The following is a 576,716-nucleotide window of genomic DNA, read 5'->3' as shown; positions in this document are numbered from 1 at the left end:
TGAGTCCTGCTCAGACACCTCCTCTCTCTCCTCCTCACCGTCACTGTCAGGACTGAACACGTGCTTCTAGCACGCACAGTTATGTACCCCTGAGACATTCCACACTCTGAATGCCCCAACCTCAGTCTCGCCACCATGGAGAAGATGAAAGTGGTCCTCCATAGGCTTCAGCAGGTATAATACTACCTGACAGGAGCCTAAGATAAAGCTCCATCAATAGCATCCTGGGTATGAGCCTTGGCTTCAGCACGCTGAGTGAAGCATCTCAACTCATATAGATAGAAATCCCAAGACCAAAGTTCTCTCGGGACTGAGTCCTACTGTAATTTTTCTATTTCATTTACTCACACTTGCAAGTAAATAAATTAAAAGAATTAGTTGACTTATCCTTTGTTTTAACATAAAAAATGAACACTGCCCTGATGAGGTACTTTCCATTGCACACAATCTATTTATATTGTGTCAGCAGGCAAGTCACTTCCTACTGTTTCTTCGCTTGATTTTAGGGAGAAGTGTAGTCTTCAAGGTGGTGGTGGTAGTGGGGGGTAGCCAAGCTCAGCCAAATGACCTTGATTTGAACTTGTTATTCATCGCATTGCTCTGTGGTAAGTGACAGAGCTTTGTACTACAAGTAAAATGGAAAAATAAATTATGAGGACTTTTATATTAATCAAGAAGTCCTGGTGGCACAAATGTTAATAGCTCGGCTGCTAACTGAAGGTTGGTGGTTTGAATCCACCCAGTGGCTCTGCAGGAAAAAGACCTGGCAATCTGCTTCTGTAAAGACTATAGCCTAGAGACTCCTGTATCATACAAGGTCACTATGAGTTGGAATCATCTCAATGGCATTCAACAGTAACATACATTAATCATCCGCTGAGACAGCTTTCCCCTAGTGCCTAGGGCAGTGGCTGCACTGAAGATATTATTGAAAAACAAGGCTCCAAGAATTGACAGAATACGAGTTGAGATGTTTCAACAAATGGATGCAACACTGGAAACACTCACTCATCTGTGCCAAGAAATTTGGAAGAGAGCTACCTGGTCAACTGACTGGAAAAGATTTTGTATTTGTGCCCATTATAAAGAAAGGTGATCCAACAGAATGCAGAAATTATCAAACAATATCATTAATACCACATACAAGTAAAATTTTACTGAAGATGATTCAAAACCAGTTGCAGCAGTACATAGAGAACTGCCAGAAATTCAGGCCAGATTCAGAAGAGGATATGGAACTAGGGATACTGTTGATGTCAGATGGATCTTGGCTGAAAGCAGAGAATACCAGAAAGATGTTTACCTGTGTTTTACTAAGTAAAAGCATCGACTTTGTGGATCATAACAAATTATGGATAACACTGCAAAGAACGGGAATTCCAAAACAATTGTGCTCATGCAGAACCTGTACCCTGAACAAGACGCAGTCATTCAAACAGAACAAGGGGATACCGAATAATTTAAAATCAGGAAAGGTGTGTGTCAGGGTTGTATCCTTTCACCACACTTATTCAATCTGTATGTTGAGCAAATTATCTGAGAAGCTGGACTATATGAAGAAGAACAAGGCCTCAGGATTGGAGGAAGACTCATTAACAACCTGTGATATACAGATGACACAACCTTGTGGCTGAAAGCAAAGAGGACTTGAAGCACTTACTGATGATCAAAGACCACAGCCTTCAGTATGTATTACACTTCAACATGAAAAAACAAAAATCCTCACAACTGGACCAATAAGTAACATCATGATAAAGGGAGAAAAGACTGAAGTTGTCAAGGATTTCATTTTACTTGGATCCACAATCAACGTCCATGGAAGTAGCAGTCAAGAAATCAAAAGACGCATTGCATTGGGCAAATCTGCTGGCAAAGACCTCTTTAAGTGTTAAAAAGCAAAGATGTCACCTTCAGAACTAAGGTGAGCCTGACCCAAGCCATGGTATTTGCAGTCACCTTATATGCGTGCAAAGCTGGACTATGAATAAGGAATACCAAAGGAGAATTGATGCCTTTGAATTATGGTGTTGGTAAAAAACATTGAATATATCATAGACTGCCAGGAGAACAAACAAATCTGTCTTGGAAGAAGAACAGCCAGAATGCTACTTGGAAGTGAAGATGGTGAGACTGTCTCATGTACTTTGGACAAATTATCAGGAGGCACCAGTCCCTGGAGAAGGACATCATGCTTGGTAAAGAAGAGGGTCAACGAAAAAGAGGAAGACCCTCAATGAGATGGATCGACACAGTGGCTGCAACAATGGGTTCAAATGTAGCAATAATTCTGAGGATGGCACAGGACAAGACAGTGTTTCATTCTGTTGTACACGTGGTTGCTATGAGTCGAAACTGACTCAACAGTACATCGCACAAAAACAACAGGGCAGTGGCTTATGAATGGAAGGTATTCTATAAATGTTGACTGAATGAACGAATCACCATCGTTGGCAAGTACTATCAAGATATTATTGAGTACAAAAAGCTTTAGGATCTTTGTGGAGTGGGAACAATGAGGTATAATAAACAAATATGACATCATAGGGTGTGTGATAAAGGCTCTGGGTAAATATTACTGTTAAAGACTGAAGACTACAAGTTGCAGGGGAAGGCATGTTATTGTTGTTGTTTGGTGCTGTCAGGTTGCTTCCAACTCACAGTGACCCTATGAACAATGGAATGAAACACTGCCAGGTCCTGAGTCGTTACTATGCTCGAGCCCACTGTTGCAGCCACTGTGTCAATCCATCTTGTTGAGGGTCTTCCTCTTTTTCGCTGACCCTCTACTTTACCAAGCATGATTTCCTTCTCCAGGGACTGATCCCTCCTAGGAAAGGCATGGAAATCAGCAAAAGCTGTGAAGATAAAAAAAGGAATCTGAATACGAGCTTGAAGGATTGGAAGGATTTCGACAAAGATGGGAAAGGCTATTCAACATGAAGAAAAAGATACAAGTTAAGGTGAATGGTGGCAAACGAAGGATATATTCTTGAAAGAATGACTATTCTTCTTCTACTTTGTACATGCATAATTATTTAATATATTAATAAGCTACTTCATAAAACCTGACTTCTACACTAGTATTTTTGATCATTTTCGAACACTACGTTAAATCTTCATATTGACCATGAATATAACCTCAAACATATTCCACATTAATTTCCTCACAAAACCTCCTAAATGCGTACTTCAGAAATTGACATACTCTAGAACAGAACTGTCCGATGGGATTTTCTGTGATGATGGATATGTTCTATATCTGTACTTTCAAGTGCAGTAGCCACTACTTTCATGTGGCTACTAAGCATTAAAGTGTGGCCGGTGCAACTAAGGAGCTGAATTCTTAATTTTATTTAACTTCAGTTAATTTAAACAGTCACATGCAGGCAGTGGCTATTGTACAGAGCAGCGAATCTCTAGAAAATCACAACGGCTCACTGTTGGTACTGTCGGTACCGTCTCTTGCATAGAGTAGGCCCACTACAAGTACTGGCTGAGTGACACCATAAAGGTAAGTTCAAGGATAGGGTTGGCCTTCATGCTCTATTATATTCATTTTGTAGATGTGCTAACCCAGGCTTGGAAAAGCTGTGCTGCTCAAAGTTAGAGAGGGTACTATTCTTGAAGAGGTCCCTGGAATGTATATTAGACTCATTAAAATTATTTAAGACTTGTTTTATAGTAGAATAAAATTGGCCTAAAAATTCCAAAAAAGCAGGTACTCAAATTTTTACATCATTTTCTTCTTGTTAATGAGAAAAAGGAGCAAAATAAAGGGAAATAGAACAAAAATTATATGACGTTGCTAGAAATAGAAGAAAATAAAGAAAGCTCTATAACAAACAGTAGAGTCTCATCTTACTTGGAAGGCAGTCCTGAAAATCTCTTAAAAGACGCAAGAACACATTACTTGTGGCTCTGAAATACTCTCCTGTCTCTTACTGCGTCCACATGGTTTCCTGATGTGCTGTAACAGACTGCTGTCTCTTTAGCTGCACACTCAATGCTGTCGTCAGCATGCGCTGGGGGCCACAATGAATGAACACTAATTGTCCTTTTGTTTAACAAGGCTATCAAGTTGAATTCATATACATTAAATGCTCCCATGTTGTGATATTGGCGAGACTGTTTCCAATGTCCATAAAATACTTACAGAGAAGGATCAATTAACACGCCTGTAAGTTGAATAGACATTTCCGGACACACACTAATTATTTCAGTTCGTCTTTTGTTTTTTAAGTGAAGCATGAATTTTAAATGATCTACAAATACAGCTTATCAAGTAGCCTATCCTATACTTAAGATAAAAGCCTAACATAAAGCTGTTGATGTGAATTTATACTGACCACACACAAGGTGCAAGGGGTGGGATTGAAAACACACTACATGGTGTCACGGGAGCAGCTCTACTACGGTTAGAGAGAACAACAGGGCCCGTATGGTTGACACGAAGCATACCTTGGCTGCAAGCCAACACACTGAGCTACTAAAGGCTTACATGCCAGCTTCCATGAGAACGCTCAGTGAGCTGCTCTCACTGCTGGCTGGTTGGCCTTGTGCAACAGGTTACTTCTGAAGACTTCTACAGGGATCTCATTCTCCCAGGGCGACCGTGGTATGCAGTGGAGGTAACGGGCTTGGGAAATGGAAAAAGGCTCGGTGCCAGAAAGTCTACATTTTTCCACATGAAATGATGATCATAAGGAATTCGCATGGGCAATCTTTCATTACCCTCAAACAGAACATTATAACAGTGTCAACAGAACATATAGGAGCAGCTAATTTCAAAGATAGCACCTCACCCTGATGCACACCTTTCCTGATATTTAACCACGCAGTATCCCCTTGTTTTCTTCAAACAACTGCCTCCTGGCCTACGCACAGATTCCTCATGAACACAACTCAGTGTTCTGGAATTCCCATTCTTTGAAATGTTATCCATAATTTGTTATGATCCACACAGTTGAACGCCCTTGCATAGTCAGTAAAACACAGGTAAACATCGTTCTGGTGTTCTCTGCTTTTAGCCAAGATCCACCTGACTTCAGCAATGATATCCCTCGTTCCCCTTCCTCTTCTGAATCCAGCTTGAATTTCTGACAGTTCCCTGTTGATGTACTGCTGCAATGACTTTTGTATTATCTTCAGCAAAATTTTACTTGTGTGTGATATTAATGATATTTTTTGATAATTTCCACATTCTGTTGGATCACCTTTCTTTGAAATGGGCACACATATGGATCACTTGCAGTCAGCTGGCCAGGTAGCTGTCTTCAAATTGCTTGGCATAGACAAGCAAGTGCTTCCAGCATTGCATCCATTAGTTGAAACTTCTCAGTTAGTACTCTGTCAATTCTTGGAGCCCTGTTTTTCACCAATGCTTTCAGTGCAGCTTGGACTTTGGCTCTCGTGGACTTGTTTAATTTACTTCAGCTTCAACTTAAAATTGCATATGACTAATTGTTGGTCTGTTCTGCAGTCAGCCCCTGTTCTTGTTCTGACTAATATCTAGCTTTTCCATAGTCTCTTTCCACAGATATAGTTGCCATTTATGTTGTTGAAAAATGTACTTGCATTGAATAACTTGTTAGTCTTGCAAAATTCTACCATGTGATCTCAGGTGTCATTTCGACCACCAAGGCCATCTTTTCCAACTACCAATTCTTCTTCGTTTCCAACCTTCATATTCCAATCAACAATAATTATCAATGCATATTGACTGCATGTTTGACCAATTTTAGACTGCAGAAATTAGTAAAAATTCTTCAATTTCTTCATCTTTGGCATTAGTGGTTGGTGCGTAAATTTGAATAACAGTGGTATTAACTGGCCCTCCTTATAGGCGTATGGATATTATCCTATCACTAACAGCGTTATACTTCAAGATAGATTTTGAAATATTCTTTTTGACAATGAATGTGATGCTTCAATCTGTCACTCCCCACATAGTAGAAAATATGATTGATTCAAAATGGCCAATACCAGTCCGTTTCAGTTGATTAACGCCTAGGATAGATCTTTATGCATTCCGTTTCATTTCTGATGACTTCCAATTTTCCTAGATTCATACTTCGTATATTCCATGTTCTGATTATGAATGGATGTTTGCAGCGCTTTCTTCTCATTATGAGTTGTTTCATATCAGCAAATGAAGGTCCTGAAAGTTTTACTCCATCTACGTCAGTAAGTCAGCTCCATTTCGAGGAGGCAGCTCTTCCCCAGTTGTATTTTGAGTGCCTTCCAACCTGAGGGGTTCATCTTCCAGCTCTGTATCAGACAGTGTACTGCTGCTATTCATAAGGTTTAAACTGGCCAATTTTTCAGAAGTAGACTGCCAGGTCCTCCTCCCTCATCTGTCTTAGTCTGGAATTCCACTGAAACCTGTCCACCATGGGTGATCCTGCTGGTATTTGAAATACTGGTGACACAGTTTCCAGCATCACAGCAAAATGCAATCTCCCACAGTATGACAAACTGACAGACAAGTGGTGGACCGAACCATTACTGTTCGGAACGTTTTGGGGCAAACAAACCACTACTGCCTCCAAAATGTTCCTTCAATGCTTGGCTTAGGTTAAGAAAATGGATACTGTCTTTATTACAATGTTCTCACCTCACCTGAAGTTTTTGTCAGAAAGGCTGGGGTGGACGCAGTGGTGGAAAAAGGTAACTGGGCAACATGTGGTTGGGCTTTTGGTAGCTCATCATATTGCATCCCCTCGTTTTGTCTCGATTGGGCCACAATTTTAGAAGAAAGAAAATTTTTTTTAGAAACTTATGACAGCAATATTCCATTTTTCATAATAAAGGAAAACGTTTAAATGAAATGAAAGGAATCTCTGTGACAAGCACAAATGAAGCAAACACAGACCACTGTTTTTCTCTCATCAGATGCATTTCTACCGTTAAGGAGACAATCACAGGGCAGGCTCAGCCAGCATCACACAGAGATGAGCAGGACACTTTGGGAAAGGGGGCTGGTCCTAACAGTGGGCTCAGATCTGATGAGGCTTCTCAGACCTGGCTGAGTGAGGCGCCAGGGGCTGGGGAGGTGTGGCGTACTGTGCATGCAGGAGGAGGCCTGACAGAAAACCTAGAGGCCAGGGTTGAAGAAGACTCCAGCTTCAATACACATCTCAGGGGTGTTTTCAGACAGGGGAGGTAAAGGAGAAGGTGACACAAGAATCTGGAGCTGAATCATGGGAAAAAAAGGGGGGAGGCCAGCGAGGAGAGGCCGTTGAGGCACTTGCTGAAGCAGTTCAAGATGGATGACCAAAGCCCTTTAGACAGCTTAAATAGGAAAGCAGAAAATTGGAGGCACAAGTGGACCAGGGAGAATCTGAGGATGGGGAGAAAGGAGCCAGGAGGAGGTCAAAGGCCCTGAGGGGAGACAACAGTCTGGGGGACAAGGACAACAAAAAGGAGGGCCACCCCTTCTCCTTTGAGTGGTTTTTTTTTTTTCAGTCATTATAAAATGATGACATACGGAGATATGCATGATACCAGTTTAAGATTTAAAATTCTAATAATTAATGTATTATCCCCCTCACACAAATATATATGTATGTATATACATGTATTTTTATTTATTTATATTTTGAGGCTCTGGTTACATAAGCCCTAAGTCAAATTAAAGGGTAGCTCTCCAAACCCCGCCACCACCTGGCATATGTTCAATTTGGAATCTTTAAGAAACCTAAAACAATTCCTCAATAACCAACCAGAAGAAAACCCACCCTGCCTTAGAAAGACCAGCCAGGGAACAAACACTTCTAAACATGTGAGAAGTGAAAGTGCAATAGTTCAGCCATCAGCGAGCTGGCTGGGCCCTGGGCTGATCCTCCCTGTGTGTTTTGATATCCCGTCATCCAGCGCCCACTGCGATAAAGAGAACAGCTTCCCACAAAGAACAGGAAAGACCTTTTAATAAAAACAAACACTATGCTGTCTTGCTGTCAGGGTTACACCTCAAAATGTTTGCAAGGTTAGAGGAAGGATATGGAGATGATTTTCGACCTTAACTCCTGAATTAACAAACAACATTTAGACACCGTTCTGCAAGCTGACTTTTGGTTGCCACATTCTTCTTTGCAAAAACAACTGACTTTTTCCATGAACAAATGCCTCTTTTGCCATGAGACCACAAGAACTGGATGGTGCCTGGCTATCACTACTAAACATTTTGCTCACGGATTCTAAAGAAGAATCTTGATCAAAAGGGGGAAAATGTAGGACAGAATTTAAAATCATCATGGACTTCAGACTTTCTGAAGTCATGGAGGGTAGATGAACCCCCTGAAACTATGGCCTAGAGATTATCTTTAAACCTTAAACCAAAAATATCCCCTAAAGTTTTCATAAAACCAAATAATATTTTAGCTTAACTAGTAAAAAATGTCTGCCTTGAGCACTGTGCTTTTTTAAGAACTATCTATATGGGGTCAAACTGACAGCAGCAACTTGAAAGATTAGGTGGGAACCTTAGAGAGCAGTGGGTTTACGTTCATGAAGGGAGGAACAACTCAGAAAAGGAGAGTGAGAATGGTTGCACAACTCACAGAATGTAATCAATGTCACTAAATTGTACACGTAGAAACTGCTGAATTAGTATGTTTTGCTGTGTATATTCTCAACAACAAATAAAATTTAGAAAAAAAATAGGAAAGAAAAAAAAAGTGTCTGACTTTTTATTATATCACGTAATGGCTCCCAATTCAAACTGAGAAGGAAAAATGCCACATATCTTGGTTAATTTGTTGGTGCCTTTCCTTCACCCTGACTTCTACTTCCTGGTTTTAACCCCACTGAAAAGGAAGCCAACACTAGAGCTGGGTAAAGCTGCCTGGAGTTAAAACAGAATTCCTGAGGTGAACTCAGGTGACGGCAGGAGGAAGACCTAGCTAACTCTGATTGCCGGCTATGTCCCAGCGTTTTACTCCAAGGTATGCCATTTGGTCCTCACATCAACGTGCTGGTGAGGCTGGTGTTAATATCAGACACTATTTTACAGACTAAGAAGCTGAGGGTCAGAGAGATGAGTTAACTTACCCAAATTTCTATCTGTAGTAAGTAGCAAAGTCAGGATTTGAAGTCAATTCTGCTTGACTCCAAAGCTTTATTCTTCTATCTAGAACATGTTACCACTCTACCAAGTGTCCATTCTTTCTAGGGCCTTACAAGTCCCTCACCCTCCTTGAGTTTCTGTTTCTGCATCTATAAGGTAGAAATAAGCCCACGCCGCCATAAGACTCAGTGAGGATGTCAGAAGTAAGGTTTCTGAGAGGAATTTGTTAGCTAATAAAGTGTAAATACAGATTAGTTTTTATTTCAACTAGAATATTTCCCTGCATGCTTGAAGATATGGAGAAATTATCTCAGGCAACTATAAAGGCAGAATTGTCAAAAGTAAAGTTGAAGAAATCAGGAAAAAAAAAAAAGTCAATGAGAAGTTGATCTTCTTAAAGGGGTCTGTATTTCAAGTTTAAATACATTAATTCTCACAGGGTAAACTGCTTTTGATCAATCAGGTCTCTGCTTCTTATTCCCTGTTTTTGAATTATTATTCTGAGTCAATCAACAGCTGCCTCACAATCACAAACTATCTGAGAATCTGGTAAAAGAGATGCAAACCTGTTCCCCAGATAACCATGGCTGCTTAACTCCATTTTCTCTACAGTTTAGCACAGACACCCAAGTCAGACGTGCAGCCCATTTCTTGCTTTAAATATGGCTCTTATCATAAAGCCTAGACTCAAGCCATGGTTTTTTCAGTCGCTTCATATGCACACGGAAGCTGAAAGAAGAAGAAAAACAGAAGAATTGATGCACTCGAATTGTGTCATTGGTGAAGAATACGGAATACACTGTGAGAACGAACAAATCAGTCTTAGAAGAAATACAACCAGAATGCTCCTTAGGAGTGAGGATGGTGCAACTTTGACTAGTTTACTTTGGACATGTCATCAGGAGGTACCAATCGCTAGAAAAGGACATGTTTAACAAAGTAGAGGGTCAGTAAAAACCAGGGAAACTTTCCATGAGATGGACTGACACAAAAGCCACAACAATGGGCTCTAAGACACCAACCATCATGAAGACGGCACGAAACCAGGCAACGTATCATTCTGTCGTACGCAAGGTCACCAGGAGTTGGGGCCGACCTGGCAACAACTAACAGCAACAGCAACACACTGTGAGCGGTCTAGCTTCACAGCTTCTCCAAGGGTGAAGCCTTCCTACATCTCCCTAGCAGCTCCTCTTTCCACTTTCCAGTGGGGCTGGAGACAATTTCTAGCGTACACACACAGCAATGCCACCCGAGCTCCAACATGATTTCACATTTCTCCAGCCACCTCGGTGGCTTTCTTCTGTAACCTGAGACCAGGGTGGGGGCTGAGCAGGAGGTAAGACTCCACCAGTCTCGTTCCACCAAGAATATGTTCAGTACTTTTTTCTGGGTAGAGCGATCCCACACCTACTAAGCTGCCTAGCACCAAAAGGTCAGTTGTGGGGGAAAAGAAAGAAGTGGAGAAGAAGGGCTTCAAAAAACTATTATCTAGTCCATAAAGTTTCATCAGCACTGAATTTGCAAGAAATTAGGAAAAAAAAAAAAAAAGGTTTGAGTTCTATTGCTCGCTGCACCAACTAACCCAGGTTTCTATGTAGTTACGAGACAAGACTGTGAATGGCCTTATTTTGTCTAAAACCATCTTGCCAGTGTGAGGAAAGAGAAATTAGTAAGACAGTACAAAGTGAGCCAGAAGCAACCGTTGCTTTCTCATAAACTGCCATGTTCGTGAATCTGCTGAGAGGCTGATTCTACAATAAGGAATTATATACCTCAAATTTAATTTCTGTGTTATAAGGGAGAAGAGTACACTGGGAAAGGAGGCAGAAATCCCAGCGTTTAGGCCACCTACCCAACATAGTACCGTAGAGCACATTATTATAAATGTTTACCCCCTTCATGGAGAGCAGACATTTTAACAGCACTACCTCTGTGAAGAATGGGGCTTCGGAAAAAAACCATGCAGATATCGGTGAAAAGCAAGAGAGTCTATCTTAGGGTTAGTGCCTCTCTGAGGCTGCCTACCTCAGCAGCAATTCTTCTACTTACTGACCTTCTTTTCACCTGGGATGGTTTCCTTGAAAATAGTCCCACTTTGTGAAACCATTCATTAAAAAACCTACTTTAAACAAACAAACAAAAAACCCACTTTTGCCACTCAAATCAGGGTGGTTGAGATCAGAGAGTGAGGGTCTGAGGTACTCATGGCAGGATATGGAGGGTGATTTTCCTGACAGTGTTTGGGTAGAACATCCATGGGCGGGGCCTGGTGGTGTAGACACCCAGCTGGCCAGGCTTCTTGGGGAATTTCAAGGCACGAGAACACAGCACCACCTCAGCTAGCCACCGTCTGACATGCCAACCACAGGGTTACATCTATTTGATGCTTAACATCTCCAGCGTCAAAGAACTCGCAACTTCCAATTAGAACGTTTTACCTTATGCTGAGCCCATCCTTTAGGGTCGCTAGGAGTCAGAATTGACTTGACGGCAGTGGTTGGTCCTTATTGATCTTGACCACCTCTGTGGTAACCCAGGACATTCTAGTCTTTCTTTCATAAAATGACCTTTCATCATGACAACGCATTTCTGGGCTAAATGTACCAATTCATTCCTTATGTTACTCATTCCATAAGCATTACTGAGTTCCCACCAGGTCCCTCAGTCCCAGCTCACTTGGTGTGGATTCTGGGCCCCTCAACATCATTGTCATCCTTCCTCTCAGGCGTGTCACTTTGTCACTGCCCCTTGGAGCGGTATTTTCCTCTCCCCTGCCATACATGCTTTTGGAATCAGTAATGAGCTCTGAAACACAGAGCGGGGCAATGACTTCTGTTATTCCAGTTGCTCTCTCAGCTCTGCCTCTTTCTAGCTATGGGACAGTGGGCAGGTTACTCAATTTCTTTGTGCCTTGGTTTTCTTATCTGTAAAGTGGGGGAATAACAACAGTCCTACTTCAACAGGGGCGTTAAGATTAAATAAGCTAATATATGCAAAGTGCCCACAGTCATGGCACCACGAAAGCCCTCCATAAGTGGGAGCCTTAACAGCAAGGTTACCAACATGCTCTTGTTGATGAAGCGCTAGGCTTACAGATGATGCTACTGACTGATTCCATCTGAACAGGAAAGGAGAGTGATATTACTGTAGATGACATCCCAGAGACAGACCAACGTAACTTGTGAGGGATGGAGGATCAGGAGTGGAAGCTCTCTATGTGAAGGCTGAGCACTCTGGGGGTCATGGACTAGCTAGGAGGACAAGTCCATTGGCCAGAACTGGAGCCAAGAACGTCAGGATGGAGACGTCTGGGAGTGGGCCAGGATAAACAGTCTGAGAAGAGTGAGGTCCTGGGAAGTACAGATTTTCTGACTGAAGCCTCATCATCTAACATGTTTAAAAATATACTAGACATAGCTCAAGAAAACCACAATGAGGGAAAAGAGCCATAGCAGGGGTGGACAAGAAAAAAACCTCCCATGACTTTACATGACCTCTGAAAAGCCTAGTCCGATGCCACCCCTGAAAGTGTTAGCTGTTGAACCCTGTTCTTCAAAGTACCTCCTCACTGAGTCTGTGATTTGGAAACAGAGTAGGGCTGCCAAGAGCACAGATATGGGACAAGGAGCTGGTGTTGTGCCCTCGGCAATCTGCCCTTGTCAAATGGCATTACCGTTTTCATCTTTAATTTCCTTAGCTTTCTTATCTGTAAAATGGGGGAATAACATCAGTCCTACCCAACAGAGATGCTGGGATTAAAGAAGTTAATATACACAAAGTGCCCACAGGTATGGGACACCTCATAAGTGGAAGCCGTACAAGCAAGGTTATCATCACGCTCCTGTTGATGAAGCGTGGGGGGTAAGAATTATACCCACATCACAGGGTTGCTGTGACGACTAAAGAGACAATCCCACGTACGGCTCACAGCAATGACCTGGTACACAGCTGTTGTTGTTGTTAGGTGCCGTCGAGTCGGTTCCAACTCCTAGCAACCCTATATACAACAGAATGAGATGCTGTCTGGTCCTGAGCCATCCTCACAATCCTTGTTATGTTTGAGCCCATCGTACATAGCAAGGTTCAAGAAACATTAGTCGTCTTGTTGTCACGGCTATTGCTGCTGTTGTTGAGTCTTACCTGGACGTCATATAAGAACTGGAACCGGCTTCTCTTACTCGCAGCTTCTCTCACGGCCCTCGCCAGTTTCACGGACCCTTTGCCACCGACTGACCAGTGGTGGCAGGGGACAGCATCGAAGGCCCCAGCCCGCTTTGCCAGCTCACACACCAAGTCGATCTCAGCACGGGTGTCGGTCCTGGTGATGGAAATGTTTGTGGTTTTGCATCTGTATTCATTTAGAGATGTTTTTAAAGAAAGACTAACCGTTTATATAGAACTTTGCTCCCTAACGCTGAATATATTTTCAGTATCAAATGTGGTTACACCATGTTTAAATAAATCAGACTTAAAGGAAATCATGGGGGGAAAAATCTTCTCAAACGACTCAAATATTTCAAGTTGTTAAGGGTTTTATCGAGAAAATTCCATAACATATCCCTTTGATCATCCACAGTCTTCAGACAGAAAAGCTGGGTGGAATTTTATAAAAAACAACCAAAAAACCAAGGAAACACTAACTCATTATATAGATTTCATTTCCCTAAGAACTTTTCTGCTAAAATGAAACCAAACCAAACCAAACCAACATGCAGAGAGAGCTGAGTATTTCTGTATACTTTTCTACGAAGCACATAAAACAAGCAGCCTCAAGATACGAATTGAGTTCCCAGGGTGGCCAGCAATAGCACGGCATTTAAAGCCGGAGGCTAAACTTACCTGAAGATGTTCACAGCCACTACAACAGGTACCCCAAAGAGCTGAGCAATCTGAATTTGCTTCTGGAGGTTACAGCAGCCATCTGCCACCAGCTGAATGTTCTGTAAGAAAACCAGATCCCAGGATATAGTCTCCCATGAACCTGCCAAGCTCAACTGGCAGGGCTACTCTGGCAGGTTCTACTCCCATATTTGCTCTTTTTATTGTCCTAGAAGCTTTTTAAAACCAAACCAAACCAGTTTTGCTGTCAATTCAACCCCTACTCATGGTGACCCGACATGGGCCGGAGTAGAACTGTACACCATGAGGTCTGCAGTGGCTGATTTTTGGGAGAAACCACCAGGCCTTTCTTGTGATGTACCATTTCGCACCATCCAAGGATCCCAGAAGCTTTTTAAGAAGACCATGAGTCACTTTTTCCTCCAAGAAAGATGGTAGCAGATAGAGGAGGTTCATTTTCAGAATAATTTGGTGAGTTAAATGGGTCCACAGGAAGCTGTTTCTGCTGCTGACGGGCTGCCAGGCCGTAAGCCCCGGGCCTACACTCTGCAGGATGGTGAATAGAAGGCACTCAGCCCCAAGATGGGGAGGAGGGCTGTCCAGGTCCTCCCTGCTCAAACCCCTGGTGTCACCTGTAGGAGCTAACAGGGTTCTGTTGCCAGGAAATCAAAGTCTGTTTACATTAAAGAGTAAAGAATCAAATAACTCTAAGTCAAAGCCTATTGTGCAATCTCCAAAATGCAACTTTTTCCATATTAAAAAGCCACATGGGTATAAGCATCATATTTGTGTCTGCCCTGGAGCCCACGTGCTCCTGCTCTGCTGGCTGCCCTGGGGGTCGGGAATGGGAGATAAAATTAAGAGTTAAAGGAATGGATTTTATCCACTCCTCTGACCTGGGTGGCACAAATGGTTTGCCTCTGTCTACCAGCCTAAAAGTTGGCAGTTTAAACCCATCTAGTAGTTCTGCAGAAGAAATGCCTGGGGATGTTTCTGTAAAGATTAAAAACTAAAAACAAAACTCATTGCTGTCGAGTTGATGCCAACTCATGGCGACCCCATGTGTTACAGGGCAAAACCGCTTCATAGGGTTTTCCTAGCTGTGACCTTTATGGAAGCAGGTCACCAGGGCTTTCTTCCATGGGTCCTGCTGGGTGAGTTTGAACTGCCAACCTTTAAGTTAGTCTACCCACTGCCATCGAGTCGATTCCAACTCATAGCAACCCTACAGGACAGAGTAGAACTGCACCACAGGATTTCCAAGGAATGGCTGGTGGATTCAAACTGCCGACCTTTGGTTAGCAGCCGAGCCCTTCGCCACTGTGCACCAGGGCTCCTTTCAGTTAGTAGATGAGCACAAACTGTTCACACCACCCAGAGAGCTTCCCTAGGGAGTAGAGGTTTACTCTGTAACACATGGGGTTGCCATGCGTTTGAATCAACTCAGTGGCAATGAGTTAGTTTTATTATTATTATTTTTTTGGTTCTGACCTATTTCCTCTTGGATTATTAGAAAAACACTTCTCTAAGAGGCTACCACTGGCCAAGTGCTCATTCTCTGATTGAGTTTCACTTCCAAGCCAATGATGAACTGGATTCAAATGATTCTTTCTTTGCATAGGAGTTGAAACCATCACTCTTACCTCCTCTGTATATTCTTTCTTAAGAGGGACGCCAGCAGTTACCTGAAATAAGAAGAGACAAACATCAAGAATAATCCCATAAAAATATTTATTCCAACTGATAAAGATCTGAAAGAAAAAATAATCATGGTTGCTTTTTGTGAAGGCAGCCCCACACTTTGTGCTTTTAAGCAAATAGCCGCAACCCTGCCTGAAGAAGCTTTAAAAAAAATACTGATATCTGGGCTCCACACCAGACCAATTAAATGGGGATTTCTGAGAGTGAGACTCAGGGTCGGTAATATTTAAAAACTCCCCAGGTGATTATAATTTGAGCCAGTGTTGAGAACTCAACTTTTGTTCTGTTGTTCATCATCCTAACATAAAATGGAACTCATAATTAATACCTGATTTATAACGAGTGCATCATCATACTACGTCAACTCTAAATCATTCTAAAGTAATTGCCATTGCTTTTTAAAAAAAAAAAAAAAAAATTTGTGCCTAGTTTCTCAGAACAACACTATGGGGTTGAAGGACAGTTTACAGATGAGGAAACCAAGGTTAAGAGAAGGTGGGTGTCTTGCCCAAGGTTACATATCACACGACAGGCAGAACGGGGGCTTGAATATTATTCGGTTCTGGAACCCAGCTTTAGCAGCTTTCCACCTTTCTGCATTGCTTCCGTCTGTAGCCTGTTGCTGGTTTGGTGAGAAAGAACAGGGAACATTTTGATTCACCTCAGACATGGTGACTTTCCTCTGAGCAGAAGAGACCCTGGGAATACTGGAAATCCTTAGAAAAGAAGTCACTTCTGTGACAGAATTGCTCTTTGATTGTGTGTGGGAACATGACAAAGTATTTTCATAGGTATTTTCAGCAGTAGTGTGGAATAAATCACTGAGTGAACCTTTAAATTGAAATAACTAAAATGCCAGATTAAAAAAAATTTTTTTTTAAGCATTGCTGTGCTTGCACACAGGCAAAGTTCTGCAGAATCCGAAATTAAGCAAAAGCCGGAAGAACTGGCTGTAACCAAGTACCAAAGAGTAGTGGGGATGAAGCCAAAAGTTGGTTCTCTAAAAGGCTAACAAAATTGACAAACTTCCGGTGAGATTAAAAAGAAATGAGAAATGAAAAAAATTACAACTATAAATACTGCAGATATTATAGATTTGTTCCTATGAACTTTATGGAATAAACTGTAAACTTTTATTAAAATACATTTAAAAAGACCTAAACCAATGAAGAGCTATCCCATGTCCTTAGAAAGTTATCAAATCTCCCCAATGTGATCTACAGATTTAATACCATTCCAATAAAAATCCTAAAGATTCTTTGGGGGAACTTGATGAGCTGAATCTAAGATACATATGGAAGCAAAAGGATCAAAAATTGGCCAGGCACCTATAACTAGACCAAATGGAGGAGCTGGCTCTACTGGCTATCGGTGTAGCCCCCAAAGCAGACCCACTGCTGTCAAGACCATTCCGACTCATAACTACCTTATAGGGTTTCCAAGGCTGTAAATCTTTATGGAAGCAGACTGCTACTTCTTTCTCCCACGGAGTGGCCGGTGGGTTCGAACTACCAACCTTTTGGTTAGCAGCTGACCGCTTTAACCACTGTGCCACCAGGGGTCCTTCAATGTAGCATAGGCACAACTATATATAAATAGGCCAGTGAACTGAAGGGAGAACCCAGAAAGAGACCCATGCATGTATGGAGAATTGATTTATGACAGTGTAGGCTTTAAGACTGGGAAGAAAGAGGGACTTATTAAACGAGCAGCGCTGCACCAAATGCTTATTGGTATAGAAAAAATGAAATCAGGTCTGGCTGTTGAATCACACAGAAACTTCAGTAATAATGGGTTTGAAGAGCTAATTGTGAAGGGCATATCACTGAAATTTTAGATGACAATATAGAAGCATACCTGGATCCAAAAGTACAACACAATTATCCTTGTATTGCACCAAGAGTGGTTAGTACTTTGAAAGACAGGATATAAATTTAAAATGATTGTGGCTAAACTAGGCAAGTGCAAAGGTCACAAGATTTTCCACTGTATGAATTATGGAAAAAAATAAGCTGCATAAACATAGGAGGCAGTCATGGTTATTTGTGTAAAGATATCAAAAGGAAGTAGAAATTATAATGGGTCAAAAATATTAATACACAGTTGTTTCAAGTCAGAAGGAAAGACACTGGGATGGATAATATGGAATATAGGATTAAGAAGATAAAAGTTCATTTATTATTCAATTACTGGAAACATTTCCTGGATACAGACTATGCCAGGCACTAAGGATATAAAAGTTAATAAGAAATTGTCCGTAATCCAAGGAATGCAAAGCTGAGTAGGGAAGAAACAAAAACAGACATTTGTGAAGCAGTATGGCAGACAAGGCACCAGGGGAGCCCAGGAGAGGAATGCTGAGCTTGGCCAGCCTTCCTGGTCTTCCACTTTTACTACCTTCCACCCATATCTGTGCCTTCTAAGTCTGAGCCTTGTACGGTCCTCACTGGCATAGAACACCAAGACATCAAGTGAAGAGGTACAAAAAATTAAGGTAAGGGGAAAATTCAATCATTGTAAAGCTGAGCACAAACCTTAAGATGAAATGAAACAGGATTACAAGTCATGTGGAGAATTTTCACAGGACTGACAGCAGAGTCTGGAAAAACACTGGACTGGAAGTCAACAGACCTTGTGATACTAGTGAAGCAAGCTTATCCCTCTGCATCTGAGCAAATTTACCTTTATAAAGACTGAATCAGGCTGGACAATCTCCAAGGTCCATTCCAGTAGTAGGGTCTTTTGATTTTCTAATTTTCTGGATGTCAGGGCAGGAAAAAAGACTTTTATACAGGTAGAACTCCTCTCCTGACAATGGAAGTTGGTACGGAGATTCAAAGTCTAAAGGAATCTACCACCAATTATCAACTTAACTCTGAGAGAAAACTGTCTCTGAAGAAAGGCAAGAAGTGAGTGCAACAATACCTGGTGTTTTGAGCAAAATCAGAACCCAGGGATTTCCTAGCTTATAATATGTGTTTTATTGAAACAATGGCAACATTTCAGGCTACTTGGCACTCCAGAAAATGTTTACTCTTCATTAATATTCAGCTTTGCCTGGTGGACAGAGTCGGGGTTTGGATGCGAAACCCGAGGCTCAGCCGCCAGCTCTGCTGATCGGTGACGCTGCTCAAGTCCCATAGACCACCAAACCTCGGCTTCCTCCTCTGTAAAACGGCATGAAATTCGTCTCTGCCTCTCCTAGGACCCAGAATTGGTAGGATGATTGTAAAAAATGCACGTTAAGTGTTTCATAATGCCAAACCTGCTATTTATTCTTGGGAAAAAAAAAGACCAAAAAAACAAAGCACCCCCTCCCCTGCCAAAAAGAGTTGCCACTGAGTCAATTCTGACTCAGGCTGACCCCATGTGTGTCCGAATAGAACTGTGCTCCACAGGGTTTTCAATAGCTGATTTTTCAGAAGCAGATTGCCAGGCCCTTCATCCTAGTCTCTCAGTATGGAAACCTGCTCAGGATCACAGCAACACGAAGCCTCCCCTGGCCGACTCTGGGAAGACTCCAACTTCCAACCTTTGGGTCTCCAGTGCATCAACCATTTGTGCTTCCCAGGGACTCTGCTTATTATTCTTACTATGGACTAATTAATCATTGATTACATGACCTCTGTGCATACAGTATACCAATTAAAAGATCAAATGTGGCAGTTTATCTAATATATCAATAGTACAATGATAAAGAAACTTCAGATTATTTTATTTCAAAATGATTAACCAGCATAAAATTTCTTGAAATTCCTAAAAAAACAATAAACAAACTCACATCTTTTCTACAGAAAGAAAAAATTTCCTTTCAAATGTCTGTAAGTTCTCCAGACAACAAGGTAACTATCAATAAAAAAAAATAGTCTTTAAAAATGGAATCAGTTTCTATTCTACTGAATCAGTTAAAATAGAATTTGCATTTCCTAAGTAAAATTTTTAGAAACATGCCAATGAGATAAGAGTTATGAAGCAAAATCATAATAAGCAGAAACAGAAGGAAAATAGTTTTAGGTGAAAACTGATGGGATGGAGCATCAGGGAACTGAGAAGCTGTCTGTACAAACGCCGAAAACCCTCAGCCATCAAAGCAGTCGCTAATCCTTATCTTCTTCATTCTGGAACGAGAGGCTCTCCCATTACCACGTGGTTTTAAAATGTTGACCTGAGTTTCAGATATTAATCTTAAGACTGAAAGTGGTTACATTATGCTCCTTTCCAAAATATTGCTCAGAAATAACTATGTGGGTGTCACTATTTACCTGAACTTACTCAACTCTTGGACCTTACGCTGATGATTCGTAGAAGAGCCCTTAGAGAAGAGAAATTCTAGGAAACGGTATAAATACTGACGCTGCTCAGCATGCATGAATGTTTCAAACACTCCATTCTGTTTTGTTTTAATTACACATCTCTTTATTAGGAAGGGAGGATGGGGACTTACGCTTGGCCCGCCCCCGTGCATCTTCAGAGCCCGCACCGTTGCCACCAGCACCACGACGTTGGGCACCAAGCCCGAAGCTCGGCACTTGATGTTGAAGAACTTCTCCATTCCAATGTCAGCGCCAAAGCCAGCTTCGGTTACTGCGGAGAATCAAGTTGGGAATGTGCTATTATCTTGTAAAGACAATAGTAGGTTTTGGCAGTCATTGTTATAACCATTTTTGTTATGGTTTGAGTTCAATGGGTAGCTTAAATTCCCCACTACTTCTAGGTTACTACACACTATGGCATCTAGTTCATATTCAAAGGTAAAGTGATCTTTCCATTGTTATTGAAATTGTTCTGCTTCATGTTGTTGTTGTTCACGTTCCTGGAGTTGGCCCCCAACTCTTGGCAAAGTCACGCACAACAGAAGGAAACACTAACTAGTCCTGTGCCATTCCCATGACCAGATCGTTGTGATCCGTAGGGTTTTCACTGGCTGATTTTTGGAAGTAGATCACCAGGCCATTCTTCCTTGTCCATCTTAGTCTGAAAGTTCTGCTGAAACTTGTTCAGCATCATAGCAACATGCGAGCTTCCACGGACAGGTGGTGGCTATGCATGAGGTGCACTGGCTGAGAATCAAACCATGCAGGTCTCACACATGGAAGGGGAGAATTCCACCACTGAACCACCACTACCCCTCGTTCTACTTCATTACCATTATTACTATTATTCATTGCCATTGAGTCGATTCTGACTCATAGCAATCGTATAGGATAGGGTAGAACTGCCCCAGAGTTTCCAAGGAGTGCCTGGTGGATTCGAACTGCCAATCATTTCGTTAGCAGCTGTAGCACTTAACCACTACACCACCAGGGTTTACTACCTCATTACATTTCCTAAAAACATAGTTCTCTATTTTGCTTCCCACCACCATGCCCTAAGGAGTCATTGCAAGGGCTGAGATTTTTCACAAAGCTTTTCTTAATAGAGATAAATTATACACAGTTCCTAGGCTACCAATGTCTGACTTACATAAACCTGTAGTTATGAACCAACCCCCAGCCCCCGGTAAAGCCTATTACATTAAAATTTGAGGTACATACAATGATTTGTAATAATAAATTGGCGTCACTTTGCACTGTGCATCAAAACATTATTATTATTACTGTGTTATTATGTTAAAGACGTTTTAGTGTATCTGGAAATGTTTCTTTAACATTTTTTATGCATAGAAAGGTACACTATATACTATACACTAAGACAAACATTTGACTAACTGATGTTAGATTTGAACCATACCCAACTGTTCCAACTCACGTACAAATTCAACTTAAACACAGACAGGAATGGACCTTGGTAGTAATCCAGGGACTGCCTGTGTGTCATTTTCAATCAGGGTCCAAACTGTATCAAAGGACACAGACAGTATGTTACAAAAGAAGATACTTTGTTACTCTTTATGACCTATGTAGAATGATTTAGTTTAGTGCCACCTGGTCATTTCTATTGATTGGCAAGTTAGTTGATTAGCTGAAGGACCATCAGGCTTGTTACAAGATAGCATCTCCATAATTAGACAGTACACTTACCTCAACTTTGTCCCTACCCTGCCATGTTAAAAACGTTACTGTGACAAGTGAACAGATTTTGTTTGTTAGATTCCGAGTCATAGTGACCCCATGTGTCAGAGTAGAACTTCCCCACGGGGTTTTGTAAGCTGTAAATCTTTACAGGTAATCTATCACCTGTACATAGACCAAGAGGCAGTTGTTCGAACAGAACAAAGGTATACTGTATGGTTTAAAATCAGGAAAGGTGTGCATAAGGGTTGCATCCTTTCACCACATTTATTCAACCAGTACGCTGAGCAAATACCTGAGAAGCTTCAAATAATCTATATGAAGAAGAACAGGGCATCAGGATTGGAGGCAGACTTATTCACAACCTGCAATGTGCAGATGACACAACCTTGCTTGCTGAAAGCAAAGAGGACTTGAAGCACTTACTGATGAAGATAAAAGACTACAGCCTTCACTACGGATTACACTTCAACATAAAGAAAACAAAATCCTCACAACTAGACCAATAAGCAGCATCCACTAAGGTGAGCCTAAGCCAAGCCATGATATTTTCAATGACCCCATATGAATATGCAAGTTGAACAATGAATAATGAAGACTGAAGAAGAATTGATACCTTTGAATTATAGTGTTGGCAAAGAATATCAAATATACCATGGACTGCCAGAGGAACAAACAAATCTGTCTTGGAAGAAGTACAGCTGAGCGCCCCTTGGAAGCGAGGATGGTAAGACTTCGTCTGACATAGTTTGGACACGTTATCAGGAGGGACCAGTCCCTAAAGAAGGATATCGTGCTTGGTAAAGGGTCAACAAAAAAGAGGGAGACCTTCAGCGAAACGGATTGACACAGTGGCTGCAAAAAAGGGCTCAAACATAGTAATGACTGTGAGGATGGTGCAAGACCAGGCAGTGTTTTGTTTTGTTGTACACAGGGTCACTGTAAGTCAGAACCAACTCAAGAGCACCTAATAACAACAACAATCTAACGTGAGCAGACTGCCAGGTATTTCTCCCATGGAGCTGCTGGGTGGGTTCAAACCATCAACGTTGGTTAGCAGCTGAGCGTTTAACCATTGCTTCACCAAGGCTCTTAGTAGCGAGAATACCTAACAATGCCTTTCAAGACGATGCTATGAACACTGGGTCAGTAGCATCATCCTCTTATCTAAAGAAGAGCTGTAGGACCTGGGAACTTATTATCAGACCTGCGGAATCAGAATCAGCGCTTTAACAAGATCCCCAGGTGAGATGAAGCGTATTAAAATTTGAGAAGCACATTACTCCAGGAAAGAAATACTATTAATGCAATAAAAAGTAAATATTTATAAGATATGCATTATATACTGGCAGTATAGCCAAGGGTATGATTTATGGCAGAGTTGGGAATTGTCAGTAAAGAAATTTACTAATATATAAATCAAAAACATTTAAAATGTGAACAAATGAAGATAACTGTCCCTGGCATTCAATGGATACATACATTTTAACAAGAATTAAGGATATAAAAAAGTAAAATTTCACACATAATTTCAAACCCTGAATATTATCAGTTGGTTGCTCTAATGCTTCATGGATTTCTTTTAATACTTCATATGCCTTTACAACTTTAGGGGAAATTTTGCAGCCTGCTCCTTTCCTTTAAAATTATCAAAGAATTTTCTCACTGTACTTGTTCTGCAAAATTTCACAATTTATGATTATAAAGGACAGCTTATAATTTTGTTCAGTTTATGTACCAAGATTTGCAAAGTTGTTCTCCCTATTATTGGACATTTGGGTTGTTTCCAATATAAATAATGCTGCATTGAAAATATCTGTGCATATGATCTTTAACCTCTTTCAAATTACATTCTTGGAATAAATTCCCTAGAGCGAGGACATGGAGCCAGGGAATATAAAAAAGTTTGATGACTGTTGATAATGCTTTTGACAAATTAAAAGATATTTTCTTTTAGAAACACTCAGTTTGGAATGAATATAGCTACAAACCATTTGATCCTTCATTATGTTTTCTTTGAAGAAACTATGTAGCAGAACAATTTAAAGAAGTAGAAGATATTCCTCTTTATGCAGTACTGAGGCGAATTCTATCAATTTCATTGTTGTTGTTAGGTGCTGCCAACTCACTGTAAACCCATGTGATAGAGTAGAACTGCCCCATAGAGTTTTCTGGGCTGTAATCTTTTTATTTATTTATTTATATTGTTCTTTAGATGAAGGTTTACAGAACTAGTTTTTCATTTAATGGTTAATATACATGTTGTTTTCTGACATTAACAACCCCACAACATGTCAACACTCTCCGTTCTTGAACTTGGGTTCCCTGTTACCAGCTTTCCTGTTCTCTCCTGCCTTCTAGTCCTTGGCCCCTGGGGTGGTGTGCCCCTTGAGTCTTATTTTTTTCCAAGGGCCTGTCCAATCTTTGGCTGAAGGGTGAACCTCAGGAGTAACTTTATTACTGAGCTTAAATGGTGTCCAGGGGCCATACTCTCAGGGTTTCTCCAGTCTCTGTCAGGCCAAGTCTGGTCTTTCTTTTTGAGTTAGAATTTTGTTCTACATTTTTCTCTAGCTCTGTCTGGGACCCTCTATTGTGATCCCTGTCAGAGCAGTCAGTGGTGGTAGCCGGGCACCATCTAGCTGTACTGGACTCAGTCTGGTGGAGGCCGTGGTAGATGTGGTCCATTAGTTCTTTGGACTAATCTTTCTCTTGTATCTTTAGTTTTCTTCATTATTCCTTGCTCCTGAAGGGGTGAGACCAGTGGAGTACCCTAGATGGCTGCTCACAGGCTTTTAAGACCCCAGACACTACTCACCAAAGTAGAATGTAGAACATTTTCTTTATAAACTGTGTTATGCCAACTGAGTTAGCTGTTCCCCGAGACCATGGTCCGTCCCCACATTGGCTGTAATCTTTACAGGAGCAGGTTCCAAGGTATTTCTCCCGTGGAGCTGCTGGGTGGGCTTCAACCACCAACCTTTCAACTAGCAGTCAAGTGCTTAACCATTGCACCACCAGACCTCCTTTTTTGATTTCATTAAAAAAAAAAAAAAAAAAAGCAAACCAAACCCATTGCCATTCAGTTGATTCCGACTCATAGTGGCCCTGTAGGACAGAGTAGGACTGCCCCACATGGTTTCCAAGGAGCACCTGGTGGATTCAAACTGCTAACCTTTTGGTTAGCAGCCATAGCTCTTAACCACTACACCACCAGGGTTTCCTTGATTTCATTAATGATGGTCAAAACCAGAGAAGGTCATTTACAGTAACAACCCTTATCTCAGTGGTATCCCTGTTACAGCAAACGTTCACTTCAGCCTGATGGTGGCACAGTGGACCCCAGAGGAGGTAGATTCAGTCGACTTTGCCAAAGGTCGCCACAGAGTTGGCTCCCACTAGGGGAAAAGATGGACAGAAAGGCAATCCATACTGGACTCCAGGTGACGTCTTATTGGTGTGCATCAGAGATGACAGACAGATGGAATCCTGAAGCCCTGCCCAGTTGTGCAACTTTGTGAGTTATTTAACCTACCTAAGGCTCAATGCCTTCGTCTACTTGTGAGAATAAACAAGATAGCACAGAAGTACTGAGTACTGTTTTTTTTGGAACACAGTAAGAGCCTACAAAAATGGCTGGCATCATTATTACCAAAGAAAAAGTTCTCTGACTTTCTAGAAATCATATTGAATCCTTAAGCCTTTCTTGAATTCCTGCCACGCGCAGGCATTTTTTGTCAGTGGTTAGAAGTCCAGTTTATGTCAACTGGCTCCCAGGGAAGAGGGGGAGAGCCATCTGCTACTAGACCAGGGAAAAAAACGAGCACCTCGACTTGGGAGTGAGGGGTTTTGCCCGCGAGGTTTGGGGGAAGGTGAGGATGGAGCCAGGTCCTGAGGGATCAGTAGAAATTTTCCAGGCAGAGGATTAAGGATTTGGGGAGCAGGGGAGGGAGACGAAAGGGAGAGAGAGATGAGGAGAGAGGAAAGAAGGGACTCACAGGTAAAGGGTAGAACAAGGCCAGAGATCAACTGGTCCAGATGAAGAGAAATGGTCCATATTGACTGGAGAAGCCATTATTTCCACCAGCAAGACCTCTTCCTGGTCTGCTTAGTACTGAGTTGGGATTCAAGTAACCAATGTGTTATGCATTTTCTTCAAGGCTGTAATCTTTTTAAATTTTATTTTTACTGTGGTATAATATAAACAACAAACACATACCAATTCAAGAATTTCTACATGTATAATTCAGTGACATTGATTACATTCTTCAAGTTGCGAAACCATTTTCACGATCCTTTTCCAAATTATTCTACCACGCTTAACATAAACTCAATACCCCCTATGCGAAATCAAGTCTGCAATCTTTTGAAAAATGGTTTCATGTCGTCCTATAGTTGGAAGCAGATCACAGTGCACATTTTAGGTAACGGGGTTTGATCAAGTGCTTTCTAATCTGGACGCATGTTTAAATGTTAAGCTCCCCTATTCTGAGTCCCCGGGTGGGGCAAAGGGTCAAGTGCTGGACTATTAATCAAAAGGTTGCCAGTTTAAACCCACCCAGAGACACCTTGGAAGTAAGGCCTGGCAATCTGCTTCTGAAACGTCACAGCCTTGAAACCTCTAAGGAACGGTTGTACTGTGCACACACGGGGTTGCTGTGAGTTAGAATCGACTTGACGGCAACTAACAATAGGGACTGTGCCTGCGTGAGAGACTAACACTGCAAGGCATATACTAAGTAATGAATATATCCATCCACGCACCCACCCACCCTCCCACCCACCCATCCATCCATCTGAACCAAGTAAAAGAGAATAGTAGATATCAAGTTTTAAAATACTTGGTCACGAATATATAAATGACACATTTCTTTTACAATCCTTTAATCCCTGTCCAAAGTTGCAAGCTTAAATTCACTTAAAAATCCTGACTCTTCTCTTCCTCAATCCTCACTTGTTGTCACTATGTTCTCCTATCTGCAGTGGCTCACTATTACCTGAAGTAAAAGTCCAACTTCTTTAACATAAAACTGGAGGCCACCATAATGTAAACCTCAAATTTACATCCCTACCTTCAACCTCCACTTTCTGGCTCAAGTTCCACGTGTTAGTAATATCTGGCTTTCTGTAGATCACACACACACTAAGCTACTTGTCATCTCTGTGCCTCTTCTCCTATCTGGAACCTTCCTTTCTCTCCTCTCTGCTTGGTTAACCCATTGTCCAAGCCTCAGCTCAGAGGTCCCATTTCCTGAACGCTCACTCTGAGCCTCCCGGGCAGAATTAGCTGCCCCGTGTAGCCCCCCAGGGATGTTCCCCCATGGAGCCCACGTGGATCACTGCCCTCAGCATCCTAATTAGACTTAGGTGTCATTTCCCACTTTGAAAGTAGGAGCTGTGTCTTATTCATCTTTGTATTCCGGGGACCTAACACAATACCTGGAACTACAAGTGAATAAATTAACAGAGATTAGAAGAAACTATCAGAGCGGGACTATGTGCCAATGATGAACCAAAGAAAATGCCATAATTCAATGGACAGAGATAGATACACACGTAAAATAGAACTATTCCTTCCATTTATACTTCTTTTTTTCTTACAACACCAAAACACCTTGTGTAAATGTCATATGTGATGAAGATAAACCATCACAAATGTCTACACAGGCTAATTATGCTTAATTTCATATTTTCAGAGACAAGTTAGTTGGAGAGGAGTAAGCAGTAACAGAGAACATCAATTAGAGAAGGAAACAGGATGCAGTAAAGAAGGGCCTGAGGCTGTGGTTGCCAAATGCAAAGGAAATATAGAGGCAAATAATGGGAAGAAAACAGAAGAAAGTGCCAAATTCTCATACACTGGGAAATGTTCTGAAACACCGCATGGAATCACTTCTATGTTATTTATTTGTTTTCGAATGCCAGGCTGCCAAAGAAAACAGAGAACACAGAAAAGATATGCTGATATGCAACCAGTATTGCAAAAGAGCCACTTCTCAAGGTGTCATGGGTAATTGTGAACTTGGAAGTCGACGCTGCAGTGCACTTGATTTCTTACCTTACCACCTCCAGAACCAAAAACCAAACCCATCACCATCGAGTCAGTTCTGACTCACATCAGGCCTACAGGACAGAGAAGAACTGCCCCATAGGGTCTGTAAGGCTGTAATCTTCATGGAAGCAGACTGCCACATCTTCTTCCTGAGGAACGGCTGGTGGGTTCGAACTGCCGACCTTTCAGTTAGCAGCGGAGGAGTTCACCATTGCTCACAAAGGCTCCTTTTACCACCTCAGGGGTCCTGATATTAAGACTTGAGTTGTGAGAAGGGGGCGAGGCACTCTTCATGGCGGGTTCATTTCTTTTACACTTCTCGGGAATTGCCAACAATATAAAACCTGTCTGTTAAGTTTCCCTAGTGGTCTGAAATAAGCAATTTATTTGCTTTTCCTATTTGTTGCTCTTATAAATTTTAAAGGAGATACAGGCAAAGAATTATTTAAAGCTAAATTTAATATATACTTGTTCTTGGGTCATGAAACAAGTCCACTTACTATGATTTAAATGATTTAGGATTTCCTGAAAGTCACATACTGTGGGCTTCTGAAGGCTGCATATTTAATAAGGCTTGCAATAAAATGTTTCCACATGCCACAACAAATATTTGTCTTGGCTATCTGTCTCTCTCTCTCTCTTTTTGGTTATAGTTATTCACTTACAACATGAATGAAAACAGGAAACGCTGACTGATGCTCTTATTATACAAGCCCAGAAGTTACTAGATAGGGATTCTGTAGCATGGCTTGACTCAAACTTCAAAACCCATAATCAGCTCAGAAGGAAATTTCAGTGGGTTCGAGTTGGGAAGGGGCTATTTGGACAAATGCTGTTAGTAACCTGCACTGCAAATGAAGTGCTGGGTTCAGTTTGAGAGCTGAAACCAATGCTGGAAAACCAGGTGGCTGGGCGCCCACAGTCCTTACAACAACGACAGAAAACTAGAGCAACCATGAAAACCACTACCGGCATACATGGTATCTATGAAACATTCTTCAAAGAGAGAGAGAGAGAGTTGGGTTTTACACCCAAATTATTCTATCGCGTTTCCAACTTCCTGTACCCACAGAAGACTGCTGCAGTAATAATTAGGATGCAGATTTTAAAGTAATCTTAGACCTGCTTACTGAAAATAAACACAGCATTAACATCATCACTTCATAGGCAGGATCCCTAAAATAAGGTTTCTTAAAATTCTGGGGCTGGGAAGGAACTTCAGGGACAATGTACTCGAACCTCTCCTGGCTCCTGTGTGCCAGGCAACTTTTCACCTGGAGATAATGACACAGAGCCAGGGCGATGCCCCAGGCCCCTCTGATGCCCAGCCCATAACTCTCCTACTGTACTGCCCCCTCTCTGCCACTTGGCATTCTACTCAAAAGCTCGTTTGATTAAGAACATATGTGATGGTTAGTTTTCTGTGTTTGGCTAGGCTATGGTTCCCAGTTGTTTGGCCCTATACTAGTTTAGCTGATGTTATGGAGTAGTTACCTAAGATTAAATCAGTTGGCCTTAAGTAAAGCAGATTACCTTCCATAACGTAATCTAATGTAATGAAATCAATCAATGAGTTGAAGGCTTTAAGAGCAAAATATAGCTTACCAGTTCTGTTTCTCTAGAGAACCCTAAGACAACATACATTGCAGAATTTAGGAGCAACCTTCATTTTTTCCCATTCCATTATTAAACCCCTTCTACCTTGCTGGAAACTCTGGTGGCATAGTGGTTAAGAGCTATGAAAGGTCAGCAGATCAAACCCACCAGGTGCTCCTTGGAAACCCTATGGGGTAGTTCTACCCTGTCCTATAGGGTCGCTATGAGTCTGAATCAACCCAACAGCAAAGGGTTTGGTTTGGTTTTGACCACCTTACCAGTCATTTAAACAATCAACTTTGTGCCAAAGTCTTCATTTACAAGTGAGGAAACAGAGCTGCTAGCATGTTTTTTTAACATTTTAAACACGAAAAAGATCAATTAATTACCTAGTGGAAAAGGAACATCTTTCTGACCTTTCCTTCCTCACATTTTCATTCTTGAGCTTCCTTTGATACTTTTAAATTTTTATTTGTTTACTTTTATGCAAACCTCTTTGAACTCAATTTGAACTCAATTCTGTCTCACATTTATCTGGGGATGTTCTGCGTTAGTATATTTATTGAACCCATTTCTGTGGAATCACAGATCATTAGTTCAGTCATTCTAAGCTAAGGGGTGTTTGTGCTCCCCGGGGGACAATGTCCGCAGACATTTGCTATAACCCCTCTGTTATAACTGAGGGAAAAGGTGAGTGCTACTGGCATCTTGTAGATTGAAGCCAGGGATGCTGTCAAACATCCTACGATGCACAGGCCAGCCTCCTACACAAAGAACTATCCACCCCAAATGTCAACTGCTAAAAATGTGTATGATGGAGAGAGAGCTAATCTAATTATTGCCTATTTGCATAAAAGAGAAGAGGATGGGGGAAAGGGAAAGAAGCAAACATTCATTGTTTTCCATGTGCCAAACAATGTAGTAGGCACATTCTTCTCGTTTGACCCTTCAACATCTATGAGGTATCTTTGTCTTCCACTTACAGTTTATGAAGCTAAGGGCTGGACAGTTTAATTTTTTTCCAAGGTCACACAGCTGTTAAGCAATAGAGCTTGGAATCAAACCAAAGCCCACCATCCTGCGGACTCTATACCAGTGTCTCTCTCCCATACTGCCTTGTCAATATATCAGCGAATCACGCAGCATTTCTCTAGTTGAAATGCTTGGTAATGTTTGCTTTCGAGCAAAATCTTAACATCTTGTACTTCAATAATATCTCCAAATATAAAAGAGTAGGCCTAAGTTCTTTTCCTGAAAGGTAAGTGTGTCCAGGCTTGTTTTCCAATGCAACATGGTCCTGCAGTGATAACAGAAAGCATGTAATCTGGAGTCTTCTCCTTTCTGATTTACCTTTAAAAATTGATTTTTCATGAATTCAGGAACTCGTTTTCTCTCTTTAAGCAATTCACTTTGGGATGCAGAGTCACCACCTTTCCTAGCTCTTGGTCTATGTGTCATTGTTTTGTCATGGGGGCAGCGCAGAGAGTGTTCTGATGGACAAGGACAAAGTTCTAAGAAAGGAAGAGGCCAGCTCCAGGGGCCAGTCCCACTGACAGACACAGGCTGCAGGTACAGACACTCCACTGCAGTCCAGCCTCCTGAATCCCAAATGGTCCCTGGGGCCTCCCCACCTTCCACGTCAGCGAGTCAGAGTCCCAGGCCTTGCTTTGGCCCACTAGCTCAGCCAGAAGTTGGCCTTCCTGACATGGGCTGGGAAGAGAGGGATTCCAACTCTCCAGCTGGGTTTTCTTCTCCAAAGTAGCACCTTGCCGTTATCATCATGCTCGAAGTGAGAAAAAACACAACTCCTTCCAGAGAGCTGAAATTCTCATTTCTGCATTCCAAGGGGGAGAAATCTCTCCTTGAACCCTGAGGAAGGGTTAAATTAAGGCACTAAGACAATTTCCCCCCGAGTTTCTGGCTACCTGGATGTTGTCACCAGAACTGCAAAATTAAATTTCCACCTGGCAACGCCACTACGGGGCTCTTATTACACTTAGAAGATAAAAGAAATTAGAACTGTCAGATTTCATAGCTACTTTATACTGGTAATAATTCTTCTGTCCATGATATATGCAACATACATATATATCAAATATATAACATATTAACTTCCCCATTACTTCTGGGCATAAACTTGAATTTATGCACCATTGGAGGTCTCACAATAGACCTAGTTCCTGCAACGAGCTTAGCTCGAAATGGGTTGAGATAAGAAATATATTTGCACAGGACAGATCTGGCTAATTTAATCCTCAAAAGAATTTCTTATAAACAGAGGTAGAAATAAAAATGTGGCTTTCATTTAGTTAGCACCTTTCTCACAACAACCCAGAAATAAAAATAATACCCTTGCACAGGAAGAAGCAAGGTCTACCCCGGGCTAGAATGCATTCCGAAGCAAACAGGGCTATAATTCCTCAACAATGCTAAAGGAAATGGAAACTGGACTCTCTCAGCGGCCCTTTTCTGCCCTATGCAAACACACGTACTCAGCTGCAGCTGTCTGCACGGAAACTCAGGAGAAGCTGAGTTCAAAGGCACAGAAGAACGTGAGTTCTGAACTGAAGCTCAAGGTGGGCTAGCCTTTGAGTATTTTCATTATTTTTTCGGTGCCTGGGCAGAGACTAAGTAAACCAGGATAAATTATTTAATTAAGTACAAGGGAAGCTTTGCATTATTACTACAGCTGAAAAACACTGAACTTGATTTAGAGCCTAATAATTCAGTAGGTCCAACTCACCGTAAGTCTATGAGATTTTTACTAAAAATTAAATCCTTTCTGCTCTCTAGGATCTGTCTACATAATCTACGACCCTGTTTGGATTTATTAACTGTTGCGGGGTAAAAATTTCCATGTCAGGTGCTGCCAAAGAGTATACAGAATCAACTGGACACATATTAGGAGACCTAAAAGGGGACACATATTAACATTGGCAGGTGCCCTTCTTTCTCCTTAACTTTTGGGTATTGGCAGTGTTTATACTTATTAGTGGAAGACTGGTAGTGATGAGGTGCTGAAAGCAGGAGAAAGTTATTAGGGATGTATTTGGGGAAAGGGAAAGAAAAGATAAGCAAAGAGTGAAGAGGACATAAGTACACTTGAACCATATGTTTCTGATAGAGTAGTAAAAACTTCAAAAATACCAGTAGTGCCACCTCGGTATGCTTTCGTGTCAGGACCCAGAATTTCCTTCTTCCAGGCAGTTAATTAAGTCACAGACACTGGCTCATATTCTTTGGAGCCATCATGAATCATCTTGTTTTTTAAATGATTTTGACCAAAATGAAATTTAAGTTTGGAAAAAAAAATGTTTAGATGAAAATTAAATTATACACGTTATTTTTGTCTCCCTAATAAGAGTCCAACTGAATTAAATTCATGAACCCATTATCCAAACAGTATCCTGTTGCAGGGAACACAAGCATTTGCCTATGTCATTACTATGATCAGGATTAACCCTTCCGTTTTTAGCAAACAACAGTGTCCTAAAGTTCCGGCTGGAGGCCTGGGATTTTTTTTTTTTTATATGGTTAACAGGGCTGTTCGTACGCAGCTCCTGAGAACTGGAGGCAAGGAAAATAACTAGAAACAGAAATGAATTCTGAAAGGCTTTGCTGGTAATGTACCTTAACCTGAAATCATGGAAACACAGAACAGTTTTCATTGAGCAGCTTATGAAAACAAACCCAAGGGGGAAAAAAAGCATAAACATCAAAAGGTAAACACATTTTATCTTAAAGCTCTCCAGGAAAGAACAGCACCAAAAAACCTGCAAGAGCTTTCCTGGGACCATTAATGCCAGCCAGTAATTGAAACTCTGATGACTGAGTCTGAAACCAAATTAAACACACAAGCATTCTGTGTGCCAACAGAATGGGAAGAAATTGAGACAGACAGTAGGAGAAACATTTTAAACTTGAAGACTCTAAGACTCTAAAACGAATCTTGGGGCCACAGGCAGGGTCTCTGAAAGGATAGCTTTAAAACTGAGCAAGGCTGTTTGTACCTATAAGCAACTGTTTTCAGATGTTCTGCAAAACACAGGAAACGGTCAAGATGCACTGTGCTTGACTGAGGATTCCTCTCCTTTGGTCATTTCTTATTACCTTACATTTTTCCCATCCAGCTCCAAGTCCTGGAAATCTGTCCCAGGGAGAGTAACACTGCATCTGTGCCGAGATGGTAGAGGTCTTTTTCATCCTTTAGGGTATGACTGAGCTTTGTAACCCTGGATATAATAGTAGATAGCAGTGGGATTGTTGCTCCAAAAGCTGCAGGGAGTTTGGCCTCCTTTCTGTTTCTATAAATTTGTCTTTTACGGATATTCCATATAACTGTAATCACACAATGTGTAGCTTTTGTGTCTGCTTAGCATAATGTTTCTGAGGTTCATCTATGCTGTGACGGGTTATCAGTGGTTTATTCCTTTCATGTTGCTAACACCCTTCCGATGCACATACCACATTTTAGTTACCCATTTACCGGTGGATGGGCTTTAGTGCTGTCTCAAGTTTACAGCCTTTATAAATAAGGCCACTATGAACGTTCACATACAAGTCTTTGTGTGAACATATATTTTTATTTCTTTTTGGTAGATAAGTAGGGGTGGGATTGCGAATTGTATGGTAAGTTTATGTTTAACTTTTTAAGTAATTCTGAAACTGTTTTCCAAACTGGCTGTACCATTTTTTATATTCCTATCAGCAATGTACGAGGGTTCCATTTTCTTTTCACTCTCGCCAACACTTAATGTTGTCTATCTTTTGGATTACAGCCATTCTAGCGAATGTGAAGTCATACCTCATTGTAGTTTTAATTTATATTTCCCTAATGGTTAATAATATTGAACTTGATTCAGTTTTACACTCACACACAAAACAGGACTCTGATGTAAAATGTATTTTGTGGTCTGGGTTTTAGTCAAAACATTCACAAGGCACAGGTACAGGCTCATACCTGGGGCAATTTCTTATCCAGGCAGGGAAGAGGAAGACCTGCTGGTTTGGTGGTCATGTCCGGCCCTACTAGTTTCCCACAAGCAAATCAATTTAATGGTTATTCCGGCCTGGCCCCATTCTGCTCAGCTTTAGTACAAACTCCCCAGACAACTCATGGAAAAACAATCCCAGTGTTATCTGCCATTATATTTAGGGTCACAAAGCTCAATCATAGCCTGAAGGATGATAAAGCCCTCTTTAACATCTCAAGACAGATGCAATGTTATTCTCCCTGCGAAAGATTTCCACAGACTTGGAGCTGGACAGGAAAAATGTAAGGTAAAAAGAAACAACAAAAGGGAAGGGAATCCTCAGTCAGGTGCAGTTCCATTTGGCCATTTCCTGCGTTTTGTAGAATATCTGAAAATTGTTTATACCTACAAACAGCCTTGCTCAGGGCACATCACTTTGAAGAGATCCTCTCGGAGACTTTGACTGTGGCCCCTCCTGCCCTGCAGAGAGCACAGATCTCAGGTCCTCCTTAGAAATGAAGGAAATGAGCCTGCCAGCTGCCCGAAGCAATGATACTAAAAGGGCTGGGGACAGAGCCAAGGGGAACATAGGATCCCTGATGAGCGCAGGGCGGATGATGCACTAAAAGATCCAAGAGTCACAGCCTCAACTTCTTTGTTGGCGTGTTCTGGACTTAGTGTTCCATCCCACAGGGCCCCTCTGAGAGCTTGCTGTTGTTGTTAGTTACCAGTGAGTCAGCTCCAACTCACATCAACCTATGTAAAACAGAATAAATGCTGCCCAGTTCTACGCCATCTCCGTGACTGTCGGTATGTTTGAGTCCACGGCTGTGACTATTGTGTCAGTCCATCTCATTGAAGGTTTCCCTCATTTTCGTTGGCCCTATGCTATACCAAACAAGATGTCCTTTCCTAACAACTGGTCTTTCCTGATGACATGTCCAAAGTAAGCAAGCCGAAATCTCACCATCCTCACTCCTAAGGAGCATCCTGGTCGTATTTCTTTTAAGACTGATTTGTTCATTCTTCTGGCAGTCCATGGTATAATCGATATTCTTCGCCAACATCACGGTTCGAACACATCAATTATTCTGTCTTCCTCATTCATTGTCCAGCTTGCACATGCAGTAGTCAAGAAATCAAATGATGTATCGCATCGGGTAAAACTGCTGAATAAGACCTCTTTGAAGTTTCAAAGAGCGAAGATGTCACTTTGATGACTAAGGTATGTCTGACTCAAGCTCTGGCCTTTTCAGTTGCCTCGTATATATGTGAAAGTCTGGGAGCGTGGACGGCTCCTGTCTTAGCTTTCTCTGCTGTACCGGAGAACGGGCTAGTTCAGGGATGTAGGGAATAATAAAAGCGCATCACCCAGGGTCTTCACGGACCACGAATGGGGTAACTACCTGCCTTTTGTGTCCCCTCAGGTCCCGACTGCTGGTTTGTCCTTTGCATCACAGGTAACTGTTTCCTCAGGCAGACTTTCAGGAGTCCTTATGTAAACACCTGCCTGCAAGTGTGAGACTCAACGCCCCCCCAGTTCAGGTCTCCAGTCAAGCTAGAGAATCTTTTGGCTTTGCAGGAAGGGTCTACATCTGGCCTAGAGGGCAGTTCAGCCATAACCAGAGATAAGCCAAAGGGTTTCGGAAGAAGTTGTAAAAGTATGAGATTGGGGGGAAACAGGAGAGTGAATTTGTTTAGAAGTCACTCACTGAGGCGGGATTAACGGCTGGAGGACAGAAAGTAGAAACTGATAAGTGGTTTCCCTATTGCTGCTACTGTTCCCCTTATGAAACAGAATGGAGACAGGAAGTTGACCTCAATGAGTTGTTCAGAGTCTCCCAACTCAATCCATGTTGTTGTCATGGAGTTGGTCCCCTGACTCAAGACAACCCCAAGCACAATAGAACAATATGCTGCCCAGTCCTGCACCATCGCCGTGATCAGATCAGTTGCAGATCAAACTCTGGTGATCCACAGGGTTTTCACTGATTGATTTTCAGAAGTAAATCACTACGCTTTTCTTCTTAGTCTGTCTTAGCCTGGAAGCTCCAGTGAAATCTGCTTAGTATCATAGTAACATGCAAGCCTCCACTGACAGACCGGTGATGGCTGCATATGGGGCACAGTGACAGGAATTGAACCCAGGTCTCCTGCATGTAAGAAGAGAACTCTACCAGTGAACTACCAATGTCTCATCACTCAACCTATTAACAGCCGATATTTTCTACCTAACTCAGTTAAGTGTTCCATTTCAGGGCATGTCTTGCTTTTTCATGTTTCTTTCCAGTATGACTGACATAGGAACACTTTATGCACAAACTATCAAATGGGAAACTAATTTGCTCTGTAAACTTCCCCCAATGCACAATAAAATATTAAAAAAAAAAAAAAAGAATTTTCGTTTTGTTTAAAAAAGAACAAACTCTAAATTTGCCATGTCTCTTTCCTTCTCCCCTCTTGGTATGTCCCCAGCCTCGCCTTACACCTAGGAGAAGTGGGTTGGACTTGGGTAAAGCAGCTGATAAAAATGATTCTTTGTATTATACACAAAGACAGCGATCTTGGTCCTTATGCTGTTATCTTCAACATATTGGATGTCATGTATATGAAAGCTGGACAATAAAAAAGACAGAAGAAGAATGGATGCATTTAAATTATGGTGTTGGCAAAGGCTACTGAATATACTGTGGACTGCCAGAAGGACGAACAAATCAGTCTTAGAAGATATACAACTTGAGTGCTCCTTAGAAGCAAGGATGGTGAGACTTTGACTCGGTTACTTTGGACATGTCATCAGGAAAGACCAACTGCTAGAAAAGGACATCATGTTTGGTTAAATAGAGGGCCAATGAAAATGAGGGAAATCCTTAATGAAATAGATTGACACAATAGCTGCAACAATAGACTTAAGTGTACCAATAATCATGAAGATGGTGCAGGACCAGGCAACATTTTGTTGTTATGCATAAGGTTGCTATGAGTCAAAGCCCAGTCTACGGCAACTAACAACAAACAACATTTTTTATTATATAATATTCTACCACAAGAATAAGCCATGATTTACAAAACCATTCTCTTATCTTTAAACATGTTTTAAAATCTTTCTCAAAAATGATCTTTCATATACTTAAGAATGGAAGTAGGGACTGGTCAGTTTGGCTGATTTAGAAGATGAATCCTAAATGTGTTTTGGTAGAGAAAAGTCAAAGGTCTGCTCTCCAAAACCCTGGCCACTGATGTCAAACAAGGAAATGGCATTAACTCAATCCTGTGGCTGGGAAAGACTCTTGAAATATGACTTGCTTAGAGTGGATTACAACTCATTTTTCTATTTGAAGGAGACCATGTAGGATCAGAAAATTTCTTAGCTTCTCTTAACAGCTTAGGTGTGGCTGTGTGATCAAGGTTATTAATGAGGTGTATGTAGAAATGTTGCATGTGACTTCCAGGAAGGCTCCTTAAAAGGGGATGTGCCCTTTTTCCTTCTTCCCGTGGGTCAGAATGCAGATGTAATACCTGGGGCTTGTGCAACCATCCTGGGCCACCAGGCAGCATGGAGCCCTTGGTGATCATGGAGCTGCTATTACGAGCTCAGACTGCCTACCCTGGACTTCTTTTACGTGAGAAACAAACTTCTATTTGCTTTGGGTCACTTTTTTCATTATTGCTGTAATTTGTGGAAGAACCTAATCCTAAGTGATGTGAAAATAGAGACTACTTAGAAACTTCATAGCATTTTTCACTTCTATCATTTCAGTTCCCACATTATTTGAGCATCACTCAGTGTTTTCTTTCTGTACAACATTAGCTCTGGGACTGAAGTTAAGGTTATAGTCCTAAGAAGAGATGTGAATTTGCTCAAAGTTTTGTTGATGAAAGACCTGATCTTTCAGAGGGTAAGATGTGGCCATAACTCTTTGATCATTGACCCAGGGCTACACCACTGAATGTAGAGAGAGGGCGATCACAAGATCAAGATGGTGGAAACCAGTATGGGCGTCACCTTAGAGCCGCAGAAGATATATGGGTAAGACTCCAGAGGGTTCCTGCTCATGGACTTTAAGGACTGTTTCAACTCTAAATTCTATTTCCTTTCTGTGTGTATGTGCTAAACGATGAAATGTTTCTAGAGGCAAAACAAAAAACCGTTTTTATAGTTGTCGTAAATATTTTTAGAAGTTCTATCATTAAATTGTTGCCTACCCTTAAAAAACAAAAACGATTCACATCCAACCAAAACATTCATGCAACTCTGTAAGACACACACAAAAGGACTAAAAAAGATGGGGAAAAAATCAAAAGAAGGTGCTCAGGCTGCCTGTGTGTGAAACTCAGGCTGTCTGTATATGTAAACACGTAAACATATTAGAAAATTTAAATTTGTTCATTAGAACATGACTGAGCATCTCAGCATTCAATAATGAATATTTAAGGGATGAGTGACTAGCCCTGGAAAGCAGGCTACAAGGGCAACCGCTGAGAAACCACAAGGGATTTTTCTTCCCCTCTCCCGCCCTGTCCAGCATGCACAGAGACAGCCTCGGCCTGGCCTGAGTCAGCCTAATTTACCCTGGCCAGATGTTGTCTGCATCTTTACCACTCATTCCAAGAGAAATGAAAGAGTGTGGATGGCTATATACAAACCATCACCACTGCTGGAAAGTACCTTACAGCCACTGGCCCACTAAGCAGGCTACTGACATAACAGATTTAGCTCCCTAAGTGAAGACTTGACCACATACTAGTCTCCACTGCCAATCCATGGTGCTGGCCCCACCTCTCTCCTAAATTGTTATTTTTGGTTGCCGTCGAGTTGGCTCCAACTCATGGCGGCCTTCCGGGTGACAGAAGAAAATGTTGCCCAGTCCAGTGCCACCTTCACGATGGTTGGTAGGTGGGGGTCCACTGTTGTGCCTATTGTGTGAATCCATCTCATGGAGGATTTCCATTGTTTTTGTTGACTCTCTACTAAATTACAGACCCATATTTTCTTCTTTTTTTCCCCCACCCATAACTAACGAACATTAATTACTGTTTTGCCACATTTGCTTAAGTTCTTTCCTTTCTCAAAGAACTAAAAGAGGATGGAGTTGAATTCCCCCACGCACTCATCTCAAGCTCATTCCCCTCCTTTTCTTCCCATTGTCAGCAACTGTTATTAACTTGAAGCTTATCCAGCTCAAGTTTTTATAGTTTTTCTATATACACACATATGTATTAAAAATATATAGTATCATTTTCTGTGTTTTCAGAATGTGTTGGACTGCATTTATAATCTCACAATCTGCATTTTCACTCAACATAAAATTTCTGAGACCTAGCCACATGGCTCTAGATTTGTTTCATTTAAACTGCTGTATGATAGTCAACTAAATAATTAAGCAAAATTTATATATCCATTATCCTATTGACAGACATTTAGGTTTCCAGTTTTTCATTACAGTAAACAATGTGGTCACAAACATTTTTGTACGTGACTCCCTTGCAATAAAATTTTAGCCTAGAAGGACAGGAATTTGTATGTTTCCTTCCCTGCCGGGCCCCACAATACCAAGAACTACACTTGACACATATTTGGCAACTGATGCTTGCTCAATGAATGAATGAATCACTTGTTCTTTGTGAGCAAATGTAAGTTTCTTTAAGGTATATATCTAGAAATGGTTTTGCTGGGTTGTAGCCTATGCATGAAGGAGCCTGGTGGTGCAAACAGTTAAGTACCCAACTGCTAACCGAAAGGCTGGTGGCCCACCTTGTAATCTGCTTCCATAATGATTATAGCCAAGAAAACCCCATGGAGCAGCTCTATTCTGTCACAAGGAGTTGCCATGAGTTGGAATCGACTCACTGGCACCTAACAACAACAACAGCCTATGCATGTCGTTAACTGTTGACGGAAAACACTTCTTTGTCACTCCAGGAGTCTGGAGTGGAGTCCTTTCTTGGGGAGGGAGCCCCATTAGTGCAACACTTTTGGCCTCTCCTTCCCTCACTTATTCTACTCCAGGAAGGTGGAATGGAATGACTTATCGAATTGCTAGACATGGAAAGAAATACCATCTGTGGAGTACTGGTAACATAACCCTCTCTGCAAAATCATACGGGATTCCTCACGGATTAGAAACTGTACTAACTCTTTCCTGTGACTTCTAAGGACATTCAAAATGTGACTACAATTTATCTTTCCTGCCATATCTCAGAACTAACTGAACTATTTGTGATTCCTTGAACATATACTAATCTTTCTACCTCTGTTCTTTTTTACCGGATTAAATTGTAATTATTCCTCAAGGGTCACCATCTTTTCAGCACAGTTTTACAGAAACTACTGTTTTAAAGTTGTCAATTTATCTTCACCAGTAATTGGAAACTCTGGTGGTGTAGGACTTAAGAGCTACAGCTGCTAACCAAAAGCTTGGCAGTTCAAATCCACGAGGTGCTCCTTGGAAACTCTATGGGACAGTTCTACTCTGTCTTATAGGGTAGCTATGAGTCAGAATTGACTGGATGGCAACAGGGGTTTTTGTTTTGTTTTTGTTTTTGGTAATTGAAAACATAACATTTCAGATTAGCACTGACACCCTTCTAAAATATGACTTCAACTAATGATGAATCTGATCTCCCCACATCTCCATCTAAACTATCTCAGAATCCACCAACACTTTTCTACCTACATTAATTTGCTCATGCTGTGCACTGTCTAGAGCCCTATTCGGGTGTCAAGTTACTCCAGATTGTTCAAATCAATATTTTATTTTAAAAAAATTATGAAAGTAACACACCAACTGTAAAAACTTCAAGACTACCAAAACATATAAGATATAAAAAGTCACCCATGACCCCATTCCCTACAAATATTAATCATTTGATATACTTCCTTTAGACTATACCGTTGCATATATGGATATATATCTCAAAATTTTTTTGAAAATGAAATAAATCACAAATATTATTTTGCAACTTGATTTTTTAGTTTACATATCATGAACATCTTCCATGTTCCATATATATTTTTCTTTTATTTTTAATAGTCTTGATGTCATACCAGTATCATACATTTTTCCTTGAAGTTTTAATTTTCACATTAAAAATTTAATCTACCTTTATTCTGAATATATTACAATATGAGTCTAAGTTTATATATTTTGAAATTATTAGTCAAGTGACCCAACATCATTTGAATCAATAGTCCATCCATTTGCCACTGATTTAAAATGTCATCTTTATCAAATTGCTCAGTTTTATGTATAATGGAATATGTTCTTTAAGGCTACTCTAGGGTGTTCCTCTGATATCATTCTCTTTGTCTATCCCTCTTTGTGACTGAGGCAGAATTACCCTGTTTTGATAAGAGCATTCTGACAGCTAGAATTAGGTAAATCATCTGTCATTATTCTTTTGAAAATTTTCTTGCTTATCCTTATGAATTTATTCTTCTAGAACCTAAAAAATAGCATTAATTTAAATATGAAGCTCATTATCTTCCACAGCTTTTATAGTGGTGCAGTGGTTAAGTGCTTGGCTGCTAACGGAAAGGTCAGTGGTTCAAACCTACCAGCCACTCCACAGGAGAAAGATGTGGCATTTTGCTTCCATAAAGACTACAGCCTTGGAATCCCTATGGGGCAGTTCTACTATGTCCTATAGGACGCTATCAGTTGGAATTAACTTGACAGCAATGAGTTATAGTAAGAACAGTATAGTATATCATACTATGGTATAGTAGAATATAGCGTAGGATAGCATAGTAGGGCATAGCACAGTAGTTTATATGCTCGTTTGACAGGGTAATGGTGATTGTTTAATACTGGTGATTCCCATCCAAGAACATTGAATATGTCTCACCATTTATTCTGATCTTGTTCTGTGTCTTTCAATAAAATTGAAAATTTTATAACACTCCTTCTATATGCTCATTTCTTGTTAAACTTATTCCTAGGTACTTTATAATTTTGAAGGCATGTATAAATAGGATATTTTCCCCATTATGATATCTGTTTTATGCTGATATAAAGGAAAACTGTTTTCAGACTTTTACATATTTACCTTGCATCCAACTACCAATCTAAAACCTTTATTATTTAAAATAATTTTTCAGTTGACATTCTTGAATTTTTTAGTTATACAATCATGCTGTATATAAACAAAGAAAAAATTATCTTTTCCTTTCCAGTATTAATAGCTTTTTAGTGTTCTTGTTTTATCCCATTGGCTAGGGTTTTCACAATAGTGATGTATAATAGTGGTGATTCCGACCATTCCTGTCACATTCCTGAATATATCAGTATGGTTTTAGTGCTTCATTATTTCATGTGATTCTTATTGTTCATTTCTATTTCTCAATCCTATTTAAAATTATTCTGTTGCCCAAGATCTTTCTTTTTCATTCCCTTCTGATACAGCCTCTAAAGTTACTTCTTGACTCTGCTCCATTTTGCAAGTACTTTGCAATTTCCTAGTGCTTTACAGACCTGAGGTGGTATTTTTATTGTTATTATTTGTATCTATGTATTAATCGTTAAAAGAACATTTACGATTGCAGCTAGCAAAAGGCTTGAGGCTTTTAGAAGGTCCTAATAATCTTTCTGTCCAAAACAACACAGCTGTAAAGAGTCCTCAAAGGGAGACACTAAATCATACAGTCGTCCAACAATGGCCAGTCTCCTAATATTCCTTGCTCAAAATTCTATTATGTTCTTTGTATAAGACGTATGCACACTTTTGTAATTATACCAAATATTGCTAAAAACTTGAAAACAACCTGAAATAATTAGTCTTCTAAACCACAGCTTACATACTAGGTAGGAAAGGGTTATAAGACTTTCCCTCAGCATCCTCATTCGGAATATTCTCGGTCAAAATGCGGTAAGATAGCAATCATAAAATGTAAATGAAAAGGTCACTGAGCAATGGATATATTTTTAAAAATTCCTCAAAAAGCCTAAGCACTTTGTGGATGTCTAATCTCAAGTTTACCCACCGGATCACATTGTAAAATCATTTTATGTTCACTTTCAGAACACTAATCTCTGCGTTATGATGTTTTCACAAGGGTCTTATTTTAACTCCAGATTTTACAATGGTAAGGAGAACGACATGATGAGCTCGTTACTTAGAACATTTTATATATATATATACACATATATATGTATACAAATCATAAGTAGGAATGGGCTGAATATCTTACTTAAAGTAAATTTGCATTTTATATCCCATAAAGAAAGAGTCACGGTCAAGTTACACATTCCTGAAGTTCAAAACTCCTTTCAAAACGCTTTAACTTTCTAAAAATGCTATTTACTGCTTCACCAAACCACCAGGCAAATATGCCTATCGTCACCATAAAAAGCGTTAAAGAAATTCAGACATGTTTACCAGCAGAGAAGTCATCCAGTAAATACATATACAATATTAGATTTTCAGTCAACATTTATTTCATGCCTGTATGTACTGCGCCGAGAGCCCTGGGGGTGTAGTGGAATCCAAAAGGCCAGTAGTTGGAATCCACCAGCCACTTCTCGGAAACGCTATGGGGCAGTTCTACTCTGTCCTATAGGGTCGCTATGAGTCGGAATCAACTCGACAGCAGTGGATAAATGAATGTAGAGTCTCTGAGTGGTGCAAATGATTACTGCGCTTGGCTGCTAACCGAAAGGTTGGAGGTTCAAGTCCATCCAGTGGCACCTCAGGAGACAGGCCTGGCAATGTTCTGAAAAATCACCCACTGAAAACCCTATGAGGCACAGTTCTACTCTGAAACATAGGGGGTCGCCATGAGTCTGAAGCAATGGCAACTGGTTTCTGTGCTATACAGGGGCCTACCTGATGTGAACATGGGATAAACACAAACATCCAGGAGGTGGTAACGCACAGTAGTAAGAGCAAAGCTTCTGGGGCTGGTGGCTTGGATTCAAATCCCTGCTGCCCCCACAGAAGCTGTTTGTCTTTGGGCCAATTACTAACTCACTATGATCTCAGTTTCCTCCCCTGTAAAATGGGGGCTATTCTGGTAACCACCTCATAGGGGTGTTCTAACAATTAGAGGGGTCAACACAGGAAACATCAAGCAAGGTACTCAGCATATCGCAAGTGCTGAAGGAAGGTCAACAACTGCTACTACCGTACAACTTGCAAAAGCCAGAACCTGTGTAAGGCAGAAACGTGTCAGAATGAAAACTCAAATCTTTTCCACTAAATAGGAGGCAAAAAAAAAGTGGTTGAGTGCACTCTGTCAAAGGTGGAAAATTTGCAAGGCCCAGAAAAACAAGGCAGTTCCCTCTCTCATGGGTTTCACTCTATTATCAAAGAATTACCCATGCCAGGAACTGCATCTCCTGCCTCACAGACATTGTCTCTGCAATCTTTGCAACCACCGTATGTGTTCAGTCATGTTATTTTCCCTGATTTCACAGATGAGAACGGGGTCTTGGAAGGGGTGTCAGCTCTCAGCGGAGGTGGTGCCACCACCAGGCAGATGTTTGCTCGCCTCGGTAAGGGGGAGGCGCTACAGGCATTCAGTGGGGGGAGCCAGGGATGTGGACCGGGACTGCCTGCAACGGACCGGGACCGCCTGCAACGTGCGGGTCGGTCCCAAGGTGGTGCGCCACGCCCCACACAATTTTCCCACTACACATTCTTGTAGGTGAAAAACTCTTCATGATTAAATGACGTAGAACACCATTCGACTTTACGTAAAAAACACAAAATATTTTTTCAAACTATCAATACACACTGAATTTTTAAGGGATGCAAACTAGAGTACAAATTGAGGAAAGACTATGTCTGTTTTCTTTGGAACTTTGCCAAGAGTCGTTCAGTTGCTTCAGAAAACTGTGTCGCTGACAGTTTGTGACCTCTGAGTCACCAAAAACACACTCCATCCATCTGCGTTTGGGGCCATCCCATGTACAGATTCTTGTCTACCTGTAAGCATCTGACCACCCCAGAACATCTTCCAGTGTAGTTCCAGTATTTGTTAATGAATATGTACTGAAATCGGTATTGTCATAAATAACTTTTATACCACCATTTGCAGAGCAATGGGTTTAACTTATATATGGCCTTTCTGGCCCTGGGCTTATAATCCTGCCAAAACACTGGTTAGATTGCAGTCTGCCCTGTGATTGGTCTATTTTGCACACCTTGCCAGGATTGGTCGATTTGCTATGCAAAAAAAAAAAAGAGCTTGAAAATCCACCCAACAGGATGCCAGTGGTGGGTGAGTCAACCCACAGAGAGGAGCTGGGTACCCTGTGACGGAGAAGCAGCCTCGGTCAGGGCCAATGCAGGTGGACACCTGAGCAGAGCAAGTGGCAGGGTGGGAGCCAAGCTGGCCTGCCTTTGGCAGTGGCAGATACCTGGCTGTGCTGAGAGCTGCAACCCTGAGGCCAAGAGGAGGCCTGTCCAGAGGGCCCTGCTAGCATGACAGAGAAGCCTGCTAGCATGGTGGACGGCAGCTGAGAGCTATCCTGGTTGGAAGCTGTCCTATACAGAAGAAGGGAGGGATGTGCTCTCCACTATGGGAAGCCTTCCAGACTTTGCCTATGTATTTCCTGATCCTGATCCTGGCTTGTTCCTGTTACTTTCAAGTTGATCCTGATCCCAAGTTGTAGCCTGTTACTTCCCTACTAAACCACGTAAGGTATATATGGTCTGTAAGCTCTGTGTGGCCATTGCAACAAATTATCAAACCCAGCAGAGATGTAGAGAGTGCTGTCGGGGGAATGGCTGGTGTCAGAAATGGTGAAGAAGTTGGAGACTGGAAGTATGCCTGACTTCCACCTCACAGGAACTAGCTTTGTGCTGGTCCTCCTGATTCATATCCCTGAGGAATTCAGGTGATTACTTGTCCCACAATGCACCACGAACACTTTAAATTTTGATAAGCATGTGTAGATGGTTGTATTACATACATGTTTCATTTCAGGAGAGTCAAGGGTTTGTAATAAAACAGGGCATTAGGTGTGGTAAGTTTGAGAACACTTTGAATAAAATGACCTGCTCATAATGAGGCACTGGTGGAAGAATCTTCACCTTCCACACAGGAGACCTGGGTTCAACTCCCAGCCAATGGACCTCATATGTCACTACCGCCAGTCTGTTGGTGGAGGCTTGCGTGTTGTTATGATGTTGAACAGGTTGCAGCTGAACTTCCAGACTAAGACAGACTAGGAAGAAAGGGCTGGGGATCTACTTCTGAAAATCAGCCAGTGGGTAACAACGGCCTGAGCCCCAACCGATCACGTCGTTAGGTGCCGTTGAGTCAGTTCCGACTCAGAGTAATCCTATGCATGACAGAATGAAACGCTGCCCAGTCATGTGCCACGCTCACAATCGTTGCTATGCTGAGGAGGCATCTGGACATGGTGCCTGGAGTTCAGGAGAGGCACAGGTTAGAGGTACAGAGGGGCACAGAGGGTCACCGAAGCCATGGTGACAGTGCAGACAATGAAGAGAAAGCGTCTGAGGGTGAGCCCTGGGGCACCGCAAAGTTTAGAGATTGGAAAAATAAAGCTGTTGTTATTGTTGTTAGCTGCCCCCAGCTCACAGCAACTGATGAAATGAAATGCTGCCCAGTCTTGCATCATTCCCATGACCAGTTGCAATCAAACCATTGTGATCCACAGGGTTTTCACGGGCTGATTTTCAGAAGCAGATCGCCAGGCCTGTCTTCCCAGTCCAGCTTAGGCTGGAAGCTCCACCGAGAACTGCTCGGCACAATACCAACAGGAAAGCCCCTACTGGCAGACGGGCGGTGGCTGGGTATGAGGTGCACTGGCCAGGAATTGAACTCCTGTCTCCTGCATGGAAGATGAGGGTTCTTCCACTGAACCACCACTGCCTCCTGTGAGGCGCTGGTGGCGGCAAGGGGAGAAAGAGGAGGAGGCTCCACTAAAAGAGACTGTGAAGGATGAGCTGGGAGGAGGAGGGAGTCAGGAGAACCTGGTGTCCAGGAGACCAGGTATAGAAGGAATTTTAAGGAAGGGGATGAGGACGCTGCATCAAATGAGGCTAAAAGCCGAACAAGAGGGCGAGAAAGAACTGACCACTGGACCCTCGTTGCTGCTGCTGTTAGATACCATCGAGCTGGTTCCGACTCGTAGCCATCCTGTGTGCGACAGAACAAACACTGCACAGTCCTGTGCCATCTTCACAATCGTCGTTATGCTTGAGCCATTGTTGCTGCCACTGTGTTAGTCCATCTTGCTGAGGGTCTTCCTCTTTTTCTCTGGTCCCCTACTTTACCAAGCATGATGCCCTTCTCCAGGGACTGATCCCTCCTGACAACGTGTCCAAAGTATCTGAGTCGTAGTCTTGCCATCCTTGCTCCTAAAGAGCATTCTGGTTGTACTTCTTCCAAGACAGATTTGTTCATTCTTTTGGCAGTCCACGGTGTATTAAATATTCTTCTTCGACACCGTAATTCAAAGACGTCAATTCTTCTTCTGTCTTTGTTATTCATTGTCCAGCTTACGCATGCATATGAGATGATTGAAAACACCATGGCTTGGGTCAGGTGCACCTTAGTTTTCCAGGTGAAATCTTTGCTTCTCAACACTTTAAAGAGGTCTTCTACAGCAGATTTGCCTAATGCAATGTGTCTTTTGATTTCTTGACTGCTGCTTCCATGGGTGTTGATTGTGGATCCAAGTAAAATGAAATCCTTGACAACTTCAATCTTTTCCCTGTTTATCATGATGTTGCTTATTGGTCCAGTTGTGAGGATTTTTGTTTTCTTTATGTTGAGTTGTAATCCATACTGAAGGCTGTGGTCTTTGATCTTCATTAGTAAGTGCTTTAAGTCCTCTTCACTTTCAGTAAGCAAGGTTGTGTCACCTGCATATCGCAGGTTGTTAATGAGTCTTCCTCCAATCCTGATGCCCCGTTCTTCTTTATATAGTCCCGCTTCTCAGATTATTTGCTCAGCATACAGACTGAATAGGTATGGTAAAAGGATAGAACTGTGATGAACACCTTTCCTGACTTTAAACCATGCACTATGCCCTTGTTCTGTTCAAACGACTGCCTCTTGATCTATGTACAGATTCCTCATGAGCACAATTAAGTGTTCTGGAATCCCCATTCTTTGCAATATTATCCATAATTTATTATGTTCCATACAGTCAAATGCCTTTGCATAGTCAATAAAACACAGGTAAACATGTTTCTGGTATTTTCTGCTTTCAGCCAGGATCCACCTGACATCAGCAATGATACCCCTGATTTCACGTCCTCTTCTGAATCTGACTTGAATTTCTGGCAGTTCCTTGTCAATGTACTGCTGCAGGCACTTTTGAATGATCTTCAGCAAAATTTTGTGTGTATGTGATATTAATGTGTATGATATTAATAAGTGGACCCTCAGAGGTAAGAAAAAGCACCCAAATAAAGTAGAAGAATCAGAGGTCTGAACAAAGTGTTGTGGAGAGTGAAGCAGATGGAAGATGACCACAGCTGAGCCCTAAATATGTCAGTGAATACCACTGTAGGGATGACGGTGGATGACAGGGATGTGGAGGGAGGGAGGGAGGGGGAGGGACACTTATGAAGACAGACTCTTTACAGAAAACTATATTCAGTTAGTACATTGTTCTATCCACAAAGTGCTACACAGTGTGACACTGAGTAACTGATCTCAATAGGACTGTGGCTGTCCTTTACAAAGAATGCCTCTCATACAGGAAAAGTCTAGAAGTGTAAGGAATGTGAATTATCTTTGTACGGAGACCTTATAATGATTTGAGTTTTCTTTTTTGTTTATGATGACTACAGTATTACTTGAACAAAGGAAAGTTATTTTTGAAATTGTTTTATATTACCCACATGTAGGATGTTACCAATCATATTTAGATTTTTCATAGGTATAATGCTAGAAAGGAGCCCTGGTACCTGTGGTTAAGAGCTTGTCTACTAGACAAAAGGCTGGCAGTTCGAATTCACCAGGCACTCCTTAGAAATCCTATGGGGCAGTTCTACTCTGTCCTATAGGGTCACTCCAGTTGGAATCAATTCCACAGCAATGGGTTTGCTTTGTTTTTATCATTAGAAAGGAGCCCTGGCGGCACAGTGGTCAAGTACTTGGCTGCTAACAGAAAGGTCGGTGGTTCTAACCTTCCAGCCACTCCAAAGAAGATAGATGTGGCAGTCTGCTTCTGCAAAGATACAGCCTTAGAAACACTATGGGGCACTTCTACGCTTTCCTATAGGGTTGCTATGAGCCAGAATTGACTTGACGGTAACGTGTTGTTGTTTTTTTTTTAAATATCGGAATCGACTCGACGGCACTAGGTTTGGTTTGGTTTTTTTTTAATATCCCTAGAGGAAGCTCTTGCCAAGTTCACGAGAAGGTAAGGGCAAGAATGTTTACTCATTGCAACACTGCTCATGATAACACAATAACTAGAAACAACCTACATATTGGAGGACAAGAGTATGGACAAGTAAACTGTGGCACACTCATCCTTGCTAGATGCAACTACTCGAGTGAATCTTGGAAGCCTAATGTTAAACGGAAAAAAGAAAGAAAAAAAAAACAGGCTGGAAAAGACATATATACACAAAACGTTATATTTCTAAATTCTAAGATTTTTCCTATTATTTTCCTGCAATGAGGCAATAAAACACTTCCAAATCAGAAGCATTGTTTCTGTTTGTTTTTCTACATAACGCATTTGGCATGGTACACATATTAGAACATACCATATACAGGTCAGCTTTAGGTGTTTGGATTTTTCACAAGAACTGGAATTTAAGGGTTATATTACAAGGCAAGTCAATTTTGTTCTTAAAATAAATTGTGAGTAAAATGCAATGCTACATTACATGAACCTGTAGATCTACCAGGGTGGATAAAAGTAACGCACAGTCAATGACTTAGCTACTCTGTGTTTTCAAATCACAAAAAATGTCGCCTCCCTTTCTCCCTTCCCTTGGCAGTGATGGTCTTTCCCAAATAAGGAGCCAATTCCTTCATGTTTTGATTAACATCTCTCTTGGCATGTGTATATGAGATGTTAAACACGCCCGCTGAATTCAAGGCCCATATGCTTTTAGTTTTAATGTTTAATGCCACTGCAAAAATTCTCTGCATTGTTTCCCAACAATTTTAACGTGTTGGTGTCTTCTACTCTTTTGCATTCCAGAGTAATGCGAGGCTCAGGCGAGTGAGGGGAATGTACCGGGATGACATCAGGCACCTGCGAGGGGAATGTACTGGGATGACATCAGGCACCTGCGAATGTGCTGGGCCCAGTGCTTCCTGATTTCGGCCTGGTAAACAAGGCATCCTAGAAGGATTCCCTTGCCCACAAAAGCGTCTTCCCGGGGTCAGATCCCCTGAAATCTCCTCTGTGAGTAAGGGTCCTAGGTACTGTCGTATGGGGATGGATACAGCTGACTGTGTGGTTTCCACTGTCAGACTTGCTCTGCCCTATACACTTGAGTTGCGTTTGGGAAAAAAAAAAAAAGATTTTAAGAGCTGGCATCTATTAGAGTATACTCATACAGATATTTTTGACTTGAAAGAATAAATTAGGATTTGCAAAAGTTTATCTGAAAAATGAAGATTCTTAACCTCTTGAAGTGGTAAAAAGTATCCAGTTTGTGACAAAGCACAAGCTTTCTCCATCATGACGGCACTTCATCCTCAAAACAGGTAAGTACTGGAGAAACTGAGGTGTGGGGAGATTCAGTGACTCACTGAAGGTCACAGCCATTACATGGCGGAGGGTAATTCAATCCAGCAATCTCATATGGTCTGCTGCTCTGAAGAAAACCATCTCTGTGATCTTCATTTCCCCTTAGTACAGCAGAGAATCACCAATAAACTACATACCCATTGCCGTCAAGCTGATTCCAACTCACAGGGACCCTATATGACACAGCAGAACTGTCCCATAGGGTTTCCAAGGAGCACCTGGTGGATTCAAACTGCCAACCTTTTGGTTAGCTGCCAAGCTCTTAGCCACTGCACCACTGTACTCCAATAAATGATATAGGCATCAAAATGAAGCTAAAACATATTATTCTATTCTATCACTCAGTTCCACTGAAATTCTGAAAGGTCATGATGTAAAGTTTGTCAGTAACATGGTGACCTATAATTAAAACATTCTGTTCCCTAGATTTATTTTTTTCTTAATTTAATGGAATATTTGATGTGCACGAAATATTCACAGATTAGTAGCAAAAAATTAAAAACCTGGACATGTCTAATACAGGAAACTCGGGATGCTGGGTACTTCTAGGGAGAAGGCAGGAAAATGGCATTGGGAAAGCCTATGGACTCTGATATGTGATGCCTCAGATGCACCATAGGGAAAATAGAAACTAGACTTCTAATTGAAAAGTCTTCAGTTACTTTACTACAATGAAGGGGAAAAAACATTTTGTAATTACTTCACACTCACGTGCCTTGTTTTTCTTCTGATAATCAGTTTTAGAAAATTGCTGTCATCACGTAGCCCTTGTTCTGCTGAGCCAGATCATATAAAGTCATCCAGTTTCCATTATCTTCACCAGTGAAGGTTCTTTCTTCCTCATCTCAAAACCACCTTTGGATTGATTTCATATTTACTGAACACATGAGCAAGACAAATGGGACCCACTGGCTACTAATTAAATAGATTAACTGAAGGTATTTTATGGAAATATATTTTAAAAATCAGAAAACTAAATAGACAAAAGTAGAAATTGACCATAAAATTAAACCCTTTCTTTTCAAAGTTCCAAGGACCTTTTAGGACAAGTGTTCCAAGTCAACCTTTAGGGTTCCATGTTGTTGTGTGCCCTTGAGTCAACAGAGCAGAACTGCCCATAGGGTTTCCAAGGCTGTGATCTTTACGGAAGCAGCCTGCCATGTCTTTCTCCCACAGAGTGGCTGGTGAGTTGGAACTGCCAACCTTTTGGTTAGCAGCTGAGCACTTAACCACTGCACCACCACGGCTCCTTCTTAGGGTTCTTAGGATTGACTAAAGGTCATGAGAACAGAAACTTTCACTTCTCTCAACAGCAACAGAAAGACGGCCTACTGTTGCTGAGTAAAGCCCTGCATCAAAAGGCGAAGGCCCAGGGGAGATAGCTCCTCATAGCCTTCGTTAGAAGAAAGTCCTTATTTCCACAGCTGACAAGCTATGCTGGAGACAGCACCTTTGAGTCTCCTTTCCTTGGGGAGATGGAGTAACCACACCAGGGTGAGCAGATTAAAGGGGCTTTCCAGAAGCAGGTCCCAAAAGCAAACAGCCGACCATCGCCAGAAATCCCACGAACAGTTGGTGGTACAACTACAGAGAACAATTTGACTTTATCTATAAAGCGATGCTGAGCAGACTATAATCCCTAAAATCTCGCTACTAGGGATAGATGGATGGATAGACAGATAGAAAAATGGACAGATAGATAGCTGTTGTTGATTCAACTCGGACTCTTGGTGACCTTATGTAAAACAGAATGAAACGCTGCCTGGTCCTGCATCATCTTCACACTCAACAGCCTGTTTGAATCCATTTCACCATGGGTCTCCCTCACCCTTGCTGACCCCTCTCCTTTACTGCACATGATGTCCTCCTCTAGCGACTGATCTTTTCTGATGACATGTCCAAAGCAGGTGAATTCAACAGTGTTCTGTTGTGATCCATAAGCTAATCTTGGCTAATTTTCCAAAGCAGATCATCAAGCCTTTCTTCCTAGTCTTAGTCCGAAAGCTCTGCTGAAACCTGTCCATCATGGGTTACCCTGCTGATATTTGAAATACTGATGGCATAGCTTCCAGCATCATAGCAACATGCAAGCCACCACAGTACAACCGACAGACGGGTGGTGGACTCCTGGGTGTAGAGCCAAGAAAACATCTTCCACATGTACACAAAGAGATGTAAACAGTAATGCTTACTACAGCACTGTTTTGAACACTGGAACACTAGAGCAATCTAAATGCCCCTCGAGCAAGAATACATGAATACATTATGCGACATCCGTGCAACGGAGCACTCCATGTTCACCTTTCATACCAGCGGAGCACACTCCATGTTCACCTTTCATACTGCAGATGAAATAAGTCTTCTTTGATCAGAGCTACATGGGTAACTGCAACAAGGTAAGGCTGAACAAAAACAGCAATTTATAGATTTGGGTTAATTATGCCTCACAGGCCAAATCCAGCCTACCTCCTGGTTTTCTATGACATGCAAACTGAGAATAATTTTTATGTTTTTAAATGTTTGAAAGAAATCAGAAGAATATTATTTCATCACATGCCACAGTTATATGAAGTTCAAACGTCGGGGTCGATAAATACAATCTTACTGGGCCACAGCCACGTTCACTGGTTGGTGCTTTGTCTGTGGCAGCTTTGGTAGTTGAGACACAGACTCTACGGTCTACAAAGCCTAAGATATTTACTGTCTTGCCTTTTACAGAAAAAGCTTGCTAACCCCTGTTATAAAACAATGCAGATAGTGACATTTATTAATATATAAAATTATATGAAACAAAACCATCGAAAGAAAACACTGCATAACTATGGTTCCCAAAGTCCGTGCTGAGGTGCACTGGAGCACTGCAGTGAACTCAGGCATAATGGAATAGTGTGGTGTGATTAATTACTTCTGTGTGTGACCTTTCTAGCCACGGTCTTTGTCTCAGTCGTCTAGTGTTGCCATAACAGAAATACCACAAGTGGATGGCTTTAACAAAGAGAAATTTATTTTCTCACAGTCTAGTAGGTTACAGGTCCAAATTCAGGGTGTTGGCTCCAGGGGAAGGCTTTCTCTCTGTCAGCTCTGGAGGAAGGTCCTTGTCTTCAATCTTCCCCTGGTCGAGGAGCTTCTCAGGCACAGAGACCCTGGGTCCAAAGGACGTGCTCTGCTCCTGGTGCTGCATTCTTGGTGGTATGAGGTCCCCAACTCTCTGCTTGCTTCCCTTTCCTTTTATCTCTTAAGAGATAAAAGGTGGTGCAGGCCACACCCCAGGGAAACTCCCTTTACCTTGGATCAGGGAGGTGACCTGAGTAAGGGTGGTGTTACAATCTCACCCTAATCCTCTCAACATAAAACTACAATCACAAAATGGAGGAAAACCACATATGGCCTCATGACTGAGGGTCAGGGAGAGGCCTACCTGCAAGCACAGCTGGGAAGAGGCTGTCCTGAAGGAAGAACTGTATCCTGAGAGTTCTTGAGCCTGAATCATAACTGTTCCTTCGCTAATAAACCCCATAATCATAAGTATGATCTGTGAGTTCTGTGTGGCCATTGCAATGAATTATTGAACCCAGTAGACAGTGCTGTGAGAGAGATAGTTGATGTCAGAGTTGGTAAAGGTGATGGAGAGAGAAGGCATGTCTAACCTTCACCTCATAGGAATCAGCCTCGGGCTGTTGATCTTGATTCTCCTTCCCGCTTGGGAAGTTGGAGGAGGTCAGACACCGCCCCCGAGCTGCTTGAACAGTTCAAATTTTTGTGGAAACTCAGCAATACCTGAAGTTTGTTGGACATAGCAAAGACGACTAGTTTGAGGTAGGTCACTGTTTCAATATTAAATCGACCTACATTTCTTTCAACGACATCATATACTTGCAAAGCTAGGTTTTTTGGTAGTCACTTCAGTAAAAAGCAAGAACTGTGTGAAAATCCACGTGGAACAGGAAAGGTGGCGGTGTCTACTCCAATTCCCGGGTTTGCAGAGTTGTGCAGTGCCCAAAAGGTACAGATACCCCATTAATTAGTTATTAAAGAATAAGACAATATTATTTTTTTCTTTCAATTTATATGTGTTATTTTTTCAAACAGCTACTCAGTTGTTAGGGCATCGGTAGTTCAGTGGTAGAATTCTCGCCTTCCATGTGGGAGACTCAGGCTCAGTTCCCAGCGATGCACCTCAAGCGCAGGCACCACCTGTCTGTGGAGGATTGCGTGTTGCTACGATGCTGTCATGGATTGAATTGTGTCCCCCCAAAATATCTATCAACTTGGCTAGGTCACGATTCCCAGTACTGTATGACTGTCTGCCATTTTGTTATCTGATATGATTTCCCTGTGTGTTGTAAATCTTATCACTATAATGTAATGAAATAGATTAGTGGCAGTTATATTGATGAGATCTACAAGATTAGGTAGTGTCTTAAGCCAATCTCTTTTGAGATATAAGAGAGGAGCAAGCAGAAAGATGGGAGCCTCATACTACCAAGAAAGCAGCAGCGGGAGCACAGCCTATCCTTTGTACCTGAGGTTCCTGCACAGAGAAGCTCCTAGACCAAAGGGAAGATTGATGACACTGACCTTCCTCCACAGTGGACAGAGAGAAAAAGCCTTTCCCTGGGGCCAGCACCCTGAATTCAGACTTCTAGCCTACTAAACTGTGAGAGAATAAACTTCTCTTTGTCAAAGCCATCCACTTGTGGTATTTCTGTTACAGCAGCACTAGACTACCAAGACAAATGCTGAACATCAGCTAATGAAAACCCTACAGGTCACAATGCAATTATGGGAATGGTGCAGGGCTAGGCAGCATTTTGTTCACTGTGCTCCCGGTAGCCAAGAGTCGTGGGACAATTTGAACGCAGCCAATAACAACTAAGTTGTTAGGACATAAATTCTCTATTAAGTTTTTTGGACCTAACTACTTAATAAATGGAAGTGTCAGGAATTTCTTTTGGCCTTGGCTGCCATGGACTGAGAAAATGTGGAAACCATTGCTGTGTATCTTCTGTGGATGCATACATATGTGGAAGAAGTAGAAAATCATGCTTGGAAATGATAATCCTACAATTCAGAGTAGCAGCTCTGTCTAGGGAAGCAGAAAAGGGAATAGGATCAGGGAGGGAACATAGGGACTGCAGCTATGTCTCTCATGCTTCATTTCTTAAAAAAAAAAAAAAGAAAGAAATCTAAAGCACACGTACCAATCAAACCCATTGCTATTGGGTCAATTTCGACTCGTAACAACCCTACAGGACAGAGTAGAACTACCTCACAGGATTTCCAAGGTGGATTCAAACTGCCAACCTTTTGGTTAGCATCCCAGCTCTTAACCACTGTGCCACACATAGCAATACATTATGGTTTATCAAAGCTGAGTGATGGGAACACGTGTGTTCATTACACTAATCTGCATACTTTCCTGAACACAGTATATTTGGAATATGTCGCTCATTTTTTTTAAAGGGCAGAGGACTAGCTGATGAAAGAAAAGAGGGCTACTTTATACTAAAGTATGGGAAGAGAAAAGCAAGGTGGAATGAAGGCTGGATAGAAGAGACAGTGCGGGAAGGAATGAGATTAGACCCCAGTCGATGTAAGAGAAATCAGAACTGCTCGGAAAAGAAAAAACAAGGTCTCTGACAGGTGGGCCTTCCTCAACATAGGAATTAAGAAACACTACCCACGATTAACAGCTTCCTGGACATTGTTGTTGTTGTTGGACATTAGCACCTGACCTTCAGCCAGGGTCTCCAATAAGCAAGCACTACTCATTTTTCATTTAATTATTCTTCATTTAATTATGAATAAAATCACTAAAGGAAAAAATTGTAGGTATTGTAACAAAAAGGGAATCCAAGCTGAGGTCTGCATAATATAAACAGAGGTGGGGAGAACTATAGTTTAGAAAGCTGTAAGATCGCTTGACGTCAGATTTTTTAAAAGGGTGGATGAAATTATAGGAATGTTTAGTTTGGTCTGATTTTCTTCTACCAAAATGAAGGAATAATTAAAATTTCAGAGCAATGAAAATGGGAACAGAGAACAAGCAAGTAGCTGTGTGTGCCAACCAGTACTCTCCAGATGTCCAAAGAAGAAGATTTAAAACTGCTCCCAAAAGCGGCCATTTAGGATACTCAACTGGTCTCACCACTTCGGAAGCAAGGAAAAATGAAGAAAACTAAAAACACAAAAGAAAGATTGGTCCAAAGGACTAATGGACCACGCCTCCCAAAGCCTCCACCAGAATGAGTCCAGTACAGCTAGACGGTGCCCGGTTACCACCACTGACTGCTCTGACAGGGATCACAATCAAGGGTCCCTGATAGGGCTGGAGAAAAATGTAGAACAAAATTCCAACTCAAAAAGAAAGACCAGACATGCTGTTCTGATAGGGACTGGAGAAACCCTGAGAGTATGACCCCTGGACACCCTTTCAGCTCAGTAATGAAGTCACTACTGAGGTTCACCCTTCAGCCAAAGATTGGACAGGCCCATGGAAACAAAACAAGACTAAAGGGGTGCACCAGCCCTGGGGCAGGGACTGGAAGGTAGGAGGGAACAGGAACCCAGGGGTGAGAAGAGAGAGTGTTGACATTTCATGGGGTTGTTAACCAACGTCATACAACAATGTGTGTACTAACTGTTTGATGAGAAACTAGTTTGTTCTGTAAAACTTCATCTAAAGTTCTATTAAAAAAAAAAAAAAACTGCTCCCAAAAGGACACAGAGCCAGGGAAGTGGCAAGGAAAAGACCACGATCAAAGTGGGTCTCCACAAGGTTATCTTCAGTCAGCACAGTGAAAAAGAAGTGTGTCATGGACTGAATTACGTTCTCTAAAAATATGTGTCAACTTGGTTATGTCATGATTCCCAGTATTGTATGACTGTCTGCCATTTTGTCATCTGATATGATTTCCTTTTGTGTTGTAAATCCTATCACTATGATGTCAATGAGATGGATTCGCAGCAGTTATACTGATGAGATCTACAAGATTAGTGTCTTAAGACAATCTCTTTTGAGATATGAAAGAGAGAAGAGAGGAGAGAGACAGGGGGACCTCATACCACCAAGAAAGCAGCCATGGGAGCAGAGCGCGTCCTTTGGACTTGAGGTTCCTGCGCTGAGACGCTCCTAGACCAGGGAAAGATTGATGAAAAGGACCTTTCTCCAGAGTTGACAGAGAGAAAAAGCCTTCCCCTGGAGCCAGTGACCTGAACGTGGACTTCTGCAGGTCAGTAGGGAGAGCTCTAGACTGACAGAAGATCTAAATGTCCCTGGTCCGATCCTGGGTTTCGGGAACTTAAGTCAATTTTGCATAATTACTTTCTTGGAAACCCTGGTGGTGTAGTGGTTAAGAGCTACAGCTGCTAACCAAAAGGCTGGGCAGTTTGAATCCACCAGGCGCTCCTTAGAAACCCTGTGGGGCAGTTCTACTCTGTCCTATAGGGTCACTATGAGTCGGAATCGACTTTATAGCAATGGGTAGTAGTGTCGTAGTAGCTTACTAGGCTGTGAGAGAATAAACTTCTGTTTGTTAAAGCCATCCACTTGTGGTATTCCTGTTACAGCAGCACTAGATGACTAAGACGAAGTGTTTTTAAAAAAGCATGTTTAAAGTAAAAAGGAGAAGAGAGAAAAAAGAACAAAATGATATCCACCATTGCTAGGGGATCAACACGACTTAATTACATTGGCAGTATTTTCAAATGTGACCATCTGCTATAGACAAAAAAAACCAAAAACCAAACCCGTTGTCTTCAAGTTGATTAACATCATCCAAAATAAACAAGACAGTGGTCATCCAAAATAAACTGGTCATCCAAAATAAACAAGACAGTGACACCTGTGAGAGCCAAAGCTCAAGGGGACTGCCTTTTTTTCCCAGGTCCATTTGACTGGGTGCACGCTTACCACTTTTCTATCGCTATTAGCGGAAAATATTTGAGTTTTCCTTCTCTGACAGGTTTCTGCCTTACATAGGTCCTGGCTTTCACAGGTTTTACTGTGTATCTAGTTTTAAATGGGAATGAACAGGAACCAGCTAAGGAGATATAAGCACTTAATGTCTGTGTCACCTTGGACATACTACATGAGCTCTCTAAGTGTCGGCTGCATCATGGGTAAAATAGGGGTAATAATGCCCAGCTCACAGAACTGTTTAGAGGCTTAAGGAAGAATGTAGATGAAGTAATGCCAGGAAATGAGCATTTATTATACAAGTATTAACAAGGCTTTGCCTCCCAATCTGACTCAATTTGTCTTTTGATTGCGATCTCTAAATCCTAGTCCTGAAATGTTCTAAGCGAAGCTCAGCGCAGGATTTAATTGGGTACTGGTCTCATGTTTCTCTTCTGCTGCGTGTATGTGTATACTTATGGCCCAGGAAGCACCAGAGAACACAGCCTGGGTTTGTGTGATTTTCTGTGTATAACAAGGGGAAGCGTCACAATCAATTGGGTAGCTTCTTCACAAGCATTCTTGGATGAGGATGAAAAATATCAAATGTAGTTGGAATATCTAAAGCCACCAAACCCTCCCATAAGCCCACTGCTGTCGAGTTGATTCTGACTGTGAGGGACCCTATAGGTCAGAGTAGGGTTCTCCATAGGGTTTCCAAGGCTGTAATCATTACAGAAACAGACTGCCACATCTTTCTCCCTCGGAGCAGCTGGTGGGTTCGAACCACCGACCTTTTGGTTAGCAGCCAAGCACTTAACCACTGCACCACCAGGGATCCTTAAGCCTCTCATGGATCACTTTAAAGTGAATAAGGCGAAATGGTGCACAGTATTCATTAGGCTATCAGATGTATACCAGCCGTTCTTTACCTTTGTTTGAGTCATGGACCCCTTTGAGAATCTAATGAGAACTATGGAGCCTTTCTCCAGTTAAAAAAAAAAAAATTATATATACTCATACGTATAAATTTGCATTTATTTATGAGAAAACAAACCCAAAAACCAAACCCGTTCATTGCTGTTGAGTCAATTCTGAGTAAAACTGCCCCACAGGGTTTCCAAGGAGAATTAATTATGAGGGGGGGATAATTCTGGATATAACTGTGGAAGGGGTGATTCTATATTTAATTACTGAAGAGGGGTTGTAGAGTCATAGATTATACCTAGATCCTGGGGTGGCTGGTGACCCTCAGGGAAGAACACCTGGCTATAAAGATGTACCAAGTAAAAAGGACTTCATCACAATCAAATTAAGGGAGGAGAAAACAAATTTTAAAAATCCAAGGATCATGTCTAAGTTTTAAATTCCTACAACTCAATGTTGTTTTTCTTTTTTTACAGAGACCATTTTTTTTTTAATTCCTGAGGCAATGTAATCACCTTTTTACCTAAATTAACTTTTGCTACTGTTTTTTTTCCTTTGGACTTGGAATTTAGTTCTGTCTCTGCCCCTTTTTCTTTTTCTTATTTTTTAAAAATAACACATGATTAGGGTTTGATACCAGACGAATGTTTGCTTTCACAGCAGTAAATGGAAGTTAAATGAAGTCCCACAAGGGCTGTTGGCTAAAGACAGAGACAGAAAGGGATCAAGGTGGCCACAGCACTTTTCAAAACACTCTCATGAAGTGTTTTGTTCTACTCTGACAAACTCATGCAATTAGTTAAATGGACCTCACTGTTTTAAATCTAAATGGACTACTGATTCCATTATCTTTGAGTAATTTCTGCAGAGGAGACAAAATCATTCCTCCCTTGTGTTAGGGTACAACAAAAAATAAGCTTAAATGTACCTCAGCAAAACCAGGAAATGGAGAAAATTCTAAGAGGTCCCCACCATTTCTTAAGGTTCTTAGTTTATTGATGTTAGAGGACTTAATCCCACAGCTGCACTGCACTCACCACTGATTGCTGCTCACGTGTCTGCCTCTCACACTAGATCACAAATTCCTGGAGAGCAAGGAACACGTCTTAATCATCTTTAATTCTCAGTTCCTAGGATATATTACTTGACACATAGCAGAAACTCAGTAAGTGTGCACGGGAATAAATTATTTCAAAGGGCTTAAATATACTTTAATTACTTCTTTTCTAGGGTACTGTTGTTAATTGCCAAGTTGACTTTGACTCAGGGACATCCCGTGTGTCGCAGCTGTGATCCTTCAGAAGTAGATTACCAGGCTTTCCTTCCAAGACGCCTCGGGGTAAATTCAATCCGCCAACCTTTCGGCTAGTAATCAAGGGCTTTACTGTTTACACCACCCAGGGAATAAATACCCGGAAGTGAAATCGCTAGATCATTTGCTCATATTCAGTTTCACCAGAAATTCTATCAGATTGCTCTTTTCCTGTGAATCGTCTTTTCAGACCCTTTGCCCATTTTTCTATTGCACTATTTGTCTTTTTTTAAATCAATCCAGAGTCCTAGGTGTTCTATATAATCTGAATGCAAAATATTTGTCTATTAATTTTGCAAAACTACCCTTTTCCAATCTGTCACTTATCTTTTTAACCTTGTATCTTTTATCATACCTAATTTATTTTTTAACGTAACCGAAATTATCTGTTTCTTTTGGTTTTGAGCTTTTTTATAACTTGTTTAAGAGATCCCTCCCAACTATGGCAGTCCCTGGGTGGTGCAAATGGTTAGCGTGCTCAGTTGCTAACTGAAGGTTCGAGGTTCAAGTCCACCCAGAGGCACCTTGGAAGAAAGGCCTGGTGGTCCTACTTCTGAAAAATCAGACATTGAAAACGCAGTGGAGTACAGTTCTGCTCTGACAAATGTGGGGTCCCCATGACTTGGAATCAACTCAATGACAATTAGTGGTGGTCCCTATTCTATAAACAACTACTTTTCTAAGAATCTAAATTCTTCCTCCGACTTCAGATACTCCTCGATGCCTACTACCGTTAACTTCTGTAGCAGGATGCTAAAATAGGGGTCCTTTAGACTCACTTTTGTTTGATGCCCCTAGGCAGTGTCAACTGCTCCCACAGACAAAAGGACGATGCTAGACAACCAAGCAGGACTTTCAAAGAAGTTGTTTGAAAACAGATTTTGCAACCCTTAGTCCAAAAACCACCTTGAAGTTTCAAAAGGGTTAACAAGGTTAGAACCTGGGAGAGGATTTTTCAAAGAAAGTTATCAATGTGCAGAACCCCACCACACTGGGAAGGAGTAGAAGAAGATGGAGCAGCTTACCCCTTTCCTCGAGCTAGTGAGCAAGGCTTTGATGACCCACTGGAAAAGCTCATGGGGCACAGTGGACTGGGGTCTGAAGTCTACAGGCAAGTGGCTGAATGAAACAGTCTGTGGTAGCAAACCAGAAGGTCGTGTGAGAGATAACTGCATTCCCGCTGGTGGCTGGCCAAAGGTCAAAAGTATGTGGTCCTGGAGACCAGATGCAGAACCAGCAACTGGACTGTCTAACAGGGATGCTGCCCAGGAGGGCTTCTCAAGGACATGGGGCCTCAGCTGAAAGGGGCTGTAGGAGAATCACTGAACGTCAAAGCTTTAACCCTGGAGGGGCAAGAGGCAGCTAAGTGCAAGACAAGGGGGTAGAGAGAAGAGTCAAGCCACTGTCCCCTTCCCACTGATGGCCAGGTAAAACTGAATGGAATTTGGTGTTTTTGACTTGTATATATGACTGGACAAACATCTCAATTATTCAAATGAGCATATTCTTGCAACTGAAAGTAACCACCTGAATTAAAACATATATATATTTTAGACAGACCAGGTATTACCTGAGAGTACAAGGGATCTACCAGAAATTTCACTCTAGAACAGAAAATGAACTCAGAGCCACAGAGCAGGTCTCACCAGGTCATGGGGGAGAGAACAGTGTTTCCTGACCGTGCCCTGGCTCTGCTGTTCAGGACACTGGCTTTGCTTCCAGGATGCAAATGGAGCTGCAAAAGCAATAAACGACCTCTGTGAGTGGTTAAGAGCTACGGCTGCTAACTCAGAGGTCACCAGTTTGGATCCACCAGGCGCTCCTTGGAAACCCTATGGGGCAGTTCTATGCTGTCCTGTAGGGTCGATATGGTTTGGAATTGACTCAGTGGCAACAGGTTTAGTTTTTGGTTTGGTGAGTTTTAACACTACAAGGCTGGAGTCTTGTGGTATAGTATATACTTACTTAAGTCCCTACTGCCAAATGCTTATACATAATGGAGCATGCTGTTGATATGATAAATGTAATATAAAAGGCAGAGGGCCAAAATAAATGATTTTCAGGTTTCCATTATGGCTTCCATAGCAGGTAGATGAAATCCACTTCCTAGGAAGTTCTCAGGATGAGGGGCTGATTCGAGTCTTAAGCATTTCCAGGTTGAATGAAGCAGGTCTTAAGGAACAAACCACGACTCAGCAGTCTCAAGCAGCTTTTGAAGCACCTTGGAAATTGGTGTGCAGGGTGGGTGCCTCACGGCTACCAGTGGCTTCCTCATTACTCAGAGCTAAGCCTTTCAGTCTGTTCTCACCCATTAGGACACAGGGTAGGCCCCAGATAGTGACTAAGCAAAACCTGAGATTGGCTATAACACATTACATCTAAGAGGTATTTCCCAAAACATACTCTTCATTTTCTGTAAGGAATGATTTTAACTTTTTAACAGGGGAAAAAAAAAACCCTAAATAAAAAAGGAAATGTAACCTTCATAAATTATGCATCCATGAGGAGGGAAGAGTAACGATGAGTGTTGCTGTTAGTTGCCATTGAGTTGGCTCCGATCATGGCAACCTTACACATAACAGAAGTAAACACTGCCCGATCCTGTGCTGTACTCACAATCATTCATAGGAATAGTGGCTAAGAATTATTCAGTGCTCACCATGGGTCAGAACTTGACATGCAATTCATGGAATCCTCATTGCACACCCATGAAACAAGTCCTTTTAAAAGCTCCATTTTACAGACAAGGAGACTGAGGCACAGAGGCGTTAACTTGGCTGAGGTTACACAACTTCAAGGGATCTGGCTCTTTTCAACCTTGCCCACTAAACCACCTGGCAACGAAGAGATCTCAAGGAAAATGAAACCTCCCTCACTTGTAGCCTCTCAGAACTGGAAGGGATCATAGAAATAATTCTACATTTGCAGGGTTCTTTCTCTATGCTTTACGAAGAACTTATTTAATACTCATTAAAATACTGTAACATAGGTGTTCTCGTTTCATTCAGAGAGGAAATTGAGCCTGAGAGAAATTAAGTATCTTGCCTTTGGTCATTCTAACAGTTAGGATTTCTGATCTAACACCTTCTAACTCTGGCGATGTGAGCTATCCAGGTTATCCGGCTTCTCATTCTTCAGCCGGGAATGTCTACAGGAGACACACTCAGGGATGCTAATGGCCATTCAAGTTCACGCAGAGAGCTAGCACACTTTGCATCTATCACCAGCATATACCTTAAAGATATCTTACCACAATAGCCCATATTCTAAATGAATGCTTGACAGAGCAAGGACTGGCAGAGAGGTAGAGATCTCCCTCAACATAAAGTGGAATGCTTTCTTCTGTAAGCTCTTTTATTTGTGGAGCTGATGTATTAGAACCACCACTTCATGTAAGCACCTACGTTTTCAACGCCCGCCCTTACCCAGCCTCCTTGTCCATTAGCTCTGCACTTATGCAATAATCAATCAAGCAAACCCATTTAGACACAGAGCCTAGCCATTCTCCTAGCAGACTTGATAGCAAAGCAGCCAAATACAGGAGAGCTGTGTATGCCAGGCCTTTGTGGAGTGAACCGATATGAATCATCATCTGATTCTGACTGCGGGTCTATAAGAAATTCTTAAAACAGTCCCAATAACCCTGAGGGAACTTTGTAATGTCTGAGCAAAACAGTGCGCAGCTAAGTTCTGTTGTCCAGCAGAATCTCTTCTGGTAGAAGCATGCATTGCTGAGTTTGAGCCCAAGTGTGAAAGAAGCGATTGCTATGCTTGATGACAGGCATGTGTGTGGCTAATGGAATTACCTGCTGGCATGTGAAAATCTGCCAGGGTAAGCCCTTATACGTCAAATGAAGGGGTTCTTCCACAAATTCTTGTACTTTTTTTGTCTTTCATTTTCTCACATTCTTAATATTATGGGTGGGATCAGGGTTGGCACTGACTGAACAAATGCTAGAGCAGCTGCCCCTCTTCTGACTGGAATATTCAACAAATACCAAAGAGGGGTGGGTGCCACACAGGAAAGCTTCCCAGCAGCAAGAACTCTGGAATTCTACCAATTAAAATTTCCAAATCTACTGACTGGGAATCTCCCCTCTATTAAGTCATAAAAGCACCGTAGGAGTTGAGGAAGAGAGAAATGACTTCAAATTCTCAATAGCATGATTACTACTAATAATGGCTAACACGTAATATGTACTTCCTGCCCTTCAATTATTTATAACATTAGATAATGTACTCCACAAGGCTAGGTCTGTTTTGCTCATCACTGTGTCCCTTGCTCTGAGTGCAATGCTGTGCCTATGGCAGGTTCTCAAAGAATACTTGCTGGATGACTATATAATCTCATTTAGTTTTCACAATAACCCTAGAAGGTTTGTTATCAACATTTTACAGGTGAAAGAATTGAGGCTCAGAGATACTACAAATGTGTCTGAGGCCACCGGCAAGTGTCAGAGCTTATATTCAAACCCATATGTACTTGACATCAGGCTCCACGGTTCAACTACAACACAATTTCACTAGCAGAGACCAGACCTTAGGGCTTTTCTGAGCCTACCTGTGAAAGGTGGCTCCTAAAGACTATATTTCAGATTAGTATATGCATATCACTCTGTTATAGTCATTGCCTTTTAAACTCCTTCAATATTCTACAACAAATAAATTGAAAGAAACAACTTACCTACGAATCCTTCTTCACCAACCAGCTTCAGAGCAATTTTATCAGCCAATACTGAAGAGTTGCCATGAGCAATGTTAGCAAAGGGGCCAGCATGCACAAATACAGGTGTCCCCTATGAAAGCAGAGGAAGAAATTAAAACTGCAAAGACAACTAGAAGAAAGTAAACCAAGACCAGTTTAGGGCAAACAAAGGAGGACAGGCTGCAGGGTATCTCCCTTGAGTTAATGACTCAACCAAGTCACTATTCCTCTCATTAACAGTGCATATTTAAGGTATAAAATCTCTCATAAAGAGTTAAACACCCTGCACTTGCTCAAAGGATCAAATTCCCTATGTACCTCAGAACTATATGATTCCACATTTAATGATGAACCAGGGAGAAAAAGCTGTAGGAACAGAGTCACTTCCTACCATAATTTTGATAAGCCACAGCTATTAGCCGACACAGTAACCATGAAATAAACTATTTACCTTACTTTATACTGCCCTGTACTATAATAAAACAAAAAAATGGAACTAGATCCTGATGGCATAAGAAGCGTATTTAAGTTTATTTTTCATTAAGAAATGAGTCATTTCAAGAAAATTCTCCCGTAAGTACAAAAATCAAAACAATTCATGAATTATGGGAATTAAGTCAGGGTGGCTAAATAATGATTACATTTATTACAGGTTGTTTTTATACTGATAATTTGCTATTCTGAGTTTTGATAATTCTGTTTAAGTCTTCCTTATTGTTTCATTCCAATACAACAGTCTTGCATGCTGGAGATCTGCTAACTAGTAGGATAATACAAGTCTTTTGGTGTTGTAAACAGCTACTGCTCTCAGCTGCTAATAGAAATGTTGGAGATTCAAGTCCACCCAGAAGTGCCTCAGAAGAAAAGCCTGGCAACTTACATCCAAAAACTCAGCCACTGAAAACCCTATAGAGCACAGTTCTACTCTGACATACATGCAGTTGCCACGAGTAGGAACTGACTCAATGACAACTTTTTTTTTTTTAAATTAAGATGACAAAAGCAAAGAGTAATTCTTATTAAAAGGATAAAAGAAACCAATATATATAGTGGATTACAGAAATGTTAGATTTTAATTATTTCAATAAAAACTGTCTATATGTTAATTTTTTATATGGCTTGTCTATATTTTATAATTTCCTTACTGATGAGAACCGACCTTAGCCTGATCTGAAAGGACTTATTCACATGCATTAAATGCTCAGGCTTTATTTTGAGCTGAGCCCCGGCCCTTCAGGCTGTGCACTTGCAGCCTGGACTCTACCTGTGAAAATACAGCTGCTGCCATTTCCCTGATGGGAGGGAAGACAGGGAGCATGTGGAGGTGGGAGGCTGGGAGGGATGGAAAGTTCCCACGAACCATGATGGGCAGTTAGCTGAACGAGCTTCAAAGATGAGAAAGCCAACAAAAGCAGGAAGAGAGGAAGCGAAAGAAAAGTCATTTCAGAGACTGAAAAGGATCCGGTTTATCAAAGCCACTTATGTTAGTTCTGTATTTACTTTTCCTCCTAATGTCCTTAAGCCAAAAAACAAAAAAAATGTCCTTAGGAGGGAAAAGAATAGGACCCTGAGAAAGACATACAAATGTACGTAGAAGTAAAGCTGAGATGATAAAACCCAGACACGTGTTTGTGTAGATGTATGTTTAGTGTCCATATCTCTGCCTTGCTGTTGTTGGGTACCATCAAGTCCTAGGCTGTAATCTTTACAGAAACAGGTCATCAAGTCTTTCTCCTGTGGAGCTGCTGGGTGGGTCTGAACTGCCAACCTTTCAGTTGGTGCTCAGTGGTTTGTGCCACCAGATCTCCTTATATCTGTCTACCCATCACTAATTCCTCACCTCTATCTAGAGAAGGGGAGGCACTGGCGGTTCAGTGGTAGAATTCTTGCCTTCCATGTGGGAGACATTCCATTGCTGGCCAGTGCAACGCGTGAGCAGCCACCACCCGACTACCTGTTGAGGCTTGTGTGTTGCTTCGATGCTGAACAGGTTTCAGCAGTTGCCAGACTAAGACAGGTTAGGAAGAAAGGCCTGATGATTTGCTTCTGAAAATCAGCTGGAAAAAACCCCATGGATCACAATGGTCTGATCCGTAACTGACCACGAGGATGGTGCAGGACCAGACCTTTATGGGCTGTGACCCTCTGTGGCCATCTGGGAAGCAAAAGGCATCAGTGTGTGGGGGGGGGGGGCAGGGGGTGGAGGCCATGCAACAGGTGACAGGGTGTGGCTGGATCAGCATAAATACATCACTATTCCTGGGATAAGAACTCCAAGTCCTGGATCGGCAGCAGTATTTTAATTTGGAAAGACTAGGACTTTTATCTTCTATATAATCTTTCCTATTTTTTAGGCTATATACTAACCTATGGAGCCCTTGTACATAGCTAAGAGCTGGGCTGCTAACCAAAAGGTTGGCAGTTTGAATCCACCAGCTGCTCCTTGGAAACCCTATGGAGCAGTTCCACTCTGTCCTAAGAAGTCGCTATGAGTCGGAATCAACTCAACAACAACTGTTTTTTTTTTTTTTAAATACTAATCTATTAGCAAAAGCATTTTATAATTTTGTGTAAATGTAGTTTTAGCCTGAAATCACAGAAGTAGATGCTGTGAGAGCAAGATGAATCCTTTTCCTCCTTCACATGATAAACCGAAGGCTCAGGGAGGCCGGGAAAGTTCTTGGTCCAGGTAAACGTACAGTTCGCTCTTGGTTTATTCACATCTCTGTTCAGGCATCACTTTATCAGACAGGCAGTCAAACACAGGCACACACAGACACACACACACGTCACTCTCTGTCCTCTCATTCCCTCCTGTTTTTCTTCTTTAGTCCTTGCCACCAGCTGAGTATCTATTTGTCTACCATCTGTCTTCCCCACTGAAGTGTAAGCTCCGAGAGGGCAGGGACTTTGTATCATTCATCACTATATCTTTATCATCTACTACACAGCCTGGCCCATGCCATGTGTTAAAAAATGCAATCTTCACAATACCCCTGGTAGGTCAGTTGTTGGTAGTGTCACCATTTTACACGTAAGAAAACTGAGACTGAGGCATCAAATAACCTGCCTGAGGTGAGTAAATGGCAGAGCTTGCACTCAAACTAAACTTTGTGTTAGCTCAGTGAATAAACGGATAGATATCTGCTTGTCTTTCTTCTGTCTTCCCCCAGTATATCTGCCCTCTGGCCACCTCTACCTCCTTCTGTCCGTCTGCAGCTTGAGGACAAATAATAACCCCTGAGTATGTGCATTTTCCCCAACTCTGTGCTCAGAGACATCCAGAAGGGAGCCTGAAACTGGCCACGGTGGGAATATTTACACCACGGAAATTGGCAAATACTACAAACCGCGGTTGCCCTCCCAATCCCCACTCCAGAGTTGGTTGTTAAAACATTTACCAGCACACCACTGTCTTCTCCGCCCCCACAAGCCCTCCTCCTCCCACTTGTGTTTTTCCTCAACCAACCCCCAGATACAGACCCTCTATGTCAGCCCAAATTCTGGGGTCTCATCAGCTAGGGTAGGAGGAAGAGATTAGACAATTGCCAAATGAAATGAGTATGACTAGTGACTAGAAGAGCATATTAAAATAAAGGTATCTTGAGGAAAATATTGAAGTTCAATGAAGACGAGAGCAAGGCGAGTCATGAACAAAACTTAATGTAAAAAGGCAGTATAATGTGTACAAGCCACTGACATATTAGACAGGTACGACTTGCTAAGTGTCTGCTCCACTCAGTATTTAGTAGCCAATATGTGAATCATATCAAAGAATCTATAAATAGACTTCTAACTTTTTTTTTTTTTTTTTTAAGATGACCAAGAAGCTATCGTGATGCTCCTTGGCTGGCTCATGTTGGCTAGGATTGTTCACATCCTCACGGGCACATACAGGTCATCCAATTAATACAAAAATTCTCTAAACAATTCATATGAAAAGAAAAGCACTTACTTCTAGGGTCTGCATCAGATTTGGTTTTATTGCATCTTTCATCAAAACTGTCAAAGCACCTGTCACCCCCTAAAGGAGAGAAAAAATATTTATGTTGGTGACAAAAGATCGTCCACGCTCTGGGTTAATACCTTGGCTGTTTTCTCACTAGTCTCCTTCCTAGCTGGGCACTCCAGGGGTCCCTGGCTGCTCTCACCTCTGGGCTACAGGTGACACAGTGCTGCCCCCGACCCAAGCCTGGAATGGGTGTTAGCCATTCTGACACGTGAAGAATGATGAGGGATATCATCGAATGAATTGTATCCCCCCAAAATATGCGTTGTAAGTCCTAATCCCTACACCTATGGCCATAATCCCACTGGGGAATGGGTTTTGTTATGTTAATGAGGTAGTATTAGTGTGGGGTATGTCTTGAATGGATCTCTTTTGAGACACCAAAAGCAGCAGGTTAGGCAAACATAGACAGGGAAAGATAGATGCCAAATCACATGAAGATTGCCAAGAAACTGAGGAACAGAGGTGAAAAGAGACTGAGACTTTCCTCTAGAGCCCACAGAGGCTCTTTCTCTAGAGCCAGCACCCTGAATTTCAACTTCTAGCCCCCTAACTGTGAGAAAATAAATGTCTGTTTATTAAAGCTGCCCACTTGAGTTATCTCTGCCACAGCAGCACTAGGTAACTAAGACAGGCGAGTGGTAGACATTGTTCTTTTCCCAAAACCTTCCTTGATGATGTTTAAGAGGCTGGCCATAAATCACAGCTTTCAATCAATCCACTTCAAAATGTTTTCTGGCAATCATGAACATTATTTGTTCATTACCAGAGGCCTTACTGTTGCCCCAAGAAATAAGATGAAGACCTGAAACAGCTATTTACAGAGCATGAATAAGAGAGGTAAAGGAGTATCTAAAAGCACCTGTTCTTGTTTCCCACCTTCTCTAAGCCCTTTACCCCACAGGAGCAGAAGGTGCTTAAAACACGGCTGCATTTGAAAGGCTTCTAGTTTTCTGCTCTCAAGCTAGCTTTCCATCTAGAAAGAAGCTGAAGCCACTTAAAAAATGGCTCTTTTCTAAAAGCCACTAGCTGCAGGGAGATCCTCCCACTCCATCCCGCCCCACCACCACAAGAAGAAGAGAAGAATAGGCATGAAGGGAGAAAAGCTTATGGAATAAATTCCATGCGTTTGGTTGCAGCCAGGTATGAGCATGTTATAAATACCTGTGAGAACATTACGAAGCTGTAAGGGAAACAAGCTTGTGCAAGCAACCCTGTGTGTGCAGAAAGTCTCTGAACCCCCATCCTGTAGACTGAACACAGGAAGGAAATCTTCGTTCTGCTCATTACCAAAGAAAAAGGATGGGGAGCTCACTGGAGCCTCTGGCTGGACATACGCACCAAATCTTCTGCAGTCACAGGCTGTCCGTTCTTGTCACTGGCTACCACCATTCGTCCCAGCCGCTCCTTCATGTCTGCGAGGCTGTCGGTCAGGGCCAGCACTGCCATGATTTCGCTGGCCACAGCAATGTCAAACTGTGCCTGAAACAGCCAAACCACAGGCATTGCTCAGCAACAGCGCCACCTGGAGGCCACTCCAACAGGGAGCTCAATTTCAACCATCAGTCATGGCAGCCCAGGGTATTCTACCCACAGTCTTCTGAGTGTCTAGCTCATGCATGGTCCTGGGCTAGCTGACCTCTAAGGTGGCCACCCCGCTTCCTGCACTCCTCTCCACTTTACTCTGCTGAGCAGGACTCAGTTTGCTTAGGTCCCCTGTTGTACCTGCTTATGGCACTGTGTGGTTTGCTTTTGTAGCATGTCTTAGACTTGTTATTTATGAGACTGTCTGTGTCATGTAGGCCTCCACCACTGGACTGTAAGTGCCAGTGAAGGCACGGAGTATTTCACAAGGGTTCCCTTCTGAATCCTTAGCATCAGAGCTATAACTGAAGCACCAAAACCAAAAAACCAAAAAACGCCACAAACCAGTTGCCATTGAGTCAACTTCAACTTATGGTGACCCCATTCATTTCAGAGTAGAACTGTGCACCATAGGGTTTTCAACTGAGTTTTTGGGAAGTAGACCGCCAAGCCTTTCTTCATAGGTGCCTCTGGGAGGACTCGAACCTCCAAGCTTTAGGTTAGTAGCTGAACGCATTAACTGTCTGCACTACCCAGGGACTCCATGTGCCTGAGACACAGCAGGCTGTCAGTACGCATTGGCTGAATAAAGGAATACCCTACCAACTAGCTCCAGGGCTATTCGTCTGTCAAGAAGGCTTCATTTGTCTTTCTAGCAAAGATATGAGGAGCAGCAATGGAAGACGATGGTTCTGCTGGCTTCCTTACCCCACTGCGTCCTATGCCAGTTTCCTAGAGTTATATTGCTGCACAGCAGTGAGGACAACCTGCCTAAAGTAATCCACCAAGTCAAATGGTGGCACATATTCAATTTTCAGCTGCCTGTGAGGGTATGACCATGTCAGATCTTGGAAGTTTCAGCAGGGAAAGCTAGAGCTAGCTGCTTCTTGTGAAACGTTCCTAGGACTCCCGTTTACCTGGCTCAGACTCCAAGTTGTACAAAGTCCAACAGGAACTAAAAGAGACACAGAGAATGTGTACTTCCTCCTGCTCAGAATTCAGCCACTAGCAGAGTTTCTGGAAACCCTGGTGGTGTAGTGGTTAAGAGCTACGGCTGCTAATCAAAAGGTCAGCAGTTCACATCCATCACGTGCTCCTTGGAAACCGTATGGGGCAGTTCTACTCTGTCCCATAGGGTCACCATAGTCAGAATCGACTCAACGGCAACAGGTTTGGGTTTTTGTGGTTAGCAGAGTTTCTTTGGACAAAACCACTTCATTAAGCTTCAGCTTAATCCCATCTTCCCAAGGGAGAGTGTGAGCTAGACAAGTTCAAGCTGTGCCCTACTGGGATCTCCTTATGAGATGTTATCCATTTCCGCCACTGACAAGTAAAGAAATGAAGGAAATAAGAGGCTTCCTGGCTACTTCCTGGTCAAGATCTCATTAGTCATTGATTTAGTGAAAAATCTTGCCTGGAAGTCAAATACAACCACATTCAATTATTACATTCTCAATATAACCTATTCCAAACATAATTATTTTTTTACCGTATAATATTCAGGATACTCTATACCACTATTCCATTATGAACAGTGAGTATAAAATCAGTGACTAAAAATATTGAGACCTTCTATACAAAACATGAAATTAGTAAAACTATTCCTGAAACGTTAACTGTGAAAATAAAAACTAGAATTTATAATCCTAATATCAGTTCTTCATTTGTAATGGTTACAATTTCAAAATTCTGCACCTTGAGTAACAGTAAAAATGAAAGAAATTGGGTAAGTTTAAATATTATTTTTATTATTTTATTGACTGATGTGCATATTAGAAGGTTGCTCATTTTTGTTTCGCAAATAAAATCTTTCAAAAGCATGCAAGGGCTCAATTGGGATGTGATTTTTTATTGCTTATCAGATCGTCAAGAATTTAAACAAAGGATAATATGCAATGTTGCAAGAATGTGAATTGATGGAACTTTTCTGAAAGGTTAGTGTGGGAACATACATCAACATTTGAAATGTGCAGTCTTTGGCTCTGCAGTTACACATCTGGGAATCGGTCCTTAGAATATTATCATAAAAACATACAGTGTATGTTTACAACAGCTTATTTATGATACCCCACCACTGTAAACACCCTAAGTGTCCATTAAGAGGGGACTGGTTGAATTGGTTACAGTACATCTAACAAAATAAGATCATATGTAGCCATTAAAAATGATATGTTGTTGTTGTTAGCTACCACACAATCAGTTTTGACTCATGGCGACTCCATATGTGCAGAGTAGAGCTGCCTCATAGGGTTTTCAAGGCTGTGACCTTACAGAAGCATTTCACCAGGCCTGTCTTCTGAGGTGCCTCTGGGTACGTTCAAACCACCAATCTTTCGGCTAGTAGTTGAGTGCCTCACCATTTGAGCCACCCAGATATAGGTCTATCTTTACTGACATGAAAACATGTTCTTACTTCAATGCCCACTGCTTTCTGTACAAATGAGGCAAAGCTGCCCTTCTCTTAAGAAGGTGTCACAATACACTAGTTTTCTTGGAACGGGGCACTTTTTACTGACACCTGCCGAACAAGAGCTGTAAGATAATAAATCCACCAATCTGTGGCTGTGGTGTGTGAGGACTCCCCTGGCTGTGCGGTGCAGTGTGCGCTGGTCTCAGCACCCACATCGGGTCCAGGCTGAGACAAATGCACCTGCAGGCTACTCCACATGGGTGTTACGGGAAGGTGCCCATCTGCCCACTGCTTCGGAGCTGCCCACCAACCCCTGAACTCGATGGTTGTGTGGGTCCTCTCCTACTTCTGAGAAATAAGATATCTATAGCGTCTGAGGAGCCCCGGTGCACAGTGGTTAAGAGTTATGGCTGCTAACCAAAAGGCCGGCAGTTCGAATCTACCAGCCGCTCCTTGGAAATGCTATGGAGCAGTTCTACCTGTCCTCTAGGGTTGTTATGAATTGGAATTGACTCAATGGCAACACATTTGGTTTGTTTTTTTACAGTGTCTGAATTTACAGCCCTCCCCCCGCCCCAAACCTCTTTCTTTTGGCTTTTCTCCACCAATCTAATTCAATCTTCCTATCTTTCAGAAATTTCTCCAAATCCTATGGAAGTGATTCTGGTTCTCTAACACAGACAGTGAGTAATTGTTTGCAATCTGTATACATGTACAAGCTCTAGAATCTGGAGGAGGAAGGAAGGTGCACGTGCTTAGTTTGTCTTCTCGATCAAATCCCCATATTCACTTTTTATTCAAAAGATTTCAAAAAGTCCAAAAGTCTTCTCCGGATGAGGACAGATTACTATAGGAAAAGTGATTATTATTTCACTAATAAAAACTTAAAAATGTAAACGCCGTAAATCTAATGCTGTTCTAAAATATAACGTTTACTCCACAAACAAATACAGAGCCTGTATCTGGCTGAGAAATCATGGTATGAATTTACATTCCCTAAGTGCCACTGTTCCACAACAGAGACCATATTAAAATGAAGGTGGACATCATAATTTTTCTTCTATGTTCTCTGGATTTGGATAATAAGACATTATCCTTAAAAACTCCTCAGGGTATTATGCCAAATAACTAGGTGTTCCTTCTTTGGCTTATAAAATTTGAACGATGTGTCTGAGATTTTCATTTTTTAGTTAGTTGTTAGTTAGGCAGATATAGTATTAATTGGGTGGGTTTCCAATAAAATATCTAAAAATTTATATCCAAGGGACACACTGAGTGGAACTTCCCAGAAATACAACTAAGAACACTCATGTAGAGGATGGTAAGAAGATATCCGAACACTTTCCTCTCCCCTTCCTTTCCAGTCCCGCGTGGTGACTAGGTCACTGCCACTGCAGACTGAGGAATGAGTGAGAAAAGCAGAGAAAAGGCTGGGCCACGTAAACCAACACAAGGACAGAAACCCTCTTGTGATGACAATGCCACCTACCTGGCGGGAAAATCCCTTCTCCGTGCTTGCCTGCCCAATTGTTATTTTTCGTAGAAATCGGTCATTTGTATCCAGTACTGGAAGAAAAGAGAACAGATTACTGATTCCGTCAGCAGATAGGTGCTGCCTGCCTCCAGTGTATTTTGGTGCCATTTGGAGGGCTGGGGAAACAGTTGAGAGCAACATGGATAGGGTCCAGTCTCCACTGAGCGGACGCTGTGGTGAGCGGACAGAAAGGATGATCAAATAAACAACTAAACATCGGCTAGTGAGAACTGTCTTACGAAAATAAAAACAGTGATATGATAGAGTTTACCACGGAGGTATGATAGTGTCACAGAGGCGGTGGGGCTGGGGTACCATTTTGACTAGGTGGTAACAAAACACATTTCTGAAGAGGTGACATCTTACACTGAAACCCGGATCACAAGAAGAAGCTGGTTGTGATTACAGCAGGCCCCAATCTTCTTTATCTTCCTCATTTCCTTGTTTGAATTCACAGTTTCAGATTTTGTTTGTGAAAACTAGGTTTGGTTTAGTGAAAAATGAACTTCTAATACCAGGAAACAAAGCTGGGATGACACAGACTTCACTAATAGTTTATATGGCTTCAAAGAACAAGTTTACAGTGACACCTTAGATCCAACTTGCTAAATATATAATACGGCAATGACAAAAATGGTGAAGGAAATTTGAGTATTTGAGAACTATGAGCATTTGTAGGATGAAAAATGGTCACCTCCTCTTGTACGTACAAAACACAAGCAACATTCTCAACGTGCCCACCTTTGTTCTGGGACCCAGTTGCTGCCACTCTTTCTTTACATATAATACATTCACACCCATGCACACACTCTCTGATATATATACACACATTTCACACACACGTACACACTCAAATACACATTCACTCACATAGATACTCCAACAACACTCACACAAACACATATAAACTTTCACGATTTTAAGACACAAGCAGAGTATATAGAAAATGAAAGGAACGCCTCTCAATATTGTCACTAGCTACCGCTTTTATTTCCTCTCTAGTTACCAAATCACCTAAGTATCTAATCTTATCACACCAAACAAACAAACAAAAAAATACCAAACCCGTTGCCATCAAGTTGATTCCAACTCATAGCAACCCTATAGAACAGAGTAGAACTACCTCATAGGGTTTCTAAGGAGTGGCTGGTGGATTTGAACTGCCAGCCTTTTGGTTAGCAGCTGAACTCTTTAACCACTGTATCACCAGGGCTCCCTTATCACACCAGTGACATCGTTTCTAAGTCTAAGGTCATGTTGGGTTTAAAAAAAGATGAAACCCTACTATTCAATGTCCTCAATTCATTGACTGCAGAGTTCTATTTTTCACTTTAATTCATGGGAAACAGAACCAAACTACTTATCAAACGTCATTCCAAATTCTTCTGACCCATGTGACCTGTCAATAGCAATAGCTTACTTCATTGCCCTGAAGAGTAATATGATTCTAATATTTATCTGGAAGCATTTTTTAAAGTTGTTTCTTCAATTAAAATTGAACTTCAGCCACAGAACAGTCCAGTCCTTTCCAGCTTCTCAGAGGGAAACCAATCTGTGCACTAGCTTTGGACAAACAGATCATGTAGCCTTTCTTTTCTGAGAATCCGGACTTAGTCCACTGCCCTATTTCAGGTGCCTACCTAAGCTAGAACCCCAAAGCAGACGTGGAAGAATGTCAAGTTGTATAAAAGTTTCCTTGAGCATGCTTGGTTTAATTCCCGCCTGTGCAATTTCTCTTTCATGAGTAAATCTCCAAAAAAGTTTTAAAGAGTAATGCAAACTAGCAATGTGTTAAAAAAGCTGACTACTGCATTTTGGACATACTTGTGTTTTAATAATTTATCCTCATTATAAAAAAGAGTTAGAGAAAATACATAGGCTTCCCAATAAAATGCTGCAAACATCCAGAGCCGACACAGAGAGAAAGACTTCCCCTAGAATTGGCACCCTGAATTTGGACGTCTAGCCTCCTAAACTTGAGAGAATAAGTTTCTTTCTGTTAAAGCCATCCACTTATAGTATTTCTGTTATAGTAGCACTAGATAACTAAGAAGAAGTACAACCAGAATGCCCCTTAGGAGCAAGGATGGCGAGACTACATCTCTCACACTTTGGACATATTATCAGGAGGCATCAGTCCCTGGAGAAGGACATCATGCTTGGTAAAGCAGAGGTTCAAAGAAAAAGAGGAAGACCCTCAATGAGATGGATTGACACTGTGGCTTTAACAACGGGCTCAAGCATAACGACGACTGTGAGGATAGCACAGACTCAGGCAGGGTTTTGTTCTATTGTACATAAGGTCACTATGAGTCAGAACTGACTCCATGGCAAGTAACAACAGCAACAACAACAACAGAAGGAAGGAAGGAAGGAAGGGAGCAGAAGAAAGATGGGGAGGCTTAGGCCTTTCTGTTTTTTTTTTTTTTTTTTAATGCAGAGACAAGAGGCCCATGAAGAGGGATACAAAGGTGAAAATTAAATAGTTTTCCTTGGCTATTTGGAGGTGGTGGGAGTGGATGGGACTGAGCCCACATGGGGAAGTTGGCTTTAAGATAAGAAAGGACACAGACTCCCCAAAGGGAGGCAAGGATTAGAGAAGCACATGATAAAGGAATAGTAATTGGAATAAATGGTGGGTTTAAAGAACTACAGCTGCTAACCAAAACGCTGGCAGTTCAAATCCACCAGGCGTTTCTTGGAAACTCTATGGGGTGGTTCTACTCTGTCTTATACGGTCGCTAGGAGTTGGAACTGACTCGATGGCAACAGGTTTGGTGTTTTTGGGGGGTTTTACGAAGCACAGGCTGGGAAGAAACAAAATCATGCATTTATGAAATTAAACATTCCTGTTGGGTCCTCTCAGCACTTTAGCCTGATCATGTCTCATTCTCACACCCTGTTGATCACTGGCACCCTGCTGCCCCTATCACCCACCTCTCTGCCATGTGATGGTCGAGGGGTCAATGTTGAGACGGGCGAACCTGCTCACTTCCTCGTCTGTCAGCGTGCTTGGGTCAGTCTTATGGATATCCAGCTTCTAATGATGAAAAAGAAAGCATGCAGTACATTTTAGAAGGAACAGAAAGCAAAAGGCAACAAAAATTATCCCTCTTATTTTCTCTGTGACTAGTGAAGTCTTTCAGAAAAAAAAAAAACTAAAATGTATTTCAGTTAAGTTGTGGGTTAGGTCAGCTCATATAAATAAGTGCCTAAGTCCAAATAACTCATACAAGCGGAAGACACTGAACATTTGTAACATGCCCTTACAATGACAGATCTGGACATGCAGCGCAGGTGACAGCAGACAGAGAACACTTGCTTCTATCTGCGTCAGCCTGAGGCTCTGCGTCTCCGTGGGCTCCTCAGTGTGGCTGCTCTACGCTCTGCGCTCAGCAGGGGTGCAAGCTTCTGTTCATATAAGCGGTGCTCCAGCTTGTTAGGTCTCATTTGCAAATATAAATATCAATAATTCAAGTAAAGTCTAGGTCCAAGTTTTCAGAACCAGGTATTTCTCAGTCAGTGCAGAAGAAAGACATTAAAACTTTTAATACATCTATTTCCGTAAAAGGAGTCTCCGGGTGGTACAAGTGGTTAAGAGCTCAGCTGTTAACTGAAAGGCTGGTAGTTCGAACCCATGCAGGAGTCTCAGAAGAAAGACCTGGTGACCCGCTTCTGAAAGGTCACAGCCATGGAAACCTCACGGAGCCCAGCTCTACTCTGACAGGCCTGGAGTCGCCACAAATGAGAAGTGACTTGATGGCAACTGGTTTATTTATTTTTAAAATTTTATTTCCATAAAGGAAACATTCTAAGAAAGTAGTTTTTAAAGGAGAAATACAAGAAAAAACTTTGAGAAATGGAAACTCTACATGTTCCTGCTGCTAAGAATTGCGTACTAGGTATTATTCTCTACAAACTGAACTTGCCTCAGTAAGAACCAAGGTGGTGCATTTTTGCCAACCAGTGGCTGTAAATTATATCATTAAGGGTTATTTTTTAGCATCTGAAAAAGAGTCAGGGAAAATCAAGGTGATTAGTAGAATATAAATAGCAAATAGCATTTGAAAACAATAACATGGGCTAAGAATGAAGATCTCTTGCACAAGTACAATCTCAGCATCTCCCTGCAACAAAAACTGCAATAGATAAATTTTAATTTTTTAAAAACAAATTTCATGAAAATACTGTATTTACGCAAATAACGTGCACTTTTCTACATTTGTTTGGCAACTGTGCCCTCTCCCCAACAAGGTATTTTCATAAGTGCCACTATGCCAATTTTCTTTTACATATTATTGTAAAAAAGAATTAGTATAGCTTGCTTATGAAAATCCCTCAGGGGGGGGCGGGGAGGGCGCATCTGGCAAACACACCTAGAAGGTTTGGGTTATTTGCATGAAAATATAGTACACTTTAGAGAGAGAAGGCTTCACTGAAGTTCTCCAAGTCTTACTCGACTAGGACACTTAGATCAGCAAAGCCATCCCCTCCTTTTACAGATGAAGAAACTGAGACCTAAGGAAGGTTAACTGACGCGTCCACGCAGCTCTCTGGCATGGCATCTGCATCTGACTTCTAGTACTCCGCTCTCTGCTACGTTATTTGGTCTCCTTCAGGGTTTAATACCCACAGGAGTATAGGAAAACCAAAAGCAAATCAAGTTCAAAATTTCTGGCTTTGACAAGATTTCTGACGTGCTTCTGACAACTGGAAACTTACTTTCAATCGAGCAAGTTGAATTTCTGAAAATGCTCTGACACCATTCACTAATGGAACCAGTCGATTATACAGGGCCTGAAAAAACAAAACAAAGCAAAAATACCATTAAAGTGTAAGGACCAACCATGAGCCTGGACCATTCACAGGATATGACAAAGTTCATTACTTTATAACCAAACTGTTTAGATTACAGAATCCTATTAAAATTCTTGGGCTAATATAAACAGTGTTGACTCAAATTCTGTCATTTTAATAAATCTGATGAGAGATGAAACAATGCACATTGTAAAAGAGTTTGCAAAAATATATTTCTTGATCTACAGCTTTATAACTATCAAATTAAGAACTGGTCTGAATTCTGCTTCAAAAAACTCACCAGGGAATTGCTTTAATTGGAGGGAATCAGGACTCTTATACCAAGTGACAGAAAGTACCATTTTAATCCATCTCCTACATCTATGAGGAATTAGCACCTGGTTGGTTTTTTTTTTTTGGTTGACTCTGTCCACATCAGGTATGTTAAATTTACCCTTTAGATTAACAGTACTTGAAACCCTGCAGAGGGGTCTGACTCCTCACCAGCACACCTAGGGTAGCTGCATGTACCATTAGTGTGTTAAAAAGATATCTGCCCTTTCTCCTTAGCAAAGACCAGAGACTGGACCTATGACCAGAATGAAGAGAACTGGTCTACCAAATATCTTCAAGAGCAGAAACACTTGCTTCAAAGACTATTTGGCATAAAAGTACAACTAACATCTCCCAACAACTTGGCAGTGGTCTTAAACCTATTTGAGATTCTGATCAAAGAATGGATCTGCTTAATAGGAAATAAAAACATGAATAAAATTACAAAACTTTCAATAAAATTTCAGTTCATTTATAGACTCCAGAGGACTTCCTGTGAACTTAAGAACCCAGGACCCCCAGGATAAAAATAAGGTGCCCCAAATGGCCAACAAAGACTCTTTCTCTCACCTTATCTGCTTGAGTATTTTCATGTAAAATTCTTGTGTCGATAGCAGCTGCCAGCAAGTTGTTGGCTGCAGTGATGGCGTGGATGTCCCCAGTAAGGTGAAGGTTGAACTGTAAATGCCATGAAAACATCTTTCAACCTTTTTTAAACAACCACAGTATTCAAGGACTTTCAGAATAAAAGATTATGCTAATTACATCTCCTTCATGTCCATACAACAATCCCTGTTGCTGTTTTTGTTGTGTGCTGTCAATTTTGATTCACAGTGACCCCCTGTGATGTGTCCCATAAGGTTTTCTAGGCTGCAATCTTTTACAGAAGCAGGTTACCAGGTCTTCCTCCCATGAGCTGCTGGGGAGATTCGAACAGCCAATCTTTCAGTTAGCAGTTGATTTCCCAAATTAGAAAATCAATGTCAGGTTTTTCCACAAAACAAGAAAGGACTCTTCAGCAGACTCTTTCTTGCAAATCCTTCCATTCCTGGGTTACAGGGTGAAATATTCTGATGAACTTAACGACTGGGCTTTTACTACTATAAAATTTTGTTTCCTTATTTTCATTTACTTGCATGCATCTTTTTATTGCTTAGAAAATAGTACTGTGTCAAATATATTTGGCTGGGAAGAAGGAAGGGCATAGAATAAATGATATGACACATTACAGAAAGTTTCAGAAATTGAAAAAGACATCACCCTCACAGCTCTGCTAATCTCTTCCTGTCTAGTGTCACGTACATACGTGATTATCATTTGAGGTAACAGCATACCTATAATTTGGTACCTTCTTTTTTAAAAAATGTATTATTATGTCATAATTTTGTTTGGGTATAGTTACAGTTTATAACTGCTGTATAATCAAGTAGATGTACCAAAATGTTTCAATTCCCTACATCTAGATATTTGTTATTTCTGAATTTTCACTTTTGTAACGGCTACAGTTATACAGAATACTTGCAAATAGGTTGTCACTTTATGCTTTTTATACACTTCCAGGAGTGTGATATTGGGTTAAATGTTCTTGGTAATATTATCAAATAGCTTTTTGAAAGGGTTAAATTTGCCCCCTGCAAAACACTAGCAAGTTAGTTACTTCGGAAACAAAACAACCTTTTGATTAAAAAAATAAGCTAATTTAATAGCTAAAAAGAGGTGTTTTAAGTTGGATTTTCTAAATTTCTCGGGAGGTTAAACATTTCTATTTTCTTGTTAAATTTTTATTTTATAACTTATAAAAGATATTTACCGTAGAAAATATGAAAAAATAGATAGGTACATGTTTCATAAAATATAACTGTAATTTTAAAAACTGAGATAAATCTATAATTTTATACCTTAGCTTTAAATGTAAATCTCTATTACTGGTATTTTAAAATCATTAAATAGTCTTCAAAATATACTTAACTCAATGTCCCATTATTAGACATCTAAGTTCCTGCCCCCCAATTTTTTAATGCTCTAAATTATGTGGAGATAAACAGCTTTAATTAAGTCTCTGGGCACAGATCTAATTTTTCCTTAAGATAAACTAAAAATGAATTTACTTGAGCCAAAGGGTGTGAATGTTTTTCAGGTACTTAATACATATTTCTAACTCCCTTCCAGAAACTTTTCATCGACATACACTTTCCAGCAGTGCACAAGAGTGTATGTCAATTTCTCTTAGCCCAAATTTGGTATTATTACTACATAAAAAAATCCAACTCTGTCCCTTTGACAAGTAAAATGGTAACTGATACTGGTTTTAATGTAGAGCTATTTGAGTATTCGTGAAGATGAACATTCGTTGGTTACTTAATATTTCTTTACTGATGTTTCTCTTGAATGCTTTTTGCCTATTTTACACCTAGGATATAAGTTTTTCTTTCCCACTGTCTCCTTAATATTCACTTGGATGCCTAAGGCCCAAACAGGACACTTCTTCTGACCACCACCTACCTGTTCACTACCATACCACACCACCATGTTGGAACCTCATACCCATTATTCCCCTGGTTGTCCAGTTCAATAAATTATGCCATTGAGTTGCTCAACCCAGAATCATCATCCTTGAGTGTTCCCCTTCCCTCACCCAACATCTAATCCATTTACTAGCATGATTTTTTCACTTTGACTGCCACCACCCTTGGCCAAGCCACCGCCATCTTTTCCCTGGGCTCCTGCCATTGTCTCCTTCCTGGACTCCTAGTGTCCACTCTGGGCCCCCACCAATCTGTTCTCCACATAGAAGCCTGAGTGATCTTATAAAACCTAACGGGCACCATGCTACTTCCCTGTCAAGATCCCTGCAGTGACTTGACACCTCAAATAAAATCCAGCCTTCTGGCCACAATCTGCAGCAGCCTGAAAGATCTGGTTCCTTCCCGTCTCTCTTTCTCCTGGCCCACTGGGCTTCTGCCATGCTGGTGTCCTTCCAGTTTCTTGAAGAGGCCAAGTCCTTTCCTGCCCCAGGGCTTTTTCACAAGCGGTTCCCACTGCCTGGAATGCTTCCCTAGTCTTCATATGGCTGGCTCCTTCTTATCCTCCGATCTTAGTATTTTCACTTTAAATTCCTCAGTCCATCTGGAAATCTATACTCACGTTTTTACATGTGATTACTTTCTAATTAAATTTCTTCTGTTAAGTAGTGTACGTTCACGGCACTCAGTCAGCAAATGTCTACTAAGCGTCAGGCACTGTGTTAAGAGCTGAGAATACTGAGATGAAGATAGACGTACCTCTGCTGTCAAAAAGCAAATTGCCTTGTTATGTTTGGTCCACTCAAATACCATAAGAAAGTTCACCCAAACCCAAGCCACACAGCTGATGCTATATAACAACTGGACACCAATGCCATTTCAACATTGCCAGCTAAGTCCTGAGCCATTCCCCTGGGCATGTTCCTTGTACTACTCCATTGCCAACCTGGCCTCCTGGCTCTGGACCTCCCTGGCTTATGAGTGTTACTCTTCCTCCTTTAGATATTACTCTTTGCAGCAATGCCTGGGCCTACTCTCCCTTCTCACCTCCACCTGGGATTGTTGTTGTTGTTAGGTGCTGAGACATAGCAACCCTACATACAACAGAATGAAACACTGCCCGGTCCTGTGCCGTTCTCAAAATTGTTGTTATGCTTGAGTCCACTGTTGCAACCACTGTGTTGGTCCATCTCATTGAGGGTTTTCCACTTTTTTGCTGACCTTCCACTTTACCAAGCATGATGTCCTTCTACAGGGACTGGTCCTTCCTGGCAACATGTCCAAAGTAAATGAGACGTAGTCTTGCCATCCTTGCTTCTAAGGAGCTTCCTGGCTGTATTTCTTCCCACCCTGGATACTTGAAGATTATCCAAATTTTCCTTTTACCTCTCCTGTTCCAAGCTTCTATAGGTTAAGACCTCTCCTATTCCTTCAACAAAGTCAACAAATACTCGCAAGCGAGCTCCTAATAAACACTGGCACTCTGCTAACAGCTGGGGCCTGTGAGCCCAAGAGAGGGCTCTCTAGCAGGCTCCCTCTAACTCACCACAGCCGACTGAACCAGGCTGAGGTAAACCCAGAGTATGAGGGGAATTTGTGGGGTAGAATAAACACAGAAGCATTAGCTGGGAGGAAGGGTGGGAAAGAAAGGGAAGAACGTTGTAGACATGTGAAAAGGCTTGGAATCAACAGCCAACAGGGCAGGAATCTGCAAGGTGGGTGACATGGTGGAGGCGGGATACACGAGACCTGAAAGAAAGTGAGAGTGGAGAGATGGCAGGGGCAGCGCACGAGGACCTCACATGCCTCACGGGCTGGGGAAGGGCGGTAACGACTGGAACACTTGATACCGGGAGGTGGCCTGCTTAGACTTGGGTTTTAGGAAGATTTCTCAGGACTTGAACTACGAGGCAGATGCAGAGAGTAGAAGCGATGACAGCAGGTAGCTGGTTAGGTACAGGGGACAAGGCAGTGGTCACGGAGGATGTATGAGTTCCTGGAGAAATTAGAACAGAGATCATCGGCTCTTTTTGCCCATTTTTCTGTGCAAGTACTTTATTTTGGAGTCTTCATTCAGAGTCGAGTCCAGGTCTTCCTAAGCTTGGCAGTATAACTGATGACAGATGGAAATACCAGACTACAACCTCTTATCCAGAACGCTTGAGGTCACATGGGCTTTGGGATTCAGAATTTTGGGAAATTTAGGCAGGCAATGTGGTGTGTGTGTGTGTGTATTTATAAAACACCCCCAGCACAGTGTAGGTCAGCACCCATTACTCGAAAACAATATTTCTGCAGAAAAATACGTGATTATTCACCCCAAGTGGCATCACAAAATCCAAAAATAGCTTTTAGCAGTTAACTGTCAGGTTTTGCCATCAAATGAGTTATACAAATAATTTTGGTTTTTAGAACCTTTAGGAATTTGGACTTGTGGATAAAGGATGGCAGGCCTGTGTTTATGAGCGCACAAAGGGTTTCAGGAAGGAAAAAGTCACACATGACATACATCTCTTTGAGGTCTTACCTCCTCCATGGGAATGACCTGGGCATACCCGCCGCCTGCAGCGCCTCCTAAACAACAGAGCAGGCAGCATTTGAAATGAGTCACCAAGAACAGCTACACAGGACAGACACAGCCCTAGGGACACAGCTCCCTAAACCCAACAGGGAGGCACATACACTTAAGGTGAAATAAAACTGTTTCTGTCAAAGCAGAGCAGGAGAAAAAATAGCGTGTTCATACTATGCTCATCTCTGCAATTTAAGGATTTCTGTTTCTTGGTTTTGAAAAAAAGGTAAAAATAACAACTGTCATCACTTCAAAACATATCACGATATGAGGTCATTTTATTACTTTTGTCAGATCTGTGTGGCTACCTTCATCTAAACTGTACATACATTTAAGCATTAAAAAGGCCAACTGCAATCTACCTGATAAACACCTCACACTAACATATCATAAACTTCAATGTATTTGACATAATAATGTGTAAGGTTTGCCACGCTATTTATCCCTCAAGACACTCAGGATATTATATGAAGAAGATTTTCCTTCTCCATTTGCCCACCATACACTTGCCTCCCCTAGATATTTCATATACGTGGAATCACACAATATTTGTCTTTCTGTGTCTGGCTTATTTCACTCAGTGTAACGTTTTCAAGGCCCACGCATGTCATAGCACGTACTAGGGCTCCATTTCTCTTTACGGCTGAGTAATACTCCACTGTATGTATACTCACTGCCGACAAGTCAATTCTGACTCATAGCGACCCTATAGGACAGAGTAGAACTGCCCCATTGGGTTTTCAAAGTGTGGCTTGGTGGATTCGAACTGCAGACCTTTTGGTTAGGAGCCGTAGTTCTTAACCACTGCGCCGCCAGGGCGCCATCGTATATATATACCACATTTTCTTTATCCACTCATCTGTTGACAGGCATTTAGGCTGCTTCTACTTTTTGACTACTGTGAATGGTGCTGCAATGAACATTGTTGTAGGGGGATTTGTTGCTTAGGGGACACTGAGCTTCTGTTAAGGGTGATGGGAAAATCTGGAAATGGATAATGGTAATGGTTGAACAACATAATAAACATAAGTAATGTCACTGACTTGTACATGTGAAGAATGTTGACATGGCAAATGACTTGTTACGTATATATTCACCACTATTAAAAAAAAATGGGAAAACACCCAAACTTCTCTTTCCTAAAACAATAATGATGCCTTCTACATGCATATCATTTTACAGTTTACCCTGTTCTTTATGTGCTATCTCATCTGATCCTACAACAACCAGTGAGGCTGGCATTATAAGCCTCCCTTTCACAGATGCAGCTCAGAGAGGTTGTGATTGGCTAAAGGTCACACAGCAGTAAGAGATACAGCCATGAAGAAAACCTTGGCCTTCTCACTTCAAGCCGAGTGTTCATCCCACTACATAATGTATGATATTCTAAGAGTTATCAGTACTTAATGAGCTAGAAGTTATTAATATTTATAATAGTAATATAAATATAATACTGTTAAAAAACATGACATGCCAAGAACAAACAGTAATTGTAGCAATAAATACTATTGTACTGTGAGCTAAAGAATGATTTCATGGTAATAAATCAATGAAGGAAGACTAATGAGCATGAAGGTCCCATATATCACCTAACTGCAGCCAAGAAGAATTTCATTCTGACTCTTGGTCCACAGCCACGTCTCTAGAGAAGTTCTAAGGCCCCACACATCAATGCTGAAGAACAAGACTGTGGACCCAACCTAAAGGATCTCTGTTTAAATGGAAGGGCTTTTTACCATGGCTGGAATGAGACAACACCAATATGAATGGCAGAGTTTCAAAGTAGCTTGGCAAAGAAAGTAGGGACAAAACAGAAGCTTCAGCTAAGGCGGGAGTCCTGTGCAAAAAGCCCAGTCACTGTTCCCACCAGCCGTGGAGTGGAACTTCCTGAGGCCGTCACTGAACCCCCACGCAGCTCCCTCTGCTCCTCTTCCTGCCTGGGAGGATCAACTTGGGACAAATGCCATGCACTGTGTGTGCAGGAGAGGGTGCCTGCAGGAAGATGTGTACCAGTGCCTCTAAACAGCTTTCACTCCCTATCTGTTGGTGTTGCTTTTAAAACTTCCTCCCCCAAATTTTGCTCTGAAAAATAGACTTGCTGTCTTATAAAGTACCTTTGACTCCAAACGTTGGTCCTTGAGAAGGCTGCCTCAGGCAGGCGAAGGAGTTGACATTGAGGTGTGCAGTCAGAGCCTGAACAAGCCCAATCGTAACCGTGCTTTTCCCTTCGCCAAGAGGGGTGGGTGTGATCCTGATTTGAAGAACAGAAACATAAATTTAATAAAGTTTCGTGATGTTGTTGTTGTTGCCATCAAGTTGACTGAGTCACGGCGACCCAGTGTGTTACAGCGTAGAACTTCTCCATAGTTTTCTTGGCTGTAATCTTAACAAAACCAGATCTCTACGCCTACCTTCCACGGTATCACTAGGCAGGTCTGAGCCGCCAACCTTTAGGTTAGCAGTCCAGGGCAAACTATTTGCTCCACCTAGCTTAAGAATTGCCTGCCTGCTGTGGGTAGACCATAATGGTCCAAGAAAACTGAATTATTCAGTAGATTTTGGAATGGGGGGCTATTTTGGATAACCCATTCAAAACCAACCTAAGGTACTAAAACCAAATCAGAGGGTACTGGTAGAGAACATACTATTCCAAAATCCACACAAAAAACTCAATTTTCTTAGACCATTAGGGTCTACCCCATCAGACAGGCCATTCCTAAGCTAAAGTCAAAACAGAGACACACATTTACCATGAAACCAAAAGAGGAAAAGTTATTTGGTCAGTGATGCCAATAACACTATCAACGTCAAGAAATGGCATACTCATCTACCAAAATGGTTTAAATTATTAAACTGATGTTGCTTCTTACTGATGGGCAAATTAGCATTCTTCTAGAGCCATTTACTGTGGGCATAATGTGGACACAGATCCTCAAGCCACCACACATCCATCTCCCAGCTATATCCCTGCCCAGTGCTTGTCGCAGCGTATTTGAACAGAGACCAGGGGAGGAGCTCATTGTTGTTGGCTGCCCTCAAGTAGGCCCTAATCTATGCTTACCACATTCTTAGAATGGTCCTGCGCCATCTCCATGTTTTTTGTAGATCAGACCTCTGTGATCCATAGGGCTTTCATTGGTTGATTTTCATAAGCAGAGCACCAGGCCTTTCTTCGGCCTATCTTAGTCTGGAAGCTCTGCTGAAACCTGTTCAGCAGCACAGCAACACACAAGCCTCCACTGATGGATGGGGTGGTGGCTATGCATGAGGTGCACTGGCTGGGAATCAAACCTGGGTCTCCTGCATGGAAGGCCGGAATTCTACCACTGAACCACCACTGCCCTCAGGAGCTCATTACCTTTCATCATTCGCATTCATTTCCAGACAGCCTTTTCAGTTAGGAGGTTCTTTGTTCTAAAAGGAGATATCTGCATTCTTGTAGCTTCCCTTCTCTTGGAGTTATACACACACTAAGCCTAATCCCTTACCATACAGCAACCCTTCAAATATTTGAAAAGATTAAGTCCAAAGCCCATCAGCACAGTAAGGAGCCAACCTCTGCCTTAGGAGCTTATTGTTGACTACCACTCCCTACTAAGCCAAATATTCTCATGTTCATAACATAACAGTATAATAAGAAGGGCCCATAAAATTGAGTATAAAAACCATTGTTACAACTTTAAAAAGTTGTCACTTTGAGTTTATAGTCTGGTCTTCTATGAGTTAGATGGTGTGAGTCAGGTTGTCTAGGATACTTGATCACAATGAAACGGATAATAGCTTTCAGACCTACCAAACCCAGTGATGTGATGCCTTAGCTATGTCATCATCCCCAACTATCTCAGGCCATCTCTGTAACACACACGCTCATTTGTTTAGCAGATATCCACTGGGAACCTAGTACATGGCAGGCACTGTGCTAGGCCCTGGGGACACAATGATGATCAAGTCAGACTCTGTCTCTGCCCTCCCAGAGCTTACAGCTGATGGGAGATACAGACAAATAAATCAGCAATTACAACAAATGTGATAAACACTAGGACTGGGGTAATAGGACAATTAGCATTCTGACAGTACATAGAAAGATGTAAATAGATCTAAAAACATCAGGGAAGGCTTCTTGGAGGAAGTGATATCTAAGCTGAGAACTGACAAATGAATAAAAGTCAGCCAGGAAAAATTGAGGGTGCAGTAGAGGTAGTAAATATGCTAGGCGTTGTGCTTTATATTTATTGGGCCAATTATTGTTATTCCTATTTGATCGATGAAGAAACTGAGGCTCAGCATTTAAGTAACTTGCCCAAGGTCCAACCAAAACCAAACGCAGATTTTGACTCAGTGACCCCATAGAATTTCCAAGGCTGTAGATTTCTTCGGAAGCAGACTGCCACATCTTTCTCCCAAGTAGCCTCTGGTGGTTTCCAACTGCTGACCTTTTGGTTAGTCATCAATAGCTTTAACCAGTGCACCACCGGGGCTCATTGCCCAAGGTTACATAACTAACAAGTAGTTGAGCTGGGAACTGAACCCAGGTTTGACTTCACTAGGTTATTTCTATGCATGGAAATCATTTGCTCTAATTAGCAATTTAAAGCAGGGGAGTGAGTAAGAGCAGTCTGGGAGACTAGACAGAGAAAAAGGAGAAGGACAGAATGGGTGAGGAACATGTTCTTTTTTTTTTTTTAATTTTCATTATGCTTCAAGCGAAAGTTTACAAATCAAGTCGGTCTCTCATACAAAAATTTTTATATACCTTGCTATATACTCCTAGTTGCCCACCCCCTAAGGAGACAGCACACTCCCCTCCACTCCCTATTTCCATGTCCACTCGGCCCGCTTCTGACCCCCTCTGTCTTCTCATGTCCCCTCTGGACAGGAGCTGCCCACAGAGTCTCATGTGTCTACTTGGGCCAAGAAGCTCACTCCTCACCAGTATAATTTTCTACCTATAGTCCAGTCCAATCCCTGTCTGAAGAGTTGGGTTTGGGAATGGTCCCTATCTTGGGCTAACAGAAGGTCTGGGGACCATGGCCTCCGGGGACCTTCTAGTCTCAGTCAGACCATTAAGTCTGGTCTTCTCATGAAAATTTGGGGTCTGCATCCCACTGCTTTCCTGCTCCCTCAGGGGTTCTCTGTTGTGAGGAACATTTTCTTTCAATGAAGTCATCAGGAGAAGAGATACCAACAGGAAACCAGCAAGAAGCGGTGTAAAGTAGGAGAAGCCCCGAGAAGGAGGTGGGTGTGACGGAGATGCCAGGGAAGGAAGGGAAGTTTCAGGATGAAGGGAGGGTCTGCAGAGCCAAAGGGTGCAGAGGTCTGAAGGGAGGAGAGGACAGACGAGCGTTCACCAGAATCAGCAGCAAGGAGGCCGCTGGTGAACTGGTCACTGGTGAGCCAGTCTGACCACTGCTTGATGAAATAACCTCCACCTCCTCATGCCACATGACCCTGGCGCAACAGCCACCCCTGCATTGATCTGCATTGATCTAAATGGCAAGTTACGGTGTGGGGTCGACACAGACTCAAATAGTTACATGGTCTTTACACTTTACATGCTTTTAGTCAACTTTCTACCTTCTGACATAGAACGTGAACAAAGCAGTCAAGAGGCCACAGGCATCACAATCTGACAAAAGCCTATAAAGGAAATGTACCAAACACAGTGGATTTAAGTGCAGTACTGAACATTTAAATCTGTGAAGTCGTCACTGTTTGCAAAGAAATAAGCCATTTCCTTAGACCGTGTGACTTATATTTCCATTCCCAAGGATATGCGAGCTAGCTGCTGTAGAAAGCCAAAAGCAGACACGCCCAGAGGTGACCTCCTCAAACTTCAGCTCCCAGCCAAGTCTTAATTAGAAACACAGCCCTGTTTAGCTTTTGGCCAACTAATACAATTCAGGAGAATCTGAAAGTAGGAAGTATTTATTAGGCGCAATAAAAAGAGAGCTATAATAAAAACTTGATTTTACCTCATTCTTGCATTTGGTATCAAAATTTCATTTATTTTTCCTCCCAGGGCCCTTACCTCTGATTCCAAATTATCAAGTTGACTTACAAAAGAACCAGCATCATGTTAACCTAATTTCTTTTTCTGTAAGAGTTTATAATTTATGGAAATGGGATTGATTTTTTTTTTTTTTCCTCATTGCCTTTCTCAACTTCCCTGAGCAGATTTATCTGCTCCCTCCCTGGTATATGATCTGTTTATCATATAACTTATCAGAGGGCATGGTAACAGCTTTCTGACTTGGCCTTCTCTCCGACCAGGCTGTGAGTTTGCTTAGGTGAAGGACGGTACCCACTCTTCTTACATTCCTAGTCACCTGTCCAGGGCAAGGACAAGAAAAATGGTTGACAACAGAATAGCTTCTTTTCTAAGGCCACTATTATTTATTGTAAACTACAGTAAAAATGTATTCAAGTACTCGCTGACAATTTGGACACATTCAGTAGGAAGTTTACCATTTAATCAAAGGTCAAGAAGATTGCAAACGCAGAGAGAAGTAGTAAAACTGTTCTCCAAATGCAGACTCTTGTTGAACAGCTTTGTTGCTATCAACCATGGGTGTGACTGTGAGCTCCAAACTACACGCTCTAACAGCACGGAGAAGAGGCATGCTACCAGTCTCAGCCCTGTCCGGCTTAGAAATCCCACATTTATTTCATTTTTGGAATAAATCTTTGGGACTTATCAAAGTGTACTTGGCACTATTAAAAATACTTACATCTGGTTTTACTGGTTAATGTTCAAAAAGGAACACTGGGGAATTTTTCAATGACCAGAATAAAAAACTCATCTTGAATTTAAAAAACTGATGGACTTAAAAAAACACAAATGGAGCTTTACTTTCATGGTGTTCCAATGCTGAAATGTGTGAGTGAAATATTGTAACGATGTAAAATAAAGTAAAATGAGAATGAACATATATGTGTGTGTATGTATACGTATAACATACATGGGGACCTAGCGTGCCCTGGTTAAACATCTGGCTGCTAACCAAAAGGCAGGCAGTTTGAATTCACCAGCCGCTCCTCGGAAACCCTATGGGGGCAGTTCTACTCTGTCCTATAGGGTTGCTATGAGTCAGAATTGACTCGATGGCAATGGGTTTGGTTTTGGTTTTATACATATATAAAATGAAGAAATCTGTCTTGAAAGAAATGCAGCCGGAATGCTCCTTAGAAGCAAGGACTGCAAGACTTTGTCTCACAAACTTTAGACGTGTTATCAAGAGGGATCAGTCCCTGGGGAAGTACATCACGCTTGGTAAAGTAGAGGAGCAGGAAAGAAGAAGACCCTCATCGAGATGGACTGACACAGTGGCTGCAACAATGGGTTCAAGCATGACAACGACTGTGAGAATGGTACAAGACCAGGCAGTGTTTCTGATGTACACAGGGTTGTTGTGTACCCGACTCGATGGCTCCTGACAACACCACATATATATAAAATCAAAAAGGGCAGCAAGGAATTGGATTGTGCAGATAAAATTTTGAAATCTTAATGATGTAATGATGTAAATGTAAAATGTAAAATGCTTTCAAATACACCAAAAGAAAAATAAACCATTTTCTGTATGAAAACCATTCATCTATTCAGAAAAACTGGACATGACACCTACTTTCAATATTTGCCTACATAATATATTAGAATATATTAGAAAGCACCAAAATTTTATCTAATTCATTCAGCTCCCCAATCTTAATTAATTTAAATACAGGATCTATGTTGTGTTGTTTGGGAAGAGGTGGGGGACTAATAACTGTAAAATGAATTTATTTGAAAATGTCTCTATGGAATTCTCCTTCTAAGTCCTTTTACAAACATGACAACCACTATAGTGTGTTGCCTAAAAGTATTAAGTTTTAATATATATGCACTTGGTCCAAATCCCCACAGTGGAACATTCTTTAGTAAAGAGTTGAGTATATCATTCACTTCTAGGCATCCTCATGATTTGGAAGGTTATTTAATTTTTTTTTACACATTTTATTATCTAACAAAAAATGCTATAGGCCACTGGGTTTGGGTTTCCATTACATGTTACTAAGATACATAGTTTAAAGGCGCTGTCTGGAGGAGTTTCTTCTAAATACATTTGTTCTATTCTGCAAGTACTATAAATAAAAGAAAAACTCACAGATACTTAAACAGTTACCCAAGGCAGGAAGGCAAAAAGTCTTTTAAAGTTATTTTTACACCGTCTCAAATTAATGGGTGGAAACATTTAAAAAAAATCAAACCAGGTATTCAGCACTCTACAGACTAAACCAAACTGGGACTCAAATGATTTTAATTTTCTTTTAACATGGAATTCATTCAATTCACAGACCACTTTAGGCTTCTTCTTAACAGCTCTGTCTAAGGTGTTCAGAGAGATTCTAGAAGCTTCTGCACGGAAAGCTGTAAGGGCAGGATGGAGACCCATCCTGGGTGCACGGGGCATATCATGTGCCCGTTCAAATACCCACAGCTGCACGCAGAGCTGAGTTCTCAAACAAAATTCCTTTTCATTAGTGTAACTAGGAAAATATGTAAAACTCAAGAGCCCCTAAGATTCTTTTGGCGTATTTCCCTGAACAATTCCCAGTACTTTTCATTTTGTCAGGCAAAGCAAATAAAGTGATGTGTAGGTGTAAATACCATGAGAAGTGTAGCTGATGAAATACAGATGATTCTGACTGAATAAGAAAACCTTAAGTTTAAAGAACGGCTTTTTAAAAAGAATTAATCTGTTCTGCATTTAGGTTATTAATGGTACAAGATTTTTAAAAATCCCATTGTTTTATATTTTAATCCTACTGTTGATTATACTTAAATCACATTTATACATAAATTCAAAATGTACAATAACACATGTATTGTTATTTAGATTTATTGAAAACTTACTAGTGTCTTTGAATTCTTCTAAAGCATGGGAAAAGATTTATGTTACGGTGTTCAGAAAAATAAGCAGGACGTGAAATAGTATTTAGAGTACGATCTCAAATGTGTAAAAAGGATGGAAGCAGAAATAAAATCCTGGAAGGAAATATAAAAATTTTTAACACTCTAGGTAATGAAGGATTTTGTTTTTCTCCTTTTGTTTTTCTTTATGGTCTAAATTTTATACAATAAACCAATACTATTTTCAGAATAAAAAACGTTCAGAAGCGATCATTTATATTTCTACAGAAGTTTCCAACGGTGCGAATAATGGCTTAAGAATACCACTTTTCTGTGGCTGACTGGATCAAAAATAAAAACATGGAGGTGATTCTTATTTTGAATTGATTTATCACTTTAGATTATAAATGATTGTCTGTGTTCTAAACTGGCCTCAAGCACCCAGCTATCAAAGATTCAATACTGAAGGCAGCTTCCAAAAAAAGACCAAATCTGCTGCTGTCGCGTCCACTCTGACTCATACTGACCCTAAAGGACAGAGCAGTGCTGCCCCATAGAGCTTCCAAGGAGTGCCTGGTGGATTCGAACTGCCAACCTTTTGGTTAGCAGCTGTAATTCTTAACGACTAAGCCAACTGGGTTTCTGAAGGCAGCTTACACACTTAAAAAAAATACATCATTTGTGCTGGGGGCAAAAAAAAGTTTATACTTTCCTTATAGAAGGCAGTGCGGTATATACTTTCTAAAACCCTTCAAGTTTTGCCACAGATATATATCAAAATCCAGCCCTCACAGCTTTCTTTATCAATGCTAGTAAAAAGCCCACAATTTAATTTTTATTCTTTCAAAGGTCTTTGTTAGGTAAGGGAACTTACACCACACATTCAGAAAGAGAATCGTGGCTGTCTGAGGGTTAAACCCGCACCTGAGAGCTTGAGTCTGATTTCTGCCTGTTATCTACAACATGACAGCATGCCTCCTTCAGTTCACTTACACATATTAACGCCAGCAGAGGAAGAGTGTGGGAGAATGTTCTACCGGGTACAGATGGACGTCTGGCTGTGATCCCATGTTAGCCATCCTCTGGCACACGGCTGGAGGCCAAATATGACTTCAAGTTAGGAAGCTGATAACTACATTGTCAAAGCTTTGTGCTTTGTTGTTGTTGGGTGCCGCTATCGGTTCTGACTCACAGCGACCCCATGTGACAGAGAAGAACTGCCCCATAGGATTTTCCACACTGTAGTCTTTACGGGAGCAGATTACTGGGTCTCTCTTCCACTAAGCCACTGGGTAGTTCAAAGTGCCGACCTTTCGGTTAGCAGCCGAGCACTTAACCACTGTGCCACCGAGGTTCCTTTCGAGTGCGGAACTTGATAACAACATCATCAGAGCTTTTGTTTTCACAGTATCAATTCTGTGTTCCCACTAAAGGGCAGCGCCCGGTGTAGATTTGTGTGTTTATTGCCAATATTGACAATCACGAAACTAAGCAAACGAGCCAATAGATAAGAAAAATGGCTCCTTGATTCCTCCTTTCTAAAGCACATTTTTCTGAGTTTTCATGATCTGTTGACCTCGAACAGGTGAGGAAATCAGTGACCCACTTAACAAGACAGTCTAAAGCCTAAAAAGAGGGAAGAAGATTATGGATAAGATGCTAAGTTTGCTTTTTAAAGTTCTTAATGTTCAAGAGTCTATTTAATCATTGCAAACGGGCGAAAAGTTCGATTCTGTTCAGGAAAGCAGCACTGACTAAATTGTGTCCTCCAAACACTGGGACCCCCACGACTGGCCGGCTCTTTTCAGAGGGCCAGAAGGTGTCTGCAGGTGGGGCCAGTATCAATCAATCAGCAAGGAGCTTTCCCACAGCTCAGTCACATGGACTCAAGACCAGGCAAGGGACTCAGAATCCAATTGAGGTGGTCCTGAGCCTGAGGAAGAAGTTTTTAGTGACAGGCCACCGAGTGCCACGGCAAAGTATACCAGAACCAGCCAGTTGCCACTGAGTTGATTCTGGTTCATGGAGACCCTGTGTGTGTCAGAGTATAAGTGCTCCACAGGGTTTTCAATGGCTGATTTTTCAAAAGAAAGGCCAGGTCTTTCTTCCAAGTCACCTCTGTATAAACCTCCTTGAAACCACAGCTACCAGATGAACAAGATCCTGGCTGTTCATCCCTCTTACAAAAATGGAGGAGGAGGGAATATGAAATTATACCATTAGAGAGGTGAGATTATAGGTGATATTTTTTGCTTTTTATCTTTATAGTTTTAAATAGTTGAACTCACCTGTAGGCATTTTTCCTAAAGAGACAGCTGAACCATGCACAAATACGCATGCCCAAGGTTAATTTTAGTAGTGTTTATAATGGCCCAAAATTGGAACTGATTTAAATGCTCGTCATTAGAGCACGGGTTAAATAAATTATGGAACATCCATATCATACTTGCAAACCATTTTTCTGTCTCAGTACACCTGAAGAATTAAAAATAAGCTCTAGTATCAGCAGCTGGAAGTCCCTGGTTGGTGCAAATGGTTAAAGCGCTTGGCTGCCAACCCAAAGGTTGCAGGTTCTAGTCCACCCAGAAACACCTCAGAAGAAAGGCCTGGTGATCTACCTCTGAAAAACCGGCCACTGAAAACCCTGGGGAGCTCAGCTCTGCTCTGACACACGTGGGGTCACCACGAGTCAGAGCCGACTCCACAGACTGGTTTTTATCAGTGGCTGAGCCACAGCAGCGCTTCTCCACGTGGGGCTGGAGGTGCCAGACAGATGTGTGATCTGGAATCCACCCTCTTCACAGGCATTTTTTACTCCTGCCTCCCAGAGCCCGCCCCTCTCGCACATATTTAAGAATTGCTGATGGCAAACAATGAAATGTTATATAGTTGTGAAAAATCGATACTACAGATGTCTATACTCAGTGGGGATACGCACATTGTTGGATAAACAAGTAGTTTACAGAAGAGCACATTTAGTACGATCTCATTTAAGCAAGACCGGGTCAGTGTCAAGACAGTCTTCACGACGTTAACAGTCCTTTCCTCTGCGTGGTAGGATTTGGGATGACTTAGACTTTCTTGTTCATATTTTTTTATTTTTTAAAATAATTTTACAATGACTATGTATTATTTTTAATACCAGAAAAATAAATAAAAAATAATAAAGCACTTATATTAATAATTAGGGAACCCTGGTGGCACAGTGGTTAAGGTGCTCAGCTGTGAACTGAAAGGTCGGTGGTTCAAACCCACCAGCTGCTCTGTGGGAGAACAATGTGGCAGTCTGCGTCTGTAAAGATTACAGCCTTGGAAACCCTATGGGGCAGTTCTCCATAATTTATTTAACCCATGCTCTAATGACGAGCAGTTATGGGCAAAATGGTGCCATGGTTAAGTGCTCAGATGCTAACCGAAAGGTTGGTGGTTTGAACCCCCCCAGCAACTCCACAGAAGATCTGGTGATCTGCTCTCGTAAAAATTACAGCCTAGGAAACCCTATGGGGCAGCTCTACTCTGTCGCAGAGGGTCACGATGAGTTGGAATCAACTCGACAGTGCCCAACGACAACACATGAATTATTAAATATGTAAAAAACTAAGTTAACTATTAAAGTCAAATCCAGTTATAACAAATCTCTGCCTAACAAACACATTTTTGCGTCTTAAACCTTGGCTCATATATCATAAGTAATAGTCAATGCAATGAAAGTTCAAGACAACAAAGGAATTTATATGGTTTCTTGATGTTCCCTCAGGTCACACTGAATAAATATTTGAAATCCCTTGTTTCCTATCATCGTTTCAACTAATAAGAACCTTGTGCTTGGGTGTAGTTTTTAAAAAGGCAGGGGCTGGGGGGAGAGAAAACAAACACTCATTTTCACAAAAACTATGAACATGTCTTTTATAAAACACTTTATAAAATGACGAACACAAGTGAAAATGGCCCACCGCTAGTGCTAAAATGTAAGAAAAGAGAAACGAATCTTTGTAACGTGACTATATATATGAGAAACATCAACAAGAAACATTAACAAAGAAGGATAAGCCTCACGCCATTATCTGTGCATTTTCCACTGGAATATTCAAAAAAAAAAAAGAGAAACGAATCTTTGTAACGTGACTATATATATGAGAAACATCAACAAGAAACATTAACAAAGAAGGATAAGCCTCACGCCATTATATGTGCATTTTCCACTGGAATATTCAAAATAGAACACATAAAAAAACTAAGCAGTTCAAAATATTTTACTTTCAATTCTCATTTTGCTTTTTTGTCATGAAAATTCAAAGGTGTGGGAGCAGCAGTGACCACAACACATTATGAGAAACAAACGATGAGCTGCTTGTTACACTTTGTATTTTGTGATGGAGACAAATTAGTTTGGCACTAAAAAGAAAAACCTGCCTCACGTTAATGAAGGGATGCCAAGTGCAAGGGACGCGGTACAGTCAAATGTGAGCAGAGGACGGATTTGAGGGGACTGAAGACAGACGTAAATGGGAAAGAGAGTTTTCTAAACATGTCTCCTTTGCAAAATAGTTTTAAAAGTTGGCTTACCCCGCAACTAAGACGTATTTTCCATCTGCTTGATCTTTTAACCTTTCCAGCACAGACAAACATACTTTGGCTTTGCTTTTGCCATAGATTTCAATTTCATCTGCAAGCAATCCTATCTCCTTGGCAAGAACATCCACAGCTTTTGGAGTCTGTCTTCTTGAAATCTCGATATCACTGGGGGGAAAACACAGAAGATGGAAGAGTCTTCTCAGCTTCGGTGGTCGATGCTGAAGTGAAAAACAACCATAAACCATGCCAACAACTAAATGAACACAATTGCTCTGTACAGGGTCCTTTCTCCCAAGCAGTCTTAAGCACAACTGCTAATGATTAACGTGCGTGTGAAAACAACACATCATTTTAGAAAAACCACCCAGAAAAATTCACAAAGGTCCTAGAATTCATGGGGCATGTGATGTGGGTGCAGTGATAACACCTATGCCACAAAGTGAGGGTAACTGTATATCACAACATGTCCAAAGGCCTCCTGCAAATGTAACTCCACCATCGAGCAAAATGCTTGCTTTATATGGGTCATTGCTGTGTTGGTTAACCATGACTAGAAGGGTTATTGCACAATGCTCTCCGACTGGACTAGCCACATATGTCTCTTGGCTATTCAAAAATGTGGAAATGCTATTTCGTTTTATCTGCGTCCATACTTTCCCTCTTTCTTTCCTATTTCAAGTCCAAAATCACATTTCATAATATTTAATTACATAACTGTTGGTAAAATGACCTAGGGCTCCAAGCTCAACTTTAGCTGTAGAAAATTTTAGTAGCTCCAGAGTGTCACTGGGCAAATAATTGAACTGTTCTGTTTTACTGGTAAGATGAGAACCCCGCTGCTCATCCTGCAGTCAGATTATGAAAATCAGTCTCTGTACCCATGAACTTTTCAGAGAGTGCTTTTTGGGGCTCATGTGCACAATCATTTCTTTTACCAGGGTTCGGGCCATCCATCTGGCAGGCCATCTGTGTGAGAGTGAGAATCGAAACACACACTTACTCTCTGGGCAGCAAGGGCAGACCAGAGCCTTCAGCCTGGAAGAGGAGGCAGCAGAACTGCCCTGGAAGGTTCCACACCAGAGAAGACAGCAGGGCCAGACTCAGTCTGGAGGACTTACTTTGTGGGACAGCAGTCCCTTTGCAGTGGGCTGCAGAGCCCCCTCCCCAAGGGCAGAGAGCCCCCACGCTCTTATTTTTTCTTATCTTATTGCTGACAAATCATCCCTCAGACCTGCTGTTATTGCTAGCTGTGCTGAGTGAGCCCGGACTCATAGCAACCCCCAGGCGCAATGGAACGAATCACTGCCCAGTCCTGAGCTGTCCCTATGATTGGCTGTGGATCAAACCGTGGTGATCCATAGGGTTCTCACTGTCTGATTTTCAGAAGTAGATTGCCAGCTCTTTCTTACTAGTCCATCTTAGTCTGGAAGCTCTGCCGAAGCCTGTTCAGCATCACAGCAACACACAAGCCTCCACTGGCAGATGGGTGGTGGCTGCGGGTGAGGTGCATTGGCCAGAGCTGAACACGGGTCTCCCACATGAAGATGAGAATTCTCCCACTGAACCACCAATGCCCCCACTCTCAGCTCTAATATTACCTTACTTACTCCTCCATGACCCTACAGTGATCTAACCTTGATGTCAGAGATAACAGTAAACAAACCTCAGGTGCTGGCTTCTCCAAAAAACACTAGAAAAGCTGAGTGGGAGAAGCCACCTGAGGGAGCAGGGAGAAGATACCTCGGGCCTGGGATGTGGGGCTGAGTTCACTGCTTCCAAGCCGGATGACTCTCTTTCCTCTGGTCCTCCCCTCAGTCCTCTCTAGTCCCCCCTCCTCCCAAAACTTTACTTTTCTATGAGGAGCCCTGGTGGCACAGTGGTTAAGCACTCAGCTGCTAACTGGAAGGTTGGCAGTTCGAACCCACCAGCTGCTCAGTGGGGAAAAAGATGCGACAGCCTGCTTCTATAAAGAAGCCTTGGAAACTCTATGGCACAGTTCTATTCTGTCCTGTAGGGTCACTATGAGTTGGAATCAACTCAACAGCAGCAGGTTTGGTTTACTTTTCTATACTCTTACTTCATTTTTCCTTTCTGGCTATACCTTTTATCTGTTTCTTTCTCCCTACGAACTCCTAAATTGAACAGTCTAAACTTAAAAAGTGTCCAAGATTTTCTCTTCGGTAGTTAAAGAGTCACAGTGACATCATTTTGATTTTTGGAACGATTTGTAAATTACTCAGCCTACTTTTTCTTTCCCCAGCAGCTCTAGAAGTCAAATTTGGTCAAACAAGCAAAGCACCTTTTCCCCAAGTAGAATTTATCTTGCTTTATAAAAAAAAAAAAAAAATTTTTTTATTTATATAAACACTTCGATACACAAATTGGCGGACTCTATCTTCATTGTTTTAGTTCTCTGTAAACAGAATCTATTTATTTTTTTAAAGCTAAGGGCCTATACCAGCATGAGTTCAAAAAATGAGATATTTTACTAAGCAGATTGCATAACTACATGGATAATGCCACAAAGAGTAACATTCTTCACTAGTATTTATGTATTAATGGACACAGAAGACGACTAAGATGTTTATTTCAGGGGAGAAAACCTAGCTGGAGGGTTTCACTTAGCCCGGGGGTTATCATCAAACCAGAGTGTTCAGCCTACTGCCCAAGGAAAGAGGTCAGTTCTAAACAGGGCTTCGAACCAGTTCATTCCAGTTTGATCCTCTGCTGAGAATTTGCCTTTCCATCCAGATATACTGAATCAGCATCTACATTTTAACAAGATCCCCGGGTGATTCTTATGTACACAGAAGAATTTTTAACAGATTGTCAGCAGGAGGTCGAACCAGGATGAGCCTGTTTGAAGCCTCGGTTCTAAAAAGCAACTGGTTATCAAGTGAGACACTTGTCACTCCTGAGGGGTTCATCTCCTTGATATGGACCACCTGGGGGTGCCCTGGATGAAAGGCTGGGACACCTCACTGTGGCGGGGTGGCCTGGGAGGATTCTGATTATGAGGCCAGAAAATGCATTTCTCTGGCTCAGACATCATAACTAATTGATTATCTAAATCACACGCTGAGACTACATCCTGCAGTTTGTATTTCCGAATTTATATAGAGAGAATACGTAGTTTAAAATAAGAACCAAACCACTTGCCATTAATTCGATTAGGTTTCAAGGTGACCCCGTGTGTATTAGGGTAGAATTGTGCTCTCTAGGGTTTCTAATGGCTGATTGTTGGCAAACAGCACTCTGGAGAAAATATCCATCTTGACTATCACAGACTGTCCAGTCAGATAGCATATATTTCTCTATTTTGAAGAAAACTGTGCTCGGTTCTCACATGGAATGGTGTTGGGTTTGGCTGGGCATTTACTTACAGGTTAGAAACCTACATAGTCCTTAAGACCAAGCTGACATGTGTTGGGCATTTCTAACACTGAAAAGCATTTTCTGAATAGCACATCACTGTAATTTGTCAAATCTACGGCACCGTTATTTTAGGGACCACTCAGAAGAAAAGAGCGCCATGGAATACAGGGTACATCATTGACTGTAACATGCATCCAGATTTCAGAAATGAAAAAATATGCCTTGCAGAATTGACAGTATATGGTAAACATACATGTTCGTTACTGTTTAAATTTGGAAGATGTATGAAGAACAAATGGTGCAGCAATTCACTTAGGGAAGATTATCTAGCAACAAAACCATAGTGCTTTTAAGTTGTCCCCCCAACCCAGTAGATAACTTTGGACATCTAAGGCGTGTCAGGGAGCTGACGTCAGTATAAAAACATCACCAGCGGTACCTTGGCACAGGTGACAGAGGCTGAAGTTTCAAACAGTGAAGCCTCCACCTGGTGTACTGCTGTTCACGAAGCCATCTCCTTCCACTGCTGACCACGTTCTTCAGAGAGAAGAGAAAGGACAACTTCAGTCACGGAGGTAAAAACTGACAGAGTATGTATTTCAGTCAGGAAAACAGTTTTCAGGGATGGTGTATCATGAAAAGGATTATGAAGCTGCACGACAAACCAAGTGAATATCAGGAATAATTTTATTCACATGGAATTAGATTTATAGTTTTTTTCTTTTTAAGTAAGGAAAATGTGACATATATGTACTATTAAGATTGTTTAAGTAGTGCTCACTAATGGCTTCAAGTACACGGTGAAGATTATTCTGAGTGGGTTCTTCATCTCATTTAGAAAAGGCAAAGGACGAAAACATGAGTCTGCATGAATGACCGGATTCGAGGCCCAGCCGGCAAACAGCAACACCACTTCAAGTACAATGTATAAGCCTTCTACAGTTGTAGAAAAGTACTAAATTTATTAAACAGTGATATTTATATATATATACACACACACATATATATACATATCTATACATTATAAATAAGAAAAAAAAGAAATCAAAATAAATGGAAACAAAATTTGGCTTTAGCTGAATTATATAATCCTTCCAGAAATGTGATCCCATTTTGAAATAAACGAAGTTTATGACTTTTTACATAAGAAAGAAATATATTAAAACTTGCTTCTGTTTAACTCTGTCGTAATAGAAATGAGACGTTCAGGTTTCTCTATTGCCGGTTAATGCCACGGCCAGCAGTCACTCGCACCGCACGCTCCAATAGCACCAGAACGCTCGGCTTATTTAGTGGATAGCTGCAGAACTCAGGCGTCAGGCCACACGGACGGTCGTGGTCTGAAAAGCTGTCCACAAACTCTTTAACACTCCTGTCTTCAAGAGGTGAGCACGGTCCCCCCTTTCCCTTGAATGGGAGCTAGCTTAATGACTCGCTTCTAACAAGGAAAAAGGAAGTAAGTGTGTGACTGTGGAGACTAGGTCATAAAACCTCCTGTGGTCTCCTTCTTGCTCTCTGTCTTGGATCACTTGTTGTGGGGGAAGTTACCTGTCACGTCGTTAGCAGCCCTCTGGAGAGGTCCAGTCAGCCTACCAACAGCCAATGAGGACTTAAATACCACATGCCAACAGCCATTAAGTGCGCCCTCTTGGAAGTGGACTTTCTGGCCCCAGTCAAGCCCTAGCTGACATCTTGATTTCAATCCCATGAGAGATCCTGAGCCAGGACGATTTCTGGCCCACAGAAACTGTGAGATAATGAATGTTATTGTTTTAAGTTTTGGAGGTAGTCTTGTTACACAGACCCTGGTTTGGTCCTTGGCTCCATATTTGTGTGATCACAGGCAAGGAGCCTAATTTTTCTAAGTCTCAGTTTCCTCATCTGTCAAATGGGTGTAACAGTACTTATAGGATTATTGTGATTTAATTCTCACAGTGTAAAATGTTTAACATTGTGCCGGGTAAAAAGAAAGTAACCCCAGACTGTTGGGAAATACTAGTCAAAGCTCTAAACCCAAAATTCTTCAGAGCTGTGTCATGCAAACCTGAATCCGCAGAGCTGCAGCAAGGAGGCTCACATCATCTTCTACAATGAGACCACTAGAATGTACCCTGGGAGACCCACATTCAAGTTTCCCTGAAAAACATTTGAGAGAAGGGGGAAAAGACTTTCAGGCATATTATGTACAACCAAATGCTCCTTTAAAAAAGGATATCATGCTTGGTAAAGGAAAGGGTCAGTGAAAAAGAGGGACCCCTCCATGAGATGGGTTGGCACAACAGCTGCAACAATAGGCTCGAACATACCAGCAATTCTGAAGATGGCACAGGACCGGGCAATATTGCCTTCTGTTACACATAAGGTAGCCACGAATCGAAGCTGACTCGACAGCAATTAACAACAAAAAGCCAGCACACTGAATAACGCCTCATTTTTCAGCCTGAGCAGCTCAGATGCCAGGTCAGAGCTGCAGGTGGGTCACCAGGCTCTGGGACAGCCTCGGGCTCTGGCTGGCCTGTTCCATATTTTACATTAGAGAGATGTCCATCTCAGCTACTAACCTGGGATAAAGGGATGTCTAATTAAATAAAGCTCATACGCTTTGGGAAACTATCTCACACTGAAACCAGTGAGAAATTTCTAGGCACACGGTCCCTTCAAACGACTCCAAGTATTACATCGTGATTTTTAAAAAATATGACACACTTAGAGACATAAACGGTAGCTCAAAACCATTCACAGTGGACATTTGCTACACTCAATTTGGAAGAAGGATGGCCTGGTAGCTCGAGCCACAGTCTTCACACTTGGACCTGGATTACAATCCTGCCTCCACCTCCTACTAGCAATTGTGACTTCAGACTCTTCAGTTAACGTGAGTAATATCAACCTGATGGAATTTTGTGAGTTAAATGGGATTTTTAAGGTACGTAAACCAAAAAACAAAAAAAACAAACCCATTGCCATTGAATCAATTCCAACTCAGCGACCCAACAGGGCAGAGGAGAACTGCCCTACAGGGTTTCCAAGGAGCAGCTGGTGGATTCGAACTGTCAGCCTTTTGGTTAGCAGCCAAGCTCTTAACCACTATGCTACCAGGACTCCATAAAGGGCTTGGCATATTGTGTGTGTGTGTGAGTGCATGTGTGTATGTTTAAACTATTAGCGTGAAAATACTGCTTGGAAGAAAGGGAAGGGGAAACTCAGAATTATTTCTTATCCTTCTTGGTTTTCTGACATGTATATATTTTATTGGAAGTATCTATAACCTTCACTAGACAATATATACCAAATGGAAGCAATTTCACTTGTGGGTACAAAGTATAAGAAAGCAAACTAAAACACCTATACAATAAACTCAAAAGTGTTATTTGAAAGATCAAGCTTTTTTTGGCAATTTAAAAACTTCCTGTGATCTGACCAATTTTCCATCAAAACTGAGAAATCACATGTTAGGATATTAGCTTCAGGGATTTCCTGGTTTTCAAAACAGAAGGGTGTTTATAAATATCTTTACAATTCCTTTAGTAAGCACTTAAAAAATTTATGCAAAGTAAACACGGGTAAAATGATTTAGGCTGCATCTTCCCTTCGAAAAATGAAATATTTCTAACAGCAACTTTTTTGAATTAAGAGGCCATTTTCTGGATGGTGCCTGGCTACCATTACTGAATGTTTTGGTCAAAGATTCTATAGAAGAATTCTGATCAAAGAGGGGAAAATGTAGTACAGAATTTAAAATTCTCATGGATTCCAGACTTCCTGGAGCCATGAAAGTTGAATGAACCCCTGAAACTACTGCCCTCAGATAATCTTTAAACCTTAAACCAAAATATCCCTTGAAGTCTTTTTAAAACCAAACAACAGTTTAGCTTAACCAGTAAAAAATGTCTGCCTTGATTATGCCCTTTTAAGAACTATCTATATGTGATCAGACTGACAACAGCAACTCGAAATTAGATAGAATCCTTAGAGGGCTGTGAGTTGATGTTAATGGGGAGGAGCAACTCAGAAAAGTAGGGTGAGAATGGTTGCACAACTCAAAGAATGTAATCAATGTCACTAGATTGTATATGTAGAAACTATTGAATTGGTCAATGTCTTGCTGTCAGATTTGCAACCACATCATCAAAATTAATAAAATAAAATAATGTTTTAATAATTCTGCCCATCAAGTACTGTGCTGGGACTCCACCCTTCACCTGCCTGGAGACTATTGTAAGAATGGAGAATGCAAGCTCGCTGAGATGGCTGTAAAATATAGACAGGTCTCGCTACTTATGTGGGTCTCTTTTTTCTCCTGGAGTCTGAAATAAAAGTGGACAAAGAGGAAATTTTTTTTTAATTAAAAAAAAACAAACCATTTTCTTCTTTTTTTGGACCATTCTACTCTTAAATAATCCATTTTGCTAATAGTCGTTTGCAAGAAAGTGCACAAAACACTTAAGAGAACGTGTTTTATGAAGTTCCACTGTCACGTGTATTAAGGGTGTTGGAAAATCATTTCCCCCAGGTCTTGTTTTAAGAATAACAACACTTCAATTTTATAAATCATATTAGGCAAAAGACAAGAGGCTAGAGAATGAGACAGAATTGTTTTGTTTTGTTTTAACTGCTAGCGAGTTACTCTAAGGCCTTATCTAAACACGATGGAAAAGAAATGTACTTCTCATTCTTATCTCCATCTTTAAATGATAGAGAAATTAAAAAAGCAAACAAACCTGCATTCTAGAAGCCGGTATCAGCTTATAAACGCATGTTCCCAGAATATTATCACAGATACCTGTGTGAGCGAAGAATATTCCACCTACAGAGTCATACAGTAAATAGTTCCTCCCATAATTTCACCCACTGCCTTAAATAAAATGGAACTTGGCTAACGCGAGGCAATGCTGTTTTGAGAAACTATATGATTCCCGATATGGGATCTGTGTGGAATCTGTATATCTACTTTGAGAAACTCTATGATTATTTGTGAGATTACACTGTCTCATCGATAATCTCGGTAAACGTAATGAGCTACATGAAGAGTAGGTGCTATTAAGAAAACTCTTATCGTACCTAGAAAACTGGAACATTGAAACCTCCCTGTTTTAAAGTCCAAACATTAGGCTAACACAATAGAAGCGTGAACAGATTCAACAAGTCAGGTGTAATTGTTTTCCAAGCACTCCTTCTGGGATATCAGCTACTGGGAAAATCTCTCCTGGAATTAGGTATTCAATAAAATGCCCCTACAGAATGATCTGATCATAAACCCACATCCCATCTGTTTTTACAGGAGGAAAAAAACCCCTACAAGACTAAGATGAGAATGAAAATTTCATTAAAACTTTGCCTTCACCCAATCACAAGTTTATTAAAAATCCTTCTCCTGAGCTGAAGTTTAAATACAAGCACGTTTTCTGTTAACAGTGCTCAAAAAAGTCTACTCATTTCTTTTACGTAGCAAGAGTATGAAAAAAGAGAGGACAAGCCTTCTTTCTCCAAAACTCTGATTGATTAAATTTTCATACTAAAATTAAAACTTTGAATATTTAGAAATGTAATGCTATTATAAACAGTGTGTTCACCCATTTATTCCACATAGCATTTTTCATCTTTGTCTCAACAGCTGTCCTGTCAGTCTTGGTTTCTAAATAGGAGACAAGTTCAAGGAAATAGCTCTAAGTCTGCAACTAACTTAAAACTACAACCAGAGTACAATTCTGAGTTCATATTTACTCACTCACTCAACACTCAAGATTTACCGAGCACTTACTACGTGTCAAGGAGCCCTGGAGGCACAGTGGTTAAGCGCTCGGCCACTAACTGAAAGGCTGGCAGTTCGACCCACCAGGTGCTCCTCAGGAGAAGTGGCTGTCTGTTTCTGTAAGGGTTTACAGTCTTGGAAACCCCATGGGGCAGTCCTACTCTGTCTTACAGGGTCGCTAAGAATCGGAGTTGACTTGATGGCAATGGGTTATTATATGTCAGGCACTATTCTGGGCACTGGGACTCAAAAATGATCAAGAAAAAATGAAATAACTACTCAATACTCTTCTGGACCAAATAAATTCAAGATGAGTAAACGGCAATCTTTCTACCCACAGAATTGTTCAATGAAAATATAATGCCTTGGATTTCCCCCCTCCCAAGAGAATTGTTATACTGAAATCTAATGTTTTAAGGCTGCCTTTTTCAAAAACAAGGGTTCTAAAAAGAAGCCTCATTAAAAATAAGGCACATTTCCAAACCAGATGAATGGCAATAGAAGAGACATGATGAGAATGTTCATGCCCTATGAAGGATGTAACCATGTCACTGCACAATTTGCATAGAAACTGTTGAGTGGGAACCTAGACTGCTGTGTAAACCTTCACCAAAAACACAATAAATGATTTTTAAATAATAATAAGGCACATTTCCACTACTGAATACATATGTCATTTTCATATAATCGTATGGTTCAAAAGGAGCCCAAAAGATCATCGCAGTGTCTGCTATCTCCAGCTAGGATGGTGCCAAGGTTGCTCTAAATGTTGACGCTCTAACAAAAACAAGGCCTGGAGTCCCTGAGTGGTACAAATGGTTAGGTGCTTGACTACTAGCTGAAAAGTAGGCAGTTCAAATCCACCCAGAGGTGCCTGGAAGACAGGCCTGGTGATCTGCTTCTGAAAGATCACAGCCTTGAAAACGCTACGGAGCAGTTCTACTCTGACACACGTGGGGTCACCAGGAGTCAGAATCGATGAGATGGCAACAACAAAAAAACAGCAAGCAAATATTACAGCAAAGACATATTTGCTTAAAAAGAAACAGAAAAAAAAAAAAACCCTGTAACTGACTGATAATCTGAGACTCTGAGCAGAGGTACAAAGCTGTCCTGTCCACCACTAGTGAGCTAAGCCTTAGTTTTCTCAGGGGAAAGGAAAAAAAAAAAAAAAGTTACACTCAGGAGCTACACATGTTTTAAAGAAGTTATTTAGTTCTATTTGCTAACAGTGAGCCATGATACTGCACCTTTAACTGCTTCATCAGAGGGCAGTAGTGGTTCAGTGCTAGAATTCTCCCCTTCCGTGTGGCAGACCCGGGTTCCAATTCTGTCCAGGGCACCTCACACACTGCCACCAACCATCTGTCAGTGGGGGCTTGCATATTGCTATGATGCTGAACAGGTTCCAGTGGAGCTTTCAGACCAAGACAGACTAGGAAGAAAGATGATCTGGCAATCTACTTCCAGAAATTGGCAGTGAAAACGCTATGGAACCTGTTGTGGATGGGGTCACCATGAGTTGGAATGGACAGTACCTAACAACAGTAACAACTGCTTCATTCATCTGTGTGTTCTTAACACAAAGCAAAGAATATGAGCATCCTGGCAAGCTCACGAGTACCTCACTTTGACGATCCAATTCACCCTGTGCAGTCTGGTCTCAAGCGATTTTAATCTGAGATTTTAATCTGACTGACTGGTGGGATTCCGGGACACTAAGAAGCTACCTTTCCTAGGAGGGAGGGCCAGTATCAATCCCTGGGTACAGCTCACTCTCTTTAGCGGGATTGGCTAGTTTCCAGACCTAAAACTCAACTATGGCACTGGCAGAGCTGAAAGAGGGCAGAAGTCTCCATCCACCCAGGCTGAGTTCTGACAGCTTTGGGGAAAAAGGCTGCCCCTGGGCCTCCAGCTCAGCTCAGTACAGTCCTCTTCTCCAACTGGAGTCTGAAGCCCAAGGCCAAAGGTAACAAGGAAGGAGGGTGCCTTTGCCTCTCTTTGCCATGGTTCCTTGTATACATATTACTTAGGTACTTGATGAGAGACCTGGGTATGGTCCACGGCTTCATTACATCAGAGTGTCCTTTTGCAGCTCAGAAAAGGGTACCCTCCCTTGTTCAGCTCCCACTGGGCCCCTTGGCTGGGTACCCCGGTATGGGGCCAAGATGAGCTAGGCTATAAAGTGGGCTTGCTGTGGTCCAGGGCACTCCTGGATCACTTGGTGAAATACCATCAAATAGAACCCCAATCCCAACACCGCTTCTGTTTCTAATGGTGATTTTCAAACTGCTCTCTGAGGTAACTTTGGAGCTCCAGAGAAGTGGTTCAGGGGTCACCTGAAAGGGGAAATGAAGGAGACGGGAGGTCTGGGTCTCCATTCCCACCTTCCCAGCAACTCTGCTTCCATATGTTTTTACTTACTGGGATTCAGCTAAGGTTTCTTTGGAAGAAGGGACTGTGCTGCTTTCTCAAAGACTGAAAACCACTACTATTAGCTTATCTTAAACAAACAAACCAAAAACACCAGTTGCCATCAAATCAACTCCGACTCATGGAGACCCGTGTGTGTCAGAGTAGAACTGTGCTCCGTGGGGTATTCAATGACTGACTTTTTAAAAGCAGTCCACCAGGCCTTTCTTCCAAGGCACCTGCAACCTTCCAGTTAGTAGCCAAGTGCTTAACCGTTGGTGCCACCCAGGGACTTAGTTTATCTTACATATGTACAAATTATTTACTTGTGGACACAACTGACTTGACTGCCAGATGCTAGAGCCTAGCAAGGGGACGTTTCCAACGTGGGAGGAGGAAGCAGCCACTGCGCTGCCATCTTGGCTCCTCTTTGCCTAACAAGCAACCCCCAAGTGTATGTACACTGACATTCTAAGGTTCCTATACCGTATACTTATGTTAATAACTACCAATATTTCAGGAACACACTCTCTTCTGAACGCATGAGGCTGACGTTTTTCACGACAATCTTACCTATTTTTATCAGCATCTGCACCAACATTAAGACACTTACCTGAGAGAAAGTCATGGGAACAACTGAGAACTGTAGTCCCTGGTTGTATCCAAGCAAGGGGAATCTCTTCTGGCTTGGGCGAGCCTAAGACCACAATGTTAGCCTCATGAAGCTAAAAAGAAATAGAAAAAAAAAAAAAAAAACCACACATTTTCATCTGTAGCATAAAGACACAGCTAAATATTCTGGTTAAATGCTGCAATGTAAAAGATAGCCATCACAGTTTCAGAGTTTTGCTCCGAACTGCTGACATGGGCAAAATTGTTTCACTAATTCAAGTATATGTATTAGTATGAGGGCAGTGGTGGCTCAGTGGTAGAATTTCCACCTTCCACGCGGGAAACCCGGGTTTGATTCCCAGCCAGTGCACCTCGCACCTCATGCATAGCCACCGCCCATCAGTTGAGGCTTGTGTGTTGCTATGATGCTGAATAGGTCTCCGCAGAGCTTCCTGACTAAGATAGACTAGAAAGGCCTCATGATACACTTCTGAAAATCACCCAACAAAACCCTGTGGATCACAATGGTCTAATCCGCAGTCGATCACAGGGATGGTGTAGGACCGGGCAGTGTTTCATTCCGTTGTGCGTGGGGTCGCCGTGAGTCAGAGGCTAACTCGACAGTAGCTAACAACAACAACATATCTATTAATATAAACAGAACATGAGGATCACATCCTAGAAAAAAAGGAAATTGGACTTTAAAATTTCCTTAATCACTTCGGTATATACATCGTGTGGCATATTATCGTTTACATATACTTACCACTAACCACAGCATTAGGTAGGTTTTTTTTTAACCACAGTATCAAGAAAAAAGCTAAGGATGGGGAAAAGAGAACCATACTGATGGAAGGAGGCTGGAAAGGCGGGCTGGGGTGGCATCCTGATTGAGGAAAGGGCTACGGAGGAAACCGTGGGTTTTTGTTGGAAAGCCAGGTAAGGTCTGCATAGTACAGGGGCCTGCAGCCAGTACAACTGCACAATCAAAATTAGACCCACATGAAACTTTTACTCCGTCTTGGAAGGGCTTCCAGGAGCCTGGGAAGAAATCTCACTTCCTTTAAGGCCTGGTTAGTCTCTTCTCAAAGTGCTCATTTTTCTGAGAAAGAGAAAAGAATGCAATCACTGCTATAGAACACATCCATCATGTCCACCCTGTTCTGATTTTGACGATGCAGTGCTGGAGGAAAAGGCCAGGTAGGGCAGTTTGATCTAGGCCTTGGCTCTCACCTCAACCAAACAACGACCACCCATGGGGTCCCAGTTAGCACCCAATGATTTCAAACTGGATTCATATGTGGAGGACAAGAGGCAAAAAAGGAATCTTAGACTTGTGGGGGAAAATAGCCATGACTGTGCATGTCAGCTAGGTGCTGTAAATATTATCTCATTTCCTATCCTGACTGTGTGAGGCTGTTACTATACTCATTTAATAGACAAGGAAACTGAGGTATATAGGCTTTAAGTAACTTGCATGTAAGTATGTACTGGTGCCCCTAGAGTACCCGGTCTTGGAAATGTGCTATGAGGTGGAAAGAGATTAAAGGTGCCCTGCCCTTAACTTTCCCACACTGATGGCCATTCCCCCCACTGCTTTGTCTAAGGATCTGATGTCCTGTAACTGACTGCAGACTCTCTGGGATCAAACAAGGTCCCTAGGTAGGACAAATGGTTTGCACTCGAATACTAACTTAAAAGTTGGTGGTTCAAACCCACACAGTGGTACCATGGAAGAAAAGAAAAAAAATTAATAAATACAGTTATACGTCGTTTAACGTCCACGATATGTTCTGTGAAGTGGCACATATGTGTTCTGGATGTTGTGTGAACACTATATTATGAATGAAATTCCTTTCAGGCATTCGCTTCTAAAATAAGAAGGCTTTGTCCATATTAAAAGTTTGCTGGGGTAAATAACCTCCCTCTCCAACCTGGTGGTGTAGTGGTTAAGAGCCATGGCTGCTAACCAAAATGTCGGCAGTTCAAATCTACCAGGCGCTTCTTGGAAGCTCTGTGGGGCAGCTCTACTGTGTCCTATAAGGTTGCTATGAGTTGGAATCGCCTCAGTGGCAGTGGGTTTGGTTTGGACAGTTAGTTCATCTAAGGTTTCAACAAATTCTTCTGTTACCTTGGCATCAGCACTCGCAGGCTCACCGCTCACTTTCACATTATGCAGCATAAAACCTCTGAAGTGCCTGAACCACCCAGCGCCGGCACTAAACTTGATATCACAGACTGGTCCTGTTTTTGCTTTTAAGCACCTCAAAGAAGCTCTGTGCCTTAGCAGTGATGTCCACGTGCTGAGAGGGACTTGCTTTTGTGTTTGGCCCTCAATCCACGTCATTAGCAATTTCTCCATAGCTTGACATAGCTCCTCTCACGTTTTCATTAGCCTTGTAGCTTTAGGTAGAGCCGATCCTTTAAAAGCTCGGAGAACTTTTTCTCTGTTTTTAAGGACTGTCATGATTGTCAAGTGTGACATGCCTAAATCCACTACATCCTGTTCTCCGATCAGGATTTCTGAACTCTATTGTATCTTCAGGGACGATGGACGTATATGTGGTGGAACATTGTCCAGACAGACATTATGCAGCCATGCCTGTCAACGATCACACTCTACATGTCCTTACCCATTCTCAGCTAGGGCAGGCTGATTGCTGAGCACCTCAGGGAAGCACCAGGCCGGTTCCTGAACCTGAGAACTTTAAACACTGTGTGGACAAGGGGATGTACCAGCTGATGTCTTTCAGGACTCTTGGGATAAGAGACAGCAATGAGGAAGCCCAATCCATGGTAGTCCTACCTAGTTGATAAACAAGAAGCCAAGATCTAGAGCAGTTCCAAGTTCCCCTGGTGGAGGAGGAGTACACCAACAATTAAAATACTTGTCTTTTCATACCGCTGACAAGGCCAGCTTTTAAAAATTAACACCCCACCCAAGAGTATGGCCCCTGGACACCTTTTTAACTCAGTATTGAGGTCACTCCTGAGGTTCACCCTTCAGCCAAAGATTAGACAGGCCCATAAATTAAAACGAGACTAAAAGGGCACACCAGGCCAGGGGCAAGAATGAGAAGGGAAGAGGGGATGGGAAAGCTGGTAACAGGGAACCCAAGGTCGAGAAGGGGAGAATGTTGACATGCTGTAGGGCTGGCAACCGATGTCACAAAATAATATGTGCATTAATTGCTTAATGAGAAACTAATTTGCTCTGTAAACCTGTATCAAAAGTACAATTAAAAAAATACCCCAGAGATATTTGATCTACTGGATCACGCAAATAGAAAAAAGGGTATTAACATTCACTGAGGATCCACTAATAAGCCAAAAATATTACTTGCTTTTTGGTATTTGACTGTATTAAAGCAGGAAGTGAAAGATTACATCTAAGTGGTGTGGCAGTGAATCTACTTTATTAAACACATTAGAAAGATAAAAAAAATTTCCACCAAAACATTTGTCTAAATGTTTTCTTTTGCTAAACTACAGAGCTGTAACACTGTCAAACAAAATGAAGACATTTATAGACAAGATTACTCGTCACCTTGTCTGTTAAGCTGCCCGTGCTATCTACCGATAGATCCGAAAAGCAGCCAGAATTTTGGGTGGGATCATATTTAGGGGGGAAAATGTTCTGATGAGAAGAGAGTTTTTAGACATCTATTTAAAAAAGTATTCCTTCATTTACATATACCACTGTCAGAAATTCAATCATGCACTAAAAAAGCCCGTTGCCGTCGAGTTGATTCTGACTCATAGCAACCCTGTAAGATAGGGCAGACTGCCCCACAGGGTTTCCAAGGCTGCACTGATGGACAGAATGGAAGCAGAGATGATAAAGTACATGATAAAGCAAATATTCCAAAAGTTAATTATAAAATATAGGTAGTAGGTATGCCGATGCTCACTGAAAAATTCTTTTCAGTGTGTTTGAAATTGTTCATAATAAAATGTTGGAGAAAAAAAAAAGATCTGCAGACAGGAATCACCATTTTGCTACATTTTCATGCACAATAGCAAAAACAGAACATGTTAATATGTATTCAAAAAAAGGTTGTTAAAACGATCAAGACTGAAATGTTCATTTTGGAAACAGCCAAGGAGTACAGGTTGACACAAGTCCCCCTAGGAACACGTAGTTTACTATGCTTGGTGTCTTTGATACTGCCTGTTCTTTTCATTACCTATAAATCTTATTTCCACCCCTGAACTCCATACTCACACACAACCTTAAGTGAGCAATGCTAATAAGCAACTGGGGGACAGTTAATCCCACAGAGGACAAACATCCCCTCCCTTCGCAAGGATCACTACTTAGATACTGATTATTTCTGGAAAGGAAAAGTGCTAGATGCTTAAATCAATAAATAACCCACAAAGGACGAAGGGAAATTTTAATGAGCTACAATTCAAGAATTATCATCTCACTGGCTGTTCCCACTTTCCTCCTCCCAAATGGGAAAGGTCCTGGCCAAAGTCTGACTTGAAACTTTACCTCATAACAAAATATTGCTTTCTCTGCTGAGACTTGAGTGGAAGCAGCTTGAAGAGAACCACCCATTCCCCAGACAGGGGACCAAATGTTAAAACAATAGCAAGACACAGATATGCAGACATTTAACAGTGTTAGTGTGGGAGTTACCATATAGTTTAGATAACATGAAAACTATTTTCTCTGAGTCAGTGATTTTTAAGAGGGAGGTGGAGGCAAGCACGAGAATATGCAGAGAGAGAGGGCAGATATTATTTGGATATTGAATATCATAATTTTATACCTAGAAAATAAACTGCAGTTTTAAAAATTTAAACTACAAGAAGTGCATCCCCATGCTCTATTCTAGAACACAGAACTGATCTGCTCTCAACGTGTTCCAAAGGGCACAGAAGAAAATCTTAGGTGTGAGATTTGTGTACATATCAAAAGAGGGGATGGGTTAAAAAAAATGGTTCAGAGGTATTTCTCAGCAAAGACGTGCTTCAGAATAAAAGTGACCTGGAATTCTTTAGTGAATATACTCACTCATCTGACATCTTTGGGTACCAGCTGGGGCAGACACCAAAGTAGCTGAGGGTCTGAAAATAAAAATCCAGTCCCTGTCTCCACGATTTTTGAGCTAAGATTTGCAAGATGGAGGGGCAGAGGCCAAGACACCGGGATATGAGAAGAAAATATTAAACGGTCAATTCCAACTTATTTTTCTAAACGTGGAGTCCCTGGGTAGCATGAACGGTCAAGCGCCCAGCTGCTAACCAAAAAGTTGGCAGTTCAAGTCCAACCAGAGGTGCCTCCGAAGGCCTGGCAATCTACTTCAGAAAAATCAGCCACTGGAAACCCTAAGGAGTACAGTTCTACTCAGATACACATGCGGTCTCCATGAGCCAGAATCAACTCAATGGCAACTTTTTTTTTTTTTAAATGGTTTAGTTTTAACACACAGATTGACATTGGCATTCTCGATCAGTTCCTGTGTGTCAGCTGGTCAAATGTCACACCCAGTGAGTACAGGTAAGGGTCCTGAAGGAAGAAGGGTAGGGTCAAAAACACCAAAGTGCTGACATTGTCCTCTTGCTTGTTACTCGTTCTTTCACTTTCAATGAACTGGGATGCACTGTGGTGTACATAAGCCAGTTAAACGTGGCCTTACCAAAAATATAAAAATAAAAACTGTTGCCGTCAAGTTGATTTTGACTCATGGTGACCCCATATGTTACAGAGTAGAACTGCTCTGTAGGTTTTCCAGGCTATAATCTTTACAGAAGCAGATCACCAAGGGAGCCACTGGGTGGGTTCGAAACACTAACCTTTTCATTAGCAGCTGAGCGCAAACCTTTTGTGCCAGCCAGGGGTAGGAGGCTTTAGAGATCGCATAATATTCCAAAGTAGAGTCTTCGCGATGCTTAGAATGGGAGAGGGTGTGTCCGTGAAAATCTTATATAGCACAGAGGCTGCTTAACTATCTCATGGCAAAGTCCTAAAAGAGATGTTATAAACTTTCCTTTTATAACAGTCAACATTTCCAAATTTTCTGACCTTTTTGTTTTCATACAGCAAGTTATTTATCAACATATACATTTAACTGGTTTAATAAACGGGCGTATTCAAGAAAGTCTAATATTGCAAAATGAAGTAGTTAGGTAGAAAGGCCATTTTGAATACCTAAACCCCAGTCATTGACATTCTGAATGACTTTTACCATTCTGAAAAGTTTTTTTTTTTTTTTAAATTGTACTTTAGATGAAGGTTTATAGAACAAACTAGTTTCTAATGAAACATTTAGTACTCATATTGTTTTGTGACATTGATGGCAACTTCACGACATGTCAACGCTCTCCCTTCTCAAGCTCAGGTTCCCGAACACCAGCTTTCCTGTGCCCTCCTGCCTTCTAGTCCTTGCTCCTGGGCTACTGTGCCACTGTCGTCTCATTTTGTTTTATGGGCCTATCTAATTTTTGGCTGAAGGGTGAGCCTCAGGAGTGACTTTATTACTGAGCTAAAAGCATGTCTGGGAGTCATATTCTTGGGGTTTCTCCAGTCACTGTCAGGCCAGTAACTCTGGTTTTTTTCTGTAAGTTAGAATTTTGTTCCACATTTTTCTCCAGCTCTGTTTGGGACCCTCTACTCTGATGCCTGTCAGAGCAGTCAGTGGTGACAGCCGGACACCATCCAGCCATGCTGGACTCAGTCTGGTGGAGGCTGTGGTGGTTGTGGTCCATTAGTCCTTTGGACTAATCTTTCCCTTGTATGATATGCCTTGGTGATTTTCCTTTGAGGTCTATCCTAAATGGGGTTCACTGAGCTTTTCGGATGGTCAGTCTTTCATCTTTCATGATATTAGGTAAGTTTTCTGTCAGAAATTTTTCGATGATTTTCTCCGTGTTTTCTGTATTCTCCCCGTTCTGGAACTCTAATCATTCAGAAATATTTGCTTTGGACTGTCTACCACATCATTCTCAGTGTTTCTTCATTTTTCTTCATTCTTTTCTCTGATTTTTCTTCAAACAAAATGACATCCACGTATTTGCCTTCAATTTCATTGATCCTGTCTTCCACTGTTTCAAACCTGCTCCTCGGACCTTCTATGACACTGTCCATTTCTGAAATATTGTGGTTTATCTTCTGGTTTTCTAATTGCTGTTTTTGTATGATTTCTAGTTGCGAATTTATTTTGACTTTTTGTTCCTGTACTATTTTCCTGAATTCTTCCATTGTTTTGTCTGTCTTTTCCATGACTGTATCTATTTCTTTCTCATTTTTGTCTACTTTTTCCTTCAAATCTTGGATAGCTCTGTATGTTAAAGATTTGAATTTCCTATAAGGTAGTTTCAGTGCCTTTTCTTCTGCTAAAAGGTCATCTGGTGTTTTATTTTGGACACCTACTGGAACCATCCGGTCCTGTTTATTTATATGTTTTGGCATCGCCTGCTGTCTTCAGGATGTTCGGTAGTCATTTTCTTCACTTATTGATTTTAAATTATTTTGTTTCATCCTGCTTTTTTGTTTTATTTGGTTATGTCTGAGCAAGCAGGCTGGGCATTTTTTGTTGTTTGCCTGTCTGTGGGCACAATACTTCTCACCACCTTGTCTAATGGACAGAGCCAGTCACTCAGCAATGGTGCAGCAGGGCAAGTCCAGCAGGAGGGGTGGCTGGGATGGGTTGTTTGTGGTGCATACTGGGGCTGATGGTGTGAGCCTGGGGGTCAGTACAGGGCAGGTTCTGGCAGGCCATGCCTGTGCTGCTTGGGGATGTGGTGTTCAGCACACAGTGCAGATAGGCAGGACGGAGGGTGGAGGTTGTGATGTGTGGAGCTAAGTGGATGTGGGAAAGAAGACAAAGAAGAGAGAGAAACAGCAGCCAAAAAAAAAAAAAAGTGCTGAAGTAGCCTGCTGTCATAGTGGTGCAGACCTGGAAAAGCCGTGTGCTGGTGGTTTTCTACCCAGGTGATGAGGCACAGCCTGTCAAGAAGGGACAGATATGGCACATGCAGCTGGATGGGTGGGAGAAAGGAAAGGAAGGAAGAGAGAGAGATAAGAAACTAGATTTAAAAAAAAGGAGAAAGGCACATGCAGCTATGTGGTGGGAAGAAAGGAATGGAAGGAATGAGAGAGAGATAAGAAACCTAGGGGGAGAAAAAAAGATGCTACGTGGCTGGGAGGAAGGAAAGGAGGTAGAGAAAGAGAGACAAGAAACCAAGGGAAAAAAAAGAAAGAAAGAAAGAAAAATGCCCCAAGAGAGCCCACCACAAGCAGGTCCCCAGCCAAGTGGTGCTGCACTGTCTGTCCAGAAGGAGCGGGGACGGCACATGGCGTGAGGTGTTCAGGAGAAGGGTACGGAAGGGAGGTAGAGAGAGACAAGAAATTGAGAAAAGAAAAAAAAAAAAAAAACAGAAAAGGAAAATGTCCCAAGGGAGCCTGCTAGAAGCTGGTCCCCAGTGGGGCAGCGCTGAATAGCCCATCAAGAAGGGGCAGAGATGGAACCCGGCTCCAGGTGTTCAGGAGAAGGATAAGGAAGGAAGGTAGAGAAAGACAAGAAACCAAGAAATAAAGTAAAGAAAGAAAGAAAAAAAATGTCCCAAGGGAGCCCACCAGAAGCACGTCCCCAGGTGAGTGGCAACTCATAGCCTGTCAAGAAGGAGCGGAGATAGCACACTTCACAAGGTATTCAGGAGAAGGGTAAGGAAGGATGTAGAGGGAAACGAGAAATTCAGAAAAGAAAAAGAAAAAATCCCCATGGGAGCCCATTGGCTTGGCAGTGCCCAGGTATTCAGCAGACAGGAAAAGAAGGAAAGCAGAGAGAAACAAGAAATTAAGAAATGAAGAAAAACAAAAAGGAAAAAGAAAAAGCCCCCAGGGATCCCACTGGTGTGGCGCCTTGGACCAGGGAAGTGGCTCCCCAGCTGTTTGGCACGGCACAGCCCATTTAGAAGGAACAGAGATGGCACACTTCAAGTGTTCAGGAGAAATCAAGGGAAAGATGGCAGAGAGAGGTAAGAAATTGAGAAAAGAAAAGAAAATCCCCAAGGGAGCCCACTAGCGTGGCAGTGCAGACTGGGGAAGTGGCTCCCATGCTGCTACATACGGCACAGTCCATCTAGATGGGGAGGAGATGGTACACAGTGCCAGGTATTCAGGAGAGAGGGAAAGAAGGAAAACGGAGGGAGATGAGAAACTGAGAAATGACGAAAAACACAAATGAAAAAAGAAAAAGAAGGAAATAATAACAAATAAAAAGAAATGCCCCCAGGATCCCACCACTGTGGCAGAGCGGACTGCAGAAGTGGCTTCCAAGGTGAGTGGCACAGCTCTCTAGAAGGTACGGAGATGGTACACAGCACCACGTGTTCAGGAGACAGGAAAAGAAGGAAAGTAGAGGGAGATGAGAAACTGAGAAATGAAGAAAAACAAAAAGGAACAAACAGAAAAATAATAAAATACGCACCCACCCCCCCCCCCGCCCCAGGGATCCCACCAGTGTGGCAGTGCAGACTGGGGAAGCAGTTCCCCAGCCTAGTGGCACTCACTGCCTGTCACGAAAAAGCAGAAATGGCACATGGAGCCAAGTGTTTGAAAGAAAGGGAAAATGGTGATAGAGAAGAAACCAATAAAAAGCAATGATAGCATCAGAAAAATGGCACTGAAGGAGCTGGCTGGTGCGGGTGGGGCAAATCCAAGCAGCAAGGAGCCGGCACCTCCTGGGCCAAGTGGCTGTGCCCTGCCAGGAAGCTGCGGAAGCCAAGCAGGGGAAGGTCAGGTGGGGGTAGGAAAGCGTGTATTGCTGGTTACCGGGTGCTCTGTCTTCTCCTGGGAGCTCCGTGAAGGCTGCCTTCCCTTACTCCCTGTCCGCAGAGGCTGAGGAGTCCAAGATGGCGAATCCGAGCCATGTTTGCTGATAGGGGACCTCCACTCTCTATCTCTCCTCGCTTTCTGTTCTCTGTCAGTTTCTTATTCCATTTGGTGCTTGGTTGAGTTCTTTATCTCTTCATTTGATGTTTGGGGTTCTAGAATTGACATTTGTCTGTTTTACTTAATTTTTCAGGTTTTTCTTGCGGAGGGATGGCATGGTGCTTCTGTTAATAGCGCCATGTTGGCTCCGCCCTCTGACCTTTTCTTGACAGACAAGTAGCTATCAGTCTGGGTTACCGTATATGGCTGCTCCCACACGATCAGGTGGTGCAGCGCTAAAGCACTCGAGTGCTAACCGAAAGGTGCTCCTGTAAAGATTACAGCCTAGGAAACCCTATGGGGTAGTTCTGCTTTGTCACATGGGGTCGCTATGAATTGGAGTTGAGTTGACAGCACACAACAACAACAACTCTGAAAGCTGGATTGAGAATACATTGGAGGTAGTGACAGGGAATGCATGATTCTGAGTTTCTGAGGAACATTCAAGGAGGAAATATTTGGTAGGACGCTAGATACACACGTCTGGAACTGAGGGTAGTCCAGGGTGTGGTGCCGGTTAGGATTCATCAGCATATAGACGGTAGTTAAAACCGGAAGCTTGGTAAGACTCCCTAAAGGGTAGAATGCCTCTGCGGGAAGCACTAACCCTAAAAGTTAAGAGAAGGGGGAAAATGATGGAGATGGTGGTGTGGTCCAAGAGTTAGGAGAAGCAGTGTTACCACAGGCCCAGGGAAAAGGGTATGGTCAACAGGTTTAAATGAGATCAAATAGTCAAGCAAGATAGAGGTAAAAAATCCATTTTTGGCAACAAAGGATTCATCAGCAACTTTATTGTAGAAACGGACAGTAGAGTCCAAGCCTGGTATACACCCAGTCCTCACTTATCGACATGGTTAGATTCCAAAGATCATGTCGTTATACGAAAATCAGTGTTATGTAAAAATGGAAGATGACCACATCAGACTAGCAAATGGCGGATGACTACACCATGACATAACTGCCAAATTACATCATTACATAACTTCCAAACCAATGAGAATCATGGCGCAGCCAAGTTGATACACAACTTTAACCATGACAGCCAGCATTACCCGTGCCTCGCACCTAAGCATTCATTACTGCCAGACGTACACCGTTAATGCACAAAATAGATAGCAGATTTTTTTTACTACTGTTCTGAATGTGAAATGTTGGCTAACAAGACATTCAATAAGTGAGGGGTAGGTGCCGTCTTGCTATCTGGGTAGAGTGTGTTTCCTACACATGGAGATTTCGTTCAGGTAGAATTTTTCATGAGCAGTCCATTTATTCATAAATCATCCTAACTTAGAATGCCAAACATTTTACTTGAATTATCTGAACATCTACAATGAGACTATTGCTTTTTATCTGTGAATCGATATCTACATTTCCCTGAAACATTAAGCATACGACCAAATAGAAACGTTAACATAACTGTGCTAACTACTCCAAAATAAGAATGTCAAACTATTTTCATTCAGATGTTGTAATGCTTTGGCAAGATAAGAGAATGACCATTTCAGCAAAAGGTATTTCCCTCACTTCATGCACACCCAGTGCTCTCAGCCTGGGAGAATCTTTTTCCTTTCAGGAAATGGGTGTGTTTCTTTTTCCACACTCATCTGTGATCTGGGCAGAGTATTGGCTTTTAAAATTAAAAGCACTTTCTTAGGGTTATTTCATAAACTGGAATGATCACACGCCAAATGGCGTTTGGGACTTATGACTATAGTATTTATCTACCAGATTTTCCCCCCAAAGGATAAGAAATGATCTTCCTTTTTCTAAATGTCCCTAAGTTCACCTCTTACTTCATCACTCAACTTATTTACTGCTCTATGTATGAGAAGATACTACCAAAGATATTCAGTTGTGTCCAAAACGACCAAATAGTCAGTTAATTCCTCTTGAAGTGAACTTGACGCTTATGTAAGCTATGACAGATAGAAGAAAAATGCAGCCCCAAATCAGTATGTTACTTTAAACTATTTATTAAAAAAAAAAAACCCTTTTCTGAACCTTACAAAAAACTAAAATAAAAACTTGGGCTGTATGTGAGTGTGTTTACTATGCATGTGTGTGTGTATGTATGAGTGTGTGGTACGTGTGAGTGTTTGTATTTGGGTATGGTGGTGTGTGGTATGTATCTGGGTGTATGTGTGTATGTGTGGTGTGTGTGAGTCTGTGCATGTGTGTGTGCAGTTTGTGTGAGAGTGTGTATGTGTGTGGTATGCGGGTATGATATATGTGTGGGTGTGTGTACAAGCGCATGTGTAGTATATGTGTAGGTGTGTGTACGCAGTTTGTGTGAGAGTGTATCTGCGTGTGGTGTGTGGGTATGATATGCATTTGGATGTGTGTGCAAGTTTATGTGTAGTATATGTGTGTACAGCGTACATGCCTATGTGGCAAGAGGGAATCTTCCTTACCATGACAAAGACTCAGAACCACGAAGCACAGAAATGAGCAAATTCTCTGGTTATGGTTCCCAGGGCAACACTGAGCAAACCACATTTCACAGCGGCACAATAGCCCTCGTGATTTACATTTACGTTTGTGCTGTGAGCCACGGAGTCTAATACACACAATGTGTTCAAGCTAAGGCAAACTCATGTTGCTGTGGGAAACTCAGCTTTGCATTTTCTGACATTTACGCTTTCCAATTCTGAACCTCACACTGCATACCAAAAGATTTCTGCATTCCACTTCCTTTGAGTAACTCTCTGGGCCTCAGCTGCCTGCTGTGAAAAGTGAGGAAGCTGCACTTGCCAGACAGGAACTGAGATGCAGTGGGAAGAACTCTGTGGGTGGAGTCTCAAGACCAGGAGTCAGTCAAGCCTGTTCCTTCACAGTCCTCCACTGAGCCTAATATCCAGTTTTCAGGGTTGCAAAATTTATGGGATAACATGTATGAAAAAGCTTCCCAAATTAAATCTTTATACAAACGCTTTATTGCTACAGATCTCCTAAGTCCTTCTAATTAAAATATTCTAACCTACATCCTACATCCAACCAGCATTTGAAAGCTGGACGATGACTGAGGAAGACCGAAGGATTGACACCTTTGTGGTCTTGGCGAAGAACAGTGAATATACCGTGGACTGCCAAAAGACTGAACAAACCTGTCTTGGAAAAAAGTACAACCAGAATGCTCTTAGAAGCAAGGATGGCGAGACTATGTCTCGCATAATTTGGACATGTTGTCAGGAGGGATCAGTTCCTAGAGAAGGACATCATGCTTGGTAAAGCAGAGGGCCAACAAAAAAGAGGAAGACCCTCAACAAGATGGACTGACACAGTGGCTGCAATAACGGGCTCAGCATAACAACGATTCTGAGGATGGCGCAGGACCTGGCAGTGTTTTGTTCTGTTGTCCACAGGGTCACTATGAGTCAGAACTGATGGCACCCAACAACAACAACAACAACCTACCTCCTTGGTATCCCTGAGTGGTGCAAATGGTTAATGCCCTCAGCTGCTATCCAAAGGGTCAGAGATTTGAATCCACTAGAGGCACCTCAGGAGAAATGCCTGGCAATCTACAGCTGGAAAATAGAGCCAGGCCCTGCTAATGGTATAGAAAGGTGGATAGGGGATGACAGATAGGTGGACAGAAGGTAACTGTACTGGCCTGTACTGCACAGAGCACAAGCCTGGAGCCCTTTTCCAGGATGGGTGAGATGGTTCTCTTGTGTAACACACACCTCACTTCCCCTTCTGGGCTCTGATGACAACAAGGACTTAACTACGGTTGGCCACAGGATGACTTTGTTTTGCTTACTTGGGACACGTCATCAGGAAGGACAAATCACTGGAGGACATCATACTTGATAAAGTGAAGGGTCAGTGAAAAAGAGATGGAAACCCTCAATGAGATGGATTGACACTGTGGCTGCAACAATGGGCTCACACATAGCCAGGATTGTAAGGATGGCATAGGACAGGGAAAAGTTTCATTCTGTTATACATAGGTTGCTATGAGTTGGAGTCAACTCAACAGCAGATAACATCATATTGTTGTATGCTACAGGCAAACCTTGTTTTATTGTGCGTCATTTTACAGCATTTTGCAGATATTAATGTGTTTTACAAATTGAAGGTTAATGGCACCCTGTGTCGACCAAGTCTATCGGTGCCATTTTTCCAAGAGCATGTGCTCACTTCATGTCTCTGTCACATTTTGGTAATTCTTACAATATTCCAAATTTTTTCATTATTATTGTACCTATTATGGTGATCTGTGATCAGTGATCTTTGATGTTACAACTGTGATTGCTTTGGGGAGCCATGAACTGCACTCATAAGATGGCAATCTAAATCAATAAACGTGTGTGTTCTGACTGCTCCACCAACTGGCCATTACCTCATCCTGCTTCCCCTCCTTGGGCCTCCCTATTCTCTGAGACACGGCAATACTGAAATCAGGCCAGTTAATAATCCTACAATAGCCTCTAAGTGTTCAGGTGAAAGGAAGAGTCATACGCCTCTCACTTTAAATCAAAAGCTAGAAATGATTAAGCTTAGCGAGGAAGGCATGTCAAAAGCCTAAATATGTGAAAAGCTAGGCCTCATGGACCAAACAGTTAGCCAAGTTGTGAATGCAAAGGAAAAGTTCTTGAAGGAAATGTTAGAGTGCTACCACAGGGAACACGCAAATGATAAGAAAGCGAAACAACCTTATTGCTGATGTGGAAAAAGCTTTAGTGGGTCTGGACAGAAGATCAAACCAGCTATAACATTCCCTTAAACCGAAGCCTAATCCAGAGCAAGGCCTTAATACTCTTCAACTCTATGAAGGCTGAGAGGTGAAGAAGCTGCATAGAAAAGTCTGAAGCCTGCAGAGGTTGGTTCATGAGGCTTAAGGAAAGAAGTTGTCACCATAACAAAAGTGCAAGGCGAAGCAGGAAGCGCTTACGTAGAAGCTGCAGCAGGTTACCCAGAAGCTCTGGCTCAGATAATTGATGAAGGCGGCTGCACTAAACAACGGATTTTCCATGTAGACAGAACAGCTTTATACTGGAAGAAGATGCCACCTAGGACTTTCATAGCTAGAGAGGAGAATCAATGCCAGGCTTCAAAGCATCAAAGGACAGGCTGACTCTTGTTGGAGGCTAATGCAGCTGATGACTTTAAGTTGAAGACAGTGCTCATTTACCACTCTGAAAATCCTAGAGCCCTTACGAATTATGCTAAATCTACTTTGTCTGTGCTCATAAATTGAACAACAAAGCCTGGATGACAGCACATCTGTTTACAACATGGTTTACTGAATATTTCAAGCCCACTGTTGAGACCTACTGCTCAGAAAAAAAGACTCCTTTCAAAATATTACTGCTCAAGGACAATACACCGAGTTACCCAAGAGCTCTGATGGAGATGTACAAGGAGATTAATGTTGTTTTCATGCCTGCTAACACAACATCCATTCTGCAGCCCACGGATCAAGAAATAATTTCTACTTTCGAGTCTTATTACTTAAGAAATACATTTCCTAAGGCTACAGCTGCCATAGATAATGATTCCTCTGCTGGATCAGGCAAAGTAACTTGAAAACCTCCTGGAAAGGATTCACCATTCTAGATGCCATTAAGAACATTTGTGACTCATGGAAGGAGGCCAAAATAATGACATTAACAGGAGTTTGGAAGAAGTTGATTCCTACCCTCATGGATGATTTTGAGGGGTTCAAGACTTCAGTGGAGGAAGTAACTGCAGATGTGGTGGAAACAGCAAGAGAACTAGAATTAGAAGTGGAGCCTGAAGATATGACTGAATTGCTCAATCTCAGGATAAAACTTTAATAGATGAGGAGTTGCCTCTCATGGATGAGCAAAGAGCGTGGTTTCCTAAGATGGAATCCATTCCTGGTGGAGATGCTGTGAACACTGTTGAAATGACAACAAAGGATTTAGAATATTACATAAACTTAGTTGATAAGGAAGCAGCAGGGTTTAAGAGGGTTGACTCTAATTTTGAAAGATGTTCTACCATGGGTAAAACACCATCAAACGGCATGCATGCTACAGAGAAGTCTTTTGTAAGAGGAGGGGTCAATCGATGTGGCAAACTTTTTTGTTGACTTATTTTAAGAAATTGCCAAGCTACTTCAACCTTCAGCAACCATCACCCTGATCAGTTCAACAGCCATCAACACCAAGGCAAGATCCTTCACTCGCAAAAAGATTATGACTTGCTGAAGACTCAAATGATTTAGCAATAATGTACTTTTAAATTAAGGTATATACACTTTTTTTAGACAATGCATTGCACACTTAACAGACTATAGTATAAGCACAACCTTTATATGCACCAAAAAATTAGTGTGACTCACTTTACTGCAGTGCTCTGGAACCAAACCCACAATATCTCTGAGGTATGCCTGTGTGTGTTACTATTAAAAAGAACTATCATGTAACTTGTTCATCTAGCCCAATTTAAAAGCTAAGTGGGTTTTTTTTTTTTCTAAAGAAGGGAGATTACTCTTTTTTCAAGAAGTCATCATTCCACATGTATACTGTAAATATATTTAGAATTCTCCAATTCACTTTTAAAAACCTTTCATAAACCATGCTATGCACTGATTTAAAGTGGAAAGAACGTTTGTGATAATTTCTTTCACCAACAAAATATGAATATTTTGATTCTTTAAGTGTGAAAGTCCTATACTTTTTCCTTCTTCTGTTGATACTGGTTTTAAAGGGTCTCTGTGCTTACGAGGAGAAACTAGATCTTCTGAGAAACACAAAATAAAACAGTTTTCTTACTTCCAGGTTATTTCTTCTGCACGCAGCTGGGATCTACCTGATTCGTCACAGCTGGAGAGCATTTCATTCTTGGCCTCCAGCTGGGCATTAGCACAGCTCCAGAGGGGCTCTTGGGTGAGCAGAGTGGTGAGTGGGGTGTGGACAGGGGACCCGCATGCCTGTCAACCTCTCTTCCCTGGAGAGGATTCCACTGAACCTCTAAATACCAAATGCAAAACCTTCTCTTACCTCAGTTGGGTGAGGACAGGGTGTCTCCAAATCTAGGCTGACTCCCAACAGTGGAACCACTAAATGGACAGCTCTGTGCCACCCCTACAAAGGGGTGTCATTACACTCTGAGGGCCTGGGTAGTAGAGTTTGGGTGCCTGCTTTTGGGTGGGCGAAGGTGGAGAAAGGAGGGAGATTCCTTAGTCCTACACAAAAATATTAGGTCCAGGGCTTTGGCTTCCTGACAGCTGATACTCCACAGCATATGGCTGACTTGGACAAATGCCCAGACATTTCTCCCTCCCCGACTCTAGGACAGACATGGGCATGAATAATGCATCAAGAAGCCCAGAAGTGATGCTCAGAAAAAAGCAGGAGACTTAATCTTATTTCCAGTGATACACTCAGAAGGGCAGAAGCGATACAGCTACCAAATATAGAACCCTGTTTTCTGTAAACTCTAAAAAGGCAAATCTCAATTCTTCATTGTGGTGCAGGGCATTATTTAATATGGCCCTTCTAGCCACAGTCTTTGTAACTCCCACCAAATGACTGGGTGGAACTGTGCAAATAAGGTGCCTGTGGCCCACCAAGGGGATTGGATTGCTTGCTAACAATGTAAATAAGGTGCATGGCACCCTTGTAGGGATGGGGCCATGCAAATAAGGTGTATGGAACCCTAACGAGTGGATTAGTCAATTTTGGCATCCCACCAGGCTTAAAGGGAGACACTGCGAGAGGAGCTATAACAAGGAAGACACAGAGAGGCAGCGGAAGCAGCAGATTCAGGATAGGGAAGGAGAGCTGTAACACTGGAGAGGGCAAGAAGCCGTGGCACAGAAATGGCTGCAGCAGAGGCAGCAGAACCAGGAGACAGCATAGTAGGCTTCCCAGACCATGGAGCAAGAAAGTTCAGCGCCTTTGGAGATGAAGCTTCCTGGCAATGTGGGGTATCTCCAGACACTTACTGGCAGAGCTAAAAGAGCTTTGTAACTCTGTTTTGCCCAAGCAGCATAGAGGCCAGGCCGAGAGGCCAGAGAGGGGTGTGTCTGCAGACACAGCTGATAAGAGATTGTCCTGATGGAAGAGCTGTACCCTGAGTACTCCTGAATCTGAATTGTAACCTGTTACTTCCCTAATAAACCCCGTAACTGTGAGTATGTTGAGTTCTGTGTGGCCATTGCAATGAATTGTTGAACCCAGCAAAGAAGGAGAGAGTAATACGGGAGGGACACTTGGTGTCAGAATTGGTAAAAAGGTTGGAGAAGAGATACGTCTGACCTCCGCCCAATAGCAACCAGCCTTGAGCTGTTGATCTTGATTCTCCTTCTGCCTTGTTAAGTTAGAGGAGATCAGACACCCCTGCCACACCACTTATACACTCATGCATAGGCTCCATGGGATCTTAATCAGTATATGTAGAACATCCTTAGTTTTAGGTAGGTTTACAGAGAAAGGCCTGGCGATGTACTTCTGAAAATTAGCCAATGAAAACCCTATAGAAAGCAACAGAATATTGTCTGATTGAGTGCTGGAAGATGAGGCCCTACGTTGGAAGGCACTCAAAATACAAAGCAGTTGCAGAAATGGACTCAAGCATAGCAAAGACCATGGGGACGGTGCAGGACCAGACATTTCGTTCAGTTTCACATGGGGTCACCATGAGTCAGTGCTGATGTGACAACAACTAACAAAACAACAAATACAGAAAGGGTCTATTTCAATTTAATTAACTTAATATGAACTGTGCCTCACAACTGTAGGATGTAACACTTGATGAGTCAGGGTCCTCCGAAGACAACTTTTGAAGTGGAGTGGTGTTTGAGCAGCATAAGAAGCACCAGAAGGAAGCGGCGCAAAGCTTCAGAGCAGACAGCTCTCTGTCACGTTACTTAAATCTAGGAATACTCTTGTTAAGGGCCCGAGGGCGACCCTGGGATGGCCAAAGCGGGGCACTCATTCCGGACAGTGGCCCCTCTCTCTGGGACGCTGTCTCGATCGTTTTTGGTTTTGTTTCGCTCCCTCTGGCTCCATGGTTTTTGGGAGCCCTCAGCGACCCGGTGACACTCATTCCTCCCCCTGGCGTGAGCATGTATACTAGACTTCCAGCCAGGGGAAGTTTATCCAATAAGAGAAAGTTTTAGTGTTATTTACTCACAATCTGATTGACTCAGCTGGCTGTCCACATCTTGGACCAAATACACGTGTCTTTCCTGACTCACTATTCACAGCAGCCAAGCTGTGAACATTCATGTTAACATGTGCCAAGCTCTGTGCTAGGCAAATTTACATAATTACCTAATTCCATTCTCACAACAGCCCTATGAAGGAGGGAATATTATTGTTCCCATTCTACACATGAGGAAAGCGCTTGGCAACTAACTGAAAGGTTGGCAGCTCGAACTCACCAGCAGCCCCACACGAAAAAGGCCTGGCGATCTGTTCTACTAAAGATTAAAATCCATGTAGAAAACACTGAGGCAGTTCTACTCTGGCACTTGGGGTCACTATGAGTTGGAATGGATGTGAAGGCATTTAACAACAACACATGAGACAACAGGCTCAGAGAAATTAAAAGATAGCCAAGACTTGGGTCCAAAGCTCTCTGTCCCCAAAGCACAAGGCTCCACTGTGTAATGAAGATACCAGTCCTCTCTAGTCAAGTACACGAGTGTGTGTCTGATCACCTTTGAAGGCAGTTCCCACCGATGGCAGCAGGCTGCCTGGCCACTGGAAGGCCATCCCAGACTTATATCTTAGGAGGTGGCATAGAGAGGACTCTAGAGTTACATGGTCGCACCCTGTCTTAGTCATCTAGTGCTTCTATAACAGAAATACCACAAGTAGATGGCTTTAACAAAGAGAAATTTATTTCTTCACAGTAAGGTAAGGTAGGCTAAAAGTCCAAATTCAGGGCGTCAGCTCCAGGAGAAGACTTTCTCTCTCTGTCGGCCTTCTCATCCATCTTCCCCTGGTCGAGGAGCTTCTCCGCACAGGGACCCCTGGTCCAAAGGATGAACTCTGCTCCCAGCACTGCTTTCTTGGTGGTAGGAGGTCCCCACTCTCTGCTTGCTTCCCTTTCTTTTTAACTCTTGTAAGATAAAAGGTGGTGCACACCCCAGGGAAACTCCCTTTACACTGGATCATGGATGTGACCTTAGTAAGGGTTTTACAATCCCACCCTAATCCTCTTTAACTTAAGATTACAATCACACAATGGAGGACAACCACACAACACTGGGAATCATGGCCTAACCAAGTTTCGGGGGGACTGAGTTCAATCCATGACACACCCTGATCCCCAAAGCCCTCACACCCTCGGCTTCAGAAATCTCAACCAGATGTCCAGCAGGGCTCTTGCTCCAGGTTAAGTACCAGTAAGTATTTAAGAAACGCTTTCCAAAGATAATTTCCTTTTATGTAGTAGCCACAATCCTTCACTTGTCTTTTCTTTCCCCAACTCTTTGATCATTGCTGATAATGAAAAGCTAAATGGACTAAAATTTTAAAGGCACTTTTTCCTGACTGTTGATTAAAATGGACAACAAAAATTCCAATCTGCTGTTCCATTTGTACTTTCAATGCTTTTTACAGTGAAGCTTTTCAAGGGTGTGGCAAGTGTGGACGGAACACGTCCCAGGCTGCCCCAGGACACCAGCCCATGCCAAGGTGCTCTCTGTACCATGCTAACACCCATGGCTGCAGCCTCCAGAGGGCTCAGTGGCCCCTTGAGGGATACAGACCACAGATTACAATGACCAAAGGAGAGAATTCCTGCTAAGGAAGTGAGGCCCAACAACCGGGTAAAAAACGGCAAGGGTTTCACTGCCAATTTCTTCTTGTAGAAATAAAACAGGAATAGTGAAAAGTCAAATGTCAAGCAGCAGAACAGATACATATGAGGAGGAAGGTAGGTGGCTAGTGAAGGGCTAGCTGCTAGTAAGAAAACCAGAAAGACATAGGCTTTATCTTGTGGTTGGACAGGAGCCTGTCGTAGGGAAGTAAGCCAGGCAAAGGAAGCCATGACTGAGATTATTCCAAATACCAGAGAACAAATCAAGTTCAAACACAAGCATTGGCAGCGTTGAACTTTTCTTTCCATGTTTTTGGCTACAAAGATGAATCAGTAGTAAGAGTGAAAGTTGACTGCTTCCAAGAATGCTGATTGTGCCATTAAGAGCACATTTAGGAAACAAAATGCATGTACAACATCAACTATTAAAAAGAACCTTCTAAAACGGACTGCAAGTTTAATTGCCTCCATAAACTAGTGCCTCCATTACCATGAGGCCATTAGAAATGGATGGTGTCTGGCTACCATTACTGGATTCTGATCAAGGAGCCAACAGTTGCATCCTGATTAAAAGGAGGAAAAACACGGAACAAAACTTCAACTTCATATTAGAGAAACCAGACTTATTGGATCCATTGAGACTCAGGGGACACCCAAAACTAATGCCCCAAAATAATATTTAAACTCTGAATCGAAACTATCCCATGAAGCCGTTGTTAAACTAAACAATGGTTTAGGTCAACTAATAAAAAACGTTTGCCTTGAGCGTGTTGTTGTTAGGTGCTGTTGAGTTAGTTCCGACTCACAGTGACCCTATGTACAACGGAAAGAAACACTGCACAATTCTCACAATCATTGCTGTGTTTGAGGCCATTTTTGCAGCCACTGTGTCAATCCATCTCGTTGAGGGTCTTCCTCTTTTTCGCTGACCCTCTACTTTACCAAGCATGATGTACTTCCCCTGGGACTGGTCCCTCCTGATAACATGTCCAAAGTAAGTGAGACAAAGTCTCAACATCCTCCCTTCTAAGAAGCATCCTGGCTGTACTTCTTCCAAGACAGAGTTGAGCACTGCCATCTTATAAAGAATCATCTAAATGAGCTTAATTTGATAACAGTTAATCTAAGGCACAGATGGGAACTCTGAGGAGCAGAGAGCCTAAATCAATGCTGAGGAAACAACACAGGTAGAGACAGTGAGAATGGTTGTAACACAACAATGTGAAGTATGTAATCAATGTTATTGAACTGTTCATGTAGAAACTGTTTGGTTTAATATATTACCACCAAAAATAAAGTTTTTTAAAAAAAGATACTTTGAAGCCATATAAATACATAAAAAGAACACTGTTATGTATGTGAAAACAGGGACGCTATCTAATTTTTTGAGTCTCTAGAAAGTAAGAAAGTAATGTCATTTAATCGTTCTCAAAGCTAGGATGAGATTTATCAAAGTGCTGAGTCAAGGTGATTTATTTCTGTAGTAAAAAAGTATTTTGAAAAATGTCTTTGTTTTTCAAACCCACAGATACAACTAGCAAAAGTATCTGTGACAGCTGTGAAAACATTCAGCTGCGGATGAAGGTATTTGCATTTTCCGCCACAGCTGTTGAGTTGAGGGCAATGTTTACCTTCCTCTTCCACTTAAGCTTCCAAAGCAAGAAATCTGGGCTCTAAATTGCAAAACATTGCCTTTGAATTTTCTTGACTAGGCTGCCACCATGTGGTCATCAGTATAAAGCACATAGATTTGGGTTTAATTGCAAATGATTAATGCTGGGCTGCTGAAAGAAAGGCTGCAGGACCACCCAGAGGTGCCTTGGAAGAAAGGCCTGGCAATCTGTTGTTACTGTTGTTAGGTGCCGTTGAGTTGGTTCCGACTCATCGTGACTCTATGTACAACAGAACCAAATGCTGCCCAGTCCTGTGGCATTGTCACAATCATTATGCTTGAGCCCATTGTTGCAGCCTCTGTGTTAATCCATCTCAATGAGGGTCTTCCTCTTTCTCAATGACTCTCTACTTTACCAAGCATGATGTCCTTCTCTAGGGCCTCCTCTAAAGTATGTGAGACTTAGTCTCACCATTCTTGTTTCTAAGGAGCATTCTGGCTATACTTCTCCCGAGACATATTTGTTCATTCTTATGGCAGTCCATGGTACAGTCAATATTCTTCACCAACACCACAATTCAAAAGCATCAATTCTTCTTCTGTCTTCCTTATTCATTGTCCAGATTTCCCATGCATATCAGGTAATTGAAAACACCACGGCTTGGGTCAGGCATACCTTAGTCCTTAAAGTGCTATCTTTGTTTTTTAACACTTTAAAGAGGTCTCCTGCAGCATATTTGCCCAGTGCAACGAGTCTTTTGATTTCTTGACTTCTGCTTCCATGAATGTTGATAATGGATCCAAGTAAAACAAAATCCTTGACAACTTCAATCTTTTCTCTGTTTATCACGATATTGCGTAATGGTCCAGTTGTGAGGATTTTTACTTTATGTTGAGGGCCATACTGAAGGCCGTGAATCCATCAGTAAGTGCTTCAAGTCCTCTTCACTTTCAGCAAGCAAGGTTGTGTCATCTGCATAATGCAGGTTGTTGATGAGTCTTCCTCCAATTCTGAAGCCACGTTCATCTTCATATAGTCCAGCTTCTCAAATTATTTGCTCAGCATACAGACTGAGCAAGTATGGTGAAAGGATACAACCCTGACACACACCTTTCTTGACTTTAAATCACGCCTCTTGGTCTATGTACAGGTTCCTCATGAGCACAATTAAGTGTTCTGGAATTCCCATTCTTCACAGTGTTATCCACAGTTTGTTATGACCCACACAGTCCAATGTCTCTGCATAGTCAATGAAACGCAGGTAAGCATCTTAGTCTGGAAGGTCTGCTGAAACCTGTCCACCAAGAGTGACCCTGCTGGTATTGGAAATACTGGCGGTAAAGCGTCCAGTAGCACAGCAACATGCAAGCTGCCACAGTATGACGAACTGACAGACACGTGGTGGCCTGGTGATCTACTTCCAAGAAATCAGCCACCGAAAACCCTGTGGAGTGCAGTTCTACTCTGACATACATGGAGTCGCCATGAGTTGAAATCAACTTGACGGCAACTGGTTTATATTCTTGAAACAAGAAAATTTTGCCTGTATTAGAGCCCCCTGTCATTCCAATATTATAAATCTCAGTCAAGATACCCCTCCCCTAACCCCGGTCAGGCTACAAGGTGCTCCTCTTTTCACATTCTCGCTGTAGCATGAGGAACGTGCATTTGGAGATCTGGTTCTGCACTGCTTTGCTGTACTTAATGGGCTCATTTCACTCAACTTCACCTTGCCTGGAACTCGTGAAGTGTGTTATCATCTTCTGAAGTTAAAAAATGCATTAATTATTTCAGATATGAAAATATAAAAGACAACTATGACACACCTGAATACCCACTACCCAGTTTAAGAAAAAAAAAGCATGACCAATACAAGTGCGGCTCCCTGTGGATTCTTTCCATCTTCATCCGCATCCTTGTCCCAGTCATTATTTTCCTGATTTGGTTCATCGTTCCATTGCATTTCTTTATACTTTTAATTCATATGTAGGTAGCCCTAAAATATATATATATAATAGTATTGTTTTATATGTATTTATACCTTATATAAATTATGTTATAATGTTGGGTTTAATGTGTTCTTCTTTAACTTGCTTTTTTTCACTCAGTGTGGTTTTTAAACATCCTTCCACATTGACATTTGTAACTCTAGCTTCATAATTTTCACTGCTTGTATATCATCCAGTTTTATGAAGATACTTGAGTATACATATTCTACATGCTTCTACACTGATTTATCCACTCTCCCACTGATGGGGATTTAGATCACTGTTTATACATGTTTTGTATTATAAACATGCTGCTCTGACCATTCTTAGACATGTCTTCTTCTGTACACGTCCAAGAGTGCCCCTATGATATATACCTAGGAGTGAAATTTCTGGGTCAAAGAGTATCTATGTCTTCAACTCTACTAAATTGCTTTCCAAAATGCTTATTTCAATTTAAACTCCTAGGACTATATGAGTTCCCAAAGCTCTACAAATTTGTCAGAATTTAGAATTATAACTTTTTACCCATTGCCATGATTGATGAGAACAGGTGCTGAACTGCTTCTCATGTGTATTTTGGTCATCAGGTTCTTCCTCTGTGAATGGCCTGTTATTTGCCCATTTTTTTTTTAAGTTGTGCTTTAAATGAAAGTTTACAAATCGTCAGTCTTTCATATGAAAATTTATGTACACCTTGCTATGTACTCCTAATTGCTCTCCCTCTAATGAGACAGCACACTCCTCTCCACCCTGTATTCCCCATGTCTATTCGGCCAGCTTCTGTCCCCCTCTGCCTTCTCATCACCCCTCCAGAAAGGAGCTTCCCACATAGTCTCATGGGTCTACTTGAGCCAAGAAGCTCACTCCTCACCACTATCATTTTCTATCTTACAGTCCAGTCCTATCCCTGTCTGAAGACTTGGCTTTGGGAATGGTTCCTGTCTTGGGCTAACAGAAGGTCTGGGGACCATGATCTCCAGGGTCCTTCCAGTCTCATCAGACCATTAAGTCTGGTTGTTTTACGAGAATTTGAGGTCTACATCCCACTGTTCTCCTGCTCTGTCAAGGATTCTCTGTTGTGTTCTGTCAGGTATTTGTTCATTTTTGTAATCAACTGCCTTTGTTGTACTGATCTAAAGAATTCTTTTACAAGATGCAAATTACGAGTTAAACAGCTGTTGTTTAAGTACCAAATACCATCTTATCTATATCTGTCTTTTCACTCTTCTAATGAGTTCTTTTGAAAAGCTTTGTTTTATTTTTAAATTTTAATGTAGTCAAATTTATGTATCTTTTCCCAGCATCTTAAGAGCATAAAAGTTTTTTATTTTCTTCTAAAAGTTTTATAGTCTTGCTGTCCACATTTAGGTCTTTAATCTAGAATTGATTTTTGTATATAGTGTCAGGTTAGTATTTCAATGTTGTACCCATATATATATACAAGAAACACTGTTAGCACAACTGTTAAGTGCCTGGCTACTAACTGAAAGGTTGGCAGTTTGGACCCACCAGCAGCTCCCTGGGAGGAAGACCTGGTGATTTGTTTCTAGATTACAGCCTATAAAATTCTGTGAGGCAGTTCTACTCCATCACACGGGGTTGCTATGAGTCAGAATAGACTAGACGGCACCTAACAACAACAACCCTTATTTATAGCTAATTGACGCAGCTCTTTTTAAAAGTTAATTTTTCCCCCACTGATCTGGAAGTTACCATAGATGAATGGATTTATTCCTAGCTGCCTTCTGTCCCAAAAGTCTGTTGGTCTGGAACACTAACCTAATTGCTATTAATGTACAATAACTTACACTGTACAGTTGGATGAGTTCTCTTTGTTTTTCTTCAACACTGTCATGATTATTTTTGGACCTTTGTGCTTCCCTATAAATTTTAGAATCAGCTTGTCAAAGTCTACAAAAAGATATTCTGTCAGGATTTCGATTCAAATTTATGGATTAATTTGGGGAGGATTAGTATCTTTAAAATATCAAAAATTCTTATCCACAAACATGCTATCTCCACTTTTATTTAGGTCTTCTTAAAGACTTTCATCAAAATTATATGATTTCTTTCAAAAGGTCATACATAACTTTTGTTAAAGTTATTCCTACCCAGCACCCAGTGCCATCGAGTCGATTCCGACTCATAGCGACCCTATAGGACAGAGTAGAACTGCCCCATAGAGTTTCCAAGAAGCACCTGGTGGATTCGAAGTTATTCCTAAATACCTTATATTTTTCATTGCTATTATAAACTGTATCTTTGTAAATATTTAACTTTGTTTGTTGCTAGTGTTTAGCCACGCAAATGCTTTTCACATGTCGATCTTGTATCAAGAATACAGATGAACTCTTTTACTAATTCTTATATATATATATTTTAGAAACCCTGGTGGAATAGAGGTTAAGAGATATGGCTGCTAATCAAAAGGTCGGCAGTTCAAATCCACCAGGCACTCCCTGGAAACCATATGGGACAGTTCTACCCTGTCCTATATAGTCGCTATGAGTCTGAATCAACTCGATGGCAACAGGTTTGTTTTTTTTGGGGGGGGGGGGTTTACGTAGATAATCATATCATCTAGGATTAATAGACAATTTGGTGTCTTCCATTCCAATCACTAAAAATTTTCTTTTTCCTTTCTTTTTTATTACTGCATTCTTTAGCAATTCCAGTATAACACTGATTAGGAGTAGTGATAACAGGCACTCCCGTCTTTCTTAATTTTAAAAGAAAGGTTTCTGCTATTTCACTATTAAGTGAGATATTTGTATAAATTTTCATAGACGTTTTATCAGGCTAAAGGATTCCTTTCAATTTCTAGTTAAAGTGTCTCTTTTGTTTTTAATCACAACGGATACTAGATTTTATATTCCTTTTCTCCATCTATTGTGGTGAACATATAGTTTCTAATCTGAGGATGTGGTGAACTATGTTAATAGATTTCCTGATGTAAAACCACCTTTTTCATCACAGGAAAAACCCACTTTGATCAAGATGTTGTTGCTGGATTCAGTTTTTCTACTTTTTTGCTAATGATTATTTCACCTATGTTCACAGGCGAGATTGTTCTGTAATTTTCCTTTAGCATCCTGTTGTCTGGTTTTCACACTCATGAGTTATGAGGTGCTCCTCCTTCTACTATTCTCTGGAGAAGAGATTAGTTCTTTGACTATTTAGCAGAACTCATTTGTGAAACCACCGGCTGATTTGTGTACACAGTGTCAGGTTTTTGTTTGCTTATTTGATGGGGAGACTAATTCAATGTCTTTCTTGGATATAGGCCTATTCAGGTGTTGCAATTTTAGGTGAGTCCATTATGTAACTCACATTTTTCAAGGAAAGCGCTCGTTTCATATAAATTTTCAAATTTGCCAGCAGAAAATTGTTCATAGTCTCCTCAAAAAAAAAAAAAAAATGCTGTTTCTGTGGTCATGTCACCTTGTTCATTCTTCATATTGTTTGTGTTCTCTCTTTTTGCCTGGATTATTTTCGCTAGTCAGGCACCTGCTTTACCAGACTTTTCTAAGAGCCTCTGGCTTTGCCGATAATCTCTCCTACATGTTTGGTTTCTATTTCATTAATTTCTGCTCTTTATGATTTTTCAACCTTTGAGGTTTTCTGTTATTCTTCCTCTTCCTTCCTAAATGCTCAGCTTATACATTTGTAGCCTTTCTTCTTTCCACCACACGTGAACGTTTCAGGTGACGTGTTTCCAACATGTGGGACGCTTACCTTGCTTTGAAGCTGAGGCGTCTCCCACTGGCAGCTCATTGTCATTGAGCCTTTCCTCTGCAACAGGCACTGCACAGCAGCTTCCAAAGATCCATGGGCCCCGACGACCAAGACCTTCTTTCCATTTAAGTTTATACCTATCAACCAAATTCAATATTATAACAAAAAACTCAGATCCTTTCTCCTGGACAGTTTGAACAAAAGGAAAAATACCCTTTTAAAACCTGGCTCCCTCAGCACCAACCTACAATAAATATAAGCTAGGAGTGGAAAACTGTAATTGACCAAATTTCTCTATTCAAGCCCTTCTGGTTCTAATGCTAATTGCTGAATTTCTCTCTAAAATTGGCCAATATATATTATTAGCCATAACTTACTCTTTCTTCGAGAATTTTGTGATATTCAGAATCACTGTCCAGATTATCCATCTGATGGAAAAACACCGTATATGCGGATGACCTCAGAGATCTGAGCTTCAGGGTTACTGAGCTAAGGGCAGATACTGAAAGTTAATCTTTTAATAAAACCTTGGCATATGTTTTGGGATTATTGTATAATTTTTGCATGTTTAGGGGGCAGGAGAGCATTTGACACTTTTCTACTCCAATTAGAGTAGAGAAAAATTTAGTTACTTGCATTTTGTGCACTCAGCTAGAAAACCCTTGAACAAATAAAAAAAGAAGGAAAACCAAACCTGTTGCTGTCAGGTCGATTTCGACTCATAGCGACCACATAGGACAGAGTAGAACCGCCCCACAGGGTTTCCAAGGCTGTAATCTTTAGGGAAGCAGATTGCCACATCTTTCTTCTGGGGAGCAGCTGGTGGGTTTGAACAAACTGCTGGCTTTTTGGTTAGCAGCCACGTGCTTAACCACTGTGCCACCAGACCTCCTTCAAAAGCCCTTAAATACATGAAATAGTCTACAATGCTTTGCTCACTAAATTTAATAACCAAGCAAGAGAAATTATTCATTTCTATTTCACTGACATAAAAACGCAAGGTTAGGAGAGAATGATGGAAAGTAAGCATTGATTACTGATAAGAATTCTGCTTACTAATAAACCCCAACCTAGGTTTCTATAGCCTGAACGACATCTTACAGTTTTCACACTGCAGTCTTAAGCGTAAGTCCTACCTAGGTCTACATATTGAGAAACTGAAACTTCAAACATTTTTCATGGTGGTTATTTTGACTGTTACATGAAAGAAATTGACAATTGGTTTAAAACAGGTTAATCATCATCTTTAAAATTATAATACAATATGACCAGAAAAATTTGCAGTTACTCTTTTGTATCTCCCCTCGAGAAAGATGAGAAACTAAAGAAATCCCATACTGAATGGCATATCCATGTTTCAAATATAATCTTCCAGGAACAAATCCTTTTAGAAAACAATGTAGATGCCAATAAATAGAAGATAGCAGCATTTTGAGTGGAGCATCATACCTGATTTTTCAAGAAGTTCCACTACAGCTCTGGCAACCGGTGAAACGAAACACTCATGGGCATCCCCACGTACCAACTTCCCCAGGTTTATATCTGTCACTCTGAATCAGAAAAGGAGGGAACAGGAAGTCAATGCCTGGTCAAAACTCTTACATATATTAACATATTAATATTATAAAATTAATATTACATATATTAATCCCCCAAAAAATAACAGCTCATCTGTGTTTGATAGAATATATGAAATACATGATTAAAGACTGGACAGAAAATAAAGGCCATTGGCTTCTCAGGAAATTTCCCTCTGGTCACTCTGAGCTGGGACAGCCTTCAGTGTTCTTGTTCGGCCTGTAGGACATCAGCCACGCAGGTGTTCACTGCACACCTCCAGGAAGCACCATGCGATGGACTACAACGGAATGGCGCCCCTGGGATTGTACAACCTGGGCGTCCTGCTGTAGGGCCCACTGTGTTGTTGTTAGCTGCTGTCGAGTCGTTCCCCAACTCATGGTCACCCCATGCAGAATGGGATCAGAGCTTTGTGATCCACGGGGTTTTCGCTGGCTGATTTTCAGAATTAGATCACCAGTCCTTTCTTCCTAGTTCATCCTAGTCTGGTTCTGCTGACACCTGTTCAGCATTGCAGCAACACACAAGTGTCCACTGACAGACGGGTGGTAGATACACTTAAGGTGCATAGATTAGGAATTGAACCCAGGTCTCTTGCACAGAAGGCAAAAATTCTACCATTAAACTACCACTGCCCTCACAGAGCCCACTTTACCCTTGAGAATATTTATATCTTGATCAATATCAAAATCCAGAACCAATCCTACAAATTTGGAGTGATCTACCAAGACTTGGAATTCACAGGTCTTATTCCCACTTGACTTCAGCACATATTTACCTCCTTGGGAAATCAAGACTTCTATGTCCTTCCTCGTTCAAATCCATAACATTATGAAACGATCTTACTTAAACTAATGGTCTCAATCCAGGTTAGCATCAAAATGGAGATATTATGAAATTGCTTCATCATTCTCTCCTTTTATAAAAGATTTAAAACTTCTAGAAGTGTTCTCGTTAATTAGGGCTTTTCTCCTTTTCTATGACAGGCTCAGCAATTGCCGTGACAACTTTTTAACCTGTATTTGGGTTTACCCTAAGTCTGAGTCACAATAAAAGGCTGGAAGAAGCCCGGGTGTCTGGCAGCCTGAGGCAGCCTTTCAATCCAGTCCCTGCAAAAAATACCGGATCAGCAGTCTCACTTTATAAGTTTGCTTTCAGCCTTGGATCCCTAAATACATCATGTTCTTGGCCACAGTATAAAATCTTCCTACATGTCCATATAAAGAAACAGGTTGTAGGCTGGCAGCACTCCTTGTCCCGTGATGTTTACGTCGTACCATGACCTGAGTCAGGGCACCTCATATTTATGACTATTCCCCCCTCAAATTTCAAATAAAATTTCGTGTCATTAACAAAACTGTGAGTTTTTGTCGACTAGCCTGGGACTAAGGCAGAACATGGTACTGGTGGGGAATCAGGTCTCTGGACTTTTTCCTCTAATCTGGTAGAATTATCAAGAAAAGCTACCAGCAGAGAAGAGCAAAAAACCAAACCTGTGGCCACTGAGTCAATTCTGACTTACGGCAACCTCCCATGTTTCAGAGTAGTACTGTACTCCATAGGGTTTTCAATGGCTGTGATCTTATGGAAGGAGATCACCAGGCCTTTCTTCCGCAGCGGCACTGGGTGGATTCAAATTGGCAATCTTTTGGTTAGTCGTCGAGCACAAACGATTTATGCCACCCAAGGAGCTAGCAGAAGATCTGACTAAAGACTCTATAAATCAGACAGGAACTTATCGAATGAATATGATGGTGCAAGGAGACTACTTCCAAAATGTCACCCAAACCCATTGCTGCCAAGTCCATTACAACTCATAGCAGCCCCATACAACAGACTAGAACTGCCGTATAGGGTTTCCGAGGCTGTAAGTCTTTGTGGAAGCAAAGTGCCACATCTTTCTCCCATGGAGCAGTGGCGGGGGGCGGGGGAGGAGAGGTTCAAGCCGCCAGCCTTTCAGTTAGCAGCCCAAGCACTACAAAAGGGCTCAGGTATTTTCCAAAATATGTAGCTCTCTTATACAGAATTTAAAAAACCCTCAAGCTCCTGACATATTGAAAAATAGTTCTCTCATCTGAATTACTGACATAGTTGAAAAAAACAGAAGGAAGCAGGGGGTGGGAATTATAGTAGAAAACCTCAATAAGCAATAAAAGTTAATTTTCTTGTAGATTTTCTTACCCATCCACATCTTTTTCTGGCTTCAAGGCATTGAGGACTTTGTTGCTAAGCGAGTTCCCAGGAATCTGAAGGGCAAGGCCATGGACTCTGGTGTCTTCATTAGTCTTTAAGATTTCATCTATAATCTAAAGAGGAAAAAAAAACAACCAGAAATCAGTTTTGTGAAAATAACGCCCAACAAAAGAAGCTTTATATAAAAACGGTTTCATTTACAGTTCCTTTTTTACTCTGTTAAAGTTTCTTTTTTACTCTGTGTTGAAGTCTGGGTGCAAAGCACAATGAAGTCTATTTCTTCTTTTTGTCATGTTTATAAAAACTCAAAAAAAGAAAAAAAAACCTGGAATCAATTTTTTGGTGACTTCCTTGGCTCTTTCTTATGGTTCTACTTGCTGCTAGAAAAAAACAACAAAACAAAAGCTCAGTAGTTAAGATTCACACAGGCAAAAGACAACTCCCTGTCCACAATCCTGTTTTGAGCCAAACACTCTGCCAGCTTTGAGCGAGGCCAGTAAGCATGACTCAGGCGTTTCAACCTGGCCCAGCCCGGCCTGGGCTTCAGACACGATGTGTGCAACAAGAGCTTATGAATTATGACTTTCAAGAAGTCGTCACATAAGCTTTCACCCTCTCTCGACCTGAGTGGCACACAGGCAGCCCTTCCAAAGGCTGGCAATAGATTGAGTCTAAGCACACAGGCCTCCTCGCCACAGGAAACACTAAATGAATTCACTATGAAGAAGACAGAGGTACAGTTTGGGAAGCTTAGGTAATGGCTCATGACTGCCTATGTCTTTAAATATGCAATGCTTTATCCTTTCTTTGTGTGTTTCTATTTTGTGCCAGGAGATAAGATATTGATTAATTTCACTAAACCAAATGATTTGCTCATAAGTACGAGAGAGACTAGGCCACACACATGGATCTCACTATGAAGAAGTGTTGGTTTACCATTTTTGTTTCATTGCTTAGCAAAACTCACTATGGTATTACTACCTGGTAGGGGAAGAAAGGACTCCTGAGGTGATGCAGATGGTTAACACACTTGGCTGCTTGTCGAGAGGTTAGAGGTTCAAGTCCACTCAGAGGTGGCTTGGAAGAAAGGCCTGGGGATCTGCTTCCAAAAAACCAGCCACTGAAAACCCCTATGGAGTACAGTACTACTCTGACACCTATGGGATCGTCATGAGTTTCAGTCGACATGTTGTCAATTGGTTTGGGGAAGAAAAAGCTACCTGACTTACAAAAACCAGGAAGTTATATTTCGTTCACTCACTGTTCTTCCATTCATTCAATAAAATATGTTTTGAACACCTACTTTTTACCAGTTCTAAGGAAATAAAGCTGTAAACAAAATGGACAACATTCTCGCCTTCAAGGAGCCGTTGTCCTACTGGGTGAGAGAAAGCCCCCAAATAATAAAAACGCTGGAAATGATAAATGACATGAAGAATTATAAAGCAGGGTAAAGGGATAAGAAAGCAATGGCAGGCGGGGGGTGGTCCGAGAAGGCCCCTCAAGGGCATAACATCTAAGCAGTGCCGGGAAGCAAGGGAGGGATAGCCTGTGTAGAAATCAGGGGAGCAGCCCGGGTTAATAGGCCCATACGCAGCAGCAAGCAGTACGGTGAGATGTAATTAACAAAACAGAACCACTCCCGCAGAAATCTGCCAAGTACAGACACCCAGAACGAGGCCACCACGTCTCACTGAAAGGCGCTGTTCAGTAAGACCCAGCCTGGAGCCTTTTTCAGACTTTCTGACTCAACAAAGCAAACTCCCCACGCCTGAATAACTTCTCTTCTGTTTCGTTATTTTACTTATCATGTGTGTACAAGAAACTACATTCTCCTAAGGGTAACAGACATTTCTTCAAATGTACCGACTTAACATTTCAGCTAGATTTAAACTGTCCTTAAACCAAAAAAAAAAAAAAAAAAACCAAACCCACTGTCGTCTAGTCGATTCCGACTCATAGCGACCCTATAGTGACCCTACAGAACAGAGCAGAACTGCCCCGTAGGGTTTCCAAGGAGCGCCTGGTGGATTTGAACTGCTGACCTTTTCCTTAGCAGCTGCAGCACTTAACCACTACGCCACCAGGGTTTCCCAACAGTCCTTACACCCCTCCTTTCCCTTGACTTTTCTCAAGAACCTCATCCTGGACACAGAGCGCAGTGTTATCTCCTTGTTCCTGAAGAAGCTCAGAGACAAACAGGGACGGTGCTCAAATAACACTGGGAGGTGCTGCATGCGATATTCTTCCCTCAGAAGGTCATAGTGCACATCAGCATATTAACTGCTCTGAGGAGTTTAATTCAGTTTCCCAAACGTATTTAACCTTAGAACATATTTTTCACTTAACACTTATGAAACATGCTTTGGGAAATGTCATAAAATAAGACATGTCAAAACAAGTGTATCTGTGTTATCCCATTGTTACCTGTAACTAGGATTTTGGAGAAGCAACTAAAGCAAACGTCCATAATTAATACTTTAAGATTCTTAGTCTTTTTCAAAATAATACCATACAAATTCATAACTATTAGAATTTCACCTGAGAAATATAGGGAATACATGATTCCTTGTTAAATGAGTAAGTTCAGGGCAAAACAACCTAAACAAACGCAAATTCTACTGCAGACAGAGGGTGACCTTCTGCAAATGGACAACAAAGTTCTCTGTATTTTGATAACATTGGTATCACAGGTATCTTAATAATTGTAATATGTTACAATGTCAAGTGTGGCAGAAACTCTTTGTCTGATATCCATCTTCCCTTTCTTTCTGAGTAATAAACTTTTGATTTTTAGTTGTGATTATAAATTATCTAAGGCCACTTGGTCTAAAAACTACATTTCCCAGCTTCCCCTGCCCTGTGGCGAAACAATTAGATTCAGCACAATGGGAGAGAAGTAGAATTGTGACTTTCGGAAAATGTCTGGAAAAGGTAAGAGTAGGCCCTTCTTTGTCCTTCTTTTTTCCTACTGGCTAGAATGTGGATATGACATGTAGAGGTCAATCCACCATCTTGGACCATGAGGTAGCTTGACAAAGATGGCCGAGCAACAAGCTAGAAGGAGGCTCAGTCTCTAAAGACATTGTGAAGCCATGATACCAACCGGGACTGCTTAATTCTAAACTTTATTTATGTACAAGAAGAATAAACTTTTGTGTTATTTTAAGATTCTGTTATTTGAGGGTTCCCATCACACAAAGCCAAACTGAATCTTCAATGGCATAGCAAGTCTAAAGAAAACTAGCCATCAGAAGGGCCAGGCACTGACTCAGGGGCCAGGAGCTTGTGTGGACCTTCATCCAGTTTCTTCACCACTGTTTTGGGGTAGCTGCTTCTTCTAAATGTGAAATGACTCTTGTGAAAGCTGCTACTACGTGCTGGCAGAAACAACTAAATCATGAGCAACAGCAATGAAAAGAACCCTCTGAGTATTTTTTACCAGTGTCCCCAAAATGCCACTAAAGGATGGTGCTGGACGGGCCCTGAAGATCATCTTATCCTAGTGCTTTACTCTATCAATAAGGCAACTGTGGAATGAAAAATTAATTTTGCCCCAAGAATTTGTCTGGCCTTTATCTCTAGTTTCTGGAAGGTAACCTCCAACCAAACCAAACCTAAACTCATTGCTGTCAAGTCAATTCCAACTCATAGCGACCCTACAGGACAGAGTAGAATTACCACATAGGGTTTCCGAGGAACACCTGAGTTTCTAGGTAACCCCTAAAACCCTTGAATTTCCTGAGTGATCAGAGTATCCTTTTTATTCATGGGGTACCCTGGACCACACCTGAGAATGTATCCTAACGAAGTGACTCAAGGTTGGGGCTGGCCACGCGGGAAAGACCCACTAGGTGATTTCTGGGGATGGGAGGAGGATGAAAAGTGAGTTCAATCACATGGCTCGTGATCCAATCACTCATGTCTATATAGAGAGATCCCAATAACACTCTGGACTGCTGATTGGGTGAACTCTCCTGACTCCATGGGGAGCCAACAGGGAAACTTCACATTTAGGACCCTCCTAGGCTCTGCCCTATATATCTCTCCCTTTGGCTGGTCTGGTTTGTATCCTTTTGGCTATAATGAAACTGTAACTGTGAGTATAGTACTCTCCAAGTTCTATGAGTCTATCTAGCAAATTATTGAACCTGAGGTAGGTAGTGGGAGCCCCTAAATTTAGAGCCAGCAGGGCAGAAGTGAGTACAGCCTGGGAACCCCCAAACCTGGAACTGGCGTCTGAAATCTTGGGCAGAGTTGGCAGTCTGGAGGACCATGCCCTTAACCTGTGAAGTCTGGCCTAACTCTGGATAGCTGGGGTCAGAACACTTTCATAGCAACTGTGACCCAGAGAAGTCAAAGAACTGGCCCAGGATCAAATAACCTGTCAGAGTACACTAAGAACTTGGAACCACTTCTCCAGACACTGACAGGCAGATAATTTCCACTAGATGATATTGCTGCTATGCCTGAGGGGAAAAAAAAAAACCTATTGCAGTAGAGTCAATTCTGACCTATAGCAATTATATAAGACAGAGCTGAACTGTCCCTTAAGGCTTCCAAGGAGCAGCTGGTGGATTCGAACCGCTGACCTTTTGGTTAGCAGCCCAGCTCTTAACCACTGCACCACCAAGATTCTATAGCTAAAGAAACACACCCAAAATAACTAAGTCTCCAATAGAAACACACAGAAGTAAAGGACAAACTGATAAAGGAGAATTTACACTAAAGGGAAGAGACCACTTTTCCCTTGAAATTCAGCCACAAGAAAAGGCTAGATCTATTCCAACCACAACTGAGATGCTAATAAAGCCTACTGAATCTAAAGAGGAAAGCAAAATATGAGTTTGAATGTTACTGTGTGCCCTCGAGTTGATTCTCGACTCACAGCGACTCCATGGGACAGAGTAAAAGTGCCCATAGGGTTTTACAGGCTGTGGTCTTTTTTAGTCTTTATGGAAGCAGATAGCCAGAATTTTTTTCTGCAGAGCCACTGGGTGGGTTTGAACCGCCGACATTTCCGTTAGTGGCCAAGCACTTAACCATCGTGAGTTTAAGAGCCCGGCAGTAATTACCTCGTCTTCACTGCTGTCTGGAGGGAGGCAGATGTGAGTGATGTTCAGACCAGCCTGAAAAGAGAACACAGGTTATTTGTCACTGCGAGAGAGCACATGGCTAAAAATTACAGGGTACCTTTAAAAATCAGCAATTCTCACCTCCTCTGCCAAATTCTGGTTTATTTCCTGCATCAAGTTATCATTACCTGCCTTGGGAGAGGAGAGAAGGAGGAGAATGTAACAACATGAAAACAGTTTGAAATAGCACAAAACACAATACAGAGACGCATTTTGTAATTATGATATAATTATGAAGATGATAAGGAAAATGCAAAAAAAGTATCCTAGTGCTTGTGAAGGGTACTAACGGATGGTTTTATTGACATACTAATTTCTTGGGCTTTCAAATTATGTCACTTTTTCACAATAGCCTCATGTTAAGGCATATATGGCCACAGAGCCAGCATCCTTTTATAAATGAGGACACCACAAATAGGAATTTAAATAATTTGACCTTAGCTGGAAAGCTGGAGTCCCTGGGTGGTATAAACAGTTAAGGATCTCAGCTGCTAATCAAAAGGTTGGAGGTTCCAGCCCACCCAGAGGTGCCCTGGGAGAAAGTCTTGGTGATCTACTTCCAAAAAATTAGCCATTAAAAACCCAACAGAACACATTTCTACTCTGACACACATGGGGTCGCCATGAGTCGGAGTCAACTCGATGGCAACTTTTTTTTTTTGGTGGAAAGCCAATGAGTAAGCAAAGTGCCAAGAGGCCTAAGCTCACATCACAATCTAATTGTCTCTCTAGTTTTCTAACCGCCTTTCTCTGTAAGGGGATGCGGATACAGACCCTAAAGAACATAACTGAAATAAGCACAGCTCAACAGTCTTGAAAAACATAACTCTATAGGAACTGGAGGCTGCTGTCTTGAGATATTAAGGGCATGCCAAAACTGCAGAGCAGCCCAACTACTGGCTGTGCTGGCTAACAGCCTTGGCTCACCTCATCATTCCCCTGTACCTGTCATCACAGAGCCAGCCAATCAGCATGGAGAGCGTGCCATCTGCGGTGCCCAGCCACAGGGCTATAGCCAAAGACCGCAGGGAATGCAAAATCCTTCCAGCATGGAAATGGCTGTTGGCCCTTCCAGTGTGTGGCAGACTTAAGAGATCAAGGAGTGAGATTGCCAGGTACCCACACCTCTTCTGGCATCTGTCTTCCACAGAAACAAAGGGGAACTTTCTTCCTCCCACTTTTTCAAATCATGTTTGATAAGCATCTCCACCTCAGGGCAAGCCATTTAAATTCCTATTTTCGATGTCCTCCTTTATAAAGTGACAGGGGTTACGCAAGCTACTGGTATGTATGTCTTAATCTCAGGCTTACTATAAAAAAGTAACATAAGTTGAAAGCCCAAGAAATTAATGTTGATAAAAACAAAAACCAAATCCAGTGCCAGGTAAGTCGATTCTGACTAATAGCAACCCTACAGGACAGAGTAGAACCGCCCCATAGAGTTTTCCAAGGAGCGCCTGGCGGATTCAAACTGCCAACCCTTATAGTTAGCAGCGGTAGCACTTAACCACTACGCCACCAGGGTGTCCTTAATGTTGATAAATACAGTAAAACCTGAGAAGGCCAAAACCTGTGTAAGGCGAAAACCTGTCAGAGAAGGAAAATTCAGATATTTTGCACTAGTAGAGAGTAATGGAAAAGTGTCAAAAGCAGAAAACTTGTGAGACCTGGAAAAACAAGGCAGTCAGATTTGTATTTGCCACTTGTTCCCTTTTCTTCTTTAGCATTTTCCTTATCATCTTCGTAATTAGACTGCAGCTTCCTGGGACTACCTCCTGACCTCTGAGAACTGCCCACACCCCAGAGAAGACTGACAAAAAGAAGATCCCAGGCACGTACGCAGAGGTCTCTAATCTGTAGCCCTGCAGAAGCAAATGAACAAATAAAGGGGAAACACCAGCATTTCCAGTGAGGCCTCTCTCCTACCCATTAAGGCAGAATGGGACTTCTCAGATAAGAAATACAGCTGGTCGTTTCACACACCTGTCTTCTAAATTGAAAGGTATAAAATCGTAAGACTGACCTACATTCTCATCTTACCTGAATAACGGCGAGAACCGGCTTAAAGGCAGGGTTTTTCTCTTGCAACAAACTCAGAACTTCTTTTGAATTCTGAATAACTTCTCTACATGGAGAAAGAAAAACAACATGGTAATTTCTTTACTGAAGACTAGAAAGTATTTACACAACACGTTTTCTTAGAAAGTCTGTGACTAAGTAAAAATAATTGGACAACGTAAGGACGCACTCCAAGTGTGCAGAGATAAGCAACCCAAAACCAAACCAAACCCATTGTTGTCGAGTCAATTCCGACTCATAGCGACCCTATAGGACAGAGTAGAACTGCCCCTTACAGTTTCCAAGGAGCACCTGGTGGATTTGAACTGCCAACCTTTTGGTTAGCAGTCGTAGCTCTTAACCACTATGCTACCAGGGTTTCCAGAGATAAGCAAACCAGTTGTTAATGGTAATTTTCTAGGGGTGAATTTTTTTCTTCCATTTTCTGAGTTTATGATAATAAAAGTTTTACCTTTTAAAAAAATCTACCACTTTTCCCACCCCCAATCCCCAAAAAATTAGTTTGGGGTCCACGAGGAAAGCAAATGTTAGTGAGTAAAGGGTGGGTAGCAAAGACAGTGATTGGGAAGACAAGAAGTGCCGGCTCAGGATAAATTCCAGGTCCCAGAGTTTAAAGAAGGGGATAGGAAGGAAGGAGAGAGAAGGCAACATTGCAGAAACCCTGGGGCTACATCACAATTTGATAAACTCCTAAGGCTCCTTAGGGAGAGAGCCTCTCACTACCCTGGCACCTGCAAATGGACCCCCTAAAAGGCCCAGCAGCAGGTCTCCCAGCCTCCCTCTACCTTATCACCACTGCAGGAGGAGGAAAAGGGTGAATGATGGCAGCCAAGGGGGAGGGCAGGCCTAGATAAACCAATGTGGCAAAAGCCAGGCTCTATTTCTTCAGCCTTCTGGGATGAGTGACTTCAGAGGCCACCTTCATCACCACCCTACGATCCTCACTGCAAAATAAGGCTTTCTGAAGATAGTTTGTCTTTCGCACTGACTCCTTTTGCTTGACTCAAGCAAAATAAAGCTTTCTGAGGATAGTTTGTCTTTTGTGTGTATTTTTACATGGGAAAAGACAAGGACCCTTTGTGTCAGATTGGTGACTGGTAACAGTGTCACCTCCAGGGGACAGCTTTCTCTCTCTGTGGGCTCTGGAGGAAGATTCCTTGTCATCAACCTTCCCCTGGTCGAGGAGCTCCTCAGGTGCAGGGATTCCAAGTCCAAAGGACGCACTTTGCTCCTGGTGCTGCTTTCTTAGTGATATGATGTCCCCAACTCTCTGTTTCCCTTTCCTTTTTATCTCCTGAGAGATAAACAGTGGTGCAGGACACACCCTAGGAAAACTCCCTTTCCAATGGATCAGGGAGAGGTGACCTGGGTAAGGATGGTGTCACAATCCCACCCTAACCCTCTTTAACATAAAATTACAGTCACAAAATGGAGGACAACCATACAATACTGGGAATCCTGGCCAAACCAAGTTGATACATTTTTGGGGGGACATAATTTAATCCATGACACATGGTAAGAGAACTGAGAGTATTAATTAGTAACAAATGTTCTCAATTATACTACTGCTAACGTTTCTACATGAGCCTTCTAAGTAATGGCATCCCCTTTAGTTGAGTGGACTCCCAAACTGGTTTTGGTCTGGTTTAACATATGAACGATGAAAGCAAGCTCTTTTTTTTCTCACGATAATCAACAAAGACTCAGGCAATGCAGCACCTGAGCTTCAGTGCTACCATTTTTAAGTTTTGTTTTTGGTCTCCCACAGGCCCACTCTATCTTCTTCACACACATAACAGCTTTCAAAAAATGCTTTGTAAGCCAAAGTGAAGACATTTCAGTCAGATAATCCGTCAAGAGCAAAGAGGCATGGTCAGCCACCCCTGCTGCTGGAGAGGAGCTGATGAAGAAAGGTGCTGTAGTGGTACTGCAGTTAAGCACTTGGATGCTTGGATGCTAACCGAAAGGTCAGTGATTTGGACCAACCAGTAGTTCTGAGGAAGAAAGGACCAGGCGATCGGCTCACATAAAGATTCCAAAACCCAAAAATAAATCCACTGCCACTGAGTAGATTCTAACTCATGGAGACCCTACAGGACTGAAGAGAACTGCCCCACAGGGTCTCTAAGGCTGTAAATCTTTATAGAAGTAGACTGCCACATGTTTCTCCCGCAGAGTGGCTGGTAGGATCAAACCACCAATCTCTGGATGGGGCCCAGGAATGTATGTTTTTACAAGGAGTCCAGGTAATTCTGAGTCACAAAGAGTAGGAACCCAGGCCTGGACTCAGACTCAAGAGGCCTTTCACTTAAGTGAGCATTTTACTCAGTCTCTATGAACCTCAGTTTCCTCATCTGTAAAGAGGAATACTACCGTGTCTTGTTGCCTTTTTTAAATCCTCATTGTATATAGGTTTTTCCATGCCCCAAAGCTACCCTTGAACACTAAACACACTCATACTGACAGCAATGATCTTCCCAAAAACTCGTGGTCTTGCCCACTGCTCAGTAAAATGAAGGAAACACTTCTACAGATAACTCACAATAGGTAAAAAGTAGTCAGACTTTTAAAATACTGGTGCAGGTGCTAGAAAATAGAGGTACGGGAAGACGGCTCAACACCAACCAGTTAAACTAATAAAATGAGCTACCTCTCCCCTCCCCCACACACAACTTGTTCCATGTGTAGCATTTTGTTCTTTGGGGTTACTCAGTATACTTACAGACACAAGCAAGGCATGAAACAAAGGAGTCACCAGGCTTGATAAACCTAAAAAGTAGCATACATGTTTCTAGCCAGAGATTTTCCTGCCTGGACTAGTATAATTGCCTTGTCAACTTCCGTCCTGACTGGGAACAGCTGGAAGGATTGGTGTGACTCCTTGGAAACTTCACCTTCATCTCTGGGCTGCTGTCTGTGAAATGATACTGTCTTCCTCCTCAGGAAAACCCTGCCGCCCAAACATGTGGCAACAGGACAAGCAGGTCTGAGGGGAGAGGCTCTGTAAGATCCAAAAAAAAACTTCAAAAGCCTATGTCCAGGGTTTCTATTAGTTCACCCTCACATATCCGCTGGTGAGTACAATTTATAAGCTCTAATGAGTTACCAACATAACAGTCCGGTAAGAGGACAGAGGGAGTCCCCGGGTGGTGAAAATGATGCTACTGGCTGCTCGGAAAGGTTGGAGGTTTGCGTCTACTCAGAGCCATCTCAGAAGAAGGACCTGGTGATGTACTTTAACTTTTCAGATACGTGTCCATGAAATGAACCCAGAACTAACATACCTGGGTTCCCGGATGGCTATTCCAAGTGACTTCCAGCCAGACTTAACAACCCTTCCCTCCCACCTACCCCCCCCCCCGCCCCCAACCCGACCTGGCCAATTCCTCCAAGTCCTGGGGAAATCGCTTTCAAGGCAACCCAGTGCCGTGGGATCCTAACCCAGGCTCTCGGGCTCCAGAAGTCTCCTACTGACCAATCTACTCATATCCACCACAGCCATGGCTTTAAACTGAAAGAGCATGCATGAATGGAACCCAGGTGACTCCAAAATCATGATTCATTCATTCAACAACCATTTCACAAATTCCTACCACATGCCAGGCACTCTCCCCAGTGCCAAGGATCCAGCAGCGAACAAGAGCAGTAAGACCCTGCCCTTCACAGAGCTTCCATTCCAGGTGAAGGAATGACAATAAATGAGAAAATCAATAAAGAATCAAGAAAACTTCAGGCAGTGATAAATTCCATGGAGAAAATAGATTGGGTGGTGGATTTGGCACCCTGCTGTCTTCATGGCCTTTCCACTAAAGAGACCCTTCTGACCTGCATACAGTAGCTAAAACTAATGATCTCCCAGGAAAAGGGGTAGGGGAGTGACTATTTAATAGGTTTTCTTTGAGGTGATGAAAAAGTCCTGCAACTAGACAGTTGTGATAATTTTTTTCATGTGTAGGGCAATTGTTTATAGGAAGGCCACAAGTTGTGCCCCTTGTCACAATGAACCCAGATTCCTGTTGGGTGTGTTGTAAACAGAGAGCCATTCTTCAGGCCCCCTGCTCTGAGCACACCCCCGTGTATATATTCTAAATGCTGCTGAACTGTACACTTTACAGTAGTAAGCTTCACGTGTGTTTTGCCACCATAAAAAAAAAAAAATCGAACGACCTAGAGGTGGAAAGTAAATGTAAACGCAACATTGAGAAAAAAGGTAAACGCAACAAAAGGCTCCTTGGGATTTTCATCCACACCGTGAGGAGCCTTGGAAACTAAAGTTATTACAAAGGCAAAAAAAAAAAAAAGCAATTATTTTAGGATGAATGATAGAAGGGAGAAGGAAGGAGATGCTAAAACGACGGCAGGTACAGCCTGCAAGTGGACGCTGGCACGAGGAATCCTAGTTTGAGGGGAGGCGGGCCCCGGCCTTCCCATCGCCTCCAGCCCAGGCCAACGCGCTCTGCTCCTCCGCAGCCCGGGGCAATGCCGCCCGCAGTGAACACGCCTTTCCTTGAAGCTCCTGATAAAGGCTCTTCCTCCCGCCCTCAGGCGCCTGCCTCGGCGCTGCCACCAGTTGCTTCTGCGTTCCGGAGAACTTCAGAAATAAAGCAGCGCCCACCCATGTGCTGATGCCGGACACGGGTCATCCCCCATCCTCGGGCCTCATCCTGCTGGTTACCCTGTGGCCGGCCCCATCTTAACTTCTCCAGAAAAGATGATGTAAAAGCCGCTTTTCCACTCAAAGAGGCGGCGACGTGCAGTAGGACAAAGTGCACTTCCCGGGAAGCCACTGTCCAGGCCGCGGAGCCAGGCGCGGCTCTGGGCGCGGGGATGCCTCGGCCAAAGGCCTCTCCTCTCGGAGCCCACTTGGCCCGCTGCGCCGGGCTTCACCCCCGCCGGAAAAGGGGCGGCGTGGCGGGCACCGCGCGTCGCCCTCTTCTCCTTCTTCTCCGGCCTCCTCCGCCTCCCTCCACCCCTCTCCAGGCCTCTCCCCACCCCCGGGCCGCCGCACCGCCTCTTTCCGGCCGGGGACGCGCCCAGCACGGTTGCGTCAGAGCCGGCGGCCGGGGCGCACGTGAAGCCCGGCAAGGAGCGAGCTGGCGGCGCCCACCGGGAGTGCCCGCCGCCCTGGGTCCCTTCCCGGCGCACGGCCCGGCCTTCCAGTTACTCCAGCAAGTCGGCACCAAACACCCGCGCCCCTCCCCGCGAGCTCACCCTCAGCACCCACCGCGGAGCTCAGACCCGTGCGCGCCGGCTGCCCCCGCTCCCAGTCTCTGGGACCTGGGCGGCAGCACGAACACTCACCTGACGATGGCGGCCCGCGCCGGGGGTGGCCGGCTGCCCCGGCCACGGCTGCTCCGGACCTGTCCGTCCTGCAGCCGCCGCTGCCCGAGCAGGCTCTCGGGGCCTCCACCGCTGCCGAGGGCACGGCAGGGCGCAGCGAGGCGCCGCGGCGGGCCCGGGGGAGGCTGAGGACGGCGGAGTTGGCGCAGGACGAGGAGCAGCCGCGCGCTCATGCTGCCTCGCAGATAGGACAGCGGGGACTGATGGAAAGCGAAAGCGCGCAGATCCTCCCGCCGCGCGGAAATGGGACTGCCGAACACGGAGGCGCGGCGGAGCCGAGTCCTTCCCGGGTGTGGCGGGTGTGGGCCGGTCCGGAGAGCCGCGTCCTGCGGGTGACGGGCCGGCGGCAGGAACGGCCTGGCGCTTCCTCCGCGGCCGCAGCAGGAGCCCTTAGGGGGCACTGCATCTAGTGGCCGTGACGTTCGGAGGGCGGGGGCCTGCGGAGCACGGGGCTGCTCGTTCGCGCTCCCTGGACCTCACCGTTAGGCTTCCTGACACTTTCAGGGACTACTCTAAATTTAGTGAGGGATCCAAGTCAGAGGAGGGCGAGGCATGAGGGTGGCGTGGGCCCTTCCTGAACCCTTGCATCCTTCCTCTCTTCCAGGATGCCGGTAGCACCCTCGGCCCTCAAATGCCAGTTTTCCTCCTGGAAAAGCATGTGGCAGTATGTTCTGCTTAGATGGGGGGCCTGGGTTTGTTTGTGCAGGAGGCGGCCTAACAGCTAAGAGTGTGTGGATCCTGGAGTTCAAATGTTGTCTTTGTAACTTAAGGCAAGTTACTGAACATCTGTGAACCTTAGCACCTCGTCTGTGAAGAGATTAGCAATGCTCTTCCTTCTAATTTTAGGATGTTGATGTTGTTAGTTGCCAAGGAGTAGATTCAAACACATGGCGACGCTGTGTGTGCAGAGTTGAACTGCTGCATAGGGTCTTCCAGGCTGTGACCTCTCGGGATCAAGTTGCCAGGCGTGTCTTCTGAAGCACTTCTGGTTGGGTTGGAACTGTCATCCTTTCAGCTAGTAGTCTAGTGCTTAAAACCTTTCAGCTAATAGCTGAGCAGTTAAATGTAACCCAAAAGGTGGGAATAATACTAGTCGGTGGTTAAGAGGTACTGGTTTTCTATCAGCCAACAACAATAGGTGCTTAAAAACCCCCCAAAAACACCATACTGTTGTTAGGTGCCATCCAGTTGGTTCTGACCCCATGTACAGTAGAATGACACACTGCCTCGTCCTGCACCATCTTCACAATTATCGTTATGCTTGAGCCCATTATTGCAGCCACTGTGTCAGTCCTTCCCATTGAGGGTCTTCCTCTTTTTCACTGATGCTCTAGCAAGCATGATGTCCTTCTCCACGGACTAGTCCCTCCTGATAACATGTGCAAAGTACCTGAAACTAAGTCTCCCCATCCTGCTTCTAAGGAGCATTCTAGCTGTACTTCCTCCATGACAGATTTGTTTCCTTCTCCTGTTAGTCCATAGTATATTCTTTGCAAACACCAGAATTCAAAGGCTTCAATTCTTCTTTGGTCTTCCTTTATCATGGTCCTGCTTTTGCATGCATACGAGGTGACTGAAAACACCATGGCTCGGATCAGGCACACATTAGTCCTTAAAGTGACATCTTTACTTTTCAACACTTTAAAGAGGTCTTTTGCAGCAGATTTGCTCACGCAATATATCATTTGATTTCATGACTGCTGTTTCCATGGGCGTTTGTCTTAGTCATCCAGTGCTGCCATAACAGAAATACCACAAGTGGATGGCTTTAACAAAGAGAAATTTATTTTTTCACCGTCTAGTAGGTTACAAGGCCAAATTCAGGGTGGGTGCTGGCTCCAGGCGAAGGCTTTCTCTCTCTGTCAGCTCTGGAGGTAGGCTTCCGCTGGTTGAGGAGTTTCTCGGGCCGAGTGACCCCTTGTCCAAAGGACACGCTCTGCTCCTGGTGCTGCTTTCCTGGTGGTATGGGGGTCCCCAACTCTCTGCTTGCTTCCAATTCCTTTTATCTCTTGAGAGATAAAAGGTGGTGCAGGCCGCACCCCAGGGAAACTCCCTTTACACTGGATCAGGGAGGTGACCTGGGTAAGGGTGCAGTTGCAATCCCACCCTAATCTTTTTAACCACAGGCAAAGATTATGATTTATAACACATACGAAAATTACAAAATGGAGGACAACCACACATGGCCTAACCAAGCTGATACATTTTGGGGGGGACATAATTCAGTCCATGACAGCGCTGGTTGTGGATCCAAATAAAATTAAATTTTTGACAACTTCAACCTTTTCTCCGTTTGTCATGACATCGCTTATTGGTCCAGTTGTGAGGATTTTTGTTTTCTTGATGTTGAGGTGTAATCAACACTGAAGGCTGTAGTCTTTGATCTTCATCAGTAAGAACTTCAAGTTCTTTTCACTTGCTGTGAGCAAGGTTGTGTCATATGCGTATCACAGCCTTCTTCCAATCCTGATGCCCCGTTCTTCACAGTCCACTTCCTCAGATTATCTGCTCAACATACAGATTGAATAAGGATGGTGAAAGGATAAAACCCTGATGCACACCTTTCCTGATTTTAAACCATAAACTATCCCTTGTTCTGTTCGAACAACTCCCTCTTGGTCCACATACAGGTTCCTCATGAGCACTATTAAGTGTTCTGGAATTCCCATTCTTTGCAGTGTTATCCATAGTTTGTTATGATCCACACAGCCGAATGCCTTAAACCCCGTTGCTGTCGAGTCGAATGCCTTAGCGTAGTCAATAAAACACAGGTAGACATCCTTCTGCTATTCTCTGCTTTCAGCCAAGATCCATCTGATATCAGCAATGATATTCGTGCTTCCACATCCTCTTCTGAATCTGGCTTGAACTTCTGATAGTTCTCCGAGGATGTACTGCTGCAACCTCTTTTGAGTTATCTTCAGCAAAATGTTACTTGTGTGTGGTATTAATGATATTCTTTGATAATATCCTGTTGGTTAACCTTTTTTTGGAATGGGCACAAATATGGATCTCTTCCAGTTAGTTGGCCAGGTAGCTATCCTCCAAATTTCTTGGCATAATGAGTGAGCATTTCCACTGCTGCTTCCATTTGTTCAAACATCTCAATTGGTATTTTGTCAAGTCCTAGAGACTTGTTTTCACCAATGCCTTCAGTGCAGCTTGGACTTCTTCCTTCAGTACCATTGGTTCTTGGTCATATGCTACCTCCTTAAATGGTTGAACATCTACCAATTCTTTTTGATACAGTGACTCTGCATATACCTTCCATTTTTTGATGCTTCCTGTGTTGTTTAGTATTTTTCCCGTAGAATCCTTCGATATTGCAACTCAAGGCTTGATTTTTTTCAGTTCTTTCAGTTTGAGAAATGCTGAGTGTGTTCTTCCCTTCTGGTTTTCTAACTCCAGACTTTTGCATATTTCGTTGTAATTTTTTGTATTCTCCAGCTGCTCTTTGAAATCTTTTGTTCATCTCTTTTACTTCATCATTTCTTCCATTTGCTTTAGTTACTCGACATTCATCAGCAAGTTTTAGAGTCTCTTTTGACATCCATTTTTGGCCTTTTCTTTCTCTCTCGTCCTTTTAATGACTTCTTGGTTTCTTCATGTCTGATGTCCTTGATGTCATTTCACAACTCATCTGGTCTTTGGTCATTAGTGTTCAGTGCAGCAAGTCTATTCTCGAGATGGTCTCTAAATTGAAGTAGGAAATACTCAAGGACATACTTTGGCTCTCATGGACTTGTTATAATTTTCTTCAGTTTAAACTTGAACTTACATATTAGCAATTAATGGTTTGTTCCACAGTTGACCCCTGGCCTTGTTCTGAGTGATGATACTGGCCTTTTCTATCATCTCCTTCCACAGGTGTGGTCAGTTTGTTCCTGTTTATCCCATCTGGTGAGGTCCATGTATGTAGTCACCATTTATGTTGTTGAAAATAGGTATTTGCAGGGAAGAAGACATTGGTCTTGAAAAAGCCTATCCTGCAATCTCCAGCGTCGTTTCTATCACCAAGTCCATGTTTTCCAACTACTGTTTCTTGTTCTTGGTTTCCAACTTTCGCATTCCAATCACCAGTGATTATCAATGCATCTTGACCCCATGTTTGATCAATTTCAGACTGCAGAACTTGGAAAAAACCTTGAATTTCTTCATCTTTAGCATCAATGGTTGGTATGTAAATTTGAACAATAGTCATATTAACTAGTCTTCCTTGCAGGTTTATGGATATTATCCTATCACTGACAGCGTTGTACTTCAGGACAGATCTTGAAATGTTTTTGATGATGAATGGGACACCATTCCTCTCTAATTTGTCATCCCTGGCATAGTGGATCATATGATTTTTTGATTCAAAATGGCCAATTTCAGTCCATTTAAGCTAACTAATACCTAGGATATTGATCTTCATGAATTCCATTTCATTTTTGACTTCCAGTTTTTCTAGCTCATACTTTGTAGGTTCCACGTTCCAATTACTAATAGATGCTTGCAGCTGTTTCTTCTCATTTTGAATTGTGCCACATCAGAAAATGAAGACCCTGAAAGCTTGACTCTATCCAGATCATTAAGGTCGACCCTACTTTGAGGAGGCAGCTCTTCCCCAGTCGTCTTTTGAGTGCCTTCTAACCTGAGGGGCTCATCTTCTGGCACTATATCAGACAATGTTCTGCTGCTATTCATAAGGTTTTCACTGGTGTCTTAGTCATGTAGTGCTGCTCTACCAGAAATACAAGTGGATGGCTTTAACAAATTTATTTCTTCATAGTAAAGGCGGCTAAAAGTCAAAATTCAGGGTGTCAGCTCCAGGGGAAGGCTTTCTCTGTCAGCCTTCTCACCAATCTTCCCACAGACTAGGAGCTTCTCTGCACAGGGACCCCAGGTCCAAAGGACATGCTCTGCTCCCGGCACTGCTTTCTTGGTGGTATGAGGTTCCCCTGTCTTCTCTGCTTGCTTCTTTCTTTTATATCTCAAGAGATTGCCTCAAGACACAATCCAATCTTGGAGACTGAGTCCTGCCTCACTAACACAACTGCTGCCCATCCTCCCTCATTAACATCATAGAGGGAGGATTTACAACATATAGGAAAATCACACAATACCAGGAATCATGGCCCAGCCAAATTGATACACATTTTTGGGGAGACATAATTCAATCCATGACAACTGGCTAATTTTTTCAGAAGTAGACTGCCAGATCCTTCTTCCTAGTCTGTCTTAGTCTGGAATCTCAGCTGAAACCTGACTACCATGGGTGACCTTGCTGGTATTTGGAATAATGGTGGCATAGCTTCCAGTATCACAGCAACACGCAAGCCCCCACAATACAACAAACCAACAGATATGTGGGGAGCTTTTTACTAGGTGCTGGATAAACCACTCATTTAATCCTAGAAAACGTAACGAGAATTATTGTCCTGACTTTAAATCTCAGAAAACTCGTTTCGAAATGTCAGTTGATTTAGTGGCAGAGCTAGGAGTTTGTCTGACTCCAAAGATCATATTCTTAATCTTACACTATTTATATTTTTTATTGTAGGATATTGCCACATCTGACATTCTGATGACTTTGTAGGGTACAGGAATAGCTAACATTTTCAGAACCGTGTAAAGTAGGTATTACTGCCATTTCACAAATGAGGAAACAGCTTCACAGAAGTTCTGTTTTGTACAGCAACTAAACAGCAGAGACCAGACTTGAATCACCATTCACCCACTGCCTTTACGTTCTCAAGCAAGTCACATAACCCCTGGGAGGCTTATTTGCCTCATCCTTAAAATGAAGACCACTCATTCAACAGACAGTCGGTGACCACTACGGAACACCAACCACACTGGCCACAAAGAGGAGACTTTCCAGTGCCTGCCCTCAGGAAGCTCTGAGGAGGAACTCTGCCACCCTAGTGACAGTTGCCACTCCGCTCTACAAGTACCGCAATACTCATGTTTAAAAAGGCTTGTGAGGACCACATATTGTATGACTCCATTTGTATGAAACATCCAGAAAAGGCAAATACACAGAGGCGGAAAGTAGATTAGTGGTTGCTTTTGGCTGGGGGCATGGGGGAGGGGGAGTTGGAGGGTGACAGTTAAAAGGTCCAAGAATTCTTTTTGGAGAGATGAAAATGTTCTAAAAATGGATTATGATGGTGGTTGCAAACTTGTGAATATCCTAAATATCCTTGTGAATTGTACACTTTAAATGGGTGAATTGTATGGTATGTGAACCGTATTTCAATAGAGTTGTTACCAAACAAAAAAAAAAGCTGGTAAGTACCTTGATCACTGTGCTCTTTTAAGAACTATCTATACGGGATCAGAGGATCCGTGGTGGTACACATTCAAAGCACCTGGCTGCTAACTGAAAGGTCAGAGGTTTAAACCTACCAGCCGCTCCAGGGGAGAAAGATGTGGCAGTCTGCTTCTGTAAAGATTACAGCCTTGGAAACTCGATAGGTACAGTTCTACTCTGCCTACAGGGTTTACTGTATTTCGGAATCGACTTGAAGGCAGTGGGTTTTTGGGTTATACAGGATTGAATTGATAAAATTGATAAAAGCAACACAAAAGTTAGACAGGGAGCTTAGGGAGCAGGGGGTTTATGTTACTGGGAAAGAACAATTTGGAAAAGGAGGGTGAGAATGGTTGCAAGGCCTGAAGAATGTAATCAATGTCAATGAGTTGTGCATGTAGAAATTGCTGAATTGGTGTGTGTTCTGCTGTGTTTATTTTCAACAAAATAAATTATTAAAAAAAAAAAAAAAAACAGTGATGAGGTGATGGAAATGGTTGGGGGTCTGGCTTTTGGAAGAGAATCAGGGAAACCCCCAGAGGATCTGATGCTTGAGCTGAGTGGTCTTTTTAAAAATATATAGTATTTCTTTCTGATTATTAAAGGGTATTATCAAACAACATCATTAATATATCACATGCTAGCAAAATTTTGATGAAGAGAGAATTCAGAATCAACTACAGGAAGCTTCTAGAAGTTTAAGTCAGTTTCAGAAGAGAACGTGGAATGAAGAACATCATAGCTGATGTCAGACGGATCTTGGCTGAAAGCAGACAATACCAGAAGGATGTTTACCTGTATTTCATTAACTACACAAAGGCATTCTACCGTGTGGATCATAACAAATTACAGGGAACACTGTGAAGAATGGGAATTCCAGGACACTTAATTGTGCTCATGACCAACCTATACATGGATCACAAGGCAGTCATATGAACAGAACAAGGGGATACTACATGGTTTAAAACTGGAAAAGTTATGTGTCAGGGTTGTATCATTTCAACCTACTCATTCAATCTATATGCTGAACAAATAATCCAAGAAGCTGGACTATATGAGGAAGAGCGAGGCATCAGGATTGGAGGAAGATTCATTAACAACCTGTGATATGCAGGTGACAAAAATGAAGATGATATGAAATGCTTACTGATGAAGATCAAAAACTACAGCCTTCAATATGGATTATACCGGAACATAAAAAAAAAAGAAAATCCTCACAACTGGACCAATAAGCAACATCATGATAAATGGAGAAAATACTGAAGTTATCAAGGATTTCATTCTACTTGGATCAATAATCAACTCCCATGGAAACAGCACTCAGGAAATCAAATACCATATTACACTGGGCAAATCTACTACAAAAGACCTCTTTAAAGCTCTAGAAAGCAAAGACACCGCTTTGATTTCTAAGGTGTGCCTGGTGCAAGTCATGGTTTTTTCAGTTGCCTCATACGCATACAAAAGCTGGATCATGAAAAAAATCACAGGAGAACTGATACATCTGCATTGTGCTGTTGAAGAGCATGGAATATACCACAGATTTCCAGAAAAATGAACAAATCAGTCTTAGAAGAAATAAAACTAGAATGCTCCTTAGAAGTGAGAACAGTGAAATTTCACCTTACTTATTTTGGATATATCATCAGGAAAGACCAATGCCTAGAAAAGGGTATCATGTTTGATAAAGCAGGGGGTCAGAGAAAACAAGGCAAACCCTCAAGAAGATGGAATGACATAATAGGCACAACAATGGGCTAAAACATATAAAAGATCATGAAGATGGCACATGACTGGGCAATATTTTGTTCTGTTATACACAAGGTTGCCGAGAGTCAGGGCCGACTCCATGGCAACTGACAACAACCACCTTTATTTCTGATTGTAAAAATGAAATATTCTTAACACACAGATTTGGAATGTGTGGAAAAGCATAAAGTGAAAAAAGAAAAATTCACCCACAATACGAAACAGTAGCACAGAAGACAGCAAACAAGGATGAAAAGAAATGGCTTGATTCCACCAAGGATGATGCCAAACAAATGGCAACCAGTGACAAAACCTGGGTACCAGACAATAAACAGCTAAGGAATTCAACACAAAGAGCAGAGTTAAGACCTGGTGCTGACTTACCACATCAGTACAGACTCAGCAAGCCATGAGTAGCGAGGCACAAGCGGTCTCTGTGGGTACCATTATAAGGTCAAAGGCTTAGGTCTGCAGCGACAGATAGTCAAGACTATGTCTCAGTGGGACTTCCAAAATAATTGTGGAAATAATTGACAATGAACACCCACATAAGAACAAACAAAGCCTATTTATTCACCAATTGGTATAGCAAGGGAATCAGCCACCATCACTTGTGTTTGGCAGAGACCCAAAGGCAGGCAGGAAAGCTTTATAATGGAAAGAAGGGAAGGCTTCAAGTGTGCACAGATCAGAGGCTAAAGGCATGGGGAAGCCGGAGGTGGGCTAACTATAAACAAGGCATCCTATGTGATTGGTGAGGGGAACATTTTTTACTTCTTCAGGGAAGAAGTTGATCCTAAGTTGTAAGCAAGTACAAAAATTAAGGAAGTGTAAGTTGTTAATCAAGTCCTGGCCACTTCGGGCACATTGTTACAGGGACTGTTGTTTGGCTTCGTGGACTGGTCACTGCAGATTGGTTCTCAGAGTTATACGCAAGTGGAGATATATATATATATATATATATATATATATACACACACACACACACACACGTAAAATGGACAATGGCTGGACCACGCACGGTCTGGCCATGGTCCATTTGTTCATTCAGTCACTCAGTCTCCTCTTTCGGTCATTCTCTTGCTTGTGAGAGGTTGACCCATTTCGGGAGTTTTTTTTAGAGATCCAGATCTTCACCACTTGGAGACTGCTTAGTCATTTTGAAAGTCAGTTGTTCTACAAGAACTCCTTGACCTTTTCGCTCTTGTAACATCTTGACAATCATCTAACAAGAAAGCAGCTGCACAAAAGTATTTAAGACTCTGGATGGAACTCAATGGACCAGATCACTGCCACTATGACAAAAACAAGAATATAATGTTCCTGTGAAATGTTTTGGAACCAGGAACCCCAAATGCCAAACCCAGGCCAAGAGAACAGATCCCATGGGCCAGGAGGATCAACCTTAGACAGCCAAATAGCTTTCTCCTTAAGGCAATGTACATCCTGTTCTACCTTGCCTACTCTATTGATCCAGCTACAACAGAAAGTATTAGCAATGGCACAGACATCACTATGACTAACCAACGAGAAATCTAGAGCAATACAACTGTCCTCTACTACTCATGACAATGAGTTGAGAATGGTCTGTACTCCATCTAGGGCAGAGGTAGTATCATTAATAACTTATGCCAGAATTAGTAATAGGTTTCATACTGTCTTTTCTATTTGTTTGATTCCCACCATTGGAAATGCTGCACTGACAGATAAAAAATGAGTCATTAATTCCCCCTGCTCTAGATCTAAAAGTACTTCACCATTTGTGTACTGTTTCTCACAAGGACTGGTATCTGCCTGCCTCTTAGCCTGGAAAACTTCTCTCTCCAAGTTCCTCAGCTCTTGCAGAAATCAAACTGGGTTTGCTCCATCACTGCCCTGCTCCTGGGTAAAGATGTGATATGAAAGGGAAGACAAACTATGAAACAGAAGCCAACGCTTCAGACTTCCAGGATTCTAAAGATGGACAAATATTTATGAGGACCAAACAAATTATTCCTCCAAATAACATGTTAAATTTTTTTCCAAAGGGCCAAATTTGCAAATACCAACTTTCTCTGCTCCCCAAGTGTATTAGCAATCTTTGCCTACTGAAATCCACCTTTAAGCTCATTATACATGTATTTCAGGAAAGCTAGGCTTTTCTCTACAGAGGAAATAAAAGACGGCAGTTGGCAGATGCCAAGTCCAAGAGGGAGCCACTGAACCCCACGGTCACAAGGTGGAGGCCTCTGGGTCGGGCCACGGAACCCCTCCTCTCCATACTTCCAAAAACCAAACCAAACCCATTGCCTCCTAGTGGATTCCCACTCGTAGCGACCCTCTAGGACAGAGTAGAACTGCCCCTTGGCGTTCCCAAGGTTGTAATTTTACCGAAGCTGACTGCCACATTTTTCTCCCAAGGAGCGGCTAGTGGTTCAAACCCACAACTCGCCAGTTACCAGCTAAACGCTTAGCGACCACGACGCCAGCGCTCCTCTTCAGCACCTTGCAATTCCGAAACCGAAAGCGGAAGTGCGCGTCCTCCCGCGCAGCCGTGTTTGGTCGCGCTCCCGCTCCGGCGTTTGTCAGCGCCCTGCCTGGCCCCGTGCTGCTGTCCCGGGGTCTCAGGGCGCTGCCTCTCCGCCCACCCTGGGCTGCTCCGGAGCCTGGCGACTTCCTGTAGCCACACTATGCCGGGCCCTCCCGTATAACTCTCTGACTTAAATTTATAACACCCTCAAGAGAAATGTTTTTGACACATTTTCTAAAAACTTCTTCCAAGAAGTCAAGATTTTCCCTGCTTTTTGGTCTTTGCTCCAGGTATTTCCTCTGACTAGAGAAAAACTTCTTAACCATAAGAATTCAAAATTTAAAAAAAAAAAAATCCAATAATTCTTATTATTTAGGACTCACCTCAAATGTCATCTCCTCAGGGAGTGCACGTCCTGCCCCCAGAGAGTTACTCCCACTCATTGCTATGTTTAAATGTCACTGAACTTTTCAGAAGGAGGTAAATCCAATTTAGATTGATACTAACCTTAATCATGTAAACACAACCAAATTAAATTGAATATTACCTTTGCTCCATTCCCCTGTGCAACAGGCTTCCAGCAAACAAGAAGCTGTGAAGCTCTGCATTGTGCTGATGGCAACTTCACACCCTCTTTGCTGTACTGGTCACTTAGATTTCTGGTGAGTCTGCTAGAGCTGTGATGTCCACTAGCTAGATGTGGCTATTTCAATTAAAATCAATTAAAACTAAAAGAAAAAATTCCGTTCCTTTGTTGTGCTTATCATGTGTTCAATGCTGAATAGTCACATGGGGCTATAGCGGCTACCATATTGGACTGTACAGAAACAGAATATGTCTGTCTCCCCAGAAAGTTCCATTGGATAGTGCTACTCAAAAGTATATACAACAGGCGATAATTGTGTGTGTGTGATTATTTTGTGTGTATCCTCAATGATCAATTGTCATATGTCAGAAGAAATAAGAAAACAAAACGTATAGTGCCTGCCCATACATTTACAGTCTAGTGTGGGAGATAGTTTTAAACAAATAATGAAAAACTAGGGACATCTGATACCCGTAATGAAAGGACCTAAGAGTCAGGTTGGACTACTTGAAAGGGAAAAATATTTTGTGAAGATTCAAAAAATTAATTTGATTTAGTTACATGCATGGTTGAGCAGGGCTGATAGTATGTGTGATGGGTGGGTGTGGAAAGAGTATTTACTTGGGCAAAATGAGTGTGTAAATCTGTGAAGCAGCCAAGAACTCAGTATTATCCATTCCTTGGTGGAAATCAGAGATGATTGAAGCAGAGAAAACAAAGTGTGGGTTGGGGGTGGGGGCTGTGTGAGCCAGACCAGAAGAGGCAAGGGCAACAGATCGTCTAGAACCATGCTGACTACTGTGGGCTTTTTGAAGGCCAGTGGACAGCCACTGATGGGCATTAAATAGGAGTGGGTGTGAGTACATTTGTGATTTAAAACAGAACCTGACCAAGCCATGATATTTTCAGTTGCATTCAGCTATATGATGCAAGAGCTGGGTAATGAATAAGGAATAAGGAAGACTGAAGAAGAATTGACGCATTTGAATTTGTAATGTTGGTGGAGAATATTGAATATACCATGGACTGCCAGAAGAATGAACAAATCTGTCTTAGAAGAAGTATAGGCAGAATGCTCTTTAGAAGCGAGGATGGTGAGACTTTATCTTGCGTACTTACTTTGGACATGTTATAAGGAGGGACCAGCCCCTGGAGAAGGACATCATACTTGGTAAAGTAGACAGTCAGCAAAAAAGAAGAATCTTTAGTTAGGTGGATTGACATAGTGGCTGCAACAATGGGCTCAAACATAGCAATGATTGTGAGGAGGATGTGAGACCAAGCAGTGTTTTGTTCTGTTGTACATAGGGCTACTGAGTCAGAATCGACTCAACTTGGCGGCACCTAACAACAACACAGTTCCTGTGCTGCAAATAGATTTTGGAAGTGACAGCTATGATTGAATGACGTCAAACAGGAGCTTATTATGAGCAAGGTAAGGAAGACTGTGAGGAGGCCTAGACGTGGAGATTGTTTGCGGATCAGGAAGATAGAAAATGATATGGTGTAGATGGTTCAAAGGGCATCAGTTGATAGAATGCTTGTTCCTTGAGTTACAGGCTATAGAGCAGGAAATGCTTCTCAAAGCTGAATGTCATGTAGATAACCTATGGGTCTTGTTAAAATGCACACTTTGATTCAGCAAGTTGGGGGTAGGACTTGAGATTCTACATACCAAACAAGCTTCTATTTTATGCTGAAAATCATACGTATAGAAATAAGGATGTGAATTAAAATGGAGAGTGGTATTAGAGAAAAACGGTAGAGGGTTGGTGAAAAAGAGGAAGACCCATAACAAGATGGATTGACACAGTAGCTGCAACAATGAGCTCAAACATAGCAACAAATGTGAGGATGGCACAGGACCGGGCAGTGTTTCATTCAGTTTACATAGGGTCACTATGAGTCAGAAACGACTCAAAGGTACCTAACAGCAACGATTAGAGAAAGCAGGAAGGATAATGTTTAAAGGGGAGACACTGGTGTAAAGATGATGAGAGAAAGAGAGAACATCTACACTGAGACCAAGAAATAAAAGAGTAGGAGTCAGCTTAGTGGGGAAGCAAGATGAAAATAAATGGGAACAGAGGCAGAAGATGACTCCTTAGAAAAAACTTAATGATTTTCTGATTTTTTTGTTAATTTTTTTGTTTTCTTATAAGGTTGAAAAAGAAAGTGTTCAGGAGTCCTCCCAGATTTCTCAAAAGCAGAGGGACTGGTGGTGTCATGGTTTGTTTGAGAATGAAGGAGAAAAAAATGTTAAGGGGAAGAAAGAAATGTTAATTGCAAAAGCAGCAGGAAAAATATCGATCACATATTACAATCCTAGAAATGAAATGAAAAAATTAAAAAAAAAAGCACAGAGGGTTTTAATTACATATAATTAAAAATCAGTGAAGCATAAGTTCATTGACCAAACTTGAAAAATCCTGAAAATTCACCCATGATTAAATAACAGTGCGTGTGTTGATCTATAAGGGACAGAGTTACATAGGTGAACCCACAACCTCAACTTTGGACCCCTGGCTCCCTGGAGGAAATCAGGTTCACATTTTCCAGCCTGTCCAGATATGGATGCTTCTCACGCTTGGGTATGAGAAAATTCTTCCATCTGTGATCTTGTTGCTGGAAGAAGAGACCTGTGTAGCTGTGTGAAGAATGCACGTGTGTGCTCTGGAAGGCTGGAGCTTGTTCTGCCTTAAATGCGGATGCTCTGAGGGTGGAGCGTTGCCTTGAGCCTGGGCTGAAGGCCAAGAACCTGTCACTCCCTCCTTATTCAACACTGTCTCCCTCCATCTTCTTCTATTTCAGGTCCCAGGAGTGGCACAGGGAGAACTCGTCCAGTCTAGGCAGCTGGGGACCTAGGACAACCATCTTGCACATCCATAAATCACAAGTAAGGATTTCAACTGTTGACTGGCTGTGTGGACCAAACAGGATTCATCTGCCTCCAGGTTGCCCAGTGGCTCTGCTTCCACTCCCATCCCTCTAAAGTGGCTTCTTGGGCTCAGAGAGGACATCTGCTTAACTTCCAGAAGCTGGAGCCAGGAAATGGTGAGTAACACAAAGAACTGGGTAATTCTTAGCATAAGGGAGTGAGGCTAAATATGATTTGGTGGGGGACTAGTTTTGTGCTCTGCACTCTGAGTTTCTTCTGTGAGGTAAAAGGTGGCAGAGGAGGCCAAGGGACTAAATCCTAAGAGGCATCCTAAGGCCCTCCTCCGCTGTTACTGGGCCCTTCACATATGTGGTTTTCAAGCCTTGGATGCCTGGAATCACCTTCCTCATGTGACCCTCAGGGCTAGCACCACGGAGTGTTAACATCCCCACCCTGGGCCTTGGTGCTGTGTTTGGAATGACAGTTTCCTGACTGGAGCCTGAAGACAGAACGGCTCAGGCCGAGGAGTCTGAGCCCCAGACCCTCTGGGACCATCCTTGTCCTCTCACTGCATACAGTTTCCTTGGCTTCCTTCTGGCACTGGAGCCTTTTCTGTGTAGTTCTAAAGCTAGCTCCATGTCTCGCACTGCGATGGGGTAAAAAAAGGGGAAGGCGTTAGTAGGGGAAGGCCCGCACTCTGTTTATGGGGTCTTGGATGGGGTTCTTGCTCCTGATTCTGTTTATGGGGTCCTGGGTGGGGTTCTTGCTCTCCTGACCTCACCAAAAAACACGCTGCAGAGAGTGGGTCCAGCTGGGTCATGTGTGGGTTCTCCACATCCATTCTTTTTTTCCAGTGGGGAATGCTTTTGCCTTGAGGCTTTTAGATACATGAGAAACATGATTCCCCAGTCTAGGGCCTTGTCCTCCCACCTGCTTGTTGCAAAAAAGAGTATTAAATCTGTATACTTTTCAACGGCTCTCCACAGTCTTCAGCTGGAATCTAAAATTAAAGTTTTGTTTCTTTTTTTTTTTTAATTTGTTAGAGAAGTTCGATATATGAGATTGGTGTTTTTAAGTTCTTAAGGTCAGAGTTTCCACTGGAAGCAAATTTCCAGATTAGTTGGGTATGTTTCTACTGAGAATTTTTAAATTTAGTGGATATAAAACTTCTCAAACACAGAGGAATGCCTATTTTAATCAATGTAAACGTTACTCTAAAGCTTACTTAAATCTTGAGAAGGATCTTAAAGACTTCTTCTGCATCTAACATATTGTATGAGAACCCTGAGTTTTCTATTCTAGCCATTTTGAAACATTCTCCTGACTATCAGTACATACTGATATCCCTGGTCTCTGTTTTCTTTAAAGAAAAAAAAAAAAAAAGCTCTGGCTTAACATTTTTATGATTTGCACAAATATATTATTTAAAAAACTTAGGCCCTTAATGATTAGATCTTAAATAGTTTTATACTTCTAAATTGGAATTTCTAGGTATAAAAATGGCATGAGGGTAGCATCTGACCTCCCTTAACTTCACAAGGGGGAAAGGAGAATCAAGATCAACAACCCAAGGCTCCTTTGAGGCAGAGGTCAGACATGCCTCCTCTCTCCGCCATCTTTACCAGTTCTGACACCAAACATCCCATGGCACTCTCTACTTCTCTGCTGAGTTCCATAATTCATTGCAGTGGCCACACGGAACTCACACACAATACTCGTGATTATGGGGTTTATTCGGGAAGTAAGAGGTTACAATTTAGGTTCAGGAATGCTCTGGATACAGTTCTTCCATCAGCGTAGTCCCTTCTCAGTCATGCCCATAGGCATGCCTCTCTCTGGCCGTTGGCCTCTGCCCTGCTTGGGCAAGTGTTACAAAGCTGTTTTAGCTCTAACGATAAGTACCCTGAGGCACCCCCCACTCTGCCAGTAAGCTTTGGCCTGAAGGTGCTCAGGTCTACCTCTGTGGGTAAGCAAACCTAGCTCCACCAAGTACCTAGAGGCACCCTACACTCACCAGCAAGGCTCCTGTCTGAAGGCGCTTGGCTTTCTTACTCTGTGGGCTGGGCTGTATCTTGGTTCTGCTGTCACCGCTTCTCACCACCTTCAATGTTACATCTCTCTCTCTCTCGCTCGCATTCTGTCTCTCAGTCTCCTGGTTCTAGGAGCTTCTCCGTGCAGGGATCCTGGGTCTAAATGACGCGCTCCACTCCTCGCTCTACTTTCTTGATGTTGGTGAGATCATCTCCTTCCACTTCTGTGATGGCTCATTTTAAGGCTAGCGTGATGGCAAAACTGACCAATCCCTTTGTTAGAGTTCCATATACCTTATTTGTATAGTCCCACCCAATCACTTCGGTGTGAGTTGCAAGACCATGGTGAGAAAGGCCATATAAAAGCCATCCATCGCACCACAACATGACTGTAAGGTTTGTTACTTGATAAAAAAAAATTCCTTATTGATCTTCTGTGTAGATAATCTGTCCATTATTTAAAGTGGAATATTAAAATCTCCTACTATGATTGTTGTTGTTGTTAGGTGCCATTGAGTGTTCTGACTCATAGCAACACTATCTGCAACAGAACGAAACACTGCCTGGTCCTGCGCCATCCTCACAATCGTTGTTATGTTTGAACCCATTATTACAGCCACTATGTCAGTTCATCTTGTTGAGGGTCTTCCTCTTTTTTGCTGACCCTCTATCAAGCATGATGTCCTTCTCTAGGAACTAGTCCCTCCTGATAACATGTCCAAAGTATGTGAGATGATGTCTCGCCATCCTTGCTTCCAAGGAGCACTGTGGCTCTATGTCTTCCAGTACAGATTTGTGTTTTCTTCTGGCAGTCCATGGTATACTCGATGTTCTTCACCAACACCATAATTCAAAGGCATCAATTCTTCTTTGGTCTTCCTTATTCATTGTCCAGCTTTCTTATGCATTTAAGGCGATTGAAAAAATCATGGCTTGGGTCAGGCGCACCTTAGTCCTCAAAGTGACATTTTTGCTTTTCAACACTGTAAAGATTTGCACAGTGCAATATGTTATTTGATTTCTTGACTGTTGCTTCCTTGGGCAGATTGTGGATCCAAGTAAAATGAAATCCTTGACAAATTCAGACTTTTCTGTTTATCACGATGTTGCTTATTGGTCCAGTTGTAAGGGTTTTTGTTTATGTCGAGGTGTAATTTACACTGAAGGCTGTAGTCTTTGATCTTCATCAGTAAGTGCTTTAAGTCTCTTTGCTTTCCACAAGCAAGTTTGCATCATCTGCGTATCACAGGTTGTTAATGAGTCTCTCTCCAGTACTGATGCCATGTTCTTCAAATGGTCTAGCTTCTTGGATTATTTTGCTCAGCATACGGATTGAATAAGAATGGTGAAAGGATACAACTCTGACGCACACCTTTCCTGATTTTAAACCACACAGTATCCCCTTGTTCTTTTGGAACAACTTCTTCTTGGTCTATGTACAAGGTCCTCATGAGCACAATTAAGTGTTCTGGAATTCCCATTCTTCAGAGTGTTATCCATACTTTGTTATGATCCACACGGTCAAACGCCTTTACATAGTCAATAAAACACAGGTAAACGTCTTTCTAGTATTCTCTGCTTTCAGCCAAGAACCATCTGACATCAGCAATGATATTCCTCATTTCCACGTTCTCTTCTGAATCCAGCTTGAATTTCTGGCAGTTCCCTGTTGATGTACTCCTACAACCACTTTTGAATGATCTTTGGCAGAATTTTACTTGTGTGTGATATAAATGATACAGTTCAACAATTTTTGCATTCTGTTGGATCACCATTCTTTAGAATGGGCACAAATGTGGATCTCTTTCAGTCAGCTGGCCAGGTAGTTGTCTTTCAAATTTCTTGGCATAGATGAGTGAGTACCTGTGGGTGCTGCATCTGTTTGTTGAAACACCTCAATTGGTATTCTCTCAGTTCCTGGAGCTTGTTTTTTGCCAGTGCCTTCATTGCAGCTTGGACTTCTTCCTTGATCATATGCTGCCTCTTGAAATGGTAAAACAACAACCAATTGTTTTTGGTACAGTGACTTTGTGTATTCCTTCCATTTTCTTTTGATGCTTCCTGAATCATTCAATATTTTGCCCATAGAATCCTTCAGTATTGCAACTTGAGGCTTGAATTTTTTTTCATTTCTTTCAGCTTGAGAAATGCTGAACATGTTTTCCCTTCTGGTTTTCTAACTGCAGGTCTTTGCACGTTTCATTATAATACTTTACTTTGTCTTCTTGAGCTGCCCTTTGAAATCTTCTGTTTAGCTCTTTTGCTTTGTCATTTCTTCCATTCGCTTTAGCTGCTCTACATTCAAGAGCAAATTTCGCGGTATCTTCTGACATCCGTATTGGTCTTCTCTTTCTTTCCTGTCTTTTAAATGACCTTTTTCTTTCTTCATAGATGATGTCTTTGATGTGTGATTGTATAAACTGTCATTGTAGAACTGTTTCTCTCTTTAATTCTGTCATCGTTTTGTTTCCCTTCTCATCTCCTTTTCCATATGTGTTGTAGATGTTTTCTTATTTGTTACCATGGGGGTACCATTTAACATCCCGGATTTATAACAGTTGAAATCAGATTATTCCCTACTTAATTACAGTAGTATACAAAAAATTTGGTTCTGTATACTTCCATATCTCTGCCTTAAGTTTTGTTCTCACGAATTACATGTTCATCCATTGTGTCTCCAATAACATACATTTACAAATACTTTTATGCATTTGTTACTTAAATCATGTATGACATAAAAAGTATAAGTAAAAACCTAAAATATAATAATACTGGCCTTTATATTTGCCCGTATAATTGCCTGTACTGGAGATCTTTATTTCTTTATACAGCTTCAGATTACTATCCAGTGTTCTTTCATTTTAGCCTGAAGGACGCCCTATAGCAATTTTTGTAAGGCAAGTCTAGTCTGGTGGTAACCAATTCCTTAAGCTTTTGTTTATCTGAGTATGTTTTAATTTCATCCTCATCGTGAAGGACAGTTTTGGCAGTTAAATAATTCTTGGTTGACATTTTATTTATTTTCATTCAGCACTTCAAATACACCATTCTACTGCCTTCTGGTCCTATGAATTCTGTTAATTTTATTGAAGCTCTCTCATGTGTGATGTGTCAGTTCCCTTGCTGCTTTCAAGATTCTCTCTTTGTCTTTGGTTTTCAACAGTTTGGGTATAATATTTGTCAGTGTGGATCTCTTTGAGTTATTCTTGCTTGGAGTTCATGGAGCTTTTTGAATATGCTGATTCATGTTTTTCATCAAATTTAGGATGATTTCAGCCATTATTTCTATAGATATTCTTTATGCTCCTTTCTCGCTCACTTCTCTTTTGTGTACACTGATAATGCATATGTTTATCCAGTTGATGGTGTCCTAAAAGGCCCTCTGCCTCTCCTCACTTTTCTTTATTCTTTTTCCTTTTTGATCCTCAGACTGAATAATTTCAATTGTCCTGTATCCAAAATAAACTGATCATTCTACCAGCTCAACTCTTCTAGTAAATTTTTCATTTTAGTTATTTTACTTTTCACCTCCAAAATTTCCTTGGTTCCTGTTTATAATTCATTTCACTTTGTTGATATTCTCATTTTGTTAATACATTGTTTTTCCTTAGTTCTTTGTCCATGTTTTTCTTTAGTTCTTTCCAGCCCACTCTGGAGATGCAGGCTGTCACTGGTTTAACAGACCCACCTAACCAGACAGCAGTCGAGGCATGGGCAAGTAGAAAATGCCACAAACCTTTTCTGCCATTTTTAAATCATCTTTTTCTTGACCTGTGCTCGCTTGATTGCAGTAAACCTTTGGTTCCAAAGTTCTGACAGAGTTAGTTCTGCCAGTTTCCAGTTCCTGCTCTTTTTTTTTTCCTTATGTCCTGGGAGACAGAGTATTGAGTATGTTATTGATTGTAATTTTCCTTAGCTATGAACTGTTTGAAAGAGTATCTGCTTAGGAGAGTCATTGTCTTAGTCATCTAGTGCTGCTATAACAGAAATACCCCAAGTGGATGGTTTTAACAAAGAGAAATTTATTCTCTCACAGTAAAGTAGGCTAGAAGTCCAAATTCAGGGCATCAGCTCCAGTGGAAGGCTTTCTCTCTCTGTCAGCTCTGGAGGAAGGTCCTTGTCTTCAGTCTTCCCATGGTCAAGGAGCTTCTCAGGCACAGGGACCCCAGGTCCAAAGGATGCGCTCTGCTCCTGGCACTGCTTTCTTGGTGGTATTAGCCGCCTCCTCCCCCTCCCCCACGGTCTCCGCTTGCTTCTTTCTTTTATATCTCGAGATTGCCTCAAGGCACAATCCAATTTTGTAGGTGGAGTCCTGCCTCACTAACACAGCTGCTGCCCATCCTCCCTCATGAACATCATAGAGGCAGAATTTACAACATAAAGGAAAGTCACACAATGCCAGCAATCATGGCCCAGCCAAATTGACACATGTTTGGGGGGACATAATTCAATCCATGACATTCCACCCTTTGGTTCCCAAAAAATCGCATTCTTGCAACATGCAAAACGTATTCACCCCATCATATAATAGCAAAAGTCTTAACTCCAAGTCCAAAATCCAAAAATTCCTCTTCATATGCGAAATCTAGAATACAAATTATTTGCTTCCAAAAGTACCATGGCAGAACAGGCACAGCTAGACATTTCTATTACAAATGGGAAAAACTGAAGGAAAAGAAGGGATAACAGGCACCAAGCAAGTCAGCAGAACACATTACATTAGCTCTCAAAGCTCTGAAAATCACCCTCTGTTCTCTGAGACAGTTTACACAGTAGTCCTACCCTCCAGACTCTAGGTATTGGCCATACTCTCCAAGTTCTGACTGGAGGCCTCTCGGCTCTGGGCTTCAGCTCTGCCTTCCAGTCCCATTGGGACAGCAACTCTACTCCCTCAGCTTTAGGCGCACAATTCTCCTAGTCCATCTGAGTGGCAGCTCCACCCTTAGGAATACCAGAGGCCATGGCTCCACCGTTTCAAACTCCAGAGGTCAAGGCCGTACGTTTTGAGACTGAGGCAGCTTGGCTTCCTGTGTTTCTTGTCTTTTCAGCTTCTGCTTCCTGGTTTCTTGGTCTCTTAGCCCTTGGACCTCACCCCCACATCAGCCCTGCTGTGGCAAGTGTTCCAAAGCTCTGTAGCTCCACCTATATGTGCCTGGAGGCACCCCACTCTGTCAGGAAGCCTCCTGCACACAGGCCTTCAACTTCGTCACTCAGTGGGTTGGCTGTCTGGTACTGTCTGGCAATGTTCTCCTGGTTCTGCTGCTGCTGGTTCACTGCTGCTCCCGCTGGTCCTCTGCTGCTGCTGGCCACCTGTCGCTGCTGCTCCTCTATCGATTCATAGTTTCAGAACCGCTTCCGCATTTTAGGTATCTGTTAGAGCAGCACCCCACTCTCTTGGTACCAAATTCTGTTTTAGTTTCTATTGCTGCTATAACAGGAATACCCCAAGTGGATGGCTTTAACAGAGAAATTTATTCTCTCACAGTAAAGTAGGCTAAAATCCAAATTTAGGGCATCAGCTCACTATTTTCTTTTATATCTGAAGAGATTGCCTCAAGACACAATTCAATCTTGTAGGTGGAGTCCTGCCTCACTAACACAACTGCAGGCCCATCCTCCCTCATTAACATCATAGAGGCAGGATAAAGGATATTGTGTGATAAAGGAATATCACACAATAGGGAAATCATGGCCCAGCTGAAGTGATACACACATTTTGGGGGGGACATAATTCCATTAATTACAGTCATTATGAGAAATAAATGAGCTAGTGTGTCAAAAGCTTTTTGCGAACGTTTCACATTTTGTAGTTTTGCTCGATAAATGGAACGTTTTATACTTTACATATTGTAGTAATGGATGTCAGGGGTTTTCATGGCTTTAAAATATGTAACCTGGCCCACTGCAGTCCAGGAGACCTGAATTTTGGTTCTGTTTCATGGTTAAAGATGACTTAGGCAGCTCATTCACCCCTGCCTTGACAAGGGGAGCCTTCCTATTCTACAGCTGCTCTGTTGTTCAGAGTAATTTTAGCTTCAGAAGTGCTGTGTGGCAGCCTTTTCTCTCCTCACTGCATGTGAAAGTTAATGGGTTGAAGATATTTCTCAAGATTATGATCTTTCACAAGACCGTATACCCCAGGAGGTTCCAGTGGTCAAACAAAGTTCAGATTGTCATGCATGTGCAGGTTAGATACTCAAACTTGTATTCTTCCAGGGGCTTCTCATGTGAGAAAATTTTGATGTGGAACCTCCAGAGGACTGGTGTATAAGTTTCTTAGGATTCATGGGCAGATAAACTGGTAAATCCCCTGATCCTCTACTAACTTACTTATAAAATGCAAGTCTTAACCTATTCTTCATAGTCAGCAAATACAAGACCATGATTTTGGCCTTTGTAGAAATAGGGCTCTTTTTCATCCTATAACATTAGCGTGTATTTGTGTGGGTGTCTCTGTATGTTTGTTGAGGGGGATGGTCACAAATGATGTTCAGTAGCATTCAGGATTGAAATCTTGAGAATTGTGGGGAGATCTGTATTCTCATGACTCCCGTCTCTCACTTGAGCTGTGTTTAACGTTCTAATCCCCTTGCCTGACTCCATGAAATGGCCAGATGGGATGACAGTGCAACTGCTGAGTTATTGAAAAAAGATGTGAAAGACATGTAAAAATTCTTAATTCTCAGTAACATTATCCTCTTTTTGGCAAGTGGTCCTGAACAAGATACAGACAGCTCAGGCTGTGTTGCTACTTTGTTTGTGTAGGCCTTTGGGTCTCCCAAGGAAAAGCTTCAAGTCCCTCAGTGTTTCCTATTTGTTAGTATTCCATCCTGCTTTCACCTTGTACTTCATGTTTTACTGCGTGTTCTGGTGGATCTAATGGAAGGAGGTGAAATTTATTTTTTTCCACAAAGAAATGAAGATCTGAATGTGTATATAGGTCATTCATTTGTTGAGGATTTCTCTCCCTTTTGCTATGTGTCCTGGCTGCTCTGGACTAAAAATATAGAGACAAATAACACCGGAATGTGTCACAGTCAAACTGTGGAGAGATAAGTTCAGTGTGTTAGAAATATTTTTCAGTCTATGACATAAGATGCAAACAGCCAAGAGGTAAATGTAGTCAACAAAGGCATGAGGCTGATGGCCAAAGTGTAGAGTAGGACGCAGAAGGAACCTTGTATGACCTTCCTGTGAATTCGCAGTTCCCCTGAACTGATAACTTCACCCATCCTTTTGCATACATTGAGGAAGATGGTAGGTACACTGTGATCCAGAAATTGTGTTATGTTTTAGGACTCAGTAGTCTTTGAGGACGTGGCTGTGGAATTTATCTAGGAAGAGTGGGCTTTGCTGGATTTTTCTCAGAGGAAACTACAGAGACGTGATGGTGGAAACCTTCAGGAACCTGGACTCAGGTAAGGGTGGCTTCCTTTTTTTTTACCTCTCTAAAAAAAAAAAAATTATCTCTCTAGCGAATAAATATATTGTACTCATCGACTTTCTTAGAAGATTTGGGGTGAGCAATTGGAACATTTTGACAGACATGACAGATGTTGTCACTGCTTTCATGGGGCTTAGACTGTAGTGGCTTCCCCATGAAAATAAAAATCTGTGTGTTAAATTGACTTTTGCTTTTGTGGTTAAAAATCTTTAGACTCTTTAAGTGTTGTAAGTGTGAGCATTGACTTCAGGGGTCAGTTTGGGGCAAAGAGAGATCTGTGGTTTAGAACATCTTTTTTTACAGTTCTACAGTGTTTATTGCAAATTTTAGGCGATTATTTTGCTGCAAATAAACTCACACCTATCTGTGTAGAGAACCTGGAGACCAGCGTACTGGTGCAGTGTCAGGGATATGTGCTCCTCTGTCTTCTCTCATTATTTCCCTTTCTCCATGAGCACCATGTGAAGCACACTAGTTTTTCTCCCTGAGATTCCAGGGAAAGATCTGAGGAGAGCGGAGATGGGACTTACACAGAGCCACTGTGTCAGGGAGCAACAGGAAGGCAAGAATCCTTCGAAGGACCAGCCCTGCTGCGATGGAATGACATTTGAAGAAGTCAACTAAAAAAAAAAAATCTCTTTTGGTTTGAGTAATTTGAACATCCACATATACCTGAGCTGACTTTTTTGATTTTTTAGCCATCTTCTCATGCCTTCTTGTGTTTGTGGCAAAAAAAAGAAAAAAAAAAAAAAAACAACTTCCCGTTTCCTTTTATAATATCACCTTTAAGCACATGCATTTTTTGCAGTACCTTTCTATTTTGCTCTCCTAGTTATACCATATTATGTCACCATCACTCTCAATCATCATGGAATTATTTCTTGGTAAATTTTTTTAACCTACTGACAGTTGTTTAAGTCCTAGAACTGCCATATGCCTCACAGTATTTCCTTCCTCACAGATGCGTTTTTCCTCATAAAATTACCTTACTGTTTTGTTTTATATTGTGAAATTCTACTGAAAATTTATTTGGTCAGTTTCTCAACAGGATAATAATGGATAAAAATTATCCAGTGAACACATAATAGTGCAATTCATGAAGAAGGACTGTTGGTCCTCCATGTTGAGAAAAATCTCTGAAGGTCCATGGCCGTGAAAATCACAACCGGGGAGGCAGGCGAGGTGAGTATCTTTCACATAACAGTCAGGAGTCCTTCAGGATAGAGTCTTAAGGTGTCATGGCATTTGCCTGTGTGTGTATAATATGTATGTGTGTGTATATATATGTATATACAACTAGTTCTAAAATTGTGAGTTCACATAATTTTCACAACACATTATTTCCATAAGTGTGACTCAGATATTGGTATCTGAAACATAGTTCACTTGTATCCAGTTATCTGAAAGCCCCATTATTTAGAAAGACTCTGACAGTCATGGTAGTGCCCTTTGTGAGATGATTCAATTTATGTGGTATGAGACAACTCAAGGCAGAAAATACACACATTCACTGTGTTATGGTAATTGTGAAATGGTAACAAACATAATTCTAACAACATGCTTCGTATTTTTAACAGAAGATATAGAGAGCCTATATGAAAGTAAAGATGAGAAAGTAAAGAAAAGTGAAGAAGGTAATCAGTGTGGAAAAACTTTCAGCCAGACTGCAAATCCTACTAGGTTCAAAAGAATTCCTGCTGGAGTAAATTCTTATGAACACTGTGAATGTGGAAAAGCCTTCATGGATCATTCATCATTTAAACATCACGTCAGATCTCACATTGGGTACAAACATTACCAGCTTAAGCCATGTGGAGAAGCTAGCCATTGTCCCTCTTTCCTAAGACCTATTGTGAAAACTCTTATTGAAGAGAAACGTTATAAATGTAAGGATTGGGGAAAACCCTATAGCTCATCTTCAGCCCTCACTAAATACATAATAACTCGCAGTGGAGAGAAGCCTTATGAATGTAAGGAATGAGAGAAAGCTTCTAATCATTCCTCATTACTCACTACACATTTAAGATCTTACAGTGGAGAGAGGACTTATGAATGTAAGGAGTGGGGGAAAGCCTTTTAGTCTCTCCTCATACTTCCCTACGCGTATAACATCTTATAGTGGAGAGAAACTTAATGAATGTAAGGAATATGGGAAAGCTTTTAGTTTTTCCTCAAATCTCACTAGTCACTGGAACTTACAGTGGTGAGGCCTTTATATATGTATGGAATGAGGGAAGCTCTTCAGTTTTCTCAGCTTTTTGAAGATTATGTGAGAAGGAACACACAGAAGAAACAATATATATGTAAGTAATATAATGTTGGAAAACTTTTGGTTATCTCTCAACTTTTCAATAACCATGTAGTATAAGGAATGTGATAAGGGAAACTTTTTATTTTCCCCTCTGTACTTCCCAAGATGTGAGGATTCTCCCATACTTGAAAGCCTTTACTAATTACCTGTACTGAATATGTGAGAAATCACACTTGAGAAAATATGCGTACATATGGAACACAGAAACATCTACAAGTCTTTTGAAATTCCTGGAAAATGTGGAATATTTTACAGTGGATTGATCCTATGAATGTAAAACCCAAGAAAAGCCCTCAGCATCTGTTCTTACTTAACCTCTATGAGACCTCACACATGGAAAGACTCTGTGACTGTAAGTATAGTACCCTTTCAGTTGTAGCACTTGACTTCAAATAAGGATCATAATTATTTTGATTCTGTTATATATAAATTCTTTATTACAAAATGTCATCAACCCTTGGGTGTCTTGAAATGTGCTTTTTTTTCATCAACTATGTTTTTAAGCTTTTTATACTTCTCACATTATGATGTAGCATCTTCTCATTGTTGAAAATTTGAATTTAATAGAAAATTATAAGGAAAATTTTTAAAAAATCACTCAGTATCCCACTTCTCTTGTTATTTTGGGTATTTCCTTTTAGCCTTTTTTGAATGCATGGCAATGTTTTCTTACAGAATCTGTATTACACTGTATATGTAGTTTTGTACCGAAAACTTTTTTGCTACTCTCATTTATCCTCCAGAACTACTATGGTCCCTTGTTTTCTGATGAGGAAACTGCACAGAGATTTTTTTTTTTTTTTCCATTAAAACCTCCACATAACCTTTAATGGTAGTAGTAATAACAATAATAAGTTGTATTGCGTTCTAAAATTTCACCTTCTTAATATCTTTAATAACAGCTTTACTGAATATAATTCATATATATTTCACTTATTTTAAGTATACAATTCAATGTTTTTTAGTATATTGGCAGGGTTGTGCAATCATCACCCCAATATAATTTTAGAACTTTTTCCTCCAACAGCCATTAGTAGTTGCTTTCCATTCTCCAACACTACCACCCACCCAGCCTCTAAAAAAAAAAAAAAATTTTTTTTTTTTGTAATTCATCTACTTCCTAACTCTGTATATTTGCCTATTCTGGGCATTTCATCAAAATGAAATCATACAGAATGTGGTCTTTTTTGACTGGCTTCTATCTCTTAGCATAATGGTTTCAAGGTTTACCCATGTTCTAGCATATATCAGGACTTCATTCCTTTTTTTTTTTTTTTTTTTTTTGCAGGGTGTTTCCTTTTTTTTTTTTTTTTTAATAACTTTTATTAAGCTTGAAGTGAACGTTTACAAATCCAATCAGTCTGTCACATATAAGTTTACATACATCTCACTCCCTACTCCCACTTGCTCTCCCTCTCTTGAGTCAGCCCTTTCAGTCTCTCCTTTCTTGACAATTTTGCCGGCTTCCCTCTCTCTCTGTCCTCCCATCCCCCCTCCAGACAAGAGTTGCCAACACAATCTCAAGTGTCCACCTGATATAATTAGCTCACTCTTCATCAGCGTCTCTCTCCCACCCGCTGACCAGTCCCTTTCATTTGCACAGAGATTTTTAAGCCAAACTCTCATCATACCACAAAAATGCCCTTCACAAATGGCACTGTGAGAGGCAGGTTTTTGTGGAAGGAGGGCTCCTCTTGGGAGACCACGTAGATTCATTCCCTGACCTAGCAGCAATGGAGCTTCTGTCCAGCACAGCCCCACAGCCTGTATTTTCAAATAGACTCCTACTTTTGGTAATTTATGGATCCAGGAGAATGTGCCAGACCAGGAGCTGAGGATGGAATTGGTAGTCTGGTCTGGATAGGTGGCTTCTGCTCTACCTGGGGAACATACTTGCTGCAGGGCCTGGAGGTTTGTCCAGAGACATTGTTCCTCATAAGGAGCCTAGGAAATGGTGGCCTTAGATGCAGAAGCATTCCTATTAGTCTTCTCATAGGCCTATCAATTCCCCTTTAAGAGTCATCCCGTGGAAATCCCTGGACACCTTAATAGTGTCCATTGATAGTGGTGATACAGGAAATACTTAAAGACTGGAAACTGTGTCAGTGTACAAGGAGTTTTCAATAAATGCCTGGCTACACATCACAATATTGCACTGCCAATAAATTGCTCAGAAAAATTTAGTCCACAGGAGGAGAGGCAATCAGCTTATCGCTTGTTTGAAGTGCAGGGTGTAAAGTAATATGTCCATAGTGGTGGTAGTTTTATACAACATAAATGCAGACAAACCAGCTTATACAGAAGTCGCATCCTAGAACATTAACAGGGATTCTTTCGCAAAGGGAAGACTGAGTGATTTCTTTACTCATTTTGCTTTTTTTTTTTTTTTCTGCAATCATCATCCATTACGTGTATAAATTTTTAAGTTGAAAAATGGTAGTTTGCTTTTGGAATGTGCAGCAGTATGAGTTTTGACAAATATATTAAGTCCTGTCACCAGTACCACAATCAAAGTACAGAACAGTACTTCTCTTCCCTCCAAAAAAAAAAAATTGAGCGCTTACCTTCCAGTGAAATAACTATTGTTGTGTTGAATACATGAGACCCTGTATGAAAGTTTACAAATCACTTCTAAAAGTCCACTCAAATCCATCTGTCAGATAATGCAGGCCGGAGTCAGGTGCTGTGCTGTTTCCTGGGCATTCACAACTGTCCGCACAGCCATATTGGGTCCTTATTTTTGGCTAGTGCTAAGAGACACTAGAGTGTGAGTCCAAGTGGTTCTTAGCAGTGTGCATAAGGATCATCTGGGGAGCTTGGTACAAAGACTTCTTGGTGGGGCCCAGGAATGTGCATTTTAACAAGGAGTCCAGGTAGTTCTGAGTCACTAAGAGTGGGGACCCAGGCCTGGACTTGGACTCAGAAGGCCTTTAAGCGTGAGCAATTTGTGTCTCTCAATCTCATTTTCCTTATCTGGAAAAGAGAGCTACTACAATGCCTCATCGGCTTTTTTATAATCATTGTACGTAGGTTTTTTCCTGCCCCAAAGCTACCCTTGAGCACTAAGCACATTCATACCGACAGCAGCAATTTTCCCAGAAACTCATGGTCTTGCCCACTGCTCAATAAAATGAAGGAAACACATCTATAGATATTTCACAATAGTTAAAAAAGTAATCACAATAGTTAAAAATAGTGGGGTGAGTGCTAGAAAATAGAGGTGCGGGGAAAGCTGGTTAGCTTAGCACTAACCAGCTAAACTAATAAAATAAACTAGCCCTCCCCCCCCCCCAACTTGTTCCATGTGTAGCATTTTGTTCTTTGGGGTTACTCAGTATAATCAGAGACACAAGCAAAGCATGAAACAAAGGATTCACCAGGCTTGATAAACCTAAAAAGTAGCATAAATGTTTCTAGTTAGAGATTTTCCTGCCCTGGGCTAGAATAATTGCCTTGTCAACTTCCATTCTGACTGGGAACAGTTGGAAGGATTGGTGTGACTCCTTGGAAACCTCACCTTCATCTCTGGGCTGTCTTCCTCCTCAGGAAAACTCTGCTGCCCAAACATGTGGCAACAGGACAAGCAGGTCTGAGGGGAGAGGCTCTGCAAGATCCAAATAAAACTTAAAAAGCCTATGTCCAGGGTTTCTATTAGTTTATCCTCACATATCCGCTGGTGAATACAGTTTATAAACCCTAATGAGTTACGAATATAACAGTGCAGTAAGAGGACAGAGGGAGTCCCTGGGTGGTGAAAACAATGCTACTGGCTGCTCATGGAAAGGCTGGAGGTTTGAGTCTGCTAAAAGCCATCTCAGAAGAAAGACCCGGTGAGCTACTTTAACTTTTCAGCTACATGTCCGTGAAATAAACCAAGAACTAATATACTTAGGTTCCTGGATGTCTACTGCAAGTGTCTTTTAGCCAGACCAACCTCCCCAATTTCCCCCAGGGCCTGGGGAAATCTCAGGGCTGAGACTTGTGTTAAATGACACACATAACTCAATTGAAAGGCACCACAAGATGCCTGGCTATGACCAAGTTCTGACAGGCCCAGGCAATGACAAATTGGCCATGACTGCCACCTGGCCAACAGTAATTGTAAGACACAATCAATTGAATGATGCATTGTAGTTTTGGAGATATCAAAATATGCTTCATAGTATCACTGCAGTACAGCAACAATCCATAACAGCCTTATAAGGTCGGTGATATCATGGTTTCCATTTTACATGTGAAGAAACTGAGATCAAACAGCTTGCCCAAGCTCTCACAGCTAATAAGTGGTAAGGTCATACTGCAGACCAAGGCACCTGATTCTTAACTATAATTCTATGAAGCAATAATTAACTGATACACTTTTTTCTAGTTTAGAACAAGAATCAGCAAACTAGGGTCCACAGTCTGTTTTTATATGACCCATAATGTAACAAAGGCTTTTATGTTTTAAATGGCTGAAAAAAATTAATATTTTGTGGCATGTGAAAATTATATGAAACTTAAATGTGTCCACAAATAAAATTTTGAATTTCATCAATAAAAAAGTGGAAATTTCTTTTTTTCTTGTTATATAATGTCATAGATTGAATTGTGTCCCCCCAAAATATCAACTTGGCTAGGTCATTGTCATGGATTGAATTCTGTCCCCTAAAATATGTTAACTTAGCTGGGCCGTGGCTCTCAGTAATGTGTTATTGTTCACCATTTTATGTGATTGTCCATGGTTTTATGCGATTTTCCTGTATGTTGTAAATCCTATCCCTATGAAGTAATAAGACGGATTAGCAGCAGTTATATTGATGAGGTCTACAAGATTAGGTAGTGTCTTAAGCCAATCTCTTTTGAGATATAAAAGAGAAAAGTGAGCAGAGAGACGTGGGGACCTCATACCACCAAGAAAGCAGCACTGGGAGCAGAGCGCGTCCTTTGGACCTGAGGTTCCTGTGCTGAGATGCTCCCAGACCAGGGGAAGACTGATGACAAGGACTTTCCTCCAGAGCCGACAGAGAAGGCCTTCCACTGGAGCCAGTTTCCAGAATTTGGACTTCTAGCCTACTGGACTGTGAGAGAATAAACTCTTTGTTAAAGCCATGCGCTTGTGGTATTTCAGTTATAGCAGCACTAGATGACTAAGACATATAAGTACCTACGTAATCTCTTCGATTTTGCTTCTTGACCCACAAAACTCAAGATATTTACTATCTGGCCTTTTATAGATAAGATTTGCTGACTGCTAGTTTAAAGTATTGTAAAAAAAAAAAAAAATACAAAGACAAAACCTGTTGATGGCTTAGCACGTAGCAGTTCCTGGGCTATGCATTTTCTCTATGTTCTCTCATTTAATCCTTACCATAACCCTTTGAGGTAAGGGTCAGTTGTCCAGTTGATTCTGGCTCGTGGAGTACTGTGTGTGTCAGAGTAGAACCACGAGCCATAGGGTTTTCAATGGCTAATTTTTCAGAAGTAGATCACTAGATCTGTCTTCTGAATGCCTCTGGGTGTACTGGAACCACTGTTCGGTTAGCAGCGGAGAGTAACACCCAGCGTAACCCTGTGAGGTAGGTGTTATTTCCTCATTCCATGAGAGAATTAAGATTGATAACCCAGTGCAGCAGGATGCTAACCCAGGCTCTTGGTCTCCAGAAGTCCCCCTCTAATGGATTGAATTGTGTCCCCCCAAAATATGTGTCCACTTGGCTGATCCATGATTCCCAGTATTGTCAAAAATGATTGTCCATCATTTTGTTATGTGATTTTCCTGTGTGTTGTAAATCCTGTGATGTTAATGAGATGGATTAGCAGCGCTTATGTTGATGAGATCTACAAGATTACATTGTGTCTTAAACTAATCTCTCTTGATATATAAAAGAGAGAAGCAAGCAGAGAGACATGGGGACCTCACACCACCAAGAATGAAGCACCAGGAGCACAGCACATCCTTTGAACCCGGGGCCCCTGTACTGAGAAGCTCTTTGGCCAGGGGAAGATCAATGACAAAGACCTTCCTCTGGAGCTGACAGAGAAAGAAAGGCTTCCCTGGAGCTGGCGCCCTGACTTTGGACTTGTAGCCTACTAGACTGTGAGAGAATAAACTTCTCTTTGTTAAAGCCATCCACTTGTGGTATTTCCGTTATAGCAGCACTAGATGGCTAAGACCCCCGCTACTGACCACTCTACTCATGTCTAAGGCAGCCATGGCTTCAAACTGAAAGAGCATGTGTGAATGAAACCCAGATGACCCCAAATTGTGATACATTCATTCAACAACCATTTCACAAGTTCCTACCCTATGCCAGGCACTCTCCCCAGTGCCGAGGATCCAGCAGTGAACAAGAGCAATAAGACCTTGCCTCATGGAGCTTCCATTCCAGGCGAAGGAACAATGATAAATGAGAAAATCAATAAAGGAAAAAGAAGGTTTCAGGTGGTGATGAATGCTACGCAGAAAACAGGAGATGGGGTGGTGGATTTGGCTCCTGCTGCCTTAAGACCCTAACCACTAAGGTGACCCTCCTGAGCAGTACACACTCTTTAAAACTAATGATCTTGCAGGAAAAGGGGTAAAGGAAGAGTGCTTAATTGGTTTCCTTTGAGGCGATAAGAAAGTTCTAGAACTAGATAGTGGTGATTGTTTTTTTATTTTTCTCATGTGTAGGGCAACTGTTCACAGGAAGGCCACAAGGTGTGCCCCCGTCACAATGAACCGGAATTCCTGTTGGTTGTGTTGTATGTAAACAGAGCCATTCTTCAGGCCCCTCAAGCATGGTCTTAATGCTACTGAATTGCACAATTTACAATGGCAAATTTTATGTGTATTTTGCCCCAATTAAAAAAAAAAAAAACCTAAAGAGGTTGAAAGTAAATGTAAATAAATGCAACATTCAGAAAGGATAAAAGGTAACTGAAAAAAGATTCCTCTGGCATCAACTACATCATGAAGAGTCTTGGAAACTAGAGGCCAAAAAAGGCAATTATTTATGATGAATGTTAGAAAGAAAAAGGAAAAGATGTGAAAGTGATAGGGGTTAACAGCCTGCCCGATGCAAGTGGACGCTGGCACGAGGAATCCTAGTTTGAGGGGAGGCGGGCCCCGGCCTTCCCATCGCCTCCAGCCCAGGCCAACGCGCTCTGCTCCTCCGCAGCCCGGGGCAGCCTGTCCTTGAAGCTCCTGATAAAGACTCTTCCTCCCGCCCTCAGGCGCCTGCCTCGGCGCTGCCACCGGTTGCTTCTGCGTTCCGGAGAATTTCAGAAATAAAGCAGCGCCCACCCGTGTGCTGATGCCGACAGGGGTCATCCCCCATCCTCGGGCCTCATCCTGCTGGTTACCCTGTGGCCCGCCCCATCTTAACTTCTCCAGAAAAGATGATGTAAAAGCCGCTTTTCCACTCAAAGAGGCGGCTGCGTGCAGGATCGCAAACTGCACTCCCCGGGAAGCCCCGGGAAGCCACCATCCGGGCCACGGGCCCCGCCTCTCCAATCCCTCTTCCTCCCGTCCTGTCCCCATCCCTGACCCGCAGAGCCGCCTCTTTGCGGCCGGGGACGAGCCCAGCGCGGTTGCAAAGGAGGCAGAGGCCGGGGCGCACGTGGGGCCCGGCACCGAGCTAGCACCAAACATTCGCGCCCCTACTCCAGCGAACCCACTCCCCGCGCCCCATCCCTCCAGTGAGGAAACAGCTTCACAGAAGTTCTGTTTTGTACAGCAACTAAACAGCAGAGACCAGACTTGAATCACCATTCACCTACTGCCTTTACATTCTCAAGCAAGTCATATAAGCCCTGGGAGGCTTATTTGCCTCGTTCATAAAATGAAGACCACTCATTCAACGGACAGTAGGTGACCACCACTACTGAACACCAACCACACTGGTCACAAAGAGGAGACTTTCCAGTGCCTGCCCTCAGGAAGCTCTGAGGAGGAACTCTGCCACCCTAGTGACAGTTGCCACTCCGCAATAATAGTCATGTTTAAAAAGGCTTGTGAGGACCACATATTGTATGACTCCATTTGTATGAAACATACAGAAAAGGCAAATACGCAGAGGCGGAAAGTAGATTAGTGGTTGCTTTTGGCTGGGGGCATGGGGGAGGGGGAGTTGGAGGGTGACAGTTAAAAGGTCCAAGAATTATTTCTGGAGAGATGAAAATGTTCTAAAAATGGATTATGATGGTGGTTGCAAACTTGTGAATATCTAAATACCCTTGTGAATTGTACACTATAAATGGGTGAATTGTATGGTATATCTCAATATGGGTTGTTCCCAATCGGGAAACAGTGATGAGTAAGTACCTTGATCGTTGCGCTCTTTTATGGGATCAAACTGATACCAGCAAATCAGAGGGTTAGATGGGGAGCTTAGGGGCAGTGAGTTTAGGTTAATGGGGAGAAAGAATCTGGAGAAAGAGGATGAGAATGGTTGCACAACTTGACGAGTGTGATCAGTGTCAGTGAATTACACAAGTAGAAAGTGGTGAATCAGTTATGTCCTGCTGTGTATATTTCCAACAACAAAATAAACTATTAAAACAGAAGAAAACATGAGGTGGTGAGGAGTGGCTGGTGCTGTTCTTGGAAGAGAATCTGAGAAACCACCAGAGGATCTGATGCTGGAGCTGAGAAGTCTTTTTAAAAAACACAGAGTATTTTTTTCTTATTATAAAAGGGAATTATCAAACAATATCATTACTGTATCACAGGCTATGGTTCCACCCCATCTGGAGCAAGGGACAATGAAGAAAACCAAAGACACAAGGGAAAGATTAGTCAAGGACTAATGGACTACAATTATCACAGCCTCCACCGGGCTGAGTCCAGCACAACTAGATGGTGCCCAGCTATCACCACTGACTGCTCTAACAGGGATCACAACAGAGGGTCCCAGACAGAGCTGGAGAAAAATGTAGAACAAATTTCTAACTCACAAAAAAAGACCAGACCTACTGGTCTGACAGAGACTGGAGAAACTCTGAGAGTATGGCCCCCAGAAACCCTTTTAACCAAGTACTGAAGTCACTCCTGAGGTTCACTCTTCAGCAAAAGATTAAATAGGTCCATAAAACAAACAATAATACACATAGCTCAACCATGTATACCAGACTAAATGGGCACACCAGCCCATAGGCAAGGACGAGAAGACAAGAGGAGACAGGAAAGCTTGTTGTTAGGTGCCGTCGAGTTGGTTCAGACTCATAGGAATCCTATGTACAACAGAACAAAACACTGCTTGGTCCTGCACCATCCCCATAATCGTTGTTATGCTTGAGCCCCTTGTTGCAGCCACTGTGTCGATCTATCTCCTTGAGCGTCTTCCTCTTTTTCACTGGCCCTCTACTTTACCAAGAATGATGTACTTCTCCAGGGTCTGAGCCCTCCTGATAACATGTCCGAAGTATGTGAGATGTAGTCTCGCCATCCTTGCTTCTAAGGAGCGTTCTGGCTGTATTTCTTCCAAGACAGATTTGTTCATTCTTTTGGCAGTCCATAGTATATTCAATATTCTTCTCCAACACCATAATTCAAAGATGTCAATTCTTCTTCCATCTTTCTTATTCACTGTCCAGCTTTTACATGCATATGAGGCAATTGAAAACACCACGGCTTGGGTCAGGTGCACTGTAGTCCTTAAAGTGACATCTTTTGCTTTTCAACACTTTAAAGAGGTCTTTTCAGCAGATTTGCCCAATGCAATGCGTCTTTTGATTTCTTGACTGCTGCTTCCATGTGTGTTGATTGTGGATCCAAGTAAAATGAAATTCTTGGCAACTTCAGTCTTTTCTCCATTTATCATGATGTTGCTTATTGGTCCAGTTGTGAGGATTTTTATTTTATGTTGAGGTATAATCCATACTGAAAGCTGGATGAATGGAGATGGGAAACCCAAAGTTGAGAAGGGGAGAGTGTTGACAAATCATGGGGTTGGCAACCAATGTCACAAAACAATATGTGTATTGTTTAATGAGAAACTAATTTGCTCTGTAAACCTGCATCTAAAGCACAATAAAAAAAATTATATATGTATCACACACTAGCAAAATTTTGCTGAAGATAATTCAGAAACAACTGCAGCCATACATGGACAGGAAACTTCCAGAAGTCCAGAGGTCAGTTTCAGGAGAGGATGTGGAATGAGGGACATCATTGTTGATGTCAGATGGATCTTAGTTGGAAACCTGGATTTTTGTGTGAAACCTCTTTAAAGCTGTGGAAGACAAACTCAGTCCCTGGGCCATCTGTTTACAGCCTCTGACTTAACCGGTTATGGACAGAATCTGCTGACCATAGGGCCCTGCTGTGATGATTATGTGAGAAATCTGTGGACAGCTATACATTGTTATACAAACAGTATGGTATTTGGGGGCTTGTGTTTGCCCCATCGAGCAGATGATCCGATCACTGTTCTCTCACGTCGAGCTGAATCAGCATGGCTTTGAACTCATGGGGTGCAACTGGTGTTTCTCTTCCTTTTCCATTTAGGATGCACTGCCAGAATAGAGCTTTGCTGCTTTTCAGGGATACACACGGTGGACTTTGCCCATGGGGACCATCCGGATTACAAATTAGGCAAGCTTGCCTTTCGGCACCACAAATCCCACATTCTGGGCCCTTTCCACCCTGCTGTCTACTTCAGCTCCACAACTGCAGCCTAGCGTGCTCTCTGCTCTCCTCACAGCATCAAAGCCAGTTACTAGGAAAGACATTTGGTCTCAGTGGAATTTCAGAGAAACTTGTGATAATCCCACTCTCATGGGACCACTTAGATTTCTTAGTTTAAAAGGTTACTGCAAGTCTCACTTAAACGTCTCTGTGGCATGGGGAGATGAGGTGGAAAAGGGGCATAGGACCTTCCCACAATGTGCCCCCCATTCCAGACTTGACAGCACCTAGCAACAACTGACTTGTTGAATTACCAGGTACCACCGAGTAGACTCTGACTCATGGAGACCCATCTGTGTCAGAGTAGACCTGTGTTCCCTAGGGTTTTCAATGCCTCATTTTTTTGAACGTTAGATTGCCAGGCCTTTCTTTGGAGGCATTTCTGGGTAGACTCAAACCTCCAACCTTTAGGTTAGCAGCTGAGCACCCTTTGAACTCCTCAGGCAGTCCAGCCCACCAAACAGGAACACTAGAAAAAGTCAGATGATACTGGATTACTGAGAGAGCTGTGAATCCCACGCTGGCTCTTTAAAGCAAGGTAGTTGCTCTTGTTCTTCCCTTCTTGTGTCTCTAAATGTGTTTTTCTCTTGCTTTGGCCACAAACAAGTTTTTAACTATTTACTCAATCATTACATGTGCACTGAACACCTATAAATTGCCAGGCACAGTGCAGAGCTAGTAGAAACCTTTCCACCTCAAGGGGTCAAATGAGACAACTGTATATGTGAAATTATAGAATATACTTCCGAAAAGAAACTTTGGACCTCCTGCCAAAGAGTTTTCAAATATGTTATAACCCAAAATCCCAAATGTTATTAATATACAGTCATATAGGTTTTTTGGTCAATCATATTTTTGCTTTTATTATACTTTTTAATGCAGCGTAATTATACATTATCTTCCTGGAAGTCAGAAGAGACTCTAAAACTTACTTTTAAACATAGAGCAGTTAACGTGCAAGGAAGAAATGTTGAATAAAAAGAGCTGAACAAAAGATTTTAAAGGGTGGCTCAAGAAGACAAAGCATTATAATGAACATGAAAATAGTGGAGAGAAGTGTGCTATCTCATTGGGGAAGAGCAACTAGGAGTATATAGCAAGGTGTATATACATTTTTGTATCAGAGACTGACTTGATTTGTAGACTTGCACTTAAAGCACAGTAAAAATTAGAAAATAAAAGAAGCAAAGTATTATGAAATGTGCAAAGACCTGGAGTTAGAAAACCAAAAGGAAGAACATGCTCAGCATTTCTCAAGTTGAAAGAACTAAAGAAAAAATTCAAGCCTTTAGTTGCAATATTGAAGGATTCTATGGGGAAAATATTAAACGATGCAGGAAGCATCAAAAGAAGATGGGAGGAATACACAGAGTCACTGTATCAAAAAGAACTGATCAACGTTCAACCATTTCAGGAGGTAGCATATGATCAAGAACTGATGGTACTGAAGGAAGAAGTCCAAGCTGCACTGAAGGCGTTGGCCAAAAACAAGCCTCCAGGAACTGACAGAATACCCACTGAGATGTTTCAAAAAACCGATGCAGCACTGAAAGCGCTCACTTGTCTATGCCAAGAAATTTGGAAGACAGGTACCTGGTCAGCCAGCTGGAAGAGATCCATACTTGTGCCCATTCCAAAGGTGATCCAACAGAATGTGGAAATTCTCAAACAATATCATTAACATCACACACAAGTAAAGTTTTGCTGAAGATAATCCAAAAACAGTTGCAACAGTACATCAACAGGGAACTGTCAGAAATTCAAGCCAGATTCAGAAGAGGATGTGGAACGAGGGATATCATTGCTGATGTCAGATGAATCTTGACTGAAAGCAGAGAATACCAGAAAGATATTTACCGTGTTTTACTGACTACACAAAGGCATTTGAGTGTGTGGACCATAAAAAATTACGGATAACATTGTGAAGAATGGGAATTCCAGAACACTTAGTTGTGCTTCTGGGAACCTGTACATAGATCAAGAGGCAGTTGTTCTAACAGAACAAGGGGATACTGCGTGGTATAAAGTCAGGGAAGGTGAGTGTCAGGTTGTGTCCTTTCACCACACTTAATTCAATCTGTATGCTTGAGCAAATAATCCAAGAAGCTGCACTATATGAAGAACGGGGCATCAAGATCAGAGGAAGACTCATTAACAACCTGCTTTGTGCAGATGACACAACCTTGCTTGAGGAAAGAGAAGAGGACTTGAAGCACTTACTGATGAAGACCAAAGACTACAGCCTTCAGTATGGATTATACCTCAACATAAAGAAAACAAAAATCCTCACAACTGGAACAGTAAGCAACATCATGATAAACGGAGAAAATACTGAAGTTGTCAAGGATGTCATTTTCCTTGGATCTGCAATAAACACCTACGGAAGCAGCAGTCAAGAAATCAAAAGACATATTGCATTGGGTCAATCTGCTGCAAAAAACCTCTTTCAAGTGTTAAAGCAAAGATGTCACCATGAAAATTAAGGTATACTTGCCTCAAGTCATGGTATTTTCAATCACCTTACACGTACTCGAAAGCTGGACAATGAATAGACAATGAATAAGGAAGAATGAAGAACTGATGCATTTGAATTATGGTGCTGGCGAAGAATACTGAACACACCATACATTGCCAGAATACTGAATAAATCTGTACTGGAAGAAGTACAGCCAGAATGCTCTGTAGAAGGATCGTGAGACTTTGTCTCAGGTACTTTGGACATATTATCAGGAGGGACCAAGTCCCTGGAGAAGGACATCATGTTTGGGAAAGTAGAGAGTCTGCGAAAAGAAGAAAGACCCTCAAGAGATGGACTGGCCCAGTGGCTGCAACAATGGGCTTAGGTGCAGGGCCGGGCAGTGTTCCATGCTGCTGTACATGGGGTCGCTATGATTCTGTAGCAACTTGAAGGCACCTAACGGCAATAATAACATCAAGAAAATAAAGCCAAGCAGTATTACCTTTCAATAGTATTTCAATAGTTATCCAAAGATCTAGAAAGCTGTCTCTCACAGGCCACTGAAACACACTTCCCTGAGCCACTTTTTGAACTGCTCATAAGGCAAGAACAAAGTATTATAGCTAAATGTAGTTTGGAAAAATCTTGGTCTTTGTAAACACATTGATCACACTGTAACTTACTTTGTATTTTACAAACTTTATTAAATAATGGGCATTACTAATGTTCATTATCTTATATACAGTATTTAAACTATGTTTTCCCAGATGCATTTTTCACAGGGTAGGTGTAAAGTGAACTTATTCAAAAAAACTGAACCGTCAGCACAAGGACCTAATAAGAACTTGACATATGTTTAAGTACATATAAGGGTTTTTTCCCCCAATTATATACACCCCACCCCACCTCAAAAAGAAACTATTTTAAACAAAAGCATTTAACCGATAACTTTGAGAAAAAAACAGGAACATGATTATGTATATATACACAGCTCTCAAAGTCTGCATCCTGGCTGACAGAAGTTACTGGTGATTTTTAACACCTCTGGTTTGTCCTAGAACCTAAAGCCAACCACAGAGACACTGGATACAGTAAGACATCCACCTTCGAGCAGTGGAGCGCATGCCCATAGTTGACCCCAAAGCCATGCAGCAAGAAAAGACACTGTTGTGAAGAGTTAATAATCTCTGAGATTAAGACATAACAACATACAAATAATGTAGAATCTGGGTCATACAAAGCAGAAAGCAAAAATGGGAAACCGCATTCCTGGGTCAAGGAGATTTAGGTAGGTTTGTTTTTTATACGTAATGCAAAAGCATTTACAAATACCTCTAGCAAGTCTAAAAACATACTTTCTTGGTGCTTTTTTCCCTGATATTGCTTAATCTAGAAAGCTTGCACGATGTTTAAACGAAGGCAATGGAAAGAAGGAATGTTTCCAGAACCGTGCTATTCAATACAGACTCTGTTTTTTAAACTACAAGAAGAAAATAGTTTGGAGAAGAAATTTGAGTTGAGTGTTTTTTGTTATTTAACAAGAAAAATGAATGACTTGGGTACCTATTTGTAAAGTAAGAATGGTCACATTTTATAAGACAAAGTGTCATAGGATTTAAAAAGGGGGAAAAAATTATGGTACGAGGTCACTAGTTCAAATTATTGCTTACCTTTTAAATGAAAAGCCTAGCTCCCTTTTCTGCACACGTTACCGTATCTCTTAAAATGGAAATGGAGAGGGTCTGACAGAGGACACGGGATTAAAATTGCTTAAAATGAGAATACAAACTCTACCCTCTGAGAAAATATTCTTGTTTTGTTAACTGGAATCTTCAATAAAATTGAACCTATAAAAGTAGTAAGAACTCTGCCTCCATTTTTTTCTTTAACATCTTTGATTTTGCTTTTTCCTCAAAGTCTTGCCTTTGTTTTTCTGTTCCTTTCATGAAGAGTTAGATCAGTATATTTGATCATAATCAATTGCTCTTTAAAGACCACAGTTACAACGTAAAAGTAAGATGTCATTTTAGAACTTAGTAACCAAAGATTCTGTCCTTTTATATGTCTCCAAACATTGGAAAAAGGCCCCCACGTTGTGTCTGGTATAGAAAACAAATTCTTGCCACATTCCTGCAGTCAATGGCTCCTCAGAACCGGAATGAGGCCATTTAGCTGAATTCAAGACTCATGAAGGTACTTAGGAAAAACTGCTCAGGCAAGAGTTACTTTAAAGTGCTTTGTCTTATTTTAGCTTAAGGTTGACTTTGTGTTGGTTATTTGCTGGTATGGGGGAGTTTGTTTAGCTTGCTTAACTGTAATATGAGAAAATTTAGTTGATCCCAGATGTCATCCCATTTTTCTCAAAATTAAGTCAATTGGCATTTTATTGAACATGGATTTCTTTAAGCCATGAAGGGAATCATTTATTTTACCCAAGAAATCATAAAATAAGCAATATGAGCAGCACATTATCCAGGCCTTGTCCAGGAACACAGCTAAGGATTTTTGCTTAGAGCAAATTGGTCCTGCCACATTCCAGTCTTTTCAACAGTCACATAATTTCTGCATCATTAAGAACTGACGTAGGAACCCAGCATAAAAAAAAAAAAAAAAAAAAAAACCAGCATACAGACTCTAAAATGGGCAGCATAGACTACACTCTAATTAGAAATCTCTGGCATACGTTATTCTAGGGCCTTGCCATGAATGTAACAGAAATGCCAGATTTAGGCATAATCTCTTAATCTAGTTTCCTTTCAAAATACTTGAAAAAGCCTCCTTGCTGCCTTTGAGTCCTAGGATAAAACTACTCGGGGCTTCCAGTGAATACTAGAGAATTATTGCATTTCTTAAAGTCTGGCCACTATTGTCAAGATACGGAAAAAAAAATATCATGGCCATCATGTTAAAAAAATGCCTAAAAATTTTCAAGTAAGATTGACTTACATGAAACATAATCAGCATCAGAAAACATATGGTAGATACTGACATCTGCTACAGTACAGTCCTGGCTGTCGGTCAGCCGTTTCAAAAAGTTGTGCTGTAAAGGAAAGTATATTACACACTTACGGTCATTACAGAATTGTTTTCACCTGGTACATATTAAACACCTCATCAGTATCTGTAATTTATGAGCATAAGAAGTCAATTCAGGCAGCTACTATTAAGAACTTAGGCAAAGCTGCTCGAACTAAGACACTGAAATTTTTCTCGTAGAGACTGCACAATATTTTGTTGATTGGGAGATGGCCCGCTCCAAAGATAGCCATCCAGTTTGTCAGAATTGTTGTACGATGTCAAATACGGTGAAAGACCAAGTTTGCTATTTATTGGCTTCTTTGGAGTGCAAGGACTATTTAAAGAGTAAGATGTACTGTTGCTGCAGATACCATCAAAGGAGTCAGCCCCTGTCACCTTTGGGTCAGATTGTCTTCTGCGATTACGAGCTAACTCTGCCTCATCTTCTTCTGACTTTATTTCCACATAGTCATCTTCATCTCCTTCAGTCTCTTTGAAGTTGGAAAAATAGTTCTGGGTAGCTATGTGGGCACTTAAGGGTAATTTTCTATTGACTACCAGAACCTTCTGCGAGTCTTGGAGTGTGAGCTCTGAGCGTTTTCCAGTGTCCTGTTGACATGAGTCAGCAACACCTACCAGCAAATCCTGGTGACTGTCACACCTGAAGCTTCTGTGTAAAGACAGTAGCTGCTGCGTTCCCGTGTCATCAGGGTAGCTGATAGAGTCCGATGATTTGTTTATCAAGACTGAGGAAGAAGACTGGGACCTGTTATAAGGCTGAGATTTAGCACTGATTCCTTTCCGGCCCAAAGAGTTGTAAAGATGGCCCTGACATGAGTTCTCTTTGTTGGGCTGACTTACTACCACACTGTGTCTCTGCATGGGGCCCAGCAGAGGGTCACTGGTTTGAAGAGAAGGCACAGAATAAGCTGTGGACAATTGTCTGGGAGTATTTTTTGTACTGAACTCTACAGCGGGATATTTTGACTTTAAGTCTTGCTCTGGCTGAGGACAGAAATCTGCTAATTCTCCATTACTGTAGGTTGAATGCAAAAGCCAGTCTTCATTACTGTGTTGAGCCTGGGAAGGTGGTGTGGACTTGAGGCTTGAGGGTTCCTGCTGACAGGCCCAGCCATCTTTCTGAGCTTTAAGTGGAGACTCTCTGAATACAATCTGGTCATACAGTTGGGAATACTCAGCAATCCTGGCACCTGGAAGGCAAATATGGAAAGATATAAATACACACAGGATTAACTTTTTATGCAAAGATTAAAAATAAGAACATAACATTCAAACAATATACTTAAAAAAATTTAAACAGTAGACAAGGCTTTGAAGTGAGGATAAGTAATCGCTGAACACGAAGCAACACAAACTAATAAAATAATCCATAGTTTAATACAAATGAAAATGTCACCTAAAAGTACATTTAATTTGATATAATTCTGGATTATTTTATTTCAACAGCAGGTCTGCAAGCATCCATTATATGTAATGAAAATTTTTACTTTTTCTTTACAAGCATGAAATAGTAGCATCAATGCTGAAAACGGGCATCGTAACAAGCAAAGTCAGCACTTAAGCCCTAGTCAATGAAAAGTACCTCAAGTAGTCATTAAAAGAAGCATGACCACAACCCAGAATGCAAAGGCTACTCATGACTTCTCACTACTCTTGATTGCTCTTAGTCAATTAATCCCAGAGGAGTCTGCTCATGGCTGCTGTTCCAGACTTCCCGTTTCTAGGCAGCCCTCCATGGCCACTATCTGGAGAACCAATGTCTATGGAAGGTCCTCCCTTCAGTACTTCAAAACCACATTTATTAATTAATTCACATCTCCTTTTCCATCCCCAGGAAGTCAGGTGTGAAAGTCTAGGCCTCTAAGACATTAAGAATAAATCATCTGGGCATATAGTTGATAATCCAATGCTCTCTATTATTGGTTCCAGACAGTCATTTGGCAGTTACTTCCAGAAAGTTTCTGCCACTTAAAATTAAGCTATGAGCCCATTCTCCCCTCTGCTTCACTTCTGAGTACAGACATTTCTAAAGACATTAACTGAACCACGATGTGGATAGAGTGTTCTCTTGGGCCAGCAGCTATTTCAGAGAGGAGCTCAGAGATGTCAGTTTTAAGAGTTGCTCCCCATTCCTCATTCCCCCACCCTCAATCAGAGGACCCACTGGACCATCCCAGAATCAATGCTATCAAGTCGATTCTGACTCATAGTGACCCACAAGACAGAGCAGAACTGCTCCACAGGGTTTCCAAGGAATGGCTAGTGGAAAGAACTCCATACATCCTATAAACTGCCTGGACCACATCTTCACAATCTCTATGAAAGTATTATATACCACATATAGTAACAACCACCTGGTGATATTATGTTTTCTTCTTCAGTAAGCTATTTATACTTTTAGTAAACTGTTGTCAGTAAATCATTCAATAAACTTAACTAATTTATTTATTTATTTTTATTTAATTGAGTTTCTCTTTTTTTTGGAGTCTCTCTTCTATGAGGACAGGAAACCTGCTATCCTTCTATGGGACCTTTAACTGCAACCCCTCAGTCCCCTCAACCTACCTTCAACCCCCACCCTTGCAATGAGAGTAAACAGTATGTTTAACTTCTCAATATCAATTCTATATTCAGATCCTTTAGGTTTCCAAACTCAAATTCCTTTGAAGGACCAAACCAAAAGAACCAAACCCACTGCCGTTGAGTTGATTCTGACTCATAGAGATCCTATAGGACAGAGCAGAACTGCCCTATAGGGTTTCCAAGGAGCAGCTGGTGGATTTGAACTGCTGACCTTTTGGTTAGCAGCCGGGCTCTTAACCACTGTGCCGTGAGAGCCCTAGGTATAGTCTGAAGGCCTCTGTCCTACAGAGATTATTAATTCAGAAGGTCTAGTAACAAAAACTAGAGATACTACTTTTTAAAGGGCAGTAAAGACTCCTCCTAATTATGATTTAGCAATACACTTAAGAGATTCAAAGGCTACATGTATGCCAAGGTGCCCATCTTCCAAAACCTTTCGCCGTCAAGTTGACTCCAACTCATAGTGACCCTATAGGACAGAGCAGAACTGCCTTATAGAGTTCCCAGGGCTGTCATCCTTACAGACACAGACTGTCACATCTTTCTCCCGCAGAGCAGCTGGTGGGTTCAAACTGCCAACCTTTTGGTTAGCAGCTAAGTTCTTAACCACCAGGGCTCTTTTGCACCCATCTTAGCCACCCTGAAATCTATGTCTCAGCAACTGTGATGCTCAACCAAAGGCGGCTGCCTTTAGATGTGTCACTGGCTGGCAGTCCAATCTGAAAATCAGATGGTTCTGCCAAACCCATTCTCAAATATACTAGAGCCCTGAGCCTGATCTCACAGCTGAGTCATGAAGACTCTGAACTTTCACTAGGTTCTAAGAAGATGACAATTTTGGGAAAAGCAGTGGAAGCTTAAAAAAAAAAAAAATCAGTCGAATTATTCCAGTACCAAAACTCGTAAGAGCAACCAGTTTATAAAGTTTTATAAGAATAATCAGCTCTTGACTTTAAAACATGGTAGTCCAGATAATCTGAAACCATGTATTATCTAAAATATCCACAGTACTTCTCATGCCTTTGTCTTCCTCATTACAGTCTCTTCTCCCCTTGCTTAATCAAATCTACCTATTTTTCAAGACCCACCATAAGTCCTATCCCTTCCAGAAATCCCTTTTTAACTGATTTATCTGAAGTTTTATAGATTTAGTGTGTGCCATAGTACTTAGCTATTGGTTGCTTGTGCATACACACACAATCGTGTGTTGCTAGTTGTTTTATATGGGCTAGTTTATTATTCCAGATGGTCTGAGTTTTTTAATCTTGGAGAACAACATGGTACATTTTGCTCAAATCCCCACAAAGTGTGTAGCATAGTTCTAGACCAAAGTGGTCTCAATAGGTACTTCATTACTCAGATAATTTTCCAACTGCCTCCTTTTATTTTAAGCATAGTGTTAAAAATGGATGTGTGTTTCCTGAGGCCAAGGGTGGAAAGGCAGCATGGAAATCAGGCGCATAGCAGGAAAAGAGGAAGCAGGAAGACAGACAGCCTTTGATTAAAATAGGAGTGTAGGTAACTCATAAGGTTGCTATTCAGTGCTGTGGAGTCCATTCTGATTCATGGCGGGCTCATCTGTGTCAGAATAGAACCACTTTCCATAGGGTTTTCAAGGCTGTGACCTTTCAAAAGCATACTGCCAGGCCTGTCTTCCAAGGGACCTCTGGGTGGGTTTGAACTGCCAGATTTTCAGCCAATAGTTGAGTGCTTAACCATTTGTACCACCCAGGGACTCCGAAAGATAACTCGCAATAGGTACTTTTTTTTTTTTATCTTTGGATAATGAAGAGTTGGCCATTTAATAACTTTGAATAAAAAGTATCTCACCGCATAGACAACATAACATGCCTTCTAAGTTGTGTGTGTGTGTGTCAACTTGACATAATAAAGGAGCCTAATTTGATGCCAATGTGAATCAAAGATACCAACAGCTATCATTAAATAGATTTCCTTAGCCAGACACCTAGGAAATGGCTAGCCCAACATGACACCTCTAGCTTAAAAAGCTTGGTGTTAATCAGCTGGATCAAGGCTCCACCTCATTCTTAGTTCTGGTATTAATAATAGTCTGTATATAACATGTACGTTATCATTAATGACAGCCCCAGGGCTGTCTTTGGTTCATTTCCCTTTTTGCACGTTTAAAAGGTAGAGTTCTTCTGGCTGTAGGTAAAAACCGGAAGTGCTCCTTGCTCAGGGAAGTACGAAGCACGCTGTTTCTAAGACAGAGGATTAAAATCAACGTTTCTGATGTATGCTTCAGATATAGACAAAGCATAAAATGCTATTTTGTCTCTCCTGTATTTCACCAGGAGAAAGCTTTCTCAAGTTGCTATGGAGTTTTCTCCCGCGTGAAACATCAACAAAAAAAAAAAAAAAAAAGGAATGCAAAAGCATCCTTGGCCTCAGAAACCATCAGGGGGAGGCTGACCGACAATAGCCTCTAAAATGTGGGAGCAACTAGACCTGGTTGGGTGATGCTAGGCGGATATCTGACCCAGGGCCTATAGACCCCGGCTAGAGAGTTCAATAAAGATGCTCGAGAGTTTCGGCAGGTGAATAGGGCGCTCCTCCTTCTGCACAACACCGAGAGCAAGCTCCTGGCAAAGTGGCAAGGCCCACACGAAGAAGTCTGGAGAATCGGTCCATTCGATTACGATGTCCTGTGCCCAGATAAACAAGAGAGAGAAAAGGGGTCATCATGTCAACTGGTTGAATGCCGAGTGGGCACAGGAAGTGGTCTCGATCCACCCAGATGGCAGAGGCATCAGGTCCCAGAGATGGCAGGCCCTAGGGACGTGCTCCTGCCAGACAGCAGGGAAGACACCACTCAGAAGACAACTGTGGAGAGAATCTCCTCTCTGCTGGGGAGAGCGTCGATAGTAGCCAACCATGTCAGAAAGGACCCAGACGCAAAGCTGAGAAAAGGTCCTATAGGATCCCAAGAAGACACCAGGAGGTAAAACGAAAATGGGAATAAACTAAATCGGAAAAGAAATAAAAGAAACCCCCAAACTGAAATCAGTTAATGCTTAACAAGGGGATAAAAAAGACAACTACTGAAGTTAGTTGTAAGACCTTACGTTTATTCTCGAAAGGATGTGCTTCTACCAAGGTTAGAATTCTTGCTTTTAATGGATGGTCCATATTCAAAACAACCAAACCAAAATCAGAACAACCAGGCCCAGGCAATTACTACTCATTAAATGATATTCTGCCAGCATAACCCTCTGTCATCGGAAACATTTGTATCATATTTTCTTTTATCCTGAGAAGAGCTGCCATGAATTCTGGCCCCAGCCCAGATTCGGTCATTTGGTTTCAATCACTAATTTGCTAATACACAACTGTTTCCAATTGCTATCCATGCCTGAAAAAATAGTCATTCTGCAGCTGGGAGCCCGGTCACTTTCTCTAAGTATAACAACGAACCAGTTTAACAACACTAGCTTTTGAAAATGGACATGAATTACTTTAAGCATACTACTGCAAGGAGAAAAATACGTGTGATCTATTCTCTCTCACATCCATATAAAATCATTTGAGACCTTTATTTTATTAAAAAAAAAAAATGAAAAAGAGCTCAAAGGAGAAAGTTGGCTCTACAGCAATTGTTTTTTGTTTTTTACTGTATGATTAGCTCTAGAAAAGATCAAAGCTTTGCATAATTCTTAAATATTCCCAAACTAAGAAAACAAACAAAAAGCCCTGTGGGTTCTTGTCACGTACTTCCAGATTTACTTAGGACTTGACTATCTCCTCCCGCTTATCCTTTGGTTTCCATGGAGATAAATAAATCCATCCCAGGGAAAGGACATCATCAGTGTCAACCTGGCCAAATCTCCATACTGTTATCAAGAGACCATATGTAAACCTGTCCTGAGACTGAGCCATCTGGTTTCTATTTTCTATTGGAGGCTTAACTCCTGTCATTGTATTAAGGTGGTTCTTTGTCAGGAAACCTGGGGCATGTTTTAAAAATTACGGTGTAAAAGTAAAAGCTGCAATGTTTTAAAATGCAGATTCCTGGGCCGAACCCCAGACATCTCTCTGGGCCTAGGAGCAAACAGCTAGTCAGGTGAGAACAGTCGCCCCTGGGGATTTTTCTTTCCATGACAATGATGTACCTTTTCCAAATGGATGCTCTTCCACTGTGGCCACTGTTAACTTTTGTCCCCCAGAACCCTCTCTATGGTAGCCAGCGGATACGTCCTTCTTCACAGCGGAGGAAGAAGTCAAACCAGGAACCTCTCATTCCCTTAGCCCTAATGTTTCCGGTATCATACCTGAGATCTTGGTTTAGTTCTGCCCCCAAAAGAGGCCAGACTACAGAATTACACTTCTTGAAAGCATATGTGAAGAAGCGAATGAGATGGTATGCTTTACAATAGTTATTTAAAAAAATCAAATAGTAACCAAAATAAATGAGAACACAACTAAGTGGGCTGTAGCGTGAACAACTAAGAAAAGTGTCAGCAAGATTCTTTTTCCTTACAGTTAGAATGAGTAGGCATTTTTGTCAGGAATTCTAGAGGCAAGAGCAACCCAAGTCCACGTGCTTCCAAACCTTAAAAGATTACATAATCTACTATTCCTCCTAATGAATTACTGAAACAGGTTAAAACTGGTGGCTATTTTTCATACTTTAGATTATCTTAAAGAAACCTTTTTCTTAAAATGTCAATCCTATAATGACAATGTTACACGTCGACAAAACCCAACTAGGCCAAATCAAGCTCTAACTTATAAACTTATACTTCTCCTTTATTTGATTCACTGGAAGTGAAGTGAAAAGATTAGTAATAGCTTTGTCAGTGATCTTTGACATCATAAAAGTTTGACAACATGATCACACACGTATCAGTTTTAAGGACATTTTAGAATCTGAAAACAGCATTTGACAATCTGATCACACGTGTATCTGTTTTAAGGACATTTTAGAATCTGAAAACTATGCTCACATCTTACTATCAGGAAAGAAGAAAAGCACGGTGAACATACCAATGGCAGCCCCTCCTTGCTTCTTCTCTTCTAAAATGGCAGCCAGGTCTTTGTGTACCAAATTATGCTGCTGACTGGCTGGTGGCTGCTCCAGCTCTGGACTTTTCACCTTTAGAAGTTGATTTGCCTTCTTGATCTTCTGGCTATACTGCCTAGCCATCAAAAAAACCCTGCTTTTTGTTTTATCTGAGGCCTCTGTCCCAGGCTCAGAGATTTCTGGGTCTGTTTGGGACAGACTGCTGATGGCCAAGTCGTAGGGATTTTCCATAGGAGGTACCTCACTGGCCAGAGAGAGCCGATTAAGACTCACAACGGAGCCTTCTTTAGAAATCAGGCCTTCGTCCAATGGGTGATTGGCCCGGCTAGCTCTGCCAGCCCTGCTTTTCACAGGGGTGAGGAAAGTATGGCTCTCCGGAAGTGACAGTGTGGATGTTGAATGGGCCCTGTCCTTGTTCAGCTCAGGTGTGCTCCCCGCGTGCAGCCTGTCTGGCACGTCGTCCTTGCTAACAGGAAACGCAGCTAGGAGACGGTCTCTAGTTTTGTCTTCATTTTTCTTGATGTAATTTTCAAGGTCATTCCAGATTTCATCAACTTCTTCCGACAGTTTATCAGATATGGACTTGTCAGTTACGGACAAGTTACAGCTGGGAGAGTTATACAGCAAACTCAGATAATTGTTATCAGAGGGACCCTGGTGGTAGGGCATTTCGTCCTCCTCACTGAACTGGAGCCTGTCCTGGGAAACGAATGGCCTCAGGCTGTCACAGCATGCAAAGTCAGCCTGCAGACCTAAAAAGGTGCTCCTCTTTGGTCGTTTTAGGCTGCTGCATTGGAAATTCGGAGATGGTGGCTCGGGGAGTCCTATGGTGTCATAGACGTTTTCCTCCACAACCTTGAGGTCATAGGTGTTTTGGTTAGATGATTTTCTACCTGTTAGAGTTCCATCTCTTCTTGTGTGGAGAGTACTCTTATCTCGGCCAGTCTGCCTCTTGAAGAAGGCTAACTCTGGGGTGCTTTTGGGGCGAACAGAGTCCTTGGCTGATTTTTGGGGAGTGGATTCAGCTTCTTCTCGTTTAGCAACCATTAATTTTAAGTCTTCGTAACTTATGTTATCATAAACATGGTCTAGATCATCAAAAGTCAACTCTACAGAGGATCCAAAGGAAGTCATGGCATCCTGTCCTTCAGTGGTAGGCCCGTTCTGCAGCTCCCTTCCGGGGCTGTACTGAGAGCCATCGCTGTCTCTAATCCTTATCTCAGGAGGGCAAGTATTGCTCTCACCGGCACTGCTGGCCCTCCTAACAACCCTGTGGCCAGAGCCAGAGGCCTCTATGGACTGAATCTGTCCCATGTGCCAGCTGCAAGGGCGACTTGAAGTGCTGTCTTCGCTCAGTCTGGTGGAGTTCAAGTCTGAAGAGGAGAAGGACGGCACGAACATCTGATAATCATCCTCGTCGTCCTCGTTCTCCTGTGGGGCCCGCTGACTGGGGAACAAGGCTTGCCTGATCTGAGGGTCGGTCCAGATGTTTCTCACAGCACCACCCCCGCCCAGCACGCTGAGGATGGCTGAGCTGCTCGGTTGACTGGTCCTCTGGGCAGGAGGTGGCCCTGCTGAAGTCAGCTGGGGAGGCCCGTTCTCTCTGGAGGCCTGAGGAGGTCAGAAATATAGCAACTGAGTGACAACACCATGGAGAAGATACATAGCATCTGACGTTCTCTTGTATTTACCTACTGTCTCTCCCTTAGACTATAATACTCTTAAAGAAAATGATGGGTAAAAATAGTTGCTTTTAATTGTCTTGAGAAGCACTTCAGTTCTTTGCTAAAGGAAGGAGCAGAAAAGACAGTAACTAATATTTATATAGAAACTAGGCTACGCCATTTGCAGACATTGTTCAAAGTTAATGTTCGCAGTAGCTCTGTGACTTAGATATGACTGTATCAGTTTCAGAGCAAGGAAATCTAGGGCTCATAGAGAGCCAGTAACTTGCTCTACCTAGCCAGTAGCAAGTAGGACTCAACCCAGGTCTGATTTCAAAACCTTTGCCCCATTGCAGCATATCAGCTAAATTCAGAAAGCTTTTACTTTATATAAGTCCAGTGTACACTTCGCAAATATTGATTATATGATACCTGGTTTCTATCAAGGACTTTCTTAGAACCTTAGACCCATCCTGGACTTGCGAGGAGTCTTATAGTGGTTTCCAATTCAAAAGTCCTTGTCAGTGACCCCACTGCACACCCCAAAGGTTTCCTTAAATTTGCAGACCTACAATGAACCTAACCAGCATTACCTTGGTTTATAGACTCTTGGCAAAGAGCCTTTTGTTCCAAGGTTGTAATTTAATCCACTATTGAAATTTTTAAACTTTCCTTCAAAATTCATTTAATTAAGTAATATTTATTTGCCTGTTAGAAAGTCAAATATGAGTGGCATTAACTATTTCTAATCAAAGAAAACAATGGGGTCTTTTATAACTTGGAACCTTTCTTGCTGGGGCTGAATTATGCAGAGAGTTAATTACCCTCTAACGCTCTTCTGTAAGTATAAGAATAAGCTTCAAAGAATTGAAAGGGTTAAGGCCTGTTCAAACTAATTAGTACCCAGGATGTATTTTCTGATCAAAATACTATAGTTATAGTTAGATATTGGGGATGTCAAATTTGCAAGAACCTTCCATCACTTGTCAAGGAATCTGGTACACACATTTCCTTGGAATTTCTGTATTTTTCTTTCTTTCATTATCTATCATCTACCTTTGGTCTCAGGATATTTATTTATATTTTGGATCTTGTTGGGAATTGATTACAATCCTGAGAGAAGCAAGAGCTATTAAGTTACCGTCAAGGAATATTTCCTTTTATTAATTCTTTACTCATTAGTAAATCTGCTTTTTGTATACATTCTGCACGCTCCTGTTGGGAAATGGAATTTCGCTATATTGGAAAAAGCACATCTGCTGTTTTTCTTTCTTTCTGGTCTTCAGAGTCCCCGTATGGAGCCTTGGTTGGATCTCTGCTGGAAAAAGTTTCTAAAAAGCGCTTGAGATTGTAACTCTAGGACCCTTCTTTCTTTCATGGAGTGACTGCTCCATCTAAGTGAGAAGGGCTGGGCTCCAAGGTCTCAGTTGGGCTGCTTCAAAGTCCAGGGCATCTTCTGCAATGATTCCATTTGTGAAAACAATGTAGATTAAAAAAAAAAAAAAAATCTAAATCTCAAGCCATCTTTCAGGGCAATGAGCCAATTACTGTTAATAGGTTTCAAAAAAGCTTCCAAATAAAAATATGCAGTAATTGAAAAAAAAATCCACATACCCTAAGCCATGAAAATGATGTTTCTATTGATTTTTAGACATTTTATTGGCTTTAACTGAAAGGTAAGGCCTTTATCAACAGGATCACCTTGGCCCTGTGTTAGGGAATGGTGCAAGTGGAACTTCGGGAAAGGTTTACAGAGCCACATCCTTACAGATTTCTAAGAGTGAACAAGAAGCCATGATCCATTCCTCAAGAATTGCTAATTAAGTCAATTGTTCAGTGGTGACACTGGACAAACCACTCAGGCCAGGATGCAATACCTAGTCATCATCATGCTAATAAATTTATATGTACATCTTGCAGTAAAAACAAAAAACCAAACCGGTTGCTGTGAGTCGATTCCGACTCATAGTGCCTACCATTTTCAACACATTAAAACAAATCCCTCTTCTCCTAACCTTTCAGCAGAGAAGAAAAAGAAAAACTTGGTAAGGGAAGACTCATTATATCACGTAGCAGGACCTTGGTCTCAGAAAGGACCCTCCTCTCTGGGATTGAAGGCCAGCGCTTCCAGAAGCGAGCAATACTCAGGCCTTAAAAGAGCAAGGTGGGGTGGATCACACTAGTCCTTGCAGGTGTTATATCCTGAGGTACGGTTACAGCTTCTAAGGCCAGAGGCAGGGCAGGAGGGTGAATAAGTAATCACCTTAGTTCTAAGAGATGAAACAGCAGGGAGGGAGGAGGTCGATAAGGATGAGCCCTCATTTAATCTATTTCAAAATGTAAAATAATTGCTCGCACTTGGAATATAGGCTGGGGTTGAAACAGATAAAGAAAAAAAAAAGAAAAAAACCAAACCCACTGCTGTTGAGTCGATTCCAACTCATAGTGACCCTATAGGACAGAGGAGAACTGCCCTGTAGAGTTTCCAAGAAGCGCATGGTGGATTCAAACTGCTGACCTTTTGGTTAGCAGCTGTAGCACTTAACCACTACGCCACCAGGGTTTCCTATAAAGGGAAGAGTACCTACAAAAGGCACCTAAAGCAAACATTTCAAAATAAGAAATGTAAATAGTGCTTACCTTTTGGATGTCCTGTGCTGTTTCTGGAAAAAAAAAAAAATTTTTTTAAGTTCGAGAATAAAAAATAGATCTCACACATAGATAGCCGCTAACATTTTATAAGGAATTTTTCAATTATTGCTAATAATTGAAGGCCAAAAGGCTTCTGGGCTCTTTGTACTTAAAAGTATTTTTGGTGTGACAATTTTCCATTATCCTACTTATGTAAAACAACCTTAGATTGTCCGAATGTGAAGTATCTTCTTAATTTCGGAAGTTCTGATTGGTCATGTGTGTCTCATCTTTAAAAATTAATTTCAGAAGCATATAAAGCAAAAAGTGATCAAACCCTCCTCCACAAATTCCACCCCCTAGAGGTAACCACAGAGTCCCTGGGTGGTACAAATGGTCAACACTTGGCTGCTAACCAGAAGGCTGTAAGTTTGAGACCACCCAGAGGTGCCTGAGAAGAAAGTCCTGGCCACCTACTATGAAAAGTCATTGAAAACCCTACGGAGCATTGTTCCACTTTCACACACGTGAGGTGACCGTGAGCTGGAGTCGACCAGATGGCCACTGGCTTTTCCAGGTAACTACACTTAAAGGTTTGATGTTCATCTTTCGTAGTTTCCACCGCCTGCCTAATACACACACCTCGATGCGGTTTTCTAAAAAAAAAATTTTCCTGTGCTTCAGGTGAAAATTTACAGGTAAAATTAATTTTTCATATATGGTTACGTGACCCTAGTTGCAAATCCCTATACTTTGTCAGCATACTCCCCCTTTCCACCCTGGATTTCCTGTGTCCATTCAACCAGCTTCTATCACTTTCTGCCTGCTCATCCCGCCTCTGGACAGGAGCTGCCCATTTAGTCTCGTGTATCTACCTGAACTATGAAGCACACTCTTCACGAGTATTATTTTATGTTTTATAGTCCAGTCTAATCTTTGTCTGAAGAGTTGGCTTCGGGAGTGGTTTCAGTTCTGGGTTAACAGAGAGTTCGGGGGCTGTGTCTTCTGGGGTTCTTCCAGTCTCAGTCAGACCACTAAGTCTGGTGTTTTTATGTGAATTTGAGTTCTGTACCCCACTTTTCTCCTGCTCTGTCAGGGACTCTCGGTTGTATGCCCTGTCAAGGCGGTCACTGGTGGTAGCTGAGCACCATCTAGTACTGGTCTGAGGCTGATGGGGTCTCTGGTTTATGTGGCCCTCTTGTCTCTTGGGCTAATATTTTCCTTGTGTCTTTGGTGTTCATTCTCCTTTGCTCCAGGTGGGTTGGGACCAATTGATGCAACTTAGATGGCTGCTCACTAGCTTTTAAGACCCCAGACGCCACTCACCAAAGTGGGATGCAGAACATTTTCTTAATAAACTTTACTATGCCAATTTTCCTAGATGTTCCCGAAAACCATGGTCCCCAGACCCCAGCCCAGCTACTCTGTCCCTCGAAGTGTTTGGCTGTGTTCAGGAAACTTCATAGCTTTTGTTTTAGTACAGCGATGCTGACTTCCCCTATATGGTGTGTCGCCCTTTCCTTTGCCTATGATAATTCTTGTCTACTAGCTAGTAAGCGGCTGCAACAATGAGCTCAGGCATAACAGCGATTGTAAGGATGGCTCAGGACCAGGCAGTGTTTCATTCTGTTGGGCATAGGGTCGCTGTGAGTTGGAACCGACTCGACGGCACCTAACAACAACAACATCTAGTTAGTGAATACCCCCTCCCTCCCTCCTAACCATCAAAGAATGTTTTCTTCTGTGTTTAAACCTTTCTTGAGTTCTTATAATAGTGGTTTCATACAATATCTGTCCTCTTGCGACTGCCTAATTTCACTCAGCATAATGCCTTCCAGATTCAACCATGTTGTGAGATGTTTCGTGGATTCCTCATTGTTCTTTATAGTTGTGTAGTATTCCATTGTGTGTACATACCATAATTTGTTTATCCATTCATCTGTTGTTGGGCACCTAGGTTGTGTCCATCTTTTTGCTATTGTTAACAGTGCTGCAGTGAACATGGGTATGCATATATCTATTTGTGTGAGGGCTCTTAGTTCTGCAGGATATATTCCAAGGAGCAGGACTGCTGGATCATATGGCACTTCTATTTCTAGTTTTTAAGGAAGTGCCTTGGAAACCCTGGTGAAGTAGTGGTTAACTGCTATGGCTGCTAACCAAAGGGTTGGCAGTTCAAATCCACCAGGCGCTCCCTGGAAACTCTATGGGGCAGTTCTACACTGTCCTATAGGGTCGCTATGAGTCAGAATTGACTTGACGGCATTGGGTTTGGTTTTGGAAGCGCCAAATCGATTTCCAAAGTGGTTATACCATTTTACGTTCCCACTAGCAGTGTATAAGTGTTCCGGTTTCTCTACAACCTCTCCAACATTTTATTTTGTGTTTTTTGGGTCAATGCTAGCCTTGGTGGGGTGAGATGGTACCTCACTGTAGTTTTGATTTGCATTTCTCTAATGGCTAACGATCGTGAGCATTTGCTCATGTATCTGTTAGCCACCTGAATGTCATATCCTTTGCCAATTTTTTAAATTGGGTTGCCTTTTTGTTCTTGAGGTTTTGCAGTATCTTGTATATTTTAGAGATTAGATTCTGATCAGATATGTCATAGCCAAATTTATTTTCCCAGTCTGTAGGTTGTCTTTTTACTCTTTTGGTGAACTCTTTTGATGAGCCTAAGTGTTTGATTTTTAGGAGCTCCCAGTTATCTAGTTTCTCTTCTGGTGTTTGTGCATTGTTAGGTATGTTTTGTATTCTGTTTATGCCATATATTAGGGTTCCTAGCGTTGTCCCTATTTTTCCTTCCATAATCTTTACTGCTTTAGATTTTATATTTAAGTTTTTGATCCATTTTGAAGTAGTTTTTGTACATGGCGTGAGGTATGGGTCTTGTTTCATTTTTTTTTGCAGATACATATCCAGTTATGCCAGTGCCATCCGTTAAAGAGGGGCTATTGTAAATGGTATTGATTTGGTGATCTCCTCTTCAAAGTTCTCTTTGTTGGTGAACAATCCAACTGATTTTTGTATGTCTATCTTATACCCTGATACTTTGTGCTGAAATCTTCTATTAGTTGCAGTAGTTTTCTTGTGGATTATTTGGGAGTTTTCTGTGTATAAGATCATATCATCTGCATATAAGGATACTTTTACTTCTTCCTTACCAGTTTGGATGCCCTTTATTGCTTTTTCTTGCCTTATTGCTCTGGCTAGGACCTCCAGCACAATGTTGACTGAGAGTGGTGATAAACGGCATTCTTGCCTGGTTCCCGTTCTCAAGGGGAAAGGTTTCAGACTCTCTCCATTGAGGATGATGTTGGCTGTTGGCTTTGTATAAATGCCGTTTGTTGTGTTCAGGAATTTCCCTTCTATTCCTATTTTGCCGAGAGTTTTTATCATGAATGGCCGTTGGAATTTGTCAAATGCCTTTTCTGCATCAATTGATAAGATCATGGGGTTCTTTTGTTTTATTTATGTGATGGAATACATTGATTGTTTTTCTGATGTTGAACGATCCCTACATACCTGGTATGAATCCCACTTGGTCATGGTGAATTATTTTTTTGATATGTTATTGAATTCTACTGGGCTAGAGTTTTGCTGAGGATTTTTGCATCTATGTTCATGATGGATATTGGTCTGTAATTTTTGTTTTTTTCACGGTGTCTTTACCTGGTTTTGGTATCAGGGTTATGCTGGCTTCATAGAATGAGTTCAGGAGTTTTCCATCCTTTTCTATGCTCTGAAATACCTGTAGTAGAAGTGGTATTAATACTTCTCTGAAGGTTTGGTAGAATTCTCCAGTAAAGCTGTCAGGGCCAGGGCTTTTTTTTTGTTGTTGGGAATTTTTTTTATTACCTCTTCAATCCCTTCTTTTGTAATAGATTTATTTAGTTGTTCTACCTTGGTTTGTGTTAGTTTTGGTAGGTAATGTGTTTCTAGAAATTTGTCCATTTCTTCCACGTTTTCAAATTTGTTGCAGTACAATTTTTCATAGTATTCTGTTACGATTCTTTTAATTTCAGTTGGGTCTGTTGTGATATCGCCCATCTCATTTTTTATTTGGGTTATTTGCTTCCTCTTCTGTTTTTCTTTTGTCAGTTTGGCCAATGGTTTACAATTTTTTTGATCTTTTCAAAGGACAAGCTTTTGGTCTTGTTAACTCTTTTGATTGTTTTACTATTTTCTATTTCATTGAATTTGGCTCTAATTTTTATTATTTGCTTCCTTCTGGTGCCCGAGGGCTTCTTTTGCTGCCCTCTTTCTATTTGTTCAAGTTTTACGGTTAATGTTTTGATTTTGGCCCTTTCTTCTTTTTGGATGTGTGCATTTATTGCCATAAATTGACCTCTGAGCACTGCTTTTGCTGTGTCCCAAGGGTTCTGGTAGGATGTGTTTTCATTCTCGTTTGATTCTGTGAATTTCTCTATTCCGTCTTTGATTTCTTCTATAACTCAGTCCTTTTTGAAGAAGGTGTTGTTCAGTTTCCATGTATTTGATTTTTTTTTCTTGCTTCTTCTCTTACTGACTTCTACTTTTATGGCTTTATGGTCAGAAAAGATGCTTTGTAATATTTCAGTATTTTGGATTCCGTTAAGGCTTGCTTGTGGCCTAATTATGTGGTCTACTGTGGTGAATGTTCCATGTGTGTTGGAAAAGAAAGTATACTTGGCTGCTGTTGGGTGGAGTGTTCTGTATATGTCTATGGTTGATTGTGGCATTTAGATCTTCTGTGTCTTTATTGAGCTTCTTTCTGGATGTTCTGTCCTTAACCGAAAGTGGTGCGTTGAAGTTTCCTACTATTACTGTGGAGCTGTCTACTTCTCTTTTCAATGCTGTTAGAGTTTGTTTTATGTATTTTGGAGCCCTGTTGTTGGGTGCATAAATATTTATTACGGTTATGTCCTCCTGGCGTAGTGATCTTTTTAATCATTATATAGCGTCCTTCCTGGTCCTTTGTGGTGGATTTTGGTTTAAAGTCTATTTTGTCAGAGATTAATACTGCCACTCCTGCTCTTTTTTTGATTGTTGTTTTTATAATAAAAATGATATATGTAATATTGCTTTTTCTGCTAAATATATGTCGACATTCATGTCCGTAGAGATCTACTTCATTTTTTTAAACAGCTGCAGAATATTCCATTGTATGGATGTACTGCAATTTATGTAATCATTTCCCACAAGTTGAGCATTTTATGTAGTGTCTTTTACAAATGCTACGAACAACACACACGTACAAAGGGCTATTCATACTGGGGTGAGTATTTTTATACATGCCTAAAAGTCAAATGCCTGTGTCGAGGGGGATACACATTTGACATTTTAATGAGTATTACCAAATTTTGCTCCAAAACGGTTGCAAAATTTTACTCTCCTACCAATAGTATCAAATAGTGCCTGTTTTTCTATATCTTTTGGGCAAGCTCATACCTTTTTTCCCTACAGCTATCTCATTTAAATGTGTGGTTTCTGATTACTAATATAGGTGACTTTTTGTTTTTTCATTTTATTGGCAATTTGTTTCTTCTGTGAAACTGCTAAATTATACTTTCTGCCTTTTAAAGAAGAGTCATTTCTTCCTTCTTTTTAATGTGTGTAATTTCTTGATATAATAGGTATACTACCTTTTTATACTTGTTATTTATGTTATGGAGTCCTGGTGGTGTAGTGGTTAAGAGCTAAGCTACTAACCAAGAGGTCAGCAGTTCGAATCTATCAGCCACTCCTTGGAAACCCTATGGGGCAGTTCTACTCTAACCCATAGGTTCACTGAGTTGGAATTGACTTGATGGCACGTAACAACAACATTTATGTTATAAATATTTTATGTCATGTCATGACTGAATTATGTCCCTCCAAAAATGTGTGTATTAACTTGGTTAGGACATGTGTGGTTGTCCTCCATTTTGTGATTTTCCTCTGTGTTATAAATCATAATCTCTGCCTGTGGTTAAAAGCATTAGGGTAGGATGGAACACGCTTGCTCAGGTCACTCCCTGATCCAATGTAAAGGGAATTTCCCTGGGGTGTGGCCTGTACCACCTTTTATCTCTCAAGAGGTAAAAGGAAAGGCAAGCTAGCAGAGTGGGGACCTCATACCACCAAGAAAGCAGCACCAGGAGCAGAGTGTGTCCTTTGGACCCGGGGTCCCTGTGCCTGAGACGTTCCTCGACCATGGGAAGATTGAGGACAAGGACCTTCCTCCAGAGCCAAAAGAGAAAGCCTTCCCCTGGAGCTGATGCCTTGGATTTGGACTTTTAGCCTACTCTACTGTGAGGAAATAAATTTCTTTGTTAAAACCATCCACTTGTGATATTTCTGTTATAGCAGCACTAGATAACTAAGACACGTCATCTAGCTTTACATTTTATAAAGGGTCACTTTTACTTATAGAAGTCAATTTTACAATAAAATCTGTAATTCATCTGGTGTTTATTTTTTATATATGGTTTGACTAAGCAGATACCGACAAGAATGAGGAAAAGATATTTCAGCACTTACCACTGGTCTTCAAAACTTTATGTGATCTCGAAGAAGGTTCTGGGAGAAGAAATAAAGCCAGCATCATTTGCAAAACCAAATCATGATTTTTTTTATTTATAAGCAAATTATTAGTTTATTGGCAAATTAATTGAGCTCCAGATACTTTTTATCAAATTTACCCAAGTCCACATTGCTTAGAGTTACTCAGCAGCAGTACATTTACTAGTCAAAGTTGCAGAAAAAACGTAAAGCTTTGGAATCAAGAGTCACATAACAGAGATGCAAAATACTGCTTCGCCAAGCCTACCAACTAGCAGAGCGGCTTCCTTAGCTGTAACTACCACTTACAAGCTGATAGGCGCTCTGGTGGCAGAGTGGTTAAGAGCTATGGCTGCTAACCAAAAAGCTGGCAGTTCAAATCCACCAGCTGCTCATTGGAAACCCTATGAGGCAGCTCTACTCTGTCCTATAGGGTCGCTATGAGTGGGAATTGACTTGATGGTAACAGGTTTATAAGCTGACAGGGGCCTTGGTGGTATAGTGATTAAAAGCTCCACTATTAACCAAAAGGTCGGAAGTTTGAATCCACCAGCCACTCCATGGCAACCCTATGGGGCATTCTACTCTGTCTATAGGGTTGTAATGAGTTGGAATTCACTTGATGGCAAACGTTCAAATTTATACTCTTATTCCAGACCCCCCTTCCAAGCTTCAGACCTCAAGTGCTTACTGCCAATTTGACATTTCCCAAATAGACCTAGCAAACTCCACATATCTCAAACTCAGTTCACTTATCTTCTCCCAAAATCTGTTCCTTTATCTGCATTTCCTATCTCGGTTATCATTGACATTATCCTCCCAAGGTAGGCAGAGACTAGCACATCATTCTAAATTTCTCCTGTTTCCACCCATCACAGTCTTGTGGGTTCCCAATAATTCACCATCCCAGCCACCACTGTCTTAGTTCAAGCCCTCACCATCTCTCACCCAGACTAGTGTGATAGCCTTCTAGCTGGTCTCCGTGCCTACTTCATTCTCCATATGGAGCCAGAGTTCTCTTTCCAAAGGCAGATATTCTCATTGTTCATTGCTTAAAATCCTTCCGTATCTTGTTTTTTTAGTTCAAACCCCACACAAGGCCTACCAGCCACATCCCTTGCCGACCTTTTGGTTAGCAGCTGTAGCTCTTAACCACTGTGCCACCAGGGCTCCATTATAGTCCCCCATAATTACTAAATTTTGACTACAACATCCTACTCACCAGATTTTCTTCTCAGCCGATATGGAGCAGAACCTTCTTTTGAACCACAGATGGCTTTCGACTCTCCCTCTGGACTGTAACAGAAGCCTGGGTGATCTGTGAAGACAACCACACGCACCAGCAAGAATGAGGTGTCTTCTGACGTCTCAGAAAACTGTCATGACTTCTTTTGGACAGGTATTGATTTATTTTCTTTTTCATTAGACATGAATACAGTCCCCCTACCCCTATTACTGGTGCTGAATGAGTATCTCAAGGTGCCTAACAACACAAAGACCACAGTATGTTTCTCCAGTGTCAGAGGCAGAGTTATATGAATGAAGTCACTTGGGCCAAAGGACTGGCCTGCCCTGTTCACACCCAGCCAATTCTTAACCCAGAGCTGGGTAAATAAGGTCACTGTCTCAGGCTGGGCTGCTTTGGCCTGGGCCTAGGTGAGATGCACGTGGCACCAATTAGTGGCTTGAAATAATTCCTTATGCTCAGGGGCTAGCACAGGACTGGGAGTGAGCAACTAATGTTGAACTGAGGCAGTCACAGTAACAGCTGACTCCTCTAGGCCCCCATCTTCCTCTGACTTTCCTCCCAATTTGCACAGACCTATCCATAGCTTGGTGGCGCAATGGTTATAAGCCTGGCTGCCAACCAAAAGGCCAGTAGTTCAAACCTGTCAGCCGCTCCTTGGAAACCCTACGTGGCAGTTCTGCACTGTCCTCTAGGGTCGCCATGAGTTAGAATTGACTTGATGGCACAGGTTTATTGTTTTTTTGGTTATCCGTGGCCTGGCCTACTCTTCAGAGTGCTCTTAAAACACAATCTTAAAGAGATTTTCTTGGAATACAGTGTGGGGATTTAGAGAACATGGGAATTAGCCTCAACCTAGCACCCTGGTAGGGACGACTGGCCATGATTTCTCAGGATCTGTTGGATATGAAGTGTGGAGTCATATCTATGAGTAAATCTGTTGCTGTAGAGTTGATTCTGACTCATGGCGACCCCATATGTTATAGAGTAGAACTGCTCCACAGGGTTTTCTTGGCTGTAGTCTTTACAGGAGCAGATGGCCAGGTCTTTCTTCCACAGTACTGCTAGGTGGGTTCGAATTGCCAATCTTTAGGTTAATAGTCATGTGCAAACTGCCACAGCTAGTGATCTGGAAATGGACAGTGGTGACAATGCTGTTCATATTTCTACTTGTGGTTTTTTTTTTAATTATTAACAATTTTTAAGAATTGGCAAGCTGGGGTAGGGGGGAAAGGAGTAAGTGTTTACACTTGAGGTAAGAGTCCTCGAAAGTTATTTTGTAAGCTTTAGTACAAGTAGAAACATTTTAAGACCTGGCCGTGAGTGTTTAAAGCCAGTGTTTTCTATGTTTATTCTGTTTAATCTACGAGATAACGAGGATGTGAGATGTGCTGTTGAAGACGTCTTATTTAATAGGTATTCATCCTCTGCCTAGAAATACAACTGCAGACATGGGGTGGGTGTGAGTCTAGAGTTTAGAATTGTCAGGAACAGCCACGGCTATGTAGTTGGTGTCTTCCTTACAGATGGGCAACATGGCGCTTTTAAGGGGTGGGAGGAGCGGGAGGTGACTGTGGGGCCTTGTGTTCTGGTGGCGTGGGAGGGTGGGGAGAGCTGACCCTGCAATCACGTCCTACATTGTTGGCTGATACAGAAACCTAGGTCTGTGGCCTGCCATCAAGTGACTCACAGATAATGTGACAGAAATCCATTAGAAACAAGCTGATGTGCTAAGAAAAGATTATGCTGTCTGCTGCTCTATTAGAACAGTAAAAAAAGAAAAAGAAAAAAAAAAAAAAAACGTTGTCGTTGAGTTGATTCCAACTCATAGCGACCCTACAGGACAGAGTAGAACTGCCCCATAGGGTTTCCAAGGAGCGGCTGGTTGTTTCGAACTGCTGACCTTTTGATTAGCAGTGGAGCTTTTAACCACTGTACCACCAGGGCTCCAAAACAGCAAATAGAGAGCTGCTATTTTTTTTTTTTCCCACAATTGAAGCTTTTATAAACTCTAAGGTAGAAAATGTTATACGTACAAGTGGACAATAAACTTTCAAGCTGTATTAAGAAGTCAAAACTTACAGATAGCATCCATTTCAAGTAGTGCTTGCTTGGCCTGAAACAGAGAAAGTACAGCCATTGTTGCAATTATATTTTTCTTCCCTTTAAACTATTAGTATTAACACAGATTTATGCAGAGGTAAACTGCCAGTACTAATATAGATTTTAGCTTACCTGAACAAGTGGATTTTTACAAGGTTAAAAAAAAATCAATATTTCTTTTAGGTGTTAATACATAATTCAGTGGGATTCAAACAGATGAGCGCCCCCGTGTGGGTATAAGATGACACATAACTGATGCTCAAGAGAGGAAATAAAAACACAGAAACAAAAAAGAAAGTAAACAACAAAAATGAAAAGGAAAGAAGACGACATCTTTGTCAGAGGTTCGCAACCTGGCAGACCATCAGCATCTATTGGGTAGGTTATTAAAAAATACAGATTCCTGCTCCCCAACCCGGATCTACTGAACCAAAAGCTTGAGGCATGGGGTCTGGGATCTGTACCTCCCCAGCTCTCCCTGTATCACTGGAGCTTTGTAACTGTTTTGTGTTCACCACAAAAAGGTTACTGGAAGCTTCCGCTAAGTGGCTCCCTCCTTCCAAAGGCTGAGTTATTATGGAGAACTCTTTCTGTTCTCCACAGGGCCCCTGAACCTACCATCTCTGCAGTGAGGGGGAAGGGCTGGAAGGGCACGGAGGATTCGGACCCCACCTCTGCCACTTAACTAGATGCATCCTCCGAATATTTCTGAATGTGTTTCCTCAACTGTAAAATGGGACAATAGGACCTTCCTTTCAGAGATGCTGTTAATTAGGATCAAATGATAGGCACGCAAAGAAAAGTGAGTCTATCCACTCTCCCTGAGGGACTGCGCAGGATAAACCTTGGCCCCTGCTTTCTGCACACACAGTTACTTCCCCCCACCCTAGCCCCAATCTTCTGAAGTTTAATGCTTTGGGATATCTTTTGTGTGGTTTCAGTTGCCATATCTTATCGATGTTTAGAAAAATATAAAAAAATAAGTTAATTGCCCTAATCTTTTTGCCCAAGGATTCAAACACGAAAATAGTTTAGGTAGCCTTTCTTGCCTCTTCAATGTAATCTTTGTTTTTCAAAAGTAATATAACCTACAGGTACTATGCTAAAAATCATTTAAAAAATAATTTTATTCATACTTTGGTGCAATCTGTGATATCACTGTAAAAATATTTAGGGTAAGTCGCAACTATATTTAATTTAAAAAGAAAAACCAAACACTAATTCCATGATCTTAATGTTGAGAAAACAAATGCTTAGATTTTTATAACACTGGTATTTCTATCCTACATTCAAAGTTTGAGATTAATAATCTGAATTAAACCAAAATACAAATGTTAACTCAGTTTCTGTGAAGTGCATTTACAGAACCATGTTAACATACGAAATGGAAGTAAAGTGGTTCTAAACTTATCTTCACCTTTATTCTCTGACTTTTAAATCCCTCTGTCTCTAGGATTAGTAGCAGAGAGCTCAGTTAAAGTAATTTGGACAAGCGTTCAGTTTACATACCGTAAAGGAATGAGTGATATGGTCGTTTCCAAGAAGTTCCCTGGTGTCCACAAACCTGACTTCAAGAACCTCAACCCTGTCTTGACATTTAATTAAAAAAAAAAAAAGTAATATTTACACATTTTCCACTAGGGGTCAGCCATGGACCATCACAGAATTAAAGGAACGCGAGGGGTTGAGCGGCACTAAGCTAATAATGGATCCCTGGTGGCCTAGTGGTTAAGAGTTTGGCTGCTAACCCAAATGTTGGCAGTTCGAATCCACCAGATGCTCCTTGGAAACCATAAGGGGCAGTTTTACTCTATCCTATAGGGTCTCTTGGGTATAGGGTTGCTATGAGTTGGAATCGACTTAAATAAGATAGAAAATTATTTTAACATTATAATTATCCACTATTTTTTATTTTTTTTTAGATAAAAAATAGTGGATAAAGTATATTAAATAAGTATGTTTTCATTGTTACTGGTTAAGATGCTCTTTGGAGCCAGGCAGACCTGGGTTTGAGTCCTGACTCTGCCATGCACAAATTGCATAAATGTGAGCAGTTTGCTTAATGTCTCTGGGCCTCTGTTTTCATTTCTCCAAAATGGGGAGAATGAGACCTGTCATTAGGTGCTCTGCTGAGGGTGAATCATGAACATAAAGTACTTAGCACAGGTTATGTGTGCTCAATAAGCTATAGCTGAAAATATAATTTTTGGATTCTAAAAGGATCAGCAACGTGGATAAAAAGAATAATTCTACTATGATTATATTAACCATTTTAATATGTAAAGGAAAAGCAGTCGAGAATGCACATACCTACTGTGGGAAGAAAGTGGACAGGAATGTAAGCTATTCTTATTTTGCTATGGTCTATAATTGCCTTTAAGAATCCCCTTAGCAATTTTGATTTTCCCAGAAGGCGGCAAACAATAGGTGGGGTCTGTCAAAGACACTTCACCATTGCTCAGAAGGGCATTCCAAGGCACAAAGCCAGCAAGCAAGTGACTAACCACCAGGAAAACATAGCCACCTCTTTGTATGAGCCACCTTGCATCACACAACACTGTGATGAAATGAACTCAGGCTTACGTCAAAGCACATACCTACACACATTCACTTCCTGGGGACAAAGTCTTCGCTGACAATCCCAGAGAACAAGCTTCAAACTCTTTCCAAAGCAGACAAAGAGAGCAAAATAGGTTCTCTCCTTTCTTGGAGAATTCCACTCAGCTCTCTCATGATCATCACCTCATTTTCTGTTCTACCTTCCTCCGCCTCAGCCCACCATGGACCATCTCACCAGCCATGTGGAAAATCCATCACCACCCTGGCCTTAGCTCCTTGACCACTTTATCTCTAATAACCTTTTTCTCCACTTGAGAGCAGCAACATATAATCATAGCCACCCACAGAACACTATCATCTCTCAGAATTACACTATTCTAAGGCAGGGCTCCAAAAGTCTTAATGATAGATCTCCGTATTTCCATCCCTCCAAGTTTTACTCCTGCTGAACAAGTTCTCTGACTTTATCGAGACTAGCATTACTTGAATCATTCTTTTTGATGATGAACGCAACACCATTCTTCTTCAAGTTGTCATTCCCAGCTTAGTGGACTATACCATTTTCTGATTTAAAATGGCCAATACCAGTCCATTTCAGCTTACTAATGCCTAGGATATTGATGTTTATGCGTTCCATTTCATTTTTGATGATTTCCAATTTTCCTAGATTCACACTTCGTCCATTCCAAGTTCAGATTATTAATGGATGCTTGCAGCTGTTTCTTCTCATTTTGAGTCATGCCACATCAGTGAATGAAGGTTCTGAAAGCTTTACTCCATCCACGTCATTAAGGTCGACTCTACTTTTTTTTTTTTTTTCCTACTTTGAGGAGGCAGCTCTTCCCCAGTCATCTTTTGAGTGCCTTCCAACCTGGGGGTGCTCATCTCCCGTACTGTATCAGACAATGTTCTGCTGCTATTCGTGGGTGATTCTGCTGGTATCTGAATACCGGTGGCATAGCTTCCAGCATCACAGCAACACACAAGCCCCCACAGTATGACAAACTGACAGACAGCCATGGACACAGCAGTCAAGAAATCGAACGACGCACTGCATTGGGTAAATCTGCTGCAAAGGACCTCTTTAAAGTGTTGAAAAGCAAAGATGTCACCTTGAAGACTAAGGTGCACCTGACCCAAGCCATGGTATTTTCAATCACATCATATGCATGTGAAAGCTGGACAATGAATAAGGAAGACAGAAGAAGAACTGACGCCTTTGAATTGCGGTGTGGGTGAAGAATATTGAATATACGTGTACTGCCAAAAGAACGAACAACTCTGTCTTAGGAGTAGTACAACCAGAATGCTCCTTAGAGGCAAGGATGGCGAGACTGCGTCTTACATATTTTAGACATGTTGTCAGGAGGGATCAGTCCCTGGGGAAGGACATCATGCTTGGCAGAGTACAGGGTCAGCGGAAAAGAGGAAGACCCTCAACGAGGTAGACTGACACAGTGGCTGTAACAAAAGGCTCAAGCCTAACAACGATTGTGAGGATGGCGCAGGACTGGGCAGTGTTTCCTTCTGTTGTGCATAGGGTCGCTATGAGTCGGAACCAACTTGACAACACCGAACAACAGCAACAACAAGCGTTACTTGAACCCACCCCTATTTTCCCAATCTGTTTCACTCTCTACTCAGCCTGGAAATCATGCTCAATCACTGCTGCGATGTGCCTATGAGCACTCTACCCTTCCATGGCCTGTTAACCTTCCCTGGCACCAGCTCTGCAGATCCCCAACCTTAAGTAACCCAAATGCACCATAGTTCCTTAACACTAGTTTTTAAGTTGCCAAGCACCAAAAACCAAACAAAAACTCATTGCTGTCGAGTTGATTGCAACTCATAAGGACCCTATAGGACAGAATAGAACTGCCCCATAGGGTTTTCAAGGAGCGACTGGTGGATTAGAATGGCCAACCTTTTGGTTAGCAGCCAAGTTCTTAACCACTATGCCACCAAGGCTCCCTACGTCACCAGAGCTTCAAGTTGCTGAGTACAGGTTTTAAAATTACGGCATCACATTGATTCATGGTGTCCAGCTTCAGCTGGTTCTTGGATGCCTTTCACACGTTATTGTACTCACCCACAGTGAAGCCCTGGTCCATTTTCATCAGCAGTTGTTCAGAACCTTTCCACTTTCCCTCAGGCACCAATCCCATCCTTGTTCCCCTCACTGGTAGGTGACATTACCACCTACTTCAGTGAAATCAAGCCTTAATCCTCCAGAAGTCCGCCTCAAAGTTTCCCTATGTTCTCTCATTTCTCTTCCCTCCTGATTCAGAGAAGATGGTCGCAACCCTCTCCAAGACTAACCCCTGTGCTTGTGCTTCTCATCTCACTCCTTCCCACCTCCCTGGGTCGCAATCCATCAAACACCTCTCCCCTTATCTTTACCACCTCCTGTCTTCCTTAGGTCCACAACTTCTTTACCTTAACAAAGTCTTGCTTTGATGTTGCCCCTCCTCCAACTACCACCCTTTTTCTTATGTAAAGCTTGTTAAAAAAAAAAAAAAAAGTCTATGTCCAGTCTGTTCCATCTTATAACCCCCTTTCTCTTCAACCTCCTGCGATCCCTACCTTTTTAAATCTTTTAATCGACCAATCTAATACCTGCAAATCTCATAGTCTTCAGAGTTACTCTTCTTTGCCCTCTGTGGCATTTGGGACTGTTTCCCCAGTGCTCCTCCTTGAGCTTCTCTCCTCCCTTTGTTACCAAACACCTCTCTTGTCCACGATCTTACCATCTCCTTCGCCACTCTTTCTATGGCTGTTCAACAAATCCCTCACCCCTTTGCCAATCAGATTCACAAAGGTTCTCCTTTCCTTTATAAATCTTTATGGGCCATCCTGTCAAATCTTAGGGTTTCATTTACTGCCCTTATTAAGACAGCTCCAAAGCCAAGCCTCAGCTTCCAAACCTGAATTTCCACCTCTAGCTGACCCCACCTGGCACATAAACCGTGAGAGATCCTGTTCCTCTCTCTCACTCCCACCTAACCGGTTCCTTCCCCTTTGCGGCCTGTCTGGGTACACACACCCCCATCTTCATGCCCCAAACCCCTGACTCATCTGTGACTCTTATCTCTCCCTTTCCTCATCCACGTACTGGGCAAATTCCTGTTCCCACCACCTCCCTGATGAGTTGGCCTCTGTTCCCCTCTGTTTCTGCAGCTCGATGGCGGTGCTCCTCATCTCTTTGCGGGACTATTGTGGTGACTTACTAATTCTTCTGCTTCCCATGTCACCCTTCCCACTTATTTGTCTCAATGTGCCCAAAGTTATACTCTCTGAACATTGGGCAGACCAAGTCATCCCTACCTCCAGGCCCTCAGTAGTTTCCCAACACCTATATGATCCAGGTTCTCCTCAGTGTGATGGTGAATTTTATGTGTCAACTTGGCTAGGCTATACCCATTGCCACCGAGTTGATACCGACTCATAGCGAACCTATCAGACAAGGTAGAACTGTCCCATAGGGTTTCCAAGGAGCAGCTGGTAGATTCGAACTGATGAGCTTTTCGTTAGCAGCCCAATGCTTAACCAGTGCACCACCAGGGTTCCATCTGGCTAGGTTATGGTGCCCAGTTATTTGGTCAAACACCAGCCTAGATGTTGCTATGAAGGTATTTAGATGTGATTAACACTTACAATCAGTTGACTTTAAGTAAAACAGATTACCCTACATAATGTGGAATATTGGTGGTGCAGTGGTTAAGAGCTACAGCTGCTACTCAAAAGATCGGCAGTTGGAATCTACCAGCTGCTCCTTGGAAACCCTATGGGGCAGTTCTACTCTGTCCTGTAGGGTGGCTATGAGTCAGAATCAACTCAAGGGTAAGGAGTTTGGTTTTTTGGTTTTTAATGTGGTGGGCCTCATTCAATCAGTTGAAGTTTTTAAGAGCAAAAAATGAGGCTTCCCAAAGAAGGAAGAAATTCTGCCTCAAGACTACAACACAGAAATCCTGCAGTTCCCAGCCTGTTCCCTGATCTACATACAGATTTCAGATTTTTCAGCCTCCACAACTGTGTGAGCCAATTCCTTAAAATCGGTCAATCGATCAAATCAATCTATCAATATCAATCTCTCTGTGTGTCTGCGTGTGTACATATGGACAGCTAAATAGATAGGAAGAAAGACAGATGGACAGATCGATCCTATTGGCTGTTTCGCTGAAGAATCCTGAATGACACGCTTGTGTCTGTGTTTGAAGCCTTTCACAGGCAGATGACTCCAACCCCCTCCCCAGTCTCTCCTCCTGCCCCTGTCCTGAGAATTCAGCCCCCCAGTTTAGGTACCTCAACACCATGTGTGACCTCAACACAGTGCCCCATCCACATCTCTTCCTGTTTATGCTGCCCCCTCAGCCTGCTTTTCCTTTTCCCCCACTTCATAAAATATTCCTCATCCTTTTAGATTGAGGTAAGAGGCACTTTCCCTCATACGTTCTGTCCCTTCCCCTTCTCACTCAAGTGTAATTGAACACTTTATCCTTCCACAACACTTGGCTTTGCGTCTATTATTTCTTCATACCTACCCCTTGAAACCCATTGCCGTCGAGTCAATTCCGACTCATAGTGACCCTATGGGACAGAGTAGAGCTGCCCCATAGGGTTTCCAAGGAGTGGCTGGTGGATTCGAACTGCCAACCTTTTGGTTAGCAGCCGAACGCTTACCCATTGCGCCACCAGCGTTCCTCATCATATCTAGCAAACAGTAAATGTTTACATGGCTAGCTCACTGTCTATCAATTCTCAAAATTATCAATTCTGAGAATGTGTCCCGCAGGATGTGCCCGACAGAACCTAACATATCTTTATTCACAACAGGTGCTTAGCATACCTTTAAATAATCCTAATAGCTCCTTTTCCTTTCTACTAGTTCTCTAGAAATTTCTTACTACCTTTTCCTTACTGTTTTTTTCTTCTTTCAAGCCCAATAAACTAAAAACAAACAAAAGCACACCCCAAAACCTCCTCAGAGTCTTCCATTCCTGTGAAATCTTTTCACAGGAATAGTTGGTTTAGTTGATCACTTATACATCCTCTCCATTTTCCTGACTGAAAATGAACACTTATTCCTGTCAGGCTGTCTGCCTAGGACTTGAAATCCTTCAGATACTATTTGTTGGCTCTGCACTTTTACCTTTGCTGGAATCTTCGCCACGTGGTTCTCCAGGATCAGTCTCTTCAGATGCAACACCCACAGGCGCTTGTCTTGCTGGGATTTCGCCTAGCAGAAGTAGACGGACAGTCAGACAACGCACACCTCCACCCCTGACAAGGTACAGATGCTCCTGTACCCTCTGACAAGCTTGGAAGCTTTGAAAGGTCACCCAGTATACACAGCTCATCAGTGGGAAAGAGGCGAGGACGTTGCTGTTACCTGAACGGTGTGCTGCAGCTTGGGGTTCTTATAATGGAAGACGCTGAAGCTCAGTGGCTCCTTGGGGATCACTTCCACCAGCATCAGGTTGCTGCACTGGACAGAGAGAAGAGAGAGGGTGAGACGCAGACCAAGCTGGCACCGCAAGTCCTTGCCGGTGACCAGTGCTTGGACATACCAGGATGTGGGCTTTGTACGTAAAGGTGTCATCTCTCTTCTTTGTGATGAGCAGCAGCTTGTCAAAGAGGAAGAGTGTGCGCTCGTTCTTGGCCCTCTGGATGCGGAAGGTTCCCTCCAGCACCAGCTCCCCGTAGCTGGTCAGGTCTGGCCCCTTCCAGTTAGTGAGCAAGCTCTGTATCTCCTGAGAGAATAGAGGTCATGCATGATTAACAGGAGGTGGAAAACCAAGGTACTGAGGAGTCGGTGGTGCATCTGCTGAGCCTCAAGAATAACTTCGAATGATCTATGACAAGGGTCACATTGACAGATAATGTCACTTAAGGGTTAACAGAAATGGATCAGGTTGTTCATTAGTGAGTTGCCCCGGCTTATTTCTGCACCGAACAATGTCTGTGCCATGGCTGACATCATCATCGTATGTTTTTCAAAAGCTCAGTTAAAGAGACTGGTATGTAACCTGCTCAGACAGGCATCTTTCCCTTGACGTTCTTACTTCCTGGTCTCAGGATGGAGTCTCTGAGTGGTATACACAGTTAACGTGCTTGGCATACAATCACCCAAAAGGTGGGCAGTTCGAGTCCACCCAGAGGCATTGCAGAAGAAAGGCCAAGGGATCTATTTCTGAAAAGTAAGCCATTGAAAACCCTATGGAGCACAGTTTTATTCTGACACACATGGGGTCATCATGAGTTGGAATCAGCTCGACATCAAGTGGGGACAACTGGGGACACAGTGACGTTCCTGTGGGCTCACCTGTAAGCGGACTGCGTGCTCATGCTTCCGCTTCATATCATTGATGTGCCAGGCCACCCGCTGCATGGTGTCGATGGCATCCAGCACCACGTCGTAGCCTTCTGTGTCCTTATCAAGGTGATTTTCTATTTCCTTAAAAAAAAAAAAGTTTTCAATTTTTCCCTCATATAACCAATGAAACAAGTCATACCTTCATTACTAAACCCACTGCCGTCGAGTTGATTTTGACTCGTAGCAACCCTACAGGATAGAGTAGAAGTGCCCCATAGGGTTTCCAAGGCTGTAATCTTTACGGAAGCAGACTGCTACATCTTTTTCCCCATGGAGCAGCTTGTGGGTTCAAATTGATGGCCTTCTGGTTAGCATCCGTGCACTTAACCACTGTGCCATCAGGGCCCCATACTTCTCATTAGTTTCTCATATTTTATTTTTGCTTATTTATTCACACATGATCACCATTTCTTAAGATTTTGAGCTAACTTGCCAGAAATACCTGCAACAAAATGGTAAGGTAGGAATAAATGCAGGGCTAGGAAAAACAATAGTAGATTAGAATTTCAGGGCCAAGAGGATAAAACAAAACACACATGGAGGCCATTATGCCTCACAAAGACATTCACGTTACTACAAACTGGTATCACAGTTGATATAGTTGGAGAGTTCTGAGTTTTCTGGTGGCCAGTGTGATACAGTTTGCAGTGATAGAGATCTTACTGTTACATGCAAAAAACATAGTCCCCCACCTCCCCTTGAAGAAGCAAAACTTCTCACATGGGACTTAAAACAGACTCAAAAATATAAGGGACATTATATTTAAAAAAAAAAAAATGCCTCTACAGCAAGCACATTTTCATGTAGTCAATTTTCACAGCTCAAAAAATGTTCATTAAGGACAAGCCTTCAGAATGTTGACAGAGATAGCATGGTTCCAGCACTCAAAACTCCTGGATGGTCAGAAGTATGTTACCTTAGCACTTAGCACTAGAATTCTATCCTTCCAGAGAGATGAGAAAGGAACCCATCTCTGTTCTAATTCTCTTGAGCACATAAGACACATATCCCTATACTCCTCAAGGATCTAAGGATAGAGACCACCTCCTAGAACCTTTGATCCTTTATCTTATCCACAGTTCCTGGCAGAGAACTGGGGAGTCAATAAATGCTTATTACATTGAAGCACTATCCACTAAGGAGCCCTGGTGGTACAGCAGTTAAGAGCTCAGCTGCTAACCAAAAGGTCAGCAGTTCCAATCCAACAGCTGCTCCTCGGAAACCCTATGGGGCAGTTCTACTCCGTCCTACAGGGTTGCTATGAGTCGGAATCGACTCGATGACAACGGATTTGGTTTTCTGGTTTATCTACTAAACAACAACATATTATCTAAAGCAGTAAGAAAAAATAGTAGTCAGTTAGATCATTTCTGTGGCATTGGGAGAAGCAAGGGTGGTGAGACTGTCTCACATACTTTGGACATGTTATTAGAAGGGATTAGTCCCTAGAGAAGGACATCATGCTTGGTAAAATAGTGGGTCAGCAAAAAAGAGGAAGGCCCTGAGCAAGATGGACTGACACAGTGGTTGCAACAACGGGCTCAAGCATAACAACGATTGTGATGATGGTGCAAGACCTGGCAGCGTTTCGTTCTGTTGTACATAGGGTTGCTATGAGTCAGAACTGACTTAACAGCACCTAACAACAACAATAGGGCCTTTATCATGTATAATAATTTAACTAAAGGGTAGAGGTTGAATCTTATGGCAGAACTTATGAAGATCAGTTCCATTATATAATAGTCACAGCTTATAAATCTTCGTTTACTTTTATTAGGCACTCATGTTTTACACCTAAAAAGAAACTGGAAGGGAATCTACATTTTATTTCCATTCTCAGACCCAGTGTTACACAATGCCCCTGAAACCATACCATTGAACTAAAACCTTCCAGGTAGGTTTAAGATGAACAGTGAACACAGAAGAAGAAAAAAACTAAGTTTTTTTCTTTTCTCCCTGCCTTTTCTTTTAGCCTGTGCGGCACTCCTGTTCATCAGTGAACAGACTGAGCAGAACAGAGCATACCCCTGTGGGGATCTTCATGGATGGCTTCTTCAAGATAAGAATCACAGAGAAAATCCTCTAAATCAGTCATAAGAGCAAAAATACTTCAAAGGCAACCAGAAGCTAGTTTTGGATTAACCCAACCGCTATTCTTCTTTATCAGCTCTCATTATAGATGAGTAATGGCTGTTTTTCCTATCAGGTAACTTTTGGTAAGGCTTTTGATTCATTACATCTAACATGCTTAAGTAACAAAGATCTTAGACTTTTCTTTTGACTGATGGTCACCTTACTGCCTGGAAAGCCATAATTAGTGATTACTGGGACACATGAAAGGTTGGCAGTTGGAACCTACCAGTGGCTCCTCGGGAGAAAAGACCTGCAATCTGCTGTAAAGATTTCAGCCTAAGAAACCCTACGGGGCAGTTCTATTCTGTCCTATTGGGTTGCTGTCTTAGTAATCTAGTGTTGCTGTAACAGAAATACCACGAGCGAGTGGCTTTAACAGAAATGTATTCTCTCATAGTTTAGGGGGCTAGAAGTCCAAGTTCAGGGCTCCAGCTGTAGGGGAAGGCTTTCTTTCTGTCGGCTCTCGGGGAAGGACTTTGTCATCAATCTTCCCCTGGTCTAGGAGCTTCTCAGCAGAGGGACCCTGGGTCCAAAGGACGTGCTCTGCTCCCGGTGCTTCTTTCTTGGTGGCATGAGGTCCCTCTCTCTTTGCTCGCTTCTCTCCCCTTTTATCTCTTACATGATAAAAGGTGATACAGTCCACACCGCAGGGAAACTCCCTTTATATTGGATCGGGGTGTGACTAGAGTAAGGGTGTTACATCCCACCCTAATCCTCTTTAACATAAACCAATCTTGCCTCATTAATCACAGGCAAAGATCAGGATTTACAACACAAAGGAAAATTATATCAAATCACAAAATGGAAGACAACCACACAATACTGGGAATCATGACCTTGCCTAGTTGACATATATTTTTGGGGGGACACAATTCAATCCATGACAGTCACTATGAGTTAGAATTGACTTGACTGCATACAACACACACATATACAAGTCTTAGATGTTATAGTTAGCAGAGATCAAAAGGGATCAGTATTATTTGATATTAAGAATTGCCTGGACACTGATTTAGCAAATTAATTCCGTTCAATCTAAGAGACCATTAGGATCAGTTTAAATAATAAAGTAATATCCCTGATGTGGCTTTATGGCACATAAGATCTCAGAGATGAGTTGTCTAGGCAAAAAGACAAAGGTGAGAAATTTCTGGTAAAGCTGGATGATATGTACGAGTTCTTAGATTTTAAATGCGTGTGAACTGAGCAAAACCAAAATGATTATCCAAGTTGGAAACCTGGAAGCCCTTACAAAGAGATGCATATAAACTGCAGGCATGTTAACACAGGGACGGACTCTGGATGCAAATGTGTCCTCAAATCTTTAGAAGGGAAGTTGCTGCAGTACAACAAATAACAATAACACCTTAGTCTTACTGAGTGCTTGTTAGCCACAGTGACCATGGGCACGTTACAGGACCTGAACCCAGACACAGCCTTGCTCTAGATGCTCTACTACACTGTCTTTCTCACACTGCAAAGGTAAGCAAACCCTACTTATACAATGACAGTGACTTTCAATCACACTTCTTCCATTTTCATAAACTTCCTTAAAAACCTGAAAAACCAAACCCATTGCCCTCAAGCTGATCCTAACTCATGGTGACCCCACACATTACAGGGTAGAACGGAGCTCCATAGGGTTTTTTTGGCTGTAATCTTTAGAGAAGCAGATTGTCAGGACTTTCTTCCATAGTGCCACTGGCTAGGCTTGAACCGCCAACCTTTCAGTTAATAACTGAGAGGAAACCATTTACGCCACCTAGGGACCTATCAAAAACTAACCAGTTGCCTTCAAGTCGATTCTGACTCAGGGCGACCCTACGTGTGTCAGAGTAGAACTGTGCTCCATAGGATTTTCAATAGCTGACTTTTCAGAAGTCAGTCATCGAGTCTTTCTTCCTAGATACCTCTGGGTAGACTTGAACCTCCAACCTTTCAGTCAGAGGCTGAGCACATCAACCATTAGCACCACCCAGGGACTCCTCTGGTAAAATGAATGGGGTATAATACAAAGAAAAGATATCCTGAACCAATACTAAGCTCACCTCAAAGATCGTTCACCACAACGTTCATCTGTCCTCTCTCTTTTCAGCCCCTTCTCTTTGCTCTCTTGTAAAAATCAATCTACGACAAATAACTTTCCCCCGCAACTGCCTACTGAATCTGGGCTCATGGAAATAAAACACAAAATAACTGTTTTTCATTCAGATGACAGCTTGTGGCCCCAAACTGTCACTGGCCAGTGCGAGGCCCTGGTAAGGCCCATCAGAATCAGAGCTACAATTAATCTTTTTACTTGGCTCCTGTGAATGGGGCTGCGGGCCTAGCATAAAAAAAAAAGCATATAAATATCTCTAATTCCTCAAAGCAGATTAGTCACTTGTAAAGTATGAGCATGGAAAATGGTTCCATATGTCCACGGCTTTTTCCAAGAAAAAAAAATTTTTTTTCTCTCCAAACTTAATGTATATACACGGAATCCCCGCGCCCTGGAAGGCACTTCAGAGGGCAGACACCCACGTGCAGGAGGAGGTGATACTTGAGTATCCGCTGGACTGGTTTCAAGAGGAAGGAGCCCAGGGGCAGGGAGTGCTTTAAAGTCTCCTGGCGCTCCCTGAAGAATTTGGCCAGTGTCTTGTTCCTCATACACTCTGTTAGCACCGCCACTGATCTGCAAGAAGAAGACACAGCGTTTTTTCAGTCCAAATCGTAATGCTCAACATGGATACTTAAAGTATTAAATGCCAGCGTACGTACAAATGTCCTAAAACAGAGCTCTAGCTGCACCATAGCACCTTTTGGCAAACTGAAAAAGGTGTCCCTCTGGGTGGATGCATTAGAAGCAGGCACCGCACACAGTGGTAGTAGGGCCATGGGCGTGTGACTCCTAAGAAGCGTTTTCCTTTTGGAAGATGCATGGCAAAGGGGATTTGGGCTGGATTTCAGCCCCCAGATGACCGCCATCTGGGAGTCTTTGTGCGGTGCCGAAACTGCACGTCCGTAGCCCATTTCCATAGGCTAGCTTGTGGACGGTTGGCACTCCTGTACTATGAGAAAGGAGCTCCTTTTCAGATGAGGCAGTGGTGCTTCGGTGGTAGAGTTCTTGCTTCCCACGCAGGAGACCTGTGTTTGATTCCTGACCAGTGCTGCTGGTGGCGTAGTGGGTAAGTGCTACAGCTGCTAACCAAAAGGTTGGCAGTTCAAGTCCACCAGGCACTCCTTGGAAACTCCATGGGGGCAGTTCTATCCTGTCCTATAGGGTCGCTATGAGTCGGAATCAACTCAAGGGCAGTGGGTTTGGTTTTTTTGGTACCTCATGAGCAGCTACCGCCCATCTGTCAGTGGAAGCTTATGCGCTGCTAGGATGCTAAACAGGTTTCAGTGGAAATTCCAGACTAAGATGGACTAGGAAGGAAAGCCTGGCAATCTACTTCCAAAAATCAGCCAATGGAAACCCTATGGATCCCAATGGTCAAATCCACAACCGATCATGGGGATGGTACAGGGTAGCATTTTATTTTGTTGTGCATGGAGTCGCCATGATTTGGGGGTCAACTGGACGGCAGCTAATGACTTCTCAGTAGATGCAGCCCCATGTTGGGACACTTGTTCCCTCTGCTGGTCACCTTTGTGTAACACACCCACTGCGCACCCTTAGGGTGGCTCTCCTTAGAGACTTCTTCCCACAGGTTGGCCTCCCTTTCCACCTCCAAGTGGTTCTCTTCATTAGACACCTGACTTCTGAAAAGCCTAGATCCTCTTGTTTCTTGGGCTGTATGCCTCACTGCAGTGTATTAGAAAAGTGGGTCAAAATTATTTCTCCATCCCAGCTCCCCAAAAGGTAATAAATTTAGCCCCCAAACCTCGTAAGAGAATGGTTAAAGTAATGCTTGTATGTTATACCTACAGCAAGCTAGTGTGCCTGTGGAGACACACACACACACACACACGTATACACATCCATAAATTAAAATCTTGTGTTCTTTACAACTTTGAAGGAATCAGGTGGAAATAATTTCAACCCCTTTCTCCCCAAGTCAGTAATAAGTTTCCAGGATTAATTTAGAGAATCAGAGAGAGTCAAACGATGCAATAAGGCTCCTTAGAAGGAAACGAATGGAAGCCTCATAGTTAAGCTATTAGAATCCCCTTTGTGCCCACCCGCTTTGAGAAATACCTGTCCAAACTGACTGACTTTTCTTAAGTTGAGATTTCAAAACTATTCTCTGGGTAAGGGTCTTCTTCACATAACCTAGGAAACTTTCAAAGAGTCTTTAGAGTCAAATCAGCTGTCCAGTAGTCCTTTGGCTACCTGGAGGCTTGAGCCCGTGCCCAAGAAGAAAAACCTACAATGAACCCTCAGCATACTGAGCCTCAGTCCTCTAAGACACCTGAGTGTTCGGAGGCATCTGAGGGTAATGTCCTGGCTGAGTCTGTGCACCTCCCGGGGGAACAAGGGGAGGCCTGAGCCTCTTCAAAGTGAAGTTACTGGGGTGTGACTGGTATGAAGAAGGTGGCTATCTGTCAAGGTAGGCTGGCGACATTTAATATCACCATCCCTAGATTCAAAGGGGAAGGAAAATTGTCAGATGGGCTGCAACACCTGGCTCTCCTGGTTGGTTAGACTGGGGTAAGGGAAGCTCAGCCTTGCAAAGCAAACTGGCTGGAGACAGGAGGGCAAGAGAAAATACTTTCCTGTGAATACAGAAGCCACACAACTGGGCAAGAACCTGATACGCTTGCTTCCAAGCACCTCTCTGCTATAACATGTTTCTTTACGTCTTAAAAAATAACAACAACAAAAAACAAACCAGTTGCTCTTGAGTCATTTTGGACTCCTGACGATCCCATGCGTGTCAGAGCAGACCTGTGCTCCACAGGCCTTTCTTCTGTGGCACCTCTGGGTGGACTCAAACCTCCAACCTGCTGGTTAGCAGCCAAGGGCATTAACTGCTTGCACCCCCCAGGGAGTCCTCCATCTTCAAAGTCAGGCTTAGGGGAAAAATACAGCTTCCTCCAGGGAACTGTCCTTGACTCTCCTCTCTGGGACTTCTTACCCTTGTACCTCACGTATCTTTAGCTGCTACTACACAGTTTTTTTTTTTTTTTACACAGTAGTGTGTGCACTACATTAACTTCTATTTATTGATATGGACTTCTCTAACATGCTATAGGGTTGCTACGAGTCAGAATCGACTCGATGGCAACAAGTTTTTTTTTTTTTTTTTGGTAACATGCTATTCCACAATTGCCATTTGGCTGAGTTCTGACCCTCAAAAAAATATAAACTGCTTGAAGGCAAGGGATGCATTTGCTATCCTGGCAATATACATCAAGTTTGTAAGAGGGCTGCAAGCATGTTGTTGTTGTTGGTTGCTGTCTAATTGATTCCGACTCACGATGACCCCACGTGTGTCAGAGTACAACTGTGCTCCATCGGGTTTTCAAGGCTGTGACCTTTCGGAAGCAGATCGCCAAGCCTGTCTTCTAAGGCACCTGTGGGTGAGCTCAAAATGCCAACCTTTAGGCTAGTAGTCGAGCGTTTAACTATTTCATCACCCAGGGAACATGACAGGCTCTTAACAAAGCTCTTGTGCAAAAGATGTAATCTTTCCCTGACCCTGAAGCAGGCTAGCATAGAAAAGGTTGCCTTTATTTTATACTCTTTTTTTTTTTTTTAATTGTGTTTTGGATGGTTTACAGACCAAATTAGTTTCTCATTGAACAATGAACACACGCATTGTTTTGTGACATTGACTGACAACCCCTCGACGTGTCAACACTCTGCTTCTCAACCCTTGGTTCCCCATTTCCACTTGTCCAGCTTTCCTGTCCCCTCCTGTCTTATCCTTGGCCCTGGGCTGGTGTGCCCATTGAGTCTCGTATACATGGTTGAGCTACATGTATTACTCTTTGTTTTATTAGCCTGTCTAATCTTTGGCTGAAGGGTGAACCTCAGGAGTGACTTCAGTACTGAGTTAAAAGGTGTGTGGGGGCCATACTCTTGGGGTTTTCTCCAGTCTCTGTTAGACCAGTATGTCTGGTCCTTTTTTATGAGTTTGAATTTTGTTCTACATTTTTCTCCCGCTCTGTAGGGGGTCCACTATTGTGATCCAGTCAGTGGTGGCAGCCAGGCACCATCTAGTTGTGCTGGAGTGTCCTCTTCTTTCTTGGTAAGTCAGAAAAATCTTCAAAATTTGCAGTTTTGGACATTTACATTAAGAAGCTATTTCTTCAAATGACATGTTTATAATGAAATTGACATCAATATAATCCCCCACAAGCATTTCAGACCCTAATAATTGGGTCCAGAAATGTGTTAATTCCTCAGAATTTGAATGTTTTTTCCTTTCCCTCAGGAAGAAACCTGGAGAAGTTGAGAGCTGACTGGGATTTCTCTGAATTAGGGTGTGGTATGATTCTGGATTTTGGCTTAAGGACCATGGGATTTAGTTGAAGTCTACATTAATTTCCTGGTATGTTCAGCATTGAGATGGAAACAAATACCTTAAGAGAGAAAATTGCCTAGTGAAACTGTAAGCTATGGGTGGGTCTACATATAATGATACAGTGATAAATGTACTAGTCTTTTTTGTTTGTTTTTTTTTTTAACGAAAACCTAGAAAAAGCATGGTTGGCCACCGACCAAATCACCAAGGCACAATATCCTGAGCAACACTTAAACAAACAAGAGAGGAGACAAAAATCCTTCCATGGAAAGCATTTTGCCATTAGTAAGTCTGGTTGGATCTGGAGTCCCTGGGTGGGGCAAATGCTTAATGCGCTCACAGCTAACCCAAAGGTTGCAGGTTTGAGTTTACCCACAGGAGCCTCTGAAGAAAGGCCTGGTAATCTACTTCCAGAAAATAAGCCATTGAAAACTGTGCAGAGTATAATTGTACTCTGACGCGCATGCGGTCGATATGTGTAGGAGTCAACTCAGTGGCACCTGGTTACTGGTTAAGCCTGGGCCTCTGGTTTCACAGGCCTGTCAATCTAAAGTGGCGCCCTGGGTCACCCCTCAGCACGGTCTACCACAGTTGTACTAGCGGCTCAGCCTGCTTGCTTCTCTTCTGGGTAGATCCCACCACCCACTTCGTCCTCTGGGATTTTTCTCTATCAAGACTGGCTACAGAATGGATAAAATCTCCCCAGCTCTGCTCTTCCTGGCTGGTCCCTAACATAAGAACTCGTTTTGCTAATCATGTGAGGAAACAGACAGTAAAGACATGGGAGGGGAGGGGTGGAGACCCCGAAGCTTCAGAAACTTTACAGGATGTGGCAGCACGAGGGCTGACGTTGGGGTAACTCAGGTTCAAGTCTTTGCTTGGCCATTCATCAACTCTGTGACCTTGGTAAACCAATGAACCCACTGGAGCCTCAGTTACTTCATCCATAAAATGGGGACAGTGCAGGAGTGGTGATGAACTGGTACTTTTTGAGAACCTATTAGATGCCAGGCACTGTGAGGGATGTGCTGCTTTTCTTTAAACCCTCAATATCTCTGGATTGCTGGGCAAGTGACATTCAATGACATTGCACGCTTACAGCATTTAGCACAATGCTCAGGACTCAGTAACTGCTCAACAGACGTCTTTTGGAGAAAAAATGAATTCCCACAGTTGTGGTTCATGGTCTTAGGCTCGACTCTCTTACTCAAATGGTCAACGTGTCCTCCAGGGTACGCTCCCTAAGGGGTTCTCCTGCCATCAGTCTCTGGTGTAAGCAAAACCGAAATGATCACCCAAGGAAAGGACTCCATGTCCCCTTTGCTCATCTAGGCTTGTACTGATCTTCCTCTTCTCTGGGCTCCATAAAACTCATACAGCCCATAAAACTCATATAGCAAAAGTGTGACATATTTTCCCCCAGCTAGATTATATAGACTCATTAACAAACAAATAAACAAACAAAAACCAGTTGCCATCAAGGTGACCCCATGTGTGTAGAGTAGAACTTCACTGCATAGGGTTTTCAAGCCTATGACCTTTCAGGGGTGCCTCTGGGTGGGTTCAAACAGCCAGCCTTTCAGTTAGTAGTTGAGCACTTAACCCACTGCACCAACCAGAGACTCATTAGAAGCACTTCCCAAATTCTTAGAAATGTGGCACACATAGAAAAAGGTAAATAGACAAGGCTCACAGCCAAAAGCAACTGGTTCGCTTAGTTTTCCAATGAAGACACCCTGTAATCTCTTTGGTCTCTTTCGAAGTCTTTCATAATTTTCCCTACACTGTATCTCTGCACAAGCCCTGCTGGGAGAGCCCCAGAGTCTGAAGGGATCAGTATCTGGGCACCCCTGTGATCTTTTCTCAGTGTGCCAAGGTACAAAGTGCTCTCTTAAGAACAAAGATCACATTTTTGCACTTTCCCCCAGTATTCTGCACAGTGTCAGGCACATACCCCTAACAACCCATATATTTGATGGACCAACTTGAAACAATATGAAAGTGGACAAAAGTGCCCGCGGCCATCCATGGTCCATACCTCGGATAGTTGGTACAATACTGGGTATAGATGTGGAACTCTTCACTCTGTAAGGACACAAAAGAGGCTTTCATGCGCAAAAAGGCACAATCATCAACATACACTTAAAAACAATAAAAAGCAGCAGCATTCATTTCTTTAAATCTGTTGCTCAAATCACACGACCTGTTTCCTGAGCCTATGCGGCACCTGGCTGTGCCTCTGGGATTACCCTTTTTTTTTTTTCAACCTGGTTTTATACTGAGAATCCACATACACTTGAACTCATTTGAGTTCAATACATATTTACTGAGCATCTGCCACACTGAACCCAAGGCAAATGTGAAGACAAAAACAGTGTCTGTCCCAAGATGTATACAGTCCCAAGGTGCAGCATGGGAGAGAAATATAAATAGGTAATTTAAACATTATGTGCTAAGAACCCTGTTGGAAGTATGTGCAGGGTAAAGAAAGTGGCTTTACATGTCCGAGTCTTTGCATATGCCCACCATCTTTCCTGCCTTCGCCACTGGATGGCCACCACGCATAACTTCGAGGCTGAGTTGAGGCTTTATTTCCTTCAAGGCACCTTCCTTAAGTACCCAGGGTAAGCCAACTGCTCTTCCTCTGGACTTCCGCAACACCCAGTACTTACCTCTCCTGTAGTGTTTACCAAATGAGAGTGAAATTTTCTGTTTATATCTCCCACTCTAGACTGTTGAGTTCCTTCAGGGTAGGGGCCATATCGTGTCCATCTGGCACATAATGTTTGGCGAACTACTGAACTCCCATCTTTCCTACTACACTGAAAATTATTCGAGAGCAGGATCCAAGTCTACTCATCTGTACACATCCAGCATGGCCTCAATGCCTCAAATGCTAAAGAATTTGACTAACAAACGTGGGATTCTTGCCTTTTCCTATGATCAGATTCCCAGGTCCCTAGTATCTCTTATTTCTGTGACCATCTTAGTCTTTCAGATGGCTGATCATTTTTATCAGATTTTGGAAAATATTAATACTTTCTGCTGTTAAAGGATATGTTTTTTAAAAGGTAAAAAAGCATGACTTTCATGGAAATAAAAAACGAACACTGTCAAAGACTGTATTTAACCTATTAATGAATGAGGAAGGCAGTAAGATATTATAACTGATTCGAAAGAGAAATAAAAGTACCACACTTGGCCAATCAGGAATGCTGAAATGAATTACAAATAGGTAGAAGCTGCCTTTTCCCAACCAGATGGGTGGGTAAGGACATCAGCTGTCCCTCCATCGAACAGAATCCACTTACATATGTGGTCAAGAATGATTTCCATAGTCACCATTTACCTATAATTAATGGAGTTGTAAAATAAATCAAAAATGATGAAAAATGCAGACACCCCACTGAATCACATCATGTACAAGGGGAAACTGGAAAATACCTAGTTTTCTATAAGTAATCTTTTTGGGAGAGTTCAAAGTCTTTGACAATTTATCGATACACGGCCAAGGGAAAGATTCACAGAGATGCGTAGGTGAGGTGGCAGAAGCTAGGTTTTCAGACTTTTGATTTTGCAAGACTGTCTGCCAGAATAAATAATTCAAGGACAAGAAATTACTAGCTCTTACAAAACCTAAGATGAAATTATATTTTGTAAAAGTGTCACAGACTGTTTTTGGAGGTCTCAACTTCTGCTCTTTCTGACTTTTCACTCCCTTTCACTTTTTAAACCACTTCACGCTGTATTCACATGTGACTCTAAGACATTACCTATTTTTTGGTAACTAATGCTTGAATTAAATTTTTCCAATTTTAAAGAAATCTCTACTTTTCTTAGAATTCTTCCTGTTAAACTCAACTAGGATTAGAAACAAAACTTTTTATTACGGAAAATTTCAAACATACAGAACTAGAGAGGACTGTATAATGAATCCCTGTGTATCCATCACCCAAACTCAATAATCATTAACTTATTATAGCCCACCTCCTCTCTGGCTTCCTCATACCCTGAAGCAAATTCTAGGCACCATATCATTTCACTTGTAAATATCCTACTATGTATGTAAATATTAGGGACTGAATGGTATCACTTCAAAACATGTGTTGTAAATCTTAAAGCCCTATGTACCTGAGGATGTAATTCCATCTGGGAATAGGTTTTCTTTGTTATGTTAATGAGGCCATATTAGTGTAGGGTCTGTTTTAAGTCAATGACTTTGAGATATAAGAGGAGATTAGGCAAAGAAGAAATCAGACACAGGAGGAAGACCAACACTATTTGAAGACAACAGAAGTAGACCAGTCTACAAGCCCAGAAACTCCAAGGATGGACAGCTAGAGAGGATTTTCCCCCAGAGCAGACAGAGAGAGCCTTCCCCCAGAGATGGTACCCTAAATTCAGACTTCTAGCCTCCTAAACTGTAAGAAAATAAATTTCTGTTTGCTAAAGCCACACACTTGTAGCATTTTCTGTTACAGCAGCATTAAGAAACTAAGACAGTCTCTCCAATAAGGACTTTTTTTTTTTTTTTAAAGAAGCTTGACTATGATATCATTATAACACTTTAATAATTCCTTAATATCATGAAGGTTCACCAGTAACTATTTACATTTTCTTATTTTCTTTTCTCAAATAGTTTGCTTCTTTGACTTAGACTCCAAATAGGGTCCATACATAGCAATTGATTAACATCTCTCTTAAGTCTTTTAATCTATAAGCTCCCTCTCTACCTTTTTTTTTTCCTTTGCAATTTAGAAGTCTGTCTTGCAGTTTCCCGCAGTCTCAGTTGTGCTGATGACATTCCTAAGGTTCCCTTTAATGTGTACCCCTCCCTCCCTGCATTCCTAGTAGGTTAGAGTTATAACTAGAGGCTCAATCCCCCATATGTCTAACAGTTTGTCGTACTGTGGGGGCTTGCGTTCAAGCTGAGTTGCAATAGTGAAGGATTCTATGGGGAAAATATTAAATGACGCAGGAAGCATCAAAAGAAGATGGAAGGATTACACAGAGTCATTATACCAAAAAGAATTAGTCGATGTTCAACCACTTCAAGAGGTAGTGTACAATCAGGAACTGATGGTATTGAAGGAAGAAGTCCATAAAGGCACTGGCAAAAAACAAGGCTCCAGGAACTGACTGAATATCAATTGAAATGTTTCAACAAATAGATGCAGCACTGGAAGTGCTCACTTGTCTATGCCAAGAAATTTGGAAGACAGCTACCTGGCCAACCAACTATATGCCTATTCCCAAGAAAGGTGATCCAACCGAATGTGGAAATATCGAACAATATCATTAATATCACAAACAAGCAAAATTTTGCTGAAGATCATTCAAAAGCGGCTGTAGCAGTATATTGACAGGGAACTGCCAGAAGTTCAGGCTGGATTCAGAAGAGGACATGGAATATCATTGCTGATGTCAGATGGATGCTGGTTGAAAGCAGAGAATACCACAAAGATGTTTACCTGTGTTTTATTGACTACGCAAAGGCATTAGACTGCGTGGATCATAATAAATTACGGATAACGTTGCGAAGGATGGGAATTCAGAACACTTAATTGTGCTCCTGAGGAACCTGTATATAGATCTAGAGGCAGTTGTTCAGACAGAAAAATGGGATACCGAGTGGTATAAAGTAAGGAAAGGTGTGCGTCAGGGTTGTATCCTTTCACCATACCTATTCAATCTGTATGCTGAGCAAATAATCCAAGAAACTGGACTATATGAAGAAGAATGAGGCATCAGGATTGGAGGAAGACTCATTAACAACCTGCGTTATGCAGGTGACACAACCTTGCTTGCTAAAAAGTGAAGAGAACTTGGAGCACCTACTGATGAAAATCAAAGACCACAGCCTTCAGTATGGACTGCACCTCAACATAAAGAAAACGAAAATCCTCACAACTGGACCAATAAGCCACATCGTGATAAACAGAGAATAGACTGAAGTTGTCAAGGATTTCATTTCACTTGGATCCACAATCAACAGCCATGGAAGCAGCAGTCAAAAAATCAAAAGACGCATTGCATTGGGCAAATCTACTGCAAAGGACCTCTTTAAAGTGTTGAAAAACAAAGATGTCACCTTTAAGACTAAGGTGCACCTGACCCAAGCCATGGTATTTTCAATGGCTTCATATGGATGTGAAAGCTGGACAATGAATAAGGAAGATCGAAGAAGAACTGACACCTTTGAATTGTGGTGTTGGCAAAGAATATCGAATATACATACCGTGGACTGCCAAAAGAACAAACAATCTGTCTTGGAAGAAGTGCAACCAGAATGCCCCTTAGACGCAGGGATGGCAAGACCGTGCCTTACATACTTTTTACATGTTGTCAGGGGGGATCAGTCCCTGGAAAAGGACATCGTGCTTGGCAAAGTACGGGGTCAGCAGAAAACAGGAAGACCCTCAACGAGATGGAATGACACAGTGGCTGCAACAATAGGCTCATGCGTAACAATGATTGTAAGGATGGCGCAGGACCGGGCAATGTTTCGTTTTGTGGTACACAGGGTTGCTATGAGTCGGAACCGACTTGCTGGCACCTAACAACAACAGAGGATCGATAAGATTCAGGCTCCATAACTGGGCATAACCTGTTGCCGCTGAGTTAATTTTGACCCATAGTAACCCTATAAGACAGAGTACAAGTGCCCCATAGGGTTTCCAAGGAGCAGGTGGGGGATTTGAACTGCCGACCTTTTGGTTAGCAGCTGTAGCTCTTAACCACCGTGCCACCAGGGCTCTATTAGTTCATTAACCCATTGCCATCGAGTCAATTCTGACTCATAGTGACCCTATAGGACAGAGTAGAACTGCCCCATAGAGTTTCCAAGGAGCATCTGGTGGATTTCAACTGCCAACCTTTTGGTTAGCAGCTGTAGATAGCACTTAACCACTTAATTCACTAGTGGTTACAAAATGGTGATATTTTTAATTTTATCAGTCTGGCTTCACTTATTAGCCAGAATTTTTTTTTCCAAGAAAGAAACTTCCTTGTATTAACTATTGGTTACCCTGCAGTTTGTGGTTTTTTTTTTTTATAGGAAAGGCAGGATAAATACTTGATTCTCCCCCTTAATTTTCAAAATAGTGAATTGGTTTTCTAGCATCCTGTGAAGGTGACTGGTTTGTTTTTTTCAATAACACCATGAATTCATGAATATAAATATGTTTAATAAGTTTCAACTGTTTTCAGATAATATCTTCATTGTTGTTCGGTGCTATCGAGTGGGTTCAGACTCACAGCGACCCTATGTACAACAGAATGAAACACTGCCCAGTCCTGCACCATCCCCACAATCACTGCTATGCTTGAGCCCATTGTTGCTGCCACTATGTCAATCCATCTCGTGGAGAGTCTTCCTCTTTTTTGCTGACTCTCTACTTTACCAAGCATGATGCCCTTCTCCAGGGACTGATCCTTATGATAACATGTCTGAAGTATGTGAAACGTAGTCTTGCCATCTTTGCTTCTAACGAACATTCTGGCTGTACTTCCAAAACACATTTATTCATTCTTTTGGCAGTTCATGGTATATTCAATAGTCTTCATCAACACCACAATTCGACCAGCTTTCTGTTTCTGGATATTTAGGTTGTCTGAAGTCTTTTGCAGGAATAAATATTATTAAAAAAACCACACCACACTTGTTAAATTTTTGTCAGTGCATGTTTGGAGTAGATTTCTGGAAGCAGGGTTTTTGGGTTTGCTAGTGAATTCATATGAATTTTGCTAGATATTGCTAAATTCCCCTCTGTGCTGTTTTGTTTTCCAAAATTATGAGAGATCCTTCTTCTTCATGGCCTTGCCAATATAGCATGCTGCCAAACTGTCAAGCATAGTATTTTAAAAAATCTAAATTAGTTCCTAACTTTTTAAAAGTTGGAAGATCTCATCTGAATATCCTGATTTCTGGCTTCCCTGGAAAATCAGAAGCTCCACCAGCACTGGGCCTGCAGCCTCATGTGACAGCACCCTGGATGAAACCAGGCGAGCACCTAGATTGCTGTCACCTCCACCTGGGCCCCTTCATACATTGTGTTCACCTGTTTGGCCCCTGAAGGCACCAAGTGTCCAGTCCTGACTCCACAGATAAGAAAGGCAAAGTGATTTGTTCGAGGTTATTTAGTTAATTAATAGCAGACTGGAACGTTCCCTGGGTTTGCTCATAGCTTCTTGCTTCTTCCTTCCTGACCCTGGCTGCACTCATTCTGGGATGGAACAGTATCAGGCTGACTTTCTGTAAATCCTGGGACCTTTAGGAATTAAATTCTGCCAGCCTGAGAAACAACTACCTCAATGAAAAGATGCCTAAATTACATCACATATTTGACCTACTTACACACACAACTGAATTTCTATGCATCTTGTGACATCATGGTTCTGTTCCTAGCTTAAATGAGAGGGTTCTGACTTAAATCAGCTACTCATCTGTAATACAGAATCAAATGCAGAGCTGATCTTAGATTTCTAAAGCACTAGAGACCTTTCAAACAATGGTTTTACACAAAAATCAATAGCTCCTGGTTCTTTAAGCCTTAAATGCCTATTACTTCTGATATATGCCATCCCCAAATCCTTTTTAGAAGTATTAAAGAAGGCATTGATAACGAAATTATACAAAAATTTATAAACCTGCTGCCATCAAGTCAATTCCAACTCATGGTGATCCCGTACATTACAGAGTAGAGCTGCTCCCTAAGGTTTTCTTAGCTGTAATTTTCATGGAAGCAGATTGCCAGGTCTTTCTTCCATGGGGCTAATGGGTGGTTCTGAGCCACCAAACTTTACGTTAGTAGTCGGGAGCAAACTGAGCCACCCGGGGACCTTCAAAAATATATATTTCCTTCTAATTATTCACTCTTTCAAACTGCAATTATAGAAGACATAGAAATGAGATACTTAGTTATGAAGGAACCAAACTAATATAAGATAGTCAGGGCTGGCTGATTAAGCACATAAACCAAACCCATTGCTGTTGAGTCGATTCCGACTCATAGTGACCCTATAGGACAGTGTAGAACTGCCCCACAGAGTTTCCAAGGAGCGCTTGGCGGATTCGAACTGCCAATCTTTTGGTTAGCAGCCATAGCACTTCACTACGCCACCAGGGTTTCTGATTAAGCACATAGAACACTCAAATATTTATTGAATAAATAAGGAGAGTAAACAACTCTTATGATTGTAGAGTTTCTTCTGCCACAGAGTCCACCTCCCTTGCCCCCCTCCCCTCTCTTGCACACAGGCACACACACTGTCTGATTCCTGAAAAGTTTTCACTGGGCACTATGAGAAAAGCCTTAACACATAAATAACACATGGGCAAGGGAACACTGACTTGAATTCACTCTAATGATAAGAATATCCGGTATCAGCTCTTTCTCGAGGAAAATTTCAGGAAGTGGGTGGGGGTGGCAGGGAAGCCACTGAAGGGAGAAAGGCACGGACAGGGGGTGGGATGCAGGGAGAGAGAAGAGGAGGTTAAGGGGAGGTTGGGGTCTGAAGATAAACTTTGTCTCCCTCCTAAACGTTTCCCAGAGTCACCCTGCTGACAGTCCAGATGAGGGATGGAAGCTGGGGTGAAGGTGAGATGTGAACAAAGGAAGCCTCTTCCAGGTGTTTCCAGAGTCCTCAGCAGGGAGAAGGCTTATGCTTGGTGGCAGGGAACGTTTCTTTCCATCACTTAACTACCCCCGCAGCTCCTTATTCCTTCAGAAGCGGCAGGTAAGAGCCCAGTGTATTTTTCTTTTGTAAATAAGGATTTCGTTAACCTACACATACCGCAGCAGCAAGCGAGCGAGGTCAAAGATGAACCTCTGTGTAAGCCTCAGTGATTCAGATAAAAGCAGAAGCCAACCGCCAGCTTCCCTCTCTCATTAAGGGCTTCTCAATTAAAGCCATTTTCCATTCCTCCCCAGCACTGAGCAGCTGCTTGTGTCTCAGAAAACTTCATGTCTTCTAAATTTCGGGGTGCTGAGTGAGAAGCAGGTTGTGCCAGAAGTGAACACTCCCTCACCGCTCCCTGCTTCCATGTGAAAGTGTGGCGAGCTGGAGCCAGCGTTCTAATTCAACTTGGCAGCATTACAATGAAAAAGAAGATTTGGGAGCTGGCAACGTGGCCCATAAACAAACTTTTATGTGAACAATTAAGCCAGAGCTAAGCACATGCTGGAACCACTTTCATCAACTTCTGATTACAGTTACCAGTAAAAGCCCAAACATTTCTGGAAAATTCTATGTTGTTTATGTGCTGCGGTTATTTTAACATATCTTCTTTGATATAATCAGCATATCTTTTTACCCATTTTGCCCTCTTTCATTTTCTTTCTCTTCTTCCAATCCTTTAGGAGAACTAATGATGACACAGGCAACTTGGGAAAAGAACTGTGTGAACATGTGTGTGTGCAAACATTTTATATATCAGCACACACACCCTCCACAAAGCCAGGAGAGTTTTACATCAAATGCCTTTAAGGGACTTCAATAAAACACAGGGTGTTATGTTTGGATTCAAAACCATCTGAATAGATTCTGCAGCTCTCAGAAATGACCACGTGCACAAATCTAGAGCCAGCTCAGACTGGTAGGACATTTCAGTACACATTGGACTTGGGTGCTCTGAACTGAACCAAACTGAACCCGCTGCTGTCGAGTCGATTCTGACTCATATCGACCCTACAGGACAAAGTAGAACTGGGCGCTCTAAATGAGGTGCTAATTCTTGGGTGATCCCAAAGTGCCACCACGAACTTTGCTTAAACCTTCACACGTATGAAACCACAATTGGGGAAATCATAGGAACTCCTGCTGCAAAGCAATTTCTGCTACAGCTTTTCCAAACAAAAGCTGCTGAATTTTTAAGAGACACTTTGATAGCCACATAGCGTTCTATGTATACGAGGAAGCAACGTGAGAAAGTACCATTGTGTAGGACTGCCTTGTACATTTCAGGTCTCTAGCTCCTATCCAGGTTATTGAGCACCAACTGTCACTGAAGCTTTCGAAGTCAAATCCTTTCGTTGTATTTTTCTAAACCATCAATGCAGTTTCTGCTAAGGTTGGTGGGAAAATTCAGCAATGGTTAATGGTGATGGTTGAATAACATGATGAACGTAATTAATGTCACTCAAGTGTACATGTGAAGATTGTACAAATGGGAAGTGTTTTGTTATCTACGTATTTACTATAATAAAAATAATACTAATAAAAGACATAGAAAAATTAGAGTGCCTTTTTAACAGGTAGGAGATTAACTTTGCTTCTTTTTGATCCCCACATTTCAGATAATTTAGATTTTTCTAAATTTAGAAATTGAGATAATTTTAGAGCCTAGGTTACTGCCACCTATATTATATATAAAATATTTAGATTCCAATTGATTATATTTATAACTGATTACCTTAGTTACCTAGTGCTGCTATAACAGAAATACCACTAGCGGGTGGCTTTAACAAACACATTTATTTTCTCACAGTTTAGGAGGCTAGCAGTCTGAATCCAGGGTACCAGCTCTAAGAGGCTTCCTTACTCTGTTGGCTCTGGAGGAAGGCCCTTATCTCTTCTGAGCTTCTGCTTCTGGGCAATCTTCATGTGGCTTGGCATCTCTCTTCCCCCATCTCTGCTTCTCTTGCTTGCCTGTTTAATCTGTTTTTTATCTCAAAAGAGATAGATTTAAGACACACTGTACACTAATTGTCTGTCAGTTTGTCATACTGTGATGGCTTGCGTGTTACTGTGATGCTGGAAGCTACGCCACTGGTATTTCAAATACCAGAAGGGTCACCCGTGGCAGACATGTTTCAGTGGAGTTTCCAGACTAACACAGACTAGGAAGAAGGATTTGGTGATGGTATACATCAGAAAAAATTGGCCAGTAAAGACCTTATGAATATCAGTGGAACACTGTCTACTACAGTGCCAGACAGTGAGCCCCTCAGGTTGGAAGGTACTCAAAATACAACTGGGGAAGAGCTGCCCCCTAAAAGTAGAGTTGACCTTAATGACGTGGATGGAGTCAAGCTTTCAGGACTTTCATTTCGTGCAGCAGCATGACTCAAAATGGGCAGAAACAGCTACAAACATCCATTAATAATTGGAACATGGAATGTATGAAGTATGAGTCTAGGAAAATTGAAAGTTGTCAAAAATGAAATGGAATGCATAAAGATCAATGTGATGGTTAAGACTGTGTGTCAACTTGGCTAGGGCATAATTCTTGGTGTTTTGGCAGTTGTATAATGTTGTGATCACTTTCCTGTTGAGATCTAATATGTGATCACCTGTATGATGGGATCTGCTGTGAGTAGCCAATCAGATGAAAGGGAGTTTCCTTGGACATGTGGCCTGCATCGAATATAAGCAGACATTCTGGAAAGGCTTGGGGGCTATTTGCTCTTGCTGAATCCTGCACCTGGCTCCTGGCTTGTCTGATCTCCAGTTCTTGGGACCTGAGCTAGCAGCTTACCTGAGGTCTTGCCAGATTATCTTGGGATTCATCGATCTTCAAAGCCTGTGAGCAAGAGCCCTGCTCTCTGACCTGAGGCTATGTGAATCAGGAGAACCCTCTATCCTAACCCAGGGGCCTGGGATGTTCCAGTGTCTATAACCACTGACCTGTTTCCTTGATATAAATCTCTCTCCATATATATTTATACGCTTTACTGGTTTTGCTTCTCTAGAGAACCCAACCTAAGACAATCAATATCCTAGGCCTTAGTGAGCTGAAATGGACTGGTACTGGCCATTCTGCACCAGACAATCACATGGTCTACTCTGCTGGGAATGACAACTTCAAGAAGAACGGTGTTGCACTCATTATCAAAAGGAACATTTCAAGATCTTTCTTGAAGTACAACACTGTCAGTGATAGGATAATATCACTGACAGTGACCAGTTAATATGACTATTATTCAAATTCATGCACCAACCACTAATGCCAAAGGTGTAGAAACTGAAGGTTTTTACCAACTTCTGCAGTCTGAAATTAATCAAACACGTGATCAAGATGAATTGATAATTACTGGTGACTGGAATGCAGAAGGTGGAAACAAAGAAGGACTGGTAGTCAGAAAATACGGTTTTGGTGATAGAAACGATACCAGGGATCACATGATGGAATTTTGCAAACCAATGAATTATTCATTGGAAATACCTTTCTTCCACGACATAACATAAACGGTGACTATACAAGTGGACCTCACCAGATGGAATACACAGGAATCAGATCAACAACATCTGTGGAAAGACACCATGGAGAAGCTCAGCATCATCAGTCAGAACAAGGCCAGGGGCTGACTGCGGAACAGACCGTCAATTGCTCATATTCAAGTTCAAGTTGATGCTGAAGAAAATTAGAGCAAGACCATGAGAACCAAAATACGACCTTGAGTATATCTCACCTGAATTTGGAGACCATCTAAAGAACAGATTGGACACGTTGAACACTAATGACTGAACGCCAGACAAGTTGTGGAATGACGTCAAAGACATCATACATGAAGAAAGCAAAAGGTCATTAAAAAGACAGAAAAGAAAGAAAAGACCAAGATGGATGTCAGAATAGACTCTGAAAGTTGCTCTTAAATGCAGAGTAGCTAAAGCAAATGGAAGAAATGATGAAGTAAAAGAGCTGAACAGAAGATTTCAAAGGATGGCTCAAGAAGACAAAGTAAAGTCTTATAATGAAATGTTAAAGCCTTGGAGTTAGAAAACCAAAAGGGAAGAACACACTCGGCATTGCTGAAAAAACTGAAGAAAAAATTAAAGCCTCAAGTTGCAATATTGAAGGATTCTATGGGCAAATACTGAGCGATGTAGGAAGCATCAAAAGAAGATGGAAAGAATACACACAGTCACTGTGCAAAAAAAACAACTGGTCAACATTTAACCATTTCAGGAGGCAGCATATGACCAACAACTGATGGTACTGAAGAAAGAAGTCCAAGATATACTGATGGCACTGGCAAAAAACAAGGTTCTAGGAATTGACAGAATACGAATTGAGATGTTTCGACAAATGGATGCAATGTTGGAAGCGCTCACTTATCTATGCCAAGAAATTTGGAAGACAGCTACCTGGCCAAATGACTGGAAGAGATCCATATTTGTGCCCATTCCGAAGAAAGGTGATCCAGCAGAATGCAGCAATTATTGAATATCATTAATATCACATGCAAGTAAAATTTTGCTGAAGATAATTCAAAAACAGTTGCAGCAGTATATCAACAGGGAACTGCCAGAAATTCAGGCCAGTTTCAGAAGAGGATGTGGAACAAGTGATATCATTGCTGATGTCAGATGGATTGTGGCTGAAAGCAGAGAATACCAGAAAGACATTTACCTGTATTTTATTCACTATGCAGAGGCATTCGACTGTGTGGATCATAACAAATTATGGATAACATTGCAAAGCATGGGAATAGCAGAACATTTAATTGTGCTCATGAGGAACCTGTATGTAGACCAAAAGCAAGTTGCTCGAACAGAACAAGGTGTGTGGCTCAAAGTCAGGAAAGGTGTGCATCAGGGTTGTATCCTTTCACCATACTTATTCAACCAATATGCCGAGGAAATAATCCAAGAAGCTCGACTATATGAAGAAGAACGGGGCATTAGGATTGGAGGAAGATGCATTAACAACCTGCGTTATGCAGATGACACAACCTTACTTGCTGAAAGTGAAGAGGACTTGAAGCCCTTACTGATGAAGATAAAAGACTACATTACATACAGCCTTTCATATGGATTATACCTCAACATACGGAAAACAAAAATCCCCACAACTGGACCAACAAGCAACACCATGATAAACAGAGAAAATACTGAAGTTGTTTAGGATTTCATTTTACTTGGATCCACAATCAACACCCATAGAAGCAGCAGTCAAGAAATCAGAGGATATATTGCATTGGGCAAATCTGCTGCAAAAAACCTCTTTAAAGTATTAAAAAGCAAAAATGTCACCTTGAAGACTAAGGTGCTCCTGACCCAAGCCATGGTGTTTTCAACTGCATCATATGCATGTGAAAGCAGGAGAATGAATAAGGAAGACTGAAGAAGAACTGATGTCTTTTAATTATAGTGTTGGTGAACAATATTGAATATACCATGGCATGCCAGAAGAACAAACAAATCTGCCTTGGAAGGAGCACAGTCAGAATGCTCCATAGAAGCAACGATGGTGAGACTTCATCGCACATACTTTGGACATGTTATCAGGAGGGACCAGTCCCTAGACAAGGACATCATGCTTGGTAGAGTAGAGGGTTAGCGAAAAAGAGGAAGACCCTCTACGAGATGGACTGACACAGTGGCTGCAACAATGGGCTCAAACATAGCAACGACTGTGAGGATGGTGCAGGACTGGCCAGCGTTTCATTCTGTAGTGCATAGGGTCGCTATGAGTAGAAACCAACTGGATGGCACCTAACAACAACAAAGGTACGCTAATCCTGTCTCATTTACATAACAAAGACAATCCATTCCCAAATGGGACTATAACCACAGGCACAGAGGTTAGGATTTATAACATATATTTTAGGGAGACAATTCAATCCATAATACTACTCTAGTGATATTTTATATGTAACTATTTTTTTAATATTGTTCTATTCTGGACTCGCCACCTAAACTTAAAATTTTTTCCTAGGAAAGAGTAAAACCATTCAGTTATTATACAAGTTCTAGGACAACTACTAAGCATTTCCCTTCTCCCAGTAACAGTACATTTTTTTCTTTGCTGGTTAAAAACAAACAAAAACAGAGCGAGAGAAATTAGTGGCTAACTTCATCCAATATGGACAAAACCATCGTTTCAACTCCGAAACCAAAGACCATCTGTACAGTGTACTGTCTTGGTTGGTCCAGAGAAATGAAGCTTGCTTACCTTGGACACAAAACATTCGGCTATGGCCACGGGATCATTTTCACAGTTTTCCAAATCTTGTAGAAGTTCACTAATAAAAAATAAGAGCCCAAAAGTATTAGATCGTAGTTTTATAATCAATGAAACTTTATATAGCTTAGAAGCTTAAGTGCGTGAGTGCTATTCACAAGGTATCATATTTAATTTTACCACTCACATACCTGTTGTCACCATGTAGAAAGAAGGCTTCGATAAAGGACTTGCCCAAGTCAGGCAGTTATGTGCCGGAACAGGGATTTGAACAGAGGTTGGATCAGTAAGCCCAACAGCCAGAGACAAACCCTGCCTGACATTATAGGAGTCCTTGGGTGGTGCAAAGAGTTAATGTTCTCCTCCGCTAACTGAAAGCCTGGAGGTCTCAGTCCAACCAATGGCAACCTGGGAGAAAGGCCTGGTGATCTACATCTAAAACATTAGCCATTGAAAACTCTTCGGAGCACAGTACTACTGTGACACACATGGGGCTTTTTCCATGAGTCACAATCAAGTTGATAGCAACTACTGGCATTAATAGTCTTCTGGACGTTTGTCATTATCTACATGCCTACTCACACATGCTCATCCATGAAATCATTGTCTAGGTGTCAGGGACTTTGCTAGGCACGAAGAACACACCAGCGAGCAAAGTCAGATAAAGTCCTTGGTCTCATGGAGCTCACAACCCAGTGGAGAGTCAGACAGTGCATAATCACACGAGCAAATACAAAATTATAAACAAAGTTAGACTCTAAAGAAAAGGTATGCTAGAGGAGTAAACATATTTTCTCAACTTTAAATCTGCATTATGTTTAATGACAGTGTGATTATCTTGGGAGTCTCTGGGTGGTGTAAACGATTAACACATTTGGCTGGTAACCAAAAGGTTGGAGGTTTGAGTCCACTCAGAGGTGCCTGGAAAGAAACGCCTGGTGATCTACTTCTGAAAAATCGGCCATTGAAAACCCTACGGAGGGAGGACAATTCTACTCTGACCTACGTGGGGTCGCCACGAGTCAGAGTCGACTCGCTGGGAACTGGTTTTTTGTTTGCTTGCTTTTAGTATTATTTTAACTGTGTAATAGCTCATTGTGTGGATGTACCATAATTAATCTCCCACTGTTGCGTAAAACTATATAAGTGGAATTTCTGGGTTTACGGCTATTCTTAGTGTAAATGTTAACACACTTCCAAACTGTACTCCATATATGTTATATTAATACACATTTTTAACACTTTAAGTGTGTATTTTAATCACCATGCGACATATTGGAGCCCTGGTGGCACAGTGGTTACGAGCTCAGCTGCTAACCAAAAAGTCAGCAGTTAAATCCACCAGCCGCTCCTCAGAAACCCTATGGGGTAGTTGTACTCTGTCCTATAGGGTCACTGTGGGTTGGAATCTACTCAGTAGCAACAGGGTTGGTTTTTCAATGCTACATATTTAATAAAAAGCAAATAATTCTACGGGAATTATGATAAAAACAAGCGACTTCTTGCCTTCTGCTTCCCACTCTCAATTACTACTTCCCACGAGCATTTTCAGCTCTAAGTGTTTCTGCAGTGTGTTAGGTCTGTATTTCTCAGTGGGCTGATACTGCCTTGTCATTATCTTTCAGTTTTGGATGTTACTTACTTCTTAACTTCTCCAAACTTCCTCTCGTCCCATCTTCTGACTATTATGAAATTTGATCAGAATAAAAGTCAGTGCTCACATTTATAAGACTACGTAAATATTATTCCCAGCTGAATACAGAAATATCATGACTACATTTCCTTTCTTGTACAACTTCTTTTTCCCTGGAGTTAAAATTTTCTCATTTCTTTGGAATTTGTTTTCAAAGCACACACCACTAATTTATTCTCAAACTTTATACCAGAAGCGTTAATCTCATTTCACTGTGTTCAAGCATCCAGCAATCTATCGATTACATTTCTTTCTTGGTGGCCCTCCTCCTGGCACCCTCTGTTCTTCTCCTCAGACCTGGACAGTGCTCTCCAGGCCTTCTGGTCTCTCTTCAAAGCCATCATGATGATGTCCTTCACCTATCTCTGGTGTTGGATGCCTTGTTTCTTACATACCATCTGGGATATACTCCCTCATTTGTGAGATGACAACATCCAGTAGCTTTATGATTAAGGGTAATAATAATAACTAAAAAATAAAAAACCCAATCCAGCAGCTGTTGAGTCCATTCCAACTCATGGAAACCCCATGCGTAATAAACCTACTGCTGTAGAGCTGATTCCAACTGATAGGGATCCCATAGGGTTTCCAAGGCTGTACATCTCTACCAAAGCAGACCACCACATCTTACTCCCGTGGAGCCACTGGTGGTTTCGAAACACCCACCTTTCGGTTACCGGTCAATTGCTTTAACCGCTGTGTCATCGGGGCTCCTCACGTGTAATAGTAGGTAAATTTTCTGACACTCTTCGTGTTTCAAAATGTCCTCTCTTCACACTTGGTTGATAATGTCAGTAGATACGGAATACTTAGTTGGAAGCCATTTTCCCTGAATATTTAGAGGACTATTTATTGTCTTATAAATCCTAATGCTGCTATTAAGAAGTCCAATGTCATTCTGATTCCTGATCCTTCCTATGTGACCTATTTTTATTCTGGAAGTTTTTAGAGTCTTGTCTTTGTCACCATAATTTTGAAATGCTGTGATGGTCAGTCTTAAGGCAGGTCTTTATTCATGAATTGAGCCAAATTGAAAATCTGGGAAACGTTCTTGAGTGGCAGTTTTTCATAGTGTGGTCCAGTGATTTCTGGAGGTTACTGAGACCTTTTGAGGAGATCAACGAGGTTGATATTTTCATAAAAATACATAGATGCTATTGGCTTTTCTACTTTCATTCTCTCATGAGAGGACAGTGCACTTTTCCAGAGTCCTCATGATGTGGGATATCACACCAGATGGAAAGCAGATATGAGAATCCAGCAGTTTTCCAGTACATCAGACTGTAAAGACATTTGTAAAAATGTAGAACAATTCCAAAATAAAATTTAGTGAGAAGAGTGGTAAAATTATTTTTCACAAAACTATGTGGGCTTATTAATATTGGATAAATTGATATTTCAACAATTTCTCACTTTCGCTTTGTTACATATTAAACAACACATAAAACATAAACAAAAGCTCTCTGTGTCCTTAGTAATTTTTAAGTGTGTAAGAGATACTGAAGGTGTGTCTGGTGGCAAACATGGTTAAGTGCTTTACTACTAGCCAGAAGCCTGGCGGTTTGAACCCACCCATGGGCATCCTGGAAGACAGACCTGGTGATCTGCTTCTCAAAGGCCACAGGCTTGAAAATCCTATGAAGCACAGTTCTACTCTGCACAAAAGGGGTATCCATGAGTCAGGATCGACTTGATGGCAACTAACAACAAATAAAGAGACACAGGGACCAAAAGGATTGTGAACCTCTATTCTTAGAGTTACGTTTTTGATATCTCTTCTTCTCCATTTCTTTTTTTTCTCTTTTTGAAGCTCCTATATTATCTGCACTTTGGATCTCCCAGTCTGATTCTCTTTTTTTTTTTAATCCTTTCTCTATTTTCTGTCTTCTCATTTATTGTTCTATTCCCTGGGAGATTTCATCAACTTTATTTTTCATCCCTTACATTGAATTTTTTCATTTCTACTATCTAATTTTTAATTTCAAAATCTTCCCCCCGCTCCCCTCCCCACCCCCTGGCTGTTTCTGGCTTATGTTTGTATTCTTGCTTCATGGGTGCAAATTCTTCCCTTATCTGCAAGAATTTTATTATTATTACATTTTTTAGACTTTCCAGCTCTTCACATTTACTTCTTTTTCTGCTGAGTTCCTTACTCTCTGATCATTTAAAAACAATTTCTATTGTGCTTTAAGTCAAAGTTTACAGCTCAAGTTAGTTTCTCATTCAAAAATTTACACACATATTGTTTTGTGACATTGGTTACAATTCCCACAATGTGACAGCACTCTCCCCCCTTTACACTCTGGGTTTCCTGTGTCCATTTGTCCAGTTTTCCTGTCCCTTCCTACCTTCTCATCTTGCTTTTGGGTAGGAGCTGCCCATTTGATCTCGTATATTTGACTGAACTAAGAAGCATGTTCCTTACCTGTGTTACTATTCTATATGCCCCTCGAATCTTTGTCTGAAAAGTGGGCTTTGGAAGTGGTTTCAATTCTGAGTTAGCAGCGTGTCTGAGAGCCATAGTCTCAGGGTTCCTCCAGTCTCTGTCAGACCAGTAAGTCTGGTCTTCTTCTGTGAATTTGAATTTTGTTCTACATTTTTCTCCTGCTCTGTCCAAGACTCTGTATTATGATCCCTGTCAGAGCAGTTGGTGGTGGTAGCTGGGCACCATCTAGTTCTTCCAGGCTTCGGTTGGTAGAAGTGGTGGTTCACGTGATCCTTTAGTTGTTTGGGTTAATATTTTCTTTGTGTCTATGGTTTTCTTCATTCTCCTTTGCTCCAGATGGGATGGGACCATTAGATGTATCTGAGATGGCCACTCAACACCAGCTTTTAGGACCCCAGGTGCTACTCACCAAAGTAGGGTGTAGAACATTGTCTTTATGAACTGTTATGTCAACTGACCTAGATGTTCCCTGAGACTATGGCCCCCAGTCTCAGCAACTCGATCCCTTAAGGTATTCGGATGTCTCTAGGAAACTTCTATGACTTTGCCTTTGGTAAAGTTGTGCTGACTTCCGCTATAATGTATGTCATCTTTCCCTTCACCAAAGTTGATACGTGTTTATTATCTAGTTAGTAATTTCTCCTCTCCACCTCTCCCTGCCCTTTTAACCATCAAAGAATGCTTTTTTCTGTGTGTGAACCTTTTCTTGTGTTTTTATAGTAGTGGTCTCATACAATATGTGTCCTTTTATGATTGACCTATTTCACTCAGCATAATGTCCTCCGGGTTCATCCATGTTGTGAGATATTTCGTGGATTCACCATTGTTGTTCACCACTGCGTATTACTTCATTGTGTGTATGTACCATAATTTGTTTATCCATTCATCTGTCAATGGGCTTCCCTGATCATTTTGGCTTCTGTCATCCATGTTAAAGGCTCTCCTCAAATATCTGGGAATCTTCATTTGTCCTTCCATATTTGAAGGTGCAATACCACAATGTCAATCATAAATTCTGTGTAGAGGAGGAGTTTATTCCGTGTTGTTCCTTACCCTAAGGCAGTGGTTCTCAAACATTTTGGAGTCAAAGCTCCTTTACACTCTCAAAAATTCTTTATGTGAGTTTTATGTATCAGTATTTGCTATATTAGAAATTAGAACTGAATAACTTAAAAATACATTTAATAACAATAAATCCAAGCACTCACTAATATAAATAACTTTATATGAAAAATAATTTTATAAGACAAAAAAAATTTAGCGGGAAGAGTGGCAGCATTCTACATCTCTGCAAATATCTAATGTCCACCTTAATAAAACACACCTGGATTTTCGTATTTGCTTCTGGGTTCATCTGCTGCAATCTGTTATTTTGGTTGAAATATATGGAAAAAATCCAGCCTCACGCAGATATACTACTGGCAAAGGGAGGTATATTTTAGTAGCTTTCTCAGAGAAGCATGGATACCCTTCTTTGATATTATACTGAAATTCAGGATGTATTTTTTTCTTAAAGGTTGGCTGGAGCCTGAAACCATACTAATGTACTATACCCTGTTACTTTAAAATCCGCTGGCCCTTTGAAAGGATCTTTTATCCAGGAACAACTTTAAGACAATCTCAGTTTCAAACGTTCTTTCCCAAACTTCCAATAAAAAGCTCCTGTCTTAGTTAGTTGTCTAGTACTGCTATAACAGAAAGATCCACAAGTGGGTGGCTTTAACAAACAGAAATCTATTTTCTCACAGCTTATGAGGCTAAAAGTCCGAATTCAGGGTGCCAGCTCTAAAGGGAAGGATTTCTCTCTCTGTGGGCTCTGGGGGAAGGTCCTCATCTCTTCTGAGCTTCTGCTCCCTGGGGAGCAATCTTTGTGTGGCTTGGCATCTCTCTTCCCCCATCCCTGCTTCTCTTGCTTGTTAGTCTCTTGTTTCTCAAAAGAGACTGATTTAAGACACACCCTACACTAATCTTTTCTCATTAACATAACAAAGACAACCCATTCCCAAATGGGATTATAACCACAGGCAAAGAAGTGAGGATTTACAACACAAATTTTTGAGGGGATACAATTCAATCCGTAACAACTCCCTCTGTAAGTTTCTTTTTCTTTGGAATGTAGAGTTCTTACATTTGTATCACTATCACTCATTAGAAAGATGGGTATGATTAAATAAGACAGTTGAAATCCAGTCACTGTGATTTGAACATTGGATGAGGTAAGGGAAAAGGTCTAAGAAAAATAGAAATACTCAGTGAATAAATAGCAGCCAGCATTTCCATTATAGGAGGATGGAGGGCTCTGGATGTAGATTTTGTGTCTAGTACTTTCAATATAAATCCTCTTTCTGAACAGAAAAGAAGTTCGACCAGAATCCATTATGTTACTTCTCATAATAGAAATACTCCTTGACAATGATCAATTCCCTGTGTTCTGAACTTTATGCTCATCAAGCTATTCTTTGAGCTATAATTTCATCTGGAGTAGACTTGCTACCCAGAAGCAAGTGTCTCAGGGACCCACCCAGGCTCCAGGTACATCTGCACCTGTGAATGAATGACTGGCATTCATCGCTCCAAAACCACAGTCTGGGGCAGGTGCTCAGACACCTTCCAGCCCCAACTCCTAATTTTAAGGTGAGGAAACCATGTATCATAAAAAGGAGGTGACTTACCTTAGGTCACAAAGCTAATAATGAAGGGCCATAGCTGGGTTAGTATTAGGCTCCTGAATCCCAAAGCTATGTTTCCTCATCAGGAAAGCTGAAGGCTAGACTCAGCATCATAGTGTCTTCAACATTGTACTGTCTACCTGAGAGGCCTTGTTTGAATCACCTGGATAGCTCTCCTCTAAAACGCTTTTCTAAAATCGGGTGAACACACTAAAAAATGTGAACAATGAGGGGAAAGTAATAGGATCTCTTTCAGGCTCTTGTCATCAGGGCTATTGTCCTTATACAGCTGTCCCACCCACCTTGTGCCCTCCATTTTTTGTTAGCTGTTAGGAGCTGTCGGGTCAGTTCCAACTCACTGTGACCCTATGTACAACAGAATGAAACACTGCCTGGTCCTGAGCCATCCTCACAATTGTTGTTATGTTTGAACCCATTGTTTAAGACCTTCAATGAGATGGATTGACACGGTGGCTGCAACAATGGTCCCTCCATTTAGCAAGTGTTTATTGACAGTCTCTCACATCAGGCATATAGGCACTATATTACTGTAGGCACTGAGGCTATCAGGATTAAGAAGATGGATAAAGGCCCTGCTCCATGGCACCTATGTTCCGATTAGGGGAATAAATATTAATAATAATAACACTTTACTGAGTAACATAAAGGAAATAAAGAGGGCCACGTGATAGAGAGTAACTGAGGCTGAGTGGGGGTGGACAGGGGCATGGGGCAGTCATGGAAGGCCCCGTGAGGAGGTGACATTTGAATGTGAGCAGGCTTGGCAGAGAAAGTCATTAAGAACTGGGGCTGCCAGTCTAGTGCAGAATGAGTAGCAGGGGTCCTGTGGCAGGAAAGAGCTTGGTCTGTTCTTATTTGACATATAGAAAGGAAGCCAGTGTGCCTGGCGTTTGGTAAGCAACAGGGAGTGTGGGGATCCAGGAAGACAACTGACTATAAAATGATATGCCATGCTATAAGAAGCCCTAGTGGTGCCGTGGTTAAGTGTTCAGCTGCTAATCAAAAGGTTGGCAGTTAGAACCCACCAGTTGTTCAGCAGGACAAAGATGTGGCAGTCTGCTTCTGTAAAGATTAACCGAACCAAACTCACTGCCATCTAGTTGGTTCCAACTCATAATGACCCCATGGGACAGAGCAGAACTTCCCTATAGGATTTCCAAGGCTGTAAATCTTCACTGAAGTAGACTGCCACATCTCTCTCTGGTGCAGTGGCTAGAGGGTTCGAACCGCTGACCTTCTGGTTAGCAGCCAAGCACTTTAACCACTGCACCACCAGAACTCCTCTCCATAAAGATTACTGCCTTGAAAACCTTATGGGGCAGTTCTAGCCTGTCCTACAGGGTCGCTATGAGTCGGAATTGACTCGATGGCAACAGGGACGGGGGCACAGAAGTCCTTGGGTAGTACAAATAGTGACATGCTTCTGAAAGGCTGGAGGTTTGAGTCTACCCATAAGTGCCTTGGAAGGAAGGATTGGCAATCTAAGACTGAAAACTAAACCACTGAAAACCCTGTGAAGCCCAGTTCTACTCTGACACATACGGAGTTGCCATGAGTTGGAGCTGACTTGATGGCAACTGTTTGGATTGGGGCACAGACAGGGCCATGGAACGCTGTGTATCAGTCACTGGAGATACTCCATAAAGACCAGAAACAGGTCTGTCCTTCTAGAGGGTTGCAGTCTAATGTGGGTAGGTAGGAACTAGGTTTCTCATTGCATCAGTACAACTAATGTATAACTGAACCCGTACATTAGGAGGAAAGAGTGACTCATGGATCGTGTACTCAAAGCTAAAATTGAGTCATCCTGTCGTAAGCATTTGAGTATTTTTCCTTTCATTTGACTATTCCAAATATTTCCTCCTTTTGAGTAGGTTATGGAAAAGAAAATCACAAGATTTCTTGCTTAAGCTCAGATATCTTGTTTGGGTGGGCAATTAGAGAAAATCCTGTCCTTTTTTACAGAAACATATTACATGCAACGTTTCTCTGATCACTGATGTGAACTTGAAGCAGGAACTGTACTATGACTTTGAAGATTCTACTGCTTTACGCTAGATAAGATGCAGGAATGGGGCCTCTCCCCTTCCGGTCTGCAATGAACTCTAAGCACCCCTTCCTTCTCCCACCCTCCTAATTAGGTCATCTGGTACTTTGACTTGTTGCATCCACAGAGGCATGTGTGCATGTGGGAAAAGACAACAGGTAAGGTTAATGGCACCAAATGCTCCATGTATTTCACTGATACATTAGCATTGGCCTGGAAAATATTCAGCTGAACAAAGGCTGAAGTTCCTGGGTGCCACAAAATGGTTAATGCCCTTGTCTACTAATCTAAATGTTGGTGGTTCAAATCCACCCAGAAGTCCCTTGGAAGAGAGGCCTGACAATCTACTTCCAAAAGGTCACAGCCATTAAAAACCCTATGAAGCATAGTTCTACTTTTAAACACAAGAGGTGGTCATGAGTCACACTCAGTGGTAATTTTTTTTTTTCTTCCATTTTACAGAAGTTAGAGATACTTTGGTGGTAGGACAATGCAGTAAAAGAAAAGGTAACTTCCCTGTCTTCCTTTACCTTGTTATACGTAACCCATGAATCACTTCCTAAGTAGAAGAAAACAAAACAAAACATGGTCCAAACAATGTTTTTGTCTTAAGACATATGTTACTTGCTCTGTGAAGCTTTCACTACCCGCCTCAGACAAATTAATGGCATGTTTCTCAGAATTCTCAAAGCATTCTGTTCATTCCTTGATTATCTGACTTTTTGCCAGTCCTGTACAATGATGCCATTCATCTTTATACCATCAGACCTAGTCCAGTGTGTTAAACACAGTAGTCCCTCAACATAGGTATACTGAATAAAGAGAGGGAGTTGAAAGAAAAAGGCAAGTTTATTTTGATTCTTTGAGGAAGAAAGATTGGATGATTTTAATATACTAAGAGACAATTTTATATGGAGCTCTGATGGCGCAGTGGTTAAAAGCTCAGCTGCTAACCAAAAGGTTGGCACTTAGAATTCACCAGCCGCTCCTTGGAAACCCTGTGGGGCAGTTCTATACTGTTCTACAGGGTTGCTATTGAGTCAGAATCAACTTGACAGCGATGGGATTTTTTTAAGGGACAATTCAAAGATAGAAATTCAATATGGAGCAATGGTCTCTACTTCTTTATACTTTATTCTTAAAGAAAGATTCAAATTACAATTAGATAACTCTTCTTTATTCCAAGAGAGGGCTGCTGTATAAAACTGTTGGTGCTGTTTTTCCTTTGGTTGTTGGGAGGAGGGAAGGGCTTGGGATTTCAGGGGGTACGTTCAAGTGGGGAAAGTGGTTTCTTTTGACTGACCCAGTTTCCTGACCACTTGAGGATTTAGTTCAGATACCAAACCAGAGACTTAAATTTCTAGGCTGTCATAGGGATAGTGAGAGAAAGAGAGATTCGGCTAATGAAAAGAAAACAAAAATGAACCCTCAATTGTATTCCAAAGCATTTCATGATGGAAGAGTTTATGAAATAACAAATTTAAATTAGGTTATATACTAAAATTGAACAAAGACAGCACAAGGAGAGACATCATATACTAATTTATAAACATACCTGAAAAAATACTTTAAAAAATACAAATGAATCAAATTCATGAATGCATAAATATATAAAAATCCAGGTAGGGTTTATTCCAGTAGTGTATACATGATTAAAATCAGAATATCTTTCAATGTAATAGACCACTTTATGAATAGAAGAAGAAAAACCATATGCTAATTTTACTAAAGGTAAAGGAAGCATTCAATAAAATTTAATAGTCATTCACACACAAAAAAAAACTTAGTCAAATAGATACCAAGAGTGTTTATCTAAATCACACAGAAAATATCATACTCACTGGCAAAATAGTTAACGCATTCCTACCAATGTCAGAAACAAGATAAGGATGCCAACATCTAATCAATGTTGCATGGGAAGTCCTACCCAAAGCAATAAGACAAGAAAAAGACATAAGGGGTAGAAGAACTGTAAAGGAAGATGTGATCATTAATGTTGTGTGTCAACTTGGCTGGGCCCTGATTCTCAGTGGTTTGACAGTTATGATGTAATTTGGCAGTCACATAATGATGTAATTACCTCCACGATGAGATTTGATATAACGTGATCACTTCCATGATGGAATCTGCTGTGAGTAGTCAATCAGATGAAAGGGAGTTTCCTTGGCGGGTGTGGCCTGCTCGGAATAAAACTGAACGCTCTGGCAAAGCTCACAGGCTTTTGCTCGCTCTGGATCCTGTAGTTGTCTCTTGTTCATCTGACTTCTGGTTCTTGGGACTTGAGCTAGGCAGCTTACCTGGGGTCTTGCCTGCCGATCTCGGGATTTGTTGGTCTTTGCAGCTTGTGAGCCAGAGCCCTGCTGTCTGACTTGCCAATCTTGGGTTTGCCAGTGCCTGTGGCTATGCGAATCAGGAGAAGCCTTCAGCCTGCCCCATGGACTTGGGATGTTCCAGCCTCTACAACCACGTGAGCAATTTCCTTAATATAAATTTCTCTTTCTATATATATATTTTATCAGTTTTGCTTCTCTGGAGAACCCAGCCTCTGACAGAAAGACAATAAATTCTCCTCATTTTCAGACAATATCATTGTATACAAAGAAAATCCAAGAGAATCTATACACCGTTAGAACTAGTGGGAAAGTTAAGAAAACTAGTTGGATATAATCTCAACATGTAAAAATCAAAAGCATTCTTATATGACAATAATAATTAAAAAAAAATTATGGTCAATGTAAAATCAAAAGCTGTGAGATATCTCGAAATAAATTAAAAAATGTCAGATGCATGAATGTGATAGAGAAATTATAAAACATTATTAAAAGACTTTCAAAAAGCTTGATTGAAAAGATATATAATGTTTATCAATAGGCCAACTCAATATTATAATGATGTCAATTGTACCAAAATTAATCTATAGATTTAATGTAATTCCAATAAAAAGCTCAACAGAATTCTCCATGAAACTTGACAAGCTAATATTTTTTAAAAAATCACTTGGCAATGCAAAGAACTGAGAAAAGCTAAGTCGATACTTATGAAGAACAATGTGGGCTTCACACTTAAGACAATGAGGCATTGGGGCAGCAATGTACAAACAGACCACTGAAACACAATACAGAGCCAAGAGACAGACCCACACAGATATGTAGACTTGATCTGTGAGCAACATGGAACTACAAGCCCGCAGGCAGAGGATGTACTTTTCAATAAGTGGTGGTGGGACAACTGGCTAGCCACATGGAAATAAGAATTTTGACTTCCTACCTTATATCACATCTCCATCAATTTTAGCTAGAGAAAGGACAAATGTGAAAAGCAAAATTTTATAAATTTTACAAGAAAAAATCAGCATATATTCATGATCTGAGGGTAGAAAGTAATTTTTTTTAAATGCAACACAAAATCCACATACTATAAAAAGTTAAATTTCTTATCGTCAAACTTATAAATTATATAACTTCTTTTTCAAATAAATCATCATTAAAGTTAAAAAGGCAAGTTCCATATTGGGAGATATTTTCAACTCCCATACTCCACAAAGATCACTGGCCAGAATTTACCTAGAACTCCTATACAGCAATAAGAAAAAGAAATACCCCAACAGAAAAATGGGCAATGGGGATAAACCACCAATTCACAGAAGAAATCTAAGTGGCCAATGAATATGAAAAGATGCTCAATTTTACCTGTAATCAGCAAAAGTTAAATTAATGTATCTTGCAATGGAATATTATATGGTGGCTAAAATTAGCAAACTTTGATATTAATTCTTCTTAAGAATTTTTCATTATATACCTTACATCAACTGGTTTCAAAGATACAACTATATGGCAAATCTACGGTTCCAAACCAAAACCAAACCCGTTGCCCTCAAGTCGATTCTGACTCATAGTGACCCTATAGGACAGACCAGAACTGCTCCATAGGGTTTCCTGGTGGATTTGAACTGCTGAACTTTTGGTTTGCAGCCATAGCTCTCAACCAGTATGCCACTAGGGTTTCCAATCCATGGTTAGTTAGGGCTTGTAATATCAAATTTTAAAGTTTGGAGTAGTGGTTAAGTGCTACAGCTGCTAACCAAAGGGTCGGCAGTTCGAATCCACCAGGCGCTCCTTGGAAACTCTATGGGGCAGTTCTACTCTGTCCTATAGGGTTGCTATGAGTGGGAATCGACTCCACGGCACTGGGTTTGGTTTGGTTTTATTGCTGGAATGCTCCTTGGAAGGGAGGATGGTAAGACTTTGTCTTAGGTACTCTGGACATGTTATCAGGAGGGGCCAGTCCCTGGAGAAGGACATCATACTTGGTAAAGTAGAGAGTCAGCAAAAGAGAGGAAGGCCTTCAACAAGATAGACTGACACAGTAGCTGCAGTAACAGGCTCAAACTTAGCAACAATTGTGAGGATGGCGAGGGACCAGGCAGCATTTTGTTCAGGTGTACACAGGGTTGCTACGAGTCGGAACCGACTTGAGTGCACCTGACAACAATACTGCTAGTTCAAGTCTAGGTTTTTCAACATAATATAATAATATGTGGCCAAGAAGGCAAGACTTAAATTCCTAAAAAAGGCAAAAAAAAAAAAAAAAAAAAAAAAAAAAATGGTGTAATGCTGGCCTGAAAAACTCAGCTGACAAGATTTTTTTTTTTAAAGGAAATATTTCCAAAATACAGAACATAGAGTAACATGATAAATACCCATTAATTCCTACTTCTAACTCTATCAAAGCCCCTCCTTGTGCTACATGCAATACTAAACAATGTTGAGTTAAAAAAAAAAACAAAACATAAAAGGTTGACACCATTTATGCCATGTTTCAAATACGTGAAAGCACATCAAAAACAAAAACCCAAATCTGTTCCCATGGAGTCGATTCCGATGTATAGCGACCCTATAGGGCAGAGCAGAACTGCCCCACAGGGTTTCCAAGGAGCTGCTGGTGGATTCGAACTGTTGACATTTTGGTTAGCAGCCGAGCTTTTAACCAGTTTGGATATTTTAAATAGATCCTTCATACTTATTAATGGGAAAAATCACACATGGGAAGGAAACACAACGTGTTGAATATGAGTTACAGTTACAGTGGGGGGCTGAAGCCAGATTATATGGTTTGCTTGAGCCAGTTCTGCACCTCTCTTCCTAATTCTGTTTGAGATCTGCTGTGATGGCAGTGTTTATACAACAGTAATTGGAAAACACTGTAAATCTTAGATTCCTCTTCCCCTGGATCCACCCAGAGAGCCATTCTGACAGCATATCACCGTGCCATTCTGTACAGAGTGGAAGAGGATTCAGTAGGGGTATACAGGGGCTTCAACTTTATTCGTAATGTCTTTCTGCTTCAAAAAAAATTGAAAGCAGATATAGTATGAGGAAAGTCTTTGATAGAGTCAGGGGGAGGAATTCATGGATACGTATCATGTTACTCTATCTTCTATATTTTGGAAATGGTTCTTTAAAAAAAAAAAATCTAGTCAGCTGAATTTTTCAGGCCAGCATAAAATCATTTCTTTTCGCCCTCTTTAGGGATTTAAGTCTTGCCTTTGTGGCCACATTATTATTATATTATGCTGAAAACCTAGACTTGAACTAGCAATAGAAACTTTAAAATTCATTATTTCAAGCTCTAACCATAGATTTGTGAGACAGTTGTATCTTTGAAATCAACTGATATAAGGTATATGATAAAAGATTCTTAAGAAGCATTGATATAAAAAGTCACATGAATACACTTACTTAAGCAAATATCGTAATACTAAAGGATCATGAACAGGTGTTTCCTCTTTGGGAGCGAATGAGTGGATTTGAGAAACATTTGGGCTCTAAATTAGACTCCAGATTTAAGACGAAGGAAATAAAAATGAATGGGGACAAACTGGCACAGACAATTTCAGTGGCAAAGGTTAAAGAAAAGGCTCACTGAAGGTATACTTAGTGGCATATTATCTCACTGAAGCTTCACAATAACCATATGTGCTAGATATTTCTTTATTTCCATTCATTCATTTCACAAAATTGTTAATGACAGGGCTGGGTTCTCTAGAGAAGCGAACCCAGTGAAGTGTGTGTGTGTGTGTGTGTGTGTGTGTGTACATATATCTCAAGGAAATGGCTCACACAGCTGTAGGGGCTGGCAAGTCCCAAGTCTCAGGGTCAAAGGTGTCAGGCTGGAGGCTTTTCCTGACTCACATAGCTGCAGAGGCTGAGGAACCTAAGACTGGCAGGTAAGACAGCAGGCTGCTAGCTCACAGGCTGCAGAGGCTGATGAATTCAAGATTGGTAGGTAAGATGGCAGGCTGCTGGCTCAAGTCCCAAGAACCAGAGGTCAGATGATGATGTGCGGATGCAGGATCCAGAGCAAGTGAGTGAGCTTTGCTAGAACGTCCAAATATATACTGGATGCAGGCCACACCTCCAAGGAAACTCCCCTTACAATTGACTGGCTAACTATATCAGATCACATCATGGAGGATGACTACATCATTACATAACTGCCAAATTACATCATTACATAACTGCCAAATTACATCATTACATAACTGCCAAACTATTGAGAGCCATGGCCCAGCCAAGTTGACACACAACCTTAACCATCACAACTCCTATAATGGGTCCAGTACTGTTTTAGGCACCATCGCAGTAACAGAACAGACATAGATCTGTGACTCTGTGGAGTGTTCCGGGTGGTGGTGGTAGGAAAGAACAATGAACATAATGTAAAAGTAACTCATATAGTATGTTAGGAATTGGTTAAGTGCTATGAAAACAAAAAAAGGAGAGAAGTTAGGAGGGTCAGAAGTGCAGGGGCATGTGCACATGTGTACATTTGTATGTATGTGTGTACGTGTGTGTGCATGCCTGCGTGCACGTGTCTCTGCATGCATGTGTGTATGTGCATGTGCACATGTGGGCTGCTACATTAAATAGGGTGCTCAGGTAAGCCTCAGTAAGAAAATAAGAACTGAGGAAAGACGTGAAGTGTGGGATTCAGTTACTTTCCTCAGTTTAAAGACTCACCCAAGGACACACACATGGCTCAGCTGCGATGCAAGCCCAGTATGTTGCACACCAGAGTCTGTACTCTTAACCTGCCGTCTACTTTGTTCTTCCAAAAACATCACAACGTATTGTACTAACTGATTTTCTTGCCTGTATACCCTTCAGCTCCCTGAAGCACAGACCTTGTTTGTCTTGTTTACTACTGTAATTTTCTTCATGGCATGACAATGCATAAAATTTTTTGAAGTGGAATCACAGATTACAGGTGATCAGTTATTTTAGGCTGCATTAACGTAAGAGAAATTCATAATGTTCCCACCTGAGAACAACCCCTTGGGGGTTAACTTACCTATTGAAGTGGTAGATATCCTGGATGTTTCCAAAAAGGGCTGATCTTTCTTCAGTGCCCAGAGGCAGTTTAGTTTGGTCTCTGATACAGTCAAGGTAATCCTGTGAAACCAATGAGAAGGATGTCTTAAATACTCTGGTCCTTTTCCAAGTTATCATTAATTATCCAAGATGACTCGTATTAGGTTCAAGTAATTATTACAGTAATGTGCTCATTAACTCTGAGAAAACAGAGCCACTTTTTAATTAATGATTACAATACTTACCTACTTACATAACAGGGAGTTTTAACAAGGAGAAAGAGTGTGATATATATTAGTGTATCCATCACCGAAATGGATCAGAACATTCCTAGATGGATAATATTAACGTTGCAAAGAATGGGAATTCCAGAACACTTAATCGTGCTCATGAGGAACCTTTACATAGATCAAGAGGCAGTTGTTTGGACAGAACAAGGGGATGCTGTATGGTTTAAAGTCAGGGAAGGTGTGCGTCAGGGTTGTATTCTTTCACCATACCTATTCAATCTGTATGCTGACCAAATAATCTGAGAAGCTGGACTATGAAGAAGAACAGGGCATCAGGATTGGGGGAAGACTCATGAACAACCTGTGTTATGCCGATGACACAACCTTGCTTGCTGAAAGTGAAAAGGACTTGAAGTACTAATGAAGATCAAAGACCACAGCCTGCAGTATGGATTGCACCTCAACATAAAGAAAACAAAAATCCTCACAACTGGACCAATGAGCAACATCATGATAAACAGGGAAAAGATTGAAGTTGTCAAGGATTTCATTTTACTTGAATCCACAATCAACAGCCATAGAAGCAGCAGTCAGGAAATCAAAAGACGCGTTGCATTGGGTAAACCTGCTGCAAAAGACCTCTTTAAAGTGTTGAAAAGCAAAGATGTCACCTTGAAGACTAAGGTGCGCCTGACCCAAGCCATGGTATTTTCAATTACATCATATGCATGTGAAAGCTGGACAATGAATAAGGAAGACCAAAGAAGAATTGACGCCTTTGAATTGTGGTGTTGGCAAAGAATATTGAATATACCATGGACTGCCAAAAGAACGAACAAATCTGTCTTAGAAGAAGTACAACCAGAATGCTCCTTAGAAGCAAGTATGGTGAGACTGCGTCTTACATACTTTGGACATGTTGTTAGGAGGTATCAGTCCCTGGAGAAGGGCATCATGCTTGGCAGAATACAGGGTCAGCAGAAAAGAGGAAGACCCTCAACGAGGTGAATTGACACAGTGGCTGCAACAGTGAGCTCAAGCACAACAACGATTGTAAGGATGGCTCAGGACCGGGCAGTGTTTTGTTCTGTTGTGCATATGGTCGCTATGAGTTGGAGCTGACTTGATGGCACCTAACAACAACAACAACAACCAGATGGACAGTATAATGGCCACAGCTACCGAGAATGTCAGCATTTTGGCATAACAACATCGTATGTTTCCTTGCCTTATTTCCATGACAAAAATATACTCCAAAATTCACAAAGTGGGAAAAAGGAATAAAAATTCTGAAATACGACAAAGTTGTTTTAAACGTAAACTTTAAGCCAGAAAGCTACCAGCTGCTAAGGTATAGAACTAAATTCTTCCTCAAATACCAATGTATTTAATTTTTTTTTCCTTTTTTTTTTTTTAAATAAACATATAAAAATTCACTTATGCCATCTAATAAAAAAAAAAAAATTTTTTTTTAGGCTGTGTTAATGAACCATGGGAAAGCTTAATTGAAATGATTTTATATGTTTTGTTTAACACAGAACCTACAGGTCTGATGTGGGTTCAATCTACAGCAAGTTAAATTTATGTGGCTTAGAAGCTATGTGAACCGCTGAGAAAGGGGGAAAACTGCTTTCCTGCCCCTGCGTGCTAAAGAGTTCATAACTGAGTGTTCCCCTTCCCCGCAGCAATGCTTGAAAAAAGAACTCTGTAGGAGGCAAGAAAACAATAAAGAAAAAAGCAAAAACAGCTGAAATAACGTAAAATTAAAAATAAATACAATCCGCTGCCCTGGCTGAACAACGCAGGATGGCTCCTGACCAAGGGTAACACGGCATTCTGGCACTTAGAGGAAGTCATCCTGAGAAAAGTCAGCCAGACCGGGAAGATCCTAGCGCTGTAACTGCATTCCAACATCCAAGAGCAAACACAACAATGTTCGGAGGCAAAGAATATTGAACATACTGTGGACTGCCAGGAGCACGAACACATCGGCCTAAGAAGAAATAAAACTAGGATGCTTCTTAGAAGTGAGGATGGTGAGACATTGACTAGCTTACTTTGGACATGCTATCAGGAAAGGTCAGTTGCTAGATGGATTAGCAGATGATCAGTAAAGCCCAGGGAAAGCCTCAATAAGATGGATTGACACAATAGCCACAACAATGGACTCAAAATTACCAACAATCATGAAGATGGCACAGGACCGCCATGTTTCATTGTGTTATACATGAGGTTGCCATGAGTTGGAGACAACTCGATGGCAACTAACAACAACAAAGCGCAAGGAGAAACAAAAATTTAAGAACCATCAGGTAATTGCTTCTTAGACTTTTTAGTAATTTCTATCTATTCCCTCAGGCTCTCATGTTTGTCAATTAAATATAGGTAGAGCTTCATCGACAACTTTATTAAATAGCACATTTCAGTCTGCATCAAATAACTTATCATTCTAGTCTTTAACGCTACCATCATTGTCACGCATGAACCAATGTTCCTAACTTTTTTTTACAAGCTTTGCAGTAATATCTTCTTGAGAAAGTGATTGTCTCAATAAGAAGCTAGATTCACAAGGGTTAAGTGTAGTTGATGCTAAAAACCCACAATAGCAAGACCTATTCTCCTTACCTTTACAAATGAAACAATGATAAGGAGCTTAAGTACCTGCATAGGATACAGAATTAATGCCCAAATATTAAAAGCTAACTTGAATGAAGGCTAGAACTGAAGTATAAGGACATTTTGAACAACATGTAAAACCTGTATTTCCTCAAAAAAATAAACGTACCCACTGATATTCTCCTTAAATTATACATGGATACAAAAGGATGGACCAGTACTCAATTTGCATCTGAATGCTTATATCTGATATAGTTTACCACTATCCGGAGTCCCCGGTATTTGTTGTTTTAGGTAACGTCGAGTTGCTTCTGACTCATAGCGACCCCAGGTGCAACAGAACAAAATACTGCCTGATCCTGCACTATCTTCACAATCGTTGTGATGCCTGAGCTCACTGTTGCAGCCACTGTGTCAGTTCATCTCGTTGAGGGTCTTCTTCCTTTTCAGCGACCCTCTACTTTACCAAGCATGATGTCCTACTCCAGGGACTGATCCCTTCTGATAACATGTCCAAAGTACGTGAGACGTAGTCTTGCCATTTTTGCTTCTAAGGAGCACTCTGGTTGTACTTTTCAGATGAATGGATGGATGGGTGATATCAATGATACTGTTCGATAATCTGCACATTCAGTTGGATCACCTTTCTTGGGAATAGGCATAAATATGGATCTCTTCCTGTTGGTTGGCCAGGTAGCTGTCTTCCAAACTTCTTGGCATAGATGAGTGAGCACTTCCACCATTCCGTCTGTTTGTTGAAACACAGTAATTGATATTTCATCAATTCCCGGGGCCTTGGTTTTTGCCAATGCCTTCAGTGTAGCTTGAATTTCTTCCTTCAGTACCGTCAGTTCCTGATCATACGATACCTCCTGAAATAGGCCCTGAATTCCCATTCTATTGTAATTTGTTATGATCCACATAGTCGAATGCCTTCACCTAGTCAATAAAAACACAGGTAAACATCTTTCTGGTATTCTCTGCTTTTAGAGGAGATCCATCTGATGTCAGCAATGATATCCCTGTTCCACACCCTCTTCTGAATCTGGCTGAATATCTGGCAGTTCTCTGCTGATGTACTGCTGCAACTGCTTTTGAATTATCTTCAGCAAAATTTTACTTGTGTGTAATGTTAATGAATCTAGTCGATTCCAACTCATGGCAACCTCATGTGTATCAGAATAGAATTGTACTCCACAGGGTTTTCGATGGCTGTGATCCTTCAGAAGTAGATCATCAGGCCTTTCTTCCAACGCACCACTGGGTAGAACCCAATCTTTCAATTAGCAGCCAAGGGCTTAACCGTTTGCGTCACCCACAGTATGACTTATTTTACATGTCTTTCTCTTTCACTCTCTTTTGAGTACTTAGAGGGACAGGGATCATATCTTCTTCATCTGCAAGTGTCCCCTCTTCACACAATGCCTAGCACATAGGATGTGTGCCCGAAAATATTTATTAAATACATTATAACAAAGCAATCGAATGGTTACAATGCAGCCATTATAAAGAATGAGAAAATTACGGATGACACTGTGAAGAATGGGAATTCCAGAACACTTAACTGTGCTCGTGAGGCACCTGTACTTAGACCAAGAGGCAGTTGTTCAGACAGAACAAGGGTATACTGAGGGGTTTAAAGTCAAGAAAGGTGTGCGTCAGGGTTTTATTCTTTCACCATGCTTATTCAATCTGTAGGTTGAACAAATAATCTGAGAAGCAGGACTATATGAGGAAGAGCACAGCATCAGGTGTGGAGGAAGACTCACTAAAAACCTGCGATATGTAGATGGCACAACTTTGCCTGTTGAAAGTGAAGAGAACTTGAAGCACTTACTGATGAAGATCAAAGACCACAGCCTTCACTATGGGTTACGCTTCAACATAAATAGAACAAAAATCCTCACAACTAGACCAATAAGCAGTATCATGATAAACAGACAAAAGATTGATGTTGGAAAGGATTTCATTTTACTTGGATCCATAATCAACACCCATGGAAGCAGCAGTCAAGAAATCAAACGAAGCATCGAATGGGCAAATCTGCTGCAAAAGACCTCTTTAAAGTGTTAAAAAAGCAAAGATGTCACTTTGAGGACTAAGGTGTGGCTTACCCAAACCATGGTGTTTTCAATCACCTCGTATGCATGTGAAAGCTGGATGATGAGTAAGGAAGGCTGAAGAACTGATGCCTTTGAATTATGGTGTTGGCAAACAATATTGAACATACCATGGACTTCCAGAAGAATGAACAAACTTGTCTTGGAAGTACAGCCAGAATGCTTAGAATTCTTAGAAGCAAGGATGGTGAGATTTCATCTCACATACTTTGGACATGTTTTCAGGAGGGATCAGTCCCTGGAAAAGGATGTCGTGCTTAGTAAAATAGAGGGTCACTGAAAAGGAGGAAGACCCTCAGCTAGATGGATTGACACAGTGGCTGAAACAATGGGCTCAAGCATAACAGCAACTTTGAGGATGGTGCACGACCTGGCAGTGTTTTGTTCTACTGTACACAGGTTCAGTGTGAGTCAGAACTCACAACACCACCACATTCATTAAGTGGAAAAAAAGAAAATTGTGAATGAAATATAGAACCCAGTTTTTGGTACATATAATTGTGCACCTTGCACCTAGCCCAGAAGCGTATATGCCCTGTTGTCAATAGCCGTCACCTCTGGAGAGTGAGCTTTGGGAAAAAGGGAGGTCCTCAATGAAGGAACTTCCACTTAGTACTTTATCTGCTCTGACTTGTTAGAATTTTATTTTCTGCAGCATAAAATGAAGCTAACCAGTGTTACCTTGGCTACTCCCTGCCCCGCCTTTATAGATGGTGTTCCCTGCTCAGGTTTCCTCTTTCTCCTGTCTCTCCCTTCACCTTACTTAGCTCTAACCATTGTCTTCTATGTTTGTCACTATTCTATACTGCCAGTCATCCCCCTCTTGTAATTCCAGGCTTCCTCCTTCCACTGTCTTTCCTACATGCCACAGTATTTGTTATTGAATGGGTGGGTGGGTGAATGGGTAGGTGGGTGGATGGTTGGTTGGATGGATGGGTGGGTGGATGTGTAGGTGGATGCGTAGGTGGATGGGTGGGTAGGTGGATGGATGGATGGGTGGGTGGGTGGGTGGACAGGTGGATGGGTGATGGATGGGTGATGGATGGATGGATGGGGGATAGATGGATGGATGGATGGATGGATGGATGGATGGATGGATGGATGGATGGATGGATGGATGGATGGGTGGGTGGGTGGATGGATGGATGATGGATGGATCCTCCCTGATCCTACATCTCTTCCAGTTACTACCCTACCACTCTCTTTCCCTTTATAGCCAAACATCTCAAAACTCACACTCATCTACTATCTCATGTCCAAATCAGTCTTCAAGCTCTATATGGTCATGGTACTTGGGGCATCCATTATCCCGTAACTTTCCCTGACACTATTTCTGGAAGAGGTGGGATGATCATGTCCATTCTTCCCTGACCCCTGTCATCTTGGCCCTCTGGCTCTGTGCTGCAAGATCCTTATGGCCCTTCGAAGCCCCTCCCTACTGTTTTCACAAGTGGGTGTAAACTTCTGTCTGTGTAGGCCACAGAGTTCTGCCGTGCAGAAGGTCTTGGCTTTGAATTGCTTTGCTAAACCTCTCTATGCAAGGGCTCTTTGCTGTTCTTGCTGAAATGGGGAGACACCTTGAAGCCATCTCACTGCTGGTGTGGTGGCCACCAGCTCTGTAGAGGTTGCAGTTTGCTAGCCATGAGATACGATGAAGCTGCTTTCTCCTGCCCAGGTGCTTGCTGTGGTCCTGGGCCCTGAATGTGGGAGATCATATTGGCGCCTCCATTCTGTCAATGCCTCATAAGATGGGGCCTAAAGCTGTACAGGATAAACTGCTCAGTGTTTCTTCCGAGACTCTGTGGCTATTCAACCCCTCCTTGGGAATATCCTAGAGTCGCCTCATCCTTAACATGTCCAAAGTTGATTCTCTGTCTTTACCCCCAAACCACCACCATCTTCAGCTCCCTTAATGAATGGGAAGAGAAAGTGAATAAGTAGGGATCAAGCCAGGGATCTACAGCAGCCTTAGTAGTACAATAGTCAAGCGCTCAGCTACTAACCAAACGGTTGGCGGTTCAAACCCACTCAGAGGCACCTCAGAAGAAAATGTGGATAATTTCTGCAGTGCAACGGATCGCTTTTGTGTGGCCTTTCTCACCATGGTCTTGTAACTCCTACCAAATGATTGGCTGTGATCATGCTAATAAGGTATATGAAACCCTAACAAGGGGATTGGTCATTTTTGTCATCCCACTAGGCTTAAGATGAGCCATCTGAGAGGTGAAAAAGAGAGGATCTCACCACCACCGAGAAAGAAGGGCCAAGCATGGAACACATCCTTTAGACCCAGTATCCCTGCACTGAAAAGCTCCTGGAACTAGGAGAGCAAGAGAGAGAGCTGTAACACTGAAGACAGATGGAGAGAAACAGCAGCAGAGAAGCAGCTGTAGCAGAGGCAGCAGAACCAGGAGACTGGCAGGAGACTGGTAGGAGATGGCGTGGTGGGCTTCCTGGCCCTCAAAAACAAAACAAAAACAAAAAACCAAACTCATTGCCATCGAGTCGATTCCAACTCATAGCGATCCTATAGGACAGAGTAGAAGTGCCCCACAGAGTTTTTCAAGGAGTGGCTGGTGGACTCAAACTGCTAATCCTCTGGTTAGCAGCCGTAGCACTTAACCACTACACCACCACGGTTTCTTCCTCCATGGAGCTAGAAAGATGCTGAATACCTTTGGACAGGTGGCTTGCTGGTGGAGTAGGGTTCCTTCGGGCATGTGGTAGGGCTAGTTTTTGCCAACCTACAGAACTGGAGTTAAGTGCCTTCGGATGAGGCTTACTGGCTGAGTGGGGTGCCTTGGTGCACTTATCAGTAGAGTTAAAAGAGTTTTGTAACACTTGCCCGAGCAGGGCAGAAGCTGAGGGGCCAGAGAGAGGTATGCCTGTTAGCACAACTGAAAAGAGGCTGTCTTGATGGAAGAACGGTACCCTGAGTGTTCCTGAACCTGAATTGTAACCTGTTACTTCCCTAATAAACCCCATGACCGTGAGTGCTGTCTATGATTTCTGTGTGGCCATTGCAGTGAATTATGAAACCCAGGAGAGAAGTAGAGAGTGTTGTGGGAAGAACGGTTGGTGTCAGAATTGATAAAGATGACGAAGAGAGGAGGCATGTCTGACCTCCACCTCATAGGAATTGGCCTTGGGCTGTTGATCTTGATTCTCCTTTCACCTCATGCAGTTAGAGGAGGTCAGATGCTGCCCCCACACCATTTTCACAATCTCCTTCCGAAAGATCACTACCACGGAAAATCCTGCGGAGCACAGTTCTACTCTGATACATTTGAGGTCACCATGAGTCAGAATTGACTCGACAGCAACTGGTTGGTTGGCTGGTTGCTTGGTTGGTTGGTTGCTTGGTTGGTTGGTTGCTTGGCTGGTTGGTTGCTTGGTTGGTTGGTTGCTTGGTTGGTTGGTTTGTTGATCAGTCATTTGGTTGGTCAGAGATCTATGATTCTGAACCAATCCTATGTCATGATGTTCCCCAAGGTCACTATTTACACAGAGGACAATGGTGTTTCTTCATAAAGCTTTGACCCTGACAAGACCGAGGTAAGCACAATGAGCCAGTGAAGATCGTCCCTTTCCTAAACTAGCCAGGCCAAAAGACACGCCTTGTTAGTTTTCACCAGAAACTCCCAGAGGTATCGTTAGTTTATCCTGTGTGAGGAAGTCCAGTCCAGAGGGCACCAGCCAGCCAGCAAGGTCCAGCACTGCCTTGCTAAGACCTTTGCAGTCCAGGGCAGCTGGAGCAGCCCTGAGTGAGTTTTAACTCACAGCTACTTGGGAAAGAAAACAGAAGGCTGGTCCTTCTTCCCAGAGGGAGCAGCCTCCCTCTCTCTACATTCCAGCCAAACAGAAGAGAAGTCAGAGGGGCTGTGTTCCCTGACTTTTAATCCCACTCGGTGTAACAGTAGATGGCAAAATGTCCTTGTTGTGACCTAGTGCAACGGAACCTTCCTCCTTGGGGTATAAATGAGAGAAAAGAACCCCAGGTATCCTTTGCCCAAAAGCCAGCATCATCACTCAAGCCCCACCACGCATCCTTGATTCCCTCACTCTCCACATCCAGTTAAATCTCTCTCCTCTCCATCACTGATGTGTAGGGTTTGGTCTGCACTTACCTGCGCTCTAGGGTAGTCTTCTAACTGGCCTCCCCACCTGTAGCTGTATAGCTTCTACTTTCTTTGTTGTTGTTAGCTGTGTCAAGTTGGCTCCCGGACTCATGGCAACCCCACACCAACAGAGTGAAATGCTGCCCTCCTACACCATCCCCATAATCAGTTCCCGATTGGTCTGTTGTGATCCATACGGTTTTCATTGGCTGATTCTCAAAAGTGGACCACCAGGCCTTTCTTCCTAGTCTGTCTTAGTCTGGAAGCTCCACTGAAACCTGTTCGGCATCACAGCAACACTCAGGCCTCCACTGACAGATGAGTGGTAGTTACACATGAGATGCAGTGACTGGGAGTCGAATTTGAGTCTCCTGCATGGAAGGTGAGAATTCTTCACTGATGCTTAAATGATCTTTGATCTCCTTGTACCCTTCATTGGTTTACCACCCCTCCCATGGGTTTGCTGCTCCCTCACATGGCAGGACACATCCTTCCTGACCGGCCCTGTCCCCCTCCTCCTGGCTCATCTCACAGGGCAGCTCTACCTTGAGGGCTGTGTGCCCATACACTGCTTGCTCAGCCAACCCCACCTGCTTTTACTTTCTCTTACTGTACCATGTTATTTCATCACCCTAGGCCTTTGCCTACTCTTTTCAGTCTTCTGGGTGTCTTTGTCTCCTTCCTTCTCCTTTCTGCATATGCAAAGTGCTAGTCATCCTTTAAGATTCGGCTCCACCATGGCCTCCTCTATGAAGCCTCTCCCCTTCCCTGGAAGAAAGCTCTTCCTCCTCTGCCTCCTCTGCTGATATACTGACCACGTGTCAGTCATGCCTGCAAAACACTTTACTCTTCTCCTTTGTTTACACCTGTCCTTTCAACTGGCTAGGGAGCTCCTTTGGGGAAGGGATCATGTTTTATTCTTTTTTTAAAATTCTTAGCTTGTAAAACACAACTTTGCACGCAGTCTTATACCCTCTCCAAAAAAAAAAAAAAATTTGTATGAGTGAATATGCTTTTAAACTCTAAATTGATATCCAAATTAAATTATCGTATCAATGCATCTCAATGTAATGCATGAAATTCGGAGGGCAAGTTTTTTTGAGAAACAGATGAATAGAAACCTTGGTGGCGTAGTAGTTAGGAGCTACGGCTGCTAACCAAAAGGTCGGCAGTTCAAATCCACCAGGCACTCCTTGGAAACTCTACGGGGCAGTTCTACTCTGTCCTATAGGGTTACTATGAGTCAGAATTGACTCAACGGCAATGGGTTTGGGTTTTTGGTTTGGGTACTTTTTTTTTTTTTTAATTAAGTTTTATTGAGCTTCAAGTGAACGTTTACAAATCAAGTCAGACTGTCACATATAAGTTTATATACATCTTACTCCATACTCCCACTTGCTCTCCCCCTAATGAGTCAGCCCTTCCAGTCTCTCCTTTCGTGACAATTTTTCCAGCTGGTTTGGGTATTTTTTAGAAAAGAAAAAGACGCTTCCTCTGAAATGACCACCAAAAAAAAAAAAAAAATCTCAAATAAGAGTTATAGCAAATGCCTTGAGATATGGAAGTGCTAACAACAGAAGCTTAGACCAAAAAGAGTGAACCACCAAACCACTAGGTAGAATTCTGAAATACAAGGAAGAAGGTTTAGAATAGTACTTCTTCATTTTGTTTCTATAATGGGTATATCTACATGTAAGGGATGAGGGAAAGGGTAGGAAGGATATTTAAAAAAAAGAAAAAAACAGTCGCCTTCGAGTCAGTTCCAATTCACGGCAAACCCACGTGTTTCACAGAACTGTGCTTTGTAAGGTTTTCTGGGGCTGGTTTTTTGGAAGCAGGTCACCAGGCCTTTCTTTCAAGGCACCTCTGGTTCAGTTCGAACTGCCAACCTTTCTGTTAGCAGCTGAGGACTTAACTGTTTGCAGCACCGAGGGACCCCTAAAGTATTGACAGACATTATAATTCTAGATGACTACCTTTTTTTTCTTTTTATGGTTTACCTGCATTATCACGTTAAACAAGTTATAATTGTAAAACATTTGCAATGTGACTTCAGAGAAAGTAGGGAGATGGTAGGCCATTAACTAAATTCTTTCAGAGCATCTTGTAGAAGAAGAAAAGTTATCAAGGGCTTGAAGTAGCCTTCCACCCCAGTTCTGGCAGCCCCCTCTCTACAGCAACCCTACTGGGTGGTTGTCCAGATCAGGGATTCTCAAACTATCTACGCTGAGGGACAGGTGGTTGTTTGTTTTCCAAGTCTATCATACACTGATACTTTCATAAAATGCAATAAAAAATGAATTAATCAAAAAATAGAAAAAAATCAGAAATATGAAATAGAAGTCCCAAATGTATTATTAGATTCTACAGATTATTACATTAGTCTGTTCAAATTTGATATGCATCTCTACATGCTCACTCTGTTTCTCTACTTACCTCGTTGTAGACATGTCACAGGATGCAAACAGGCACCTGTCTACAAACCACACTTTGAACAGCACCAAGTTAGACTCTACTTAGATATTTCCAATAACAGACTAGGAACCATGAAAGTAATTAGAGGAGGGCCAACCAAAAGCGAAACCCATTGCTGTCAAGTTGATTCTGACCCACAGCGACCCTAGAGGACAGAGTAGAGCTGCCCCCATAGAGCTTCCAAGGAGGGGATGGTGGATTCAAACTGCTGACCTTTTGGTTAGCAGCTGGGCTCTTAACCACTGTGCCACCAGGGCTCCAAAAGGAGGGCGTTGGTATACAAATCTTATAATTGGGGGAAGCTTAAGGACATAAACTGATGAGAAAATAAGTAGCTTAGAGGACCTTTAAAACTGGAAAAGAGAAAATCATCTGGAGTGAGGAAAACCTTTTTTTGTTGGTATCGGCCCCGCCTCCTCGCTCCCTAAAGTAGAGTGAGTTCTTTGATCCTTTTGGAGAATACTTGTTTTCCATGTTGAAGTTTTAAATTGATCCCTGACTGTCAACGGTAGGGTAGCCATAGGTGCTGACAACGAGCCAGTGAAGTGAATGAGCAGGGCGGCAGGCTCTGACAAATTTCACTGGAGTCTTCACTCTGTCACTTGAGCGCAGAATGGACTGTTATTATCACTGAGCTTCCAACCCCTCATTTTGGCTTCGGATGACTGCAGCTGCTAATGCAGTGCACGCTACAGTAGTCTGCAAACACTGGTGTAGGGTTAAAGCACCATACTTAAAAGGCTTCATTAGGATCAGTGCGGGGAACAAGTTGCGGCCATACGACTTTGATCTGTTTTCTAGAGTGGCTTTCAAAAATTCAGATGCCCAACCATCTATTTTTCTCAACAATTTCAGAAAATAAGCAGCTTTTAAAATCTCGTTTCCCTACCACGGACTCTGGGGTTTTGCAACTCTTTCAATTGGAGAGGGGCCATCATTTGTTGGAAGTAGGTCATAGTTCATTGTCTCAAGCTCCAGAAGAAATTCTTCAAGCCCCTTAACTCAGTCTTTCCCTCGCATGAAGAATTTAGTATCGGGTTTCCGCAAATGAGCAAGGTTCATACTTGAAGTGAGAAGGACTGTTCATTCTCTTGCTAAGCCCACTGCAGTCTCTGACGCCAGTCAGCCGCGGGAGTCTGGCCTGTGCACGTCATTCCCGTCCCACCTCTTATCCTCTGCCTTGGTGTGGATCACGCCCATCCATATTCTTCCATTTTACCTTTTAAATTCTCACCCATCTACATCCTTCTGCTTTACCTTCTTAATTCTGTATCCCATTTGTCCTTTTAAAATGTTGATGAAAGTACTGCTGCTGTTGTTAGTTGCCATCAATGTTTCATCCTGTTGTACACAGGGTAATTATGAGTCAAAACCAACTGGACGGCACTTAACAACATGACAAAATCTTTCTGGTAACATTGTTGATAGCAGGAGAGGAAAGGAAATATGGAAGAGGGGGTAGAAAAAGAGAGGGTGAAGAGGTGGGGAGAAAAATAGGAAAAAAGAGGGGGGCAGAAAAAGGGGTAGAAGGAGAAAGAAGATGAGTAAAAGAATCCAGGGGAAAGGTCAAGGGGGTAGAGAGGAGAGGGAGACAGGGGAGAGAAAGTGTGCGAGCATGGCATAAATTCAAATTAAAAGCAGCTTGTCTTGCTGATACCAAGTTTGATTTCAGAGTTTCATAATTTATGGTATACCAGCCATCTTACTGGCAATAGGTGAAGTCAGTTCTAACGGCTCTGAGATATTTGAGTAAAAGAATAATAAAAAGTTGGGAGGTTTCAGCTTCATTTACCTTCTATAATGCTTTTAATACAGAAAACATCAGTAAAAAATGTCAGGAATGCCCTTTTGTTGGACTGTGACAAATGATACATGTGCCTCATCAGCCACCTCTGTTGTTTCACTACTTCCTCTTGAAAGAGGGGAGAGAGGGCCCCTTCCAAGGAAGGAGGGAGACAGCTAGACCTAGAAGGGAAGGGAGGATTTGGCAGTTCTTCCCAGACAGAGACACTTGGGGAGGGGGGTGGGAAATAGGAATCTAAGGATGCTGAATAGAAAGGGAAATACATCTTTGCTTGGTGAGGACAACTGGGAGTCTTTGTTTGGTTTTCCCCAAAGACTTTAAGCAGAAAACATTTAGGAACTGGCCACACACAGCAACCTAATGATATGAGCAAGATGTTAAGAAAACAGCACTACCATTAATGACGTTTTGACAGCAGCTGGACTCCATCTTTCCCTATACTTCTGGCAAACATTACAGAAATCTATTTTCTTTGTTTATTTCATATGACTATCAGGAAAAAGAATTTGATCTATATAATGTAGATAAATATAAAGAATATTATAAGGATATTATAATAATTGAAAAGAAGGGCGATATAAATGTAACACTAAAATGATTGTCTTAGATTGCCTAAAAAATTTTTTTTTTAATAAGTACTAGAAAAGCTCTTATAAGAGTGCCTTGTATAATAACATGGCAGCAGAACTTAATTTTCCACTGTTTTGTTAAATACTTAATTTAAAAATTGTGCTTACGGGGCTTTTTTAGGACACGGGGCCGACGCTGTATGATACTGTAACGGTGGACACATGATATTAAGCCTTTCTTGAAACCCACAGGGCTGTAAAAGCAGAGAGTGAATCCTAATGCAAACTTAGGGCTTTAGTTAGTAATACCGTACCCGTAGCTGACGAGTTGATTCCAACTTATAGCAACACTGTAAGACAGAGTAGAACTGTCCCATAGGGTTTTCAAGAAGAAGCTGGTGAATTTGAACTGCCGGACATTTTAGTCAGCAGCTGAGCTCTTAACCACTGGGCCCCCAGGGCTCCTGTTTTGTTAGTAATAAGGTATCAGTATGGGGTCATTAAATGTAAGCAATGTACCGCAGGAATGCAAGGTGTTAATAATAGGAGAAACAGAGTGCCAGGTGGGGGATATATGGGAACTTGGTACTCTCTGCACAACTAAAAACTTAAGACTGCTCTAAAAAATAAAATCTATTAAAAAATTGCATAAAGAAAAAATCTGTGCTTACAGTTTTCAAATTATTTTGGTAATGTTCTCACATGCAAAAGGATTTCTCAAAAATTCTAAGAGGGTTAGATAGAGGGCCATGAAGAAGTCCTGTTACATACTAAATATCTTTTCATACTGACTTGAAACCTACCATTACTTTTTTCTCCTGGTACTCTTTAATCCGAACAGATGAAAGCATTCCTGGGATAATCTACGTGCTTATTAAATGCACATAAATATAAACTGTTTAAAAAAGTCAAAATAGGCAACCAGAGGGTTTATCAAAATTGCCTGGATAAGGCTTGCTCCCAAGCTCCCAGTGGGCACGTGGATAGGTGAGCAACAAGGAAGTCTATCATCCACTCACTGCCAGCCTTGAAAACCAACCCTTTAGCGGCTCCCCTTTTCTCCAGCTCTCCTTTTACGTTTTCCTCCTCACCTGTTAACTTTCCATAGCAGATTTATTTATTTACCAACGTACCTACCTTACTTCTTTACTCACTTCCTTACATTACTCCCTTAACTTACTCTCTTTACTAAACCGACCTACTTACTGGCTTGACTGGACTGACTTACTTACTTGATATACTTACTTTTTGCTTTTTGATAATCCATGCAGAGAAGTTTACTGGTGTGCACATGCTAACTATTGTTTAAGGGCAGTAGTTATTCTATACAATCTTTTTGATAAAATACACACAGTTCTTTACACTTCCCACTAACAATTTTCTAACCTCACAGTAGTAACACACTGTATACCATTTTCCTTAAAGGCTAATGTCTCCTAGCGAGGAATGTAGAGCTGCTGCTGTGCCCTGAGTAAGGGCAGTGGAGATCTCAGAAAAACCAACCAACAAACATGGAATACTGGGCTCTCCTGTGTGACCCCTGACATGGTTCTAATATAAAGAAGCTCTGAGCTGTGGCTGCTTCAAGTGATCAAGCCTAGACTGTGCCTTACTCTAGGAAATTAGCCTTGGTCAACAGACAGGCTAGAAAATACTTCTGATACAATCAATAATTTACTCGTGCAAAATACAAGTACTAGTATTGTGGGTGGGGGGATTGGTGGTTCGTGGTAGAATTCTTGTCTTCCACGCCGGAGACCTGGGTTTATTCCTGGCCAATGGACCTTATGCACAGCCACCACCCACCCGTCTGTCAGAGGAAGCTTGTGTGTTACTATGATACTGAACAGGTTTCAGCAAATCTTACAGACTAACACAGACCAAGACGAAAGGCTTGGCAATCAACTTCTGAAAATCGGCCACTGAAAACCCTATGGATCACAACAGTCCCAGCCGTAACTGATCATGGGGATGGCACAGGGCCGGGCAATGTTTTGTTCTACTGTGCACGGGGTTGCCATGAGTCAGGAGCGGACACAATGGCAGCTTATAATAACAACATGTGGAAGGTGCAGGATGTGGCCTTGAGGAGCCTACAGTTTATCTGAGGAGTGAGGTTATATGCATAAAAAGATAAACAGCTTCATCTCACCCCCCATCCCTGCCCTTTTTATGTCTGTCTCTCAAGATGCAAGAATCCACTGGGGCATCATAGCATAATTTTTTATGCTTTTTTTTACTTTCCAGGTCTCAAGTCAGGTAAGGAAGCAGACAGATACAATTAGACGTGGTTGTAATTCATAACGCGGAAAACGGCAATGCTTGCTCAGGTGGCGGAGAGACGTAATGTCTTGGCAGGAGTTTAAGTCCCCGAAAATAAGAAACTGATTCATCTCAGTTATAATCACGGTCCTGCTGGTGTAACGTGAAAGACGGTAATTAAGGAAAATTAAATACAAGCCGGAGGGTTCTATGTATGGGAAAGAAGATAAAATAAAAAGATCAATAAAATAAACCTACATTCTTAGCTAATCTGAAGTTTAACTCCTCCTTGCTGCTATTTATTATTATTTTAAGATTTACTGCTAGCTGTACTGAGCTCACTGCTCTTTAGGCATGATCTCACTTAATCTCCGCAGCAAACCTACGAGGTGGGTCCGTTATTTATCCCATTTTACCGGAAGCTGAGAGAGGTTCGGGCTCTCACCCAAGGTCACACAGACAGTAAGTGACTGGAGTCAGATTCAAACCAGGATCCACTGATTCTATAGCCTACATTTAAAGCCTACACGACCACTTCAAAGCTTTTATTCCTAACACAGTATCTTAAAACAGTAGGAGACGTTTGCTGCTGATTTGTTCTGGGGGCTCAATCTAGTTTTTATTGGGTATGGGATAGGCCTAATCAAAACACCCCCAAGGAGAGTGGTTAACAACCATGCTCATTTATTGGACACTTAGCAGCAGCCAGGTGGAGTCCCCGGTTGTACAAACGCGAAAGAAACTCCTGGCCATTTACTTCTGAAAAATCAGCTATTGAAAACCCTATGGGGCACAGTTCTGCCCTGACACAGGTGGGGTTGCCATGAGTTAGAATCGACTCAACAGCAGCTGGTTTTGTAACCACGTGCCAGGATTGCCACATGCTGTATCTGAACTGGGGACACTCCCATTCACGTGCGGCCACACATCTTTCATATTTTTATAAAAACACATCCAGGCCAGGCTTCTCCCTCAGCCATGCATATCAGCTTTCAACCATGTCATTTTACTTTCTCAAAGTTGACTCACGCCTTCCCTACTACGGTCCCATTTCTCTTCCTCCTTCACTCAGATGTTCAGCTCTCTACTCCTCCCAAACTTCCCTCTTCCCCGCCAGTCACCCATGGTTGGTCACTCCTTCCCTTTTTATGCCCCTGACATTTCACATAGCTCCACCACCCAAAGGAACTCACTGTCTCCCAAAGTCCGTACTGCAGAATCATGACAAACAGATCTTATTGTATGCTTAACGCAGTTACTTGCTGCACGGTAATTAACTATATCATTTATTTAATAAATTAGAACTTTCCCATCCACCTTACTAACATCGTTGTTGTCGTTAGGTGCTGTCAAGTCAGCTCCAGCTCATAGCGACCCTATGCACAACAGAACGAAACACTGCCTGTTCCTGCACCATCCTCACAATCATTGTTATGCCCATTGTTGTGGCCACCCTATCAGTCCATCTCATTAAGGGTCTTCCTCTCTTTTGCTGACCCTCTACTTTACCAAGCATGATGTTCTCCTCCAGAGACTGACCCTAGTAATATAGGTAATTCTCACAGTAATTGGCCTGTACACAGTAGGTGCTCAAATGGTGTTCACTTGATAGATAAGAAATGAGGACTTAGAGACAACAGCCTAATACTATTTTTGCTAAATTACTTGGCACCCTAACAGTGAAACAAAAGTAAAAGTTTCAACCAGCCCAAAAGGCAGGGGCTACCTGGACATATTAACTAAAAAAAAAAAAAACTAGCAAGAGGAAAAAGCTAGAAGACTTTTTAGCTCAACTCTTCATTTATTGAGCCACACAGATTGAAAATGATCCTTGAGGTCAAGGTATTTTAGTCAAACATTGCAACGCAACGAGGCTGCCAAAACCAAAACCCACTGCCGTCGGGTCAATTCTGACTCACAGCGACCCTATAGGACAGAGTAGAACTGCCCCATAGAGTTTCCTAGGAGCGTCTGGTGGATTTGAACTGCCGACCTTTTGGTTAGCAGCCATAGCACTTAACCACTACGCCACCAGGGTTTCCAGTGAGGCTGTAGATACTGAAATAAAGACTCTACATAAGGACCGACCTCTTCATGGCACTCTTTCAACGGGGATGAATGTAATTAAACTCTGGAGGCATTAGGTAGCACACTTGGAAATGCCTGTGCTCAACTATCCCATTCGTTGTACCAAAAACGATGAGCACCCCTAAGGCCAAACCTTACTGCTTCTTTGGCTATATTGTTGTTGATCTCATCAGAGTCAAATCTTCACCTGAGGTTAATGATACAGAAAACGTCATCAGGTTGGTTAGCTACAGCAGGAGTCAGGGACATCGCTCAGATTCTGACATGGGCAGATGACGTTGGGGGGGGGGGTCTCCTCAGCAGTGCAGGTGGACCTCATGATGGGATGGTCCCCAGAAACATGACTCTTTCGAGGAATGCTGGGCCAGGGGATACATTCAGAGATTTCCTGCTGTCTAACTCGAAGCCTGGCCCCAATTCATGCCTACAAGGTAAAACGTGTGACTTGGGGAAATCTGGAGCCCTGGTGGCACAGTGGTTAAGAGCTCAGCTGCTAACCAAAAGGTTGGCAGTTTAAATCCACCAGGTGCTCCTTGAAAACCCTATGAGGCAGTTCTACTCTTGTCCTGTAGGGTCGCTATGAGTTGGAATCAACTCAGTGGCAACAGGTTTGGAGAAATCTGTTTTTTCTCCATTCTTAAACTTAAAGCACAATATCCACGCACAGGTTATAACTTACAGTTGAAAGAAAAAGAGATATAGAGACAGACTGATAAAGAGAGACAGCGACAGAGAGAGAGGGTGCTGAAGAGACACGTGTTTCATGGGACAAGGTGATTTTTCCAAAGATTGTGTATGATGAATGTCTACAGCACAATGTCACCACCTGAACAGAAGAGCACTGTACGCCTTTTCTTGTAATAGATGCAGTTCCCCTTTGCTGCAGATTTTCCCAAGGCAGATTTATCTGAGGACTGAGCATGGCGCGGGCTCCGCAGGTAGCACAGTGGCAAATGCCCAAGCCTCGAAGTCAGGCAGCCTGGCTCTGAGACCTGCACTCATGGTGACCCCATGTGTCAGAGTAGAACTGTGCTCTGTAGGGCTTTCAGTGGCTGATTTTTTGGAAGTAGATGGTGAGGCCTTCTGAGGAGCCTGTGGGTGGACTTGAACCTCCAACCTTTCTGTTAGCAGCTGAGCGCATTAACCATTTGTACCACCCAAGGACTCCAATCATCACACAGTGTTAGAAAAATTTCTTTGAAGTTCCTTCTCACCCACAAAACTGATGTCAGTGATTAGCAGGGACGGTGCTTTACCGTGACCAGGAGGGATGTCTGTAGAATGAAGTGACTGCGGAATTCCTAAAAACTTGATCAATCTGCTCACAGAGAACCAGAGCCCATGGAAGGCAAGGGTTAACCAAGTCCCTGGTGGCTCTCTCCCAAGCTCTCCGAGTGGCAAGAGTAGTATTCAGTTGTAACCCAACCCAACACTCCCCTTGGCTCTCAGGGACAGCAGTTGTATAACACACAACCCCTTGACAGAGGACAAAGGTTCCTAAACTATGCATTCCATTTTTAACTCCCTCCCCACCCACCTAACCCCCGCCTTTGCGCAAGAAAAGAGGGCTCCTCAAATCAAAAGTAGATTAACTCTCAGCCTTTGCTGTCTGTTCATTTGCATTTGCAACGCCCTTTAGGAGGCTATAAACAGACCTCTGGGGTGAGTGATTTATCCACTGTTTCATGGAAACCAGGACAAAAGCAGCAGTCTTTTCTGCAATTGGGTATTTGTTGTAGGCTGCTGCTGGAGCAGGAGAGGGGCAGCCCCCCCCCTTACTGGGCTCCCACTTAAAGCTTTCGAAAGGTTAGCAGCATAACTTCCAGCCCCATTATAAAACTGAAGGAACACTTGTAACAGTCCTTGCTGCTCCAAAGAGAAAAAAGCCGCTTGAAAGAAAATATTTTTAAAATGTAGTTTAAGGAAATGGGTCACCCCTGCCCTCCCCGACACGCACACAAGTACACACACACACTTCTTGGTGCACTTCAGGCAGCATGCACAGAAAAAAGAAGCCTGGTTTTTTGCCTGGATGTGATTTTAACATCTGAGACAATGAATTCAGGCTGCAGTCCTTTTTTTTTTTTTTTAAACGTGACCTACTTTATGGGAGGAGTTGGTCGTTATTAACAAAGAATCTTAACATTTAGAATAAGCATTCCATTTTGCTTTGGTTTGGACAGGTTCTTAAAATTTCTCATCAGGCCTTTATTATTTTGATGGCACTTCCCCTTGCAGAGTCAGGATCATTCTTACTTCTCATTGTCATCTCATTTTTGTTAAGTGGTCAGTTATTACACAAATATCTTCTCTAAATAAACACATTTCATTCCTCTAAGTATTCAAAGTTAATTATAATTAAAAAGTCACATAGGAAGGTCAGGAATTCGATGATATGCCTTAGACGGCATACCGAACATAATTAAACTTTTTTCTTGCTATTTAGGTTCATCAGTAAGGACTTCAGTTCTGCCTTGGGCTGTACTTCACAGGTCAAAGCTACAGGTTACCGAGGTGTGGGTCTGCCCATTCTCAATGGCTTTATCTTACCTACTAAGGAGCCCTTTTCACTCCTTGGAGCTGTCGCCCGCCTCCCCCTACTCCCTCCATCTTCTGTGGGCCAGGAAGCCAAATAATCAGGCTTCTCTAAACATGTCGGGCAAACAGGCTCTCAGCCAGAGCTTGGGGCCCCTTTCTTGGGTAAAGACACAGGATTTACTGTTTGGATTTTGAATTACCTATTTCGGCTGCTTAAGGGATGTACTAATTTCCTGGTAGCATTCTTGAGCGCTGAGACTGTTGGAGATGTCATCTCTAGTCTCCTTAGATTTGGGCTTTTTGTTCTGGTGCCTGATGGATTCTTTTGTTGCTCACTTTCTATTTGTTCAAGTTGTAGGGACAGTTCTCTGATTTTGGCTCTTCTTTTTGTATGTGTGCATTTATCAATATAAATTGGCCTCTGAGCACTGCTTTTGCTGTGTCCCATAGGTTTTGATAGGAAGTATTTTCATTCTCGTTGCTTTCTATGAATTTCCTTATTCCCTCCTTGATGTCTTCTATAACCCAGTGTTTTTTCAGGAGGGTATTGTTCATTTTCCAAGTATTTGATTTCTTTTCCCTAGTTTTTCTGTTATTGATCTCTAGTTTTATTGCCTTGTGGTCTGAGAAGATGCTTTGTAATATTTCGATGTTTTGGACTCTGCAAAGGATTGTTTTACGACCTAATATGTGGTCTATTCTAGAGAATGTTCCATGTGCGCTAGAAAAAAAGGTATATTTTGCAGCAGTTGGGTGGAGAGTTCTGTATAAGTCAATGAGGTGAAGTTGGTTGATTGTTGTAATTAGATCTTCCGTGTCTCTATTGAGCTTCTTACTGGATGTCCTGTCCTCCTCCGAAAGTGGTGTGTTGAAGTCTCCTACTATAATTGTGGAGGTATCTATCTCGCTTTTCAATTCTGTTAAAATTTGATTTATGTATCTTGCAGCCCTGTCATTGGGTGCATAAATATTTAATATGGTTATGTCTTCCTGATCAATTGTCCCTTTTATCATTATATAGTGTCCTTCTTTATCCTTGGTGGTGGATTTAAGTCTAAAGTCTATTTTGTCAGAAATTAATATTGCTACTCCTCTTCTTTTTTGCTTATTGTTTGCTTGATTCAGTTTTTTCCATCCTTTGAGTTTTAGTTTGTTTGTGTCTCTAAGTCTAAGGTGTGTCTCTTGTAGGCAGCATATAGATGGATCTTTATCCAGTCTGTGACTCTCTGTCTCTTTATTGGTGCATTTAGTCCACTTACATTCAGCGTAATTATAGATAAATAAGTTTTTAGTGCTGTCATTTTGATGCCTTTTTATGTGTGTTGTTGACAATTTCATTTTTCCACATACTTTTTTGTGCTGAGGCGTTTTTCTTAGTAAATTGTGAGATCCTCATTTTCATAGTGTTTGACTTTATGTTAGTTGAGTCGTTACGTTTTTCTTGGCTTTTATCTTGAGTTATAGAGTTGTTATACCTTTTTGTGGTTACCTTATTATTTACGCCTATTTTTCTAAGTAAAAACCTAACTTGTATTGTTCTATATCGCCTTGTATCACTCTCCATCTGGCAGTTCAATGCCTCCTGTATTTAGTCCCTCTTTTTGATTATTGTGATCTTTTACCTATTGACTTCCATGATTCCCTGTTATGTGTATTTTTTTTTTAATTAATCTTAATTTGTTTGTTTTTGTGATTGCCCTATTTGAGTTGATATCAGGACGTTCTGTTTTGTGACCTTGTGTTGTGCTGATATCTGATATTATTGGTTCTCTGACCAAACAATGTCCTTTAGTATTTCTTGTAGCTTTGGTTTGGTTTTTGCAAATTCTCTAAACTTGTGTTTATCTTTAATATCTTAATTTCACCTTCATATTTCAGAGAGAGTTTTGCTGGATATATGATCCTTGGCTGGCAGTTTTTCTCCTTCAGTGTTCTGTATATGTCGTCCCATTCCCTTCTTGCCTGCATGGTTTCTGCTGAGTAGTCTGAACTTATTCTTATTGATTCTTCCTTGAAGGAAACCTTTCTTTTCTCCCTGGCAGCTTTTAAAATTTTCTGTTTATCTTTGGTTTTGGTGAGTTTGATGATAATATGTCTTGGAGTTTTTCTTTTTGGATCAATCTTAAATGGGGTTTGATGAGCATCTTGGATAGATATCCTTTCGTCTTTCATGATGTCAGGGAAGTTTTGTGTCAGGAGTTCTTCAACTATTTTCTCTGTGTTTTCTGTCCCCCCTCCCTGTTCTGGGACTCCAATCACCCGCAGGTTATCCTTCTTGATAGAGTCCCACATGATTCTTAGGGTTTCTTCATTTTTTTTAATTCTTTTATCTGATTTTTTTTCAGCTATGTTAGTGTTGATTCCCTGGTCCTCCAGATGTCCCAGTCTGCATTCTAATTGCTCGAGTCTGCTCCTCTGACTTCCTAGTGCGTTGTCTAATTCTGTAATTTTATTGTTAATCTTTTGGATTTCTACATGCTGTCTCTCTATGGATTCTTGCAACTTATTAGTTTTTCCACTATGTTCTTGAATAATCTTTTTGAGTTCTTCAACAGTTTTATCAGTGTGTTCCTTGGCTTTTTCTGCAGTTTGCCTTATTTCATTTGTGATGTTTTGAAGCATTCTGTAAATTAGTTTTTTATATTCTGTATCTGATAATTCCAGGATTGTATCTTCATTTGGGAAAGATTTTGACTCTTTTGTTTGGGGGGTTGGAGAAGCTGTCATGGTCTGCTTCTTTAAGTGGTTTGATATGGATTGTTGTCTCTGAGCCATCACTGGGAAACTAGTTTTTCCAGAAAATCCGCTAAAAAAAAACTGCAGTCAGATCCCTATCAGAGTTCTCCCTCTGGCTCAGGCTACTCGGATGTTAATGAAGCCGCCTGGGGAGGGTGGGGGAGGGAACAGAGAGATAGGAGAGTAGCACCTCAGAATATAGCCAGAGTTGCTTGTCTTGCTTGGAATGACTATTTGAGATTCCCGCGGGGCGCGTCGCCTATGTGTGCTGGCTGTGTGGAGATTGCCCCCGGGGGGTCTGGCCCGCTGGAGTCACGGTCAGATCCTCCGCTTCCAGCCCCACGCCCAGCGTCAAGGCTCCCCTGCTGGGACGGTGCACTCTCGACTCCAAAATCAGTCGCTGCCTCCCGGGGACTTCTCGTCCCTCCAGCTGCGTTCCCGTGCCGCCCCCGAGAACTGGTTGGGTCCCCTCCCGGGGTTAGTTCAGGTGGGTGGAGCAGCTCCCCGTGCTTGTGCCGTGACCGAGTGTTCCGGCTGGGATGCTGTTCTCCCTGCTCCAATACCAGTCGCTGCCTCCCGGGGACTTCTCCTACCGGCTGCATCCCACGCCGCCCGCCCGAACCAGCTGGGCCCCCTCCCGGGGTTAGTTCAGGGGGGTGGAGCAGCTCTCCGTGTTTATGCTGCACCTGCGTCCAGTCCAAATCCTGGCGGGACGGTTCCCCTGCTGGGACGCTGCTCTCCCCGTTCCAAGACCAGTCACTGCCTCCCGGGGACTTCTCCTACCGGCTGTGTCCCACGCCGCCCGTGGAACCGGCTGGTCCCCCTCCCGGGGTTAGTTCAGGGGGGTGGAGCAGCTCTCTGTCCTTGTGCTGTACCTGACTGGTACGCTGGCTTCAAGCTCTGAAAACAATCGCTGCTTCCCGGTATTAGTTCGTTCTCCGTCTCTAAATCTGTGTTTGTTGTTCAGGGTTCGTAGATTGTTATGTATGTGATCGATTCACTTGTTTTTCCGTGTCTTTGTTGTAAGAGGGATCCGAGGTAGCGTCTGCCTAGTCCGCCATCTTGGCTCCGCCCCCAGATTTGGGCTTTTTGAATTAGACTCTTTGACAGTCCATGAGCCCGAGGTCAGAGTGGTTAGGTATCCACGGTCATAGCATGGGACTAGAGACAAATACTCCAATGCCCAGACCAGTGCTCTGTCCATTAAATCAATCACAACTTAATTGGGGACAAAGCTAAATTCTGCAAAAATAATTCATTTTGCCATTGAAGCCCTTTATTATACTGGAAATAAATTCCAGCTACACATGTATGTGTCTGGTAAAATAAAAATCACAACAAAAATGTAACGCCTTTTTAAACTGTAAAGTTAAAATAATTTTCTGACAATATTTTAACACAGATTTAAAAGCACAATAATACTGTGATGCTTTAAAACCTACCAGAAATTGCTGGCCTTGTCCAAATGATATCGATCATATTTATAATAATTTAGTAATAATAATACCTCTGATTTGAATACTTACATGCCTAGCACTGTGCTAAGCATTTAAGTGGATAATCTTAAATTTAATTTTCATAACAATCCTATTAGTCTCATTTTACTGGTGAAAAAAACAAAACTTAGAAAAGTGTAGTAATTTGTCCAAGATGTTAAGTGGCAGAGCCAAGATTTGGATTCGGTTCTTGCTAATTTTAAAGTCTGTGCTTTTAGTTATTTTGTAATATTCAAGGGAGGGGGGTGGTGGCGGTGGTAAATTCTGCCTTTAAATGTGTTTGCTTTATAACAAATTAAAAAAAATCCTTTCAGAAGAGTGGATCTCCATGTTGCCTGCTGTAAGGGTTATTTTTACCTGCTAACTTGGCTTAGGCTAACCAGGCCAAATACTAGACGTTACTGAGAAGGTATTTTCTACATAGGATTAACGTTCAATCAGTTGAGTTTAAATAAAGGAGATTACCCTTGATAATGTGGGTGGGCCTCATCCAATCAGCTGAAGTCCTTAAGAGCTAAAACAGAGGCTTCCAGAAGGAATTCTGCCTCCTGACTTACTGTCCTTGGTATAAAACCAGCTGACCACCAGTTATGTGCTCCTTCCTCATAAGGAATTGTTACGATATTTTACTTTATTCCTATTTTTGATGTAGGAGTTTTCTTATAGTGGATTTTCTTACCAATATAGAAATCCTGCCCTATGAATTTTGGACTGGCCAACTCCCACAACCATATGAGCCAATTCCTTAAAAATCAGCCTCAGGCTCTCTCTCTCTCTGCATACATACGTGTGTGCAAAATTTAAATAAAACAGCTATCTTACTAGTTCTGTTTCTCTGGAGGGTCCTGACTGACACAGCTGCCTACTAGAATCTGGGAACTTAAAGAAATACCAACTCTACTCCCAGAGCTTCAGATCTAACCAACGCGGAGTGCGGTTTAGGGGGCAGGAGTTTTAAAAGCTCTTCCAGGTGGTTCTCCTGAGCAGCTGCTGCTGTTCTTCCTAACCAGATTTCTTAGGTGACAGCTTTCAATTGCTCAAGTAACGGTCCCTTTGAACCTGTTCAAGCGGGCTTACTGTCCTTGGCAGAAATCTCCTGAGGACCAAAGGTGCTTTCCTTGTAAAGGATCCTGAGGGTGTTTTACTTGTTCCTATTCTCGAAGTCGGAATTTTCTTATGGTAGATTTTCCTACCAAAATCTTTTGACCATTCTAGATAATTTTGAATATAAACTAAATTTACATACCTTACCAGTAGTCCCTTTTTCCTAATTCTTTTTAAAACAGGACTTAGAGCCAGCTCCCATTTCAGAATAGGAAATGGCGAAAGTTATTGTTGTTGTTAGTTGTCATCCAGTTGATTGCAATTCATGGAAACCCCATGTGTGCAGGGTAGAACTGCTTCATAGGGTTTTCAAGGCTGTGAGCTTTAGGAATAGATTGCCAGGTCGTCTTCCGAGGCACCTATGGGTGGATCTGAACCACCAACCTTTTGGTAACTAGTCTAGCACTTAATTATTTATGCCACCCAGGGACTTCTGATGGCAAAAGAGGGTTCCAGAATACCAATTGGTCTGTTAATGATCACAAGTGGACCAGCCCAAAAGGGCTCTCTTGTCTTGCAGGGTAGTGGGAGGCAATTTCTCACCCTCAAAAGGCTGCCTATACTTGGGTTAGGGGGGAAAAAAGGACAATTTCATGGATTGCTTTAGGCTTGTCCCAAGAAGTTACTAAGAAAGTGGCCCTAATTATTCCTTCTTCCCACTTGTATAACGGCTATTGTTTTGTCTGAACTATGTTGTGATGGTTAAGGTTGCGTTTCAGCTTGGCTGGCCCATGATTCGCAGTGGTTTGGCAGTTGTGATGTAGTCTGCAGTTATGTAATGATGTACTCAGACAGTTACATCATGATGTAATCAACTCTATGATGACATCTGCTATGAGCAGCCAATCAGCTGAAAGTGTGTTTCCTGGGTGGGTGTAGCCTGCCTCCAGTATATAAATGGACATTCCAGCAAGGCCCTGGCTCTGGATCCTGCATCCAGGTCATCATCAATTCTTGGGACTTGAGCTAGCAGCTTACCTCCTGATTATTGGATTCGTCAGCCTCCACAGCCTGTGAGCCAGCAGCCTGCCATGTGACTTGCTGATCTTGGGTTCATCAGCCCCTATGGCTATGTAAGTCAGGAGAAGTCACTAGCCTGACTCCTAACCCATGAACTAGGCAGCCTCTACAGCCACATGAGCCATTTCCTTGAGATAAATCTCTGTGTGTATATATATATATATACACATACATATATACATATATATATATACACACATACATAAAATACACACATATATGCGTCACTGGTTTTGCTTCTCTATAGAGAACCTGGCCTATATAATGGCTGAAAAAACCACCTGCCATTGAGTTGACTGCAATTCATGGCAACCTATGTGTGTCACAGGAGAACTGTGCTCCACAGGGTATTCAATGGCTGATTTTTTAGAAGTAGATCACAAGGCCTTTCCTCTGAGGCACTTCTGGATGGACTTGAACCCCTAACATTTTGGTTAGCATCTGAGTGTGTTAACCTTTTACACCACCCAAGGACTTGACAAGGTCTTCCAGTCACACATGCCCATGCGCAATTTCATCCTTCTCCGAACTGAGATGTAGAAAACGGGGCAACAAGAGTAACACATTTCCAGAAAATTTCAGTCAGAAGTATTTACTGAGGACCCACATTAAGTGGTATGTAAGAGGCACTCAATAAACACTTCTTAATTTTTCACAGTTATTTCTAAATGCAACGGCTTGGAGACAGAACTAGGATGTAGTCCTGGCACTGCCAACAATTAGTTGCAGGGTCTGGGGTTGAGCAGTTATCAATTGTTGAGTGCTTACTCTGTGTTAGGTCTGTGCCGAGCACTTTGTAGACTTTTCCTCATTTAACTGTCACAACACCTACATGATAGGCACTAACTTCCCCATTTTAAAGATGGAGAAACCACAGGTTACAGAAGTTAAGTAATTGTTCAAGATCAAAGGCAGCAAGTAGCAGAGCTAGGGTTTGCATTCACTTGGAGAAATTCTTGGTTCTCTAGATCATGTGTAAACAGGGTCCAAAAAACCGAACCCGTTGCCATTAAGTTGATTCCGAATCACAGAGACCCACAGGACAGAGAACTGCCCTATAGGGTTTCCAAGGAGCAGCTGGGGGATTTGAACTGCTGACCTCTTGGTTAGCAGCCAAGCTCTTAACCACTGTGCCATCAGGGCTTGGAGTAGATAATTTATCAATCAAATATCTACTGAGGGCCTATGAAATGTCAGGTACATGCTGAGGAAAAGGAAGACTGAAGAAGAATCAATGCATTTGAATTGTAGTGCTGGTGAAGAATACCGAATATATTGTGGACTGCCAGAAGAGCAAACAAATCTCTATTGAAAGAGGTACTGCCAGAAAGCTCCTTAGAAGCAAGGATGGTGAGACTTGCGTTGCTTATTTTGGACAGGTTATCAGGAGAGGTAAGTCCCTGGAGAAGGACATCATGCTTGGTAAAGTAAAGGGTCAGTGAAAAAGAGGAAGGCCCTCAATGAGATGGACTGACACAGTGGCTCCAACAATGGGCTCAAACATAGCAACGATTGTGAGGATGGCAGAGGACCGGGCACTATTTTGTTCTGTTATACATGGAGTCGCCATGAGTCAGAACTGACTAGACAGCACCTAACAACAACACATGCTGAGGGCTAGGAACATCAAACTTCCCAACCCTCTTTGTCCTTTCAGGATCTACAGTTGGTTAGACATCACTGAGATATCTTCCATAGCTAAACATTGGTGTGATTCCACTAAATACAAAAACTCCAAGCAAGCTGTTGTATAGAACAATGCCATTACTCTCAAGTAGCAAAATAACCTCGGTGGGGAGAGGAGAAAGTTAAAACAGAAATGCCCAGAAAACAATCATATGCAGGCTGACAAGTGCTGCATCAGTCCCAGTTGCCTTTTCCTTTTCTAGGGGTTGTAGTACAATATTGCCTGGACATACACATCTGCTCTCAGTGTAGCACACAGCCTGGGCAAACCCTCCTAAGTGATTAATTTCACAAGGTGCAGTAATTCTTTTTCTTTGGAAGAAACGTCAGGCCAAAAGAAACTTCTCCCAACTGAAGGTTGGTTTGTTTAGAACATAGTGTCCCAAATTCTAGAATTTTCTACCCACTCAGTATAATTTAATATTCAATGTGGTACGTACTTAAAAAGCAGCATGGTCCCAACTCAACTGAACAGGACCTGTTTTAGCAAATCTTCAATAGAATTTTGCCCTAAAGGGTGTCTTAGAAATATACTAGCTGTTTTTTAGCAAACCAGTAATAGCTACTCAGTCCCTGAGTTAACTTTTGAAGTCCATTTTCATTAAAACTCAGTGTTGCCTTAAAAAAAAAAAACGGCTAATAGAATGAGAAGAGACTTCTTACTTGTGGACGACTTTGCAAGCGCTTGCTCACACAAATGAAATGAACGTGTCTAGTTACGGCTATGGAGCTCTGGTGGTGCAGCAGATAAGAGAAAGGCTGCTAACCAAAAAGGTCAGTAGTTTGAATCCACCATCCACTCCTTGGAAATCCTATGGGGCAGTTCTACTGTGTCCTATAGGGTTGCTATGAGTCGCAGTTGACTTGACAGCAATGGGTTAGTTATGACTATGAAAAGTATATTTTCTACTTTTTTCCTCCAATTACGTAAGTCTGCCCTTTCCTTTAATTCATTATCTAACTTTGAATCTGCAAAATGCGGTGGAAAATGTTATTCTAAAATCTTAACATCAGAAACACACTATTTACCCCTTAGTCGCTTCCACTGTATTCTAAGAATTTCATAGATAGGAAATGCTAGAGTTCAGGAAGGAGCATCTGACCAAATCATGCAAGTACTTTGAGTAAAATAAAATTTCTCTACAGCTATTTGTATTTATAAGTAATCATATTTGTTCATCTAAGATTAGGGTAAAAAATTTGGTAGTTTTCAGAAATATGAATAATGTTTCCAATTACTAAAAGAGTTTTATTCTTTTTCTTATAAGGTGGAAATAAAAAGGGCATTTCTCATAGAAATGAATATTTCTCACCATTTTTATTAACCTTATCTAACATAAATAGAAGACAACAGTTTCTGAAAATAGGTACAGTATTCTTCAATCGTCTAGTCTGAGCTAAAGGGGGGTGGCAAAGTAAGACCTGTTTGTAACAAGTCATAATAAGTACACTCAGTTCTGCTATAACGTTTGTTTTAAAAACATGAATTTGTTTCAATACAATTGGCATATGAGGGAATGATGTGAACTTCAAATTTACGAATTCTTCATTTACTGATGCAGGATTTCATCCATGATGAAATGCAGAAAACCGTATCCAGTCCAAGAAGGAACACAGAAATACAAACACACACGCGAGCACACACGGGCACACACATGTCCACATGCACACACTTCAAACATCTACAGCTACCTGAGCTCACCATGTGCCCTGTGAGCCACATCTACCCACATCTGGCGTTAGCACCTTCCATGTGACTTCAGGTAGCCTTCCTGCCCAATCACTCATAAACTGTAATCCTGAAAATAGCCACCACCTTGGGGCCTGTGGCCTTGCCTCTCTTTAATTCCCCCCTTTCCTCTTCGCCTATTTTATACTTTTTCTCTCAATTCTCAGCTCTTTCTCTCTCCCTGTTGTTCTCTTCCTCTTGCACTCAGGGCAGTGGGTCTGGGAACCAGGTGGGTAGGTGGCGGGATGGCAAGGAACGCGTCCACAAACAAGCTCAGGTGTTTTTCATGGTGAAGTGTCCTGTTTACTGTAGTACGCTTGTATTTTTTAACCATTTAACATGTATAAAACTGTGCTGCCGTTTTTACTTGATTCTTATCTTTTGTTGATGTGTTATGGATGATGCATCCATGTTCCTAATCCTATTTTTCCCACAGATTCCTTCCCCCTGATTAGTTTTCACAGCTGAGGGCTTTTGGAACAGATTATGTTGCACTGTAGCAGAAGTGATGGCAGGCACTTTGAAACCCATACAGTCCTTTCCCTCTCTCATCTGTACTTCTCCCTTTCTTGGGTCTCAGACATCTGATATGGCAGTAAAAAGAATCTCTATCTACAATCTATTCTCAGTCATGTATTCTTGCAATCCAGTGAAGTAGTCCCCAAAGCCCTGACTCAGGGCCTTCAAAACCCCAGACATTCTTAGAGTGATCTCAACTATGCATCCTATCCCAAGTTTCCAAGAAGCAAGTCACCAGTCAGGATGTCAGCAGTCAAGCATGGCCTTTTCATGGTCTGAGATTTAGCCTTTCTCAGTAGGCACCAACGAGCGCTACCGCACCCAGAATTACCACACCAATTGGTTACCATTCCACTATTGCCACAAAATTTTTAGTAATTTGCAAACTGCACCCAGGCAAAGGTTACCAGTGAGCTCAGACTATTTACCAATGGTAAATTTATTTCCTGCAAGTTACCTCTGACAAGACGCATGCTCACTTCAACTTCTTCTGCAAAAGCATAATGATGTCAGTTGAACTGGTGAGTGCAAGAACTTAAGAATGCACTACAACAGCGTTAACAATTTGTTTTTTCAATATCTACTTTTTCTTCAAGTGCCTGTAACTCTCATTTTGGTTTCTCAGAACGGTTGGTTACAGAAATGAGTTTAAAAGAAGGGCAGAGCCGTCAAAAGAAGGGCATACAATTTTCTTACAAACTTTTTATCAGTGTGGCAATAAATGTGCAGCTTCCGAGCATCACCCCGTGAAGCGTTTGACGGCTTTTAGTCCATTATCTCCATTGATTCCCTTCCACTCACAAGGTTTCCAGAACACCAGCGAGATAAGCATAATCCCTGCCTTTGAACTATGCTAGGCCCAGAGAGCCTCTTTTTAGTCTGAAACACTAACGATGGTGTTACATAATTTCAAAGAGCCCTATTTTCAGGTCATACAGGTAAGAATGAGTAAAACAACAACAACAAAAAAAAGGGGGGCGGTAATTCACCCGTGAGTTGGAATTGACTATAAGGCAACTGGTTAATTAGGAAAGATGGGAGGAAAGGCAAGAAAAAGGAGTAAAGGAGACACGTAGGAGGGGAAGGAGGAGAAATCAGGAGCTACAATTCATTTACAACATACTACAGGGAGCCCCTGGATGATGCAAATGGTTACATGGTCAACCACTAGCTGAAAGGCTGGTAGTTGGAACCCACCCAGAGGTGCCCAGGAAGACAGGCCTGCAGATTTGCTTCTGAAATGTCAGGGTCTTGAACATCCTATGGAGCAGTTTTACTCTGCATATATGGGGACACTATGAGTAGGGATTGACTTGGGAGCAACTAACAACACAGGTTTATTTAGTATTCAGAGTAGCTATAACCTCAGTATCACCAAAAACATTCTTGCCATCTTCCATTTCTTGGTTTTATTTTTAGTGATGCTGGTTGGGGATACAACGGTGTTTATGTTTTACAAAGAGAACGTCTTCTTATACATTATGCATGGTGGAGACTGCCAGTTGTTCTTAGAAGTGCTTCCTACCTTGTTCGGGCACACAGCTAGGTTACATAGAGTTTGGTATGACCACAGGACAAGATTTTCACCAATGGAATGAGAGAAAGGATGTGAGCAATGTCTATGACTGGCTCAGAAACCTTCCCCATGCATACCTCCATGGCCTATCCCCCTTCTAAGTGATGGAGATGGTGAAGACCACAACAACCTTGGAAGCCACGTGCTGAAGATGGCAGAGTCTCCATCGGCTTGGGTCCCTGAATGACTACATGAAGGAGCACACTCCCACTAACCTGAACACTCACCCAGGATTGTTACAGGAGAAAGAAAGAAATTTCTATTAGATTAAGCCACTACATTTTGGAGTCTAATTGTTTCCTTGGCTTAGCCTACCCTTACTAACACACTATGTGCTCAAAATCTCTAGAACAGTGGTTTTCAACCCAAGCAATACTTGTCAATGTTTGCAGACATTTTTTGGTTGTTGCAAAGGGGGATGGTTAAGGTTCTTTTGGCACCTAGTGGGTAGAGGCCAGGTTTGCCGCTAAACATCCTACAATACACACGGCTATCCCCCCCCGACAACAAGAATTATTTGGTCTAAATGTCCATGGTGCTGCCATTGCAAACTCTGCTCTAGAGAGCTTAAGAATAGGACTTAAATTTTGGGACCTTCTGCTGGATTCTAAGAGATTTGGGATAAGTAGGTGAATGGTAAAAAAGCAGTAGGCTTTGTAGTCACACCTGGGCTCCCATTCTAGCTCTACCACTAACTATCTATGTGACCTTGGACTTGTTATTTTACCCTCTTTATGTTTTAATATTCTCACGCTAGAATATGAAATTATAATAGTATCCACGTGATGGAGCTGTTAGTGAGGCTATAAGTGATCAATCTAGTGTTCATATAGGATAAGTACTCAAATATTATTTGCTGTTAATGTTGTTTTATTATTATTAAGTGTTTTGGTTGTTATTGTAGCACATAAACTAGAAAATATAGACCCGCTGCCGTCGATTTCAACTCATAGCGACCCTATCTAACAGAGTAGAACTGCCCCATGGGGTTTCTAAGAAGCAGCTGGTGGATTCCAACTGACGACCTTTGGTTAACAGCCAAGCTCTTAGCCACTGTACCACCAGGGCTCCAAGTATAGTTAAATGCTCTGTTTCTGGCTGTTGGGAACCCTGTATTGAAGTGATGAGAATGGTCACAAAACTTAGGGTGTCACAGTGGTAACACTATCTACCATGCTTCCCAGGAGAATTGACCAATATAGGTAATTTAAATGATTTTTCTAAGTTTGACTCTAAACTTGGCCCTGAAGGTCGAGCAAATAAGCTGTGCTGACTTGAGCCATTAAGTACACATGGACACCTGTGGTGAGCAGCCAACAGTCACCTTTGCGTAGCAACTCTGCCAACCTCACCCTGCTGTGCTCTTACCAAGTGCTGCCCACCTTGAACCACATTCGTTGTTTGTTAACAATAGATCAAAAAGGATTTACAAACTATTCAAAATAAGCAAACCAATTAGGAATGGAAAGAGGTAAAAGACCAGGTTTCTGTCTTCCCTCCTACATTAGATTGCAATGAATCAAAGAGACGCACGCTCAAAATCACTTAGCGTTGCTTCTTTATACCTTTTTGTTGTGGTGGTGCTTATTCTTGTTGTTCAGGTGGGGAGAGATGAGGGTGAGAAATAGGGTGGGAAAGAAGAGGGGGAAGAATACCTTCTAAATAAGCAGAACACTATCAAACAGCTTTGCCCTTAAATTATCACAGAACTTAAGGGGTTTTAAGAAAGATCTCATTCACCCATTATGATAAAAGCTCTTGGAGGGGAAGAAAAAATAAAATAAAGAAGCACATTCACATAAAAGTTCTCAAATGCTATGTAAAAGAAAAAGTACATTAAATTATGCCAAGTGCTACAGTTTAAGTTCTTTATGAAATCCACCCACATAACAAGTCTTCATTAAAAACCATTCTTGCCAAGTCCTACACTCCAGCCTGGACCACATTTTCCCCTCAGTCTTCAAAAAACTTCAGTCTAAATGAGCCTGTTAAGAGAGTCGGTATATGTTATTTAAAGTGAAGGGAAAGTACAGTGAGGACCCTGACAAATAAAAAGAGAATAAAGTCTATGACATGTCACCTCTTCACAACCACTTTCGCCCTTGATTCAAGAACTTCTCCTTTTGGTTCAAGAACTTCCTCCTTTTGTCAAATGCCCTGGCAGTTGTGGGCAGTCCAGAGAAAACCCACACAAAACCATGCTTTTACGGTGGCAGGGGGCAGGGGAGTAGGGTGGGGTGGAGAATAGCAGTACGTGAACTGTCCTTTCCACACCAAGCAATTTTGTCTCTCCAAAGGGACCAAATGGGATGCCAAGCTTTATCAGCAACCACCTTCAAACTCGGCAGTGTTGTGCTTGAGGGAGGGGTACGCAGGACAAACGCCAACTCAGACTCCTTTTTATCCAATTCATAGGCATCTTGCAAGGCTAATAGCTAAATCTCCGGGCAGAGTACGTGGTGAAGTCACTCCACATGCTCACTAGGCCCGGTACCTGAGATTCCTTTTTTTCACTCAACGAAAATTCGGGAGAGAGCCTGTGTTCCATGTGTAAGATAGTTCTCCTTCCAACTAATTTGATCCCACCAGCACTAAGAGTAACGTCTTCTCCAGACAGTTGCAGTGGGGCAGAATCACTCCAATGTGTTTCAAGTCACTAAACCAAAAGAAACCAAACCAGTTGCCACTGAGCTGATTCTGATTCATGGCAACCCCATGTATGCAGAGTAGAATTGCTCTCCATAGGATTTTTAATGGCTGTGAAATTTTGGAAGCAGATAGCCAAGGGCTGTCTTCTGATGTGCCTCTGGGTGGGTTCAAACCACCAACCTTTCAGTTAGTAGTTGAGTGTTTAACCATTTGCCCCACCCAGGGGCTCTTTTCCACTTATCCTGTCACTCTCTATACGCTCTCTCTACAGTCGTGCAATGTAATGGCTTTGGCTCTTTACATTTTAAACAGTAATGCTTTATACCCACTTCTTTTTTAGCACACAGGTAAAGGAGTCCTGGTGGTAGAGTGGTTAAGAGCTTGGCTGCTATCCAAGAGGTCAGCAGTTCAAATCCACCAGCTGCTCCTTGGAAACGCTATGGGGGCAGTTCTACTCTGTCCTGAGTCGGAATCGACTCAACAGCAACAGGTTTAGTTTCTTAGGTTTTGATATAGACAAAGGTGCTTGGAAAGGATTTTAGGTCTCTGGCATAAGATCGAAAAAAAATAAAATCATATGTTATACTTAACATTTTATCTACTTTTTTCTCTACATACATGTCTTCAGCATCCAGAGAGATGGTTCAGCTTAGCCTGTCTTGCAGTTAGTTCAAAGACGCCAGTTTGCAGTAGGGCCGTAAATTCTAATTACACAGCATTATATCGCAACATGAACGATTTAAAAACTTTTCAAAAAGGTTAAAATGGGCCATAAACTGTATCTGGGGCCAATCTTATGAGGTTGTCAAAAGCTCTTTTACACATCATTTAGGAAGATTAAAGAAACCCACTCTACCCATGAGAGTCCCTGCTCAGTCAGTCTAAGGTTCCATCAAACATGAAAGAGATCCTTATTTTCTATTCTCCAACTATGCATTTTTATCGCTTCACAAATTATAACATTGGCCACCTTACTTTTAACTCTTAAAACTGCTTTCATATTTATCATCTCATCTTATCTGTAACACTCTTAGCAGCCATATATAGAAATGGAAATAACAGCCCCATTGTTCCTTTGAGCATGGGTGACAGTCAAGACTTCATGTCTCTCTCTCTAAAATGTCAAGTGTACAAAAGTAAATGCCTAGGATGTTGGGCAAAGGAGCAGAGGACGGAGGAACCATGATGGGGGTAGGGGACCCAGAGAAAAGGGTCTGGGAGAATGCAAGGAATGAACAGCTATAGGAACAAGAATGACAACAGCTTTTAGTTAAAATGTCAGAAAGCATTAGGGATTCATTTCCAACTGAGAAAAATGGTATGGAGAAAGGGGGGAATAAAAAAAAACTACATACTTGGGATAGTTTTAATAACATTTCTCTATATCTAGGAAATGAGAGGCATATAATTTTCTTCACAAGTGTAACCAACATCTGTGAATCTGATCGTCCAAATAGATTAGAACAATCTCTTCTTAGAAATAAGCTACTCTGATGATATTTGGACCATGTCAAACATGCCAAATCATCCTTGTGTTAATATCTGGTAATTTAACGTAGGTATCAGTGATTTTTCACAAAACTATTGCTGTTTACAAATTCTAAAATAAAATCTAAACCTGAGCTTTCGGTTAGCAGCCAAGTGCGTTAACAGTTTGCACCGCTCACACGTTCCTTCTGATAACCTAATCTAACTCTCATAATAATGCTATGGAGCAGGTACTCCTTTATTAGTTTTATTTTACAGTTGATGAAACTTAAGCACAATTTTATAGTCTTCAAACAGGAGTCAGCAGACTGTGGCCCTAAAGTTTCACTGGAACACAGCCACTCCCATCTGTTCCTGTATTTATTGTCCAGGACTACTTTTAAGCTACACAGGCAGAGCTGAGTTGTGGCAGAGAACCAAGGGCCCAGAAAACCGAATATATTTACTGTCCGGCCCTTTGCAAAAAAGTTCACCAACCCTCAGTGTAAAACACGGCTTGCTGCTGTAAACTGCTGCACGGTCAGCTCTGATTCACGGCTGTGTATTGAACTCATGGGCCAAAGGAAAAGGCAAGTTTATTTGGACAGCTTGGAAGAGAACTTAAATCGAAACTTTTGTAGAAAAAAATACTGTCTTTATCTGATTTCTTTCATTCATACCTTGCTTTATGTCTTCTTACCCAAGGTTTATCAAACAGCCTCTGGAAAAAAGACTGCAGAACACCGGTTCAGTAACTAAAGGTGTCTCTCTCAGTACGGTGAGTTTTGATTAGGTGAAAAAGCTTCTATGAAAGAAGGAAACAAACAAACAAAAAAAGCACAGACCAAAGAGAGCTCTGGCAACCATAAGTTTCCTGAGAGGCTCTAAAATTTTTGGCAGGTTCACAGGTATTTCTTGTCAAGTACAAATGACATCATTATTGAAATTAAAAAAAAAAAAATTGGCTGGTTTGTTCTACATTTGGTACCACATATTGTTTTGTTTGAGCATCAACTGACTTTTCTATTTTTACTGGGAGGTTATGTCATAACTATTTTTAGTATACCATGTCTGGTTCTATCGTTTGTGGAACTCATAGCACACAATAACCCTTTAGATTTTTTTTTTCCTAAAGCTATAAGAATGTATGTATTTAGTGGAGAATGTGCTCATCAGCAAATACCCTATTCCATTCTGACGCACATTTTTGATTAAAAGTCAAAACAGGAAGTAAGTACTAACACAGGAAAGAATCTGGCATTATCTTACCAACCAGCAAAGCTGCTTTATAATAAAGCTATATATAATAATGATACATAGCTTTACAATATAGAAATTTGCCCTTTAAGTATTACTATTTTAAATCATATACTAAAGATGAGTTAACATCTAGGCTTCTTAATTCTTAATTTATCCTTAAGAACCTACTTATAAATCAAAGGCAAATTAAGCACTGAGTTTCCAGAGTGTGTGGTCTGGCACACAAGCTGAGCTCCATTCACACGGAGTTCGATATGCAAAACCGTTCACCATAAAAGTAAACAGAGTAAATGCCCAAGAAGAGACAACACCCACAGTTGTTTCCCTACCCTTTACCTCCGTCCCCACCAACCACGAACCAATGCAGAAAACAGCACAGAACTGTGGTTCCCCAGACTTAGCTGCACCTTAGACTCATCTGGGAATGTTTTAAAATTCCAACGCCCATACAGCACCCCAGACCAATGAACTCCATCTCTGGGGGCAGCATGTGGGTCTCAGTAATTTTTGAAGCTACCCACATGGCTTCAGTGAGCAGACACAGCACAGTAGTGATCAAGGTAAAGATAGCCGGATAGGCACAGACAGGATCCACCTGACACCTTTAAGTCAGGAGTCTAAAGGTCCTATTCCAGCCTCAGCTTACACTGTCTGTGGGGAACTCTGAGATCCCCTGCTGAACGATTATTAACGCAAAATACTCGTGTGACCACGGGTATTGCCATTCTTGGATTCTGTGGGTGGTACAAAAGGTTAACGTGCTCAGATGCGAACTGAAAGGTTGGAGGTTCAAGTTCACCCAGAGGCACACTGGAAGAAAGGCCTGGTGATACGCTTAGGAAAAATCAACCACTGGAAACCCTACGGAGCACAGTTCTACTCTAATATACAATAGGGTTGCTAGGAGTCAGAATTTACTCACAGCAACTGTTTTTTAATCATCATTCCTGCTTTTAAACACATAATCAAACTGTTCATGTAAATATTGAATATGCCGTGGACTGCCAAAAGAATGAACAAATCAGTCTTAGCAGATATACAACCAGAATGCTCCTAAGAAGTGAGGATGACGAGGCTTTCGCTCACTTACTTGGGACACGTCATTAGGAAAGATCAGTTGCTAGAAAAGGACATCATGGTTGGTGAAGTAAAAGATCAGTGAAAACAAGGGAAGCCCTCAATGAGATTGCCACAATAGCCACAACTATGGGCTCAAACCTACCTAGGATCCCGACGATGGTACAGGACAGGGCGACACTCCCTTCTGGTATACAGGAGGTCACCATGGGTCGGAGCCACCTCCACGACAACTAACAACGACCCAGCGAGGGCAGCCCTGGGGTTCTCTTACATCACCTCCCGCTGTTTAGACACAAACACCACTTCTGCATCTCAGGATATAACACACCTCCAACCCCTGGCTTTGCTCTTTGTTTATTCTGCGAGCATCTTTATCCTGCGTGATAAACTTTAAAGACCAAATCGGTCTTACCTCTACGATGCTTTTTAAATCCTGCACGTATGTCCTTTCCGTCTCCAGAATTTCTTGCACCACTCGATCCACATAGAGGAGCTTGGGGCTCGAGGTGGATTCTGTGCTGGCGTCGGTGGCTCCGTTGGCTTCCACTCTCCGCTGTGCCCACAGCTGCCTCTCTCCGCTGCCCTCCGCGCCCTGCTGCTCGGCTGGGATGGCCCTCTGCAGCTCACTGCTGGAAAACGGCCTGGCTGGAACCAGCTCCAGCCTGATAGCCCCGGCCTCCTTGTCTTGGTTAAACAAGCCCAGGTGGCTATTTGAAACCAAGGTCACCCTGCTGCCGAAGGAACCATGGCTGTCCCGGGAAGAGGCCGAGGAAGACGTGGAGCCAAAGCTGACGGGACGGTCACTGTCCGAAAGCTCCATGGTCCTCAGTTCTTGGGAGCGGGGATGCCTGGCTGTCTTGGGGAGATGGTTTGCTCTCTTGGAATCTGGAATTTCTGTTAGAGCTGATGGGACTTCAAGATGTAACTGGTGCTCATCTACATACGTGAAGAGAAAATAAGAATAAAAAGGACAAGATAAGCAAGAGGGACAAGTAAGCTTCATAGGAGAGGTTACAACCTAGCCTAGATGTGTACAGTGAAAACCAAAAAGGTAGCAAGTTTGCTGCAGAAGGAAATTCAAGGGTACTTGTGGTAGATGGAGCAGCAGCATTAGTTTCTAAAGCATTGCCTGGGAGCTTGCTAGAAACGCTGAGTCTTAGGCCTTACCCCAGACCTATGGAACTTGCATCTACAGTGTAACAAGATCCCAGCATGATCTGTATGCACATTCCAGTTTGAGACTGACCGCATCCATTTTCACCAAGTATGGTCACCTGGGGTGACTATCTGTAGATTAATCCAGTTTTACTAAATTAAAAGCTTGAAGGACAGGACTTAAGTGATTCTTAAGTACTTTACTGTGTTCTTGTTGAAAATATATACAGCAACCTCCCCCCCGCCAAAAAAAACGAAACTCTTGCCATCGAGTCAATTCTGACTCATAGCAACTCTAGAGGACAGAGTAGAACTGCCCACAGAGTTTCCAAAGATTTGCTGGTAGATTCAAACTGCTGACCTTTTGGTTAGCAGCCAAGCTCTTAACCACTGTGCCACCATGCTCCATAAACACCAAGACATACACCAATTAACAGTTTCTACATGTACAGTTCAGTGACATTGATTACATTCTTCGGGTTGTGCAACCACTCTCACCCTCCTTTTCTGAGTTGTTCCTCCTCCCATTAACATAAGCTCACTGCCCCCTGAGGTTCCTATTTAACCTTTCGAGTTGTTGTTGTCAATTTGATCCCATATAGATAGATCTTAAAAGAGCATAATGCTCAAGGCAGACGTTCTTTATAGTTAAGCTAAACCAGTGTTTGGGCTTCAGACGACTTCAGGGGATATTTTTGGTTTAAGGTTTAAAGATTATCTCAGGACAATAGTTACAGGGGTTCATCTAGCCTCCATGACTCTAGAAAAATCTGGAATCCATGACAATCTGATATTCTGTTTTACATTTTCTCCCTTTTGATCGGGATTCTTCTATAGAATCTTTGATCAAAATGTTCAGTAATGGTAGCAGGGCACCATCTAGTTCTTCTGGTCTCATGGCAAAGAAGGCAGTTTTTCACGGAGGCAACTGGACACACATTCCATTTTCTCCTCTTTTTCCTGACTCTCCTTTGTCCCCTGTTGCTCCAGGCAAATAAAGACCAACTGTTGTGCCTTAGATGGCTGCTTGCAAGCTTTTAAAATTCCAAACACTACTCAATGAACGAGGAGGTAGAACAGAAGCACTGAACACATTATTAAGCCAATTAACTGGGACATCCTATAGAACCATGACCTAAATCTCCAAATGAAAGAACCACATCCCATGAGGTGTGTGGTTGTACATAAACAGCCTCAGTAGCTACCTTTTTTTTTTTGGTCATTGTAAATATACCTATCACACAATTTTTGCCAATTCAACTTTTTATCAGGGCTTCCAACCAGTTTGTTCTTGTTCAAACCCTGCTGAGAATCTGCATTTTCATCCCAGATACACTGAATTAGAATCTACAGTTTAACAAGATCCCTAGGTGATTCATTTTTTTTTTAATTGTTTTTTATTATGGTACAATATACACTTTAAAACCTCTGCAAATTCAACAGTTCCTACACGCACAATTCAATGGCATTATCACACTCTTCATGTTGTATAACCCTCACCCCATCCTTTTCCTAATTATTCTACAACCATTAAACTCAGTGTCTCCCAAGCAAAACTCCCCTTTTCCTTCCCCCTCCCACTCACCCTTGGTAACAACTAATCATCTTTGGTTTCTACATATTTGCTTATTTCATATAAGTGAGGCCATACAAGATTTGTCCTTTTGCGACTTATTTCACTCACTACAATATTTTCTAGGTTTACTCACATCGTAGCATGTATCAGGACTTCATTTCTCTTAAAAAAAAAAAAAAAATTAGTTTCTCATTCAAAAATTTATATACGAATTGTTTCTTGACATTGGTTGCAATCCCTGCAATGTGCCAACACTTTCCCCATTTCCACCCTGGGTTCTTCATTTCTATTCGTCCAGTTTTCCCGTCACGTTCTGCCTTCTGCTTTTGCGCAGGTGTTGCCCATCTGGTCTCGTATACTTGTTTGATTTAAGAAGCATGCTCCTCACATGTGTTATTGTTTGTTTTATATTAAAAAAAAACCGTTGTCGTTTAGTCAATTCCTACTCATAGCGAACCTATAGGACAGAGTAGAAGTGCCCCACAGGGTTTCCAAGGAGCAGCTGGTGGATTTGAACTGCTGACCTTTCAGTTATCAGCCGAGCTCGTAACCACTGTACCACCAGGCCCTCACTGTTTGTTTTATAGGCCTGCCTAATCTTTGGCTGAAAGGTGAACTTCGGAAGCGGCTTCAATTCTGAATTAGAAGGATGTCTGGGGGGCCATAGTCTTGGGGTTTTCCCCAGTCTCTGTCAGACCAGTAAGTCTGCTCTTTTCTTGTGTGTGTGAATTTGGATTTTGTTCTACACTTTTCTCCCACTCTGCCTGGAACCCTTTATTGTGATCTCTGGCAGAGCAGTCAGTGGTGGTAGCTGGGCAACATCTAGTTCTTCTGGCCTCAGGCTGGTGGAGGCTGCGGTTCATGTGGTCTATCAGTCCTTTGGACTAATCTTTCCCTTGTGTCTTTGGTTTTCTTCCTTCTCCTTTGCTCCAGACAGGATAGGACCAATAGATGTATCGTTTGCAAGCTTTTAAGACTCCAGATGCTACTCATCCCAAGTAGGATGTAAAACATTTTCTTTATGAACTGTGTTATGCCAATTAACCTGGATATCTTCAAGACCATGGTCCCCAGCCCTCAGCTCCTGTAACCTGGTCCCTCAAAGTAGTTAGATATGCCTAGGAAGCTTCTATGCCTGTGACCCCTGTGTGCTCTATTACACATATGAATAAAAAAATTAAAAAAAAAAAACCAAACCTACTGCCGTCGAGTCGATTCCAACTCACAGTAACCCTATAGGACAGAGAAGAACTGCACCATAGAGTTTCCAAGGAGCGCCTGGTGGATTCGAGCTGCTGACCTTTTGGTTAGCAGCCGTAGCACTTAACCATTACGCCACCAGGGTTTCTATATATATGAATATACATATACAAACACGTATGTAAAAATATCCACAGCCTAACCTATACACGTATGTGGGTATACTCCTATTCTCCCTCCTTACCTTATTGAGCATGTGTATCTGCCTGTAAGTTATTTATTTTTACTGTCGTTGTAGGGTTGTATATGCTATAGTATTTAATATGGTTGCCTTTCTTTTTTTTTTTCCCTTGTGTTTCTCTAAGTGTCTTCCTTTGCCCCCAAAGGGTTTTCAAGGCTGTAATTGTTACAGGAGCAGACTGCCACATCTTTCTCCCATGGAGCGGTTGATGGGTTCGAACTGCTGACCTTTTGGTTAACTGCTGAGCACTTAACCACTGTGCCACTAATTATACAGTCAGATAATATAGAACTAAATTATGAGAAAAATTATATATATTTTTAGAAATGGGGCTGTTATTCTTTTCTTATACCCTATTCTAAAGGCTATCTGCAAAGCAAAGATCACTTTAATATCCGTAACACTTAAATATGATACTGGTTCCAAAAAAGTCCTCCATGAAGTTTAAACTTTCAGGAATTATTTTGGTAGGACACCCAAATTTCCATCTTTTTCACTGACAAGGTGGTATCTGCATTTTTTTCCCCTAATGAGATCCCAGGTTTATAGAAATGAAATGTTTTGCCATGAAGAGTGTGATTAATGAAGAAATTTGCTTCATTTTGGCTGGTTAAAAAGACTGGTTACCTTAACACCAAAATTCATGTTTATGGGTTTTGTCAGAAAAGTAGAAGAATAAAATTTACATTTTAGAGGTTATACTACGACAATACATAGAATATTATATTCTTCTATATACGTAGGAGCTCTGGTGGTATGGTGGTTAAGAGCTTGGCTGCTAACCTAACCAGAAGGTCAGCAGTTTGAATCCACCAGCTGCTCCTTGGAAACTCTATGGGGCAGTTCTACTTCATCCTATAGGGTCGCTATGAGTCGGAGTCGACTCCATGGCGAGTTTGGTTTTTTTTAATATACGTGGGAAGAGGGTGCAGTGGTTAAAGTGCTTGGCTGCTTACGGAAAGGTTCGTGGTTTCAACACACCAGCCACTCCATGGGAGAAGGATGTGGCATTCTGCTCCCGTATTTACAGCCTTGGAAACCCCATAGGCAGCTCCATTCTGTCCGATAGGGTCACTGTAAGTAAGAACTGATTCGACGGCAGTGGTTATATACATAGGATATATACGCGAATATAGATTAATGACAATTTTCCATCAGGAATATGAATTTAGTTTGAATATAAAATAAAGATCACCAAACAGCTGGTTCTAATATTTCTAGAATATAAAGAATCCAACAAGTCTGTATCTGTCAACATACTGACTTTTTCTAGATAGGTTATATTCATGCATATATTAAGACAAATTTATAATGCAAACATTAACATTATAAATAAAAAATACAGGAACTTAGGGTCAACAAGAAGGAATGGTAAGAAATGTGTAGGAAATGAGTAATTTACCAGCATGACCACTACCACATGGTATAGTTCGTTGCAAATTTTTAAAGCTTCTGCAATATTCTTTTTGCTTGCTCTTTAACATTTTGGGCTGCCAGGGTAATAGTACCTTTTTTTTTTTTTTAAATTGTAAAAATATAGGTAACACAACATTTGCCAGTTCAACATTTGTCACTTGTTCAATTCAATGAAACCAATTACGTCAGCCATGCTGTGCAACCATCACCAACACCCATTGCCATGTTCTCCATCCCATAAACAAACTCAATGCTACCTAACCAGAGTCCCCTCTTTTCCCTTCCCTTCTGCCCCTGGTAACCACTGTTAAACTCTGACCTCTATATATTTGCCTGATAATAGTGCTTTTTAAAGATACTTCTAAAGGTGGGAAAAAGTGGGATGTGAAACTCAGGTCAACAGAGGATGCCTCTGTGGGTAAATCTTAAACAGCTCCATGAAGCGGGCACTGTTCCAAGGTAGACTTCATAAGTTCTAATAACAGGACAAGTATTCTAGGCCACTGGGACCACCCTTATTCTTCTAGCTGCCAAGCAGGCACTTTATAAAACAGAGTATTTCAGATGTTTGGAATCTGTAGTATTTAGTCAAGCCTTCTGCACCAAACTAAATATCTCCAATTATCAATGACAGAGTAAAACATTTAAAGTCAGGTCATATAGTGGTCTGTAATAGAAGACTGCACTTGCTAATGGGTAGCATTTTTTATGTTGATTTGCTGCTTAGAAGATAATTATAGTTTTTCTCACATAAGGAAATATACCTCATAAAAACTGTCCAGTCTTGTTCTCACCTCCCACAAAATAATTTAAGATTTTCACCCTGTCTGGCCTCCTTTCTAATACAACTCACCAATTATTAATATTTATCATCTAGAGCTGAGCTGTTCAACACGGTTGCCACTCCCAACATGTGGCTATTGAACACTTGAAATGTGGTTTGTCCACATTGAGATGCGCCATAAGTGTAAAATACATACCAGATTTCATAGGCATTGTCAGAAACAAAAACAGAAAATATCTCATTAATAATGTTTTCATATTGATTACATGAAAATTAAAAATTACATATGTCGCTCTCATTATACTTCAGTTAGACGATGTTGATGTAGAAGTCTTCTAGATAATTGCATTATTCTATGAGATATAAATTGACTTCCTACCAGTCCTTGTTCAAATAACAGTGAATAAAGAGATGCATACAATTTGACTTTTTCCCTCATTCATTAACTCACAATATTGTTATGGATTAGCAAAAATAGAGCCGGGAGACAATCACTGTGTATTAGCTACGGGGGTAACTGATTTTCCATGATGAACTGGAACACGCAGAGGGCTACAAAGGAAGACAGCTTTCTCCTTCGCCTTGAGTGAAAGATGTAGGCAGGTGGTAATAACATTTGGGTAATGTGTTGTTTTCCTTTGCTTCCTCTAACTTCTTTCTCCCCAAATCCCAAACACTGGCCGATAATATAACACCTTCTGAGAACTTCTGGCCAAACATTGCCAACGGCCCACATCCTGTGGATCTCCCCCTCCCACCCCCCACCCCGCCCCAGGAGACACTGAATGTTTACTGAATAAAGAACACAGCAAAAACAGTCTGTACCAGTCATGGGAGCTCTCTCCAAACGTGAAAAGTAGTCCCCAGGGAAGAAAGCACTCTGTTGTATGGGTTGGGATCAGTTGGAAACCAGGTTGAAGGCACCTGGCTGGTATCCATCTTTGCACCAGGGGATTCAGATGAGCTTGTTGTCTGGGGTTCCAGGCCTGGCACAGGGGTGAGGAGGGAAGGTGGTGGGCCCCTGGGTGGATCTCCCCACTACTTCCTCCAAGGCAGCATGTTCATAGAATGTGCCTAGCTGCCTGTTCCTCCCCTTCTCCACCAACAGTCACTACTGCTGTCCCTGCTCATACCAGAGGGAAGGGCAGGAGGCACAGGCAGCCAGGTCACATCATGCAGATCTTTTGACCACGAACACCCTAAAAGAGGCTGGCTCTATCTTCCTTGAGATTCCTGGTCAATCTGATCCTTGGTGAACCTGGTGGTGGAGGAAGCGCATGTAAGGGGCCCTGGGAATCCCACTCCTCCTAACAACTAGAAGTACTGTTAGCTGAAAACCCATCGTAACACCATACTCCTTTTGGTGCCATTCTCAATAAGAAGAAAAAGTGACTACCAGCTCCACGTAGATATGCTTTCACACTTTTAACTTCATAAGCCCGTCTCCTGAATTTTTTCTATGCTAAAGAGCTCCGATTCCTTGGCTTTTCTCTATTTACTCTTCAAACTCTCACTATTCTAACTGCTTTCCTTTGCAACTTCACTGCCAGAATCAAAACCAGCACCTCGTGATTCTAATTAGTGTCTCAGCATGATTTAGGTTTGATACAGAACTTTCCATGGTAGGTTAAATCCAGGCTTCTGGGACGATGTTACATGTAGAAGAGGGGACTTGATGGGTTCCACTGGTTAGTTCTCCTTGTCGTAACTCTCAAGGAGAACCTACTCTACAAGGTAAAGCACAAACTCTATTCACAGCAGGGGTTCAAAGCAATCAGGGTTTCCAAATTCTGCTCATTGCTATTCTAGACACCAAACGCTAGTCTGAGTCCATTGGCAGGATGATCACGGAAATCAAGAGAAAGTGCCGTGTTCAATATCAACAATAACTAAATTACATAGTTCCTGATTTTTTTTTTTTTTTTGATTATACTGCCTATGAATTACCCTCAAGGAAGGGGAGGTAGCAGGAAGACTTAAGTGTAAGCAAGAAGTTACTCTATGAGACTGACTTGATTTGTATGCTTTCACTTAAGGCAAAATAAAAAAAATAAACAAAATTAAGACTCTCCACTTCCATCTCTAGTTGCCACCTACTTCTTTTAAATCAATTTTATTGAGGTATAATTTGCATACAATAAAATGCAATGCAATATTTTAAGTGTATAATTCAATGTTTTGACAAATATTTACATCCTTGTAGCCACCACCATAATCAAATTTTATTCATATTTTCTATTTTGTCATACATCAGTCTTTCAAGAAATTTCTCCACTTCATGCAACCTGTCTGATTTTTTTTTTTATGAGCCAAAGTTATAAGAAAGACATTTATTTCAAAGGCAACATTGGGTATTTGAAAAGCATCCTCCTACCCTACATACCCCTGAGGTAGTGCACTGCTCACTAGTTAAAAGCCATCGGATAGCAAAATGGATTTTCATCTCTTGGTTTTCTGAAATACCACGCCGACTTCCTGTATTAAAGGCAAGGCCAGGACTATAATCCCACATGTTCTTTAATGCTTGGTGTGTTCAATCTAGAGAAGGTGATTTTCAAAGTTATTCGTAGCTGTTTGGTAATGAAGAGGCAAAAAACAAACAAAAAAACAAACTTGTTAACCGTTAATTCCTTAGTTTTTAGCAATGTGCTGTGATTACACAAGACATCGACATTAGGGGAAGCTGGATGAAGAACATATGGGAGCTCTGCACTATCTCTGTAACTTTTCCGTAAATTAAAAATTTTTTCCAAAATAAATAGTTGAAAAAAATAATCTTATTATCACTGAAGAGACAGTAAAGCAAGCGTTCGCACAAAAAGATCAAGGATAGGAAATGACATTTTGCAGAATTCTTGTGCAAATGAAAGGTAGCCGGTTGAACAAGAACACAGATTCCTTCAAGTTGTAAAGTGTGACACTAAATACTCAGATAACTTGCTAATGGCTTCCTATGGCAGTCAGTGGAAACTAAGCGGTACAATGGCGCCTCAGCTGAGAAAGGATTAGACACTTAATGCAGCTGATGGATCAGATAAGCCATTTTAGCTAAGTGGTGACTCTAGACTTCCTACATTTGAGGACTAAAAAGGGACCTAGGGGACTTCCCTAAAGGCTTTTTATGCAAATGTTGCTGTTTTTACTTTTATTGTATGCTTTTTTGTGGTGACTTGGTGTTGAAGGTGAGGGAGATTGGGGGGACAGGGCTAAAACCTACCTCAAACTAGCCCTTGTGTGGCCACTTACAGAGGGGATCGACTATTTGTTGTTCACCAAAATCAACTCTGCCCTTCCTCCTCAGTGAATAGTTTCAGCTGAACACACTCCCAGCTTCATTTGCCATTAGACATGGCCATGTGGTCAAGTTCTCACCAATGGAATGCCGTTTGGGGCCCGTGTCTCAAGACATTAGACATGGTCCCTTTATATTCTTTTCCCCTTCCCATTGGAACCCAAATATGGCAGGAAACTTGCATCAACCATGAAAATGGTATCAATGCCCTAGAGTTTGGCAGGGACTTTCTGGGTGGCGAAAATGGTTAAGCACTGGACTAGTAACCAAAAAATTGGCAGTTCAAACCCATCCAGAAGCATCTCAGAAAAAAAGCCTAGAGGTCTGCTTCTGAAAGGTCACAGCCTTCAAAACCCTAGGCAGTACAGCTCTACTCTGCTCTGAGGTGGAACAGACTCAATGGCAGCTAACGACCACAGAGTCTGGAAGGATATCAAGGTAGAAGGGAGCTTAAAATACCTAGGGCTGGACCTGCTCTGAGCCACCATTTAAAAAGCCTAGCCATCCTGATGCTGGAGTCCCTGAGTGGTGCAAGTAGTTAACTCATGCAGCTGCCAACCAAAAGGTTGAGGTTCAAGTCTACCCAGAGGTACCTTGGAAGAAAGGCCTGGAAATCTACTTCCAAAAAATCAGCCACTGAAAACCCCATGGAGCACAGTCCTACTCTGGCACACATAGGGCTGCCGTGAGTCCGAGACAACTTGACAGCAACTGGTGGTTATCCTGAAGCTGACATCTGGAGAGACCATGTGATGAGACCACAATGAGACAGAGAGGGACGCCAGATGTTGTGGACCCCTGTTGTTTGAGAGTTTCCTGCCAAGGCACCAGACCTGTAACTGTGAAGTCTTTGAGATGACCTCAGCCCAGTCACGTCTGACTGTAACTTCCTGAGCAGCCTCAGGCCAGAACCACCTGGACAGCCTCTCCTGAATTCCTCACTCTCAGACACCCTGAGAGATTATAAATGACTGGTGTTGTTTTAAGCCACTGAATTTTGGGGGGACTTGTTATGCAGCAAGAGATAACCCAAACAGTCTCTACCGTAACAGTTTAGAATCACCCTATGCACCACTGCTAAACAAAACAAACAAAAAACAAGCTCAAAGTTCCTTCATATGCCTCATTAGTTTTTAGAAATTTTATAGATGGGAAAAACCAAGAATAGGGTGGTTGGGTCACATCGTGCTCCAAGCTGAATTGTGAATCAGAAAATATGGTTTCCGATTTCTAGTCAATCATTCCTTCTACTTGGATCTAGATTCATAAAATAGGGTAGATAAAGAGCTCATAGACTAGAAAATGAAGGAACAATCTATTTGTCTAAAGCACATGGTCCTACCGGCCAAAAAGACCTACAGTAGTATGTGTGTTTGTGTGTGTACAAAGGTATGAATGTGTGGTCTAACTCTGCGTAGAGAAAGAGCTCAGAGGACCAGCCACAAAAACAATGATGACATAATACTCTCCCCTTTGGTCAGAGGATTTGCATTTTTGCCCTGGATCTGCACCAGCAAGGTTTATATTTGAGTCTTTGGTTTCTTTGTGCTCAAGTGAGCCAGCTGGACCAGGTGACTTCCTCAGGTTCCTTCCAACCTTGAACAGATGAGCCCCACCCTGAAATAAATAGCAAATCACTTATGCCACCCATTCCTACCTGGAGTCACAGCAGAAGCAGTAACCACCTAATAGCAATTTTCCCCTACATCCTACATGCCAGGCCTTGGATGATGAAACATGTCATTAACTTTGCCAAGGGCTTGAAAAAAGACCCTCTATTTTCAGTTTAAATTAAATAATAATCTATGCTCTGTCTTCACTTTGAACAGTACCTTTTTGTTAGTGTGAAAATAAAAGTCTTAGAGCGATAACTAAACAATGAGAGTTAGGTATCTATGTTCCCTCTTGACTGACTACATCAACTCCAGAAACATCTCTGTACAGCTGGGAATAAGGAGTTAGGCTAAATAACATTTTCTTAAAGAAAACGGAGGAGGAAAAACAGGAGAAATCCCAGTGAATAACAACAGCACTCTGAGTAAATAAATCCACCCATAAAGCACACGAAACATTTTCTCACATAAAAGGAGGAGGAAGAGAACTTAGTGCGGCAATAGAGACCTGGGGAAAAATTCATCTCTCAGGCACAATATGGAACTGTGCAACGCCCTGTCCTCTCAGATACTTAAGGGCATAGAAAATGGCCATAACGTACCACTGAGTAAAATGGGTGGTTTATAAAATATGTGCACAATGTGAGCCCATGAGCCCAACGTGAACTTAAAATACCACTCATTATTCCACATTAGGCAAAAATCGAAAGGATTACAATAAACTGTTAACATATCAGTTTAAGCAACTAGGAGGATAAATAACTTCTTGCCTTTGATGTTTATTTCTACTTGAAAATTTTTCTTCAGTAAGTCTATTACTTTTACAATGTGGAAATTAAAATCACAATCTCAAAATTATATCACATATTTAAAATTTTTAACTTAAAATTGATTTTTATGTTCAATATATGATTAATGATTAATTACAGAAATGCTGAATATATACGTCTTCTTTCAAAAATCAGTATCACTAATTCAGACAATAAAAATAAAATCAGACTCTACCGGACCACAGCATGAAGGGCTGTCTGAATACAACCCTCCCCTCCTTCTGCCCAGTCACAAAAGTATTTCCTATCAATAAACTCTCCAAATGGAAACTGCATTGTGACTTAGTCAACTTTGGTTGCCACCAGTCTCAGACTAAATCCCAGCACTGCAGTGGCTAAGCATAAAATTTGCAAACATTTATCTTGTTCCTCCAGCTCAGCCTGCATGAACCTTGCAAGGAAAGCACGCAAAGAAAGCACGCTGAAGTATTGAGCATTCAAGGCACAATTCATGCCTGTAGATTTCTCCCCTGAGTCACAAACATCAGCTCTCTAGATGTTTCAACCTCACGTTAAGGACAGGTCAAAAGCAAAACCAACCAAACCTAAACAAAAACGATATAAGACGGACTCCACTGCAAAGGAAGGAAAAAAAAAAAAAAAAAGAATCACGCCCCCCCTCCCCGACTAATTCCATTGTGGGATACCTCCTTTCCCAGGACGTCATCGCGTTTGTAAGAGAACAGCTGTAATCTTTCCAGCAAGCTTCTGTCCCTGCACCGTCCGGTGAAGGAAGCCCCCCGCCCCAGTTTCTCACCGCGGCCGGCAGAATGGCTCTGGCTCTTCAAAGACCGAGTCCGTCCCGCAGCAGTTCTTGGGGTACAGTCAACTTTGCACCCACCTGTCCTCCACTCGGGCTCAGCCCCACGCACGCCACCCCAGCTGATGCGGGTGATCTCACTGGTAAAAGCAGCCCGGACGAGCCTGTGCAGCGCCTTCCGTGGAAATATTGCCTGAGTCAGCTTTTATCTCTCAGAACCCAACGCACAAAGGCTTTACAAAAACCTGATTTGCAACTTTCTCACTGCCTTCTTCCCCCTAGTGCGCAGACCACAGCCTTCAGCATCACTAAGAGCCTTAAATGAAACATGACATCATTCAATTGAGAAACGGGACAATAGACACCACTGTGGGTGACTGGAAAACGCACACTTCACTGAGCAACACCCTGCCACTTCCATTCTTTTGTCCACATCAAATGCAACCCCCACTCGCCCACAGCTGCCGGGCTTTACCTTCCCGGCTCCGTTCCTGGTTCTCATTAAACGCCACAAAGTAAGTGAGATCTTTGGCGCACGGATATTTCCAACTGCACTTCCTGAATTAGGAGTTTGTATCCTTTTTTTATCCAATTACAGGGACACATCTTTAACCGAAGTTTTAAAGCAGAGTCGAGACTGGGGGTGGTGGTGATGGTCGTCAATGACGCGCAGTTAAAGACAGTTTGGAGAATTCCGTTCAGTTAACAAGACATTTAATAAATCTTTTAAGCAAAGTTAAACAAGAATACATTGACGCTTGATTTTTTGAAAAAAAAAAAAAGTTAAAAAAAAATCTACCTTAAGACAAATATCTAAAATCTAAATTTATTTCTTTTTAATGTATAGGCATTTCTTAGAAAAAAGTTAAGTTCCCTGATTTTATATTCATAAATATTAAATAAATACAAAAATGGTTTAACTTCCACCAAACTTTAGTAAATAACTTTAAATTATTTGGGGTTTTGACTAAGGCCACCTGTCCTTCTTAAAATGCAGTATCTATTTTTTATATAAAGATTATAAAAGGTTCATATTTGAAAAACGGTATCAAGTTCTTTAAATGAAAGTCTCTAAAAGTACAAAAACATGGTTGTAAACTGATACTAGTGCACCATGGGACTAAAACTCCAAATATGGATATATCTTGTATTGACACCTAGAACTCAACCATTTCAAAGGGTGAAAATCCTTTAAAATAGAAGCTCCACTCAGAGCATTCATTTGTGGTTATGAAAAAGAACAGTTGATCATCTTTAATGTGGCTATTTCTATCACGCCTATGAAGTGATTTTAAACTAACAACATAATAGGATAATTTATTTTAATGCACATTTCCTTTCAAATAAGGCTGAACATAAACAGAGCTACTTAAACCATTTTGATGAAAATGAACCTGTTCAGAAAACAACTTGGGATGATTTCTTCCCCCTCAAATTCACCAGGTTGATGGAAATCACTAAAATCATAGATGCTGGCATCACAGATGCAGAAAGGGCAGTTTGAGAGAGAGGGCCCTCTCCGGGCAGTGGGGACTGAGTCTCAACTGCCATCCCCCAGCCCAGCTGAGCTTCTCCTCCCCCTCCCCCTCTCAGCTGGGAGCACCAGCTCAAATCCCATAAGCCACCCACCCAACCTCCCACAAGCACTCTAGCCGAAGCTGCCTGGTACCCTTCTTAAATAGCTGTCTATTACACTTAGAGTAAGCGTCACATGGTCTCATGTTTAATAATTTTCTAATTATCTTCTCTCTCCTACCTTGGATTGTAAACTGGGGGAGGGGGGGTACGGCAGGGAACTCTCTGTGTGTATATTTGATACTCACGTGCAAGACCCAAACCAAACCAAACCCACTGCTGTTGATTCGATTCTGACTCATAGTGACCCTATAGGACAGAGTAGAGCTCCCCCATAGGGTTTCTAAGGCTGTAATCTCTATGGAAGCAGACTACCACATCTTTCTCCTGTGGAACAGCTGGTAGGTTCAAACCTCTGACCTTCTGGTTAGCAACCAAGTGCTTTAATCACTGCACCACCAAGGCTCCTTGCGTGAAAAATACAAAGACTAAATTTTCAGATAGGGGAGTGTATATAAAGGCTCTTGGATTCTTCCTGACTCATTGGTTTTCTGTGTATATCCTCAGTTCACAAGTTAACTACTTTCATCTTCCAACAAAATGTCATTGTGCATGGATTTTTTCTTTTTTGGCCAAGAAATATTTTTAAAAAGTTATTTCTGAGAGCTGTTATGTATGTTACAAGCAGACAAAAACAGCAAAGCTGCTCTGAGTATGGATGGTGGGCAATCTGCTAGGCTGACACACTATACAAGTGATTCAGTCCTGAAAGATCAAACGGCTCCACGGGATAGTCATTTGTTGGTTTATATGTGACTCCTGCTTCAGCTATGTCATCAACTTGTGTGAACAAAGACCTTTCATATCACCTGCAAATAAAAAAAGCCACCATATACTACATCCACAAATATCAAAGGTTTAGATTTTTAGAATTAAAGGTTTTTCTAGAGCAGAAATTTTTTTTTATATAAACCTGCTGCACTCGAGTCGATTCCGACTCATAGCGACCCTATAGGGCAGAGGAGAACTGCCCCATAGGGTTTCCAAGGAACTGCCAACATTTTGGTTAGCAGCCAAGCTCTTAACCACTGCGCCATCAGGGCTCCGTATGTATATATGCATATACATATTTTATATATGTATATATATACATACATACATTTTTGCATTTATATTTATCTCAGCACCAAATACGTGCTGAAAGAATTAAAAAGAAATAGTGCATGAGGCCTGGGAAGGGATACTACAGACACGTAATGGCAGAGGGGAAAAGAAACGGAAGAGATCACTGCATTTCCTGAGCGACATCCAAGGATCTTCCACACCTGAGAGCAGCGGAGCCTTCTGAGTCTCAGTATTTTCTCAAGGTGCTGGCTGGCTCCACCTTAGCTCGGTGGTGGCTGTGCTCTCCAGTCCTTCCCATCTCAGAGTCCACACCCCAGCCACACTGGAATGCTAACTGTTCCTGGAGCTGTGCTGCTGTCTCCTGCCACTGTACTCTTACACATGCAGTCAAATCAGTCCCAACTCACATAAGGCAGTGGCTTCCTTGCACTGCTCGCTGCATAAGTTATTTGCTAAAACAAACCAAAACAAACCCAACCCAGTGCCGTCGAGTCCATTCCGACTCATAGCGACCCCACAGGACAGAGCAGAACTGCCCCATAGAGTTTCCAAGGGGTGCCTGATGGATTCGAACTGCTGACCCTTTGGTTAGCAGCCGTAGCACTTAACCACTACACCACCAGGGTTTCCTATTTGCTAACAGAGGGGGTGAAAAGATTGCTTTTGCTCAGCAAAATTTCTTCTTAAATGATAGTGAGATTGGCCACAGATAAAATGCACATATATACCTGGTAAGTGAAAGATGCCCTTATTGGAAAGCTGCTCTTTTTAATTTCCTCCCAGCACTGGTTATACAACCAGGAAATAGGGGAGCTATTCACAGTATCCCACCAGGAACGAGGAATCAAGGGGTAGAACGACAACACATACAAGTGACATGTCCATTGCAACCAGAACACAAACCAGCCAGCAAAGAGTACAAGGCCAGCCTGGTGGCATAGCTGGAGGAAGACCAGAAAGTCCCTGCCGTTTAAAAACATCTCTTCCCAGAAGTTGGCCACAAGGCCTGGAATTCCACTACTAGAAGGCGACTCTTTTTGGTTTAAGGCAAAAGTCATCAGTTGAAACTCTAATACCACCGGGGAAGGGTGTCATTAACACTGTAGTGTGAATTAGTCTGTCCAGCCTTCCAAGAAATTATACAGGGTCTTTTTAGGAATGAAGAGTCCCTGGGTGGTACAAATGGGTAATGCACTTGGCCGCTAAGTGAAAGGTTAAAGTCCACCCAGGGGTGCCTCAAAAGAAAGGGTTGGTGATCTGTTTCTGAAAAATTAACCACTGAGAATCCTATGGAGCACAGCTCTACTCTGACACACATGGGGCTGCCATGAGTCTGAATTGACTCAACAGCAGCTGGCTCCTGGTTTTAGGAATGAGACCACATTGCAGTCTTCTAATAGGGCTGGGGAGGATAAGGGAAGGAGGCACAGGGCAAGCAATGCTAGGGGCTTCACAAGGTCTGACCTAACTGAGACACTTTGCTGACTCTGCAGCCAGGCAACGGCTCAAAGAAGCTGGGCGGCGAGGATGAAAAGATGGCCAGGAGAAAGAACAGGGGCAAAGGCACAGCTGAGGGGCAGCATACGTTTGTGGGTTCAAGGACAGATTTTGCTCCATATAACCAATACTGGATAAGGCAAATCTAGGCAATCATTTTACTGGAAGTTGTAAGGGGCATTTCAAAATGCAAATAATATCTTAGACACGGAGCATAAGAATGTAAATGCTGGGGCAGGGTGGGGGGGGGCGATGGGGACACTGTTTATCGTGTGATTTATTTAAGAAACTACCATCGTGACACGTTTCTCAAGGCAAATGGTAAAACAAATTATTTTCTGAAGCACAGGCCATCGACAAAGCATTTTTATTATTTTTTAGTCTATTTAAGCTTTTTTTCTTTCTAAGATGTATTTATTACTCCAGAGCTGATGTCAGGATCGAGGTGTGGCCCGTGAGAATTACAGGCAATAAACAATTGCAGAAAATGAAGGCCTAAGATCACATTTTCTAGGAACATACCACAGAATCAATGTGATAAATATGCAAATCCATTACCTGCCAGCAGGTGCTGCACACCCTCAGTGACCTCCCTTTGGGGGGGGGACACACTGACCTTCGTTCTGCAAGTGCCACCTAATGTTCCAACACCCCAATGCTGCAGTTGTCGATCATTAAAAATCTACACGCACTCTCAGAGTCCGCTCTGAACCCAGAAAACGCCACCAACTACAAACTCTGCAACGCTATCATTATACAAGAGTCCCCGGGTGCTGCAAACCCTTATCGCGCCCTAATGTGCTAAAATGTCAGTGTTGAGGCATGGTTCAGAGGAACTGTAGACAACAAACAATCCAACAGCCCTCTCACTGTAAGGGGCAGGCCTGCCATCATGACCTGCCCTTCCCTGCAGTCCAGTCGAGACGTCCTCACATACCAGCTCTGCCATACAAACCATCCTGCATGGCCTGGGAGGGCCCTCACTCGGCCTCTGAATCACCGCTCTGCTCCAGGACTGCCTCCACGGCTCTTTCTCTGCTCCTCTGATGACCCTCAGCTCTATTTTTCTCCAATCCTTTAGCAGGCTATTTTGGTCTTCATTTTCCAGAGATGATGAAACCCAGCCCTAATTATTTCTAAACTGAACAATTTTTAGATATCAAGCAAACAATATGTTACAAATAGTCTCTTGCTTTCAATAATGTCAGTAACATCTTTAAGGCCATCACTGGAGCACTAGCTGTGCTAAGCACAATGAACTAATTATCCCTCTAAGAATGCCGTCTGTTTCCAGACCCATTTTTCTCTAGGAGATAACCCACATCTAATCCGTTCACAACTAGAGGCATTCAATACAATCTATACTTTTTTAAAAACCCCAAACCAAAAAAAAACCCAAGCACTCTAAAAAATGTACTTGAACTTGTAGAAGGGGCTTGGATGCTCTTTTGAAATCCTGTAGCAGTATTTTCCAAAATATTAATTAAGGCAAGGATCTATTATAGTTTTAGAGTAACAACCACTGAGGCGCATAACCTTTATGCCATGCTTGTGGAGCAATTTCATGTCCTGGCAGTGGAGACACGATTCCCCATGCCAGCCCTTCTTCTTTTTCAGGCATAGCTCCAGGACAGTGGAGCTGGGGGAAGGCTCAGTTTAACGTTGCCAGCTGCCTCTCCTTTGTAGGCCCAGTGATAGTGGCTACAGAGCAGCAGTGATGCAAAGCAGTGGAAGTGAGGATATAAGATCGCGAGTGTGACATAAACAGGCTGAATCAATCTCTGAACCGGTTCTAATCCTCCATCCCACCCCTGGAAATTACAATCATTTAGGATCATCTCTGCCCGTCTTCTTCTCTTACTCCCAAAGCCATATTCAATGTCATAGTGGCTGACAGCTTAACTTCTACGAGAGCAAGTGAATTTCTCAATGGTGACTTTCCTCAACGGAGGCTCTATAATTTTAGAACTGAAGTGGGTGGTCTGAGTTTATATTCATTTGGTCTCTTGCACCAAGTCACAAGACCAATCCCATTTAGGCAGAAATTTATGAAAGGCCAAATCTAGATTCTACTCCGGGAAAGCAGAACTTATTGCTCTCTAAAAGCATTGAAATGACATTACTTTCCAGGATTTTTTTTTTTTTTAAATAAAGAAGGCAAGAAGGATAGCAGGCCTTAGGTATATTGTCATTGCTGTTAGTTGTCGCTGAGTTGGCTCTGACTCATGGTGACCTCACGTACAACAGAACAAATTGTCGCCTGGTCCTGCGCCATCTTCACAATTGTTGTTACGCATTGTTGCAGCCACTGTGCCCGGGTGGTGAAAACAGGTAAAGCACTTGCCTGCTAACCAAAAGGCTGGAGATTCAAGTCCACCCAGAGATGCTTCAGAAGAAAGGCCTGGCCATCTACTTCAGAAAAAGCAGCTATTGAAAACCCTGTGGAGCACAGCTGTACTGTGACATACATGGGGTCGCCATGAGTTGAAATCAAAATCAACTCAACGGCAACTTTTTCTTTTCCAACCTAGGGGCTCATCCTCCAGTACGATGTGAAACAATATTCTGTTGTGATCCATGGGTTTTCATTGGCTAATTTTCAGAAGTGGACTGCCAGAGCGTTCTTCCTAGTCAGTCTTAGTCTGGAAGCTCCACAGAAACCCGTCCACCATGTGTGGCCCTACTAGTATTTGAAATACTGGAAGCATAGCTTCCAGCATCATACTAACAAGAAAGCCACTACTACAGTATAACACACTGACAGATGAGCGGTGGTTACAACGGTCTTGAAATACCCATCTGTTACCCAGTGTACTCATCTTTGCCTTTCAGGTCTTGCCACACACCGCAACAACCTGCCGATCCTTCCCCCTCACACCTTCCCTTCACTTCCACTGAGGGCATCAGCCACTTCCTCATGCTCACTGAGGGGACCTATTAAACGCCAGGTCCTGTGATGGCGCAGTGAAGAGGATATGGGCCTTGCCATCCTCAAGCTCGTGTCTGGTAGGATTTGACAAGAATCACATAAATAAGGACAAGTGTTACAAGTGCTGGAAAGGTGTGTGGGGCGCTGCGATGTAAATGCAGACAAGATCTGTGTACATAAGCATTGGCTCTATCTTCTAAACCCTCTTTCCCCCATTTTCAAACTATCTTTAAACAATTTTGGTGTTGACAGTAAAACCAAGCTCAATCAGGTCGCCTTTATTTATATTTCCTTTCCAATTTCAGAGGGTAAGCCTGGTTGGGTTCATCTTTCATCTTATATTTAATTACTTGCTATCCAGACGGAGAGCCAAACTTGCTGAAAGTTTCTGTGCGTCTAAACACTTGAGTAATTCCCAGCTCCCACAGAGGTGCATGAAGTAACTCGTTTATGTTAACAGAACAAAGGAGAAGCAACAGAGCTCTCTGTTGAGAGGACAGGTTTCATCTTAATTAGGCCAAGAAACAAGTGTAACACAATTTATTTTGCTTTATCCTGAAGCAAAATGATTGAGTCCTTTACAAGTACATGAAAGAAGGAAGGAGAGAGAGCCAAAAGATTCATACTGGCTGTTTGAGAAGTGGGATTGTGAGCGATCCCCCTCACTGCTCACTTCCATCTAGTCTCCACAGTTTCTTTAATGAATATGTATCATTTGCATAATTAAAATATAAGAACAGAATAAATTCGGGATTGCCTTAGTCATCTAGTGCTACTATAACAGAAATACCACAAGTGGGTGGCTTTAACAAACAAATTTATTTTCTCACAGTTTAGGAGGCTAGAAGTGGAATTCAGGATGACGGTTCCAGGAGAAGGCTTTCTGTCTGCTCCGGGGGAAGGGACTTGTCTCTTTTTAATTTCTATTCCTAGGTTCCTTGGTGAGCATGTGGCCGGAATCTTCCCTTCTGTTTGTGCTTGCTTAATCCGCCCTTTTATATCTCAAAAGAGACTGACTTAAAACATACCATACACTAATCCTGCCTCATTAACATAACAAAGAAAACATTCCCAGATGAAATTAAAACCACAGGTGTAGGGGTTGGGATTTATAACACATATTTTGGGGGGTCACAATTCAATCCATAACAGGGATGGTTATTTCCCATGTGCTCACCACCCAGCCCCCATCTTTCTGTGCCCTGGAGGCTGACCCCTAACTGGCTGGCTTCCAGTTAGGTTTGCCTAATGAGAGGCACCAGTATCACGGGGCAGGAGGACAGGGATACAGGGGCATTTCTTCCCTGCTCCCTGGCTGATTAGGCTCTGGTGTTTATTGGTGGTTGTTTCCAAGGCAGCCCCCCTCCACAGCCTGGCTCTCCCTGGGGATCCTTAATGTTATTTGTCCCCCACCCTCCCGCCTTGGAGCCCTGGTGGCACAGTGGTTAAGAGCTATGATGGTTGCTAACCAAAAGGTCGGCAGTTTGAACCCACCAGGCTGCTCCTTGGAAGCCATATGGGACAGTTCTACTCTGCCCTATAGGGTCGCTATGAGTCGTAATCGACTCGATGGCAATGGGTTTGGTTTTTTTTTTTTTGTTTTGGTTTTCTTGGACTGAAGCGGGGCTGAGGCCTCCTGCTGCTGTTGCCACCAGCTTCAAGTCCCCTTCTGGCTCCCGTAGCCTTGCCCACACCTCTGTAACCAGCCCCTTCACTAAAGTGTTCATTTAAACCATCTGAGCAAATTCCATTTCTTACCAAGGTCACATGAAACAATTTGATACCAACTCCAAAATCCTCGGTCTAAAAAAATTTTAGAATGGTCTGATAATGGTTTGACTTCCACGTTTAGTCAGAACATTGACCCTAGCCTTCCGTTTGGTGGCATACTGCCAAATTCTAGCCCCTTTTTGATTTAAGGCCGCTAGATTCAGGTCAAACCAGAAACAAATTCTGACTTTACTGTCCACTGATATACCCTGGTGGCACAGTGGTCAAGTGCTACGGCTGCTGACCAAAAGGGCAGCATGAGTCCACCAGGTGCTCCTTGGAAACCATGGGGCAGTTCTACTCTGTCTTATAGGGTCGCTATGAGGCAGAATCGACTCGACAGCACTGGGTTTGGTTTGGTTTTTGGATATATCCACTTATGCAACAAACATTTATTAAGCAGCTACTATGTTTCAGAGGAGCCCTGGTGGCAGAGTGGTTAGGAGCTCACCTGCTAACCAAAAGGTCGGCAGTTTGAATCCACCAATCACTCCTTGGAAACCCTGTGGGGCAGTTCTACTCTGTCCTACAGGGTCGCTATGAGCCAGAATCGACCTGGCAGCAAGGGGTATGCTCCAGACACTGGCCTGGGCAGGCGAGACACAGCAGAAAGCAAAACAGATAAAACTCCTGTCCTTAAGGAGTTTGTTTTCTAACGGAGGTCACAGAACTGAAAACCTACACCAATAGCGTGTGAAGACTGGAAGACAATTCAGGGTTTTCTGATCTGACTCCTTACCTGGTGCTGGAAGTACCACTTACAATACCTTCACCATGTGTATCCAGTCTCTGCTTAGATACTTCTGTTATCAGCAGTCCATCCCTGCTCAGATAGTCTATCCCATCTTAGGACAATTCTGATCTTTAAAGGACTTTCTTACATTGAACTGAAGGCGTTTAAGAAACACTACAGGGTAACTACAAGACAAATTGCTCCCCAACTCCATTTTTTAGTTCTGTTATTACTGGAGGTGTGCTATCAGGTCCGCATATGTATTCGCCTCTTCGTTCAAATATTTATTGGGTGACTGCCCTAAGCCATTCCTGGAGGCAGGGTTCGACTAGGGGAGGGTTGCCCCTTGTGGTGGTGGGGGCGATGAGGCAGTACTTAAAAATGGTACCACCCTCTGATCCCCTTCTCCGTGTGTCTCAAGATCTTACTTTCCCACTACTTCCACCAATGTGTTTTCAGAATCTTAATGATCCTTATGCCAACTTACTACCATAAAAAATTGTTGAGAAGACACCAGTTTTAGAGACCATGCTCCAAAGTCATACTTTTTGGTGTAGCAACAATGCTCTGCCCTTGAAGAGCACAGGAGACACGGAGCCTTATGCATATAAGGGGTTCACTGTATTGAAGACATATACTATGTGGGGAGGAGTCCCTGAGCTGTGCAAACGGTTAACAAGCTCCGCTACTAACTGAAAGGTTCGAGTTCACCCACAGATGCCTTGGAAGAAAGGCTTGGTAATCTACTTCTGAAAAATCAGTCATTGAAAACACTATGAAGCACAGTTCTACTCTGACACGCATGGGGTTATCATGAGGCAGGGTCAACTGGTTGACTGGTTTACTGTGCAGGGAAGGCACAAGATGTCTTAAAAACATGTAAGAGAGGGGCCAGGCCTAGTTTGGGGGTGGTCAGAGAAGGCTTCCATGAGGAAGAGCTATGGGTACTGGCATCTGAAGACTGATGAGAAATTAACTAGGGGAACCCAGGCAAACAGTTCTCTTACAACTGCCCAGGCAGCTTTGCTTCCTGTAACCATACTCTGATGGAACAGCTAGCATTATGCCAACTGCAATTATCCTACCCAGATTTTTTTTCTAGACAATCTCATTTGCAAATATACTGTCTCATGCCACAGCTAATAACTACGCCCCTGTAATAATGCCCCTTTATTAAACTGTCTTTTAGTTTCCTTCTCCGCTCTGGCATGGCCCCCATACTCTAATTTGCATATATCAGTCTTCTCTCTTCTCAGCTTTTTCTTCTCTCCAGGCACTGGGCAGAGCTGTTTGGATGATAACCAGGACTCTGTTCTTGGCCAATCACTTAGACTGCACCCCCAAAAGAGAAAAAAACCAAACCCACTGCCATCGAGTTGACTTTGACTCACAGGGACCCTATAGGACAGAGTAGAGCTGGCCCATAGGGTTCCAAGGATTGGCTGGTAGATTTGAACTGCTAAACTTTTGGTTAGCAGCTGTCTTGGTTATCCAGTGCCGCTATAACACTATAATGATAATATTATATATTATAATATATAATAATGGTTTCTCACCATCTGCACAGTTCCCAGTGTTAACAGTTCTCCTCACTTCCTTCTAAGTCCTCTATCCATTCATAGTTTCAAAGCTGCTTCCACATTTTAGGTATCTGTTAGAGCAGCACCCCACTCCTGGTACCAAATTCTGTCTTGCTTATCTAGTGCTGCTATAACAGAAATACCACAAGTGGATGGCTTCACCAAACAAATTTATTCACTCACAGTCTAGCAGGCTAGAAGTCCAAATTCAGGTCTCATCAGCTCCAGGGGAAGACTCCTCTCTGTTGGCTCTGGAGGAAGGTCCTTCTTGTTAATATTCCTCTGGACTAGGAACTTCTCTCCTCAGGAACCCTAGGTCCAAAGGTCCAAAAGGTCCAAAGGATGTGCTCTACTCTCTGCTTGCTTCCCTTTCCTTTTATCTCTTGTAAGATAAGAGGTGGCGAAGGCCACACCCCAGGGAAACTCCTTTTATATTTGATCAGGGATGTGACCTTAGTAAGGGTGTTACAATCTCACCCTAAGCCTCTTTAACATAAAATTACCACGAAATGGAGGACAACCACACAGTACTGGGAATTCACAGCCTAGCCAAACTGACACATATTTTGGGGGGACACAATTCAATCCATGGCATTCCACCCTTTGGTCCCCCCAAATTCATGTCCTTCCTACATGTAAGACACATTCACCCCATCATATCATAGCAAAAGTCTTAAACGAACTCCAAGTCCAAAATTCAAAAATTTCTCTTCATCTGTGAAATCCAGAATACATGTTATCTGCTTCCAAAGTACAACAGCAGAACAGACACAAACTAGACATTTTCATTATAAATGGGAGAAACTGGAGGGAAAGAAGGCATAAGAGGCACCAAGCAAGTCAGCAGAACACATTACATTAGCCCTTAAAGCTTTGAAAATAATCCTCTATTCTCTGAGACAATTTACACAATGGTCCTGCCCTGCAGATTCTAGGTATTGGGCACAATCTCTGGATTCTAAGTGGAGGCCCCTTGGCTCTGGGCTTGAACTCTGCCTTCCAGGCCCACTGGGACAGCAACCGTGCCCCCTCAGCTTTAGGTGCACCATTCTCCTAGTGACGACTCCACCCTTAGAAACACCAGAGGCCATATCTTTTCAGACTGAGGCAGCTCAGCTTCCTGTGTTCCTTAGCCTCTCAGTCCTCGGGCCTCACACCCGCATCTGCCCTGCTGGGGCAAGTGTTCCAAAGCTCAGTTGGTCTACTGATAAGCACCTGGAGGCACCTCACTCCTCCAGGAAGCCTCCTGCGCACAGACACTCAGCTCTCTCACTCTGTGGGTTGGCTCCTGGTTCTGCTATTGCCAATTTGCTGCTGCTGCCAGTCCTCTGCTGCTGTTTTTCACCATCTGCATGGTCTCCAGTGTTAACAGTTCTCCTCACTTCCTTGTGAGTCCTCTATCCATTCACAATTTCAAAACTGCTTCCATATTTTAGGTATCTGTTAGAGCCGCACCACACTCCCAGTACCAAATTCTGTCTTGGTTATCCAGTCCTGCTATAACAGAAATATCACAAATGGATGGCTTCACCAAATAGAAGTTTATTCACTCACAGTCTAATAGGCTAGAAGTCCAAATTCAGAGCATCAGCTCCAGGGGAAGGCTTTCTCTCTCTGTTGGCTCTGGAGGAAGGTCCTTCTTGTCAATCTTCCTCTGGACTAGGAGCTTCTCTGTGCAGGACCCCTAGGTCCAAAGGATGTGCTCTACTCCCAGTGCTTCTTTCTTGGTGGTATGAAGTCCACCTGTCTCTCTGCTTGCTTCCCTTTCTTTTCATCTCTTGTAAAGTAAAAGGTGGTGCAGGCCACACTCCAGGGAAACTCTCTTTACAATGGCTAAGGGATGTGACCTTAGTAAGGGTGTCACAATTCCACTCTAATCCTCTTTAACATAAAATTACAATCACAAAATGGAGGACAACCACACAATACTGAAAATCATGACCTAACCAAGTTAACACATATTTTGGGGGGACACAATTCAATCCATGGCAGCAGCTGACCTCTTAACCACTATACCACCAGGGCTCCAATCACTTGGTCAGGGCCCTTTATATGGTGTCATTCCAGTAAATTAGTAAACCTTCCTGCCCAGCATTTTCATCTAGGTATATCAAATTAAAGGAACCCTATGAGTTGGAATTGACTCGATGGCAATGGGTTTGGTTTGGTGGTGCAGTGGTTGGGTACTTGGCTGCTAACTGAAAGGTCAGCAGTTGGAACCCACCAGGCGCTCTGTGGGAGAAAGATGCGGTAGTCTACTTCCGTAAAGATTTACAGCCTTGGAAACCCCATGGGACTGTTCTATTCTGTCCTAGAGGGTTGCTATAAATCAGAATCAACTAGATGGCAATGGGTTTTTATGTTAGATTAAAATACGCATCAAAGGTAGCCCTAAAAGGAGAAGGGATCATGAAAGGGCTGATTTTGGTGGAGGGGGATCCCCTCTACTCAGTTTGTTTTAGTATTTCTAGAGGCCTTACAACCTGAGCGTGTGCATTTGAGCCTTCATTATTTCCCAGTACCAGTTGGTTGCCATTCCCAGGGGACCTAAAGCCAGGGACAATGGCTCCAGTTTTCCACCATGGCTCCAAACAGAGGACATCTGCTTAGGAGTCCACACAAATTAGGACACAACAAAATGGCAAACCCCAGTGAACCTAAACTGCTCTCTGAGTACTGGGGAGCTATCAGCTGTCACAATGGCTGCTGGTTTTCAGCCCGGTGATTTAAGCATAACGGCCATGCCCAAAGCTGAACTTGCTTTGTTCAATATAAACTATTGTTCACTGCTCATGTCAGGATGTGTGGAAAGGACACAAGGGCCAGAGTTGAGATGTGCTGAATCTCAGCGCTCTTATACCATTTTGTTATCTCGGGCAAGTCGTTGACTTCCTTAGGTTCCAGAATCCTTCTAGATTAGTAAAATGAGAGCTCTTTCCAATAAATCTACAGACTCCATGATTTTGGATGATTTGTCAACACTGTGACCCACTTCCTAACTCCATGCACAGTCTCTCTTGAGGGTCCCATAGAACTTTAGGATTTTAAAAGCGGCCCCACTATTATGGTCAGATAACCATGAATTGATGCACAAACCAGCAGGACGTGGGCTTTGTAGAAGGAAACTGCTATGATTTCTTAGGTGACAGAACCCGTGGTAGATTCCTTAACTAAATTATTACCAACAGAAAGATTCCCCATGAAAATTATTTCTTTTTAAAAACATCACCAGACGGTAAACCAATGCCCAAAGTCTACATCATGGTTTTTACCTATCTACTGAAGTCATCTCCACTCTTTGCAAAATTGCACTCTGGAAACCAGCTTATAAAGTTAGTTACGAAATAGCTCAGTTTCCCACGGGGGTATTGTCATAATTTGGGGTTGCAGCCCAACCAAGTACTTCACATAATATACCCCTGGAATAGCAGTAACATAAAAGTTGAAGTAACTGTACAACTGTGAAAATTATGTACCTATAATATGCAGATAATGTAAAGTACGGCTTGCCCTAAATTATAAAAAAGGGTGCATATACCTTAAAGTATACATGCAGTTAGGAAGATTAGAACCGGCTCACAGAACTGGCATTCTGGTTGAGCCTCTGTGGGAATGGGGTGGGTGAGACTGGGAGACTCTTTGTGGCTGTCCCCCCAACCGGGTTTACTTGCTTGGACCGATTGATTGATAAGGGGCCTGTCTACAATGCTTCCTGGCAAAATCTACAACTGGGCTTCAGATATCTTCAGGCATGTATCACAGATTCTATGTAGGAGCTGAGAGTACACTGGGGTGACAGATCTGATGGTAAGTAAGGAGTTGGTGGCCCAGGGAAAGACCCTGAGGAAGGAAGTCTGGCTCAATAAACAGAATTACCAAACGCACATAAGGGCCAAGGGAAGCACTGGTCTCTAATTTCAGGTGTGGCAATTACCCAGACTGGCCTTGCCCCAGCCATCCTGGCAGCCTGCGAAGGCCCTGGAGAAAGAGGCTGGGTGGTAAAAAACAAATAAATAAAATAAAAATAAAAAAGTAAGAGATTTAACAGCTATAATATCCTAAGCAGCTCAGTGATGGGAACCTTCAACCCTGCTAAAGAAAACATAAGAAAGGGAGCCTTTTTCCCACAAAGAGAAGAGAGGAGAGAGCAGCGGCAGCGTGGGTGGGGGTTTGGATGGCCAACCAGGTGGACACCCACAGGAGCTTGGGAACTCCAAATTATCTCAGAGCCAGGCCCTGGGGAGGGTGAGCAGCCGGAGGCAAACAGCAGTGATGGGGCAGGCAGAGGGAAGGGGAACCAGGGAGGCGCTTCCCGGGGGTAGTGGGAGAGAGGGTGAAGTGGCCTTATGTGGGTGCAAGGGGGCAACTGAGTTGGTGAAGCTGGCTCTAGTAACATGACTTTATCTGTACCCAAAGGGATGGTGGGGCCTGGTGTGAGTTGAACATTCTTTCAGAAGTTGTCAACTGAGGCTGGGCAGGGACCGTGTGACCTGCAGACCTATTGTTTGGTCAACACTGGGTTTAAAATTTCTTTGACTTGATGACCCAAATTAAAAAAATCAGATTATTTCTCATAAAAATGCAGATTGTTTTGGTTCGGTGTGTGTGGTGGGGGTGAGTACCAAGAAAAAAAGAATAAAAATCGAACAACCCTAGTCTTACATTGCCACTCAGCAGTGATGTGTGGAGCTGCTAGGACCTGCATTTTCCAGTTTGCCGCAGTCCCCACCGTTCCCTGCAGTACTACCTGTCCTCCTTCACTCATTTACACCATCTGCTTGGCCCTTGTAGGTATCCTGGGTTACACGCAGGGATTACTACATGGTATACTACTTTAGTAGTCCTAGCAGGCATTACTAGAAATAATGTGGCAAGGACAATTAATTCCTCTTCAAGTCTGTGAGCCACATGAAAATGAAACTTAACCAAAAAATGTCACCTGTTACGCTACACAAGATTATGTAAAAAAGTGCTATAAAGATCAGAACAACCGGAAAGATTTGGTAAGAGGAGAGGAGGAGAATACAGTTTACAGCAGAGGGGTGGGGAGGAAATAATTGTGGGTCAGGAAATTTGAATTGCCCGCACCATTTAGCCTCTTTCCTTCTTATTTTCAATTTTTCCACTCTGAATGTTAATCAAAGTCTCTCATCCGACTAGTTCTTTCACACACTTACAATGTTTCAACGATGATAATGTTTATTACTAATGTTACCACTACTACTGTTAGCCTTGGTAACCCTGGTGGCACAGTAGCGAAGAGCTATGACTGCTAACCAAAAGGCTGCCAGTTCAAATCCACCAGTTGCTCCTTGGAAACCCTACTGGGCATTCTACTCTGTCTTACAGGGTCAATATGAGTCAGAATCGACTCGATGGCAATGGGTTTGGTTTTCGTTTTTTTAGTGTTAGTCTTAGTTCAGAGTTTCTGTGACAGAATTAAAACAGAAGCAGCAGTTTAATGGATACTTCTGTCAAGCCAAAACAGCCAAGTAACTGCTGTCATAATTTTTAACATTTCAAAATCCTGGGACAGCAAGACAAAAGCCAAGCACCTGAAGAATGACACACTGAGTTGGCCGAAAACTTCAGTTCCTGCAATCTATGACCTTTATATAAGTATCCACATGGGGGTTCATTCTTGATGATCTTATGAAAACCAAGCCAAGATGAATTATAAACATCAAAATTGACATATCATACCCTAATTTTATAAAACATTACTTTCGTTTCACTTTGTTTTAAAATACTAGACGGAAGTTAGGACTCTGAACTGGAGATACAAGCCCCGTCAAAATAAACAATGGCTGGTTTATGGGCAGGGGAAAGAAATAAAATAAAAGGATAAGTAGTCCCCCAAACTTGGAAGAGCATTTGTGCATTTTAACAGTCATCATTTATGAAGACACCTAGAGGCATTATTTCATCAGTAGCATTTTTCCTAGAAAGGGGAATAAAAATTGCATTCTGCACACAAAACCAGTGTTTATTTCTTTTTGAACCATCTCAAGATAAAAATGTTAATACAGAAAGGTCCTCAATGAGGATTAGCAGACTTACCCTGTCTTCTGAAGAAGAAATTTCTCTGATATGTGATATCTTCCCTCGGGAGTATGTAGAGGAGCGGGGCAGAGAAACAAAGCCAGCCACTTCTCCCTAATCCTGATGTGATAGCAAAAGCCAAATGCTAAAAGCTTCCCTCAGGGAAAGAGTGACTCCAACTTGGAGATGGATCAAGTGGGTCTGACAAACTTCAGCCTACTTAACCACTCAGGTTTCTCTTCCCCATTCTGAAATTTGTTTGAGAAGCTGTCACATGTTTTAAGCACACTCGCTTACAGGCCACTGGTGGTCAGGCTCAAATGATCCGGGCACCCACAGTAAGTACCAGAACGGGCTGGGAAGTCCCACTGGGTCCACAGGGAGCAGAGACTATCACCAGGTTTTCAGCTGGCATGCTCCCTGCCCGTGTCTCTCTGGAAATCTAACGACCAAGAAAGTGCTAGAGAGTAGGGGATTCCTTCTCTCTTCTGCATGGATAAATCCCACACTGTGGTTTTATTAAAAAAAAAAAAAAAACTCCTCTGAAGATGAGCTAAACCATTTATGAAAATGAGTGCTCTGATGGCACACCTTCAAATTATACTTTGCATTTCATTCTTTTGTAGATATTTAGAGATCTCAGTCTATTTAGACATTTTAATCCATCAGTTAATAATGGTGGTATAAACCAAATGCTTGGTGAATGAGATTGGTGATTGTTAGTAGAGACTCTAACCCAGCATTTCTCCAGGTGTGGTTTAATATTTCCTAAGTCACCATCAGCTGGATTTCCAACCAGATTGCTGATCCTTGCCCACGAACTCCTAAATCGGAATCTCCAGGGATGGGCTGAGGAATAGGCATTGGTAACCAAGCTCCTTGGGTGATTTCTGCGCACAGTAAAGGCTGAGAGCCATTGCTCCGGGGGGGGGCCCAGGCTGCCTCCAGCCCTCTAAGCCCCTCTCTTAGCCTTGCCCTGCCTCATTCCATTACCCCAAGAAGAAGCGCTTTGATGGGGTCAGTGAAGGGACCCTCAAGGATTTAAAACTAGCCTCCTCAAAAGATTATAGAAAGAACTAGTTGGGGTCCAGAGTAAGGTATGTAGTGGGAAAAGCCACTCTTTCTCTAGATTTGGGCTTGTTTTAAGGGTAAGAGGAGTTCTTGAGACCCCTATGAGATGCTGCCCACCTCCTTTGGAAGGAGAGCTGATGAAGATTCAGGTCTGAAGCCAAAGGTAAAATTAAGAGTGCATTCGTGCCGTGGATGTTCCCTATTCTCAGAGGTCTAGTGTGGACATGGCTGGCTGGGCAGTAGCAGGCTTGCGTTTGGGGTTCTGGTCATATCCTCCCTCGCTTCAAAGAATCAGCTAAGGCTGAATTTCAACGTTATAACAGATAAATAACGGGGCTGGGCCATAACCATTGATGATGCTTTCAACTCTGAAATTCGAGGGCCCATAGAAAATAATAATTCACTACTGTTATGCTTTCGGTCTCTAACTTCTCATGAGAATGGATACCGAATCTTTACCAAAGTGAAGATTCTACTAAGTCAGCCAAACTGAAACGACTCGAAATTAATTTAGCTGTATTTTCAGGGACAATTACAGTATATAAGCAAATTCAAAGGTATCAAGTACGTTCGACTATGTAAAAATGATACATAAAATCCCACAAGTCTTCAAAAATTAAGGTTTTAAACAGTCATGAAACATATTAAAAAAAAAAAATAGTAGATTCCCTGGGGGAAGACCCATGCACTAGCATTTTCTTCTTAAAGTGATTCTTAACACGTCGCCAGATTGAGAGCCACGGCTGTGCCGCAAGAATATTGGTGTACCTCCAAATTAAGGTAAAGTGCTATCAAAAAAAGCAAAGCATTTTCTAGATTGATTTTTTTATACTACAAGAAAAAGTCGCTATTCAAGTAGAATACACTTACCGGTGGACAGAATAAAATTATATTTTAATTATTAAGTGACTCAAACTTTAAGAACTGCCAGTGGACAATGTGTACATCCCAACTGGTTTTCATTTTGAATAATAAAAAGGGAGGCAGCTCACTGTCAGGGGAAGAAGGAAGAGGGTGAGGAGAGTGGTAATAAAGGAGAGTAGGATTTTTTTATTGCGAGACTGAAAGCCTGGGTTTGACTTCTCCCCGGCAACTCACTTCTCTAAGTATGCTGGCCATTTTCTCATCTAAAGGCCTACAAGGTAGAGGGAGAAGGAGGAAGACCAAAACCCAGGCCCAGGTGAGGTTCTTTGCTTTTTGTAGGAACAAACAAGAGAAGAACTATTGATGGTGGAAGGTTCCCCGTGCCCTGCAGAAGGTGGTCCATACACGGCAGCTTCTGGCAATCACTGGGTTGTCCAGCTGTGTTTCTGAAGTAGCAAAAGCTGTCCATGCATCATCTACTGAAAGTTTAGCTTTATATTTGAAACTACTGACACCAAATGGTGAGTTATGGAAATGAGATACATTTAATTTCAGAGTGTGGACCTATGACTTAATATGATCATTTTCTGATTATTTGACTTCAATCAACCTCGGTCTCTTTAAAATCAGGGAACCACCTTTGTCCCACAGAGTTACCGTTTAGCTTAAGTGACAGAACACTTACAAACATCCATCGTGGTGCCTGGCTCCTGACAGGTAGCCAAGCGCTTAACCACCGCACCACCACAGCCTCTTCCTTTATGGACAGTCAATATACAGACTGATGGTTAAAAAGAACCTCAAATACACAAAACTCTAAACTTTTTAAATTTTAAAATTGATATTACTTTACGTTATATTTGGAAACCCTGGTGGCATAGTGGTTAAGTGCTATGGCTGCTAACCAGGAGGTCAGCAGTTCAAATCCACCAGGTGCTCCTTGGAAACTGTATGAGGCAGTTCTATTCTGTCCTATAGGGTCGTTATAAGTCGGAATCGACTCGACGGCAGAGGGTTTGGTTTGGTTTTCACATTATATTTTACATATTATAAATTTACGGCTGCTAACCAAGAGGTCGGCAGTTCAAATCCACTAGGTGCTCCTTGGGAACTCTACCGGGCAGTTCTACTCTGTCCTATAGGGTTGCTATGAGTCAGAATCAACTCGACAGCAGCAGGTTTAGTATAAATAATTATATATATTTATATTATATGAAATATAATTTATATTATTTTTTTTCTAGCTGCAACAAAGAAGCAATCACAGGTCTCCCATATATCAGTATTGTTAGCTTTGTAACAATCACCAATGTCTTCCTAAGGAATTATGGTTTATTCCTTAAAAATTCAGGTTTCTGTGCCATTATCCATAGACACACCCCAGTGCGGGGCCTTCCTATGGGCAAAGTTTTTAACACTATTGATTTATTACTGTATTTCTTTAGCAAGTGCTTAAGAGCTTTTTAAAAAATATACAGCCTATGTAACAATGCCGTACAAGCTGTAATTCCAGTCCTCAAAGTTTCAGAATTTTTTAGGAAGAGACAGAAGTATGCTAATAGCTAATGTCTGAGTACGTCCCACGCATTAGGCATTGTTCTACCTGTTTTAGGTGAATTTCTCACAATCTCCTTAGGATGTAGGTGTTATTATCTCTACTTTATGAGTGAAGGTCATGAGAGATTAGGAGGTTGCTCAGATGTACAATGCTACTAAGCGGAGGCACCAGGCAGTCAGATTTCAGAGTCTGTCCTCTTAATCGCGGTGCAATACTTCCAGATTGTAAATTTATGTCACTAATTTATAGCACTGGAGAGCTTGGGATATGTGGCTTGGGGTAGGGTAGGGGCTTAAACCAGACCAAACCCAGTGCCGTCAAGTCAATTCCGACTCATAGCGACCCTACAGGACAGAGTAGAACTACCCACAGAGTTTCCAAGGAGCACCTGGCAGATTCAAACTGCCGACCCTTTGGTTAGCAGCCGTAACACTTAACCGCTACACCACCAGGGTTTGGGGTAGGGGCTTAGAAATAGTTTATTATAAATATTTCATTTTATAGAAGAAGAAACTGGAGCCTAGATAGACAGCCCAAGGTAATCTAGGCCAAACTAAAAAATCAAACCCGTTGCTGTCGAGTCGATTCCGACCCATGGCAACCCCGCGTGTCACAATACAGTAGAACCGCACTGCATAGGGTTTTTTCTTGGCTGTGATCTTTATGAAAGCAGACCAGCAAGCCTTTATTCTGTGGTGCCTCTGAGTGGGCTTGAACTGCCAACCTTTCAATGAGTTGTTTTTATTGCTGCCGTTGTGCGCTGTCAAGTCAACGTCCGACTCACAGTAACCCCACGTGACAGATTGGTGCTTCCCCAGAAGCTTTTCTGGGCTGTAATCTTAAGGGGGGCAGATTGCCAGGTCTTTCTCCTGCAGAGCTGCTGGGTGGGTTTGCAACTACCAACCTTCCAATTAGTAGCGGAGTACAAACCATTTGCGCCACCCAGGGTCCTTTACAACCTAGTCCAGTGGCTCTCAAACGCTAGTCTGCATCGGAATCACCTGGAAGGCTTGTTAGAACACGGGCTGCTGGGCCCCACCTCCAGAGTCTGCGATGCTGTGGGTCTGGGGTGGGGCCTGAGAATTCTAACAAGTCCCCAGGTGGTGTCTGTCATGGGTTGAATCGTGTCCCCCAATATATGTGTCAACTTGGTTAGGCCATGATTCCCAGGATTGGGTGGTTGTTCTCCATTTTGTGATTGTAATTTTATGTTAAAGAAGAGTAGGGTGGGATTGTAACACCCTTACCCAGGTCACATCCCTGATCCAAAGTAAAAGGAGTTTCCTTGGGGTATGGCCTGCATCACCTTTTATCTCTCAAGAGATAAAAGAGACAAGTGGGCAGAGAGACAGGGGGACCTCATACCACCAAGAAAGCAGTGCTGGGAGCAGAGCTTGTCCTTTGGACCCGGGGTCCCTGCACAGAGAAGATCCTAGCTTGGGGGAACATTGATGATAAGATCAAGGGAGAGAGAATGCCTTCCCCTGAAGCTGATGCCCTGAATTTAAGACTTTTAGCCTACTTTACTGTGAAGAAATAAATTTCCCTTTGTTAAAGCCATCTGCTTGTGGTATTTCTGTTATAGCAGCACTAGATGACTAAGACAATGTTGACACTGCTGGTCCCCAGAACACATTTGGGAAAGCAATGGCCTCCTCAGTCAGTGGCTGAGCCAGAATGAGGCTTCTGCTCTCCCCACTTTGCCTCTTCCAGATATGTAGTGGATACCAGCTGATACCCTACAGTGAGAGGCTGAGAAGGCTGGTCAGCCTGGAAGGGCAGCCTTGAGCACAAGAGATGCTCTCCTCCTCCCAGTTCAGCTGAGACACCTGGGAAGCTCCGATCTGCACATTCTAACACGAGAACCTCGTTATAACTTCCTACGTCTGTCCCAGCCCAGAGCCAGATTTAAAACAATATGGACTTCTTTACTGCCAACAGTAAATATTATTCTCACTGTGAGTTATTTACTAAAAATTGTGATCTAGAATTTGGTTCTATCAAGGCTAAACACAGCAGGGGTTAGCAAAAATAGCAGGAGTCATGGATAACTGCCAGTATTTACTCTCAGAAGGGACAGATAATTAAACAATTTCAAAGTTTTTCTTTTGTTTACATTATAATTCAAAAGGAAATTTTTTTGTTTGTTTGTTTAGCTAAGAGGATTCACTGCCTTCACTAAGGCCCCTCATAGAGTAAATTATTTTGAAAGTAGGGGCGTTGTTTAATTATTGTTTAAACTTACCATGTTTATAACTGCTTGATTTTCATGACCTCATAGGATGTTCTGAGGCTTGAGTGATTTAATGTGTAAGAGATTCGTAACTAAGCCTGGCACACACTAAGTGCTCACAGAGCATCGTTTAGCTCTCGCCACTCTTCCTCCTATTATTTAGTAGAGCCAGGGGTCGGCCCATTTGCAGGGGTGAGTTGCTGCTGTAGCTGCCTTTGAGTTAGTCCCCGACTCAAGGCAACGCTATGCACAACGATACAAAGTGCACCCGGTCCCGAGCCATTCCTGTGACTGGCCGCGGATCGGACCACTGTGGTCCACAGGGTTTCCACTGGCTGTTTTTTTGGAAGCAGATCTCCAGGACTTTCTTCCTAGTCTGTCTTAGTGTGGAAGCTCCACTGAAACCTGTTCAGCATCACTGGGAGGCGTCCACTGACAGATGGGTGGTAGCTACTCATGAGGTGCACTAGCTGGGAATCAAACCTGGGTCTCATGCGTGAAAGGCGAGAGTTCTACCACTGAACCACCGCTACCCTGCATGGGCAAGTAATGGGGCCAAATGGTATGACCTGAAGTGAGTTCACAGACCTCATACTCAATAAGCTCTCTTCTCCATTAACAAGGTGACTCAGAGACAGTGACCCTCAAAAAGCGTTTATGGAGCACCTGCATCTACAAGGCAATAATCTGTTACATGGACAAAACCACCCAGGGCTTCATATCTGGCAGTCACTTAACACTGAGCCAAAGAGTCTTTCCTGAATACCTGCCAGACAGCGATGATCTCAGGTAAGGATTCCTGAGAACAGTTACTTTTTGTTTGTTTTAAATTTGTGTTTTGGACTAAGTATAAATTCATAGAAAACTGTAAAAACAAAAAGTACAAGGAAGTCTCACGTAACTTCACCCAGTTTCCCTCACTGTTAACATCCTGCGTAACTATGGCACAACATCAAAAACAGGACATGGACATGGGTAAGCTCCAGAGTACACTCAGGTGTCACCTGTTCCAAGGACAGTTACACTGTGATTGTCCAAACCCAAAACCCAGTGGCCGCTGAGTGGATTCCAACTCATAGTGACTCTGTGGGACAGAGTAGAACTGCCCCACAGGGCTTCCAAGGAGCAGCTGGTGAATTCAAACCGCCAACCTTTTGGTTAGCAGACAAGCTCTTAACCACTGTGCTACCAGGGCTCCGTTCTGATTGTGAAGGGCAGAAAAACAGAGAAGAAAAAGGGAAGGGTAATGAACACATTCACCAATTTCATGTTGTTACTTTTAAATCTGCCTTTGTACTAGTTATAAGAAAAAGATAAATGTTTAGTAACTTTATTATATAAATGAGACTCCCGGTACAGGGAGCACTCACAACTTTTTCAGAGATTGAGTTAAAAATTATAATCAAGCCAACCTGTTCTTATCTGTAGGTCAAAACATTCAGTAAAGTCACTTAGCCATTCTAAAGTGAGAGGAACCCGAGATTTGATATACACTGATCTTAACCCACCCACACCTGCCCCAACATGCACAATCTACATGACTGTTGTAAAAGAATCAGTGAGGAACGTCACGATGTCACACATTGCCTGGCCTAGAGAGGCATGTAGTAGACACCAGGGTTTTGTTACACTTGCTCAGAGAATCTTTAGAAGCTCCCATTACCGTATTTGTTACAAGTCTTGCCAGTTTATTAAAGGTTCCCAAAATATTCTTTCTGCAGCATACTCTCTTTCTTATATATATTTTAAAATACTAAAACTGAATGCCTCAATTAGCTGGAATAAGAAAACAAACCCATTGCTGTCAGGTAGATTCTGACTCACAGCAAATAAAACTGAATGCCTCAATTGACTAGAATAGATAAGGTTTTACTCTGCATCTTATTTTCATAATACATAGTCAGGTTAGGGAGTCAAAACCATTAATATGCTAACAACAATCTTTTGGGATTGGTACAACAGAAAGTAGTTCTCAGTTGACTCCCTGGTTTGATGCATTGCCCACCATTTAGTCCTTACTTGGAACATAAAACAAAAACAAAAAAATAACAACAAAATAACCACTGGAAGAACAAAATGTCTTCAGAAGCTCTTAAGGAGGAGATTCTCTAGGTCTACCGAACAGGACTAGAATTACTTTCCTAAGCCCATAACTATGTGGGGACATTTTCGATTCTTCACCACAAGAAAGCTGCTCTGGTATTAGGAACCAAAACACTGCATTTTCCCTCTGCACAGTAGGGAACTGTCTGTGTCAATCTCCACCAGTGATGCTGGCCAGAGTAAACAGATGTTCCAGTGGGTGGAGAAGCCAAGCAAAAGGCCTCCCCTCTAGCTATATGCAAAGAGCTGACGACCCTGCTGGGGTCATTTGAATTCTGCATGACCAAGCAGAACTTTTGCGAAGGGCTCCCTCCTTCTAGGGCCAGCCCTAGGCAAGATTCTGAAATAGGAGAAGCTTGTCCTGGACCACACTGGTGCCACCCCTCCTCAAGCTCCAGGCACCCAACTCACCTCCCAGGTGAGTGTCCTTAAATCTCCTTCACTTCCCTTCCTGCTCAGGGTTGGGACATCCTTCAAAGCTGGGACCCTATGCTGGGCCACCCCATAAAGACTCAGAGACACAGAGAAGAGCTTAAATAACCTGCCCAAGGCACCCAGCTAGAGAGGTGCAGGCTGACCCATGTTCAGTGCTCTTGTCACTGCCCACCACAGGTCACGTTATTCTATAGGTTTGAGTCATTAAAACTTTAATATTTTATCCACTTGAAGAATCAAATCATCACATACATTCTATTTCAGCTCCTGAAAAAAAAAAATTTTAATGTTTAAAAATATTCATATATTTAAAAGTACTTCTGATACCCACTGCTGTTGAGTCAATTCTGACTCCGAGCAACCCTATAGGACAGAGTAGAACTGCCCCATAGAGTTTCCAAGGAGCACCTGATAGATTGAAACTGCTGACCTCTAGGTTAGCTGCTGTAACACTTAACCACTACACCACCACGGTTTCCACAACTTCTGATTGTAACATGGTTTCCAGTGAACCTTTTTTTGCAAAATGTTGTTGTTAGCTTAGCTGCCATCGAGTTGGCCCCCTGACTCATGGTGACCCCATGTGCAATGGAGTGAAATACTGCCTGGCCCTGTAACATTCCCATTCCTGTGACATTCCCATGATTGGCTATGGATCAAACCATTGTGATCCATATGGTTTTCACTGGCTGGTTTTCGGAAGTAGATCACTTAGGTCTTTCTTTCTAGTCATTCTCTCTCTCTCACAGACAGACATACAAATATATAAAATTAAAAACCACCAAAATAAGGAAAACCAAGGAATTTTTTTAAAACCTTATTGCATAATTTTTGCATATTTTTTTATTGGTAATTCAAAAGTAATTTTATTCTTTAAAACAGAAGGGCAAAGTCTTCTATTTCATGGATAAGATGTACAGAGACAGCCACCTCTGTAAAAGCTTTAAAGTTTGATTTCTAAAACCGCCATGAGACTACCAGTGGACTCAAAGTCTCAAGCACTCAAAGAATAGTTTTAATAAATATTTACCTTGAGACCTTTTTCCTTTGCATAGCTAATATATCTCTGGACTTAAAAGTGCTTGTAAAATTATGCCCATGAGTCCACTTATTGACTTTTCAAATTTTGGTGGACTGAACATTGCTTCCATGTGTTCTGCATAGAATTGCTGTTTTGGGGGAAATACCCAGAAGTGAGGTAAGTAAGGCTGAAAGCAGGGAGGCTCTTGGAACAAACACTTCATATATCCCCGAAGAAGGGAGAAAATATTTGAGTGCACGTGTGTGTGTAACTGGATATCCAAAGTGTTTAACACAAGATTAACAAGTGTCCAAACGTCATCTTCTGATTTCAAATTAAAAACTGCAGAGTTTTCCCCAGAGCTGGCACCCTGCCATCACCGCAGGCCTTCAAGTGTCTTGGGCCTTCAGGGATGGGAAGTGCAGACATCACTCAAAGAGCCTCCCACCCACCCCACCATCTGCGGCATGACCATAGGTCTCTTGGTCTTAGTAGGAATTCCACTGTCAGGCTCCCTAGGCCTCTCCACTTAAGCTAAAAAAGATATAATTTAAAGGATATGTGGACAGGTCTTTTAAAAATATTTCAAGAGGAAAAACATTCTAAAGTATTTTCTGTGATCTGAATTCCTCCTGATTACAATCCTGATAAAAAAGTCATGGCTTCTGACAAATTTTTAGGCTAATAAGATTTTTCTGTACTGTCTGTGTAACTTACATAAAGACTGCCCAGTGTTCACGTGACCTGTCGTCAAAGTGGGCAAGGAAGTGGTAAATTAACATTTTTTATGGCAAAGATTGTAAAATTGAATTGTTGGAATTAGAATTTCATGGTGTTATTTCCTCTGACCAGTAATGACTTGAATAAGCACACCTGGTCACTTTCCAAATAGTTACGCTAAAAAATCTCCTCCATTCAGGGAAATTTTTAAAAATTTATTTATTTTTATTATGTTGTTATTATTGAGAATATACACAGCCAAATATACACCAACTCGACAATTTCTACGTGTACAATTCAGTGACACTGATTACATTCTTCAGGTTGTGCAACCGTTCTCACCCTCCTTTTCCGAGTTGTTCCTCCTGCATTAACATAAACTCACCACCCCTTAAGTTTCCTGTCTAGTCTTTTGAGTTGCTATTGTCAATTTGATCCTAGATAGATAGATCCTAAAAGAGCGTGATGCTCAAGGCAGACATTCTTTACTAGTTAAGCTAAAGTATTGTTTGGTTTTGAGTCAAGGAAATGTTTTGTTTCAAGAAAATTTTAATGACCAGATGTAGCACATAACAGAATCTTTAGGGCCAGACTCTGCAAAACAACAATGATTAACATTTGAGAGCTTGTATGTGTTAGGCACTGCTGTAAGCATCTTACCAATTCATTCAGTCCTCATAAGAATTCTATTATCCCCATTTTAAAGATGGACAATTTGAGGGTTAAGCAAGCAAGCTATGTAACTGGTAGCAAAGAAAAGCCAGGTTTCTCTAGATCTGCTTACTTTTGAGCTAATGTTCTTAACCACTGCCCTATTTCAAGGAAAGGGGACTCAGCTCTTTTCTGTATAACAGAGACTTAATGCAGTCTAGGATCTTAGTCTGTAGAATGGAGATATGTTTCTAGAAGATTCCAAACATTTTCTCCACTCTTATCTCAAACTAAGACCAACTAAAGGCAATTTAACATGTAAAATTAAAGGAAAATGTGCCATCTCTAGAGCGTTTAGGAAGTTTTTAAAAATGATAAAATATAAAAAATTACATTTGCCAAAAAAATCAAGTCGTGGAACCATATAGCATTGAGCAACCTCTCTCTTAAAAAAAATGGAAAGCTGGGTGAATTTTTCAAGTAGGACAGATATCATTCTTTGGAGCCAGGATTTGTTACTGAATCTGACCATGGAGCAGGGACTTGTTACTGAATCTGACCATGGAGCCAGGACTTGTTAGTGAACCTGACCATGGAGCAGAAGGCTTATAAACTTCTGAAAAATGTAAGGCTCGCACGGAAACAAAAACACAGCAGGAACTCCAATATGGGGACAAACAGATGCTGCATTTCTTGGCAATTCTTTAAAAGTCATTGTTGGCTATTAAAAATGGCAATGTAGGAATAATAAAATACCAACAATTCTTGTTTTCTAGGAGAAACGGTTATGCTGAGGTTTTTGAACTTTGGTTTTAGAAAAATTTACTAGCATAGAAGGCAGATGGAAGTGATAATCTGTAAGGATAAGGCAGCTCAAGTTACTAGGAAATCACTAGAAGACAACTAAAAGATGGGAATCCCTCAGTCATGAGGACCACATAATAACAACTACTAATTATAAAAAAATAGCTAACATTTATTGAGCAGTTATTACTTGCCAGGTACCATTTTAAGCTTTTCCTGAAAAATTAACTCATTTAATTGTTAAAACAACCCCATTAATATCATCGCCATTTTGTACAGGAGAAAATTGAAGCAGTGAGAGGCAAGGCAACTTTCAAAGTCACTCAAGCAGTGCGTGGGGAAACTGGTATTTGAACTCAGACACTCTGACTCTGAGACTTAAACTTTTATTTTCTCTTCTGTAATAACCTGTGCTGCAGAGTCCTGCATGCAGGGACAGGGACTGTCCCCATGTAACTCAACTAACAGCAGATATAAAACAGGAATTCTTGCCGTATTCATTTGAAAAAGGATCTTCTAAACTAGATTGGTGGGGCCTCTCTATGAATGGTCCACAGTCCAGTTAACAAGTCAAAGTTCCCCAGGTAAACTAACAGGAGCCATGTAGAGAAATGACATAGTAACTATACAAAGTGCCCACCAATTTGGTTCCGAAACCAAAACCAATTTCAATTTCTGGTGACCCCATGTGCTACAGAGTAGGACTGAGCTCCACAGGGCTCCAGAGGATAAGAGTGACTTCTAAAGTATCTTGTGACATAGCTTCCACTTTCTAATTTGCATGTTTTACCATTTCACTCTGCCTTTCAGGGTAGTCACAGCATCCTGAGGTCCTGACCTGAGCCACTCACAGCCTCTGTATCCTCCCATGGCCCTGTGCAACAGTGGGTTTGGCTTTTTGGTATGATGTTAATCAGGCAGGCATGTTAATGAGGCAGGACTTGATCTGCAGGATTAGGTTGTATCTTGCATCAATCTCTTCTGAGATATAAAAGAGAAAATTCAGCCGAGGGGAGGGGTACTCCCTACTATAAATAATGAAGAACCAAGAGGGGAGAGTGTCCTTCGGATCCTGGGTCCCTGTTCTGAGAAGCTCCTCAATCAGGAGAAGACTGATGACAAGGACCTTCCCCCAGAGCAGACACAGAGAGAAAGCCTTCCCCTGGAGCTGGCACCCTGAATTCGTACTTCTAGCCTCCTAAACTGTGAGAATACATTTCTGTTTGTTAAAGCTATCTACTTGTGGTATTTCTGTCATAGCAGCACTAGATAACTAAGACAACAGGTAATTTGAATCACTGGCTGAGGATATGGGGAAGGAAGGGATCTGCTGAGGACTTTATCTGTTACCACAAAAGCTTCCCATTCCCAGGGAAAGAATGATCACAGAGAAATAAGGCAAAAGTGAGAAGAAATTTCCAGGAAGAGGAGGACAGTGACTAACTCAGACATTTTTGTTTTTTTTTAAAATGTGCTCAGTGGTAGTCCATCAGTATACAAATACCTATGTCCTTACAAAGAAAGACAGAGAGACAGTGAGCCACAGAAATCCACCTCTGTTCCTTAACCCAGTGAGCTCTGAGAAGGCTTCCACAAGTTTCCGTCACTCTGCTTTCAGCAGGACTGGTCTGGCGTCCCGGGTCCACAGTGAGGAAGAATAACCAGACAGACAGGATCACATACAAAGGAGCAATAATGAGTAGCAGAGGGTTGGAGATGGTGAGGCCTAGGATTGAATCCCAGCTCCAAAAGTCATTATTACTTGTGTGAACTTGGGCAAGTTGTTGAACCACTTTGGGTCTCAGTTGCCTCATGTGTAAAACAGGGACAATTTAGCATGTACCACAGATTTCTAAAGGGATTAAGTGAGAGAAAACATAGAAAGCACTTAGCCCAGTGTTCTGATACACTGATAGAGTCCAATAAACAATACCCATAACCTTCATTTAGATCATAACAGAATCAATTAACTCTGTTTATGTCTCTTATATCTACCCTTTCTATCTTCACTGCCACTTCCATAGTTTTTGCCTGAATCACTGTAATAACTTCCTTACAATGTCTTGCTAAATTCAGTCTCCTGCTTCTTCAAGCCACTTCTCTGCAAAGCTATTTTCTAATACATAGGGTGTAGGTTACCCTCTTCCAGGAGAGCTTGATATAACTCCCTGTGGTCTATAGGTCAAGTCCAAGATCCTTACCTCAGCACTACGGCTTCGTAGGCTCTGGCCCAGAAATATAGCTACCTTGGACAACTCAACATTCCCCCGAATACCTTTTTCTTTTCTTTAAAGTTCTTACTGAATTTATGACCCCTTTCTTTAGGGTGACCTTTTTTTTTTTTTTACAGCAGTTTTAGGTTCACACAAAAACTGCCATTGGTGGCACAGTGGTTAAGAGCTCAGGTGCTAACCAAAAGGCTGGCAGTTGAAATCTACCAGCAGCTCCTTGGAAACCCTATGGGGCAGTTCTACCCTGTCCTATAGGGTCACTATGAGTTGGAATCGATTTGACGGTAGTTGGTTTTTATGCCTTTGCTAACTGAAAGGTTGGCAGTTCAAACCTACTAGACACTCTGTGGGAGAAAAGAGCTGGTAGTCTGCTCCCGTAAAGATGACAGCCAAAGAAACACTATGGGGCAGTTCTACTCTGTCCTACAGGGTGGCTGTGAATTAGGGCTGATTTGATGGCACACAACAACAACATGCCTTTGCTCATGCTAGTGCCTGCCCTTGGGATGCCCTTCCCACTGTTCTCTAAATACGAAAATCACCAAATGCACTTGGTGCCTTTGAATATGCTTGTATACTACAACTGTCCCTGAAAATATAACTAATTTCAAGTCTTTTCAGCTTGGCTGACTTGATAGAAACTTCATTCTGGTGAAGATTGGGCATCCATTTTCATGAGTTAAAAAAGACTGAAAGTGTGACAATAGCAAATATTTACTTTCTGTTGGCCCTCAAAGTTCAGGGTTGAAAGTACCCTCAATGGCAGGGAAAACTCAGTTCAAGTTCTCCTTCCTTGGGAAACCCTTCCCTGTCCCTTACTCAGAATTAATTATTTCTGATATTCATCATCACTTATTTTATTCTATTCCGTATTATATTTGTTGCATTTGTTTACATATGTCTTCTTTAGATTATGAACACTTTTTGGGGTCAAGAATCAACTTTAGTAATTCTTTTATCATTCCTGTATGCCTATTAGTCTTACACATAGCAGCTGCTCAGTGAATATTTACTGAACAATGAGCCTCAGTCTATTCTATTAAGACAAAGGGGTTCTTATTAAGTAGTAATTACATAGTTAATCATGGGAAAATATGAGAAAAGGATTATATAGCTGATCTTAAACTAAGTAAAATTTAGATAAATGAGGGTTTAACAGTCTATTAAATTCCATCGGAAAACAGTGACAAATAGATAAAGGAAATTCTTTGAAAGCATTATTGTCATATTTGGTCATTACCATTAATTATAAAGTGGGGTCAATTTTATTTTTAGTCTATAAAGACAAATACTCTTAGTGTATATGCAAACTGGGCACCAAGCTGTGATGTGCAATTTCTCAGTGTTCATGCTCTCATGTCTGAAGTTTATAAACCATATATGGGGTGAGAGAATTCCAGTTGAGATACATGAAGTGTAACTAGACTACCTCATGGACTGCCAGAAGCACGAATGTATCTATCTTGGAAGAAGTACAGCCAGAATGTTCCTTAGAAGCAAGGATGGCAAGACTTCATCTAATTTGGACATATTATCAGGAGGGATCAGTCCCTGGAGAAAGACATCATTCTTGGTAGAGGGTTAGCAAAAAAGAGGAAGACCCTCAATGAGATGGATTGACACAGTGGCTCCAACAGTGGGCTCAGACATAAAAGGACTGCGAGGATGGCGCAGGACAAGGCAGCGTTTCGTTCTGTTACACCTAGGGTTGCTATGAGTCAGAACTGATTTGCTGGCACCTAACAACAACAATAGACTACCCCAAGCAGTTCACAGGTCTAATGAAGGGAATGGGCCATATCCTGGCTGGATAAGAACCCAGAGCTATTCCTGCTCTCCATTCCTTTAAGATCTTTGAAACTAAACAAGGAAATCAGATTTGGGTAGGACATACAACGACTCAGTCATATTCTCATTAATGGCTACCTGAAACTTCTCCCAGGTCCTCAATAAATATTTGGTGATTATGTGCTTTTTAATCATCTGACTTTCCTTTCAGCATAGCTGTTGAAAAAGAAAGTTGGTTGAGATTTACAGCTATTCCTTCTCACTATGTGGGTGGTTGAGCTTGGGAAGGAATGAGAATCATCCCATTGATATAAGGAGAAGCTCTTCCCCATACTACACAGTGAAGGAAAAGGGTGATTTAGAAAGAATCTTCAAAATTACTTGAAGACAATTACAGGCTGTCACTACGAAATGAGGAAGGAAGGGCTTTCTTTTCGACTACAGGGTATACAGCTCTACAGTCAGAAATTATTATATTTAGGCCAATGGTACCCTGTATGCCTTTGAAATATAAAAAGCAATAATAAAGCTTAAGTACCTGGTATGACCTACAAAGCACCAAGATGGTTTACACACAGGCCATATATGAAAAGCAGGCTCCTTACTTTATAACATTTGACATTTCATGTTTCAAATACTGAGTGCCTACTCTATGTAGGGCACTGGACATGGTAGATTTAGAGAATCAGGGAATGGAGATCATCTAGATGGGGGGAGGGCCAGGGAAAGCAAGCAGTACATGTGGCATATACTGAGTTGTGAATGGGTGACACAGTCAACAAGTCCTTCAGGTGCTCACAGAAGGGAGGGAGGGATCTGTGGACTGGAGGAAGCTTCAGGGAGGAAGGAGAACAGAATTCTGAAACAATCAACGCATACACCAAACAATCACGATTCCACTGAACAGAGCAAATAACTTGGCTGCGATTTAAAATCTGCAAATGTTCACTCTTGATTAAAATCTGCCTCATGTGGACTTCGATGAGCATGCTGGATAGGTATCTTTTCATCTTTCACGCTATCAGGGAAGTTTTCTGCCAACAAATCTTCAACAATTCTATCTGTATTTTCTGTTATCCCTCCCTGTTCTGGTACTCTAATCACTCATAAGTTATTCCTCTCGATAGAGTCCCACATGATTCTTAAGGTTTCTTCATTTTTTTTAATTCTTTCATCTGATTTTTCTTCAAATATATTGGTGCCAAGTGCTTTATCTTCAAGTTCACAAATTCTGCCTTCCACTTGCTCAATTCTGCTCCTCTTTCTATTGAGTTGTCTAATTCTGTAATTTTATTGTTAATCTTCTGAATTTCTGATGGCTATGGATTTTTCCAGCTTATTCAATTTTTCATTATGTTTCTTCAACTGCTTTATCTGTGTGTTCTTGGCTTGTTCTGAGTACTGCTCGATTTCCTTCCTGATGTCTTGAAGGGTTCTGTTTATTAATCTTTTGTATTCTGCACCTGGTAATTCCAGGAAGGCACTTTCATCTAGAAGATCCCTTGATTGTTTGTTTTCAGAGCTTGTTGAGGCGATCATGGTCTGTTTCTTCATGTGACTTAATACTGACTGTTGTCTCTGAGCCATCTATAAGTTATTGTATTAGTTTATTTTATGTTTGCTTACTGTATTGTAGCTTCTTGCTTTGTTTTGTTTTGATATGCCCAAATGGGTTGCTTGAGTGAGCCAACTTGATTATTTTCGACTTTGGGGCTCTGACGTCCTGTCCCCAGCTGGCTAGAGCTGTTATCAGGTATATCAGTCTAGGAGTCCATTTACTTTTCTTGTATGAATTCAGCTCAGGTGTCCAGGTAGCTGATCATCAAGTGTGTGGTACAGGCTCTGTCCTACAGTCTTAGAGGGGCAGGGGTGATTGGTGTATGTACCAGTATCTGGTTGCAGTAGGGGTTCACTCTCTGAACAAGGCAGGGGGCTGAGAATCATCCCTCAAGTGTCTCTGAGGAAAGCATGTCCCTGTTCCCTAGAGCGTACAGGTGGTTGGGTTCTGCAGATGGACCATGGACACCCAATGTTTTTGGCTGTAAGGACTGGGAGATACCAGTTATCCTTGGAACCCTGTCGCGGGTGGCTGGGTGACCTGAATGGAGCCACCAATCCTTAGGCCCCTGATGTGGGTAGGTGAGGACCCTGTTTAATAGGCAAAGTGGTGTCAAACATCAAACACCCACTTCTCCACCACACAGGTGAAATAGCTGTAGTCTGCCAACAAGGGCCTATTCTCCTGAAATAGGCCCACACAAGTCCATGCAGAGGGGAAAGGTATTCAAAGTCCACGGACCATTATGCCTGGACAGGAGCCGCTTCTGTCCTAAGCTCCCTCGGTTAGTGGAGCTGGCAAATTATCTTTTCCCCCAATTGCTAATTTATTTCTTCTCCAAGGCCAGGAGGATGGCTCTAGGCACTCAACAGGGCCTATCTGAGGCCCAGGGAAATCAACAGCTGCTGAAGCCAGCTTGGGGGTGGGGGGGCGCAGTAAAATACATGCAAGTACTTAACTTTTGCTGAGAACACCGTTCTTCTCTGGTTCCGGAGGTTTGAGTAGGCTGTGTGGCTGGCTGCTTCTCCCTGAGGAAACTGCAGCCAACCGCTAGTACCAGCCCACTGCAGCTGCTCCCGGGAATGGTGCCTGAGGGCTCCTGGCAATTTAGGTCTGGTAATTCCTCTCTGCTTCTGAACCGTCTCTTCATCCCCCTGCTGCTCAGTTCATTTTCTAACTTTGCCTTTGATGTTCAGGGCTCCTAGCTTGTCATAAATATACTCGTTTCACTTGTTTTTTCGGGTCTTTGTTGTAAGAGGGATCGCCAGAAGTGTCTGTCTATTCTGCCATCTTGGCCCTGCCTCTCTATTTGCTCTTGATTAGATGTTTGAGAAAGTGGGTGGGCAATCATCTATCACAAAGGTGTCCTTTGATGATTCTCAATTCACCATCAACGGTTTTATTTTGCATTCCTCATTCTTCCTCTCGTATCACCTACTGAAGGTGTCTAAGCACAAGAACTTTTTTTTAAGGTATGATGAATGGTGGGCTACTTATATAAAACACATGGAAAAAAAAAAAAAACCCAAAACACTCACTGCCATCAAGTTGATTCCAACTCATAGCGACCCTATAGGACCAAATAGAGCTGCCCCATAGTGTTTTCAAGGAGCAGCTGGTGGATTTGAACTGCTGACTTTTTGGTTAGCATCCATGCTCTTAACCACTGTGCCACTAGGGCTCCAAATACATACATCCTTACTTTATTTGAAGAGAACTGGCAGGAACATAGCTACGTTTTGTATCTGAAGATGAAGACTGTGAGCCACCCAAATCCACCTTTGCCTTCACTTTCTTTATTCTAGTGGGGGCATAAAGGGCTCCTAAAAGCTGTAGCAGCTTCTGTTTCAGTATGACTGCTCTCAATTCCTGAACACAGCACTAGAAAGAATAATCAGGTATAGAGGACCAAGGGTCGTTACGAGTTTAAAAGATTTGTTTCAAGTCACATTGCTTAGCAGCTGGGATATCCTGACCTCCCTCAATTATAAACATTACTAAATAGCCACTAATGGTGTAAACCGGGCATTATCAGATTTCTTGAGTTAACTTTTGACATGTCAGGGTGAAATATTCATATTATGTAACACACCGCCTTTTTATATTCAGCGATTCTACAGAGTATAAAACAATCACAGCTAAAAAGTGTTATGTCAAAAGAAATTACCATTGCTCCAGAGAATAAAGAACTAAAGCATAAAGAAGACATTGGTTTTTATTTAAAATCTCTTTCCTAATACCTAAAAGTAAAACCTTCAACACCGCTCATCTGTCTATCTCAAGATATATTTATTATTCGTGTCAGGCCCTGGACTAGGCATCAGGAATAAAAAAAATTCATCAATGGACCCTGCCTTTAAAGAAATAACTGAATATAAAATACCTCTCTAACAGTCTCTTCACATTTAAAGAACTTAATACAAGTAAGCTGAAAATACCCAAAGAACTTCATAACCAGTTTGGAAATTTGGTATATCCAAAAGAGGTGGAGGGAACCCTGGTGCTGTAGTGGTTAAGTGCTACGGCTGCTAACCAAAAGGTCAGCGGTTCGAATCCACTAGGCGCTCCTTGGAAACTGTATGGGACAGTTCTACTCTGTCCTGTAGGGTCGCTATGAGTTGGAATCGACTCGATGGCAACGGGTAAAGGAAGTAGAAGGGAATCAAAACAGGACATCTATCACGTTAGCCTATTGCTTTGCACCTAGCAAGACTCTGAATGTTGTTAAATAAATTGGCCAGCAAAGCATGGGATGGGGAGAAGATGCTGGATTGAAAGTTTGGGAAATGTGCTTCTGTGCCCTGTTCTGCCACTTATTAACTGGGTCCTGAAGTTTACTGATCAGCCTCCCTGGGTTCTGCTTCCTCATCTATGAAACACAGGAGCAGAATCAGGTGATGCATTTTTGAAATCCTATGATTCATACTTCTTATTGAATGCCTAAGCTTTACAAATAATCACTAATCCTTTTGGCCATTTAGAACACAGACTAGCTTTCTATCCTTTGGATACCTGGTCAAATAATATACTATCTTGCAATGATTACTTATCAGACTATTTTCAAGGTAATTCCTTGGCTTGATTTTTCTTGAAAATAGCCAGTTAGCCTGAAAGTATGGTTGGAAACCACCATCAGGACAAAACAAAGGAGAACATTTAGTTTTTGCAACTCTTAAAAGTAGGTTACCCATAGATTAGAGCATGCCAATACCTACAAAAATGCCGGGCCCATATTGGTTCTCATTATATATTTGTTTAAATGAAAGAGGATGGTTGCATTTGCTGCTTAGGAAGGTCTCAGGGCTTTGGGCCAGATAAAAGCCCTTTGAGGGCAACAGGCCAGCTCAGGAAGCCCCTGGGAGTTTATGACTTCTGGGCTCACACTTGCTTCCTCAGCTGGCTTTGTGCTCTTCCCATAGCTCAATCATAAGCAAGACTAAGGAGATCCATTCTAAAAAATATTATTAAGAAGCCCAAGGTCTAGACAGAATAGAATGAAGTCAAAGTATTTCATTTTAATGAAAATTTATTCCAAAAAAGGTGACAATAACCTTTTGAATTAAGTTAACAGGAGGACTACGTTTCTTGTCACGAGTTCTATTGTTGCCACAAAACAATGGTAACAAAACAAATAATAAAAATAATGAACGGGGAAACCCAGAAGGTAACTGTTTTCACCATTTCCCATACCAGAGGAAATAAAATGATAAGACTTTGGTCAAAATTTGCCAAAAGCAAGTGAATCTTTTCTATCCTACTAGCCAAACACAGATACCGGAGAACAAGAGTAATACCTTAAAATAAAAGCTTGTGAAGGAAAAGAGGATAAGGCTAATTATCTTTTACTGTGTGGATGTGTGAGTTGTCTACATCTTTGATTGGGAAAATAAACCTCCCACAAGTAAGTTAGCCATAATTTATAATAACCTGACAAGAAAAACAGACTTAGATTTGTCAATTCTACTTGAGAGGGAAAACACTTGTAAATGCATTATCACCTTCCCGAACTCTTAAAAAAAAAAAACTCATATAATCATATCAAGATGTCACAAACATACCCTGAGTCCGCATCGCTTCTGTGCTCTGTGAAATTACAAGTTTGGATTCACTCCTTCGAGGAGAGCTTCGGTTCCTCCACCCTCTGACCAGAGTCCCCACCATAGCTGTCAACAACACACTCCCCAGGCAGCTGTCACCCTGCTGGTTGGGGGCAGGGAGCCCAGTCAGGCTGCCACAGTCAGGAGAAGAAGCACGTCCTCCCTGGACAAGGTGCTACACCCAAGGCAGACAGGTCGGGGCAGTTCCTCCCACCTTGGTCCTCCACCCACACTCTCCTCCTTGTCTTAGGCCTCCCTAAGTAAGAGGCTCCAGCAAAGTTTGGGAGATGAGACGAGAAGCAGCAGACAACAGCAAAAACAAAAAATGAGAGACATGCATTGTCAATCAATAGAAGAGCAGGGCCAATATTACACAACTGCCAATCTCCTTTAGATCAGGGACTTTTTCCTTCCGTTTTTTGCTTAAAGGAGGCAAGTCTGATTCTTCAATATTCAAAAATGACTCTGTGTTTATGGAGAGGGGGCATATACCTATTTCTCTTTTCCCAGCCTATTTTCTCTCCTAAATTGGAACAGCTTTCAGGTGACTGTTTTTCCGAAGAGAACCATTCAACCTACACTGACAGAATTTGTTTATTTACAGCATATAAAAAGTATTTCTAACATTCTGAGGGCTCACTTCACAGAATTATATCAGTTTCTGTGGATGAGGAAAGTTGATTAAGGGACTTAATAAAAATTCACAGTCATGTAAACTCTCAAAGGACTTTTAAAAATTAAGGATGCAATGGCCTAATTCTTTTTTCTTTCCTGTTGAGCTAGTTGGAGTTGCCCCATTCTCAGTAGGCGGTACCTGGGTGTCACTCATATAGTAAACTGCTCACATATGCTCCCTACTGGTCAAGATGCCATGTGCCCATTGAATAGAAACCAATGACTGTATTAAAGTTGTGGGAGGTGCAAGTAGTTTTAGAAAGTTCTGGAATCACTTGAGTATCTCTGTATGATATATATACTTGTTCAGCCTGGGTGGTAAAGACTAAGATTGAATTAATTGTAGGTAGTCTGAGCGGTTTTGATATTATAACCTTTATGGATTATACAGAAACCCTAGTGGTGTAGTGGGTAAGTGCTACAATGACTAACCAAAAAGTCAGCAGTTCGAATCCGCTAGGCACTCCTTGGAAACTCTATGCGGCAGTTCTACTCTGTCCTATAGGGTCGCTATGAGTTGGAATCCACTCGACAGCAGTGGGATGGGTTATACAAGGTGCCCTGGTAGTGTGGTGGTTAAGCACTCAGCTGCTAACTGAACCTATCAGCTGCTCCGTGGGAGAAAGATGTGCCAGTCTGCTTCCATAAAGATTACAGCCTTAGAAACCCTATGGAGCAGCTCTACTCTGCCCTTTATATCTGGTCACTATGAATTGGAATCAGTTCAATGGCAACAAGTCAGTTAGTTAAGGATTGTGCAGATAGAATGATCCATATCTGATTTCACTCTTTTTTGTCCCTTCACCAGTTCACCTCATTTAAGAAGATCAAGGTTGTTTTTGCAGGAAGCAGGTGTTTATCTCTTCACCTTCATTTCTCCCAACCTCCTCCAATGGACTGCAATTTTTAAAAAAGCTTAGAGTTGTGATAAAATGAAACACTGCTTTGAGAACACACGCTTTACACATTCATTTGATTGACGTTTCCCTTTTAAGTTGCTCATTATTTTGACACTTCGAAGGTTTTGAAAAACTTTTGTATCACAGTGGATTGGGGAAAAGAAGAAATGGAGAATAGGAATTTAAAACGGTATTAAGAGTTGATTCTACTCCCTCTGCACCCCAGCCTCAGAGGGATTCAGGCATGCATTAAGGGCAGAGTGAGCGACCATCTTGAGGGGGGAGGGCACGGCATTTGAGTCCAGGTTCAAGTCCTTTTCCTCCTTGGGGTGTGCTTCTCCTTCCTCACTGGAGGGGGTTTCCCTTTCCCATGGGCCATTGGACAACACAGGGCTGAGGAGAGCTGCTCAGGGACAATGCTACCTGCCCTCTGGGGAAAAGCGCAAGGAGGCTTCAATAATCTCTCTGTTCCTGTCATCCCAGCACCACAAGGATAGGCTGAACCTGCCTTCTACTGGGGACACTCCTGTGGCACAAGGATGGCTTCTGGGGAAAGGAGAGTGGAGGAGCCAGTTACTCAAGCCTGGAGTCTGGCCCAAGGCTTAGAGGACAGGGGTTAAGGAGCAGTCTTGAGGGAAGGCTCAGTGTTGCTTGTCAGGGTATGGCATCAAGAGGTGGTAAAATGCAAGTGCTTTTACCTGGAATCCTCTCTCTTAGGAACTTTGTGTCCAGTTGTAGGAGACTCCATGGGCTGGGAATGGGGGATGGTCAGATTCCAGGAAAGGCTCTATCAAGACAATCAGAGGCTGCCACCTTTCGCCCCATCCTTAGGGTGGGAGGATAATGTAACACCAATACTGAAAGCAAAGGATTAGGTATGAAGACTGTAAAGAACCCCTAATGGAGTTCTTTGAGACCTTGATCAGTACTGCTGCCAGGTATCTGAGAACCCTATAAAACAATACACACCCATCTCTGGGAGGCTAATCTAGAGGTTCAAAGTAGAGACACAGGACTTGTGGCCACAGCCATAAAAAAAAATTTTTTTTTTTTTTTTTTTTAAGCACTGCCTAAATCCAGGCACTGAGAACCCTGCACAGCTATTGTTATCAGTCACAAGAGGTGATATACAGGTGTGCGAGAAAGGAGGTAAATGGAGTCAGTTAATTCCTGACCTTGACTTATGACGGTAGGTACACTTCCTTCAGAGGACATAAACGGTTCAGCGGTAGAATTCCTGCCCTCCATTGGCCAGAGCTCAATTCCCGGCCACCGCACCTCATGTGGCGGCACCACCTGTCAGTGGAGGCGTATGTGTTGCTAAGGTGCGGAACAGGTTTCGGTGGAGCTTCCAGACTAAGACAGACTAGAAAGGCCTGGCAATCTACTTCCAAAAACCAGCCAGTGAAAACCCTATAGATCACACTGGTCTAATCCTGAAGGGATCATGGAGATGGCACAGGAACCTGGCAACATTTTGTTTCTTTCCTTGTGTATAGGGTCACCATGAGGGCAGCTAACAACACCACCTCGTTTATGTTCTTGTAGTTTTCGAGGCACACAGTCACAGCGTTTCTCACACTTTCTTAAAGATCTACTTATGGTTGTCTCACTCAACCTGCTATCCTCAAGCCTCACCGTGCATCAGAAGCACTTTATAAAGTACAGATTCCTGAGCTCGCCCTGAAATGACTGCTGCACTGAGTCTAAGAGAGCACCAAGGAACCTGTGATTTTAAAAGCTTCTCACACGTTTCTTGCATTGCCAGCCTGGGGTCAAAGGGTAGTATTAGGAAACCAACTTACTAAACTGTGAGTTTCCTGAAACCAGGGTTTCAGGGACCATTGTTTTTATCTTTATACCCAGAGCTCAGTGTGTGTACCCAACACAGAGTTTATTGCATGAAGAAAATCAGCACTGTGGCCGGGGCCTAGCAATATCTACCCTCTTCTACACAGTCTTATCCTTCCACAAAGCCCCCTTGGCTTGACACTACCTCCAAAAACACCCTGGCTGCACGTGCCATCTGACAACGTCACCTCCTTTTCCTTTCCCCATCCAAGGCTCCTCGGTATTTCTCTCCCTCTCTGTGTATACACACACACACACAATCGACTCACATGTATGTGAAAGCTGGACAATGAATAAGGAAGTCTGAAGAAGAATTATGCATTTGAATTGTGGTGTTGGTGAAGAACACTGGATATACCGTGAACTTCCAGAAGGACAAACAAATCAGTCTTAGAAGAAATACAAACAGAATGTTCCTTAGAAGCAAAGATGGTGACACTCTGCCTTGCGGACTTTGGACACATCATCGGGAAAGACCAATCACTAGAAAAGGGCATCATGTTTGGTAAAGTAGAGGGACAGCAAAATCAAGGGAAACCCTCAGTGAGATGGACTGACACAACAGCTGTAGCAATGGACTTAAACATACCAATGATCATCAAGATGGCACAGGACTGGGCAACATTTTGTTCTCTTATACCATAAAGTCACCACGAGTAGGAGTGGACTTGATGGTAACTAACAACAACACGTATGTATGTGTGTGTGTATGTATGTATACATATGGGGAGCCCTGGTGGCACAGTGGTTAAGTGCTCGGCTGTTAACTGAAAGGACAGCAATTTGAACCCACCAGCCACTCCTAGGGAGAAAGATGTGGCAGTCTGCATCTGTGAAGGTTACAGCCTAGGAAACCCTATAGGGCAGTTCTGCTCTGTACTACAGGGTTGCTATGAGTTGGAATCAACTTGGTGGCAATGGGTCATATATAAGTTTATGTATATATATTTTCACTGTGGTAAAATACATGTACAAAATATTTGCCATCTTAACCATTTTTAATCCCATGACATTAATTACAGTCACTGTCAGCATTGCTGTATTTCACTCACCTACGGTGCAGGACATGATTTGTCAAGGTGACACATTTCCTGGCCCTTACACACCGTAAGTGATCTTTGCTTCAGAACTGTCCCTTGCTCCCCACAAAGGATGGCTCCACCTTTGCTTTGGATGTCATAGGACTTGGCTACTTCTGAGAGGGGATCAGTGTGTGAACTCAGGGTTCAGGTTTAACGTCAGCATCAAATGCTCTGTTGTTCTTCGTTTGGCAGCTGTGACAGGTGTTGGCTCGTTACCCTAGGCCTTCTCCAACAGGAAGCTGAGCAGTGGCCATGACTGCCGTGGGAACACGGACAGGAAGAGGAAGAAGAGGCATGTCCTGCCTGTGGGGGTCAGCTCCGCCCTTCCCAACTCAGACAAACAGACTTCCTGAAACAGCCCCATTCCGGGCCAACTGTGTCCTTCCACCAAGTGGCTAAGAGAAACAGCCCAACAGCAAGCACATGAGGTCATTTTCCCCCAAGATCTGTCTTATTGTGAGATACTCTCTCCCCTCCTCTCAAGAAAAGGGACACAATGAGAAAGGAAACATCTTTTTCTTTAGACAGGACATCCAGAAAACTAGAAATTGTTCCAAAGTCTTTTTAGAGGCCAATATAGCTCACGACAAAATTCATTCAGTTCAGAGATGTTTGCTTCTGTTTCCTATGGTGACTGTGAGTTACCAGCTATCTCTTTAAATTTCCTGAATATAAATACTGTTCATGCTCACCCCCAGATAATATGAGGGCTGAATCCGGCTATGGGCTGCTCTGTAATCTCCCTCACAGAAGGCTCTTAGCAAATGGTTATTGAACAAATGCATGTCAAGCTGTGATGATGCGGCTGTCACCTGTTAAAATGTACATTAAACCATCAGACTTAGGCATGACATGCATCTCTGTAGCACATATTTGACCTCCTAGTATTACTCTGCAGCCCTGGAGGCACAGTGTTAAGTGCTTGGCTGCTAACTGAAAGGTTGGCGATTCAAACCCACCAGCAAGCTCCATGGGAGAAAGATGTGGCAGCCTGCTTCCAGAAAGATTCACAGCTTTGGAAACCCTATGGGGCAGTTCTGCCCTGCCCTACTGGGTTGCTATGAGTCAGAGTTCGATTTGACAGCAATGGGTTTGGGTTAATATTACTCCAGGAAGGAGTTTTTGGGGTGCAGGGTGGGGGCGTGTGTAGAAGACTTCTTCCCCACTCCTGACCTTTTCTTCCATCTGGGGGGTGTGCCATGAGCTCCTGGCCTCTCTCCAGTCCCTCGCACACACTCCTCTTGGGGGTAGAAATCAGAAATTTTACTGGTAAGTTTAGAAGGGAAAACTGGGTACGCGTAATTCAGCCGTATCCTTTTGCTCTCTTACTCTCTTGGCAGTGAGCTACCCACAGGTAGCGCGCACTCTGCCTCACTTTTTAGTGCCACAAATCTGACATATGTAAGCTCCATTCTTGTGTCGGGAGGGCTCCCCTAGTTCAGCCCGCTGAGTGGCACGGCTTCTGAGTGAAGGATCAGGACACCTGCCTGCTCACAGATGTAAGACGCAATCCCCAGCGTCTGCAACGTGGGAGTCTGGTCTCCATCTGCCTTACCCTCCTGTTTTAAATTGGTTCAGAACCTGCGTAGGAAGAGAGGGTCTTTACTGCCCTCCTCCCAAGCCCCAACATATGGTACATTGGTCTATGGTCTTGGCATTTGGGGAACATAACAACCCCTAAAGATCGATTCTTCTGGCAGATGCTGTACTGAGTGTGGGCCATTTCTTTTTTCACAAATGACGTAAACTGTTCTGTGCCACTGTTAGCTTCTACAGTCATGCAGTTGGCTTCTACTGTGGCCTGTTGGGCAGCTTTAAGCCTTACACCGCATACAATTTCTACTTTGGCAACTGACTCAGCTTTAGATGATACCTGTGGATGCTGTCTACAGGTGAGTGGCTGTTGCTAGAGGGGCAAGCTGCATGCATCAGGCCCTCACAAGCAGGGCTCAGGCCTCGCCCCCGTAAGCAGACGCCTAGGTGGCCTCAGCAGTGGTGGGACCTCCGTTCAGTGGTGGGGCTGTAGGAGGCAGGCTGCCACAGCAGGTGTAGGTTTTCCTAAGCAAGTGTACTAAGGCACCTTGTCAACTGCAGGGAAAGGAGAGTCCCTGTGTCCTAGACATCTGGGGTGGAGCAAGTCTGCTGGCTTTAAACTGGAAGGCTGTGAGTTCTGTGTATACTACAGGAGGGGGTTGTAGTTTTAATCACTGTTGCCAGCCTTAGCCAGGCAGCACTTGATTACCAAAAACCAGCTGCCATTGGACCCTGTCAGAGTACAACTGTGTTCCATAGTGTTTCTCAATGGCTGATTTTTTTCCTAAGTTGCACCAGGCCTTTCTTCCAAGGCACTTCTGGGTGGACTTGAACCTTCAGCCTTTCAGTTAGCAGCTGAGTGAATTAACTCCTTGCACCACTCAGGAACGCCAGCACTTGATTACCAAAACCAAACCCTTTGCCCTCTAGTTGATTCCAACTCATAGTGACCCTATAGGACAGAGCAGAACTGCCCCGTAGGGTTTCCAAGGTTGTAAATCTTTATAGGAGCTGACCGTTACCTCTTTCTCCCGTGGAATGGCTGGTGGGTTCAAATCACCAGACTTTCAGTTAGTAGTCGAGTCTTTAACCACTGGGGCACCAGGGCTCCTTAGCATGTGATTATCTCCTCCAAAATCCGTTCTGAATTCAAAGCCAGGAGGAAATAGAGGAGGGGAAAAGTTTGGTTCAGGTGGTGTTACGGATTGAATTGCGTCTCCCAAAAATATCTGTCAACTTGGTGAGGCCATGATTCCCGGTATTGTGTGGCTGTCCTCCATTTTGTAATCTGATGTAATTATCCTATGTGTTATAAATTCTAATCTCTATGATGTTAATGAGGCAGGATTAGAAGTAGTTATGTTAATGAGGCAGGACACAAATCTACAGGGCTAGATTGTATCTTGAGTCAATCCCTTTTGAGACACAGAGACGCAAGCAGAGAAGAGAGGGACATCATACCACCAAGAAAGAAGCACCAGGAGTGAAGTGCATCCCCTGGACCTGGGGTCCCTGTGCCGAGAAGCTCCTAGACCAGGAGAAGATTGATGATAAGCACACTCCCCCAGAACCAACAGAGAAAGAAAGCCTTCCCTGGGAGCTGGCACCCTGAATTTGGACTTCTAGCCTCCTGAACTGTAAGAGAATAAACTTCTGTTTGTTAAACCATCCACTTGTGGTATTTCTGTTACAGCAGCACTAGATACCTAAGACAGGTGGCTAGTCCACAGGCTCGAGAGTCTCCTTGCTCCCATGGGGCCTCAAGTTGGCTCTAGATTGGTCGACTCTTTCAGACAGACTAAAGTTCTGCCCTGGACTTGGCAATGGTCTTTGAATCAGACAAAGTACTGCATTCGGGGAAGATAGGTTGTGTCTCAGCTGACTGCTCCAGGGGATGAGAAAGAAACTTGTTTCCTAAATTTGGAGGGTGTGGAGCTATTTGTGTATGTATAGTTCTCAACATGAAGAACATTCAGGAAATCCCATAGAGTTTAAAAAAAGAAAGATGAAAAGAAAAAGATGATGCTCTGTCATCACTTCCTTTCTCTAAGAGATAAACACAACCCAGGCTGAATTATTCTGAATTGGTTGTTGTACAAAAATCAGCCAAGCACTAGACTAACTCCCATACATTATACTTAAGGTCCTTAGCATTACAATTGTCCCATATAGGAGAAAACCAGGGAAAGTACTGACACATTTATGGTTTCTGCTAATATAAGCTAATTCCTGGAAATTTTATTTGTGAGTTCATATAGAATTTGGATTCTCACATTTACAAGCAGGTCTTCCTCTCTAGAGATGCTCATTAGCTGTCAAGGACATGCATCTCCTCTCTATCTGCCCTAAGGTGGGTAAATATTCTCAAAATTCACCCACCTTTAGAAGACTTTCCCTTCACTCTACATTATGGGTTGAATTGTGTCCCCCAAAATGCTATGTTTCAGTCCTAAGCCCCAGTATCTGTGAATGTGACCTTGTTTGGAAATAGCATCTTTGAAGATATTATTAGTTCACACGAGGTCGTGCTAGAACGGACCCTAATCCAATATGACTGGTGTCCTTATAGCGAAGACACAGGCACAAACACAGAGGGAAGACAGCTATGTGAAGACAGAGGCACAGATTGCAGTGATGCACCTACAAACCAAGGAACACCAAGGATTAGTGGGAGCCACCAGAAGCCAGAAAGCAGGAAGGATCTTGCCCTAGAGCCCTTAGAGAGAGCATGAACCTGCTGACACCTTGAATTCATATTTCTCTCCTCCAGAACCAAGAAACTTCTGCTGTTTTAAGCCACCCAATTTGTAGTTCTTTGTTATGGAAACCCTAGGAAACGAATATGCTCTCCCTGTCTTCTCCTCTGGCTAAAACTCTCTCCCCTTCCCTTCAGAGGTAGAAATCACCAGTAGCTTACCTGAATCACATCTTCGTTTCTCCCCCAACTCACTCAAATCTGGATTTCCCCTCTCCCTCCCTCTATCAAAACACCTATCCGTAATATGATGCAGCTTAATCCAAGTCTCTTTCTCTTCTTGGAATCCTCTGACACTTCTGGCTACTCCCTTCTCCTTGATGCACTCTCTTCCTTTGGGAGCCATGGCCCCTAATTACCCTGAGTTTCCTCCTATCTATGTGGACACACCTGTTCAGTCTCCTTTCAGGATCATCCCTCCCATGCCGATGGCTTCTCAGCCCAAACATCTGAGCTCCAGACCAGTATATCCAGATGCCTACCTGATATCTCAGAGCCCTGGTGGCGCAGTGGTTAAGAGCTCAGCTGCTAACTGAAAGGGTGGTGGTTCAAACGCACCAGCCACTCTGTGGGAGAGAGAGGCGGCAGTCTGTTTCCATAACTATTACAGCCTTGGAAGCTCTATGGAGGAGCAGTTCTACTCTGTCCTCTAGGGCTTCTATGGGTCAGAATTGACAGCAACATTTTTTTTTTTTTTGGTTTATTTGATATCTCAGCTTTGCGATTTCACAGGAAACTGAAAGGTAATACACCCAAAGTGAAAATCTTGCTCCCACACCTGGTTCTCTCCCAGTGAATGCCACTATCATCTGGGCAGTCTGCCAGCCAAAAATCTTGGAGCCGTCCAGATTTCCCACCCTTTCTCCCTCACTCCAGGTATTCAAATCATGATCACCTCCAGTCTGTTTTACTTCTTAATTCTCTCCCTCAAATGTCACTTACTTTTCTCCATCTCCACCCTGGTCATCTTTCATCTGTATTAGTATAATGTCCTCCTACGTTCTCTTGGCAACCACTATGCAGCAGCGATCTTTCCAAATTGCAAATCTGATGTCACCCGACCCAATTACTCCATCAACTGAAAACTCCGTCATGCCTTTTCAGGTCTTCTAGGATGATCGTAACCTAACATGGCCTCCAGTGCCCCACAGTCCCGTCTCCTGCCTCCTGGCCAACTTTTTACCAGGCTTTCCTCTTCCACTGCTCTCCCCTTCTCTAAGGTGTCCCTACTCATCACCCTTCTCTGAGCTCGTCTGGGGATCAGGGTCTCTCCTATTAAGGCCGTTGGACATGGTTTTCTTTCCATAAACAACCCGAGCACAGCTACTACCGATCTACCTGGTCGCAATTCAGTCTCCCCTCCTCAGGACAACGCCTGTCCTTCTTCCTTTCTAGCACTTACAACTTGTAATGAATATTTGATTATAGACAGCTCCCCTACTAGTCTAGTCTACAATATTGATGAGGGTGGAGCCATGTGTTTTTTGCTTGTCATCAAGTTCCCAGAGTTTTGGAATAGTGCTTGGTACATAATAAAAAACTAGTTAGCCTTAAGTCAGTTCTGACTCATGGCAACCCCGTGTGTGTCAGAATAGAACTACACTTCACAGGGTTTTCAATGTCTGCCATTTTGGAAGTAGGCTGCCAAGCCCTTCTTCTGAGGTGCCTCTGAGTGGACTTGAACCTCCAATCTTTTGTTTCAGCAGCCAAGTGTGTGAACTGTCCTACCCAGGGACTCTAGACACATAGCAGATACTCAATAAACACATGCTGAATGAACAAATTAACAATGAGAGTATGCTGGGGACTTTGTTATAATGTGATATTTCTATCATAGGTGTTGTAATTAAAAAAAAAAAAAATTGGTGGTAATTGGATACTAAGTTATGGTAAAGAAAGTAGCCTGCAATTACGAACTCATTCCTATGGGGAAATGTGACCTGTTTTAGGATACCTACTTCATCTGAAGGACTCACCAAACAGAGTACTGTGCTGAAAAGCGGGGCTGCCTGTATTTATCTCCTGTTTCGATTTAACGTTCACATCCTCTCTGCCCCAGAAATGCTACATTGCTCAACAAAGCCATAACGCTTCATTCAAATAACTAAATGTGTCTTTGCCGGTAATATTCATTTTAAGATCTAAACCTAGGACTATATAGAATAAAACCTGTTAAACTTACACTTTATTAAAAACACAGTGACTTAGAAATAAAGTTATGGCAGATGGGCCTTCTCCTGACAACCCCATAAATTACTGCAAAAATTATTTGCAAAGTTAATTTTCTCCTCTGCATCAAAGTAAGGCAAAATCATTATATATTAGCATACCACCTTCACTTACATATGCAATTTAGTAAGAGTTGATTTAATATATTTTGTAGAAGATTATTCACTAGATTTTTGTCCTTTTATATTTTCGGGAATTTAGCATTTATTTTCTCAGAGATAAATGGATAAACTTGGGCCAATTTCCAGTTATAATTAATTTGTATTCAGAGACTTCAGGCTTTAAAAACGGCAATATCCATGACAGCCTAATATGATGCTAAATCCCAGATTTTCTAACCATATTTAAAAGGCACCTGGAGATGTTTTGTCTTTAATTTACACACTCATTCATTTGCTCATGGATGGTTAGAACAGATTCCCAGCGAAATCTCAACATTTGGCAGCTAAAAATAACCATCTGCTTTAGCAAAGCCTTTGTTATTTGTAATTTCACCCTGAAACTCGAGCCCTATAAAATTCTAGAACGCTGCATTCGATTGGTGCAGAGCCTTAAACCAGAGAACATGCCCACATTTCTCCCTCTCTTTCAGAAAGAGTATGTGGGTTAATTACAAGGCGCTGATTGACCTGGATTAGTCTTTATCCTTGTCTGCAAAAAATTAAGTCCTACCGTTTACATTAATTAGATTGGGTCAAGGTGGGTAATTCAGGCTGAACCTAATATAAAAACTGCTGTTTACAGGCCATCCCAAGTTAACTAGGACATGTGTTCAATAATTCCTATTTACATGTGTGCAGGGTTATTGATGGCATAATGAGTTTATTTAATATATTATTTGATATGTTTCAATATGTTCATATTTTAGAATTGTTGAAGCTTGTTCAAGCAATGTTGAATTTAGTTGTTTATAAGAGTCTTAAAACACTTGATGACAAAAAGTGGGGAAACATTTACCTTTGTTGCCCCATTTTGTGTTTAAGCACTAGGTAATACCCATTCCAGCATTTAACAGGTCACAGATACTATTTACATTAAAGACAAGGGTTGAAAAGAACTTACAAGGCTTTCCTCTCTTCATGAAAACATTTGATATTAAACTTAGTAATCAACAGTTGGCTAACTGGGTTTTCTAGCTAATGGAATTTGGGCAAACCCTGATTTAGAGGTACTTCTAGCCGGGTGGGGCACTGGTGGCATAATGCTTAAGCATTTGGCTACTAATTAAAGGTCTGCAGTTTAAATCCACCAGTCACTCCTTAGAAAGTCTATGGGACAGTTCTACTCTGTCCTGTAGGGTTGCTATGAGTCAGAATCGACTCAACAGCAATGGGGTTGGTTTTGGTTTGGTTTTTAGCCAGGTAGGGGCCCTGGTGGTGCAGTGGTTAAGTGCTCAGGCTGCTAACCAAAAAAAGGTCAGCAATTTGAATTCACCAGCAGTTCCTTGGAAACCCTATAGGGCAGTTCTACCCTGTCCTATACGGTCGCTTTGAGTTGGAATCAACTCAATGGCAACAAGTTTAGCTGGGTAAACTCCTGATTTCTTGTGGTGACCTTCTTTTTATCCCCCAATGGTCTAAACCTCTCACTTGATGCCACTGGAAATACCCCTGCCCTCCTTCCTCTTCTGCTTTTGTTGAAGGCACCCAAATCTGAGTGTCCCAGAAACCAATTGTAGCTTCTGCATCTAGAAAGAACCTGCGCATAGAAATACAATTCTTACACATAAACTTAAATGGTTGTTGTTGTTGCGTGCCATTCAGTCGTTCTGTCTCATAGCAACTCCATGTCATGGAGAAGAACTGCCCCGTACGGTTTTCTAGGCTATAATCTTTACGGAGCGGGGAGGGGAGCCCCAGGTCTTTCTCTTGTGGTGCCACTGGGTGGGTTTGAACCACCAATATTTCAATTAGTAGCTAAGCGCTTAACCGTGGTGCCACCAAGGCTCCTTAAATGGTGGTAGCTAGCCACTATTGCTGTTTTTGTTGTTGTTAGATGCCATCGAGTGATTTCCAACTCATAGTCAACTATGTACCACAGAACGAAACACTGCCCAGTCCTGCGCCGTCCTCACAATCATTGCTATGTTGGAGCCCATCGTTGCAGCCACTGGATTGCCATCTCGTTGAGGGACTTCCTCTTTTTCGCTGACCCTCTACTTTACCAAGCAGTCCTTCTCCAGGGACTTGTCCCTCCTGATAACATGTCCAAAGTATGTGAGATAAAGTCTCAGCATTCTCGCTTTGTAGGTGGCTACTACTAATACACTAGTATAAAAAACAGTATCACGATTGGCCATATTTGGGATTAAGCAGGTTAATATATCTTGCCCCACGTAAAACAGAAAGCAGACTGTTCAGACAACAGATTTCAGAATTTAGAATTTGTTTCTCAATAGTAAGTCTTCTACATGAAAGGCACGTGTCAGGCTTTGTGGTGAACTTAGGTGGGCCCCCTAACCTAGTTTTATGTCTGTGTGTGTCATGAAGGGGCACTATATCATGAAGATTTCCCTCCAGGAGATGATACATGAATTGAGTCCTGAAGAACAAACAGGAATAAAGAGGACTCAGCCAGCCTGGTGCTTCAGGATATGGTAAGGGGTGGACACAGGCATTTTAGGCAAGGAGGTTCCATGGGCAAAGAAGATCCATGATGCTTATTTGGCGGAAGTGCAAGCAATGCAGTAAGGTAGATATCATAGGGGTGTGTGTGTGTGTGTGTGTGCGCGTGCATGTGTGTGTTACATGGAAGTGTGTTTTTAGAAAGTATAAGGTGGGGGAGGAACGAGAGACAAGGCTATAGAAGTAAGCAAGAACCAAACCATGAAGCATCTTAGCTATCCTAGCAAAGACTCTGACTTCATCCTGGAGCAATGAGAAGGCTTTTAAAGGTTTCAGATGGAGGCATGCAATAATCAGACCTGTGCTTTGACAAGATTTTCAGTAAAGTCAGAAGACAGATCGTAGGAAATAAGAATGCAATTTGGAAGACCCGCAAGGGGATGGCGGACGCCTGGGAACAGGCAGCAGGAGTGGAGATGTCATGGCTTGGGACTTGCTTGGATGGGTGCGGTGTGGAGGAGAGGGGGATGTGAGGAAGAGGTGAAGGCCTTGGTTGGCACTGCCATCACTGACAGCGTGGGCAGACAAACGGGGGTTTTGGTTGTGGCGTGGTGGTGACTCAGGAGAATAATGAATTCTCCATCTTTGGACACGCAGGCTACCACTAAGTATTTTCTCCCATTATAATTAATCCTGTGAAAACATTTTTTTTTTTTTTTTTTATCTCCTTCTTCATCACCATTTCTCACAGCTTCTAGCACCCTGGTTGCTCAATGAATACTTGTCTCAGGATACCCTTGGGATAAATTCCCAGGGAGGGCACTGCAGGTTCAAAGGGTAAGATATAATGATGCCTGTAATACACTGCCAGGATTCCTTTAAAAAGGCTGAGTTATTTTACATTGTCAGCAGTAACGTAGGAGTTTATCTGCTTCCTCCCAACCGCCCAGCACCGGCCTTTGATTTTTGTTCATTTGGTTAGTGTAAAATGTTGTTTTCATTTTAAAATGTATTGAAGTTGAATATTTGTTTATATTTGGCTTCCTATTTGTTTTCTTTTGTGTGAAATAGTTGTTTGTATCCTTAGACCAGTTATCCAGTTGTTGTTGTTAGGTGTCATTGAGTCAATTCTGACTCATAGTGACTTCGTGTACAACAGAACAAACGCTGCCTGGTCCCGCACCATCCTCACAATCCTTGTTATACTTCAGGTTCCAATTAGGATCTGAGACTGTGCTCACGTTTATATAGATTCAGATGTGTTCATTTGTGTCTGTATGTATGTGTGTATGTTACCAAGCCTCTCAAAGGGTCTATGTATATTCTCCTGTTTCGTTGCTTTCATTCTGTTTTTTTGTTTTTAAAAGGTTTTAAATTTTATTTAAATACACTTGTCTATCTTTTCCTTTACAATTTTCTTTTCCTTCAACAAAAATTTCTCCTGTACAGCTGAAACTGTGCTATTCCTAATCTACAACTCCAGTTCGTCGAGAGTTCACTGTGGTACATATTATATGGTATGTGGTCAGAATCTTGGATGTTTTTTGTTTTGTATTATATCTTGTGGTTATTAACTTTATCAGACTTTTATCTTTACTACCTTTTTGCCTGATTCATACCTATTTTATAGGTATTTGGTCATGATATCATCAAGGAATATGTGTGAAGTTTCATTTTTGCTATTTATATCATCTTTTTAGATTGAAATAATCCCCCTGCTTATTCTCCCCCTAGGAAAAAGAAGTCTTCTCAATAAATACCAGAGGTCAAAATAAAACTATCTGAGGAAGGGGGTGAAAGACTGAAGACCCCCAAATATACTGGGAATGGGAAAAGCTGGACAATGAGGCTGTAGGAAAAGGACTACCCCCCAGAAAACATGAGAGAAAGAACAACAACAAAAGCAAGAATGTGTGAGCACATGTGAGAATACGCATGGAGACACTGCACATGGTGAAAGGCAGGTGCTTTGGTGTCTGACAGACCTGGGTGTGAGCCCTGGTTCTGCCCCTTACGACTGTGTGACCTTAGGCAAGTTCTTCAATCTTGCAAGTTTCCCCACCAGTGAGTTAATAAATGGTGCAAATGGAGAATGGATTGAAGAGGATGAGAATAAAGGCTGGAAGGCCAGTCAGGAGCTGTTATCGGAGAGTGGTCTAGGAGAAACGGTAACTTACACATAAAGCCCTCACCCCATTGTACCTGGCCTGTGGTAAGCTCCCTAAACGTTGCCCGTGGTTATTAAATATCTCTTAGCTAGGCCACTATATTATTTCATATGAAACTTTTTAGAATAAGGAACAGCTTCCAACTTGTGTGAACCTTTTCTAGGAAATGTTTAAGATATAGTTTGGCCTTATGCGACCTGAAATAAAAGTGAAACCTAGGTACCATAAAAATAGTTTTATAACAATAGTTTGAACCTGGATGACTGCTGTGCTTCACTTAGGTGAGTAGAATTCTCAGACAAATCTATATAACTCTCTGGTTGCAAGCTGATTCTGAGGAAGCCAGGGGGACTCTGAGGTCATTAGTTCAGTCATCATCAACAGAGTAAAATAGCAATAATTATCCAAATCCCTCCAGAGATGAAAAGTTCTACCTAACTGAACTTTCTGGTAACTTCAGGGTTAACAATAAAACTTTCTTTCAACCCTTGTTAATTTTTTTTCCTCAAATCGGTCAAACGAGTTCCCACTTCAGTAAGTACATATTAGTCCAAGTACTACAGTGTCCAGCTTTTCTCTGACAATTCAGAGCCTTTCTTGGCTTCACAGTCAACTCTGTGAACAAGTAGCTCTAGCACTGACTCTGGAAAGAGAAGAGATGGCTTCGTGCAGATATATATGATGACATACTTCAGGGAATTTTCCTTTACTGTTAAATAAATTCCTTATGTCTAAGCACTTTGTGTGTTCTGGGGGAGGGATTATAGACTTTCCTCTATAAACCGCATTAAAAAAAAAAAAAAGTTCATGATGGTTTCTGGATTATTTGAGTTTGGCTTGACTACAGGTATATATAACGTCCTAAATGAGGATCTAGTGATTTGAGAAATGTTCTTGAATATATTTAATCATCCCATAGCCAGCATCGTCTACAGAGAGGCAGAAGAAAATCAACACTGTCAACTGGGATCTTCCTCTAAACGTCTAAGGGTCCATCGCTGACTAAGATGGGTGGGGCTGGGTCAGCTACAGCTCTGCAGAGACAACAAATTACCCAGGATGCTTTAAAATAATGCAGTACTAGGGAAACACACAGAAACCTGTACACCGATGTCCAATGGAGTGCTTTTCACAACAGCCAAAACATGGGAACCACCTCCACACCCACCAACAGATGAATGGGTAAACAAAATGTGGTATGCACATACAATGGAATATTACTCAGCTGTAAAGAGAAATGTAGTCCTGATGCACGCTACATGTGATGAACCTTGCATACATTATGCTGAGTGAAGTAAGTCAGTGAAAAAAGGACAAATACTGTATGACCTCATTTCCATGAAAAAAGCAAATACATGTAAACCAAAGCTTATTAGTGGTTCCAAGGGAGGGAGGGAGGGGAGAGGAGAAGTGTTTGCTTGGGGCTGCTGAGCTTATGTTAATAGTGGTGAAATAATAAGCAAAAAGATAGGGATGGAGTCGCACAGCGTAACCAACGTCACTGAATTGTGCATGGAGGAACTACTGAATCGGGGAACGTTTTGTAGTATGTTTTCACCACAATTAAAAAAAACCCAAAACTGCAAAAGATAATGCAGTATCAGAGAGACGGGCACATATGCTTCAAGCTAAAAAGGTCTTTTAATAGAACGGCGCTCACCTTAACAGTTTTTTTAGAACCGGATCCATGACGATCTGCTCCTTTAAAGAAGATGCAAAAGGTTACTTTTCTAAGGCATCAAGGCTGCAGGTAAATACCAAAATTCTATCCCCAGACCTAAAGTGTATAATCAGAAATAGGGCATTCTAATTGCACATCAAACAGTCTCGCTCTCTGGCAGACTGAAAAAAATCAGTTTGAATGTTTGAAGTAGGCATTTGTTTATATAATGCAACCAACGACGACTGCCAAACATAATAATTAAATGCTTTAACAAGGGAGAAAACTTGCCAGAATATGTAATTTGAGGGGGGAAATAAGCAGAGAGTGGATATGTAGCAGAAAATGCTGAATTACTTATCCCATGCTGCTCAGTGGCTGACCCGCCTGCTGGGAGTCTACCTGCAGAAACGCTACAAGAAAAAAGAACGTGAGTTGAAGGGGCCAGGAATTTCATTTAAACTTTAGTTTTCTTTTTAAGTGTACATGGTACTCCTTCCTCTCCCCCAAACTCGAGAAATGAGGACTTCTCACCTTCCTTTCATTGTAAAATTACTTGTGTGGAAATGAAATTAAACATCTACAAAGAAACAATGAACAACTGTATTTTTCTCTTTCCATTCCTTCAATTATCAACTAAAAAAATCATACACTTTGAGTTGTGTCTGTATGTCTCTCCTGGATAGCAGGGATCAGGGTTTTCTGAGTCCAGGATAAGTGAGGGGCACTGGTGGTTAAAGAGCTTGGCTGCTAACCAAAAGGTCAACAGTTCAAATCCACCAGCAGCTCCCAGAAACCCTAGGGCGCAGTTCTACTCTGTCTATAGGGTCACTATGAGTCAGAATCGACTCGATGGCGATGGATTTTTTTTTTTTTAAATGGTATTTGCCCACTGCTGTCCACTCGATTCCAGCTTGAAGCAACGCTATAGGACACAGTAGAACTGCCCCACAGGGTTTCCAAAGAGCGGCTGGTGAATTTGGCCTTTTGGTGAGCAGCTTGAGCTCTTAAGCACTTCTCCACCAGGCCTCTTGTATATGTGTACGTATAGGTACGTGTATATATATGTATATGTATAAAATTCAATATGTACCTTTATATATACTAGGAATACCTGGGTGGCAGGAACGGTTAAGCCTTGACGACTAGAGGCTTAACCCACCCAGAGGTACCTCAGAAGAAAGGCCTATGGGTCTGCCTCCAAAAGGTCACAGCCTTGAAAACTCTATGGAGCAGTTCTACTCTGCACATGTTGGGTCACTGTCATGGACTGAATTATGTCCCCCCAAAAATGTGTATATTAACTTGGTTAGGCCATGATTCCCAGTATTCTGTGGTTGTCCTCCATTTTGTGATTGTAATTTTATGTGAAAGAGGATTAGGGTAGGATTGTGACACTCTAACCAGGTCACATCCCTGATCCAATGTAAAGGGAGTTTCCCTGGCGTGTGGCCTGCACCACCTTTTACCTCTCAACAGATAAAAGGGAAGCAAGCAGAGAGTTGGGGACCTCACACCACCAAGAAAGAAGCACTGGGAGCAGAGCGTGTCCTTAAGACCTGAGGTTCCTGCACTGAAATGCTCCCAGATCAAGGGACAATAAGGACCTTCCTTCAGAGCTGACAGAGATAAAGTCTTCCCCTGAAGCCAGCACCCTGAATTCGGACTTCTAGCCTACTGGACTGTGAGAGAATAAACTTCTCTTTGTTAAAGCCATCCACTTGTGGTACTTCTGTTATAGCAGCACTAGATAACTAAAACAGAATTTGGTATGAAGAGAGTGGGGTGCTGCTCTAACAGATACCTAAAATGTGGAAGCAGTTTTGAAACTGTGAATGGATAGAAGACTCAGAAGAAAGTGAGGAGAACTGTTAACACCAGAGAAGGTGCAGATGGTGAGAAACAACAGCAGTGAACCAGCAGCAGCAGAACCAGGAGACCAGTGCCAGACAGGGCTGGAGCCGACCCACAGAGTGAGAGAGCTGAGTGCCTCTGTTCAGGAAGCTTCCTGGCAGAGTGGGGTGCCTCCAGGCACTTATCAGTGGAGCTACAGAGCTTTGGAACGCTTGCCCCCGGCAGGGCAGGTGTGGGTGTGAGGCCTGAGGAGCCAAGAGGCCAAAAAAAACAGGAAGCAGAAGCTGAAGAGACAAGGAACACAAGAAGCCGATCTGCCTTAATCTCAAAGGGTATGGCCAGGACCTCTGGGGTTTCAAAGGGTGGAGGCATGGCCTCTGGTGTTTCTAAGGGTGGACTTTCCACTCAGAGGGACTAGGAGGATTATTCGCCTAAAGCCGTGGGAGCAGAGCTGCTGTCCCAGTGGGCCTGGAAGGCAGAACTGAAGCCCAGGGCTGGGGGCCTCCACTCAGAATCTGGAGAGTATGGCCAATACCTACAGTCTGGAGGGCAAGGCCATTCTGTGAATGGTCTCAGAGAACTGAGGATTATTTTCAAGCCTTGAGGGCTAACGTAATGTGTTCTGCTAACTTGCTTGGTGCCTGTTATCCCTTCTTTCCCTCCAGTTTCTCCCATTTGTAACAGAAATGTCTAGCTTGTGCCTGCTTTGCCATTGTACCTTCGGAAGCAGTTAACTTGTATTCTAGATTTCACAGATGAAAAGGAATTTTTGGATTTTGGACTTGGAGTTAAGACTATCGCTATGATATGATGGGATGAACATGTTTTACATGTTGCAAGAATGTGATTTTTTGGAGGCCAACGGGTGGGATGCCATGGATTGATCTATGTCCCCCCCAAAATGTGTGTATCAATTTGGCTGGGCCATGATTCCCAGTATTGTGTGGTTGTCCTCAATTTTGTGATTGTAATTTTATTTTAAAGAAGATTAGGGTAGGATTGTAACACCCTTACCAGGTCACATCCCTGCTCCAATATAAAGGGGGTTTCCCTGAGGTGTGGCCTGCACCACCTTTTATCTCTTAAGCAATAAAAGAAAAGGGAAGTAAGCAGAGAGTTGGGGACCTCATAACACCAGAAAAAGCAGCACAGGGGAAAAGCGAGTCCTTTGGGCCTGAGGTTCCTGTACTGAGATGCTCCCAGGTCAAGAGAAGACTGATGATAAGGACCTTCCTCCAGAGCCGATGGAGAGAGACAGCCTTCCCTGCAGCCGGCACCCTGAATTCAGACTTCTAGCCTACTGGACTGTGAGAGAATAAACTTCTCTTTGTGATATTTCTGTTATAGCAGCACTAGATGACTAAGACAGTCGCTGTAAGTCGAAATTGACTCAACAGCCACTAACAATAACAACATATACATTAAATAGTTTATACTAGTTACGTGTACATGTGTCAAGGCAATAATGATTTACTTTTTTTTTGTATTCTCCTATTTTGCTGAAATAAAATGTTTGGTGAAATATAGCATCAATTTAATATAGTTTTATAGTTACAACTAACAACTAATTAGATTTTTTCAAAGGGTTGAACTTTTAAGACAATTATAAAATCATCCTTAATTTCGATGTTCACTCATGACCAGGATCAAACAACATAAACACCCTCTGGCTTCCCCCAGGAAATCAAAAAAATGCAGAGGAGGCAGCAGCAATTGCTTGAGTCTGCATAGTACTTCAAAGCCCCTAGCAATACTACTTTATTCATGTGGATATTCACGGAATCAGTCCCTAATTTTCTCCACTGTATAGAGATAACCCAAGCAGAGAGAGTCCTTGCACAATTTATAAAAGGTGAGTTAAAAATGAGAAATATTGGGATTAGGACTTCTGGTATCATTTTTTTTTTCCCACTTACCCAAACAGTGGTTCCTTGATACTGTCTGCACATCTTTTGTGTGCCGTGGAGGGTAATTTCTTTAGTATCTGGGATTCCCTAGTCCAAAGAACCATTTGCTCTAGACTGGCCTACTACGAAGGGTTCCTAACTCGTTGTTCACTCTTACTCTGTGCAATTCATTCTCTACCCAAGAGACAGAGTGAACCTTCAAAAAGCTAAACTGGATTACCCCACTCTCCTGCTTAAAGAGGAAAGGGCAAAGCCAATACAGGTAAGAAGGAACCAAAGCCCAAGACAGTGGAGGAGTTGATCAAGTCAGGAATTCCTGCCTGTTTCACTTCCTCAGTCAGGCTTTCACGAGGCCAACGTTTATGGAAGGGCTTCACATGCCACGCACTGTGGTGGGTGTTGAGGATTTCTACTGCTGGTTGCCAGTGAGTCAGCTCCGACTCATAGCAGCTTTATGTGTAACAGAATGAAATGTTGCTTGGTCCTGTGCCATCTTCACGACCATTGCTGTGGCTGAGTCCAGTTGCTATCTATAAGGTTTTCTTTGGCTAATTTTCAGAAGTAGATCTCCAGGCTTATCTTTCTAGTCTGTCTTAATTGGAAGCTTTGCTGAAACCTGCTCACTATGCGTGACCCTACTGGTATTTGACATACTGGTGGCATAGCTCCCAGCATCAGAGCAACACGCAAGCCACCACAGTATGGTAAACCTACAGATGGGTATGTGCCAGGCACTGTGGTCAATGCCGAGTATGCAGTGGTTAAAAAGAAGTTACACCTACACGGAGCTTAGAGTCTAGTAGAGCTGAGAGATAATCATCTTCAAAGCCATAATAACTGCATAATTACAAATTGCGGTGAGTGCTATGAATGAAAAGAACAGAGTACTCTGAGAGTGTGGATTTTAGTTGACAGGAGGATACCAGGAAAGGCTTATCTGAAGTTGGAACATGAATGAATGAATGAATGAATGCTGGAGAGGTGAGGGGCTAGTGAGCATGGAGAAGTGGGACAACGGGATGGGGTTGGAAAGATAGACAAGGGCTATATTGTGCACGGAGCCCTGGTGGTACAGTGGTTAAGAGCATGGCTGCTAACCAAAAGGTCGTCAGTTCAAATCTACCAGCTGCTTCTTGGAAAACCTATGGAGCAGTTCTACTCTGTGCTATAGGGTCGCCATGAGTCAGAATCGACTCGGCGACAACAGGTATATTGTGCACAGTCTTGCAGGCCATGTTAAGGAGACTGGCTTTTATTCGAAATGCAATGAGAACGTATTTACAGGTTTTAAAGGAACATTCTTTAGGATGGAGGAGAAAGAAGTAACATGAGACAAGCAAGGTAAAGACCTGTTAATATTATGTCATTTGCCTCAGCCTATTTGGGGTCAAAAGACTAATAGGCCCTCCCTTTTAGCTATGTAGGGCTGTGTCCTCTGGGGTTCCCCTATTGTTCCTGGGATAGAGAAGCCAAAAGTTTTGCTGAATGAACACAGGAATGCAAAGCATTTTTTATGACCCTTAGCTCTAGGGCTAGCATTTGGCACACCTCCAAGGGGCCTCGTTCACAAAGAGGTCGTGAGCACCACCTCTCAGAGTTTGCAGAGCAGGCATAGGTGGTCCCTGCTTGGCTTCTCAACGTTGTCATTCTGGATTATTCTTACAGGTCAATGCTCTGCCCCTACGTTTATTCTTTGTTACAAACCCAACATGTATCTTATACATGTCTTTAAAAATATAATTAAATGGATCATAGACCTTACAAAGTCAATGAAATAAAGGTCAGTGAGAGGCTATGAAAAGAAAACTGACTAAAGCCAATTTTTTTTAATTACAAAAAAATCCCAACATTATTGATTTTTGAAAATTGATTCCTCATCGTTTATTTGCTTTGAAAACAAAAGCACATGTGAAAATATTGTATAATCAGTATTGTTCTTCTATTAAAATCCATGGGGCCTATGAAGAAAAATAAACAACAATTTCATTGAGGGAATAAGAGTAAAAATTAATAAAGCCACTGTTTTCCTTACATACAAAAATCCCTTAGTCATCTCAGGAATGGTTTTGAAAGGAAATTAGAAATAACATTCTAAGGTCAAAATCCTGGCTACAGTAATATCAACGAGAAGAACACTTTTGGTAAGAACCTGATTGAAGTCTAAGAATCATTCTTTGTAATGGTCCACAGAGGATGCCAAAAAGTAACTCAGATCAAAATTTAACCCCAAAGAGCATCTCATGATTTCATATGTCAGTTAAAAGGTTAATTCTCCCTTTAGAAGGAAGCCTTATGGGCTGAAGCATATCCAAGAGTCAAGACATCACACTAGGTCGGAGCGTGGCTTCTGTAGGTGCTCAAATGCCACCTCGGAACCTCTGCAGCCCCCTATCGATCCAGCCAGAAGTCATCCCTTCCTCCTCTGTGCTCTGACTGCACTCTGTGCAACAGAAACACACCCCCAGATGCCCACAACTGAGGGCCTCGCCGGCTGTCTTGCTCCTCTTGTTGAAGGCTAGCTCTAAAGTCAGGAATCTCCCTTCATGTTTCCTGAATCCACAGCATAGCTGTTCAAATGTCTGAGTTAAAAAATGAGCGTGAGTGTTTACGGTGATCTTATTTTAGGCCATCCTACAGAATCTGATGGAAGGAAGACAAAGAAGCACCAAAAAGAGGGCTCAAGTTAAAATATTTAAAAAAATAAAGGAGAGTTAACAATTGCTTTGAGTCATTCCTACCATAAAACGGAAAGATTACTGCCAGACTCATTAAATAATTTGACTCCTGTTTTATTTACATTTAAGGTCAAATAAGACAAGCTCTTTTTTTTTTTTTTTAAATTACCTTGTTAGAGTAGGGGGACTACAGAAAATGTGTTTTTTGTATCATGCGATGATTAAACCATTTTTCCAGGAACAAACTGAAATTTAAATAAGTGAAAGAAACACAGCATTTTCTACCTTCCCTTCCCCTTCCCCCAAACAATCAACTTATTTTCAATGCTTAAATGTAAAGCATTCTGATTTTAAAGTCCTTTGTGCTCATACTTCAGGTCAGGCCTTATTAGAAGTACTGAATCCAGCTGACTGGAATGCTGAACTTTTACTTGGTCATCAGTCAGGAAGAGCCCATGGAAACTGCTGTGTTCCAAAGGCTCCAAGAAGGGTTTAGCCCTCAAGAATCATCCCAGTATACCCAATAGAGAATATGCTCAATATGGGTACCATTTCTCAAACAGACCATTAAAGTTTATTGTAGGAGAACTCAAAACTTCACAAGAAATCCAGAGATTTGCAAAGGGGAATGCTGGCTCTCAAAGAAAACCGTAACTCCTTTCTTGGAACTGGATGACAGGGAGTTAAAAAATAGGTGAAAGGGCCATAAAGAACCAAAACCCTCTGCACTCTGTTCAGATGGTGCTCTGGTTGTTTGCGGCTCCCACAGTAATTTGTTTTTAGTAAAAGTTACAGGTAGAGACCACGGATGCTTTTTATCTTTTCTTGGCAGGAACAAATAACAGTGAGGTTCTTATTCTAAAAAGTCCACGTACGGGCACCGAAAAACAGCAATAATACAAGGGCACATGAAGCCTTCCCTAAGTCTTGGGAAGCTCTCACACACAATAGCAACCAGCTTAAAAACACAGCAACTAGACTTTTAGAACCAATTTTTACTTTTATATTCCTGGAAAGACTTATTTGTATGTAAGTATTTTAGCCACCCTTATATACAAGTTCCTCTTCAAATACTTTTGCTCTCTCTCTTTATACAACCATCGCACAAATAGAGATCTCGAGCCCTTTTATGCCAGCAAAGTGGTTGAGAAATTGTTTAAAGGAACAAGTAGCACTCTCCAACAACAGTATTTTTGCTTGTTATTGTTGATGGATTTAATTCTAAAGGAAGGGTCAACTCTGCTTTTCATCACTTCATTTCTTTCCATGCCTCTGAATTCAGCTTCTCAAAAAGTTCCGTAGGAGCACAGAGGCCATCAGAAGAAAACCATGTTATATTTTTCCTAGATAATTTTAATGCCAACTCAATGCAGGTTAACATTTATGCTTGAATTTATAAAATACATTGTTTGGAACCATCTGTTGCAGATAGGAAAAACCAGGTTTCTGTAACAAAAGGAAAGTTACCACATCATGTGAGGTCGTCACTGGAGTCTGTGCTTCAGACTGGTCTTTTCGAAGAGACTTTATAATGTTAGACATGTGTCACAAATAAGTCCATTCTACCTCAAACCATCTTAGTGTCAAATCAAGATAGTATAATGCTGTCTCTTACAAGTCTGCTGAAATTTAAGACTTGACTGAACAAATGACAGAAACAAGTCGCTTTTATAGTGTAACTTTCTGTCAAAGACTATCCATAAAATCACATGTAGAAAAAAATTTTTTAAATTTGTCTACAGCAGTGCAAACACTAGACTACTAGCCAAAAGGTCGACAGTTCGAGCCCACCCAGTGGCACACCGGAAGGTAGGCCTGGCAATCTGCTTCCAAAAGTCACCCTATGGAGTACAGTTCTACTCTGCATACGTGGGGTTGTCAAGAGTCAGAATCGACTTGATGGCAACCAACAACAGTAACAAGAGCAGTGCAATATTTAAAAAGACTGATGTTGTAACATTTTTGGGGATGCTAGCAACTTGAGAGCTTCCTAGTCAGACACGAAAGGTGATGTAAAGTCAGCCCTGATGTATGTTTAAGCAGGCCTAATTTTTAAATGGTTGGCATCCCTGACTCCAGACAGGCTAATTTAGCAAATCAGTTTAAAACATTCCATCTTTACTGTTGCTTATCATTGAAAAAAAATTATAGAGGGCCCCTTTGTGTAGAAAATAAAGCATCTTACCAATGCAGTTGATATCATGGCAACTGTACTAGGCTAGAAGACGAGATATGTGGGTTCCAGGTCAGTCTCACACTAATTTGCTGTCCAAATTTGGTAATGTCACCAATTTGTTCTGGGCCTCAATTTTCTCATCAGTAACATGAGATATTCCGGTGTAGGTCAATATAAGGTCTTTTCCACATCTAAAATAACACTTAAATATATCTGAGACGAGCAGAAAGAGTGGTACAGACACCAGGTTGCCTGGCTATCTGGAAGGCACGATTCTGCCCCAAGTGCAGAAGGGCATTTCATGTTTGCGGCACAATGACAAACAGACTCAAGTTAGTAATGAATGGGCCAGCATGGCTGAAGCTAAGGGTGGGGAACTGACAGGAGATGCAGCTGCAGAGCCAGACCCTAGGGAGACTTGAAGACAGAAGCCAATGTTATCTTGGTATCTACCCCAGCTCCATGAGAGCACAGCCAGTGTACCCTTCTTCCTAAGCTCTGTTCCCTGGGCAATCTTCCAATATAAACTTGCTGATTTACTTCAGACAACCACGACCTGATAGGACAGCAGAAAGAGGAACATCTGACCTTTTCACTATATTTTACCTACCAAGTTGCATTTATATAACTTGCTGCTTTTACCCAGAGTATTGCCAAGATGGAGGGAAGACCTGGAAAAAACCACATATCTCTGTTGCAGTGTTTTATTCAACAGGGATTTCTTACTTAAGGAAAGGTACTCCTGATGTGGAAAGAGACATCGGACCACCTACCGGATGATGGTCCACCTGTGGGTTGGGAGGGAGGCAGTTATCATTGGAGACAGGCTCGGAAGCACCTCATTCATGCACCACAGATTCTTTCGACTTTCACTGTATTTTTCTCCCTACTTCCTGAGCTCTGGAGTCCTCAGATGGTACAAATGGTTAAAGTGCTCAATAGCTTACCAAAAGGTTGGAGGTTCAAGTCTACCCAGAGGCATCTTGGAAGAAAGGCTTGGTGATCAACTTCCGAAAAATCAGCCATTGAAAATCCAGTGGAGCACAGTTCTATTCTCATATGCATGGAGTTGCCATGAGTCAGAATCAACTCCACAGAACTGGCTTTTTTTTTTTTTTTTTCCTTGAGCTCCAGAATGGGGCACCCCATATTACCTCAGCCAACTTCTCTGGTTTGCCAAACCTTAAGGAATAAGGTTCATTTAACTTGGATCCACAATCGATACCCATGAAAGCAGCGGTCAAGAAATCAAATGATGTATTGTATTGGGCAAATCTGCTGCAAAAGATCTCTTTAAAGTGTTGAAAAGTAAAGATGTCACTTTGAGGATGAAAATGTACCTGACCCAAGCCATGGTGTTTTCCATCACCTCATTTGCATGAGAAAGCTGGACAATGAATATAGAAGACCGAAGAAGAATTGATGCCTTTGAATTATGGTATTGGCGAAGAATGCTGAATATACCATGGACTGCCAGAAGAACGAACAAATCTATTTTGGAAGAAGTACAGCCAGAATGCTCCGCAGAATTAAGGATGGTGAGATGCATCTCACATACTTTGGACATGTTATCAGGAGGGACCAGTCCCTGGAAAAGGACATCTTGCTTGGTAAAATAGAGGGTCAGTGAAAAAGAGGAAGACCCTCCACAAGACGGATTGACATAGTGGCTGCAACAATGGGCTCAAACATAGCAACGATTGTGAGGATGGCACAGGACCGGGCAGTGTTCCATTCTGTTACATACATAGAGTCGATATGAGTTGGAAATGACTTGATAGCATCTAACAACAACAGCAACAAGGAATAAAGGAGCAAATGCCAAAACCACAACCAGCTAGGGGTTTTACCACCTCTTTTTTTTATAGCTGAGGGAAACCCTGGTGGAGTAGTGGTTCAGTGCTACAGCTGCTAACCAAGGGGTCAGCAGTTCAAATCCGCCAGGCACTCCTTTGAAACTCTATGGGGCAGTTCTACTCTGTCCTACAGGGTTGAGTTGGAATCGACTTGATGGCAGTGGGTTTGGTTTGGTTTGGTTTTTGGTTATAGCTAAGAGCAACAAGGGCCTTTCCCCAGTGACCTGTGCTGGTGCCTTGAAGGAACTGAGAAAAATGGTCCAGCAAAAAGAAAGTCCAGCCCAGCCCTGACATCACACACAGCCCCAGATTATGACAGATTCACATTTCTAAATCTGACTTTACGTCAAATTTGTATGTAGGTTGGAACAGTTAGGTATGGTTCGTATCTAACATCAGTTAGCCAAATGTTTGTTTTAGTATATAGTATAAAGTATACCCTTCTATGCATAAAAAAATTAAAGAAACACTAAAACGTCTTTAAGATAATACAGTAATAATAATAGTGTTTTGATGTGTATCGCAAAGTAGCGCCCTTGTTATGAACCATTGTATGTACCTTGAATTTTTAATATAATAGGCATTATGGGGGTTGGTTCATAAGTATCAGTATATACAGACGTTCCTAACCCAAGGACTGCCTGTAATTATTACATTAAATCATTAAAGCCTTGACTCAGACAGGAAGAAAAGGTCTGGTTCTGCTTTACCTAAAGCTTTCTTTTTTAGGGACATAGAATCACAGGAAAAAATGGACTAAGGGGAATTTTGACTGGCAGGGATACAAGCATAAAGGACTGTGACTTATTTAAGTAGCTTGCAATGGGCACACAGATTGTACTCTAAATCATTCTGAGTCCAGACTTGAAGTCTGGAACACATTTCCCCATAGACATAGCATTATAAGGATAAATAGGTTCCCAAATCACCCACATCTGTCTATTTAACTTGGGCACTAAGTTCCACAGGGCCTGTCCTCCTGGATACAACCTCATTATTCCACCCGCTGTCTATGCCAAGAATGTGGAAGCCATTCTTGGCACTCCATCATTAAGCCACTTGTTCTCCATCCTCGTCCCCATGGTTGTGTCTGAGTCCTAAACAGAGAGGAATGGAAAGCAGAAGGGAATTTTTAACAGGTTAATTTTCCCTTAAAACTCCCTGAGATATTAGAAACATCTTTCCCAGTTCTGCACAGAATATAGTATGGCTCTGGTATACTACATATGAAGGAACCATGGTGGTGCAACAGTTAAGTACTCGGTTGCTAACCAAAAAGGCTGGCAGTTTGAACCCACCCAGAGACTCTGCTGGAGAAAGACCTGGTGATCTGCTCCCACAAAGATTGCAGCGGAAAAAACCCTATGGGGGCAGTCTTGCTATGTCTTATAGGGTCTCTATGAGTCAGAATCGACTCAACGACACACAACAACAACTGGCACATTGAGGCTTTAAAGAACAAAGCACCAGTTGCCCCAGGGCAGGCTCTGGTGCATGAGTGATTCTGGATGGCAATGTCACTGGATTGCAGGCATCTCCGGTCATGAAGACCCCAGCAACTCAGAACAGAGATGAAGACAACACCACTGCTGTTTATAACAGGAGACACCCTTCCCTCACCAAGGGACTAAGAAACAACTAGGTGAACCTAATAAAAGGACGGACAGTCTGCAATAGTACATAGGGATAAGAGCCAAGGATTGGCAGAGTATACTCAGAACCATGTTTTATTTAGAAAATAAAAAGAATGCCACAATCAAGTTGTAGTTTACTACAACAAGCCCACTTTAAAGAGCACTGCTGGCTGCTTGCCCGGCACCTATTCTCTCCTTCTCTTTTTCCAACTCTCTTAGTAACCTAGTGGTGCTGTTAACAACAAAAAAATCACAGATGGGTGGCTTTAAAGAACAGAAATCAATTTTCTCAATGTTCAGGAAGCCAAAAGTCTGAATTCAGGGCATGGTTCTAGGGGGAGGTCCTTCCTTGTCTATTTAAGCTTGTAGCTGTGGCAATCCTTGGAGCTCCTGGGCTTGTAGACGCATCTACTGTGTGTACCTGTCTTCTTATGGTGTCTTCTCCCTGTGTGTCTGTGTCTATTCTGCTCTTTTTGTAACTTGTGAATGATTAGGTTTAGGACCCACCCTACTTTGATATGACCTCATTAACGTAACAAGGGAAACCCCTATTTCCAAACAGATCAAATTTACAAGTATAGGGGATACAATTCAATCTATAACACCAATGAACCTTGTTTTGTGGAGTTTTCTATCTCCTCACCCTTGTACTCAGTCACATGGTTTAGGAGCAGCTGACGCCATGCCAGCTGTACAGGTGGATCTTGATTAATCTAAGCCAAGAAGCACATGGCATTCCTTAGTACTGTTATTTGTCTCCATTATGTTAATGGTATCATCAGACTGAAAGAAGGGACTTCCATTATATGGCTCGGGAGAGATTTCTCTTTCTCCTGGTGCATTCAGACAAGGGAATCTGTTACTCCGTTTGTGTTTGGCAGCCATCTTGGACCATTTAGGGAAGCCCTCCTGAGGAAGAAGCCAACACCGAGAATGGCAGAGCAGAAAGATGGAGAGAAACTCACTCTTGGGTGCCATTTCTGAGTCACACAATAAATTTGAAAGGCTACTCACCCTCAAGAGTACGTATGTAATCTCTTTTTTTCTTAGCAAGTTTGAGGATGCGTTTCTATCACAGCTGAACGCGGTCTATCTGATAAAGCACCAGAAAGCACGAAAACGGGGTGCGGGGTGGGGAGCATGAGATAAATGATGTAATAAACGTGAACATACTTCCAATGTTAAGATAGTTCTTTCTTCCTGAACATATACTCGCCTGTTAAAATAAAAGTTCTTTAGGATATAAGTTTTGTCTTGGGTTTCTAATTTATTACAAATGTAAGATACGATATGTTTACCTTTTGCTTCAAATTTTCTACTTGTGAACCACATTTTCCTGAATCCAGGGACCATATTATTTAATGCACTTACTCATTGGAAAGCTATCTGAGTTACTGTTGAATACACAAGAATAAGCAAAACTAAATAACTTGCCTTTCAGTTTAAAACCTGGTGGGAGGAGAGATAATTAATTCTCTCTCTACAGAAATATAAACATTTGATATTTAAAATTGGTGCTCCCAAAGCACGGATGATTTATTTGTAGGTCTGAATGAACTTCCCAGAAGTAGTTGGAAATAATTAGAAGAAAAAAGTTTTCTTGGCTGTCTTTCAAGATGGTCAGAAGAACAAGCATGGAGGAAGAAAAATAATGCGTGCAATCTCTCACAGTAGGTCAGCAGGCCAAGTAACAAACCCCTTACCATCTGTTTTTCATATTCTGCAGTGACCCCATGAGGCCATAAGCATTTTCGTAAGTGTTTAAAGGTTCTCAGATAAGAAATAGCATGTTCATAAAAACTCATAAACATGGACAGGTTTCTAATTTTATTTTGTGTCTAAGAAACACATAGTTGAGACTGGTCTATAGGTGTACAAAGTAGAAGAACAGGTCATTGAGTTCCAAAGGAAAAAGCTCTACATCCGAACAAGAACCCGGCAATTTACTATCTTCTTGGGCTCACTCAACTCTATAAGTGCTGGCAGAATCAATTTAAAAATGGACCCTGATCCAAAAGACTCTTGGTAAGACAGTTGTTTATTTCTACAGGAAAATATGTTCCAGGTTCCAATGGCATCTATGATTCCCAGCCTTGCCTATAACAGCTCTTTAACTCATAACGTTCCTCCAACATAGGATCTAACCATAGGTTATCAATGTTTTTATAGAAGATAGTGTCCAAGATACCGGGGTAACCATGGTCAGGGCAGATTGGGAGTTGCAAGGGAGAAGGGAAAGGTAAAAATTCCTTATTCCTCTCTTCTTCTCTCCTTCAACTTAACACTATCCACAAATAGTAAATTCTCACCTTGGGAGCACAATTCCTCCACCTGCCCAAGAGGTTATACTGGCCACTGTTCTTATTCTTACCTCATCCTCCTCTCATGATCCTAGGCCCTTTCTTATTTTTCATTTCAAAGCATTTCAACTCAGCTCTTACCACAAAATAAAGATGCCTAGGTCACAAGAGTTTCAAAATTAAAACTGGGACAATCTATAAAATCTTAAAGTGCTTTTATTATACCTTAGATGTTGAAGCTCTCCTGAATCGTTCTCATACGTGGTTACTCATTTCTATGATATTACTATAGTTTTATAGCTAATATCCATATTTCTAAACCCCAATATCAGGATACTTGACTTAATAAAAAATGTTTATGCCACATTCTCTAGTTGTAAGAAGTACTCTAAGAGATGAGGTTTGTCCACAAATATTGGAATTTAAATCATTTATGGGAACACTAAGAGAGAATTTGGTAATCGGAGCTGGCCCCTCAAGTTGCCTGAATATAGTTCAGGTACCAATAAACCAGTTGCTGTAAATTCCAACTCATGGAGACTCCATGTGTGTCAGAGTAGAACTGTGCTCTATAGGTTTTCAATGGCTGTAATCTTTTGGAAGTTGATTGCCAGGCATTTCTCCTCAGGTGTCTCGGGTTGACTCAAACCTCTAAGTTTTGGTTAGCAGCCAAGCACATTAACCATCTGCATTACTCAGGTACAGCGTGGGTTAAATAGGGTCTGTTTGCCTGAGGACTCACCATGAATAGCTGTACGTCTAATGAGGAAAAAATACACTTCAACAAATGTTCTTCAAATGAACTTCTGGAGAACCACTAGGCTTAAATTAAAGACGGCCTGCACGTGGCCTACGCTGTGTGCGCACTTGGTTTGACTCGCTGAAGCCTTGTTACTTCATTACAGAGTCCTAGTTTTGAATGTTACAAATATTCTTTGAAAATGGACCTGGAATTTTCATACTTACCTTTCAGAAGGCACTTGTGCCGGGAGACAGACTTTGCTGGGTTCCAGTGGTGGTCAGCACCACAGCATCCTGGACCTCTGCACCCCCCGTGGCTTTATCGGCATCATCACTCAGACAAATGGCGAGACTGAAGGCACAAGGCAAAGAATCCACTCCTGAGCTCCTGCATTCCACAGGAGGGCACCTTTCCACAGGTGGCAATCTGGTTTCAAACCATTCACTCCCTTTCCTTGACCTGAGGGAGAACAATGGCATTGCCCCAAGAATGGGCTCTTTCAAAGGGCTGCATGCCATAGCACAAGGGAACAGCTTCAAGCCTGGCAGCTCAAGAAGGCTTCTTTTTTTTTCCCTTTGATATGTTTTCAACAAATAACTTTTTATAGGCAAAACAGTGTCAAAATTAATGATATGAATTTGTTTAGAAACTCACTTTGTACAAATGCATGTAAATGTGACTTTAGGGTGAAACACACATCTTGGCAGGTGAAACCTTGACCACGACTTGTTTCAAACTATTTATCATCCACTAATCCCCATATTTTGTTTTTAATCCCCATATTGGGACCCTGGTGGCAAAGTGGTTAAGTGATATGGCTGTTAACCAAAAGGCTGGCAGTTTGAATCCACCAGCTGCTCCTTGGAAATCCCATAGCGCAGTTCTACTCTGTTCGATAGGGTCACTATGAGTTGGACCTGACAGCAACGGATTTAATCCCCATATTGGAGCCTTGGTGGCACAGTGGTTAAGAGCTCAGCTGCTAACCAAAAAGGCTGGCTGTTCATATCCACCAGCTGCTCCTTGGAAACCCTAGGGGGCAGTTCTCCTCTGTCCTACAGGGTTACCATGAATAGGAACCGACTTGACAGCAATGGGTTTTTTTTTTTTTTTTAAATCCCCATATCATTTAATGAGGGGCTTTAAACCCTGAGGGGTATTAATGTTGGAGAAGGGATAAAGTCTAAACTTCACCTCCTCAGTTAGAATTATAAAGCATGGAGTTTTAAAAACCAGACCTGAATATGGGGTGATTAAATAAAACAAAAAAGCCCAATAGTCAATAAAACTATTATTTCAGTTTTAAAAGTGCCACCATGTTTTTATTTCTAAAAAAATCTTCTATGACTCCTGCTCAGGTATATCTTCACGGCGCCATCCACGCCACCAGACGTTCCTGAGGGAAACTAGGTGGGGTGAGGGATTTTTTTCTGGATTCAAGAGAGAAAAATGAAAATCTACCCAGGAAAAAATGTAAGCCTGGAAAATAACAATTAAGAAAAAAAGGAAAATATTTTCTAACGTAGAGGCGTTGTCAGCTGCCGTAGAGTTGACCCCCAACTCATGGTGACTTCGTGTACAACAGGATTGGACCACCGTGATTCAGAGGGCTTTCACTGGCTGATTTTCAGAAGTAGGTTGCCAGGCCTTTCTTCCTAGTCTGTCTTACTCTGGGAGCTCCACTGAGGCCTGTTCAGCCTCGTAGCAACACGCAAGCCTCCACTGACAGATGGGTGGTAGTTGCACGTTAGGAGCATTGGCTGGGGATCAAACCTAGGTCTCCTGCATGGAAGGTGAGAATTCCACCCCCGAACCACCACTGCCCTCTATTAAGAGTTACTTTAATAACATAAACATACCTAAAGACAGGCCTGAAGATTAACCAGGGTTTAAAAGACAGTTTTATCAGAAATACTGGAGGGCAAAATTTCTCAGAGTTTTTAAAATTTCCTCTGCAATACTTTTCACGTTCAGAATGATGAACAAAGAAATCTGGGCTAAACCAGCTAAATTTATATACCAGCCTATGAACTTTCTGTACTTAAAACCAACTCAGCTTATTTTGTTTACGAAAGCCTGTGAAATTTCTTCATTTCAAATCAACAAGGTTTAGGAATAGTTACGTATGAGGCACCAGGCTCTGCAGCATGGGTAAAATCCAGTCCTGTCCTCAATGACTGGGGTCCTTGAGAGCAGGCATTAATAACACTCAAGAAAAACAACTATGTAGCCATTTCTAGAAGGATTTTTAAAACCACAACTGTGGTCAAAGGCAATACATAATTAAAGCAGCTACATGAATTGTTCAGAGGCTAACTGATACAGCAACTTAAAGGAGGGGGCAGATAAAATCAGGCTGGAGTAATTTAAAAAGGAGGAGGAATTTGAACTGAGTTTAAAAGGACAGATAAAGCTTTGATAATATTTTTACTGCTGCTGCTGTATGGCTCCATTTGAGAGCATGCCAAGGCCAGGCATGCACTCAGGTGGGTCCTGTATACGCACTCTAACACTCCCAACTCAAGTGCAGTGAGTTTATCATCATGATTTTACAGATGAGGATGTTAAATAACATGCCCAAGGTCTCCCAGTTAGGAATGAGTCATGATTCCTGCTGATCCTCAAAGCCCACCCTCACCCTGTTTCTCCAGGAAGGGGCACAGAAAGTTCTGGGCAGTCACACAACTTTAACTTTTCCCAGAAGTAGAAAAAATCAGATAAGCTTGGGGGAGATGGTACAAAATAATACTATTCTAGTACAATTGACTTAAAGATGAAAAGAAAACAGGTTGGCTGTCACACAGCCTTTACAGAGCAAGCAACAACGTACTGGGAATTTTAGGCCAGACACATGACAGCATCAACCCAGCACTCTGGGAGGATCAGAGAAGGAGGACTCAGTCCTTCAGACCTGGAGGGATGGCACTGGAGTGAGCACCAGGGTTGGGCTGCAAGGGGCACCTCACGGCAGTGAAGGAACACTGGACTTGGAGTGGCACTTGGTTATTTATACCTAGTCTCTTTCAAAAACTACTAGTTGTATGACTATGAAATTACATAAGTTTCTGGGGGCTTCAGTCTTCTCACCGTGAAGTCCAGTTAATAACTACACAAGGCTGAAAGAATTAAATGGAGAAAAAGCATACAGTGTGTTGTTGTTGTTAGCTGCCCCTGAGTCGACTCTGACTCCTGGCAACCTCATGTACAACAGAATGAAACACTTCCTGGCCCTGCATCATCCCCATGATCACTGGCACGTCAGAGCCCCTCCTTGTGGCTATTGTGCCAATCCGTCTCACCGAGGGGCTCCCACTCCCTCATTGCCCCTCTACGTCACCAAGCATGATGTCATCCTCTAGTCATTGGTCCCTCCTGATGATGTGTCCAAAGCAAGCAATTCAGCCAATGTCCTGTTGTGATCCATAAGATTTTGACTGGCTGATTTTCAAAGTAGATCACCAAATCTTTTTTCCTAGTCTGTCTTGGACTGGAAGCACCGCTGAAGCCTGTCTACCGTGGGTGATCTGGCTGGGATTTGAAATACGATCGGCAGAGCTTCCAGCATCACAGCAACACGCAAACCACCAAAGTATGACAAACGGATGGATGGATGGCAGATATAATGTGTACCTTTGATAAACACTCAAATGTTAATTTTTTTCTTTACTCAAGTAAAGTGGTGGCAATGAAAATGGAAAAGAAAGGCTGAGCCACAAAGTGAGGTAATTTAGTGAGATTCAGCGACAAACTGAATACTGGGGGCAGGGTGAGGTGGGAAGGAGGAGGGGAAAGAGAAGCCAAATAGGCCCCTGAAACCATAAGCCAGCACAGGAATAGCTTCATGGCCTGAAATAGGAGCACGATGACATAGAGGTGAATTTAATATTCAGTGACCTTAGTAGTGACAGGGAGGTTCCCAGTCGAAACACCCAGTTGGAAAGGAGACATGGGGCTTAGGAAAAAAAGAAAACCAGAGGGAAATGATGGGGCAACCGTTTGACTAAAAGCCAGTTGCTGTAATATCCCATTTATGAGGACCTAGGAGATGGCTGAGTTTCATTTTTCTTTGAATGACTGTACTCTAGAAATCAAAGGAATAAATACGAAGTTACAATAGTTTAAGAAACTAGACCTCACTTTTTTTTTAGGACAAAGAATATTAAAAGAAAATACTTAATACAGAACTTAAAATTAATTGCAACCCTGTCTCTATTTTAAAACACAATGCTTGTATTAACACCCTATTTAACTCATAAAAAGCCTTTATCGCAGACGTACTTTTCCTCCAGAGCAGGCTCTCCTTATAGCCGAGGACAGGCATGACGGTGAAAGGCAATAAGGCCCAGGCTTCTAAAAGTATGCGTACCCTGGAAAATGCAATTGAAGTGGCAATAGTTGGGATATGGGGTGAGACAGAGAGAAAGGGGACAGGAAGAGGGGGAGCTGATACTGGCTTTAGTTCAGTCAACAGGAATTCAGGCCTTGATGGATAATTCCATTCTACTGATTTCTTAAGTTTGGTGAACCTGGTTCAATGTTTCCACAAGTTTCTCAAATATAACAATAACTGTCTGTTCCAGACATTGGATTCATTGTCTACCACTGCTGAAAACAGATCTGGCACCATTGATTGTATTTGGGTCTTTTGACATTTTACGAGACGGCCTTTTAGTCCCTACTAGAATGTTCCCTGAGCAAGACCTGGCAGGTGTGTCCACGGTTCACCATCAGCTGTGGATGTTAAAAACACAAAACTTTCAGTAATCCTCCAACATGATCCCATACCTCAGGGGGATATGACACTTTATCTGGCTTTTAAAATACAACAATTTCCTGGCATCTAGCTATATAGTAAGTGAACAATTTTGAACCTTCGTGTGTCTAAAACATAGCCTTGGAATACATAAAGGAAAAAGTAGATAGAACCAAAAGAAAAAATTGGCAGTCCATGAACACAATGAAAGTTCTAAAACAGCTCACTCAGAAAATGACAAGTGACACAGAGAAGAAGTAAAAATATTGACTGGAATACAATAAAACAATTTGGGTTTAATTGGTACCTCTGCACCTAACCAACAGAAAATCATTTCAAAGACACAGAACATTCACAAGTAAACAAATATGTCAGCTTTATCTTTTCTTATCTAACTCCTTTGGTCCTTTAAATTTCTGATTTTGCTTTTGTCACATGCTGCTTTGCAGAAGGGCAAACTGTAGACATGTTCTACCTTCTCTTACTTAGTTCATAGGCTCTCCAAGGACAGAAGCCTTGTCGCCTTAACTTTGTATCCCTCGCAATACTTAGCTCCATGCTTTATACAAAGTAGGCATTCCATTCATTCGGAGAATGACCATCCTGAAACAGTTCACTTTTACCAAACAATTGTCATCAACACCAATTTATACTGTGTAATGATGTAAATTTTTTTTTTTTTTAATGATGTGTTACCGCTTTTCCGATAATGCACTGCATAAGGAGCTCATCAGAATCCAGCAGAATTTGAAATAGTGAATGTCATTCTTTGCCAATCCTTGAGCCAGTGTCTTAGCTAAATGCTTCCTGATGCCCCACAAGTTGTATACAAGGAACTTCCAGGTCAGTCTGAGGGGAGAGCAAAAGGCAAGGAACTCTCTATACTAGCCAACATGAGGGCTGGCTCCATTACTGGTTACCTGGTGCCATGTGTGGAGCTACTGTAGAGAGCTTTGCTCTCCAAATGCCCTCTCTCTGAGCATCTCCTACATGCCTAAGTCCCAACTATGCCATCGATCTGTCCATGATTCTATCTCCAATGTCTATATTTGTGCTAGCTACTTACCTTTCTATAAAACCAAAACCAAACCTGTTGCCGTCAAGTCGGTTCCTGCTCATGGCAATCTCATGTGGTAGAGTAAAACTGTGCTGCACAGGGTTTTCTTGGCTATCATCTTTACAGAAGCAGATCTCCAGGCCTTTCTTCCATGGCACTGCTGGGTGGGTCTGAACCACGGTTGAGTGCAAACCATTTACACCACCCACCCAGGGACCTTCTCTCTTCTGTACTTAACCTTAAATCTGCATTTACCAAACTCTCATCCACAGAACACTATAATAATAATAATAATAATAATAATAATAATAAGTTAATAAAATTAGAAGGTAGGGTGTAGGGCAAGGACAGGAGATGGTATTCTGTGCTTAAATAACTTTGGGAAACCCTGCCTAGAGCACCTCCGATTGGAGACACACAGTTCACTGTAGCACAGTAAAGGCTCTGCAGAAACAGGGACTACCCTTGCTTAAATCCCAGACTTACTTAACCACGAAGCCCCCTTCCCCCCTCCTTGTTTTTGACAGAAACCTATCACCATAATTCCACAAAGCTGAGGACATGCTGTTCCAAGAATCCCCTAATTCTCAATGCCAGGAACAGGAACTAGTTCCGCATTCCAAAGGTCATCTCTTTATAAGAAAACAAGTTTTGTTTTGTTTTTTTTTTAACTGATATCCTTTGTCTCTCAAGAGTGGTTGGAGACCCCCTCCTACCCTTCCCCAGCTATAACCGAAGGGTCTACAATGAGGAAGTCTCCCCTGCACAAGGGGTGCCCACTGTCTATACCAGCTGAGAGTATGCAAACTTCCAGTAGGCAGTTTTTAATAGGAAGGAGAGAGAGTCCAATCCGTACCTCTTTCTGAACGCTGACATTTTGTGCTGAATTTTTGTAACCACTGTATTTAGTCTGTATAACACTTTTAATCTTTAATTATATATTTTTAAAAATCATTGTCATGACCCCACTGTGTCAGGAGATAATCGGGAGGCTCTGCAAAGGAAAAAGCTGGAGGGACGCACTTAAGCGACTTTTGAAAGCTCACACAACGCATTAAGTCTACGCCCTCCAGTGTTCTGCCAAGACTGCGGCCCGATGGCTATGTCATTACCAACGTCTAGGTCAATACAGCAAGTTACTTATTCATAATGTGAATCATTGATGCTGTAGCCGCAGATCACTCTATTAGCTGCCTTCCAATCAACCCACCAGCCCCAAGTAAGAGGCTCACAGGGCACTGGGGACACGGCAGCAAGGTCACAGCCCCAAGTAAGAGGCTCACAGGGCACTGGGGACACGGCAGCAAGGTCATCTACAAGACACAAGAAGGGGTATCTATTTCCTCACCAGCATGGCTTTGTTGTATTGAGTCTTAGGATAAGATGCCACTACATTCCAATCTCACAAAGCCTTCAGCTTCAAGACTATGTTTTTGAAGCACCACAAAAACAGTCACGGAGCCAGAGGAGCTTGGCGTGTGGTCCTTGTGTAACTGCTCCTGAAGGGCAGTAAACAGGCCTCTGAGAGGACTGGGTAAACCTGAGAATGGTGCTTAGCCTCTAGAGAAGAGCAGGCCCACGTAGCAGGGCCGTGAGGCACCCTGGATCACAGCGTACTGCTACACATTGTAATGGAAAAATCTAGTGGGGAAAACACCATTTTTAAGCTTGGAGATCTCCACTAAAAAGCATACTGCTATCTTCTTACTGGAGTCCTGGTGGCGTAGTGGTTAAGAGCTCAACTACTAACCAAAAGGTCAGCAGTTTGAATCTACCAGCCACTCCTTGGAAACCCTAAAGGGCAGTTCTACTCCGTCCTATAGGGTTGCTACGAGTTGGAATCAACTCGACTGCAATGGATTTGGTTTTTGGTTTCATCTTCTTACCAAGGAGTCCTAGTGGTGCAATGGTTAAGCACTCAGCTGCTAACCAAAAGGTCAGCGATTCAAACTCACCCAGAGGCTCTGTAAGAGAAAGACCTGGCGATCTGCTCCTGTAAAGGTTACAGCCAAGAAAACCCTATGGGACAATTCTACTTGGTCACATGGGGTTGTTATGAGTCGAAGTCAACTCAATGGCACCTAATAACAATAATCTCCTCGCCCAGGAAGAAAGGCTTGACTCTACTGAAAATTAGTGAAAATCTTAGGGATCACAACAGACGGGGCAGCACTTTGTTCTGTTGTGTGTGGGGTCTCCATGAGTGGGGTCCGGCTGTATGGGCAGCTAACAACAATGCCCTCACCTGGCTCTACAATGTGGGGTCTCTGAAAAAGCTAGCGAGGACAGTAAAAATCAGGACGCCCTCATAGTCCAGCACATGGTGTGTCTCTTGGAGCACAGAAACGGTATCTTCCAGCTCTTCGGGCAGCTCTAAGCTTTACACTCCCAGCAGCAGCTCGGCCCTGAGATACTTTTATCAAAGAACCAAACCAAAGGAAAAAAAAAACCACCAAACTCACTGCCACTGAGTCGATTCTGACACAGCAACCCCATAGGGCTTCCAAGGCTGTAAATCTCCACGGAAGCAGACTGCCACATCTTTCTCCCTTGGAGCCGCTGGTGGTTTTGAACTGTAGACTCTTCAGTTAGCAGTTGATCCCTTTAACCACTGCTACACCAGGGCTCCTTCATCAAAGAACAGGGGTAGGTAAACCCTGGACAAGAGGGCACAGAGACTAAAACGGGGAAATTTTATTCAGAAACAGTTATGTACATATGAGTACCACCACTCACCTGTCAGTCTGTCATACTTTGGCGGCTTGTGTGTTGCTGTGATGCTGAACAGGTTTCAATGGAGCTTCCAGACTATGATGGACTAGGAAGAAAGGCCTGGCAATCAACTTCCAAAAATTAGCCAATGAAAACTCTATGGGCCACTATAGAATATTTTCTGATATAATGCTGAAAGGTGAGTCCCCTAGACCTGAAGGTACTCAAAATATACAGTGGGCAAAATAATTCTATTATGAAAACATTCTGCATCCCACTTTGAAATGTGGCGTCTGGGGTCTTAAATGCTAACAAGCGGCCATCTAAGATGCATCAATTGGTCTCAACCCACCTGGAGCAAAGGAGAACGAAGAACACCAAGGTCACACGACAACTAAGTGCCCAAGAGACAGAGAGGGCCACATGAACCAGAGACCTACATCATCCTGAGACCAGAAGAACTAGTTGGTGGCCGGCCACAATCGATGACTGCCCTCACAGGGAGCACAATAGAGAACCCCTGAGGGAGCAGGAGATCAGTGGGATGCAGACCCCAAATTCTCATAAAAAGACCATACTTAATGGTCTGGATGTGACTAGAGGAATCCCGGCAGTCACGGTCCCCAAATCTTCTGTTGGCCCAGGACAGGAACCATCCCCGAAGACAACTCATCAGACATGAAAGGAATTGGTCAGTGGGTGGGAGAGAGATGCTGATGAAGAGTGAGCTAATTATATCAGGTGGACACTTGAGATTGTGTCGGCATCTCATGTCTGGAGGGGGGATGGGAGGATAGAGAGAGTGGGATGCTGGCAAAATTGTCACGAAAGGAGAGACTGGAAGGGCTGAATCATTAGGGGGAGAGCAAGTGGGAGTACGGAGTAAGATGTATAAACTTGTATGTGACAGTCTGATTTGATCTGTAAACGTTCACTTGAAGCTCAATAAAAGTTAATAAAAAAAATATATATACAGTGGCTGCCACAATGAACTTGAGCATAGTAATGATTGTGAAGATGCTGCAGGACTGGGCAACATTTTGTTCTGTTGTATGTGGGGGTCACCATGAGTTGGAGCCAGCTCAACATCAACTAATAACACGTACACACACATCATACCAACAACAAAAAAATGCATTCCTAGTTCTTGCATGGTCAATAAAACAAGAGTTTGTGCAAAATAGGTTGTACTTCTTTGATTTTTCACCAAAAAATGTCTGCAGATTAGGATCACCTAATAGTACTGGAGCACTGGTGGCGAAGTGGTTAAGAGTTCAGCTGCTAACCGAAAGGTCTACCAACTAAGGTCAATTAATTCCTTTTGTTTATATCCCCAGTCTTCTGTCTCTCCAGCTAGGGGGAAGGGACCACCACTGGGGAATGTTCTTGCTTTCCTAGCTTAATTTGATTAAGTGGTATCTACTGGCTTTGTGATATCAGACCATACACTGGTCTGCTACCCCAGGGAGGACCGCCCTTATTTATACAGTCTGTGGGTAAATGACTGGTATCTTACATTGATATACCATATACTTTTATGTAAACAAGCCCAGAAATTTTTAGGCATTAGTGTAATTTAAAATAAATTGAGATAATAAAACATGTCAAGAGAAGTTGTTACAACTGATACCTCCAGCAAACCCTACCTGACAGACTATATGACGGTGAGTCACTGAGTGGTGCAAATGATTAACATGCTTGGCTGCTAACCGAAAGCTTGGAGGTTTGAGTCCACCCAGAGGCACCTCAGAAGAAAGGCCTGGTGATCTACTTCCAAAAAATCAGCCACTGAAAACTCTACGGAGCACAGTTCTACTCTGACATATGAGAGGTTGCCAGGAGTCGCAGTGGGTTTGATGTTAACTGGTACTGGATAAAGTTACCAGTCTTAGAAATAGAGGTTCAATAGTTCACCTTCAGTGCACTTCAGAAGTATAACATGACTTTTCTAAAGAAGAAATTAGCTCATTCATTCTTTTATTCTTTCAACAAACATTTGCACTTCTCTTGTACGTCTGGTTTTTTGTAGAGTATATCTCAGTGAACAAAACAAACAGAGATCCTGGCCCTCAGGGAGTGCATATTTTAGTGGGCACCTATTTTGAAAAAGAAGTTCCTCGGACATGCAACATGCTTATCTTAAATCAACAAGTGGCTTTCAGGAGATATTTTTTGAGCACGATTTATATAAACCAAAACCCAGGGCCGTCAAGTCGATTCCGACTCATAGCGACCCTACAGGGCAGAGTAGAACTGCCCCATAGAGTTTCCAAGGAGCGCCTGGTGGATTCCAACTGCTGACCCTTTGGTTAGCAGCTGTAGCACTTAACCACTACGCCACCAGGGTTTCCACAATTTATATAGCTACTGAAATTAAAAGACTAACAAAAATATTTTCTCCAAAATTAGTCATGGCTTCAGAAACAAACAAAAAAAACCCAGATCAGTCAAGGTAACTGAAAACATTATATACTCAGTAGTACAGATGAACAATTACAGATGAAAGAAAATTCTAGACTCTGACAGCAACAAGGAGGCAGGACCAGTCACAGCCCTGATGGAACACACACCTTAGGTAAAACACTTGTCCAAATTGGAGCCAGAGGACCCTGGGTCAAGTCTGCTTCTCCTTTCCTTATTTTCTGTATCATATTACAAAGCAAACAGAACACCAATGAGCCTCTGGAGGGAAAGAATGTTTACTTTATTCGAAGAAAACAGAATGAATAACCAGTTTTCTCACCTAACAATATGTAATTCCTTTCTTTCTTTGTAGATTTAACTATGGGTCTCTCTGATAAGCAGACTTGTTGATGAATTCATGGTATTCACGGCTAAAAAAGAAACATCTACTCTTCTTAAGGAGTCCCTAGGTGGTGCAAACAGCTGCTAACCAAAAGGCTGGTGGTTCGAGTCCACCCAGAAGCACCTCGGAAGAAAGGCCTGCTGATCTGCTTCCAAAAAAATCAGCCATTGAAAACCCTACTCTGAAGCACATGAGGTCACCAGAGGTTAACGTTGACGCTACAGCAACTGGGTTTTTTTCATAAAAAAAAAAAAAAAAGAGTATTCAAATGACCGAATTTCACACACACACACACAAACACACACATACACAGAGTGCCCAACTGTGACCCAGGCAGGGCCGAGTTATGCTTTTGTGGGCCCCTTCATCCATAAAAAATATTCAAAATATTTTATGACTGCACTGGTATAAAGACAAATCTAAGCTAAGCTGGCTTCATTATGATGTCTTCATTATCATCACATTCATTTTTTTCTTCTGCTTTTCAAAGACATTAAAATTACAAGATTTTCATGGATCACTAAGAGTGTCATGGGCCCTGGGCACTGTGCCTAATGGATACGTTGGACAACCTTGATTGTTAACCTACTCGGCATTCGAGTCCTAAGTTAGGCAAAAGAACGTCTGAGACTTTCTTGCCAGTAATGAGAACCTGCGGTAAAAAACCACTGCTTTCCCAGTTAATAAAACACTAATGAACTCTGACACAGCAAAGTAATCTTTACTCCATCAAAAAATGATTCAACTTAGTAATAACTTTAAGTACTCCAAGAAGAATACTTGAGTGTATCAAATACTACTCCAATACAGCATTACTTGTTTGCTAATGAAAAGCAGTGAAACTATAACCTATTGTCCTACTTACGCTTTAATTTTTTTTTTTTTTTTTTACTGTTTTTGGTTAAAACAAGGAAGATCTGATATAAAACTGAAAGTATAAACTTTTGTAAGTATAAAATGAGACCACTACGCTCATTAGTCTAAGTTTCTTCATATCTTCCTACCATTCTAGTAAATACCAGACATGTAATTGAGTAATGTTAGTTCAACATTTCAGGCTTTGACAAATAGTCTATAATGTGGTCAGAGTATGACAAATTCCTTAGCAAAGAAACAGAATAAAGTAATTGCTTGGACCTAAGAAAAAAGCATAGTCCCTTCCTCTGCAATTTATCATTCATTATGGTTTTTCAAGTACCAACGTCACAAAATTGGAATGAGGTTTTAAATAGTGAAGAAGTTAAAACGGACAAACAGAATGTTTCTGACCAATGAAAAACATTTTAAAGATTAACTAAAAGACTAAAAAACTGATTAATACTAGAAGACCAATGGGAAGAATTAACTCCAAATGTATTACGTCATGGTTTGCTTCTGACGCCATTTTTATTCTCTTTGTGTGTTTTTTGAGGTATGCATTTTCTCTCATATTTCATTGTTTGGTTACCATATTTGTTATTCTGTCTTATAAAACGGTTAAAAACAAGAAACTTTTTTTTTTTTTTTTACCTACAGATATAGAGTCTTATCCCCAAAATACCCAACGAACCTAAATTATGATTATAAATGTGTTCATTTTTAACATGTTTCATACTCAAGTAGCAAAAACTGAGAAAACAAAACTCACTTTTATAGTTGAAGCCTTTCCAATGTCTTCACTCATAGACTTCCAACATCAGTCTTCACCTGTAACAGAAACATAAAAAATAAATTGCTTTTTTACTTAAATGTCACTTTTCACTTACTTAAATGGAACATGGATATCAGGGTTAATTTTAACTGTCAAAAGGAGGAACAGATACCAAAAGGCCAGAACTTTCCTAGGAAAGGGCCATATCTGTACTCCTGGTCTCTAATAGTTGCAATAACCATAAGAGTTTAATTAAAGAAAAAAAAAAGATTTATAGGATATGCTGTTAGAAAATTACTGATCTCAATCAACACCCCATCCCTGACATTCTCTTGAAATACTCAGAAAATTCAAAGGAGACGTGAACTTTCAAGAGCACTAAAAACTAAGGAGTTCAATGACTTGCCAGAAGCCAGGAAGAATTTCCACTAGCGGAAGGAGACAGGAAACCGAGGCAGTGAAGCAGAGGAGAGGAATGAGGGCGGACAACTCCGATCAGTCTCAAGCCCAGTATCACAACCTCAGAAACACAAACGCTCCATAGGATGGGAACAATTTTCTAAAGCAACATGGCTACTGTATCCCAGAATTCTTCTCCATGACTGTATCCCATAATTCCTCTCAGTTTCCATCTTTGCAAAGAAGTTGGGGAGTAGAAGTTCTGGTACGATTTGGGGTCATAGTCTTTCTGGTTACTATTTTCAAAAAGAAAGAACCACAGAGTACTTCAGACCATTCTAGAATAAACTTCACTCCTCATTGCAAGGTAATACCCAAAACTAAACCCAGTGCCATCAAGTTAATTCTGACTCATAGCAACCCTATTGGACACAGTAGAATTGCCCCATAGAGTTTTCCAAGGCTTTTATCTTTATGGAAGCAGATTGCCACAGCTTTCTCCTGCAGAGTGGCTGGTGGGTTCAAACCACCAACCTTTCGGTTAGCAGCGGGGTGCTTAACCACTGCGCCACCAGGGCTCCTCAGCAAGGCAATAGCTGACTGCATTTATGGCAAGCAAAGCTATAATGGAAAAAAAAAAAAAAAAAACTACAGAACTGAACTGATAATTTGGCTGGGAGAGAGGAATATGACCCAGCTCCCCAGACCAATATCTAAAACGATACTAATAGGAACCCACTAGAGTAAGATGAGACCCCTCTCCACAAAAAATCCCACCCAGTTTACAGGTAAACAGTATGTTACAGGCTCAAATTTCTCTATTAAAAGGAACACCAAAGACATGTAACCATAACATTCAAGATAGAGTAGGAACCTATTATGAAATAAGTTTACTGTAAGAAAACAGAAGAAAAATTAGAAAACAGGTATTTTCTTTTCTAGATAAAACTGAAAAAAAAAAGATTATGTACAATTGGCTAAGACTAAAAATGATGGATAAGGTATGGAAAGATGGTAAGGAAATAAGAAACTCAACAGCAGGACTATAATCAAACAAAAAGAACAGTAAAAATCAGAAACACTAAATCGATTTGGTGCTTCCTTAAAAAGCTAGAAATAGAACTACCACACAATCCAGCAATCCTACTCCTTGGAATATATCCTAGAGAAATAAGAACTTTTACATGAATAAATATATGCACACCCATGTTCACTGCAGCACTGCTAACAATAGCAAAAAGATGGAAGCAACCAAGGTGCCCATCGATGGATGAACGGATAAATTATGGTATATTCACACAATGGAATACTACGCATCAATAAAGAACAGTGATGAATCCGTGAAACATTTCATAACATGGGGGAATCTGGAAGGCATTATGCTGAGTGAAATTAGTCAGTTGCAAAAGGACAAATATTGTAGGAGACCAACTCTATAAGAACTCAAGAAATAGTTCAAACAGAGAAGAAAATATTCTTTGATGGTTACGAGAGTGGGGAGGGAGTGAGGAAGGGGGGTTTTCACTAATTAGATGGTAGATAAGAACTAATTTAGGTGAAGGGAAAGACAGTACACAATACAGGAGAGGTCAGCACAACTGGACTAAATCAAAGGCAAGGAAGTTCCCTGAATAAACTGAATGCTTCGAAGTCCAGCATAGCAGTGGTGGGGGTTTGAGGACCATGGTTTCAGGGGACATCTAGGTCAAGTGGCATAATAAAATCTATTAAGAAAACATTCTGGATCCCACTTTGGTGAGTGGCATCTGGGGTCTTAAATGCTAGCAAGCAGCCATCTAAGATGCAACAATTGGTCTCAACCCACCTGGACCAAAGGAGAATGAAGAACACCAAAGACACAAGAGACATAAAGGCCACAGGAATCAGAGATGACATCAGCCTGAGACCAGAAGAACTAGATGGTGCCCGGCTACAACCAATGACTGTCCTGACAGGGAACACAACAGAGAATCCCTGATGGAGCAGGAGAGCAGTGGGATGCAGACCTCAAGTTCTCGTAAAAAGACCAGCCTTAACAGTCTGACTGAGACTAGAAGGACCCCGAAGGTCATGGTCCCTAGACCTTCTGTTAGCCCAAGACAGGAACCATTCCCAAAGCCAACTCTTCAGACAGGGATAGGACTGGACTATAAGATAGAAAATGATACTGATGAGGAGTAAGCTTCTTGGCTCAAGTAGACACATGAGACCATGTGGGCATGTCCTGTCTGGAAGATGAGAAGGCAGAGGGGGACAGAAGCTGGCTGAACGGACACAGGAATACAGGATGGAGAAAAGGAGTGTGTTTTCTCATCAGGGGGAGAGCAACTAGGAGTATATAAAAAGTAGCAAGGTGTATATAAATTTTTATATGAGGCTGACTTGATTTGTAAACTTTCACTTAAAGCACAATAAAAATAAAAACTGAAAAAAAACTGAAACGCTGTAGCAAACGGTATCTATAAGATGATGAACACAGATTATCTGGAATACAGAAAAAAAGGAGATGAATCAAGGAGCGAGAGATTGGAAAGGAGGAGAAAAAGTGGACAAAATAATAAAAGAAACACCTGGGTCTGCTTATTAAAATGGATCTTCTACGTGCACTAGAGAGGAGCCCTGGTGGCGCAGTGGTCAAACCGCTTGGCTGCAAATAGAAAAGTTGGTGGTTGGAACTCACCAGTGGCTCTGAGGGAGAAAGATGTGGTACTCTTCTTCCATAAAGATCATAGCCTTGTAGACCCTATGGGGGCGGTTCTACCATGTCCTATACGGTTGCTATGTGTCAGAATTGACTGGATGGCAACTGGTCTCTTTTTTTTTTTTTTTAATGTGCCCTGGAGAAGTGTGTCTTGTGCTGTTGTTGGGCGGAGTGTTCTGTGTAGGTCTGTTAGTCTGTTAGGTCTAGCTGGTTGCTCGTAATGTTCAGGTCTTCCATTTCCTTACCGATCTTCTTTCTAGTTTTCTATCCACTATTGAAAGCTGGGTATTAAAGTCTCCAATTATAATTGTAGACCTATTTCTCCCTTCGATTTACTCAGTGTTTGCTTTATATATTTTGGGGGTTCTGAGATAAGGTGCATATGTACTTATAACTGTTATGTCTTCTTGATGAAAAACACAATATACACAGCATAGGACAAGCAGAAATATGTGATTTAGGAACAGGGTCGCTATGAGTTGGAATCGACTCGGCAGCAGTGGGTTTGGTTTTTTTGGTTTTTTGCAGTGTAAACTATCTCACAGGCAGATTCCTGGCAATACTAGTTTTAAATTAAAAAACAAAACTAGGATTAGAAGAATTATTATACCACAGACATGTTAAAGATTTAAACATTAAGAATGCTATATAAAAATATTGTTGTGAATAAATTTTAGTATCTCAGTGGAAAGAATTTTATAAGGTGATATTTAATTATCAAAACTGAACCAAAAATAGAAAAGGTGAAGAACCAATAAGTATGGCTTAATTCAAGAATTAGATAATTCCTAAACTATATAATGTTTTTCAGGATATAGAAAAAGTGAGGTTCCCTCATTTGTTTTATGAAGCTAGCATAAGCCTGATAACCAAACCAGACAAGGTACAAAGAGAGAAAAGCTGGCTTGACTTAAACGAGATGCGAGAATCCTAAATAAAATGCTCAGAAAACACAACTGCTCACATACCAAAACGACATCAATAAAAATATGGATTATTCTAATCCACCTATCTGTCAGTTGTTGTACTGTGGTTGTTTGTGTGTTGTTGTGATGTTGGAAGCTATGTGATCAGTATTTCAAATAGCAGCACGCCATCTACGGTGGATAGGTTTCAGCAGACCTTCCACACTAAGGCAGATTAGGAAGAAAGGCCTGGGATCTACTTCTGAAAATTACCCAGAAGAAAATCCTATGGATTACAACAGAATACTGACTGATACAGTGCTGGAAGATGAGTCCCCTAGGTTGGAAGGCACTCAGAATACACAGTGGCTGAGCATACCAGCGATCGCAAAGATGCTACAGGCCCGGGCAATGCTTTGTTCTGTTGTACATGGGATCACCATGAGTCAGAGCCAACTCAATAGCAACTAACAGTGCTTTAAAAATAATAATATATAGATTTATTATACCATATCAATATATATCGATAGGTCACAAGAGATCAACACATATTCTTATCTTCAAAGACGCCAAAATGGCAGGTGACAGACTCAACAGCTGTATCTGCTAATCTCTCAGTAACCTCGAAACAGGATATATTTCACCATGACTCTTAAAAAGATCCAAAACCAACAGACAGTATTTCTATTCAAGAAGTCAGGAATAGAAGAAAGGATGCTCACAATGCAATAATGAAAGGAAAAGAACAGAGCAAACTCCCACTATCAGCAGGTGACAAGGTTGCAGACCTAGAAAACTCCAGAGAAATAGTTCTTTAAAAAACTGGAAACAGCAAAGATGCCATAAGATGACTGAAAACACAACATGTAAAGGGCAATGGCTTTTGTCCAGTGGCAGCAACAATGAGCTACAAACAAGTGAAAAAGTCTGAAAATAGATCATATCCAAAAAGATTATGCTTACAGTAAAGAATCCGTCTAGAAAACATTTCAGGGAATTAAGGACAACGGTTTTTTCATAAAAAATGATGAAAAGGACAAATGTGCTTTTTTTTAAAAAAGAAAAAAGTAGCACCTCATCAGGACATCCAGTATGAGGTAAACCAGTGAATCTACATTTTAGGGGCTGTGAAGTGCTATTACAGAAATATAGGAACACAGGAGCAGTAAGAGGGCTTTTATAATTAGCGATGTTTATTTATAGGTGGACAACTGAGATCCTCAGAGGCTTTTCTATAAATTCAAGATACGATTTTTGAAAAACAAAAATACATTAAGGATATTTGATTATCCAGCCCTAAGTGCAAAACCCACTAAGATATTCTTGGAGCATCAAACACAAATAGAATTTTATGGTTTTAAAAAACCAAAAAACTTCATTATGCTTCTGAAGATGGAGAAATGCTGTAAATAGCCATCGATGTTTTATCTTTGAAAACGATATGCTGATTGCACATCACTAAATGATGGCAAAATAGGTCACGTTTTATGGCTTTTGGTTCCAGAACAAATGCCATACTTATAGGCTGGTGTATAGGCAAGGTGGCATTTAAAATAAGTTCTAAAGAGCTAAACAACACTAACGTGAGTTTGAGTATAAAAATAAATAAAATTTCACAGTTAGTTTTGTAAAATGGACACATCAGACCAATATATCACCATGTCTTTTTAACTACAGTATCTAAAGTAAGCTTACCTTTAAGACAACAGTCAAGGTGAAGAGAGGAGCTAAAAGTTTCATGTCTATGATAATAACTAAGTGATCAATTCTAGTTATTCCAAAATGAATATTAACTAAAATTATCCACAAAAGGAATCGGCTTTCTCCTTTCACGTAGGACAAAATAAAAGGTTCGTTAGCTTTAGAGGACAATGCCCAGTGTGCTCAGTAAGAGCAGTTTTTCATGGTCTGAGTTGTTGTGACGTTGGCTGCTATCTGGTGACCTTAGGAACACCAGGACAAAACGTTGCCGGGTACTGTGCCATTCTCACAATTGCCAGCATGTTTGAGTCCATCTCACTGAGGGTCTCCTTTGCCCTCGCTGATCCTCTACTTCACCACACATGATGTCCTACCCCCTAGCGGTTGACCCCTCCTGAAGATGTGTCCAAAGCAAGCGAGTTGGACAGTGTTCTGCTGTGATCCATAGGGTTTTAATTGACTAATATTTGGAAATAGATTTCCAGGCCTCTCTTCCTAGTCTGTGTTTGTCTGAAAGCTTCACCGAAACCTATCCACCTGGGGTTACCTGCTGGTATTTGACATTTTGGTGGCACACCTTTCAGCATCATAGCAACACACAAGCTACCACAGTATGACACACTGATGGGGGTGGGTGGTTTGAGTCAGGTGTGGTTTTAACAGGAAATGACTTAAAGGATGTCTGATAATCCTAGTAACACTCTTACTTATGCTAATAACTGTGCAAAGACCCAAAGCATAAACACTTTCTCTAAAATGTCAATTATTTGATATACAAGAGTCCCAAAGATTTGTTGATAAGCAAGATATTTGTTAGTGTTATTTCTCAGGGAAAACACATGACCTTCAAAAATGAAACAAAGTGAGAGGAGAAAACTGTATAAGGGGCTATTCAAGATCCCAGGACCAGTGTGAACTATAACCTAATAATAATAATGCCAAAAAGGGCAAACCTCCCAATTTTCCTTCTCTAGAAAGTATTCTATAAATCAGTACCATAGTGGTTCAAACCAAAAAACCCATTACTGTTGAGTTGATTCCAACTCATAGTGACCCTACAGGACATAGCAGAACTAGGCTGTGATCGTTACGAAAGCAGGCTGTCACATCTCACTCCCACAGAGCGACTGGTGGGTTCGACCCACTGCGTTTTTGATTAGCAGCTGAGCCCTTAAGCACTGTACCACCAGGGCTCTTTATAGCTGTTCAAGTAGACAAAATCAAAGTGGTATTTTTGAGACCACACAAAATTTGTTCACTTTAGTCTAAAAAGAATCTTTGGATTTGGCCCAGACTCCTACTTCTGCCCTACGCCTGCCGTTCCACATCTGCCCCTTTTGATTTGGGAATGCTAAATAACTCGTGGCCCTATGTCCACTGCAACATAAAAAGTTCTTTATTGCTTCTACCTGTCCTTCTCTAAGCAACCTCATTTCATTCATAAACCGTAAGCAAGTGACTGTTATAATACACACCTTCTTAAATCTGTTCTTTAGAAGCCCAACAACCACCTGTCTTCCTTCTGGCAACCACACTAGCATTTTCCTCTCCCTTAAAAAAAAAAAAATTTCTTTTTTTCCCCCTACTCCCAGCTCATGTTCTCTGACTGTTCTCACTGAGGCTAAGCCATTCATCATGCTTCACCCTTCTGATCACTGATTCGTTTGAGGATGGGCATGCAGCTCAAGACAGGCCAATCAAGGTCAAGGAACCCTAATTTTGGATATTTTATTCAAATTACTAGGGAAACAGACCTTTTCCTGCCTCTCAATTTTTTTTTTTTTTTACTGGACATGGACAATAGAGGGTTTAAAGCTTGACACCGCTGCAGTCATTCTGTAAACACACGGGGCCTGAGAAGGAGCCAAGGTGGAGGAACCCCAATCTGGTACATTTAGTCCACTTTTGAACTACAGAGCAGACATCCTCCAATGTAACTTACTTTCTTCCATCCAGTATCGTGTTTGTGATATTTCTCCATGATGTTCTGCTAACTATGTAGCTCAACTGTTTGCACTGATGGATAGTGTTTTATTAAATTGGACAGTTTGTGGTAAGTTTATATGCTCACTCCGTTGGATAATTTGTGGTAAATTTATATGCTCAATCATTGGTCATTTGGACTGCTTACAATTTTCTCCCTGTTACAAGCAATGTTGTACGTGCTTTCACACTGTATTCACCTAGAATTGGAATTTCTGTTCTGTACACCACACACATGTTGAACTTTACTGGCTACTGCCAAATTTTTTCAAGAGTAACTCTACCAATTTATACTCCATCCTCAGTATACAGGAGTTCCTCTGACTCCATATTATGGCCAACACTTGAGACTATAAAATTTTAATTACAGATATTCTGATGGGTGAGAAACAGTACTTATTGTGGTTTATATTTGAATTTTCCTAATTACTAATGAGGTTAAGCATACTTTCGTATGTGTTGTTTGCTCATGTTTCCTTCTCTGTGAAGAACCTGTTCATATGTTTTCCCCATTATTCTATTAAACTTTTTTTTAATGAATTTGTTAGAGTTCTTTATATACTCCTCAATTCTAATCCATACATCTGTTATGAGTTGTTATTTATCAGTCTGTCCCATGACAAACAGAAGTTAAGATGATGTAGCTATATGTGTTTCTAAGGTTTAATATTTTTTGTGTCTTATTTAAAAGATTTCTTTCCCTATTCCAAGTATGTGAAGATATTCTTCTACTTTGTCTTCCTTTTTAAATTTATATTTGTTAATGTGGTAACTTTATATATAACAAAAAATGTGTCATTTCAACATTTTTTTACTTGTGTAATTTAGTGACAACAATTACTTTCATCATTACAACCATTACCACTATCCGTTTTCAAATTTTTCCATCACCCTTAACAGAAACTCAGTGCCCCCGAAGCAATGACTTCCTATTTACCTCTCACCCCTGGTAACCACTAATACTTTGGTCTCTCTCTATCTGCCTATTCTAGACATTTCATGTAAGTGAGATATACAATATTTGTTCTTTTGTGACTGACTTATTGCACTCTGAATAATGTTTTCAAGATTCATCCTCTTTTAAAGACTTTATAATTGTGCCCTTCACATTTAAGTCCTTGATTCGTTTGAAATTGATTTCTACGTATGCTGTGAGGTAGGAATCCATTTTTATTGTTTGCATAAAGATAAGCAGTGATCCCAGCATCATTTATTAATTAACCCTTTCCACTGATTTATAATGCCAGCTTTGTCACATATCATGTTGCTATATAAATATGGGTCTGTTTAAGGTCTACGCTTCTATTGCTCTATTTACTTATACCTGTTGCCAAAACCACACTGCTTAAATTACTATGGCTTTATAATAATGTAAATAACACAGGTAAATATTTCCATCTCGTTCTTCTACATGATTGTTTTGATATTAGTTCTAGGATGCTATATATTCACATAATTGTTCATACACAAGCAAGGAAACCCACCAGTTAAGAATTCATAATAGAAACTGGTTGACTGAGGTGGGAAGGGGGAACACTAAGATTAACATTTTAGGACAAGAATGAAAAATAACCATATACATTTTTCATTCATGCAGGTGATTATTTTAATACTTCAGAATCAATTTTTGTTTATTCATTCAACAAGAACTTAAGGGTCATTATACGCAGATATACATTTCTATTCTCTAACAGACCTCTAAACACAAATACTCTATAATTTCCTTGCAAACTCAAATCAATTTCAATTTTTAATTTGATATCTCTAATTGGCCAATTCTTCAACCCAGTGGGCATCAAACATCATTAAAACAACAAAATACAAACAAACCCTTAGAATTTAGAAGTGCGAACTATGGAGAAAGAGTACAAATCTTTCAGTACCTAATAGTTATTTATCTTTTAACCAACAAATATAATTTTACCCATAATTTTATTCTGTTACGAATTTAATGCCAGGTATGAGGTTAAAGTGAAGAATGCATGGTTTGTTTGAGAAATGTATCTCACTTTATAAAATGGATATGTTCTTGAGAGAACTACATAAATAAATCAGTCTTTTAGTGGTGTCTTTACAGACATTTTTTTTTTTTTTTACATACATTAGTAGGAAAATTTGTCAAAATAGCACCCAAACCCAGATGTTCTAGATCAGATTTGGATGCTCCAGCAGGTACTGTATGTTGCAAATAAACAAAATTTATGGAATGACTTGAGATTTTAAGACAAGTTCAGTTTCTGGTTTGTATCAATTCCTGGGTTCAGTGGGATCCTACACTAATAGTAAGTAGGATCAATTAAAGTTCTTAATACATTACTAAGATCTGTTATGCTGATATCAGACACTTCTCAAATCTGGACTGCATTTCATGGCAAGTTGCCTGTGAGCTTGTAAAGAGGGAAATGAAAAACAGAGAACCAGAGCTTCATACACCTGGTTTCAATGATCCAGATCTTAGGCTTTCCCGTTTCCTGCTTTTCAGGAGATTAATGGCTGACATAACTAGTTGACGAAGATAGCTAATTCTAATATTTAGTCAGAGATTAGCAGTTCCAGTAGGTGACTCCTTGACACTTCCCTGTATGTCCCTCTCTTTTCAATAAGAAAAGCTGCCAAATAGACTGGGGAATTCCAACACCATTTTCCTTCATTTTTCAATGTCAGAGGTGACAATGGGCAAAACTGTGAAGTAGTAAACGTCTGTTGAATGAATCACCTATACCTGAAAATATACTCCATCAACGGCACCGTCACAGGCACTAAAAAACCAAAAAAAAAACAAACCTGTTGCTGTTGAGTAGATTCTGATTCATAGTGACCCTAGAGGACAGAGTAGAACTGCCCCATACGGTTTCCAAGAAGCACCTGATGGATTAGAACTGCCAACCTTTTGGTTAGCAGCTGTAGTTCTTAATCACTATGCCACCGGGGTTTCTAAGCACTAGTGTAACAAAAATACAGAGCCTCTGCCCAGGACATCACACTCTAAGGCAATACATACCATCTTCTTCTTCTTTTTTTTTTTTCAATTGTGCATCAGGTGAAAGTTTACACAGCAAATTAGTTTCTCATTGAACAATTAATACGCATATTGTTTTGTGACATTGGTTGCCAACCCCACAGCGTGTCAACGTTCTCTTTCTTGACCTTAGGTTCCGCATGTCTATTTGTCTAGCTTTCCTGTCCCCTCCTACCTTCTCGTCCTTGCCCCTGGGCTGGTGTGCCCATTTAGTCTCATATACATGGTTGAACTACATGCGTTACCGTTTGTTTTATAGGCCTGTCTAATCTTGGACAGAAGGGTGAACCTCAGGAGCGACTTTAGTACTGAGTTAAAACGGTGTCCAGGGGTACATACCACCTTTTGGTTAGCAGCTGAGTGCTTAACTACTATGCCACCAGGGCCCCCTGGAAGCTATATTACAAGTGCTATAATGCAGTTATTAACACTCTCCTGCCTTCACTTTTCTATCACCCAAGTAACCTGTGCTACTCCTAAAATGCCTTGGTTGCATCCAGCATTGGAGCACCAACAACGTACCAGGCCTCAGTGCTGAAAATACAGCAGTAATGGGGACTGATATAGTCCTTGCCCTCACGGGACCTCTAGCCAGTGAGACGTACAGTGGCGTTTAGCTAGCTGGAGACGATGCCCAGAGGCAGCGGCAGTTATGCAGTGAGTATTAAAAAAAAAATTATTGTGGTAAAAACATTATATATATAATAAAACATTTGCCATTCCAATCATTTTTACATAAATGATTCAATGACATTAATTATGTTCACCACATTCTACAACCATCACCACTACCCATTTCCAAATTTTTCTATTAACCTTAACAGAAATTCAGTTCCCCTTAAGCAATTACTTCCCCATTTCTCCCTCCCTCCCATCCCTGGTAACCACTAATAAACTCTGATCTCTATGCATTTGCCTATTCTAGATTTTTCATATAAGTGGGATCACACACTATTTGACTTACTTCACTCGGCATAATGCTTTCAAGGGCCATCCATGTTGTAGCACGTACCAGAACTTCATTTCTCTTTATAGCCAAATAGTGTTCCACTGTATGTATAGACCACATTTTGTTTATCTAGTCATCTGTTGATGGACACTTGGGTTGTTTCCACCTTTTGGCCGTTCTGAAAAATGCTGCAATGAACTTTGGCATGCAGGTATCTATTTGAGTCCCTGCTTTCAAGTCTTTTGGGTATATACCTAGGAGTAGAACTGCTGGGTCATATGTAGGGTCGCTATGAGTCAGAATTGACTTAACAGCAACAGGTCTTTTGGTTTTACGGTAGTTCTATGCTCACCTTTTTGAGGAACTGACAAATTGTTTTCCACAGCGGCTATACCACTTTACATTCCTACCAGCAATGGATGAGGGTTGCAAGCTATCCACATTCTTCCCGACGCTTGTCATTTTCTGTTTTTCAGATAATAGCCATCTTAATGGGCATGAGGAGTCCGAGTCGTGCAAACAATGTGCTCAGCAGCTAATTGAAAGTTTGAAGGTTCAAGTCCCCCCGCAACTCCCGCCAAGGCACCTCAAAAGAAAGGTCTGATGATGTACTTCCAAAAAATCAGCCATTGAAAACCCTGTGGAGCACAGCTCTACTCTAACACGTGGGGTTGCCGTAAGTCAGAACTGACTTTATGCAACTGTTCTTTTTTTTTTCTAACTGATAATGGCTAATGACATTGAACATCTTTTCATGTGCTTATTGGCCATCTGTATATCTTCTTTGGGTAAATGTCTATTCATGTCCTCAGCCCATTTTTTGATACAAGTTGATAAACATTTCTAAACAGAAAAAAATGTATAAGCAAAAGCTTTTATAGGTTAGACTAATATGAAGTCCAAGAGCTTCTTTCAGCCTTTATCAGTACTGGAAACAATTCAGAATGTGTTAGCACAAACAGCTAAAACTAACCATATTAACACAGTGAAATTCTCTAAAATAAACAGAATTCAGATGCCTGTGCTTTTGAAAGTTAAAATAGATTTTGGCAAAGCTCAACAGAAGATATCATGTTTATCATGCTAGTTATTTAATAAAATTATTAATATTTGGGGAGATAGACATCACAACAGCCAAATGGTGGAAACAACCCAAGTGTCCATCAACAGATGACTAGATAAACAAAACGTGGTCTATATATAACAGTGGAACACTATTTGGCTATAAAGAGAAATGAAGTTCTGGTACATGCTGCAACGTGGATGGCCCCTGAAAGCATTATGCCGAGTGAAGTAAGTCAAATAGTGTATGACTCCACTTATTGGTCACTATTTAGCAGTTAAGAGCTACGGTTGCTAAAAGGTCGGCTGTTCAAATCCGGAAACCCTGGTGGCGTAGTGAGTGGTTAAGTGCTATGGCTGCTAACCAAAGGGTTGGCAGCTCGAATCCGCCAGGCGCTCCTTGGAAACTCTATGGGGCAGTTCTACTCTGTCCTATAGGGGCACTATGAGTCGGAATCGACTCTACGGCACTGGGTTTGGTTTGGTTTGGTTTTTGTTCAGATCCACCAGCTGCCCCTTGGAAACCCTATGGGGTAGTTCTACTCTGTCCTATAGGGTCCCTATAAGTCGGAACTGACTCGACAGCAATGGCTTTTTTTTTTTTTTAATGGGATTTACTTAATGGTGACACTTTTTTTTTTTCAATCAGCCTTCTGTAATAACACTACTTCTATTCAGGCAACATATGGGAAAAAACATTAAATCACTTTTAAAATGTTATATTTAGAAAGGTAATTTCCTTTTGCTAAGGGCCTTTTTTCACCTTTCTACATCAGTCAAGAAAAACAGGCTTTGACATATCAGTCTTCTAGGAAGAAATGAATTACTGAGTATTTCACAGGGTTTTGTTTAACATCCATCTTGAGGCTATTTCTGTGAACTTTCAGGTTCAGGAAGGAAAAAACAAGAAAGAAAGAAAAGACACATGAATACGGAGGGCAGACTTCCAATAAAACATTTTATAGTTACTACCAAACAGTGATTTATTCATCAACAAGTTCCTCAGTGTTACAGAAACTAGCACTTCCTGGAAATCTCTGGTTTTGCTAATGTGAGCTGTTTTTATACAAAAAGAGAGGAAAAGCTAAAATCAAATTATATAGCCCACGAGGAAAGCCGAGGCCCAAACCAAACCTGTTGTTGTTGGGTTGGTTCTGACTCATATATAGTGACCCTATAAGACAAAGTAGAATGCCCCATAGGGTTTCCAAGGAGCAGCTGGTTGTTTCAAATTGCCAACCTTTCGGTTAGCAGCTTGAGCTCTCAACCACTGTGCCACCAGGGCTCCCGGAGAAAAAAAGAAGGGCAATATTTGACATATGCAGAGAAACTTTGTCATTTTCAACAGGTATTTGAGGAAATGATTTCTCATTTTATTAAGCTTGCCATTAGCATATCTAATGTTTGGCTGGATAGTTTTTTTTGTTGATTTAAAAAGGCTCAAAACTCAATACGATTGCCATTTCAAAAATATTCTAGAAAGTCTGAATTTAACAGATAATTCTGCATAATGCTATTGGTTTCCTTCACAGAAAACCAATAGGATTTTCTTCCATCTATCTTGCAATTTTTGACTATTTTATATGTAGTTTATTTTAGAATAAGTTTTACAATAAACAGTTTCTAGTTTTTAACTTCGTGAGCAATTAATATCTCTTCAGATTCTGTTAATGCTCAGACAATTGGACATATAAAAGATTGCTGTTCTTAGCAGCCACCAAGTCAGCTCTGACTCACGGCAACCCCATGTACAATAAAATAAAACGCTGCCTGGTCCTGTGCCATCTTAACGGTCATTGGTGCACTCAAGTCCAGTGTTGAGGAAACTGTGTTCTGAATGCGTTCCAACCTAGGGGGCCTGTCTTCCAGCTCAATGTTTTGTGGTGATCCATGGGATTTCCACTGGCTAATTTTCAGAAGTAGATCATCAGGCCTTTCTTGCTGCTCTTTCTTAGTCTGGAAGCTCCACTGAAACCTGTCTACCATGGATGACCCTACTGATATTTGAAATATCACTGGCACAGCTTCCAGCAACACAGCAACATGTAAGCCACCCCAGTACAACAAACTGATAGATGGGTGGTAGATATAAAAGGTAAATAGCCTATAATAGGAAACCCTGGTGGCATAGTGCTTAAGAGCTACGACTGCTAACCAAAAGGTTGGTAGTTTGAATCCACCAGGTGCTCCTTGGAAGCTATATGGGACATTCTACTCTGTCCTACAGGGTCGCTGTGAGTCAGAATCAACTTGACCACAGTAGTTTTTTTTTTAGTCTATAATAACATTTGGTAGTGCAACGTTAGAATTAAATTCAGAGTAACACGGCAGGACTCTGAAGTAGTGTGTACGGACAGAGAGAGAACACACTGCCACAAGTTTCATTATAAAGTATAAAAAAAAGTGAAATATAGTACCTGCTGCCAGAAAATTAGTTAGAACTGCACTTTCCCGTCTATATTTTCAGCAACTACCGATATCTGTTTGACATGTTTCCCTGTTAGAACATGTGAGACCTGTTTATTCCATGTGACCCAGTATGCCCCACCCCCAGCATGTGGGGGTGCTTACGAGTAATTGTTAAACGAACAACTGAGTGAAATGTGCTCAGTTAATAAAGAATAAAAACACAGAATGCAACAGGAATCATCTTTACTGTCTTGGTCCATGTCTTTGTTACTTTCCAACACAGATGACCTTAAGGGCCTCCCCACTGGTGTGACTCATATCCCACTTCCGACCCGCCATCTGTAAGACAGGCCTCTTTGCTTCAATCCTTCCAAAGATTCCTGTCACCATCTGGGATGAACCCAGACTCCGCAGTTAAGCCCAAGAATTCCTTCATCATCAGATTCTTACCCATCTCTCTTGCCACCTTACTCACGGCCTCCCTGGAGTTGCAGCTGCAAAATAGATTTTCAAGAGGGAAAAAAGAGAAATACAGGGCTTTTTCTATTAATGCATAAAAAAAATGAGGGGTAATCTACCCCCACACGTACCTACTCTCTACTCGAGTGACATATGGATTGTTACGTGCTATTTGAAGACAGATAGTCCAGTTAAAAATCAGCATACTTAGACATTTGGGCCAAGCAGTTCACAGTAGCAATAGTGAGAATTTGGTGGCTACGTTAAAACATACTAAAGTGAATTCCTTTCACTTTTCAAGGTGAGTACAATGTAAGTTAATGCCTTTCCAAAAGACACGAGCTTTCCAGAGGAAGCGAACAAAGGCTATAAATAACATCATCCCAGTCATTAAAAGAATGGTATTCAACGATGTTTACACATGTGGTTCTCTCTCCTTAAGCTTCAGTCTAATGCATTTTAAAGGCTGTAAGTAAAGTACTAATTTACTGAGGCCAGACCACAAAGAAATTTCAGGAATGAAGCCAGGTTATATAATTCTATTCCCTGCTATATAAAGAGGCTTCTAATAGCTTCTATTTTGGTCACCTATTGACTAATTCTTACTTAGAAGAATTTTAGAACATAATTTGAAAAATTAAGTGTCAGTCCAATGAAGTTTCTGGATGAGAGGTAGTAATGTAAGCCCCACCCACTGAATAGCTATGCTAGACCAAGTAGCACTAGCCACAAGAGCCCCTACCTGCTCACCAAAACTTCCCATCCTCTCCCTGCCACACTTGAGCATCTTCTTGTCCTCCTGACGCCCTTGTTTACTTTTATTTCAGGAGTCTTACTCTAGCTGGGGTGACCTTCAGCAAGATAGAGGGCGGGCAATCAGATAGAGGGAGAGGCAATTACAAGAATGGTTTGAACAAGTGTCAATGAAAATTAAGAGAAAAGGGAGACTGTTCCTGGTTGGGTGGGGTGGGTGGTCCCATAAACTTCTGTGTAAATTGGTGGAAGGGGGGGATAGAATAGCCATTAGGGAAGTGTTCAGAGATAGAAGGAAAGATATTCAAAAAATAGTAAGAGAATGTAAACAACAAAAAAAAACCCGTTGCCGTCAAGTTGATTCTGACTCATAGAGACCCTACAGGACAGAAAAGAACTGCCCCATAGGGTTTCCAAGGAGCGCCTGGTAGATTCGAACAGCAAACCTTTTGGTTAGTGGTCTTAGCTCTTAATCACTACGATACCAGGGTTTCCAAGAGAACATAAGGAGGTAGAAAAGCCTAAATTTTCTAAGTTCCGAGGGATCCCAAGACAATTTAACAGGAGTAGGGGGTTTGGTGGGAAACAGTAAGACATTGTACACAAAAATTGATAAATTAAAGAAGTGTTTGATGCTGGAAGAAAAAAATTTTAAGCAACCCAAGCAAGTTACCTGTCGAGAACGACACCTTCTTAAAATCTGGAACAATATCCATAGATATCCACTGCCCTCTTATAGAGGGAACAAGAATGGAAATGTTCTTAGATTATTAAACAACTTAACTACGAAAACAGAACACTCAATGGACTAAATAATAGAGTTTATACAGCTAAAGATGCATCCAGTGAGTGATCTGCCGAATTTAGGCCAAGAAAATCTCCAGATCAGACAGCAAAAACAAAATCAAGTAAGATATGAAAGACAGAGAGAATACATTCCAAGAGATCTAAAATCATCTACTGGAGTCCTAAGCAAAGAGGGCAACAATTACGGTGAGAGAAAATATCCTGCGCTAGGTAAGACTTTGGCTCATAAAGGCCAAAAAAGAATTAAAAAAAAAATCATTGATGAAATTAAGGATACAGTAAAACAAAATCCTAAGAGCTTCAAAGAGGTAGGTAGACACAGAGAGAGAGACAGACAGAACCAACTAAGTTTTAAGAATCAGTCTAGCATCAGACTTACTGGCTACACTAGATTGTAGGTATCAGAGGAGCAATGCTTTCAGAGTTGAGGAACGGTAATTTTGAATCTAGAGTAAAATTACCAATCAAATGTGAAGGCAATATCAGACGTTTTCAAACATGCAGTTAACAGAGCTCACCATCCCTGTGTATTGTGTATAAGAAGTACTCAAAGGGAACAGTCTACCAAATGGAAAGGGTATCTATGGAAAAGGGCACATGGAATATGATAAACACTAGAAACTGAGGCCAACCCAAAGCAGAGGAGTGCCAGCAAAGAAAAGAAGCTGGTGGAAAAATCACCTTCAAGCAGAAAAACTCACTGATAGGGAATTGGGTATTTTCCTCTGCAGATCTAGCTATATTACTTGGCTTCACGGTGAATATTGGTGTATTGGCTTACAATTCTTAGAAACAACCCATAGACAAAACAAAAATATATTTGCAGTTACACTGTAAAAATAAGTATTACGAAAGTATTAAACTATGACTCTGTAAACATTATAGTCTAAAAAATTGGGAGATCACAGGTAGGGGACCAGCCAACCATCCTGGGACGGAGGGGGTTCCCGGCACATGGAATTTTCAGTACTAAAACGGGGAAAGTCTTGGTTAAACAGAGGCTAGTTTGTCACTTGAGTGTAAGGGAGAAGAGCTGAAGGAAAGATGCTAATATCCTCATTTTTCAGAGCAAGGATTCAACAGATGCTGTGGAGACCTAAGCTGGTAACAACCGACACTAATACAACAACTGCTCGTAGTGGCTGCCCTTGAGCGATGGGGTTTTTATATTTCATTTCATTCCCTTCCAAACGATTTAGATTTTTTAAAAGAATACATGCATTTATTGCAGGAAAAAAATCAACTCTTATTCCTGAGGCATCTACTTCTAACAAAGGGAATTTTTCAAAATCAGGGAAGCCTGGAACTCTAAGCATATGAAGCTGGCTAAAAGTGATTAAACAAGGAATTTTTATCTAAACTCTGAGTTAAAAACAAGGTTACAAACACAACCAAGGACAGGAAGATCTGTCCCCTTGCCAAGGGACAGTGTCTCTACTCTCATGAAGAACAGATGATCACAACTGGGAGGGAGGAAAACTCAAAGAATAAAAAACACAGACCAAATGAGCTATGTTAATCACAGTAAAAGGCCATTAGATTCATCACAGCCATTAGGGTGGCCTTGGTACATCCACGTAAAAGCTGCTCTAAAGACATGCTGCTCTCTAGGTATGGCTGTTTATGGATTATTATTATTATTATTTTTTTTTTTTTGGTGTGGCTAAGACATTTTATTAAACTAAGTATGTAAGTATGTAAAAATTTTCAATAAAAATGTACAGAGTTAACAGCAAAATTACATTTTTTATAGTATAAATAAAAATATTTTGTTTCTGATATGAACCAAAAATCAAACCCACTACCATTGAGTCTATTCTGACTCATAGTGACCCTATAAGACAGGGTAGAACTGCCCCGTAGGATTTCCAAGGAGCGGTGGGTGGAATCGAACTGCTGACCTTCTGGTTAGCAGCCGAGCTCTTAATCACCGTGCAAAATTTTATAATATATGCTCCAACCGTAACAGCTGAAATATTGTATTTTAATGAGACATCTCATGGCTAATTCAATTATTAATAACAGGTTCATCATTTGGACCATAAATATCAAATATCCATTTTGAAGGAGAATAATAATAAAATTTGTCATCATATCATGTGCAGTCACAAAGGACCCTTCAGGATGTGGACGTGTTCCAGCCTTGTTCCTCTATTCCTGCTGCACTTTCTTCTGCTTTTATATGATCTTGATCTCTTACCTTTTGTCGCCCTACATTATGAGTCTCAGAGATTAGCGCTAACTTTTTTAAAAAACATGATTTGCCATGACCCAACTGTTATAATGAAATTGTTCCTCATATTTAAAAACAAAAAAAAACTTCAAAGTAGGGTTCTTTTCATGAGTGCTAACACTTTGAAGTTTCCCTAAAGACCCTGAAGGGGGATTTACATCTACAGACAATTTTTTTTTTTTTTTAATGTCTTTAAAGAGAACCCAAATCTGAGGTATTCTGACTCCGCAACTATTTGCACAGGAAGCCATTAACTTATCTACAAATGATAACTCAACTCTAAAGATAATGATGGCTTCATTCCTTTCAACTTAAGAACACCCTCTGTTAACACCCAAAAGATATAATACGTATTTTAAATTTTAAAGAGAAAAAGCCCATAGTCCTGCTTTCTGTAAGCCACTAACTGTCAAGCACATAATCAAAATCCTTCACAAGTATTGTTCAGGGCATGAAACTAGGGTCCTCAGACAATTAATGACTTCGTGGGTGTTGACTGAATCACTGCACATCTATCAAATTTCCTTCCTTTAAGATGCATTTAACACTTAAGGAAGACCTGAAGTCAGGGTGTAGCCTGTAATTTACACAAGCATTTAGCACGGTTGAGCTTATTTACGCTCCTTGTAAAGCCGTTAAATCAATTGTGCATCTTAAAAATCCAAAGGTTAGAAACTGAGAAAGTCCCAAAATACTGCATGCATAGCTCATTAGAAATGGGTATTATGATGACTAACATACTTGAGCCCATAAAGGGGATTAGCAAAGTCACAGTTTCAGGTAAACTGAGACATTGGTCCTACAAGTGAAGACAGCTGGGATTGGAAGCCCTAAGGACATCAAAGAGAGACCAACACGGGCACTTGTCCCCCAATTCTTTTAAAGTACAAATTCCACATAGTTGACCCATAAATTCCAAAACAAAAAGTACAATGATTTCCCTAAAACATCCATCCATGGCTTTTCTTTTCTTTTTTTTTTTTTTATTTCAGTTACAAGACTATTGAAATCCTCAATCACTTCATGGCATTAAAACATTTCAACGTCATTTATTAAAAAGCTAAATCTGCAGGATGTAAGTCTCCACAACCCCAAAAAACAAAACAAAAAACCCGTGACAGCTGCAATTTACTTGCTTGCTCTCCAGGAAATGAACTGAAATGTAGTGGGATAAACTTAATGAAATAATGTAAGGCACTTGTGTGAGATGCAGCGAATTCTATTATAAGCCGTTGACAGGTAAGAGCCATCTCCACCCACATTTCATTTTCTTCAGTTCCCAGTGACAGCTCTATTGATGGTTTAAATTAAACAGGATTGAGAACTGATTATTTTTCCAGGGGAAGAGACACTTAACTACTTTAAAATCTGGATTGTTTTAGATATCTGATCCCCCAAAATTCTCCTTTCTCTTTTTGGAAGGATCCAAAAACCAAAACACACGGCCGTCGAGTCAATTCCGACTCATAGTGACCCTCCACGCACTCCCACCCTGACGTAAGTTACAAACCACAGCCTGGTAGTGCTCAGGCAAAGACGCTGGTGTTTGTAATAACCCAGAGGCACAGGCCGATGATGCAGCTCCAAGCACACATTGTTCTCAATAAAAGAAAGGTTTATTCAATCATTTCACTACTTCATTACTTAAATGGGTTTTTTCCCAGAATTAGGCTTGGAGTCTAAAATTGAAAGTTAAATTTTTCCATGTGTCTGACCTTAAACCATTTGATCTGATGATAGAGAAACAGATTTATTCTTTCAGTTAAAATATTTTAAAGGTGTATTTTTATTCACTTTATTAAAAATCAGAGAAGCTTTATTCCAAAGCTAAGTTTCAGGCCTGTATGCATTTTTCAAGTTAGCCTTGAATGTTGCACAATTACAGAAGTGAACATGGCAACAGATAAGTTACTGAGGGCATACTAGGTGCCTTTGGAGCTTCCCACCCTTATTTATCTTTAACTACTGCTTAAGACTTCACTGAATCCATTGAGCTTCCCTAGACTACTATAGGCCACACATTTTTCCAGCTTCTACAAAATAAAACCACTCTCGTATTCATTATTCTCTGCCACTCATGCGGCCACTTGATGACACACTTGTGGTTAGCTGGCCTTTTCTCCTAAGCCAAACCAGAAACCACCCATGGATGGTCAGGCACTACTTCCCAGGTCTCTGAGTTACTCAGGGTACGCAGCACACAGCAGTGCTCCACAGTGACCAGCACACAGTACAGACTCACACGTTTTTGAATTGATACATGTTTTTGAATGGATGAGCACATGCTGTAGCGATCTGACGTTTCGTATCGGACTGTATATTGCGGCCTCTCCCAGCTATACCTGTTGTGTTGTTGTTAGCTGCTCTGAGTTGGACCTCAACTGATGGCAACCTCAGGCGCAATGGAATGAAACACTGCCTGGTCCTGCACCATCCCTATGACCCATTGCAGATATGACCACTGTGATCTATAGGGTTTTCATTGGCTGATTTTTTAAAACAGATTGCCAGACCTTTCTTCCTAGTCTGCCTTAGTCTGGAAGCTCTGCTGAAACCTGTTCAACATCGTAGCAACACAGAAACCTCCATGGACAGATGGGTAGTAGCTATGCATGAAGTCCACTGGCCGGGAATCAAACCTGGATTCTCCCACATGGAAGGCGAGTGTTCTGTCACTGAACCACCAATGTCTCCCTGCCCAGTCAAGTGTGATATCATCAGAATTCCTAGGGACATCATGCACAGTTTTCTTTCATTAACATCACCTTGAACTTGATTTTGTATTTTGTTGTAAGTTTAAACTATTTTTCATTTTATCTTACAAAAATTTTAAATTAACAATATATACATGAATATGAATACATGAATATTCATAAATGAAAAATTTATGTATTTGGGGTATTTCTTACAGACACAAAGAGCCCTGGCGGCACAGTGATTAAAGCAGTCAGCTGCTAAACGGTTGGCAGTTGGAATCTATCAGCTACTCCACAAGAGAAAGATGTGTCAGTCTGCTTCCATAAAGATTACAGCCTTGGAAACCCTATGGGGAAAGTTCTATTCTGTCTTATAGGGTCGCTATGAGTCAGAATCAATCTGATGGCAATGGGTATCATGGACACATAATCAAGAGTCAAATCTGTCTTGGAAGACAGACGCTCACTAGAAGAAAGGATGGCGAGACTTCGTCTCATGTACTTTGGACATGTTATCAGGAAGGACCAGTCCCTGGAGAAGGACATCATGCTTGGTAAAGTAGAAGGTCAATGAAAGAGAGGAAGACCCTCAGTGAGAGGGACTGACACAGTGGCTGCAAAGATGAGTTCAAGCATAACAATGATCATGAGGATGGCGCAGGACTGGGCAGTGCTTCGTTCTGTTGTACATAGGCTTGCTATGAGTCAGAATTGACTCGACAACACCTAACAACAACAATCAAGAGTCACAGTCCCACCTTTCCAATTCTCCCTACCTCTATTCCCTCTGACTCCTGGATCCCTTCTTTTTTTCCATAACAGATCAGATCCCACCTGGCTTGTCCTCTAACTACTCATTTGATAATATTCTCCACTCCCTTCCATTCTTGTGCTTTGCAACTGCCCAGAAAAAGCCCAATACTGGATTATTTGTCGACTTTCTGTTTTAGCTTACACATGTCAGTGGCTGAAAACAGAAGAAAACCCCACATGCAGAATGATACCACTATGAATCCAGGGCTGCCAACCAGAGTTGGGTTCTAGGTGTTCTTCAACAATCCTTTAACATTATTTATTTATTGAATGTTAACTGAATACCCATCATGGGCCAGACTTTGCTGGGATAAGAAGTACCTGCCTCTATCCTTGGTCAGCTCCTTCCAGAGTTCTCTGCAGCTGCTTTATCTTTTATCTTGCTCCTTGAATGTGTTTTACATGTGGCAAGGACATGAATTTTGGGGGGCCAAAGGGAAGAATGTTATGGATTGAATTGTGTCCTCCCAAAATATGTGTATCAATTTGTCTATGCCATGATTCCCAGTATTGTGTGATTGTCTACTATTTTGTCATCTGATGTAATTTTCCTACGTGTTGTAAATCCCATCTCTATGACGTTGATGAGGTGGGATTACCGGCAGTTATGTTAACGAGGCAAGACTCAATCTACAAGATTGTGTTGTGTCTTGAGGCAATCCTTTAGAGAGATAAAAGAGAGAGATAGCAGAGAGACAGCAGGACCTCATAACACCAAGAAACAAAAGCCAGGAGAATAGTGCGTCCTTTGGACCCAGGGTCCCTGCACTGAGAAGCTCATTGATTGGGGAGGATTATGACAAGGACCTTCCCCCAGCACCAACAGAGAGAGGCTGCTGGCGAATCACTCCCCCCTCAAGGAGCAGGGGACAAACTTAGAGATGGCCCCTGGTGCTCATTACCCTACCTACACCTCTGTCAGTGTGGTCACAAATACATTGGCTGCAAGGCAGGTTGCAAAGCAGCACACATAGTAGGATCCCATGTTTTGCAAAAAATAAAATAAAATAGAGATACTTGCAGCCTCATCTCCAACTCCTGCAAGCCTCACTCTGCAGCTGTTAGCAGTACAGCACTGTGCACAACCATCTCTGCTGGTGTGCCCTGTCCCGCCTTCCTGAACTCTGTCCTGCTCTGGCCTCTGCCTGGCTTGACCCCCCTGCTCTTCATCACCTGGTTAACTCTTTCTCCTCCTTCAAGAATCAGCTTCAACATCAATGATCTCCTTCGGGAAGTCATCCCTGAGAAAGGCACTTCCAGGTTATACATCATTGCTCTACCTCTTGATTATAACTGTGATCTCCTCAGGCCGGCAGGCATTATCCTCAAATGTTACACTGAATTGTGAGTCTTCAAAGGAGAGCAAATCAGTTATTTGGTTTCTCCCAGATTTGAAGTGCATTTTTCAGCTTAGTAAAAAAAAAAAAAAAAAAAAGCCAGGGCCTTAGGGGGAGGGAAGGGGTAGCAATAGGCAGAGCACAGGGGGCTTTTAGGGTGGTGAAACTATTCTGTAGGATACTGTAATGGTGGACAAAGGACATTATGCATCAGTCAAAACCCAGAGAACTGTATAACACAGAGTGAACTCTAATGTGAATTATGGACTGTACTTAATAATAATGTACCAATACTGGGTCATCAATTATAACAGATGTAACCACACCAACTAAGACGTTAACTACAGTGAAAACTGTGTGTGGTGGGGGGAAGAAGGGCGATGGGAGCACTCTGTATTTTCATTTCTGTAACCCTAAAATTGCCCTAAAAAATGAAGTCTATTAATTGAAAAACTAAATGGAACTGTAAAAAAAGAGCTCATGAGGTATTTTTTCACAGAATATCTTAAAAGCCTAAATAAATAAGCCATTAGCAAAATGCCAACTAAGTCTGCTGTTGTTAGGTGCCGTCAAGTGGGTTCTGACTCATAGTGACCCTAGGTACCACAGAACGAAACACTGCCCGGTCCTGCACCATGCTCACAATCGTTGTTATATCTGAGCCCATTGTTGCAGCCACTGTGTCAGTCCATCTTGTTGAGGGTCTTCCTCTTTTCCGCTGACCCTGTACTTTACCAAGCATGATGTCCTTCTCCAGGGACTGATCCCTCCTGACAACATGTCCAAAGTACATAATACGCAGTCTCACCATTCTTACCTCTAAGGAGCATTCTGGTTGCACTTCTTCCAAGACAGATTTGTTCTTTCTCTTGGCAGTCCATGGTATATTCAATATTCTTCGCCAACACCACAATTCAAAGGCATCAACTCTTCTTCGGTCTTCCTTATTTATTGTCCAGCTTTCACATGCATATAATGCAATTGAAAACACCATGGCTTGGGTCAGGCGCACCTTAGTCTTCAAGGTGACATCTTTGCTTTTTAACACTTTAAAGAGGTCCTTTGCAGCACATTCGCCCAATGCAATGTGTCTTTTGATTTCTTGACTGCTGCTTCCATGGGTGTTGACTGCGGACCTGAGTAAAATGAAAATCTTAACAACTTCAATCTTTTCTCTGTTTATCATGATGTTGCTTATTGGTTCAGTTGTGAGGATTTTTGTTTTATGTTGAGGTGTAATCCATCCTGATGGAAATTCAAATGAAATCATGCTAGAAATACACGTAAGTTTTAGTCTGAAATCCTTACAAGTTGATAAGTTGATATCCTTATACATTTATAAGCAGCTGGTTTCCATCCAGAAACTTTTTAGTAAAGAAAACCAATGATTAGTTGCATGTATCATTTGCTAGCAAGCATTCTTTAAAACATCACTTCAAGGTGGAGTTCTTAATCCTCACCCCTGCCCCTGTTTTTTAACCACCAGTATCCCTACCACCACCATCTCCTGTGTAAGAATAAAAAGTATGAAAATGATTCTCTTGTATGTCTGCTTACTGACTCTTGAAGTTGGAATCACAAAGAAAACTGTAGGAACTATGACTGATGAGGGTACAGGGGTTAACTTCACTACACAGCTTCCCCGTACTCTAAGAAATGCGTGATAAGGCCACAACATATTGGCTGCATAATATACTGGCTAAAGACCAGTAGATACGGCGGGATACCATTTTTACAAAGAAAATATATGTATATAAAATAAATAGATACACTTGCAGAAAAAACATCTGGAAGCACGCAAACAAAACCATTAAAAAGTGGCTGCCTGTGGGTGGTAGGATTTCGGAGATAGGAGTTTTTTCCCTGTGTGTTTTCTAGGTTCGCTGCCCTTCCACAATCATTCATGTATCACATATACTTGTCTTTAAAAGTCCCGGAAATAAACCGAGATGCGTTCCGCACACCTTAGAACCTCTGGAGCTCTCTGGTTTTCCTCGCAGTATTCACTGAGGGAGCCTCTGCGTCACTGTTCCCTGAAATTAGCCTGAGGGTCCGTCAGCTCAGTAACAAAAGGGAGACTATGTTTCTGAGGCCTGAGACGGCTTCATATTGTAGAAAAGAGATAGAAATTCAGGTCATTTGCCTAACTGTACCTGATAGGATTTTCTAAATTCATTTTACATGCTTAATGAGTATTTCATCACTCATGCTTAATGCCTAATTCTTCAAAACTCAGTTCACGTGTGACCTCCTCCAGGATCTCTTGTCCCATCAGTCCAGGCTGGGTTATCTTTCCCTCCTATTTGCTCTCAAATGGCACACATCCTACCATTCCTCCCTTGTGCTGTAATGGTTTATTCCCACCTGTATTCTCTACTGCCCTCTGAGCTCCAAGAGGAAAGCGTCTTGCCTCTCCTGCTCATCGCCTACAGAGAGAGAGCAGCGTCTGACACTTGGTGGTTGTTGCGAGTCGTCAACAAGTCAGCTCTGATTTATGGCAAACTCGTTCAACAGAATGAGACATTGTTCAGTCCGGCTCCATCTTCACAATTGTTGGTACGCTCCAGTCTACTGCTGCAGCCACTGAGTGTGCTGAGTATCTTCCAACCCAGGGGCCTCATCTTCCAGTACTATATCAGACAGTATTCTGTTGTGATCCGTAGGATTTCCACTGGCTAATTTTCAGAAGTAGATTGCCAGGCCTCTCTTCCTGGTCTGTTTTAATCTGGAAGCTCCACTGAAACCTGCCCACCATGGGGGACCCTGCTAATGTTTGCAATATTGGTGGCGTAGCTTCCAAGATCATAGCAGCGTGAAAGCCACCACAGTATGACAAATTGACAGAGAGGTGGTTGGACACATGGTAACCAAAAAACCAAACCAAACCCACTGCCGTCGAGTCGATTCCGACTCATAGCGACCATGGTACTAGATGTTTCATAAGTATTAACTAAATGAATTAATCCAGCAGGTATAGAGCACTGGGCTCAATCCCAGACACAGTGAGCTAGTTGCTCTTCCTTGATGGTAGGCACTACTTCCTGCCTTCCCAGAAGCAACGGGACAGAGTACCTAATTTGATGGTTACGGTTGTGTGTCATCTTGGCTGGGCCACAATTCTCAGTGGTTTGGCAGGTATGATGTAGCTTGGCAATTATGTAATGATGTAATCACCTCCATCATGCGATCTGATATAATGTAACGAGCTCCATGGTGAGATCTGCTATGTACAGCCAATCAGTTGAAAGGGTGTTTCTTTGGGGGTGCGGACTGCATCCAATATATATGGACCTTCTGGCACAGCTCGTTCTGAACCCTGCATCCAGCTCATCTGACCTTTGGTTCTTGGGACTTGAGCTAGCAGCTTACATGCTGATCTTGGGAGTCATCAGCCTCCATAGCTTACGAACCAGTGGCCTGCATCTGGCCTGTCAATCTTGGGTTTGTCAGCCCCTGAAGCTACGTGAGTCAGAAGCCTCCAGCCGATGCCTGACCCAGCCTCTACAAATGTGCATGAGTCATTTCTTTGAGATAAATCTCTCTCTATTTTATATATATATATATATATACACACTCACATACACATATACACACTTCACTGATTTTGCTTTTCTAGAGAACCCAGCCTAAGACACCCAACAAACAGCCTAAGACACCCAACAAAAGACCTAAGAGGCCTTTTAACTAGATTGGAAATGGCCCAGCGCTGCTCATGGGAAGGCTGCATGAGTGCTGGGTCTTGAAGGACATGCAGATCTCTGAGATGGAAAGGAAAAGGGAGGACTCCTACAAGATGTTGAGAGCAAGGGTCAGAGGCAGGTGTTTCGGACAAATACACCTATAAGCACGTGATGATGTTGTTGTTAGCTAACACTGAGTCAGCCCCCGGGACTCAGGGAGACCTCATGCGCAACACGCACAATGGAAAAAACACTGCCTGGTTCTATGCCATCCCTATGACCACCTGCAGATCAGACCCTTGTGATCCACAAGGTTTTCATTGGCTGGTTTTTAGAAGACTGCCAGGCCTTTCTTCCATAAGCACATTATATTTCTGTCTAAACTCACCCACCCTCCCAACTTTGTATGATTCTTTCACTCACATACCACCATCATCTCTATGTCTCTCTCCCTCACGTGGATCCCCGGAGAGCAGGAATGTATCGTTCCTCTTCAGATCCATGGTGATTTCACCTGCAGTTACCTCAGTGTTCACTTTCTATACCAGTCGTTTGGCAATAAACCATGTCTGGCCTCCTCCATACTTCTGTATTATTTTGTACATGAGTATGTGTGCATATGCCTTGTATCCTACTATAAGTGTTTGGGAACAGTGTTAACACTTTAATTTTTGGTATTCCCAAAGTGCCATTCACACAGTAGTACTGAAACCTGCCAGACTGATTGACGTATGAATGAGAATCTCACTCAACAGGCAAAAGTCAAAAACTTATTTCAGAACTGTGCCGCAGTGGGTCACAGGACAGGAGTCAGGGAAGTTCACAGTCAAGGATTCAGCTTCAGGCTCTGCAGGATCAAGGCTGCTTGGTACTTCAGCAGGCTGCTTCTGATCGTCATCTTTTCAGTTCTCCTATGATAAGCTAATGTCTTTGTTGGAGGCTTAGTGAATTTATCTACACAGTCTCTGGACCTGTGGGTTTGGTGGACAATTTACATATTGGCATCAGTAGATCTATTGCCAGAGGGGAGTCTCTTCCCTCTGCTTTCCCTCTTAGCTCCACCAGCTCACAGTCTTAGAGCCAGTACTGTTACTTATTCACTTAGTAGAACTGCATGTATTTATAAGAACAAGTTTATATTGTGTTTGTAACCATCAGAGGCCTTGTTGCTATCACTAAAAAGCAAGTAAACACAGACAAATATCAATACCTAATATGTTTTAAAATAGGGGCAAAATGGAGGCCAAAACAGAAAGACTCAAAAGACGACCTTGTTTTCTGAGCAATGTCTTGCTAGGCAGCTGACACATGTGAATGCTAACTCGAGGGCAAACCAGGCCAGCAGAAGAACCCCTGTCTGTTTCAATATTTCATTCTACACATAAGTAAATGACTATTTTGTTTTGTGATAAGAGAGGTTTCATTCCATCTCACTCCAACAAGGCTGGCACTAACCCAAAAAAAACAAAATAATAAATGTTGGAGAGGCTGTGGAGAGACCGAAACACTTACACACTGCTGGTGGAAATGTAAAATGGGTACAACCACTTTGGAAATCAATTTGGTGCTTCCTTAAAAAACTAGAAATAGAACTACCATATGACCCAGCAATCCCACTCCTTGGAATATATCCTACAGAAATAAGAGCCTTTACACGAACAGACATATGCACACCCATGTTCACTGCAGCACTGTTGACAACGGCAAAAAGATGGAAGCAACCAAGGAGCCCATCAACAGATGAATGGATAAATAAATTATGGTATATTCACACAGTGGAATACTACCCATCAATAAAGAACAATGATGAATCCATGAAACATTTCATAACATGGAGGCATCTAGAAGGCATTATGCTGAGTGAAATTAGTCAGTTGCAAAAGGACAAATACTGTATGAGACCATTATTATAAAAACTCAAGAAATAGTTTAAACAGAGAAGAAAATATTCTTTGACGGTTACGAGAGCAGGGAGGGAGGGAGGGAGGGAGAGGGGTTTTCACTAATTAGATAGTAGATAAGAACTATTTTAGGTGAAGGGAAAGACAACACACAATACAGGAGAGGTCAGCACAACTGGACTAAACTAAAAGCAAAGAAGTTTCCTGAATAAACTGAACACTTCGAAGGCCAGCGTAGCAGGGGTGGGAGTTTGGGGACCATGGTTTCAGGGGACATCTAAACCAACTGGCATAATAAAATCTATTAAGAAAACATACTGCATCCCACTTTGGAGAGTGGCACCTGGGGTCTTAAATGCTAGCAAGCAGCCATCTAAGATACATCAATCGGTCTCAACCCACCTGGAGCAAAGGAGCATGCAGAACACCAAAGACACAAGGTAATTATGAGCCCAAGAGACAGAAACAGCCACATAAAGCAGAGACTACATCAACCTGAGACCAGAAGAACTAGATGGTGGCCAGTATAACCGATAACTGCCCTGACAGGGAATACAACAGAGCACCCCTGAGGGAGCAGGAGAGCAGTGGGATGCAGACCTCAAATTCTCGTAATAAGACCAGACTTAACAGTCTGACTGAGACTAGAAGGACCCTGGAGGTCATGGTCCCCAGACCTTCTGTTAGCCCAAGACAGGAACCATTCCCAAATCCAACTCTTCAGACAGGGATTGGACTGGACTGTGAGATAGAAAATGATACTGGTGAAGTGTGAGCTTCTTGGATCAAGTAGACACATGAGACTCTTTGGGCAGCTCCTGTCTGGAGGGGAGATGAGAGGGCAGAGGAGGTCAGAAGCTCGCTGAATGGACACGAAAAGAGATAGTGGAGGTAAGGAGTGTGCTGTCTCATTAGGGGGAGAGCAACTAGGAGTATATAGCAAGGTGTATATAAATTTTTGTATGACAGACTGACTTGATTTGTAAACTATCACTTAAAGCACAATAAAAATTAAAATAAAAAAGAGGTTTCACGAAAATGTAAATTCCAAGAATGAATTGTTGTTGTTGTTCTTAGGTGCTGTCCAACCCTTTCAACTCTTAGCGACCCTACATACAACAGAACAAAACACTGCCAGGTCCTGTGCCATCCTCACAATTGTTGTTATGCTCATGCCCATTATTGTAGCCATTGTGTCAATCCATCTTGTTGAAGTTCTTCCTCTTTTTCGCTGATCCTCTAATTTACCAAGCATGATGTTCTTTTCCAGAGACTAGTCCCTCCTGATAACACGTCCAAAGTATGTGAGACATAGTCTCATCATCCTTGCTTCTAAGGAGCATTCTGGCTGTACTACTTCCAAGACACATTTGTTTGTTTTTTCAGCAGTGTATTCGATATTCTTCACCAACACCACAATTCAAAGGCGTTAATGCTTCTTCAGTCTTCCTTATTCATCATCCAGCTTTTGCATGCATATGAGGCGACTGAAAACACCATGGCTTGCGTCAGGCGTACCTTAGTCTTCAAGGTGACATCTTCGCTTTTTTAATACTTTAAAGAGGTGTTTTGCAATAGATTTGTCCAAGGCAACATATCATTTGGTTTTTTGACTGCTGATTCCACGGGTGTGGACTGTGGATCCAAGTAAAATGAAATCCTTGACAACTTCAAATCTTTTCTCCGTTTATTACAATGTTGCTCATTGGTCCAGTTGTGAGGATTTTTGTTTTCTTTATGTTGAGGTGTAATCCATACTGAAGGCTGTGGTCTTTGATCTTCATTAGTAAGTGCTTCAAGTCCTCTTCACTTTCAGCAAGCAAGGTTGTGTCATCTGCATAACGCAGGTTGTTAATAAGTCTTCCTCCAAACTTGATGCCTCATTCTTCTTCGTATAGGCAGGCTTCTTGGATTATTTGCTTGGCATACAGATTGAATAGGTATGGTAAAAGGATACAACCCTGACACACACCTTTCCTGATATGAATGAATACTAAAGGTTTTTTTCTCAATATTAAATATTATATTACAGGTTATAACATGACCCCTTGCTATGAGTCAGAATCAACTCGATGGCAATGGGTTTTCCCAAGGATTGAATTCTTGTGCCACCAACAGATGGTGCTTTTGGAAAAGCAAAACTCTACCTTACTATTAAGTCAAAAGCCTCTTAAAGACAACAGTCCAAGGTCATCCCGTTAATAACAGAAGGTGATAATGTGGTCCAGATTAGTACCTTAGATATTAAATAAACAAGGAAGACTTCTAAATATCAGCATGCCCAATTTATTTATTGCCCCTCTTGTGTTTTAATTGTCCTAAACAAAAAATTGAGAGGATTAGACTACTTGGTCTTTAAATTACCATTTCAACACCAAGATTCTGTGATTTATATACACTGATTAAAATATTTTGTGACCTACATATATTGTGATTTATATATACATATACATTACTGCCTGAGAAACTGAAGGCTATGGTATGGATGGACACAAACAGCAGTGTAGTTATGAAGTTCAGGATATCTGACAGCCAGTATTTTTCCAGTATGTACGAGTTGCTCTCTAGCACACAACAAGCACTTTATACTCTAAGTTGATTCTCCCATAACAAAAGTATTACTATTCACCAAAAGAACAGCAAGTCCATGGAGAAGCTAAATAGCTTCGCTGTGTGACTGTTTATCCAAAAAAGACCATAACTGGAAAGAACACAAACATTAAGAAAATCCTACAACTCTTGAGTAAGATCAAAATGTGCTGTTTCCAATCCATGTCTCTAAAGAGGGGCTCTTACTGGTGAGGTGTATCTTCTGCACCATCACCTGTCCGTCAGGTGGTTGTACTGGGATGGCGTGAGTGTTGCTATGATTCTGGAAGCTGTGACACCGGTATTTCAAATACCACCAAGGTCACCCATGTAGACAGGCTTCAGTGGAGCTACCAGGCTAAGGCAGATTAGGAAGAAAGGCCTTGTGATCTACTTCCAAAAATTGGCCAACGAAGACAATATGGATCACGACAGAACACTGTCTGACACGGTGCTGGAAGATGAGCCCCCCAGTCTGGAAAGCATTCAAGATACACAGTGGAACCAACAATGGACTCGAGCACACCAGTGATTGTGAGGATGGCGCAGGATCGGGGAATGTTCTGTTCTGTTGCACATGCGGTCGCCATGAATCAGAGCAAATAACAAAAACAACAAATCTTCTGCATCTAGGTCTCCATATTTCTTCACTCCAGTTCCCATCATTATTTTTAGTTAACTTCAGCTTTTATGTGGAGGACTCTTCAATATGTCTTGGTCTGAAGAGTCATTAGCTCTCTCACTGGAGGGACCTCCATCAGCCTTGCTACTGAAAGTGTGATCCAGGCTCAAACATCTTCAGCATCAACTGGGGGCTTGTTAGAAAGGCAGAGCCTCAGGCCCTGCCCCAGACACCTGAGTCAGAATCTGCATTTTATCAAGCCCCCCCAGGAGATTCATATGCAGAGTAAAGTTTGAGAGGCACTACTCTAGACTTCAGAGCCCTGGTGACTCAGTGGTTAAGAACTCAGCTGCTAATCAAAAGGTCAGCAGTTGGAATTCACCAGCCACTCCTTGAAAACCCTATAAGGCAGTTCTATTCTGTCCTATAGAGTTGCTATGGGTCAGAATTCACTTGATGGCAATGACTTGGTTTTGGTTACTCTAGACTTCACCAAAACAATACAGGGCTTTATTTGTTAAAAAAAAAAAAAAAAAAAAAAAATTTTTTTTTTTTTTTTTTAAATTTGTGGTCTCTAGACCTGTACTGAATAGCCCTGGTGGCATAGTGGTTAAGCAGCTCAGCTAAAGGTCAGTGGTTAGAACCTACCAGCAACTCCTCAGGAGAAAGATGTGGCAGTCTGCTTCCATAAAGATTACAGCCTAGGAAACCCTATGGGGCAGTTCTACTCTGTCACATGGGGTTACTGTGAGTCGGAATAGACTCAATGACAGTGGGTTTGTTGTTTTTTGGTTTTAGACCTGAACTAGATTCTCTAATCACAACTTCTTCTTAGAACCTATGCCCCTCCCTCCCCCTCTCTGCCAACACACCCAAACATCTGCTTTCTATTTTCACTGGAGCTCCAGAGTAGTCTGCCTTCACCCTGCCCATCAGCAGACACCTCCTTCCTCCCACATCCCTCTGCAGTACTGAATGGCTCCCAGACTTTCTCGGCTTGTGTCAAACCTGCAGAATCAACCCCAGCCCGGGCACCTCCCTCGGGCTCCAGGCTTTCCCACTGGCAGCTGGCCCAGGGCCTCATACCCCGGCCTTGGGCAGGCCTATTGGCGTCTCTTTCCTGCTGAACAACGGCCATAGCAGGACTGAGCTCTTCAGATAGAGACAGGCCACAGGCAAGATTGGGGAGCATGGCGTCCAATACAGCCTAAGGCCAGAGGACTGGCAATCATTCCTAAACCAGGTGCCTCATATGCATGCGTGTGCCTCAGGGGTGTATCCCCTCACCATACCTATTCAATCTGTATGTTTAGCAAATAATTCAAGAAACTGGACTATATGAAGAAGAATGAGACACCAGGATTGGAAGAAGACTTATGAACAGCCTGCATTATGCAGATGACACAACCTTGCTTGCTGAAAGTGAAGAGGACTTGAAGCACTTACTGATGAAGATCAAAGACCACGGCCTTCAGTACGGATTACACCTCAACATAAAGAAAACAAAAATCCTCACAACTGGACCAATAAGCAACATTGTAATAAATGGAGAAAAGATTGCAGTTGTCAAGGATTTCATTTTACCTGGATCCACAACCTACACCCAGCAGTCAGTAAATCAAAAGATGCATTGCATCGAGCAAATCTGCTGCAAAAGACCTTTTTAAAGTGTTGAAAAGCAAAGATGTCGCCTTGAAGACTAAGGTGTGCCTGATTCAAGCCATGGTGTTTTCAGTCACCTCATAAGCATGTGAAAGCTGGATGATGAATAAGGAAGACCGAAGGAGAGCTGATGTATTTGAATTATGGCATTGGCAAAGAATACTGAATATACCATGGGCTGCCAAAAGAAGGAACAAATCTGTCTTGGAGGAAGTACAGCCAGAACGTTGCTTAGAAGCAAAGATGGCGAGACTTCTTACTTACTTTGGACATGTTACCATGAGGGACCAGTTCCTGGAGAAGGACATCAAAACCAAAACCAAAAACCAACTCCAGTGCTGCTGAGTTGATTCCGACTCATAGCGACCCTATAGGACAGAGTAGAATTGCCCCAGAGTTTCCAAGGAGCACCTGGTGAATACGAACTGCCGACCCTTTGGTTAGCAGCCGTAGCACTTAACCACTATGCCCCAGGCTTTCCAAGAAGGACATCATGCTTAGTAAAGTAGAGGGGTAACGAAAAAGAGGAATATCCTCAACGAGATGGATTGACACAGTGGCTCCAACAAAGGGCTCACACATAGCAATGATTGTGAGGATGGCACAGGACAGGGAAGTGTTTTGTTCTGTTGTACATAGGGTCACTATGAGTCAGAACTGACTCAATGGCACCTAACAACAACCTGCTAAAAGTTCAGATCCCATTTGCTTTCCATCATCTTTCACCTCTGCAACATTTAACAACATTAAACCTGGAATCTTCCTCTTGAGTTGTCTGATAGTGAACTGGCCTGAGCACCTCCTAGGGCTATGATATCTTCTCCATGCCCTCTTTTGGCTTTGATTTCTTCTCTCAATTCCTTACGGCTTAGGATGGGCTGAGCCAGTGGGTTTCAGTCTTTGCTCCTTAGCGCATTAACAATCATAAAGAGCCCCCCAAGCCACAAAAACCCCAAATCCCACCTCCCTATGGGGATGTTGTTGTTTTGTGCCTTTAAGTCAATTCTGACTCATCGTGACTCCATGTGTTACAGAGTAGAATCACCTCACGAGGTTTTCTAGGCTGTAATCTTTATGGAAGCAGGTCACCAGGTCTTCTATAATGCCACTAAGTGGGTTCGAACCTCCAACCTTTCAGTTATTGGCTGAGCGTAAACTGTTTGCACCTAACTCCCTATGGGAATAAGGAATCTTTACTTCTCATTCCTGCTCTGAGCAGTCCAATTTTATATTTTTCATATCTATATAAATTTTTCCATATAAAATTTTGTTTGTCCATAGAGGGTTTATAGCTTAAAAGGTGTGAAGACCATCAGTGATTGGTGTGAGGAAAGAACAAGGAGTCAGAGGTTCTGCTCCCTAGTCTGGCACTGACCAGTGGTGTAACCCCTCGAACATCAGCTTCCTCATAACTATCTAAGGAGTGCTGGCAGTGGTGACTCAGTGGTAGAATTCCTGCCTTACATGTGGTTGATTCCTGGCTAATGCGCCTCATGTGCAGCCTCCACCCATCTCTCAGTGGAGGCTTGTGTGTTGCTGTGATGCTAAACAGGTTTCAGCAGAGTCCAGGCTAAGAAAGACTAGGAAGAAAGTCCTGGCAATCTACATCCAAAAATCAGCCAATAACACCCTAGGGATCACAGTGGTCTGATCCCCAACCAATCATGAGGATGATGCAGGACTGGGTGGCATTTTGTTCAGTGCGCATGGGTCGCCCTGACTTGGAGCTGATTCCACTGCAGCTAACAACAACAACAAAACAACCACTACCGCCGAGGAGGAAGAGTGCCCTTCTTGCCTACCCACCGGGCTACCGGAAGATGCAAACAGGAAATATGCATATGTCCCTGATTTAGGATGGTCACAGGACCATCTTCTCTAACAGCTAGCTTGTGCCCCTGCCATCGTGTAGGTGACAAGGCCTGGAGGAAGAGGGAAGAGAAGCAAGGACAAGCGGCATGGCCACCCTGGGCAGCACATGGCTGTGATCTGCAGGGTTGCCTGTTCAGCACCTTCAGCTCCTTTGTCCCCACCAGTCCCACCTGGCCTGTGATCAATGTCCCCGCTAACCCAAGTCTGACCACGCCAACCCAAGTCTGACTGTCCAGTACACTACTCCTAAGTCTGACAGCAGCCTTCCGTGTATCGCGTTTGCCAAGACGAATTTTAAAAGTGGAGAAAAAGAGAGTAGAACTTTGGAAAAAACTGTTAAATTTACTTGTTCTAGTTATGAAAATAATGTATGCATTCTGTAAAAAGTCTAGAGAGGTTAAGAAAAATGGAAAAGGCATCCCCTATTACCCAGAGATGATCATCACCCACATGGTACTACATTTCCTTCCAGCCTTGCTTGCTTTTTTGTTTGTAATTGAGATGAAACAACCTGGTGCAAACAGTTTGCACTCGACTACTAACCTAAAGGTTGGCTGTTTGAACCCACCCAGAATTGCTATGGAAGAAAGGCCCAGTGATCTGCTTCCAAAAGGTCACAGCCTTGAAAACCCTATGGAACACACTTCCACTCTGTACAAATGGAGTTGCCATGAGTTGGAATCTACTCAATGGCAGTGTTTTGTTTTTTTTTTTAATTGTTCTGACCTTTCAAGATTTTTTTTTTTCCCACTGAACATAATAATACAAGCATTTCTAGGAGAGACCTTTAAATTGTTGATGCTTTGTCTCTTCTAGCAAATATTCTCCAGAAAATGTCCAAAAGGCTGCATGCTTGTTTTAAGAGCCAGAGCATCCTGAAAGCCAGGAGACTGTTCCTATCCTCAGTTGGTCAGAGAGCAGAGAAAACCTGGTGGCTGCCTCCCCACCAGTGGCAGTGAGAAAGAAGATTCAGTCAGCCCTTGAGGGGACCTGGATGGACCACTGGCAGGGAACTGCCCCTGGAAACCTGGGACTTTTTTCTTCTTACATACCTACCCTGTCCACCAGCCCAAATCCTGTTCCTCCCCACAGCCCTGTTCTAACCTTTACCCTCCCTGCAGGAACCTCCGCCCATGCTCGGAAGCATCTGTAATCCATCTGCCAGACAAGTGGGGAGGGGTTGCTGGCAAAAGGAAGGGGAATCCCTGAGCCCATTGTTGCAGGGGAAGAGGTGTTCTGAAAAGCAAACTTAGCACTTGTGTTTATCTAGAACTCTTGCTGCACAAGGCAGTCCAGCTACTCTGGGCATTTTGCTGAGTGACCTAAGGATAGCCCCATTACACTATGAGTGCCCATGCCACAAGACTTTCGCTTAGGTGTAATGTATTACAGTCGTGCTGGGTCACTAAGGAGGTGGGTGGGTGGGTAGGTGGGTGGGATGGAGACGCGCAGATGGATGGACAGACAGATGCTGTCGAGGTGACTCCAAATCACGGCAACCTTATGTGCTGTAGAATGAAATGCTGTCTGGTCCTGTGTCATCCTCACTATCACCAGCAAGTTTGTCCATCGTTGCAGCTATTGTGCCAATCCGTCTTACCGAGGGTCTCCCTCGCCCTCCTTGGCCCTCTGTTTCGCCAAATATGATGTCCTCCCTTAGTGACTGATCACTCCTGATCACTCGTGTTCAAAGCAAGCCAATAGGACAGTGTTCTGCTGTGATCCACAGATTTTCACTGTCTAATTTTTGGAACTAGATCACCAGGCCTTTCTTCCTAGTCTGCGTCAGTCTGGAAGCTCTGCTGAAACCTGTCCACCAATGGATGACCCTCCTAGAATTTGAAATGTGGTGGTATTCCAGGATCACAGCAACATACAAGCCACCACAGTACGAGAAACTAACAGACAGGTGGTAGAAGCACCCTATCGCTACCTGTATATAGAAGATGGAGTATTCCCAAAGGACATCATCCATAGCATCCAATGGCCCTGTCATTCATTATCTGAAAGCACACCTGGGAAGGAGTATGCTCAGTGGAATTGGTTTCTTGGCCTTAATTAAAAGAGAGAGAGAGAAATTGCTGTGATCAGTCACCGTGTAGTGGAGCCAGATGACTGCAAAGTTGGAGCTTAGGTGTCAGTTTCTTACAAAACAGGTAAGAGGACGTCTTGGGGCCGTAAGCTCTGAGATGCCACAGAGGACACAGAAGCCTGTACTCCATGAGCGTTTGCATTCCTGGGCGTATTGTATTTACTTTGCTTCTCTTATTTTCCCATGGTGTTCAGTGAAATCTTCAGGAGTTTCAACATTCTCTCCTGACTAAGAGAATATCCGGATTTCAATCCCACCACTTCACTGAAGCTGCAAAATGCAATGATGGATTCTCCTCATCTGACTTTACTTTCCAGCCACCATGACATACTTTCTCCACTTGGCTTCCCGGAGACCAGACTCCTGGCTTTCCTCCCTCTTGGCTGCTCCTTTTTAGTCTCCAGGGCTGGGTCTTTCTCCTCATCCCACACTTGAAGTGCTGAAGTACCCCCGGAGCAGCCTTCTGATCTTCTCTGTGTCCACTGTCTCTCGAGGGGATCTTAGGTAGTCCTGCTGTAAATGCCATCCTTGATTTACTGAGTTTCTGGGTGCACACCTCCTCTCCAGACCTTTCTCCTGAAGGCCAGATTCATACACCCAACTGCACACCGGGCATCACCGCTTACAGATGAGATGCCTGTCCTCGTCTAGCATGACCCAAACCAGATTCCCAATTTCCTACCCTTGCTAACCTGCCACTGCCTCTGTTCCCCACCTCCACAAATGGTACTAATACACTCAGATGCTCAAGTTAATTAGCCAACGGCCCTGACATCATTCTTTACCCTTTTCTCTTTATGGTGCCCCACAACTAAGCTATCAGCAATCCTGTTGGCTCCACTGTCTGCAGACATTCAACTATGGTTCACCACTTCTAGAGCCCCCACCCTGGTCCAAGCCCTCATCATCTCCCACCTGGATTGCCACAGCCACTTCCTACAAACCCATCTCCCTGCTTACTTATGCATGGCATCTCCCAAGTCCATTCTCTACACAGCAGCCAGAGCAGTTCTGCTCACATGTAAGTGAGATCGTGGCACTCCTGGGTACAGCACCTCCAGTGGCTTCCATCACACCCAGGGTAAAGCAAGGTTTCAAGCAGGGCCTGTCCCAGGTATGATTCTTCCTCTGACTTGTTGCTCTCAGGCCCCCTTGGCCTTCCTGCTGAACAAGACAGAAGCTGCTTTGAAGAAAGCATTCCGTAAACCCAGTTGTCGTTAATGTCCATCTAATTGGCCCCTGACTCATGGCAACCCATGAACAACAGGATTGGACTGTTTGACCCACAAGGTTTTCACTGGCTAATTTTTCCGAAGTAGATTGCCAGGCTTTCTTCCCAGTCTGTCTTAGTCTGGAAGGTCTGTTGATACCTACTCAGCATCAGAGCAACACGCAAGCCTCCACTGGCTGTGCCTGAGGTGCACTGGCCGGGAATGGAACCTGGGTCTCCCACATGGAAGGAAAGAATTCTACCACTGAACCATCACAGCCCCATTGTAAACTCCATAGCACTGCTCAAATATAAAGAACAGTATCATAATTGATTCTTTTTTAAACAACTTATCACCTCAATCACTCTTGCTAGGAAAAGGCTGCCCAGATAAGTACCTTTATCTTTTACTTAACAAATAAAACTTTTTTTTTTTTTTCCTTTCTGATTGTGAGGGTAAGACATAATCATTGTAGGAATCCTGAAAAACACATAAAGCCTGGAAAATACAGAAAAGCATAAATAAACTAAAAATAAAAATGACAAAGTTCAAAGATAACTATCATTGCTATTACTATCTTAGGTTATTTTCCTGCCATTCCTTTTTACGCAGTATTGACTTTTTAAAAATTGATTATTCTAAGTTGATTTTCTCCTACCCTCTTTAACATGTGTTAAATACTTCACTTTTATCACTGAAGTTTCTTGAGACATCTTAATGCACATAATAGTCCCTTGTATGAGTATACAATAACTTATCTAATCCTCCGTTGTTTGACATTTCGGTTGTTTAAGTGTTACAATGGAGAACTTTGCATACCATCAGGTTTTACAGAAAGGTTTATTTCTTTTGGGTTTAGAGAAAACAGAAGAAGAACTGAGGCATTTGGACAGCGGTGTTAGCAAAGAATATTAAACATACTATGGACTACCATGGAGCCCTGGTGGTGCAGTGCTTAAGAGCTTGTCTGCTAACCATTAGTCAGCAGTTCGAATCCACCAGCCACTCCTTGGAAACCCTATGGAGCAGTTCTACTCTGCCCTATAGGGTCACTATGAGTCAGACTCGACTCAATGGCAATGGGTTTGGTTATGGACTATCAGAAGAACGACAGATCAGTCTTAGAAGAGATAAAACTGGAATGCTCCTCAGAAGTGAGGACGGTGAGAGTTTGTCTTGATTATTGTAGACATGTCATCAGGAAAGAAACAGAAAAGAGCATCACGTTTGGTAAAGTATAGGGTCAGCAAAAATGGGAGAAATCCTCAATGAGATGGACTGACATGACAACCACAACAACTGGCTCAAACATACCAATGATCACGAAGGTAGCACAGGACTGGGCAACGTTTCATTCTGTTATATATGAAGTCACCATGAGTTACAACTGACTTGATGGCAACTAACAACAATAAACATAATCCTAAAAGTGCAGTTACTTGGTCAAATGGTATGAACATTGGAGGCCTTGACACATATTATCAAATGGCTTTCAGAAATATAAACTTCGAGCATCAGTGTGTTCTTCTGCACAATCTTTTAGTTCAAACTGTCCAGAGTGCTCGCCACCTGGATGTACTGAACTCACCTGAAGCCCTAAACTGAGGGTGGTGAATTTTACTCTTTATATTCAGACTGGTTCCCTGTAATTATTCGATTGTGGTCAATGTCAGTCTAGTGTCACAGGCTAGAATTCCTTGTTTCTTTTCTGTTGATTTCCTATCAGGTCTTATACCCACACACCCACCCACCCGTACACACCTATGCACACGGGTGCACACACACACACACACACACATTCTCTTGGACTAACTTCTTCACTTCCAGCCTTCATCAAGGCCTTATCATCTTTTCACAACGAGGGCACTACATTCTTACATATGACTTGGAGCGAAGCTTCTCCCATTTTAACATGCCTGTGACTCACCTGGGGATATGGTTATGACGCAGATTCTTATTCTACAGGATAATAAAATCATGTGTGTGATCATCTTATCCTCTCTGACTTATAAATAAGCCATTAATAATAGGAGCAGATTCTTAAACTCTCTGAAACTAAATAAATTCAAACCTGAGTCCTCCAGGCTGAATCAAGTTAATAAATAATCCAGACTAAACAAAAAACAAATCCACTGCCATCGAGTTGATTCTGACTTATAGTAACCCCATATGTTACAGAACAAAACTGCTCCATAGGATTTTCTTGGCTATGATCTTAACGGAAGCAGATTGCTAGGCCTTTCTCCTGTGGTACCACTAAAAAAAAAACAGCCAACCTTTAGGCTAGTAGTCGAGTGCAAACCATTTGCGCCAGCCAGGAATTTTATAAATCAGCTATAGAGGGTATAATTTAACACAGGGCAAGGACATGAGAGACAGAGGCAGAGTGTGGGCTTTATTGCCTACGTACCATCCAAAAACAAATGTCCACCGCTGAGGACTCTGAAAATTGGCCTCAAAGGATCTAAAGAGAAACCAGGATTAAAGTACTATCTGGCGGAAGCTGCTACTTTATGCTAGTCTTAGAGACAAGGAGTTTTCTACTGGGTCAACATCCTTTCTGAAGTTTATACCAAGAAAAATGTACACATATTAAACAGCCACGGCAATTTACAGTAAAGCAGAAAACGCTTTCGGGCAAGAAACCAACCAGAAACATCCTAAATTTCAAACCTCCAAAAGTCAGAGTTCAAATGCCTAGATCATTGCTTCATTGTTCAATTTCACTACAACAACGGCGTTCCCTCTGACAACCATTTCAACATTACCAAACCTTTCAAACATTTACTTTGGGTTCAATCTGGTTCCCATATGTCGGACATAAGAACAGTTACAGATGCAATATCTGTTCTGTATAAGAATGCGGTTCTATTTTAAAATCCCATTACCATGTGGTTACAAGGATATTATTAAAAATAAATATTAACGTAGGCCTGTATCTGTTCTTAAAACCCAGTAAAGCCTGTGTTCCGTAAAACTCCCTGCATGTTACACAGGGACACATTTGGGAGCCAACAAGGCGGCAGTTGTTTATTGTTATCTATGTAATCTTGGATTTAAGTTTCCAATGATTACAGATGGCAATAAGCTTCTCTAATAGCCCTGCAGGCATAGGGTGATGCAAACCTCTTCCAATTGTGGCACGCACATGTTGACACAGATAATTGTGCTCGATTCAGTCAGGCAGGACCACGCAGATATCCAATTTCCTTAACCCTGTAATCCTAATAAACAAAATCTATGTAACAATGTTGAATTTTTCAGGTATAGAATAATGCTTTTAACTTCCCCATTGCAGACCAGTACAGACTTTTTTTTTTTTTTAAGATTTAGGTCAAAAAAAATAGTGTAGTTTCCAAGAAGGAAACCAGATGTTTAAGTTTTCTTTTCAAAAATGTTGTTGATGTTGATTAAGGAAAAAAAAAAAAAGGCCTCTGTTATTTGTAAGCTCAGGTTTCATTGCTCTTCACCCCTGAGATGTGCACCCTAACAGTCTGTGGAAATGTTCACTCTTCGTAATGGAAGAAACCGTGATAACCTTATTTTTGAACAAAGAAAAAAATGTTAACTCGGAACAGAGGACTATTGCCGCATTAGTGAAAAGCCGGGAGTAGAGCTAAGTGATGTCTTTGATTGTCTCATAAATGAGTGCGAGTTACTTACAAGCAGATTTTGTAGTTTATAAGTAGAACTTAGAAAGAAAAATGATTTAAAACTTTCTTTCCATCCTGTCTGCCACAAAGACATCTTTCAAGACATAAATATTTTCCATTTTCAAACAAATATTTCACCCAGAATTTGACATGGTATAAGCAAACATGTCTGTCTGTGGACTTGCCTGCTTAACTTGTTCTATCACATCTCTAGAAATAGAGTTTGTGAGCAAATGCTTCCCTTGATCTGTTTGTTACAAGAGAACTCACCACACCTCAGAGTCTAGACAGTGGCTTTTCTATCCTTCCTTCCTGTCAAGGAGCCCTGGTGGCACAGTGGTTAAAATGCTCAACTGCTAACTGAAAGGTCAGTAGTTTCAACCCACCAGCTGCTCTGAAGGAGAAAGTTGTAGTACTCTGCTTCTGATAAAGGTTTACAGCCTTGGAAACCCTGTGGACAGTTCTACCCGATCCTATAGGGTCGCTATCACGCGACAGAACGAGTTTGGTTTTTTATTTATTTAATTTTGGTTCTTCCTCTCGAAGTGTCCCTGTCACAAAAAAAAAAAATGGTTTGTTTGCCACTCTTCTTTCATTAGCTTTCCAGAATTTAATAACAGTTAAGTGTGAAGATACTTAAGTTTAGATAGTTTTACACAGACTTGACCTAAATTGAGGGTAAAAAATACACACACCACACATACACAAAGTTTCAGAATGATAATGGAACTGCTCTTAATATTTCATAGGATACTGTCCCTCAAGCATATCAAACAACGGGCTTGAATTATTTGATATTGTGCTTTGAGAGACTTTTGAAATGAAATTGATAAGCACTCATTCAAAGAGATTTACTTATCGCAGTCATATCCCATATTACTTAGCTAAACCTAAAAACAAACAAAAAAAATGCTTGCCAACAGGGTAAATCTGAAGCCCTGTGGGATCGGAGAGAGGGAGTGGGTACAGCCGGTGTGAGATTCGCCTTCCCTCAAAAGCACCAGGCAGCGGAGAGAGACACAACACACTCCACAGACCAGGTCCCAAGGTCTCCTTCACACCCAGTGATCCACACCGACTCACACCACAGGGATCACAGGGATTTTTCAAGGCCAGAGTGTTCAGTCTTTAGCCTTCAGGGAAGACCACGCTGAAACGCAGTCAGGCCAACGAAAGGCTTGAAGGCCTCTGGAGGTGAACGACATTGCCCTTTCTTTACTCACATTTACAATATTTCTATACTCCCTGCTTCACTGGAAACAAAAGATGGGGCTTCTTTTTTTTTTGTCTTTCTTAACGATCTTGTATATTCTGGACAACAGACCCCTGTCTATTATCTATGCTGCAGACACTTTCTCTGAGTCTGTCACCATTATGGCGTTTTTTTGCAGTTTTTTCCTCCTTCTCAGAAACACTTCCGTTGCGGTTGAACCATTTGAAAGTACTGCGTAGATATCAGTCCCCACCCCTACGTATCCTGTCAGGCATCTCTGGAAAATGGCATTTTTCTACAGAACCGCATTGGATCACTGCACCTAAGAAAATTAACAAGACACCCATAATGCCTTCCAGTATCCAATCCGTATTCAGATTTCAGCAGTTGCCTGAGATTAAATATTTTTTTAAACAGTGATTCGATCAAGGTTCACGCACAACATTTCGTTGTTACATAAAAATGACAGGCTTGTAATTCTGAAAAACTAGATTTCAAATACGGGGTTCTTCCTCGCTGCAAGACTTTGATGCGAGTTCCTTATTTCTGGGCTTCAGATTCCTAGCTGGAGGCCACAGCTAATGTGGCCTACCATTATTAGGCTGTGTGGAGAAGGTGGTGGTGCCTGAGAAGAAAACAAATCTATACAAAAGTGCCTGGTTACTAGACGGCGTTCCGTAAATGTCCCTCTGATTCCTCAACCAAACTGCAGCCCCTTCTGTGTGAAGAAAGGGTGAGAATTGATCACTATGTTTGTGAGGGTCATGATGATGATACTAGAGTCTCCTTACTTTTCTTCTGCAAACTAAAACTGTCCTGGTTAAGTTTCTTAAAAGAGACTCCTTGTCCTACAACAGTCACATTGCTAGGTACTGTACAATAGCTAACCAAAAGATGGGCAGTTCAAATCCACCAGCCACCCCCTGGACACCCTATGGGGCAGTCTGTTCTATAGGGTCACTATGAGCCAGATTCAGCTAGATGGCACCTAACAATAACGACAATGTATGTAAGACCTTCTGTCTTGTTTCCCAGTACTACTGTAACAGAAAGGAGTCCCTAGGTGGCACAGACAGATAAGCACTTGACTACTACTGAAAGGTTGGCAGTTTGAATCCACCCAGAGGCACCTCGGAAGACAAGCCTGGCAATCTGCTGCCAAAAGGTCACAGCCTTGAAAACACTATGGAGCAGTTCTACTCTGCATACCTGGGGTTACCATGAGTTGGAATCCACTTGACAGCAACTAACGACAACCGCAAAAGAAATACCACAAGTGGGTGGCTGTAAACTATAGAAATTCATTTTCTCACAGTTGAGGAGGCTAGAAGTCTGAATTCAGGCCATTAACTCTAGGGGAAGGCTCCTTCTCTGTCGGCTCTGGGGAAAAATCCTTGTCTCAGTTTCTCTAGCCCCAGTGTTCCTTGGAGATCTTCATTTGGCATCTATTTTTCCTCATTTGTACTTGCTGGTCTCTGTGCTTATCTGCACTTTTTATATCTCAAAGGTGATTAGGTTTAAGACATACCCTACACTAACGGGGCCTCATTAACACAGCAAAGAAAACCGTATTCCCAAATGGGATTACGTCCACAAACATAGGAGTTAGGATTCCAGCACATATTTTGGGGAGACACAACTCAATCCTTAATACCTTCTTTATCCATGAGCAGCTTACAGTCTAACTGAGGGTGATATGTGCCTTATTAAATCATTTTTATTCATCATGGAAGCCAACATTTGAGCACTCACTGTGCCAGGTTCCTTGCCAAGCACTTTGGGAATGAACTCATTTGGTCTCCAGAACGGCCCTGTGCTATGAGGTAGGTACTGTTTTCTCCTTATAGAATGTGGCAAAGAGGGAAACTGTGGTCCAGGTGTTGAGGGTATAGGGAGGGAAGCACAGTTCTCCTCTGATGGGAAGTTCTTAGAAGGGGCTGGCTTTATGAATAAGAGGGCAATCTAAGTGAAGAGACCAGGATGCTCAAGCCTAGGAACTTTCAGACTACCTGGAGCACAGGGCTGTGAGTAGGGCAGTAAAGACAGAAATAGCCAGAAGAAGAGGCTGATGGTCAGAGTGAGAAGTTTGTAGTAAATTCTACAGGCACTAAGGAGGTAGAACATACAGGTCTTTCCTTATCTTCAACGAAGAGCTCTTTTGTGGCTCTTAAGCTCTTCTCAGGACCCCCTTCCACTCTTAAAAATTATTGAGGAACCCAGATAGCTTGTGGGTTATGAATAGCGATATTTACCATACTAGAAATTAAAACGGAAAAAATTCAAAATATTTATTTATTTAAAAATAATGATATAAAACCATTATACATACCATTGCTGTCAAGTTGATTCTGGCTCACAACGACTCTTTAAGACAGAGTAGAACTGCCCCATAGGGTTTCCAAGGAGTGGCTGGTAGATTCAAACTGCCAACCTTTTGGTTAGCAGTCGAGCTCTTAACCACTGCAACACCAGGGCTCCACAAACCCATCACATGTTAATATAAATGGCATTTTTATGAAAAATAATTATATTCAAACCAAAAACATTTAGTGAGAAGAGCAGTGCTGTTTTACAGTTGTATAAATCTCTTTAACGCCTGGCTTAACAGAAGAGGCATGGGTTTAGGTTCCATATTTAACCTGTTTGTGATGCCACATGTCATAGAAACTTATAAAACTCTACTGTACCCTCATGAGAGAATGACAGTGAAAAGGAATAACATCTTAGTATCATAAAAAATAGCACTGGTCTTGTGGATCCCCTGAAAGGGTCTTGGAAACCCACAAGGGGTCCCTTGACCATACTTTGAAAAAATTGTTGATCTAGATCTTAATAATTTTAAGGGATGGGCTCAATGAAGGAAATCTGGCTCAGAGCCAAAACCAGAATGAGAATGCCCTGTTAATATTTCCTTCCCCCTAGGGAATATTAAATGGTGTCTTATAGCAGCAAACACTTGCACATAAATTCATACATACATACAACCTAAACACATCTTGACCAGAGAATACAAGAAATGAGGTCAGCGGCTATAGTGCATTGATTGGGTTATTTCTGAGCAGCTGCCCCTGGACTGAGCCAATTTTCTAGAAGTCATTTAAAAACTCTAGCTACTTTAAAAAACTGGCAGTAACTCTGGAAGTTGAGTGTACACATACCCTGTGATTCAGCAATTTCACTCCTATATACACACCCACAGAAATGCACACATATGTACGCCAAAACAAGACTATTCATAGCAAAGCAAACCTACTTGTAATGGCTCAACCCTGGGAATAACCCAAATGCTCACCAACATAAACTAGGTAAATAAATTGTGCTTATATCCACACAGCAATGGGAATGAATGAACTATTGTGATATGCAAAAACATGAGTGAGTGTCACAGACAAAATGTTGACCTAAGTATGCTTTTAAGATTTTAAGTCAGGATATTCGTGATATTTGGTGGGTAGCGATTATGAGAGTACAGTGGAGTTTTCTAGAGGCTCCACGACATGTGGTATCACAAACAGCCAGGGAGTTTCTGAGGTGCTGATAATGTCCCACTTCTTGATCTGGGTGGTGGTTAGATGGGTAGATGCACTTTGCTAGCATTCGAGCTGCCCAGCTATATCTAGCTGCCCGGTGCACTTCTCTGTATGTTATACTTTGATAACAGGCACACTAAACCAAAACCCACCGCCATCAATTTTCACTCATAGCGACCCTATAGAGTTTCCAAGGCTGAAAATCTCTACAGAAGCAGACCATCGCATCTTTCTCCCACAGAGCAGCTGGTGGTTTTGAACTGCCAACTTTTTAGTTAGCAGTCAATCGCTTTAACCACTGAGCCACCAGAGCTCCTTAAACAGGCACACAGTATTTATTAAATGAGTGAAGCAATTGCTCTGCAGGAGGGATGTGGCCATTTTTAATGACTAATATATCTTAAGATACTACAGGAACAGTCTAGTAAAAAGCTTTTCTCTCCAACCAGCAGCTACAGCTACAAAAGGCTAGAGAGCAAGGAGTGGCCCAAAATGCTTGTGATTGGAGGGAGCACAGTTGGAGAGCTTACGATTTCAAAAGATACTGGTAGTTTATAACCACCAATTAACCACTGGTATAGAATGCAAGGAGATCGGCATGTCAAAGTTGCAAATGATGTAAGAGATTATTTATTCTAACCTCATTTTATGGCTAAGGAGACTGATACTCAGAGGCTAAATAACATGACCCCGCTTTGCCTGAAAGTCAGGAAGCCCAAGTACCACCCCTGGCCCTGCTATAATCTGTGACTTTGGGTCAGTTATTGAGAACCTTTCCAAAACTGAGTCCTCGTCTATGAAACAATGGGCTTGGCATAAATGATCCTTTAAACTGCAGTCGGGATCAATTTGACGGCAACTGGGGATAGCTCTGGAAGTAGTCTCTGGGTGGTACAAATGGTTAACACACTCGTCTGCTAACTGAAAGGCTGGAGGCTCAAGGCCAGCCAGAGTTGCCTCAGAAGAAAGGCCTGGCAATCTACTTCCAAAAAAACACAGCCGTTGAAAACCCTATGAAGCCCAGCTCTACTCTGATACACATGCAGTTGCCTTGAGTTGGAGCTGACTCGATGGTTGTTGTTTTACGGCTCCAGAAGTGCGAAAACCTTAAATTTAATAAATTAAGAAGGCGTTCATTATTCCATCCAGCTCAACTGGAATGATATATTTTGTAATTAATCTGTGTTCGGCTTGAAGAGTTAAGATATGTGCTAAAAATCAGATTTTCTCCCTTGAGTACATGTTTCCAGGTTGATGTAAAACTTCATATACACGGTGACCACTAAAAACCTAACATGATAGGGGGCATCGTGGTGGACAGCTCATGTGGCCTAAGATGCCCAAAGGGGCAGGTGATAAATGTGGGGTCTACCTCGTGCCTTAGTGAGGGCAGAGCAGAGCTGGGGCCTGAGGGACAAGCAAGCACACACCCAGTGAAGAGCTGAAAAGCAGCACTGTGCCTGCCCCACAGGGCAGGTCAGGGACCAACGCTGCCCTACCAGCATCGTCAGCTTGCCGTGTGGACAAGGCTGAGTTCCAGGGCAGGAGTGCAGAGAAGCAGTTTCTGGTCCCAGTTGTACTGCTCGCTAGATATGTGACTCTAAGACTGAGTTTCCCCCTGGAAAGCTGGAGAGAACGCCATGCCCTTGCCTCTTCCCCAGATGACCCTAGGCTGGATGAGCCGTGCCAGACACAGAGCAGGCATGGAATATCTGCCAAAGCATGGAGCACGGGCTCTGTTCCGAGGGATGCTGACAGAGCATCCCAGAGCTACACTGTCATAAAGTATTACTAAAGGGTAACACTGTCATAGGACCCAACAGCTCAAACTCTCATCAAGCCATTGCCAAGTTTTTTCCACAAGGTTATTTAACTTTCAAAATGGAGAAAGAAAAAAAATCTCCCCATCTGTTTTCCTCTGGGTGCACCTGTGTGGTTTCAGGCATGATAACATCAAATGTGATTTCAAGTGTCATTTGATGAATTATCCCAGAGGAGTGAAACCTCAAGAATGTGTCACTGACATACAGGATACTTGGCAAAAACAGCAGATGTGGCCTCAGAGGCTTGCTCACTCATTTCCTATAGAAAAAAAAAAAAAAAAGGAGATGCTAATGAAGACTCCCGTATCTATGAGGCACAAAAGGAAGTGCTGCCTCCTCTCTGATAGCCTGGCAGGAACAATGCTTCTTGTTGAGGTCAGTCTCCTTAGAAAAAGAGAGGGAACATGCTACTACCCCCCACCTTTTTATTTTATTTTTTTTGTCTATCCTCTTGGAGGGCCTTGGAGTCCCTGAGTGGTGCAAACGGTTAACATACTCAGCTGCTAACCAAAAGGTTGGAAGTCTGAGTCCACCAGAGGCACCTGGGAAGAAAGGCCTGGCAATCTACTTCCAAAAAAATCAGCCACTGAAAACCCTATGGAGCACAGGTCTACTCTGACACATGAGGTCGCCATGAGTCGGAATCAACTCAATGGCAACCGGTTTTATTGCTCAATACCACCATCTATATTTATGTAGCATTTCAGTCTTCATATTGTGTTCTCACGTGGGTAGTTGATTTGTACAGCAAAACCCTCGGAGCTAAGGTGGACTAAAAAGATCCCATTTTACAAAAAGGGAAGCGAGGTTCCAAGAGGTTGTGACTTACTTATTATCTCTCAGCAACGCACCTGGCTCCAGCATCCTGACACGCTGAACGGGACTCCTTGCATTAGCACTTGTCTCTCCCAGTTATCATTATAACAAATATCAGGGCTAACCTTTGAGAACTTACCACTTGCCAGGTGCTGTTCTAAGCACATTACAGGTGTTAACTCAGTCACTGTTTGCAACAACTCCAGCAGTTTGTTACTGTTACTAATTTCATTTTAAGATTAGAAAACGAAGGCATAGCAAGCGAAGTTAAAGTCAGAAACTGTGGAGATTCAGTGCAAGAGAGGCCAAAGGTCTTGCCTTCTTTATAGAGGCAGGATAAATTGGACAGTGTTATTTACGTTTTCTGGCCACCACTCATCACAGCAACAAATAAGATTTATTTGGGTAATAGTAATAAAGGAGCCCTGGTGGCACAGTGGTTAAACACGCAGGTGCTAGCTGAAAGGTCAGTGGTTCCAACCCACCAGCAGCTCCAAGAAACAAAAATGTGGTAGTCGCCTTCCGTAAAGTCTACAGCCTTGGCAATCACATGGGGCGGCTCTACTCTGTCCTATAGGGTCACTATGAGTCACAATCAACTCGACAGCAACGGGTTTGCTTTTGTTTAATGGTAATAAAAAGAACTCTCCCTTTCTCAATCCGAATTCATCCTTTATCCCATTACCTGGAGCTACTTTGCTTCATTGCGTTGGCCATGCCTGATAACATCTGATGTCTACTTGTTTATATCTGTCCCCTGTGGAGAACATAAACTCCACAGGGCAGAGCCTCAGTTCTGCTCACCCTTGCTGCTGAAGTACCTGGTACAATGAATGAATGACATGTCACAAAACGGGCACTTCAGATATTTATCAAAGGAACACATGTGCCTACAGGCTGCTCATTATATCAGAAGACTAAACTGCTTAAAAAAATAGGTACGTCGAGTCGAAAAAATCTGGCAATTGCAAAGACAGACAAAATAGCACACACAATTGGCTCTGTTCACCACCTGTGCTTGGATTAACCGGGTGTGGCACGCCGAACCCTCACAATGGGAGCGATCATGTTTACATAGCCCTTCCCCACCTGGACAAATACCAAATGGGTTTGGGGGGCAAAGGACAAGCCAGGCGGCTGAAGCAATCTCCTGGCTGACCAAGACCCACCAGGTTTGGCTTGGGTGTGGCGGGGGTCAGGATAGTGTGGTGCCCCTAAGTCTTGGGTCTTCTTGCAGTGAGAAGAGGGTCCAAAGGCCCAGGTCCAGGACTTCCTTCTTGTGTCCGAGTTCAAGGACTTTGAGATGTACAGGTTTAGAATTATTTTTGATGATCACACCTAAATCGGTGTTTTCCTTTCCCTTCACACACACGCACACACAAATCCCCTTCAGATGAATAAAAACAGAATCATAATATTTGAACAGAGAGTGACTGTGATCAATTAAAAATGTGTATAGAGAAAGTGCAGTAGCATCCATATTAGCGGTAATGAGAGATGACACACCCCCAGAAAAAGCGCTCTTCCTCCTGCAACACACAGCTTTTGAGAAAAAGAAATCAATGTATGCCAGAACCTGTAAGCACGTCAAGCAGCAAATGGGCTACATTTTTAAAGTTCAGCTGTCCCAGCTAGAACTCAGAACTCATTTTTACAATGTGTTCCCGTGAAGAGCAGTGTAGTGCTATTCTGAGCCCTGGGTCATCGAAATCGCAGACAATGTAAAAAGGGAAGGGGGGAGTGGAGGAGCATATCTTTTTTTCATGCCTGACTAAAGAAAGCATCTTTATTTTCTTTACCCTTCTGCCCCTCCCTCTCCATCCTGATCCATAAAAGCTGCCTGTGAGTCCCAAAGGCTCCTTGCTCAAAAACTGCCTTCATTCCACTTAATTGTGCTCGTGAGGAACCTTTACATAGATCAAGAGGCAGTTGTTTGGACAGAACAAGGGGATGCTGATTGGTTTAAAGTCAGGAAAGGTGTGTGTCAGGGTTGTATTCTTTCACCATACCTATTCAATCTGTATGCTGAGCAAATAATCCGAGAAGCTGGACCATCTGAAGAAGAACAGGGCATCAGGATTGGAGGAAGACTCATTAACAACCTGCATTATGCAGATGACACAACCTTGCTTGCTGAAAGTGAAGAGGATTTGAAGCACTTACTGATGAAGATCAAAGACCACAGCCTTCAGTTTGGATTACAATTCAACATAAAGAAAACAAAAATCCTCACAATGGACCAATGAGCAACATCATGATAAACGGAGAAAAGATTGAAGTTGTCAAGCATTTCATTTTACTTGGATCCACAATCACCAGCCATGGAAGCAGCAGTCAAGAAATCAAGAGATGCATTCCATTGGGTAAATCTGCTGCAAAGGACCTCTTTAAAGTTTTGAAAAGCAAAGATGTCACCTTGAAGACTAAGGTGCACCTGACCCAAGCCATGGTATTTTCAATCACATCATAAGCATATGAAAGCTAGACAATGAATAAGGAAGACCGAAGAACTGACGCCTTTGAATTGTGGTGTTGGCAAAGAATATTGGATATACCACAGACTGCCAAAAGAACTAACAAATCTGTCTTAGAAGAAGTACAACCAGAATGCTCCTTAGAAGCAAGGATGGCGAGACTGGGTCTTACATACTTTGGACATGTTGTCAGGAGGGATTAGTCCCTGGAGAAGGACATCATGCTTGGCAGAGTACAGGGTCAGCAGAAAAGAGGAAGACCCTCACCGAGGTGGATTGACACAGTGGCTGCAATGATGGGCTCAGGCATAGCAACGATTGTAAGGATGGCTCAAGACAGGGCGGTGTTTCGTTCTGTTGTACAGAGGGTCGCTATGCGTCGGAACCGACTCGACGGCACCTATCAACAACAACAACATTAGGAATAAAGCCGTTAAAGCTGAATTAATTCAAAAGAAAATGTGTCAGAAAAAATACATCTATTTTTATAATCTATTGCCCACTGAGGAAGTGGGAATTCTGAGGGTCTTTTGTTTGCTGGGCTCGGTGATGGGTACGAGTAAGAGGCAAGGATGGAGAAAGGGTGGAAGAGGGGAGAAGGTGCAAGAATGTGAAAGGATTTATAGGAGTTGGGAACAGGGATATGTGGAGGTGGGAAAGACAAAACAAACAGGAATGTTAAGGCCATGTGGAGAAACAGGGAGAGGAGACAGCTGGGAAGTGAACTCTGACAGGAGAACAGAGATGCAGACGCCATCTTGAGATGAAGTACAGGAGGTTACCCTTCACTCAAGAATTAGTCCAGTGTAAAAGTTCCACTTCTCACTGATGCCTTCAGGTACAAGTGGTTTCCCCTTGGAGGAAGGAAGAGTGGTAGGACATGGGAACCTAGATTGTGATGACAGATGTATGTGTTTGACTGACGGCCACTGATCTTTTGCCACCCATACCCCAGATGTCTTTAACCCAAACGGCTCTCTCAATTGGTAGAATTTTGAGAAAGGTCAATACTGAAGCCAGATGGCCTAGGATCTGTCCCCAAAGCAAGTCTAAACTATTTCTTGCTTTTAACGGTTTCTTCCCTGTAATTTCTGAACATTCAGATTTTTCACCAGCTTAGTGTTCCCTCCTTTGCCTCCACCTCTAATCCCTTCAGCCCCCAATAAATAAAAAGGTACCCAGGGCAGCCAGAAGGAGACCTCTAACAATGGCTAGGCAGGGGCTGTATCTGCCCCTTGGATTTTGTCCTTAGTAATCTGAAGACCGCCTTTATTTAGTTACCTTGATGCATTTGCCTAACACTTGCAAAGAGAATCTCCGCTGCTTTTGGAGATACGTTTCATCAGGTCAGACTTCCCTGATGGCCACCCTACAGTTCTCTATATTGTGTGACAGCCAACTCTCTCCTACAAAGACGCTTTTCCTTATCAACACACAAGAGCTGACTGCTGACTCTTCACGAATTTTGCAAGCTCGTTGTCAAACAAAGCCACCATTGAAAGTTAAATCAGGAAAACTTAATATTAAATAAATAATGCTGACAACAAGGGTATAAATGCTCACGATTCCTCACTTCTTGATTATGTTCCCGTTACCTCTGCTCCTCAGGGTCATTTATACCTGTTTTACCTGGATGGTGGAAACACTATGGATGAGGGGTATGCTATTACCTCTCTCTTCCCAACTCGGCACTCAGAAATGCCACATTAGCAGTTTGACATTCGTCACAGTGGGAGTATTTACACCACACAAGTTGACAAATGCTACAAAGCAGGGCTTGATGTGTTTTCTTATGTCTAGACATAAGAAGGGAGCCCTGACGGAACAATGGTCAAGGGCTCAGCTCCTAACTGAAAGGTCGGAGGTTCAAACCCACCAGTCGCTCTGTGGGAGAAAGATGTGGCAGTCTGATTACAGCTTTGGAAATCCCTTGGGGCAGCACTACTCTATCCTATAGGGTCACTATGAGTTGGAACGAACTCGACAGCAATGGGGAGACATGAGGAGTCTCTGGGTGTTACAAACAGTTAACAAGCTCAGCTGCTAATCAAATAGGTTGGAGATTCAAATACACTCAGGGGCACCTTGGCAATCTACTTCCAGAAAATCAGCCATTGAAAACCCTACGGAACACAGTTTACTCCAACACACACAAGGCCACCTTGAGTCAGAATCTACTCGATGACAACTGGTCAGTTGGTTAGACATAAGAAAGTGATAAAGTGCTAGTAATGCACAAAAGTGTGTTGTGTGTTGCCACTACATTGTGTATAAAATACAAAAAATTGAGAAAATAATCTTCCAGCATTCAAAAACTACTATCCAATGCATCAGAGTCGTCACTCGTGTTGCTGATGAATGAGCGAAGCTCCCACATACATCTTCATTGTTTCACTTTTGTCTTGCACATTAATACTAAAGAAAATATCAAACAATATTCAAATATAACATTTGTTTCTTAAAAGGTTGGCTACAAATATAGGTCTGGCAGATATCAACAAAAGCATTCTATGAGAATCAATGTGAAGGCTTTATTACTGTCATGGATTGAATTGTGTCCCCCCAAAATATGTGTCAACTCAGTTAGGCCAAATTGTGTGGTTGTCCTCCATTTTGTGATTTTAATTTTATATTAAAGAGGATTAGGGTGGGATTGTAACACCCTTACTAAGGTTGTCACACCCCTGATCCAAGGTAAAGGGAGTTTCCCTGGGGTGCGGCCTGTACCACCTTTTATCTTACAAGAGATAAAAGGAAAGGGAAGCAAGCAGGATTGGGGACCTCAGACCACCAGGAAAGCAGTGCCGGGAGCAGAGCACGTCCTTTGGACCAGGGGTCCCTGTGTGGGGAAGCTTCTAGTCCAAGGGAAGACTTATGAGAAGGCCAAGAAAGAAAGAAAGCCTTCGCTGGGGCTGACACCCTGAATTTGGACTTTTAGCCTGCTTCACTCGGAAGAAATAAATTTCTCTTTGTTAAAGCCATCCACCTGTGGTATTTGTTACAGCAGCACTAGATGACTCAGACAATTATTTGCAAATTTTGTACTATACTTTTTTATCAGCTCATTTAAAATGAACTTACATGTATGTGTGCATTTACATGCATGTTGTTAGTTGCCATTGAATTGCCTCCAACTCATGGCAACCTTACGTACAACAGAATGAAATTTGCCCCGTTGGTGTGTTTGAGTCCATTGTTTTGGCTACTGTGTCAATCCAGCTCAGGGAGGGTTTCCCTTGTTTTCATCACCATGTATTTTATCAAACATGATGTCTTTCTCTAGTGATTGCTCTTTCCTGAAGGTGTGTCCAAAGTAAGCAACCCAAAGATTCGCCATCCTCACTTCTAAGGAGCATTCTGGTTATATTTCCATACATACATACAGTCCCACCCCAATTCCCATGTGGGCTGTTAAAACATTTACCAACACACACCACACACTGCTTTCCACCACTCCTTCATTTAGATGTATTCTCTTTCTCCTTCAGACCAGTTCCCACACCCCAGGCCCTAATCAACACAATGCTTGCTGATACGCCCATCAATAAGCTGTAAATAGGTTTGTCTGTCAAAGTCCTCAGAGAATTGAAGGAAATCCCTTGCATTTATAAGCCTGGTGAAAGCTCTGATACTTGGCCTTACAAGCTCACTTACACCAGCTGGCAGCTTTATTCACTGCCCACTGTTCTTAACTTTCTAAGGCAGCCGGAAAGAGATAAACACCTTTGAAATAGACCAAAGCCTTACTAAGTTCTACAGGATGCACTGCCAAGGGGATTTACAGACCTATACTTCCAAAGGCTTTGTGACATTAACAGCCTTCTTCTGAAAGCACCCAGCTATTTGAGGTAGTTACAAAAATTAAAAACTACATACACGTTTATTTTGCCACACTTGTGATTAACTGGTCATGTTAGTTTTCAACAATTAACTCTGCAAATTTCACTAAAACATCAAGTTTGATTCCGAAATTCCAACAGGAGACAATTTCTTTGACTCAACTGGAGGATAAACGTGCTGTCTTAGCAAAAACTTTTTAAAAAAGGAAGTCCCCTAATTCTTCCCTGGGCTGCCATGAAAACAAGTCTGATTAAAGTGATTGTTGTTTTTCAAACTCAGGGAAGCATAAAGGATTCTATAACCGTCACCAGAAGCATACCACCAAATGAGTGTTTTTTTAACTTAGCAAACCCCCCAAACTCAGGATACTCTGTTACAAAGGATTTCCTGTCATTCTCTGGGAACATACAATAGAGGAAAATTCACAGAATTTGAATTTCTGAAAATACACAATTTAACTCAATTCCACTTCTTCAAATTCTTAATCTTGGCAAAACCTTTTTCTCTGAAGTTCTTCATTTTCTTTCTAACCCTCTCAATAATATTCAAAACATCTATTCCTCAATTTAAGTCTTAATTCTGGAATTACAATATTTACTGATGGTTTTTATCAGAGTAGACTGAGAACAGTATATAACCTCAATCACGTCTTTGATTGATCATTCACTTCCAATGTGGAGTCCTTCAAGCAAGCGCCTAATTAGTCTACATCTTTGTCAGATAAGCAAGTTCTTACAAGATGTTAAGCTGGATGAGGTAAGTATTCCATAATAGTTTTCAGGTGTTTCCTGATGTCACCATGAGTGACTGACATTCTATGATGACTAGCATCTTTAGAACTTTCCTCTCCAGAAGACAATTCTTCTGAATTTGCAAGTAAACAGCCACTGACAAAATGAAACATTTGCTGGAAATGCCCAGCTGTTAATTAAACATTGGCATCTGATATTTATGTGTAGTTAAGCAGGGCATCTCACCAGAAGTTAAACATTTTAGATATAATTTTTCAAAATAATATTTATTGGTTTTAGGTGAAGGTTTACACAGGAAAGTAGGTTCCCCTTTAACGATTTTTATATATAGTGTTTCATGCTATTGGTTATAATTTTTACAATGTATCAGCATTCTCATTATTTCCATTCTGTTTGTTCTGTTTCCATTGATCTTGCATCCCTTTCTCTCCTTGCCTTCTCATCTTTGCTTTTGACCATTTGGGCTCATACAATAAATTGTTTAAGGAAGCACATTACTCATGAGTGCTATTGTTTATTTTATAAGCCAATCTATTATTTGGTTGAAAGGTGATCTACAAAAATAACTTTAATTCCAAGTTCAAAGAGTATCTTAGGGTGATAATCTTGAGTGTTCCTCTAGTCTCAATCAGTTCAGTAGGCCTGGTCTTTTTTAGGAATTTGAGTTTGTTCTACATTTTTCTCCCATTTGATCCAGGGCCTTCTTTTGCATCCCTGGTCAGAACGGTCGGTAGTGGTAGCTGGGCACCATCTAGTTCTTCTGGTATCAGTTTAGAAGAGACTGTAGTTTGTATGCGCTCTTAGTTCTGTGGCCTAGTTTCTTCTTTGAGGCTTTGATTTCCTCCATTCTCTTTTGTTCCATACAAGTAGAGACCAATAGTTATATTTTAAATGGCCACTTGCAAGCCTTTGAATTACAGTGTTGACAAATACTGAATATGCCATGGACAGCCGGAAGAACGAACAAGTCTGTCTTGGAGGAAATACAGCCAGAGTGCTCCCTGGAAGCAAGGATGGTGAGGCTTCGTCTCACATACTTTGGACATGTTGTCACGAGGGATCAGTCCCCGAAGAAGCACATCATGCTTGGTAAAGTAGGTGGTCAGTGAAAAAGAAGACCCTCAATGAGACAGACTGACACAGTGGCTGCAACATTGGGCTCAGACATAACAATTGTGAGAATGGTGCAGAACCGGGCAGTGTTTTGTTCTGTTGTACACAGGATCACTATGAATCAGAATCAACTTGACAGCACCTAACAACAACAGTTTTGACCCTATGTTACGTTCCAGGAACTTCACAGTTTTAGCTTTAACATTTAGGTCAATTCGTTTTGAGTCAGTTTTTGTGCATGGTGTGAGGTATGGATCCTGACTCATTTTTGTGCATATGTATATCCAGTTTTGCCAGCACCATTTATTGAAGAGACTGTTTCTTCCCCTACTGAATGGACTTTGACCCTTTGTCAAAGATCAGCTGCCTGCAGATGAATGGATTTACTTCTGGGTTCTCAATTCTATTCCATTTGGTCTACGTGTCTGTCACTGAACCATTACCAGGCTCTGCTGACTACCATACAGAAGGATGTCACACTTGGTAAAGTAGAGGGTCAGCGGAAAAAAAAAAAGGAAGACCTTCGATAAGACGGATTGACACAGTGGCTGTGACAATGGGCTCAAGCGTAAGGACGACTGTGAGGATGGTGCAGGACCAGGCAGTGTTTTGTTCGGTTGTACACAGCGTTGCTATGAGTCAGAGTCAACTCAATAGCACCTACCACAAAAACAACAACATATTGAGTTTTGATATCAGCAAACGTGAGGCCTCCTACTTTGTTCTTCTTCAATATTGCTTTAGTTATTCGGGGCCTCCTTCCTTTCCATATAAAGTTGGAGATTAGTGTTTCCATTTCATTAAAGAATGTTGTTGGGATTTGGATCGAGGTTACATTATATCTATAGATCACTTTCGGTAGTATTGAAATTTTCACAATGCTAAGTCTTCCGATCCACGAAAATGAAATGTTTTTCCATTTATGTAGATCTCTTTTAGTTTCTCACAGTGGTGTTTTATAGTTTTCTTCGTATGTCTTTTATATTCCTGGTTAGGTTTATTCCCAGGTATTTTATCCTTTTGGGGGCTATTTGTAAACAACAGTTTTCTTGATTTTCATTCAGAGTTCTCCTTGTTAGCAAAGAGGAACTCCACTGATTTTTGTGTGTTGATCTTGTACTCTGCCACTTTGCTGAACCCTTCTAATAGTTCCAGTAACTTTTTTGTGCTATCACTGGGATTTTCTATGTATAGGACCATGTCATCTATTAATAAGGCTAGTTTTACTTCTTCCTTTCCAATTTGGATACCCTTTATTTCCCTTTTTTTTTTTTTTGCCTTATTGCTATAGCTAAGACTTCTAGTACAATATTGAATAAGAGTGGTGATAAGGCATATCTTTGTCTCATCCCCATTCTCAAGGGGCGTGCTCTCTACCCTTCTTGGTTGAGAATAATGTTGGCTGCTGGCTTTGCATGTATGAGGAACCTCCCTTCTATTCCTATATTGCTGAAAGTTTTTATCAAGAAAGGGTGTTGAAATTTATCAAATGCCTTTTCTGCATTGATTGATATGATCATATGATTCTTTGCCTTTGTTTTATTTATGTGATGAAGTATGTTGATTTTCTAATATTGAGCCAAACTTGCATCCCCAGTACAAATCCCACTTGATCATGATGCATTATTTTTTTTGAAATGCTGCTGAATTCTGTTGGCTAGAATTTTCTCGAGAATCTTTGCATCTATATTCATGAGGAATACTGGTCTGTAATTTTCTTTTTTAGTGGTGTCTTTGCCTGGCTTTGGAATCAGGGTTATGCTGGCTTTACAGAATGAATTACTGAGTATTCCTTTTCTACGTTCTGGAATAGTTTAAGCAAAACTGGCATCGACTCTTCTCTGAATGTTTGGGAGAATTCTCCAGTGAAGTCATCTGGGCTAGGGCTTTTTTTTGATTGAGAGGGGTTTTGTTTGTTTTATTTTTTATGACAGAAGCCCTGGTGGTGCAGTAGTTTAAATGATAACCAAAAGGTCAGTGGTTTGAACCCACCATCTGCTTCACGGGAGAAAAACGTGACAGTCTGCTTCCGTAAAAGATTTATAGCCTTGGGAACCCTATGTCGCAGTTCTACGCTGCCCTATGGGGTCTCTTTATGAGTCGGAATTGACTCGATGGCAGTGGGTTTGTTTTTTTAATGGCATCTTCAATTTCTTCTGTTATGGGTATGTTCAAATTTTCTACTTCTATTTGTGTGTTAGTTCAGGTAGGTAGTATGTTTCTAGAAATTTATCCATTTCTTATAGATTCTCCAATTTGTTGGGAGTACAATTTTTCATAATATTCTGTTATGATTCTTTTCGTCTCCATTGGTTCTACTGTAATGTCATCCATATAATTTCTTATTTTATTTGTATCTTCTCATTTTTTCCCTTTGTCAATGTGACCAGTGGTTTGTCAATTTTATTGATCCTCTCAAAGAACCATCTTCTAGTCTTATTGATTCATTCTATTGTTTTTCTGTTTTCTATTTCTTTTATTTCTGCTCTGATCTTTACTATTCCCTTTCTTCCAGTGACTGTGGACTTATTTTGCTGCTCCTTCTCTGTTTGAGTTGTAGGGTTAAGCTATTGATTTTGGCACTTTCTTCTTTTTTGATGTGTGCATTTATTGCTATAAATTCTCCTTTGAGCACTGCTTTTGTTGTGTCCCAGAGGTTTTGGTATGTTATGTTTTCATTCTCATTTTACTCTAAGAACTTCTTAATTTCATTTTTAATTTTTTCTATGACCCAGTAGTTTTTAAGTAAGGTGTTATTCAGTTTCCATGTATTTAATTTTTTCCTTGTTCTTTCTGTTACTGATTTCTAGTTTTATAGCGTTATGATCAGAGAAGATGCTTTGTATTATTCTGATGGTTTTTAATTTATTGAGGCTTGCTTTGTGGACTAAAATATGGTCTGTTCTGGACAATGATCCATGTGTGTTAGCGAACAATGTGTACTGTACTGCTTTCGGGTGGTGTGTTCTATGTATTTCTAAGAGGTTCAGTTGGCTGACTGTGTTATTTAGATCTTCTGTATCTCTGCTGAGTTTCTTTCTAGTTGTTCTGTCATCAGAAAGTGGTGTGTTAAAGTCTCCTACTATTATTGTAGAATTATTTTTCTTTTCAATTCTGTTAGAGTTTATGTATTTTGGAGCTCTGTCACTGGGCGTATTAAATATTTATCATGGGTTATGTCCTCTTGGTGGACTCACCCTTTAGTCATTATATAATGCCCTTCTTTGTCTCTTATAATGGATTTTGACTTAAATTAAAATCAAAACTTAAATTTAAAACAGTGAATGAGGAAACTTATGGACTGTAAATGCCCTGCCGGCTTACTCGGCACAGCGTGGTCATCTTGAGACAAAGTGAGCAGCATTCTTGGATGAGGAGCACAGGAAGACAACTTCATGGAATCCCCAGTAGGAGAGAGATATTGTGTAGACAAACCTGGAACGAAGCAAGGCGAGCAGAACATGAACTGGATCGAAGGAGAGAAAATATAGGAATGTGGATGAGAGCCCTAGGGATCCGAGGGACCACAGAGCAGGGAGGGAGCCAGAAAACAGGGACAGAACTACTTACCAGCAGTGGTCTCTGATCACCTATATTATTGCCACGCCTACACTCTTTTGGCTACTGTTTGCCTGATAATTTTTTTTCCATCCTTTGATTTTTAACCTATTTATATCTTTGTTGGAAACCCTGGTGGCATAGTGGTTAAGTGCTACCGCTGTTAACCAAAAGATTGGCAGTTTGAATCCACCAGGTGCTCCTTGGAAACTCTGTGGGGCAGTTCAACTCTGTCCTATAGGGTTGCTGAGTTGGAATCGACTTGACGGCAATGGGTTTGGTTTTTGGTTTGTGTCTTTGTGTCTAAGGTGTGTCTCTTGTAGGCAACATATTGATGGGTCTTGTTTTTTAATCCACCCCGCCACTCTCTGTCTCTTGACTGGTGCATTCAAGACACTTACATTTAGAGTGATTATCAATAGGTATGAATTTACTTGTGGTATAACGGTTTCTTTGTTCCGCTTAATTTACTGTGCTGAGTTCTTTTTGTTTATGGATTTTCTTTTTGCATCTTTCATTTTGTGTTTACTGAGTTGTCTTCTTTATTTTTAGTATATTTATTAATTTGCTTTGTGGTTTTTTGTGGTTACTCTGAAATTTACATTTATCTGCCCAAGTTTAAAACAATCTGTTATATATATTGACATCATCTTGACTTCCTCTCCATATGAAAGTTCCTTAACTATATACCATTTTTTCCCTCTTTCGGTTTTGAAGTTGTTATTGTTCATAGATTGACATCTCTGGTTCGCTGTCTTCAGTTTTGCAGCTTTATTTTACTTTTGAGAATTCTCTATCTGTTCACTTTGTCTCAAGATGGCCACCCTGTGCTGGCCTGGCTGGCAGGGATGCTACAGTCCATTAGTCTCCTTGTTAGCTGTTTTCATTCAGTTTCTCTTTCCCTTTGGTGCTCAATCTAATTCTTCAACCTTCTGTTTATTGTCCTGGGTTGCCAGATTGTCATCTGTACCTGTTTCACTTGGTTCCTCAGTTCTCTGCATAGGCGGACAGCATGGTGTGTGTGACTAAGGCGCCATCTTGGGCCATCTCCCTTGGATATGTTTTTCCCGCTGGAGAAGATACCCCAAGAGTCAATCAAGTGCTTTAGTAGTGAACATGAGCCACAGCTTTGCAAAGCACAATAGCAGTACAGGTCAGGGACTCTGGCCACAGGTGCTCTTCTCTCTGAACTGCCACACATTGCAATGCCACCTTCCTTTCCTCTTTTTAAATGAGTTACACCCTACTTAGCCACTCTCCCCTTCTCCTCTTCCCTACAATAATACGACCCTCTAACCACCATATCAATCAGTCCAGGCTCTGTTATTCCTTGGTACAACATGGCACAGCAAGGCCAGAGGCAAATGGCCACTATAAGGTAAGCTTCATCACCATCACCTCTTCTTTTCTGTCACTGCCTCCCATTCTCCCTAAAAACACTCCCCAGACACCTTGCCATATACGGTCTCCTTATTCTTCATTTAGAATCTGCCCTCTACTCTTTACTCCAGACTCCTCAGACTGTAATCACACCCCATTCTGTTCTTCTCACAAGAAATTCTAGCCAATGTGAATTTACATCTGTACATTTTTTTTTTTTTTTTTCTGCTGTGGGAATTTAAATAAGTGCACATTACAAGATTTCTATTAGGGAGGTTTAGGAACAAGAGGTGGCTGAAGTTGAGGAGAAAGGGAACTAAGAAGATGCCAGCTTTGGGACGGGTGAAAGAGGCCAAGGGGAGGGAACTGGAGAACTCTGGAATGTACTTTTGGGGTTTGTCTGTGGGAAGGCAGCTCAGGCAGGTAGGTAATGTAGCGAAGGGCCCAATGGTGTATGATCTGGTAAGAAGTTATGGTTGTACGGAATGCTTTAAATCCTCTGTATTGTGGAAGAGAGTGGGCTTTGTGGAGGTTATAGGTTATCCAATGCTTTATTCACCTCAAGTCCCCAGTCTAATCTGCCTCTGAGGCCAAGGTGTGGTCTTGGAAATAGAGAGTAAGTACTTCAAATCATGAAATCACAAAGGCATTTCCACCTTTTTAATGAATGAATGGGTAAGACAGATAAGCCTTGAATCTACACTGACCATGAGAGCCGATTTTCCATGAGTTGCTGAGAACACTTGTTGCAACTCATAACTTTTTAAGAAGTACAATGTGCCCGGTGATAATCTTACCAGAAGGTATGACTCTAAAGTGTAATTTATTCATTCAGGGACTTCTGGGAATAGAGTTCTAATTTTGGTGAGGTGACACAATCATCTAAACTTATACAATAGTACAAAATCTGATTTTCACCTGACTGTTTTTCCTGGGATGGATCAAATGGTTAAGCACTGGACTACCAACTGAAAGGCTGGCAGTTTAAACTCACCCTGAGGTTTCTCAGAAGTAAGGCCTGGCAATCTGGTTCTGACAAGTCACAGCCTTGAAAACCCTATAAATTGTGGTTCTACTCTTCACACTTGCGGTCACCATGAGTTGAAATCGACTCAGCGGCAACTTTTTTTTCCCTAGAGTTTACTCAACAAAGAAGGTAGAAATACAAGTATTTCTTTAAAACTTCTTATTTGCAATAAAAAATTCTTCAAGCTAACCCTCAAAAGGGTAGTATGCTGACCAGAAGTAAAACTACAATGTTGCTTTTCCATTCCATAGTAGACCACAACAAAAGTGGGAAACCCCAAAGCACCAACCCTGGATGGAGGGAGTAAGGAGGCCTGGGGAGGTCAGACTGTTGAGGCCCGGCCATCACAAGGCAGTCCCTTGCCCCCATGCAATGCTTGGGGGCCTTACCCTCTGCCTTGAAGGTTGCCAGCAACAGTGACAAGGGAGAAATCACAAATGTTCATTAAACAGCTGGGAAAAGCCAAGTACTGTGTAAAACTTTATCCACTGTTATTCTATGACCATAACAATCGTCTGCAGTAGTTATAATTATACCCCATTTAATGTCAGTATGAGTCCAAATCAACTCAACGGCAACGGGTTTGGGTTTTTTAATGAATAAAGAATGTAGTAAGTAACTGCCGTTGTCATTAGGTGTCGTCGAGTAGATTCCAACTCATAGTGACCCCATGTACAACAGAATGAAACACTACCCGGTCTGGCACCATCCTCATAATCATTGCTATGTTTGAGCTCATTGTTGCAGCCACTGTGTCAATCCATCTTGCCCTCTTTTTCGTTGACTCTCCACCTTACCAAGCATGATGTCCTTCTCCAGGGACTGGTCTCTCCTGATAACATGTACAAAGTAGGTGAGACAAAGTGTCACCATCCTCACTTACAAGGAGCATTCTGGCTGTACTTCTTCCAAGAGAGACTTGTTTGTTCTTCTGGCAATCCATGGTATATTCAATATTCTTCACCAACACCGTAATTCAAAGGCATCAATTTTCTTTGGTCTTCTTTATTCATTGTCCAGCTTTTGCATGCATATGAGGCAACTGAAAACGCCATGGCTTGGGTCAGGTGCACCTTAGTCCTCAAAGTGACATCTTTGCTTTTCAACACTTTAAAGAGGTCTTTTCAGCAGATTTGCCTAATGCAATACACTGATTTCTTGACTGCTGCTTCCATGGGCACTGACTGTGGATCCAAGTAAAATGAAATTCTTGACAACTTCAATTTTTTCTCTATTTATCATGATGTTCCTTACTGGTCCAGTTGTGAGGATTTTTATTTTCTTTATGTTGAGATGTAATCCATACTGAAGGCTGTGGTCTTTGATCTTTATCAGTTAAGTGTTTCAAGTCCTCTCTGCTTTCTGCAAGCAAGGTTGTATCATCTGCATATTGAAGGCTGTTAATAAGTCTTCCTCCAATCCTGATGCTGTGTTGCTCTTCATATATTTCAGTTTCTTGGATTATTTGCTCAGCATACAGGCTGAATAAGTATAGTGATAGGATACAACCCTGACACACACCTTTCCTGACTTTAAACCACACAGTATCCCGCTGTTCTGTTTGAAAGATTGCCTTTTGGTCTATATACAAGTTCCTTATGAGCAAAATTTAAGTGCTCTGGAATTCCCATTCTTTGCAATGTTATCCATAGCTGGTTAGGAACCACACAGCCAAATGCCAGGAAGAAACTAGTAAGTAGTAAGTAACTAGTTCAGTTTGTATTCAAATGGCAGTCCATCCAAATTTAAAAGTATGAACCATGCAATCTTCATTCCTTGTTTAAGAAGGGCAAGAGATGTGGAATTTCAGACCTCTCTGAGGCAAGAGAGGCAGATTCCAAGGTAGCCTGTTCCAAGTTAGAACTATGAAGGTATTTATTTTCTCACTGAAAAACACTTGTTTTTTTTTATAGTACTCATAAAAATTATACTATGCCTCAGCTACTTTATGGGTCAAATGGGCTTTCTTGTATTAGCCTGAGGTCACAATCACTATTTATAGTATTTTTATGGACTGTCTTCCAAAAATAAACTCTTAACGCTACAAGCCATCCATTCATTTAAATATTACAGTGCTTATTATGCATTATAAAATACGACTATGCACTGTGGAATGAACAAAACAGGCAAAAAAAAAAAAAAAAACCCTACTCTAACAGGGAAATTTGTCTATGGATGGGGTAAAAGTCGATATTAAGAAACTATTGTTATTTTTATTACTGTTAATTGTATGGTAGTTATATGGGAAAGCATCCTTATCAGTTAGAAATACATACTGAAGTATTTATAGGTAAAATAAAATGATATCTGGGATTTGCTTTTAATACTCCAAAGGGGAGGAGGGAGGATGAGAGGGGAAATAAACAAAATTGGCGAAATGTTTACGATTCTTGAATATGGAAAATGGGTACACTGGGTTCATGAAACTGCTCTCTCTACTTGTGTACGTTTAGAAATTTTCTTAATTAGAAGATGAAATTCTACTCTCCGTGGAGCTAAGACAGATAATGAACAAACAGTAATTTACAGTATGTCAATCAGGCAGAGATAAATGAAGAAAAATAGAGCAGGGAAAAAAGGTGCATGCAATGTTTACTTATAAATATAAATTAATATAAGACATAGATCCTGCATTTATTATACATGTATCATAGAGCTATGGCCGCTAACCAAAAGGTCGGCAGTTCAAATCTACCAGCTGCTCCTTGGAAACCCTATGAGGCAGTTCCATTCTGTCCTGTAGGGTTGCTATGAGTCAGAATGGACTCAATTATTACATATTGTGGAATGAACAAAAGAGTTGATAACCTACATCAGGATAAGGGATTAATACACATGGAACTGAATTAAATGATAATTAAAGGACAATGGTTTTCTGGAAAGGGAGAGAGAAATTTGAATTTTATGAGAGATGTGAGTCCTAATAAAATTCTGATGAAAATAATGGCTAACATTTACAGAACACTTCCTATATGCTAGGACTACGCTCTGTGAGTATATAAAATAATTATTGGATTTAACCCTCATAATAATTCCAGGAAGTTGGTATTGTTTCCACCATCTGTGAAATGCGGCCGCTAAGCTCAGGGAGATTAAACAGTTTATCCGAGGTCATGCAATCTGTAAGCAGTGGAACCAGGATATGAATTCAGGCAGTCTGCTTCCAGAGTCTGAAAAGTTAACTATCCTAGCACACTGCTATTTTTATGGATAAGTAGCATTCAGGTAAATGAAGGGTAAAACAAAAGTCCTAAATAAGGCAGCCACCTGATATTTTCTGAGTATCTACCACACATGAGATGTTATTCAGTGCTGGGGGGTACCGTGGAGAAATTCGGTGGAATGTGGAGGAGTAACCTGAGAGGAGTGGAAGGCAGAGATGGGAAAACGGCAGTAAGGTTTTCTGGAGCTTGAGAGAGGATACAGCAGGCAAGAGGCACACATGGGCCTCCTAAGGAAAACTTCTTCAGAAGGCCGGGAGTATGGGCAAGAATGGAAAAAGGGAGAATCACAGGACAGGTTCCCCATTACTTTTACTCCTGTCAACCACCACCACTGTGCACGCGCATGCGCGCGCGCGCACACACGCATCCTTAGGCTGCTGATCTCTGTTTTAGAACCTGGTGTAACAGAATCAGACAACCAGTACATGACTTACACAGAGGCAAGAGATGGCAATTCCCTGTGTGATGTTTGTTTATTCAACAAATGGGTAAGTGTCTCTCTGTGCTACATACTGCTCTAAGCACTAGAAATACAAATGGTGAACAATATAAAGTCTCTGCTCTCATGAAGTGGTGGAGACAGGCAATAAACCACCAGGTAATATGTTAGATGCTGATCAACGCTATGCATAAAAGTCAAGTAGGTAAGAAGCATATGGCTTGCTGGGTGCAGTGGTTCCCATTCTGACACACAAGGCTTGCAGTGACCAATGGACTGTAGTGCTATTAACTAGGAATTAGAAAAGGAGAGGGGGAAAAAAAAGAAAACAAAAAGAAGTTAGAGGCAGGTCTGGAAGTGGAGATTATGAGTCCCCTTCTTGGTGGGCAACTTTGAGTCAACTGTGGACAAACCAAGTAGATAAATCCCAGAAGGCATCTGAGTAACAGTGGAAAGCTCAGACAGCCTTGCTTTGCAGTTTTCTCTTGATTTATTTTGAAAAGTAATAGGGCCTCATTATTTGAGCCAGAAAATTTTAATTGGAATATTCTAAGAGAAATGCCATTTAGTTATTTTCTAACAGGCACAGTAAGTAAAACTGAGTTACCAGAATTTACTCCCTTTTAACATGAAAGGGTCTTTCGGAGACCTGTTTTAATGAACTCAATTTATAAATAACAGAGCAATTATTTGCACTACCTAAAACACTCTTTACAATGTGGTTTAGTTATATTTGTTATTTTCCAATAAGAGTGCTAAATTCTGAATATGAGAACAAATATTGACCTCTCAAACTTATTTTTGCATTTCTAAGCTCTAAATTGGTAAACAAGAATTAATGTTTTCATCCAAAACCCACATTCTAGCACTGAACATCAGACCTCTGGATTCTACTTTACAGTAGAAAAGAGAACTAGATCAAAACCCAAAGCAGAGAGTTGATTAAAGGTCAATAGCATGTTTCCACTGGGAACACACAGATGAATATGGCATCATCTATATACCCCAAGAGATTCACAAGGTCAACGATGTCCTCCTCATACATAGGAAGTCACATTCACATGCTTGGAATAGGGTTAGATCCTGTATGGAAATGTATACTGGTCACTCAACTGGTCTGGAACATTACAAAGACTTCTTACCACTTCAGTCTCTCTGATAGTTGTTTCTATTCCAGAATAAACAGAATCCTTGTCGAGTTTCCAAGTGTACTGTAAATCAGTGAAAGGCAGGTGATGAACATACATATTTGTAGGGTGCCACATTTACTACTGACCCGTAAAACTTTTAGACTAATAGCTACTGGACTTCCATTATAAAAAATCATTTGAACAAAAATACTTTTCTAAAGACACTTCTGTGAAGTGGTAACGCTGAGTTCCTTTGGATTTCTGTGGCGGGTTTTTTTCACTTTCCCTTTTTCTTCTCTCCTTCTCATACTCCTCCTTCTTTAATTATTTGACTACCTAGTGGAAATTTCCATTTTCAATTAATTTATGGAACCCTTTGTGGTATAATGGTTAAGTGCTATGGCTGCTAACCAAAAGGTCAGCAGTTCGAATCCACCAGGTGCTCCTTGGAAACTCTATGGGGCAGTTCTACTCTGTCTTATAGGATTGCTATGAGTTGGAATAGACTGGACGGCAATGGGTTTGGTTTGGCGTTTTTTTTTTTAGGAAAACTGAGGTTTTTTTTTTTTTTTTTTTTTTTACTAGATGTCTCAAAGCTAGCTTCAATCAGTATAAGGAAAAACTGTTTTGTTTAAACACTTGCACACTTGCTCTCAAGGACCTTGTAGTCTAATGAGGGAAGGTGGACCACTAAATGGTGATCAAAAATACTATATCTTAAGTGCTAGAATAGAGGTAATGAGAATGCTGAAAAGCTGACAGGAAGGGGACTTGGCTCTGTGGAATTGTGTAGGCAAGTGAGCTTATCCATAATGGCTTCACAGAGGCCATCACTAGTAGCCATGTATGGCTTTGGTTACTTCACTTGGGGGAACCAAAGAAGATAGGGCAATGGAAATTTAAAAAGAATATGGGTAAGCAGGTAGGACAGAACAAGTAATAGTGGCCACACTGCTCCTAAACCAAAAACCAAACCTGTTGCCATTGAGTCGATTCCAGCTTATAGTGACCCTATAGGACAAAGTAGAACTGCCCTATAGGGTTTCCAAGGCTGTAATCTTTACAGAAGCAGACTGCCACAGCTTTCTCCCACAGAGCAGCTGCACGGTTTACCACCGATCTTTCGGTTAGCAGCTGAGCCCTTCACCACTGTGCCACCAGGGCTCCTTACACTGTTCCTGTCCCCCATAAATTCCTTCTCCTCGAGCCGTAATGTCTTAGCTGACGTTCGAGTTCTGAATCAGCCCACTTCTCACCATCTCCTCTGCTACCATTGTCCCTCCCTGGACCACAGCAGTAGCTTCCCATCAGCCTACCTGTTTCCAGATCTTTCTGCCGTAATCCTTTCTCTGCACAGCAGCCAGAGTGATAATTGGACAATAATCAGATTACTTCACTCCCCTGCTTCAGAGACTCCAGTGGCTTCGTATCACACTTGGAAACTGTGGTAAAGGTCTTGGATATTATTAAGACCTACACAACCTAGCCCCTGCCTACCTCTCCCACTTATTGCTCCTCCCCTTGTTCACACACACTAGCCACCCTTCTTTTCCTGGAACTCACTGAGCTATTTCTTCTTAGGGTCTCCATACTTATTTCTTTTCCTCTGGCTAGAGTGTTCTTCCCTCAGATCATCACAGGATCACTGCTTATTATTTAAATCTTGGTTCAGATGTTACCTCTTCAGACAGTCCTTTTCTGACCATCCAGACAAATGGATGCTCAAGGAATGGGTAATATGCATATAAATGAGGTACACCCAGGCACTCTGCTGTACAAGGGTGGGTGAGGCTTGCCTGTACACTCTGAGGATCAGGTTGAGAGTTAGGTCCCCCTGGTGTAAGTAGAGAGCCCTGGCAATACAGTGGTTAAGAGCTCAGCTGCTAACCAAAAGACTGGCAGTTCGAAACCACCAGCCATTCCTTGGAAACCCTATGGGGCAGTTCTACTCTGTCCTATAGGGTCTCTGAGTTCGGATCAACTCAATGGCAATGGGCTTGGTTTGGTTTGGGTTTAAGCACCTTTCTTCAACAATCATGAAGGATTCTTTGAACATGTAATATTGTGAAGTCATCAAAGAAGAAATGGAAATCATCTGGATTTCAAATTGCTGGAGGTCAAGTTTCAGTGTACACCCGTGGACCATGTGGGTTCCACATGCCGCAAAGTTGTTATTTTCACATTACTTTCTTCACCATTCTAGTTTTGTTTCAAGACCAGACATCATTAAGTATTCTGATCACATGCCATTCTTAGAGTTTCACACTTAATGGTTAAAGGAGAGGTGGAACCTAAGCATTTATCTTATATGGGCAATGAAGAGAAATGGAAGCAAGCCAAGACCCCCAAGATTTCCCCCATAACTACATTCAAAAAAAAAAAAACTTCCAATTATTCCTCAAAGCACTTTCCTTGAAAAGCCAACACATTAACCCATCCATGCCCCCACTTCCCATCTGTTCCCCAACCAGCTCCTGACCCTTTCAGTGCTAACCAAGATTTCCTTATTCCTTATCAAGTACTCCCTAAAAATACAATCTATGAAAGGAAAGCAGGGCTTTGAACTAGTTCATTCAGAGTGGAAGGCCTGCTGAGAATTTGCATTTCTAACAAGTTCCCAGGCAACGCTAATGCTGCAGGTTAGGGACCAAATCTGAGAACCAGCAGTGGTTCTCAAAATTTACTATACACAAGAATCACCTGGGGATTCTGAGTCAATAAATCTGGGGTGGAAATGCAAGTTCTCAGCAGGGGTTCTGATGGGTTTGAAGCCCTGAGGGAAAGGTACAATTTAGGGGAAGATGTTCCTTTTAAGGAAACCCTGGTGGTGTAGTGGTTAAGTGCTACGGCTGCTAACCAAAGGGTCAGCAGTTCGAATCTGCCAAGCGCTCCTTGGAAACTCTATGGGGCAGTTCTACTCTGCGCTATAGGGTCGCTATGAGTCGGAATCGACTCGACAGCAGTGGGTTTTTTGGTTTGGCTCCTTTTAAGGAAACCCTGGTGGTATAGTGGGTAGGTGCTACGGCTGCTAACCAAAGGGTCAGCAGTTCGAATCCGCCAGGCACTCCTTGGAAACTCTATGGGGCAGTTCTACTCTGTCCTACAGGGTTGCTATGAGTTGGAATCTTCTCAACTGGACAGTAATGGGCTTTGGTTTGGTTCCTTTTAAAAATCAATTTTGAAAGTATATATCTCCTCTAATACCCACCCCTGGAAACCCCAGTGGCGTAGTGGTTAAGTGCTATGGCTGCTAACCAAGATGTCGGCAGTTAGAATCCGCCAGGTGCTCCTTGGAAACTCTATGGGGGCAGTTCTACTCTGTCCTATAGGGTTGCTATGAGTCGAATCGACTCGACAGCACTGGGTTTTACTGGGTAATACCGACCCCTGCCACCCACTCAAGGAGCCCTGGTGGCACAGTGGTTAAGCACTCAGCTGTTAACCAAAAGGTAGACAGTTCAAACCCCCCAGCCACTCCTTGGGAGAAGGACGTGGCAATCTGCTTCCGTAAAGATTATAGCCTTGGAAACCCTATGGGGAAATTCTACTCTGTCCCGTAAGTTTGCTATGAATTGGAATCAACTCGACAGCAATGGGTTTTTTGCTTTTTATGGGCCACTCACTGGGTAATCCCAAATCCCTGATTCTGACCCTCATGCTTCACAGTTCCTGTGTATGAGAAACCTCAATATGTAAACTGCAAGCTCTTTCAGGACACAGGCCACCACCTCCTTTGAGACAGCTATAATATTTTAGCACAGAAGAGATGCTTAAACTAATCACAGGTTTGCTGGCTAACAGGAACAAAGCACAGGGCCGTCTATTTACGCCCTAGATTACAGCTCTCTGTCTCTCAAAAACACATCAGAGAAGCACAGATGTGAGTGTTTGAGGCCCATCTAATCAAACAGCCCCCAGAAGCTGAACTCTGTGCAGCCAAGGACCGGCCCCTCTACTGCTTCCTTGTGGCCTTGCCTCTTCCCAGTGCCCCCCATCACCCCTTTCCTCTTCTACAGTCACCAGATCTCTAGTCACAGGTCAGAAGCAGCCTTACATCATCCTGCCTAGAGTTCGGCTGTGGTTAATATGCATCCCTGAATGCCTGTGAAGGACTTCGCCTTTGCATCTACTTGTTCCCAAAGATTCACACTGCAGCCAGAGTTGGTGTCTTTTCTGAACCCCCCCCAAAAAAAACCCAAAAAACAAAAAACTCATCGCCACTGAGTCAATTCCAACTCATGACAACTCCATGTGGTACACAGCAGAACAGTGCTCTATAGAATTATCTTGCCCGCAATCTTTATGAAAGCAGATCGCCAGCCAGGCCTTTCTTCCGCAGTGCAGCTGGGTGGGTTTGAACCACTACCCTTTAATAGCTGAGAGCAAACCATTTGTGCCACCGAGGGACCTTGTCTATTCTGAAAAGCTCCTAAAACATGACAGCCTTTAATCACATGATAAGGAGCAGGGAGAAACGAGGTGGCTCAGGAAGAAAAAAGGTCTGCACTTGCTTCCTCCTCCGCCAGGTGTTGACCAGCTCCTCCCTGTTATAGTAGGTGCAGGAAGGGACTTTGCCCTGCCTTCAGTGTGCAGAGTTGGGAGAGGGTGGGAAGAGCCGTGGAGTGCCCACAAGAACAGACACCAGGAGGGGCTAGGGAAGGGCACACTCACAAGGAGTGCCAGCATGCCTCCAGGGACTAGGGCCTGGGTGACGGATGTACTGAAACGAAAATCAGAACAGCCTGAAAGCACTTTTTATTACAGCTAAAAATAGCCCAGTATCGTCAAAGCTCCCAACAGGTCATCCAGAAACAGAGAAGTTAAAGGAATCTTAGAAAGAAAGGAGCAAAGAAGGGAACACTGAAACACAGAGTGCAGGGAAAAGCGCTAGAAAGTGCTGGAGGGTTGGACTTCATTTCCTATGTAGTTATCAATGTTCTGTTTAAATGCCGGCTCTATTCCAACTCAGCCAAAAGGAAAAAAAAAAAAAAAAATCTTGACTAGGATTCAGAGTTTAGAAGGTGGTCAGAAAAGCAAAGAGGTAAACGGTATTTTACTCTCTAAACTGGGAGGACGGTGGGGAAAAGTTGGAAGACAACAGTGCTTGGAGTGTGAAAACCCAGAGGCTTGCCAGAGCAGGAGAAAGGGTGGGATCTAATGGAACGCCCTCTGCTTCACTGTCAGAAAGACATACCTGGTCAGAGGGAGGATAGCCCCTGGGAATAGGAGAGGAGAGAAGAGATATCTGAGTTAAATCTAGAAAACAGAAAGAAGGCAGCACAGAGCTAATGCCTTCATTACCCTTTCCTGTTGCCGTCGTTGAGTCGAATCTGACTCATGGCAACCCTATAGGACGGAGCCAAACTGACCCATGGGGTTTCCAAGGCTATAATCTTTATGGAAGGAGATCGCCACATCTTTCTCCACGAGCGGCTGGTGGGTTCAAACCGCCAACCTTTTGGTTAGCGGCTGAACACTTAACCACTGTGCTACCAGGGCTCTTTCATTGCCTGCAGGAAGGCAGTTAGGTGCATTAGAATTCACACATCTCTGCAGACAGCTGACAGGAATTCTCTGCTGGGGGCTGCTCAGCTTTACTCTTATGCAAGTCAAGTGCAGGCCAGTTTCACTTAAGCAGGATTCACTGCAGTCATGGAAGTGACCAAAATGAGTATTTTAAAAATAAATTAGATCATAGATTTCTTAAAATATTTTTTCTATACTGCTATTTTTACTCTGAAAGATTCAAGGTTCTAGAGCTTAGAAACAGGAAAGAAATTCTGACACATTGTAAACCAGTGTACCACAATCTTGAATCCAACCAGGAGGTGGGTACTCACTGAGCACAAATATGAATGCGGTTCATTGATTCTCAGATGTATCTATTTAGCAACTTCGGGGTGCACCTTACAGTACATGTGTCAATTTTATCCATGGCTTTTCTTCTTAACTACTTGCTGCTGAGTCGATTCCAACTCATGGTGACCACATGTGTTATCAGAGTAGACCTGTGCTCTACACAGTTTTCAATGGCTGACTTTTCACAAGTAGATTGCCAGTACCTTTCTTCTGAGGCATCCCTGGGTAGGCTCCAACCTCCAACCTTTCAGTGAGCAGTGAAGTGTGTTAACTAGTTGTACTATTAGGGGGCTTTTTTCTTAGTGGTACATTTAAACATAGCATATTTCAAAGGTATCTTAGATTTGATGAAATGAGAACTCATCAATATCATTTAAGTCTCAGCTGAAACGTTGCCTCCTTCAAGCGGTTACCACCAATTTCTATCTGATCACATGTCTACAGAGACTTCTCCCTTGTGTTCACCGCTGAGCCTAGAACAGTACCAGGCATCATTCTAAGCACAGTTGGTTCTGGAATGAATAAAAGCCACCACTTCTTGAGCAATTACTAAATGTCAGACCCTGAACAAAATGCTTCATATAAAACTCACTCATTCCTAGTAATTGAGAGGTCATTCCTATTATACCCACTTTAAAGATGTGGGAACCCACAGCAGGTAAGTGGAGAAGTCAAGATTAGCTCTCAGTTCTGCCTGACTTCAAAGCCCACGTGTTTTGTAAGCACCATGCTTTACTCTATATCGGTAAAAGGCCCTGGACACTGTTCTGTGCTTTCGATTCTGTGACTGGTTTAAAGATGAAAGGCAAGATCTCTGAAGCTACAAAGAGGAACGAAACTGCCCCCCAACCCCCAGAGGTAATATCTGCTCACAGGTTCACCACATCCCTCTGTCCTCCTAAGGGCTACATGTACAAGGCCCTGAGCAAGCATTTAGGTGGTGGTACTAGTTGCCATGAGTTGGTGATCTTACATACAACAGAACGAAACGTTGTCCGGGCCAGCGCCATCTTCATGATCTTTGATACATACAAGCCTACTGCTGAGGTTATTGCATCAATCCATCTCATTGAGGGTTTACCCGTTTTCTCTGACCCTCTACTTTACCGAACATGATGTCCTTTTCTAGAGACTGGGCTTTCCTGATGATGTGTCCAAAGTAAGTGAGACAAAGAACATTCTGACCATATTTCTTCTAAGAAAGCATGGAGGTAAAGGTGCTCAAATTCAGGGCTTTGAACCAATTCACTTCAGTTTGACACCCCTGCCTAGGAATCTTGTTAAAATATAGATTCTGATTCAGTATATACAGGGAGAAATGTAAATTCTCAGCAGAGGTGTCAAACCAAAATGAACTTGTTTGAAGCCCTGCTCAAATCTCTGCCCGATAAGAGGCGGAAAGGCTCCAAAGGAGAGATGGATATTGAAACTCTGTATGGAAGGACTCCAATCTTGGTGAGAGAAAGCACCAACAGTGGTGAGACATAGCACCGTTCACGTAGGGGCTCTGTGAATTATCCTGCATGGAAGGAACACAGGAGATGTGGGGAAATGGGAGAAGTGGGAACAAGGGCCTTGGGTGCCATAATCAGGGTTCTGAATTTCATTTCATATGCAGTCATCAATGATGTCTTTAAATAGGCTTTATTCTAACCCAGCCAAGTTTCTCTCCCTATTCAGGATCTAACTAACTCAAGGCTGCTGTTGTTAGCTGTCACTGAGTTGGCTCCACGTACGATGAAGATAAACACTGCCCAGTCCTGTACCACCTTCGTGACCTCCGGTATGCTTGAGTCCATTGTTGCAGTCACTGTGTATTCTGAGTGACTTCCAACCTAGGGGGCTCATCTTCCAGTACTATATCAGATAATATTTGGTTGTGATCCATAACGTTTTCATTGGCTAATTTTTGGAAAGAGATTGCCAGGCCTTTCTTCCTAGTCTGACTTAGTCTGAAAGCTCTGCTGGGACCTATCTATCATGGGTGACGCTGCTGGTATTTGAAATACTGGTGGCATGGCTTCCAGCATTACAGCAACACACAAACCACCACAGTACAACACACTGACAGAAAGGCAGCAGAACTCAAGGCAGAATGTTGAAATTTGGTGCTGCCTTTCCTGTGTCAACTGGCTGCTGTGTCTAACAGAGACTTCTAATCTCAGGGTGAGAGAAAATTCAAAAGAGTGACTCAAAAAAGGAATGACAAAGGAAATCTTAATTAAAAGCCAGGCTATATTGAATCAAATTCGATAGAGCCTATGAAATGTCATTTTAAGTCTCCAGGAGAATACTGATGGGTATTAAAAACATACACTATTTCATCTAGAGTAGAGAGGGCCAAATACAGCCTGTAACCTATTTTTATATGGACTGTAAGGCGAAGATTAATTTTCACATTTAAGGGTTACATACAAACAAAACTCCCTCCAAACGAAAGAATATGTGACAGAGACAGATGTGAACCACAAAGCCTAAAGTGCTTAACTATCTGGCTGCTTATACCAAAAGGTTTGCGGATGCTTGATCTAGAACTTCTCACGGTCCTCTTCCATCCCTATTCCGTCACAGGCATCTACATACTACCTAAGCAGATAAGCGCTCAGAGTGAGTAGACACAGAGAAAATTAGATCTATTCATCACTTCAAAAGTTAGAGCTAATTTAATAGTATGACGATTTATTGATTTAGTAATTCCTCTTATGAGAATTCTAAAGCTTTAGCTATTATCAGGCTCATGTTCATCTTAACTTTTTCTTTTATATTTTCTAGAGATGATCTCCTTAGGCTGAAGGGCTTGCGAGCTTTTGGCCAAATGCTGTAACGGTTTGACCTTCTAGTGCCAGAGATAAGCGGCTTCTGTAGACACCACAGCATCCTGGTTATTAAAGTTCACCAAAACAACTTTCTTAATTAAAGACCAGTGAAAACTCCTGCTCTCCTCCCAGCAGGTTAGTACACCAAGTGAACACAGCTGCAATTTTCTTTTTTTTTTTTCCAACTTAGCCTAACATTAACACACTTCAAGTTGCCTTTCCTCTAGGATTATACTGGGAAGGGGAAAAAGAAAAGGGCTATGGACTGGCAGATTCATCAGTCCAACATCTTTAGCTTTCCATCAAACAGTAATTCAGTATTTATTAAAGGAAGATGTTTAGGTTTGGAATTTTTCGCTTAGCTTGTACCTCTCTGGAAAACTTTTTTTTTTTTTTTTTTTTGTAATCTTATGTTTTTATGTTTACAGATTGAAAAGATACTCAAACTGGAAAAGTATTTTCGATACACAGTCAACTTCTAATCGGTGGTATGGGAATCGCCCAGGCATACTGCAAGCTGTTCTACAGCATCTAGGTGCCCTGTTTTTGCTGTCAGTTGCTATCTCGTTAGCTCTAACCCATGGCCACCCCGTGTACAAAAGAACTAAACACTGCCCAGTCCCGCACCATCTCACAATCACTGGTATGCTTGAGTCCATGTTGTGGCCACTATGTATCCTCAGTGCCTTCCAACCTAGGGGGCTCATCTTCCCGCATTATATCAGATAACGTTCTGTTGTGATCCGTAAGGTTTTCATTGGCTAATTTTCAGAAGGAGATTGCCAGGCCTTACTTCTTGGTCTTAAACAGTGAGTCTTAGTCTGGAAGCTCTGCTGAAACCTGTCCACTCTGGTGACCCTAATAGTATTTGAAATGACAACGATGTAGCTTCCAGCATCACAGAAACATGCAAGCCACAACACTGTGATAAACTCACAGGTGGTGGCTAGATACCCTATGGTTCAGTTATATGGCAACAAAGCTGTTCCCATCTCCAAGAAGATTAGCCATATATCTCTATCATCACTGCTTAAGCACCTGTTGCTTTTCGCTAGCATGGGCAATATAAAGCTGAACACATAGTCAGCTCTTAATTACTTGAGAGCTGGCTCCTCAGTCAGTAAGTTCTACTTGGCACAGATGCCTGTGGTTCTGAATATATGAACGGCTTTGGGTCAGCTTTTCGTTTTATAAAGCAAGACTGATGTGGGCTATGATGAAACATGAATATAATCACGTGCCACATAATGTCCGTTCAGACAGTGTGCAGCCACATAGACGTCTGTGGTCCCGTAAGGTTAGAACAGAGTTCAGAAATCCTGATAGGAGAATGGGACGTAGCAGACTTAGCATGGCACACTCAACAATCATGAAGATCCTCAAAAGTAAAGAAAAGATTCTCCAAGCTATTAAAGGATTGGCTCCCCTGAAAGCTACAAGGCTAATGAAAAAATACAAAAGAGACCTATATCAGACACGGAGAAATTACCAATGATGTGGATTGAGGACCAAACACAGAAGCAAATCCCTCTCAGCACTGATGATTACTGCTAGGGCACGAAGCTTGTTAAAGATGCTTAAACATAAAGCAGGACCAGACTATGGTACCGAGTTTAGCGCTAGCTCTAGGTGCTTCAATCCAAGGCTTCAAACCTGTTCATTCTGGTTCAAACCCTTGCTGAGAATTTGCATTTCTAACAAGTTCCCAGGTGATGCTAATGCTGCTGGTTACAGACCAATTCTGAGAACCACTAGTGGTAAAGTGGTTCTTAAGTTTTATTATACATAGGAATCACCTGGGGATATTGTTAAAATGCAGATTTTGATTCAGCGTATCTGGGGAGGAAATGTAAATTCTCAGCGGGGGTTTGAAACAAGGCTTCCAACTGGTTCAGTCTGGTTTGACCCCTTGCTGAAAATTTGCATTTCCACCCATACATACTGAATCAGAATCTAGCTTTTAGCAAGATCCCCAGGTGATTCTTACGTACATGATTCTAAAATTTATCATACATAAGAATCACTTGGGGATCCTGTTAAAAGGCAGATTCTGATTCAGTATACCTGGGGCAGAAATTCAATTCTCAGCAAGGGGTCAAACGAGAACAAACCAGTTGGAAAACCGTTCAAAGCCCTAGTTCAAGTGGTGCGTCTGCAAGCGATGCGGAGAGGTGGCAGAAGAATTTGTTGGAACCTTAGATAAGCTAACTGTAGAGGGAGGTTATTTGTTCCTGCAAATTTTTAATATGGACTAAAAATATGGACAAAGCCTCCTTATTCTGGAAGCAAATGCTTGAAAGGATTTTCATCCAGAATATTCTGCTCATACAACATCCAAATCGTGGAATGTCCTATTTCACAGAACATATTGTGGATGGTAAGTGGTGCATGACTGTATCGAGATGAAGACTAAGCAACACAAGCGTACTTGGTTGCTTAGTCTTCATCTAAAAAACGTTTCCACTCCCATCCCCACTTGAATACACCAAACATCTTGCATTGGAAGCCATATTTTTTCTAAGTCAAAAGAGACAAAGTGATTTGTTTGCTTTAAAGAGCAAGCCATTATACCTAATTAAAAGTGCATCTCCGGGCAACCATCATTTCTAGGTAGTGAAGTTCAGGGGAAAGAGAAGTGAAACTGGGTTAAGTTATAGCTCTGCCAATTGAGAATTACGCAGCCTCCTGCAAAACCACTCACTCCCTGAGACTTGGTTTATCAACAACAATCATCTTTAAAGCACACAATATGTGTCAGGCACTTAATACGGATTATTTCATTTAATCCTCAGTACAACTCTGGAGGTAGGAGCCATTATTATCTCAAATTGACAGAGGAAGAAAGAAAGGTGAGATAATCCAGACAGAGTGATCAACTATGATTGTTAGATTTTCCAAATTATAAAATAATCTATATCTAAATAATTTCCTTAGAGAGGTCAAGGTTACCGTGCCAGTCTGCTGCAGAGGTGAGCTTCCTACACTGGTCAACTAACTCCAAGTATATGTTCTTAACCCTAGAGCTTTCATAAATCTTTAAGATGTGGGGTCTGAACTAGATCATCCAAGATCCATCCTAGCTTTAAAAGTCTGTGGGTCTAATCATCTCTGCAGGCAGAGTAAGAGATAACAAAATCTGCAGCTACTGAACAACTGAAGGGCCAACTCTAAGCAAGAGAAACAGCAAAAAGTGGATCACAGCCATTAAAACTCAGAGTATGGATTCAGGAATTGCTTTTTGTTTACCAATACCCAGCAGATTTAGTGCTACTCAAACATTTCCCCATATTTATGTGTCAATCTATGAACTACTGAATCTTAATCACTGAAAAATCCTATCCTCAAAGGAGAACAATACAGTACTGGTTATACATCATTTTGAAAAATCATGTTACCACATCCTATTGATTTGTTTGAGAAAAGTGATGATTTACCCTCTTTGAGCTACAGCCTGAATCTCTTATGGAAATATTTAAGCCTGTATTTGGCAACAATCATCCATTCTGAAGGCAGGGAAGGAAGCTGGTGCCCAGAGGGTAGAAGGAGACAGGAAAATACCATCAAGGATTAGAGTGCCTGGTAACTGTTTACTTCTGCACTCTGTTCAGTGCTTTAGTGGACAGCTTCAGGGAGCTACAACAGGAAAAAGGACACAGGATGAAGTCAATGAGGTAGGAGTGCTCTGGGGAAAGTTTTCTCCAAGTGGTTCAATGGCTTAGACACGGGGCTAAGGTCAGGACAAAAAGTAACACCAGGAATCGGCAAGCCAGACTCTAAGATGTTCAAGGGGTCAAACACCAAAACATCACTTTTATATCTAAGTCTTAACTATAGTAGACCAAACAAATACCACTATGCGTGGGAGAGGAGGGAGTTGAGTGTGCAGTTTTAGAAAACATCTAGTCCACTTACTTGGTTTTAAGTGAGGAAACCGAAGGCCACAGAGGTGGGATGGCCTGCCCAGTTAACCCCCCACTGCAGGGCCAAATTAGAACAGCGTTTTCTAACCGCCCCCCCCCCCCACCTCACCAAGATGAGTTTGGAAACGTTTTTATAGCACTTTAATCAAAGTCCAAAATCTGTACATTCTTAAAAAGAACCCCAACTACAGAGGCTGAGAGGCCAGAAAATGCAGACTCTAACACTTGGTTTTCGCACTTTGAACACTTCAGAGCATTATTGGATCTATCTGCAACTCCGATTCTGTTAGATGACAAATTCCACCGACAGTTAACATTCTAGCCTCCTCGTGGCTTAAATATGAAGCACAAGGAAGCTCTGTATCCAATCTGTAGAAAAACCTTAAGTCTCATTCTGCGATGGGCATTGTCTTCTGTGATGACTGCCTTCCATGGGACCCACACTCAACGATTACAAAATCATCTATAGCAGCCGTGGCCACCTGAGGGCTGTCCAAAAGGAGTCACACACCAGAACTTAATGAAACGCCGCTTTACAAACAAGGCTCCACCAGCACTTCAAAATAAATCACCTACCTCATGGTTTCCAGTGAACGGAATGAACCGTAACAACTCAACGACTTTTCCTAATGAGAACGTCCTCAAGCTTCTGGTTTCAGAACAGGACGCAACAGAGCACACAAAGAGGGGGCGGGCATCACCCGCAGACCCGCTGTCCTCGGGGGCCAGGACGGTAGGAAAGGTCGGAGCGGACCAGGTGTTACCATTTAAATCGTGACCCGCGAGCCGCAGGCTTCGACCTTCCACGTACCCTACCCCCCAAACCCCCAAATAGCACCTTTGCAGAGCAGGGCCACCAGCGCCCAGCCTCCCGCTTTCACCGCGGTCCGCGTCCTGGCAGTCAGGCTCCGTTATGGGCTGCTCTGGCTGAGTTGGGGGTCGGTGGGTTTTTTAACAGGCCGGGGTGCAGGAAAAACCCCGGCCCTGAGGAGCAAACGCTGCAAGCACCGGGGCTGTAGGTTAAGGAGCCGGAGAGCCGGTCGAGGCTGCGCCGGGTCCGGGAGCGGGTGGTCGGGGTCCGGAGCCAGGCTCTGGGGCTTAGGGGCGGGGGCCGGGGCCTGGAATCCCAGGTCCTGGAGTGGAGCCCGGGGTCGGGGGCCAGGACCGACCCGGGGCCGGGCGGGGGCGGAGGCGACAGCGGGTCGTCCCCTCCAGGCGGCGGCGAGCAGCGCCCGGCCCGGCCCCCGGCTGCGCGGCGCTCGCCTCAACACGCTGTACCCCACCTCAGGCGGGTGCGCAGGGCGACAGAGGGTCGGTGATGGGCCCGGCACCACTCCCCACCCGCCTCCACCTGCCGATGGGGGGCGCCGGGCTGAGTGTCCCAGCTCCCCTTCCCGTTCCCCCGGGAGCCCGGCGCGAGGTCCCATCCTTACCCGGAGAGGGCGGCTCCGAGCGCTGGGCCCCTGGCGGTGAGGCCGGGACGCGCCGCGCTGGGGCTGCGCCGGCCGAGCTCCGCGCCCCGCCGCGCTCCGCCAGCCCCGCCGAGCCGCGCCGCGCCGACTTCCTCTTCCTCCGCGGCCGCACCCCTCCTGCCCGAGCGCCCCGGGCGAGCAGCGGTCTCCTCCCGCCTCCCCTCCCTCCTGGGGGCCACAAAGGTGGGGAACGGGAGGAGGGCGAAAGAGAAAGAGATTAAGCACTTGGACTTGGCTCTGGAGCCTTGCCAAAGAGAGCAGTCAAATTACAGCCTCCAGGGGAAAAAGTTTTTAAAAAAAACTCCCAGCTACTGTTTTCGCACACGCATCACTTTTCTCCATTTTCTGGGCTCTGCGGGCTTAGCTTTAGTTGGGACGTGATAATGTCCCATATGATTAAAAAAAAAAAATTAAAAATGATTCTTTTCAGCCAACATTCTAGTACAGTGAAACCTGTGAGAGCAGGAACTCGACGGGACTGCCTGGTTTTTCAGGTCTCCCAATTTTCCGCCTTTGACAGGGTGCAGTCTTACCATTTTTCTAACGCTCGTTTTAGTTGAAAATGTTTGCGTGTTACGCCTTACACAGGTTCCGACTTTCGCAGGCTTTAATGTATTGCCCGGGAGCTCTGGGGTAATATGTAAAAAGAGGGGGAAACCTGTTTTTCAGGCATCATTGCCCTTATGACTTCAGTTAATGTACCAAATAACCTTTGCTAAGAGAAAGTTAAAGGCAAAGGAGAACAACCTTTGTGACAGCCAGATAGATGTTTAAAGGCACCGACTCTATAATAAAATTACGACTCCAATCAAAGGTGCCTAAAATGAAAGTCGAACGCATGTTAAGTGATTTCTTAATACATAAGGCTGTCAAAGGCAGACATGTTTGCTATCGACCCATTTAAAAAAAAAAAAAAAAACTAAACAAACCTGCTGCCATGGAGACTTTGAGTCTTGGTGGCCTCAAGTGTGTGAAAGTAGAACTGTGTTCCATAGGGTTTTCAGTGGCTGGTCTTTCAGAAGGAGGTCACCAGGGCTTTCTTGCAAGGTTCCTCTGGGTGGGTTCAAGCTGCCAACCTTTCAGTTAGTAGTCTAGCACGTAACCATTTTGTAATTTGTGTGAATGCACTCCTAGTTTATTCTTTTATAGACCTTCAACTTTACCAGTTACTAGCTGTGTGGCCTTCAGCAAACTATCTTTAACCTCTCTGTGCCTCCGTTCTCTCATCCCTCATAAAATGGGGATGATGATTGTCATGGACTGAATTGTGTCCCCCCAAAATATCTCTCAACTTGGCAAGGCCATGATTCCCTTGTATGATTGTATGATGTCTACCATTTTATCTTCTGATGTGATTTTCCTAAATGCTGCAAATCCTATCACTATGATGTAATAAGATGGATTAGCAGCAGTTATATTGATGAGGTCTACAAGATCCGGTAGTATCTTAAGCCAAACTCTTTTGAGATATAAAAGAGAGAAATGAGCAGAGAGACATGGGAACCTCATACCACCAAGAAAGCAGCACTGGGAGGACGGTGCGTCCTTTGGACCTGAGGTTCCTGTGCTGAGATGCTCCCAGACCGAGGGAAGACTGCTGCATCACGAGGACCTTTCTCCACAGTCCACAGAGATAGAAAGCCTTCTGCTGGAGCCTGCGCCCTGAATTCGATCTTCTAGCCTACTGAACTGTGAGAGAATAAACTTCTTTTTGTTAAAGCCATCCACTTGTGGTATTTCTGTTATAGCAGCACTAGATGACTAAGACGGTGCTGTTGGTGCCTACCTCATAGAGTGGCTGTGTGATTTAAAGAGGATAATGCACAGGAAAGGCTGAGGAGCAACCCTGGCCCAGAATAGAGCCTGAATAAATGCTATCTATTGTTATTGTTGATTTTCCTCTTTTACCTGCCTTTGTGTGTATGTAGATGGTTATGGAAATTATAATAAAGATTTGAAATAAATAAGGAATTGTGCAATAAGGCCACACAGCATCACAGTTCTCTCCTCTAAGATGTAGGAGTTTATGTTCTATTTTATAATTTGAGTCTCCACAACTGACTTGTATTACATACATAAAGCACTTTGACTGAGTTACACGTGGAATACATTTACCATGGAAGATTTGCATTGGGACTGAAACAGCTATTTGCCATCTTTACAGCATTCTTTAACCTTATAATGCTGTGTGAGGTCAACAGGACAGGTGTTAGCACCCTTTCAGACAGGAAACTGAGCCTTTGGAGGCTTCATCAAGTCCCTTCCTAGTGCCTAGAACTCACACAACGCCCTGCCTGTCAGCCCGTCTCTCAACGCTGTTATTTGCAATGGCAGTAAGTGCATCTGTGAAAGAATGCCACATCTGCGGTCTATCAATCCTGTGATATAGGTGGTGGTTGTGTGCCATCAAGCTGATTTCAACTCATAGCGATGCCATGTGACAGAGTGGAACTGCCCAGTAGGGTTTTCTAGGCTGTAATCTTTATGGGAGCATATCGCCAGGTCCTTTCTCCCACAGAGCAGCTGGGTGGGTTCAAACCTCTGGCCTTTCAGTTAGCAACCAAGCACTTAATCGTTTCGCTACCAGGGCTCCTTGTAAGGTGGGAGATAGTCCTTATTTTACACTCCGAGGACCTAAGGTTCCATGAAGCTAATTGATGGGAGTGCTTGTGTCTGAGGGGTGGGGAGAACTTGGAGAGAAAGGGAGGAGAACTAGGCTTTCCTGATGCCTTGTAAAATGTACTCTCTAGTACTATCCTCCCTGGCCCTACAGAGCCTCGATTTCTGAGCACAGACGACCTGAGAGGGAGGCAGTGTGATCTGATGAAAAGCCTCTGGACCAGCTGATTCTGCCACCTGCTAAAACCCCTTTGCCGTCAAGTAGATTCAACTCACAGTGACCCTGTAGGGCAGAACAGAACTGTCCCATAGGGTTTCCAAGGCTGTAATCTTTACTGAAGCAGACTCCCACATTTTTCTGCCATGGAGTGGCTGGTGAGTTCCAAAAGGTGACCTTTTGGTTAGCAGTGAAGTGCTTAACCACTGCACCACCAGGGCTCCTTTGCTACCTACTAGCAGATAATAGTTCTGAACGTTGGTTCTTTACGGATGGGTTATTAATATTCTGTCCAGCCCACCTCATATCACTTCCCCCTAGTTTATTAATAGGGAGAAGGGCGGAGGGTGGGGAGTACAAAGAGGAATGTGAACTCTCATTTGTTGATACTGTGTGCCACACTGATCATTAGAGTCTGAGCTCTTTAAAACCACCTGGTCTGACCCACTGTGTATCTAGTTTATCTCTGTGTCCCCAGCATTTAGCTCAACTCCCAGCACATGATAGAAAATGTTCAAGGGAGGGAGGGAGGGATGGAGGGAGGGATGGAGGGATGAAAGGGCAACGTAAGAGTTGCGAAAATAGTAGCATTCCAGTTAGCAATATGCTACTACCCACACTTAAGGAGAAGAATCCAGTGGAGTGACTTTCTAGCTGTGCATCCGGTGTCTTTTGGTGCAAAGTCTTCCTAATACCCCTGTACTATGCAAGCTCAAAAACTGAAAGCAGAAACCACTGTATTTATAAACAAAGGACTTTAATGTAGGGATTTGGCTCTACGAGTGACGGAAGAACCAAGAATTCAAAAGGAGACAGTGAAGCAACCCAGAGATTCGCAACAGCAGAAAGCCACCACCACCCCTGGGTGGGAAAGGAGTGTATTACAGGTGGAAGCTGTCTGTGGTTGCTGGAGAAAGAGCTACTGCCATTGGCACTGGCAGAGAGGACAAGAAATACCCTGGTGTCTCCCTTCTTCGATCCTCCAATCCAGTGCCTTCTAATGGTTGAACCCAGTTGACAGAGGAACTTGGAACATACAGCCAACAGGAGTGCCTCCATCCTCCCCAATCCCACGATACAGAGCAAGAAAAGAACAGGCCCAGGCCCAGCATATCCCTCAAATTGTACCTGGAAGAAAATGACTTTTCCCTCTCAAATAAGATTGGGTCTATCAATTAGATTTCTGTTGAAGAAGTGATTTTGCCTTTTGAGATTACTAAATGTCTCCCAAGGCGTCTCATTTATTTCTCATACGGACCCAGTAAAGCACACTTTATAATCCCAAGGTCACAGTCATGAAAACCTTACGGAGGGCAGCTCTACTCTGATGCACATGTGGTCCCATGAGACAGAACTGACTCAATGGCAAACGGTGTGTTTTTGCTTTGGTAAAGTTACATACAAGGACCCAGGTTCAGGGAGGTCCAGTGACTTGCTCAAGGTCACACAGCGATACACGGCAGAGGAGGATTCAAATACAGAGCTCTGCATTCCAGTTGTCATGGGCTTCCCACTAAATCAGCTGTTTCTAGTGAAAGGCGCAGCAGTCGTGCCCATTTAATAAAAGCACAGTCTTGTGTAGGGTCACATTTCAGGGACACCAAGCTGCGCACATATGGGAGTTAATGTTTGCAAAGCTTACAGATTTAAAATGCTGTATTATGCCTTGCTTTCATTTTACGACTTATGGTAATAACTTTTATGAGGCTGGTGATGGCTGTACCGAATATATGATTATTCCACAAAAAAAAATTTCCACAAGATCAGAAAAATCATGTCCACTGAATGATAGGAGCACCTCAGAAAAACACTGGTAGCATTTATCTAGTTTTTTTTCCCCTCTTTCTTTTAAAGAGTGATTTCAATTTCAAATTTGATTTTGTGAGGCTTTAAAAGAAAGATCTAGAATTTTTTGGCTGTGTTAGAGAGATTATGGTAAGAGAAAGGACTTATGGTAGAGAAGACAAAAGACCAAGGATGTAAGCACAGTGGATCCTCCTTATTTGTAGATTCCATATTTGTAAATTTACGTACTCACTAAAATTTATTTGTAACCCCAAAATCCATACTTAAAGTGCTTTTGTGGTCATTCATGGACATAAGCAGTACAAAAAATCTGAGTCACCCAATCCACATATTCCCAGGTGAGGGAGAATAAGGCAAACACTGTGTCTTCTTGTTTCAGTCCTTGTACCGGAGCCAAAGGTCTATTTTTTTTTTTTTGAGGTCTATTTAGTGCCATGTTTTTCACATTTTTGTGGTTTTCCTTGGTGATTTTGCTGTTTAAAATGGCACCCAAGCATGGTGCTGAAGTGCTGTCTAGTGTTTCTAAGCACAAGAAGACTGTGATGTACCTCACGGAAAAAATACATGTGCTAGATAAGCTTTGCTCAGGCATGAATTATAGTGCTGTTGGCCATAAGTTCAATAATAAAGAACTGACGACACCTCAAGTAAGCATCTTTAAACAGGGACATACATAAAACAAGGTTACGTATTGATGGGTTGATGAAAATGTTGTGACCAGAGGCTTGCGGGAAGCTAACCCTGTATTTCCCCCAGGAGCAATGGTTCAGTCTTCATTAATTCAGTGTTCGCAGTGACTTTATAGAACATGACTACCACCAATAATGACAATCAACTGTAAATACCTGGTAGAATGACACATGCCTGCACATTCTCTCCAGACATGAGTGGCAATCAGAGTCTATGTTCCTGCTGCTTCTCCTTTGTCTCAAACCTCTAATTAGTTAGAAGATTTAAATATTAAGAAGTTGTGCTGACCTCAAGCAGTGAAAAATAAAACAGGAACATTCATGAGCATTACTATTGCTCTGAACTGAATGTGTTTCAAAAAGATAGGTTGAAGTCCTAACCCTCAGTACCTGTGAATGTGACCTTACTTGGGAATAGGGTCTCTGTAGATGTAATCGGTTAAATTAATATGACGTTGTAATGGAGCAGGGTGGGCCCTAATCCAATGTGAGGGGTGTCCTTATAAAATAAGAGAGACACAGATGGACACACAGAGGGAAGAACACATTGTGACCATGGAAGCAGAGATTGGAGTGATGCTGCAGATGCAAGCCAAGGAACCCTTGGGGCTACCAGAAGCTGGAGGAGACAAGGAAGGATTGTAGGGTGCTGCCCAGGCACTTACAGGGTTATTGCATAATATATGGTATAGGCACTGTATTAAAACAAAACAAAACAAAACAAACCATACAGTTGCTGTTGAGTCGATTCCTATAGCTTGGCTGCTAACCAAAAGGTCAGCCATTCGAATCCACCAGCTATTCCTTGGAAACCCTACAGGGCAGTTATACTCTGTCCTCTAGGGCCATTATGAGTTAGAATCAACTCAACAGCAACAGGTTTTTTTAAAAATTCCCTTCTCAAAAAAAAAAAAAAAAAAACCTAAAATCCAGAATTAGAGATTATGAATCTGAAGTTTGAAAGAGCTCACATTATATTGAACAGATTCTACTAAAACTATGTTTTAGAAAATGTAAGAAGCTGTGATCTGTCTGAAATGGCTCATACTCGTTTGTGAGAGCTGGTTGTTAAAATTTCATGAATTCTGTGAGCCAGTTGACATCAAGTGAGTAGCTTGGAATCAGCCATGGTAGAAATACTTAAAAAAAAAAATTAAAAAAAAATTTTTTTTTTTTTTTTAAAACTTACACCACAGAAATTGGCAAATGCTACAAATCAGGGCTTCCTTCCCACCCTCCACCTGCCAGAGCTGTTTGTTAAACATTTACCAGCACACAATTGCAAAACAACGAGCAAAGGAAGGGGGGAAATGTCATGCTGTGAGCTCCTCCCAGTCTACTCTTCCCCACAGGTTGGAAGGGCAGTCTCCAGCTGACTGGTGCTAAGGAAGGGTCTAGGGCATTGGCAAGCAAACTACTTTTCAGAAAAGATTTTAACTCCTTGTCTTAAAGGTAATTTAAAAAGTTCAAGAACAAGATTTGTATGTTTTGCCTTATCAGGACAGCTATAAATTTGACGTGCATTTTATTGCTTCATCAATAAAAGTAATCCTATGGCACTGCCTTAGAACATCCATCCAAGTCCTCTCCTAGGAGTGTGGCGTTGCAAAAAATTATTGCTGCCGCAGTGGGAAAATCTCAATTGTACGAAACTCATGAAAACCGAGATGTGAGTTTTCTTCCCAATACCCTCCCCGACCCTTTTTAAAGGAAGATATGAAAAATAGTTTAAGAGTAAAAGTTTACCACGCAAAGATGTTTCGACCAATGGCTATCCGACCCCTCCCCCGCCCCAGAATCACACAGCTGCTGTTGAGTCTATCCTGACTCACGGTGACCCCGTGGATGTCAGAGTAGAACTGGGTTCCATAGGGTTTTCAGTGGCCAGTTTTCAGAAATAAATCACCAGGACTTTCTTTTAGCACATCTCTGAGTGGACTTGTACGTCCAGCGTTTCCATTAGCAGCTGAGCTTTTAACTATTTGGGCCACCCAGGGACTCCTTACGCAAGCCACAGGGACTCTAGAAGTAGCACAGAAGCAGAGCAAAGGACCAGTGAATGGTGCTACCTATGGTGGTGCCAGTGACAGAGATTCCTGGGTTCCTATCCCTCCTCATACTCAACCCAGAAAGACGTTTGGAGCTTATTTGCCAGTTGGAGACTATAGGTTGAAGGACGAGCACATGGGAGGCGCAGTTAGTATATGAACTAACGTAAACTTGGAGGAAAAAGACTGTATTGCAAGAAGTCTAGCCAGAATGCTTTTTAGAAGCAAGGATAGTGAGACTTCATCTCACATCCTTTGGACACACTTTCAGGAGGGACCAGTCCCTGGAGAAGGACATCATGCTTGCTAAAGTGGAGGGTATGTGAAAAAAGAGGAAGACCCTCAACAAAATGAATTGACACAGTGGCTACAACAATGGGCTCAAGCATAGCAACGACTGTGAGGATGGCACATGACCAGGCAATGTTTCAATCTTTTGTACATAGGGTCGTCATGAGTTGGAACCGACTTGATGGCACCTAAGAACAGCAACAGACTCTTCTATGTCACAGCCTTTAAATGGAGCTTGACTAGTGATTATCTAGTTCTTCTTTCTTCTATGCATCTATAGACCAAGCCCTACTACCTGTGAGGAAAGGAATTTTAAGTTCAAGATCTGAACATAGATGCTATAGAAAGAAAGAAAAAAGGAACTGAATAATTACAGAAAACAAAGCGATCAGCGGAAAGGGGAAAAGCCCTGTAATTATCCTTATTTGTTAATGCTGAAAAAAGGTCTCTGAGGCAGTAAATTGGCAGTGTTTTTCAGACACGACATCATCTTAGAAACAATTATCTAGGACCATCACGAAGGTCTCTCTATAACAGCTCTTTAACTAGAATCTGCTGGCAAACTTGGAGAGCTGGCATATTCAATAGAATGCCATTCCTTTTTTAATTTCCATTTAAAATGGTGGCACCAATTTCATGAAGAATAAACAATGCCTTATTCTAACCAAAACTCCAGAAAGTCAAGTTCCGATGAAATCGGCCTTTAAAGGTTGTCCTCACATCAAATGCAAAATGCTGTTTAAAAAATGTTTGGTATTAGGAATCAAATTGCCTAGAACTGGGTTTTTATACTATATATTTTTTTATTCCAACCAAAACTCCAGAAGGTCAAGTTCCGATGAAATCGGCCTTTAAAGGTTGTCCTCACATCAAATGCAAAATGCTGTTTAAAAAATGTTTGGTATTAGGAATCAAATTGTCTAGAACTGGGTTTTTATACTATATATTTAAGAAGTTAAAACATAAAATTTCAAATACAGTTAAATGTAGCCCATCCTGTAAGGTAGAAACCCTGGCGGCGTAGTGGTTGAAAGAACTTTAGCTGCTAACCAAAAGGTCAGCAGTTCAAATCCACCAGACATTCCTCGGAAACCCTATGGGGCCCTTCTATCCTGTCTTAAAGGTTCACCAAAAGTTGAAATCGACTTGATGGCAAGGGGTTTGTTTCTTTGTTTTTTTAACCTGTAAGATGAATGCAAAATTTAAAAAAATTTAATACCATGTATTATGGATTGAATTGTGTCCCCCCAAAATATGCATTAGAATCTTAACTCCTATACCTGTGGATAAGGGGCCTGGGTGATGCAATGATTAAGCTCTTGTCTGCAAACCAAAAAGTTGGTGGTTTGAACCCAGTTGGCTGCTCCACAGAAGAAAGGCCTGGAGATCAGCTTCCATAAAGATAACAGCCAAGAAAACCCTATGGGACAGTTCTACTTTATCACATGGGGTTGGATTGAATTGGAATCAACTTGGCAACACACAACAACAACATACTTGTGGATGTAATGTAATCAACTTTCATAATGCAATCAAATGTAATGCAATCAATCAGTCAACTGGGGTCATACCAGTGTTAGGTGGTTCCCAAACCTAATCACTTCTGAGTTCTAAAAAGACCAGAATAGACACACAGGCTCACACACGCGCACACACACCCACACACTCACATACACAGGGCAAGACAGATAACCTGTGAGGATCATCTCCAAGCCAAGGAACCAAGGGACACCTGGGGCTGCTGACAGTGAGGGAATGAACACAGCCAAGATGTTGATTTGGACTTTTAGCCTCCAGAACTGTGAGAGAACACATTTCTATTCTTTAAAGCCACCCACTTGTGGTATTTGTGTTAGTTTTTTATACAGCCACACTAGGAAACTCTAAGACACCCTGAAATTCTCCGTAAAATTAGAAATTCATTTTGGATATTGACATGTTGATACTTGAAAATTTGAAGACCTGAAATTTAAACAGCAGTTATCAGTGGGCCCATAAAGCTCAGTCTTGGAAGCCCAGTGTGGCAATATGGAAGGAGGGCAAAGGTGAACTGAGCAGGGAAAGGAGGGAGATTAGATTTCTAGCTTATCTCTGGGAGGTCCTGAAGAAGTGAGACCTGAGGATGACATCATTCTAACCTCGAAATACTTTCTTCATGTGAGCATGATCCAACTTTCTGATTTGCTAAAACAGTACGGCGGACTGAGATTTTGTAATTTTTAATAAAATAGATCTCAAACTCAGTTTTTCTTTCAAATTCCTTTGCTAAAGTCAGGACAACTGTATTCAGCACCTTTGGTCACCAGACTCTATTAGAAGAGAGTATCCTGGATAAACTTAGGAATTCTTAAGAAAAAATGAATTATTTTTGCTGCATAGTTCATCAGTGTTTGCTAGGTGAATATACTATAAATGTTTAGAATTGTGTTTTGTATTTAAAGACTGGTGAGATAGCCCATTACACTTGTGTGTATCACTTTCTTCAGAACAGAAATGAAGTCATCCTCCCCGTCACTGTCACATTTGTGTGTGCATTTCTGTCTCTTTGAACAAGCTCATTCTTCCAGTCTTCCTTTTTTTAAAATTTCTGAACAACCTCTCACCCCTCCAAAAAAGCAACTGTATTCACGCTACCAACATCCTTATTCCTGCTGACATTTTCTTTCCAGGTTCATTCAGCAAAATCAGATTATGTAGTATCAGAAAATTATGCATGAATTTCCAGTTGCTCCACATATTTTGGCATTTTGTAATAGAACAAATTAAACCAGAAGCCAAAGAAACATCAGGCTTTTTCTTAATTTCTCCTAAAAAAAAAAATCATTCTTTAAAAAATTATATCTGCATTTTTGTAATTGCTCCCAACTTCTTCACCATGGTTGAACAACTGACTTACGTATAGACAAAAACCACCTACCAAAGACCCAGACAGAAATATGATAGAAGATCTAAACTCCACAAATCACGCAGACTCAGCTACCTGTGTCTACTTGAGTCCTTTGTAATGCAATAATAAGCTTCAGGCCCACTCAGTATACTGGTTTCAAAGTAACTTTTTCTGTAATTACAGAAAGACTTTGTTTATGAAGAGCCCATTTTCATGATCACTTTCCAGCAACCAAATACTTATGTGAAAGGTGACTTCACATTTCTAGCAAGATGTCTCGCGCTCCTATTTCTTTTAAGAAATGTATCCTTTAACCTTTCAAGAACAGAAGGGGTCTTTTAAAACTACTCAGCAAATTAAAAAACAAAAAGAAAAGAAGATACCTTTGATATGGGCTAATTAAACTAGCAAACATCTACTGGACTGGTATAATTAAAAATATAACACACAAAGATGAAATAACTGCATGTCTCCCAGGAGGACTACCATTTCTTTCTAGTCCACATGCCCTGGCAAGTCCTTATCCCTTAATGCCCACGTGGGATATGTCCACTTTCAGGCTCCTACTCACTCTAAGTAGTGCTGCTGCCAGCCTGGTCTCAGTAGGATGCTGTTTGCATATCGAACACCACAAAAAGGGTCCCCAAATGGTTAAAAGCTAAGCCAAGCAGCAGTGACCAGGTAGGACTTTGAGAGAGTGACCCAAAAAATAAGCCAAGAATCAAAGGCCTCTGAGTAGTGGGGAGACTTGCCAAGTAGCCAGCAGCCTGCATGTTACCTCTCTCCACAACAATCCCCGTCCCCGCTTTTGCAAAGCCACGAGGTAGACAAGCCCTTCCACCGCTGCAGCCCTGTCCAAAAGGAAGCAGTTTCCTGGGCAGTCGCTCAGAGCTGGGGCAGGTGGTTTTGCAGAGCACACATTGGAGAGAAACACAGCTAATTAAGTGTCAGCATTGTGTAGACCTGCACAGGAGTTAAGCAGAAAAAATGTAGCTAGAGTTTAGTATTAGAGTGGAGGAAGACTCCCTACTTACATACTCAGCTTTTAGGAACTGCAAGCTTGGTTGGGAATTGATTCTCTGAATCATATCCTGTTGCAAGGTTATGTTGTGTATCCTGCTACAAAGGAATACCCAACCCACTATGGATTAGCATGGAATGTGGACCAGTAAGATACCTACAAGGATCACCAAATTATCTTAAATTAGGAAGACCAAAGAATAAAAGCTTGACAGGCCTAGGACAAAGACCCTTCCCTAAAATGGGGGTGTGAAGGAGATGATGGACATGAATCCTTATAAGAGTAATTAGTCTTGTTTATTTCACAAATTTCCTAGTAGGAAAAAGGCTCAAACATTTCCTGGCATATCTGCATACTATTTGCAGTTCATTGTTTAGATACTCATTTACATCCATTGCTTTAAAAAACCGTGTACAGGTCATTCCATAATGTGAATACATTCTCAATTAATTTCTTGTTCAATGACTTCACAATATTAAGTGTTCGAAGAATCCTTCAGGATTGTTAAAAAATAATACTTGAACCCAAGGGTTGGAAGAATTGACATCTTTGAATTACGGTGCTGGCAAAGAACGTTAAATATACCACAGACTGCCAAAAGAACAAACAAATCTGTCTTGGAAGAAATACAGCCAGAATGCTCCTTAGAAGCAAGGATGGCAAGACTACGTCTCACATACTTTGGACATGTTAACAGGAAGGATCAGTCCCTGGAGAAGGACATCATGCTTGGAAAGTAGAGGGTCAGCGGAAGAGAGGAAGACCCTCAATGAGATGGGTTGACATAGTGGCTGCAACAATAGGCTCAAGCCTAAGAATGATTGTGAGAATGGCACAGGACTGGGCAGTATTTTGTTCTATCATACACAGGGTCACTATGAATTGGAACCGGCTCAATGGCACCTAACAACAACAACTTTCAACTTGATAATCAGAGTATACAGATAGGCAAGGCACACCTGCTCCTGTACAGTAAAGTGCCTGGTGTACCTCACAGTATGCACACCACTCATCCCTTGAACAAACTTCAGTGGCTCCCTGGTTTAGCCTTAAGTTCAAACTCCTTAGCTTGACATTCAAGGCCTGTTAATTTAGTGCCTATCCAACCACACTGCCTTCCATCATCATCATTATTCTGAAGTCCATGGGTGATGCAAACGGGTGACATACTCAGCTGCTAACTGAAAGATTGGAGGTTAAAGTTCACCCACAGGTGCCTTGGAAGAAATGGTTGGCTAGCTACTTCCAAAAAATCAGTCAATGAAAACCCTGTGGAGCACAATTCTACTCTGACACAATGGGGTCACCATGAGTTGAAGTCTACTGGACAGCAACTGGTGGTTTTTTAATTAATATTATTCCACCCAAACCATTCAGCTAACCAAATCTATCAATGAATAGTATTCCCCAAATATATGATGTGAATTTCTGTGTTTATGGCTGGAATGTGTTTTCCTATATTCTTTGAGGAGATGTAGCCATCCTCCAAGAAGTTCAAGTTCCACTTCCTGTACTAGGTTTTCCCCAAACACTCCAAGGATAACTCCTCCTCAGAATGCCCAAAGCTTGTATTGTCTATATCCCTTTACCCTCAGCTGCAACAGGGACTGAAATATTTTACCAGGTGTGCACTCAAAGTGTGATTATTGACAATGATAGAATAAGACAGGTGAGATATATTTAATTTCATAATGGCCAGGCTTGCATGTACACGACTTTTTGTTTTTAAAAAAATGGAAGCAAGTAAAATTGATATAATTGGAGGTAGTTATTCATACAAAAAATGATTCATTGGTGGGTTCTTTAGCATCACGGCCTCTCTACTATACTTAAGTATTTTTTAATAAACTAACTACTTGGCAGAAGGGGCTAAATAAAGCTTAAATTAGATTAAAATGTAGTGCATTATTTTTATTCTTCTTCATGGATTCTGATGCTGTTTGGCTTAGTTTAACGAGCGAGATGATACTGTAAATCTATGGCTACTACCGCCGAAGCGCAAAACCAGTAAGTCACAGGCTGACAGAATTTTCCAGAACTGGAAAAGAACTTAAGAGACTGTCTAGTGCAACTTTTCAAACAATTTCCTAAACAACTCTTGTCCGGAAAATAAAATAAAAATGCCAATTCACTCATGAATGAATAATATGTGGAGCAGTTTTCATAACTGAGATCTGCTGTGAGAAGGAGACAGACCCAGTCAGGGCAGTAACCATTTTCACAGCCAGCCGACTTCAGTGTGAGCCTTTGTTGCAGCCTGGGATCGCCTGGGGGTGGCTCTTTCTCAGCGGATCTGCCAGCAGAGCTGTCTGTGTGAGGAGGTGAGAAATCACTGTCCACAACAGCCCAGAAATGGAGGAAGTACTTGGGCGGTACACGGGGCTTTCCAGGCAGAACTGTGAAAGGTATTTTTTAGGAGGGCAAAGGGATGTATTGTTTTTACTGGAAAGGTCCTATGCTCATTTCTTGAACTTGGCATAGAGGTAGATAGTGGAGGCAGGACGATTTGGTCTAGCATTGCCAGAAGCTCCCTCATGGCTGACTGCTTGGAGGGACAGTCCTCGATGTAATGGTCTGTCTGCCTGAAGAATAGCTCATTATTTCATTCATGCATAAAATGCATTAATTAATTCATCCAGTCTTTGCTGAGCTCCTACTGTGCGCCAGCGACTATGCTAAGCCCAGCAGGCACGGAGTGAACAGATGAGACACTGTTCCAGCCCTCACTGCCACGTGATGGGGGAAACAGACCACAGTTAGATAATACCCACATAAGTACAAATTCCCAACTGTGGCTTTCTGAGAATATTTACAGGGGAAATACCCTAGTCTAGGGATTCAGGAAATCGTCCTTAAAACTGAATTTTGAGCGGGATCTGAGAAGAAGGAGGAGTTAATGTGGCAAAAGGGAGGGGGAGAGGATGATAATATTCTAGACAAGGAAAATATTTGCAGCTAGCGCAAAGGCCCTGAGGCAGGAGGAGGCAGGAGGAAGTGGTGTCTAGAAAAAGGTTGGTAAGGCTGGAGGGCCTTGAGTGAGGTGGGAGCCTTGTCAGAGGTGTTGCTTGGAAGGAGGCAGTGGGTGTCTGATCTGAGCGACTGGGCTGTAGGAGGCAGAGTGCCTTGGGTTGATGGCTGAGGGAGAAGGAATTCTAGGTCAGTGTGCTGTGGAGACCAGAAATTGTGAGGCCAACAGGCTTTGTGACCCAGGACAAGTCATTCCATCTCTTTGAGTTTCGATTTTTTAATCTATAGAAAACGATTGCATTTGGAGGCAGTCCACGGCTGGTTCCTGCCTCTGCTATTCACTAACTGGGTAACTGCTAGGAAGATTAGTGAACTACTTTGAGCCTTAGCTTTCTTGTCCAGAAAGCAAGGATAATTACTCCAGTTCTGCCTGCTTCGCAGAGTAGTCGCAAGAAGAGAAAATTAGATAAGTAATGGAAAAGTGCTTTGAAAAATTGGGAAGCATGATGCAATGAAAGTAATAACAATAAGATGGACGGCAATAGTGATAAACAGAGGTTCATCAACAAGGTGAAGCTGGTGTAGAGAGAAATACTGGGTAAAGAACTAAGTTTCCTAATCTGATTTGGAAATGAGTTAGTTCTTTATTCTGTGTTAATCTGCTTAAGTCAGTTTCGTGATTAGGCCAGGAGTTTTCTTATCTACTTAGTTGAAGCCAATTGGAGCCAAACTTGAATCTCAGCTCCTCCACTTTACTGCTGTATTAGTTTTTTATTGCTGCCTAAAAGATTACCACAAACTTGCTGGCTTCAAACCCCACCTATTTATCATATCACAGCTCCCACAGGTCAGAGGTCTGGCATGGCTCACCTGAGGTCTCTGTTCAGGGTCTCACGCTCAAGGTGTTGGCCAGCTGTGTTGTCATCTGAGGCTCTGGGAACAATCTGCTTCCAAGCTCATTCAGATTGTCAGCAGAATTCGGTTCTTCATGGTGGTACGATCAGTTTCTTTGCTAGCTATTGGCCAGGGATTGCTCTCAGGTCCTAAAAGGCTCCTTCTAGTTCTTGCATGGGGCCTCCTCCATCTTCAAACAAGCAATGGTGCAAGGAGTCCTTTTCGTGCTTGGAATCTCTCTGACTTCCTCTTCTGATACCAGCCAGAGAAAGCTCTCTGCTTTTAAGGACTAATGTAATTAAATCAGGTCCACCTGGATAATCTCCTTATCTTTAGGTCATCTAAGCCATATGATGTGACATAACCATGGAAGTGATATCCGATTCACAGCTTTGGATACTAGGGCATGGAATCTTGGGGGACATTTTCAGAATTCTGCTACCCACGATTGCTCAGGGAGACCCTCTATTTGTTTTAGTTTCCTCATCTGTATAAAACCAAAACCAAACCTGTTGCTGTCAAGTCGATTCCAACTCATAGCGACCCTATAGGACAGAGTAGAACTTCCCCATATGGTTTCCAAGGAGCGGCTGGTAGATTTGAGCTGCCCACCTTTTGGTTAGCAGCCAAGTTTTTTTTTTTTTAAGTTTTGTTGTGCTTTAAGTGAAGGTTTACAAATCAAGTCAGTTTCTTGTACAAAACCTTACACACACCTTGCTATGTACTCCTAGTTACTCTTCCCCCTAATGAGACAGCATACTCCTTCTCTCCACCCTGTGTTTCCATGACCACTCGGCCAGCTTCTGTCCCCCTCGGCCTTCACATCTCCCCTCCAGACAGGAGCTGCCCAGATAGTCTCATGTGTCTACTTGATCAAAGAAGCCCACTCCTCACAGTATCATTTTCTGTCTTGTAGTCTAGTCCAATCCCTGTCTGAAGAGTTGGCTTCAAGAATGGTTCCTGTCTTGGGTTAACAGAAGGTCTGGGGGCCATGACCTCTAGGATCCCTCTGGTCTCAGTTAGACCATTAAGTCTGGTCTTTTTACTAGAATTTGGGGTCTGCATCCCACTGCTGTCCTGCTACTTCAGGGATTCTCTGTTGTGCTCCCTGTCATGGCAGTCATCAGTTGTAGCTGGGCACCATCTAGTTCTTCTCGTCTCAGGCTGATGTAGTCTTTGATTTATGTGGCCCATTCTGACTCTTGGGCTCATATCTTGTGTCTTTGGTGTTCTTCATTCTCCTTTGCTCCAGGTGGGTTGAGATCATTGAGACCAATTGTTGCATCTTAGATGCCCACTTGCTAGCGTTTAAGACCTCAGATGCCACTCTCCAAAATGGGATGCAGAATGTTTTCTTAATAGTTTTTATTATGCTAATTGACCTAGATGTCCCCTGAAACTATGGTCCCCAAACCGCCACCACTGCTACTCTGGCCTTCGAATCATTCGGTTTATTCAGGAAACTTCTTTGCTCTTGGTATAGTTCAGTTGTGCTGACCTCTCCTGTACTATGTGTTGTCCATCCCTTCACCTAAATTAGTTCTTGTCTACTATCTGATTAGTGAATCCCCTTCTCTCCCCCTCACTCCCTCCCCCTTCTCGTAACCATCAAAGAATATTTTCTTCTCTGTTTAGGCTATTTCTTGAGTACTTGTAATAGTGGTCTCATACAGTATTTGTCCTTTTGCAACTGACTAATTTCACTCAGCATGATGCCTTCCAGGTTCCTCCATGTTATGAAATGCTTCATAGATTCATCATTGTTCTTTATTGATGCATAGAGCAGCTGAGTTTTTAACCACTGTGTCACCAGGGCTCCCTCATCTGTACAACGGGGTGCAAAAATACCTTGAAGCATCATTGTGTTGATAAGTAAAATAAGATAGGCGTTGTGGCTAAAACGCATCAGCTATCCAACAATTGTGCGTGTCCTTCCCTGGCATCTCAAAAAAATCTTGGCATCTCAAGATCCTATTTTTTACATTGAGTGCTCTGCTAGCTCCTAACACTGGGAGAGCTTATACGAAAAGAAGAATGAGTCCTCTCCTTTACAAAACCTCAGAGTTTTATACTATTGTATCACTAGAGTCCTTGGGTGGTACAAATGGTTAACATGCTTGGCTGCTAACTGAAAGGTTGAAGTTTCGAGTTGACCCTGAGGTACCTCTGAAGAAAGGCCTGAAGATCTACTTCTGAAAAATCAGCCATTGAAAACCATATGGAGCACAGTTCTACTCTGACATAGCTGGGGTTGCCATGAGTCAGAATCGACTATGTGGCAACTGGTATTATATCCCTGGAGTTTTCTTTGTCCATAGTAGCTGAAAATGGATGTATACTGCATTTAGGCATAAATTAAAAACGTGTGCAAGAGAAGAAGTTGCCAGAATTCAGCCTTGAAATATTTAAGTTTGATCTTAGAAAAAAAACAGAGAAAACATTATGTCTTGGCAGTGAAAGTAATTTTTTGGTGGTGGTGGGTAAGAGAACAAGGGTTTACATATAATTGCTGGAGTTTAGTTTGTCCTACAAATTTTACAGGTAAATCCTGTCAAAGCCTCCTTGCTTTTAAGTCTGCAGAACCTGATGAAAGAAAGCACGGTCCTTGCCCACTTCTGTATCCTGAGGACACAATGATCCCTGCATGCTACAGTAAGTTTTAATACAGCTCCCTTCTTTTTTAATAAGAATTTCAACAGAAGAGCCCACAGCCCTTAAATCCATCAACTGGCCATGAATCTAAGCAGCTGAATCATGAGTCACCCAGGATCAGCACAGTGAATGGGCTACTGTGCTTCCAATGGGATTTGTGGCACCCCTCCCTGTAATGGCCACCCCCCAAAATCAGTAGTATTCATGCTAAGGGGAAGTCAGAACTCCAGCTCTTTACAGATTTTCCAAAGCAATGCGGTAGGGGAGAAATGACAGGGGGATCCCAGAACCAAAGGCTATAATTAGTGAGAGAAGGGCAGCTTCTATGATAAATTTCAGTGGCTTCTCAACTACTTACTGCTGCTCGTTTCCCCAGCAATAGAAAGGGGTTAGTAATTTCTGCATGTTAATATTTGACCTTTAGGAGTATTTTCAGGGTTAATGGAATAGAATGCAAAAATGCATTGCCTGGAGTATATTATCTAATGATTATGCATTTTGTGTGCTCTCCTTTGAGGTCTATACCATAGTTAATGACCAATGACATGGCCTTGGAGGAGGACATAGAAAAGGGAAACTACACACAGCCAGAAACCTTCCAATCCAGAAATGTTCTCTGCTTGGGAAATAGGATATTACGGCTTTAGTAAATTCTGGGGTCATCAGAACTCCTTTTGGTTTGCAATACATTATGTGGAAAGGCTTTAGACATATCTATGCTTTTTATGCCTTAAAATGTCTTCTAAAAATAATTTTATCTTTTCCTCATCAATATAGATCTTGCGTGGCTCAGGTTCATCTTTCTGAGTTTTAATTCTTACTGTGTAATGCTGAGCATGGTCTTGTTGAAGGCAGACTATACTGATGCACAACCTTCACCGTGAAAGAGACTTAAAAATACACTACACCTCCAGGAGCCCTGGTGGCACAGTGGTTAAGTGCTCGGCTGCTAACCAAAAGGTCGGCAGTCTGAACACACCCAGCTGTTCTGCAGGAGAAAAGGCCTGGTGATCTGCTCCCATAAAGATTTCAGCCTAGGAAACCCTATGGGGAAGTTTTTAAAAAATAATTTTTATTGTGCTTTAAGTGAAAGTTTACAAGTAAAGTCAGTCTCTCACACAAAAACCCATATACACCTTGCTACACACTCCTATGGGGCAGTTTTATTCTGTCATAAAGAGTTGCTATGAGTTGGAATTGACTTGACGGCACCCAACAACAGCAACATGGAGTTTGCTTCCACTTTCAATCTCTAGCTCTACAACAGAGAAGGTCTGTGCTCTGTGCAACTTCTCCAGGGCCTCAAAACAAAGAAATGAACACAAAACACTACATCTTGATTGGTTATTTCCTTTTTTTTTTCTACTTTCTCCATAGGTGGAATACATACAAGTAATATACAAGTATTTTATTTCACTGAGTTCTAGTCAGTGTCTGGATGATAGAGATTTGCTCTAATATACTATTGTCTAGCATATTTTTATAACTTGAAAAATTCACAAAAATACCTACTGTGTTCTACAGAATACAGAAAAGAACTTGGGAGGTGGAAAAGAAACCTTTAGTAACAGTTCCTGTTTACTGAGAGATTTCTCTATTGCTGGATAGCATGCTAAGTGCTATGTTTGAATTATTTCATTTATTACAAAGAAGAACCCTATGGAAAAAATATCGTCATCATTATCAGCTATACTTTACTGATAAATGGAGGACTAGAGAAATTGGGCAATTCGTTCAGGGCTGCCCAGTTAGAAGGTGCTGGGACCAAAACGTGAGTGCAGTTCTGACGCTACCATGCCTGTGACTGTGTGCCACGCAATGGGCTATAATATGTTGTTGTGGTTGTTAGCTGCCGTGAAGTTGATTCTGACTCAGGGTGACCTTGTGTGTGTAATTACCTCCTGGTAGGAGGGAAGCTGGACCACAAAGACTGGCTAAACTGACTGAAAGGCCTTTTCTTCCAAAGAGAAAAACCTCACCAGACTGATGAGTAACACTGTGCAGCAACGCTTTGGTTGGGCTTGCTAAGGACCCAGATCCTGATGGGGTGTGGCCTGGGGATGTATGGGGACCCCATAATCCTTGTCACCTCTGGCTGTAGACGCTGGAGAGGGTCTGCCAGGCAGCCACTTGGGTTGAGGTGCTGGGAGCCCAACGCTCATTCTTTCTTCCAGCCAGACATGAGATGGCTGGACGGTGGGCTAGAGCAGAGACCTGGAGTTTGGCTGTTCTGCCTGGAAAGGAGCTGTAGATTCCAAGTGTGAGGAAGAAGGTCCACGAGGTCCTGTAACACCGTCCCTTCTTGGTTTTCTGAGAATAGAACTGGGTGTCTTACAGAGTTCTTCCTCTCATGCCTTCTGAATTGCTCATGGGGCACCTACTGGGTGCAACGCACTGGACTTGTTCCTCTGAGATGTGATAAAGGAAGCCCAAGCCCATGGTCTGCCAAAAGAACGAACAAATCAGTCTTGGAGGAAGTACAACCAGAATGCTCCTTGGAAGCAAGGATGGTGAGACTGCGTCTCACATACTTTGGACATGTTGTCAGGAAGGATCAGTTCCTGGAGAAGGACATGATGCTTGGTAAAGTAGAGGGTCAGCAAAAAAGAGGAAGACCCTCAATGAGATGGACTGACACAGTGGCTGCAACAATGGGCTCAAGTATAACAATGGTTGTGAGGATGGCGCAGGACCAGGCAGCATTTCGTTCTGTTGTGCATGGGGTCGCTATGAGTCAGATCCGACTCGACTGCACCTAACAACAACAAGAAGCCCGTTCCCGTCACCCTTTGGCCTTACAGTCGCCTGCAGCTGTTTTTATATAAATCTTGAACATTTGAATGTCAGGTTTTATTAAAAATTAAGCAAAAGTTGTAGTTGAATGTAATTGGTACATTGTAATTTACAAGAAAGGAGTCCTGGTAGTGCGATGGTTAAGAGCTCGGCTGCTGACTGAAAGGTCAGCAGTTCAAACTCGGTAGCGGCTTCACGGGAGAGAAGTCCTGGAGATCTGCTCCCGTAAAGATCACGGCCTAGGAAACCCTATGTGGCAGTTTTTCTCTGTCACATGGGGTCACTATGAGTTGGAGTTGACTCAACAGCACCCAACAGCAACAATTTTCAAGAAATAGTCTTTTAGAATGGCACTATGTTCTCTCTTTTAAAATACGTTTTCTTGTTGCTATTTCAGACGGGACCTCAGATTTTGGAATTTCAAGTGCTGCCTCACCATCACTCACATTGGAGAGACACTTCTGGGAGGCCAAGGTCTGTCTGACATCCAAAGCCAATGCTGCCTTTGGCAGGCCCCTGGGACTCTGTTCCAGGCATGGCCCATGTACTTGATACGACACCAAGCTTGGTGATAAGCAAGGATGCGTCATTTCCTAGCAGGACAGAGGCGGCAGGGAAAATTGCTCTTGGAGATTATGAAGTCACATCAGAAATACAACCTGTGGGGAAGGTTGGAAGGTAAAACCATTTTCCCTTCATATATCAAATCTCAGCATCTAAGATGTCTGGATTTCAAGGGGAATCCTTGTAAAGAGATGGCAGAAGAAAAACATCAGGCACACCTGTCCTCAGTATTCCTGAGCTATGATAATATCCGTGCAGGGACCTGAAATTCCCTCGTGACTGGCGGCAAAGAAGCATCTGGAACCCATTAGAAGACGTCATCATCTTCAGAAAACCTGTCTCCAGAGCAATTTATCATTTGCCTTTACAAGGCAGGAGCAATATTTGGAAGATCAACTTGAAATAGTTGACAATAATCGTCATAGACTCTAGAAGCCCGAGGACGATAAAGAGGAAAGCTGGTTGTCAGGGGCGTGTGATGTGCCCTTAACGTGTCCGCTAACGAAATGATCACAGGTTAAATTAGCTGTGTCACTTTATGAAAGCAGAATAAGAATCATGAGTTTGTTCTTTCAGAGTGAGAGCTGATCCATGGTAACAGGAGATAGGAAAATGCAATCTGGTCTTCGAAGCTTCAGGCTGTCAGAGTTCAGGTTTTGTTGTCATGGGAAGTGTAAAAGAACAAGTCTGGTCACAAGGTGCTCTCTGTCGTCTAAGTGAAGGAATCCTTCTTTATTATTAAATGTATTTATAATTCACCTGCAGGTTTCCAGCCCACCTGTTATCTTACCAGTCTACTTGTCTTTTGATGGAAAGCCTCGAGCTGCCAGATTGTATGGTCATGCCACGAGAAAAGATTTTTGAGTTAAAAGAGGACAAGAGAGTTTGTACAAAATCACTATCAAACTAGAGATCCAAGCAAGCCTCGGGGATAAACTCCCCCATCCTCAGGCTAAGTGAAACAGTTTTTCTTTATTGAAATGCAAGTGTCAGGCAACCTTCGTATGAGGCAGTGGTGGCTGAGTGGTACAATCCTTGCCTTCTATGCAGGAGACCTGGGTTCAATTCCCAGGCAATGCTCTTCATGCTCAGCTGTCACTCATTTGTCAGTGGAGGCTTACGTGTTGCTATGATGCTGAACAAGTTTCAGTGGGGCTTCCAGAGTCAGACAGACTAGATAGAAAGGCCTGGCAATCTACTTTTGAAACTCAGCCAATGAAAGTTCTATGGATCGCAATGGTCTGGTTTGCATCTGGTTATGGGGATGGCGCAGGACTGCTGCATTTTGTTCTATTGTGAACAGGGTCACCATGAGTCAGGGCCGACTCAACAGTGGTCAACAACAAGTGTCAGGAGTCCCCAGCAGTCAGTGTTCCCCTAGTAGTTGCTGGCGGTAGGGGCTCTCCACCTCTGACTAGGGACAGAAGCGGTGACAGTCCTATCAACGCTTGGGTTTCTCTGGTTGCATATGCCTGGTAGATAGATGTGCTGAGAGGGGATCCAGCAGAGATTTCCAGAAAGGGATAAGGCATTCAAGCCAGAAAATACAGGAACTGCATAGGAACAACTTTATCCTTCTACATCTTCCTGAGCACGGAAGGGAAATCCACGCTTAAGTGGACAAATCTTATTATTAAAAGAGTACGAAAAGCTTAATATTTCCACTTCAGCATGGACTCAAGGCTGTTCATTTTCTGCCCTTATGTTTTTAAAAACTAATTCAAAACCACGTAAGCAAAACCTTTGTGTAAGCAAAACACTGACACGACACATGCCCATGTACTTCCTAAATATGTGAATACGTAGGAAGTATTTCTGGGAGGATGTACAATCCACTGGTGACAATGGTCACCTCGGTCAAGGGCACAGGGAAGATGGGTGGAGGACGAGGCTGGCGTCGCAGTGGTTATTAGCCAAAAGAGACTTTACTGTATTTGTAACGTTTTGATATTCTCCATGAAGAATATTTTTTCTTACTTTGCCTTATTGCCAGAAACCTCTGCAGGCTTGCCAAGTATTTTTACACTTCAGCATTCCCCACTTAGAAGTCCAGTTGAATAATTCAGATTTAGGGGGTTGAATTCGTATTTTTTCTGACTGAAGCATTATCTTATTAACAAAAGAAAGCAGCTCGTGGAGCTGCATATGAGTAGAGCTTTCACAATCTCCATGTAGTCATTCCACAGATAGATAACAATATGTTCTCTTCCTCCATGCAGAGTGCCGTCCCTGAGGCTGATTTCTGGTTTCAAATTGAAAGCCATTGTTGCAGGCTCCACCAAGTCTAGTTGCAAGCACAGATAAAAAAAAAAAGAAAAAAAAAAAAAAAAAAAAAAAAAAAAAAAACAGATAGGAGGCTAGGAAAGTCCCTCTCTCCACTTAACCCAGAGGAGCTGACTCTCAGAGCCACCGGAAAACGCGGAAGTCACCCACTCCTTTCACACCGGTCTTCCTGCTTCCCACCCAGCCCTGTGCTGCTGGGAGGTGCCCAAGGTCCCCCACAGCCCGGTTGGTCCAATCGCCCACCTCCTCTGGCCTCTGTTGCTTATTTATATGTATCTGTGCTCCAGCCAAACGAAACTACCTTTTTCTGGAACATTCTCTTGCTTTCCTGATGCATGCCTTGTGCATGCCTTTTCTCCTGCCTATTGAAATTCTACCCGTCCTTCAAGGCCCATCTCATATGCCACAGCCTTCATTTAGTCTTTCTGAATCTGCCCGACCAGACGTAACTCCTTTCTCCTCTGACCCCGTCCCCTTTGTGTGTATACCCTGACGGTTCCCCACATCTGCTCAGAAATGCACATTCTCATTGTCCCTCAGAAAGTGTGAGCCCTGTGAAGGCTGGGTGCTATTTGAGTTGCACAGTCCTTCCCCTCTTCCTTCGCATATGCCAGGCCTTATTCTAGGCTTTGGAGACATGACACTGGACAAGCAAACGTCCCTATTCTTGCAGAGTGCACATTTAGAGATTAGGATAATTACAAAAGTCAGTAAGGACAATAGCTCGCAGGTCCCAAATGCAGTTTTCAGGCACTGGAACCACTCTAGGGACGTGCAAGCCCTACTTCCGCATGCTCCACCGGTATTAGTGTCCGCAGGCAGCTGTAACAAAATATCACAAACTTTCTGGGTGGCTTATAGGAGCAGAAACTGACTGTCTGTGTGTTGGCCGCTGATCTAGGGGATGACCTTTTCTTGTCTCTTCCAGCTTCTGGTAGCCCTAAGTGCTCCTTGGCATGTCTTCACAGGTTGATCCTTCCTCTGTCTATGTCTCTTCTCCTTTTTTATAAGGACATCCTTCATTTGAGATTAGGACCCACCCTGCTCTACTATGATCTCATATTAACCTGATGATAACGTCTTCAAAGGACCAATTTCCAAACAACATCACCTTTACAGGTATCAGGGGTTAGGACTTCAACACATCTTTCGGGGGAAGAGAGTTCAATCCACAACGCTATTTCTCAAAACCGAGAGAAAGACTTATTCTTCACAGAGCTAATGAGCCGGGCAGAAAGCTGGAGAGGGGCCTATGTTTCCAGTGTGAGAGGGAGGAGGGCAGAATAAACAGAGATGAACAATTCAATCATATAAGCAGAAATAAATAATTGACCCATACAATCACAGGGAAGAGGGCTAAACACTACAAGTATCCGGCCTCCAGAGTCTGTGAGTGTGTGTATATGTGTGTGTGAGAGAGAAACGTGTGTGAGAGAGAAACGTGTGTGAGAGAGAAATGTGTGTGTGAGAAAGAGAGAAACCCCAGGGCCTGTGTATGTGTGTGTGTGAGAAAGAGAGAGAGAGAGAGAGAAAGCACTATTGAGTCCCATGGCACTCCAAGTTCTCACCCCATGCTAGTCCATGAAGAGCTGGGGAGGACCTGGCTCTGGCCACGGGGCTGCTGTGTCCCATTGGGCTTTCCCTACCCAAGGCTTTAAGGACTGACCTCTAGCTCAGGGTGAAGGAGAGATGGAGAATCCAGCTCCTTGCTGTGGGCACTCTTGAAAACACATTTAGCCTTTGAAGGAACAAAAGATAAATGAGCTAGAGCTGTGCTGTGTCCCAGAGAGCTGGCAGGTGAGGGTGGAGCTGGGCAAGGATGTAGTTCTGGGAGTGTCCTGAGAAGAGGAAAACTTGCCATTGAACTCATGTAGAATACCCTACACAAGGTAATAAGAAATCTGGCTGAGTGTGGACCCTGGAGTCTGAGTGCCTGGGTTCAAATCCTGGCTCTGTGATCTACTGACTGAGAGACTTTGCCAGCTAATTTAACAGTTCTGTGCTTCAGTTTTCTCATCTGGGAATGAGCCTTAAAGAGCTCTTGGCACAGACTAAGTAGCCAATAACTAACCAAACCCATTGCTATTGAGTTGATTCTGACTCAGAGCAACCCTGTAGGACAGAGTAGAACCGCCCCGTAGGGTTTCCAAGGCTGTCATCTTTATGGAAGCAGGCTGCCACAACTTTCTCCCATAGAGTGGCTGGTGGGTTTTAACCACCGACATTTCAGTTAATGACCAAGCACTTTAACCACTGTGCCACCAGGGCTCCATAAGTAGCCAATAAGTAGTAGCTATCTTCATTTTTTTTTTTTCATTGTCTTTATTAGGGTTGTTGTTGTTACTTCCATCAAGTCAGCCCCCAACTCATGATGACCCCATCATGATGGAATCTAATGCTACTCAGTCCTGTACCATCCCCACGATTGACTGGCATCAGACTATTGTGATTCATAGGGGTTTTTTTGGCTGATATTCACAAGTAGACCACCAGACCTTTCTTTCTAGTCTGTCTTAGTCTGGAAGTCCCACTGAAACCTGTTCAGCACCATGGAAAAGTGAAAACCTCCACCGACATATGGGTGGTGACTACACATGAGATAGGATGCAACCAATGTGAGGGCATGTTGCCTTCCCTTTCTTATCCATCTGGTATGCCCAGACCAAATTCAGCTATAGACAATAATAGCCTTACAGAACATCTCACCTTCCTTGGGAGTGCTTTTCTCCTCCTTCGGGGTAACTCCAAATCTCCTCTCCATATACCCCCCAGGTGTCCAGGACCCTCTGCCGTCTTCCTGGCTGATCAGGAAAGGTAGTTTTCCTGGGGTGCACACCCAGGGATGCCCACGTAAGACAGAACCCTGATTCTGGAGTTAGCATACAAACATCTACTTCTTAAAACCTTAGAAACTCTTTGAGGACACAAGCAATATCTAACTCCTTCCTTCTTTCTTTTTTTCTTCACACACATTTTTTTTAAATCTCCCTCTTCTATGTCAGCTCTCAAATAGTTGTTTATCTTCTGTATTGTCCTCTGGGAAGTTCTTCACTTGAAAGGAGCTAGAAAGTTAAATCATGCCAATGAGTTACTACTAACATGACTTATCATTTTAGCCTGGAACTTTCTGAATGAGGGTGACATTTTAGCTATCACGAATTGACTAAAGGGAGAGAAGTTTGGGGGTAGGAGGTGTAAAGCTGGTCGAGACTGATTCCTGTCAGCACTTTGAGTCACCCCTCCAAAGGTAATCTGGGACTTCGTTTTTGTAAAAGCCAGCCTTGGGCTCAGATCCACTGAACTAGCTCCATATCCTGCACCCACCAAAGATGGTTTGGAATTAAAACTAGTGTAATGTTGCTTTAATTGATCTTTAAGTCACCAATATTTTTATATACTAAAGCACAATGTCTGTCATATTATGGAATTTTCAGCAAATGTCAATTTTTTGGTTTTGGTTTATATACATGGCACGAAGATATCTTTTAGTGGATTCATCACCTTTATATTTGGCTTCATTGCACTTATAAATGCTGTAAATATGATTTGCTCCTACTTTACAGATTTGTAAAGGAACAGGTAAGGAAAGACGGGCAAGGTAAGGAATGAACAAACTGGGAGGAAGAAGAAAGCTTAACAGCTTACTGGGCAGTTCCTCGTATTTCATTTGAGGCATGGAATAGGTAAGTATTATTCTACTCATTTTATAGATGGGAAGATTGAGATGCAGGGGGATATCTGGCTGTTCTTGAGTCTGTGATGTAGCTAGGACTTGGATTTTTTTATTTTATTTATTTATTATTTTTTATTGTACTTTAGATGTCATAGAACAATGTGTGTACTGTTTGATGAGAAACAAACCAGTTTCTCATCAGACAATTAGTACATACATTGTTCTATGACATGGTTAACAACCCCACAACATGTCAACACTCTCCCTTCTCAACCCTGGGTTCCCTATTGCCAGCTTTCCTGTTCCCTCCTGCCTTCCAGTCCCTCCCCCAGGTCTGGTGCACCCCTTTAGTCTTGTTTTGTTCCACGGGCCCGTTCAATCTTTGGCTGAAGGGTGACCCTCAGGAGTGACCTCATTACTGAGCTGAAGGGGTGTCCAGGGGCCATACTCTCAGGGTTTCTCCAGTCTCTGTCAGGTCAGCAAGCCTGGTCTTTCTTTTTGAGTTAGAATTTTGTTGTGGATATTTCTCTAGCTCTGTCTGGGACCCGCTGTTGTGACCCCTGTCAGAGCAGTAGGTGGTGGTAGCCAGGCACCATCTCGTTGTTCTGGACTCAGTCTGGTGGAGGCCTTGGTAGATGTGGTCCATTAGTCCTTTGGACTAATATTTCCCTTGTATCTTTAGTTTTCTTCATTCTTCCTCATTCTCGAAGAGGTGAGACCAGTGAAGTATCCTAGACAGCTGCTCACAGGCTTTTAAGACCCCAGACGCTACTTACCAAAGTAGAATGTAGAACATATTCTTTATAAACTGTGTTATGCCAATTCAGCTAGATATTCCCTGAGATCATAGTCCCCACAGCCCTCAGCCCAGCAATTCGGTCCCTCAGGGAGTTTGGATGTGTCCGTGGAGCTACCATGACCTTACCTTATACAGGTTGTGCTGGCTTCCCCAGTATTGTGTACTGTATTACCCTTCACCAGGACTTGGATTTTTTTAAGATGCCACACTTAATGGCTATTCCATATTGCCTTCCCAGGGAGGGAAAGGAGGGGTAAAGGGGTGAGCAGGGGGTGCAGACTCTGGCATTGGGCTAGCAAAGGACAAAGCCAGAACAGCTGCTGACCAGCTGCCAGAATAGCTGCTGAAATGACCACTGCCCTCTGGGTAGGCTGAGCAGGGCAGGCCTGACTGTGCCTTCTGGCCAGCCTGCCCCCTGTGGACCCATTGTTCTGCTGGTGCTGACCCACCCTGGTCACCAGGGAAAACCATACTGCTGTCGTACTGCTGAGCAGCCTCCTCCTCCACCGCTCCCTCCTCCCATTTCTTACTTTCACCTCAGAGGCCGCCACATCGGTCTCTCCAGGACAGGTTTTGGTTTGTTCTGGGATTGAAGCAAGCCCGGCCCCTGCCCTGCTCCTGCTGGCTGACATTACTGACCGCTGGTCCCGGAGCTGGGTCAGTGCACAGCCCGAAGTGACCCCCGATGACGCGGGGAAACAGACCTACAACCTCCGCTTGCTACAGGTCAGTGAACTTTCTGGTGGTGCACAGGTTAGCGAGAACAATGTCAGCGGGGCCAGCAGGGAAAAGTGCTGACAATGGTGGGCACTTGCAAAGCTGGCTCCTCACAGGGGACACTGATGGAAATCTACCCTTATCTCAGCTTCCCAGCTTCCACATTCCCATCCCACTGACTAGGAATGAGCAAACTGAAGTCCTGGTCATCTGAAATGAGCCAGTCATAGCCCCCTGGTCATTTTCTTAAGCAAAGGCTCTGACCCAAAGAAGGGTGTGTATTTTATGGAAGGATAACAAATCTATGGCTCTTTTTATTTTCCCCTCCATTCTTCTCTTCCCTTTGCTACTTATGCTCTTGGGCCTGTCCTACCTTCTTTTATTTATATTTACTTTTCTATTTATATATTATATTGACTTTTTAATTTCAACAACAACAATAACAAAACAAAACCATTTGCTGTCAAGTTTATTCTGACTCATGGTGACTCCACGTGTGCAGAGTAGAACTGTGCTCTACAGGGTTTTCATCTGTGCTCTTTCAGAAGCAGATTACCAGGCCTTTCTTCTGAGGCACCTCTAGGTGGATTAAAACCATCAACTTTCAATTAGTAGCTGTGTGTTTAACGATTTGTGCAACCCAGGGACTCCACATATTCATACTCCCATAGTATGTTTATAAATACCACTCTATACAAACACTATGTGTCAAGATCTGTGCCAGGGGCTGTTACAGATACAATGAAGTCTCTGTGCCTGGGGATGTGTGGTCTGGTGGGGGTGCACAACAAATATCCATACCACCAGACAGGATGCAAGAAATGGCATAAAAGGATACAAAACAGATTGCACCTGAAGTTCAGAGGAGAGTGAGACCACCTGCAGATGGAGTGGTCAGGGAATGTTCAGGACGATACGACATTTAGCTGGATCCTGAATTGGTGCTGAAGGGCAGAGACGATGTAGCATTGGATTGTTAGTGCAGGGCCTGGCACAGGGACACCCCACACATTGTAGGCAGAATGGGCAGCTTGAGTGAGACTGTAGAGACAGTGAATGACAAGCAGCCTTGTGTTCTGTGATTGATTGATTCACCTGACAAATCCTTGTTGATGAACCAGGTGTGGTTCTAGGTGATGGACATTCGGGAATAACCAAGCGCACAAAGTCGTTGCCCTCATGGAGTTGACACTCCCATGGTGGGAGAAAAACACTAAGCAAATGAAAGGATAAATCTGTAATATGCCAGGTGGCGTCCAGCACTGCGAAGAAAACTAGAGCAGGATAAAGGGGCAGAGGACAACGGAGGTGTATTTTGGACAAGGTGGTCAGGAAAGCCCCCCTGACCAACAGAAGCCTGGTGGAAGTGAGAGGGGACGCCATGCGGATTTCAGGATGGAGCAGCCCAGGCAGAGGCACAGCAAGTACAATGGCCTGCGGAGGGGGTAGACCGAGGAGGAGCACAGATGAACCAATGCGGCATGTGACTGAGGTGGCGAATGACAGGAGGCCAGGCTGGAGAGAATGACAGGGCCAGATCGTGTGGGGCTTTGCACACCATGGTAACATCCTGGTATTTTATTCTGAGGGTTCTGAGCAGTGCAACATGACCTCATATTTCTAAAAGACCACTTTGACTGCTGCAAGGAGAATAGACACTAAAATAGGCTGAAGCTGGGAGATCAGCTAGCAGTGGTACAGGGTATCTTTTCTCGGAGTATGGCGTACACATAATGTATATAAGGGAATAGTTTATTTCTCTAGGAAAGAAACCTGAAGAAGTAACATGAAACCAGACAATGGGGACCCACCTTCCGTGCCAGGCTAATGAAATTAGGTTCTATTCCATAGATAATGTGAAAGCATTGGAAGATTTAAGCAGATAAGCGATATCACGCTGGTTTAGCCACAAAAGCTGGAAGGGAATGCAGGTCTCAGATCTGGGATTGAGCGACGTGGGGCCTACTCCACCGGTCACCAGCTGGAGATCTTGGGCCGCCGTTGAACCACCCTAAACTTGAGTTTCATCATCTGTAGGTTAGTCATCTGCTCCTTTACTCCCTATATCATGAGAATGACATGACAGGAACACACACACACACACACGCATGCACACGCACGCACAAGTACATATGTGTCTGTACAGTGAAACCTGTGAGAGCTGCAACTCAATGGAACTGCCTTGTTTTTCTGGGTCTCGCAAGTTTTCTACCTTTGACAGAGTGTAGTTTTGCCACTTTTCTGTTGCTCATTGTGGTGGAAAATATTTAAGTTTTCCTTCTCTGACAGGCTTCTGCATTACACAGGTTTAGGCTTTTGCAGGTTTTACTGTGTGTATATACTGCATATACATGAAAGTTGCAAAGCATGGGAATTCCAGAACACTTAATTGTGTTCCTGAGGAACCTGTACATGGGCCAAGAGGCAGTCATTTGAACAGAACAAGGGGATACTGTGTGATTTCAAATCAGGAAAGGTGTGTGTCAGGGTTGTATCCTTTCACCGTACTTATTCAATCTGTATGCTGAGCAAATAATCCAAAAAGCTGGAATATGAAGAACAGGGCAGTAGGATTGGGAAAAAAAAGGACTCATTAACAACCTGTGTTATGCAGATGATACAACCTTGCTTGCTGAAACTAAAGAGGACTTGAAGCACTTACTGATGAAGATAAAAGACCACAGCCTTCAGTATGGATTACACCTCAACATAACGAAAATAAAATCCTCAAAACTGGACCAATAAACAACATCATGATAAATAGAGAAAAGACTGACATTGTCAAGGATTTCGTTTGACTTGGATCCACAATCACCACCCAAGGAAGCAGCAGTCAAGAAATCAAATGACACATTGCATTGGGCAAATCTGCTGCAAAAGACCTCTTTCAAGTGTTGAAAAGCAAAGATGTCACTTTGAGGATTAAGGTATGCCTGGCCCACTCCACGGTATTTTCAATCACCTCATATGCATTTGAAAGCTGGACAGTGAATAAGGAAGGAGGAAGAAGAACTGATACCTTTGAATTATGGTGTTGGTGAAGAATATTGAATATACCACGAACTGCCAGAAGAATGAACCAATCTGTCTTGGAGGAAATACAGCCAGAGTGCTCCTTGGAAGCAAAGATTGCAGGACTTTGTGTTTGGAGGTGTTATCAGGAGGGACCAGTCTCTGGAGAAGGACGTCATGCTTGGTAAAGTAAAGTGTCACCGGAAAAGAGGAAGACTCTTAAGAAATGGATTGACTCAGTGGCTGCAATGATGGGCCTGAGCATAACAATTGTGAGGATGGCACAGGATCGGGCCATGTTTCGTTCTGTTGTACCTAGGGTTGCTATGAGTCAGAACTGACTTAATAGCATCTAACAACAACAACGATATGGGAAAGTCTCAAATTTTCAAGATTTTTAGTCTCAAAGACAGGAAGCAAAATGAGTGGTACCAGAAATGGGTCATTGGGAAGGGGAGGTAGTTTCAGGAGGAAAGATGCTAAGTCTGGACACTTTCAGCTAATGGTATTATTAGGAAAGTCAACAGGAGCTATCTTGTAGGCAGTTGGAGACATGGGATGCCACCCAATATGTGTTACTTTAGTTAAACTGTTGGTGGCAGGTAAGGAGTTAATACTCAAGATGTCAATTTAGATGAAACTAAGGAGTAAATGAAGAATCCCTGGGTGGTGCAAAACAACACACCTGACTGCTAACTGAAAGGCTGGAGGTTTGAGTCTACCCAAAGATGCCTCAGAAGAAAGGCCTGGTGATCTCCTTCTGAAAAACCAACCACTGAAAACCCTGTGGAGCACAGTTCTACTCTGACACACACGGAATCACCATGAGTTGGAATCAACTCAACAGTAACTGGTTATAGAGTAAACGAAGGGTCTTACGGAGAAGATGAGGAGAGGGAAGAGGGCTAAAGATAGAGACTCAAAGGTACATAGAAGTAAGGGATTGGGGAAAGAAGGGGAATGCACAGGTGACCGGATCAGGCAGAGACAAGGCAATGCAGTACCACAGAAGACAGAGGAATTGCTTGGGAAAGATGTATGTAGTGGTAAAAGTGTCCAAGATCAAAGAAGGGTTGAGAAGAGCCATTAATAAGCCAAGTGAATTTGGGGTAGGAGGAGAAAAGGAGAAGGAGAAGGGGAAAGAGAAGGAGCAGGAAGAGGAGGAGAAAGATAAGTGGATGAAGAAGGGGTAGGAGGATAAGAAGAAGGAGGCAAAGAAGGAATGACCATGGAAAACTCTGAAAATGCAGGTCCCATCTGGAGGTGGAAGTGGATATTTCAGAGGTTAAAGAAGGGACTCAATGGGTGGAAGAACCGTGGCTGTGGACACAGGTTTGATGAGTCCAGAAGCAAAATGACAGAGGCTGGACAGCAGGTATGTAGATAGGGATGTAAGTTTTAGCAAGGGTTGGTTTTTTGAGATACCGAAACGTTTCGGTGGAAGAGGGAAGGACTGGTTGAAGGTGTTCAGCAAGCGGCCAACCATCCTGAGCGCTGAACTGAGCGGTCTGAATTCTACACAAGGGGTTCATTCCTATAGGGTCTTTATGTCTGGTCTCCTGGTGCTTTTGACCTGAAGCAATAATAAATTATGTTAAAATACCTCATGTGACGAAATGATCCTTTTAAAGTAAACTGACATAAATACTGATTTATGACCAGAAAACTAAAACCTGAGTATCACGAAATAATCTTTCTTTCATCCTTGTGGTAACATCAGTTGCTGACATTTCCCAGGACTTAGTAACATACCTTTTATCCCAGCTATTAATTTTAAACTGCTCCAACCAGTCACCTCATTCTTCACAGCTTTAATGAATCGGGGCTCTTGACATCTCTTGGGTCCATGGCTCTATAGATCCCCTTTCCAGAACAGGCATCTTGTTTTCATTATCAGCCAGTTTAAGAAGGGACTAACTTCTGAGCAGAATACACCCACGCCCGCTCATTCTGCATTTATTTGGAATCAACAACCTCTTTTGCTCAACACCAAGGGAAGTAAGAAAGGATGTTTCAGAGTCTCTTGTAGTCTGAAACCTTGGAACTGGAGCCACGATTCATAAAAACCACACAGTCTCTGCCTTCAGTTACGTGAGGTCTCTCAGGGTTACACTCTCCTGCCCTAGGTTTCACAACACTTATTTTCAGATATTCCAGCATATCCATAAGCATTCTGAGGATGAATTTAATACATATTTTTTAACTTACATTCTTTCACTCAAATGTAGTCAATTAAGGGTTCCTGAGATGAAGTCCAGCATCTCTGGGTGGTACAAACAGTCAACGTGCTCAGCTGCCAGCATAAAGGTTGGAGGTTTGATTCTACCAAGAAGTACCTCAGAAGAAAGGCCTGGCAGTCTACTTCCAAAAAACAGCAGCCACTGAAAACCCTACGCAGCACAGTTCTACTCTGACCCACATGGGATTGCTATGTGTTGGCAATGACTTAACGGCAACCGGTAGTGCACGGGAGGTGAAGCCCATACCTTTGCCTACACAATTTCAAAAGAAAGCAATACATTCCTTTCATAGTTCAGTGAGAAGGACAAACAGATAAAAAATGGACTGCTTGGCTGGCTCCACCAAACCATAGCCCCTTTTTCTCTAAATGAGGGCACATTAGATGCGTGATTCATCTGGGCCCTTAGCTTGCCAGCCCATCACCTCATAGGTGCGCTCCAACACTGACCATCAGTCCACACGTTCAAAGTCTGAGAACTCCTCCCCACACTGCAGTCCTGTGAAGGGCTCCACATCGTGTACTGGAAACTTCTGTTCATGAGTTAGAAGACTCATGTCCATCAACGATGCTGCCAGGAGTATCTCATGCCTGTTCACGGGAGGAGAGGGAAACTTTCACCCCTTCCCCAGCTGGCATAGATGGCTGCCCTGCCTCCTTCGAAGTCCCCAGGTCCACCAGCTTGTCTGATGATCATGAACAGGGCACAGGTGAGCTGTATTCCTGCTCCAGGATGACAGCTCTGTTAGACCCCAGGTGTCAGGGCTTCTGCTCAGCAGGCCTGGAGGGTGGGGCGGCAGAGTGTCCCTGTCTGGTGGAACTCCAAACTCACAGACAAGCTATCTTTTGCCTGTTGAACCCTATTTTAGGTGGGATGGTGCAAATGGTTAACACATTCAGCTGCTGACTGAAAGATTGTAGATTTGGGCCCACCCACAGGCTCCCCATACAAAAGTCCTGGTGATCTACTTTCAAAAGATGACAGCTATTGAAAACCCTGTGGAGCGTAACTCTACTCTGACAGACTTGGTGTCACCGTGGCTTGGAATGGACTCAGTGGCAACTGTTCTGTTTGTTTGTTCCATGTGGTTCTCCAGAAAGGAAAGAAAAAAAAAGTCATTGTTTCCAAAATGATTGATTTGTAAAAGTTTCTCTCACCTATACATATGAACCAGGGAATACTTTGAATTCACATCCACAGAATAGAGACATGAAGCAATTGTTTACAGGGAAAAAGAGATGCTTTTCACTTGAAATGCTCAGATAATTGAAGCCAAAATATGTATGTGGGGAGGAAAGGGCACACTTGAATTACCAGGATAATTGCCCCAACTCACTGATTTACTTTGTGTGTGTAGACACAAAAGTGTACAGTATTTAAAGTATCTGTTAGCCTCAGAAATGAAACCCCAGCCTTTGTGAATGTACTTTATATTAAGAAGCAGTGTTCAGAAACACTGGAACTGTGCCAGCCGCATTGTCTGCGGTCCATTTTAGTGTCACTGAAGTCAGAGGGAAATTTGCTTTAAGGATAGTGTGCCGTGTTCTTACGCTCCGGCTTTCCCACTGAAGCGTGGGAAGGTTGAGATTTCATGCTATTCATGACAGGCCCTTAAGCTCTGACTTGAGAGAAGAAAGAAGTGCATTAAGTGACAGAGCTGTGCCTACAAAATTGCCAAAGCCCTGCAAAATTTTAATGTGTAGAATATTAGCCTAGATCTTTGTATTAGAACAGTAAACTCTATTCAAACTGATAAGAATTATATCTTCAGTGGAATCTTAAGAGTGTCTCAGATATCGTAGAAAAAGTTGTCGTAACCTCTAACTTGTTTAAAAAAAAAAATCCTGAAAAAAGTGTGTTCTGGAAACAAAAGCGCAACTCTTAAATTCAGAAAGGAAAAATGAACTTCCTGGGGAGGTAAACCAATTCTTTAAATGTTTCTTTCTTCAAATGATGTTTTCCTTAAGAAAGCAAAGAGTAAAAGAACAAGCCTTTTTGCAAATGAGAATCCACCCAACAGAACTTGGAAAGCTACTAATAATAACAATAATAAAAAGTGAAAGTTGAAAACCACCTTCTCACAGGGGACCATTTAGTTATTACAAGGATGGGGGTTTCCCACTCCAAAATATATTTTGAAACTTCCTAAGACTTAATCCCATCATTAAAGTTATTAACTACTTCTCACTGCTGAGTGGGAGGGACAGAGACATTAGCCTGTCACGGAGTTCACAGGGTTGGACTGTCAGGGCCAAGAGAGGGCTAAGAAACAAGGGGCTACTCTGGGAGTTGGACCCCACGGGGATAGAGTTGGGGTTTGGGGTTCTGCTGCAAGACAGTATGTAGCACCCAGAACCAGAAGAAACACCTACATTGAACAGGCGTCAGGCCATGCTGAAACTGGGATTGCAAAACCAAGGTTTGACTCCAACAGACTCGAAGTGACTCAAAGGGGCTGGAAGCCAAGTGGTGAAACATGTGGTTTTGGATCCTGACCGCCTGGGTTTGAATCCTGGGGCTCTCTTCACTCACTGTATATGGGGCAGTTTACTCGACCTCTCTGCATCTCTTATTTCCTGATTATTAAATGAGAAAAATAGAACCTACCTTAGAGGCCGGCAAGAGAATTAAATGAGTCAACACACACCAGGTGCTTACGACAATGTCTCACAGGTATTGTTGTTGTTAGGTGCCATTGAGTGGGTTTCGATTCATAGCGACCCCATGTACAACAGAATGAAACACTGCCCAGTCCTGTGCCATGCTCACAATGGTTGTTATGCTTGAGTCCACTGATGCAGCCACTGTGTCGATCCATCTTATTGAGGGTCTTCCTCTTTTTTGCTGACCATCTTCTTTATCAAGCACGATGTGCTTCTTCAGGGACTGATCCCTCCTGATAACATGTCCAAAGTATGTGAGACAAAGTCTCTACATCCTTGCTTCTAGGTTTGGCTGTATTTCTTCCAAGACAGATTTGTTTCTTGTTTTGGCAGTCCATGGTTGTCTCAGACATCTAGTGCGACTCTAACAGAAATACCACAGGTGGGTGGCTTTAACAAGAGAAATTTATTTCTTTACAATAAAGTAGTCTAAAAGTCCAAATTCAGGGCATCAGCTCCAGGGGAAAGCTTTCTCTGTCTGTCAGCCTTCTCATCAATCTTCCTCCAACCTAGGAGCTTCTCTGAGCAGGGACCCCAGGTTCAAAGGACATGCTGTGCTCCCAGAACTGCTTTCTTGGTGCCATGAGGTCCCCCCTCTCTGCTCGCTTCCCTTTCTTTTTTTATCTCTTGAGAGATAAAAGGTGGTGCAGACCACAACCCAGGGAAACTCCCCTCACATTGGATCAGGGATGTGACCTGGGTAAGGATGTTACAATCCCACCCTAATCCTCTTTAACGTAAAATTACAGCCACATAATGGAGGATAACCACACAATACTGGGAATCATGACCCAGCCAAACTGATACACACATTTTTTGGGAGACATAATTCAATCCATAACAATGGTATATTCAATATTCTTTGCCCACGCTGTAATTCAAAGACCCCGATTCTTCTTTGGTCTTCCTTATTTGTTGTCCAGCTTTTGTATGCATATGAAGCAATTGAAAACACCATGGCTTGGGTCAGGTGCACCTTTGTCTTCAAGGTGACATCTTTGTTGTTTTTTTTTTTTTTTTTTAACACTTTAAAGAGGTCTTTTGCCACAGAATTGCCCAACGCAATGTATCATTTGATTTCTTGACTGCTGCTTCCGTGGGTGTTGATTGTGGATTCAGGTAAAATGAAATCCTTGACAACTTCAATATTTTCTCCATTTATCATGTTTCTTATTGGTTCAGTTGTGAGGATTTTTGTTTTCTTTATGTTGAGGTGTAATCCATACTGAAGGCTGTGGTCTTTGAGCTTCATTAGCAAGTGCTTCAGGTCCTCTTCACGTTCAGCAAGCAAGGTTGTGTCATCTGCATAAAAAAAAAAAGGGAGGTTGTTAATGAGTCTTCCTCCAATCCTGATGCCCCGTTCTTCCTCAGATAGTCCAGCTTCTCAGATTATTTGCTCAGCATACAGGTTGAATAAGTATGGTGAAAGGGTACAACCCTGACGCACACCATTCCTGACTTTAAACTATGCATTATTGTCTTGTTTCTGTTCGAACAACTCCCTCTTGATCTATCTACAGGTTCCTCGGGAGCACAATTAAACCTTCTGGAATTTCCACGCTTCAAAATGTCATTCATTAATTTGTTATAATCCACACAGTTGAATGCCTTTGCATAGTCAATAAAACACAGGTAATCATCTTTCTGGTATTCTCTGTTTTCAGCCTGGATCCACCTGACATCAGAAATGATATTCCTGGTTCCACATCCTCTTCTGAATCTGGTTGGAGTTTCTGGCAGTTCCCTGTTGATGTACTGCTGTAGCCGCTTTTGAATGATCTTCAGCAAAATTTTACTTGCGTGTGATATCAGTGATATTGTTTGATAATTTCCGGATTCATTTGAATCATCTTTCTTTGAAATAGGCATAAATATGGATCTCTTTCAGTCAGTTGGCCAGGTAGTTGTCTTCTAAATTTCTTGGCATAGGGGAGTGAGCACGCCTAGTGCTGCATACCTTTGTTGAAACATCTTAGTCGGTATTCTGCCAATTCCTGGAGGCTTGTTTTTCACTAACGCCTTCAGTGCAGCTTGGACCTCTTCCTTCAGTACCATCGGTTCCTGACCATAATACCTCCTAAAATGGTTGAATGTTTACCAATTCTTTTTGGTATAGTGACCCTGTGTGTTCCTTCTATCTTCTGTTGTTGCTTCCTGCATCATTCACTATTTTGTCCATATGTTTGTTGTTGTTAGGTGCCATCGAGTCAGTTACGACTCATAGTGACCCTGTGCACAACAGAATGAAACACCACCCGGTCCTGCACCACCCTCACAATCCTTGTTTTGCTTAAGCCCATTGTTGTAGCCTCTGTGTCAATCTATCCCGTTGAGGGTCTTCCTCTTTTTTGCTGACCCTCTACTTTACCAAGCATGATGTCCTTCTCCAGGGACTGAAACCTCTTGACCACATGTTCAAAATATGTGAGACATAGTCTCACCATCCTTTCTTCTAAGGAGCATTTTGTTTGTACTTCTTCCAAGGGATTTTTTTGTTCTTTTGGCAGTCCACGGTATATTCTATATCCTTTGCCAACACAATTCAAAGGTGTCAATTCTTCCTCTGTCTTCCTTATTCATCATCCAGCTTTCACATGCATAGGAGGCAATTGAAATCACCATGACTTGGGTCAGGTGCACCTTAGTCTTCAAGGTGACATCTTTGCTTTTCCACACTTTAAAGAGGTCCCTTGCAGCAGATTTGCCCAATGCAATGCATCTTTTGATTTCTTGACTGCTGTTCCATGGGTGTTGATTGTGGATCCAATTCAAATGAAATCCTTGACAACTTCAATCTTTTCCCTGTTTACCATGATGTTGCTTATTGGTCCAGTTGCGAGGATTTTTGTTTTCTTTATGTTGAGGTGTAATCCATACTAAAGGCTGTGGTCTTTGATCTTATCATTAAGTGCTTCAAGTCCTCTTCACTTTCAGCAAGCAAGGTCGTGTCATCTGCGTAACACAGGTTGTTAACGAGACTTTCTCCAATCCTGATGCCTCATTCTTCTTCATATAGTCCAGCTTTTTGGATTATTTGCTCAGCGTACAGATTGAATAGGTATGGTAAAAAGGTTACAACTCTGATGCACACCTTTCCTGACTTTAAACCACACATTATCCCCTTGTTCTGTTTGAACAACTGCCTCTTGATTAATGTACAGGTTCCTCATTAAGTGTTCCAGAATTCCCACTCTGAGAAATGTTATCCATAATTTGTTATGATCCACACAGTTGAATGCCTTAACATAGTCAATAAAACACAGGTAAACATCTTTCTGGTATTCTTTGCTTTCAGCCAGGATCAATCTGGCATAAGCAGTGATATCCCTGGTTTCAAGTCCTCTTCTGAATCTAACTTGAATTTCTAGCAGTTCCCTGTCAATACACTGCTTTAGCTACTTTTGAATGATCTTCAGCAAAATTTTACTTGGGTGTGATATTGATATTGTTCAAATTTCTACATTCGGTGGGGTCACCTTTCTTGAGAATAGGCATAAATATACGGGTCTCTTCCAGTCAGTTGGCCAGGTACCTGTCTTCCAAATTTCTTGGTATAGATGAGTGAGCACTTCCAGTGCTGCATCTGTTTGTTGAAACATCTCACTTGGTATTCTGCCAATTCCTGGAGCCTTGTTTTTCGCCAAGGCCTTCGGTGAAACTCGGGCTTTCTTCAGTTCCATTGGTTCTGCTCCTACGGTACCTCCTGAAATGGCTGAATGTTGACCAATTCTTTTTGGTATAGTAACTCTGTGTATTCCTTCTATCTTCTTTTGATGTCTCCTGCGTCGTTTAATATTTTCCACATAGAATCCTTCACTATTGCAACTCGAGGCTTGAATTTTTTCTTCAGTTCTTTCAGCTAGAGAAATCCTGAGTGTGTTCTTCACTTTTGGTTTTCTAACTCCAAGTGTTTGCACATGTCATTATAACATTTTACTTTGTCTTTTTGAGCTGTCCTTTGAAATCTTCTGTTCAGATCTTTTACCTCATAATTTCTTCCTTTTGCTTTAGCTACTCGATGTTCAAGAGCAAGTTTCAGAGTCTCTTCTGACATCCATTTTAGTCTTTTCTTTCTCTCCTATCTTTTTAATGACCTCTTGGATTCTTCATGTATGATGCCCTTAATGTCATTCCATTATTTGTCTAGTTTTCGGTCATTAGTGTTCAATGCATCAAATCTCTTCTTGAGATGGTCTCTAAATTCAGGTGGGATATACTCAAGTTTGTACCTTAGCTCTCATGGACTTGTTTTAATTTTCTTCAGTTTCAACTTGAACTTGCATATGGGCAATTGATGGTCTGTTCCACAGTCGTTCTTTGGCCTTGTTCTGACTGATAATACTGAGCTTTTCCATCCTCTCTTTCTACATATATAGTCAATTTGACTCCTGCACATTCCATCTGGCCAGGTCCATGTACAGTTGCCATTTATGTTGGTGAAAAAAGGTATTTGCAATGAAGAAGTCCTTGGCCTTGCAAAATTCTATCATGGGATCTCTAGCATCTTTTCTATTATCAAGGTCATTATTTTCCAATTACTCATGCTTCTTCTTTGTTTCCAGCTTTTGCATTCCAATCACCAGTAATTATCAAGGCATCCTGATTGCATATTTGATCCATTTCAGACTGCAGAAGTTGGTAAAAATCTTTAGTTTCTTAATCTTTGGCCTTAGTGGTTGGTGTGTAAATTTGAATAATATTTGTTATGGATTGAATTGTGTCCCCCAAAATATGTCTATCAATTTGGCTAGGCCATGATTTCCAGTATTGTGTGACTGCCCACTATTTTGTCATCTGATGTGATTTTCCTATGTAAATCCTATGTGATGTTGTTTGTTGTTGTTGTTAGGTGCCACCGAGTCAGTTCTGACTCATGGTGACCCTATGCACAACAGAACGAAACACTGCCTGGAGTCCTGTACCATCCTTACAATCGTTGTTATGCTTGAGCTTATTGTTGCAGCCACTGTGTCATTCCACCTCGTTGAGGGTCTTGCTCTTTTCCGCTGACCCTGTACTCTGCCAAGCATGATGTCCTTCTCCAGGGACTGATCCCTCCTGACAACTATGTGATATTAATGAGATGGAATTAGTGGCTGTTATGTTAACGAGGCAGGGCTCAATCTACAAGGTTAGATTGTGTCTTATACCAATCTCTTTTGAGACATAAAAGAGAGAAATGAGCAGACAGACAGGGAGGCCTCATACCACCGAGAAAGAAGCAACGAGAGCACAGCGTGTCCTTTAGCCCTAGGTTCCTGCATAGAGAAGCTCCTAGACCAGAGGAAGATTGATGACAAGGACTTTCCTTCTGAGCTGACAGAGAAACAAAGCCTCCCCCTGTAGCTGGTGCCCTGACTTCAGACTTCTAGCCTCCTAGACTGTGAGAGAATAAACGTCTGTTTGATAAAGCTGTACATTTGTGGTATTTCTGTTATAGCAGCACTGGATGACTAAGACGGTTGTATTAACTGGTATTCCTGGTAGGCATATACATACCATCACTTACAGTATTGTACTTCAGGATACATCTTGAAATGTTGTTTTTGGTGATGAATGCAACGTCATTCTTCAGGTTGTCATTCCCAGAATAGACCATATGATTGTCTGATTGAAAATGGCCAATACTGGACAGAGCTGGAGAAAAATGCACAACGAAATTCTAACTTGCAAAAATGAAGACCAGACTCATCGGTCTGACAGAGACTGGAGAAACCCCAAGAGTATGGCCCCCAGACACGCTTATAACTCAGTACTGAAGTCAGTCACTCCTGAGGTTCACCCTTCAGCCTAAGATTAGACAGGCCCATAAAACAAAATGAGACTAAATGGGTACACCAGCCCAGGGGTAAGGGTAAGAAGCCAGGAGGGGACAGGAAAGCTGGTAATGGGGAACCCAAGGTCGAGAAGGGGAGAGTGTTGACATATTGTGGGGTTGGCAACTAATGTCACAAAACAATATGTGTATTAATTGTTTAACGAAAAATTAATTTGCTCTGTAAACCTTCAACTTAAGTACAATAAAAAAAGGCCAATACCAGTCCATTTCAGCTCACTAATGCCTAAGATATTGATGCTTACATGTTCCATTTCATTTTTGACAATTTCCAATTTTCCTAGATTCATACTTCGTACATTGCACGTTGTGACTACTAATGGACGTTTGCAGTAGTTTCTTCTCATTTTGAGTTGTGCCACATGAACAAACCCCCGTGCGTCACAAAATAAAATTTGTAGCATGAAATGCCTATACAAGCAAAAATAAATTTCAAAAATCCCAGAGATTAAGAAAAATTAGTTAACAGGAAAACAAAAACAAGTAACCCCTAAATAAATATAAGGAATGAAATAATGAACAAACCCATTGCTGTAGATTCAAACTCATAGCGATCCTTATAGGACAGCATCGAAGTGCCCCATAAGGTTTCCAAGGCTATAATCTTTATAGGAACAGACTGCCACAGTTTTCTTCTGCATAGCATCTGGTGGGCTTGAACCACTGACCTGGTTAGCAGCTGAGCACTTAACCACTGAGTAGCCAAGGCTCCTTAATGAAGACCAAAAACAAGTTAAAAAGAAAATAGTATATTCATAAGGAACATTAATAAATGTAAAAGTTGATTCTTTGAAAAGAGCAATAACATTGAAAAACCCTCTGTAAATTGATCATGAAAAAAAATACACATATCACCAATGTTAGGAAAAAAAGAAGGCTTATCACTATAGATTAAATGCACATTAAACATGTATGAAAGGACAGATAGCCTGAAAACATAAAACTTAGCACAAATTACAAAGATGAAACAGAAAACCCGAATAGCCAGTATCCTTAATTATCAATAAAATTCCTATAAGAAAACACTGCGCTCTGATGTTTTAAGTGCTGAATTCTATCATACACTAAAGGAATAAGTGGCATTAATCTTCCACAAAGGTTTTCAGAAAAGAGAAAAGGAATAAACATTTCCTAACTTGTTTTATAAGGTGGGCATAAGCATTAAAAAAAAAAAAAAAAAAACCCAAAGATATTGGAAACAAATAACAATACCAAAACACAGGTCATGCTCCCTCAGGGAGATAGACACAAAAATTCTTAACAAAATATCAGTAAATTTAATTAATTAATATATAAATATAATACAATATAATACATCTTTCTTTATAATGACCAAAGAGGAATTATTACATTTGAATGACAATTAATGGAAAAAAGAGAAAAACTGTATGATCATTTCCAAAGATGCTAAAAAAATTTTTTAAAAATACAACATGAAGCCAGGAATATATGGAACCATCCTCAACCTGATAAAGAGCATCTATCAAAATAAAAGGCACTATAATTAACAACCCATCACTTGTCAGTTTGTCGTACTGTGGGGGCTTGCATGTTGCTGTGATGCTGGGAGTTATGCCACCGGTATTCAAATACGGCAGGGTCATCCATGGTGGACAGGCTTCAGTTGAGCTTCCAGACTACGACAGGCTAGGAATCGACTCGACGGCACTGGGTTTGGTTTTTTGGTTTTTTTTTAAATTTTATGTTGAGAGGATTAGGGTGGGATTGTAACACCGTCCTTACACAGGTCATCTCCCCGATTCAGGGTAAAGGGAGTTTCCCTGGGGTGTGGCCTGCACCACCTTTTATCTCTCAAGAGATAAAACGAAAGAGAAGCAAGCAGAGAGTTGGGGACCCCATACCACCAAGAAAGCAGCACCAGGAGCAGAGTGTGTCCTTTGCACACTGGTCCCTGAGCCTGAGAAGCTCCTCTACCAGGGGAAGATTGAAGACAAGGACCTTCCTCCAGGGCCAACAGAGGGAGATAAACTTCCCCTGGAGCCGATACTCTGAATTTGGGCTTGTAACCTACTAAAAAAAAAAATTTTTTTCTACTAGACTGTGATAAAATTAATTTCTCTTTGTTAAAGCCATCCACCTGTGGTATTTCTGTTATGGCAGCACTAATTGACTAAGACCCAGGGAATGACAACTTGAAGAGGAATGGCATTGCGTCGCTCATCGTCAAAAAGAACACTTCAGGATTTTTCTGAAGTGCAACGCTGTCAGTGATAGGATAATATCCATACACCTACAAGGAAGACCAGTTAATTAACATTACTGTTATGCAAATTTATTCACCAACCACTAAGGCCAAAGATGAAGAAACTGAAGATTTTTACCAAGTTCTGCAGTCTGAAATTGATCATACATGCCATCAGGATGCATTGATAATTACTAATGATTGGAATGCGAAAGTTGGAAAAAAAGAAGGATCGGTAGTTGGAAAATATGGCCTTGGTGATAGAAATGATGCTAGAGATCGCATGATAGAATTTTGCAAGACCAACTACTTCTTCATTGCAAATACCTTTTTTCAACAACATAAACAGTGACTATACACCTGGACCTTACCAGATGGGATACATAGGAATCAAATTGACTACATATGTGGAAAGAGAAGATGGAAAAGCTCAATATCATCAGTCAGAACAAGGCCAGAGATCGACTTTGGAACAGACCATCCATTGCTCATATGCAAGTTCAAGTTCACGTATGTGCTCATAATAAAAAACCAAACTGTTTTAAAAAATGTTTGTACCATTTTGCATTTCCATCAGCAATGTATGAGAGCTCCAGTTGTTTCATATTCCATTTATCCTCATCTATTCTTTTTATTGGCAAATTAGCTATATATCTATATGTTATGGGTTGAATTGTGTCCCCCCAAATATGTGTGTCAACCTGGCTAGGCCATGATTCCCAGCGTTGTATGATTGCTCACCATTTTGCCATCTGATGTGATTTTTCTGTGTGTTGTAAATCCTATCTCTATGATGTTAATGAGGCAGGATTAGAGGCAGTTATGTTAATGAGGCAGGACTCAATAGACAAGATTAGGTTGTATTTTGAGTCAATCTCTTTTGAGATATAAGAAAGAGAAGTGAGCAGAGACAGGGAACTCATACCACCAAGAAAGTAGTGCCAGGACTAGTGTGTGTCCTTTGGACCCACGGTTCCTACACTGAGAAGCTCCTAGACCAGGGGAAGATAGATGACAAGCACGTTTCCCCAGAGCCAACAGAGAAAGAAAGGCTTCCCCTGGACCTGGCACCCTGTATTCAGACTTCTAGCCTCCTAGACTGTGAGAGAATAAATTTCTCTTTGTTAAAGCCATCCACTTGTGGTATTTCTATTGTAGCATCACCAGATAACTAAGACGCTATACCTCTGGGTTTTTCTTTTTTTTTAGTGGTTGCTCTGAGGATTTCAATATGCATCCCTAACTTATCACAGATTACCCTATGCTACTTCATGTATTGTTGCTGTTACATGTTGTTGAGTTGATTCCGACTCGTAGTGACCCTACAGGATAGAGTAGAACTGCCCCCATAGAGTTTCCAAGGCTGTTATCTTTACAGAAGCAGACTGCCACATCTTCCTCCAGTGGGGCAACTGGTGGGTTTGATCTGCGACATTTTGGTTAGCAGCCAAGTGCTTGACCACTGCACCACCAGGAATTCCAATTCATACCAATCCTATACGACAGAACAGAACTGCCTCATTCAGTTTCCTACACTGTAATCTTTATGGGAACAGGTCACCAGGTTTTGTGTCCCTCGAAACCGCTAGTGGGTTTGAACCACCCACCTTTGGTTTGCAGCTGAGCTCTTAACCACTGCACCACCAGGGCTCCTTAGAACTCTACTACCTAGTAGCTATTTTAAGAGCTCAGCTGAGAATTTTTCTCTGGTTCAGGTGGCAGGCGGAATGTTTAGGTTGACAAGGCTCTATTACCCAAGACTTGGACTCTCCCCAAAACCCATAGCTAACCCTACTTTTAAAAGGGACTCTTGATATATCATAAATTAATGAGTCATAAGAGGTAGATTAAGGTATTAAATGGAAATGAATACAGTTATCTAAAAATGAAATCTTAGTAGAACTGGTACAGGCATTTAAAACTGTCTGGAAATTTATAGGCTAGGACAATTTTTTTTTAACTTTTACTACCTACTCTCCACTCCTTTTTGGGGTCAAAATCACTGATTATCTCTAAGCCTTTTTACATCAGGCAATCAAAGGACAAGCCGCTCTTTTTTCTTCCTTATAAGTAAAAACCACTATTTTTTACAGGAATTCTCAAAATAAGGTTTAACATTCCCAAATGTTGTCATTCCCAAATCTTATAAAACTTATGCTGTCTCAAATCCTTGAAACAAACAGACATGGCCCCTACATCAGATAGTGTTTGATCCTGAGGGTCCATGAAAGTGGGAGAAGTGGAGGAAAGGGGACAAACGGCAGTAACACATTTTTCATCTAATATACCAACATAACGCAACTACCTAAGGTCTTACAGATGGTGCCCAAGGTCTCACCCCCTTTCACACACAAAGAGCGATGGTCTAACCATTGTGCACCAATCCCCAAGCAGCCTGCAGACCTCTTCATGAGCTCTGTCTCCTTCCGGGCCTCATCAACAGGCCATGCTGCTTCCTCTGAGCTGCTGGATCCCTGTGGCCTCTGGGCTGGCTGTCCTCAGCTGGTGACCCCACTGACTCTACCACTCTCTGGCTTCAGAGAAGATACAGAACCCTCTCTTGGCCCCTCCTTCCAAAGCAGATCCTTCCCTAACTCCCCAGTTGCTAAATGATCTGGCTGAACATTTATGTAGACTTTCTGGAAGGCTGGGAGATAAAAGAAGGGCAGCATAACAGAGTAAGTGACTTAAAGCCACTGGTGAGGCACTTACTCTGAAAGCCCATTGGCCCAAATGTGATTTTAATTAAGGTCTCTGACTGGTTATTCCCTCCTGTACTTTCAACCTGCTACCATGTGACATGGAGAAGCCCTGGTGGCACAATGGTTACGTGCTCGGCTGCTAACACAAAAGTCAGAATTTCAATCCCATTCAGCAGCTCCAAGGGAGAAAAGACCGGGCGATCTGCTACAGTAAAGATTATAGCCTAGGAAACCCTATGGAGCAGTTCTACCTGTCACATGGAGTAGCTAGGAGTCAGAATTGACTTGATGGCATCTAACAACAAAACCATGTGACATGGGCCTTCTCCGTGACCCCCAGTCCCAACCATTGGTAACCCCCCAGGGTTCATGTCCATGAATACCCAAGCCCCAGGGAGAAGGCGGCAGTTATTCTCTAATGCCAGCCAAGAGGAGCATCACCAAGTTCATATTGTCCCTTAACATTGCCTCTTCTGAGGACAACTGACACCATGGATATCTATTCCCTTTAGTAATCCCTCATTCCTGTCCACAGAGCTGTAGTCTGGGCCTGTTCTGGATGGAATTGTGTCCCCCAGAATAAGTGTTAGAATCCTAATTCCTATATATGTGGATGTGATCCCATTTGGGAATGTTTTCTTCGTTATGTTATCAAGGCCGTATCAGAGTAGGGTGTGTTCTACATCTGATCACTCCTGAGTTATAAAGAAAGCAGATTAGACACAGACGCAACACAAATGTGGGACAGACAGATGCTACATGAAGATTACCAAGGAACGGAGGAACGCCTAGGCTACAGAAGCTGAGATAAGGACCTTCCCCCAGAGCCTACAGAGAGAGAACTTCCCCCTAGAGCCTGTGCCCTGAATTCAGACATCTAGCCTCCTGAACTGTGAGAAAATAAATTTGTTCTTTGAAGCCACCCACTTGAGGTATTTCTGTTACAACAGCACCAGGAAACTAAGACAGGGCCTGTATAGTGCATTCGACAGGTATCAGACATAACATCTCACGTAAAATGCCAAATCAGACTGGGGCATCTCGACACCAAGCCTGCTCAGGTGAAGAGCTGGCTCCTCTGCATTCCTCTCCACCCAAGCACCACCTGCCCTGCAAGCGAGCGTTCCAGAACATGACAGCAGGCATACCTGTGGATACAAGAACAAGCCACAGTGAACAGATACAGGCTTCGTCCAGATTTAGAATGGCCCGTGTACACCTCAAGACGGAAACCCTGATTTATCCCTGCACTCTCCCCAGACTCAGTTTTTCTGACAGAAACCAGCCTCTCAATTCTTGATTCCTTTCTCCCCCCAACACCCACATCTAATAGCTTGTTGTTGTTAGCTGCTGTTGACTCTGACTCATGGTGGCACTATGTACAGTAGAACAAAACGCTGCCCGGTTCTACATCATCCTCACAATCACCGGCATTTTTGAGTCCACTGTTGTGGCTATTGTGCCAGTCCACGCACTGAGGGTCTCCCTCGCCCTTGCTGGCCCACAATATCACCACACATGATGTCCTTTTCCAGTGAGTGATCCTTCCTGGTGATGTGTCCAAAGCAAGCAAGTTGGACAGTGTTCTGTTGTGAACCATAAGGTTTTCACTGGATAATTTTCAGAAGTAGATTGCCAGGCTTTTCTTCCTAGTCTGTCTCACTCCAGAAGCTCCACTGAAACCTGTCCATGATGGGTCACCCTGTTGGTATTTGAAATACCAGTGTCATAGCTTTCAGCATCATAGCCATATGACAGAGAGATGGTAGATCTGATGCCTTAGCAACTTCTAGTGTATCTTTTCCTTTAGGAGCCAAAGCACTTCAGATCAGTTTCCTTCTCTCCACTCCATTGCCACCACCACAGTTCATGTGACCATCTCTTGCCCAGACCTAGGAATGCCTTCCCACTGGTCTCCACCTTATATTCTTGCCTCGTCCTGGCCTATTCTACCAGCAGCCAGTTATCTTTGCAAGATATAAGCTGAACTATGTTACCCCCCTGTTTAAAACTGAACAATTAAAAAAAACTATTGTGGTAAAAACATATAGAACAAAAATTTTCCATTTTAACCATTTTAAGTGTATAATTCAGTGACATTAATTATATTCACCATGCTGTGCAATCGTCACCACTAGCCATTTCCAAAAACTTTTCATCACCCAAACAGATTCTCATCACCTTTAGTAAGGACTGGGACACATGGTGTCCCAGACACTTTTTACGCCCCTGGAGCTCTTTGGGAAGGAGGTAGTCCAATTTTAATGCTTTAGCCTCAGTGTGGGAGCCTTTTGAAACGTGTGCAACTCAAGAACCCTGAGATGGAGCCTCATTTTTGTGTAGATGTAGCGCTATCTCAGGTGATGCCTCCTGGATATGTGAATTTTCTAAACTTTTGACAGGTTTGCCTTTATTTCTGTGAGATAAGCCTCCTTACTGTTTCCTAGTTACTATGTTCTCCTAAGCATGTACTTACCCTAGAATAAGCTATTCCCAGTCTTCATTCAGCCACAGTGGCTGTTTTCTCCCTGATGCCACTGATCGTTTCCAGGTGTTACTGGTTCCCTGCTTTTCTACCTTCTGAACAGTAAATAATGCCTTTGTGGTAAGGAATAATGCATTGCAGTGGTACTTTTCAAAAGTCTCAAATTCTTTTAAATTATTCTTACCCTGCATTCAATCTTACAGCCCAATCATTGCTTCCACCATGTGTGACAGGTGGAATATACCACTGTGAGCAGCTCTGCCTCATTCTAGGGCAGCTGTTTCTGCTTCTTAGCTGTTAGCACTGCTTTTGCTATAATAAAGAACACACAAAAACCAATAAACCTGTTGTCGTCTACTTGATTCCGACCCATAGTGACCCTACAGGACAGAGTAGAAACTGCCCCATAGGGCTTCCAGGGAGTGGCTGGTGGATTCAAACTGTCGACATTTTGGTTAGCAGCCGTAGCACACCATAGCTCTTAACCACTGCACTACCAGGGATCCACAGAATACGTAGTAGTGGTAATTTTCCAGAGACACAACTTCCTTTAGTTTTATTTATTTGGCCTATCAGTACTGCTTTTGCAGTAATGAAGAGTGCATTGTAGTGGTGATTTTTCTGAGATAAAAAAAAAAAATTCTTGGCTTTATTTATTTGGGCTATAAGTACTGCTTTTGTAGTAAGGGAAAATGCATTATGTCATGATTTGAAAAGTTTCATGAAATAATAAAGGCTATGGAAACCCTGGTGGTACAGTGGTTAAGTGCTACGGTTGCTAACCAAAGGGTCGGCAGTTCGAATACGCCAGGCCCTCCTCGGAAACTCTATAGGGGCAGTTCTACTCTGTCCTATAGGGTCGCTATGAGTCGGAATTGACTCGACAGCACTGATTTTGTTTTTTTTTTTTTTAAGGAGATTAGAATAAAATGTATGTGCAGTCCTTGCCAGGCACCTTCATGATTTACCTCATGTTTTGAAAATTTTCAAGAAATTAAGAAAAAAAAAACCAAAAATGATTTTATCATTGACTAAATTTAGGCAGGATCTACCACCCCCACCCCCACGTGTCTGTCAGTTTGTCATATTGTGGGGGCTTGCATGTTGCTGTGATGCTGGAAGCTATGCCACTGGTATTCAAATACCAGCAGGGTCACCCATGGAAGACAGGTTTCAGTTGAGCTTCCAGACAAAGACAGGCTAGGAAGAAGGACCCGGCAGTCTACTTCTGAAAAGCATTAGCCAGGGAAAACCTTATGAATAGCAGCGGAACATTGTCTGATATAGTGCTGGAAGATGAGCCCCCAAGGTTGGAAGGCACTCAAAACGTGACTGGGGAAGAGCTGCCTCCTCAAAGTAGAGTCAACCTTAATGATGTGGATGGAGTCAAGCTTTCGGGACCTTCATTCGCTGATGTGGCACGACTCATAAAGAAACAGCTGCAAACACCCATTAATAATCGGAACGTGTAACGTATGAAGTATGAATCTAGGAAAATCGGGAATAGTAAAAAATGAAATGGAATGCATAAACATCCATATCACAGCATTAGTGAGCCTAAATGGACTGGTATTGGCTATTTTGAATTAGACAAGCATATATGCTGGGAATGCCAATTTGAAGAGGAACGGTGTTGCATTCATCATCAAAAACATTTCAAAATCTATCCTGAAGTACAACCCTGTCAGTGATAGGATAATATCCATACACCTACTAGAAAGACCACTTAATACGACTATTATTCAAATTTACACACCAACCACTAGGGCCAAGATGAAGAAATAGAAGATTTTTATCAGCTGCTGCAGTCTGAAATTGACCAAACATGCAGTCAAGATGCATTGATAATTACTGGTGATTGGAATGCAAAAGTTGGAAACAAAGAAGAAAGATCAGTAGTTCAAAAATATGGCCTTGGTGATAGAAACAATGCCGGTGATCGAATGATAGAATTTTGCAAGACCAACAACTTCTTCATTGCAAATACCTTCTTTCACCAACATAAATGCTGACTATACACATGGACCTCACCAGATGGAATGCACAGAAATCAAATTGACTACATCTGTGGAAAGAGACGATGGAAAAGCTCAACATCATCAGTCAGAACAAGGCCAGGGGCTGAATGTGGCACAGACCATCAATTGCTCATATGCAAGTTCAAGCTGAGACTGAAGAACATCAGAGCAACTCCACTAGAGCTAAAATATGACCTTGAGTACATCCCACCTGAATTTAAAGACCATCTGAAGAATAGATTTGACGCATTGAACACTAGTGACTGAAGGCCAGATGAGTTGTGGAATGACATCAAGGACATCATACATGAAGAAAGCAAGAGGTCATTGAAAAGACAGAAAAGAAAGAAAACACCAAGATGGATGTCAGAGGAGACTCTGAAACTTGCTCTCGAACGTCAAGCAGCTAAAGCAAAAGGAAGAATTGATGAAGCAAAAGAACTGAACGGAAGATTTCGAAGGGAGACTCGAGAAGACAAAGTATTATAATGACATGTCCAAAGAGCTGGAGATGGAAAACCAAAAGGGAAGAACATGCTCGGCGTTTCTCAAGCTGAAAGAACTGAAGAAAAAATTCAAGCCTCGAGTTGCAACAGTGAAGGATCCTATGGGGAAAATATTAAATGATGCAGGAAGCAACAAAAGAAGATGGAAGGAATACACAGAGTCATTATACCAAAAAGAATTAGTTGATGTTCAACCATTTCAAGAGGTGGCATATGATCAGGAACTGATGGTACTGAAGGAAGAAGTTCAAGCTGCTCTGAAGACATTGTCGAAAAACAAGGCTCCAGAAATTGATGGAATACCACTTGAGATGTTTCAACAAACAGATGCAGTGCTGGAGGTGCTCACTCGTCTATGCCAAGAAATATGGAAGACAGCTTCCAGGCCAACTGACTGGAAGAGATCCATATTTATGCATATTCCCAAATGTGCATATCCATATTTATGCATATTCCAGACAAATGTGGAAATCATCAAACAATATCATTAATATCATGCACAAGCAAAATTTTGCTGAAGATCATTCAAAAACGGCTGCAGCAGTATATCAACAGAGAACCACCAGAAATTCAGGCCGCTTTCAGAAGAGGATGTGGAACCAGGGATATCACTGGTGATGTCAGATGGATCCTGGCTGAAGGCAGGGAATACTGGAAGGATGCTTACCTGTGTTTTATTGACTATGCAAAGGCATTCTACTGTGTGGATCATAACAAATTATGGATAACATAATGGGAATTCCAGAACACTTAATTGTGCTCATGAGGAACTTTTAAATAGATCAAAAGACAGTTGTTCAGGCAGAACAAAGGGATGCTGATTGGTTTAAAGTCAGGAAAGGCGTGCGTCAGGGTTATATTCTTTCACTATACCCATTCAATCTGTATGCTGAGCAAATAATCTGAGAAGCTGGACTATCTGAAGAAGAACGGGGCATCAGGATTGGAGGAAGACTCATTAACAACCTGCGTTATACAGATGACACAACCTTGCTTGCTCAAAGTGAAAAGCACTTACTAATGAAGATCAAAGACCACAGCCTTCAGTATGGATCGCACCTCAACATAAACAAAACAAAAATCCTCACAACTGGGCCAATGAGCAACATCATGATAAACAGAGAAAAGATTGAAGTTGTCAAGGATTTCATTTTACTTGGATCCAGCCGTGGAAGCAGCAGTCAAGAAATCAAAAGACACATTGCATTGGGTAAATCTGCTGCAAAGGACCTCTTTAAAGTGTTGAAGAGCAAAGATGTCACCTTGAAGACTAAGGTGAGCCTGACCCAAGCCATGGTATTTTCAATCGCATAATATGCATGTGAAAGCTAGACAATGAATAAGAAAGACCGAAGAAGAACTGATGCCTTTGAATTGTGGTGTTCACGAATAATATTGTATATACCATGGACTGCCAAAAGAATGAACAAATCTGTCCTAGAAGAAGTACAACCAGAATGCTCCTTAGAAGCAAGCATGGTGAGACTGGATCTTACATACTTTGGGCATGTTGTCAGGAAGGATCAGTCCCTGGAGAAGGGCATCATGCTTGGCAGAGTACAGGGTCAGCAGAAAAGAGGAAGACCCTCAACGAGGTGGACTGACACAGTGGCTGCAACAATGAGGTCAAGCATAACAACGATTGTAAGGATGGTGCAGGATGAAGCAGCGTTTCGTTCTGTTGTGCATAAGGTCACTATGAATCGGAACTGACTCGAAGGCACCTAACACCACCACCACCACACCCAGGGTCATGTGGGACACCTGTGATCCCAGGTAATGGGTCTCAAAATCCATTAATCATAACTAAAATTCTGAATTCATCCTTTAATCAGCATGTTTTCCCATTAGTGAAAACATGGTATCAACAAAAAATTCAAAGGAGAAAATACTTGGGTCTTGAAAGGGTTTTAAGCAATAACTCCTCATTCCTCCTCATTCTCCTCTTCTCCTAGTCCACAGTAACCACTCATAAACTTTAGTCTCTATGCATTTGACTAGATATTTCATATAAGTGGGATCATACAATATATGTCCTTTTATGCCCATTATATTTTGAACAAAATACAAACCCCTTGTCATGGCTTGCACGGTCCTACTCGATCTAATCTCTGTCTACTTCTCAAATCTCTGGGTTAAACAACGAAATGCATGTATCCCAAGTGCAATGACAAAAGCATATGTGATAAAGAAGACCCTGGGGTGTGTGTGTATATAAATTGGTATTCTTAACTAATTTACCTTTGACTCGGAGAATATTAGAGCTACAAGGAAACTTGTTGTATTGTTAGTCGCTGTCAAGTTGGCTCCAACTCATGATGCCCTTACATTTAACAGAAAAAAACGTTGCCAGGTCCTGCACCATCTTCGTGGTCATTGGTGTGTTTGAGCACATTGTTGCAGCCATCTTGTCAATCCAGCTCATGGATGGTTTCCCTTGTTTTCACGGACCCTCTACTTTGCCAAACATAATGTCATTTTCTAGTGATTGGTCTTTCCTGATGACATGTTCAGGGTAAGCAAAACGAAGTCTTGACAAAACCAGACTGTGGACACATTAGAGGTTAGAGGCCAGTCTTTTAGGAAACAGGTCATATTCAGTGAAGCAAAGGGGCTGAGAAAAATGAGCAATAGAAGGACACCAAAGAAGGGAAGCAGGCCACAGTTTAGGAGAGATGTGCCCAGTGGTATGTGGTTTCATTGGGGAAATGAATCAGGCCAGGAGCTCGGCAAGGCAGGGCAAGAGCTTATAGGTTATCCTTTCCTTTCTTTCCCTCGCAATCTTCCTTCTCAGCCCATTCTTCCAGACTTGTACAACAAAGACATACGGTCACTCTGGAAGAATTTTCCAAGGCAGTAAATAGTGTTGTACTTAATTAAATCTATCTCACAAGATAGGCTTTCTGGTCATTGGAATGTGGGGAACTTCATTATAGAGTGCCATTAAAAAGTCACATAAACAGACTCCTGCGAAATGAGGTCATTTGTTCAGAGTGCAATAATAAAAAGACAGCCTGGCTGGAGCCTCAGGTACTTCCTCCCTCTCTCCATTTTCTTTGCCTTTTCCTCACTCTTGATCCTTTCATCCCTTGTAGGCAATTGTAAAGGGGGAAGCTGAGGTAGAAGAAGAGGGAGCGAGGAACAGAAATGGAAGAGAGTAAGAGACAGACAATGGAAGGATTAGGTGCAAGAGATGGACAGGCGAAGGAGGAAGAATGAGAGAGAAATATTGAAATATGGCTAATCCCAGGACACATTCTTCAAACCAGCTGTGGTGAAATGAGTTCCTTTATGTGGCCTTTTGCCTTGGATCTTTGGGAAAACAGCTTGAGAGATTTTTTTCCCCTAAGCCCTGAGGCCTTTGCCCTAGTTTTTACCCCAGATGGTTTGTTACTTTTGTCCCAGTTGACTGACATTTCCTGGGTAAGCTGTAAACAACCTGACTTTTTGTCTCACCCTGGGCTGCAGCCTGACCTGTGATTGGTCTCTTTTATGCACCTTGGAAGGACTGGTCAATATACTTATGCAAATGAAGTGACTATAGCCTACTATGCAAATGAAGTATCTGTGCCTAACAAGAAGGGACTGGTCAGTTTGTGGGCCTGGTGGGAAGACCATGCCTTGAAATTGACCAGGAATTTGCTTATATATACAGCCAACCCCCCAGAGGTTGGCAGGCAGAAAGAAAAAAGCAGCAGAAAGGAGAAAAGGCAAGAAAGGTAAGAAGAGAGAATAAGCAGAGAGAGAAGGGGAGGAAACTTCTAAAAGAGCTGTAACATAGGTCAAGGGCTATAACAAGAGGCCCAGAAGGCTATAATGAGAGCGACACAGCTGGTGGTGACAGGCCCGCAAGAGGGCCTGTGGTGGAGTCAGTGATGAAAGCAGGGATGCCGAAGGCAGAGAGGCTTGTTCTGAGGGGGCCGAGGGGAGGTCTGTCTTGAGGAGGCTGAGAGAAGCCTGTCCTGAGGGGGTAGAGAGGAGCCCTGCACAGAAGGGACCAAGAGGAGACCTGTCCTGATGAGGCTGAGAAGAAGCCTGTCCTCAGGGAGCTGAAAGGAGGCCTGCATGGCTGAGAGGAGCTGTGCATGGCAGAGAGAGGGGCCTGCTTGCTTGCATGGCCAAATGAGATGAGAAAACTGTCCACTGGATAAGGCAGGGGATGTGCTCTTTGGGGGAGCCTTCCAGGCTTTATCTGAATGCTTCTTGATCCTGATCCTGAGTTGTAGCCTATTGATCCTAACCCTGAGTTGTACACTGTTGCTTCCTTAATAAACCATTTGACCATAAGTATGGTCTGTGTGGCCATTGCAATGGATTATCAAGCCTAGAAGAGAAGTAGAGAGTGCCATGGGAAGGATGGCTGGTGTCAGAATTGGTAGAAAGGTTGGAGAGTGGACGAATGTCTGACCTCCATCTCCTAGGGATCAGCCTTGGGCTGCTGATCTTGGTTCACATTATCCCCCCTGAAGTTAGACAGGTTCTGATGCTACTATTACCATTTTACACCAGCAAAGTATGAAAACTGTTACAGTTTTTATCAAAGGAAATTTTCCTTAGAAAAGCTTTAGAGAATACAGTCTAGTAGAAAGGTCACTGGGCTGGGCATGGGCACCCGCGGATTTGGTCCTGGTCTCATTTGATTGGATATGTGATCCTGTGCAAATCTGTAGACCTCAGGTCCTCCTGGATGAGGAGAAGTTTGGATGAGAGGACTTGTGTGGTCTTCTCTAGCTCCGACATCAAGTATTTCATAAGACAGGACAGAGGGAGAACTTGGGTAGGAGGGAAGGTTCCAGAGGGTAGGGGTCCTTCAAGATTGAGTCTTTTAACTTACAGTATTCTGTGTGCTATAAAGGGGTCCAGCAGACCAGGGTCAAAATCATGTCTGACCAAGACTTGAGAATGACTGAAAAACACGTCCACATGTGTCATCAAGTCATCAGAGCAAGAAGGACTTGTGAAGGCCAAAGGTATGGAGAGAAGAATGGTTTGGTTGAAATGAGAGAATGAGACTTGGTCTGGATGGTTTTGGAGCCTGTAGCAAGGTTTGTATAAACTCCTGGTGGCCTTTTTGGTGGCCTTTTTGAAAGTCAGGTCTTTCAGAGGCACTAGAATGATGGTCTTTTTCAATTACCACATATGCATGTGAAAGCTAGACAATGAAAAAGAAGACAGAAGAATTGATGTATTTGAATTATGGTGTTGATGAAGAATATTTAATATACCATGGACTGCCAGAAGAATGAACAAATCTTAGAAGAAATACAACCAGAATGCTCCTTAGAAGTGAGGATGGTGAGACTTCATCTTGTATACTTTGGACATATTATCAGGAAAGACTAGTTGCTAGAAAAAGACATCACGTTTGATGAAGTGGAGGGTCAGTGAAAACAAGGTGTGATAGTTAAGGTTATGTGTCAGCTTGGCTAGGCCATGACTCTCAGTGTTTTGGCAGATCTGATGTAATCACCATCCATAATGTGATCTGTTGTGAGCAGCCAATCAGCTGAAAGGGGAGTTTTCTTGGGGATGTAACCTACATCCAATATATATGGATGTTCTGAAAAAGCTTGCCCTCTCTTGATCCTGTATCCAACCCATCATCATCTGACCTCCAATTCTTGGGGTGTGAGCTAGCAGCCTGAAGCCCCGTGAACCGGCAGCCTGCCATCTGACCTACCAGTTTTGGGTCTGTCAGCCCCTGCAACCATGTGAGTCAGGAGAAGCCTCCAGCCTGAGGTCTGACCCATGGATTTGGGACTTGCCAGCCTCCACAACTATGTGAGCCATTTCTTTGAAATAGATCTCTCTGTATATAAATTTATATATATATGCTTCACTGGTTTTGCTCCTCTAGAGAACTCAGTCAATGAGGTAGATTGACACAATAGCCTCAACAATGGGCTCAAACGTATCAAAGATCTCGGAGATGGTGCAGGACTGGGTAACATTTTGCTCAGTTATACATAAGGTTGCTATGAGTCGAAGCTGACTCGATAGCAAATAACAATGACAGAAGAATGATGGATGGATCCTTCTCTGTACAAGGCTGAACCCAGTTCTCTCCAGGGATCCAGGCTTTGGCCTGCTGCCAGGTAAGATGGACCAGGCAGAGCTGTGGACCCTTCAGATACCCAAGGAGGGCCCCTTTACCCTCTTGCTATGGCAATCAGAGATATCACCTGCCTGCCTATGAACACCAGTGCAGGCTGGAGCTGGTGTGATGAGACAGAATGGGCTGGTTCTGCTGTCCACTCAGGCCATGGGACGAGCCTCAATGCTCTGTGGCTTAGGGTTGGCAGTCCCTTTGCCCTCCAGGCCCACTAATGAAGGCTCCCAGAACTAAGAGTTAGGCAGTGTATTGGAGAGTCTCCCTTTGCTCTTCTAGATGCGTTCTCCACCCTTGTCCCCTCTGGTCCAAGCCTCAGGGGTTGACCTTTATGACCTGCACCAATGGCCTGCCTTGCTTGCTGATATCCACTGGGCTTGGTCAATGGGGGGCACTGGTAGATTGAACTGGAAGGACAGTGATATCTGGGGACAGGCCAGTTATCTTCCAGATGCGCTTCCCCCCATCTCTAAAAAGGTCTGTAAAAAGAATGCAACTTTAAAGTGCTATATGGCTAAAAATGCTATATGGCTACCAATCAATAAATCTGAAAGGACATAATATATGTAAGTGATCACTATGACAATGGACTCATGGAATTCAGGAGGCTGATTTGAACTAAATTCGACAGTTATCTTGGAAGAGTTCTGTTGGAACTATGTGTTGTAGCTCTCCTTCTCACTGTAACTATTCCTCAGGCAATAGAGATGGAGCTGTGGGACCTCTGTGGGTCTCCTTCTCATGGCCACTGGCCATTTCAGGTTGTTCCTTTATGTCCAACACCAAAGAGTCCACCCTTTGGTCCTTCACTGCATTGTGACTTCTCATTGTCCAGGAGCTTCAAGTTTTGACTTGACATGCGGTACAGAGTTTGAGCTTGCAGCCATGAAATCAAGTCAACTCATTTCTGCCACAACCCCTGCACTGAACCTCACTAACCACCTTTACCAGGCCGCTACACTTTCTACTTGTCAAATATATGCAAGAATCGAATATGAGGTGTCCCTCTAAGGTTATAAGATTCCCACTACCAAAATACCACTTCAAAATCCAATTAAGTTTAATTTTTTAAACTTTTTCACAGGGACTGTCGCCTTCTGAATCAGTTTCCAGCCACATTAGAAACTGGTTTCTCACTCTACAGACACATTCCTTGGGTCTTCTTCTCCTCACCTCTACCCCATCTGCCCATCTCCTTCTTTCCCTTCCTCCACCTTTCTTTCTTTTCCTTCTTCCCATATTATCTCTGTCTCTCCCTTTTGCAGCTGCCAGACATGAGTCAAGAGGATCTGGAAAAATGAGTTGGGTTGGTGTTGGCATGGAACTGGGGTCCTTGTGGAGGTCAGGGCTGAGGGGCTAGCATGGCCCAGAGGAGAGGGGAGCCCTTCACAAGAAGCAGCACTTCTGGAAGCAGACTGATACATCCATTTTCATGTTTTCCAAAATGCATGTGAGAGTGGCTAGCTGAACGCAAGAAACCAAAACTGTAGAGAATTAGAAGGAAGCCCTTGAAAACTGTTCTTTCTGCTCCTAAGACGACACGCAGACAACAACTTCCAGAACTGTCTTAGTCATCTAGTGCTGCTGTAACAGAAATACCGCCACTGGATGGCTTTAACAAACAGAAATTTATACTCTCACAGTCTAGTAGGCTAGAAGTCCAAATTCAGGGCATTAGCTCCAGGGGAAGGCTTTCTCTGTCAGCTCTGGAGGAAGGTCTTTGTCATCAATCTTCCCGTGGACTAGAAGCTTCTCCATGCAGGAACCCTGTCCAAAGGATGTGCTCTGCTCCCAGCGCTGCTTTCTTGGTGGTATGAGGTCCCACGTTTCTCCTTTCGCTTTTATAACTCAAAAGAGATTGGCTCAAGACACAATCCAGTCTTGTAGATTGAGTCCTGCCTCATTGACATAACTGCAGCCTATCCCACCTCATTAATATCATAGAGGTAGGATTTACAATGCATAGGAAAATCACATCAGATAACAAAATGATTGATAATCACACAATACTGGGAATCACGGCCTAACCAAACTGATACACTTATTTTGGGGAGACACAATTCAATCCATGACAAGACCAAAAGGAAGGAAGGCAATCCTGGACAAAACAGAAGCAAACAAAGATACAACAAACCAACAGAACATGTTTTCATTCCTATGCAGGGGGCTTTGTCTTCAGAGTGAACATCTTAAGGGTCTAACCACAACCCATCAAGGTTGAGCAAGCTAAATAAACAAATAGCAGCATAGTTTCCACTTCTAAGCAAACATACAGAAAAAGACCAATAATTATGATCTTAATTATTGATTGTAAATAACTGACATTAAAAGTTGTGCCATTGAGGTGTTTGGAGGCACAGGAGAAAGCATTGTTGCTTAAAATTCAGCTTTTTTTTTTTTTTTTCCAAAGCTTTTGACCATGACCAAAGGCTGCCTCTGAGTCTCAGAAATGGTCAACTTCAAACTGGAAGACTCACGGATTTAGTTGCATTTTTCCTTTTTTTTTTTTTTTTTGGCAAGATGTCCCCTCAACAGGGATAATATATCTCCTGGTAGCCACGTCAGGAGGATCCATGTCAGGAAAAAACAGTGTTTGTTTCCTTTGTATTTTGAGACTTCCTATTATTGGCATCCTTCCTTGAGGATCTGGCTTTATCTCAGCTCAGAGACCAGGAAGTCGATTGTGTTGGCTGGAGCATCCTCTTGGCCAAGCCTGGTTTAGAGTCTGCAAACAGCCCAGCTTAGCTTCTGGCAATTTCAAAGGCTTTCCCACATGTCCACATTCAAGTGACCCGAAGAGTTCCAAACACTTCCACCTCGTTTGTAAAATATTATTTGTCTTCGTCAGACAACAAAGCTTCACCTTACTCCATATCCTTTTACTCTTTCTCTATTCCTGTGGCTCTGTGAGCCAAACATAGGTGAGCTCAAATATTTGTGTCGCTATAAGCAAACAAGATTTTCTCAGTTTTATTACTAACAATAGAACAGATGACATTTGTAATGTCAACAGAATTTTTGTGGCACATATATCATAAGTGGGTAAATGGGGTGTTGCCACTGAATATTTTAAAGGAATGTTGTTCTTATTAAAACGACAGAAAAATTACTTTATTTCTTTCTACCTCATTGATAGAGTGTGCACATTTCTCCTCAAATTTAGCAGTGCCTTACTGATAAAATTTTACTCTTTAAAACATTTTGTTTTTCTCAAATTTTGAAATTTTGAGTTCTAAAAATAAAGGGACAAAAATAGCACAAATGTTGAACATATATTTCCATCACCTAGAATAATTATCAACTTAATTTTTATATTTGCTTCTAACTTTTTTAATTCTCTTTCTTTTTCATTTTTTTAAATACTAAAAGCATCACAGGTGTCCCTGGGTCCCCTTTCTAATCTTTGTCACACCTACAACCCCAACGATGCAATTAACTTAATGAGTTTGGTGTATATAATTTAAGCCCATTTTCATATTTTATATAGAATATAAGCCCATGAAATGTAGAATACAAACTTTTATGTGTATTTTTTTATTGAAGTAAAACATATATATGCATATGTGTGTATTAAGTACACATATTAAAAGCTAACAGCTCAATAAATGTCTATCAAGTGAAATACCTATGCATTCACCACCCAGATTAAAAAACAAAAACAGAATTTTGCCAGCTCCACAACAACCCCTTTTATGTCTACTCTATCACTTACCTCTGTGTTATTCCACCGTTGATTCATTTTGTCAGTTTTGGAATTCCATATAAGTGGAATCATAAGTCTATATAAGTGGGATCTTTTGTGTCTGACTTCTTTTGCTCAGCATGATGTGAAATTCATACACACTTTTGCATGTAGCTAGGGTTCATTCATTTTCATTTCTATACAGTATTCCATTACATTAACATTCTACAATTTATTCATTCATTCTACCATGGATGGACACTTGAGTTGTTTCCAGTTTCAGGTTATTATGAATTGTGCTGCTACGAGCAATTTTGTTCACGTTCTTTGGTGTACTACATTATGTACATTTCTTTTGGATATACAACTAGGATTGGAAATGTTGGATCATGTGATGTGATTATAATCTCTTCCAGTAAGCGTTGTTATTGTTGTTATTAGGTGGTGTTAAGTCCATTTTTGACTCATGGAGACCCCATGTGACAGAGTAGAACTGCCCTGTAGGGTTTCCTAGGCAGTAATCTTTAAGGGAGCAGATGGCCAGGTCTTTCTCCCATGAACCTGCTGAGTAGGTTTGAACCACCAATCCTTTGGTTAGCAGCTGAGTGTTTAACCATTGTGCCACCAGGACTCCTTTAGTAAGCATTACTATTTTACAAAATGTTAATTTACATTTCCATCAGTTTGGTGGTGTTTTTAAAGTGTACTGAAATTGACTCCTTTGAATTATGGTGTTGGCAAAGAATATCGACTATACCATGGACTGCCAGAAGAACTAAGGTGTCTTGAAGAAGTATGGCCAGAACACTGGTTAGAAATGAGGTCGGTGGGACTTCGTCTCACATACTTTGGAAATGTTATCAGGAGGGATAGGTCCTTAGAGAAGGACATCATGCTTGGTGAAATAGAGGGTCAGCGAAAAAGAGGAAGACCCTCAATGAAATGGGTTGACACAGTGGCTTCGACAATGGGCTCAAACATAGCAACAATTGTAAGGATGGCGCAGGACGCGGCAGTGTTTCATTCTGTTGTACACAGGGTCGCTATGAGTCAGAGCCAACTTGATGGCACCTAACAACAACATCCTTTACCCATGTTTCCTATTGTGTTGCTGATCTTTTTCTTATTGATATCTAGGTTTCTTATATAGTATGGATGCCAGTTTTGTCTACTACACATGTTGAAAAGGACCCTTCCTAGTAGAGTTTATTTATGATAGCACCTTTGCATTTTCCAATACACTTTCACATATGCCATCTCCACCATTTATCAAATATTTATTGATCACAGCGCTTGGCAGTGGTTGAGTCACCAAGGTTACAGAAATCTCTGCTGTGATGGAGCCTACATTCTAGTGGGAGGCAACAGGAACTACACCAGCAGCTGGGGTTAAGTGCTATGGGGGAAAATAAAGCTGGGGTTGCGGGATGGATGGAGTGACTGCTGTGTATGCGTGGGCTGAGGGGTGGGGTTGCTATTTTATATTGTGTGGCTGGGGAAAGCCTCCTTTATAAGGTGACACTAGGGTGGCCTGAAGGTAGTGCGGGAGCAAGCCTGTGGCTGTCTGGGTGAAGAGTGCTCCAGACTGAGTGCCAGTGCACACCTGGAGTGTTTGAGGAATAGCAAGAAGGCTACTGTGGCTGGGATGGAGTGAGCAGTAGGAGATGAGGTCCGAGAGGAGTGGAGGAAGGGCAGGGTATGTAGACCCCTGCAGTCCACTCTAAATATTTTGGTTTTTGCTCTTAGCTGTGTAGGAAGCCACCGAGGTTATTTAACTTTCACAGGCTCTGGGAGGTTCCATAAATTGCCAGGATCACATAGTTAGTAAATGGCAGAACCAACTGAAATCAGAACTTCTGACCCTTGTTCTTCAGTCACAGCACAGCTGCCTGAAGTCTTCATACCTTCTTTGGACATAGCAGGAATAAGCCAAGAGAAGAATGCCTATCTAATTCCAGAAACATCTGCTAGGGTGACCAGTTGTCCTAGTTTGCTGGGGGCTGAGGTTTTCTGGGACACAGGCCTTTCAGTGCTAAAACTGGGACCAAACCAGTTGCCATTGAGTTGACTCTGACTCATGGTGACCCCATGGGTTTCAGAGTAGAACTGTGCTCCAGAGGGTTTTCAATGGCTGATCTTTTGGAAGGAGATCGCAGGCCTTTCTTCTGAGGGGTCTCTAGGTGGATTCGAATTTCCAACCTTTCCGTTAGCAGCTGAGCACATTAGCCATTTGCACCATCCAAGGGCTCCCAAAAGAGGGACAGTCCTGGGCAAACCTGGATGGTTGGTCACTCTAGGAAGCTGACTGAAAAGTGACCAGTGTGCACTAATTAGTACAACTACAGGGCCCTCCTGTGCTGCTGCCGGAGAGGCTGCCCAGGCTCTGGAACTTTCCCAAACCAACCCATGGGACAGAGTAGACTGCCCAGCAAAGTTTCCTTGGCTGTAATCTTCATGGGAGCAGACTGCCAGGTCTTTTCTCCCCACAGGCCGCTGGTAGGTTCTAGCCACTGACCTTTCAGTTAGCAACCAAGCCTGTAACCATTGCATCACCAGGGTTCCTAGAATCCCCTGGGGGATGTGATAAAACACAAACTGCTGTGTCCTATGTTTAGAGTTCTGATGCACTAGGTCTGTGATGGGGCTTCATAACGTGCATTTCTAGCAAGTTCACAGGGGATGCTGTTGCTGCTGCTGCTGCTGGTGGTGGTGGCAGTTGGGGAGGCGAGAGAAAGCCACATTTGAGAACAGCTGATCTACATTGTGGGTGTGATCGTTAAGGTCATCGGTGAGTTTGGCTGTGCCTCAGTTCTCAGTGGTTTGGCAGTTATGATGTGGTTTGGCAGTTGTGTAATAATGTGATCACCTTCATGATGGGCTCTGCTGCGAGCAACCAATCAGTTGAAAGGGCGTTTCCTTGGGGGCGTGGCCTGCATCCAATATAGGAGGACTCTTTGTGAAGGCTCGTGAGCTTTTGTTCGCTCTGAATCCTGAAGCTGGCTCCTGTTCGTCTGACCTCCGGTTCTTGGGACTTGAGCTGGCAGCTTACCTGGCGTCTTGCCTGCCGATCTTGGGATTCGTCGGTCTCCACAACCTGTGAGCCAGAGCACTGCTCTTTGACTTGGTTGGATTCACCAGCCCCTGCAGCCTTGTGAGTTGGGAGAAGCCTCCAGCCTGACTAGGGACTTGGTACTTTCCAGCCTCTACAACTGTGTGAGCCATTTCCTTAATATAAATCTCTCTATATATACACTTACACATTATACTGGTTTTGCTTCTCTAGAGACCCAGCCTAAGAGAGTGGATTGTTTTTTGGTGCTGGTGTGGTCATTTAGCCATCAGGTGTAATCTTGTTTGGTGGGAAAATTCAGTTCAAATTATAAACTAATTTATACAGTAATTCATTCTTTCTTCATTCCCTCCTACAGCAATCATTTGTTAAGGCCTCTCTCACTAAGGACTAGCGATACCTAAGATGAATAGGGGAGTCCTTGGGTGGTGCAAACAATTAATGCGCTAGGCTGCTAACTGAAAGGCTGGAGGTATAAGTCCACCTGGAGGCATGTCAGAAGAAAGGGCTGGCGATCTACTTCCAAAAAATCACCATTGAAAACCCTGTGGAGCGCATTTCTACTCTGACACACATGGGGTCATCTTAAGTCGAAATCAGCTTGACAGCAACTGGTTTTTGGTTTTGAAGATGAATGGTACATAGTCATGGCCCTAAATTTAGGTAAAGACTTTTTTCTTTTTAGTTCTTAACTGCCTGAATAAGATTAAATTTAGGAAGGAAATAACAAACTTTAAATAGAATATGCTGTTCATTGTCAAGTCAAGAAAATTGACTAGGTTTGACAAACGTTGCATGTTAAATGTGGGTTGTCCTTTATGAATTCAGCTATTTAGGGTATCGGGTAAATCAGGTCAACCACATGGACTCAGTCCAGCTGATCAAATGGAACCATAAGTGGAAAATAACAAGAAGAAATGTAAAGTCCTGGCTTTGAGCTTTAGAAGAAAAAATCAATCACTCAAGTTCAGTTTATGTGAAAAAGATCTGGGAGTTTTAATTGGCTTCTATCCAAAATCCATGTGTAGCATATCTACTTATTTAGCTTCCTAGGGATACATTTTACAACTAGTTTATGTTGGAGGGATAACCAGGAAGTTGCACTGCTTAAAATTAGATTCTATGGACTCTTTGTGCATGTGTATATATATGTTTATACATATGTACACACACACTTCTATTCACAGTAAGCAACTGGTGCCATTTTCTTTGAAAAATTTTCTTGGCAAACATATCATAGCCATACTCTCTGTGGGTGTTTCTCAAAGCATGGTCTGTGGACCACCAGGATTAGAATCACCTGAAAACTTGCTAAAACTACTGATTCCTAGATCCCACCTTAGTCTTCCTAAACCAGGATCTCCAGGATAGGCCCCAGAATCTGCTGTATTTTAACAAGCTACGCCAGACCAATCTTTTGTATGCTAAGGTTTGAGAACCTCTGCTCTATGTCAAAAAGACAGTTCTCTCAGGAAATCTTGGCCTCACCCATAGTTATGCTCTTGGCATATTCTGACCACCTCCTATCCAACCCATTAGTGAAGGAGGGATTCCCCGACCCTGAATGGTATGGGATGCCCAAACACATAACACTAGGAAGAATAAGGGCGACAGTTGTTTATTAGTCACATATGCTCACACCTGGGTGAAGAGGACATCACATGCCATGCAGGGCCACATGGGTGTTGCACTGGGAATAGAGTGAATCAGTAGGATCTTTGACGGGCAGGCTTTGTAGTAACAAGAGGGAGAGGTGCTTCCTGGTTCCCATGGGAGGATGTGATTGTTTTGTTTGAATAATTCTGCAGGCTGGCAGGGAACTGAAACCTGTTAGGTTGAGGACTGGGTGGAGTGCTGGTCTGGCTTATTACAAAGGAGCTGGCTGGGTGGGAAGACATATCTGGTGGGACCAGGGGAACTCACAATAAGGCCTTTGGGGTCTGGGGAGGCTCAAAGTTGTCAAGGCAGCACTTGAAATTTTAGGCCTTACAATATATAAGACACCTGTGTTTAAAAAAAAAAAAAAAATTTTTTTTTTTTTTTTTTTGTGTTTAGGTCCTCTTTTATCCTGTCTCCTAATTAGATTTCTTAATTTCCTTAAGAAAATGCCAACCCTATTCCACCCTTTCCCCCTCACACTTGATCAACTTTCAAAGAACAGGATTTAAAAAAAAAAAAAAAATTTTTTTTTTTTTTTTTTTTTTATCAACACAGAGGAGGAGCCCTGGTGGCACAGGGCTAACCAAAAGATCGGCAGTTCAAATTCACCAGCCATTCTTTGGGTTAAAGATGTGGCAGTCTGTTTCCATAAAGATTACAACCTTGGGTACCCTATGCAGCAGTTCTATGTTGTCCTATAGGGCTGCTTTGCATCAAAATTGACTCAATGGCAACAGGTTTCGTTTTTGGTATCAACAGCAAACCCAAAAACCAAACCTGTTGCTGTCAAGTCGATTCTGACTCATAGCGACCCTATAGGACAGAGCAGAACTGTCCCACAGAGTTTCCAAGGAGCACCTGGTGGATCTGAACTGCCGACCTTTTGGTTAGCAGCCGTAGCACTTAACCACTATACCACCAGGGTTAAACCTGTATTTCTGATTTTCATTTTTGGTTTAGCTACCAGGTTGGTTTGGTTAGTTTGGTTTAGCTGCGCCACCACAGCTCCTTAAATGAGATATACTTATTGCCAAAAGAATGAAGAGTCAAATTAAAATCAAGGAAGAAAAAAATTGTGAGAGTAGGATCTGCGTTCATCTAATACTCATTTTTATCTTCATGGCAGGGGGAGGGTAGATGGAGATTAAAAAAAGAAACTGTATTAGGAGGCCATGTAATGGGTTTACCCTTAACTAAGATGCTTGTCAGCATTTTTCACTCATGATAATACTTCATCTATGTTTTTAAAAGAAGACAGGAGAGTATGAAAGAAAAATAACGCCAGCTTCTTGTTAACGAACTTCATTTTTACTTTTTAGGCACTTATTGAAAAGAATTGTAACGAAGAGAGGAAGAATACACTATTTGCAATAACTCCTAGAAGTTCTGAGGTTAAAGTACATGGAAATTTACTAACGTTTTTATACCCAGGAAATACAAAACCAAAATAATGAGCCTTATGCCTTCTGTTTGGCAACCTGCGATCCTAATTCAGCCACTTGTTTCCAGTTGAAAAGGTGCTGTCTTTGGCTTTCCCAAGTTAAAGATGGCACCTGTCTACATTTACATGCCAATTAAGAGAATATCAAGATGTGATTGTCTGCAGTTGATTTTCTACCCTTGAGGCCCCTGTTGGGGTCTGAGCTAGGAACTGAATCCTGCACTGAATCACCTGCCAAGGCAAAGAGTGTCATCCTGGGGCTGCTGGCTTCTCAGGTCTCTGCCAATGGATCAAGCCACTTGGAAGTGCTAATTAGGTCTCTGGGACAGTCCTGGGTTTACGGTATTTGCAATCACAGGTGTACTAAGACAGGCTGGAAAACCACCTGATTGCCCCTAGTATCCAGAGACACTGAAAATCTAACAAGGAGACCCAATGGTTACTACTTGCCATCAAGTCGACTGCAACTTATGGCGACCCCATGTGTGTCAGAGTGGAACAGAGTTGAAGCAACAGGGTTTTCAATGGCTGAATTTTTTTGAATCAGATAGCCAGGACTGTCTTCCAGAGCAGCTGAAAGCAGGCTCAGACCTCCACGTCTTTTGGTTAGCGGTGAAGCACATTCACCATCTGCACCACCCAGAGGCTCCAAAGGTAGTGTTTGGCTATCGATTAATCTCTTTGGTGCTTAATCACACCCTCTTCCATTTCTTTTTCCTCCTCCATTTTTGATCTTGTCTCTCCCCCTCTTTAACATCTGCTCCAATAACTTGTCCTGTGGACGTCTCCTTTATACTTCCTATCCTTTCTAGACTCCAGAGCCTTAATTTCTACCCCTTCTCAGCCACCCCCACACCCACACCCATTACTGTGACTGGGGCCAGGCACTGTGGTAAGCCCTTTGCATGCATTCTTTCATATATGCCTCCCAACAAATGCATGAGGTAGGTACAGGCTGGGAGGGGTACCTTGCCCAAGTCCCAGAGTGCAATACACACACTTTTTGACTCTGCCATAGCCTTCCCTCATCACAGCAGAAGCACTGCTCCATTTCTGATTTCTTGGCCCTCCACTCTCCCCACTTACTCACTGTCCCCCTGAGAAGTCAGAAACAAGAGAGATTTCATCTCATGTTTAAAACCAGGGCTTTGAACCAGTTCATTCCTGTTCAAACCCCTGCTGAGAAACTTGCAGGTCTAACAATTTCCCAGGTGAAGCTAATACTGCTGGTTGGGGACCAATTCTGAGAACCACCAGTAGAGCAGTAGTTCCCAAATTTTATTATACATAAGAATCACTTGGGATCTTGTTAAAATGTAGATTTTATTTCAGTGTATCTGGGGTGGAATCATTAGCATCGGCTGGGAACTTGTTAGAAACGCAAATTTCTCAGCAGGGTTTCGAACTGGACTAAATCAGTTCGAAGCCCTGTTTAAAACTAATACCCCTTTCCTTAATTCTATCCCTATTTTACTAGGTTCTTTTTCTACCACTTCTGTTTTTATATCTTTAATCTTTCATTCTGCACTCATTCCTTCATGAAAAAAGGCTTTTTCCATTTTCCTCATTGTGCAGACTAACAAGGCTGTCCTTTTCAATGACTTATATGGCAGAGTTCTGACCGCACGTAGTTCCAACTCTAAAAGGGGAGACAAGACATGAGTAAGTGTTGCACGAGCACAAGAGAGGCAATAAGGAAGAGTTCAAGAAATGAGAGAGCACTTATCACCAGAGAAGCGGTTGTTGCAACGACGTCACTAGGGTTGGTTGGTGTCACCCCGCCCCCACCAACAGCAACAGTGTGTGCATGTGGGGCATGCAGATGAAACCACGTGATTCAAAGCATTGTTACTGAATAATAATGATAGCTCTGGCTGGAAAGAAAGTTAGCAGTGTTTTAGCCTTGTAGGTATATTGATACATGTACGTTGGGCTTATAAAAAAAAGTTTTGTTGTTACAACTAACAATTAGTTGGATGTCATCCCCTGGGTTGTCCTTCATTCTTCTCACTCTCCCAGTTTAGAAGGGTAGAACATGAGTTCAATTTCAATATGTCAGTGGGACATTCATGGAGAGACTTTGAGATCCGGCTCAGTTCTGGAAAGCAGCTGGAGTTGGAGATAGAGAATTAAGAACGTTTTGCAGGAAGGTGAAAGCTCTTAGGCAGTGCTGAGCATTTAGTAAGGGTTCCCTGAGAGAGGGCATGAATATCGAGCAGAAACCATTGCATTAACCTCTTTGTTGTTAGTAGGAGTCTTCAAGTTGATTTCGACTCATAGCGACCCCATGTGATATAGGATTTTCCCGTCTGTTTTTTTTTAATCTTTATATGGCAAAGTGGTTAGGAGCTCAGCTGCTAACCAAAAGGTCAGCAGTTCGAATCCACCAGCTGCTCACTGGAAACCCTAGGGGGCAGTATAGGAGCCCTATGAGTTGGGATCCACTTGATGGCAACAGGTTTGGTGTTTTTTTGTTTTTTTGTTGAATCTTTATGGGACCAGATCACCAAGTCTTTCTCCTGTGGAGCCACTGGGTGGGTTTGAACCACTAAACTTTTGGTTAACACAACCCTATTCTGGCCTGTGGTGGGTACTCAAGAAATGTTGAAGAAATGAATGAATTATGAGATACTCAATACATGTTGGCTGAATTAATGACTGAAAGAAGGAAATGAAAAAATAAATGGATGGATTTATGAAATCTCGTATAGACGAAAGGAGCCCTGGTGGCACAGTGATTAAGCGCTCAGTTGCTAACGAAAAGGTCGGCAGTTCAGACCCACAGGCCACTCCATGGGAGAAAGATGTGGCATTCTGCTTCCATAAAGATCTACAGGCTTGGAAACTCTCTGGGGACAGTTCTACTCTGTCCTACAGGGTCGCTGTGAGTCAGAATGTCCTCAACAGCAGTGGGTTTTGTTGTACAGATGAATGAAAAGAAACTGAGAGCATATGATTGGGAGTATAATGTGGAATGTGTTTTCACACCGTCTCATCAAGAGCCTGAAGAAATCTCTGATAGAAAAATGGCCAGGAGGCTGTACTGCAAACTTGCTTTCTCGTGCAGAGCAGTCCATGTGCCCCCATCTGCCCCATGGGGATTTCTGGGACATTGCAGACGCTTTCTGGCTGCTGAGTTGTTTCCTGGCTCCAGCTGAGTGTGGGCCATCTTTTGTTTCATTCAGTTTCAAATTAGAAGATCCTCTTGGATGCTGGCCCTCCACTGGGGAAATGGAAACTCTGTGTGCTGCCATGAGGAAGGTTTCTGCAGCTGGCAGGGGCCCCAGGCGGGAATCAGCATAAAGAGCAAATTAGGAAATCATCAAGCAGCCTGTGGTCTTGGTGTGTTTTATTGTTAGTATTCCAGTCACTGGGAGGATGTCTAAAGCTCTCCTTGATTTACCGCCTTGAAAATTAAAACAAAAAATAAAATTCCATATTGCTCAATTGCATGAGCACCCCAGCAGGCTGGCCTGTGTAAAAATCTGTGAATAATGCAAGGTGGCCTGGGTGAGAAGCATGGCCTGTCGGCATGTTTTTCCATTTGCTCACTGCTCTCTGGCGCAGGCGTGCAGGAGCAGAACAAAGCTCATTTTGTGTTTCCCAAAACACTCCCCCTCTACTTTCGAGGGGTTCCCCCCCCAGAAGCCTGCTTTAGGGGTTTTAAGCCATTTCCTTCAATAAATAACTAAATTAGGTCACTGTTTTGCTGGTGTTTGGAGTAAGGAGGGGTCAGTCTATCTCTTACCTGCACATTTTGCATAGTTAGTGGAGAAGGCAGAAGACTATGAGGTATACTTTCGGACAGAGGAAGACCCCTCTGCCCCAAAACCCAAGGGCTTAAGTATCTGAAATTCCCCCGTAAAAGCTGTATAAGGCAGCAGTTATCTATCCCACGCTCCTGCTCTAAGACCCCCTCTCTGTTACCTTCAGGGAGTGGTGATCTGATGTGGCATGACAACCTCCAGAGATAAGACACCACCTCAGGAGTCAGTCTGTTGCAGGTACAAACAACAGTTGTTACTCTAGAAAGTTCCATCTCACATCAAATTAAAATCAACCTCCATGGGTTACAATAAATACTTCTTCCACATAAAACCAAACCAAACATGTTGCTGTCGAGTTGATTCTGACTCATGGCAACCCCATGTGTTGCAGAGTAGAATTGCACTCCATAGAGTTTTCAATGGCTGTGGCCTTTCAGAAGCAGATTACTAGGCACCTCTGGGTGGGTTTGAACTGCCAACCTTTTGGTTAGTAGTTGAGTGCTTAAAAATTTCCTCCACCCAGGGACTCCTTCTTAATATGTAACAGCCCTTTAAGTGTTTGAAAAGAAATAGTGTGTCCCTAGTTGCCAAACTATCTTCAGATGTTTCTCAGTGACCATGATTATTAGGCCAGATTCACAAAGGTTTTTGTCCCTTCTTCTCCTCTTTTCCACTCTCTCCTTTTTTTCCTTCTACAAACATTTCTGTATCTACATATGCCAGACACTGTACCAGACACTTTTTGCCTCCATTACACAGCTTCTGCACTTGTGTTTTTAGGGGACATGCAGACCTTACCTATAGACTGAGTGATGTCATGGGAAGACCATGGACTTAGGCGTTATGTGGATCTGAGTTCAAGTCCCAGTTCTGTCCTTTCAGCTGAAGGATCTTGTCAAGTTTCTGAATCCCTGTGAGGATCAATTTCCTTATCTATAATGTAGAGATAATAACCCATATTTTGCAGGGATAGAGATAACGTGTGCAAATTGCCTGACACATCACCTGGACAGAGCAGGTGCTCATAAGTGAGAATGATTTGACCCATTATGCCGTGCGGTTAGGTCAAGTAAGAACATGGATGGGATAGTCTTGGTCATCAAAATACACCAGCTAGGTATACAACCATCTGAGAGCTTGTTCAGCATACCATCTGTGTTTTCTTTCAGGTTATTGATAAAAATGTTGACCAAGACACGGCCTGGAAGAGGGCCACATGACATTCTCCAAGGACACCACTCTCTAGTGCCTTCATTCACAAGCATTCTTTGGTCAGGGACCTTCAACTAGCTATAAATACAATTGTACTCTTTTCCAGTCTATATTTCTCCATCTTTTCAACATGGATATTGTGAGGGCTTTTGTCAATTGCCCTGCTGAAATCCAAATAGCCTGTGTTTATATCACTCCCCGACCCAGTAATCAAAAGACCCATTGTTCCTCTCCTGTGAGTTCCCTTTTAAAGGCAAAGGCTCCTGGGAAGGCGAACATATTGAATTAATTCACACTAAAATGTTGTGATCTAACAGGCCCCTTTCTATCTGCTCAGGTGGGAGTGGGGGAGTCGTGGCATGCTCAGGGAGGTATAAATGGATAATGTATAATTGTATAAATGGCAATATAAATATAAAAATTGTATTGCCACAGCAGAGCAGGGAATGAAAACTAAATGCACTCAAGAGTGGACCCATGTGGATTCACATTTTATGCAGTGAAAAAGACGTGTAACGATCACATAGCCCCTGGGGGTTCTAAAGCACACTCACAACTATGTGCTTCTGTGAATCCCCAAATTCACAAGCTGAACAGTGTCCACGTACCTCACACCCCCAGAGGACAGGAGGGGTGGTAGGTCCCTATTGCAGCAGATATTCAAGTTCCGCCCCAACCCTAAAATCCCATCAAGTGATAATAGCAGCTTTACAATATGCTGGTCACTGTGCTAAGCACTTTACATGAGTTATCTCATAATGTTCACAACAACCCTATGAGGGAGGGACCACTGTCATCCCTATTTTACGGCTGGGGAAACTGAGGCTCGGAGCAGCTAGGCAGTTTGCTTCAGGCCACACAGCTATGTACGGATCAGAGTTAAGGTTTAGTCCTAGTTCTGGTTAACTCTAGAGATTTTGGTGTTTGTTGCTATCGAGTCAGCTTTTCCTCATAGTGACCTTACATATAATAGGACAAAACGTTGCCTGGTCCTGTGCTATCTTTATGGTTGTTAGCATATTTGGGTTCACTGCTGCAGCTTTGGTGTACTGCCTTCCAACCTAGGCAGCTCAACTTGCAGCACTATATCAAACAGTTGTCTGTTGTGCTCCATAAAGTTTCGATTGGCTGATTTGGACAGGTAGATTGCCAGGCTTTTCTTCCTAGTCTGTCTTAGTCTGGAAACCCTGCTAAAATCTGTCCACCATGGATGACTCTACTGGTGTTTGAAATATAGGTAGCATAGCTTCCAGCATCCCAGCAACACGCAAGCCACCACAGCACAACAAACTGATGGATGGGTGGTAGAACTCTAGAGATAAAGAGCCCTTAATCTTTAGACAAATTCTCCCACCTCCTAGTCTCTTTTTAAGGATTCACAGTTTGACAACGGTGGCTGCAATAGCTGGAACTCCAGGGAAATTCTGCCACTAAGTCCCTTTCGACTTCCCCCTCCTGCTCTGTGGAAGCCCCCACCTCATGGACATTGTCCCCTAGGTGGCCAGACTACAGCATCGATGACCCCAGGAATCTTGAGTGAACTCCCCTAATTCTTTGAGGCTCCTACTCAGAGACATCTGCTCTTTGGAATTCACACTGCTGGGAAGCTGCCCTCAAATTGTTTTAGAAATGGGCGGTGGTGTCTTGGAACAGCTTTGACTGGGGGCTGAATCTCATTACTAACAGAATTGTGACCTTTCAGCGGAATATGGAAAATGCCATTGATACAATATGCAAAAATGATGTCAGTGCTGTGATCTGGGAGGGAAAGGGATGGCCCATTTGGGATATTTATTTTAATGATATCACCAGCGTTTGTTATGTGGTTTGAATTAAATAGAAGTCTTTGAGTCTAAACTCCACCAATAGTCTCGCAAAACATTCCCTTGTTTTGTCTGGTGTCATTTAGCACTCAATTGCTGTATTTCCTGGCTGAACGGAGCCCTTGATATGATTTCTTTGTTCTGATGTCTTAGGCTCAGAAATAAGGGGGCCTTTATCCTCAATCTAATTGAACTCATATCGATCCAAGATACAAGCATCCTTTTAACAAGAGTAGGAAGGAATGCGATGGTTCAAATTAAGGAGACAGGCAGGATGGAGCCAAAATTATAGATGAGTTAACTCGGTCTGCTTATAGCTGAAACACACATGCACACACATTCCAAGTCAGGATGAAAATGTATGGTGACAAATAGGTTACAAAAATACAAACGTGTTTACATGACCATTTGGCAAGTTTCCATATGCATGGCTGCCAGGTTGAGTCTGAGGGCCCTTAAATCCTATCAATCAGGTGACTGAGCTGAGCCAAACAGATGCCCATTAAGGGCTCCTAGCTACTGTTCTGAGAACTTCCACCGTGGAACTGGTAACAGAATGGAGAACTAGCAGATGTTTGCTAATAATGTTGTGTTGTTATTAGGTGCCCTTGAGCCATTTCTGACTCATAGTGACCCTACGTGCAACAGAACGAGACATTGCCCTGTCCTGCACTATCCTCACAATTGTTGCTGTGCTTGAGCCCATTGTTGCAACCACTGTGTCAATCCATCTTGTTGAGGGTCTTCCTCTTTCTCGCTGGCCCTCTATTTTACCAAGCATGATGTCCTTCTCCAGGGATTGGTCCCTGCTAATAACATGTCCAAAGTAAGTGAGACTAAGTCTTGCCGTCCTTGCTTCTAAAAAGCATTCTGGCTATACTTCTTCCAAGACAAATTTGTTCATTCTTCTGGCAGTCCATGGTGGTTAGGCAGCCCTTGGGTTACAAACGTCTGACTTACATACAACCCGTGGTTATGAACGAACCCTCACAAAGCCTATTATATTAAAGATTTGAAGGACGTGCAATGGTTCATTAATAACAAATGGGCGCTACTCTGTGAGACATCAATATGTTAGTTTTGTAGGAAGCTTTGTGCTCGGCAGCACCTGGCCCCACCTGTCCCCCAACCCCAGGCCCTTGGCCCCTCTCTTCCAGCCCCCACCCCCTATTCCAGCCCCTGCTCCTCAGCCTGACTTGGCCCTGGGCCCCCTGACCCGGTTCGCCTCCCGGCCCCTGACCTTCGAGCCCTCAGTCCTGGCCTTCAGCCTTTGGCCCAGCCTAGCTCCCTTCCATCAGCAACTGTCTCTCTGGCCCACTACCCCTCAGCTGCTGCTGATCCTTCATCCCATTGACCCTATGCCTCAGGTGGCGGGAGCTCCAGGTGTTCCACGGACCTGGTGGTCAGGGTCTTGGGGCTCACTGGGCCCACGGGGCAGTCTGTGGTGGGCCGCTGTCTGCATTTCCTGTCCTTTTACCAGGCTGGAAAAGGAGAGGGGAAAGAGCAGGGGCTGCTGCTGCTATAGGGGTGGCAGGGCCCAAGGCATGGGCTGGGCTGGGGGAGTGTTTCTTTAATGTTTTTCATGCACAGAATGTTACACTATACAGTAAGACAAACATTTGACTAACTGAAGTTAGATATGAACCACACCAAACTGTTCCAACTTACATACAAATTCAACTTAAAGACAGATTTAGGAATAGAATTCGTTCATAGTCTGAGGACTGTTTGTATTGACTATTCTTCACCGACACCATAATTCAAATACATCTATCCTTCCTTGGTCTTCCTTATTCATTGTCCAGCTTTCGCATGCATACGAAGCAATTGAAAACACCATGCCTTGGGTCAGGTGCAACTTAGTCATCAAAGTGACATCTTTGCTTTTTAACACTTTGCTAATAGTAATCCCAATAATAAGGCAAAAACAATAGCCCAGCCCTTTTGTTTACAATGCCCTTTTTTTTTTTTTGGTTTAATGCTCTTACATGTTAACTCCTCAACCTTCTCAACAACTCTGTTGTGAGAGACATAATTGTTGTCAATACTAAGATTGTCATTGTCTACATTTCACATACACCCACTCCTCACTTGTTGGCATGGTTAGGTTCCAAAGATCAGGCCATTATGCGAAAATTGAGGTTCTGCAAAAATGGAGGATGACCATATCAGATCACAAAATGGAGGATGACTATACCATTATATAACTGCCAAATTACATCATTACCTAAATGCCAAACCACTGAGACTCATGGCCCAGCCAAGCTGACACATAACCTTAACCATCACAGCCAGCATTTACTCTCGCCTTGCACCTTGGCATTTCTTAGTGCCAGATGTAAACTGTTAACCTGCAAAATAATTGGATAGTAGATTTTTTACTATTGTCATAAATGCAAATATTGGATAACAAGGCGGTCAGTAATTGTTGAGGAGTAGGTGTATAAGGAAACAAACACAGAGGGAGGACATTTTCGCCCAGGAAAGTATGCAGTCAGTGGTAAAAACTGGACCCCTGGGCTCCTGAGTTAGGCTAGTGCTGCCTTCCCCCTCTCCCTCTTTGGTAGACATCAGAGTACAGAGAAGCACACTGTCACCTCAGTCTGGGCTGGGCTCAGGTGCTCCACACAAATGGCTTATCACAGAAAGTTGCATGAGCCAGCCCCACTCTAAAGGTCAGCAATCAGTTGCCGTGGGAATTAAGCAATTACTCTAGGCAGAGCTGTGTATAAACAGCTCAGGGTGCGTGGGAGTGGAGGTGGGTAATATAGACTGTGTATAAAAGAACAACCTGTGTAAAAGTACGGAGAATAAGACTGAAGTTGTCAAGGATCTCATTTTACTTGGATCCATAATCAACACCCATGGACACACCAAACCCAAAAAACTTAGTGCCATCAAGTTGATTCTGACTCATAGCGACCCTATAGGACAGAGTAGAGCTGCCCCATAGAGTTTCCAAGGGGTGCCTGGCGGATTCGAACTAACGACCCTTTGGTTAGCAGCCATAGCACTTAACCACTAAGCCACCAGGGTTTCCCCCATGGACACAGCTGTCAAGAAATCAAAGGATGCATTGCTTGGGCAAATCTGCTGCAAAAGACCTCTTTAAAGTATTAAAAAAGGACGTCACCTTGAAGACTAAGGTGCACCTGACCCAAGCCATGGTGTTTCAATCCCCTCATGTGCATGCAACAGCTGGGCAAAAAATAAGGAAGACCGAAGAATTGATGACTTTGAATTACGGTGTTGGTGAAGAATAGTGAATATACCACGGAGTGCCAAAAGAATGAACAAATCTGTCTTGGAAGAAATGCAGCCCGGATGCTCCTTAGAAGCAAGGATGGCGAAGCTGTTTCACATACTTTGGACATGTTGTCAGGAGGGATCAGCCTCTGGAGAAGGACATTATGCTTGGTAAAGTAGAGGGTCAGCAGAAAAGAGGAAGACCTTCAACAATATGGATTGACACAATGGCTGCAACAATGGGCTCAGGCATAACAACAATTGTGAGGACGGTGCAGGACTGGGCTGTGTTTCATATATAGGGTCGCTATGAGCCAGAACCTACTCAACAGCACCTAACAACAACAACATAAAAGTATGGTAAAACCTGCAAAAGCCAGAACCTGTGTGAGGTGGAAACCTGTCAGAAAAACTCAAATATTTTCCACTAAAACAAGCAATAGGGAAGTGGTAAAATTGCAACCTGTCACAGGCAGGAAACTTGTAAGACTCAGAAAAACAAGGCAGTCCTGTGGAGTCCTGGCTCTTACAGCTTTCGGTGTACAGAGGCTGAATGGAGAAGAGAAGGTCCACAGGGGACATGCCACGCCAGACCCACTCCCTTCATAGGTATCGAGTGCCTGCTCTGTGCGAGGCCTGATGCTCAGCTGACTGACCCATCACTGCCTGGTGAGGCACCTCTGGGGGCTATATGACTGTTATGCATTGAATTGTCAAAGTATGTATTGATATCCTGGTCATATTCTGTTTATGATTTAATCACGTGGTTGAATCATCTGGCCTTGGATGGAACAGATTACCTTCCACAATGTAATCTAACACAAATGTAATATAATCACCTCCGTATTGCAATCGTAAAAAAAAAAAAAAAAGCAATCTAGGGTCCCTGGGTGACACAAACAGTTATGTGCTCAACTACTAATGGAAAGGTTGATGGTTTGAACCCACCCAGAGGTATCTTGGAAGAAAGGCCTGGCAATCTGCTTCTGAAAGGTCACAGCCTTGAAACCCTACTCTGCAACACATGGGGTCATCATTAGTTGAAATCTCCTCAAAAGCAACTGGTAAACTGGAAAATCTAATTTAAGGTAATGTAACCAATCAGTGGAGGTCATACACGTATATGTAGATCCTAAACCTAATCACTTCTGGGTTACAAACAGAACAGATTAGACACAGACACGCACACAGGGGAAGACAGATACTACGTAACGACTGTTTACAATCCAAGGAACCAAGGAACATTCAGGGCTACTGACCAGGAAAGAACCGACACAACCAAGACCCTGATTTGGACTTTTAGCCTCCAGAACTGTGAGAAAATAGATTTCTGTTCTTTAAAGTCACCTGTTTGTGGTACTTCTGTTACAGCAGCGCTAGGAAACTAAGACAGTGACCTTTACAAGCCCTAGCAGGATACCATCAATGCTGATTCCACAGAAGAGAAGCCAGTTCTCTTTGGCTTTGCGTAACAATCACTTGGAGAATTTGTTAAATTCCAGTATGTGGGCCCTGCCCCTGAGACTCTTACTCTGGGTGAACCCCAAAATCTACATTTTCAACCACCTTCCAGGTAATGCTGAGGCTACCAGTCCACAGACCACACTTTGAGTAGCACTGCCCAATAGCACACTGGGAATTTACCCTTCTCAAATCTGGCTCTACCTGGATTATTTAACAGCCTCTGGATATGAACAATGTGTATCCTAAAAGCTACCTTCCTCAGGGTAGGCCAAGCGTGCAAACCAAGACATCATTCTTCATTTTACAGACCTGGAGTGCTGTTGTTGTACACACAGCCTGTGCGGTCCACTCTCAGTTCTCCTGAAACGTCTGTAATCGTCTCACCCTTGTACTGAAGATCACGGGCCGGAGGAAAGCCCTTGTCTCCCTGAAACAAAGAGCGTGCAGCCCGTCACATTTTGTGACTCTGTCCTTATTGCTCACATTTAACTTTGTATATATACAATAAAAAGTCAATCAACATTGCTGAAGAAGGAGAACGTTATTGTGCTGGAGAGACGTCCTTCTTGAGTGCTAAAAAAAAAAACAACAAAAAAAAACCCATTGCCGGGGAGTCAATTGCTATTCACAGCGACCCTATAGGACAGAGTAGAACTGCTCCACACAGTTTCTAAGGCTGAATCTTTACAGAAGCAGACTACCACATCTTTCACCTGTGGAGTGGCTGGTGAGTTTGAATTGTCGACCTTTCAGTTAGCAGCCAAGCACTTAACCACTGCGCCACCAGGGCTCCTCCCTGAGTGATTAGTTCTGACTATCTGCAGCTAAAAGAAAGGGTTGTATTCCGAAACTTCAGCCAAAAGCAGAGCATTTTGTATTCAAAATAGTTCTTCCAAAGAAAGAATTATAAATAGTTCACAAAAGCCCATGTAACCTGTTATATGACTGAAGCGTTTACATCATCCCTATCTGCTGTTTTTCTTGGGAGAAAATACATGCCAAGCTCCAAATACTCAAAGGAACACAGACAGCAAACATTTCCCTCAGTACCCTTGCAGGTATAGGGCTTGGGTTGGGAGGTGGGGAGGAAGTAAAGCTGACAGAAGGGTAACAGCTTGTGAGAAGGCAGGGGCAATACAATGTGGAGGTCAGGACTCTGGGCATCAGGCTTACATACTCCTGAACTTGTTCACTTGCTTGGGTTATTTATCTGTATATTGATTATTTGCTAACAGGGATTATATGCACACGATCATGTATTGCTGTCTAATTAATTCACGTGTGCTAATCTTGTCTCCTCAACTAGATAATAAACTCTTTAAGGTCTAGGACTGTATATGATATCTTTACTGCCTTTTGAGGTATCCTCTTCAGTTCTTGACACCATTTAATGCCTACTAGATTAAAAAAAAATATATATATATATTTTTTTAGATGCCAGCACCCCCAATGCGTTTGTCAGTTTGACGTACTTTGGGGGCTTGTGTGTTGCTGTGACGCTGGAAGTTATGCCACTGGTATTCAAATATCAGCAGGGTCACCCATGGTGGACAAGTTTCAGCTGAGCTTCCAGACTAAGACGGACTAGAAAGAAGGACCTGGCAGTCTACTTCTGAAAAGAATTAGCCAATGAAAACCTTATGAATAGCAGCAGAACACTGTATGATATAGTGCCATAAGTTGAGCCCCTCAAGTTGGAAGACTCAAAATACAACTGGGGAAGAGCTGTCTCCTCAAAGTAGAGTTAACCTTAATGACATGAATGGAGTTAAGCTTTCCAGACCTTCATTTGCTGATGTGGTGTGACTCAAAATGAGAAGAAATAGCTGCAAACATCCATTAATAATCAGAACCTGGAATGTATGAAGTATGAATCTAGGAAAATTGGAAATCACCAAAAATGAAATGGAATGCAAAACATCAATTAGTGAGCTGAAATGGACTGGTATTGGTCATTTTGAATCATACAATCCTATGGTCTACTACGCAGGGAATGACAATTTGAAGAGGAATGGCGTTGCATTCATCATCAAAAAGAACATTTCCAGATCTATCCAGAAGTACAACACTGTCAGTGACAGGATAATATCCATATGCCTACAAGGAAGACCAGTTAATATGATTATGCAAGTTTATGCACCAACCACTAAGGCCAAAGATGAAGAAACTGAAGATTTTCACCAACTTCTGCAGCCTGAAATTGATTGAAGATACAATCAGGATGCAGTGATAATTGCTCGTGATTGGAACGCGAAAGTTGGAAACAAAGAAGGAACCGTAGTTGGAAAATATGGCCTTAGTGATAGAAAAACGATGTTGGAAACTGAACAACTGAATTTTGCAAAACCAACAACTTCTTCATTGCAATTACCTTTTTTCACCAACATAAACGGCAACTACACACATGGACTTCGTCAGATGGAATACACAGGAATCAAATCGACTACATCTGTGGAAAGAGACAATGGAAAAGCTCAATATCATCAGTCAGAACAAGGCCAGGGGCCAACTGTAGATCAGACCATCAATTACTCATATGCAAGTTCAAGTTAAAACTGAAGAAAATCAGAGCAAGTACACGAGAGCCAAAATATGACCTTGAGTATATCCCACCTGAATTAAGAGACCATCTCAAAAATAGATTAGAAGCATTGAACACTAATGAGCAAAGACCAGAGGAGTTGTGGAATGACATCAAGGACTTCATACATGAAGAGAGCAAGAGGTCATTAAAAAACAGGAGAGAAAGAAAAGACCTAAATGGATGTCAGAAGAGACTCTGAAACTTGCTCTTAAACATCGAGTAGCTAAAGCAAAAGGAAAAAATGATGAAGTAAAATACATGAACAGAAGGTTTCAAAGGGCAGCTTGAGAAGACAAAGTATTACGATGACATGTACAAAGACCTGGAGATAGAAAACCTAAAGGGAAGAACACGCTCAGCATTTCTCAAGCTGAAAGAGTTGAAGGAAAAACTCAAGCCTCAAGTTGCAATACTGAAGGACTCTACAGGAAAAATATTAAAGGACTCAGGAAGCATCAAAAGAAGATGAAAGGAATACCAAAAAGAATTGGTTGACAGTTCAAGCATTTAAGGTGGTAACATATGATCAGGAACTGATGGAAGAAGTCCAAGCTACAGTGAAGGAACTGGTGAAAAACAAGGCTCTGGGAATTGACGGAATACCAATTGAGGTGTGTCAACAAACAGATGCAGGGCTGGAAGTGCTCACTGACCTATGCTAAGAAATTTGGAAGACAGCTACCCAGCCAACAGACTGGATGAGATCCATATTTATGCCTACTCCCAAGAAAGGTGACCTAAGTGAATGCAGAAATTATTGAACAATATCATTAATATCACACACAAGCAAAATTTTGCTGAAGATCATTCAAAAGTGGATGCAGCAGTGTATAGACGGGGAACTGCCAGCAATTCAAGCCAGGTTTAGAAGAGGACATGGAACCAGGGATATCACTGCTGATGTCAGATGGATCTTGGCTGAAAGCAGAGAATATCAGAAAGATGTTTATCTGTGTTTTTTTTTTTTTTTTTGCCGATGCTAAGGCATTTGACTGTGTGGATCACAACAAATTATGGATAATGTTACAGAGAATGAGAATTCCAGAACACTTAATTGTGCTCATGAGGAATCTGTATATGGATCAAGAGGCAGTCACTCGAACAGAACAAGGGGATACTGCATGGTTTAAAGTCAGGAAATGTGTGTGTCAGGGTTGTATCCTTTTACCATACCTATTCAGTCTGTACGCTGAGCAAATAATACGAGAAGCTGGACTATATGAAGAAGAACAGGGCATCAGGATTAGAGGAAGACTCGTTAACAACCTGCGTTATGCAGATGACACAACCTTGCTTACTGGAAGTGAAGAGGACTTGAAGCACTTACTGACAGGATCAAAGACCACAGCCTTCAGTATGGATCACACCTCAACATAAAGAAAACAAAAATCTTCACAACTGGACCAACAAGCAACATCATGATAATCAGAGAAAAGATTGAGGTTGTTAAGGATTTCATTTCACTTGGATCCACAATCAACTCATGGAAGCAGTAGTCAAAAAATCAAAAGACCTGTTGCACTGGGCAAATTAGCTGCAAGAGATTTCTTCAAGGTGTTGAAAAGCAAAGATGTCACCCTGAGGACTAAGGTGCACCTGACCCAAGCCACGGTATTTTCAATTGCCTCATATGCATGTGAAAGCTGGACAATGAATAAAGAAGACCAAAGAAGAATTGATGCCTTTGAATTGTGGTGCTGGCAAAGAATATCGAATATAGTATGGACTAACAAAAGAATGAACAAATCTGTCTTGGAAAAGATACAACCAGAATGCTCCTTGGCAAAAAGGATGGTGTGACTGCGTCTCACATACTTTGGACATGCTCTTAGGAGGGATCAGTCCCTGGGGAAGTACATCATGCTTGGCAAAATAGAGGGTCAGTGAAAAACAGGAAGATCCTCAATGAGATGGAGTGACACAGTGCCTGCAATGATGGGCTCAAGCATAGCAATAATTGTGAGGATGGCACAGGACCAGGCAGTATTTCATTCTGTTGTGCACAGGGTGGCTGTGAGTTAAAGCCAACTCGATGGCACCTAACAACAATAACAATAAGATGCCAGCAAAGGAGCTCTGGTGGCACAATGTTTAAGTGCTCAGCTGTTAACTGAATGTCAGCAATTTGAACCCACCCAGTGGCTCTTTGGGATAAAAGATCTGGAGATCTTCTCCTGTAATGATCACCACCTAGGAAATTCTATGAGACAGTTATACTCTGTCCCACAGGGTCACTATGAGTCACAGTAGACTCAAAGGCAAACAATGGATCCCACAGAGCTCAGCAGCCCAGTTAGCAGTAATGAAATCAGATTGTGAGATCGGGTTGGGGTTTTGTCATGCAGGGGCAGAGAGGGGATTATGAGGTAAAGGATTAAAGGTGTTGACAATGGCAAGAAGACAGACAAAAGTTTCTCTGGGTGGAGAGGTTGTGCTCTGGCAGTAATTTAACTTCAAAGATAAAAGAGGACACTGGATAAAATAATTTTCTTTGATCTCGTGGGAAATCAGACTGAAGGAGAGTAAAATCAAAAGCAAGGAGAGTAGGTGTCTATAAATAGTGCTGTTCATCACCAACTGTTCTCATGGTGCCCGGGTAGGTTGGCCTAGGACCATGGAGAAAGGTCAGTGAAATCACTAAACATTCTCAGAGGAGTAGGACCAGTGCCAATCTGGAGCTACCCTGGAGGGGTAATGGGTCTAGCACTCTCGGTGGAATGAGTTGGGATTGCTCAAGGAGATCTCCTGTTACTGACCTGGCTGTGATGATCTTGTTAATGGGATGACCTGCCATATCTTGGTAAACTCAGGGTAAAGAAAAATTTCTTAAATGGAATACCAAAAGCATTAACCACAAAGTAAATATTGATAGAAAAGGAAGCAAGAACAGGGCAGAGGCCCAATGAACACCAAATAAAGGCAGAGGAAATGTGCCAAGAGTCTTGACTGAGAAAAGAACTGGAGAGAAAGGAGGAAAACTAAGCAAGTGTGAGGTGTGAGAAACTAAGGGAAGGGGCCTCTTTAAGAAAGAGGGAATACTCAACAGTGTCAGATGCTGCCAGAGGGCCAAGTGGGATAAGGACTGAGCATGTCCCCTGGGTCGAATGAGCAGGCAGGGATGTTGGTGAGAGCAGCTTTAGTGGAGGGAGGCACCACAAGCCAGATACAGGGGTTGAGCAGTGGTGGGAGGTGAGCGACCAGCAGAGTATAGATAACTCTCAAGCATTTGTCTTTGCAGAGATGGCAAGAGCTGGGGTGATCATTAAAGTGGTAGGAGTTGAGAGATTACTATTTTGTAATGAGAGTCTTGACTATGTGTAATGCTGAGGAGAGAAATCATAATGAAGGGTAGGTGGGATTTAAGATGTAAGAGGGAAAGATGATGGGTAATATAACATGAGGTCCCTGAGAAAGCAGGGCGTCATGCAGTGTATTTGAAGCACAGGGGGAGGAATTAGCCTGAACCCAAAAAACCAAACCCGTTGCTGTCAAGTCAATTCTGACTTATAGTGACCCTTTATAGGACAGAATAGAACTGCCCGACAGACTTTTCAAGGAACGGCTGTTGGATTTGAACTACTGAACTTTTTGTTAGCAGCCATAGCTCTTAACTGCTGTGCAGCCTAAAAGAAGATCTCCTTTAATAGGAGGATGGAAGAAAGGATATAAGTAAATACAAATTTGTTGGTATCAGTTGAGTGAGTTTTGTAATTGATAAATTCTATTTTCTCTAAATACAACTCATAATAACAATTACTGAGCCCTTGCCACATACTACACTGTTCTAAGCATTTCACCTGTATTAACTCATTTCATCCTCTGAATGGTTCTATGAGGCAGGTACTATTATTAGCCCCATTTTACAGCTGAAGAGAGAGAAGCACGGAAAGAGGTTAACTAATTTGCCCAAGGTCGCGCAGAGCCTACGTTCACCCCAGGTAACCCGGCTCTGAGGCATTGGTGGGTCAGTGGAAGAATTCCCACCTTCCAAGCAGGAGATGGGGTTGGATTCCTGGCCAGTGCACAGCCACCACCTGCCCAGCAGCAGAGGTTTGCATGTTACTATGAGGCTGAGCACATTTCAGTGGAGATTTCAGGCTAAGATGGACTACGAAGAAAGGCCTGGCAATCTACTTCTGAAAATCAGCCAATGAAAACCTTATGGATCACAATGGTCCAGCAGTAGGAGCCACAACTGATCATGAGGATGGTCCAGGACTGGACAGTGTTTAGTTACAACAATGACAGCAACAAACTGGCTTTGGAGCCTACACTCTCAATACTACTTCACCCCGCAGTTTGTCTTCACTCTGTAAAGGAGAAGATTAATTTGAAAATGTCCTGGTGGAGGACGAGAGAGTGACCCCTGAGAAAATGCAGAGGGGTTTCAGGCAGCATGCAGGATTCAAAGGAGGCTGCAGCCATGCTTTGCTGGCCCAAATAAGGAGAACTTCTGAAAATGGTCTAGACCAGGAACAACCAGAAATCAGGCTGGCTTCCCAACAAAGGCAGCGCTCCTTTGATGGGAATCCAAACACAACAATAAGAGGCTGTTCAAAGAATAGACACTACTTAACACTGTACTTGATAATTACGTTACTAATTGTTCATTTTCTGATTAAAAAAGAAAAAAAAAGCAGGGAAAGAAGAATGTGCTTTTCTCCAGAATTACTCTTGAAGAAAAAGCTAGAGGGAGATTTCAGTTCCCAAGTTGTCTTTCAAAATGAGTAAACAGGATGTACGAGACCTATTAACAGAAGGGGTGAAGGTAGATCAGTAGGAAGAGATGGAATGGAGCATGGATTTACTGGCTGAATTATGCAGCCTTAGTTTTATAGGAACACTATGCTTCACAGAGATCTGCTGAGCTGTGGGTGTTATTTATATCCCTCGGCAAGCACTCAGGGGATCCTATGAGCCACAAACCTGTGATTCAAACTTCCAATCTCCACAAGCTGGTCAGGCATAAATATTCCCCCAATCTGTACAATCCCCTGCCTTAACGCACCTTCTCAATAAGCTCTAGTTCACTGACTCGTCGATTAAATGACTGGAACCTTTTCTTTCCCACACCAAGGCTAGATTTAAAAAAACTGAAATGAGACTGGAACAGAACCTGAAAATTTTTGATATATTGATTAGAAATAGAAGAGAAAATTAACCCTGCAATTTCCAAGTTTACAGATGGTACTGAGCATGCTTATCTCATCAGATGACGCTCACAGAGTGGCCAGAGGTGTCGCGTGGAGTTTGCATGTTGGCAAGTACAAGTTAAGCCATGAAACTGTCTCGTAAGTCATAAACTGTGAAGTAATCATCCCAGCCTAGGAAAGGATTTCGGAATCACTTGT

At 42.1% G+C, this 576,716-nt stretch overlaps 2 protein-coding genes and 2 non-coding genes across 25 annotated transcripts in view; all 4 read right to left on the bottom strand.

Annotated features, from left to right (window-relative positions):
* MTHFD1L (methylenetetrahydrofolate dehydrogenase (NADP+ dependent) 1 like) overlaps window positions 1-188,701 on the bottom strand; it is a 254,772-nt gene extending 66,071 nt beyond the window's left edge. For 2 of the 20 annotated variants that reach the window (XR_010323111.1, XM_003404275.4), the window contains exons 1-24: window positions 155,469-155,798; window positions 150,129-150,213; window positions 148,170-148,220; window positions 148,029-148,082; window positions 142,942-143,066; window positions 140,632-140,732; window positions 139,183-139,319; window positions 111,156-111,267; window positions 104,423-104,514; window positions 102,818-102,915; window positions 98,995-99,168; window positions 87,653-87,789; window positions 85,494-85,540; window positions 81,015-81,122; window positions 80,037-80,111; window positions 78,252-78,354; window positions 75,270-75,346; window positions 71,128-71,268; window positions 69,733-69,801; window positions 65,757-65,868; window positions 20,052-20,191; window positions 15,550-15,591; window positions 13,907-14,007; window positions 13,208-13,385 (exon numbers count right to left, since the gene is read on the bottom strand). Coding sequence is in view for 17 of the 20 variants with exons in the window: in XM_003404275.4 (XP_003404323.1) it covers window positions 13,208-13,385; window positions 13,907-14,007; window positions 15,550-15,591; window positions 20,052-20,191; window positions 65,757-65,868; window positions 69,733-69,801; window positions 71,128-71,268; window positions 75,270-75,346; window positions 78,252-78,354; window positions 80,037-80,111; window positions 81,015-81,122; window positions 85,494-85,540; window positions 87,653-87,789; window positions 98,995-99,168; window positions 102,818-102,915; window positions 104,423-104,514; window positions 111,156-111,267; window positions 139,183-139,319; window positions 140,632-140,732; window positions 142,942-143,066; window positions 148,029-148,082; window positions 148,170-148,220; window positions 150,129-150,213; window positions 155,469-155,680 (2,571 nt within the window). In the remaining 3 variants the exon portion in view is untranslated. The other 18 variants (XM_023547699.2, XM_023547747.2, XM_023548014.2 and 15 more) reach the window with 17 other exon arrangements.
* On the bottom strand, window positions 154,115-154,240 carry LOC111750460 (small nucleolar RNA SNORA11). The gene has a single exon (XR_002785589.1). It is a non-coding gene; the product is annotated as a small nucleolar RNA SNORA11 (small nucleolar RNA).
* Window positions 187,957-188,078, bottom strand: LOC111750462 (small nucleolar RNA SNORA11). Its single transcript, XR_002785595.1, has one exon. It is a non-coding gene; the product is annotated as a small nucleolar RNA SNORA11 (small nucleolar RNA).
* Window positions 188,702-197,026: 8,325 nt separating the features above from the next.
* On the bottom strand, window positions 197,027-488,742 carry PLEKHG1 (pleckstrin homology and RhoGEF domain containing G1). Of its 3 annotated transcripts, XM_064292170.1 has the most exons (17): window positions 488,685-488,742; window positions 404,827-404,885; window positions 308,472-308,995; window positions 268,898-268,998; window positions 252,663-252,732; window positions 238,803-238,849; window positions 232,836-232,986; window positions 228,129-228,260; window positions 227,374-227,556; window positions 227,196-227,291; window positions 226,956-227,042; window positions 219,227-219,260; window positions 217,121-217,216; window positions 215,878-215,916; window positions 209,386-209,408; window positions 205,045-206,692; window positions 197,027-198,647 (listed from the first exon to the last, which is right to left on the bottom strand). In XM_064292170.1, the coding sequence occupies exons 3-17, from the start codon at window positions 308,877-308,879 to the stop codon at window positions 197,590-197,592; spliced, it is 4,173 nt and encodes a 1,390-aa protein (XP_064148240.1). In that variant the 5' UTR covers window positions 308,880-308,995; window positions 404,827-404,885; window positions 488,685-488,742; the 3' UTR covers window positions 197,027-197,589. The 3 variants fall into 3 exon arrangements, with proteins under 3 accessions (XP_064148240.1, XP_023404304.1, XP_023404280.1); XM_023548536.2 differs by lacking the exons at window positions 404,827-404,885; window positions 488,685-488,742 and adding an exon at window positions 338,196-338,319; XM_023548512.2 differs by lacking the exons at window positions 404,827-404,885; window positions 488,685-488,742 and adding an exon at window positions 320,924-321,107.
* Window positions 488,743-576,716: the final 87,974 nt, after the last annotated feature.

Source organism: Loxodonta africana, chromosome 1, assembly GCF_030014295.1.
Source record: "Loxodonta africana isolate mLoxAfr1 chromosome 1, mLoxAfr1.hap2, whole genome shotgun sequence".
Lineage (NCBI taxonomy): Eukaryota > Metazoa > Chordata > Mammalia > Proboscidea > Elephantidae > Loxodonta > Loxodonta africana.
The sequence above is the reverse complement of the archived record's forward strand: the minus strand, read 5'-3'. Positions and strand labels throughout refer to the sequence as shown.

Bases quoted from the DNA above. Each gene is read 5' to 3' on its own strand.
- PLEKHG1 (XM_064292170.1), bottom strand. From the start codon at position 308,879: ATGGAGCTTTCGGACAGTGACCGTCCCGTCAGCTTTGGCTCCACGTCT. The intron at 206,693-209,385 runs GTAAGCACTATT...TGACCTCCTCAG, and splicing joins CAGCACAGGACATCCAAAAG to GCCTCCAGAGAGAACGGGCC. The intron at 198,648-205,044 runs GTATGTTCACCG...TTTGCCTTCCAG, and splicing joins GCAAGGAGGGGCTGCCATTG to GTGCCAGGATTGCTGAGTAT.